The following is a 574750-nucleotide window of genomic DNA, read 5'->3' on the forward strand; positions in this document are numbered from 1 at the left end:
GTCCAGGGACAAAGCAGGGTAGCTGCCTCAGATTCAGTGACTGAGGGGCCTGCCTTGGGTGGAGAGCTGCCTTCATCCAGAGAGGGACTGAATATGTCCAGTGGCCCAATATAGGCCTACAGGTGGGGAGGGGTGCTGGCAGGGGTTGCCCATACCTCCAGCAGCTTCTTTGGGGGAGGTGGGGAAGTGATGGTTAAAAAAAATGGAGCACGTACCATCACCAGTGCTGATGAACTGGAACGTCTCCTCATTCCTCCTTGAACCTTCTGCATCTCCAGCCTACGCTTCGGGCCTCCCTGCTTAGCTTTGCCATCTCCACCAGGTATGTAGACAGAGGGCCCAGTGAAGGGCACTGTAACACCATTTGCCATCGTGGAGGAGAGGGGCATCTACTCTTGGTGTGGGGGGGTCCCATTCAGGTTTAAAGGCAGTGGGGGGTGTGAATCAAAGGTTCCCACTTTATCCTCTCTGTGCCTTGATTTTCACACCTGTAAAATGGGGTTAATAGCGGTATCTAGCCCAACGTAATAACAAAAATACCAAACAACCCAATTGAAAAATAGGCAGAAGACCTAAATAGGCATTTCTCTAAAGAAGACATGCAGAGGTGCTCATCATCACTAATTACTAGAGAAATGCAAATCAAAACTACAATGAGGTACCACCTTACACCAGTCAGAGTGGCCATCCTTAAAAAGTCTACAAACAATAAATGCTGGAGATGGTGTGGAGAAAAGGGAACCATCCTACACTGTTGGTGGGAATGTAAATGGGTGCAGCCACTATGGAAAACAGTATGGAGGTTCCTCAAAAAACTAAAAATAGAGTTGCCATATGATCCAGCAATCCCACTCCTGGGCATATATCTGTACAAAACTATAATTCAAAAAGATACATGCAGCCCTATTTTCATAGCAGCACTATGTACAGTAGCCAAGACATAGAAACAACATGTCCATCAACAGATGAATGGATAAAGAAGATGTGGTATATATATATATATATATATATACATACACACACACACACACACACACACACACACACACACACACACAATGGAGTACTACTCAGCCATAAAAAAGAATGAAATAATGCCATTTGTAGCAACATGGATGGACCTAGAGATGATCATACTAAGCAAATTAAGTCAGAAAGCAAAAGAAAAATACCATATGACATCACACATATGTGGAATCTAAAATATGACACAAGTGAACATATCTATGAAACAGAAACAGACTCACAGGTAAAGAGAACAGACTTGTGGTGGCCAAGGGGGAGACGGGGTGGGGGAGGGATGGAGTAGGAGTTTGGGATTAGCGGATGCAAACTAGCATATATAGGATGGATAAACAGCAAGGTCCTACTGTATAGCACAGGGAACTATATTCAGTATCCTGTGATAAACCATAATGGAAAAGAATATGAAAAAGAATATATGTATAACTGAATCACTTTGCTGTACAGCAGAAATTAACACAACATTGTAAGTCAACTATACTTCAATAAAATTTTTTTTTAAAAAGATAATATAAAAATAGCAGTATCGGGCTTCCCTGGTGGCGCAGTGGTTGAGAGTCCACCTGCCGATGCAGGGGACACGGGTCCGTGCCCACATGCTGCGGAGCGGCTGGAACCATGAGCCATGGCCGCTGAGCCTGCACGTCTGGAGCCTGTGCTCCGCAATGGGAGAGGCCGCAACGGGAGAGGCCACAACAGTGAGAGGCCCGCGTACCGCAAGAAAAAAAAAATAGCAGTATCTAGCCCATAAAATGTTTATGAGGATTAAAGAAGTTAATCCATATAAAGTTCTCAGTGTTCAACACGCAGTAAGGGGAATGATGTCACCAAGACCGTGACATAGGGTGTTCCTGACTTTGCCCCCCGCCACAAGAGCAACTAACAACTATTCATGGACAAGACACCACTGAGAGAATCCTAGAACCCGGGAGCAAGGATGAAGCACCTTCTGTACCACGGAGACCCAAGCAGACCACACTGGTGGGGGTGGGAAGAGGGTAAGAGGAGCGGCTACACACTGACCACATTGCCCCTGCCCCAGGTCAGCATAGCCTGCCCCACACCGGGAGGTCTCCTTGGGCCTATGGTTCCTCCAGGGGGAAAAGAGAGTCCAGGGGTGATATTCAGCACCTCCAGAATTGTGGGTCACTTCATGGGAGCCCTGGTTTCACCCCCTTGGATTGCAGGGGACTCTGTGGGGCTCAATCACTGGGAACCTGATGGTGATAGAGAAGGGGGAGAGGCTTCCAGCACTGGGTCTTGGCAAACCAAATTCCCACTTGCGGAGCCCACGTAGTAGTCCCAACCTGTGTCTTTGCTCATTTGCAGAAAAAGTTGATGGTGCAGTGTGACCAGGGAACTTGGTGGGGTGCAGGTCTGCACAACTCAGCTCCTCAAATGAGGTGTTCTGCAGTCCCTGGAGCCTGGTCGGCTCACTTCCAGGCAGAAGGGTTGAGTCGTAGCCCCACCAGCTGTGGTGTGCCTCCCAGCCCCTCCCAACCAGAAGGCCTCCTTGGGAAAATCTGGGAGATGTCAGAAGCGGCCTCCCAGTCCCGCCCAGGCAGGAGAACAGACATAGCCCTACCGGCTGCCAGTTTGGCTCTTGGCCCATCTAACAGGAAGGGTTGCTGAGAAGACCTGGAAGCTGCTACGTAATCCAGCAACGCTTGAGTCCAGAGGCAGGGGGCAGAACTGATCACCCCCAGAGCAAAGCCTATAGCCCTGCTGGACCAGGGAACTTGGGGCACAGGGCACACATCAGCTTGAGTCAAGACCACAAAGAGCCTTGGTGGCCTTGGAGCTGTTCTCCCAGCTCCTGGGCAGAGAAACTAATTCATAGCCCCACTTATAGCTGAATACAGGCTTTAGCCCTCCTGACCAGAGAACCCTCCCAGAGCACATGAGAAGCTGCAGAGCCCATCCAAAAGCCCTGCTTACAGTGGCACTTGCACAGAGAGCACAGCCTGTGGCTTTCCCTGTCTACAGAGTAAAACTGGTGGCCTCACCTGACCAGGATATTCCATACACAATCTTGCCTGATTTGGGTCCTCAAGCAATGAGCCATGCAGGCCCTGGGCCCCATTCTGCTTTGCCCCACAAGGGCAAGAAAGCTAATTCATAGCCCCACTAACTGCTGAGTATAGCATCCAGTCCCAACTGTGTAGGAAGCCTGACCAGAGAATTCAGGCAACAACAGAGCCCATCCTAGAGCCTCACTTGGGTAGGGAACCATGCCAGCAGTCTTATCCAGCTGTTCTTAGCCAGTAGCATCCCCCCTCCCCAACTTCAGAGCTTAAACAGTTGCCTCACACAAAAATAGATCCTAGTAGCAGGCTCCACCAGCAGATACATCCAGAAATCCAAACTGAGCTGAGAAGTGAACTGTCTCTGCCAAAGCAAACCTGCAAATTCTGGAAGAAGAGACCACTTACGCAAATGGGAAGATATCAACATAAGGAATCAATGACCAAGAAAAATCAGATAAATATGAGACCACCAAAGGAAACTAATACAGTTCTAAAAACTGACCCTAGAGAAATGGAGATCTATGTTCTGTCAGACAAAGAATTCAGAATACTGCTGCTCTTAAGGAAGTTTAGTGAGCTACCAGAACACACAGATGACTAAATGGAATTAGGAAAACAATGCATGAACCCAACAAGTTCAGCAACGAAATAGAAACCATCCCCCCCCCCCCAAAAAAAAAAAGAAAAGAAAAAAGAAATCCTAGAGCTGAAAAATACAACTGAAGAATTCAATAGGGAGTAGAAAAGCAGACTCAGTCATGCAAAAGAAAGAGTCAGCAACCTGGAAGATAGGAAATTTGTAACTGTCCAGTCAGGAGCAAAAAAAAAAAAAAAGAGTGAAGAAAGTCTATAGAATTATAGAACTTATGGGACACAAGGAAAAGAAACAGTATTTACATTATGGGAATTCTGGAAGGATAAAAAGAGAAATGGATAGAAGGTATATTTAAAGCAATAATAGCTGAAAACTTCCCAAAGAAGGGGATAGAAATAGACATCCAGATCCAAGAGAATCTCAAATAAGTTGAACCTGAATAGGGCTACACTGAGACACATTATAATTAAGTTGTCAAAAGTCAAAGACAAAGAATTTCAAAAGCAGCAAGAGAAAAGAGAAGTTACATATAAGGGAACCCCTGCAAGACTGTTGGCAAATTTCTCAACAGACACTTTTGAGGTCAGAAGAGAATGGGATAAAATATTCAAAATATTGAAAGGAAAAAAAAAAACTGTCAACCAACAGTGAAACTGTTGGTGAAACTGTCCTTCAGAAATGAAGGAGGGATAAAGACTTTCCTGAACAAACAAAAGCTGAGGGAATTCATCACCATTAGCCCTGCCTTATAAGAAAAATTAAAAGGAATTTTTTGAGTGGAAATAAAAGGACTCTAATATCATAAGAACTCAGAAAGCAGTGTAAAACTCAGTGGTAATAGTAAATAAATAGTCAAAGTTAGATTCAATAATGTGGTGGGCTTCCCTGGTGGCGCAGTGGTTGAGAATCTGCCTGCTGATGCAGGGAACACGGGTTCGTGCCCCGGTCCAGGAAGATCCCACATGCCGCGGAGCGGCTGGGCCCATGAGCCATGGCTGCTGAGCCTGCGCATCCGGAGCCTGTGCTCCGCAACGGGAGAGGCCACAACAGTGAGAGGCCCGCGTATCGCAAAATAAATAAATAAATAAATAAAATAATAATGTGGTAATGGTGGTGTGTAATTCACTTACAACTCTAAAAGTTAGAAAACAAATGTAGTAAAAATAACCATAACAACAATAATCTGTTACTAGTTATACAATGAAAAATATGTAAATTGTAACTTCAATGCTCTAAAATATGAGAGGGAAGGAAGGCAAAAGTGTAAAGCTTGGGAATTCTATTGAAGTTAAGTCTTTACAATTTTAAGGTATTTTCTTTAAGCCTCATGGTAACCACAAGGGAAAAACCTATAGTAATTACACAGAACAACATAAAGAAGTCAAAGCATTCTTTTACCACAAGATATCAAAACACACAAAAAGACAGCAGGATAAGAAACAAGGAGCAATGGATCTAGAAAACAATTAACAAAATTGCAGCAGTAAGTCCTTACTTATCAATAATTACTTTAAATGAAAACAGACTAAACTCTTCAATCAAAAGATGTAGAACGGCTGAATTGGTTTAAAAAAAAAGATCCAATGATATGCTGCCTACAAGAGAGTCATTTTAGCCTTAAAGACACATAGACAGTAAAGGGATGGAAAAATGTTTCAAGCAAATTGTGAGAACAACAGCAACAAAGCAGGGGTAGCTATACTTATATCAGACAAACAGACTTTAAAAATGGTAAAAAAGAGACAAAGAAGATCATTATGTAATGATCAAGGGGCCAATATATCATGAAGATAAAACAGTTGTAAATATTTTTGTGCCCAACGTCAGAGCACCTAAATACAAAAGCAAAAGCTAAGAGCTAAAAGGAGAAATAAACAGCAATACAAAATTAGTTGGGGACGTTAATACCCCACTCTCAACAATGGATAGATCATCCAGACAGAGAATCAGTAACAGTGGGTTTGAACAAGACTATAGACTGAGTGAACCTAACAGACATATACAGATGTTCTGACAACAGCAGAATATACATTCTTCTCAAGTGCACATGGAACATTTTCTAGGATAGACCATACATTAGGCCGTAAAACAAGTCTTAGAAAATTCAAGGAGACTGAAATCACACCAAGTATCTTCTCTGACAACAATGGTATGAAACTAGAAATCAATAAGAAGATGAAAAATGGAAAATTCTCAAATACATGGAAATTAAATAACACTTCTGAACAACCAATGGATTAAATAAGAAATTAAATGGGAAATAATAGAGTATCTTGAGATAAATGAAAATAGAAACACAACATACCAAAACTTATGGAATGCAGCAAAAACTGTTCTAAGGAGGAAATTCATAACAATAAAAGCCTACATTAAGAAGCAAGAAAGAGCCCAAATAAACAACCTAACTCTATGCCTTAAGGAGCTGGGGAAAAAAAAAGAGAAAGAAAGAAAAAAAAAAGAGCCCAAAGTTAGCAGAAGGAAGGAAATAGTAAAGATTAGAGTAGGAATAAATGAAATAGAGGATAGGAAAATAATAGAAAAGATTTACCAAACTAATAGTTGGTTCTGGACTTCCCTGGTGGCGCAGTGGTTAAGAATCCGCCTGCCAATGCAGGGGACACGGGTTCGAGCTCTGGTCCAGGAAGATCCCACATGCCATGGAGCAACTGAGCCCATGTGCTACAACTACTGAAGCCCACGCGCCTAGGAGCCCATGTTCTGCAAGAAGAGAAGCCACCGCAATGAGAAGCCCGCACACTGCAACGAAGAGCAGCCCCCGTTCACTGCAACTACAGGAAGCCCGCATGCAGCCAAAAATAAATAAGTAATTTTTTAAAAAAAGAGTTGGTTCTTTAGAAAGATAAAGTTAACAAACATTTAGCTTGAATAACCAGGGAAAGAAGAGAGAGGACGCAAATGAAAATTATAAATGAAAAAGGAGACATTACAACTGATTCCCCACAAATACAAAGGATCCTAAAAGGCTACTATGAATAACTATACACCAAAAAACTGGACAACCTAGAAGAAATGGAAGAATTCTTAGAAATATACAAACCAGCAAGACTGAATCAAGAAGAAATAAAAAGTCTGAATAGACCAATTACTAGTGATAAAATTGAATCAGTGATTAAAAAAAGACCTCCCAATGAAGAAAAGTCCAGGACCAGATGGCTTCACTGGTGAATTTTACTAAACACATTTAAAGAACTAACAATCCTTCTCGAGCTCTTCCAGAAAAATTAAGAGTTGGGAATGCTCCCAAACTTATTTTACGAGGTCAGTGTTACCCTGATATCAAAGCCAGAAAAGGATGCTACCAGAAACGAAAACTACAGGACAATAACCCTGATGAATATAGATGCAAAAAATCTCAGTAAAATACCAGCAAACCGAATTCGGCAGCACATTAAAAGGATCATTCACCATGATCAAGTAGGATTTATTCGTGGGATGCAAGGATGATTCAACATATACAAATCAATAAATGTGATGTATCACATTAATAGAGTGAAAGAAAAAAAACCATGTGATCTCCTCAATGGACACATAAAAAACATTTGACAAAATTCAACATTCATTCATGATAAAAACTCTAAACAAATTAGGTATAGTAGAAATGTACTTCAACATAATAAAGGCTTTTTATGATAAGCTCAAAGCTAACTTATACTCAATGGTCAAATGCTGGAAGCTTTTCCTCTAAGATCAAGAGTAAGACAAGAGTGCCCACCCTCATTACTCCTATTCAATGGAGGTGATCAGGCAAAAAAAGAAATAAAAGGCATTAGAATTATAAAGTAAGAAGTAATATTGTCTCTATTTGTAGATGACATGATTTTATATACAGAAAATCATAAAAACTCCACCAAAAAACTATTAGATCTAATCAATGACTTCAGTAAAGTTGCAGGATACAAAATTAGCATACAAAAAGTCAGTAGTATTTCTATATGCTAACAACAAATTATCTGAAAATGAAATATGGAAAAGATCCATTTATGCAATAGCAACAAAACCAATAAAATACTTAGAGATAAACTAAGGAGGTGAAAGATCTCTATTCTGAAAACTACAAGACATTGATTAAAGAAATTGAGGAAGACACAAATAAATGTTCGTGAATTGGAAGACTATAGTTAAAATGTCAGTACTACCCAAAGCCATCTATAGATTCAATGCAATTACTATAGATATTTCAATGACATTTTTACAGAAATAGAAAAACAACACTAAAGTTTACATGGAACCACAAAAACCCTGAATAGCCAAAACAATCCTGAGAAAGAAGAACAAAGCTGGAGGCATGATACGCCCTGATTTCAAACTGTATTACAAAGCTATAGTAATCAAAACAGTATGATACTGGCATAAAAATAGATCAATGGAACAGAAATGAGAACCCAGAAATAAACCCAAGCATATACAGTCAACTAATATTTACTAAGAGAGCCAAGAATACTCATTGAAGAAAAGATAATCTCTTTGATAAATGGTGCTGGGAAAATTGGATATTCACATTTAAAAGAATGAAACTAGACCCTTATCTTACACCACTCATGAAAATTAACTGAAAATGGATTAAAGACTTAAATATAAGAGCTGAAACCACGACACTCCTAGAAGAAAACATAGAAAAAAACTCCTTGACATGGGCCTTGGCAATAATATTTTGGATATGACACCTAAAGCACAGCTACAAAATAAAAAAATAAACAAGTGGGACTACACCAAACTAAAAATCTTCTGCACAGCAAAAGAAACAATAAAGGAAAAAGAACCTATGGAATGGGAAAAGATATTTGTAAATCATATGTCTGATAAGGGGTTAATATCTAAAATATTTAAAGAACTTATACACCTCAATAGAAAAACCCCCAATAATCCAATTAAAAATGGGCAAAATCCTGAAGAGACATTTTTTTTTCCAAAGGAAAATATACAAATGACCAACAGGTACATGAAAAGACGGTCAAGATTACTAGGCACTAGGGAAATGCAAATCAAACCTACAAAGAGATATCACCTCATGCCTGTTAGAACGGCCATCATCAAAAAGATGAGAGATAACAAATGCTGGCAAGAATGTGGAGAGAAAGGAACACTTGTGCATTGTTAGTGGGGTTGTAAATGGGTACAGCCACTATGGAAAACAGTAACCTCAAAAAATTAAAAATAGAACTACCACATGATCCAGCAATTCCACTTCTGGGAATATTTCTAAAGGAAATGAAAACACTAACTTGGAAAGATATCTCACCCCCACGTTCAAAGCAGCATTATTTATAATAGAAAAGACATAGAAACAACCTGAGTGTTGGATAAATGCATAAAGAATTTGTGGTATATACATACAGTGGAATACTATTCAGCCATAAAAGATTGAGGAAATCCTGCTATTTGTGACAACATGGATGGACCTTGAAGGTATTATGCTAAGTGAAATAAGTCAGACAGAGAAAGACAAATACTATATGATCTCACTTATACATGGAATCTTAAAAAAAGCCCCAAACAAATCAAAACTAAGACAGAAAACTTTCTGGTTGTTGGACTGAAGTTCTTTGACCAGCACCAGTGCTCTGAGACTGAACCACATATGTTTTTGTTTTCATAGGAGTTATACTTTCTTACAGGTAATTATAAAGATATGAGAGTATCCATGCTAAGTGGTGAGCAGAGTGCTTAACACAGTAGACTCTCAATAAAGAGGAATATCATATGATATTGCTTATATGTGGAATCTAAAAAAAATGATACAAATGAACTTATTTACAGAAGAGAAACAGACTCACAGACTTAGAGAATGAACTTATGGTTACCAGGGGAGAAGGGTGGTAGGGAGGGATAATTAGGGAGTTTAGGATTGACATGCACACACTGCTATATTTAAAATGGATAACCAACAAGGACCTACTGTATAGCACAGGGAACTCTGCTCAATATTCTGTAACAACCTAATGGGGAAAAGAATTTGAAAAAGAATAGATACATGTATATGTATAACTGAATCACTTTGTTGTACACCTGAAACTAACACAACATTGTTAATCAACTATACTCCAATATAAAAATAAAAAGTTAAAAAAACAGCAGTTATTATTGTGTTACATTGTATTGTTTTCTTGTACCTTGGGACACTAGCTGAGAAAATCAAGATTTCATGAGGCTTCAGTCTTCATTGGTCTTCTACTCCCCGACCATTTCTTCCACTCTTTACCTGTCATCCATCTATCTAACATATATTATGTTTTTATTAAGTCAGGCACTGTCCTGGGTATAACTGGGAAGGGATAGAGCTGTTCTCTGCCCTTGGTGGTACCAAAACTTCGGGTGAAAGTCAGAGGGGCAGATCAAGCTGAGTGTAAGGGGGACTTTCTTAGCAGAGCTGCCCAAAGGTGAACTGTGCTGGCTTGGGAAGTGATGGATTCTCTATCAGGAGGTAAGCACGTGAAGGACAGATGATCCTTGCTAATTGCAGAAGGGATTCAAGATCTGGATGGAAGTCTGAACTAGGTAGCCTTGAAGGCCCGTTTGAATCCCGAGATTCACTGATTCTTAGAGACACTAAAACCAAACCTGGATCACCTCTAGGGTAACACACATCTGGCAGCTGTTGCCCCTTCTGCCTGAGAGCATTGTTGCCACTTCCCAGAAGATATGGATTCTGGAAGGGAGAACAGAGACCTGACTGGTCCTCCCACCCTCCTCTCTTACAAACAGAGTTACCCTCCTCTCTGAGCTCATCAGTTGCTGTTCCCCAACACTGTGCCTGTGTAGATGTGGGTGAAGGGGAGATGGCATGCGGGGAGATGCCCTGAACCTGAGTTATGGAGTGAGGGTTTCCATGGAGATACAAGTTCCTCCTCATCTTCTGCATAAATTAAGATGCTGTTAGCTGTTGTAAAGATAAACTCCCAAATCTCAGTGGCTTAATATAAGTTTCTTTTTTTTTCCTCATAGAAAGTCCAGTTGGCATTGGTAGGGGTAGAGGGGCCTCTGCTCTGCACAGATGTATAGGAACCCAGGCTGAGTGAAGCTCTGTCATCTTTAGTAAGTGGCTTCTGAGCTCACCTTTGGCATTGACATCCAGTTGGAGAAAGTGGAGGGTGGCTAAGCCAGCTCTGAAAATAACATGTATCAATTCTACCACATTCCACTGATCAGAACTTAGTCTTAGGACCCTATCCAGAAGTCAGGGGACTAGGAACTGTTGTCACCAGCAGGGCAGCCACTTCCCAGCCATTATGTACTATGGAGGGGGGAGCATGAGGCTTTGGCAGACAGCTGCTGTCTCTGACATATTCTGTTCCCCCAGGCCACCATTTTCAGCACTCTGCCAGTTTGGACACACACCAGACAGTGAGCCCCTTGAGCTTAAAAACAGATCCACTGGCCCTTTGCATCCCCACTGCTTAGCTCAGTGACACGGCATAGGAAGGGTTTCAGTGTATCTGGTGAGTGAATAAATGCTTGGGTATCATCTTTCTTATTACAAATACAGATGTCTGGCAGAAAACAATTGTGCAGTTCCTCAAAAGTTAAACATAGAATTACTATTTGATCCAGCAATTCTACTCCTAGTTGTGTACCCAAAAGAATTAAAAGCAGGGATTCAAACAATTACTTATACACCAATGTTCATAGCAGCAGTGTTCACAATAGCAATATTCACAGTTTGCAAAAGGAAACAACCCGTGTCCATCAATAAGTGAATGGGACAAAAAGTGTAATATATACACACAATGGAATATTATTTAGCCTTAAAAAGGAATGAAATTGTAATACATGCTTCAACATGGGTGAACCATGAAAACATGCTGAGTGAAAAAATCTAGGCAAAAAAAGACAAATACTGTATGATTCCACTTATATGAGTTTCCTAGACTAGTCACATTAACAGAGACAGAATGTAGAATGGTGGTTACCAGAGGCTGGGTGGAGGGGAAAGAGAGATAGCGCTTAATGGGTATAGAGTTTTTCTTTGGGATGATGAAAAAGTTCTGGAAATGGATAGTGGTGATGTTGCACAACATTGTAAATGTACTTAATGCCACTGAACTGTACACTTAAAAATGGTTAAAATGATCAGTCACAAGAAGAAAACTGGAAAATTCACAAATATGTGGAGATTAAACAACATGCTACTGAGCAACAAATGGGTCAATGAAAAAATCAAATAAGAAATTAAAAAATGCCTTGAGACAAATGAAAATGGAAATATAACATACCAAAAGTTGTGGGATGCAGCAAAAGCAGTTCTAAGAGGGAGGTTCATAGTTATAAATACCTACCTCAGGAAACAAGAAAAATCTCAAAACAACCTAAATTTATACCTTAAGGAACTAAAAAAATGAACAAATGAAGCCCAAAGTTAGTAGAAGGAAGGAAATAAAGATCAGAGTGGAAGTAAATAAAATAGAGACTAAAAAGACAATAGAAAAAAAAATCAATGAACTAAGAGCTGGTTGTCTGAAAAGATAAAATTGATAAACCTTTAGCCAGACTCATTCAGAAAACAAGAGAGGGCTCAAATTAATACAATCAGAAATGAAAGAGGAGGGAATTCCCTGGGGGTCCAGTGTTAAAACTCCACACTTCCACTGCAGGGACCTTTGGTTTGATCCCTGGTTAGGGAACTAGGATCCCACAAGCCAGGCAGTGTGGAAAAAAGAAAAAAAAAAAAAAAAAAAAAAAGAAAGAGGAGGCATTACAACTGATACTACAGAAATAGAAAGGATCTTAAGAAACTACTATGAACAATTACATGCCAAATTGGACAACCTAGACAAAAAATGGATAAATTCCTAGAAACATACAAACTTCTAAGACTGAACCATGGAGAAACAGAAAATCTGAATAGACCAATTACTAGTAAGGAGATTGAATCAGCAATTAAAAAGCTCCCCACAAACCAAAGTCCAGGACCAGATGGTTCACTCATGAATTCTACTAAATATTCAAATAAGAATTAATACCAATCCTTCTCAAATTCTTCCAAAAAAATAGAAAAGGAGGGAACAAATCCAAACTCATTTTATGAGGCCAGCATTGCCAAAACCAGGCAAGGACACCACAAGAAAAGAAAATTACAGGCCAACATCCCTGATGAATATAGACGCAAAAATTCTCAACAAAATATTAGCAAAAATAATTCAATAATACATTAAAAGGGTCATTCATCACAATTAAGTGAGATTTATTCCCAGGATGCAAGGATGGTTCAATGTCTGCAAATCAGTCAACATTATACACCACATTAACACAATGAAGTATAAAAATCATATGATCATCTCAATAGACGCAGAAAAAGCATTTGACAAAAATCCAACATTCATTTATGATAAAAACTCTCAACCAAGTGGGAATACAGGGAACATACCTCAACAGAGTAAAGGCCATATATGACAAACCCACAATTAACATCATACATAATAGTGAAAAGCTGAAAGCTTTTCCTCTAAGATCAGGAACAAGACAAGGGTGTCCACTCTTACCATTTTTATTCAACATAGTATGGAAGTCCTAGGCAGAGCAGTTAGGCAAGAAAAATAAATAAAAATCATCCAAATTTGAAAGGAAGAAGTAAAACTGTCACTATTTGCAGATGACATGATATTGTATATAGAAAACCCTAAAGACTCTACCAAAAAAACTGTTAGAATAAACAAATTCAGTAAAGTTGCAGAATATAAAAATCAATATACAAAATCAGTTATGTTTACATACACTAATAACAAACTATCAGAAAGGGAAATTAGAAGGCAACCTCATTTACAATTGTATCAAAAAGAATAAGATCCTTAGGAATAAATTTAACCAAGGAGGTGAAATACCTGTACTCTGAAAACTATAAGACACTGATGAAAGAAATGGAAGAAGACACAAATAAGTGGAAAAATATTCTGTGCTTATAGATTGGAAGAATTAACATTGTTAAAATGTCAATAATCTGGGGCTTCCCTGGTGGCGCAGTGGTTGAGAGTCTGCCTGCCGATGCAGGGGACACGGGTTCGTGCCCCGGTCTGGGAAGATCCCATGTGCCGTGGAGTGGCTGGGCCTGTGAGCCATGGCCACTGAGCCTGCGCGTCTGGAGCCTGTGCTCCGCAACGGGAGAGGCCACAGCAGTGAGAGGCCCGCGTACCGCAAAAAAAAAAAAAAAAAAAAAAAAAATTGTCAATAATCTCCAAAGCGATCTACAGATTCAATGCAATCCCTAACAAAATTCCAATGGCATTTTTCATAGAAATAGAACAAACAAACAATCCCCAAATTTGTGTGGAACCACAAAAGATGTCAAGTGGCCAAAGCAATCTTGAGAAAGAACAGCAAAGTTGGAAGCATCATCCTCCCTGATTTCAAACTATATTACTAAGATATAGTGATCAAAACAGTATGGTACCGGCATAATAATAGACACATAGATCAGTGGAATAGAATAGAGAGCCCAGAAATAAACCCACACATATATGCTCAATTAATGTACAACAGAGGAGCCAAGAATATATGATGGGGAAATTACAGTCTCTATAATAAATGCTGTTGGGAAAACTGGACAGCCACATGCAAAAGAATGAAACTTGACCACTATCTTACACCATACACAAAAATTAACTCAAAATGGGTTAAAGACTTGAATGTAAGACCTGAAATCATAAAATTTCTAGAAGAAAACATAGGCAGTAAGCTCCTTGATATCATTTTTGGTGATGATTTTTTGGATCTGACTCCAAAAGCAAAGGCAATAAGGGCAAAAATAAACAGGTGGGATTACATCAAACTAAAAAGCTGCTGCACAGCAAAGGAAACCATTAACAGAATGAAAAGGCAAACTACTAAATGGGAGATAATATTTGCAAATTGTATGTCTGATAAGGGGTTAATATCCAAAATATATAGAGTACTCATACAACTTAATAGAAAAAACCAATCTGACTAAAAAATGGACAGAAAATCTGAATATTTTTCCAAAGAAGACACACAGGTGGCCAAAGGTGCTCAACATCATTAATCATTAGGGAAATGCAAATCAAAACCACAATGATAGCACCTCACCCCTGTTAGAATGGGTATTATCAAAAAGAAATAACAAGTGTTGGTAAGGATATGGAGAAAAGTATACTCTTGTACACTGTTGGTGGCACTGTAAATTGGTGTAGCCACTATGGAAAACTGTACAGAGGTTCCTCAAAAAATTAAAAATTGAACTATCACATGACACAGGAATTACACTTCTGGGTATTTATCCAAAGAAAAAAAAACACTAATTCGAAAAGATGTCTATACCCTCATGCTCCTTGCAGCATTATTTACAATAGCCAAGGCATGGAAGCAACCTAAGTGTCCATCAATGAAGAATAAAGAAAATATGATATATACATAAAATGGAATAATATTCAGCCATAAAAAGAATAAAATCTTGCCATTTGAGATTATATGAATGGAGCTTGAGGGCATTATGCTGAATGAAATAAGTCAGACTGAGAAAGACAAATACCGTTGTATTTGAATCACTGTCAAGGGATTCCATGATCTCACTTATACATGGAATATTAAAACAACAACAAAAAACCCCCAAATCACAAGCTCATAGATACAGAGAACAGATTAGTGGTTGCCAGAGGCAGGGCTGGGGGTGGGTGGTGGAGTGGGCTAAATGGATGAAGGGGTTCAAAAGGTACAAACTTCAGTTATAAAATAAGTCATGGGGATGTAATGTATAGCATGGTAACTATGGCTAGTAATACTGTATTGCATATATAAAAGTTGCTAAAAGAGTAGATCTTAAAAGTCACAAGAAAAAAATTTAGTAACTATGTATGGTGACAGATATTAACTAGACTTATTGTGGTGATCATTTCACAATGTATACAAATATCAAATCATGTACATACAATATTATATGTCAACTATACCTCAATAAAAAAGAAATATGTTCTTCATGAAAAAAAGTTAAACACAGAATTACCATTTGATCCAACAATTCCACTCCTAGTTATATACCTAAAAGAATTGAAAGTGGAGACCCTAACAGGTACTTATACACCAATGCTTATAGAAGCAGTATTCACAAACAAAAGGAAAGAACCCAAGTGTCCATCAATAAGTGAATGGGATAAAAAACAGTGATATATACATGCAGTGGAATATTATTCACCCTTAAAAATGAATGAAATTCTGATACATGTTACAACATGGATGAACCTTGAAAACATGCTGAGTGAAGTAAGCCAACAGAAAGGACAAATACTGTGTGACTGTGATTCCACTGACATGAGGCATCTAGAGTAATCCAATTAATAGAGACAGAAAGTAGAATGGCGCTTGCCAGGGGCTGGGGGAAAGCAAAATGGGGAATTAGTGTTTAATGGGTACAGAGTTTTTGTTTGGGGAGATGAAAAAATTCTGGAAATGGATAATGGTGATGGTTGCACCACAAGTTGAATCAACTGAATGTTACTGAATTGCACACTTAAAAATGGTTAAAACATTAAGGGAACAACCTCATTTACCATTGCATCAAAAAATAAAATACCTAGGAATAAACCTATCTAAGGAGGCAAAAGATCTGTACTCTGAAAGCTATAAGACACTGGTGAAAGAAATCGAAGATGACACCAACAGATGGGTAGATATACCATGTTCCTGGATTGGAAGAATCAATGTTGTCAAAATGACTATACTACCCAAGGCAATCTACACATTTAATACAATTCCTGTCAAATTACCAATGGTATTTTTCACAGAACTAGAATTAAAAAAATTTTAATTTATATGGAAACAGAAAAGACCCTGAATAGCCAAAGCAATACTGAGAAAGAAAAATGGAGCTGGAGGAGTCAGACTCCCTGACTTCAGACTATACTACAAAGCTACAGTAATCAAGACAATATGGTACTGGCACAAAAACAGAAATATAGATCATGGGAACAGGATAGGAAGCCCAGAGATAAACCCACACACCTATGGTCAACTATTATGACAAAGGAGGCAAGAATATACGATGGAGAAAAGGCAGTCTCTTCAAAAACTGGTGCTGACAAAACTGGACAGCTACATGTAAAAGACTGAAATTAAAGAACTAAATGTAAGATCGGATACTCTAAAACTCTTAGAGGAAAATATAGGCAGAACACTCTGACATAAATTTCAGCAATATCTTTTGGGATCCACCGCCTAAAGTAATGAAAAGATAAACAAAAATAAACAAATGGGACCTCATTACACTTAAAAGCTTCTGCATAGCAAAGGAAACCATAAACAAAAAGAAAAGACAACCCACAGAATGGGAGAAAATATTTGCAAATGAAGTGACTGACAAGGGATTGATCTCCAAAATAAACAAACAGCTCATGCAGCTCAATATCAAAAAAAACAAACAACCCAATCAAAACATGGGCAGAAGACCTGAATAGACATTTCTCCAAAGAAGACATACAGATGGCCAGAAAGCACATGAAAAGATGCTCAACATCACTAATTATTAGAGAAATGCAAATTAAAACTACAATGAGGTATGACCTCACACCGGTCAGAATGGCCATTGTCAGAAAGTCCACATACAATAAATGCTGGAGAGGGTGTGGAGAAAGGGGAACCCTCCTACACTGTTGGTGGGAGTGTAAATTGGTACAGCAACTGTGGAGAACAGTATGGCGGTTCCTTAAAAAAACTTAAGAACTACCATATGACCCAGCAATCCCACTCCTGGGCATATATCTGGAGAAAACCATAAGCTGAAAGGATACATGCACCCCAATGTTCACTGCAGCACTGTGCACAATAAGCCAAGACATGGAAGCAACCTTAATGTCCACCTACAGATGAATGGATAAAGAAGATGTGGTACATATATACAATGGAATATTACTCAGCCATAAACAAGAATGAAATAATGCCACTTGCAGCAACATGGATGGACCTAGAGATTATCACACCAAGTAAAGTAAGTCAGGAAGAGAAAGACAAATACCATATGATATCACTTATATGTGGAATCTAAAAAATGATACAAGTGAACTTATTTACAAAAGAGAAACAATCTCACAGACTTCAAAAACACACTAGTGGTTACCAAAGCGGAAAGGTGGGGGGAGGGATTAATCAGGAGTTTGGGATTAACATACACACACTACTATATATAAAATAGATAACCAACAAGGACCTACTGTACAGCACAGGGAACTCTACTCGATATTCTATAATAATTTATGTGGTAAAAGAGTCTGAAAAAGAATGGATATATGTATATGTATAACTGAATCACTTTGCTGTACAGCAGAAACTAACACAACATTGTAAATCAACTGTACTCTAATATAAAATAAAAGTTAAAAAATTTTAAGAAATGGTTAAAACGGTAAATGTTATTTTGTGTATCTTTTACCACACGTACAAAAAACAAATGCCTGGGTTGCATGCCTGCAAATTGTGATTCAGTTGGGATTGGCGAGACCTGGGCTTCTTTGTTTTTTAACAAGCTTATCAGGTGACTCTGATGTGTAATTAAGATCCACTGGTCTAGCTCTGGTTTTTGGCAGAAGGGAGAGAGCAAGGGCATGGTCTCTCGGAAGCCTTTCTAGAGGAGGGCTTCTTGAACTCTAGGGTGCATACGAATCCTCTAGGGATTTTGCTAAACTGCAGATTTTGATCCAGTGGTCCTGGGGTGAGGAATTCACATTTCTAACAAGCTCCTAGGTGATGCTGCCACTGCTGGTCTGTGGACCATACTTTGAGTATCAAGATGCTAGAGACACATGGGGGTGTCTGGTGGAGATCTGGAAAGGAGCAGGAAAATGCTTAAGATGATGGCTCCAGATACAGAGTTCAGTGATGATGAGCTGGGGGTGAGTGAGCAGGAGGTGAGCTAATCAGTGAACTAGCTTCTGGGTACTGTTCGAACAGGCAGGCTTGTGGTCTAGCTAAAGAACGCATCGAGGTTAGAAATCATCAGCCCACAGAATTGTGTGGATTTTGCACGAGTCTGTCTGAATTTCCAGGACTCGTGTTTCTTAGTAAGGGGCTCAGCTCAACTGAGCGCAAGTGAAACTGGCTCATGCTTCACTGCTCTGTTGCCTCTTCAAGTCCTTTTCCTGCTACACGGTCCACCTCTGGTCCAAGGCCTTCTCCAACAGAGCCCCAGAGCGGAACACCTCCCCTGCTATTACTGTCCCTGCCAGAGTCAGCCCATCAGAGCTGCCCACTCCATCCAGCTCAGCATGTTGTAGAGGCTCCCCTCCCTGAATGGCTAACAGTTCCACGCTGGCTGCTTTCCCGCCAGTGAGTCCAGCTGGGTCACCTGGTCCTGGCGGAGTGTTTACCTGGCATCATCCCCAGGGCAGAACTGAAACTCAGCCTCTGAATAGTGAAACATGGGGCAGGATGACCCAGTGGTTAAGGAATCAGACGCTCTTGGTTTGAACCTCATCTCCATCTCTTCCTGCTCCTCTAACCTTGGATAACTTACTCAGCTCTCCAGGGCTTCAGCTTTCTCACCTGCCCAATGGAGATGGTGATGCCGACTTCCCAAACCTGCTCTGAGTTTACATCAGCCAATCTTCAATGAGAACTCGGGGCTTGATCATTGTGCCTGCAGTTTGAGAAGTGACCTGCAGGTGGCGCATGCGGCCCTGGGGAGGTGGCCCGTCCTCCAGTGATGGAAGGAGTCTGGAGGGCCTTTTCTCACTAATACCGTTAGCAGGTTCTCCGGGTGCATCCTGGCTGTGGGGGCTGAGATGGAGTCTCCCCAAGGGCCTAGGAGTCACCCAGGAGCACATAACCTCTGCCCCCTCCCTTCTTTCATGCCAACAGCCCTCCCCCTGCAATGTAGTTACCCATGGGCGGGAGTTCCTTTGTCCGCACTCGCTGGGGCTCAGGAAATGTTTGTGGAATGAGCTGCTTATTGGAAAGTGCTTCTATCCAAGGTCATGCATGCCAGGGAGGGCTTCCCTGTGGCTCAGACTGAGGTACGGGTACAACTCACATCCTGCATACACCTACCTTCCCTCCCTCCCTCCCTCCCCCCCTCCCCAGCCCTGGGGTCCCCTTCCCTCTTCCTTCTCTCCCGGTTTGGGGAAGGGGTGGTGGGAACAGCAGGCTCACCTTTCTTCCAGATTCCGGGTCCACAACTCAGTCTCGACTTTGGGTGCTGAGTTCAGGAGCCCCCTTTGCACTTCTGAGGGACACTTCCTTTTCACCCAGGGGGCCCGGCCACCGTGGAGGGGCACCCGTGAACTCCAGGCCCCTGGGCTTTGGCATTCTCCTGGGTCTTTCCCTCTCCTCTGCCTATCCAAACCCTCACGTCCTTGGAGGCCCAGCTCACCTGCCTTTTGATCCTCTTCTCAGAAACGGCTCCTTTGCGTAACTGCACGTAGGTGTGATTCCTTCCACCTGGAATCTAATTGCAGCTCCTCTGACACCAGGTGCCCGCTGCCTCATTCTCTCTGGCAGTAACTCATTCCCCTCCTCCATGAGCCCTTTTCACGTCTCCGACCTCTGATGACCTCACTCCTTCTCCCTTTGGCCTTATCTTGTCCTAACAGTCAGCCCAGAACTTCAGGCTCTGGCCGGACCCCCAGGGTAATATAACCTCTCCCTCCCTTCCCAGTTTAGAGGCATCTCTTACACAACTGCCCACTAGCGGTTAGCAGGTTAGTGTAGCTTTGTTCCCCTGGCTACACTGCTTTCTCCCAAAGGAGAGAAGCCAGTAGACACAGCCTCCCACCCCCATACCGGCTCCCCAGCTCTCTCGCCAAGGTTGCCTCATTTGACCGATAAGCAAACTGTGGCTCGGAGAGGTTTAGGAGCTCGCTCAAAGACACACACCTGGTCCCCTGTAGGGCCCAGCACAGAAGTGCTCAAGGAGGCAGCTTGGCTAATGGAAGGCCTTTTAAAAAGTTTAACGTGCTGAGCTAAAGCCGGGCTTCTCGAAGTCTCTCCCTGAGAGACAGACGGCCTGGTATAGGGGCCTCTCCTCCCTGCCTCCCCACTGGCCCTTGCCAAATGGGAAAAAAGCCACCATGTAGAAACATAACCTTTATTGCACACGGCGCTGGGTCTTTTTTCATAGAAAAAGGTATCAACACATAAGCATCTGCAAATTGAAGCAACTCCTGGTTTTCTTGGAACAGTAAAATCGCATGCAGTGTCTCTGAGTTGGGATTTTGGTCTTTGTCAAAACCACCTAGATTGGAGGGAGGGTGAGTAGGAGGGGAAAATTGCTGAGCCTTTGTGCCTCTGTCTCAAAATAAGGTGAGAGAAATATATAGATATATAGCTTGTCGATGTGTTCCTCTCTCTATATATATGTATATATCTCTCCACACATATTTTGTGGGGTGGGGAATTTGACTTGCACTGTCAAATTCTTTGTGCCCTGGCTTCATGGAGAAGAAGAAAATAGTTTCATTTGTACAAAAGAGTTCTATGTACAAGCGTTCATGACTTGGGGGTTGTCTTTCCCTTGTTGGTTGGTTTTTGTCTGTCAATTTAATATAAATAACGCAGGAAGTCAGCCCAGCTGGTGCGTGAGGGCTGGAGGTGCAGGCAGGTCCAGGCGGAGGGCCGCTCTCCTGGTTGCACCCCTACACCAGGGTGTAGGATTTGGAGTAGGCCCCGGCCCCCTGCTTCTGAGACCTCCCTACCCCTGACGTGCCCATCTCAAGAAGTGAGTCCCTGGAGCCCCCCATTTTGGTGTGTGGGCCCCCGGCCCGCGGAGGCTCAGTGCTGGGGGCCGGAGGGGCGGTACTGGGGGCAGCCGGGGGCTCGGCGGGGGCGGGACCGGGTGCCGGGGGCGCCGTGCCGGCTGGGGGAGCTGGCATGGCCAGAGTCCTCTGAGGTAAGGTGGCTGTGGCGGCGGCCCCCGGGTGCGGGAGGCCCAAGGGCTTGCTGGCAGGGTCCAGGGTCAGGTGGCGAGCCTGGGGCTGGTAGGTTCGAGCCAGGTTCCTGATGGAGGCCTCGCGGGGCGGGACCACGGGGCAGGGCTCCCGCCCGTCTGCCTTTCGGAAGAAGGCCTCCGACTTGGCGTAGAGGGGCAGGTTACAGTAGTCACCTGGAACGGAGGAAGCAGGGCGTGTTAGCGCCAGAGGCCTCTTGGAACCAGCGGCCAGCTTGTTCCCCCACCCCTACGCCTCAGTCTTCTCCCTGACCTGGCATAGGAGTCCCTCCACCAGACAGGAAGTAAAGAGTCAAGGAAAGATGCGTTACCTGGCCTCTCTGAGCCTCAGTTTTCTTATCTATGAAATGGGGATAATCATATTTCCCTACAGGAATACTGTGAGGAGGGAATGAGATAAAGTAAGGAAAGCGCTTAGTACAGTGGCTGGCGCACAGCGATGCTCAGTAAATTGATACCAATTGTTAATTGATCACTATAGCCGATCAGCTTCAGCTGGTGAAGAGCTCATTTCGTTGTTTTTTTATTTGCGGTACGCGGGCCTCTCACTGTTGTGGCCTCTCCCGTTGCGGAGAACAGGCTCCGGATTTGCAGGCTCAGCGGCCATGGCTCACGGGCCCAGCCTCTCCGCGGCATGTGGGATCTTCCCGGACAGGGCCACGAACCCGTGTCCCCTGCATCGGCAGGCGGACTCTCGACCACTGCGCCACCAGGGAAGCCCAAGAGCTCATTTCTAAACAGGGATGTCCTAAGAGCTCTGGCTGTTAGAAAGCATTTTTTTGGCCATGTCGCGTGGTTTGTGGGATCTTAGTTCCCCAACCAGGGATCGAACCCAGGTCCATGGCAGTGAAAGCGCCAAGTCTCAACTACTGGACCACCAGGGAATTCCCTAGAAAGCTTTTCTTTACTCCAAGGAGGAAAGGAATGTCACTCCCTGTCACTTCCCCACATTCAGCCCGATTCTGTCCTCTGAGGAGCCCCAGAACAAGGCTTTCCCCTCTTTCTCACCGCGGCCTTTCAGACACCTGAAGTCAGCTACATTTCCCCGTCCCTCTCCTTCGTCTCCTCTTCTCCAGGCGGAAGGTTCCTAATTTCTTAAAATGCCTCCACGGGACAAGCTTCTAGGACCCTCACATGCTGAGCCCTCTGCCCTGTGAGCACCCTCACCCGTGCACGTGCCTCTCTCCCGTCCACTGTGCCAGGCACTTTCCTTAGGTCATCTCGTTTAGGCCCCACAGCCCCCTGCATAGATTAATACCTGCCTGCGTTTTGCAAGTGAGGAAACTGAGGTTCAGAGAGAGTAAGTAACTTGCCCAAATTCACACAGCTACACAGGGAGGCGGAGTCATTCAGGGCTGCTTGTTTCCTAAGTCTTTGTAATTTCTGTTACCCCCAGCTCTTCTCTAGATGACCCTGAGCCCCTAGGTCAGCACGGCCACTTAGCAAGGCCAGTGCTGAGTGGACCAGATTGCCTGCTTTGACAGCCTGAGCCTTGCACCCTGTGGCCCTAATGTCTGCTGCGGGGTGGGGGGCTTCCCTGCTCCCCTCCCCCTGGTTATCCTAGACCTGCCCTGCTGACCCCAAAGGACATATGCTCTGGCCAGGCCCCTGGAGTCAGATGGTTCCCAGTCAGGCTAGGTCATTGCCCACCATGAGGTTTGGCCACCACGGGTTGAACCGCCAGGATTGTTCCTTTGGGTCTAGATTAAGTTCAAACAGTATTGAGACCAATGGCCATCGGGCAGCTGACCCCATAAGCAGTCTCTTTCCATCCTGGCATAGCTTCAGATTAAGGGAATGATCACTACTTAATGAGAACCTACTATGTGCCAGGCACGTATATCATTTCTAATGATCCTTACAACAATGCAAAGTATATGCTATCAGTTGCATTTTACAAATGAGAAAATTCAGGCCAGAGAGGTTAAATGACTTGCCCAAGGTCATAGCAGTATTAAGAGGTTAAGCCAGGATCTGTGCCCTGATCTGCTTGCTCCCGAGTCCTTGTTCTTTGCACTACACCCCGACTGCCAAGGAGCCGTGCTGGGCTGGCGGGACCCAGGTGCAGTTAGGGCTAGGTCTAGCCAGGGCTCGTGGCGTTTGGGGGCAGGGGACACAGCAAGGGAGGTGGTCTGAGCGCTCACTCTTGTTGGCCCGGTGAGGGATGGGCACAGCCACACTTTTGCCCCGGTCGGCATCCTGGGGCTTGGGTGGGGAGGCGGTGAAGCGGCAGATGCCAGGCTCTGAGGGTGTGCTCATGGATGTCATGCTGTCAGCGTTCTCATTGGTGCCTGTGGTCATCTGGTCAGAGGAGCTGTCGGAGATGAAGCATTCGGTGATCTCAAACTTGGCATGCTGCAGTTGTTCCTCCAGCTTGGCATGCTCATAGGCCCGGGCCAGCTCCTCATAGGTGGAAGAGGCGCTCTCCGTGGACACCATGCTGTTCCGTCCCTTGTCTGGGGAGATGGAAGGCACAGGGTTGAGGGGAAATGAGTGGCACCCCCCCAAATTCATTGCAGCATTATTTACAATAGCCAAGACATGGAAGCACCTGTATGTCCATCGGTGGATGAGTAAATAAAGAATATGTGAGATATATACACACACACACACAATGAGATATTACTCAGCCATAAAAAAGGAAATCTTGCCATTTGGGAAGATATGGATGGACCTTGAGGGCATCATGCTAAGTGAAACAAATCAGACAGAGAAAGACTTACACTGTCTGATCTCACTTATATGTGGAATCTAAAAAACCCCCAACAACAACAAACAAAACCCCCAAGCTCACTGATACAGAGAATAGATTGGTGGTGGCCACAGGTGGGGGGTGGGAGTTGGGCAAAATGGGTGAAGGTGGTCAAAAGGTACAAACTTCCGGTTATAAATAAGTCATGGGGATGTAATGTACAGCATGATAACTATAGTTGATAACACTATTGAATATTTGGAAGTTGCTAAGAGAGTAGTTCTTTAAAGTTCTCATTATAAGAAAAAAAGTTGTAACTATACATGGTGATGGATGTTAACTAGACTTACTGTGGTGATCATTTTGCAAAATATTACAAATATCAGATCATTATGTCACACACCTGAAACTATATATTATATGTCAGTTATATCTCGATAAAAAATAAAGCGGGTTTATGGGGAAAGGGTGTAAATGAGATCAGACTGAGCAGTTCCCCTACCCATAAGCCCAGAAGCCATCTGAAAGCCTGACTATGGAGTGGACCAGGCTCACAAGACCCTGCTCTCCGCCTGTGAAGGTAGCGGTGGTGGCAGAAGTGGGATATTTGATGTGCTGCCTAATAAAGGGCAGAACATCTTTCATTCTTGATAATAAGCATCACCCTCTGAGCAACACTTAGCCTTTTCTCCAACAAACATCACGGGTACCATTTTCTCTGTCATCTTTCGGGAGAGCAAAATGAAATCCTTGACCAAGCAGTGCTCCTCTAGGTCAAGTGTTTTTTGTCATAGCCACAGAGTGACTCAGTGACAGCTGGAAATGAAACTGACCTGTGCCTTGGACTCCAACAGCTGGCGGGTGGGAGTTGGGAAAACCGAAGGTGGAGACGGATACTGGGGGAGCTGGAGGAGAGTGAGCAGAATGAAGGCAGGTCCCTGGGCTTACCCGTGTCCTGGGAGAGGCTGGCACTGTAGCTGTCACTCTCGGTGACAGTGACGCCATGCTGGGAGCCCACAGTGCGCCAGTCGGAGGTGAGGGTGCGGGCGGGTGTGGAGGCCTGGCACTTGGTCAGAGTCCACTGGCTTGAGTACCGGTTCCGGGTGCTGTGGGCTGACTTGACATTCTTCCTGGACACTGGATCTGCACAGAGGAAGCAAGAGCTAGTACCCTCCAGCTGCAGGCATTCAGGCTTGGGCAGCTGGCATTTACCAGAAAGGGCAGCAGGAGCAAGCGAGGAGGCAGAAGCAGCCACAGAAGCTCCCCTGGGAAAGCTGAGTGAGCTGCCTTTCCTGACCACATGGCTATCTGTGGAGGAGGAGAGCAAGTGTTGGGCACTGGGCGGCGTCCTAGTCCTCCCCGGCCACCCTGTCTTTTCCTTCAGCCTGGGAAGAATGTCACCTCATCTCCTGCTGCCTCATGACTGTCCATTCATTCCCTGTGGTCCTGGATGTATTCTATGCTTATATCCAGAGTCACAGTGGAAGATGCAGAAGGCCCTTGGAGAGAAAGAACAACTAACCCTCTCAAAATGTCTAGGTAAGGAAACTGAGGCCGAGAGAGATAATGTTAGTGACATGCCCAAGGCCATAGCTAGTGAGTCTATAAGCAAGGTCTCTAGACTCTAATTCCAGTGCTCTTTCCCTTCTTCCATGCTGCTCCTCCCTCCTTTTTTTTTTTTTTAAATAAAAATGTCACCTCTGTCTTATGCTGTGCCCACGAAACCCCGTGTGGGAGGAGGGCTGTCTCCCCGGGGATAATGCATACTGGTGCCTGGCCGGATGTCAGACATGTCGATGAGGGGTCCTGAGCTCTGGATGAGGGCTGGGTGGTGCAAGGAGACGCCGGTGCAGAAACTCTGAGGGTTGACAGCTTGGCTGAACTCAGCATCGGTCACAGGGATGGTGGCTTTGTCATCTCCTGGGGGAAGAAGTACAATCAGCAGCAGTCCTTCCCTTTGGGCACCATCTTTGCTTCCCAAATTTCTCTTTGTTTTTATCCAACAATGAAACCAGGAAAGGTCAGGTCAAGTCTTCCCATTAATGGAGGAGGAAACCTAGTCCTTGAGAGAAGCTGCAGTGAGTTCCTAGGTTGTTGAGCTGTTTGTTGATGGGGCTGCTTCTGGAACCCTGGGCACTGTGTGAGGACTGGTGGTTGCCCTTCATGGCATGTGGCCTGGGGAAGCACACTCAGCAGGACAGAGAGCTCATGGCACCTGTCACTCACCCAGCTGCTTGATGCCCTCCTTGTCCTCGATGAGTAGCTGGACCCTGGGGATGTCAATGTGTAGCCGTGGGCCCTGGGGTGGCCCCTTCACGGGGGTGTCAAAGCTTCGGTTGTTCTTGCTGTGGAGAGAAGGGCTGGAGGTGGGTGACTCAGCAGCCATAACGGGTCGGGGGAGGGGTTTTGCAGGACAGTGGGGTCTTAGAAACCTGTACCCTGAAGGAAGGAAGGGGGAGGGGAGGACAGAGGAAGCAGCTATGTGACACCCACCTTATCAACATTTCTGCCAAACTCTTTGCATCTGCAAAACAGTAGAGAGAGGGGACTGAGTGAGAATGGAGTCTGAGAAGGATGAGAATTGGAAGAGGCATGGGGAACAAGATGGGAGTACTTCCTAGAATGGGGCCAGGGCTTGTCTCCTGGGAAGAAATATAAGGAGTTCTGAGACAGTCCAAAACATAAGGTCTCATTGCTCCCAATTCAGGATTTGGCTCAGTTCTGCTTTCCTTTCCTCAGATTTTTATCTAATAGGGACATCCTTCCCAAAGCAGAGGGTAGGTAAAGTGCTCCATCAGCTTCCTGAATTGATTCTAATCAAACAAAACATCATAGCAGTCTGGAAATGGGCATCAGTGGTAGGTCTATCCTCAGTTATCTGTTGGGGAGAGGAGAGAGTGGGGAATGAAGTAGAGGGGGGTCAATTGGTATCTCCAGATGACATCAACCAAGAAGCTTCATTTTCTTCTCTAGGACATCTGTCCCCAAAAAGTCCATGGATAGATTTGAGGGTCACTGTTTTGTCTCAGAGGAACCTTGAATAGGTTCAGGACTCTCAGGTTATGAATTGATAAGAGAGGAGAAGGAAAGGACCCAGGTAATCCACTAGACCTCTGATAACTGAGAATGATCTGTTAGATCGAGTCTAGCTTCATGAATGCATTCAACCATCTATCTACCCACTCACCCATCTATTCATTATTGATCTATCCACCTGTCAATCCATCCCACCCATACATTATGCATTCATTAAACTACCCATCCAGCCAGCCATCCATCCATCCACTGATCCAACCATCCATCCATTCAACCATCAACCCATCCAACCATCTAATCATCTGTACAACCATCTGTTCAACCATTCATCCAACCATCTATCCATCTTATCATCCATCTATCCATCCAAGTATCCATCCATCCATCCATCCATCCATCCATCCATCCATCCAATCTTCCATCCATCCATCCATCCATCCACTTAACAACCATTAACCACCCACTGAACCATCCTTTCATCTGCCCAACTCCTAAACAAACACCCTAGGCAGCCTTAGTCATTCCCTCTTCTGTGTTATTATCGTGACTTGGCTGTGAATTCTATAAGGGCATGGGCTGTTCCTTCTTCATTCATCTTTACACCTCCAATGTCTGGCAGTATCTACAATACAGCAGATACTCAATAAATGTTTTCCAGATGTGTGAACAGACATTTATTAAGCAACTAGTGGGTCCTGGGGAAATCAAGGTAAATCAGACCCATTCATGCCAGACTATGGTAGCAGGTGTTGGGACAGGGGATGATATTAAAAATATTTAGCACCTGACAAGGCATGGAAACAGCTCAGTCAAACCAGAGCAAAGTCCTAGAGGCCACTTGCAGGTCTACTCTTTAGTGGCTGGGTCCTAGGAAAGTCTTGGGGATCCACTATGAGAGAATGGAGCATCCAGGGTAGAAGGGAGCAACATCTGTTTACCAATCAACATGGAAATGTTTAAATATTTTAACAAGCAATATGGTCTTACCACTGTGTACCTCTAAAAGTCAGCCCTGGTGAGGGCAGCCTCGAAGTCCTGGGGGCATAGAGGAGGAAGCAGTGAACAACTAAGGGGTTTCAGAAGGCCAGAGTGGCAGCTCTCCCTTCAAGGGGACATGGGCACTCTCCCTTGTCCTGATGGTGCTGTGAGCCAGTGGAAAGTGGCCAGCGTTGCTGAGGGTCAGCACTCCCTCCCAGGAAGCCCATAGGAAACTCGCCCACCTCGGAGTCGCTTCAGCCGCTTCTCTTTCCTCTTCTTGCGAACGATGAAGAGCAGTGCCACCCCCAGGGTGGCCAGGATGACCGGGCAGCCAATGGTGAACAGCTTCTTCACATCGTCACCCTCGCCTTGTGCAGACTTGATGGGCGGGATGGTGCCTGAACAGGAGTGAAGAAGGGAGTCAGTTGTCCCTTATGAGTTGAGTGTTATGCAGAGTCTCAGGGGCAAGGTAGCCCTTGGACCGCTTTTGCTGCCTTTGGTCTCACTCTGATCTCTACTTCCCCGTGCAGAGCCCCAACTCTCCCCTCTGCTCCCCCTAATTCTGGTCCCATCAGGACAGCCATGAACAGTTGTGTCGTTTTTATACTGCATATGATATTAATGACTTCCTTTTAGAATTGTCCTAAAGTCTCTCAGAGATAGTCTACTGCTTGTTGGAGTTCAGTGTTCATTTCTAGAACGCTGAACTTAGATTCCCACATCCAGCTGGTAAGGTTGAGGGGGATGGTGAGGACCGTAGGAGAGAAAAGTCAGGGAAGTGAGATCCTGTGCTCTCTTCCCCAGATGGAGGCAAAAGCCACTAAACACCCTGCATTCTCTCCCAGCTCCCCATCCCGTGGGCGAAATCTGCTAACCTTGGGGGCTGCAAGGAGGCAACGTTGAGTCCTCCTGCTGACGTATAGCCTTCTGCCAAGCCCTGATGCTTGCTTGTTTCAAAACCTCACTTAAGAGTCATCTCCTTCATGAAGCCTTCCTTGTTTGAGCCCATCCCCTTCCGATACCACTTTTATTCTGTTTCCTTAACACATAGGTAGACTCGGTTTAGCCTGGGACAGCTGGTCCCTATGAATTCAGCCCTCTATGTGCTTAAATGCATGTGTGTGCATGAGTGTGAGGTGTCCCCATGTGGCAGACACCAGTTAGTACTCACTAAACATCCATGCGCTCATCTACATTCCCCAGACTTCCTGGCAGTCAGGTTAGAACCATGTTACTAGCTCTGGACAACAGAGTGCGACTAGAGATGATGAGTACCACCTCCTGGCCAGGGCAGTTAGGAACTGCTGTGCCTTTTTTCTCTCTCTCTCTTGTTGGTGACCACGGAGGCTACGTGTTCAAGAAGGCATGGCTAAAGATGGAGGCCAGCCAAGCCTCACAAGGTGTTATGAGAGTGAGAAACAAATCTTTATTGAATCAAGCCATGACGCTTTCAGTGTTTGCTTGTTACTGCAGCACAGGCTACCCTGTCCTGGCTAATGTACCATCTGAGCAGAGGGTTCTTACAGGGCAGGACCGCAACTGCATCTCTACCTCCCTCTCATCTCTTTGAAGCAACGGAGAGCAAGGGTTGCACCTTCAAGGGCCCTCTGTCTTTAGCGTTGCTGACCTGCTTGCCTGCCTATCCCTCTGTGTTGGTCACAGGTATATCACCCACCCACTCACCTGTCTACCCATCTGCTGCTCCTTGGCCTGTCCTTTGCTTGCTTATTCACCTGTCAGCCTTTTTGTCCCTGACTATAGTCCTGCCTCTTTTCTATTTGTGTGTCTATCTCTTTACGTGTCTGCCTCTCTGCCAGCTTCCCCGGCAGCACCTTGCTCCAGCCCTGCCCACCCTTTCCGACTCACTGCCATCGTAGTCCAGGGTGGCGAACTGGGCGGTCTCGTTGCCACAGCCGGCGCTGTTGCAAGCCCTCATGCGCAGCTCGTACCACGTGGCCTCTCGCAGCTCGGTCAGGAACACCTCCCCGGACCTGTTGGCACGCAGGCCCTGCCAGGCCCAGGTGCCCTTGGGCCGGTACTCCAGCACGATGGCCGTGATCGGGCAGCCCCCGTTGCTCCAGCCCTGCAGGTTAAGCCGAGCATGTGTGGAGTTGATGTGGGTGAAGAGGTGCTGGTCTTTGCTGAAGGAGGGCTCTGGGGGGCCAGAGGGAGAGAGAGACGTTAGAGAGACTGGGAAAGATTTTTCTGGGGCAGCTGGGACCACAGTGGCTCCAGGGGACAGAGGGGCAGGAAGAAGAGGAGGGAGAGAAGGACAAGGAGAGAAGGGCCTGGCCAAGGAGGAAGACAGATGCAGGCAAAAGGAAGAGGCGAGCCACCCATCTGCCGTCCCACCGCAGGGAAGTGGGGCCAGTTTCTCCTACTGTGATTCATCCGACGCTGCAGAGATGGGAACTCGGTGGGGTCTCCCCTTGAGTCTCCACGCTTCCCCGTGCCCCCTCCTTCCCTACCCCAGCAGCCTTCTACCCCGTCCTGGGCCTTACCCCGCCCGTGGGTCTTGGCCTCGATGATCTCACTGATGCGCCCGGAGCCCACGCTGTTCTTGGCTGCCAGCTTCACCTTGTACCAGGTGCCACACTTGAGGCTGTCCAGCCTGAAGGACCGCTCGCTTGAGCTGACGAACACGTCCTTCCACTCCTCGCTGTTGTCCACCGAGTACTGCAGCACAAAGCCTGCCCGGGAGGTTTGCCTGGCTCAGGTCGGGCAGGGCAGGGCCTGGGGTACCCCAACAGGCATCATGGGGCCGGGCGCCGCAGGGGGCAGGGGCTGCTTTGGCCATCGGGATGGGGTGGATGCAAATGAGATGCAAAACGGAAGGGCCCTTGGGTGAGTTGCAGGGCTCTCTCCTGTCAGCGCTTGTGTTAGGGTTGAGAAGCCAGGATGGGGAGGGGAGCAGAAACCAGAGCTGTGAGGCTTGCCAGGGGTCCTAGTTAGACCCTACTACTCCATGTTTAGTCCCTTGGCCCCGGGGCACCAGCATCACTTGGGAGCTTGTTAGACATGCAAATTCTCAGCCTCTACGCCAGAGCCCCTGAATCAGAATCTGTGCTCTTACAAGATCCCCTGGTGATTCATATGCTTGTTTAAGGTTGAGAAGCACTATCTAGAACATTTGTCTACTTTTACAGATGTGGAAACTAAGGCCCAGAGAGGAAGACGGGCTTCCTAAGAAAGCAGACTGCCTCAGGTTTGTACAGCTCACCAGTGGCAAGGAGGGTGGCTGTTCTAAAGCCCAGCGGTCTAGGCTGGTATATTTTCCATGGCACTTGGGTAACTTCCCTGTGGTCGGAATCGCCCCTCCCCCATTATTTCCTAAGCATTTTGAGGACCAGCAGGGGAGTGAGTGAAGCCCTTCCTCTGCCCCTGGGCCCAGAATTCTTTCCCCTGTCTCCCCCCTCCTCATCCAGACCCCTCTCACCTCGGATGGAGCTGCCCCCATTGTCACCTGGAATCCAGGTCAGGGTGATGGACGAAGCGGAGGTTTTGGAGACAGTTAGGCGGGGTTGGTCCGGGGGAACTGTGAGGGGAGAGCCAGCAGCCCGCACCAGAGGGTTAACCTCTGACATTGGGGTGGCTTGAGGGCGAGGGGCTGGCTGTCCCACCCTCTTGGTGCCACCCTCACGCCTGCTCATTTTCACCTCTAGCCCTCCTGCCTCCTATTCCACGGGGACCCTCTGATCCACCAAGGGCCTGTCTCCCCAGTGGCGGGTCTTCCTCTTCCGTTCGACAGCCCTCTCTCTCTCACACGATGGAATTCCTCCCTCTCCTGCATCCCTGTCCCCACCGGGGCCCCACCCGCCTCGCAGCGTCTCACCTTGCACCAGAAGGTTGACGATGATGGTGTCGAAGCCCCCAGTGTTGGTGGCTGTGCAGGTGTAGTAGCCCGAGTCCTCAGCCTTCACCGCGCGCAGCAGCAACGTGCCATTGGAGTGGATGAGCCAGTGCCCATCCATGGACACGGGGATGGCCGAGTCTTCGCTGCGGGGCGGGGTGGGGGTGTGGAATGGGTTATAGCAGGCACCCCCTCCTCAGGGGGCCTCCCCCAGGTCTGCAGGCAGTTAGAGCCGGGAGCAGTAGGGGGCTGGCTCGGGGACCCTGGATTCTTGGGCTGTTGCTCAGTGCTTCCCGGGCATATCCAGGAATCTTGGCCTCTTCAATCACCCGGGGTAGGGAGATCTTTGGCAGCCAACAGAGGGGAGCCAGGGAGGCCAGGCCCGCAGGGCTGGAGGTGACTGAGTCGCTGGAAGGGAGGGACATTGGTTCTCTTCATGGCTCTTCTGCTGTGCCCATCCCTGGGGGTCACCTATCCCGGCGGGGTCCCACACACACCTGTCCTTGGTCCACTTCACGGCAGGGGCTGGGTCTCCCACTGAATTGCAAGGCAGCCGGACATCTCTCATCCAGGGTGTTGTCACAGTACCCCCAAAGGATATGATCTTTGCTGGGGCTACAGGAAAGAAAGGATGAGAGACATCCCACTTTTACCACCAGCACTGCACTGGCTCCCCTTTCTCAGGGCTCCTGAATTTACAATTCAAGTCCTCCTCACCCTACCTGACGGCTACCTTGGGCTTGGGGTCGGGGGAGAGTCCAGGAAATTTCAGATGGGAGTCATTGATTCAGCAAACGTTTATCAAATACCTGTTTGGGCCAGGTATCACAGGAGGCTCTGAGGGGCCACAAAATGAATCAGATCTGTTCCCTGTCCTCAAGTTGCTCGCCATCCAAGAGGGAGGCAGATACTTAAAAAAATCATTAGGGTGAAAAATACTATGGTAGGGGTAGAGACAAGCAACCCTAGGAGCAGAAAGAAGGAGGAATGCACTCTGGCAGTGCAGCGGTGGTGGAGGCGAAGGCCAGGGGCGGCTTCTGGAATTGGAAGCTTTAACTTGACTCTTGAAGGCTAAGAAGGAATTCACCACACGGAGAAGGAAAGGTGTGGCGGAAGGGGGAATGGCATTGAGTAGAGGCACGGGGGCCTGAAACACACGACGAGTGGAGGATCCTTTGGGGTGAGCAAAGCCCGGGGTGAGTGAGGAGGGGGCAGCAGAGCCGGGGCCAGAGCGGCGAGTGGGAGGAGAGCATGGAGGGCTCAGCTGGCACCTCAAGGAGGCTGGGCTTCCCCTTGAGGTCACGCGGAGGCTTGCAAGTAAGTAGTGATATGTTCAAAGTAGAGTTTTAGATAAATCCCTGGCTGCTTGCGGAGGATGGTTGGGTGGAGGTGATCTTGCAGGACGAAGACCAGGGACAAGACGGTGGCTGGAGGGCAGGCGAGAGGTGATAATAGGGTGGTGGAGAACAGACTAGGGGCTCAAGGGAAGAAATGCCAGGACGTGGGGTCTCCCTAGTTTTGGAGAAGAGATGGGGGGGAGGTGAGGGTGACTTCCAGGATTCCAGCTGGGCCAACCAGATGGGTGCTGGCGCCCTCGTGGAGTTGAGGCACACAGCAGGAGGCTCAGGGTAGGTGGGAGAGACTGGAAGATTCTGCTCATGCTAAACTGGGGGGCCACCCACGGGGGTAGCCGGAAAGCAGCTGGATATAAATGTTTTGGATCATGAGAGAGACGACTGGACCGCACCGACGTGCACTCAGCAGCACAGTGACTGAGGTCACCAGGAGGGGGACTGCAGATGGACAGAGGAGTGGCGGAGCCCTGGGGTCCACAGCACGCAGGCGCAGAGGAGGGAGGCGTGTCCCCGGGGAGACAGGAGCACGCTGAAAGGACCCTGATCGCAGGCGGCTTCACGGAAAGCAAAGGGAGGCAAAGATGCCAAGGGCCCAGAGAGAAGGTAGTCGTGTCAGGCACCTTGGAGATCTCCAGGCCCAGGGTTGAAAGTGTTAAATTAACCAAGCAACCACGTGCTTCGGGGGGGTGGGGTGGGCACAGTCAGCCCCACTGAGCCACGGGACCCTTCTTGGGGAGAGGGAAGACGTAAGGTGGCCGAGGAAGCAATGCTTAGAGGTTTGGGTGCAGGGAATGGAGGTTCCTCTCCTCTGAGGGCAGCGCCGGGGCGATGGGCTTGGGACGGTAGGTGAGGTCTGGAGGGGCCGCCGAGGAACAGAAGGCTGCCTGGGGCAGTGGAGGACTGCCGGGGTCCCCCAGAAAGACGTGGACTGGGCAGAGGGGCCCAGCGAAGACAGCCTCCATCTCGCGGGCAGAGAGAAGTGTTGGGGGCCTCGGGGATGGCGCCAGGGGCTCTAGAGATCCCGTTCTAGACCCAGTTCTGCCCTGTGGCTGGGACTGGTTCCTGTCCCTCCACCTCCCAGGGCTGCTGTGAGGACAGAAGAGCAGGATGTCTACATTCGAAGAATTACGAAGCCCTCTGGGAACGTGTTCCATTTCATTCCCACAGGGGAAGGGCCCGGCCTTCAGCCAAGACGCCCAGGCTCTCAGACTATGCTCTGGGCCAGCGTCAGCTGTCCTGGGAGGATGGGAGGCCCTGGGCCCCTTCCCTCCTGAAGGAGACAAGTCCAGAAGAAGGGGTGGGTAGCCCCTCTGGGAGGAGGGGCCAGGGGAGGTTAGACACCTGAGGCCGTGCAGAAAGAGCCCCGACTTGGAGCCAGACGAGCTAGCCCACCACTCTCAGCTGTCTTTGCAGATCGTGCCACCCCGGCCTCAGAGTGTCCACTGGAAAATGGAATGACAGCCCCCGCTGGCAGGGCAGCTGCGGGCCCTCCGTTCAGTGCCCGCTGACCCTGAGCCTGAGCCCAGGGAGGGCAAGTGCCTCTCGGGTCTCAGCCAAAGGAAGCTGGTCACCCCTGGAGGGCGGCTGGGCTGAGGCAGGCACCAACCATCCGAGCCCTGGTCCTGGGGCCCCAGGGCTACAGCGACAGGTGGCTGTGGGACGAGGGAGGGCCCAGGGAAGCCCAGGGTCTGAGTAGAGGCTGGAAGTCTCGGGCCTGTGTGGCTAAGTCCCATGCCCCAGGGTTAGCGCGGGCAGGCGGCCCGGCAGCTCCGCGAGGTGGCCTCTGTCTCGATCTTGGGCTGAGGCCTCAGAACTGTCATTCCCTGTAAAGTGGGGGTACACGTGCCCCCATGCCACACTCATGCCCAGGTCAGGGGTTCAGCGGGGCACCCCCAAGAATAGACGTGGTCTTATTCACCCTGCACGCCCCATCTAGCCCACAGTCTCCTTCACGGCACGCCCCCTGTAAATGTCTGTTGGCTGAACGAACCACAGATCAGTGGGGTCACCCCTGCCTGAGGTGTCCCGGCTTTGGAAGGAGGGGGCCGTCTTGGCAGCTCTCTGCGCCTTGGAGGCAGTTTATTTACCCCACCTCAGTCCCCTTTGGAGGAGCTGAGCTGGGCTGCAGTTGGGAGCTGGGGACCAGGGTGCATTACGTCCAGCGCCCCTGGCTAGCGGTGCTGCCTCGAGCCTGTTGTGAGGCTTTCTGGGAGTCAGGGGGCAGCAGAGGCCCGGTCTTGGTGCGTGCAGGAGGGAGGCGGGCGGCCGGCCAGCCCCTTACAGCCAGGTCACCGACAGCGTGGAGGGAGGACATCCCCTCCCCGGGGAGGACCGGAGTCCTAGGCGGGGGCGGCTTCTGCCCTCTGCCGCGGTCCCAGGCTGCTCACCCTTGCCAGCAGGCTCGATGGTCACCTTCTCGCTGCCGTTGCCCCGGCCGGCAGAGGTGACGGCAGCCACCCACAGCAGGTACTGCTGTCCTCGGTTTAGGTGGGCGATCCGGTAGAAGAGCTGCTCCGGACTCGTCTCATACTCGCTGGGAGCCTGCGGGGCAGAGGCGAACGCATGCTAAGAACCAAGGCCCCTGGGCCTCCAGCTCTGCCTCCAGCCTCGCTGGGGGCCCTGGGCTCGGAGGAGATGATGGCCGGGTTGGGGCCCGGGGAGGCAGGATCCTGCCTAGTCTGCCCTTTCTGGTTTTGGAGCCACACTGAACGGAGTTTGCCCTGGACTTGGCACGGGGCTCGGCCCCGGGAGCTGACGGGCCTGCTCTGGCGTGTTGCTGGGTCAGCCTCAGTTTACCTCTTGGATTGATCTAGGCGCTGGCCACTGTGGCTCCAGGCCAGGAAATGTGAGTGCTCTGAGTGAGAGGTGGAGGAGAAGGGAGAAGGGAGGAGGGAGGGTCTCAGGAAAACCCTGAGTAAAGGGAGTCTCTGGGAAGAAGCTAAATGACCACATTTCCCTTATTAGGGCTGTAGACAGGCTCCCCCGGCCGGTCCCCACTCAGAGTCACCTCCCAGCCCTACTGTCTAATTACTGCTCCTTCATTCCTCCCTCCTCCCCCTGACCTCTGGGGGAGGAAGGGGTGGGAGAGGGAACTAAGATACCTTCAGGGGGCAGTTCTTTATTAATGATGATTAGTGGTATAGATCACCATATATATATTTGTAGGTTATATAAATCTATAAAATTTTTTTAACCAAATGACAGTTTTGACAAGTTGCCAACAAAACAATATCGGATCCCAGTGGTTTTACCAGTTGCTTTGATGAAAAGATTACGTTGCCTTGGAAACCAGAGGCTCAGATATTGAAATGAATTTGAGAAGGAGCTTTTGATAAGCGCTAGTTTGCAGACCTCCTGTCAGCCCCTTCCCTGGTGCAGGCGGGATGGGGCTGACTTTCATTTTATTTTATTTTTTGGTCAGCTGTGGGGAAAGGAAAGCAGGACAGCACCAGGGCCTCTTTGACATCAGGGAGGAAGTCTAGGGAGGGGGAGCAGCCCCGGAACAGAAGGGGGGGCCCCAAGGCCAGAGGGAGCTAATAATTAGTTATCTCTGCAGTCACGGGATCCTGCACACACACGCCCACATGTACACGTTCACACGCACATGGACATGTAGACACTTTCACGCACGTGCTGAGGGACAGACCTCCAGACAGATATGGGGTCACAGAAGAACATTCTCTGTCCGCCATGGGAGGGCTGAGGGGCCCAGTGACTTATAGTAGGAGAAAACATCCTTTTTGGCCCCAGACTGTCTGCAGGGAGATACTCAGGAGAAGGTACAGGCATCCCCACAACACACACAGAGCTCCCTGGCAAACTGCTCCTCCTGCCTCCCTTGTGGAGATCTGGCCTTGAATCCAGGAGGTCCCTGAAAGCCACCCTGAGCCCTAGTAGTTGGGAAGTCCTCTCAGGCTGCAGCACTGGGGGACCGTGTGGGTATCTGCAGGTCATATCTGAGCACGAGGCAGGGCAGGGCAGTGGCTTTGATACCTGCTTGCCTCACTTGCTATATGATCCACAGTGTCTCCCATGGTTTCTGGGGCCTCAGTTTTCTCTCCTGCAAACTGAGAAAGCAATACAGCTCGGCCTACCCTGTGTGGTTACAGTGAGGCACATATGAGGCAAGGGGTGTGCTAGTCTTTTGAGAACGGGGAAATGGTCTTCTCCTGGAACGTTTTTCTGTGAGGGTGGAGGTGTGTGTGTGTATGCATGTGTAGGGAAAAGTTGAGTGTACTTGCTTGTGTGTGTCAGTGTGTACCTGAATGTACATTTGTGTCTACACAGGGCAGGAATGCTTTGGCTTCCCCCTGAAGGCATTAGCATATTACCCAGATCCTGGGTGCCTTCTTTTAACCTGGATTCCCCAAGAATGTCCTGAAATCACTTTCAGAAATACACAACTCTACTCCCAAATAAAGTCCCAGTGAATCAATGGTTAAAAAAAGGTAAAACTATGAAAGAAGAAACTATAGGTTAATATTTATCTGTCCTAATAACAAAAATAAAGGCAAAAATCAAAAATGAAAATGATTTATAAATTTAAATTATACAAAAAGAAAACCTATGGTATAATTAAAAACTAGAATCAAAGGCAAGCAAATACTTGCAACATATATGATCAAAAATGGTTATTATCCTTAATATGTAAAGAGCACTTATAAATCAATAAGAAGAAAACCACAATACACCCAAATAAAAAATGGACAAAGGACATGAATTGACAATTACCCAAAGATGAAAAAATTAGCCAGAAAACTCATGGCAATAATCAACCTAACTAGTAATCCAAGAAATATAACTTAAAACAAGACCTCTTTTAAAAAAAATCCCAACTGTCAAAAAAAGAAAAATATATAATACCTTGGATTAGTATGGGTGCAAGGAAAAAGTATATGCTACTTATAATGCTGTATAAGAAGTATAAATTGGTGCAAAATTTCTGAAGAGTAATTTGCAAACGTGTATGCAAACCTTAAGAATATTCATACTCTTTGTGACCCAGGAATTCCTATAGAAATTTAACCTAAGAAAAAAATAAAACGTGTACATAAAAACTTTTATGAAGAACTCTCAATGAAACACTATAATGGTGAAAAATTAAAAACAGATTAAATATAGAATAATTGGGGGACTGGTTAAATAGATTATGTACATACAGATAATATTTTAAAAGAATACTTGATGTCATGGGAATTCCCTGGTGGTAAACTGGTTAGGATCTGTGTTCTCACTGCCAAGGGCCTGGGTTCAATCCCTAGTTGGGGAACTAAAATCCCACAAGCCAGTTGGTGCAGCCAAAAAAAAAAAAAAAAAAAAAAAGAATATTTGATGTCAAGAATATTTCAGTAAAAAAGAATATTCGATGGTGTGGGAAAGTGCCTCCATATGTTACATGAAAAATGCAGATTATATCACATTGTGTAAAATTTTATTTTAATTTTGTAAATAAACCAAAACAAAACCATGGTATACGTACAGATCAAAGACTAGAAGATTATGCACCAAAACGTTGCCAGTGTTTATCTTTAGGGAATGAGAGTACAAGTAATTTTTACTTTCCTCTCTATATTTTATATATTTACAGAATTTTCTACAATAAAATTGTATTATTTTGATAATCAGAAAAGAACAACAAATGTATTAAATTGTTTGGTAAAATTTCTAACAGGACTCAGTGCAGCTCTGGCCAGCCCTAGGGTGTAATTCCTGGGATCCTGCACCATATGTAGTTTCCCGCATCTATTCCGAGGATTCCGCACACACAAGTTCATACACTCCAGTATGTACACACACAGACTCACGTGCATTTGCCTCTCACCCCACACTCACTCCCACAGTCTTGCACCATCACATGTACACGAGTGTGCCCTCACTCCTGGAGCTCTTTCATAAATGAATTTGTGATGCGGTTGTTTGGAATCTGGAATATATTTCTGCAAAGCAATCATATTACACAATCACACGTGGTGGTTAGGTCCCCTGGTCCCTCATTCAGCCCAGTCCCTGCCTTGCAACATGGCTGAACTGCAGTTCTCATCACACTAGCCCACCTGCCCCACCCCCACGTGACAATGTCTGATAGGAAATCTCCCCAGGAGAGAGGAGATTCCTCCATGCTCGGGGCATGAAGAGGAAGGAGGGAGGGTCCCCAGGTCTCCAGCAGCAGGAGGAGGGCATGGGGACCAGGCACTCTGCTCCGGAGCCTGGGAGATGTGTCCCCAGCCTGTTGACTGGGGATCCTGGAGCCTGAGTTAATGAGGAGGCTGTGTTCCCAGATACCAATCCCTTTGAAAGACTTCATTATCAGAGGAAGTAATGACCATACAAACCCAAGCTGGAGAATGAGTTCCCACCCTCTCATCAATTTATGAAGGGAAACTTGCCCAACGTCTATGGCTTTACAGTTGCCAGGCTGCTAGTAATTCATTCATCAAACATGTATTCTGTGACAATGATGTTCCAGGCACCATGTTCCGCAGCTGGGGACCCAAAGATGAATAGATAGATGCTGCCCTTGTCCTCACAGGGCCCCTCAGACCAGGGTGGGAGACAGGTGAGTGAGCAGCTAACTGCCAGCTAATGCATTCAGCGTGTGCTAGAGGATGAAGAACATGCCATGGGCGGTATAGGATCAGCAGGGGCAGAGGGGTGGGGGGTGAAAGGCAGAGCGGCTGTGCAGACAGTGACAAGCCGAGTGTAACAAGAGCCTAGGATGTGTGTGTGGGGGAGGGGCAGGAGGAGGGGGGCAAAAGGGGCAGAAGACATGGCTGAAAATGTTGATTGGGAAAATTGGTACAACCCCCCAACAATGGCAGGGTGTTCTCAACCTAACACCTGCAGACCCTGTGATGCAGGAGTTCCTCTCATAGGCCCAATAGGAACTCATACACAAGAGTACCAAGAGACACGGACAAGAGTTTTCACAGCAGCACCATCTGTAATAGCTCCAAACGGAAAACTACCCAAATGCCTATCAACGGATAACACAATGGATAGATAAATTGTGATACACACACGTAATTGAAAACTATACAGAAGTGACAGTGAGTGATCTCTAACCACACACAACAATATGGATGAAATTCACAAACTCAAAATAATGTTGGGTCAAAGAAGCTAGGCAAATGGTGTGTGTGTGTGTGTGTGTGTGTGTGTGTGTGTGTGTGTGTGTGTGTGTGTAATATAAAGTACAAAAAGAGGCAATGCTAATCTGAAGTCAGGATGGTGGTTATGCCTGCAGGGGGAGGGTGGTGACCTTCTGGGGTGTTGTCCTGTTCCCTGCTCTGGGAAGCCCCCCTTCTGCATACTTGGATGTGTGAAAATTCATGGAGTTGTATAGTCATCATATATGGACTTTTCTGCATGTAATGTAGTGGCCATGAGGATGGAGAGGAGGGGACGGAGTCATTGAAAAGACATTTCTGGGCTTCCCCTCTGGTAATAGAACTCTGGCCTCACTGGTGAGGAGAGGGGCCACCTACGGCTCAGAGGGTAATTCAGAAAGACCACAGGAAAGCAGAGAACGGAGGATGAGATGATGACACAATTACTGATCAGGTCCCACGGCACCCGCCCTCACCCTCTCCTCCCTCTTAGCAGCCCTCCGTAGAGGGCAGGGGTTATAGCGCCCCGCACTGTGCCCCAGCCTGGGGGCTGCCCACTTTGCTCCTGGGTTTGGGCAGATACAGCTATCTCTCAGTCCTCTCCCCTAGGCTAGTCCCAGACCCTGGCCCAGAGAGAGATGCCCTTGCCTTCCCCCATCTGTCCCTCATCTTCTCCTCTCTCTTCAACTGGCGCCATTCTGAGGGGGCCACTCGGGGTAGAGCTGCAGCAGCCCTCCAAGCCTGGACTGATCCTACTGAAAAGTTGATTCATTTCCAAAGGCCGTGGGCCAGCGAGTCCCCAGTCCAGAGCTCTGGGATCTGCTAGGCGCTTTCTTGGTCAGCCAGTCCAGAAGAGCCGAGGCCCTGTCCTCCCACCTGCTTGAACGTGACCCCTGACTCAAAGGAGCTTCCAGGGCTTGTGATAATCTTGCAGCCCCTGGAAGAGAGGACTGACCCAAGATGGACTGGGGTAAGGCTTTAGCCACTCTTGGGTGACCAGTGACCATACTTATCCATGAATCCAAGAAGAAGCACAGATATAAGCAGTCCCAGGGTTTGGCTCAGAAGCCAGCTGATCTACAGGTATTTTCTCTTTCTCCTGTCCTGCTCATCATTTGGCCCTGGGCCCACTTACCGGCTGGCCAGACCCGGGACTGAAGCAGAAGATGGTGTACTTGCGGATCACCCCGTTGGGCTTGGTTGGGGGGAGCCATGACACAACCACACTGCTAGCGGATGAAGGGACAGCTTTGATGCCAGCGGGGGGACCTGGAACTGAGCAGGGGAAGGTCGGGTCAGTTTAGAGAAAGGAGGAGCAAAGCCTTTGGGAAAGAATGACAGGGTGGGGAGAGTGAGGCAGATCAATCTGGGAGCGCTTCCTGAAGGAGGCATCTCTGAGCTGTGGTTTAAAGGAGGAGGGTCTAGCATGGCAAACAGGTGGTGATTATTAGGGGCTTGTAACAAAGTCTCTGAGATGGAAGCACGGGGAGTAGCCAGTTTCAGAACTGTTTGGCCAGAACCAAGGACTTAAGATACACAAGAAAGAAACAGAACCCATACGGAATTCATCTTGATCCCAATGACCCTAATCTGATCCCCGCCCCAATGTTCCACTAACGAAGCTTGTACTTAAGCCAAACAAATATACAGGTCAATTTGCTTTTTGCCCTGTGAGCTCCTTGAGGCTGGGGACTCTAGAGACTCACATAGCAGGCCTCCTCCCGAGGGTCAAGGGTCAGTGGTTAGCCAGTGGGTGACTGTGTTTCCTGCCATGTGCTCAGGGCACTGCCCTTGGAGGGCTGGCTAGGCCCTTTCTCTTTTCAGGAGGGAATGTCTACTTTGGAATTGGCTGAGAAATCCATCCTAAGTGGATCCAATCTGTATGGATTCTGACCTCCCCTTGCTCCCATGTCTGAGCCTGCCTGGCCTGGCTGGGACCCCAGGGCTCTGCCTGGGAGACTGGAAGCATCCTGTTTGCAGCCCACAGTCTCCTTCTTCATCTTTCCCTTGTATTGATGTGACTTGTCTTCCCTCCTGGGAGCTTTTATGCTCCTTTGAAGACTGTGATGGTATCCTATTCAACTTATTTTACCTTTCTGAGCCTCAGTTTCCCCATCTATAGGGACATAAAAACCACATTAAAGGTCTGTAGTGAGAATTAGTGCTAATTAAAATAAAGCACCTGGCATGGTGCCTAACACACAGAAGACACTCAATAGATTGTAACAACTAGTATTTTTGCATTCCCTCCCCTGACTCTCAGCTTTTAACACCTACCTCAACTTTTTTTTTTTTTTTTTTTTTTTTTTTGCGGTATGTGGGCCTCTCACTGCTGTGGCCTCTCCCGTTGCGGAGCACAGGCTCCGGACGCACAGGCTCAGCGGCCATGGCTCACGGGCCCAGCCGCTCCACGGCATGTGGGATCCTCCCGGACCGGGGCACGAACCCATGTCCCCTGCACCAGCAGGCGGACCCTCAACCACTGCGCCACCAGGGAAGCCCTACCTCAACTTTTAAAATCTAATAAGTGGTCAACAATTCTAGGTTAAATAAAATAATTAAAAACAGCATCATCATCCATCCAGGGACCTGAACCCAGAGGCTGGCAATCATCCTTAACTCTGCCTTCCTCACTGCTATAGCCTTGCCATTTACCTCTTCTAGGGGTCTCTGCAGTTTCGGGATGCAAGGGGGTCTATGGATGGCCATTGGGGCAATTTTCGGTGTTCAAATCTTCTTTGTCATTGCATGCTTTTTTCTTCTTATCAGTTATTGAGAGAAATATGTTGAAATCTCCCACTACGATTATAGATTTATCTATTTATCCCTGTAGTACTGTTGGTTTTTGTTTTATGTATTTCAAGGTTATGAAGTTCATAAAAATTTAGAAAACTCTTTTATTTGCCTAGTAAATTAAGTCTTTTACCATAACAAAGTGTCCTTCTAAGAATGATTTTTTGCTTTAAAGCATACTGTCTGATATTAATATTCCAGTTTTCTCTTAGTTTTGCATGGTATGTCTATCTTTTTCCATCTTTTCATGCTTAACTTTTCTACACCTTTATGTTTTAGATGTCTCCTATAAATGGCACATATTTGGGTTTTGTTTCATTGCAGCCAATCTGGCAATCTTTATCTTTTAATTGGATAATTTAGTCAATTTATCTTTAATGCTATTACTGATATATTTCAGTTTAAATATCCCACCTTATTAAATACTTTTTATTTGTCCCACCTATTGTTTTTTCCTTTGTGCCTTCTTTTGGATTGAGTATTAAAAATACTCTATTTCCCCCTCTCTGTTAGTTTTGCTATAATACAGTCTTTAACTACTTTTAGATTATAATGTGAATCTTTGCCTTACCAAAGTCTAACATTATTAATTGGCACTTTTCTTCTCAGACAATGCAAGGACTTAGAACTTGCTTTTACCCTCTCTCAATTTGCATGCCATTGTTGTATATTTTAATTCTGTATATATTTTAGATCCCCCTTCAAGACGATGACATGATCACCATTTTATGCAACCAATATTGATTTCTATTTACCCATATATTCACCATTAATTGCTCTTCTTTCCTTCCTACATCACTGAGTTTCCACCTGGGATCATTTTCCTTCTAGTGAAAGAATACCCTTTAGTATTTCTTCCAGGGCAGGTAGGTTGATGATAAATTTTCTCAGTTTTTTTTTTTTTTTTTGTCTGAAAAAGTCTTTATTTCATCTTAATCTTGAAAAATATTTTTGCTAGGTATAAAAATCACAGGTTGATAATATTTTTTTCATACATACTTTAAATATACCATTGTAGTGTTTTCTGGCTTCCATTGTTTCTGATAAGTTAGCTGACAATCTAATTTTTGCTTCTTTGAAGGTAAGTGGTCTTTTTTTCCTCCGGTTGCTTTTAAGATTTTTCTCTGTGTTTGTTTTTTAGCAGCTCTATTATGATAAGCCTAGGTGTGGATTTCTTTAAGTTATTGCCTGTGAGGGTTGTAGAGCTTCGTGCATTTGGGCTTGATGTCTTTCACAGCTCTGAAAAGTTTTCAGACATTTTATCTTCTGCTCCATTCTCTTTCTCCTCTTCTTTGGGATATCTTCTCACATCTTCTATGTCCTTGATATTCAGAATGTGGTCCATGGATCAGCAGCAGTGTCACCTGGGAGCATGTTAGAAATGCAAAAGCTCAGGTTCCACCCGATCCCCAAGTGATCTGTATGCACAGTAAAGTTTGAAAATCACTGCTCTCTATCTCTTATTTGCTCTTTTATTTTCCATTCTCTTATTTGCTCTTTTATTTTCCATTCATTTGTCTTTATAATATCAGAAGATATTATCTTCTGACCTATCTTCCAGTTCACTATTTATCTCTTTGGCTGTGACTAATTTGTTGTTAAACCCATCTAGTGAGTTCTTAATTTCAGTTATTAATAGTTTTTATTTCTAGATTTTCCATTTGATAGCTTCCAATACTCTTAAAATTTCAAATTTCAATTGTTAAGAATAATTATTTTAAAGTCCATATTTGATAGAACCTATGTCTGGAACTCTTGTGGATCTGTTTCTTTTGTCTTTTTTTTTTTTCTGCTGGCTTTTGTTCACATTTTCACCATTATTTTTTACTGTATGCCAGACACATTATTTGCAAACTTGTTTGTGGAAATAATTTTAGGTCTCAGGTGATGTAATCTTCCTAAAGAGAGAATTCATGTTTGCTTCTGACAGGCACCTGCAATCTGGGGCACTAGCAACCTGAAGTCACCTCAATCTAATTTCTAGGACTGAGATGATTTGAGGCTGAGCTACTTTTGGTCCACTTTTAATCTTAGAGTTCTACCCTTCATGGTCTCAACTCAAAGTAGGCGGGGGTGGGGGGGTGAAGGGGATGGGAGGAGGGTTCACCAGACAGACCCACACACCCTAGCAGGCCCTGGCCTCCAATTAATGTCTTTCTAGTACTGCTCAGTTTCTCCGTCACTGCCTCCAGATTCAGCAAATGCCCCTGAGGGGAAGAGATGTTCCAAATACCAGGCTCACCTCCTGGGCCTCCATTCTCCCTTGGATCCTGGCCCAGTAACTCTTTACTTTCCTGCCAGCTCTCTGATACCTTGAAGCAAGCATTAAAAAATATTTTATTCATATTTCCTAGCGTCCCAGCAAGGAGGAGAGTGGGTTTGAGTTACGGCATCTACCATTCCTGGAAGTGGAACTCCTTTGCTGTGTTTCCCTAAATGTGTCCCTCCTCCTCCCTTCATCCTCACTGCTACTGAACTAGCGCATACCTTCCTCTTCTCTGTCTAGATGCCCGCAGGTTCTAAGAGGCCTCTCTGACCCAAGTCCTTATCCCCCCATCCCCTTCCTGCAGGCAATCCTCCGTGCTTCTACAGGAGTTACCGTCCTAACACGCGGCTCTAGTTCAAGCCTCTTCCTCAGTTAAAGACCTTTAAAGTGGTCTAAGATCCAACCCAACTTTGCACTCCGAGGCCATGTAGCTAGGTTTGGTATTCACAGGGGAGACAAGTGGTAGGCCAGAGGTTTTGTAGCTCATGAACTGAGTGCAGCCAGTCCAGCCTGAAACCAGGCTCAGACTGAGAGATCTGGACTTAGGAAATGAGCTTGAATTGATATGTTTGCATTTTATCTTTTAATGTATTGCCTTTCTCTAAATTTTCTGGTAATTTTTTTCCTTCGGCAAAATGCAAATTCCTGAGAGGGAGTGGTTGTGGTGGGTACGGAGTCACAGAGTCTTCAGATTAGGGTATCTGTCCCATGGCGCAGCTGGAATTGGAATGTGGGTCTGTCTGCTTTCCAAGTCAGCTGAGTAACAACTATAATGACTACCACCTACAAATGGGAGACTCTGGTGGAGCTGGAGCAGCACGGCTGGGGCGGGCATGGCTATCCACCTACCCCTCTGCTATCATTCCTTCCGATTCCTTGCAAACAGTCTCACTCTTGCTTGGGTCACTCATGCTCCTCCACCCTTCAGAGAAAGCTGTCTCCATCACCTACACCAGAGGATTTATCAGGCTTAAAAGAGTAAGTCAGCCATGATAACTCCCTTCTCCTTTCAGTGACTAGCTTCGCTAGAGGCATATTGCCCCACTGTGGCCGATGGGAAATGAGCATAAACCTGTTGAGGGGATTTCTGGGAAAGGTTTCTTTTACTCCCAAGAGAAGCCCATAGGAAGAGACTGCTTCTCTCATCCTGAACTCTGTCTTGTCTGGCGTGATGCCTGGAGCTGCAGCCATCTTGAAATCATGGGAGAAACAGCTGACAGGCTGGGGATGGCAGAGCAGAAAGATGGGAACCACTGAGTTAACCAACACTGGAGCTGCCCTACTCAAGCCTTCTTGTTATATATGATAATAAATATGCTTATTGCTAAAATCAACAAAAGGCTTCCTAACCGATACAAGTGGTATGATGGAAAGTATAGAGGCTAGGGAGGCAAGAAAGCCTTGATTTGCCACCCATTAGCTTTGTGACCTTCAGCAAGTTGCTTTAGCTCTCTAGGGCTCCGTTTTCTCATATCTAAAATGGAAAGAATACCTATCCTATAGGGCTGTTGGAAGGTTCAATGATGCTTATGATGGCACTTCACACACATGTCAAGTTATGACCACTGTTCTGGATAAGACCTCATCTGACAGCAGGCTCCTTTTAGCTTAGGCTTCCCTCAAGGGCACCTGGGTCCATCAGAAGCAGTCATTTCATTGCCAGCTCTTGGCAGGTATAAAGCAACTACCATTTGCTAGCACTTGACATTTCAGAAAGGATTCTATAGCTATGTTGTTTCTTACAACGTCTAGATGAGGCACTGTCCCCATTTGATCATGAGGAAACTGAGGGTCAGAAAGGTTAAGTGACTTGCCAATAAGTGGCAGGGCTGGGGCACGCACGGCTGCTGTGTTTACCAGGGCCCCTTCCACTCGGTGAAGCTGCTGCCTTAGGACCTGGCCCCTGCCTGTGCGTGTCCCTGTGTGTGGCTCCGTAGGCAGCTCAAGGGTAGGGGGTCGACAGCTCCTTGTAGGGAGGGAAGGTGCTCCTAGACCTTTGGATACCCTTGTGGGGTCTCCCTTGGTCAATTAAACATGTGTAGGTGCTTACAACTCAGGCCTTGCATCAGAATAGGACATAAAAAGTCTGGGGGTCCGGGTGGTTAATTTCTAGAGGCCAAGAAGGTGCCAGTGTGTGTGTGTGTGTGTGTGTGTGTGTGTGTGTGTGTGTGTGTGTGTGTGTGTGTGTGTCCTTGAGGCCCTGAAAGGGGCCAGGCGCTGAGCACCATCTCCGTTCGGTCTCCACACAAGAGCAGGTGGCTCTGCCTGGAGCTGTCCCAGGAAACCTCGATGGGGGGATTAATGACAGGAAAAGTAGGGCGGGCAGGTTGGTAAATATTTAATTGCTCAGAGCTTAAGTGGGGGAGGGGGATGATCTGATGGAAAGGGAGGGGCTTAGGGAGAGTACGGAGCATTAATCTGAGCTGGTCCGATCACCAAGTCACCAAGCGCAAGGCTGCACTGGGAACATCTCCATCATCACATTAGAGCCGCTCCTTTGAACTCCTCTCACCCCTCCAGTTCCTTCTACTAAACCGTCTGGGTAGGGCCTAGACTGTGAGTCTCTGTATCCTTTGAAAAAACCGAGGCTGCATGGGAAGAAAGCCATGATGGCAAACCTGGCTACCGTTTATTAAGCGCCCAGTGCGCGCAAGGCGCTTAACATCAACCGACTCTTCTGCCGATATAGCACCTGGCTCAGAGGGGTTAGCATCAGCTCAGTGATGGGGATGGGGGGCGGTGAGGAAGGAAGTGGAAGAGGAGCTTGGAGCTGTGCATGGCCACACTCAGCACCTCCTGGACCTGGCAAGGCCCCTGGAGGTGTGCAGCTCCAGCTCAGGCAGGAAGTCTGGCCCTTCTCCCAACCTGATCCCTCCTGGGCTGACTCAGCTCCCAGCCTCCCCCATCTGACTCCATCACTCTCCCCTTGAGGTTTGGCTCCTCATCTCTGTTTTCTTCCAGTTCTGCCCCCCATGGAGAAGGGCTTTGAGATCACAGCTCCAGGTGGAAGCACCTCCCGTTCCCTCCCTGAGAGCCCCCTTGCACACCAGAGTCCAGGGCCTGGCCCACTCTGGGGCCTCTGTGGGGTGATCACCGAGCCCCTAACCTAGGATATGTGGGGCGATGCTCCTGTTTCCGCCAGTCCCAACCACCTGTATCCGGAGGACACCAGGCTGAACCCTGCAGGGGAGCAGATGCCGTAAGTATGCTCCTGGGGTGGGGGGACAGGCTTTATCCGGCCTCTGACCCAGTGCTGCAGGGGGAGGGAGTACGTTGGCTCCTAAGGTTATGCTCGAGTCCCGAAGCCTCTCACCACCACTGACGGTAAGCTGTGTTCTCCCAAAGCAGGGCCCCAGTGTCCTCAGAGTCACCCTTCAGCGAACCAAAGGGACAGGAGAAAGGACGGGGCTCTGCTCTCACCCTTCTCCTTGGGTGAGCAGCAGGGCGGCTCGAGGGCAGTGCTCAGCAACGGGCCCTGGGAGCTGCCACGCGGTCCGAGGCCAGGCGGGGGCCGGAGGAGCGCACTCACCGTCCTCCTTGGTCTGGATGTAGAGCACGCTGCTGCGCACGCCGTCCCCGGCCTGGGTGTAGGCCAGCACCTGCACGCTGTAGTTGGTGAACTTCTCCATGCCTCGCAGCTCCACCCGCTCCCGCGTGGTGGTGATGTTCTGCATCTCGCCCCACTCTGCCGGACACGAGCAGCCCCTGAGTGCGGTCCAGGCCGGCCAGGCCACGGTCCCCCAGCCGCCGCCCCTCCACCAGGCTGGGCTCGGAGCCGGCCTGCTCCACTGGGCTCAGACCTTGACTCCGTGGTGGTGGCGACTAGGGGGACCCTCCACCTCAAGTTCATGGCTGCGGGTTTGGGGCACTGCTCCCAGACCACATATCTCCCCAAGTGGCCCAACCAGGGTGAGCGGCAAATGCCAGGAGGGCCTTGGCCCCTAGTCAACCTTGCCCCAAAGTCAGCTTAATACTCTCCGCATAGGATAGTCCCATCTCTCTATCTCTCCAAGCCACATTTCCCTGTCCTCCGCCCAAACCTCTCCCCATGTGACCCCAGGAGTGACTTGGACCTGGAGGGGAGCCTGGACGAGGCGGCCAGTCAGCAGCTGTTCCTCCTGGCTGCCCGGCACCTCCTTGGGCTCTCTTGGCTCTCCCTAGTCAGTGGATCCACGGGGGATGACAGGCTGAGGATGCCTCCCCTGCACCTGATCACTCCTGGACCAGCACCCTGAACTCTCGAGAGGATAAGGGGTCAATCCCCGTTACCTTCTCCCCACCACTGAGGACACCCTCCCTGCAAAGAACCCGCACAGAGAACGCGGGCGAGGCTGGTGGAAGGGCCAAGCCTTCCTCTGGCTCAGCGAGGACCTGTCATCCTGGCTCTGCCAAGGAACGTGCTGTAGACTCTGAAGAAGGGCTTAGGGAGAGGGTCCCATGGGACGGCCAGGGCCTTAGGAGGAGGAAAGAGACAGACTCCCGAGCTCACAGCCCTCCCCCTGGTACTACCGGCTTTTCAGAAAACAGCCCCAGACACCGGCTTGTAGAAGACTAGTGCCGGCAAACCTACCCCGGCGTCTCTCAGGGACCCGGCGCAGGCAAAGGCCCGGCAGAGGGCCCGGCCAGGGGTAGGCAGCGGTCGGCCAGATTCCAGAGGGTGAGGACGCCAGGCCCAGCCTGAGGGGACTGCAGGTCGGTGCAGGGGAACCTCAGAGGCCTGAGTGGTGGGACCTTCCTTTTTGGGAAGGTTAGAAACCAGGGTGGACCCGTCTAGGACTAGAGACAGAGAAAGAGCCAGGAAGAGGGCAGCATGGCCATCAATCCACGTCGCCTTTGGAGACGAGAGAGGCTCACGCCTTCCTCACCTGAGGGCTGAGTGGGGAGCCACAGGCTTAGAAAAGTGGAAGCAAATTCTGGAAAACGAGGCCCCAGCCCTGGCTCAGCACAGATATGTGAGGCCATCTCATCGTATAAGGCCGTCTCTGTGTTTTGGGAGGAGACGATGGAGGTGTGGCAGGGAGAGACAAATACTGTCAGCAGGGGCTTCTGGGCAGAGCAGAATCCAGATCGGGAAGGGGAGGGCAGCTGCCACGGAGGGCTGACCATGAGCTGGAGCCCCAGGTCCTCCAGGAGAGAAGGGAGGAGCCAGGGGACAAGTGGCAAAAGGCTGAGGATCTGGGGAGGCACACTCATTTCCGTAGTTTGGGATGCTGGGCCTCTAGCTTGCAAAACTGCAGACTTCCTGGTCACTGCGAGGGCTCCGTTACACCAGTGGGCAGGGGCTTGGTGTGTCTGGGGCTACACAAGCCTGTCTGCACTACTGCATCCCAGGGGAAGGCAGGCACCCGAAGGGTTGGGCCATTGTCTGGTGTTTTCTCCTTTTGTCATTCCTACCCCCAGCTTGCCGGGCACCCTTCTCCAGGTCCTGGGCGGCTCATCTGCACAGACCACATGCCTCGCTGTCCGAGGTTGAGGGGTGGCTCTCCCTGGGTTCTGGGGACCCTGCTTCCTCCTCTTGCCCCTTCAGGCCTAGGCGGTGATGGCTTCCTGCGTCTGCTAGTCCCAGGGGCCCCGTCCTCCCTCCAGACTCCTTGGAAAGCAGCACCTTCGTTAAAGTCTCCTCAATTGCCCTGTTTGAGCACACCACCTGTCCCCTGACTAACATGGCCACAAAGTCCTAATATCGACACATTCCATCAGAAAAGCAAATGTGCCTGTCTCACCCCTCAGATCACTGTCCAACACACTGCTGTCCAGGAGCAGCTGGTGTCCGTCCCCACCAGGGAGATGACTACGTGTGCCCGCCCCGCCCACCCTGGCCCCGGCTCTGACCCTGGGATGACAGGTATGGAGGAGGGGCGGGGCTTCCACTCGACATCCCATGGATGATGCTCAGCTCTTAGTATGGATCTCCACCGACCCCGTGCCTCTCGCGCCACGAGCTGGCCACCACTCCCGGCAGACTCACCCCCATCAACGTAGAGTGACCAGAATATGACCCGATAGCCTTTGAGGACGCCGTTGAGGGTGCTGCGTGGAGGTTCTGACCAGGAGATGACGGCCACGTCGGAAGTTATGGAGAGGGCTCGGACGTTCTCGGGGGGCTGGCTGGGCACTGCAGGGGCGGGGGGAGAGTTGAAAGGCCTGGTTAGGAAGGTACAGGACACGTTCTTGCGCAGGCGGGGCCCTGCTGCCCAGCCAGAGGAACTTTGGGTTACACAAGTGGGAGGCTCTGCTGATTCAATGAGTCGTAAGAGTTTTGGGCTGGTGACCGGGAAGTCAACCCAGTCTCCTTTCCTGGAGATTTGCGTGAATAGAGATCCTTATAGCTTGGTTCCTGGGCTCTGGGTGGCACGTTCCTGGTTCCGGGTAAACGCTGGGGGAAGAAGGTGATGAACTCCAGGCATGAGCCCCTGGGGATTCACCAGTAGATACCACAGCCCAGGGGGTCCACGTCCACTGAACATAACAGAACCTGGAAGACCAAGCCAGCGCTGGAGGGAATCTGTAACTGATGCTCTTATCTGATGGCTGCCAGTCCTCTGTGTCACCTGAGCTCGGGGTCTGAACCAAGGCCCGGCTCTAGGGACCCTTGTGTCCTCCTACCAAGCTGAAGGGAAGGAAAAGAAGGAAAGAGGATTTCAAGAAACCCTGGGGCAAGGGGAGAAGAGGTTCCGCAGACACCTTTAGGACCTCTAGGATCATTACATTTTTGTCCCTTGTCCCTGCATCTGAAGACACCAAAATGCCTTGGGTGATGGAAAACACTCTCTAAGACCAACTTGGTGGTCTGCTCTGCCTTTAACCCTCTCCATCTGAGACTTACCTTTGAGCTTAACCTAAGTCCCACCCCCTGCGGGCAGCCCTGCTGCGTGATGATGATGAGAGACAGTGGTGACACCAGGCCGCAAAGAGCCACGTTGGCGAGTGACAACTTTGGTGGCACTTCCACCGGCTTCTGAAGAGCTGGGGGCAAAGGGAAAGGCCACGTCCGCTTTGCTCTGAGTGGGAGAAAGGAGGCACAGGCTGGATGGAAGGTAATTAGATCCTGTTGCCCCACAAGAGGCAACTCTAATTTTTATGAGCATTTAAATGATAATACATCATCCTAACGATCCTCTTTGAGAATGATTATTGTTTCATATTACTTAGGTGTAAAAATATAAGCACCATGTAATTAGGGACCCAGTGTCATAAACTCATACAGATCGCCCGTTCGAACAAAATGAAGGTAATATAATTATGGAAGAGACACTATTGCTAAAGCAGGGGTCCTTGAATACCCCAGGAGGAGTGCTAATATTGCAAGGAAACGATCAGGATCTGACAGGCTAACGAGGGCCTTAATTAAGTATGAAAAACTGCTGAGCAAATGCTGCTGGAAACTTTCATCCCCTTCTCCTCCTTTGTTTGCAAAATGACTCCACAGCCCATGCTGATCTCTCCCTGTTGGTAATCCCAGCACCGCCCCCCACACAACTGCAGCCCCCCAAAGCAAGGGAGGTGGGGCTCTGATGGAGGCCAAAGGTGGGCCTGGCCTGGCTGTTTTCTGGGATGGCCCCAGTGGACGGAGTTTAGTGTTTGGTCAGGTGTGCTGGGTGGTCTTGGGGCGGCTGTTCCCCCTGGACATGACTTCCCTGAGCATCCTGCATCCACATCACTTGGTCTTGCCTCCAGCCCTGCCCCCACGCAACAGGGTAACAATAGGGTGAAGTAGAAAGAGGATGGGATTCAGGCTCAGGCCTGGATTTTGACCTGGACTCTTCTTCATTAGATGGGCAATGCCGGACAGGTTCTTAAGCTCCGTGAGCCTTGGCTCCTTTTACGGGTCATGACCTGGCTGTTGATGCTGTGGTTCTCACAGGCGCTCCCTAATCCAGCAGCATCAGTGTCACGTGGGAATTGATTAGCAAGGCCCGTTTTTGGCCCCCACCTCAGACCTGCTGAAGCACAACTCTGGGGGGAGGGCCCAGCAATCTGTTTACAGCCCTCTAATGTGCGCTCAGGTCTGAGAACCACTGTGTCAGAGCACTGCTTGGGACTGGTACTGATGGTACTAAGAGGTGACAAGCTGATCTTCCTCAATCCAGCCAGGCCCGTGGCCAGCATCATGGAAGGGAGGGGGCTGATGGCGGCTGGTGAGGCTTCGGGCTGGTGGAAGGGGTTGGGCAGCTGGTGGCAGTGTAGCTCGGGTGCTTCTCTGTACCTCTCTGCCTTCTATGCACCTTTCCCTCTCTCGGTGTTCTCCCTTTTCCCCAGGGGCCCAGTGCTCTGGGGCGACTGACACCTGCCCCCTCTCAAAGCCTAGCTTGTGCCCCAGAGCAACTAAATGGAAATCTCTGGGGATGAAGCATCAGGATTTTTAAAACTCCCCAGATAATTCCAATCTGTAGCCAAAGTTAAGAACCACTGGTGTGAGCTAATCTACTCTCAGGTGTTTCTGACCTGATGCATCCTTCCTCCCAAGGGTGTCTGCATTTTCAGAGAGAATGAGGCAGGGAGAGGGCATTGCTTAACAAAAGGATGAAATGCTGGGTGTCCTGATGGCCATGGGGTGATGGCATTATGTTACTGGGGCAGTCAGTTCCCTCCCTCTGCTGGGGTAGGCTCAGATTTAGGGACAGGTTTTTTTTTTTTTTTTTTCTGCGGTACGCGGGCCTCTCACTGTTGTGGCCTCTCCCGTTGCGGAGCACAGGCTCCGGACGCGGAGGCTCAGTGGCCATGGCTCACGGGCCCAGCCGCTCCGCGGCACGTGGGATCCTCCCGGACCGGGGCACGAACCCGTGTCCCCTGCATCGGCGGGCGGACTCTCAACCACTGCGCCACCAGGGAAGCCCTAGGGACAGGTTTTAATCTCACATCCTGGTTTTAGGCTGGAGCGTCAAGAAAGAAGCTCTGTTTAAATCTGCTCTTTGGGGGGCTGTGACCAGCCCGGCTCTATCTCTGGGGGGCATCGAGGGTCACATCTCCTCTCCCTTCCTGGCACAGGCTCAGGTACCAGCTGGCTCTTCTCTGTGCTTGGAGAGCAGGCAGGCTCCTGCTGCCTTCTAACCCTCTCCCCTGAGAAACCAGGCCCCTTAATTCACTCATCAGAGTTGGAGTGCCCTCCAGTCCTCAAAGAATTCAGTTTTAAAAATCAGGCCCTAAATCCTCTGTCCATGGACCTTGGGATATCATAACTCCACAGTCTCATCTCAGGTCCCTAAAACAGATGGTGGACAGATTCCAGCCCAGAAGTAAAAAGATAACGTGGCTCCTGCCCTTTTTCCAACCTGGAGGATGTAAGGGAGGAGAAACAGGACCGAGTGCAGAGGAGAGAGCTTGGGGACACAGATGGGTGAGGGGCCAGAATGAGGAAGGAGGAAAAGGCAGAGGGAGAAGCACGGACGGAGAGTCAGACAGGTGCACAGACAGGCGCTCAGACAGGCCAATAGATCAATAGAGAGACCGATGGGCAGAGCATCAGCAAGTGATGGATAGAGAGCCAGCCAATGGATGGAGAGGCCCGGAGTGCTAAAGGGACCAAGCATCCCTCAGGGACCCAACGGGTGAGAGGAGATGGAGGGATCCAGGGAGGCTGTGTGGACCACAGGACCACGACGGGGCTCAGGAGCAGGGAAGGGCCCCGAGCCCTCCCTGGCAGCCCTGGCTCTGCCCGCAGCTGAGATCTGTACCCGCGCGCTACCCTCTACTGGTGCCCTCACCATCCTCCAGGGTGGTGGCATTGATCTCGCTGGATGAGGGCCCCGTGCCAGCCCGATTGAAGGCCTGGACCACCACCCCATATTGGGCGAACTTCTTGAGGTTGTCCAGGGTGTAGACCTCGCTGTCTCCAGTGGCCTTCATCTCCACGATGCTGTACTGCCCATTGCTGCCAGGGCTGTTCTCTCTGTAGCCGATCTGGTAGCCCCGGATGACGCCGTTCTGCAGCTCCTTCTTGGGTGCCTGTGAGTACGGGGTGGGATGGGGAGGAGACAGACACAGTGACATTCTTAGAGGATGCTCTTTTTTTTAAAAAAAAATAAAGTTATTTATTTATTATTTATTTTTGGCTGCATTGGGTCTTCGTTGCTGCCCGTGGGCTTTCTCTAGTTGCGGCGAGTGAGGGCTACTCTTTGTTGCGGTGTGCGGGCTTCTCATTGTGGTGGCTTCTCTTGTTGCGGAGCAGGGCCCTAGGTGCGCGGGCTCAGTAGTTGTGGCTCGCGGGCTCCAGAGCGCAGGCTCAGTAGTTGCGGCACACAGGCTTAGTTGCTCTGCGGCATGTGAGATCTTCTCAGACCAGGGCTTGAACCCATGTCTCCTGCATCGGCAGGCAGATTCTTAACCGCTGCGCCACCAGGGAAGCCCTGAGAGGATGCTCTTAAAACCAAAGTCAGATCATGTCACTCCCTTGCTTCCAATCCTTCAAAGGCTCCCATCTCACCCAGAGTCAAGGCCAAAAGTCCTTACAATGGCTACAAAGCCCTACACGATCTGACCCCACCCCCATGCCTCTTGGACCCATCTCCTCTCCCACATGCTTCCTATGCTCCTGCACACACCTCTTTGCTGTTCGCACCAGGCACATTTCCATCCTGGGGAACACCCTTTCCTTGGATATCTACATGGCTCGCCTCCTCAACACTGTGGCGTCCTTGCTGAAACGCCGCCTTCTTAACGAGGCCTTCCTTAAGCTCTTCGTGTAAGAGTACTCCCCGCCTTCTGTCTAGTGCTCCTTACATTTCTTCCTGGTTTTATTTTTCTCCATGGCAGTAGTGTCATCTGACATTCTATATAGTTCACTTATGTCTTTGACTCTCTGCCCCCATTGGGATGTAAGTGCCGTGGGGGTGAGGAGTGTTGCCTATTTTGTTCTCAGTGTCTAGAATGGCGCCTGGCATGTAATAGGCCTTCAATACATATTTATTGAATAAATGAATGGGTGAATGAATGAATGAAAAGGGATATCATTTGGTATGGGCTCAGGGGCCCGGCAGAAATGCAACAGCAGACAAAATGTAAGCAGATGGAGAGGGAGGGAGGTAATTAGTTTGAATAAAAGAGAGAGTCCCAAAATACCACTTCACACCCACTAGAATGGCTATTATCAAAAAATGAAAAATCACAACTGTTGGTGAGGATGTGGAGAAATTGGAACCCCGTGCACTGCTGGTGGGAATGTGAAATGGTGCAGCCACTGTGGAAAGCGGTTTGGCAGTTCCTCGAAAAGTTAAACATAGAATTACCCTATGATCCAGCAATTCCACTTCTGAGTATATATACACAGAAGAATTGAAAGTAGGGACTTGAAGAGGTATTTCTACACCCATATGCAGAGCCGCATTCTTCACAACAGCCAAAAGGTGGACGCAACCCAAGTGTGCACAGATAGATGAATGGATAAACATAATGTGATCTATACATGCAATGGAATATTATTCAGCCTTAAAAAGGAATGCAATTCTGATATATGCTACAGCATAGATGAACCTGAAAATATGTTAAGTGAAATAAGCCGGACACAAAAGGACAAATATTGTATGATGCTTCTCTGAGGTACCTAGAATACGCAAATTTAGAGACACAGAAAGTAGAATAGAGGTTACTAGGGGTTGAGGATGGCTGGGTGTGGAGTTAGTGTTTAACGGGCACAGAGTTTCTGTTTGGGATCATGAAAAAGTTCTGGAGACGGACAGTGGTGACGGTTCCTCCACACTGTAAATGTACTTAACGTCACTGACCTCTAACCCGTGAATATGGTTAAAATGTTCGGTTTTATGTAAATACAATGGTATGTATATTTTACCACAAGTTTAAAAAAAAAAAGAGCCCTTGACTTTGATGTAGGCCCAGCTCCTCTTGGAGCTGGATTGCCCTTGACATCCTGGCCAATGGCTGGGGTGTGTTGAGAGCTGAGGCCTGAAGCCAGCTCCTGGATGGAGAGACAGAGATGGGCGAGGACAGGCCGGTGACAAGGGGCACTTCGGAGCTCTGCCTGGGCCGGCTGGAATGAAGAGCTGATCCCAGCTGGCCAGGCAAAGGGAGAAAACTCTACTGGCATCAGCCTGGAGGGTGGAAAACATACTCTCACCCCCAGCTTGAACCCTGATACCCAACCAGCCATACACATAGGTGTTCCGTGAGAGAACACATCAACAGGTAAACACTCACCAACACAGACATTCTCATACATGACCACACACACACACACACACACACACACACACACACACTGGATCCCAATATATCCCTTCACATCCAGACCCATCAAAGCAAACATTCCAATCCACACCTACCCATGGCCAGAAACATTTAGACCCACAAATAGAAACTGGCTCCTTTAATGAGGGGGCCTGCCCATCTATAGACTGAGTGAGAGCACACACCCCAGTGCATATAAAAACAGCTTGAATCAGGGTTTTAAAGACAATGCAGCTAATTTAAAAGCCCACCTTCTATTGTACTAAAAAATAGTGTGATCAGAAACAATTAAGTTGGTAAAACAGCCCGTTTTTTAAAATTCAATGAATGTTTTAAATGAACTGCATTTTTAAGCTCACTGTTAATGCAATAAAATGAAGTTTTTAATTTAACATAATTGTTTTGAACTCATTAACTAGGTGTGCGTGTATTTAATTGACTTGACTTTTTGTTAATGCCTGAATAATGTTTCTCTCTGTACTTGGGCAGTCCTGTTTGCTAGTTTGTAAGGGGGCAAATTTCTGAATTTGGGTTTGTATCTACACACTCACACATTCAGACAGACATCTATTATAGACACAAATATATCTGCAAGGTGCCCTTGTTTTCGCACTGACATATACTCTCCTATTACATACCCATGTCCGTATTGAAACACACTGATATATACATCAGTACACAATGACACATATGCCTACATACACAGAGCCACCTACACCATGATGTACATCTGTATATGTGTGATATACACAGTACCACGTCACCTTCATTCACATCAAAATATACTGGCAGAGGCCTTGGATAGGCATTCAGGCATACCCTGCTACATACATATAGATATTCACATATTTTTATAAATCTTGACACATGTTCCCTCCCTCCCTTCTTCCCTCCCTCCCTCTCTCTCCCCGCTCTCCATATTGCCCCACCTCCCCCCAAACAGGCACACTCAGGATTTAAATCAATCTTAACAATATTTCTCTGAAGCATTAAGAAATCAATAGGGCTGATTGCAAATTTATGTCATAAAGCAGTGGTAATCCATCTCGTGGAAGGAGTCTTAAAATGAAGTGACTTATCTTTCAAGTGAATCTTTATTTTTCATTAATCTGTTTCTTAGTGTTAAAAAAAAATCCCCTGAGAAGTCAGCCCCAAATTTATTGACGGGCTCGTTCATTCTGAAATTCTAACTTTCTAATCAATTTTATTTTTCATTATGAGACTTTGGAGAAATAAATCTGACTCTAAGTCTTTAGCAACCTCCAAGTCGGAGCTTTGTAGCCAAATGTCTCAGTGGCTTACATACTTATTCAGCCCTGCCCCACCTCCAGGCTTCCTTGGAGTATTCTTAGGAAATGGGTGCAGAGTCAGGACGCAGACAAGACTTGGGGACTAGACTCCAGGCTTCACCCCCGGTTTCTGAGAGAAGCCCTGGCACCCAGATCTGAACCTGGAGGGAACCATGGCTCTGGAGGTATCTGCTAGGAGGGCTGGTTCCCTGGGGAGGCCCAACTGCCCAGCCTCTGTCCCACCTTTATCCTGGTCATTTCTCTGGGGAGGGAAGGAACCAGGCTCTTCTGCTTAGTGTGTGTGTATGTGCGTGTGTATGTGTATGTCCGTGTGTGTGTACGTGCCCAGGCATGCAGTCTTTTTAGGAAAAATATTACTAGGCCCTCTGAATCTCCTATTCTTGAGTCTACCTTTTTGAAGGGCCCAGAAGGAGGACTAAAGCACCTGGACTTTTCCAACCAGGAGTTCAAGTCAGAAGATGACCTTGGACTTTGATCCCAGATGTAGATGAGGCAGCCCCCCCAAGCCCCACTGTTGAGATGGGAGAGATCCAAGAAGGAGAACATGGATGGGACTGAGAGAACTCTCTGTTCCTGACCTCCATGCAGTGGGCTCTGGTGAGGAGAGTGGGCAGGGGCTCCAGACTATGTGCACTGAAGTTCTGCACCTGTCACGACTTGAATGACCACGGAAGTCACCTTGCATCTCTACACCGTGGCCTCCTCTGATGGATGGGGATAAAAACACCTCTTCTGTCCACTCCACAGGGATAGAGGGTCAGATAAATTAGTGCAAGAAAATACTCAAACACTGGAAAATGCGGTGCAACAGGAAGCCATCAAGGGTGGGCAGCCCTTCTGTGCCCATGGCAGGGATGTGGCAATGAGGCCAGAGTTACCCAGGAAAGCATTTCTTGGTCCTGCTCAAGGTTATTCTGACCTGTTTCTCTGCCCAGCTGTGGAATTGCCTCGAAGATTTCCCCTCAGTGACAGTCTTCAGATACCCTCTAGATTTATAAGTTTCTTCCCCTTAGAAATGGCTGCAGCACCTACTGGTTTGTTTTCTCTCCAGCTCCCCTCCCCGAGAGCTGGGGAGGGCAGTTATTTTTTAATCCTGATTTTATAGAGGAGGAAATCAAGACCTGAAAAGACCAAGCTCCCTGTTCAACGCTTTACCATGAGAATATAGGGGGTGGCTTCACCCTACCTCCCAGCTCTAGTCACAGGGCCAAGATGAGGGTGAGACTCTGTCGTTTCATCTCCCATAATCCACAGGGTCCCTTTGAAATTTACACATAATCAATTCTAACTCCAGCCTTATTACAACATGTGGGGTGTGTAGGACAGACCAGCATGGTGGAAGAACCGTCCTCCCTCCTTGGCACTGACAAATTCTTCATCCCACCCGAGGCATGGGCCTCCATAAGAGAGTCAGGGTGGGGGCTTCCCTGGTGGCGCAGTGGTTAAGAATCCGCCTGCCAATGCAGGGGACACGGGTTCAAGCCCTGGCCCGGGAAGGTCCCGGTCCCACGTGCCGCTGAGCAACTAAGCCCGTGTGCCACAACTACTGAGCCTGCGCTCTAGAGCCCGTTCTCTGCAACAAGAGAAGCCACAGCAATGAGAAGCCCATGCACCGCAACGAAGAGTAGCCCCCCGCTCTCCACAACTAGAGAAAGCCCGCACGCAGCAATGGAGACCCAAGGCAGCCAAAAATAAATAAATAAGTAAAATAAATTAAAAAAAAAAAAGAGAGAGTCAGGGTGGAGAAGGGAGTGGGGATTGGTGAGGGAACCAGCACCTTTATCCTCCTCTCTTTCCACCCCTCCAACCTCATGGATTTGGCAATAAACAGGGTTGGGCACTGTAAGAGACCAGAGACTAGCTAGTCTGTTGGGGTTTCATTTGTAGATTGAGAGGGGAAGAAAGGAGGTATTTCAGAGGAAATTGCCTTTGAATTTACTTACCTTCCAGGTCACTTGGATGCTCTGTGAGGTTACTGGCTGCAAGGTTACATCCATGGGGGGCCCATCAGGAGCTGGGGGTGGGGTGGAGAGAAACAACATTATGAGTCAAGTCTTGGAAGAAAAGCGTCCTATGTTCTCACTCCCATCCTTGAGCTGGAGGACTGCTGGGGAGAAAGGAAAAGCTCGTCTACAGAAGCAGAGAACCTTTGTTTGAGTTCTTCTGAAACGATCATATGGTTTAAATTTCCCCTTCAGTCTCCATAATTTGCTGAAAACATAGCAAACAATGACTATGAAATACTACTCCACATCCAGCAGGCTGGCAAATATTTTTTAAAAGTTTGACAGTACAAAGTGCAGACAAAGATATGAAGTGGCAGGAACTCTTGTACACTGATCATGCGAGAGCAAGTTGGTACAAAACTTTGGAAAACATTTTGGCATTTTTTTTTGGTTAAAGGTAGAAGTTTGTCCATCTGATGACTGTAACTCTACAGCTGCTTATATCCCTTGGGGGGAATGAAAATACACAAATGATACAGCTGTACTGAGGACATGACGCTCACAAAAAGAACATCGATCAAAACAAGGAAGACAGAGAGAATATATGATTTCTTGCATATATTCTATTAGAAAATAGGCAAAATTAAACTGCATGGGTTACATGTACATACATTGTGGCGACAGTATAAAAAGGAAAGAAAGGAAGTTGGGATACTGGTTACTTCATGGGGAGAGGTTATAATTGAGAAAGGGCATATGGAGGACCTCTGGTAAGTGGTAACGAGTGTTGGTTATACTAGTTTTTCTTTATCATTATTTGTAAAACTGAACACGTATGTTATATGTACTTTTCTGTATGAAGTTATATTTTGCGATGACAGGTAAGAGAAAATACAGCAAGGAAAATCTTGTTTCAACTTTCAGGAAAACTTCATGACAAAAATTACAGGAGATAATCCAGGGCACTAGCACCCCCATCCTTTGCAGATCTAGCATATCTGTCCTTTCCAGACAGGCTGCGGCCAGGTGAGTGGGGGCAGGACGATGGACAGCTCCCGAGAGCATTGCATCGAGAACCCCATCTGGAAAAGGTCAGACGGAAGAATCTCCAACGATCCAGAGGCAGACGCAAACACTGTGGAACCTCCCCCTTCTCCTCTTCTAACTGCAAGCCCACTGCCAGTGCACAGGGTGGGTGTGGCCCCAGGTGTCCCGAGCCCACGCGCAGGGGTGGCTGGGGGAGGTGCTCACCGGCCTCCTCAGTGCTGATGGTGAGCTCCTTGCTCGGCTCGCTGCGGCCGATCTTGTTGAAGGAATACATGCGGATGCTGTACACGGACGCCGGGTGCAAGTCCACGATGTTGGCCTGGTTGATGGTCGGGGAGATGTTGCGTGTGGACTGCTTGAAGTCCCAGGAATCTGGACAGAGGACACCCATTTCTAACCACAGCCAGGCAAACTCCAGGACCCCTCTCCAGCCTCAAGCAGCAGCACGTCCCAACGTCAACTTAGATGCCCAGAAGAGGTCTACTTCACAGAGACTGAAGCAAGAGAGCCCTCACAACTTCACAGAGAACCGAAGGGTTCTGTTCCATTAAGCTCAAGTGACCAAGGGATGCCTGAGGATGGCAGCAGCAAATGCACTGCTTGGAAACTCGGGGAGCTTAACCCTTCTCTGCCCTGGGCCGCCTGGTGAACTCAAACCTCAGATGGGGGTCAGATGAGATGTTTCCTATGGTCCCTCCTGAGATCACCATTTGCTTGCTATTCCCGAGGGTCTGATTGGCCAGTGCCCTTGTTCCTGGTTTCTCAGACCACATCAGAGACCTGTTATAACTGTGAGATACCCCCCCATCCCATGATCCCGCTGCAAAGGGGGAAGCCAAGTCTTATACCCCTTTCTCCTCGTACATGTGCTTCTGTATTGCCTTTCTCTGTGCATTTGTGTGGTGGTGGTCTTGACTGTTTCTTGGGCTGTCAGGGGGGACAAATCATGTACCAGAGTCCCTAGGCAAACCCTACCCTCTCTCTCACCAGCAAGAGAATGGTCTCTGAGTCTTTACAGTCAGAAGCCAACAAAGGGATGAGCATATTCTCGATTCATCCAGGGGCACTGGCAGCCCATCCCAGGGCTAATGTTTAGCAAAACTGTAGAGTGTGAAAAATACCAGATAAACACCACTCAGGGATACTGTGACAGTAAACACTCTGCATCTCCAGAGGAATCCAGTCATTCATTCAATATATTTGTGCTGTGCACCTACCAGGGGATTCCAGACAGACATGGAAGGGGTTGCAGTCACAGCAATGCCCCAGCTAGGACCTTCCAAACGCAGAAATCATAACCAGATTACGTTATTGGCACTTTGCTTGGAAAAGAAACAAAAAGGCAAAGCACAGGGAAACTAGCTGATAGTGCGGCTTGAAAATCTACCCAGGGCACGTCCTGATGTGACTATTCAGTCTAATTTTTCATGTCTTTTAAATCCACAGTAGAGGATCCTGAAAATTCTCAGTAGAAAAGATTAAATTGTATTCACTACAGTTTAACCCCTAAATCAGGGAGGGAGGCTGGCACATTCTAGAACAAATTTTAGGAAGACTTTTTTTTAAGCGAATGCCTGGTAAATCAGGAGAATTGGTTCACTCGAGAAGACTATCCCATCCCCCCAGGTTCTGGTTAATTGAGGTCCTGACGTTTTTCAAAACACCGCTTTTAGACACACAGGCTTGGCATCTGTGAAGGGCACTGGCCCAGCTCCCCATCTGCAGTTTTGCATTTAATTCTCTGGTTTCATGAGCCAAAGTCACAAATGGCAGACAGTGGATGCTCAGAAAAACAGTATTTTCTCCTTGTCTTTTAAAACGGCCCAACTGCCCAAGAGTCACTATGGCTGGCAGGGTAAGCCAGAATTGCAAATATGCAGGCTCCTACTGCTGTGGGTACTGCTTTGGTTTGGGAGGAAATGGGCTAGCCATGCAGAGGCAGGTGTTCACGTCTCTCTGAGGCATTCTGGGAGCTGGGGCCAGCTCACACATCATATATGATTTGCCTGTGTTTATAGGAGAGGGACAGTGATCCTGAGTCAGTGTATTCATTTTTGATGAGTGCGGCAGAGGAAGGAGACCACACGATGTGTCTGGAAACAGAGGGGCTAAAGAAAAGAGGTGCTAATATTTATCAAGCACCTGTGATGTGCCAGGTGCAGTGATGGACACGATTTACTCTTCACTCCTTCCAGTGACATCAGCACCATATCTGCACTGTATAGGTGATGCTCATGTCATCAAGGCCGATTTCTCACTTGGCCTTTCAGGTGTGTTCAACGCTTAGACCTCTCCCTTCCCGAAACACTTTCCTCTTGGGTTTCCTATTAAAACACTCCCTAGCTTTTCCTATTCTCTTGGGTCATCTCTTCACTTTGCAGATGCATCCTCTTTACCTTACCCTTTTTTGTGTGTGTGTGGTATGCGGGCCTCTCACTATTGTGGCCTCTCCCGTTGCGGAGCACAGGCTCGGCGGCCACGGCTCACGGGCCCAGCGGCTCCGCGGCATGTGGGATCTTCCCCGGACCGGGGCACGAACCCGCGTCCCCTGCATCGGCAGGCGGGCTCTCAACCACTGCGCCACCAGGGAAGCCCTACCTTACCATTAATGGTTCGCGTTCCTCAAGGCTCCATCCTAGGCTCTCCTCTCACTCCATACACTTTTCCCATCGCTGGCTTCTATTTCCATCTACACACAGATAAGCTCCCTGAAGGCAGGAACCATGTCTAACACTTTGCCCATCTCGCCCACTTGGCACGCGTTGGGCACTTAAAACCCACTGTTGCTTTTAGATCAGAGCCACTTTGTTGCCCTGGACTTTGGACTTGCAGTTCCTCTGCATTTTGTAGCCACAAGAAATACCCTTTGCCTTTCCCTCCCTTGCCTCCTTCAACTGCCAGCCACAGGAAGGTGGGGGGGATGCCCCAGAGAGTGGCCTCCTTTTGTCCTGCTTTTGCCAGTCATCTGCAGGTGGATTTGCCCTTGCGTTCCCAAATCATCTTTGATGTTGGCACAAAATGGCTCTCTCCCCACAGCGCCTGCAGGCTAATGCATCAGAGTCAAATCTGGAGGTCTCTAGCTGATTTTCCATACTTGATCACTGCCATCTCTCTGACCTGAATAGCTGAAATCAGGGGCCCTATTTTTTTCCCTTTCCTTTTCAGCTCTCAGAGTACTGAGCTGGCTTTGGTGAATATTGTCTCTTTTAATATTCCCTTTCATATAAGCCTGGCTTACCCAGATTAACATATTTCATTAAGGGCTCTCTCTCCCTTTCTTCATCAAAGGGTTTATGTTGCAAAATATTCTTCTTAAAAAATAAGGCAGTGGCTGGGGAGATGTCAGTGCCTTCCACTCTGTGGGCTGCTTGCTGGGAGGGGACCCGGGGCCGCTGGTGTTTCAGGGGACACATTCACTGCAGAAGGGGGAGCAGTTTGGACGAAAGCCACATCTGGAGCATTTAGCTGCCTGTGTTTGGGAAACAAATCCATTCTGCATCTCTGATTTCCTCCTTGCATCACAGCTCTGAGCCCACCATGGCAATCTCTGCAGCACCGAGAAAAGGTTCCCTGGGTCTCCACGACCACTCACCACATCCCAACACCAGAGCCTCTCACAGCCCCACTCCAGCTCACACAGAACGCCACGCCACACCGGGCTGGCTCACCGCATGGTGGCTGACGGCACGCACCACGGGGCTGCCTTCTGGGCCTGGAGGGCCATCCTCAAAGAACCCATCCCTAATCCTGGCTTGGAAAACAGGGGCGAAATGTGGTGTCTGCGTTTTTAAATTTGCACAGCGCCATCTGATAAATTTGTGGGGACGGTGCTATTTATCATTCAGCATTCATGTATTATTACTCTGCTGCCTGGGGCCAGGAGAAGTCAGCGTGAGCGGGATGGCTTAGAAAGGGCAGACTTGGTAATTTCCCTTGGAAGATTAGCATGATGAGCAACATGGCAGAAAACCTGGCAAAGGCACAGTTGTAACACAGAAGGGGGTCAGGGGCAGATGGTCCAGGCCCAGGATGGGTGTGGTCTGGGGCAAGAGGAAGAGGGGAAGGGAGATGGGGTCCTATCTCCCATCCCCACAGGATGGGGACCCATGGAGGGTTATTTTGTGTCAGGCTCTGTGCTAGGCACATGCACATAAGTCATCCCAGTCACGTAATCCCTGCAGCCACCTTGGATTATGTGTTATTGTCTCCACTGATAGGTAGAGATGCCCAAAGACCTTAAGTTGCTTGCTAAAGATCATACAGCCCTGACACTTGGTCAACTCAAGTCTTCTGCTTTGAGAATTGTTCTTGTTCTACTATTCCACCTGCAGGCAGAAGATCTACTTAGACACACACACACACACACACACACACACACACACACACACACCCCTCCCTCCTTTGAGTCATCCATCCGTCCCCTAGGATACCTTTTACAGTTCTCATGTAATTCAGTTTGTGGTGTATTACACATGATTGGATAGTGCTTTGTAATGGTCCTGAAAGTGCCTTCGTGTGTGTGTGTGTGTGTGTGTGTGTGTGTGTGTGTGTATGTGCATGCGAGTATGTGTACACAGTGTTTATTCTCACTCCAACTGCACTGTAAGCTCCAAGGGCAACACTCTGTCTCCTTGTTCTTTCTCTTTCCCTACCACATGGCTGGTGCATGATTCTGCAAGAATATTATTGGCACTCAGTACATGTTGCTGACTGACAGACACATATTTCAGCCTGCAAGTCCCACAGGACTATAAATTGCCACAGGAAGTATTTGAGTTAGAAGGAGGAGAGGAACTTACATTTTTAAAAGGTTGACTATAGCCCCATGCTAGATGCTTCCTCTTTATTCCTCAAAACAATCCCACAGGGTAGGCATTACTGTTTCCCCCTCACAGACAAGGAAGCTGTGCTGTGCTCACAGCCTCTGCCTGACTCCAATATGGTAATTCACTGCAGTTCCCACGGGATTCCTTTTCCTAAGTGCCAGGATAGATGCCCGTCTGAGTGGGGTGGCCTGGAGTAGTCCCACCTAAAGACAGGAGAAAGGACCAGCCAGCTTCTCTGTGCTCTTGATCCTGTGATTTATTTTGCTTTTTTTTTTTTTTTTTTTAACAGGTGCAAAGCCCTTGTGGATGGGAGAGTCTGAGGTTGAGTTCTCATTACCCTCCTCTCCACCTTGCCATCCATCCTGGCTCTGGGGTATGGCCACTCCTCACCTTTCAGGAGAGCCAGAGGGGGTTGGGGGAAGATGTGGATGAGCTCTGAAAATAGCACCCTCCCTGGCCACCTCTCCTGCACTGCTCTCCAGATGTGTGATGTGCTCAGCTTCGCCCTGCTGAGCAGTGCCCCCGGAAAGGTTTCCACACATTAGAGGGTGGTCAGTGGAGGGGGCCGGGTGGGCAACGGGGCAGCGTGGGGGAGGAGGGCAGGGGGCCAGTCAAAAGGAGCAATAGGGGAGGGGCCCGAGCGACAGCCCAGGCATCCACTCCCCGGCCCCGACAGGCCACATCTGCCAGGCAGGGAGATGCTGGCCCATCTTTCTGGCTCCTGGGGAGCTTGTGCCCAGACTCGGGAAGCCCCGAGGTGTGAGATGAACACAGTGAGCTTCCTCTCCTCCCCGTGTCCTCTGCTTCCACTGAGGCCCGGCCACCGCTCATCACCTGTTCCAGATGCAGGGCTGCGGCAGCCTGCTCACTCAGCTTCTGGATACCTCTCCTTCCTGCTGACACCTGATGACCCTTTTCAAGGTGCCATGCCAAGTCTCTCTCTGGGACCTCAGACATTGTCAGTAGCTCTCAGTGACCTTCCCCAAGGAAGTAAAAGCTCAGCCCAGAGCCCCCCCTCCCCCAACCTGGAGCCCAGAGCACATTTTAGTCTTATTGACCAGGAACTGGGTCTGTGAACCCTCTGCTAGACTGCTGCTCCCTGGAGTGTGCTGCATCTTGCTGGGGCTCGGCCGTTCCCGTCTCCCTGAATCTAGGCCCGTTAGCGTTCTATCATCTCCCAGCTCAGTGGAGCGTCTACAGCGACCGACCAAAGAGATGCTTCCCTGACGAGCCGTGCGGGCACAGCCCCTCCTCCTCTCTACGGCCCGCCTCCTGCACTGAGAGTGACCTCCCAGGGCCACTGGATGTGAGCTGACTTTTCTCCCCAACCGAACTGTAAGCTTCTGAGGGCAGGGCCCCTCCTTGCCGAAGCCTGTATTAAGGATGACGAACCCAGTGCCATGGACACAGTGGCTTCTCAAGAGGCGAATATGGCTCAGAGATTTGCTGTGGATGCTATGCCAGGTGCTGTCACTCTAGGGGAGTGGACAGCCAGCTGGCCAATGACCATGTGCTATGCTTAGGAAGAGAGGAAGGGTCTGGAATGCTTCTGAGGAAACAAACCCTTGGATCTATGCTAAAACCTGGAAGATGAGTTGGAGTTGGTGGGAGAAGGGGGCTGGGGCGGCTTGAGTTTTCCAGACTCTCTTTCTGTGTTTTATTTTCAAATTATTTTGAAAAGCCTATATGGGCTTATGGTCTTGAATTCCGAAGGTATGAAAGAACCCCAAAGGAGGAACATGCTTCTTGTTCTCTCAATCCTATGTTGGGAGTGAGGGGGCAGCCGCCTGTTGCCTGTACCTTCTAGAGATAGTCACACAGATACAAACATAATTGCTCTTTTTCTGGCTTGGCCTCTTGTCCCCTCCTTGCCATTCTTGCCACATGACTGTGGGTCCCTTGTTTCCCCAGAGACCTTGGTGTCCACTGTTCACTCTGCTCTACATGGCTTCACAGTGGCGGGCAGCCTCAGGAGCTAGCTAGGGTCCCAAGGGAGGGATCTGGGAGGGCTTCTTGGAGGAGGAAACTTAGCTCTATGCTTTTCCAGGGACTCCCATCCCCCAGTGACTCATTCTTGGCAAGGACCAGCTCTCTGACTCTCAAGCATCCCCATCATCTCACACCAGGAGTGCCTAGATGACCCAGTGAAACTGTGATGTCTCTGACCCCACAGATACAGCCCACAGCCCCCTGGCTCCGGGCCTTCAAGATGCTTTAAATCAGACCACCCTATGGACCTGCCCAGGGACAGTCCTGGGAAAAAGGGGCTGACACCCCCTCCCCATCAACTGAGGGTCCCCCCGTTTTCCCCCAGGGTTCCTAACCTGACCAATGTTCCTCCCTTTGGAAGACACAGGGGCTTGTGTGTCTGCCTTAGATGGGCAGCCCTGACACCCAGGGGCTGTCCCACAGAGGGGCACCGTCCCGGCACATGGTACAAGGGGTCACAGCAGGCCCCGCCCTCACCCACCTGACTTGTTCTTGTATTCAATGTCAAAGCCCGTGATGATGCTGTTCCCGTCAAATCGCTGGGTCCAGCGCAGGTTCATGCTCCGGGCCTTCACCTCCCGGATCTCCAGCTCTGGGGGGTCTGGGGGCTCTGGGGGGTGGCAGGGGAAGGGGGCAGAAGTGAGGGTGGCAGCAGAGAGCTTGGCCTCCTGCCGACCCCTACAGAGGACCAGGGATCTGCCCTGGGGGATCCGTGTCACCTGTGATCCACCCAAGGGCCCTGAGCCCTGGAGTTCAGGCAAGGCAGGAGGGGGTGAAGGGTGCCCGGCAGCAGGGCTCAGAGGCAGAGGGGGTCCTTCTCGGTTCCTGATCTGCCCCCCTCTCTTCCTTAGCCCCTTTCCTCGGAGCTGACAGCCTACTTTCCCCCATGCAGAGCTCCCAACTTTTCCCAGCTTGACTTTCCCTTCCCACGCCTCCTGCAGGGTCTGTGCCCACAAATGCAGGCCCCCCACTTCTGGGAGAAGCAGCGTGCTCCACAGGGGCCGCAGCCATTGCGAACCTCGCTGTATGCGGTGTGCCTGCAAAGACCCTATCACCCCACTCTGGGCAGGAAGGAGGGTGGATGGAGCTTTTCCTCGGAACTGTTTCCGGTCAGCCTCCACTAGACGCGGGCGGTGTCCCTGCTCTTGGGGGGAGTTGGCAGTGAGCGCCGGGGTCCCAGGGGAAAGGGCTGGGGCCGTGGGGCAGGTGAGGTACCTTGCACCGTGAGTTGGATCAAGCCCCGGTCCTCCCCGTACGAGTTGATGGCATGGCAGCTGAAGAACACAGAGTCCCCACGGTCAGCAGGCTTGAGCTGGGAGGCAGCCAGCAGGGGCAGCGGGCAGCGGCAGGGAGAGAGGGGGGAATGGGGAGAGTGTTTTAGAGCTGGCCTGCTGAAGGCGGCCCATCTAGCCAGGGATCAGCAAGGCCACCTTCTTCTGGGAGGGGCCCCACCAGGGGTTTGTCAAGGGCTCCTCTTTCCAGAAAGTTCAAAGGATGGAAGTGTGGAAGAGTTCCTGCAGGGAGGCCAGCTGAGGAGTTCCAAAAGAGGGAGGGGCTGAGAGGGTCCAGGAGGGAGGGAGAGGGTTGAGGGCATCCTGGGGGGAGGGAAGGAGGGGCTGGGGATTCCACACATTTAAAGGTGAGGAGTTGTCCGAAAGGGGATAGAGTGAGGTTCTAAGGCAGAGGTTGGTGGATGAGGGAGGGAAAAGGAGAGGTACTTTTGGGGGTGGAGGAGGGGCTCCCAGACTCCCCATTCACCTCCTTTGGATACAGATGCAATAGCTGTGGGCTCCCCACTTTCTGAGACTGGGGCGTGCGTGCTCACCTTCAGCGTGGAGACGACTTCGTCGCCGTTGTCCTTAGTGGCGATGGCATACCGCATGACGCGGTCGGGGTCGATGACCGTGTCCCCCTTCTCCCAGCGGATGATGATGGGTCGCTCTCCCCGCGCCGTGCAGTTGAGTTCCTTGGCGTGGCCCTTGATGGCGATGGTGGTGTTGGGGTGGGAGGTGATCATGGCCGGGACTGGGGAGGGGAGGAGGCGCAGGAGGTCCCAGTGAGGTGGGGGGGAGGCCAGCCCGGGGAGAGCACGTGCCCAGCGCCGAGGCCCCGCCCCCGGCTGCCCCTCCCACAGAGCACCTCAGCCCCAGGGAGAGGGTCTAGTAACGGTCGGGGGAGGGTACAGAAAACCCCACTGCCTGTCCCTTTCTCCCCAGCCCACCCACGACCGGGGCAGCCTCTCTCTTCACCAGGGGTTCTGATATTCCGTGGACCCCTTTTCAGAATCTTTTAAAATGCATAATATACATAAAACGACAAAGGAAACCAGATATGCTGAAGTATGGTTATGCCAATATGAACATTGAAAAGCAAACTTCTGATAGAGTATATCACATAATATATGTTCTGTATGCCTCTTTATGAAATAAGAACTAGTGCTGGATTGTATTAGAACAATTCTGTAATAGTGATGAGCACAAATGACATTTTGAGATATCTGCCAGGGCTGTGATATGAAAATACCTATTGGTCACAGTCACGGGTGCTGCTACTGCTGTGGTTTGTTGCTTACGTTCAGAATGGAAGAAGTACAAAATTTCAGTTAGAAGTTAGTGAAAAAAAAGATGCCATTTTACCCCAGCCCCAATTCATGGACCCCTTGAATTGGATCCATGCACCTTTGGCGGGGAGGTCTGTGGACCCTGGGTTACACGCCTGGTGCCTCTGCTTTGTGTCCATGGCTCGAGCTCTCTCCATAGCGGTCAGCTGGTTTACCCCCCGCTTCTAGGTAGCAGGGCCCTCCCAGACAGCTGAGAAACTCTCCTGTTCTTCCACACAAAATGCAACAGAAAACCCTGGCTAGCAGCACCGTAGTTAAGAACCTTCAAGCCCACTAACAGGTTCCCCCACCCCCCGTTCCCCAACCAATGACCTGAGAAAATCGTCATGAAACAACCAAGGCCCTGGCTGGCCGTCAGGAGAGCCCGCCCACTGCCCTCACAAGAGGCATCTCAATCCTGACCCTCCTCCAGGCCTGGGCAGCAGCAGGGGGAAGGTGGGGTAGAGGGAAAGATGGTCTTGGGCCAGTGACATCCTGTCCCCTTTTCCCCCCATCAATTCAACAAACATGCATCCAGCACCTATGCCATTATGCAGCATGGTGCCAGGCTTGGGGGAGATGGGGTCCTTGCCTCCTGGGAGGAGGGGGGAAGGGGAGGGGGAGGTAGGCACCTGTGCGAGCAACGTGAAAAATAAGGAAAATCGGATGAGTATTTCAAGGAGGTATCAGGAGAAATTAATTTTGGCGGAGGAGTGTCAGGGAAGGCATCACCCAGCCATTCAACGAGCACTGATGGAGCACCTACTAGGTGCCAGACCTTATGCTGGGTTCTGGAACCAACGGTGAGCAGGACAAACCCAATCTCAGGGAGCTTCGCTGCAGTGGTGAGAACAGACAACACAACAGCAGTTCCAGGAAAGATTGCTAAGCACTGTGCTAGGAGAAGTGCTCACCATCTGACGTGGCAGGATACACATGGGGAGAAAGGGTACCCTAAGAGGTGGAAACTGCTGGAGGAGAGGCTCAGAGGCAGCGATGTGCAGGGCAGATCCCAGAGAGGTAAGAGATCTGATGCAGCTGGAGGACTGTCCTTGTCCTTGCCATTTCCTCACCACTTTCCTGGGAAACCTTGCCTCTTAGAGTACAGGTCCCATGCTAGAGTACACACGTTAGGGGGCACCGTGGCTGACTGCCAGAATCAGACAGCATTTCCCACCCCCACATTGCGGGAAGGACCCCTGCTCACACTGAGGTCTGCAGAGTAGAGAGCCACCCCCTCACTGGCCTGCTTGGGCCATGCAACAAGAGGATGCTCTGTCTTCTCTCTCTTTACACCCCCGCCCACCCCAGAGGCTCCCCCCCTGGGGCACCGCATCCCCGCTCCACTTCTGTGGATGTCCTGTTCTTTCCCTCCTAGCACCTTCAGGATTTTTCTCCCCTCCAGTTTTGTTTTGTTTTGTTTTTTGGCTGCCTGCTTGGCTTGAGGGATCTTAGTTCCCTGACCAGGGACCGAACCCGGGCCCCCTGCAGTGAGAGCTCAGAGTCCTAACCACTGGACCACCAGGGAAGTCCCTCCCCTCCAGTTTTAAACACCTACTCAGACAACATTCCTCCCAGTGAACTCTCCAGGGTCCTCTGACTTCTAAGGACAAATAAGCCTTTGGAGAAAGGAAGGAAGGCATGGAGCTGTAATAGTGTGACCTGAGATGCCAGTCAGTGGGTGAGGGGACATCTGGAACAGGTCTGGGGGATGAAGGGTGGTTTCTGGCATTCCGCGAAGTCACCATGCGGCCAGCCACCTCCTCTGCCTTCTGTTATGTGGGACGGGATCCTGAGGGCAGCTCTGGCCCCTGGCCCCTGGCCCCTGCACCAGCATCTCAGCACAATCCCCAGCCCCGGCTCATCATATAATGAAGCAGATAAATTTTATAATGCACGGCATCACACCAATATACAATAAAACGTGGAACACAAATAACAAGGTGCAAGTTATAATGAAGAAAAAGCCTGCAGTCAGAGACATGCGAGTATGAATTATTGACTAAGGTTTTACACTCTCAAGGATGTGCAGAGGAATATTTTTCTATCAAAGATTTGCATAATTCACTCGTATAAACCTGGGTGGAATATAGAGTAAGATTTTACATCAACAAGTCAGGCCTTGCATTGCAGAAGCCTCCATTTTTCCTGGAGGATTGAAATGCCGGGATGTGGCGGGAGGGGCGCATGAGCCGTTTCTGCTCCCCGCAAAGTGAATGGTCAGAGACTGGGGCCTGGCACCCTTGCTTGGCCTGAGCCCTGAGGCCTTCCTGGGGAAGAGGAAGCCGGGCTCTCAAGAGGCTGCCACTGAAGCCACAGTCGAGCCGGGGGAGTTCATGCCGAGGGTGTGTGTGTGTGCACACGCGTGCACGTGCACGCGTGAGTGAAGGGGGATGGGGGCAGGGTCAAGCCTCAGCGTAGGTCACAGGTCCAGAGAAGGAAGGGGAAATGATGAGTCTTTCTTTGGTAGGAGGACCTCAAGGCTCTGCACCAGAGTGAGAAGCTGGCAGCTCATCTCTGTTTTGCTCTCCAGGTAGGGCTGTCCCAGCCTGTCCAGGGCCTGTGTGTGAATTATAAAGGCACCTCTCTGGCCGGATGCAACATGGTGCTGGGAGCCACAGTTTGGCCAGTGGAGCAGGGACTGGGTTCCAGACCTTACTTGTCCCTTAGGCTATGTAACTTTGAGCAGTGCACAACCTGTGTATTCATACATGCCAGTCCCACCTCACAGGGTCTTCCCAATCAGGTTTGTTCAAAGAGACAGACACAGGGGCAACCAGAGGCAACAGGGCCTCAAGAGCCCACTTGGTCCTTCAGCCCTGAGTATTAACCACACCTGGGGCCAGGGGCTGGGCTCCCTTCACCATTGTTATGGCAGCAAACATCATGCAGCAGAACCCGATGTTCTCCTCACAGTCCCACAGCTCAGGGCAGGTTCAAGGGGAGCTTATCTGTGAAGAAGAAGAGACTGCTTCTGTGGACCCCAGCCAGCTTGAAGAGCTTGGGGGCCAGACGGACATGTTTCTACCCAGCTACGTGGTTCTTAATACAGGCTACTTGACTTCTCCGAGCCTCAGGCTCAGTATGGGTACTATTCCCACCCCAAGCGTCTCATGCTCCTCTCCTGTTCCAAGAAAAGCTTCAGATAAATACACGCACACCTTAAGATGTGACTTGCCGTCTATGTTACAGAGTCACAGAGTCCTAGAGTTGCAGAGCCCACACAATGTTCAGTAGAGAAGCTACTAGCCACCCGCGGCTATTGGCCTCTAGAAACGTGGCCAGTCCAAACTGAGATGTGCTGTGACTGTAAAGTACACACTGGATTTCAAAAACACAGGAAGAAAAGGAAAGAATGTAAAATAGCTCCTTCATAATTTTACGTTGATTACGTGTTAATATTTTAGATATACTGGGTTACATAAAATATACTATCACAGTGAATCTCGCCTGTTTCTTTTTACTTTTATGAACATGTGACAACTAGAAGATTTTAAATTACATAGGTGGCTTGCATTTTGCTTCTATTGAAGGGCACAGGTATAGATCATCTACACAGACCCTTCGTTTTACAAATGAAGAAACTGAGGCCACGCGGGGAAGTGATTTGCCCCGGTCATACTAATAAACAGCAACACTTCTTAAAAGTGGACAGGTGGGAGAGGCGATACATAACGTATGAAGCTCTAACACTAATGGTGGAAGGTGAACTGATGCCGGGAGAACTAGCGCCCAGGTCTTCAGAACATAGAACGACAAGCTCCAAATTACTCGTGAAACATCATGTCTCGTTCTGGGCTCTCTACTTGACGGAGGACATTGACAAGCTGGAGTGAGACCAGGAAGATGGACAGACTTCAAGCCATGCCATTTGAAGAGTGGCTGGAAACTGGGAGCGTGTAACTTACAGGGAGTTGGGTGGGACGTGGCACAACAGCTCTTCAAAATGCGGAAGGCAGACCTCCTGTTTGGCCTAAGAAGGAATTTTCCAGTAGTTTTGGCTGTTTAGGGACAGGGCTGCAGAGGAGGAAGGGAGCTCCCCATACTAGACCACCTGGGCAGCGTGGAGAAGATTCCAGGGCAGCGCAGAGAAGATTCCATGTCTTTGGGCCCCTGTGGGTGTCCGGGTCTCAGGAGAGAGGAAAGATGGTCTGGGAATCGGGCTCATTGTTATGGGAGGATTCTGTGAGCATACTCCTCTTGCGTATAGGGATCTTCAGCCCCTCATCCTGGGCAAGAAGCAGAGGACCTGCTTCCTCTTTTCTTCCTGCCCTATGCAGTCTGCCTGTCAATGCCAGAACAGGGGTCTCTGTCACTGTGCCCCTCCCCCAGACCCTGTCCAGGCCTCCAAGGGCCTGGGTGCCCTCCTGAGCCCACAGACCAGGGGCCTCCGCCCTCCTGGCTGCTGTACTTAACAAGGCAGCCCCCTAATAGAAGGGAGCCCAGGGCAGCAGGTGCCCGCCCTATCTGCTCTCCTCTTCCCTCCATCTCTCTCTTGCTTCTGGCTCTGGACCACAAAATCGCTCTGCTCCACTGAATCACAGGGGTAAACACAGGTGAATCCTCACTGCACCGAGACCTGGCTGTGCTCCAGAGCACTTCCTGGGTTGAAGGCAGACCCCAGGAATTCCCTAGAGAGATGTTCGTGTGCGGTCACCTGCAGGAGCACACATGCACGTGTGCGCGCACACGCACACACACACTTTTATGGTTACCTTTTACTGGGAACTTCCCATGTACCATGTGCTGGCAGTATTCTAGTACTTTACATGAATTAAGTCACGCGGGTAGGTACTGTTATTCTTCCCCAGCTCTAAAGCCTGGGTCCTGATGTATTTCTTGACCAAGCACCACGGCCTTCCTGTGCCCACAATGCCCCTGATGGAGCAGGCAGTCTGCTGGATGCCTTGGCCTCTTGGTTCATTGCTTACTGGCCTTCCCCCAAAACAGCCATGAGAAGTTAAGTCTTACTAACCCCACTTTTCAGATGAGGAAACTGAAGCTTCCAGAAGGCAGTTTTTCCCTCTTTGAGCCTGTCCTACTGTAGGGGCTGGCCACCTCTGGCTGTCTGTCTGTCTGCCACGCATGCACAAAGAATCTGGCTTTGGGAAATGGAATTTGGTTGTCAGCAAAACGCTGTGGCTTCTCTATGATGGGTAGCCTCAGCAGGCCTCTCCTGGGGCAGGTGTCAGGGACTGCAGCTTTAGGGGAACGGGCAGGAGAGCCAGGGAGCGGGTGGGGCCGTAAGCACAGGGCTGAGTTCTGCGTGACAAGTGCTAATAGCAGCCGCAAAGGCAACACAGTGCTCCACTAGCACACAGGAGGCTTTAATGAGATACAACTTCTCTGCTTTCCTGCAGTGTAATTCAATTAACAGCCAGGGAAACCTAATTTCTTTTTACAAAGAGGGGTGCAGTAAGAGATTCTCTGGGGTCTTGGGAGCAGGGAGGGGCTGGGCTTAAGGGCATCAAGGAGACCCAAGTGGGTGAGCCGCCCCTTAATACATAGCTCCTTCCAACACAGCTCCTTTAGGTGGGGAGGGTGGGCTCTTCCCTGGGGTCCTGTGGAAGGTCCTGGGGTGAGCTGGGCCAGTCTTATTCAAAGCTTCACAACCCCGGTACTTGGTATACCGCCGGCACCGCACATGGCCAAATTGGGGCAAATTCTGGTCGAACCCAAAGGGGCTTCCTGATGACTCCCAGGGCCCTTCCCTGACACCCCATGTCACTGCAGATACCCCTCCTCTGGGCATCGAGTGTCCCTGGCATGGCACATGTCATACTGCAGTGGCCTTGGCTCTGACTGTGAGACTGCAGAATAGGAGCATCCCTGTTCAGGACTTAGCACGTTTTTGTGGAAAGAAGGCAGACTCCCCCAGTGCCCTGCGGCAGCCTGCCCTGGTCCACAGACTCACTCCAGGGCAGGGAGGAGCCTCGCTGGGCTTCTGGCTTGCAGGCCACAGCCTTATAGCCCTGCAGAATTCCCAGATTTCCTCCTCCTGGATCCAGTGGGGCTTTATTGGCTGGAGCCACAGAGAGGAGAAAGGCACCAGCCTCCACCGTGGACTCACCCCGTCCCCTCGCTCCAGGGCCCTCCTGGGGCAGCAAGCGGAGGGGAGAGGAAATCAATTTCAGAAACAAGACAGTTGTCAGAATCCGATGTAACCGGTTCCCGTCTGTGAAATTACTCGCAGGCCGGCTCCTGTCACCCCCCAGGTCCTGCCTGGACCAGCTGCTATTTACATTTTAATTTGATGTGAGAGGCTGATAGATTTTTGAAACACCACAAGACAGCTCTGCTTCCTCACTCCCCCCACCCCTTCCCCAAGCATCCACAGACTTTCTGACAAACCCCCAGGATCGGGGATGGAGTTCTAGGGCCCCTAGACCCTGCCATGGGGATTATAAACTCTGCACCTACTCGGCCCCTCCTTTACCGCTCCAGCTTCCCTCTTCTCTGGGATCCCACCCATAAGCTGGGGTGCGCTGATCTTCGCAGTTTACAGAATACCAGAACATCCTCCATCAGGAACTTCATTCCTGTTAAGGAGGTAGCCTGGGGGCTTTTAGCCCCCAGAGTATCAGTGAGGAAATGGAGGCTCAGAGAGGCTAAGCGTTTTGTCTAAAGTCACACAGCTGGTGAGCCGCAAGAAGCAGCAGCCCCAAGTCCCGTGACAATTCACCAGCGCCCTTTCCTCTGCTCTCATCCAGCCTTCTCCTTCTGCCTGGTGGACTATTCTCCCACCTTGGGCTTTGTCCCAGAAGTAGGAAGCTGGGTGGGAGTGACATGATGTGGAGGAATCCTGCGGGCAGTGCAGGAGGCTGAGAACTGGAGGGCTGGGCCGGCGGGGCAGGAGGCCAGGCCAGGGCCAGCTGGGGCTGGGGGCAGGAGTTAGGGGGGCGGTGAGTCGGGCCTTCTCTGTCTCTGTCCCCCTCCCTCTCTTCCGCCTGACGACTGGAGCTCAGCTGGTGTTTCTGACAGTCCCCGAGTCACCAGGGAGGGAAGATTCAGTTACGAATACCCAAAGGAGGAGAGCAGTGTGTGCAGGAAGGAGGACGTGGAAGAAGAAGGACATGAATGCCACCAGCGGTTGGGAGAGGCCTGATAAAATGGGAAAGAGGTGTGGAATGTTGCATTCCCAAAGGGAGCCGGGGGTACTTCTGAACCCCATTCGTGGGCACCCGTGTATGATAATCTTAGAAGTTCGCATTATTGCAGGCTTACTATTTGTAGGCACTATTCTGTATTCCTTTACACGCGGTAACCCATTTAATCCTCAGAACAACCCTGTTTTTATTCCCACTTTACAGATGGGGAAACTGAGGCTTAGAGAAGTAAACTGTCCAAGGCCACACAGCTAGTAGGCAGCTGAGCCAGGATTCAGGGCATCTGTGGTTTTAGCCATGATGTGACACTGGTCAGAGAATGGGAGTGCAAGGAGTCCAGCTTCTCTGAGGAGAAATGCAGCCAAACTGGGGGTGAAGCAGATTGGTCTGGGAACTCACGGACCCCAGGGTGTTAGGCTGTTCCGCTCTTCTAGGTGGGTGGCCTGGGGGGGGAGGGGGTTGAGGAGCTTTTCACAGGGTCTGAGGGAAGAACCCTAGTGCTCCTTCCTCTGCCTCAGTCAGGACAACCTCAAGGCCGATCAGGTTGGAGGAAGGGGCAGCAAAGTCATGATGTTCTTCACCAACCTTAAGGACGGGACTTGACTGTCTCAGGAAGTCCTTCTGAGAGTCTAACTGAAATCTCTCCAAGAGTCTCGTAGAGTGTTTTGCTAAAAAGGATGCTTTCTCTGGCACGCTAAAATGCTTTTCTGGATGTCCTCCTCCTTGCCTTTGGGAGAGGCTTTTCCAGGGGACAGCGCGCGCCCTGAAGGCTCTAGAGAGCTCTGCACACCACCTTGCCATGGAGAGAAGGGAACCTCCCAGCTCAGAGGCTCTCATCTCCTTTTGTTTCCAAAAGGATTACAGGCACCCATCTGAGGTGAGTGGGCCCCTCCTTCCCCCCAGCTCAGCCCACTCCCCTCCCTCCCTCCAAAGGCTTGTGTCTCCGCTCCTTGTTAACAAGATCCTGACAAGAACCGCAGCCCTGCTTGGCAGTGTGAGATAAGCTGCCACAAAGGGGCATTGTCGGCATCTGGGGTGGTCGCCTGGGGAGGGGCGGGGTGGGTGGGAGAAGCTCTCTTTGCACTCAGCCCTGGCAGCCGCTCCAGGCTTCCCCTGGGGAAGGGCTGGTGTTGGGGGTGCCTTCTGGTGCCTGCTTTGTTTTTTCCTTCTTAAAGAGCCAGGGCCTAGTGTTGTTAATTTGATTGCATCCACTTCGGCTTCTTGTCTCCCCTGATTAGCCGAGCTCCACCTGAAGCATGAGATTAATTCAAATTGCATGGAAGCAATCAGCCTCGGCTCTGAGAGCTGGTGGGGAGGTGCCAGGGGACCCTAGCTGTCCACTGCCCGTGTACGTGGGGGGCAGAACTGACAAACACCGTATGTGTGAAGGGGGTGGGACGCGGGTCATGGACGACTATGGGGCCTTTGAGACTTGGACTGCAGCCCTGTTTCTGCTGCATGGTGGGCCCAGCTGAGACCCTCAAACTCACCAGGTCTTGCTTTCTCCAGCCATGAAATGGATCAGTCAGTCCCTCTCTTGACTGCCTGCCAAGGAGCATAAGCACAGGGCCGGGGCCCGGGAGGTGGGGGTAGTGTTCTCACATGAGGGTGGGACTTGGTCCTCCACTGCCTCTGGTCTTCTGCTCTGCCCAGAAGCTCAGAAAAGTGATAGTAATAATGAAAACGGCTAATGTCTATTGAATGCTCATTATGCGCCATGCACCCTGGTTAATGCTTTACATGAATTATTTCATTAAATCCACCCCCCAACCCTAGGAGGTGGGTCGTATTTTTATTCCCATCTTAGAGATGAGAAAACACTCAACTCTGAAATGACCCTGAATATCAGAATCCTTTCAGAGACAAAAGGAGATACCACCCTCTTTCTTTAATTACTTGGAAGGTAGTATTTAGGGGTCATTGCTGTGAATACCCTAGAGCTAGGGTAACCAAACTTTTTCTGCAAAGGACCCACAGTACATATCTTAAGCTTCGCAGGCCACAGGTCTCTGTTTCAACGACTCAACTCAGTTGCTGTAGCTCGAAAGCAGCCATGGACAATAGGATACGAAGAATGGGCGTGGTTGGGCTCCAGCAAAGCAGGTGGCTGGCCGGACATGGCCCTTGGTCAGTTTGCTGACCACTGCTCTAGGGTTAGTGCACAGGAGAAGCTGGGCTTGTCGACTCTCAACAAAGGAGGAGTTTCTGTTAGGAGGCTGGTTGCATTCAGACAAGGGCAGTTGTAGGATATTGGAAAGGAGAGCACTTCAGCTTCCAGAGTTCTGGAAAGCATGCAGTTATGGATAATAAATCACTGGGCTTGGGGATTGTTGTGGTTTGAATTGTGTCCCCCCAAAAGATATGTCCAGTCCTAGATCCTGGTACTAAGGCAAGAGATAGATGGGCCCCAGGCTGAACAGTTTCTGCCCTGTGGACAGAAACTCCATAACAGCAGAAACTCCATAAAAGCAGGATGATGGAGGAGGCTGGGCCCTGCCCAGATGGAAGATAAGAGACCACATATTCCTCATTCTTGAAATCAAGGAGACCTCCCCGACTACACATGTGCAGAAAGGCTCCGTGGAGGTCAGAATGGGAGGGGGTGCCACCTCATAGTAAGTGGTGCCAACTACCCATAGGCCTCTTCACTAGAATCCATCTTGGCTAAGAGACGCGCACGCACACAGCGGAGGACCCCGAGATAAACCAAATACGGACTCAGAACCAGGCAAAGCAAGATGACTGGTCAAAGGAAACCCAGAAGAAATGCCACATAAAAGTGATTTAAACTGCCACGAGTGAGCGACTCTCTCTCTCTAGGCCCGCCCATGTGTCTATCCACATGTACTGTACTGTTTTTCCTCCTCATAAACACTTTACTTGCTTCACTACTTTCCGTCTCTGTGTGGAAATTCATTTCTTCATAGCTGATGGGCCAGGGCCTTGTTGCTGGCCACTGGTCCCTGGTGGCCTGGGGGCTAGGATTCAGCGCTCTCACTGCCGCTGCCCGACCTCAGTCTCTGGCTGGGAATCGAAAAATCCTGCTTCAAGCTGCTGCAGGCCGAGGCCACGCGAGATCAGGACCTGTGAATGTGACCTTATCTGGAAATAGGATCTTTGCAGATATAATTAAGATGTCTTACTGGAGTAGGATGGGCCCTTAGTCCAATATGACTGGTGTCCCTATAAGAAGGGGAAGGGAGACACACACAGAGGGAAGATGGTGTGAAGACACCCGGGGAGACAGAGGCAGAAACTGGAGGGATGCATCTACAATCCAAGGGATGCCAAGGATGGCTGGCAGCCCCCCAAAGAGGCAAGAAAACATGTTCCCTGAGAGCCTGCGGAGAGAGCACAGCCCTGCCGGCACCTTGATTTGGGACTTCTAGCCTCCTAGAACTGTGAGAGAATACAGTTCTGTTCTTTAAGCCACCCAGTTTGTGGTACTTTGTTACAGGGGCCCTAGGGAACGAATACAAGGTTCCAGTGGGCAACAGAAATTCCCTGTGCAGGGTTTCCAGGAGGATGGCCACAGCCTGTCCCCATGGAGCTGGAGGGGGCTTCCTGAGGTGGGAGGCTGTGGGCTTTACCCTCTCTGCTCTGTGGGGAGCCCAACTCCGTTACAGCCCCGGCGCCACGGACAGGCTGGCAGCAGGCGAGAAGCGGCAGGAGTGTGCCCAGGCCCCAGTGCCCTTGCCCGCAACTTCCACCCCAGCACTTGGCCCTGGGATGCACACCCGCCGCCCATGAGCAGTGCAAGCAGGAGAAAATTTTCTCCGAATCTTGACTTTGCCAGGTCTCAAGTCTCCGTAGACCTGAGGGGCCCCCACGTGGGAGCCTGACGGTGTCCTGAAGACTGCGCGGGGATGGGGTCAGGGCTTGGGATGCCGGGGAGAGCCCACCCGTGTCATCCTTCCTGGCCCAGGATAGGACAGCTGTTAGTCACACAATGACTTGTGAGTCACCTGGCGAGGTGAGAGCTGTAGGGGTCATTGGGTCCAGCACACTCCTCTGAGTAGAAATCCTGGCAGAAAGGCAGCCAGGGTTCGGCTGCGTCAGGGCACCCCCAGCATGAAGCAAACATGTCATCTCTCCATTCCCATTAAAAAAAAAAATAATTTGAAAAATATTTATTTATTTGGTTGCCCTGGGTCTTAGTTGCGGCTCACTGGCTCCTTCGTTGTGGCGTGCAAACTCTTAGTTGTGGCACGCGTGCGGGATCTAGTTCCTGGACGAGGGATCGAACCCGGGCCCCCTGCATTGGGAGCGCAGAGTCTTAACCACTGCGCCACCAGGGAAGTCCCACCACCTCCTTCATTTTTATTGGTGGCACCGTCATACTTATCCCTTAGCCTGGAACCCTTGACTCTCCCCTGTCCTTTTGCCCAGTCCATCATCCGGGCTGGCACCTCTTCCTTCTCAGTGACTCTTAGGCTCCCCCTTTCTATCCATTCCCTGCTCAAGACCCGAGGAGCACATCCAGACTTCGGCGCCACTATCCCACGCCTTCCACCTGCCTGCCCTCCTTTCTTCCCTTTGTCGATCCAAACCCTACCTATTCCTAAGGTTCCACCCGAGCCCTGCTCCCCTAGAAAGCTCTGAATGACCACGTCTGTCCACACTGGGTTTTTCCTTCTCAAACTCAACACTGCACGTGTAACCCCAGATCTTTCTATTTTTAAAAAATTTTTTCCAGTCTGGATGATTTGTATTTATTCAAGTGAATTTAGCAAGATTTAAGTGTACAAAATCAATGCACACACAAAGAAATTTTTTTTTCCTATTAGTATAAACAATCAGAAAATGAACCGGACCTTTTAGCACGCTATCTTGCCTCGCTTCCTGAAGGTTAGTGCCAGCTTCCTAACTAGTTTGTAAGCACCCTGAGGGCAGGGGTGGTGACTTACTCTTGCTGTTCTCTCTTTCTCAGACCTTGAGGCCACGTTGGACACATAGGGGCTTCTCAGGAAGTACATGTTTATGGCTTGACTGATCTAATAATTTATTCCACCCCTGCCATTCAGAGGGGCTTTGATCACAATCGGGGGAGCAGTTCTGGGCTCCCCACTTATGGCAGCGTCTGGAGGCACTAATGTAGCTCTTGGCCTGTCCACATTTTCTTATCTAGTAAACTGAGGCACCCAGTGATAGCCCTGACTCCCTTGTGCCTCGAAATTACTGGCACATTTTCCTTGGTTGGCAAGTACAATGAGTGTAATTTTGTTATTACAAATTTTGTTATTAACATCCAGACCCGCTGGAGCTGAATGTAGGGAAAGCCTTGGATGATCCCTTAGAGCCCAGATCCATCTGGAAGGTCTGCCATGCTCACGGGCATGGGGACTGACTGCAGGGGTGATGGTGATGTGCTTTGTGTCACCACTGCCCAAAGCCTCTAAGAAGGACCTAAGGGCCCAGATGAGGGCGTGGGACAGGAGCTTTCAAACTGGGAATGGAGGTTGCACAGGCAGGTTCATTCCTGTCCCTTCACTAAAATCTCTCTTGCTGTCAGGGGACCTGGCTTGCTGTGATGATGAGAGGGGGTGGCACTGGGTTGAGGGGTTGTTTCACATGGAGACCTTTTTTTTCCTACCTTAAAACCTTTGTACAAAGGTCCCTTTGGGGGCTGGGTTTGGACGTGACATAACTTGCTCCAAAGATACTGTTTGCCTTTGGAGGTCAGTATCATCCCCCATGTTTCTCTGATTTAGACTTGCTTTTTAAAATAAACCCCTAAAACACTAAAGGCCCCAGCTTCTGAAAGATAGGTTCTGGAACTGTGATCACACTCCCTGACAGGTCTGCACTGGCACAGCAAATGTCACCCACTCGTTGAGCTCTGTTAATGCCTTGGGGGCTGAGGGAGAGGGAGAGAAGAATCGTGAGTCCTCTGAGCACAGGAGCAGACTGAGTCCCAGGGAGAGGGAGTGACTGACCCCAGTTTACCGGGAAGCAGTGGGGAACGTGGGGGACAAGAGATCAGACTCTCATCTCCCTGGTCAAGGCCTTTCTGTTCCTTAAGACTTCTACTCATTTTGGCCTCCCTGGGTCCTACACAGGGCGGGGGAGCCCAAGCTGGCCCATGGCTTGAACTCCTGGCCAGGGCTCAGTGGGGGCTGCAGGAGGGAGCCTGGCCTGGTGACAGTATGCATCCAGCCTGGTCTAGAAAGGGAGCTGTGGGCTCTGGGCAGCCATGTCCTTTGGCTGGAGACTCCTTGCCCGGTGGGAAGGGTGGGCACTGAGGAGGGCAGAAGAGGCCCTCTAGAGCAGGAGCCCCAGTCACCAGGCCTAAGGGAGGTGCTGCTTCTGCCTGACAAGGAGGAGATTCCTTTGGGCAAATTTGAAATTAGGACCACCTCAGGTCATCGGATACACAGTTATGTTTCCAAGGTTTTGCATCCTGACCTCTGCACCAGTGGTCAACCACTGGTGGGTGACCTGGTCTACCAAGGGCTGGGGCTTCCTTCCACCAAGGTGGACGCCCCACTTCCCCACTCCCCCAATCCCCACTTGGCTCCTCCTCTCCTCCTTCCTGAATTGTGTGACTCTGAAGTTGCCTGTGCACTCTGGAGGGCTCTTGGATCTGGCTTTAATTGCTCTGACATTTTGCTAAACAAACAAATCAAAACTCAGACCAAACAAAGAGACCTTATGGGTTTAATTGGCCAAGGGCTTTGCCTTGGCCCCATCACTAGAGCTTTCACAGAGTGGGGGGGAGTCTGGGGGATGCAATAGGACCTATCTAATCAGGTAACCTGCAGCACAAGGGGGCTGCCGAGTCCTGTGCAGTAGTGGCATCAAAACACAGCCAGCAAGATAGCCTCATCCACCAGAGGGCAGACAGCAGAAGCAAGAGGAACTACAGTTCTACAGCCTGTGGAAGGAAAACCACATTCACAGAAACACAGACAAAATGAAAAGGCAGAGGACTTTGTACCAGATGAAGGAACAAGATAAAGCCACAGAAAAACAACTAAATGAAGTGGAGATAGGCAACCCTCCAGAAAAAGAATTCAGAATAATGATAGTGAAGATGATCCAGGACCTTGGAAAAAGAACAGAGGCAAAGATTGAGAAGATGCGAGAAACATTTAACAAAGACCTAGAAGAATTAAAGAACAAACACCTAGAAGAATTAAAGAACAAACAAACAGATGAATAATACAATAACTGAAATGAAAAATACACTAGAAGGAATCAATAGCAGAATAACTGAGGTAGAAGAACGGATAAGGGAACTGGAAGACAGAATGGTGGAATTCACTGCCACAGAACAGAATAAAGAAAAAAGAATGAAAAGAAATGAAGACAGCCCAAGAGACCTCTGGGACAACATTAAACGCAACAACATTCGCATGATAGTGGTCCCAGAAGGAGAAGAGAGAGAGAAAGGACCCGAGAAAATATTTGAAGAGATTATAGTCGAAAACTTCCCTAACATGGGAAAGGAAATAGCCACCCAAGTCCAGGAAGCACAGAGAGTCCCAGGCAGGATAAATCCAAGGAGAAACACGCCAAGACACATAGTAATCAAACTGACAGAAATTAAAGACATAGAAAAATTATTGAAAGCAACAAGGGAAAAACGACAAATAACATAGACGGGAACTCCCATAAGGTTAACAGCTGATTTCTCAGCTGAAACTCTACAAGCCAGAAGGGAGTGACACGATATATTTAAAGTGATGAAAGGGAAGAACCTACAACCAAGATTACTCTACCCGGAAAGGATCTCATTCAGATTTGACGGAGAAATCAAAAGCATTACAGATAAGCAAAAGCTAAGAGAATTCAGCACCACCAAACCAGCTCTACAACAAATGCTAAAGGAACTTCTCTGAGTGGGAAACACAAGAGAAGAAAAGGATCTACAAAAACAAACCCATAACAATTAAGAAAATGGTAATAGGAACATACATATCGATAATTACCTTAAACGTGAATGGATTAAATGCTCCAACCAAAAGACACAGGCTTGCTGAATGGATACAAAAACAAGACTCATATATATGCTGTCTACAAGAGACCCACTTCAGACCTAGGGACACATACAGACTGAAAGTCAGAGGATGGAAATAGATATTCCATGCAAATGGAAATCAAAAGAAAGCTAGAGTAGCTATACTCATATCAGATAAAATAGACTTTAAAATAAAGAATGTTACAAGAGACAAGGAAGGACACTACATAATGATCAAGGGATCAATCCAAGAAGAAGATATAACAATTATAAATATATATGCACCCAACATGGAGCACCTCAATACATAAGGTAACTGCTAACAGCTATAAAAGAGGAAATCAACAGTAACACAAAAATAGTGGGGGACTTTAACACCTCACTTACACCAATGGACAGATCATCTAGACAGAAAATTAATAAGGAAACACAAGCTTTAAATGACACAATACACCAGATAGATTTAATTGATATTTACAGGATATTCTATCCAAAAACAGCAGATTACACTTTCTTCTCAAGTACGCACGGAACATTCTCCAGGATAGATCACATCTTGGGTCACAAATCAAGTCTTGGAAAATTTAAGAAAAATGAAATCATATCAAGCATCTTTTCCGACCACAACTCTATGACATTAGAAATCAATTACAGGGAAAAAAAGTAAAAAACACAAACACATGGAGGCTAAACAACACGTTACTAAATAACCAAGTGATCACTGAGGAAATCAAAAAATACCTAGAGACAAATGACAATGAAAACACGATGATCCAAAACCTATGGGATGCAGCAAACAGCAGTTCTAAGATGGAAGTTTATAGCAATACAAGCCTACCTCAAGAAACAAGAAAAATCTCAAATAAACCTTTCAGTGTAAGGTTAGATTACACCTAAAGGAACTAGGGAAAGAAGAACAAACAAAACCCAAAGTTAGCAGAAGGAAAGAAATCGTAAATATCAGAGCAAAAATAAATGAAATAGAAACAAAGAAAACAATAGCAAAGATCAATAAAACTAAAAGTTAGTTCTTTGAGAAGATAAACAAAATTGATAAAACATTAGCCAGACTCATCAAGAAAAAGAGGGAGAGGATTCAAATCAATAAAATTAGAAATGAAAAAGGAGAAGTTACAACAGACTGAAGAAATACAAAGCATCCTAAGAGACTACTACAGGCAACTCTATGCCAATAAAATGGACAACCTAGAAGAAATGGACAAATTCTTAGAAAGGTATAACCTTCCAAGACTGAACCAGGAAGAAAGAGAAAATATGAACAGACCAATCACAAGTAATGAAATTGAAACTGTGATTAAAATTCTTCCAACAAACAAAAGTCCAGGACCAGATGGCTTCACAGGTGAATTCTATCAAACATTTAGAGAAGAGCTAACACCCATCCTTCTCAAACTCTTCCAGAAAATTGCAGAGGAAGGAACAGTCCCAAACTCATTCTGTGAGGCCACCATCACCCTGATACTAAAACCAGACAGATACTATAAAAAAAGAAAATTACAGATTATTATCACTGATGAATATAGATGCAAAAATCCTCAACAAAATACTAGCAAACAGAATCCAACAACACATTAAAAGGATCATACACCATGATCAAGTGGGATTTATCCCAGGGATGCAAGGATTCTTCAATATATGCAAATCAATCAATGTGATACACCATATTAAAAAATTGAGGAATAAAAACCATAAGATCATCTCAATAGATGAAGAAAAAGCTTTTGACAAAATTCAACATGAATTTATGACAAAAAACTCTCCAGAAAGTGGGCATAGAGGAAACCTACCTCAACATAATAAAGGCCATATAGGACAAACGCACAGCAAACATCATTCTCAATGGTGAAAAACTAAAAGCATTTCCTCTAAGATGAAGAACAAGACAAGGATGTCCACTCTCACCACTATTATTCAACACAGTTTTGGAAGTCCTAACCACAGCAATCAGAGAAGAAAAAGAAATAAAAGGAATACAAATTGGAAAAGAAGAAGTAAAACTGTCAGTGTTTGCAGATGACATGATACTATACATAGAGAATCCTAAAGATGCCACCAGAAAACTACTAGAGCTAATCAATGAATCTGGTAACGTTGCAGGATACAAAATTAATGCACAGAAATCTCTTGCATTTCTATACACTAACAATGAAAGATCAGAAAGAGAAATTAAGGAAACAATCCCATTCACCATGGCAACAAAAAGAATAAAATACCTAGGAATAAACCTACCTAAGGAGGTAAAAGACCTGTACTCAGAAAACGATAAGACGCTGATGAAAGAAATCAAAGATGACAAAAACAGATGGAGAGGTATACCATGTTCTTAGATTAGAAGAGTCAATATTGTGAAAATGACTCTACTACCCAAAGCAATCTACAGATTCAATGCAATCCTTATCAAATTACCAGTGGCATTTTTCACAGAAGTAGAACCAAAAAATCTTAAAATTTGTATGGAGACACAAAAGACCCCAAATACCCAATGCAGTCTTGAGGGAAAAAAACAGAGCTGGAAGAATCAGACTCCCTGACTTCAGAATATACTACAAAGCTACAGTAATCAAGATAATAAGGTACTGGCACAAAACCAGAAATATAGATCAATGGAACAGGATAGAAAGCCCAGAGATAAACCTACACACCTATGGTCAACTAATCTATGACAAAGGAGGCAAGGATATACAATGGAGAAAAGACAGCCTCTTCAATAAGTGGTGCTGGGAAAACTAGACAGCTACCTGTAAAAGAATGAAATTAGAACACTCCCTAACACCATACACAAAAATAAACTCAAAATGGATTAGAGACCTAAATGTAAGACTGGACACTATAAAACTCTCAGAGGAAAACGTAGGAGGAACACTCTTTGACATAAATCACAGCAAGATCTTTTTTGATCCACCTCGTAGAGTAATGGAAATAAAAACAAAAATAAACAAATGGGACCTAATGAAACTTAAAAGCTTTTGCAAAGCAAAGGAAACTAGAAACAAGATGAAAAGACAACCCTCAGCATGGGAGAAAATATTTGCAAGCTAATCAACGGACAAAGGATTAATCTCCAAAATATATAAACAGCTCATGCAGCTCAATATTAAAAAAACAAACAACCCAATCCAAAAATGGGCAGAGGACCTAAATAGACATTTCTCCGAAGAAGACATACAGATGTCCAGGAAGCATATGAAAAGCTGCTCAACATCACTAATTCTTAGAGAAATGCAAATCAAAACTACAATGAGGGCTTCCCTGGTGGCGCAGCGGTTGAGAATCCGCCTGCCGATGCAGGAGACACGGGTTCGTGCCCTGGTCCGGGAAGATCCCACATGCCGCAGAGCGACTGAGCCCGTGAGCCATGGCCGCTGGGCCTGCGCGTCCGGAGCCTGTGCTCCGCAATGGGAGAGGCCACAACAGTGAGAGGCCCGCATACGGCAAAAAAAAAAAAAAAAAAAAAAACTACAATGAGGTATCAGCTCACACCAGTTAGAATGGGCATCATCAGAAAATTTACAAACAAGAAATGCTGGAGAGGGTGTGGAGAAGAGGGAACCCTCTTGCACTGTTGGTGGGAATGTAAATTGATACAGCCACTATGGAGAACAGTATGGATGTTCCTTAAAAAACTAAAAATAGAACTACCATGTGACCCAGCAATCCCACTATTGGGCACATACCCTGAGAAAACTATAATTCAAAGAGACACATGCACCCCAATGTTCATTGCAGCACTATTTACAATAGCCAGGTCATGGAAGCAACTAAATCCTCACTGACAGACGAATGGATAAAGAAGATGTGGTACATATATACAATGGAATATTACTCAGGCATAAAAAGGAACGAAATTGGGTCATTTGTAGAGACGTGGATGGATCTAGAGACTGTCATACAGAGTGAAGTAAGTCAGAAAGAGAAAAACAAATATCGTATATTAACGCATATATGTGGAACCTAGAAACATGGTAGAGATGAACTGGTTTTCAGGGCGGAAATAGAGACACAGATGTAGAGAATAAACGTATGGACACCAAGGGGGTAAGTGGCGGGGTTGGGGGCGGGTGGTGGTCGGATGAATTGGGAGATTGGGATTGACATATGTACACTGATATGTATAAAATAGATAACTAATAAGAACCTGCTGTATAAAAATAAAATAAAATAAAATTCAAATATTAAAAAAAAAAAACACCTCAAGAAACACAAAAAACACAGCCAGCCCCTGCAACCCGGACTAAGCAGCCTTTCTTTGTACCTGCCTCTCGGTGAAGCATTCTCTTTGAAGATGCTTTATTTTTTCCCCCACGTGTCAATTGGAGGACGGATTGCCTCTTTCTCCTTTTGGTCATTATCTCTCTTTTATTTAAATTTTACTTTGTAACAGGGAGATAAAAGGTAGCTCTGTGGATGTAGTATTTTCTTCTGTTAATTACACTTATTTTTCAACCAAGTTCTGGGAGGCGGTCCGGTGTCCTGAAAGGACCATGCACACAGCTAGAATCATAGATTGTCTGAGCTGGCAGGGACCTTTGGTTCAGCTATGACTAGATTCTAGTCCAGGCCTCTTATTGTACAGATGGGGACACCGAGGCCCAGAGAAGGGAAGGAATGGCTCACAGATACGGAGCCAGTGAGTCGGAGTCAGGACCAGCAACCAGTCTTCTCTCTCTTGCTCTGTGCTCTCTCTACCAAACTGTGAGTCCACAGAGGCAAGCTCTTGTGTCAGCTGGGATGATATCACCCAATGACCTTGATCCAGCATCTTCCCTTCCCTGAGAAGGAGCTATTGCTCACCAACCTCACAGGCAAGGTATGGGCTTTGTAAATTGTCAAGTGCTGAGTGCTGTGCTGTGACAGTGGTAAGGCTGGGCTGTGTGCTCAGGCACTCACTCTCGGGGTCACAGGGAGGAGCGGGGACCAATCGGGACTGGATGGTTGCCAACACGGGTGTCCAGGGGCTAGGAAAGACTTTTGCTCCCTTTAACGAACTCTTAGAAATCTGGGGCCTCGAGGAAAGCAATTCTCCAAGAACCACCTCTGGAATCCCAACCGCCATTAGACCCCTGAGCTTCCGGAACTCTGGTTTGGTGCCTGATACTGAGAGTCAACACTGCATAAAAAGAAAATATTTCGCTTCCAAAACCCATAAGCACCTCACATGTATTCTCCCTGTGCATCCTCCCTTCATTCTCCACCAGACACCCTAAGTTCCCCCTTCATCTGATGACACGCATGGCCTTGCCTGCCTCCATGCTCTTGCTATGCTTTGTCCTCATCCTGGAATGGAATGACCTTTGCTTCTATTGGTTCTTGTCAGAATCCTTCTCATCCCTCAAGTCCTACTTAGTGACTGTTGCTTTTGCGAAGCTTTTCTTGTCTTTCCTGTGTCGGCCCTGCAAATTAAAACTGATTACTCCATCCCTGATTCTCTCTGTGTCACATTGTTTGTGGCTTTTTAAGGCACTTATCACTTTGTGTATTACAGTTATTTTGGGTATATGTCTATCTCCTCTTCAAGATCCTAAATTTCCTGAGAATAGCAACTCCGTTTTATCCAGCACTAGACTTTCAGCACCTAAAACTAATGATTGCTAATGATTATTGAATGTGTATTTGGTGCCAGGTACTGTGTTAATTGCTGTAAGTGCGTGTCTCACTTGAATCTTACCAATGAGTAAATAGCATTATATTTCCAAACTTACAGAGGAGGAAATTGGGGCTTACAGAGATTGCTGTCCAAGATCGCACAGCTATCAAGTGGCCCAGCTGGGATTTGAACCCACGTCTCTCTGGTTCTAAAGTCTGTGCTCTAATCCACAGAGTTTTATGGACTATTTAGTGAGTGCCCAGTGAGCATCTGTTGAGTTATCACTGGAAACTGTCAGGGTCAATGGTTCCCAACAGAGGGCAACCACAAATGTCCAATTTGACACTTGAATGCTTTTTATGATATATATCCATTTGATACATTTACTCTTACTTCTACTTGGCTAAAGCGGGGATTAAGGTCAGTTTGCCTTCTGAGAGGTCACACAAGTGTGAGGTCTGACAAGGTGGAGCCGTGTAGGGTCAACGTCTTCCTGAGTGTGTTAGGGGCGTCAAGGAAAGCCGTGCAGTTGCCTTTGTAAATGGCAGGTCTTTCTGTAGCCGGCCCTGAGGGTGGCGGGCGGGAGTGCTGGTGGTGTGGGCTGTCTGAGACGCACTGAGCGATGGCCAGGAAGGGCTTAGCCCTGGCAAGCCCATCTGGGACCCACGGGCCCAGGTCCGTGGGTCCTTCCCTATCTACCTGCGCCTACCTGGGAGAGGTGGGAGAGGTAGAGGGTGAATGAAGGAGGAAAAGGACAGAGGAGGCAGGGGAAGGATGTCCAAGAGGAGCCGAGGGTGGCTGCCTGAAGCAGTGTGCCCGCAGAAAAGCAGCAGGAAGCAGGATGGAAGCAGGATGGACCCCCACCCCCACCCCCACCCCCATCACCAAACTGTCCCATTGTCACAGGAGCACCTTCTGGCAGCCAGATGCTGGGTGGAATGATTCAGGCTGGCACTGAAAAACAGTCAAACTCTCCAACCCCAGGCAGAGGCCCCAGCCGTGCTCATCAGCGCTCCACACCGACTGCCCTCAGGCCTCAAATGCCTCCTCCTCTCCTGCTGGCATTTGGGGCAGCACAGGGGCCTCTAGCATGGCTGGCAGGTCACTGGGGAGAGCGGGGCTGGAATGGAAGGAGGCGTTTGTGACAGAGAAAGTTTTGCAAGGAAAGGGTCACCCGAGGGGGCACACGTGGCTGAGGGTTTGGAGACCCCGAGGGTGCAGAGGGTGTGGGAGGGGGCCCAGCTGGAAAGCAACCTGTGGGGGAGGGCCGTGTGAGGGGGGATGCTGCGTGAGCAGCTCGGAGAGACTGTGTCACAGGCAGCCGATGAGGGAGGCGCGGCGAGTGGGAGAATATGAGCCGGAGGTGTTTGGGAGACAGAGCAGATGAAGGGAAGGAGTGCGCCTGTGCCTCACTATGGAAGGAAGCAGAGCAAAGTGACAAGGTGACTGGAATGAGGACAAGGGGGAAGACGGAAGGGACAAGGTCCAGATGTTGCCCACAAGTGAGGCCAAGTAGTACGGAGCTCCCATCATCCCTTGGGAAGAGGGGCCAGAGGTGGACGCTACTGCGAGTGTGGTGGCTGAGTGTGTGACTTGGTGCTGCACGTGTTCATGAGGCTGCCCTGGATTTAGGAGATGTGTGCTCGTAGCTGCTGCCTGGGTCATGAAGTGAGGATGGCACCGAAAAATGCAGGTCCAGAGGCGAGAAGCGAATTGCCCAGGACGCCCCAGGACATCAGGGACAGACCGACGTGAACTGGGTCACCTTGCACACAGCCCACCTCCTGACCCCTGCATCTCCCTTCACCCACATCCACCTCAGCGCCACAGACAAGCCACGGGCCACAAAGGCACCATCACGCTTGCCCAGTAGAATCCCCTAACTTAGAGGAAAAGGGCAAAGACCCCCCCCCCAAAAAAAAAGCCTGAAGGTTTGGGCTCTTTTCTCCTGCTGACAGCGGGGAGACAAGGATCAAATACCAAGGACAGCGAGCCGATAGTTCCACGAGGTGCCTACTATTCCTCTTGCCTCACGCAGGCAGAATTAGCAAAGTCCTTCCCGGCTGAGGCATGTAGATTGATTGCCTGGTTTTATTAAGGACAAAGTGCTTTTTGATAGTGTGAGGGAAGAGCTCCCCAGGGCGGGGATTCCGGTGCCTGGAGCTTCCCGGAGCATCGATCGATTGCTGGGGCTTCCCCGTCTTGTGCTGAGTGAGTGAGGGTTTGGCAAGCTATAAAGAAGCTATGATTCTTAAAGGCGGGGACTCCAGGGAGATGCTGGGCAGACCTCACACTGGGCGCTGCTCTCAGCTGCCTTTCCTACACGTACCTTGGAGTGTCTCCCCTTAAAAACAAAACTGGTGGCTAAATCTCTGATGGCCTACTGGGCGCCAGTTACCATACTGGTTGCATTATCCATGCCATCTGACTTACTCTTGATACAAAACATAACAGGTAAGGTGCTCTCTTGACCCTCCTTTTGTACATCAGGAAAATGAGATAACAGAGGCCAAGGAAACCCGTTAGAGGCCACTGTAATTACCGCACAGCCCCCAGATTCACAGTTGGCTTGGTCAGATGCTAAATCTCAGGCTCTTACTGCTGTTCTCCGTGGCCCATGGTCTGTTTCATGACAAAGGGCCAGACACCGTCCTGACACGATTCCTGGGAGCTCACTACACGGACCGCTAAGAGCGCAAAGGGATAGGCTTGTCCAGTAGGAATGTCTGTGTGTGACTTAACAGAACTCAGGGATATTCTAGACTTCAACGCCTTTGATTCCGGCTCTAGGTCTGGGGATTTAGAAGCCAGAGATATGGTACTGAGCTAGAGTGAGTCTTATCGCTCTTTTGGCTTTTCGGAAGCTTCCTCCCCTTTCCAGGATCGGTTCCTGTGTTGTTTACGATGATTTTGGGAGCTGAGTGGGCTGGGAATGAACCTCTAGCACAGGTGAGGAAAGGAACCTAGAAACGTGAAGTCACTTGCCCAAAGTCAGGAAGCTCATCAGACAGATCTGGAATTGGAACCCAGGATTTCTGCCCATAGGCCTATCTCCTACATTGCATACGTGGCCTCCTCCTTGCTAAGCCACAAACAGGTTATACATTAGCAGGTGTACATTCAATAAAAGAAATAAATTGTTTGATATGACTTTTCGGATGGAATTGCCAACCTACAGAGCAAAATAAATGGGCTGTCGTACGATACTTCGGTACAGCAAATCACGAGCTTATCACGACTGGAGTGGAGTGAGCTGGGGCCATTTAGAGTGAGGCCATTGTTTTAGATGGGAGTGCTTTTGAATCCCCCATCAGAGATTCCCAAGCCCACCTTTGTCTAGGAATCCTTCCTGCCTTCCCTTCAGAGAAGGAGCAACGGAAACCAAATGGGGAGGCAGGGTGAGTGCAGAGATGGGCCTTGGTCTATGATCAGGGGGTGTTCGGAGGGTCGCACGGGGGCAAGACTCACTCTTAACAGTGAGGAACATGGACTTGCTGATGTCGGTGCCCACGCCGTTGCTGGCCTGGCAGAGGTAGTAGCCGATGTCCTCTTCCAGGACGTGGCGGATCAGTAGCGAGCTGTTGGGCAGGATCTGGATGCGGCCGGTGAGGGGCACTGGGTGGTACTGCTGGGGGTTCCCGCTCCCTGAAAGGAGGCGGCAGTTAGGAGGTCTGGTGTCTAGGCTGGGGAGGATCGGAGTGCCTCGAGGAATGGCCCTGATACATTTCTCTTGCTGATCTAGGGCCATTTTGTAGCATCCCCAAAGTGCTGGGAGCTCACATAGTTCTTGTTTCCTGGGAAATAGGAAAGACCCTCACAGAAGTCTGACTCTGCCTCAGATCTGAGGTATGGAGATGGAGTTGGGGGGGGGCCTCAGCTCAATGCCCACCTTGGCACTGAGCTTCCTTTGGGCTGAATTCCTTGGAGGGGAAGAAAGAGTTATCTTTGGGCCACTTGGCAATAGGCAAAGGGAAGATTGAGCCCTCAAATGGCGGTTGCCTGGTCATAGGTAGTCAGGCCTGGGAAAGAAGCCAGACATCCTCCAAGGGGGTCTTTGGATACCCCCTCCCATTGCCCCAGAGTCAGCCATGGACACAGTAAGGATAAGAGGTTGGCGCAGGGCTTAGTCAGAAACCAAATGCATCCTTGGGATGAAGTTGGGTTCCAAGAAGGATCAAGATCCCAGAATAGGTTTGACTGGTGAGAAGTAGGGATCAATGAGACTCTGGGACCCTAGGGTGGGGTGGGGAGAGTTGGGGAGTCTACTGAGTTCTAGGATTGGAGAGGGGAGGGGAGAGGTCAATCTATGGGGACAAGAGGAAATCTGGAATTAGCATGACAGCTATTCCTGGTCCATAGACCCTTGGGGGTGGCTGAGAATGACTTCCAGTTCAGGTATAGCCTGGGTCCCCTTAAAGTTCAGAACCCAGGGCTAGGAGTCATGTGTAGGGACCAGGCCCAGGTCGCATTAGTATCCTCCCCATCCCATCACTGGCCATGCTCAGAGATGCTGGCTGGCCAGGGGCTTACCCTTGGCATGCTTCCACATGACCTTGGGTGGGGGGTAGCCATCCACCGAGCAGTTGAGCACACCAGCCTTGCCATAGATGCCATCCTGGTTGTTGGGCTGCACCACGAATCGAGGGGGCACTGCAGAAAGAGGGAAGGTGGGGGAGGAACAGATCATCTCGGTCTCTGATAGATTTCCTGGGGGCTTTGGGCACTTTCCATTCAATGTTAGCCCGGCCTGGACCATTATAAAGTTGGGACATCTGAACATCTGAAACCCAAGATGTTGAGAGCTTCTGCCAGTCCTATTGCGTTGGGAGCTGGGAATTCTGAGTGCCAACTCTGACTTCACCAGTGACCAACTGAGCCAGGGTCTTCCCCTCTCACGGCCTCAGTGTCCTGGCCTGGAGAGTAAGAGGTTTGAACCTCTTGATCTTTAAGGCCCCTGCCAGAGTCAACTTTGTCTGAGCCCGTGATTCAAACTTGAAATCTAGAGAGTGTTTTTAGCAGCAGACAGAGCTGGACCATTCCTCCCCGCAACCTCACTGGCCCGTCTCACTCACCGCGCACGATGAGCTGGCGTTCCCTGCTCACGGTGGCCGCTGTGTTGCTGGCGATGCATGTGTAGTTGCCATTGTGCTTGAGGGAGACGCTGGAGATCTGCAGGGAGCTCATGAATTCCTTGCTCTCGATGGTCACGCCCGAGCCTGAGATGATCACCTGTCCATCTTTCCTCCAGGTGATGCGGATGGGCATGTCCCCCGAGGACACCACGCAGGGGATGTAGAGCAGCTGGCCAATGGAGGCAGGCGGGAACTCGAAGGGCTGGATGAGAGGGGGCACTGGGAAGGCAAGGGGAGTGCTGCTGTCAGGCCTCCACTCTCCCCAGCCGGGCCAGAAGCATGCCCGTCCCTGCCTGGCCTTCGGGCTCCTCCCCACCCTGCAGTGGGCTGTGAATAGAGTCCCCTGGGCACTGTGCCTGTTTTCCCACATATGCACAATCTCCTGGGGTGCCCTGTCATTGTCCCCTGGCTCCTGCCCCTCTGCCCTCCCCGCCCCCGGCCTGGATCTGCTGTCTCTGTTCAGGGCCTGGGCTGGCCTGAACTCATCATGACCTTCAGATTTGTCCTGGAACTTGAATGGTGATGACGCATGTGCTTCTTGACTCCTGTCTGCTTGCTGACACACTGCCCAGCTTTTAACCTGACTTCCCTGCCATTCCTCGGTGCCCCTGTGCTCACTGTCTTATCCCAGAGCTGAGTCTCCCAGATTCCTGAGGGGCCTGGGATGGGTAGGGATGACGTGCCGCCGATGCTGAGGCTGTCTGTCCTTTGTGTGCACCCCCCAGCTGCTCATCTAAAGCCAGGCCGCTGTAGCCTGGTCTCCTCCTGTAGAGGTCTCATCACCCACCCCATTGCCTTCATGCACTGGGACAGGCGAGAGGAAGCTCCCATCACTGGCTGTTTTTAGCTCCTTTATACACACCTCCCACCAATAATGTGATATGGGCTTAATTGTCCCCACTATACAGATGAGAAAACTGAGGTTCAGAGCAGAGAATTCACTTGCCTTGGATCACCCAGCTCATAAGAGGGGACTATGGGATTTGAAACCTGATCTGTCTGCTCTCCAAGTCCAAGCTCTCTTTCTTATGCTACCTGGTTGCCTTGTTGAGAAAGCCCCAAACATGCCCAGACCAGAGACCCCTTTGTCTCATCAACAAGCTCCCCACGGGTGGCAGGAAAGAGCAGAGAGGGAGCCCTGTCGTCTTCGAGATAACCAGTTGGTTAGACTCACCCAGCTCAACGTCATCCACATAGCCCCCACCCCGCAGAGAGATTCAGCCCCCGCCCCTCCTGCTGCCCACATCTCAGAACCTGGGGGGGCCTGTCTGGAGCCTGAGCCTCTGCAAGAGGGATCCTCCTTTCTCAGCTCTGGCTAGAGCAACAGCCATTATCTTTATGATAACTCAATTAGGGCACAGTGACTTCCCCAGCAAGTGGGGAGAGAAGAGAGAGAAGGAGACAATTAGCTTAACAAGGATGAGCGCCCAGTAGATGAGATATCCTTTCTGCAGTCAAATGATTAAATTACAAGGCTGTCCCCAGTCCTCTGGCCTCCTCCCAGGCACGAGCCCCACTCCTCCTTGGAAGTTTGCTGCTCTCCCCACCCATAGTGGACACAGCAGGGGGTGAACCCTGAGGGGAAAAGGATAGGTGACATCATATGCATGCCCAAGGCACCCCAAGGATTTTCAGGGCTCAGTAGGAAGCGGCCCCTGTGAAGTGGCCAGGTGTGGACAGGGCAAAACCCTTGGCAGCCCTTTGGATCTCTGGGGAAGTTCCTGGTCAAGAGTTCGAGGTCCAGAGGAAGTGATATTTAGAAGGGCTGTTGCCCCCATGCCCTGTGGGATGAGAGCAGGGGCCTTAGCCAACCTTCTCAATGTCACTTCCCACCTTACCCTTCACTCTGGCCATGGGGGCTCCATCGGTTTTCCATTAACACCCACAGATCCCTGGGCCCTGGGTGGAAATAACCACCACGTGTGCTCCGCCATGGGCCCAAATCCAGGTCCTCAGTCCAGCCAGGTTTTCTGGGGCTCTGGTCATTGTCTGGATCTCCCCACCCCCAAACTCTGGCTGCTGCTACTCCCTGGGCTGGGGCCTTGCCCCCAGTATTCTGAGTGGTTTGTGGGGCCTTGGATACCTCCAGAGAGATTTCTCTGGAACCCTGACTCTAGTAATGGCCCAATGCTCATTGCTGAGATTTCCCAGAGATTCCTCGTTGGGCTCTCCTGATCCTCCCACCCTCTTTTTTGGGGTACTTTGATCAGACTGAGTCCTCTGGCCTCCTTGGACTTTTTGATGGAATTGTTGCAGAGACCCAGATCTGCCAGCCAGTTTGTCTCCTTAGGTTTAGCAGAACCCATTCTGGTCCAGTCTTCCTTCCCACAAAGACCCAAATCTAGAGCCCAGCAGGCCTCATGGGAAACTCCTCTCCGTCCTTTCAGACCTCGCGCCAGTACCACCTCCTCTGTGAAGCCTGCCCTCCTCCTGCACAGCCCTGCAACACCTGGCTCACACCTCGATCATGGAACTCATCACATGCCAGTGGGGTATCTGTTTGCATTACCACCTTTCCTGGGTGTCTAGGAGTTCCTGCAGGGCAGTAACTAGGACTTATCTACCTGGCAAATTGTAGGAGCACAATAAATGCTTGTCAGGTGAGTAAATGAATAAATATATGTCTGGATATCATTTCCTGGCTTGACCTTAGAAGTTTACCTATGAGGTGGGCAAGGGGTGGGGAGAGCACAGGATGGGGGTTCATCCAGAAAAAGAGGGAGCTCTACCCTCTTCCTCAAGATGCTGTATTTATGCTACAGAATTTTGGAGCTGGGAGCTTCTCCCTTGGTTCTTCCTGAGGTTCAGGCCCTTGCTAGCACCAGAGCTGGCTCCTTTAAGAGCCCTAGGGCCATGGGGAGAGCCGTGGCAGTCATGAGGGCCTGCAGAGGGGAATGTGTGCTTCAAGCAAGGAGCTGGGGGGCTCTGCCTAGAGAGGAGAGGGCCTTGCCCCAGGGATGGATGGCCAAGCTCTCCATTTCCGTGGAGGACAGAGCAAGTGGAGACTGAAACTAGGCAGGGAGATTTAGCTCAGGCAAGGGAAAGATCGTCTCTCTCAGTAAGAAGGGATTTAGATAATGGAATAAGTTACTAAGGCAGGTTAATTCATTAATTAACTAATTCATCTAATATTTATGAAATGCCTGCTCTGTGAAGGCATTATGCTCCATGTGGGCCGGGGAAAGTAGAAGCATGCTTAAAATATGGATAGAACCTCCGGAAGCATAGCATTTGCTCGGGAAGTTAAGACATTTCCCTCAGTGGTTATTGGACAAGCACCACCTGAATACACAGATACTGAACTCAGAGACGAGAAGAGGTGTCATCTGGTTGGGTGAGCGCAGCTGCAGAAAGGAGGTGGCATTTGGACTGAGGGTTAAAGGATGGAAAATAAATATATAGAGTGAGATATATATAAAATATATATAAGACAAAATATATGGAGTGAGAGCATGGGAAAAGGCTGAGACAAGAGGCAGAGGCCAACCAGGGGCTGTCATTCCCTTCCGGTCTTCAGGAATAACACTGATGGCAATTCGAGAGTCCGGAGAAGGAGAGAGCAGCCAACCTCCATCCTGGGGGGGGGGGTTAGGCATTCACCCAGGCCAGCCAGAGCTCTCTAGTGCACTGCTGCCCTGCTGGAAGTAGATGGCCAGATCACCGTCAGGGGTCCAAGGAGTAAGGCTCTTTACTTCCCGCCCCACTCTGCCCTGCTGCGGGTTGATGGGGCAGGTGTGGTTCTGTGGCGGGGATAAGTGTCCCCTTAGAAACTCCTTGGTGGGAGTGGTAGAGGCCAGAGCTGCTCACAGAATTCCTCGGCTCCAGGCTGGCATTCCGATAACCCTATAACTCCAGTACATGAGGACCGCCTGGAGGGAGAAGAAAGCCTGGGGATCCCGGCTCCTTCACGGGCTCGCTGGATACCAGCAGGAGGCTGTGTGTGGGAGGCTCTGAGAAGCAGGCTGGGGCGCCCCGTGATGTGGACACGGGACTGCTTTCTGAACTGTGAGTCTGTGGTGTCTCCCCTGCACTCAGAGGTGGACACGGGCTCGTTGAGTGTGTGTATGTGCATCCCCACTTCTGTGAAAGACGAAGCTGAGGCTCGGATCACCTCCATGGTGGTGATGACAAGGGACCTCTTCAGGGTTGATAGTCCACAAGGACTCCCCTCCTGCCCATGACTCCTAGCATCTCCCCAGCACACGGCCTGAACGTAAGGGGCATGGATGCCCTCTCCTCTTTGGTGAGAGGGTAACTCAGTCAGCTGTGAGGGAAGCAGGGTCAGAGCAAGATGCTGTGATGGCGAGAGGTCAGAGGCTGGCGTGGCTGAGAAGATACAGTGGTCGTGGCAGACGCTGTGGTCCCTGGCCACCATAAAGCTGTTTCGGCCACTTGTTTGGGGGTGTTGCAGAGAGGAGGGCGTGCTGACCACCAGCCCAGCCCATAAACACTTTGTGGCGTCTCTCATGATCTCTCTTCGGGACCGAACCTTTTCATTTATTGCACCATTTAGCAGAGAATGGGCACTGTGTGAAGCTGGAGCTTCTCTGCTTGTGCAGCACGGAGATGGGGAAAGACTCTATAATCCAAGAGAGACGTGGACAAGCTGCCTCGTCACCACCACCCTGTCTCTGCCCCCGAGCCTCAGTTTTCTTATCTGCAAAACGGAGGAGTTAGATGAAGTAATCTCTAAAGCCTGATGCTGATTTTCCAGTTGTAACAAGTCTAATATTATAGGAATATTAATAACTCACTTCAGTTTTTTTAATGCAACCCCCTCTTCTCAGGAAGGCCTTCCCTGACCACCCTATTTCAAATTGCAAACCACTCTTCCTGCCCCCTGGCACTCTGATTCCCACTCCCTATTTGACATGAGACATCTTTTACGGATTTCACGTTATTACCCATTGCCCTAATAGAATGTAAGCTCCCCCAGGGCAGGAATTTTTGTCTGTCTTGAGCACAGCTGTGTTCATAGAATAGCGCCTGGAACATAGCGGGTGCACAGTTAACGTCACTGAATGAATAAATATATACTGTTTCATCCTCCTCCTCCTCCTCAGCGTGGACACCGCCATCACCGTGACAGCTGTCAGCCCAGTAAGGAGGATGCTTGCTCCTGTGCTCCTGGATCCCTTGGTCGAGGAAAAGGGCTGTTGGCAGCAGCATCCGAGCCACTCCCTCCCCCCAGTACCTTTGGCGATCTGCCCCTGCGGAACCTGTTGTGCCCCCTTCCTCTGGATTCTGGTGTGTTCCTTCCAAAACTCCACCTGTGCCAATGGCAGGCATTTGGCCAAGGGGTTGGCTCTCTCTTAAGCCCCCTGATCATAGAAACCCCCAACACATTCTCTGGGGTGCAAGGGGGCCTCCCCGAAGGCTCCAAGCACACGGCAGGGACTTGTTGAGCAGCAAGGGAAGGAAGAGTGTGGATGAGGAGTACAGGCACTCGGGAGTGAGGGTGCGTGCGTGCATGAGTGTGTGTGTGTGTGTGTCTGTCTGTGTGTGTCTGTATGTGTTGGCACTATCTCTGGGTCCTAGCACCTCATGCCCTTGTTTTGGCTCCGGAGGCTCAGATGCGCGGGTGGAGATGTTCCCTCACTGAGCCAAAGCCAAGAAGCCCAACTTGCAGCCCTGCCTTCTTAGTTAATTAAACATTCGGCCTGCGTGCCCAGAGATGCTTTTATGCTACATTATTTTTCAGCTACAGAGGGCCCTAAAGACACCAAATCTAGGTTGGATCTCTGGGCCCTCCTCTTGGCATCCTGCCAAGGATCTCTCTGGGTACCCAGACACAAGCACTCGCCTTCCCCACAGCCTGGCTCTCCCCTGCCGGTCAGTGTCACATGCACCCAAGCCCAGGCAGCCCTCGAAGAAGCCTCACCCTCTCTCCCCATGGCCCTCCTGCCTTGCTGGATCACAAGAGACTCACTTAGGTGACGTTTTCTATGGTAGCACCTGCAGCCACCATTTGTGGCTCAGGAATGCTGCTTCACAGGAGGATACAGACAGAGGGAACATTTGTGTATATGCAACTGCATGTGTGTATGTGTGCAAGTGTGGACAGGCTGACATGTGTCTATTTGTTGTATGCACATGCATACAATGCGTCCATGCGTGTGTACTCACGTACACAGGTCTCTGCACATGTGTGTGTGCATGTGCATGTGTGTCTGGTGTGTTCTGCTCTCCTCAGCTCAGCGTTTGAAAAATTCATCAGACGACAAGCAGTCCCAGAAGGAATGGAGTCAGCAGTGGTTCTTCCAGCTCATGGAGCAGGGTGGGTGTATGCCCCACCCTGCCTGCGGGCTCCTGGCCTCACAGAGAGATGGGGGGGTAGGACTTCCAACAAATCTCAAGCTTCTAGTGCCCTGTCCTGCCCCCACTTGCCCTTTCCTACACTCCAGGTCTCTGCTCTGATCCTCTGGGTGGGACGTACGTCCCAACCAGGCAGCAGGAGTGGGGTGGAGAGTGCTGCCCTTGGGCCCTGTCCCTCTCTCCCCCAGAGTCGGGGCCCCTTTCCACGCCCAGGGGCACCTCCTCCACCCTCCTCCTTGAGTAGCTCTTAGAACAGCATATCAGCTAATCAAGCAGCATGCTCATAATCAGCTCTGATGGGTTCTTCTGCAAAAGTGCATTCTAATGAAGTGGGGAGAGGGAGACTGGGAGAGAGCAGGGATGATGGGTTTAAGCTTTCGGACAGGCAGGGGCACGGGGTCCCAGAGCCCCCATACAGATGCTGCTTCCCGGTCTGGAGAGAAAACAAGTGACTATAGCCCTTCTGGGGCTGGATTTGCAGACCCTGTGGGTAGGCAAGGGGCCATGTGTACACACATGCCTGTGTACTATACACACACATATGCCCCTGCTTTTGAACTCCAAGCTCGTGCTGTGTGCCGGGAGCTACATGTGCCCAGCGCAGGGACTCTGTCCTCTGAGATCACACACACACACACACACACACACACACACACACACACACACACACACACACGCGCGCGCGCGCGCGCGCGCGCGCGCACGTGCGCGCCCCTTTCCCTCTCCCAGGGCTGGGAGACATGGTCGCTCGACACAATCACAACAGGCCCAGCGAGTCGCTGAGACGGAATGCATCAGATTCAATTCATTAGGACTGATGGCTCCCTGAATGGGGTTGAATAATTGATGTAGAGAAGCAGCTTTCAGGATGTCCCGCGTCCTCCGAGGCTGCTGGAGCCTTGTTACTTATTTATCTTTTTAAGCCAACAAACCCGGCCAAATGCTTGCTGGTGCAGGCGGGTGAAGGGAGTAGGGCAAAGGTTAGATGTTTTCATATGTGCTGTTTACACTGTAAACTCTCGGTCCACGGCTTGTGAGGGAAATGGATACAGGCGGGTCGGCCCGAGATGCTGGGAACGGGAGGCAGGCTGCGGATGGGGCCTGGGTGCTGTGAGGTTCCAGCCAGCACAAGGCCCCTGGGCTGGGCAAAGGTTTTAGGCTGAAAGGGGGGGGCCAGGATGCCCCTCAGCCTGGCTGGGGTGCAGCAGTGGGGCGGGCAGCGAGGCAGATGCTGTTAGGGTCTCCTCTCTCCTCCCCAGGCTGGAGATGGGCCACAGAGACAGCCTGTCCCCCAGTTCTCAGGCTCAGAGCCAGGCTTCCCAGAAAGTCACTCCAACCCAGACTAATGTCTCAGTTTCAGCTCAAGAAACACACACTGTCTGGCACTGTGACAGGTGGTGGGTGCACAAGGGCGCGTGTGACATGGCCCCAGTGTGCGGATGAGAGTGAGCCCTGGAGACAAGGAGCAGAGAGGCGAAGCGCTGACTGCACGTTTTGCTGCTACCTTCGGCTTCTCCAGCTGTTCTCCCGACATCTGCCCCGGGAGGCCCCATCTTCACCACACGCGTGAAGGGGCCCAAAACAGAGGCAGCATCTGTCTCCCCAAACCTCTCCTTCCCCCAGACTCCCCTCTTCCTGTCCACAAGGCCTCCACTCCATCTTGCTTCAGGAGTCTGGGACCCCTGGGGCCTTTGCCCTGTGCCAGGGCCCCTTCGCAGGCCCGGACCCCCCTGCTTTCTCTTCCAGGGCCTAGGGCACAGGCTGGCCCCCTCTCCTGGTTCACATTGTCCCTTAGGGATATGCGTGAGCCTGCCCTGGCTCTTCAGAAAGGGACATAAGCCCCTTACCCAACACGGCCACCACTGACCCAGTGACTTCCCACCCCAGCTGCCTGGCTTTTACTGACCTCTCCTTAGCCAGGCCTGGCAGGCGCCACCTCTCCGTCCTGCCTCCTAGGTGACCAGGCCACCCTGCTCTCACCCACCGTCCAAACAATCTCCAGGCCTGTCAGTTCCAAAGAATGGGTTTGGGAGGGAGCTTCACACCCCCGCACAGCCCCTGAATCCAGGGGACAGCTGTCGTTTAGTCACGAATTCATTTATTTGCTCATGTATATGCATTCATTTGTTTAATCCACAGACGTTTACTGAATGGCTGCCATGTACCAGGCACTATGTTAGGTGCCCCCACACAAAACACAGACCTCACCCAGGTGAGCGTGGGAGGCCTGGGAGGGAGGAGGATTGTAGGCACCAGGCGGTGCTCTCCAGGCCTCCAGCTGCATTAGCAGGTGGAAGGTCCTTGCCCATCCCGTAAAAACAGCCTCGGCCGGCCAGTGTGAGCCCTGGAAGCGAGTCAGGGCTCCAGCGTGTGCGCCCTCCACTCAGCCTCCTGCTGCCTCTGCTGTCCGACTCCTGCCCCTCTCCTACCTGTTGGTCCCCTCATGGGCCCTGCTGAGTCCCGGGTGGCCCCATGCTAACATCAGGGGAACAATATAGCCTGTCACCTCTGACCTGGGCCTCTTGCCCAGGTGCCACTGACCCCTCATGCCCCTGGGGCCAGTGCTGCCTTGACCTGCAGCCCACAGAAGGAACTGGAATGTAGAGGTACCTGTGGCCTTCTTATGTACCCCCTGCAATCTCCCCCCTCCCAGCCCCCAGCAATCTTCCACCCTGCCCCCTTTTTTCCAAACTCCAGGCCGGCGCCCTCTCTTCCGTGGCTTTCCACCCCCTCAGGACTGCCTGCTGCTGCCGCCTGGGTGGCTGGCTGAAGAGCGGCCCACAATCCTGGGTGAGCAGGAGGGCTCCGGTCCAGGCTGGCAGCGGGGGGAGGCCTACCTTTGACGGCCACGTGGACGCTCTGGCTGATGGAGAGCTGCGGCTGGATGAGGACGCTGCACAGGTACTCCCCTTCGTCCATGCCCTTCTGCACGTCTGTCAGTTTGAGGGTCCCGTTCTCGAACACCACTTGGCGGTGGTTGTCGGGCAGCAGGAGGGCGTCCTTATACCACTTGATGGAGTAGTAGGGGTAGCCGATGACCCTGCAGTTGATAAGGGTGTCCCGCCCAGCGACAGCTGTGATGTTCCTCATCGCCCGGATGCTGGGGGGGCCTGGGCAGGAGTTGGGAGGGAGGAGGAGAGGAGGGGCGATGGTGCGGTTAGCCAGGGACGGCCAGGAGCTGCCCCGTGATGCTCTTCTCTGTTGCCTGGACTCCGAAACTCTTAGGGGATGGAAATTTGGCAGCGGGAGAGGGAGGCCTGTTTTACAAGACTCGAGGCAGAGGTTGGAACTGGGGGTACCTGTGGTCTCTCCTGGACTCACTGTTACTAGCTTCAAATAGTTGCACACAAGACACGTTTCATTCATGCCCGGGGCGAGAATCCATTCCCCTGACGGGATAGGCTGGATGAGCGAACTGAAGCCTCACCAAGAAGTTACTGGGATTTGGGAGGGCGAGTCCTCATTTATGAGGAGATTAAGATTTGGGGGTTAAAAAGGAAAAGTAGAGATTTTGTTATTTTCACTTGATTTGCTCATAATGGTCTTGTACCAAAAGGGATCACACATACATTAACTATTTAAAGGACAATAGGAAGGTCTTCAATGGATGATTTTCTTTCAGCAGGTAAATGTGTTCTGTGGGCCCCTGAGAAGGGGCTATAAAGAGGGGCTCTGACCACACTGGTGCAGGGGAGGGAGTGTCGTCACCTGGGTCAGGTAGGCAGATGGCCATGTGGGAATTGCAAAGGGGGCTCAGAGGCCACCATGCAGGGTTAGTGCTGGAGTGGGTACATGAAACTCTGGGCCTCCAGCTCCCCACCCAGTAGATGAGGGGCAGGACCAGGGCATCTCCCACAACCCTGCAGCTCTGTCCCCTTCCAGTTCAGAGAGGGCGGGAGGGTGGCTAAAGGGAGGCCACATTTCTCATGGGGGGGGGTCGGACACCTGGCACAGGTGAATTTAGCGTGAACCCCCCGCTCCCCTTCCCCGTCCCCATGACAGCCACCAGCGCCCCTAGTCCAGTGCCCCTTCTCTCCCACTCCCCTGCGCCTCTTCTGCTCTCGTGTCAGGGCTCACTGGTTGGGTCAGATGAGGACCAGTCTGACGCCACAGGGCTGCAAAGAGCTTCAGAGGCGCCTCTGCTCTCACCACAGCAACCTGGAGACCTGAGGCATGGGGATGGTCACCTTGAGGACTCCTTCCCCCTCTCTTGAAGGTGCTTGCCTTGGGGAATCCTCACCCAGCCTGAGTCCCCTATTCTTGATGGCTGGGGTCTTGGAGGGTAGCCAGTGGAGGATGGACTGAGAGATGCTGGTGCCCTGGGTCCTGGCAGCCTACACCTCCTGGAGTATTGTGGGAGTGGGATACAGCTGTGGTGGACACCCCAATCAAAGGGCAAGCCTGGCCCCACTGCCCCTTCCTTGTCCCTGGCCTTGCAAGGCCCTGGTGGGGCTGTAGGTGCCAGTGGAGTGCTTGGTGTACCTGGGGCCAGAGAGACTGATGGGGAGAAATGGGGTGGGGGGCAGGATTGTGGGAGGGGTGAAGGGGGATGGGGAATGGGAATGCAAAGGGGGCGAACTGTACCAGACACACATACGCACGCGCGCGCACACACACACACACCCCCCCACACACACACACACAAGAATGGATGATGGGACTTGTGGAGGGCAGGGAAACGGGGAGAGAGAGGAGAGACCTCTACTAAAATCAAAATGATGATTAATAATAAGTACTAATCACCACCACAAGAAGAATGGTAACCACAGAGATGGCAAAGAAACTCAAAAGCCTATTCTGATATTTAAATGTAGACAGGCACCTCTTACGTTTATTCGCGCCTGATATTCAGCACTGCCCACCGAGTTCCGTGCCGTGCACCGGTACACGCCCCCGTCGCGGATCTGGGGCCCCGTGACATTCATGTGGCTGATGGTGGTGCCGTCGGACATGGTGGACTGGCTGGTGCGGTGGCTTCCGTCCCGCACGATGGGCTCGTCGTCCAGGGCCCAGGTGACGGTAGGGGGTGGGGCGCCCTTGGCTGCGCACATCAGTGAGAACTGCTCCCCGGGGTTGACCACCTTCTCGCTGAAGGATGAGACGATGCGGGGCGTGCCGTCTGCAGGGAGCGAGGAGCCCCCTTAAGGGTCACCGAGTCACAGAGAGACCATCCCCCCAGGCCACCCCACCTTGTCACGGGGAGGAGGCAACGCAGAGGACATAACAATGGTAAAGCACTTCCGCGTACTTCCAAGGTTCATGTACCATCCGCAAAACCCTGTTTAGTGCACGTGAATGAAGACTCCTGGATTTGAATCCTCCCTCAACTACGTGTTAGCTCTGTGTCTTTGGGCAAGTTACTTAACCTCTCTGAGTCTTTCCATCTACCCTCTGTGGAGGATGGAGATAAGGGGGATAATGATTAGATCCTCCCGGATATATATCCTCCTGGTACTGCTGATGTGAGGAGTAAATGAATTAATGCATTAAAGATGCTTACACAGCACTTTGTAAGTGCTTAATAAATGTTAGCTCCTCTCAACGTTTCCTTTTCTGCCTCTTTCTCCTCCCTTTTAAAGTAAAGCCACAGAGGCTCAGAGGTTAGCTATGTGTGGAACCAGGACCTGAACGGTCCAATTCCAGCTCTGATTTGAGTGGGAGGGGTGCTGGTGCTGTAGCTCTGTTAGCAACAGCCTGAAGCTTGAGCCTTAAAATGCAAGCTGCCCAGGGACAGTGGTGGTGGTGGGGGTCTGTTTTGGGGCTTAAGTCTTGGTTAATGGAATAACCTTGGACAGGACAAGTAACCCCCTTGGGCCCCGCTTCCTCCATGGATCAGGGGGATGTAATCATGAACCCTGGCCATCCTTCCACACGGTATTGCTGTCAAGGATTAAAATAGGTGCTAAATCCTTGAAAAAGTCAAACACCAAAACCAACATACAAAAAAAAAGCAAGGCAAATGTAACATGGCACTCTACATCCCACCCACATTTCACACCAAAACGCTGACGTTAACTCAGGCTGCCAGCCCCTGGCCCCATTTCTGATGGAGACTCTTATCTCTAACCTGGGGAGAGGCTGGTGCCCAGTGGAGCCTGGTACTGCCTGGCGTGGTCACTGCCTTTGGCCTCTCCTCTGCCTCTTTCCCCAGCCCGCTCTCTGGCTGCCCCTCTCACCAGCCTCATTCTCCACATCCCAGATCTGAACTGGCGGCCACCAGCTGTCCTGTAAGATCCACCAACGGCGTAGGGGTAGCCCTCCGAGAGAAAATGCACTGGGTGGGAGTAGTCTGCTCCTGGGTGGGGAGTCGTTCAGACAGCAGGTCCCCTGAGACCAAAGGCACCCATTTCACACTAGGCTGCGCCCAGCTGATGTGTTTCCTCATTGGGAAGAGAGACCAGGGATAGGGCAGGACACGAGGAGGTAGGGGCTGAGGAAGGCAGTTCGCTGGGCACTGGGTGAAGGGTGAGGGCTTAGTTTCGATGGATGCCCAGCTCTCACGCCCCACTTGCCAAGGAATGTGGACCCCTGGGCTGTCACAGTGAGACAGATACCCGTGGGGTTTGCCCGGGTTTGGTGTTTTTGTTATCACAGTGAAAAATCCTGGGAAGGAACAGGATTATGGGAGCAACAAAGGAGCTGGGGAACCACTAAATTTGTTGGTAAGGATAGGGCCTCTGCTAACCCCCCCTGCATCTTTGTGCAAATAAGAAAAAGGTGTCTCCTTTGCATGGTCACAGCCCAGTGTGGGTGCGTGGCTTGGTAAGTGGAGTGCAAGCTGGATTTCAATCCTCACCCTCTTAGTTGGGCACCTTGCGTAGTGAACGACCTGAACAACCGTACACAGAGGTGCTGGGTGAGGAACCTTGGGGGTGTGTGTGGTAGCTTTAAAAGGAGAGAGAAGCAGGTAGAAAGCTAGGTCCATGGTAAGAAACAGGGCCTGCTGTGAAGAGACCTCAGGCAGGGAGACGATTCAAAAATCCAGAGGTTCCCAGCACCCTTCCAGAGCCTCTGAGAGACCAAGAGTCTTTGAGACCCTACCGAAGGCCCTTCTAATAGTGAAGTTTTCTAGTCATTTTGAAGGGCAGGGTCAACAGAGTATGGCGGTTAAGAGCCCTGAGTTCAAACCCCAGCCCTCTTCCTTAGCAGGGCTGTGTGACCTTGGGCAAGTGACCGAAGCCTCAGTTTCCTCAACTGCAAAATGGTTATTATGTATATTAAAAAAAAGTATCTCCACACGGGGCCCTTGGGAGGATTAAATAAGATAGTGCATCTGCCTGGGGTGCTGTGAGTGCCGGATGAATGCCTCCTGCCTCTGGCCGGGCTGTAGGAGTCCTGAACCTGCCCCTCTGCCTCGGCGGCCCCAGCTCACCCTCGAGCACGATGATGGCGAAGTCCTGGGCGGTCTGGGCTTTGCGGACGGCGAAGCACTGGTAGGCCCCGGAGTGGCTCTTCTGGGCCGACGTGATGAGTAGGGTCTCGTTGCTGAGCCCGCGGATGGAGATGGCCTCGTTGGGCAGCACCAGCTCGGTGTTGCGGTACCAGCGAATGGTGAACTCCGGGGAGCCCGTCAGGGTGCAGGAGAGGATGACCGTGCTGCCAATGCCGGTCTTCAGCTTCTTTGGTGTCAGGGTCACGTGAAGAGGGTCTGGGCCGGACCAGGCAGGGGAGAGGCGAGGGAAAACAGGGAGGAAAAGAAAAGAAAAAGGACTCACTGTGAGTGGAGTGTGGCTAGGGGTGGGCTGTGGTCACAAAAGGCCCCAGGAGTCAGGAGGCCCTGATTCTGTCTCCAAGACTCCGTGTAGCAGGGGGGACCAGGACCAGCGAATTCCTTTCTCTAGGCCTCAGTTTACACATCTGTTAAATGGCAGGGTCAGGCCAGGAGATGTCTCTACGTCTGTTATTCCGATGGCTTGTGCTTTCCTGATGTGGGCCCTTTGGCTGAGCGGGGCTGGGAAGCTCCCTTTGGCTCATGAGGAGGACGGGAGCTTGGCTGGTTCACTGTCCTCGCTGTCACCCACCCTGGAAACCAGGGAGGCACTCGTGGCCCAGCCACCTGTCTCCTGTACTTAGACAGATAACCACTTGCTACCTTCTGCTGCTCTGACTTCCTTTATATGCATCATTTAACCCCCTGCTCTTCATCCTCACCACCCCTGTCCTGCTGCAGGCCTGCAGCTCCTGGCCTGCACCCATGCAGTACTCTCTTCTCCCTGCCCCCCTTTTCCCTGTGTCCCGCCATCGGTTCTCCATGCTGCAGCCAGCCACCGCCCTGTTCAGAACTTCCACGGCGCCCCAAAACTCAGCGTGGCATTCAAGGCCATCAAGGCCCTTGGAGACCTGGCTGGCGCCCTTCCCAGCAATGCAGTGTCTAGACCAGCAGCCTGCCTGTGGTTCCTGCACACCCAGAGTCTCACCTAGAGCACTCTTTGCCCCCTCTACCTACTTCCTACTCATCCTTCACATTGAACTCAGGTGTCATCTCTCCCAGGAAGCCTTCCTGGATACCACTCCCCTCCCAGGCTGGGTTAAAGATCTCTCTTCTGGGGCTCCCTGTGTGTAACTAACACAACACTAAGGTCATGGTCTTCTAATCACCACCTTGTTTCTATCTCTCCCTCTGGACCATGAGCCACTTGAAAGCAGGGCGGTGTCCCTCATCTTTATATCACTACTGCTGTCTGAGTCATGTTTCATTGCTTGACTGGCTGGCTGGCCGGTTACCACCCCCAAGCTGGCCTCTCTCCCTTGATCTCCATGGGCTTGGGGTTCTATACAGGAGCTTGAGGCCTGCAGGAGCCTTGGACCCCCAACGAGGGAGCTTGCAGGAGATGCGGGCACGGCAGGCCCGTCTGGGGGGCACAGTCAAAGCACACACAAGTCTGCTCTCCCTGCTCACTCCCAGAGCCTCTGCCCGCTGTCCAGGAAATGTCAGCACAACATGACGCAGGTGGCATCCTGCTTGTCCCAGTCACCAGCCAGGGCTCTCAGGGCCCAGCCAGCCAGCCGCTCTCTCCTCACTGCCCCTGCACGGGCTAGGATGCGTGCGAGGGTTGGGGGCGGGATGATGCGGAGTATGGAAAGCATTGCTTTCCTCTCCACGAACCTGGCGGAGAGGAGCTATCAGAAGGATGGAAGACAGAGAAAAGCCAAGTCACTTCCCTTTGAACCTGGTTGTCCAGTCAAGCCCAGTGTGGGAGAGGGTGGGGAGCTGTCTCAGAGGAGAATGAGGTGTACCCTTCCACGCAGGGGCGGGGGCAGGCGGCGCGTGCACACAGCTGTAGGCAGTTACTTATTGTGTGTGTCTGTGTGTCTGTGCTCTAGGATGTGTGTTACGTGGAGGAATGTGTGTATCTGTGAGTGTACATGGGCACCCTATATATGTGCACGTGTGTATGGGGAGGTGGGCATGTGAACTTTCAACACATCTGCCTGTGTGTGTGTGTGTGTGTGTGTGTGTGTGTGTGTGTCTGTGTAAGTACCTGCCTGCCTGTCTGTCCTGAGGCAGGAGCTCTGAACACCAAATTACTCAGAGTTAGGTTTGCTAATTTTCCAAGGATGTGGCCCTCCTGACCTGTTCCCTGGGAGAGTGTGAGTGTGTGTGTGTGTGTGTGTGTGTGTGTGTGTGTGTGTGTGTGTGTGTGTATAGCAGGAGGGGTTGAAGGTAATTCTAGACCAAACAATTTTGCACGATGCTTAGGTCAAGAGGGTACTAATCCTGGTCCTTCTACCTGCCTACTCTGCAGTCCAGGGTTTGTTTATTCGAGAGGACACCCCCTTTGCCCCCAAGCCTTCAGCATTGTAAGCTAAGCATTTGTATTATGAACTGTTGCTCCCAGAGCATTTCTTGGGGCTCTTTCTGCTCTTCCCGCTTCACAGGGAATTCGCAGAGGCGGGGTCTCTTCCCCACACTGCACATAAATGTGCTCCAACTGTCAAGACCCCCTTGACTATGGGGAGGACACAGGGCCCATATCTGGGCTGAGGGCGACAGGACAGCAGGCCCGGAAGGCCAGGAGGGGTGGGCTCTGTGTGGTTCTCTGGTCCACCTGAGGGTCTGCAGACCTGTAGCTCTATGCTCATGAGATAGGCGGTGAGCTGGGAGGGGAGCATCTTTGGTCAGTCTTAACGGCAGAGGGGCCCTTCCTGCAGGCTGGGGATGGGAGCATCTCTGGACAGCCTCTTTCTGCTGACCAGGCCGAATCCCTCACGATGCTCTCAGGTGCAAAGTTCAAGGACTCAGGCTATTGCTGCCCCACAGGATTGAGATCCCACAAGGGTCTCCAAATCTCAGCCCCACTGCTGCCAACACCTTCCCTGCAGCCCCGAGAGCAGGGGACTCGAGGGAGGGATGGGGGGGGGCGGCAAAGGATGCCCCTGGGTCTCATAAAGCCCCCTCCAGGGTTCTTTCCCTAGCTTCAGCCCCTCTGCCCCGACCTCTCTGCCCTTCCGGCAGCTCAGCAGCAGCAGGGGGCTGCGAAGACCTCCTGCTCTCCACACGTGCTCCCTGGACCCTGGGGCTCTGGGATGGGGAGGAACAGGAAGGACCAGAGTTAATGCCCAACTGGCAGGTCCTGGAAAGGCTGCCTTGACTGTTTACCTCCAGTGTCTGCCCTGATCAATCAGTACGTCTATTAATTATCGCTAAATATTCTGAATGTCGCCTCCGATGGATTCACATCAGCATTGTTTCCTTTAGTACAGACTCTGCCTCCTCCCAAGAAGCTGAGAAGCCCTGTGAGCTTATCACGTCACCGTCATTGTCCCTTTTGACACTCGTGACCTTTGGGAGGCAGGCGGGCCACGGTTATTACCCCCTTTGACAGAAAAGGGCACAGAGGTGATGCCCGGGGTTATATGATTTTCTCCAAGTCAGTTACTATCTGATGATATCAGAACCAGAAGGCAGGTCTTCTGATTTCAAACCCAGTGCTTTTCCCAGGACACCAACCTGCCTTCCTCAACCTAGGAGATCATCCCCTGGGGCCGGCCAGAGGCAGGGGCGGCTGCCCCCATGCCCCTCCCCACCACACGCGGTGCTCTCAAAGGTTACTGAAGCTGGAAGAGGGGCGTCCCCGCTCACCGATGACTGTGAGGGTGCCTGTGGCCTCTGCTGAGCCGAAGGTGTTGGTGACCTCACAGATGTAGGTGCCGCTGTCCTCGGTCCGCAGGTCACTGATGGTCAGCCCCGTGATGTGCTTGGTCCAGCGGCTATCAGCTGGGAGGGGTCGGCCATCCTTGAGCCAGCGGATGGCAGGGATGGGGTAGCCGGAGGCAGTGCAGGGCAGCTCCATGTTGTGGCCGGCCCACACTTCCTGGGAGTGGAAGCCGTCCAGGATGGTGGGGATCGACTCAGCTGGGTCTGGAAGGCAGAGAACACGAGAGGTCCTGTCCGGCCCTGGGTGGGAGCAGGAAGGCAGGCCCCCAGAACTTGCTGCCCACTGGTGCCCAGCATGAATGGTACCCAGTGTGGGAGGCCCTCTGTGTCTCCCTGTGCCCCAGACTCTGGCCCAAACGCTCCTACTCGGGCCAGACGGAGGCCCTGAGAAGCACAGCTGGGAGCAGGGCCTGGGGGAGGAGAGGATATGGTGGGCAGACTAGGCTAGAATGACAGACAGACAGACAGAGGGAGAAAGGGAAACAGCAAGAGACACAGGGAGGGAGAGACTTTCATACAAACAGTCCCTGCGGCATGAGAATCATGACATCTTGGGTTTGTAATTCTGGTCAGCCTCAGTCTGGGCCTGACAGGGACGGGCATCTCTGTCCCCTCCTGTCTCCTCCCACCTGTAATCTGGGCAGGCTCAGAGGGGGCAGTGCCTTTCCACTGGGGCCCAGAAGGATTCGGAAGTTAAGCCTTCCACAAAACGTACTGGCTACCCCAACGATGCTTCTGTTTTTTTGCATTCCCAAACCTAGAGAAAGCAGCGACTGTGGGCCTGCACGCTGCCCTGCAGGAGGCCTAGGCCCTCACTGGTGGGATTCTGTGTGTGATGCCTGTGTTATGTGGGCGGCGTGCTGGCTGCTACCTCCGTCTAGTCCTCACCCTAGAAGGCCCCTCTGGGTTTTCTGCCCACTGGGGACCTTCCCCTGATGTAAAACTCCCATAGGCTCCCACTACCTACATATTACAATCCACACTTCTTATCCTGAATTAGGCCTTCTGGGATCTGGGATCTCACGCCAGCCAGGTCCCTGGCCTGGCCTGCCTCCCCCCGACCCCTTTCTGATCTCACCAGTTCCCCAGTCAGGGCACGCTGTCAGCGCACTGGCCGCCAGCCTGCTCCGCTTGGCCAACTCCTACTGATCTTTCACAAACCAGCTTCAACATCACCTCCTCTGGATGCCTCCCTCGGGCCACTTTCACTGGATTCCCATACAGTTTTCCTTTTCTTTAATTTTATTTTCAAGCAGCCTTTTCTTTTTAAAGAAAAAGAATGAAAAGTGCAATATATGCACATGACAAAACTTCAGAAAGCAGAGAAGAGCATACAGTGCAAAGGGAGTCCCCCTCACCCCTGCACCCAGCCACCCCACTTCCCTCCCAGGGGCAGCCACTGTCGCCACTTCCCCCCAGGACCTTGCCAACAACACTTAGCACCCGGCCATGTATCTGGCTCCCCTGGAAGGCCGAGAGCTGCTTGAGGCAGCGCTGATCCCCTACGGCATCTCCACGTGCCTGGCACAGAGCAGGGCTGCTGAACCATAAACGTCTGAGGGAGGGTGAACGGGGGCACGTGGGCATGGGGTGGGCTGGTGGTCTGCCTTTTCCACATGGCAGAACTTTACAGGCTCATGGAATAGTAGAGCTGGCTTAGGGACTCGGAAGGCACACACAGATGAGGACCTGGAGACCAGAGAGGTGCAGCGACCTGCTCAGATCACACTGCAGAGCCAAGATCCGAAACCAGGTCTCTGCCACCCTTGTTCAGTAAATGGGGTCTGAGACAGAATAATCTAACCCTGGATTCTGCTCCAGAGTGAACCGTGAGAGCGCTGACGCCCCTCTTGGCCCCTTCTTGACTAAATGGGAAATTGCCTCTGTCCTCAGCTCACCCGCCCCCCCTGCCCCCATTGGAGACAGGCTGGGCTAGGAATGCTCCTCCCCAGGGAAAGAACTTTCCAGAAGATTCTTTGCTCCTTCCCTATTGTCCATGGCTTCTCACAAGGAGCCTGAGACTGGGAATCAGGAGACCCAGGCACCAGTCGGCCTGGGTCACTGATAAGCCGTGTGACCTTGGGTGAGTCTTATGATCTCCCAGAGCCTGAGTTTCCTCGTCTGCACGTGGAGGTGATACCGCTGCTTCCAGATCTCCTGAGGCTGTTGTGGGCAACAGAGCAAAATGTGTGTCAACGAGCTCGAGTGACACTAACCCACTACACAGACATGCCCGGCGATTACAATTCTGCCCCCGCCCGCCCTCCCTCCCTGCCAGCTTCTGCGGTCTCTTCCCCATCCTGTGGGAATGGTCGGGCTAAACAAACCCGGTGCCAGGGAAGAATTACTCAATGTGACACTTAATTGATGCAAAATACACAAATTCTGCGGCGCACTGCAGAATTTACAAGCGGAGGGGCCCATGGGGCGCGGTGGAGGAAGGGGCTGGGGGTGGGGATGGAATTAATCGCCGAGTCTCAGGCGTGAAATTAAATTCTGAGGGAAAGAAACCTCTTTCATTACTCTGGAGCAGAAGTAAAAGCTGTGGCGTGTATGGCGACAGCCTGGGGGGATCGGGGGCTGCCAGGGCCAGTGCAGGGCTGGGAGACAGATGGCCTGGCCCTGAGAAATCTCTGGGGGTACGCTGGGGCTGAGTTGGCGGGGGGTAAGGGGTCAGTGTGCCCCGGGGCCGGGGTCGGGGGCTGCTGGGACCTCTCGCAGCTGGCTGAACAGTGCTGCCCTGGAATATGACTTCTGCGCCTGGCTCGGCACCCTGTGAGCTGGGGAACCCTCGTCCAGTCTCTCAGCCTCTCTGGTCCCTGGTGCCCTCCTTTATAGATGCAAATGATGGTGCCTCTTCCACAGAGCTAATGCCCGTGACAGCACGTGGTAAACTCCAAAAAGCACCTCGATGTGACGAAGGGTTATTCGGTTGTATTTTTAGGGGGCTCCGACTTTTCTCGCAACTGCCTCCTCTTCGGAGAGTTAACAGAAAAATGAAAAGTCCCTCCCCGCCCCCGCCCCCGCCCCCACCCCGAGATGTAGTAGGAATAATAATCCAGCAACAACAGACCAACAATAACAACGACCACAGCAAGCAGAGCAACTACTCTCTACTGAGCCCTTCCTATGTGTTCGGCCCCACGCTAAGCTTTTTACACGCGGCCCCCTATTTAATTCTCACAACAACCCCAAGGAGAACATGTCACTCCCATTTTACAGATGGGGAAGCTGAGGTTTGGAGCCATTATTGATCTGATGCCAGGTTGCACAGCTAGTGAGCGCTGAGGCTAAGACTGAAACCTTGGTCTGATTCCTGAGTCCTTTTTCCAATACGTCTCACTCTCTCCTTCCCCCGTCCCTCCCTATTACTTAATCAAACACCTGGTGAGAACTGAAAAAAAACACAGGTGTGGTTGCTGCCCTCATCCAATGACCATCGATAAGGCACTGCTGCGGGAATCAGCCTGCCCCTTCCTCTTGCCTTTGGACCTGGTGAGGAGGAGGGGCAGCCGTCCCTTGGGGTGTGCCGGGCTCAGACACCCTCAGCCACCAGGTGCCTTGGCAGGCCCCAGCTCTGCCAGGACACCCAGCTGCCATCTCCCATCCCTGACTCCAGGGGCTGGACCGGAACTTCTGACCAGGGAGGGATGACACCCTTCCCGACCACCAGCCCCAGGAGCTCACAGGGTTCTGGCCACTAAGGAGGGAAACACCTCAGTTGAAAGCTGCCTTGGGACTGACCCCTGCCCTCAACTCTGGGAGTGGATCTGAAATGTGAGGCTGTGGGTGGAGGCCTGATCCCTTCTGACACGAATCTCCTTCTGCACTGCCTCGCTTGGGTATCAGTTGCATTTTCGCCGAGACAAGCTGCTTGTAGATTGCCTTGTCACATCACATCACATCAGGGACCGCGTCACTTCTGGGGCCCCTTCCCCGCGGCTCCCCTCCACTCCTAACGTCTTCCACCCTGTCGCACGCAGTCATCTTGTCTATCCTTATCTCTCTGGTAGGTTTCTGTTTTTCTCTGTCCTATGTTTTTCTCTCTCTGTGCCCATGCCTCTCCCCTTTTGTCATCTGGGTGCCTCCCTATCTTTGCTTCTCCGTTTCTCTATTTGGGCTTCATCTCCGCATCTCTGGTAGCATCTCCCATTCTCCGCATCCCCAGCCGCCATCCCCAGCTGGTGGGCAATGAGGGTAGAAGGAGAAGGGTTTGGCATATCCTCCAGTTAAAAGGGTGCCTTTTTTGAGGGACAAGAGTGGAAGTCAGATTAGTCGGATGAAGGGGCTAAATATTCGTGCAGGGGAAAGGAGCAGGCCTGCACGAGGGAGGATTTCTGTGCCTTTCCCACATCGTATGAAAGGCATGCAAATGAGATGCAAAACACCACACAAACAAGTCCCTATCATTTGGAAGGTAACCACTGACACATTTGGGAATTGGGCTGCAGATGGCAAGGTCTAGCCACAAAGATGGGGCCACACAGCACAGCCCCATCTCCTCCCCACGTGACAGCTCAGTTTCCCTTGGCATTGATTAATTCCAAAAATATTTACCTAGCACCTACTATGTGCCAGGCACAGGGCCAGGCTCTGGAGACACAAGGGGGAATCAGAGAGCCTGACCCTCGCTCTCCTGGCTTCTGCTTTTCCGCTCTTGCCCCCAAATGCACCAGGCAAATAAGAGGGGGTCCTGGATAGAGTCACCTGCTGGTCCAGGGTAATCCTTGCCAAACCACAGAATGTCAGAGGTAGACAGAATCTGAGCTGTCACCTAATCTAGCTCCTTTTTCAGAGATCCAGAGACATGGCATGATTTGGTGGGGCTAGTCCCCAAACCCAGGTGTTCTGACTCTCAGTTCATTTCCCTTCCAAAAGCCACTCTGATGCCACCTCCACAGAGCAGAGATGTTCAAATTGCAGGTCACAAACTGTTAGGAAGTTCTGAAATCCATTTGGTGAGTTGCGTCCAGCATTTAGAAAAATTGAAATGGGATAGAATAGAAGAGAAAATATCAGAGTGCATGACAATGCATGTGGTAGGAAATACTGGCGTGCATTGCATAGGTTGTGATGTCTGTGGATCACTGTCAGGAGTTTGAAAAGTGCTGTTCCGGAAAGCCTTCCTTGAAGAGCGCCAAGTGCCCTTCTTTCTTCTGTGACTGGGGCACGTGTGTGGTGTTTGATTAGCCCCTTCCATGAGGGTGTGCAGCTGGAGGATGCTGGGGTCAGTGGGCTCAGTGGGAATTCTGGCTGTGCCTCCCACTGGTTAAACAGTTGGGGCAAGTTGCTTGGCTTCCCTAAGTTCTGGTTTTCTCACCTGTAGAAATAAGGAGGGCAGTGCACACCTCACCAGGCTAGTACAGTGCCTAAGATACAGCACATAAGTGAAATTTCTGGCACACAGGGTGATTTAGTAAATATTAGCTTTCATCCTTCCATAAGGAGCTATAATCATTCCAGAATAAAAATCCTTTATTTAATTTAGAGATTTTTTTAAACCTTTTGTTGGCCTACTTTCAAATGTTGTGAGGTGGGCTATAACAAAAGACATACACATATTCAAAAAATAGATAGAATAGAATCCTAAAAAATACTTAGGGACACAAGGAAATACCAAATCCCCCTAATCCAATCCAATCCAATTGAAGCGTTACTAGGTTTGCATAGCAGATTGTATCTATGAACTTCCTGGCGGCAAAGGCAAAAAAGGAAAGAGAGGATGGGTTCCATATCCCTCATTATTTGCTAAATGGTAAAATAACAATTCTTCAGGAGAGTTAAGCGTTCTCAGGTATAGACTCCTGAAAAGAATTTAACTGTAGAGTCCTTATATGGAGGATACCCAAAACCAAACTGGACAAGGTCTCCCCCAGTGGTTTCTGTACCTGTGTTCTTTGATCTCCTTCTCCAAATCCCCTGAGCACACAGCAGACTCCCCGATCAGTGGTGCCGACATGGCCACCTAGTGCCGGGGGTGGGCTGGTGCCCTTCCTCCCCAGCCTTCTCGCCTACCTGTCACGGAGAGGCGGGCCCCGTTGCTCTGCCGGGTCTCCCCGCTATACTTGTGCTTGGTGATGCAGCGGTAGGTGGAGAGGGCGTCCTCCTTTTGCACGTCAGAGATGTACAGCCCGCCGTGGTAAGTAATAAAAAACCTGTTTTCTGGAGACATAATCGAGACACAGTCGATTACTCCTCTGGCTGGGCACACTACCAGAAGCAACTTGGGCCTGCAGGTGGCCTTCTCCTAGGCCAGGACTGCTGCCCAGGGGAGGGGAGGTGATGGGGAAAACAAGCGGGTGAAGCTGAGGTAGTGCTGAAGGCAGGGGAGCATCTCTAACCGATGAGGATTTTCTATGTGCAAACAAATAGAAATTACAATGATTATTCCTGTAAATGTAGATACTTCAGCTTTTTACAGGAAGCTGTAAAATGTTGGGCTTTGGAGTCAGACTAAGATCTGGGTTCCAATCTGACTCTTTTACTTATTAGCTGTGTGACCTTGGGAAAGTTACTTAACCTCTCTGAGCCGTATCTGTGCAACAGGGTGCAAATAATCCTTCGTAGAGTATTCTTATTATTATTAGAGTATTATTATTAGTAGTAAAAATAATAAAGTGTCTGGCACACACTAAGTGCTCACTTAGTGAATATCAGTCCTCATCTTTCCCATCTCTTTGCAAGAGTTTGCAAAGCTTTAATGTTCATTGCTTGCTTGTTCTTACAATTGTTTGAGGTGTCATCTCCATTTTAAAATCACACAGCCAGTAAGTGGATCACAACTCAGGCCTTCCGGCTCCCGGCTCTCCCTTTGGACTGAGCCTAAATACAAGCCTAAATCCCTTTCTCTCAGTTTTCATCATTTATTCACCCAAGAAACAATTATTGAGGCTAAGCTATACTAGGAGTGGGGGCGTGGAGACACAGATTTACGATACTAACTCATCATACAGTTTTTGATACCATTTTGTTCAAGGCAAAGGTGCCAGCACGGTGCCCTCCACGGTCTCACTGCCGTGCCAGCGAGAAGCAGAAAGGACAGAGTAGTTTCACCCATTTAGCTGACGACGAGACAAGACTACACTCCGAGGTAAAGTGGATTTTCTCGTCCAAAGTCCTAAGGCAAACCTTGAACTTGAACTAGTCAGGGCTGATTTTACAAGGGGAGAATGTGGACTTGAGGGTTGGGGAGGGGCTTGCATCTGGCTTTGGGACTCTCTAAGCTCATGGTCTCCCACCCAAGACCCAGCCAGACTGAGATCGAGAAGCTAACCTAGGGTCCCTCTCCCTGCTCTCTAGAGGCACAGCTGCTTCCCCAGGAGGACATAGCAGACCCCAGGCTGCCATTTTCACCAGAGGGGCCATCAGAATCAGGACAGCGAATAATGACTTACAAGAAAGCTGCAGGGGAGAGGGTAATGCTGACCTCATACAAAGGACCTTCTAATATTGGACTGTCAGGCTTTCATAAGGAAACATTTTGGGTAGCCCCATGTCCTTCAAATCCGATTATTTTGAGGTCTGCTTCCTCCCACCTGGGGGCTGAGTGAGCCCTCTCAACCACCGACAAGAGCCCTGATACTGGCTCATTCTCCTATTAGGAATATTCTGTGGTGTCTCATCTCTCCAAGCAGCACAAGCCCAAGATCTCAGCACCAGCAAACAGGGACCTCACCAAAGGATACTTTCCAACAATGAAAGCTGTAGAATTGCAGGGTTGAAAAGCTGAATGTGCTTGACCACATCTTTAACAAAGCTTCTCTGGCCTTCATTTGAATACCTCCAGGGCTGGGGAACTCACTACCGCAGTTAGTGGCCCATTCCAAAGTTGATAGCTCTGACTTTGAGAAAGCTCTCCCTTGCTCACAATTGAGCTCTATGGGTCCTGGTTTCTACTTGTTGGACCCTTACAGAACCAGCCTAAACCTGTGTTACTGACACACTCCCTCACAAACTGGAAGGCAGCTATCATGCCCTTTGACTTTTCATCAGGCTAAGCAGTCTTTGGATTTTATTTTTTAATTGTTATTTAGTATGGTGTCAAATAACTTCATCAATCTGATTGATCTCTCGCTTAATAAACTTTGGTTTATCTACAAATCTCTGAATTTTCCCTCCCTCCCTCCCGCTCTCCACCCTCCCCTCATTGTCTTCCACCCACCCTCCCTCCCATCTCCTTTCCATGTATCTTTGTACAGGACTAGACCTGCTATGTGGCAGGCACTTTGCCAAGTGGTGGGGATCCAACTGTCAGCTTGTCTGACCAGGGTGGAATAGAGCAGGGCTACCAACTTCCAGACTAAGCTGCATTAACTTTTTAGGGGAGATCGAGTGGGGGTGGGGAGGCAGACCCATTATACTACTGCTTCATATTCTGCCCGCAACTAAAGGCCCCGGTCATGCGTCTGCAAGCTGCTGCTAGGCCACTTTCCTTCTCTCCATCCTTGGACACCTGGCCATGTGGGCCCAGGTCCAGGACTTCACACGGATCCCTGCTGAGGGGCATCCTGTTGGGATCTCCCTAGATGAGCACTTGGCCAGCTGGCAGCCTGCCTGGAGCTTGTGGACCCCCTGCCCCGCCCCCTCCAACACGCAGACCACACCTTGCAGACTCCCGCCCAGTGCTGTGGGTAAAAGATGAAAAGGAAGCAGGAGGGAGCCAGGCCCTGCTGCCAGCAGTCAGGAGACCCACGGGAAGCACAGAGAAAGCCTGGCTCCCCCACCAGACTCTGCATGTGCCGTTTTGTCTCCATGTTGTGACATCCCAAAGTCAAATGCGGAAGCTCTCCCGTAATTTATTATGTAACTGGGACTGGAATGCAGAACTACTGGAGGCTGTTGCTGCCAATCAGAAGTACCAGGATTGGAGGTGGTGGTGGCAGTGGGATAAGGAAAAACAGGAAAGACCCTAAAATCAACCCTAGCAACCCACAGGTGCTCCAGCCCGGACAGCTAGGACCTTGTTATCGCCAGAACGACGCTGACAACGCGTACTTGGCCCTAAGGAATTTTAAGCTGGGGAGGGGTGCTGCCGTGCTCGTGGTGGGGAGCTGGGGTTTCTATAGCAACAAGCAGCTGCTGCATCTGATGTTTCACATCCTTCATTGTCCTCATTTTCCCCCTCCCTTCCCCCCCTTCTTGTGCATATTTAATTGCAGTAACATTTCCAGATACAGTGTATCGCTCCTGAAACAAAGGCAGGCCGCAGCCAGGGGGATGCGAAGCAAGCGAGAGGGGAAGGAGAAATCAGGGGTATTATGTTAATCCCCACCGGGGGGGACTTGTGCAACATCAGTTCTGCATGTTTGATGAGAATCAGATGATGGGCCCTGCTGGGGAAGGAAGGAGAAGGGGGCCTGTGGAGCGAGAGGCATACGGTGTGGAGAGCGGAGGAGGCACAGATAGCTGGTGGGGGGTTCAGAAGGGCCAGGGCTCCAAACACGGCTGGCCTCCGAGGCTGGCTCCAGCGGGGCGCCCTGGCAGTCTGGCAGCCCAGCCTCCGCAGCCCAAGTGGGACCAGCTATCCTTGGACTGGGTAGAGGAGCCATTATCCCACCTCTTGGCTCCTCCTCCCTGGGGCAGGCTGCGTCCACCTGGAGGAGGACAGAGTGGCAGGCCAGGACCGCCACGTCCGGCCCCCATCCCGAGGCCATTTGGACATGTGCGTCTGGGAGCATTTTTGGTTGACACCATAACTTGGGGGTGCCAGTGGCACTTAGTGGTCAGGTTAGAGTAACAACAACTATTCTACCTCAAATGCCAACAGTGTGCCCGTGGAGGATCACTTTCTTTTAGGCTCTAGGACCAGGATATGGAACTGTGTTTAAACGTAGACTCTGCCACTGGCGCTGCCTGACTGTTGCATCTCAAAGTCTGCAGTATCTTCTGTGAACACGCCCGCGACCAGAGAAGTGCTGCGCATGGTTAATGAATCCTTTTCTTGTTTTATTTTTTTATTTTTATTTATTTGTTTATTTATTTATATTTATTTATATTTATTATTTATTTATTTTTTACTTTTTAAAAATCTTGTTTTTATTATTACTCAAATACTCCAGCCTGCTTCACTATCCTTTTTCCTGGTGATCTGGAGCGCAGCTCTCCTTTTTTTTAAAAGCTGTATATTTATTGAGCACCCCTTACATGTTAGGCCAAGGGCTTTAGGAACTTATCTCATTTAATCCCCACACCCCTTTGAAATGGTTATTATTGTTGTTACTAACCAAAGCACAGAGAGGTTAAATAACCCACTCACAGTCACACAACTAATAAGTGGTAGAGCCTGGACCATTAGTCTACTCTGTGCTCTTCCAAAGCTCTGTGCTAGGCTGACTCTCCTAGAACAAGAGCACTTTTATAGGGACACACGTTCAGCTGGCCTCTGCTTGATTGCTTCTGTTGGTGGGGTCCTCACTTCCTCATGAAGGAGCAGTCATCCATTCAATTCAGTTTGGCTCCATTTATCAAGTCTTTGTGGAGCATCCCTAGGTACTGAACTGGGCTCCATGGAGAAGTCTTGAACTTGGTATCCGCCCTCTGGGATTCCACAGTTAGAAGAGAATGTTCTTCCACCAGGAAAGCTTTGGCCTTCAGTGTTGAGGGCTGGTGAAGTGTGGGGAGGGGGCTCGATGGAAGCCATTAGTGAGAAGAGGAGGATGAAGAGGAGCCGAGCCACCCAGCACTGGGGTCAAGCCCAGGACTGGGACTTAGGAGGCTGAGTTGGAGCCCTAGCTCTGCCACTAATGATGGGGTATATACTGGGCTAGTGTCCCCCCAAATTAATGTCCTCCCAGACCTTGTGAATACAAGTAGAATCAGGTTAAAATGAGGTCACACTGGATTAAGGTAGATCCTAAATCCAGTCTGCCTGGTGTCCTTATAAGAAGAGGGAAATTTGGACACAGGTGCACACACACAGGGAGGAGGCCATGTGAAGATGGAGGCAGAGATGGCAGTAATGTATCTACAAGCAAAGAAAAGTCAAGGATTGCCAGCGACCCCAGAAGCCAGGCAAGAGGCAAGGCAGGATCCTCCCCTAGAGCCTGCAGAGGGAGCAGGGCCCTGCCCACACCTTGATTTTGGACTTCTGGTCTCCAGAACTATGACACAATAAATCTCTGTTTGCTTTAAGCCACCAGTTTGCGGTAATTTGTTAAGGCAGCCTTGGGCAACGGATACAGGGTGACCCTAGGGAAGTCTAGTCCTCTCTCAGGCCCTCAGTTTTCCCACCCGTACAAAGAGGGAAGGGGTGGAGGAGGTATGTGTTGTTAACCGTGTTGGTACATTAGAATCACCTAAGAAATTTTAAAAATTAAACCCAGAATCTCTGGGTATGTGCCCTGGAAATTGGTATTTTATTTTATTTTTTATTTATTTATTTTTGGCTGTGTCGGGTCTTCGTTGCTGCCCGTGGGCTTTCTGTAGTTGTGGCGAGCGGGGGCTACTCTTTTGTTGTGGTGTGCGGGCTTCTCATGGCGGTGGCTTCTCTTGTTGCAGAGCACGGGCTCTAGGCACACGCGCTCAGTAGTTGTGGCTCGCAGGCTTTGTTGCTCCGCCGCATGTGGGATCTTCCCGGACTAGGGATCGAACCCATGTCCCCTGCATTGGCAGGCGGATTCTTAACCACTGCACCATCAGGGAAGTCCCTGGTATTTTACAAAAGCTTTTTGGGTGATGTAATGTGAAGCCAGGGTGGAGAACAACTGGATTCGATAAACTAAGGCCCCTTCACTCTGGAAATGGATGTCTCTGTGATCACACCAGACTTCTCTGAGTTCCATTCCTCCTTCAGGAAAACGGAGATAATAAATAGGACTTAGGTCACAGAGTTGTTGGGAGAATTTAATGAAAGATGAGTTACTGCCTGGGAAAGTCTCCAGCACATGGGTGGTACTGGTTAAATGTCAGCACAAGTGCTTCCATCTCAGGGACATGGTGGGCTGCACACCACTGGGGGGCTCTCCACCCCTCCCTGTGGCCAGGCTTCCTGCAAAGTCTCCCCCTTCCTCTCAGGAGCTTGGAAGTAAAGGAGGCCCTCCTTGGCAATTTAGAGACCCTGCACACTCTTGCTAAGTGAGCCGAGAATATCTTTTCTGTCTTTTTCTAAGAGGTCAGAGAGCTGGGTCTTGGAGACTCTCCAGAGCTGCAGGAGTCCCAGAGAGGTAAGGGACAGAAACCGTGGGGCTCCTGGTGGCCCCAGAGGGCTGGGAGATAAAATCTGTCTTCTGCAAAGGTGGGGTCCTCTCCCTGCCCTCAGGGAGGTGTGAGGGTGAGTTGGTGGGGAGAGGGTCCCGGGCAGAGGAGAGGGGAGGAAGGGTTTGCTGGAAGGTGTGAACTGGATAGATCCCCCTTTAACCTGTAGAGCAAAGGAAGGGAATTACTGAGTGAAGCAGGGACAGCAGCTTCCTAACTGGCCCCGCCCCTCCTCTGTCCATTCCCAGGAGGCAGCCAGAGTGATGCTTCAAAACCTAAGTCAGGGCTTCCCTGGTGGCGCAGTGGTTGAGAGTCCACCTGCTGATGCAGGGGACGTGGGTTCGTGCCCCGGTCTGGGAAGATCCCACATGCCGTGGAGTGGCTGGGCCCGTGAGCCATGGCCGCTGAGCCTGCGCGTCCAGAGCCTGTGCTCTGCAACGGGAGAGGCCACAACAGTGAGAGGCCCGCGTACCGCAAAAAAAGAAAAAAAAAAAAAAAAAAAACCTAAGTCAGACCACGTGGCTCCTTTGCTCAAAACCCCTCAATGTTTTCCCATTTCACTCAGTGTGAAAACAGTGCCTATCACAAAAATAGGCCCTTGATAAATATTTCTAGAATGAATGAATGAGTAAATGAATGAATAAATTGAATGAAAGAAACGTCCCCAATTCTAAGTTTGTTTTATCCTCATGTGCAACTCAGAAAAGCCAGTTCCCAGCTCTAAATTTACCTCCTCCAGGAAGCCTTCCCAGATTAGCCCACTCCCATTTCTGAGTGTTTGTACTTCTGGCAAACCTCTTGCCACTGCTAATCACTGTTTCTACAATATTCAATTAGACCTTTAAAAATAACTATTTTTGAACATTCAGAAGTCAAGATTAAATAGTATGGCAGTTCCTCAAAAAGTTAAAAATAGAATTACCATATGACCCAGCAAATCCACTTCTGGGCATATACCCAAAATAATTGAAAGCAGGTTGTCGAAAAGCTATCTGTTCACCCATGGTCATAGCAGCGTTATTCACAATAGCCAAGAGATGGAAGCAACCCAAGTGTCTATTGATGGATGAATAGATAAAGAAAATGTGGTATATAGATACAATGGAATATTATTCAGCCTTAAAAAGGAAAGGAATTCTGTCACATGCTGTAACATGGATGAACCCTGAGGACATTATACTAAGTGAAATAAGCCAGACACAAAAGGACAAACACTGTGTGATTGATTCCACTTATAAGAGGTACTTAGAATTGTGAAATTCTTAGAAACAAAAAGTAGAATGGTGGTTGCCAAGGGCTAGAGGGAAGGCAGAATGGGGAGTTGTTAATGTGTCTAGAGGTTCAGTTTTGCAAGATGACAATGAACTTGAACATTACTGAACTTACACTAAGCTGAAACGTTACTGGACTTAACACTTAAAATGGTTAAGATTGTAAATTTTACATTATATGTATTTTACCACAGTTAAAATGTTAAAAGTCAAGATTATAAAGAATTGGAATGTGTCTTTGTGAGGTAGTGAGTTTCCTGTCATCAGGGGTAATTCAGTAGAGGCTGAAGCAGCACTTGGCTGAGATATTGCATAGAAGATTTAAGTATTAAGTGAGGGAAATAAATTGATCCTCTTTAAGGTCCTTCCCTCCCAGCAATTTATAAATTCCTAGCTTAAAGAAATCAGAGCAGCAAGACCCCTAGAAGATCATCTACTACAATGGTTTTCAAATCAGTGTGCATGTGTTCATTTCTACCCCAGGGCTTTTGCTGTGACTATTCCTTCTGTGCCTGGAATGCTCTTTCCTTGACTCACCCCTGGCCCTGTTCAGATCTCTGCTCGAATGCCAACCCCTTGGAGAGGCCTTGCCTGACCCCTCTATCAAAATTAGGCCGAGTGCCACATTCCTGCCCAATTCCTTACCCTGTCTTCATGTCTTCAGAGCACATGGTGTTTCTCGTTGAGAGAAGGAGTTATTTTAGTATCCCAGCCCCAGAACGTGCTGGCACACAGTAGATGCTCAGTGAACATGTGTCGACTGAATGAATCCTACAGTAAAGGGGTGCTTCCAATAAGCTGAGACAGCAGGACCTCTAGCCTGGAGTCCTGTCCTGAGGTCCCCCACACCCTGGGGTCTCTTCCCCCTCTAACCCCCGCTGCCATGCTGCAATGGTTCGGGCCTCTGCTCCCCGGTTAGGCCACTTTGGTCCTTGTCTCGGTTCCCCAGCTACAGGCGGGGACATCAAAACCAGACTGATGGGTTGGAGCTAACAAAAGGGAAATAAACAGATGGTGATACAAGCTGGGCAATCTGGAGCATATACTCTGGCTGACTCATCTTAAGGGAGAGGCCTGCAGCAGGGGATGACCTCATGCTGCCCAGGAGCTCGTGAAACACATGGGGACCCAGGGCAGCGGGGCCCAGGGAGAAGGAGAGACACGGACACTCCATCTCCAGCCGACCTGAGGCTGGCCTCCCACTGTCCTTCCCTGGCCAAGACCTGCCTCTTCCTTAGGTGACTGGAGCAGCAATGTTACCCTCGCCCGGAGGAGAAATGACTGACGACAGAGCCCACTGGTTCCAGGATGGAACCACATGAGAGTCCCAGGGGACCATATTCAGACCAGAGGTAATGCAGTACGGCAGTGGTAACAGCATGGCACCCTGCCCCTCTGCGGACAGGGAAGTTGGAGAACTGAGCTGCCCTGCGTGGCTCTGCCTCTGCCTGCCTGGAGGTGAGCTCAGTCCCCTGGGTCTTAGAGGTTTCCAGAGCTGGGGCCTTTGAGAAAGGAGACCTCTGTCCAGGGACCCGCAGCTGTGAACTTCCCGTCTCCAGCGCCCTTGAGGACCCCTCCTGGGCAGCGTCTACCCGGGTTGGGAGAGGGATCCAGGCTTAGCTGCTGACTGGTCTTCAGCTGTTTTACAAACTCAGCAGGAAGGACGCCCCAAGGGGCATGGATCAGTGGGTGCCTGTGTGCCAGGCTCTGGGCTTGGCACTTTCCCTCTCTTAAGTGTCATCACAGGCCTAGGAAGCGTGTGCTGCCCCTCCTGTTTCACGGATGAGGACGCTGGCTTGGGCAGAGACTCATCCAGTAAATGGAAGAGACGGTACTCCCACCTGGGTCTCCTGAACACCAATCGAGAGCTGTTTTCCCCAAACCCAGCTGCCAGGACAGCGGGTGCTGCGGTTTGGAGGCACTCTGCCTCACCCCTTCCCTGCGGGGCAGACTTCTCCATCCCTCCTGGGTAGTGGCCGGGCCCCTTGCTTCTTCTGGAAGAGGTTTCCTTCTCACTAGTCAGGGCAGGAGTGGTGGGAGAGCAGAAAGGGTGAGGTGAGACAAGCATACAGTTGTTATTGACTGAAAGGATGGATGAATGGTGTCCATCAGGAGGCCGGTGTGCAGTGAAGTAAGAGGTCAGGGGTATTAGGTGGTCATCTGTTTTGGGAGGACTCAGGGAATGAAGAAACTCTGCTGGCTCCGGGTGCTATGTGTTAGCAGGAGGGCGGGCTCGCGGGCAGGGGGCCGCGCGTGTCTGTGAGGGAACGAAGTGCACGTGCTGGCACGCACACTGCCGGGGAGCCGTGCATGGGCCTATGGGGTACCACAGGGGACACAGAAGGGGTTGGCGGCTTGGGTGGTGGGGCATATGCTCCAAGGGGTGCTGTAGGGAGCGCTGTATTTGGAGTCAGAAATGAGAGATTTGAGACCCACCACCTACCAACGGTGTAGATTTAGGAAAACCCCTTACCCTTTCTGGGCTTCTGTTCTCTCATCCCGACACTGGGGACACTAACCCCCGGTTTCCTTGGCTCACAGGGTTCGTTTGTGGTGTCCACGTGATGGTGACCATGAAAGGGCGTTGTGACATACACTGCGCTCCACACGTGTAAGGAGGGGTTATTACCGTAATGTGAAGTGTGTGAAAGCACAGGGAGTGTGTGTCCATAACACATACCCGGGGTATAGATATTTGTGTAGGTGTTTTGTTGAATGGATGAATCTTGGCAGTAGACATGATTCTTGGCTCTGGGAATCAGATGCCTTCCTGAAGCAGGAAAACCAGAGGCTAGGGATGGGGGTTTCTGCTCTGCCCGCCTCCTTCGCCCCTGCAAGGAAGGTCCCAGGAGGCAGTGGGAGGTATGGAGTGGGGGAGGGGACGTGCGGACGAACGGATGGAGCTTTGCCCTGAGACCAGGCTTTGGCCGGGGTCAGAAAAAGCATCTGCTCTCTCTTGCGAGAGAAGAGATGCTTAATCTGTCACAGCCCTAAGTTTCCTGCGGTGGCCTCAGGATGCCTCACTTGGCCCCCTGGGGCCTCCCAATTCCCAAAGAGAAATTGCAGTCGGTAAGGTTACCAGTTACTGCTCTATCCGATAGAGATGTATAAAAACAATGTGGTCATCCTGCTGCTGGGAGCCTGTGGGTGGTGAGTGGACTAATGAGATCACTCACCCCAGTGGCAGGGCTGCTCTCTCCTCCCAGCGGCAGGGTAGGTGGGGGTGATCAATACTTCTGGGCTGGCAGGATTAGCCCTGCTTGGGCGCCAGCACCAGGGCAGCCTACAGGGAGCTACTTGAGGCTGACTCTGCAGAGCACCCTCCTCTCACACCTTTGTTATTCCTGCCGAGGGTGAGGGCCCTGGGGGAACCTGCTAGCCTGGGTTTGAAAAGCCCAAGGGAAGCCAAGGCCCTGCTCTGCCTCCTCTTCTCTCCCTGGACTCTGGACCCCCAGGATTGCAAGCTCTCCACCGAGGCCCTGGAGAGAGAGTTGCAGCATAGTGGCATGTGAGTCTGGAATTTGAAGTCAAGTCCCAGCTCTGGTCTGGCTGGTTTTAAGCCCTAGGTCCTCCCTGTTAGGGACTGATTTGTGTCCCCACAAAATTCATATGTTGAAGCCTTAACCCACAGTGGGACTGTATTGGGAGATTGAGCCTTTAAAGAGGTAATTAAGGTTAAATGAGGTCATAAGGGTGGGGCCCTAATCCAACATGACAATTCTTAGAAGAAGAAGAGACACCAGGGATACACAGGCACAGAGGAAAGACCATGTGAGGACACAGTGAGAGGGCGGCCATCTACAAGCAAAGGAGAGAAGGCCCAGTAGAAACCAAACCTTGATCTTAGACTTCCAGCATCCAGAACTATGAGAAATAAATTTCTGTTGTTTAAGCAACCCGGTCTGGTAGTTTGTTATGGAAGCCCTAGAAAATGAATATCCTCCTCCTCCTGCCGTGCTGTTCCCTGAGGACCCTTCCAGTGCTAAGATTCTGGAGTCAGGTCCTGCTCCGTAAGACACTGGGGTGAGGACTGTAGAGTAGGAACGGGGAGGAGGACAGTGACAAGCTGGCCCTGAAGGTCACCAGGTGGACCACAGAGGTTGGGTTCAGAGAGTGAGAGTGTGAGGGTGGGGAGACACTGATCCCGAGGACCCCGCCCCCCCCCACGGGTACCAAGAGGGAGGGACGAGGTGGGCAGGGCGCCGGTGCGGGGAATGGGCCTTTGATCACAGATAGGGCCTCGTTCACACTCGCCATCAATCACTCAATCTGATGCACCGCCGCATGGGACACCCGAGGACACAGAGGGTCACGCAGCCAGTCTGGGTCAGAGCGGACTTGTCGGGAGAGGCCTCCTGTCTCGGGGCCCACTGCTCTTCCCCACGGAACTGAATCCAGGCAGAGGGAACACATCTGGGTCATAGGGAGTCTGGATGGATGTGGGAGGTAGGACCTTTGCTATGCGAGCTTGTACGGGGCGTGTGCAGAGCCGCAAACCCTGCCCTGGCCCGGCTGGCTGGAAGAGTGAGGGGAAGGCAGCCCGAGCTTGACAGGCAGCCCGGCTGGAAGCGGGGGTCACAAGTTAACATCCTCTTTGTGGTCGGGGACAGGTCCAGCGCCTGCTTTCTGGCGCAGGGGCTCCAAGGAAGACACCACGGTCCCACTCTTGGGAAGACACCACGGTCCCACATTCATCTTCAAAGCCGGATGCCAGGCTGGGCAGGGGATTAGCGTGACAGGCTCCGAGGGGGTGGCACGATGGACCGCATGCGTCCCCAGGGGCCTGGGGGAGCAGCCTCTGCCCCTCCCCTGCCACTGCCACCTCTGAGATAAGAGGGCGAGCGGTCAGAGAAGAAGACACAGAACTAGGGAGCAATGCCCATTTCTGCCCCGTAGGAGGGATTAGCCAGGTCCCGCCATCTTTATCCCTGCCTTTGGGGCTCTACAGGAGATGGGGTTACTGGGAAGACAGGTGTCTCAGGTCTCAGGAGGACCCAGCAAGTTGACAGCATGATGGAGTAGAAAAAGCCCGGCTTGAGTCAGAAGTGGGGTTTGAACTATGTTCCCCTCTCGAGCTGGATGATGCTGGATGAGACTCGGAACCTGTTTCCTATGAGAATGAAAGAAGTTAATGAATGTCCCCAGCACAGTACCTGGCACAGTTAGGCAGTGGGTTAGTGGCTGTTGAATGACTGAACGACTGAATGAATAAATGAATGTATATCTCTCGTAAGGGGGCACTCTGAACTTGATCTGGGTCTCAGCCTCCAAGCCAACCTTTCCCACCGCCTCCCAACTGCCCACAGCTGGCCTCTGATAGGTGAGAGAGCGTAAATTTCCAGGGCGGCACCGGGCTCAGCTCACCAGGACCTTGCCGACTGACCGCTCTGGGCAGCCGAGATCAAGAAGGGGGTCAAGCACTGTCTCCGGAGCGGCCCCCAGGGAGCTGGGGTCACAGGGGGTGTGAGGATGGAGCGTCTTGGGGAGGGGAGCCAGCAGGAGAGCCTTGGTGGAGCGGGACAGAGGGGCAGTGGCTAGCTTTCTCTCTCTCTCCCTGAGTCCTTTTCTCTAAATACAGCTCTATCTTCCTCCACCACAGGATTAGCACACATCTCTCATTCTCCTATTGCAACAAGATTTTATTTCTAATTATGCTGTAATAAAACTGGAGCGCTCCCAGGCTTCCTTTCAAATGACTTGTACACACACTGCCGATCGGATCCTCCTCGGCCCCATTGTAATAGCATTTCCCTGACATTCATTAGACATGCATGAGAGGGGCGCTTTAAGAATAGAATTGCATTTAAATGGATTTGCTGAGAGAGGAAGATGAAAAAAAAGAGACGCGAGGGGAGGAGAGGGAGAGGGAGAGAGGTTTGTTGAACAAACTATGAAAACAAGATGCCATAATAACAGGGTGCTGAAATAAGCCTCTTTCTTCCCAGTCCTCCTCCTGCTGCACATGGCAGAGCCCAGCCTCCAACCCTCCCCCCGGAGCCCCCGCCCACACTTTTATGGTACCCTCTGGGGGAGCTTCATAGCTCCTCGCGCCACGTGTCAGATGCTCATGGTGTAATAGAAAAAACTGTTACTACCATTCGGGAAGGCTGCCTTGCTTCGACAGAACCCCAAAAGCCAGGCTGCCGCCGACGGGAAGGGGGAGGGATGGTGACCGTCTCTCCAGCGCTCATCTTTAAGGCCCCCACCCCTGTGTCCCTCCCCCTGAATGACCACCCTCACCCCGAACTCCCATGGGCCACTGAGTAGCTGTGATTTTTCTTTTATCCTGGGTGGGTGGCTCTGAAGCATCAGGCGTAGGTGATCCATTGTGACCCCAGGGCCTTACTCCCTGCTCCCCTTCCTCCCCAGGAAGCGGACTGGCCCCACAGCATACCGTGTGTGCCATATACAGCCTACTAGGGATCAGAGGCCTACCTACTAGGTGTCCGTACCTATTGTGGTCTCATTTAATGTATTCCCCTCACTATAGTCAGATCCTCTTAAAATGGACATCTGATCATACTGAAAACCATCCCGTAGCTTCCTCTTTCTCTTAGGATAAAGACCAAAATCCTTAACAGGGCAGCCAAAGCCCACCACCCTTCCACTGGCTCTATTTAGTTCCATATCTGGCCCTGGCCCCAACTCCAGCCACACCGGCCCTCCTCTGTCCTCCATGGTGCCCAGCTCCTGCCTTCTCTCCAAGCCTTGCTGCTACTCGGGACACTTAGCCATCTCTTTCCCAAAGTTTCCACTGACCCACCCTTCGGAGCTCAGCTCACACTCCCTTCTGCCCGAAGACCCTCCCACCCAGTCTTCTGTCTCCTGTCCTCTTCCCTGCATACTTGCCACAGCTGTACTGAGTCACTAAAGACCTGACATTGTCCCTAGACTGTAAGCCTGTTGAGGGCAGGGCAGGGTGGGTCCTGGCCGCTGCTGTGGGTCCAGCCCTCCCGGCTCTGGGGTAAAGGCTCAGTACAAGGGGATGGAAGCCAGGCATTGTGCCGGGGACTTCCCGATAAGACACGTTAGCTCCTTTCACCCTGCTGCAGGCTTATTGAGGCTGAGGGTTTTTCCTTCCCCTCTAATAGACTAGGAAACTGAGAATCAGAGAGTTCCACGCAATTTGCCCCAAAGCACAAAGCCAGAGCTGTCAGAATCGAAAGCCATGCTTTTGCTATGATACTTCCTGGTACCATGGGCATTCCTACTGGTTCCTTCCCACGTGGACTGCCTCCCACCTCCCCTGCACCCAGCGAGGCCCTTCTCAAACCCTCCTTCTTCTAGAAGTCCCCTTCGAGAGTCCAGCTAGTGCAGACCCTCTCCCCCTCTGCAGACAGGGCCTCAAGTTTCCCATTTGGATTGTTCCCACCTGTTCTGTGGGATCATTCTTGTATCCCCAATAGAATGCACGTTCCTTAAAGACAGTGCGTGTCACTCTTCTGAACCCCCAGTACCCGTGGGCCAGGATACTGCACATACAAGACCAGTAGAGCATCGGACTGCAGCCGGGAGAGCCGCTCTGCCACTTAGTAGCTGCGTGACCTGGAGAGGAGACCACTGAGCCTCCGCCGCTCATCTAGAAGGTGGAGCTGATGAAACCTACCCCCACGGGCTCACTGCGAGCCCTCAGTGATCTGTGGCAGAGGTGGTGCCTCACAGAAGCTCATTTCTCCTCTTGTCCTATTCCTTCCTTGGGGCTCTGTTTGGTGACAATGGGAATGAGAAAGTTGGTCTTACAGTGTCCCAGAAGGGGCTGTGGCTAAAAGGGACATGGCACTATGGCCCCTTGAAGCCATCTGATGTGGCTCTAAGGGCGCTGAGATGGCAGGGGAGACCATTCCCCTGTCCTTCCTACGTTTGCCTCCAGATCCATCACTTTCCCACCCCCAGGCCTGCCTGGTTCAGAGGCCTCCAGGGTCCACACACTGCAGAGACGATGAGTGGTCGGAGCCCCCGAGGGCCAAGAGCAGCTGGAGGGTCCGTCCACCTCTGCCTTCCAGGCCCGGCCCAGTGCATGTTCGTGAGACCGTGACCTCCATGAGGGCAGGGGCTGCCCCCCTGTCCACTGCTCCGGGCTCAGTTTTGTGTACCACACCTGCAAGTGGTGATGCTCAAAAAATATTTGTTGAATGAATGAATGAATGAGTGATAAATGGAGTGAGTGTATGAACCTCAGCCTTTGTGCCTCCACGGGAAGTACTTAGGCTCTGAAGTCAGCCAGACTTTTGTGGGATCTTGCACAACTTACCTAACCTGATTTCATTTCCTCTTCTCTAATAATAGTTGCAGTCAGAGCTGGAGTTGTTGCAAGAATGAAAGCACCTGGCTGCTCCCTGCACCGTGATGGTTCAATAAGCGATAGCTCTCATTGCTCCATCCAACGTCTACTTCAACCCACTCGGGAGCTTGGAGTGGCCACTCATGTTGGTGGTTCTAGATGGCTCCAGAGGCAATTCTGCTGTTTGACAGCAAGCTAATCAACGTGACTGGATGGCACCCCAGTGACACCAGCCAGGGAGCTTATCAGGAAAGGTAGACGTGTTCCCAGTCCCATCCACACTTGTGTCTTATCAGCTCTCAAAGCAAGTCTGTCTCATTGAAATGATGCGGACACAGAAGCGCTCTGCCCCAACTCTACTGGCCTATTCGTTTTTTCCTCCAAAGCCGTGCAATCTCAGCACCTTTGGGCTCTTAATTACATCCTATGTTCCCGGGAGTCTCCCCTCCCCGACCCAGCCCTCCGTCATCTCTTCCTCCCCTAAACCTGTAATATCTGTACCCTTTACCCGGCTTTCATCATATGCTTGTTTGCATCGTTGATCGAAAAAAATGCATCGGTGGCTTGTCTCCCTTGGCAGCAATCCATGGGGGATGAAAAGGGGAGGGTGATAGGGGTGTACCTCTCATTTACGGATCTCCATTATGGGCCAGCCAGAGGGCTACATACTTCATATGCATGGCCTCAGTTTAATCCTGAGAGCAGCAATATCATCCCCATCTTATAGATGAGGAAAGCGGGATCATGGAGATGCAGAAACTTGCCCAAGTCACACAGCTAGAAAACAGCATAATTGGGATTGGAATCCAGGTTGTGTGACTCCACAGCTGCTCCGAGGACAGAGGCCTCAAATCCCCCCACGGGATTTCCATGGGTCTGGCCTGGAAGCGCAAGGTCTGTAATTAACATTAGCCATTGACAAGGGCCATCTTTCAGGGAGGTGTAACACTAAATGAGAAACAAGGAACGTAGGTACAGGCTTCCCCCTTGGCCAGGCACACAGTGAGGGCTATGTCCTTGCATGTATGTGTTCCGAGTGTGACACTGGTCCCGGCTACAGCCCACGTCCTCTCAGCACAGCTCTGGCCCTACCAGCTCCCTGGGCACACGCTGCCACCTCCACCTTGCCCAGATTGGCGCCAGCTCCTCAGCTTCCCCACACGCTTGGAATTCTGAGCTCATTCACCAGACAGGTGCAATTTCCCACCTCTCACTCTCTGGCACTTTCTGTGCAATCGATCACAAACGGTTTCCCAATTAACCTAGATTTAGCTCCGGGTCTCCCCTCTTCCGACTCTGGCAATTTCCTACCTACCCCCAGGGCAGGTTTCCTCTCCCAGCCTCCACTCCCTGGGTCTCTGTCTCTTCCTGTAAATTTCCTACTGATCCAGGGACTGGGTTTCTGTCCAGTGTGACCCTCTTGCCCTGGTCAAGACTCTTCTGGACTTGATCTCTTTCTCAGGATGCCTCTCTGCTCTGTCCTTGACCATGGTTTAGGGGCATAGGACAGGCAATTCCTTTCTTTTCCTGCTACTCCTTCTTGGGATTCACCCTATATGCTGAGCTTTCTTTTAATTAATGTTTTGGGTTGAAGGGGCCATAAAGATTTCTCTGCATAAGTCCCTAAAAACATGTAAAGAGAAAGAACTTTGGGAGGGCAGAGATCAGAGGGAATCAGCACAAGGAAAGAGTTTGGGGGTATAACTCAAAGCTGAACAAGAATTTCTTGGTAAATCCCGAGAACTGTATACCCCACCCTCAGTAAATTCCTGTCTTGAAAGAGCAGAGTAGGAAAATAGCATGAAGTGAGCTCCTACTATGTGTCAGGTAATATATACTCTGTGTGTTACCACAGATGAGCAGGATCATCCCCAGTGTACAGATGAGAAAACTGAGGCTCAGAGGGGTTGGCCAAGTTGTTTTCTGTGCCACAGACCCAGGAAGTGAACCCTGGTCCAAAGCTCAACACTCTCATCCACCGTGCTAAACAACCTCTTCATTCTCCCTCTCTAGAGTCTTCTGAGGGATGTGCCTATGGGGAGGGGTAGAAAGGGAAGGAAAGGAGTAGATGGGGGGGGGCATTCATTTACCATTCTTCTGCCAGGTAAGCTCCAGCATCAGATCTGCCTCCTTGGCCCGTAAGTTAGAGGTAGTTACTGCCCCAGAACTGGCAGCTGAGGCAGGTAGGAGTGGGGGTGGGAGGGGGTGGATAACAGAGGCAGAAAATCAGAAAGCCGCTGACTCTGGAGGAAGACAGCCAGTGAGGGCCTCGGGGTAATTTCCCCACTAGGCCTCTGCGGCCCAGAGGCTGTGTGGGGTGTCCTGGCACATCAGCAGTCATGGGATCAAAGAACAAATAGGAATTAATATCCCTGAGGTGGTCCGGAGCTCCTGATACCAGCAGAAAATTACAGGACATGAGACAGGAGCATTACAGAATGAATGGGAGGGGACAAGAGATTTCCATGGCTAATCCTGTTAACAAGACAATTTCTTATCAAACTCATTATGCTTTTGAAAGGAGGGAACAAGAGGGGGAAGAGGAGGTAGGGAGAGCGTGTGATGGGGGCTTAGCCCTGGAGAAGGAAGGAGAGAGGTAGGGGAGCCGTGGTTACAGAGACTGCAGGTTCCCGTGAAGTAGGCGTGTGAGTGGCAGGCGTCTGGGAGAAGAGGACTCAGCACCTGTGCCTGCCCTGGAGGCCAGGGGCAAAACCCCTCATTGATGGCTAAGTCCCTGCTGGGCTGCTGGGAACACCCTCCCTGTCCTGCCAGTTGTCTGAACCCACAGGTGACGGGAGAAAAGCAGGCTCTCAAACCTCTTTCTTTGACCATATCTCCATCTCGTCCCATCTCCCATGGGGCAAAGAGGACCATCCCCGTCTGTGTAGATGTTGACAAAGCAAAGCACACCATGGGTCTGCTAAGCACGTTCCTGCTGGCTTCTCACTTCTCCTTGTGGCCCCGCCCGCTGTGAGAGGGGCGGCGATGGGATTACAGGGCCTAGGAAGTTAGAGGGCCCTTTCTGGCACTTCCTAGCTTGGTATTTTGGGCAAATCCTTAACCTCTCTGAGCAATCATTTTCTCATCTTAAAAATAGAGATTAAATAAATCTTGCCCTACCTACTTCACAGGCTCCTTGTCAGGATTAAAAAGGACAATGTAGGTAAGAGGACCTTGTAATCTATGAACATTTTACATACACAGAAGTGATGTTTGGGGCCATTTTGAAGTTGAGGTAGTAAGTTAAGTGTCTTGCTGGACGTAACGAGGTGGAAGTGGGAAGCCAGGGCTTGAACCATTAGTTTCAAATCCAGGGTCATTTCTGCTGCCAGGAAATCACTCCATGGGCTTGTCTTTGACTAGGCAATCACAAGGGACTTCAATTGGCACAAACTTAATATCTGTTTATTAAGGGCCCACGTTGCACTCAGTATTCTCCCAGGCTGGCTTGGGGAAAGAGTGAGGTCAAGGACAAAGTCCTGATCCTCAAGAAGCTTGGCATCCAGGTGGGGCGGAGGAGTCAGATCCAAGGAGCAATGAGAAGAATTCAAGTCAGGGTGCCTCCCTCATCCCCACAAACACCCAAGGGCGCAGTGTGAAGGGCCAGACAAAAAGTCCTGTGGATGAGTAACAAAGGCAATGACCCTGGGCCGGCACCATGAGGGAGAGCTTCCCGGAGGACTCAGGACTCGTGGTGGGTCCTAAAGGATGTGTGGGGTGTGGAGAGATAACCAGAAGTCAGGGAGACATTAAACAGACATTTATGGAGCACTTACTGTATACCTGGTGCTGTGATAAAGTAGGGCCAGATACAAAGATGCTTAAAATCTTTTAGAGGTCAAGTTCAAGGTCAAATCCAAGCCCTTCAGCAAATGTTGGTGAGGGTGTGGAAAAGCTGGACCCTTGTGCACTGCTGGAGGGAATGTAACATAATGAAGCACTATGGAAAACAGTATGGTGGCTCCTCAAAAGATTAAAAATAGAACTACCGTACGATCAAGTAATCCCACTTCTACTTACATCCCCCAAAGAACTGAAAGCACAGACTCTGAAAGATATTTGTACACTCACGTTCACAGCATTATTATGCACAGTAACCCCGAAGTGAAAGCAACCCAAGTGTCCATCCATAGACAAATGGATGAACAGAATGTGGTCTGTAAATACAATGGAATATTACTCAGCCTTAAAAATAAAAGGAATTCTGACACGTGCTACAACATGGATGAACCTTGAAGACACTATGTTAAGTGAAATAAGCCAGGCACAAAAGGACAAAAAGTGTATCATTCTACTTATATAAGGTACCTAGCATAGTCAACTTCATAGAGATAGAAATTAGGATGCTGGTTGCCAGGGGTTTGCAGGGGGCAGGGGAAAATGGGGAGTTGTTGCTTAATGGGTACAGAGTTTCAGTTTTGCAAAATGAAACCGAACTTAAACATTACTGTTTAGAGATGCATGCACAACAATGTGAATATACTTAACGCCACTGCACTATACACTTAAAAATGGTTAAAATTGTAAGTTTTATGTTCTGTGTATTCTAACATAACTAAAAATAATAACAAAAGGGCAGATTCTATTGGCACAAACATTTTAACCGTTGTCCTTCCTCCTTTTTTCCTGCTAAAAAGATGGATATGTGGCTCAGAAGCACAGAGGCTGTCTTGCAGTCATGAGGATGGCAGAGCGGGAAGGGAAAAGGAGTTTGGTTTCTTAGCAACTGGGCCAGCCCTAAGCTACCTGCTCCCAGACTCCATTATATGAGAAAAACTACTCTCCAATTTGGCTAAGCCATTGTCTTTTTGTTACATGCAGCCAAATACCATCCTAATGGAGACAGTTTCTAAAGCTCATCACCTCTGGCTGCTTCCACCCCTTCTGCCTCTTGTATTACTATCTTCCGGCTCAAACTTCTCTGACATGATGGAACCTTGTATCTCCTGGAAATGCCAGGCTCTGTGCCTTTGTGCACGCCAGGCTCTCTGCAAGCCTTTCCTTCTGAGCAACCTCCTTTACTGTTCCAAAAGCTTCTTCCATGGCCTTCTGCATTCAGGTTGGGTATTGCCCTGGATGGGTGAGTTACCCTTTGTCAGGACTGCCCTGGCACCCCACACCCAACCCTCTCATGATATTTACCACTTTTCTCGAGAGTGGCTGTTTTCATGTTCTCTTCCCTCTAGACAGTGAGCTCCTAGAAGGTCAAGATCTGTTCAGGTCTGGACCCCCGGTGCTATGTGGCAGGTGCTGGGTAATGATGGGTGGACCAGAACTCTTCTGACTTCCAGGGGTCACAACTGGAGGAGGAGGATTCAGACCCAGAAGCAGTTCCCTGAGAGGAGTGGCCTGAGGTGCCAGGGAAGCCCAGAGGACCAAGTGACTGCTCTATCACAGGGGGGGTCGCCGCTGAGCTGGGGCCTGAAGGACTCCTCCTGGAATGGCTGTGTCTGCCTCCTGGTGTAGAGGTGAAGGTGTAAGGCATGACAGGGCAGGGAGCCTCTGGGAAGCAAGGTTTTGGGGGGCAATGACACGATGGGGCTACAGTGTCAAGAGCGTGCCTTGTAGCCTCTGCACGGAGGGGCTGCTGAGGAGAGGAGAGGAGAGGAGAGAGTGTCACGTTGGGGGCTCAGGAGCCAGGCACAGAGTCAGCGCTGCATACCTGTCAGCTTAACCACTGTGATCAACTCTGATTCATGAAAAGCTCTCCGGCAAAGTGTGGAGGATGGCGGGGAAACGGGAGGGGTGGCAGTAGGAAGACAGTATGAGCTTTTGCAGGAGTCCTGGTGCCTGATAGATGAGGAGGAGGGGGAGGAGGGGGGGGTCTGCAGGAGAGAGAGGAGACTGCAGTCTAGGGCCAAGACCTGGCTCTGTCACTTACTGATGTCACTTAGGGCCAGTTTCCAATTCCTTCGTGCCCGTTTCCACATTAGCGAAAGAAGGTCATTGTGTTACCAATCTCAGAGGCACGTCATGAGAATTATGTGAGACAAATGGTTATAAGTGATAAGCACGAGGCCCCGCACACAGCAAGTGCTCAGTGACCCTGAAGGAAGATGGGGGAGAGGGATCATCCTCAGTCCCTGTGGGATATTTAAAAAAAATTTTTTATTTGTTAAATTTATTTATTTTTTTGGCTGCGTCGGGTCTTAGTTGCAGCACGAGGCCTCTCTAGTTGAGGCGCATGGGCTCAGTAATTGTGGCGCGCGGGCTTAGTTGCCCCGCGGCATGTGGGATCTTAGTTTCCCGACCAGGGATTGAACCTGCATCCCCTGCATTAGAAGGCAAATTCTTTACCACTGGACTACCAGGGAAGTCCCCCTGTGGGATATTTACAGACAGTAAAACCTGTGGCCGGAGGTGAGGGGTAAATTGGGGGCTACAGGAGGTCCAGGTGGTTGAGAGGGGAGGGCTGGATGGCAGAGGAGCTCATCTGAAGGTTTCTGGATGGTGGCATGTATGTAGGACGGGAGGAGTGCTTTAGAAAGATGAATTTGGTTCTGTTTATAGAGCAAAGAGAGAGAGAAAGAGGGAGGGAGGGAGGTGGTGGGGGAGGGAGAGAGAGAGAGAGAGAGAGAGAGAGAGAGAGAGAGAGAGAGAGCGAGAACGAGAGGCTGGAGACTAGGAGGTGAGAGAGGACCAGACTTTTTCCTTTCCAGGCTCATGGTCATCAATCTAAGTCCTGTCCAGTTTCTTTCACCCTCCAGCTTGGCCCTACTAATGGGTCTAAGAGGAAGGAGGTGGAGGGGATGTGGAGAAAAGCTAGAGACAAAGACATATCCCATCAACATGCCCTGTGTGAGATCCCACCTGACTCCAGGGCCCAGGGAGTAGGCACTCAGCCTGGGGCTACAGCTACACACCCTATGCACCCGTGAGAGCCAAAGAGATGGATGTGGTCATGTCCTCCACCTCCAAGTGAAGGTCAAGTGCTTTGAGAAGTCAACTTGTTCGGCAGGACTTTACATGCATTGGGGAAGGGTTGGCACCCTTTTGTAGCCATCCACCTAGAGCTTAACAGCCCACTTATCTGCATCTTCTTAGCTGTGGTGCTGATCCATTTTTGTCAGATTAAATTGGTCTGGTGGGGAAGAGAGTGCTAGATAAAGAGGTGACATGTTGGCATCTCCCCAGTAAAAGGGGAGCATTGCCTTTCCTGGAGATGGATTCAGGGAGGGGCCAGTCTAGACAGGACCAGGAGGGCTGGAAGCTGGACTAGACCTTGGATGAGGGATCTTTTAAAATAGTCATGAGGATTTCTTCTGAGCCCTTCATGGTGATGCTGAAGGAAATGAAAATGTCCCCTAGAAACTCTAGTGAGGGTCAAGGGTCACAGATGGGAGGTCAAGTGCGTGGGGGCCTGGGGAAGCAGGTGCAAAGGCAGAGTTCGGCAGGAGGGGCTCTGACAGGAGACCGAAGGCGCCTCCCAAGATGAGGCTGAAAGTGCTAACTGCCAGTGCAGGCTGCTTCCCTGGGACAGACATGGGGCTCGGGACCCCTGCCTTCCAGGGAAGAGGCTCCACCCTGCTCCCACCTGCCTCTGTACCTTTGCAGAGCATGGAACTGGCCCAGGCTTCCTGTCCTGGAGGGAGCCAGGCCCTTCTGGGCCTGCAGTCCCAGCCCCTCTCCTGTTCTCCCCCTCTGGAGGACCCAGTGTCAGCAGAGGGGGTGGTACAGTGGGCGCTGGGAGGGAGTGAAGCTTCAGCTTCTCAGAGCCCCAGTCCCTCGTCCTCCCTTTCATCGGAGCCAAAAACAGGGAGAGGCCCCAGGCACCAGCAAAGTATTTTGCTGCGTGCAGTTTGCATTTGGTCTCCATCTTGAGCAGCCTGGCTTTGGGCAACCAGGAGAAAGAGCAGCAGCTCAAGTCAGAGGAGGTGCTTAGTCCAGTTTGGGGTGTAAAGTGTTGGTGGTAGTAGTGGGAAGGAAGAGGGCATTGCTCGGAGGCAATGAGAGAGGGGAGAGGAGAGGGGGAGAGGGGAGAGGGAGAGGGGACAGGCAGAGGAAGAGGGGAAAGGGGAGAGGGGGAGGGGAGAGGGGAGAGGGGGGAGGGGGGAGGAGGGAGGGGAAGGGGAGGGGAGGGAGGGGGAGGGGAGAGGGGAGAGGCAGAGGGAAGAGGGGAGAGGGGAGAGGCAGAGGGAAGAGGGGAAAGGGGAGAGGGGGAAGGGAGAGGGGGGAGGGAGAGGGAGGGGAGGGGAAGGGGAGAGGGAGGGGGGAGGGGGGAGGGGAGAGGGGCAGTGAGAGGGAACAATGCACAGGGAGAGGGCTGGGGGTGGGCGTTAGGGGCCGAGAGGTGAAAGGTCTAGGACAGTGATTCTCAAGTGGGGCGACTTTGGCCCTCAGGGGACGTGGCAGTGTCTGGAGACATTTTTGCTCGTCATAACTGGGTCGGGGGCGTTGTTCCTGGCATCTAGCGGGTAGAGGCCAGGGATGCTGCTAAACATCCTACAGGGCAGCCTCCCTTATCAGGTCCAAAATGTCAACAGTGCCGAGGCTAAGAAACCCTGGTTGGGTGGAATTGGAGGAGACAGGACAAGAAGCAGGGAGGAGGTGGGTGGGCAGTCAGCTCTAACCAGTGCCTCCCAGGCACAGGGCAGCGCTGGGCACTGTGGGGTCAACAAAATGAGCGGTGGGTGTCCAGCTGTGGGCAAACTGATAAGCTGCTGTCAGGACCCACTTTACTAGGTCCGGGTGCCTTGGAGAGACGCAGGGTAAGGAGGAGGCTGGGTTGAGGAGGGGCAGAGACCTCAGCACAGAGAAAGAGGATGGAGGGAATACAGACCTGGGCAAGGTCAAAGGTCACACGGGGGGCCACCGTTCAGGCGCAGCGATGTGCGGGTTGCCTGGGTGAGTCAGGCTCAGGTTAGAAGGAGCTGGGCATAGGGCTGGGGGAGAGGAAGGGCCTGCCCCAAACCCAGAGAAGCTCCAGCCTGGGTCAGAGCCCCTGAGGCCCGTTCCCCAGGTGAACGGGTCTGGCTTCTGGGATGGGGTAGGAGGCAGAATGCGCAGGTGAGGGGCTGAGGTCAGCCTCTTCTTGGAAGAGAGGAGGGGCCACCCTGACCAGGGACATATTGAAGAGTTCAAGGGCTGGAAGGGACTGCATTCTATTAGCAACGAGGATGATGAGAATGGAAATAATAACAGTTGTAATACAGCTGTTGTCTGTTGAGCGCCTTCTTTGTGCCAGGCACAGTGGTAGGCATTTTAATAAAGTATCTCACTTAATCAGCAACGACAACTCCATGCAGTAAAGCCCGGAGGGGTGAAGTGATGGTCTAAGCTGTCGAGAAACAGCCCTGTCGCCGCCACCGCAGCCCCTTTCTCTACTGTCACAGCCTCGCAGTACCTTATATCAGTGCTGTCAAAACAACCTTCTCATTTGATTCGCACGTGGCACCATGAAGTAGACTGGGCAAGTACCAGTAATCCTATTTTATATTTAAGAAAAGTGAGGACACCTAGTTTATTAGTGGGAAAGCCAGAACTAGAACCCAGCTCGTTGACTCCTAGCCGAGGCTGTTTCCAGAACTCTCTAGAACTTAGAGAGGGCAACCATTCCTGCCCTGCTTCTGCCTCTTCATGAGGGGGGCTATCGCATCCAGCTCCTGGGCAACTTGCCTGAGCAGTCCCACCAGCTCCCTGTACCAGACCTGGGAGAGGCCCGTGGGCTCAGAGTGGTGTCAGAGCAAACTGGCATAAGATTCTGCCCAGCCATCCCGGCCTCAGAGGCAAAAGGGCTTTCATCCTGGGCACGTCTTCACCCATCTCCCCCACTGCCCGTCCCTTTGAGGTTTTCCTTATTATCGTAAAATTAACCTTCATTTACTAAATAATTCATGAGGCAGTGACGGGAAATGCTTAACAAAGAGCAAACTCCCCAGTCCCAGCTGGCCTGGACCACAAGCTGTCCGGAAGGCTAGGCTCCAGGGTTGCCCAGAGACAGAGATGGAGGGTGGGTGCTGGGCCCCCAGGCACAGCCACAGGTGGGCAGGAAAGCTCAGGCTGCAGAAGCAGACCCTCCAGGCGATCAGGGCACAGGGCTCACTAGTGAACACGCAGCGTGTGCCCTGTGCAAGATGGAAGCCCCCCGGGAATGAGGTCCTCCTCTCATCAGAGCAGCGCAAGGTGAGCGGAAGCCCTTTTCCTCGTGCGCCTTCAGATCCCCCCTAATGGGAAGTTAGACTACGCCCAGGGCAGTGAGCACCGGCCTATGTGTCAGGAGGCTTGGGTCCTGACCACTTCAGTGATCCTGGACCTGTTGCTTCCCCTCTCCCAGCTCTGGCTTCTTTATGCAGAAGGAGGACTTTGCCAGATGACTTTTTAGACCTCCCCCAGTTGGGGCGCTCTGTGATGCCACCAATCCACCTCTTAAAACCCTGCAGTGGCTCTGTGCTGCCGTCAGGATGAAAGCTGAACTCCTTTCTAACTTCTGCGAGCTTTTTCCTGATGAGGCTACCGCCTGCGTCTCCAGCCGTTCCCTGCCCCTCACCTCATTCCACCTGCGCAGAACCACATGTTCTTCCCTTGGTTCTCTTTCCCTCTCCTCGGGGCCTTTGCACCTGAAGCTCCCCCGCCTGTGAAGGTCTGGGTCTCTGTTTCCCACCCATCTCCACTAACATCTTATCTTCAGCTGCAGCTCAGCTTTCGCTTGCACTGAAAACCCCCCAGGGACCACCCAGGACGGGCTGGACGCCCCTTGTACACGCTGCAGAGCACCTGGGTATTGCACACCACCGCATGCATTTGCCTTTGACGTGTTTCCCTGTTCAAATATATGCTCCCTGGGGATGGGGCTGCGTCTGTTTTGACCCTAGCTGTATCCCCAGTGCCTTGTGCAGTGTGGCTTGGTAGAGGTAGAATGAATAAATGACTGCATGCAATGATTCCACGGGCATAGAAGCCCAGGAGGAACATGTTTCAGAGCAAGGATGGGGGGTGAGGGAAGGAAGGGGGTGGGGAGGCAGCTGGAACAGCCTCAAGCCTCTGCTGGAGAGACAGTGCTGGGAGAGAACGGGGTATCACAGACCACCGATGGTGGGAGCTCTTCTGCCTGCAGCCTTGTTTCAGAGGGGCAGGCTTTCCGGGGTTGTGGGTCTGACAGAGCATGCCAGTGGCCCTCTAAGATGCCAGCCTGCCGTGCGGAGCCTGAGAGCTCAGGCTCCCATCAATAACACATCATGGGTCCCCAGGCAGCCCCTTGGGCCCCATGTATGCTCCCCACCTAGGGTACGCCTCTCCCCGAACACATCACAACACCCCCTCCCCTTGTGTCTGTATTCCATGCAACCCCCATGCAAATGCCACCTCCTCTGTGTGCCTCTAGACCTCCTTGGAACCAGTTCTTGCTCTGAGCCCGCACACCGCATGGTATGTGTTTAACGCTGTTGTGAGTTGCACAGAAATGTTGACATGTGGGTCTCCTTGGTGGAAGGCAAGTTCCTCTGAGGCCCAAGGTCAAGGAAGCATGAATTAGTGGAGACCAACAGACTTGGGCTGAATGTTAGTTCTTTGCCAGTAGCTGACATAGAGTATGAATGAATGAATGAATGAATGACTAAGTGAAGGTGCTTCACTTTTCTAAACTCAAGTTCCTTCTTTCTAAAATGGGATCATCACATCCATATCATAGGGATATCATAAGTCTGGCAGATATGGCATGGAAGGGTCCGATGCAGAAAATAAAGGATTACTATTATTGCTACTCATCAGCGCAGGCCACCCATGCCTCCCATCCCAGCCCACTGCTTACTGAAATGAGGTGACCGTCAAAAACCATCACTGGAGCACCAAGCCCACTTCCTGGTGGTGTGTCACCCACCCCAACTCCAGTCCTGGGATGGAGGCTGCTTGCTGCTAACTGGGGGGCAGTTTGCTGCTTTATTATAGTGTCCTTCTTTCTTGCACATAGAAGGAAAGTTAAGAGATCCGGGAAAAGGGGGAAAAAGGAAAGAATAGAAAAAGCAAACCCAAAGAGCAAACCAGCACCATATGAGGTGGACGGCGCTGCAGGATCCATGGTGCTGAGGCAGCTCGCCTTGGCCCCCTCCCCCTCCAGGTCCCCAGCTCTAGAAGCTTGTTAAATACTGAACCCCGAGCTGAGGTGGAAACTGGGCAGGGCTGGGAAGGAGGGTTCAGGGGCCAGCTGCATTTTAAAAACAACTGATAAAAGCTCCTCTCCTTGTGAACTTTCTACCTCCGAACTTTCACAGATGTGAACAAAGCTGCGTGCCAGAGGGAAATTGAGTCTCGTTGGCGGCCCTGAGGTCCTTAACGCCCTCCTGTGTCATTTGGGTCTCCTCTGTCACGGTGTTTGTGTCTCTCACGTTTGCTGCTTGTGCTTAGTTGTGAGGAATTTCACCACCATTACATTAACTCCTTCTTGTTTGGAAAATGTAAAAGCAGTTACGTGCTGAGCAGAGGAGGAAAACTATTAGAATGGGTACCAATACGGGGAGACTCTAAAAAATGAGAAGTGGAGAGAAAATGACCAATGCTGCACCGCTTCCCCATGGGATGAACTGTGTGACAGTGAGGATCCCTCCGAGGGCAGAGAGCAAACTATACAAGACATGAAAAGGGCACCGGAACACTGAGTTGGGGGTACGGCCAGATCAGGGATAGTGCAGACCCTGCCCCCCGAGTGCCGGAGCTGAAAGCTGCAGAAGAGCTGGTTCATTCTGCGAGGTGGGCGGGCATCTCTTGGAGAACGGTCTTCCCCACCCCAGGGTCTGAGGACTGATGACCTGACCTGGTTCTCAGAGTTTAAGCTAAACCTAATTAACATTTTTGAGTACTCACTATGGCTCAGGCACTTCATGTGGATTGCCTTATTTTATCCTCCCAGGTGATTTTTTATCATCATCATCATCATCTCTATTTTATAGAGGAGGGAATGGAGACTTATAGAGGAACTTGTGCTTTTTTTGTTGTTTGTTTTGTTTTGTTTTGCTTTTTGGCTGCGCCACGAGGCATGTGTGATCTTAGCTCCCCAACCAGGGATCGAACCCACGCTCCCTGCAGTGGAAGCACGGAGCCTTAACCACTGGGCTGCCAGGGAAGTCCTGGAACTTGTGCTTTTAGAGACCTGGTCAAGTGAAGGAGTCAGAAGGAAGGTTACCCTCCACCCTTGCTCATGAATTACAGAGACAGAGCATGAACCCAGGCCCCTTAATTCCCATCCTACCTCCTTTCTAACACACCAAGCTACCACCCTTAATTTATTCTGTACTAATTTTGCTAAGGGGAAGGTCAGAAAGGCTTCACGGGGGTGGTGACATTTGAACTGGGTCTTTGTGGCCCGGATGTTATGGGCCAAGTCTCCTTTCCTTGTAGGCTCAGAGAAAAACTACATTTCCCAGCCTTCCCTGCAGCCAGGCAGGCCTGTATGACTGACCAATGGGATGCGGGCTGAAATGATGCACCCACTCCAGGCCTGGCTCCCAAGACCTCCTGCATGTCCCTCCATGCTCACCCCTTCTTCTCTGCTTACTGGCCATATACTGGGTTGGCCAAAAAGTTCGTTTGGGTTTTCCCGTAAGCTCTTATGGAGAAAGATCTTTTCCATAAGATCCTGAACGAACTTTTGGGCCAGTACATGGATTCCAGTGGAAGCCTCTGAGACCTCAGGAGAAGGAGAGCTCTGCCCCCAGCGACTCAGAGGGACGTGATGTGAGAAGTAAACTTGTAAGGTACTAAGTCATTGAGACTTTGGAGCTGTTTATTACAGCGGATTGTTTATGGGCTAATACAGCCCTGAAGGATGAGGATGTGTTTGCAGAGGCAAAGAAAGTGAGGAAGGACTTCCTGAGAAATAAAAGAACACCGTGGGCAAACTTGTGGAATGTGAGGGGGGGCTGTCAAGCTGGCAGGCTTTATAGAGGGGAGGAGGGAAATGAGCTAGAATGGCAGGGGCCAGCGGAGATAAGGCCTTGAATGCTGTGCTGGAGATGATGGGGGGGCCTTAGGGGGTTTTATGCCAAAGACTGACACGTTTAATCTGAGTTTTAGAAGGATCATTCTAGTGCTTGCTTATTCAAGACCTTTCCAAGGAATTCCAGTCCTGAGAGTTGTTCATAGAAAATGCAGCTCTGCCTGCCCTTGGAGATTCACAACACACATTAACACCTCAATCCCACTCTAGCCTTTACTGGTTTACTTTCTTCATAGCGCTCGCCGTAATTTGAAGCTCTTATTTGCTTACACATTTATCTTCTATCTCCCCTGCATTAGGATATAAGCCCCGTGAGAGCATAAAACTTATCTTATTCGCCACCTATTCCCAGCAGCTAGCCGAGTACCTGGCACTTGGCGGGTGCTCCATATACATTTGGTGACTGAGCGACTAAAGGCTCTGAGAAGTCCTGTGTAAAGAACTGGTTTACTGTGTGTGCAAGACCTATTACAATTTCCCTTTGACTATCACACTTTGTAAATGCTGTTCTCGTGGCCAGTGGCAGATGGTGGAGTTCTTTGCTGACAGTGCCTACTGACCCCAGGGGCCACTGAGGGCCATGACCCTTCATGGTGTTGGGGGCGGGAAGTTCAGCTAAAATACAAGGATGCCACTGGCCAAGGCAGCTGGAACCTGGTGCTGAGGCCGGAGCCTCTCTCCCTGGAGAGCTGAAAGTGGGATTAGGTCTTCTGCTCCCCGCCAGCCTGGCTCCATGCCAGCTGCAGGGCCAGCTTTCCACACATGGCAGCTGAGGGGAGAGGCTAAGCTCTGAGGATTAATACTGGCCTTGTACAGGACCCAGCTCCCATGTGAAATGAGCTTCAGCTGGGAACCAGGAGCCCAGACAAATGAGATAATGAAATCCAAGCTTCATTGGGGGAAGCAGCAGGGCCCAGAGAGCCGAGACCTGGTGGCGAAGGTACAGGGAGATCAGAGCTCTGGAGGGCCTGTGGCTGTGTCCTGTTCAGTTTCCTCAAGCACTCATGGTTGGGGGGTCCTGAGAGGTACCTCTGGGGTGGGAACAGAGGCCTCAGAGCAGGAAGGGGCTTTGGAGATCACCTTCATCACTGCAGTCACTGGTACCGTTTATTGAGCAGCTACTATGCACCAGACACTGACAGAGTCCTCTCAAGTACCACAGAGGTAGGGATTAGTGTCCTTATTTTACAGATGATGACACTGAAGCTCAGAGAGAGACAGAGACAGAGACAGAGACAGAGACAGACAGAGAGACAGAGAGATTTCTCCAAGATCCTGGAGTGAGTGGCCAGGTTGGGAGGAAGAACCCAGTCCTGGACTCCCGGTCCAGTGCTCTTTCCTCCACTCTCTGTGGCTTCCTGGGGCCCTAGCCTGTCCTTCTGTGCTGCTGTGATCCAGGCATTCCCAGGTGAAGCCTTGGCTCTGGGGCCCAGCTAGTTCTCCGCTCTCCTGCTCAGAACAGCTAAGTGAGACGGAGGTGGAGGACAGAGAATGGGCCTCACCCGCGCTCCCCCAGCCTCCAGCTGTGCACTCTTGCCTTGCTCTTCAAATCAAAAAAATTCCCACAGGGCAGAAACTCTGTGGTTTCATTCGATTCCCAGCCTAGTCCTGGGAGATGAGGTCAGTGAGGCTGAGAAGGGAGCCTCAAGTGGCGGCGGGGAAGCTGGAAGAGGTCAGGTTCCTGATTGCGGATCTGGCATTTCGCTGTCATCGTTATTAACGTGGATTTCCAGCTGTGGAATACGGTCCTTGGCAAGGCCTCGGCCTCCCCACCCACACCCACCCCTGGGATCCTACCAGGGCCTTCTTGCCCCGCTCCCATTTTGTCCCGGGGTGTGTGCTCAGGTCATACTAGCTCTGTTTCCGGTGTAACACCAATGATGGGCATTTAGAAGGTGGTCAGTGAGGATTTGCAGGTGAATTATTAGGAAGGCCAGTATCTGGGGGAATGGGCCTTGCAAAAAGCTGGTCCTCAAAATTCAGCCGAGTGAAGGAGATCAAGCAATCCTTGTCCACTGAGGGGAAATAAAGATGGGTTATCTGCCGCACCCCCTTAGTTCGATAGGAGGTTGTTGCTCAAGTTGCCCTTGGCTAGTTCAAGTGCAGGTATAACCAGACCCTGCAGGAGGGCCTCAGAGTCCCGGCTCTTATAGACTGCTGGGTCAGTTAGGTTTTGCCAGAGGGAGGGGAAAAGAGACCCTCCACGTGTTGGTCCCTTCCAGCCTCCGTGGTCACCGTGGTGACTACGGGGATGCCAGCTACCAGTTTGGAAGCCCGGTACTTTCACAGATGCTGTCTTAGCTGTTCTTCAGAACAGTCCTGTGAGAGAGCTACTGTTTCAGCATCCCTTTCCCCCAGTGCAGAGATGAAGTTAGGGGACACGCTCAAGGTCATACTGCTGCTGCTAAGGGGCTCCAGCCAGCACTCAAAACTCAGACACATCCTAGAGCAGCCCCAGTTGGTCTGAACACCCAAACCCGATCCTGCTACGGTCGGAGGGTCATGCCCAGAGTAGACTGTCCATATGTTCTCTGCAAGCTTGTGGCCGGCCTTCAGGGGTCCTCAGTTATGGATACTGATGGTGATCAGATTCCAGTCCGGAGGAATCTCTCAACACCCCGCTCAGCTCCCGGCAGCTGCAAGGAGTCAGGGTCTACCTTTCATTCTCTCAGAGCCTTCCTTCTCCAGATCCCTTAGTCCCAGGCCCCAGACAGTGTCACCTCCTCTGTGCTCTGCCAGCCCCAGCTGATCCCCCTCTCAGGTGGAAATCCCTGAGTCACAACATCCAGAGGTCCTGCAGAGACCACAGTCCCCAGCGAAGCCAGCAGCCTCTTTCCTCTGCAGCTTCCCATCACGCCAGCTCCACATGAGCGAAGCAAAGCTGGTTCAGACGCCCCTGGAGTGCTAGGTCCTCCCTATGCCAAGTTGTCCCTTATACCTTCTCAGGTGAGAGCCAAGGGCAGCATCCTGGGAGACTCTCAGAGTGGGGGATGCAGCCGTCCCTTTCCTGGTGAAGGAGAACCTTGTCTTCCTCCCTCCGACCCAGCCCATCACATCCTTCTGGGAACCCCGGCACAGCTGAAGGAGAAGGCCCAGCATCTCCCAGCATGACTGCCTTCCTCTGCTGCTATGGGTCCCTCACACTTGCTGGAACATTCAAGAGGCGAACGCTCTTGGAGACCAGGACTCAAACAGGAGGCAGGGCCCATTAGTGTCAATAATAGTAACAGTACAAAAAGCTGTTACTTGTGGAGTCATTTGTCAAGTACTTGGAGGATGAAATCCTTGTAGGAGCTGTTCCATCATTTTGTTCTCATCACTGCCCTGTACAGTGGGAAAGCCAGGTGCTTTATCCTCATTTATTTGCAAAGAAACTGAGGGCCAAAGAGAGGAGAGACCCCTTCTGGGCTCCTTCAGCTCCAAACTTTAACCGATCACTTGGGCTGAGCATCTCGTCCAGGCTGGGGTGGGCAGCCTGGTGCCCACTGGTGATTATTCCGTAACATCCTCCCTGCTTCCTGGGAGCACAGCTAGAACATACTTCCCAGAGCCCTCTGAGCTGTTCTGGGACCAAGACTTCTCTGAAGCTGTGGATATCCGAGTTCTATTTCCCCTTCTGTGGAGGGATGCCGCCAACGTGAGGCCCTAGGGGTGGAGGAGCCATAAGATGGGAGGGGCCCGGGTGCCTAAAGTCATCTACAGATCAGGCCATCACCTTGGACGTAAACCTCTACTGTGTTTGAGTCAATATAATTTTGAAGATCCATAGCCTGGCCCACCTGTGTCACACACACACACACACACACGCACACACACACAATGTATTTAGTCTTGTATGTTCTACACATTCAGGGCAAGGGGAGTAAATGATGTAAAGGTGCATATTTAAGTCCCTGCCCTCAAGGAGGATATAGTCTAGTTGGGGAACTGAGGCAGACACAGGTGACAGGTGTTCAGCCAGACTCCACCAAGCGTCATTGAAATGAGTGAATCGGCACCTGGGCTCAGAGGTGGGAGAGCCCGGGGGCAGGGGAGCAGGCAGGGAAGGCATCTCTGACTCTGCTGAATATCAGGTGCTCAGGCTTTAAGGAGATGGGGCATTTGGTTAATAGAGTGGAGGGGCCGGGCCTTCCCGGAAGGAGGGACAGTGGAGTAAAGGCTTGTCTACAGACATGTGTGTTCCAGGGGTGTCTGGATCAGCTGAAGCCCCTCGTCAGGCTGCAGGCTACGTTACAGGCTCTCCTGTCTGGCCTTCAGGAGGGACATGCCCTCTGGGGTGAGGCCATTGTGGTTGGCGGCAGAGCAGAGGCTGGGGAGCCGGGGTGCCTGGGCTTCGAGCTCACACACCTCTTCGGGTCCTGGGTCTTTCCCATCCCTCCAAGACAGCTGAGCCCAGGGGTCCCCAGGGCAGCAGTGGCATGGGCATGGTGAGGGGTTGGCTCATTCCAAGAGCTCCTCCAAGCTCAGGCTTTCGGGGGAGATGTCTTCATCCCTGAAGTGAAGGGCTGGGTGGTCATGTGCTAGTTCCTTTCTTCCTTCTGGGTCCCTCCAGCTCTAAAATTCCAGGGCTTTCTGGAGCTGGGAAGGAGGGAGTGCTAAATCTCTCAATCCAGGAGTTGGATGGACGAGAGGGAGGTTCAGAGCACCCACCCACCCTCTGACCTCGACTCCAAGGCCTTCCTGGGAGGGCCTCTTTCTGGCCTTTGGGTCTCACTTTTATCCTCTGTGGGATCCAACTCCAAAGAAGGACAAATGGGCACCGTATCCTTGAGGGGAACCCACCCATTTAGGGGCCTGGGAAGGAACAGCAAATTCTGATTCCCTGGCTGGTCCCACAGAGGCCTGCTACTGGAGTGTCTGCCCTGCTCTCCAAAGATCCTGTAGACTCCTCCACTGTGAGGAGAAGACTAGATGGAGGGGACCTTGGTGGCGGGCTCAGGAGGGGGGCGCCTGCTCTCATTATCTGGAAGCTGGGCTGTCATGGTCTGGTTGCCCCTGAGGCCCCTGCCCTCTGCCATCAGACAGGCCTCTGCCAGAGAGCTGTGGAGTGGCCTGTCCTCCGACCCGTGGGCTCTTCAGCATTGGGTCTCGGACATGAACTAAATGAACCTGTATCCTCCCTGCTGTCATCTCTCCTCTGAGGCCAGTTCCAGGCATGTGGGCCCCTGAGTCTGGCTCCCTGCTACCTGCCAAGGACAGAGGTCCAGGCCCTAGCCCAGAGGAGTACTAGGACATGAGGCCCTCTGGGCTCTCAGCTGCCTTGGGGCCTACAGCAAACCTTGGAACCCTCTTGGGCCCCAGCACCAACCTGACTCCTTGTGAAGCAAAAAATGATTCCACTGCACAGGCCAGGAAGGGAAGGCCTAACAGACCTGGCCACACATTGAAACCACAGGGGCCCAGGTCCATGGGAGCCGATGGCGTTACGAGGAAGGCTCAGTCATGACGAGTTGCCTAGAAGAGGCAAGGTTTGCAGGGGACCTGATGATCAAGTTTAAATCAGTGGTTCTTAATCTTTGCATATTAGGACCACTTTTCAGAGTTCAGAAGCCTAGGCTCCAACCCTGAAGTCTCTGACTTTGTAGGTTGCAGTGAGGTCCTGGCATCTGATTGTATAAAGCTCTCCCGCCAATCCTGCTGCACGGCTGGGGCTCAGAGGCTTGTGCCATCCCACCCCCCAACCCCCACCAACTAAGATGCTGTGAATCATGGTCTCTAAAGCAGGCAGGGCTCATCTCTCTACACGGGGTGGCGTGCTGTAGGGTGGCGATCAGAAAGAAAAGGCTTGTGCCCATTTGGCTGGGGTGAGGCCTGTCGGAATTGTAGATCAGAGAGAGGGTGGCTGGTCCCTGTATCCACGAAGCTCATAACACAGTGCCTGGCACACGCGAAGTGGTTAGAAATGGAAATCTTCCCGCCATCCCTTCCCAAAGCCTCATACAACACAAGTGAAGCCCGATCTCAACAAGATTTCTTCTCTCTGTACCCCAAACGCTTTTCGTTTTCAGTTCCTGATCAGGCAGGAGCTGCTGGAGGGAAGGATCCAGCTGTGTCCTGAGAGTCAGGAAACAATCGGCTGCAGAGTCAACATCTTCATCACTGCAAGTGGATAATCCAAGTGCAGATAATTGAGAACTGGGCTGGAGCCACAGCCACGGTGGCCTTCAGAGGCTAATTACCATTGATTTGAATATTCTAGGCATCTTACACAGGGGCAATACACTTTTCACATGGCTTGGGCTTCATTTCAAAATTGAGCCCCTGATTTAGAGCTAAATTTATTCTACAACTTATTTCCACATGGCAAAGCCTATCCCCTCTCCTGCCAATCCACAGTGGCAAAAATACAGTATAATGGACAGAGCACCATATGAGGTAAGAGGGAGTCTGTGGTCTAATCCTAGAGTCTCCTGGTACAGGGATCACCCCAGGTTACTGAGTCTCCCTGGTCTCTGACCCAGGAGCTGGACTAGATTAGTGTTCTCTGGTCCTGGTCCATGGCCTGGCTGGACCAGAATCACCTGGAGGATATTTACAAAGTACTGATATCCTGGTCCTACCTTCAGATTGTCCAGTTCAACAGCTCTGCAGTAGGGCCTGAGCATCTATATGTTAAAAAATTCCCACAGTGATTTTAATGCACAGCCAGGTTTGGGAACTATGTGGCCAGGGAAGATTTTCTTATTCTATCTGTACCATCAGAGGCATTCACCCACCTGACCACCCTCTCCTTACTAAGACCCTTAATTTCTCTTGGCTTCCATGACTCCATTCTATCCCGATTCCCCCCTACCTCATTGCCAACACCTTCTCACTCTCCTTTCCTGATTCCTCTCTTCTGTTCCACATCTAAATGAGGGTGTACCCCAATGTCCTAAACCCCCTTCTCTATCTAGACTCTCTCCCTTGGTTTTTGCATCTACTTCCATGGCTTTAAATCCCACCGATATGCCAATGGCTTCCCAGGTCTGAATCTGTAGCCCCAGTCTTTCCATAGAATTGCTTACTTTTCACCTCCACCTGGATGTCTAACAGTCATTTCAAAGTCACCTGTCCACAACAGAAACTCTAGTTCCACCCTAGCACTCCAACCTGTTTCTTCCGGTCTTCCTAGTCTCCATAAATCTATTCTAATCTATCTCCATTCTAATCTATCCAGATGCTAGTCCAAAAAAATAGGCATTATCCTTTTTCCTTTCTGCCCTCATCCAATCATTAGTAAGTCTTGTTGGCTTGATCTCCAAATATTGGGTTGGCCCAAGAGTTCATTTGGGGTTTTCTGTAAGATGTTGAAAAAAAATGAAAACCCAAACGAACTTTTGGCCAACCCAGTATATCCCAGATCCACATCTACTTCTCTCCAAGCATATTGCCATGACCCGGTCTAAGCCCCCTTTATTTCTTTCCCAGGCTCTGCCGGTTGACTGTTCTCTCTGCTTCCATTCTTGTCCTCTTGTAATCTCTCCACTCAGCAACCAAAGCATTCATTCATTCATTCATTCATTTATTTTTGGCTGCATCTGGTCTCAGTTGCGGGATCTTTCATTGCGGCATGTGGGCTTCTCTCTAGTTGTGGCACACGGGCTCCAGAGCACATGGGCTCTGTAGGTGTGGTGCGCAGGCTCTCTAGTTGGGATGCGCGGGCTCAGTAGTTGCGGCACACAGGCTTAGTTGCCCTGTGGCATGTGGGAGCTTAGATCCCCAACCAGGGACTGAACCTGCATCCCCTGCATTGGAAGGTGTATTCTTAACCACTGGAACACCAGGGAAGTCCCCAAAGCATTCTTCTTTTTGAAAACAATGTAGTCTCCTCCAGTAGCTTGCCACAGCACTTAAAATCCAAACTCCTGACCATGAACCTAATTAAAGCTTTCTATAATCTGCTCCCTGCCTACCTCTTGGACCCTATCTCTGTGGCTCTCTCGTCCTTATTCACATTACTGTGGCCACTCCAGCTCGCTTGAGTACAGGACCATTTCTGCTTTGGGCCTTTGCACTCGCTGTTCCCTCTGCCTGGAAGCTCTGCCCCTGATCTTCACACGGCTGGATTCATCCTGTCCTTTAGGTCTGAGCTAAATGTCACCTCCCCAGAGAGGCCTTTGCTGACAACCCACTTTATAGTGGATACAGAACCCTCTGTTACTTTATTCTATTTCCATTCTCTACACAGCATTGACCATGGTCTGATATTCAATAGTTTGTGCTGATGTTTTTCTTGTTTGTTTGTTGTATATCTCTAGAACATTATTTGTTTTGTTTACCACTATATTCCTAGAGCCTAGAACACAGCCTGGCACATTGTAGGTACTCCATAAATATTTATTAAGTAAGTGAATAAATGGAAGTTCCTATTCAGTTCTAGAGGCACATGATATATTTAGAATATTTTAAAAATACAACAAACTAGTGAATATAACAAAAGAGAAGCAGAGTCACAGGTACAGAGAACAAACTAGTGGGTACCAGTGTGTGGGGGAAGGGGCAAGGGAGAGGTGGGAGAGTAGGAGGTATAAACTATTGGGTGTAAGATCCTCTCAAGGATGTAGTGTACAACATGAGGAATACAGCCAATATTGTGTAATAACTAAATGGAAAGTAACCTTTAAAAATTGTATAAAAGTTAAAAAAAATTTTAAAATTAAAAATGAACTTTATCCAAAAAAAGAATATTTAATAATTAATTATGTTATTCCATGTACAAGTTTTGTGGAGCCCAAGAATGTGGTTTTGAATGTAGGGTAATCGGGAAGAGTTTTCTTGTAGCCATTGAGATTTCTGGATGTTTCAGGCATCAAAGCTCTGCTCCTGGGACTTCCCTGGTGACGCAGTGGTTAAGAATCAGCCTGCCAATGCAGGGGACACGGGTTCGAGCTCTGGTCCGGGAAGATCCCACATGCCGCAGAGCAGCTAAGCCCGTGCACCACAACTACCGAGCCTGCGCTCTAGAGCTCGCGAGTCACAACTACTGAGCCCACGTGCCACAACTACTGAAGCCCGCACGCCTAGAGCCTGTGCTCCACGACGAGAGAAGCCACCGCAATGAGAAGCCCACGCACCTCAACGAAGAGTAGCCCCCGCTTGCCGCAACTAGAGAAAAGCCCGTGTGCGGCAACGAAGACCCAAAGAAGTAAATTATAAAAAGAAAAAAATCTCTGCTCCTTGGAGATACAGTGAATTCCATGAGACAGGCCTCACTCATCTTTAGGTGCTTCTGGAGCTCAGGGTTGTGCTGAGCTCATAAATATTTGTTAAGAGAGTGAATGGATGGTCTTCTCCTGAGCTAAGGAAGGAACTGGTGGTGAAGAAGGGAGGAGTGTGCTCTGGGTTTGGGATGCTACGGCTACTCAGTTGGGCCTCTGCATCAGCTCTGTTCTCTACTTTCTGGGCTGGCTTGCCTCCAAAGCTCCTTTCCGTCCTTCCTTGTACATGGCGAGAACAAAGCGAAGTCCCCAGCACCTGTCCCACCTGGGAGCCACTTTGAGGAACCTGAGGTCAACTTTAGCTCTAATGGGTGATCTGGCAAGGTGGGAGAGTGAGGCCAGTGAGAGATGAAGTCTGGACTGTGTGTGCACTGTGTAACCTTGGGCAGGTACTTCATCTCTCCATGTCTCCATTTATTTTTTTGTAAAAAGGAATGAATCACAGCCAGAGGTGCTCAAGGGATTGCTGTGATGATGAACCGAGAAAATGCTTGGAAAGCTCTTTGTGGGGTGCCTTGCACACAGTAGTTGCTCAATAAATGTTGGCCATTTTAATCATCACTGAGAATTGCAGCCTTGAGCAGGGACCTGGGTGCCAGGATTCTCTGCCTAGGATTTCCTCGTCCCTTCCTACCCTTTGCAGCCACAGGCAAGTCACCTGGAGCCTTCCTCTTCTCTGCTTTTTTTTTTTTTTTTTTTTTTTACAACCAGGATAATGATAGCTCCCTTTCCTTTCAGCACTGCTGTGTGGATTAATTAGTGTTAATTAATGGGCTTTGAAAATGAAAAGCACCTAGGTAAGTGCTGATCATGATTATTAATGGGAACCCTGAGCTTAGAGAAGGCGCCATACAGGGTCCTAAAATTATACAGATTACAGAACAACGAGGGGAGTTGAGAAAGTGGCTATTAAGCTCTGAGGCTGGGGCCCCAGGTCTGCCAGTCTGCCAAGGTCCTCAAACCAGAACAGAAAACTTGCAGTCATTCGAATGTAAAACTCCGTGGCGAGCCATGGAGGTGGAGTATCTTTACCAAGTGTCACAGACTGGAAGGGACCATTGCAGGTGGCTGAGTCAGGGTCGCCCCCTTGGAGAAGAATCGCAACCAACTTGGCCTTTTGACCCTTTGAAGAAGGCAGGAAGGGACCGCCCACCAGAGCGATCATAAGAAGAGTTACCATACATTGCTTCCTCACCGTGAATGGTTTTCTAGAAAACATCATGCATCCAGGATTTTGCATGAATGAATTCTCTTTTTTGGAGGAGTCGGGTTTATCGAGGTACAATTTACATTCAGTAAAACTCACTCTTTTAGTGTACAGTTCTAAAACTCTAGACATACATCAATAGTCTTGTAACCACCACCATAATCAAGATACACATTTCCGTCACCTGCCAAATTCCTTCATGTCCTTTGCTGTCATCCCCTCTCCCCACCCCCAGCTCCTGGGAACCACTGATCTGTTTTCTGTCCTTGTAGTCTTGTCCCTTTTGCAATGTCATATAAATGGAATTATATAGCAGGTAGCCTTTCGAGACTGGCTTCCTTCACCGAGTACAGTGCATCTGAACATAATGCGTTGAGATTAATGCATGTAAAATCCATGCACTGAAAATTTTATGTGCACGTGTTAACCTCTTTTCGTCCTAAAGATAATTCTGAATTAGGCACTCTATTATTCTCCCCATTTTATTGATGAGGAAATTGAGGCTTAGAAATGTTAGTTAACCTGATGAAGGTCACCCAGCTAGTAAATCATGGAACCAGGGTTTCAACTCAGATTTCTGATCTCAAAGTCCGTGGATTTGATCACAGTGGCACTCCCCGGGCATCGCAGGGTATGGCCTCTCTAGAAACTAACACAGCAAACTTGGTTAATTGTTTGAATTGATTCTACTCTCTTTTCCAGAGGCCCTTCTTGTCCCCTGAGCTCATTCCTATCTCCTCAAAATTCACTTCAGCTTGTATGTGAATTAGAGATGCATGCCTGACCCCTAGGTTACAGCTTCCTTTAAGACACACCATGTTCTCATGGAGGCAGAAACCCCACAACCATGGGATGCGGGTCTCTAGATCAAGTAAGAGCAGGTCTCTAGATCACGTAAGAGCAGGGTGAGTGCAGGGGACAAGAAGGGCATCTGGGACTTGCAGAAGAGAAAGGTTAAGTTCCCTTTACCGTGAGAATCACAGCCTGCTTTCTTTTGGACTCAGTGTCTAATTTCATTTCAGCTGCTGCTTTGTTGATTTTGGACTCCATATCCATTTACAGGTCCAGTGGGATCTGGGTGTGCAATGTGGTTTGAAACCACAAAACCCTTCTCCATTTCTTTGGAGAAGTGCTGACGGGGGCTGTGGAAGGCAGCGTTGCTACGGACTCGGCAATTAGTACGCCAACAGAGGCATTTCCCTTGCACCGGGTCCCGGATGACCTCGCTGGTGGAGAGAGGCATGAGTCGGTTTCCATAACCCACGTGACCCTTTTCTTCCCCCCACCATATCAACAATTATTAAGATGTGCATGAAAGTGCATTGACCTAGTTGGAGGTTTCATAAATATAAATAAATTAAATGGTTATGCCTAAGGACGCCCGAGCAAGCATGTGGAGAGGAAGGGAGAGAGTTGCTTATGGATGGATGGAGAGTGAGGGACCCTCAAGCCTGTCAAGTGAAAATCAGAGAGGACCAGACTGTGAGGGAGAGGAAAGAAGCCACAGGGCCCAGCCTCAGTGCCAGGACCCTCCATTTCTGTGACTGCCTGAGCTTGCTGCCCTGGTCAGTGGGTCGTATCTGTGCTGGGATGCAGATCCCCTCGGGCCCCAGTGCAGCGGGGTGGAGCCTGCACAGCGGGGTGGCCCTCGAAAGCCCCAACTAGTGACTAGCGACTTCTGGCCGTGAGCAGCCTGGTTAGTTGATCCCAGTGCCCTAGAAAGAAAGAGTTTCTATCTGTGCTTTGAAGTGAATAAGGTTGAAAGTGACGAAGCCTGGCGGGTGGGGGTGAGCATGGAGCTTTTCAATACTGATGTCCGAGGGGGAAAGTGGACCAGAAAATGTTCCCAGCCCTTTTCAGAGTCCTTTCATATCATGATCTCATTTCATTCTTACAACAGCTTTGCATAGAAGGCAGGGATATTATCAGTGCTGTCATTCCCATTTTATAGATGAGGACACTGAGGCCCAGAGACATGAAGTGAGTGACTCATGGTCACCCAGTGACTAGGTGGTTTTCTGATTCATGAAACCGTGCCCTTTTCCTTCCTCACACTGCTTTGGGGGAGTCTGGACAGTCTTGGGATCCTTGCCCCTCATTTCTTCTTCCCTATCAGTGCCTCTTCCATCACCAGACGGCTCACATCTGAGTCTCCTTGAGTCTGTGTCTGTCCCCTTCCAATTCCTCCTGCTTCCCCCTCTGCCTGGCAAATCTTCTCAAACATTGCTCCCACTTCAGCAGCCCTCTGCTCAAGGGTCCTCGGCTCCCCTTTACCTAAGGGATGCTCTCCAAAGTGTAAGCCTGCTCGCTCAGCCTCCATGGCCTGATTTCTCCCACCCCACCTAAATCCGAACGCCTGCCATCCTTCAAGGCTCAGCTGCAGCGCCACCTCCTCGGGGTGACTTTCCTGATTGTGTCAGCCCATACCGCTCTCTCCCTTAACCCCTGTCATAAGCGCCATTACCCTCTGCCTTGCGTTGCTAGTCACCCCTTTCCACGTGCGGGTCCGCCTTCCCTGCATTAGCCCGTGAGCCCTTCAGGGAGCATCTGACAGCATAGGCCCAGCCCCCCACCCCACTGCCATGTGACCGGGCAAGCCCTCTGCATATCTTCCTCCACAACATGGGAGGGGGCGGAACCCAGAGATCTCAGAGGTCCTTTCCAACCCACATTCCCTACAATGGATGGATCGCGGACCTCTTCAGACAGTGGTATATAAAGGACGGAAAGGTCTGACATGGCTCTTCTCCAGGAATTTGCATTTTAACAGGCGCAATGCTTTCAGCCAAAGGAAAGAAGCTCTGATGTTTTGGGGTTGGGGTGGGGGCTTCCTGGTACCCTGCAGGGGACCATCTCCAAAGGGCCAAGGGCCAGGCCTGCTTTGTGGAGATTATTCTACTCCCCACTGCCTCCTCCCCCACCAACATTAAGGGATCCTCAGGGAACCAAGAAAATAGAAGCATATTTAAATTCTTTTCCGCTTCTGTCCTCTTGCATTCAGATGACTGACTCTTGTTGGCCTCATCTCCCCCATCTCTAACTTTGGGCTCTAACCTCGAGGGCCAGGGACAACGGCTTTGTTCTAGCTCCATTTCCACATGGGAAACTCAGACACTGGGATCTTGGGCTGATTCATCCCCTGTCCCACACCCCGACTCCCACCCCCAGCAGGTCAGAGTCCTACCAGCTCTGGGGGCGGGGTGTGGTGGTGGTGGTGGTGGTGGAGCAGACTCGACCCCGAGAAGGGGCGTTTAAGAGGAATAACCCATCCCAAAGCTGAGCTAGAAAGCAAGGTATTTGTCTGCCGTCGGAGCTGTATCAAGGAATTGCCTGGGACCAGATTTGCCCAGATACAGAGAGCGCCCCTTGGATGCCAGGCGGAATCAATGAGACTTGCTTAGGGTGAAACTAGATCGTTTCTATCCTCAGGGTCCTCAGAGCAAAGTTCTCAGGGCCTGGGTGGCGTCTGGCAGCTCCACTATTTATCCTGTGTTCTGCGTCAGGAAAAATCAGACGTGTGCACCACCCCCAGTGTGTGGCCACGTGAGTTGGTTTTGAATAGCTTTGAGTGTTGATTATTAAATTTGAACAGAGAGGATGTGGCACTTCCATACGCAACACGGTGGCAAAGAGCATGGGCTTGGGGCAAGGGACTCGGTCTCCTCATCTGTAAAGTGGTTTAACAGTAGGACCTACCTCATTGAGTTGTTGGGAGGATAAGGCATGGGGCAGGTCTGAAGTCCATGTTAGCCCTTGTTGTTATAATATGACATGGAGCCAGAGCAAAGATTATGACTTAGTAATGGACGGCCCGACTATTTGCTACTGTCTCATTTTGATGATTCTGTCCAGATCATCCTTGCCAATACTCTATCCTGGGATTTTTCTGGGCTTCCTCTCTTCAGAGTCATTTAGTGTTTCCATTGACTCATCTCATTCTGATACTCAGCGAAACGGAATTAGGAATTCACATTTTCTACCTCCAAAAGTGCATTTCAAATCGAATGGAGTTGATTTGGGGGTTATCTGTTGTCTTAAGTGAGCGTTTTCATAGTTTCTACAAATATATCTGTACGAGTGCATAAACAGAGCTGTGCCGGTATTTCAGGGATGTCATGGGGACTCTGGGGTCACACAGCTGACTTCGAATAGCATCCCCTGTTGATCTACACTGACTTGTGACACGTGGGAGGTGGCAGCAGGACAAGACTGGAGGCAAAACTGGTGCCTCTGTCGGGGAGCTCAGGGAATGTGAGTTGCCAGGGCAGGGGACCACCCCCCCCTCCCCGCCTCATTCCTGGAGGCTGAGTTGAAATGTCACTTCCTCTGTGAAATCTTCGTGGCCAATTTCCTGTCAAAATGAATCACACCTTTCCACGTTCTCATAGAATTTGTGATTATACCACGGACCTTCACTGATTGTACCCCCGAGCGTCCTGAGGGCTGGACGGTCTCTGATTCATCCAAGTGTCCTGAGTGTCCAGCACCATGCCTGGGGCAGGAGAAGCTCTCAGTAAGTGTTTGCCGATAAAGGCATGAATGCCCTTGGTGTGACCGGCCGCTTCTAGGAGCTTAGAATCTGGAAGGAGGGACCTAAGAGCCAACTGGACCAACGTCCTCCTTTTACAGAAACTAGGGAGCGGAAGGGACATCTCCAAGGAACACAGTTGGTGGCAGAGCTGGGGTCAGAATACAGGTCTCTTGACTCTGGGCCTGGGGCTCTGTGTTCTGCACATTGCAGCTCCCTGCTACCCATCTTACCCCTTCCTCCACCTGTGACACGTAGCGCATGATCTGTGCTCTATGGGAGGATAGATGGAGAGGCTGGGGACCCCACCTCCAAGGTATGGGAAACAACCATTCCTTCAGAGCCCTCCCTTGTGACCTCACAAGGTTCTCATCTGGGTGGGGGAGGACCCCTACCTCCTTGCAACATCCCAGTGGGGAGACCGACTTTTGTCTGTAACTTCCCACCCCTAGGTTTAGGGCAGCCTGCCCTATGACCTCTCCAAAGTGGGGTACCACTTCTGGTAAAGCTCACCTTGGGCTAACAGGGCATCCCACCCATCCTCCTTCCCCCAAGTCAGCCATGGCAAAGACACCCTCTCTTTCCAGTGTCCTCTTCCCAGACACCCTATTACCTACGCTCCAATGACACAACCTGCTGGTCTCTTTGGGCAGACCCAAGCTTGTCGTGAGATGCAAAATCCAAATCTGGGACCTTTTCAGGAGATCAGGGAGTCCATAGCAGCATTGGATTGAACCCTGCTCTCTCCCCTACCTAAAGCACAGGCTGGTGTTTCAGTGGTGCTGGGGAGGGGGCTGACGTCATAGGGTAGCCTGAACTCCCTCCAGTGTTCCATCTCAACAGCCCTTCCTGCTTCTCTCCTCCGTCTTATCCTGGGGTGTACTGGCAACTACGGAGGGACTCACCCTTGACGCCTGCCTGCTCCTTCCAGCTCCCCGGTCTCTGGCCTCACTTCTCCTCTTTGTCAGAGGGGAAATGCTGGATGGCAGGGGCCCAACATGCTTAACCAAGAGAACAGAGTGAAGGTCTCCCGGAAGCCTCCTTGGGTCTGGGGAGCCGGACAGAACTCTCCAGAGAGGCAGCCTTCTCTCTCTCCCTCTTTCCAGCTGGTCACATCTGCCCATGCTTCCGTGATGGGATTCTAAGGGCAGGGAGGAGGCTGCAGGACCCAGCCCTTCCATGAGCTGGGCAATACAACAGCTGTCTTATCTGCTGAAGGATATTGCCCGGGGCCAGTTCCTGGAGGAGGAAACACTTTCCAGACCCAGGTTGACATCTCCCAGGGTTTCAGTGAATCTAGCGAAGGCATCTGGCACCTTAGCTTTTGGGGATAAAGAATGCCCAGTGCCAAGGCCCCGCGGACCTTTCTGGAGCATAGTGATAAACACAAGGTGAGGCTCCATGGGGCGCCCCCCAACAGCCTCCTACAGTCCCATCTGATCCTATCCTCCAGGACAGACACATGGCCAAGTTGGCCCTTGTCTGGATGAGTTCTTTAGGAAGGTGGCCACACGCTGTGGCAGCCACTCAGCTTTTGCCAGGGGTCATTCCTATTGCTGCTATCCCCAGGGATGCCTTCTGAGGCCAAGACTTGTCACGACTGCCCTCACTCATCTGGGTAACTGAAATAGCTGACATGCTGGGCAATGAATCAGTGCTCCAAGCATCATCTCATTTAATTCTCTCAAAAAACCCTGTGATGCAGACACTATTATTATCTCTATTTAGTAGCTGAAGAAATTGCGAGTGAAAGGAGGTTAGTAACTTGCTCAAGGTCAACCAGTTAGAAGAGGCTGGAGCCAGGGTTCCCGCGAGGCAGCCTCTTGACCCCCAACTCTGTGCTCCTCTCAACCTCCCGACCACGCTCCCCTCACCCTGACGCCTCGCTTCTCTGTGGCCCGGGGCTTTGCCTCTCAGCACCTGCTCTGCTCCCCAGCCCCACTGCAGGGCTGAGGGACGCCAGAGAGCACTGTCATCCTGGTCTAGGCTTTGAGTATGGATGACATCTCCCTGTCACCCCCGCCCCCCGCCTCCTCCAGGGAGCCTGGCACCCCAGGTGGAGGAGGAGGAGCTGCCTGTCAGAGCTGAGTCAGACCAATGTTCTCCATGTCCCTCTGCAGCCTGGACCCCTGGCTGTCTTGCAGAGCCGTCACTGAGATGATGAGCTAAAGGAGCAGGGGGCAGGTTCGGAGTGGTTACTCTTCTGGGAGTGGAGAATGAAAGGGAAGGAAAATGTGACTTAAAAAAAAAAAAAAAAAAAGAGTCAGAGGCAGAGTAAGCCCCGCACTGACGGGGCTTTTCAGAGGGCTCCCTCCTTGGGGTGGGGAGAAGTGGGAGGGAGGGTTGAGCTAAGTCTTCCTGTGCCTGTAGGAGCCCCGTGGTCCTGAAGAAGTCCCTGCCCTTCTCTATCCAGGATTCAGGTCTCGAGGTCTGATATCCTGGGACTTGGTGACACCATCATTCTAAACCTCATTGTAACCCACCACCACTGGGGGGAAAACAGTACATTGTATTTATTTCACAAACACTGACATTGCACTTCAATGCGGCTGGCGTCGTTCTAAGCACGTTGGTGATATGAATTCATTTAATCCCATGAAGACCCTCTGGGCTAGGTTCCATTGTCACTCCCATTTCAAGACGGAAGAAGCTGAGGCACTAAGGTGACATAGCTAGAAGGTGGCAGATCTGGGAAGTGACCCAGGCAGTCTGGCACCAGGGTCTGGGCTCTTAACCACCCCTGAGGCTGCCCTCTCGGAGGGCATCATGTGCTGGTGCCACACAGGGGGGGTCCGCTCACTGAGGACCAAGTGCCCCCTTGGTAACTGAAGGACCCATTCTGGTTTCCTGTCTGGCCTTAGGTAGTCTGTGCAAACTGCAGGGGCAAATTAATCCAGGCTAACATGGGCTGCGGCTCCCACACAAAGCCATGTTGACAAAGCCCTCCTCCCTCTGAGGCCCCCGAGTGGGCGCACCGAGGGACATGAAGCGTTTTGTAGGTTATTATGCAAACACATATGCGCCCTGGATGCTGGCAAGGCAGAGCCAGAACCTTCACACCCCACAGCCTCGGCCAGGCTGCTGGGGAAAGCGCTGAAGTACCTTGTCGTCAAGGGACTGTCAATCACTAAACATTTGAGATGCTTGTATCCAAACAAAAGGATCCAGTGGGGCGGGGCAGGGGGCGGGGCAGGCTGAGGTCCAAAAGTTGACATAAACACCCAGGATGGGAAACGGGTGGGCGAGGTTGGCTTGGGGTTCCTGTCCCCATCCTCACAGCCACCCCACCTCACTGGATCCTTCTCCTCCTCCTCCTCTTCTTCCTCCTCCCATCTCCCTCCTGCTCTGACAATCGGGGAACATCATGTAGGATCAGGGGACCCTGCTGCCATCTGCAGAGAGGAAAATGAGCCTCATTGACCCAAATAAATAAAATAAGCACACACGGGGGTAGAGCGGCTGCTGCAAAGAACAAGGCACGGTTTTTGGAGACTCTGGCAGGGTGAGTTGGGGTCGCGGACTCAGAGGCCCCCACTCTGGCTTATTCCAAACCTCAGATGAGAGTGGGGAAGGGGGTGGCGGCCTCCTCCTCCACCACGATCAAATACAAGCCTGAGAAGGGGGTCTGTAAATACAGAGAAGCAGATGACAGACATCACTGCATATTAAAATGCAAGCGATCAGCAGTGCCACCTGCCCACGTCCTCATCCGTCTTGGAGAGGACTGCTAGACCGAGTTGGATCAGATGCATGGGCAGACCTTCCTCCTGTCACCCAGCTATTCATTTATTCAAAACAAACATGCACTCACAATCTTTTTATTCTAGGTGAACAAAGCAAACATATTCTGCAGGCAGAACACCCGCCCCCCGCCAGCCTCCCCCCACTCAATGTGTTTTCATTAATATAAATTGTTTGCAGTAGGCAAATTAATTCTAGAAATGGTTTTTAGACACGGCGAATCGTTCTTGTAAAGCAGAAGATGGGTGAGAGCTCTCTTCATTTTCGTATGCACCAGGGATCTTAGGTAAATATAATAATGTTGCTAATGATAATCGATGCTTATTACAATGGCCAGGCTCAACGACCTGCAGCACTTAGAGTTGATCAGAGTGGGTGGATCCACGTTTTGAGTTGCATAGGCCCCTGGGAGCAGGTAAGTGACATGAGGTACAGAAGGCTCGAAACAGAGCAGTTCTTAGCATATCTTTAAAACCTGTCTTTGTAGAGGGTTTCCCTGCTTAAAAACACTTCATTGCCTTTTTTGAGTTTGACATCAACAAGGCAGACAGGCATAGCCCCATTGTACAGGTGAAAAGAGTGAGACCCTGAGAGGTGAAGTGATTTGATTACTGGCTAGCAATGAACAGAGCTTGGACTGAAATTCAAATGACCTTGGTTCAAATCTCCTCCTTCCGCTGCACCAGGGCTCCTAGACTTCAGGGATTGGGTCCCACTAGGAATTTTTTTGCCTTATCCAAATACCTCTGCATTATTATTTATTTAATATTCTTCTCAAAATCGACCTTAAAATCACCAAATATTTTGGCTGGCCTCATCTACAGTAACGATATCTACAAAACGAAGGGCTTGATGTGTGGTTGTAACTTTTTCGAAATGAAGATTAGGATAAATACATAACTTCTTTTTTTTTTATGCTTGTCTGTGCACCCCATAGAATCGCCTGGTGTACCATGAGGGCATGCGCACCACACTTTGGGAAGTACTGGCTTATACCCCAAAGCAGCAGCCTGGCATGTGTCAGCTGTCCTTGTCATAACTGACTGCCCCGCCCCCAACACCCGCAAGGAAGGGTCGTTCCTTCCGCAGACACCCCGCCAGGGGTCTGCAGTACGTCCTCTTCAGAGCTGTGACCCTGCCGTAGCCTTGAGGAGGGGCATGAGGCTGAGGACAGAATATCACCTGAGTTCTGGATGGGGTCTGGGGATCAGGAGGCTAAGAGCCGCCGCAGAGAGGTCAAGCTCTAATAGGAGAGTACAGTGGCGGGGGTGAGGGAGGGTCCCAGAGCAATGGCTACGAGACACGTGGCCATAAACCCCAAAGACCGTCAAATGCAGACTGACTATTCATGAGGACAAGGAAATGTTGTTGATTTTATAAGCAGTAATAATGACCATACGGTTCTACTGGAAACAGCCATATTTCCTTTAAAGATTCACACAGAGTTGTATAGAGGTGAAATCACAGGAGGCCTGGGATTAATTTTCAAACACTTGAACACTTGAAGTCAGGGAGAGACAAGAAGCCAAGGTGGACAAATCTCTTGAATCTGATTGATGGGCTGATGGGTTTATAAAATTCATTATTTTACACAATTTGAAATATTTTATAATTATTTTTTGAATGGGGAAAAAAAATGACCCTAGCTCAGCTAGTAATAGGAAAGGGGGTATTAAGACCTAGAAGGAGGTAGAAGGGAGGAGGAGTGATGTGGGGTCTTTGGGGAGAGGAGGTGGTTCCAGCGGCCCCAGGACCCAGTGGGCATCCCAGCTCCCCCAAAGTTTGCCCTTCACTTCTCAACCTGGCCGAGTTTCTCACCTAGCCGCTGCACACGGTCATGAGCCCTGCCTCCGTAATGAGGAGTGATGTATAATTGATGAAAGCACAATGTGATACAGTCACAGAAACCTCGTCTGCTAGAAGACATCTGTTCAGCACATAGAATCCACTCAGCTACTGTCACAATGCATTTACTGTATCATATCCGAGCTGCAGGAATACGCGAGTTCCATGCAAGCTGCGATCTGTACTGCTATATGTCTGGGGCCGTTCAGAGGTAGGAGCCCACGCTTCTGGTTTTGATATGTATGTGTCCGGGTTGCACTCTCTGCTTCCCTTTCTCTGCCTGCATTGCTTCAGCATCCTCCTCGTAAATTACCTCTGCTCCCTGACGGGCTTTTAGCGGACTCCGGTGCTAGCGTCTAACTTCTCTCCTTCAGACGCTTGTGTCACAGAAGCCTTGGGGAGCCCTGTTCACTGCACATTCTGGAAAGAGGGAGGATCGTTTCCCAGGGAGGCGGCTCCCAGGGATTTCTTCTTTCCCTAGGACTCTGCTTCCTGGTGCATCCAGGCCCGTTACCAGGGTTCAATTCCATGCTGAAGGCTATTAATCAGAGACTACAGGCTGTTAGGACTTTGCCCTTGGTTCCAAGTGGGTTTCTGCAGGTCTGGACAAAGGGGAGGCAGGGCTGGGTAAAGGGGGCGTCCCAAAAGGACCTGGCAGGAGAGGCCACAGCCTGGGGGTTGGGCCACAGGCCTTGGCATGGATGCCCTGGGCCATCTTGGGCTCAGGGCCCCTGATCTGAGCTGGTCATCTCCACTTGGGGGCGGCAGGTGGTGGTAGCTGTGCCGATCAGGATGGCAGGGGCCTTGGACACCAGCCATCGGGGCCCCAGTGTCCCAGACTGGGCTCTCCACGGCTCTGGGCTGTGGGTTTTGCCATCTCACTCTCTCTGCCAAGTCCTAGCCTGTCATCACTCTACTCCACCTCCCCCTGGACGCCGTGTCAGTTAAGAACGCCAAACAGCCTCTGTGTGTGTGTGTGTGTGTGTGTGTGTGTGTGTGTGTGTCTGTATGCCGGCATGCATGTCCAGGGTCTTTCATTTTCCTGAAAGCCCCATGAGGGCTGGGTCTGTGTCTTTTCCTTCCTTGGGATCTCCCCTGGGGTCTGGCACAGGGCTACAAAGACCTCTCCACCCCTGACATCTAACTGTGAAGGCCTCTCACTATTGAAGACTAGATATGGAAGCCTGGGCTCACTAGTGGACAGTGGTCGCTGTATTAATAGCTAATAGTTACGCAGCACCCACGATGTGCCGGAAAGTGTTCTAAGTGCTTTATAGTATTCAATGATATAATCCCGTCAATAACCCTATGAGGTAGGAACTGTTATTAGCCCATTTTTCAGATGGGGTAACTGAGGTATAAAGAGGTTGATTCCATGACTCAGGGTCACAGAGCTAACAAATGGAGAAGTAGGATTTGAACCCAGGCAGCCTGGTCCCAGAGCCCAGGCTCCTGGCTGCGGCAGCAACCTGCTGCCCTGACAGGGCTCAAGAGAAAGGGCTCAAGCATCAGGCAGCTCTGGGCGTGAACCCTGACATTGTCACTGTGTGTGGTCACTTCCTCCAGGCTCAGGGTTCTCTCCCACAAATGGCTGATAGCACCCATCTCAGAGGTAACCGTGAAGATGAGATGCAGTAAGCCAACCAGAGTGTCCAGCACAGGACCTGGCACTCACGAGTCACTTATGAGGGGAGAGGGGACAGTAGGGGGAGTGGCCCAGCTTCCAAATCCACTGATAGAGGGTCAAAGGCCATGAGTTTGCCTGTGTCGTCCTTGGGAATTCTGACCAAATTGTTCTACACAGAGAGATGCTCAGTGGTGGGCAAACTCTGGCCTCGGTATCGAGAAAAACAGCCGTCTTGTGTCCTCCAGCACAGCTGCCTGCTCTACCCCCTCCCACCTGTCCCCACCTCCTGCACACCTTCCCTAAAAAGGTAGATCCCGCAGGCAGCAGCGAAGCTGCCTCTCCACGTGCCTCGCGGGGGCCTGTGCACATGGGTCACTCAGCTGGCACCTCAAGTCTACTGTGCAGGTCCCTTAATTAGAGTCTGACAAATGAAATGGGAGAGTGGAAGCGGCTCCCGGCCTCCCTGAGGGGGAGCATCAGGCTGACTGCCACCCAGGCTGGTTCGCAGGCTTCTTATAACCCCCAGTCCCACGGGTCTAGTGTCAGGCCAGCACTAGAGCCTCATTTATTAGGGAAAGACCCAGGGCTAGGTTTGGGGCCCTCACAGAAGCAAAGTGGGGGAGCCTCCTCTTTCTGCTCATCATGGGGATGTGGGGGTCCCCTATTCCTCAAACCACTGTATTGAATCAGCTGCATTTCTAAGCGCCCTTTAAAAAGGCAGCCCGGTCTCCCCTGGCATGGTTATCCACCAGCCTTTCTCAGCCTTGCCAGAGGAAAGAAAAAGGAGCAAGGAGCACTAAAGGTAAACCTCAAGGAACTGCAAGAGAGATGCACAGATATTGGGCCCCCTTTTCCATTTCAGTCTAAATCTCCCGCTGTTTCTCGATATGGGGCAACATTGGCATTTTGGGCAGGCACCTTCCTTTGTGAGTCTACCCCAGGCCAAAAAGGATGTTTCCTCTTCATGCACTAAGCGTCAGGGCACCATCAGTCATTTTTGACAATAAGATATGCCGCCTGCTCCCCCGCAACCCCACCACGTTCAAACACCCACGTGGGTTGGGAGTGGGGGGGTGAGCGATGCCGCCCCCGGTGGAGAAGCCCGTCCAGCTTGCGACGCTCTTAGCAGGGAGTGCACGTCTGCTTAGGTCTCTTGTCCTAAGACTCTAGTAATAGTCACATCTTCCTTCTGGGCATCAGCTTCTTCTGCAAAACAGGGGGCTGTGCTCTGGCTTTGACATCTGTGCTCTACGTGTTCCCAGTGGGTCAGATGACCTCCATCTAAGGTCCTGCAGCAGCCCTAGCTCCTTCTCTGACTCCAGCTACTTGGTCCTTGCTCTCTGTCTGGACTTCCCAGGCCCTTCCTAGTTTGTGGCATCCTCCTTCTACCCCCAAGACGTCTTATTGTTTGTCCTATGTGGTTGGATCTAAGGAAGAAAGGGGGCCAGGGAAGGGTAAAGTGTGAGTCCCTTTCCCCTCTGGATAGACCCTCTCTATTATTCAGTTCTCCCTTCAGCCCTTGCCCTCTGACAGTTTCTGTGGTGGGATTTTAATTCCTCATTGTTACTTCTGGCAAGATGGGACCCCTCTGTAGTTCACTCTAGCCTTTCTCTTCAACCTGCTTTGCATTTCTATGGTGTGTTTCTTCCTTCCTGATATAATGATTACTCTGTCTTTCTCTTTCACTCACACAATCAGACACACACACACACACACACACACACACACACCCTTTGATATTTCCTTAAGGCACTTCTCTGAAGAGATGAGGGTGAAGGAAGGCTGTAGGGGAGCTTTAATGAGAAAGGCTTTCTTCCTAGTGGGGTTGGGGGAGGGTTGGAAAGAGACTCATTAGGGATCAAGGAAGTCAGTGGAGCCCCTGTCTCTGAAGGGCTTTTAAAAATATCTGCTTTTTTTTCTGATTAAAATATACATATGCATTGTAAGAAATTTGGAAAATTTAGAAAAGCAGAAATAAGAAAATAAAAATTATTTGTAGCCCCACCAACATGAGATAGAAAGTTGATATTTTTTTGGTGCATTTGGTGCATTTCCTTCCAGTCTTTTTTTCTTGCGGGGGGTGGGGTGGGAGGGAGGGAGATGGGCTGAGATCAGGCTACATATGCAATTTTATGTGCTATTTTTCCCTACTTTATATTACAGTAAGAGCTTTTATTCTGTATCATTAAATCATCTGCAAAAACACCATTTTGAGGACTATATAATATTCCTTCCTATGGATAGGCTGTGATAGACCTCCCAGACATCCCAGAACCCTAAGATATTAGGACTGGCCTCACCTAGTGTTTCCACAAAAATCTCTTTTGTGTGGAAAAGACAAAGAGACAAAGGATGAACCCCTCTCCCTGGTGATGTATTTTCCTATCTCACTCCACAGTCAGGAAGAGCTTGTCAGCCCATCCCCATCCCTATCTCTACCCTCATGTAGGTCACCCTGAGGTAGATTTTTGCCAAGCCCATGCACAGTAACAAAAGCAACCTTTCAAGCATTGCAACAAACATAAGACCACCTTTTCTCAAAAAACCTCCTGAAGTGAAGGGATAGAAGGAGGCAGGCGTGGAAATATGCAGATAAAAGTGGCTAAGGAACAAAATGTCATGTCTTAAGCTCTAAGACAAATCACATGGGAGCAAGAAACTTAATAACAAACTCTTTTTGGTTCTGCATTGTCCGTGATAAACGACCACTCACAGCATCAATAAGTGCAGACATACCTGGGAAAGAGATGTACATACAAGCCCATAGCTCCTGCTGAAAGCAGTGGATTGAATTCAATTTTGGGTTTGAAGGCAAATTTCACAGCCCTAAGCAAAATTATCTCAGCGATCGGCCACCACCACACACACAATAAAAGTAAGACAGCTGCAGCCAAAATGGGGGAACATTATACAAGATCTCAAGGCACTGGATGGTGAAGAATGCTACTCTTAAGTCCAGATTTTTTGAAACTATAAGCTCTATGCTTAATGGGATTGCTACTAGGAAACACATCCTCCCTGGAAGTTCAGAGTATCTTCTGATCAGTCAAATTTGCAATTCCTCTCAGAAAAAGTCTCAGCAGGATGTGCCAGAGGCCTGAGAAGTAGCAGGTTGGGGAGGACAGACAGTAGCTTTGGAGAGCCCACTTCTACATACAATAATATATTTCTATGCTTGGGTGAAATTCAACAAGAGAGAACATGTTGGAAACACATGCAAGATGAATACTAGTGAGTGTCTCAGTTACTGCCCATGGAACATGCTTTACTGTGCTCGCAGAAAGCAATGGAACCATGCATTCTAGAAAAATAAGATGAGGCATGGGAGGTGGGAGACAAGGACACGGAGAAAGATGTGAACGGGAACCACATAGGTATAGTGTTCGAAAAGCTAATCCCTATGAACCAACATCAGCCAAGGTGGATGCACGTGCATGTAATGCATAAAAAGGAAATGCCAAAAAGTGCTCGTTTTGAATGCAGAGGCAAACCTGGACACCCAGTCTGTTACTATAAAAGGTTCATAGGAAAAAAGAGGAGGAAACCCAGTAGCTAGCTTTAGCTTTGGAATCAAGTAGTTTGGCATTTATAAGGTTTCCACGTCCATGAATTTGTCACTGCTGTGGGATTTCTTTTCCTTTGGCATAGAACGGTTACTGTGACGAGTGGTCACATAAAGCACAATATAAATTTTTATTATTATTGGATGGTGCTGGGGCTGGAACTGCACTGTTCTGCATGGAGGTTTTCAGACATATTATAATTACATTCTGTAGGTTTGCAAATAATGACATAACCCAGTCACCTTACTGTGGTTATGATTTATTACAAAAACCAAAATGTTATTATATGGAAATTAGTTTCCACATAACAGCTGACTAGAGGGGAGAGCTCCAGAGCCACTTCAATCACCAGGATGAGAACCCATGGCATTTCAGGACCTGGGACAGCGCCAGAAGGGCCTCAGTCACTTTACTTGCCAGAAAGACCTCTGCAAGAAGGAAACTGGAAGGGAGGTGTATGGGAGCAGGGCTCTGAGCAGTTAAGACCCAACCTGGGTTCAAGGTCAGGGCCTTTGTCAGCCTGGGAGAAGGAGCTTCCATGGATTACTTTTGAGTTTTCATTTGGGTGCTGCCTTTTCCTGACCTCCTTCCTCTCTTTGCAGCTTAAATCTTCCTCTAACTTGAAAAGAAAATTGTCAACCCCAGAATCATATTCCATAAATTCACTTTTTTTGCACCTTGGGGAATACTGTCATTATTTAAAGTAAGAAGAAGGACAAAATTCAACCAAAGACACATTGGGTCTAGCCCTATCCATAAACTTAGGCTGGGTGCTGTAGGAGGAATACAAGAAATATATGGTTGATAAGTTAAACATTTATTGGTCATTTAGTTGTTAAAAATATTCTCCCAACAGGGTAGATGGTTGCTGCTTACGACAGAAAGCAGAATACAACACTTTCAAACATTCTCTCCAGCTCTCCTTTCTCCCACTGTCTAAGCTTAAGGGATCTGGAATGACAGCCTAACAGATCTCCTCACCCTGGTCATTTCCTGAGGTTTCTACAGGGATTACCTTTTGGTATAATGCATTTTTACAACTTAAAAGTAAGGAACAATAATCGTTTTCGTAGAACCTTAATGTTTCCCCATATCCTACGGGTAGAACTCATTACCCCATTTAACTGAAGAGCAGGCATTAGTTCAGCAACTTTCCTAAGACTGAAGAGCAAGGGAAGGATCAGAACTCGGGTTTCCTATTATCCCAGTTCCAGATACATCCTGCTACATCGTGGGTGTCTAGGTTGATTTAGGAGATGGCAGCTATCCAACATGCAGTACTGGAAACTAGGCTGAAATGGTTTGGGGCTCCATTATGCTTTTTTGCCCACTTTGGAAGTTCTTGACTCTATGTAGAAACTCTGGTTTTTTCGTCTCTGTCTATATTCAGGTTCATCAAAACCGATCTCATCTCTTATTCCCCAAATGTAAACTCCAAACATTTCTTTGCCCTTGTCTATGTCATTTCAGGGTTTGAGGTGGGGGTGGGGGAAAGGGGTTGAAGAAGAGGCAACCAGAGCACTTTGCATGGTGAGGGGAGGAGTGCCAACTTTCACTATAGCATCCTGGGGCCGCAATTACATAGAACCCAAGGTATGTTTGGCGTCATCTCAAAATCAGGGCTGAGGGCTTCCCTCGTGGCGTAGTGGTTAAGAATCCGCCTGCCAATGCAGGGGACACGGGTTCGAGCCCTGGTCCGGGAAGATCCCACATGCCGCGGAGCCGCTAAGCCCGTGCGCCACAACCACTGAACCTGCGCTCTAGAGCCCGCGAACCACCACTACTGAGCCCAGGCGCCTCAACTACTGAAGCCCGCGTGCCTAGAGCCTGTGCTCTGCAACAAGAGAAGCCAGCGCAGTGAGAAGCCGGCGCACCACAACGAAGAGCAGCCCCCGCCTACGACAACTAGAAGAAAGCCTGCACACAGCAACGAAGACCCAATGCAGACAAAAAAAAAAAAAAAACAACCAAAAACAAACAAACAAAAAAACAGGACTGAATTGCTTTGGTCTAAACTGATTAAGACCTCTGAGAGTTCTGAGGAAGGATCCTGACTATGCCATTTTGGAGTGGGGTCTCTGGTATTGTCTTTTTTTGGACGTTGGTGCCCAAAGTTTTACAAGGATAAATGCATTAAGAACGTAAACACCTGGAAAGTAATCACTCAGTGACATTAAATATCACTAACATGATGGAATGACAGAATTAGCACAGTGATACAGAACTCAGCATCAGTGTCCTTTCAGTGATCAGAGAATTTCTGACCCACTAACATGAAACATTTTGTTGCAGCTTGGGGTAAACTTTTGGGTGGTTTCCGGTTTTGCAGGTTTCCAGCCCTCGGCCACTGAATGTCCAAGTTTAGTTCTGGTCCATACTCTTTCCTGACCCTGGGTTACTAGTGACTGGAAGAGGATTTCCAGTCAAAAGTCTTCAGTGGTTCCTTATTACTTAGACTCTAGAACTAAGGAATAGGGCCTTAGAAACCTTCTAGTGTCAGATACTTTGCTTCGGGGTATGGACGCCTTCCTCCAAATGAAATTCTACATGGAACTCCAACGTGTAGAATGAGTGGGAAAGATGATGCTCTGCATAAAGCCCCTGTGAGGGGCTCAGAGCCCTCCCTGCTCAGCAGCACCCCAGCCCCTCTCCACATTGTGTGAACACGTTCACTGAGTTCTTCCCCAGCCTTCTCCCCTCGACACAAGATATCTGCTACCACCCTATGTTTTCCGCATCAAGATGAACTCCAATTCAGGATACAACTCAGTAAGCGTTGCAGGGCCCTGGCTCTGGTTGGGTCAAATGACTTTCAGCTGGGTCAGAAGATGGACATAGAACACACACAGATGTACGAACATCAGACCAACAGTGATATGCGCTCAGAGACAGACACCAAAGCCCCATGTAGCATCCAGGAATGATCAACGACTCCAGGAGAGCAGTGGGTAAGTGGTGCATTACCATACGGAGGGGAATGGCAGGGCGCAAAGTGTAGGGCCACGTTCTGCATTTGAATCTTGGCTCTGCCAAAGTGTGTGATCTTAAACAAGTTACAGTCAGCCCTCTGTATCCATGGGCTTTGGATCCACAGATACAGAGGGCCAACTGTATTCACTGTACTACGCCATTTTATATAAGGGAGCGGAGTGTCCACGGATTTGGGTAATCCTGGGGGCTCCTGGAACCAATGCCCCAATGATACAGAGGGACGACTGTACTTAACTTCTCTATGCCTCATTTTCCTTATCTGCAAACAGATAAGGTGGGTGCTACTGACAGACCCTACATTATAGAAATATGGTGAGAAGTGGCTGAATTTATTCTGAGAATAAGCAGTGATTTAGGAAAATGCCTGAAATGAAGGAAGCATTCCATAAGCATCGGCTGTGTCTACTGCTGATCACCCTCACATTTTCCCTGCCTGGTCTTTGTGCCCTGGTTCTGCCAGCACCTGTGCTCGGAGTTCCTGGAGTGTGCGCTGGGGCAGGGCTGCGTGTGGCACACAGGGAGGGCATTTATTGCCTGTTCTTTGCAGCCCCTCCCCTCTCTTCCGGGGCCTGGCTGGCCAAGAGGGAACATCTTGCAGACACGTGACAGCCTCTCCCGGCTGAGCTGCGATGCGTAAAGGGATTTACGGTTGTAGAGCGGCATCTCACTCTGGATCGTGTCTGGGAGTGAATCCCCACTCCCCGCTCACAGCTGTGCACTAGCAGGCTGGTCCCGCAGAGGGGAAATGCCAGCTTCCCTCGCCCTCCGGCTCTGGGTCCCACAGGCCATTCTGAGCCAACCCTCCCCAAACCACAGGATCTCCTATGCTCCCTGGTCTCTTTTCTCCCCGCCCACCAGGGGAGGGAGGAGGGGTGGTCTGAGCCACCACATCAGGCAGTGACAATTAAACCCATTCAGAGCCCAAGTCATTTGCATGCAACTCCTCGCCAGGCAGAGAACACTCAACCTGTCATTATCTCCTGGCATTGCTGGTAACTGTGACACGTGGCCGTGGAGATGGCGGCTTCCTTTCCCTGGGTACTGCCAGGCAGGGAGAGGTGATTGACGAAGGGCCGGGGACCTTTCCTCCTGCCCTAGCTGGCCTCTCAAGGAGGCCAGGGGGCGAGGGCTGAAGGAGGAGGTAGAGTGGAGACAAGGTGATAGGACTTCGTGGACCCCACTGCGCTTGGGCACTGGCAAGGGTCTCTGGAGGCCACTGCAGGAGGATGGCGGGAGGGCAGGAATCATCTGAGGGTAGTTCCCACCCCCTCAGCTGGAATTTATTGAATGAGGCTGTCCCTTGAAAAGTACTAAAAGCCACAATTTTGCTGTATACCCCCAGAGCAGGCTCCAGAGCAGCTGTTCCCCTCCCCCTCCCCCATCCCTCACCCACTAATTCTCCTCTCTGTCCCTCCCCCACCTCCAGCTCTAAATAAATCACAGTAAGAGCTAAATGCTACGATGCCTAGTTGTGCTGGTCTAGCATTTCTGGTCTCAGAAACAGAGAGACAAAAAAGACCTAAATGCTAAGAATCTCACATTGATTCCCCAACCCTGGATCATAAACCGTTCACAGCCTATCATGAAACCAGGGTCCAAAGGCCCTATCCCTAGGGCTGGTTGGGGGAGGGGGCAGAAACGCTTCAGCAGGGAGACTGACTTTAACCTGCTGAGGCCAAGCCGAGATACCCAAGGTCAGGACTAGCTTACATTTAGAGTAGGTGGTACCGTTATGAAAGATCCAGAAGCACTCTGCCATCCAAAACACTGTTCAGTATCCACTATGACCTGAAATTCCACTATTTGTGTCTTATTCCTTTCACTTGAACACTTGATCCTGGTTTAAATGCAAATACCCCCAAGAGAGGCAACACTATAAAATGTGTTCTGTTATTTACTCCTTAGTAAAAATAAATTTCTCCAGGCTTTTCTGAGAAGAAGCACTGATTATAAAGGAAGGGAGAAGGACGTGAGAGTCTCACACTCTTGACTGGGTGGGAGCAGCTTTCGCCAGTAAAGGGAAAACCCTAAGAGCAAGGTATCTGTGTCGGGAAGATCCTCATATATTTTCCCAGAGCCAGTTCTGATCCGTTTGTTCCTGGCTGGAGAGATCTGGGCACACTGGGGTCCAGGCCAACCCAGCTGTGTCCTTTCTCTGAGTTTAGGTTTCCCAGGACAGCAGGGCCCTGGGTTCGATCCTGGACAGGAGCTGGAAGGATTACCTTTTAGTCTCACTGCATTTCCTGCTGCTGTGATGAGGCCACCCACCCACGAAGCTCCAGCTCATTTCTCCTTTAAAGGCATAGATTTATCAAAAGGACCACTGCATTTCCTGCCTCTGTTCCCACCTCACAACCGGCACCTCTAGTGAGGCATGCCCAGAGGTGCTCCCTTTAGGTGATCTCTAAAAATAGGAACTTCACTTTCTCAGGTAGATATGAGCACCTATTGCTTTGTGCCCTCAGATACAAGGAGACAGTTAATCTGGCGCTGGGCAAGAGTGCTCCCTCCGCTCCACGTCAGGCCCTGGGCATAGGTAACCTGGTATCGTGGTGTGCATGTGTACGCATATGCGTGTGCGTGTGTCTGTTCTTTCCCTGCCTGTGACTCCATGAAGGGAGGGTCCCTGTCTTTAGACTCTGCAGCACTCGGCATAAGGCTAGGCACACAGCCGGTGCTTAATAAGTGCTAGTTGATTGGATGCCAGTCCCGGCCTTTGAGTAATTCATTGTCTTCAGTAAGGCAAGTACTTCACACACAGCTAAGACTCAGAGAGCAGTGGGGCTCCACCGCAGAGGGGGCGGACAGTCTACCAACCTGGCTATGGAGGGGAGTCAGAATCTTCCAGCTCCTGGCCTGGGAATTCTCAATGTACTGCAGTGCTCACCCTAAAACGGCTGCTAAACTTGGTCCTAATTTTGTCCATCAGTGGCGCCCCCATCCTGCATCACGTTATTCACGTGGCTTCCAAGTGGAAGGAAATTCACATGTAAACAGCCCTGGGGCTGAGCGCTGAGCGTCAGGCATATTTGAACCTTCACTCTGTCGCTTGCCATGTGACTGTGGGCAAGTGATCCTCTCTGGGCCTCAGTTTCTTCATCTGTAAAATGGCAACAGAGAGCTACCTGTGTCAGAGTTTGCTGTGAAGATTAAACGAGATAACGGACATAAGGGACTTAGCACAGTGCCTGACACACAGTGAACACTCAATAAATGTTAGCGATTTAATTTTATCATTTCCTAATGCATCAGGCTAATGTCGTGAGGGTTATGCAGCAGAGAATCCATTCTGAAGGAAGATTTTCACATTCAAAAAGGTCAAATCAACTCCTCTCTTCCAGCGAAGTGCAATAGTGGAATTGTTCAGGATAAGAGGGGCTACTCTAAGAAATGTCAAACTTTTGGTTAGAAACAGAAAACCTTAGACAATTTCCTGAATGATCTTGGAGATCAAGATATTTGTAGGAAGGTCAAATGCTTTTACTACCATCAGCAGTTCTAATTTACTGAGCATCTACTACGTGTCAGCAATTGTGCCAAACACCTTATTTATAATCCTTAAAATGACAGTTCAAATAAGGCATTCTTATCCCCGTTTAGTTGACAAGGAAGCTCTAATGGGCAGGGGGCCATGGTTGGGCACTGGCAGAGCTGGTGTTCAAACCTAAGCCTGTCTGACTCAAAGCCCGGTCTTTCTCCTAAGCAGACCGCCTTCCATGCCCTGGTATCACTAGAGCACAAGCTTCTTGCAGGTAATGCAGCTGTCTCACTCGTCTTTAGGAGCCTCGCACACTTGCACGGTATCTGGCCGTGGCAGGTGTTTAGTACATGACAACGAATTGAACATTTGGAGGCATAAACTATTTCACGTACCAGGGGATGGAGAGAGAGGTGCCGTGTGTGACCCAACACGGCCACAGCTCCCCGACCGTTGTTAGAGAGGAGGACAAACTGCCCCTACCGTGTTTCTGGGCCGATTCTGTGAACTTGACCCCTTAATGCGTTTGGCTGCTGCCCAGAGATCCACCTCCCTCCCTGCATCCCCCACCCCTCCCTCTCCACCAAGGCCTGTGTTAAGTTGCAACAAACAACAGAGGCCCCACCTTGGAGGGCCCTGCTCATGAATAATGAACCCACACCAGCTCCGTTCTTTTGAAGGAATTCTCCCTTGGCTGTGGAGCTGTGTGGCAGGGCGGCTGCCTCATTATTGCAGTTGTTTATTTATTCATGCTTGAACGGGGTGGGCCAAGCCCATTCGCAGACATCTTTTCCTTCACCGAATCCTGCTCTCCATTCCCCTTTCCTTCAACTTCTAGCTTCCCTCCAAGGGCTCCAGCAGAGGATGAGGTGGGGGGCCAAGTAGCTGGATCGTCCGGGGAGCCCAGGATGGAGAAACCAGAGATGGAAATGGAAGGAGATTGCTTCCCATGCCAGTCCGCCTGCCCTGCGTCCCTGGCAACCAGGCCTGTCTGGGATCCAGGGCACCCTGCCACGGGGCCATGAGGCAGGTGCTCTGGGCACCGCCATTGCCTGGCCTGTGGCTGTCTGTTGGCTGTAGGTCTGGGGAGGGACCTGATCAGAGGGGCTGAAGAGTATCCCTCTTCCTGCTCCTCTGCCTCCGTCGCCCTCCCGGAGTTTAGATCAGCATGACCCTCCTCCCTGCCTGTACCCCCTACCCTACCCCACGGCAGGGCTGCTCTGACAAACACTTCCCACGGACGCCGTTTAGGCTGGGAAAGATGGGGCTGACCTTGCCCTCATCTCCCGGAGCTCAGCTCAGGCCTCCCACTTTCTTGTACCAATCGCCCCGTCACCAGCTCGGAGGGCTTCCCTCTGCAGCGAGCACAGCGCTCTCTCCCCCGCGCACGGAGTCACGTGCAAGCCAGCCCAGAATGCAGAGACAAGGCAGAATGGAAAAACACTTAAGCAGAGGCCCTCAGCCAACTTTCATTTACTCTGCCACCTGGCTTCTTTTAGTCCTGGGCACATGGAGCCTGTCTTTGTTGGACTAGATTTCTGTGTTGGGTCACGGTAGCCTGCAGGGGGAGGAGGGAGGTGCTTGGGAGGGAGGGTTGGACAAGAGGCAGGGAGGTTGGGGTGATGGGGAGAGATGAGAGGGTGGGGAAGGGGGTCTGGCTTTAGTTCAAGCTGTCTGGGTGAGGACCTCCCACCCCAGGGAGCACTGTGATGGGCTGGAACCAGGCAGACCTGGATTTGAACCCTGGCGTGGGTTCCTTCTTGCTGTGCCATCAAGGGCGGGGCAGTCACTTAATCGCCTTGAGACTTGGTTTCTTCACCTGTCAAGGGAGCCAACCCCGACCTCCTTGCAGGCAGTCGTAAGGGTCAGAGGCTGTGTGTGCACAACACCTGGCCCAGGGTCTGGTAAGTGCTCAGAACACAGCAACGGTTTATTATCCTTTCCACTCTCCAGGCCCAGTCTTCCCTTCTGTGTAATGGGGAGCGCAAGGTGGGGTTCTTCTGTGGGGTATGTGGGGAATCCTTCTTGGAGCGGCCATGACCCTCCTCGCTGAACTCTCAGGTTTGCTGGGGGTCGGGGGCTGCCACCCTCTCAGGGCTCTTTCCTTCCTTCTTGAGATTCCCCCATGAGTGGGTTCTGAGGAGCAGAGAGGAAACCAGGGGCTAGGAATACCTTCTCTTCCTTCCTGGGCCTCTGTAGCCCCCAGAAGGAATCTTCAGGCCTCCTGGAGAAGGTCACTCAGCCTTTGCTCAAACCCTACCTCCAGGCTGCCCGTTTGATGCCTGGGGAATCAAACAAACCTCCTTCCCTAAACATTCACCCACTGACTGTAGTTATACCTTGAAAGAAGTGTGATCTGTTTTCCAAACGATACCCCTTCCAGTATTGGAGACAGCTATAAAACCCACTGGAACAGTCTCTCTACCCTTAGATATAATACGCTCATTGCAAGAAAAAGTCATTCTTAATTGACACAGATTCCACTCATCGCACCCAACCCGACCTTGCTCTGGTTCCACAGATAATCGGTATGTCGGATTCCCCCCCTCTCTGTGTTTACAGGAGATTTTAGAGATCTTATTTATCTCCATGCCTTTTCATCCAGACCATCATTGCTACCCGAGGAGGGAGTCGGAACTCAGATTCTGACGTCCGCATTCCTCAAATGTGCCAGTCAGACCACGGCTTCCTTCTCTGGGAGGGAAGTGGAATTGGGTAGAGAAGCTGATTGGGCAAGAGCGTGGACTCATTTAGTCAGGCAGTGCTTACTGGTGAGGATGCAGAGACGACTCAATCATAGTCCTGTCCTCAGCAAGCTCACCATGGCCTGGACAAGATGGTATCCTAGGCACCAGCTCTGAGAGCCCAACCACCCAGAAACGGGGCTCTTTCACAAGGAGGCATGGGAGCTGATGGAGGGGGCAGGGCAGTACTGACTCTCCATTTGGCCGTCCACAACTCCAGTGACAAGTTCCCCATCACCTTGTCTCCTGACACCAGCACGGCCTCTTGGTGCTCTGTGGCTGAGTCTATCCATCTTGGAGACTGGGCCAGAACATGCTCAGAGGAAGGGGAAGGAGAAGCAGACAGGGTGGCAGCCCAGCAGCCTAGAGTGGGAAGTCAGCCTACCAATCTCAGGAAAAAGGCGTGTACGAGGAGGTGCAGAACCCACGTGACACCATCTGTGGCTCTGGTCTGGGTTTCTGCCATTAATGCTCCTAAGCGATGTTGACCACCTGGGAGCCACCATCCACAGCAGAGATTGTGTCTCTGTTGTATCAGCTGGGGCCCCAGCAGGAAACAGAATTCTATTCGGATGGTTCAAAAGTAGAGGCTTTAAGGAAGGGACTAGCACCGGAGACAAGCAGCCAGCTGCAGGTGGATCCATAGCACCTCAGTGAAAGGTGCGGGCCTACGTAGCAGGCAAAGCAGTCCCCACAGCTCGTCTTTGCTAAGAGAATACACCTTGGGTCACACCAGCTGTGTAGACCTTAGCAGGAGAGGTGGTGAGGGCTGGACCTCGCAGCAAGAGGGCAGTGTAGGGTCCAGAGGGGTCTGTTCCAAACGCCACAGGGATGGGTGTTTCCCCTGCACCCAGAAGCCATCTTGGATAGGAAGAATCCAGAGGCCACATCAGACGGGGAGAAAGACTCCTGATAAAGAATGGGAACTCGCAAGAGTATTTATTCATTAAATCCCAACAGGCCATTTTAAACTGGGAGAGACTTCAGTCTCTTTAAGTGGCGAGTTTGAAACTTCCTCTCTGGAAGCAACCTAAACGTCCATCAGTAGATGAATGGATAAAGAAGATGCGGTATATTTACACAATGGAATACTATTCAGCCATAAAAAAGAATGAAATAATGCCAATTGCAGCAACATGGATAGACCTAGAGATGATACTGAGTGAAGTCAGACAAATAACATATAGTATCACTTTCATGTGGAATCTAAAAAAAATGAACATGTTTACAAAACAGAAATAGACTCACAAAGAAAACAAACTTACGGTTACCAAAGGGGATAGCGGTAGTAGTGGGGAAATAAATTAGGAGTTTGGGATTAACAAATACACACTACTATATATAAAAGAGATAAACAACAAGGACCTACTGTATAGCACAGGGAACTATACTCAATATCTCATAATAACCTATAATGGAAAAGAAATCTGAAAAAGAATATATATATGTATAACTGAATCACTTTGCTGTACACTTGAAACTAACAAAACATTGCAAGTTAACTATACTTCAATAAACAAAATAGCTGCTATATATATAAAAAAAACCCTTCCTCTCTCCACCTGCATCAGAGGGAAGGCAGCTCTTGAGAAACGATGTCAGTCATGGAAGCTAACAGAAGTTTCATCTGCACTGTGGTGTATACATTTGATTCCATGACATGTGCTTTGAGACCTCCTATGTAAGGGCATTGAGCCAAGACTGTGGGTGAGGCAGGCGGATGAGACTTTGGGGAAAATCTGGGTAGCAAATATGCATGAACAAATGAAAAGTTCCAGCAATGCAACTATGGAATACAGCAATTCCACAACGGAGAGATGACATCAATACTTAATGATCTGGTATGGTTAACACAGCCTTGCAAATAGATGTAACTTTTATTGTCATGTTTTTTTCTGACCATAAAAATAAAGTATACTTATTATTTAAAAATTGAAACATATTGAGAAATATAAAAAAGAGAATTGAAATCCACAATCCAACTTTCCCTATTAAGAGTTCAGTGAATTTCCTTAATATCATTTAAAACTTTTATATGTGTATTTAAACAGATGTACACAACACACACTCACATATACACATATTTCAGTATAGTTGAGATCAGATTGTACATAGTTATATTTCCTGCTCATTTTTCTTCACATTCAACTGAGAACATTTTAATATCTTGGAACAGTCCTCACAAACTAGTATGTTTCATGCCCAGGTGATAGTCCATTATACTGATGTACTGTGATGTATTTAAACAATCCCTGTTGATATTTAGACCATTTCTGATTTTTCACTATTAGAAACCTTTATCTGTATTTTTCTGTTTATTTCCTTATGATGAATTCCTAGAAATGAAATTATTATCAGGTCTACAGGAACTATTATTTTTAAGGCTCTTTGACACATATAGCCAGAAGTGTTGACACATATCACTGTAAATATTGTACCAATTTTTACTATCATCAGCAGTTTGCTGAAGTGTCCTTTTCACCTTTGCCAACACTGAGCATTATATATTTTAAAATATGTGCCACACTGAAAAGGGCAAAATGGCAGCTTGTTTCAATTTGCATTTTTGATTACTAGTGAGGTTGATTCTTGAAATAGATTTGTTTCAACTATTTTTCTTTCTTTTGTGACTCTGTCATGTTCTTTGCTCCTTTTTCTTTTCAGATGTTAGTGTTTTCTTAATCTAAAAGAGTACTATATTTGAAGGATTTTAATTTTTACCCATTGCTATATTTGTTTCAAATAATATTTTTTTGACTTGTAGTTTGCCTTTTAACTTCATATACAGTATTTGTTGGATGAAATGAAGTGGTAGGTGTAACGTTTAAGGGTCGGGAAGACTGGCTTTGCACTCTGGCCTTCTCCCATGGCCATAATGGGCCAGTGCAGAGAGGGTCTATGGATCTGACCTGGTTTCCCTGTGATCCTCAAAACTTACACTGATGAACTTCCCTACGAGAACTTCTGAGGGTACCCCAGTGATCACTCTTGACCTGAAAACCATCCCATTCCCACCTTTTCCCCCCAAAGAGGAACAAACCCCCAAACACACCCATTGAAGCAACCTGCCCCCTCAAGGAGGCGTCAGCACTGTCTGCATCTGGGTTGTGAAGCTGTTCCCAGCCAACAGGCTGGGGAGAGAAATTGTGGCTGGTTGCCATGGACTCTCCATGCCGACAAGACACCCTTGACCACTCTGCTCCTTTACCTTGGAGGCGACAGGGAATTCTCCCGCCCCCTTTTGTTGCTACAGCTGCATCTTCCGGTCACATGTGCTTCCTTCCCCTTTTAGCTACACATTACATGCACACCTCCCAGGGCCCTAGACGGTAGGTGCTGGGCGGGCGGTGGACGTTCTTTTCTGGTCCTCTAAGGGATCCATGTGGCAACAGAGACCTCGTCAACAACCGTCTCTAGTTAGTTTCTGGGGGCGACCTCTCCTCTCTCCAACCCCAAATGTGGTGACAGTGCATTGCTTAGCAGGAGCCAGGGCTTCTGGGGGCAGGCAGTGAGGACAGACTCAGAAGGAAGGGGTAGTGGAGGTGTGAGGTCTTTGACACAGAACTCCCAGAGGAGTCCGGTGTGCACTTTGGCTCTTCTTTTCTGTTTTTCTTTTCCCACTTAAAATATATTGGGGGAGGTTATTCCTTACCGGTATGCACAGAGCCACCCCATTCTTTGTAATGGTTGCCCGGTATTCAATTAACCAGCTCTCTATTCCTGAGAATTGAAGTTGCTTCTAAGTTTCTGTAACTGCAGGTAATACTGCATCCCTCCCACCCCCAGAAAACAACAAAACAAAACAAAACAAAGCAAAACAAACAACAAAAAACCACAAAAAACCCCAAACAAACTGGTACGTAGATCTCTTTGCACGTGTGCTAATGGATGCTTACATCCCCGTAGGGGGATTCCTAGCAGTCCAATGGCTGAGTCAAAGGGCATGCACATTCCCAATGTTTCTATCTCCTGCTAAGTTACCCCCCAGGGAAGATATACCTGTGTACCCCTCTTCCCCACCCCACCTTCACCCCCAGCAGCACGGGAGAGAGCTTCTGCCCACACCGGCCAGCACAATTAGAAAAAGGCAAAACTCTCAGCACGGCCCATGAAGCACCCCCAAGTCTGGCCCCAACCTGCCTCTTCTCAAAGTCTGCAGGGTGATACTTCTCCCCTCCCTCTTTCCCTGCTGGCCATGGCCTTCACATGCACCATTCACTTGCCCAGAATGCTCCTCTCTGCCTTCTCCTACTTATCCTTCAGATCTCAGCCACCCACCACTTCTTTAGTGAGTTTATGAACCCCTGAGCTCTTGGAGTGCAATGCCCTATACTGTGGTTTGGGGGATTATTTGATCAATGTCTGTCTCTCAGCTGGACTCTAAGCTCCATGAGAGCAGGCACCATGTCTGATCACCATGGTATTCCGTGAGCAGGATGCAGTATCTGGCCTACAGGAGAGACCAACATATTTATTGGATGACTGAACAGAAGTCAAACCGACTCATCATTTCCCTCTGCTACACTTCATATCCTGTGCTCATTTGCTTGGTAAAGATCAGTATCCTTCTAGTGCCTTGGCAAGACATGCTATTGTTCTCTTTAACTCCTTTCTCTCCTCCCTCCATACCCAGCAGTTGTCAAATCACTTTACACAATTGTAGAAACTCCTCTTTCCTCCCTAGGCTTTATTTAAGTCATTTCCTTCCCTGAAGTGCCCTCTCCTCCTTCTTTTACCTGATGAAGTCCTATTCTGCCTTTAAGACATATTGCATCTTTTCTAGGAAATTGCTAGCTCTCCTAAGTGGAATTTAACCTCGCCCACAGCCCCATAACACGTCTCTCTGAAGGGCCTTTTCCTTGGCTGAATATTGGAGTAGTTTATGAATTTTCCTGTCCCTCCATTGGAGGTGAGGTCCTGGGGAGCCAGGAGCCGTCCTTGTTCATTTCCAAATGCTCCTCAGCCCCAGGCACAGCGCTCTGTACACAGTAGGTGCTCAATAAACTCTGGATAGAATCAAAGCGAATGATGCTGAAACAAAAAGGGCCTGTCTTCACTTCTTGGATGTTTGGGGAGGCTTTCCGGACATAGCTCCCAGGCCAGGCTGAGAGCCTCTTCCCTCCTTCCCCTTCTCCCAAGCACAGGCACACCAAACCCCATGGCTCGCCAAATTTCAAACTGCATTATCCCCACCCCAGAACTCAGGAAATATCATCAGACAAGGCAGATGTTTCCCATCGGTCTGGAAGGTTTCTATTTTCATTTTCCACATCAGCATCATGCCATCAATCTCTTCTCCAGCCTGCTTCCTTCTCCTGCTTCCCCACCCCCAGCCCTGACATACCAACCACTAGCCCTGCCGTGGATCAATTCCTGTGTTGCAGATACAAGGTAGTTTTGCTTGACAAATGAAGCTGCCCTTCCAGGAGGTAATAAGGAGATCAATGCTGTTTACACTGGAATGCTCAGGAGTGAGGGGTCCCTGACACCCCTGCCACGGTCTACCGCCACATGCCATGCCTCCCTCCTTCCATACCCTTGGCATCTGCGGAGGCTCAGCGAGCCCAGGACCAAGCCAGCCTGTCTCTCCTTGCAGAGTAGTCATTGTCCTCATCAAGAGGTGAGCATCCTTTGAGTGCAGAGCCCCCTGCCCTGGGCCCTGTGGGCTGACAGCCTGGAGGGTGGGGGAGGAGCCTCTGAAGAGGCAGTACACGGTGGTGCTGATGGAAGAAGGCTGGTGGGGTGAAGGGGACAGAGAACAGGCCAAGGTTTAAGTCTCGGTTCTGCCACCCCCTGGCTGTGTGACCTTGGGCAAATCACTTTCCATCTCTGATTGGGTCATAACTTCTACTGTGAGTCAAGGAGGTTAGACTAGATAATCTAGGGTCCATGGGTGGGCTTTTGAGGGTCCACGTAGCCCTGAAATTGTGTTCGCATTTTGTGTGTACGCATAGTTTTTTATGGGTAGAGGGTCCATGTTCCCTGTCATCACCCACCTCCCACTGCAACACACACAAGCCCTTAAAATCAGATTCTTAAAAGGATCCTTGACCCTAGATGGTCAAGTCGGTCCTAACATTCTCTGATTCCAAAGAGGAGACAGGCATTCTTGCAGTGCTGTTGATGCTGCTGGGGACACACAGCAGGCACCTCAGAAAAAGACTCAAGGGCACTTTTGGAGTAATGGTAAGGAGTGGCTGGAGGCAGGTAGATAAATCTGGGAAGACTTCCTGGAAGAGGTGAATTTCTACAAGAAAGCAAAGTTGTCAGAAACCTAAAAGGGAAAGGGGACATTGAGAAATAATAGAGTGCTCTCTCCTCTTCCCCATGCTCAAAAAATAGGAGGCTTTGTGAGGCGGGCGGGGGGGACCCCTAATTAGCTGAGGCAGCTCACAGTCCTCCACCAAGAACAAGAAATCCAAAAGTCAAACACCAGCTCATTAAATGCTCGGGGCTGGCTAGCTATTAAAAGAATTTCCATTTCAGAACAGGATGCCTACCAGGGAATGCCAGACCTAAATATAAGCCAGCCCCCTCCCTGCCAGGAGACTTCACCATGTTAGGCAGGAGGGAGGGAGGACGGCGTGGAGATGTGTCATTACTTTTAACATCCAAATATAACCCGCCCCAGGGGGTCTGGGACTAAGGCTGCTCTTCCCAGCTGCCTCCTGCCAGAACAAGGGGAGGGTATGAGGGGAGGGGAGGAGTAGGCCCTGCAGAGCACTGAGGTTTGGGCTGCAGGCAGCCCCCAGGCCACTCTTTTCCTTATCCAAACGCGGGGAGTCTGGAGGGAGGGCCACTGAGTTCTGCCGGCTACATCCTGATCCGGATGCTGGGGTGGGCGGGGCTTGGGGGAAGTTTCGGGGCTCTCTGGATATTTAGGATTACTTTTCCTGCATGCTTCCCTGGAACGAGCAGAGGGAAGGGGCCACAGGGACAAAAAGAACCCCTGAGATTTGTATGTCTCTGCATGTTTTTCCCACAGAGCATGCTCCCGGTGGGCAGTTCTGCACCCAGGTGGATGGTTATTCATCTAATGTCTGTTTTCTCCAGACACTGTAGCTCTTTGAGAGCAAGGGCCCTGTGCCTGCTCCCTGTTCCAGCTCCAGCATCTAGCCCAGTGCCCAGTGTGGATAGGGCCTTGGTGAGTGGGTTACCAGATGAAACGACAGTCCTGCCTATACCCCTCATGTGGGTAGAGGACTTTACACCACTGGTTCTTAACTCACTGGTGCTCAGTGGAACCGCCTGGATGCCTGGATTCTGACTGGTCTGGGGTGCGGCCTGGGCATCTGGAGTTTTACAAGCTCCCCAGGTGATTCTAAAGCAAAGCCACATTATCTAATGAAAAAGCTTTCATTCTCTCAGCTGATTCTGGGTTCCCCCTCCCCCTCCCCCCTTTAATACCCTATTGTTGAGTCTTAAAACAACTTCCTGAGGTAGGCAGGGCAGGAATCATTATTCCCGTGGGACGTAAGAAGAACCTAGGCTCAGAATAGCTGGGTGACTTGCTCAAGGTCCCACAGCTGACGGACAACGATGCTGGGACAGAGGCCCGTGGCCTGGGGGTGCCCAGCCCAGGCTGCTCTCCCGGGCTCCAGCGGAAGCCACGGGAAGGCTCTGGACATTCAGGGAGTTGACTTGAAACAGACTGCGGCTCGTTTCTTGCAGTTGGGGGAGGAGAAGCCAAGGTGGCCAAGGAGAAGTCACGGATCACCACACAAGACACGGCATCTGCCCCTTCATAGCCTGGCGGGCACTGGCTCTGCAGGGAGCTCGGCCTGGGGCAGCGTCAGGCTGGAGGCTAGGCTGGGGCGAGGGGGCGGCTCCGAGGACACAGACAGACAGCGGGCGCAGCTCGTGGTCAGATCACCGTGCCCAGGAGAAAGCCGGCCAAGAACCTACAGTGGAACAGTGCCTCCCAGGCTGCCTCAGGTCCACGTGGCCCGAAGATCTGTCAATCTGGGGGGAGTGACTTAGGTCCCCGGCAGTGCTGTTTCCCCCTCTGGGGAATGGGGACAAGAATGCCCTTCCGATGGGCTGCTGAGATGGTGAAATGAGAAAATGAAGGCGACAATGATTCTGAAACGAAAAGAAGACGCTGCTCCGTGCCCTTCATCCTGGGGAAGAGCCGCTGGCCTCTGTCTCCTTTTCCCGCACCCCCATCACACCCTAAAGTCTAGGACGCCACGCCTGCTGGGGAGCTAGCTAATCCTATTTGCAACCCTCACTGTGTGAACTTCGGACCAGAATGAGTTTGCTTTCTTGAAGTTGGGGAAGATTTCATGGAAGCAGGCGTGTATACAGGGGAGTGGGTGGGGGAAAGTCCAATGACTTGAACCTGTTGGCCTTCAAGGGCAGTTTTAGGGAGAGGTGGGAGCAGGTCTCTCACCGTCGGGATGGCGGCTCCCCGGATGGCCTCCCTTCTCACTGAGGCCATGTTGGCCGGGTTACAGAGAAGGAAGTACACCTGGGCATGGACCTCATTAAGCCCCAACCAGGCACTTTTGGTGGGTGGAAAGGCAGCATCCCATCCCTGGGAAGGAAAGTCTCACAGATACAATTTCCCACACCTGACTAGGCCAGGTGACCAAGTAGCTATTGGCTAAAGTGTCCTCATCCATGACCCTTGGGTCACTGGTGAGTGTTCTTTTTACTGAGTGTTACTCCCACCAGGGCTGGGAGCAGGATGGGGGATCCCAGCAGAGCAGGGACACGCAGATTCTTGACAGAAAGCTTTGCTCACTTGGATGGAGCTGGGGTCAGCAGCCAGCTCGCAATCAGCGTTTTTATCTAATCCAGGTATAGCCCTGAGATTGTCCCACTGCCAGGCTTTGTGGCTGCAGCCCTGTTTTTGGCCATCTGATGCTTGAATGTCTTTTGTAAGCAGCCTTGTAATGTCTACTTACATGCCTCTAGTGAAGAAGAGCCCACGACCCACCAAGCTTTCCAATTCAATTTGCTATCCACTGTCTAATTGGATTGGGGCATTGCTTGGCACTCTCAGCTGTTTGAAAAGTCACCGGGACCATGGCCCGTGGGAGAGACAGAGCTTGAGAAACTGACCCTTGCTGCTGGAGCTGACACAGGGGCTCAGGAAGGTGGCCACAGTTGGTAGTCTAAGAATTTCAGTGATCTCTGGTCAGTGCTGGCAAATACTCCTGAGGTCCTTAATGGGAAGGCCATACTGCCACTGGTGTATGTAAGTTTGTTCCTTCCCACTGTTGTACAGTATTTCATTGTATAAATATAGAACAGTTGGTTTATCTGTTCTATTGCTGATGGACATTGGAGTTTGTTCCAGTCTTGAATGAATGAATCTCACATGAAGGCAAATCACAAATATAAGGTAGAGCAAAAGAAGTCAGACCCCCAAAAGAGTATACTTTGCATAATTTGATGTTGTGCTTTTTTTCAGGGAGGGAGAAGTTAGTGAGTGGAAGGAGAACACAAGGGGTTCTGGGGTGCTGGTGACGTTCTATGTCTTGAGTAACAATGATTACGCAGATATGTTTACCTTGTGGAAAATCAGCAAGCCCTACACCTGTGATCTATGTCCTCTGACACACGTATGTTATACTAGAACAAGTACATCAAACTAAAAAGCTTCTGCACAGCAAAAGAAAGAGTCAACAAAATGAAAAGGAAACCTACAAACGGAAGAAAATACTTGCAAAGCGTATACTGATAAGGGATTAATATCCAAAAATATAAGCAACTCATAAAACTCAACAGCAAAACCACAGATAACCTAATTATATGACGGGCAAAGGAACTGAACAGACCTTTTTTTCACAGATGATAGAGAAATGGTCAACAGGCATATGAAAAGATCCTCAACATTTTACTAATGATCAGGGAAACACGAATCAAAACCACATTGAGAGATCACCTCACACCTGTTAGAATGGCTATCATGAAAAAGACAAGAGATCATCGCTCTGGAGGATGTGGAAAAAGGGGAAACCTGTGCACTGTTGGTGGGAATGTAAATTGGTAGAGACACTTTGGAAAACAGTATGGAAGTTCCTCAAACTACGTTTTTTCCTTTTTTTTTTCAATTTTCCTTTTTCGTCTCCCACAGACTCTCCTGACAACAGATTGTTCCCTCTTTATGACTATCTGCCATAGTTTAACTGGCAGAATGTTTTTTTGTTTTCCCCACTCTGAATGGGAACATAAATTTAAATGTTTCCTATTAGTTGAGGAATTATTATACGAGAGATGTTTGTTCTGACTCCACAGATAGATCTGAATTTTTTTTTAATTAAATTTAATTTTTTTTTATACAACAGGTTCTTATTAGTTATCTATTTTATACATATTAGTGTATATATGTCAATCCCAATCTCCCAATGCATCCCACCTCAAACTATTAATAACAGAATAACAGTATGATCCAGCAATATCACTTCTGGTATTTATCTGAAGGAACTGAAATCACTATCTCACAGTGATATCTGCACAGTGATAGTGTTCACTGCAGCATTATTAACAATAGCCAAAACACGGAAGCAACCTAAATGTCCATCCGCGGATGAATGGATAAAAGATGAATGTAATACTATTCAGCCATAAAAAAGAAGGAAATCTTGCTTTTTGTGACAACATAGATGACCTTGACAGCATTATGCTAAGTGAAATAAGTCAGAAAGAGAAAGAAAAATATTGCATGATCTCACTTATATGTGGAATCTAAAAAAGTCACAATCATAGAAACAGTGGATTTGTGGTTTCTAGGGGCTGGAGGGTGAGGGAAATGAGGAGATACTGGTCAAAGGTTACAAACTTCCAGTTAAAAGATTACAAAGTCTGGGGATATAACAGACAGGCTGGAGTCTATAGTCAATAATATTGTGCTGTATACAGTAGATCTTAAATGTTCTTACCATAACAACAACAACAAATGCTAATTATGTGAGGTGAAGGATGTGTTAACTAACTTGATTGTGGTAATCATTTTGCATATCTAAAATCATCACATTGTACATCTTAAACTTATTCCATGTTATATGTTAATTATATCTCAATAAAGCTGGAAAAAAAGATAAAAAAAATTTCAGCCCAACCATGACTGAACTTACAATAATAATACTATAATGACCAGTATAATGGGACTTTATAATATCTTACTGCAGTACAACAGATGAGAGGAACTTTATGGGAAATACTGACCCTTTCACAGAGTTATAATGAAAAGTCTAGCAATTATAAAGATACCCTTATTCTCCAAAATTTGTTGACTATTACCACATGTCAGGTATTACTCGAAATGTTTTCTGTGTATTAACTCATTGAATCCTTTAGACAACACTAGGAGATCAGTATTCCCATCCTGCAGAGAAGGAAATGGAGGCTCAGAGAGGTTACATAGGCACTGGAAGGTCACACAGCTGATAAAGTGGTGGAGCTGGGGTTCTGGAGTCTGCTGGGAACACCATCTGAGCTCCTGGATGTCTCAACTAAAAGTACCGCTGGCAAGTTCTAGGGAGCCTGGACCAGGTTGGGAAGCCCTCCGGGCTCAGCCACTGGTCCAAGTGTTTCTGGCCAACTGAGAGGATACCCACCCCTACAGTGTGGATGTTGTCATATTTTTAAAAAGAAGTAAATAAGCTTCCTCATTTGCATTATATTTCACGCTGACTTTGCCTCTCAAACTGTTATTCTGTCTACACATGGCACTGTGGGATGCCTGCGATATTTTATAAAGTTAATAACTTTCTCTTAATTGGATGAGTTTATAGAATAGTCTAAGCAATTAACAATAATTACGCCAAAGATACTTGGATTCCAAGGATGCTCCACAAACATTGGCGTATTAAGCCATTTGGGAAAAAAACCACAACCCAAACACACTGTCACAAGACAACACACAGGCACACACACACACACACACACACACACACACACACACACACACACACACTCATATGCTCCCTGCCGTTCTGTGACCCAGAACAAGTCCCCATTTCCAGGCCACAGGATGGCGGGGCTTCTCTGAGATGCTAGAAAAGAAATGGCCCCTGTCATATTTCAGTACGCTCCCGCACCTCCCTCCCTCCGCCCCACCTAGCTAGGAAGAGGGGTTGCAGGGCCAGGTCCTGCTGACACTTGTTGAAGGACACACTGTCTATCCATGCACAGGTGACCATGCAGGACAATGTCCCCTGGGCAACTGGCAAAGACTTTTAATAAACTAGGTCTATAATATAATAATAATAATCTCTCCCGCCCCCACCCCCGCTCTTTCTCTCTCTCATGCTACCTTTGATCTCCACAATACCTTTTCTAGGATGATGTCTCATTCAAAAAGAACAACTGCCAAAGAGCGTGGAATTCAACATTGCTTGAATCAAGTTTTTGAGCTATTCAATATAGCTCCTTTCACGCAGTTACAGACATGCAGGGTTGGAAGAGTCGTAATCTCATTCAGTGGTGGGATGGCTTCTCCAACATTCTACCAGGTGGTGGTTCAGTCTTTGCTGCAGCACCTCCACTGATGGGGAGTTCGCTACCCTCTAAAGGCGTCATTTCCACTTTAAGGTAGCTTTAATTATGAGAACCAAATTCCATATTTGGAACTTAAATGTATCTCCTTGGAAGTTCCACCCCCTGGTTCTACTCTTTGGAGAATAAGTGAATTTCCTCTTTCATACAACAGCTCTTCAGTTTTTCATTACCGATGAGCTATGTTCCCCCAAACACCCAAGTCTTCCCTTCTGCAGGCTGGTGATCCCCTGTTCTTATGACCTTTCCTACCATTCCAAGCCAGCTCCAGAAACTCATCCATCTCAATATAAACAAATTCTAGCCCTAAAATAAAATAGGACCCTAGTCTAAAATGTTCATGTGACTGTCACCCTCTCTTTTTTAGGTTTGGTTTGCTTAGAAAATAAACAAATAAAAAGAATCAGTCTTTGCAGGCAAAGAGATGCTTGCATTTGGGCTGGGACAAATGAAGAGCAGGGAGGGGAGAGGCATATCAATAGGGAAAAGGGGAGCATGGGATTGAGAAATGGGACCTCTTGCTACTAAGGCTGCCTTAGGCAGCCCAAGACTGATACCTGCAGGCATGTGTCTCAGCACCCCCTTGAGATGGCCTTGAGTGCCACTACCGTTCCTTGGGGAGGGTGTGCGGGAAAGCGAGGCTCTCCATACAGGGCTGCTGAATAATGCAGGAGCTGTGTCCTTTGTCTGCATCGTCCCAGCATCAAGCCTGCCTCCAAAGCGCCTCACCCAGGCTGGCTCAGGGAGCCAACTCCCGACCCATCCTTCTCTGCCTTTCTCCCTGTCCCCTCTGCCGTTCCACTCTTGCCTTTATGTTTCTAGCTTGGGGGTGCCCGTGCCAGACCATCTGTTCAGTCCCATATGTTGTCCGCAAGGGCTGCCAAGTCAGGCCCAGTGCTTGGTGACTCTACTCCAGCCTGGGCGGCTGGTCTGAGGCCTTCTCTGCCCTACCTGGTCGCTAGGAAACAGCCTGGCTGCTGCGTTGGGGCCGGGCCTCGATGTGGTGGTGTTGTGGCCGGGCCATGGCTATGGGCCCAGGACACCTGACGGGCATCCATGCCAGCCTTCTACGGAAACTGCCCCCGGTCAGGACCCAGGTCCTTGGAAAAGTACAAAAGAGCAAGACCCTCCCAGGCTGGAGAGTCTCATTCACTGTGAATTTGTAGACCACAGGGTGGAGATCTATTCCGGAAAAATGAAGATTTGGAGGATAACGGAAAAGATGTTTAATCTTTTTTTGTGCCCTTTGCAAATCTGTAGTTCCTTTTTAGCTAAAGAACTTAAAAGTGGATTATGGATAACATATTTTGATTCCAAAATGTTCATGTTGGTATACTTACAAGGGTATAAATGAAGATTTGAAAAACATGGCTACATTTTGGGAAATGCAAAGTTTCTCTTATTTTATCTTACTTTTTTTTTTTTTGCTTGTGAAGTAGTTTATAGATACATCTTTATATGTTTTCACACATCCACAGCAGGTCATAGGTCATAGGGCACCTAATTTTCTTGCCCCCTTCCTCAGCCAATTCTTTTGGAAGGGTACTGAAAGGCATGATTCGGGGGAAATAATTTTAAAAACCTGAGTTCAAATTCTCAGTCTTGTATTTATTATCTTTGTGACCTTGGGCAACTTCTCTGCGCCTCAGTTTCCCAATCGTAAAACGGGGACAGTAATTCCAATTCCATAAATTTGGTGAGAAAAGTCGTTAAAACCAATTTGGGGGCTTCCCTGGTGGCGCAGTGGTTGAGAGTCCGCCTGCCGGTGCGGGAGACGCGGGTTCGTGCCCCGGTCCGGGAGGATCCCGCGTGCCGCGGAGCGGCTGGGCCCGTGAGCCATGGCCGCTGGGCCTGCGCGTCCGGAGCCTGTGCTCCGCAACGGGAGAGGCCGCGGCGGTGAGAGGCCCGCGTACCGCAAAAAAAAAAAAAAAAAAAAAAAACCAATTTGGTTACACACACAGCACAGCGCTTAACTCACTGGAAACAATAAATCACTGCTTGAATGAAGACCACCCTGGTCAATTACAGCCCTGTGACTCCGAGGCCCCAAATATCAATGGTCCCAAAACAGCGTCCTAGCTTTCCCGGAACAGCAGGTAAAGCCTGGCAACAGCTCTTAAAGTAGATGAGGAAGCAGCTCAGACCAGCAGACGTGGGGACATGATCCAGCTTCCCTGCACAAACCAGAACTAGCTCTGAATTTCATCAGCCACCAACAGTGGAGAACTAACAAACTGCTCTCTTTACCCCACGAGTATGTGCGCACACTGCCAGCTTCCCCTCCCTCCCTTCCCCTTCCACCCTCTTCTCTCTCTCTCTCTCCCACACACACACATATTCCCCTCCCCCTAAGATTAGACTGGATTCCAGTTTTATAAGTCCTTTCTGACACCTACAGCCAACCAACTGCTCCATTTAATAGGAACGACACTGTGACTGAAATTAACTCCAGAGGGGGAGATTTCCAAGCCATTGCACAGACAGGCTTGTCTGCTTGCCACCAGTTTGGACTAGGGCCCCCCACTTTACCACACCTCCTCCCTTTCCTCCCCCATGTCACAGAGGAAACACCCTTGCCTTTGTAGATCCATCTTAGGTCCAGATGGGGTAGCCAACCCACAGGGACAAGTGGAAACCAAATACACAGAATTTAGAGTCAGTGTGGAAGCTAGATGGAGCGGACTTGGAGTCAGAGAGATGCGTTCCAATTCCATCTCCACTTACTTGTTAGCTGTGTGACCTTGGGGAAGTTACTAAACTTCTCTGGGTCTCAGTTTCTTCAACTGCAAAATGGGTACAATAATAACTACTATAGCACGTGATAGTGAGCATTAAGGACAATAATGCATGTGAAAATATTTCATGTAGTACCTGGGATACCTAGCAGGTGCTTAATAGATGATAGTCCAGTTAAAGTCTGGATTTCAGCTTCGAGGCAGAGATAGAGAAGTCTCCCAGGTTGTAAAAATGTCTTTATGCCAACCAAACAGTTTACAGTCTACGGACATGGCATCTGAGATAATTAAGCTGCAAATGGGAAATACTTGTGCTCCTTTCAAAGTCCAGCTTGAAATTTCCTTCCATTAGGAAATCTTTGATCAGACCACTCAAGTTTTACTGCTCTTTTTATTGGCTGCCCTTCAGCACCTATAGACACAGTTGAGACTATAGAGAAAGCTCTATCATAAGTAAGCATAACAGGTGGATGCTTAACTTACAGATTGTTAGGAACAAATTTATTTGCTGATGTCTGAAAACCTAAGGTTAAGTAATTTTCAGGTGGCTCAGCAGTGACACCTATCTGTTAAGTCTGGTGCTACAGACCAGCTCTATTAAACAACTATTTTAACCATAGGAGGAAAGCAGGGAGAACAGTGCTTCAAGAGAGAATTCAGGGGATTCTAGGCTCAGGAAAAGGACCTATTTGTATAGCAGCAGGAATATTTTCTTTAACAAATGTTAATGTATCTTGTTGCCCAATTGGACTCTAGGATCCCAAGAGTAGGGCTGTATCTCTTTCTTTGGGGAAAAGAACATGGGATATGGAATTAGAAGCTGGGCTCTGCCACTTTGTTGGTTGTGTGGTTTGGGGTAAGTTACTCAACACGACGAAGCCTCATTTCCTCACTTATCTGCTAGAGATAACACTTACCTCAAAGGATTAAAGATTAAATGAGATAATGTGTGAAAGTACCTGCCACTTACTAGCTGTGCATCCATAGGTAAGAAATACAGCTGCCCTGAGCCTCAGTTTTCCAGTTTAAAAAGTGGGGTCATCATGAGGTTACCATGAGAATCAAATGAAAGGATGTGTTTTGTAAAAAGTGCTCTATACACTGAAATGCTATTTAAACATTTAGTTATTACTATTGCAAGCCTATTATAAAGCCTGAAACTTAGATGACCCTCATTCCATTTTTGCTGAATGAATGAATGGTGGATTGAGAGACCATTGCCTGGTCCAGGCTCAGATGTTTGCCAAAATGAGGACTCCCTTAAAAGGAGAGGAGGTCTGACCAGACTACTACCAGATTGGTTTTTCCCACCAGATCCATATTTAGCTTGGCCCATGCCAGAAGGCCAGCAGCCTGGAAGCTCTATAGAAACAAATGAGGTGGCTTTGTGCTCTAGCTTCACCATGGAGATACATACGCTCTTTGGTGTGAGACAATGAAGCTGAAAAGCCACCATCTATAAGATGTGGATTTTGATTTGTCTTCTGGGAGAAGGGACAGGTTATGCAAAGTTGCCCTCCCTTATTTTCCCCTGTGATGGATGGTGTGCAGGTAGGAGTGAGCTGGCTGGCAATGGGGGTGAGCCTGTCAAGCTAATAGCTCACATGTGGCTCAGACACACACCCAGCCCAGGTCTCGGAGAACACTGTCTGAACCAACCCAGCGCCCGTTCCCTCCATCCTCACCTGGAATATTTTCATGTGTATGTTCTGGAACTCCACTCCACCGCTCAGTCCTGGATCATGTCTGGGTCATCCAATTATTTTCAGTTCTGAATGACCAGAGCCCTAACCCATGAGGGATGAGGGGATACCAGGACCCAGGGCCTTTAGCAAAATCAGGTTCAGCTTAACACACACTTTGGCACTCCTCACTCTCCCAAGGCACTCAGCATGCACGATATTTCCCAGGCTGCACTTCTATAGGATCCTATGGGTAACAGATTCAGTAAATAATATATGTTTATATAGAAATAATAATATTCACTGAGTCCATTCTGTGTATCAGACCCCGAAAGGTGTACACACACACACATGCACACACACACACGTAAGCTCTGCTGCTGGGTAGAACAGTGTAGCCATCATGAGTGCTGACTTGACAGTAGGCTAGTCTGAGCTCAAATCCTGGTTCTACCCTCACTAGTTGTGTGGCTTTGGGTATGTCATTTAATATCTTGAAGCTCTAACCCTACCCCCTCCTCACTCTTAAAGGACATGAGACCCTGGTTTGCATCAACTAACATCCATTGGGAACCCCTGTGATACTAAAGGGCATCTGGTGGCCTAAAATGCTAAACTCTTCCAGTAGAAGATGCCTTAGTGTGGGATCTGGGGTCAGTTTGTCTTGGCTCCATCACTCACCAGTTTTGGGACCTTGGGGAAGTTAAATAACCTGAGAGTCAGTGTCCTTGCCTCTAAAATGGGGATAATATTAATACTGACCTCACTCTATTGTTGTGAAGATTAAATAAGACAAATGACCCTAAAACACTTAGCCCAGTGCCTGGTACACAGTAAATGTTCAATAAATCTTAGCTATTATTGTTAACTAAACTCCTAACAGAAGAGGAAGCAGAGGCTCAAGAAGTTAAATAACTTGGGGAGGGATAAATTAGGAGCTTGGGATTGACATATACATGCTACCATATATAAAACAGATAAGCAACAAGGACCTACTTGTACAGCACAGGGAACTATACTCAATATTTTGTAATAACTTACAAGGGAAAAGAATCTGAAAAGGAATATATATATATATATATATATATATATATATATATATATATATATGTATAACTGAATCACTTTGTTGTACACCTGAAACTAACACAACATTGTAAATCAACTAACTTCTTTATTTTTTCTTAATTGAAGTATAAGTAACTTGCCAAGATACCCACCTGGGATTTGAAGCCAGGTCTCTGGCACGGAGACCAGTGGTGGCGTAATTGGGACAATGGCTTACTGCTCCCATGCATGAAAACTACAGCTATGGCTACAGTGTCTGCCAAAGAGCATGATGGTGGGCATTCAGGTACCACGGAGGACAGGTGGAGAGAGCTCTCTGTACAGAAGGTAGAGTGAAGAGATAGAACAGCTTACCCTCAATTAAGCGACGAACTTTCTTTTTACCATTTGTTGGTTCCAAATTAAAGCGAGTCTAGCCAACTTGCAAAGCCACCCACCAGCTTCAGCTTGATTGAAATGAGCTGGATTGGAGTGACAGCTTCACAAGGCGCTCACAGAGAAGGCTGAGAAGGGTCAGGAGCAGAGGCTTAGTGAGCGACAAAGAGCTGGAGGAGGCACTGTCAGCAAGGCCTGGAAAGACGGGGTGCCTCTTCCTCAGCCCCCAAAGAATGACCGGAGCCATTCTTGACCTTGTAGCCCTCGACAGAGGGATGAGTAGTAAGGTGATCTTAACCTGCAAATCGAACAGGATTTGGAGGTTCCGAACCGACCTGTAAACAGGCTACAAGAGAGACAGGGTGGAAAGTCAGTCCATTACAAGTTCAAAGGAAGGCATCAAGTGCACCTGGGTTTTGCCCTCTTTGTTCTACATTTTGGCCTTTTTATTTATGGTTTGCTCATGTCTGGGTGAGGTAATCGTGACAGGCATTTGCATGTACTCTGGTGGCCCAGAAAACAGCCTGCAGTCACTCCTTGGCCCTTTAACTCCTTCACTCCCCAGCCGGGTCCTGGAGGCACCCGCATCCATCCCTCATGGAGAAGCTTCATAAACCTTGGGTCCAAATGCAGCCTTGGCTGGAATCACAGCTTTGGGAGCCAGCCTGTGGGGCAGAGAAGCCTTCTAGGCAGGGGCACGGATGAATGCGGGGTCTGGCAGATGAGAGAGAACCGGAGTTTGGGAGGCAGACTTGGTTTTTGGGTCAAGGTCAATGGTTCCTAAACTTGTCAGCAATTGGAATCACTCGAAGAGCTTCCAAACCCACCAGTGCCTGGACTCACCCCACATACTGTAATGTCATTAGTCTCCGTGTGGCCTGGGTTTTGGATGCTTTAACCCTCCCTCCCCCAGTCGAGTCTGGGAATCCCTAGGACTCCCTGGGAGAAGGAGTTCTGTTCACACCCAGACTCCACCTCTCCCACCGAAAGCACACAGGGCATCTCTGCGGGGCCTCACAGCTTGCTGGGCTCAGCACGACTGCTTTATGAGAAGGCAGTGTCTGAAGAAAGGGATTTCAGGGGCCTGGCAAAATGCCCTCTGGCTTTCAAAACACCTCTCCCACCTACTCCCTGACACCTGCAGCTCCCTTAGCTGGGACAAAGCTCTTTATTCCACAGTGAGAGAGAAGGCTTAGAAGAACAGCAACACCCTTGGGAGAAGAAAGAGTGAGTCAAATTCATGCTAAGCTCTAAACGCCTGATGAGGAGAGAGAGGGGAGGCTTAGCCATGTTGCCTGCCTGTGAAAACAGGCAAGCTAGAGGGGGTCCCCTCATTTTAGAAATGAGAAAATGGGGCCCCAGAGGTGTGATGCGATCTGGCCAAAGCGATCTGTTCAGCAGGTCAGCCGTAGAGCCTGGGGGCAGAGAGGATCCTCTCCACATTCAACACAGCTTGGCGTGGGGCTGTCCTTGAAGGCGCATCCTATAGGTGTCCGTGGTGGATCTTTGTATCAGACATCACACTGCCCTGCAAACGCCGAGTGGAAGTATGTCGGGGCATTTTTTGATGGTTAACAATGCCTATAGGTGCTGCTGGCATTAGTGAGCGGGGTCCAGGGACACTAAATATCCTGCAATGTGTGGGCCAGTGCTGCCCAAGAAAGAATAGTCCAGCCCCAAGTGGCATCGGTGTCCCCTTGAGAAACACTATTCATTCCTGGGCTGCAGCAGCTTCTGAGGCCCTTCTTCCCCTGAAACCATTACAGCAACGCTGGTCCCACGTTGTGGGCTCAGCCATGATGCTGGCACAGGAAGCAACGACCCCCAGGTAGGCTCCACGGGCACTGTGCACCCAGCACGTGGGCAGCGGGGTTTTCCACAGCTGCCACTCTGCCCCATTATCTGGAGCTACGCCCTGGGTTCAAGGGAGGCTGGAGACCTCCAAACCAGCTTCAGGTCAGGGGGTAAAAATGCCCCCTGGGTGGCGTTCCACACAGCCCACTCCTGCTGGGACCATCCCCTCTTCTGGCATCAGACCTAGACAAAGACTCAGACCAAATAACCATCTGCCCTCTGTCCAGCCTGCGTGGCCCCAGTCCCCTGTGGATGCCACACAAAGCAAAGGGCTTGCCAGGGAGGGTTGCCCTTTCTTGAACAGATAGGACACTGAGTGGTGAATTTGGACATCCATGTTGCTGCCTGGTTGTCTACTGGGGGTACCCCTCTCCTCTTAATCCAAGGTGTTTACCCCTCTCCTCTAAATCAAGGTTGCTTGATTTGATAGTGAGGTGAGGTTAGATTGATGGATGGGCCATTATCAGGTAAAGAGTCCAAGGCTATTTCATTTATTCACTGGGCCATCCTGTGTCCTCTCGAGTCTCAGTTTCCTCATCTATAAAGTGGGTCATCAGCTGCTCGCCCCATTGCGGTGAGGACCAAATGAGGTAGAGCACGTACAAGTGTGTGGCAGACCCTAACTCTACACAAAAAAATCCCCTTTACGCAGGGGGCACTTATTTTCTCATCATTTTTCCAGGCACTCAATGCCCCTCTGTTTCCAGGGCCCACACCTGCATACCTCGGGCCTGGCAGGACCCAGCTCCCCTGGCCTGCTGTCTGCAAGGACTGTCTGCCACATCCTGCCCACCTGGGGCAGGGCCCAGAGGGCCTTAGTAGGGCAAATCTCATAATATACTCCATGGTGCTTGTTACCTGCCCATGAGCAGCGCCCTAATTCCCTAGGAAGAAAGAGAGGGGGGGGGGAAAGAAACCTGCAAAAGAAATCAGCCAGGCCTGTCGGCAGTGGTTCCTGTGAGACTTTACACGTAGGAAGATAAGCTGACATTTATGGCGGGAAGTTTTATTTCTGTGGTAAATAACCTCTAACGGTGTAGGCCATTACACTAATTACAGCAGACAATTAATTTTCTAATTCTTTTTTTTTTTTTTAGGTGACCACATATTACAAGAGAAACATAATTTATTCCCTTTCTTCCTGGGCGGATATGACAGGGCTTATCCTGTCATCCTGCCCCACCAGAAGCTGAGATGGCAGGGAAAGTTTTCCTCTGCAGCCCCTGCTCCACCAAGAGGCTCCCAGAGGATCCAGGAGTTCCCAGCCCTCCTCTCCCCCTTAAACATTGTTCTCATGCAAAAGCTCTTTCCTTGACACAATCTGAAGATGATTTTCCTTAGATCAGCCCAGTTTCCCTCAGGCCTTGGGCACATGGGCTGGTGTTGATCTTCAAAGCTTTGATTGAAGGCCTGTCTCATGCTCTTCATGGGGGAGCTTCTGGTAAAGCCAGCCAGGTCCACATCACCACATGCACTCCCGCCTCTGAGCCGCAGCACTCAAGTTCCCTACCATCTGGATGCCCAGGTACCCCTTTCTGTGTAAACCCCGTCCAGCACCATGGCTTAACTCAGCCTTCAGCTCCATATAAGTCTTTGCTTGAGCGTATCCGTGCAGCACCCAGTAGGGAACGTGGGCAACTTCTGCACCAGGCACGTTGCATACATTATCTCATTAAATTTTCAAAGGAGGTTTCCACATCCTTATTTCGGAGCTGAGAAAACTGAGCCTCAAAGAAGTTAAGTGTCTTGTCCGAGATCACACACCTGGGGGTGTGGTCCAGTTGGATAGGCATCCGGCACGGAGTCCATGCATTTTCTCTTGCTCCCCTGGGCCCATGGTTGACATTCCCCTCTTTTTATCAGGCATTAGGCTCCTTGTAACCCTCTCAGACCTCATCAGTGCTTCATTTTCCAAACTCTTCCAGCTCTGGTCAAGACCGCTCTTATTCCCCGAGGGGACCATAGGTCCCTCTGCACGCTCCATTGCCCCAGGGGCCTCAGAGACACCATCGTGGGCCTGGGCACCTGGGATTTCTCAATCATTATCCTGATATTTTAAAGGGATTTATGTTTTATAAAGCCTGACCATCCCATATTGCATTTGAACCTTACAATATCCCTGTGAGGGAGACATCCCCATGTCATTATTCCAGTTCTAAAGATGAGAGATGGAGACGTCCAGGGTGACACAGGGTGGACGTACAGACAGAACTAGCATCACATCTTCTTCCCCTCGTCCAGGGATATTCCTGCCACAGCACTGGCATATGGAACTGAGTACAGGACGGCACGAATCCTTCCACGTACTCCCTGCAAAACCCACAGGGGCAGCCTCTGCTCGTGGCCCCTTCCCAGGGTGGGGGGGTGGGCAGACGTTCCCTTTGTCCTCTGAGTTGAGGAGGAAGCAGCAGGAGCCTGAGTCCCTGGCAGCCCTGCCTTCCCTGCCCAGCTTCCTGGTACAGTTAGAACCACTGGTTTTAGAGCAGGACAAGACTCCCCATCTCAGCACACGCTCACCCTCCTGGATCTCGCCCTCCCCCAAGGCTTCAATGATCACCATGGCACTGTCAGCCCCTCAACCTGGGTCCAGCCCCAGCCTCTGCCCTGAGCTTCAGCCTGTCCCTCAAACACAACTCTCTTGCTATCTCTCCCCCACCCCTCACAGCTCCTCCTCCAGACTTCATTTACTCACTCATTCACTTTAAAAAGTCCTTACTGACTCCTCAGATACGTGTACACTCATGTTCGTAGCAGCATTATTCACAACGGCCAAAAGGTGGAAGCAACCCAAGTGTCCAGTGACACTTGGATAAACAGAATATGGTATATAAATGCAATGCAATATTATTCAGCCTTAAAAAGGAAAAATAAATTCTGACCATATACTACAACAAAGATGAACCTTGAAGACATTATGCTAAGTGAAATAAGCCAGACACAAAAGGATGGCTATTATACGATTCCACTTACATGAGATACCTAGAGTGGTGAAATTCATAGAGACAGGAAGTAGCCTGGTGGTTGCCAGGAGCTGGAGGGAGGGGAGAATGGGGAGCTGCTGTATAATGGGTACAGAGTTTCAGTTTGGGACAATGAAAAAGTTCTGCAGATGGATGACGGTGACGTGATGGCTGTACAACAAGGTGGGTGGTACTTAATGCCACTGAACTGCACACTTTGGCCAAGACAGCAAACTTTGTGTTATGTGTATTTTACCACTATTTTTAAAAAGCTTTACTGTGTGCCTATTATGTGTCAGGCACTGTTCTAGGTCGTGGGGACATGGCAGTAAACAAAATAGAGGAAAAAAATCCTTGCCCTCATGAAGCTTACATTCTAATTGGGGAACAGAGACAATCAACACATAAGGAAGTTGGCACTGTAGGTCAAGTGGTTGAAGAGAAATAAAGGGGGGTAAAGAGGGAAGGAGAATGATATGGGGGCTGCTATTTCATACAAGGGTCAGGGAAGGCCTCTGTCATAAGGTGATGCTGGAGCACACACCGGAAGGCAGGATGGACTGAGCCACGAGGATAGCTGGGAGCAAGGTGTTCCTGATGGAAAACTAGCCAGTGCAAGGGCCCTGAGGCCAGGGCCACTGTGTCTGGAGCAGAGTGAGCCGGGATGACACAGAGAGGGGGCCAGATCGTGCAAGGGTTGTAGACTGAGCTTTGGATTTCATTAGCATAAACTTTTTATTGTGTTTCATGGTTTTCAGACCTTGGACTAACTTAGCTGTCTTGATTAAGAGCTTGGACTCTGACGCCAGTCTGCCCGGGCTCACATTCCAGCCCCTACTTCCCAGAAGCATAGACTTGAGCAAGATACTGACCATCTCAGGCCTTATTTTCCTCATCTGTAAAATGCGGATGATGATACCAATGCCTCCTTCACGTAGTAAGCCCTCAATTCGTGTCAGCTTTTATTATTCTGGCTTGCTTTGACTTTTCCTCTCTCTTGCCCTCGACAGCTGATCTGTTGCCAAGTTCTATTTAAGTCCGCCTCAGCGGGCCCAGAGTAGCTCCTCACGTGGACAGGTACTCCAGCAGCCAGGCCACATTCCTTGAAGGACAGCTAGGCTCCTGACACGAGACCCCACCTGTGCCCTGCATGGACCCTCTCCCACTCACTGTTTCCTTCCCTTGACCATTTACTCCACTTGTCTTGGTCCTAGGCTGGGTTCCAGACCTGCTGCTGCTCCCAGATGGGACTTGACTGCCTGCCCAGCCTGGCGTCCCCCTCTGGCCACCTCCCTGCAGGGGTTCTCCCAGCCTGCACACCTGGCCTCCCCACAACGCACACCTCCCCAGAGCCTCGCCCATCCACCCAACTACATTTTCTCCCACTTTCCAAGTTCAGGCCTGTCTTCTCCACGCCTAGGTCACCACCCTAGCTTCCCAGACAGTGCTTCTGCCTCTGCTTTCCCTTTGGTCTCATGTGCCCCTGTGGCTGTCACATAATTCTTGCCCCAGTTCCATCTGCCAAAGTCATTCCAAGTCCCTCCAGGTGTGGCCCCAGTCTGGCCCCGAGCATGGCTAACCCACATGGAACATGAACTTCCCAAACTCAGATGGAAATTAGAAATGGCAGATTGATCAGTATTAATGAGGCTTAATAAACAAAAAACAAAAAACCCCAAAACCCAACGGATCTAGGGATTAAAAAAAGACAAAGATGAAGAAGAATCAGCTCTACTTCAAGTGTAAATCTGCTCCACGGAGAGGAGGTCTGGGGGTTTTCACTGATACATGTCACGGTCTGGAGGGGTGGTATGGCTGTGCTGGGCACCCCTGGGGTGCGAGGTCTGGTTTGGAGGCTCAGCGGTGCTGATAGGCAAGTGCTGGTGACCAGGCAGCTTCCCTGGTGCCGAGAGCCCAGCGCCCCCAGTTATCCCTCTGGACCTCCTCTAAGAGGCCTGCATGGCTGCTGGGCTGACCGGGCCAGGAAGCTCCAAAGTTGCTCCTCCCTGCGCCAGGGAACTGCAGAGCTGATGGCTGCCAGGCTGAGCCCCGGGTTGGGAGTGCAGGTGGCCTCAGGGTCACGTGACAGCGGGAGGCTTGCTCTGGGATCTGGGACAGCCCCTGGGAAGCCCTGGGGACAGTGGACAGTGCTCTCCCTACCCAGGAGGAAGCAGCCAGAGGGGCCTGGATGGACTGGGCAAGGCTGATGAGAAACTACTAGTAAGACAGTCAGGCAGAGAGAGCAATGGAAATGGCAAGTGAGAGACACGGATAATGGGAGAGACAGAGAGACAGTCGGTGAGACTCAGAGAAGGCTCAGAAACGTGGGGGAGGGGAGGGAAGCCAGAAAGAGACGTAAAAAGAGAGGAGAGCCCAATGCGGCCTCACAGGGCCTGAGAGACAGCACACTGAGGCAGAGGGACAGTGGCTGCAGACTGTGGAGGTTCTGCGGAGCGGTGGCCAGACCGCCCCTCCCCCGCACGGCACTGCTGCAAGGGGACAGGGATGATGCCTCCCACCCCGGAGCCCCTTCCCCCTTCTTCTCACAGTTCCCTAACTTGCTGGAAGGAGAGAAAGAGAAGCAAGACAGGCCAAAGGGGGCCCGGCCACATGGCCCGTGGACGGGTCATTGAATGCACTTAATATGCCCACTGCCAATTGGCCTAGCAAACAGAACACACATCTGCTCAGCTCAGAGGCCTTGGAGCCGCGCGGATATCCACTCCAAGCGACTCCTGCCATTCCAGGCAAAGGCGCCAGCTCCTGGGCTCCCGGAACGCTCTGGGGTGTGGGTAGGGGTGTCGGGGCCTGGGGGGCAGGAGGCACACACCCCACCCTGCCAAGCGGCCTCCCCCTGAGGGCAAAGGGAAGTCCGGGCTGTGTCTCTACCGCTTCTAACGCGTGCTGGCCGTGCGCTCAAAGGGGCCTGGCAGGAGCTGAGGGCCCCACTGCACCGAGGCTCACAGAAGCCCCGAGAAGTAAGAACTGGTGTTGCCCCCACTTTAGAGATGCCGAGACTGAGGCACAGAGGAGCGGAATACACTGCCTAAGATTAGACAGAGGGCAGGGGGTGGGGTTAGGGTCTGAAAACAGGCATCTGGACTCTAGATTCTATACCCTAGGAGAGAGAATGAGTTTGTCCTAGAGAGCATCCCTATTTGACCATTTTAGGGTATGACCAAGAGCACATTTGGATGAAGGGTGCCTGGTTCAAGTTCCAGCTTTGACCCACTTCCTAGATGTATGACCTTGAGCAGGTCATGTGACCTCTCTGGGCCTTAGTTTCTTCATCTGTAAAACTGGGAAAACGGCACTGAGGTCCAAAGGGTGAGAAGAGTAAATGAAATAGGACACATAACGTGCTCAGAAGGGTGGCTGGCATAGCACAGGTGCTCAGCAAATGAAAGCTGTTACTATTTTATAGGCAGGAGAGCACTGGTGTCAGAGGTGGGGCAAGGGGGGTGGTGAAAGGGAAGAAAGGGCCCTCAGGAAAGACCAAGGGGCCTTTGGAAAGAAACCCTGCCTACCTCCGAGCCCTCTGGCCGGAAGTCAACCCAGGAGAAGCCCCAGATCTGGGGTCCCAGGCCCCCTGCTGCTGCCCCATTTTTATCCCTGCTCAGCGGAGAAGATAGGGCTCATCAGAGAGCCTCTCCTGCAGACGCATGCCCTGCTGGACGGGGGGTGGGAAGGGGGGAGCTCCACCAGGGCTTCTGGAAGCAGGGCCTCACCTGTTTCTACACCCCATGCTCCCTAGGAAGCCTGGGAGGGGACCCCTGGAGCCGTGGCCCCGGCCAGTGTTCACTAGCACGCCCCCAAACAATCATTTCAGGGTCTGCCCTGCACTGGATCCCAGGACTCTCAGAGACCAGAGAAAGGCGTTCAGTTCAGCCTAAAGGGCAGTCTCTCTGGGGACATCTGCATGTTGAAAGAAGCCCAAAGGGAGAGGACAACGCTTGTCAGGAAAGAATCCATGAGAACTTTGGACATCAGAGGAGGCAGCTATTTCAGTGAGCTTCTATGTGTGTATGCATGTGTGTCTGTGTGCACCTGTGTGGACATGTATGCATGTATGTGTGTGCGCGTGTGTGTGTATGTGTACAGCTTTGTGTGTGTGACTGTGTGTGTTCGGGTGTCCATTACTCCTTAAGCCAACCATCCGCCCATCTAACCATCCAACTACCTCCACTTTTGAGCCTTTTCCCTGGGCCAGGCCCTGAGCTAACCTCTGGGGTGACAGAGGACAGCGACCTGGTCCCTGTCGCTGGGGAGAAGCCCCCTAAGCAGAGGGGAGAAGGTCTACAGACAGGAGAGGCTGGCTGAGTCACAGGCCTATCCCAGGCTGGAGGTGCAGCAAAGCCTCTCACTTGCTGATGCGAACATCACATCCCGGAGAGGGGATAGCCTCGGCGCCCCATGGACTGTTGGAGGGACACTAGCAGTAAACTAGCTGTAGCCTCCAGCCCATAAAGTAATGTCTTCCATGGCCTGGTTATCAGAGGCTATCCACATGCTGTCTGAGATGCTCCCAGGGTTGGGAAGCTCACCAACGGTCCAGCGCACCCACTGCGTTCTCAGGCTACTCAAGCTGTCAGGTTATAGTAAACAGTCAGGTCTCTCTAAACCCCATCCCTTGGCACTAGTTCTGCTTCCTCCTGGGCCTTTAGGCAGCTGAAGGTAGGCACTGTGTTGCCTCAAAGCCTTCTCTTCTAAACCTTTCCATCCCCTTGCCAGCCTGAACCCCCTCATCCTAGGGGGGAGCAGGCCATCGAAGGGATTGGTTCTGGGAGCTGAGATGCCACCAGACAATTTGGTCAAAAGACAAGTGCTTGTAAAGTCACTCTAGGGGGTGGCCAAGACTTGCACTGAGTTTTATGACACAGCCCCAATATTTGGTCTGCAATTGGATTTTGTTCAAGGGAACGAGCCCAAGAATTTTCCCTATTCAGGAAATTCAGGCTCGCGTGAGTCTCTCACCCATTGATTTCTCCATATGTAAGAGCTGTCTGTACTAATTCACTCAGAATAACCATCACTACCCATTTATTAAGCACTTATTATGTGCCAGGCACCATGGAAAGGGCTCTACATGTATTACCGCATTTAATTCTCCCAACAAAGCTAGAGGTAGACACTGACTACTAAGGAAAAGCAAGCTGAGGCTTACAGGAATTAACTTGTTTATGTTTACACAAATAGTAAGTGGTCACTTCAAAGCCAGATTTCCTACCATGAGGCTCCGCAGCCTCTCAAGAGCGGGCTGGTCCAGGTGGGTGCTAAGTATCTTACCATGCCTGAGACAATACCACCTTGTCCTTCAGCCTTCTGATCAGGAAAGACAACACAAAGCAAGGTCTCTTCAGCATTCTGGAGTTTGGGCTGAGAACTGTACCGAGAAGGCTGGACTTCTGGGAACAGTCAGCGTCTCCCCGTGGCCCGTGGGAGCCCACGCATCCGTTGGCTGAGAGGCTGGGCAGGAGACACCTCGGCCAGCCCGGGCTCCGGCCATCCTTCAGAGAAGGAGACCCTTGTCCTCCCCATAAAAACACGTCTCCCCGCTGAGAAGGTCGGAGGGGTAGGGAGGAGACATATGCAACTAAATCCAGCCCTCGTTCCCTGTCAGCGCAGAAGGAGGGCTCTGAGTGCTCTAAAAACTGGGTTAAAAATGGCTTGGCTGTACCTATCTTATCTGCTTTACACTGAAAGCCTTCAGCGCATGGCAGGTTTTCACATAGAATTGTCCTTGCTAATCCCCCTTTGTTAGCTCTGATGCCGACATTGCAATACCAACCTCGTCTGGGCGATTTGAGAGGGATTACAGACCCTCAATCCTTCAGCGTGTGGGAGAAGAATGTTTTCTCAAATCAAATTTTACACAAACTTGTTTTCAAAAATAATCAAACTGCAAATCCCTCCTTGGGATTGAAGTGTGGGGGGAGACACTTGTCTCCTCAAAATTCAACACGGCAAACGGAAGCCTGTCCTCCTGGAGGGCAAGGAGAAGGTACAGAGCCACCTATCTGGCTGATTAATGGCATTGACCTTTCTTGTCCTCCAGACTGTCATGCTTGCTAAGTGGGGCTCTGTGATAGGAGGAAGGGTCAGATGCTTTGGCATGGGTTGGCATTGGCCGTGACCCTGTGCTCTGAGTGGTACCATGAGCAAGGCGGGGAAACAATGGGGCAGGTTCAAATTCAAGTTCACCAAATGTATATTAATAGTCTATCATGTGCCGTGCATTGTGCTGGGGATTGTGAGGGATGCAAAGATGAATAAAGTTTGACCCTTGCCTTGGGGAAATCACAGTCCAGCAGGGAAGGCAGCTACATACCCTGATATGGGGCAGGTTGGGATAGGGGCTATAATAGAGCAGCAAGTGACATAAAAAGAGATGATTCTGCTCCCTTAGAAGGCTTCCTGGAGGTGTGGGGGAACAGGGATGGGCTTGTGTTTCATGGGGGCTGGAACCTTGGATGTCTCAAAGGCTGTCCCATACTGAGCAGAAAGCGAGCCAGTGGGAATCAGGCAGAGCAGCTCCGGGCCAGACTGTCACTAACTGTGTGACACTGGCGTGTCACTACATCCTTCCCAGCCTCCACTTCCATACTGTGGCATCAAACTGCAGCGGCACTCCCCTTCTGCCTGGCCATCTTTAAGGCCCCTTGCAGCTCCTATATGAGGCTTTAGAAGGTCAGCAAAAGGTAACAACAATATAAGATGCTGCAGGCCTGCGGGTTTCATCTAAGTTGCTCAGGGCCTCGGAGGCAGCCTGGGGTCTGTGCTGCCTGGAATTTGCATTAGTGATTTCTCCTTAATGCTCTGGTGGCAGGAGCTGATCAGCTGGGCCCCCGAGGCCACATCCACTTGCAAATCCTCTTCCCTCTCGACAGCCCCTCCCATCCCCTCCACTCCCACCAACATCTGGGCCCCCTGCAGGGTGACCGCACCTGCCCTTCAAGGCTGATCTTTGTCACAGGTTAGAGTTTGGTGGATCCTGAGCCTGGCTAGTCACAGGAGCTGGGCTCTCCTTCCTTGGTGCCAGAGGGAGCTGAAGTGGGACGCCTCTCAAGAGCCAAGGCCTCTGGCTATAAATGGGCCTTGAAATGGGATTTTGTCTGCGCTGCGGCTAGGCGCAGGGAGCAGGGCTCCCAAGCCATAAACCCTCTTCTCCCTTGGCTGGCACGGCCATGCCTGCCACCCGTCAAGCCCCCAACAGGCTGCTCAACAGTGAGCACATCACCTTATGGGGGGCTGATTAAGGATGGATGTGCAGTCCCCGAGGTTACTTGAAGCTCAGGCTGCTCTCAAATGCATAACCCCAATATTTTCTTCTTAAGCAATTCTGCTCTTTGATGTTCTGCAGCAGCAAACAATCACATTCAGTTTGGTGCACGGGAAGGGGAGGAGGAGAGGGGGGCCAAGGGTGCGGGGATGGGGAGAGCAAGCCCAGCTCTGTCTGCCCTTTCTTTCCAGGCAAATTCGGTTTCACCATTTCATCCCTTGCTGGTCAGGAATTCAGTAAGCTGTGGGTTGTTTTCTACAGCGCCAGAATCACGGTTATACTAGGGAAGTGGTGCCAGGGGTTGGGTTTTATGGCTTTAAATGCAGAACTTCCCAACAGCTTTTTTAAAAAAATTCTGTGACTCATCTGTCAATTTCCCTTTGCCAGGGTGCCCCCCGGGGGGCTCAGAGGAAGGAACGGGGATGGGCCTGGGAATCATCTGTGTCTGGGAGAGGGGAGAAGGGAAGGAAAAGAGGAAAATGGACGACAGAGGGGTCAAGAAGAAGAAGGGGAGGAAGAGAAGGAGCAAAGGAGATGGATCGAGGTGGGGGAGGAGAAAAGGAGAGCGGAGCACATGAGAAAAGAGAAGAAATGGGAAAAAGAAGAATCCATCCTTTACGACATGCGGAAGAGGAGGCGATGAGGTAGCAAAGTCATGACGCTGGCTGGGAAATGTCGCTTTAGCCAAAACTGGGTTAAAATCGTGGAAACCTACTGCTGGGGAACAGGGGAGGTAGTGGAGGCCCAGATCATTTAAACGACTTGTCCAAGGGTTGACCTCAGTCTGTGGGCTCCCCGTCCTCCCCTCCTTTCAGCCCTACCCCTTCCAAAGAGTGGCCCAACCAAACCGCATTCCGACGCAGGGGTTGGGGTAATTTCTCTTAATTCCACGTCCAAGTCACAACCAGTGCGCAGACCACCTGCCCTGCTCCCTGAAGCCAGGGACCTTGTCCTGGCAGGTGAGCGGGGTCAGAAAGGGTTAATGTGCTGATGTTGAGACACTGTGTCTGAGGAAAAGGTGAGGCCTTCATCGGCATTATGGCTCCAGTGAATAAAATTATACCCATATTTCTCCTGGCCAGACATCTGGGGAATAGGCATTCCTTTTTAAGAGTGAAGCAGTAAGTTTCATTACCATATTTTAATTAAAAGGAAAAATCCTGTTAAACAATTCCCAATGTATTGGGATTAGCAAAAACCAGCACCTGAGACCCAGTAACTCAGCATGTAGGAACACATCAAGCAGACGTATTTTCCTCAGAAATTATCTCTACACCTGCCCCTCCCCTCCCAGCCAAGGAAATGGCTTCCAGCAGGCTCCATCCTGGGTGGGCCACGATGGGAGTTCCATGCTTCCCTCACTCCCTGAGGGACAGAGTAGGAAGTCATATCTTCCCCAAAACATGTTGAAACCCCCAAAGCTTCCTACTCAAAGCACTGCTGGCAAGAAACATGCTTTAGAATGGGGTAGTCCTGGGCTTAAAACCCACGGCCCCCACTTCCGAGTTCTGCAATTCCTTGATTTTTTTCTGAGCTTCAGTCTTCTAATCTGTAAAATGTGAATTTTACATCTACGTTGTAGGGTTGGTGAAAGGATTAGAACTTATATGTGAAAAGCAATTGGTACAGTGCTTAAGTAGTAGTTAGTAAATAAATCGGAGCTATTATCATTACCTATTATTATTTTATTTGTAGACAATATAGAGGAACCACTTCCAGGAGATCCTGACAAAACACACCCTGCTTCATGAGCACATCCGTCCATGCTGGTCTCTCCAATTAACTGTCACAGGGGGCAGGTCACACTTTCTCTTGCTTCCTGGCCTTTGCACGTGATGTTCCCTGACTGGGAACCCACTTTCCACTCCCATATCCCTAGCACTTTGCCTGGGTAACTCCTGCTCGTCCATCAACTCTGGATTTGGAAGTCACTTCCTCGGAGGAGCCTTCCCTGTCTCGGGTGGAGGACTGCCACCTGTGTGCACCTAGGTTTCTGGGTCACTGCAGTTCCAGAGTTTCTCTCAGAGCATCGGAAATGTCTGTGTAAGGGTCTGGAAATCTCCTTTGAGGCTGTGAGCTCCATAAGAGCAGGGACCAGGCCTTGGGTATGGTGATGTCCCCTACGTCACTGTACATAATAGCTGCTCAAAAAATAGATACATGAGCGAAATGGGAGAAAATTAGGTAGATTAGCAGATAAAATTAGCAGATAAAAATGAGTAGGGAAAAGTGGCAACGGAAGTGACAATGTCACATGTAAACCACCTAGGGATCTTACCAGGACCTCACATTAATATATGGCTCCCCCCCTACCCAAAAGGCAATGCCAGGTGGTTGCATTAATAGAGAAATAGTCTCCAGACAGAAAGGATGTTGGCTCTGCTCCCCTGCACGGGTAAACCAGCTGGGGTGGTGGGTACTGCTCCAGCCCCCTCTGTTAAACAGCCACCTACATGGCAGAGCCCATTCTGCAGAGACCACCCCAAATGGTGAGGGGACCCCAACTGAGACATGGCCAAGGGGCAGAGGATATTAGCTCAGCAGAGGTGGTTTGGGCCTCTTCCTAGGCCTCTCTTCAAGCCAAGCTGTCATGGGGCAAGGTAGGGACTGGTGACTCCAGCGGGAGACCCCAACTCAATCAGTGCACATTTTAGGAAGGCAGATTTGGTTCTGCATGGAATGACTTAACATCCGGTTTGCCCAGGACTATTCCAGCTTTAGCACTGAAAGTCCCACATCCTGGGAAAACCCCTTAGTCCTGGGCAAAACTCTCTGTCCCCCAGCACGAATCTACTTTCTATTTCTATAGATTTGCCTGTTCTGGGTATTTTATATAAATGAAATCATATAATATGTGGTCTGTTTTGACTGGCTTAGCATAATGTTTTCAAGGTTCGTTTATGTTATAGCATGAATCCACAGCTCATTCCTTTCTACAGCCAAATAATATCCTATTTGCATGGATATTCCACCTTATTTATCATTCCTTTGATTTGTTAATGGACATTTGGGTTGTTCCGTCTTTCGGCTATTAAGAACAATGCTGCTATGAACATTGGTGCACAACTTTTTGTCCGGATGTTTGTTTCCATTTCTCTTGGTAGATACCTAGGAGCAGAATCGCTGGGCGTACGGTACTTCCGTGTTTAACCATTTGAGGAAAGGTCAGACTGTTTGCCAAAGTGGCTGCACCATTTTATATTCCCACCAGCCATGTGTGAGGGTTCTGATTTCTCCACGGCCTCGACTTGTGTTATTATCTGTCCTTTAAAGTACAGACGTCCCAGCCGGTGTGGCTGGCATGTTTTAACAATCAGAGCCCTGAGGCAATTAACTAGGCTGCTTGCAAAGTGGTGAGACCCCTGACATCACAAGTATCCCCACAGAACAGGATGAGCCGGGAGAAGGGCTACCTACGTTGGCTGGGGGGTTGGATGAAAACAGGTCTAAAAGTCTTTCTTACCCTGCTCTTGGAGCTGAGGGGTTTGGAGGAAGGCTCTGGAAGGGGGACGGATGGTGAAGGAATCCAAAGGCGGGGCGGGAAGGGGGGTGCAGACCCGCACGCTTGCTCCCCACCCCCCAATTCTGCCGCAGGCCTGCCAGGGGAAGCAGAGACGGCTCAGGAGCTGCTGGCTGGGTGCGGCTGCTGTCCGGTGTGGGGGGACTGGCCGGGGCTGCAGAGTGCCAGAAACCGCAGCCTCCACCCTTTCTGCTGCCCCACCCACGTGCCTCCTGCTCTCTTTCTGGGGGGCTCTGCTGCCCATCTTCCCGTTGACACCTGGCCTTTCCGTTTCTGTCTGTCACCCTAGAAGGGGCTTTTCAGCTACCCAGGAATGTTCCCTCGCGGAGAGGTGAACAGAAGAGGCGGGTGCTCTGAGTTGGGTGGGAGGGGCGGGGGATGGTACTCCAGTGCATGGGGCTGCTCGGGAAGCCTCAGAAGTGGCAGCCGCGTCTCATGCTGCTGTCACTGTTCTCAAATGTGCAGCATAACCACAGCTCAGTTCCCAGGGCTTGGGCTGTGGCAGTGGCTCTCTCTTTCCTAATTTCTTCCTCACTCCCCATCCCACACACATGTAAAGCCCATATCACCGTCCACTGATGGACAAAGAACTCCTTCCCTGCCCAGGCAGCCCATTTCAACTGCTGAGCAACTTGCTGGCATTGTCATCCTAACACCATGTTGGCACAGAATCCTGACATACAAGATCTTGTTTAGTCCTTAGGAAAATCGTGGGAAGGAAGTAGGCGAGGCTTTGCTGCTCTCACTTTACGGACGGGCTTGAGTTTATTTGAATGACTTGCTCTATCCTACAGGGCAAGTGCCCTGGTCAGGACTCAAAGCCAGCTTCTGGGTTCTGGTCCAGTCATATGCTTTCCAGCTGCTCAAGCCAAAAAAACTTGGGCATCATCCTTGGCCCATCTAACCCATCAGAAAATCTGCCTCGTTCTATCTTCAACATACATCTTGATAAAACAACTCTACCCTCATTTAAAAAAAAGAAACAAAATACGTCTTGAATCTGATCACTTCTCATCCCCACACCATGGCCCCAACCCCCAAACCCCCATTTTCTCTCACACGCACCTCTTGCCCACGTCTACCCGCAACCCACCTCTGGCCTCTGCAAACAGGCCAGGCACGCTCCTGCTTCCTCTTTTGTGTCTGTTTCAGTTTCTTCTCCATCCTCCATTTCCCCCAGAACAGTGCAGGGCCAGAGCTGCACTCACTGAGATGTGTCACGTAACAGAGCTGAGATGAGATTTGTTTCCTGCTGTGCGTGTGTGTGTGTGTGTGTGTGTGTGTGTGTGTGTGTGTGCGCGCGCGCGCACGTGTGTGTGCGTGAACACAGATGTGCTCTGGCTTCCACCAAAAGAATACAAACCCCAGGCACATAGCCATACTCTTATCAAAAGCTTATTTATTCTACCCCTACTTTTTTTCATAGAGAGAGGGGTATGCACACATTACGTTCTGCAACTGATCAGGTTAGAACCACTCCAACTGGCCAGACGAGATTGCGTGTTTCCAGTTGGGGAGAGGCCACATCTCAGTTCCCCTGCCATCCTGCCAAGTAATTCAGGTTTGATCGGATGCCAGGACTGGGAGCTAGCTGACCCAAGGGTCCCAGATAGAGATCATCTGTGACACAGATGGCTAAATGCCACCTTCTCCCCACCCCTAACAATGGAGGCTGATCACTCCGAAGGCTGCAGGGCTGCTGGGGAGCAGGCAACCTCAGTCTTAGCTCTTTATCTTTCAAGACTAATTTCAGCATTCTCTGCGAGCACATTAGTGCGACAATGCCTCTTATGGTTAGTTGCCTACATCCAAGATGAGGATATAATGACCTCCCTGGTGTCTCACACACGCATACACCCAGCCCCCCACCCCCACCCCGCAGACAGCCACTCTGCCTCCGCACACAGCTGCCCGTGACTGTAGCAGCCATCCCATGTGACCCGGCCGATGGGGACTGATGTGGAGGCTTTTTAATTGTCTAGGAAGGGATGGAGGGGATCCGGTCAGCATTAGCTCCAGAGTGACAGAGCAGAACCTCCTTAAACTGCCAGATGGGAGGGTCCTCAGAAGGGGGAGACTTGTAGAGAGGGAAGAGGCTGAGGCTGGGGGCCATGGCAGCAGCATCACCGAGGGCTAATTCCTGCCCTAGGATGCAGTGTGACCTTGCCCTGCAACCGGCCCTATGCCTCACTGCAGGGCCTGTCACTCCCGTGGAACTACAGGAGAAGGAAGCGAGCAATTACTGCCTATCATTCACAGCTCGGCCCTTCATGCTGTGAAGAGGTATTATTGAGTCCATTCTACCAACGAGGTAGACTGAGGCTTGGGAGCCTAAAGTCGCAGAGCTGGTAAAGTGGCAGAGATAGGATTCCAACCCATGTCTTTGGCCACCAAGCCCGTGCTCTCCTGCCACACCGGCCTGTCGCTCTCTCCCCAGCAGCTTTCCCCACTCCACCAGTCCCTCCTCTAAACTCCTACTGTGCTCCTTTCCACCTCCCACTTAGCCCTTGTCATTGTGCTTGAGCTGCTTCTGGTTTGCAAACCCCACCCCCAAGCCCACTGGATAATAAGCTCCTAAAGGGCAGATACCATGACTTGGGATCCTGTTGCATCATCTGAGTCTTAGGGTGTTCTGGACACCATAGTGCTGTTCGCTAAGCAGACTCTGGGCCTTAAAACAGCTATCAGGTAGGGTCCGTGGCGCCAGCCAGAGCGACCCAGGTCCAGTACGTGGGCATGGCCCCCCTAGCAGGGCTTGGCCAATTGCCGGTGGCTGGGGCCCTGGCACCCTACTTAACCTCTCCGACTTGTATGGTTCAATGGGAGTTAGCACCTGACCTAACAAAGAGGTGAGAAGGACAAACAGCAATGTGTTTATTTATTTGTTTTAGCCTTTGGCCGTGCAGCGTGGCTTGCGGGATCTGAGTTCCCCGGCTGGGGATCGAACCCGCGCCCTTGGCAGTGAAAGCACCGAGTCCTAACCACTGGACCCCAGGGAATTCCCGAAAGCAATGTATTTAAAGTTGGGGGAATTCTAATCTGGATTGGGTATCAGACGACACCACGTCATTGTTGTTAGGTGTGACAGGGCCTTAGGGTCAGGTAAGAAAATGTCCCTATTTTGTATAAACGACTGCTGACATATTTAGGGGTGAAATGATAAAACGTCTGGGGTTTGCTTTAAAATAACTCAGCAAAAGTAAAAATAAAATGAGCAAGAACATAGAAGATGAAGTTAGTGTAGCAAAATCTTGGTAACTGTTAAAACTGGGTGATGGGCATAAGGGCGTTCGTTGGGCAGCCTCTCAACTTCTATGTATATTTGAAATTCTTTTCATAATTATAATACAAAAAAAGGTAAAAATAGTACATGTGAGAGAAAAGGATATACTAAAAGCATCTCGGATTTTGCCCCGGCACATATGAGGCGCTCACTATAGTATTTTCAGTTTTTTATTTCTCCTTTTCCATGCTCCCCGGAGACTGAATTTCCTTCCCCTTAGGAGGAAGCCCACATCTTACAGCCCCGAGTAGCAGAAAACAAACAGGAAGTAGCTGAGCTCACATGACCAAGGCCGGGTGACACCTCTAGGGCTCGAATCTACTGGCAGCCGTTTACTAAGCACTTCCTACAAGCTAGCCACTGTGCTAAGTCCTTTAAGTGTATTCTCTCTTTAATCCCCACAGCACCCCTAGCAGGTGAATAGTATTATTATCTCCATCTGTCCAGCTCTGAGCTCCCTTCCTCCTTTTGTCTTCCCTGAGCTCTGGTCCTACCTGCAAGAATCTGCGCTTCCGTCCAGGTCTGTGCACAAGCCTTGGCCCCCATAGGCCACCTGGGCACAGTCTAGGGAACAAGAATGGGAACAATCTGGCCCCACTGCCAAGATCCTCGGTGGGACCCCAGGTTGGCAAAGCCACATAGACAGCTGCTGGGAGAGCAGGGGCACCATGGCGCCAGGTGGTGGTTTGGAAGGGAGCAACTCTGAGACAGAGGAGGCTTGTGTCCCTGTGGATGGGAAGGAGCGACTGGGGGCCATGGCTGTGGTGGCCCAGAGGGGGTTCTGCGGGTCCCGCTTCCTTCATGGGCCGGTGGATTGCCATGATCCCAGGTCTTGCTGCTGCTAAGATGAGGGCATCAGGGTTGAGGGGCTGAGAAACACCCCTTGGCGATGCCCATTCTGCGCTTGGATTCCATCCTCCTCCTTCCATCTCCGACCCTCTGTGTCTAGAACACCCTTCCTGGCCCAGGTTGCCAAAGCCATCCCGTGTTCAAGCAGCTTGGGAAACGTTGCCTCCTCTGGGGTGCCCTCGAGGAGCAAGAGGAGGAGAAGGCAGGACGGTTTCCCCAAACTTCCTCTCCAGAAACGCAAAACTCCTTTGGTTCTCCCGTACTAAGCTCTCCACTAAAACCTTTAACCCTCAACCTGCAGGGATTTCAGACTTCGCCTCTGGTGTACTTGTTACCTAGTTCTGAGTCTGAATTTATCCACCTTGTGTCCTTTTTATATCTGCTTGTTTCCATATAGTTCCCTTTGAAGCTTTTATGGGGCTAGTTTAAGATTGAGAGAGAAAGTGTGACTTCATAAGGAAGCTTGTAAACTTTGGGAACATCTGACCCCAAGAGGTGGGACAAGCTGAAAATACAGTTTCTGAAAGGGTTGAGCTCATTTCATGGAGGTCAGACCATGATGGATAATTGAAGAAAACCAAAGTGACTGCCTGTATATCTGATTGTGAGCCCCTGAGTGTATGTGATGCGGGAGTACATCCCATCCCCCCCCAGTAAATATTCCCATGTCTTTTGGTCCACATCCCTACTCTTTGAGGCTGGTGCTGGGGAGGAAAATTCAAGGCTGATCCCTTAAAGAATTCTGCAAGTTTTCCAGAGGGTGGAGGATTCTTCTCTGCAGCCTTTCATTCACCCAAGAAGAGCTGCTGAATCATTTGTAAAATACTGATCCTACCCAGTCTAGGCCTGTCCAGTTACAGGTGAGTTGGGTGGCCCAGCCTAAGCCTCAGTACCGACTCAGATGCTGCTTTCTGCAGGGGAGGGCACCAGTGGCGTCTCCACTCCATAGAAACGATGCTTGGGTAGACATCCCATAGAGCCTGCCAACACTTACACTGATCACCCCGCAGCAGGCTCAGAGCCCCCATGTACCTCGGCTCCTGTGATCCTCTCCTTTGCCCCACGGGGTAAGCTGGACAGGCGTTATTTGCGTTCCACAGGTGAGGAAAGTGGCTTGAAAAGTAGTAAGACCCGAAGAACGTCTATATGTGTATAACTGAGTCACTTTGCTGTACCGCAGAGATTGGTACAACATTGTAAGTCAACACTTCACTTAAAAAAACCAAAACCAAAAAGTAGCAAGACCCATCCACAGCCAGAAGGTGGGGAGGTGGCAGAGTGAAATGTAATGTACAAGCCTGTCTAGGTAGGGGGTGTGGAGAGGCGCCCTTGGGCTATGAAACTAACATCGGGGTAGAGGCTGGTCAGACACCCCTCTGGTTCCCCCAGTTCCTACCCAAAGAGCTCTCCTTCTCTGTGGGTCACAGCTCTTCAAGGAAGCCTGCAAACCTGGGCCCTGTTGAGGACCCATGGTCATGTGCTATGCTCGTGGTCACCCAGTTCTATCTGACCCCTCGCCTTTCATGCTTCTTCTCTTCGGAGAGAAACACACCTGGCGGCCACACCTCCCACATCTTTGCAAGTTTCCCGGTATAAGATGCAAAGCCTCCTCTTGGGAAATAAAAGGGTGATTTTAGAATCCCAAAGTTCCAGTCACCAACCATCCACTCCGACCCTCACTTTAAAGGCCTGAGTGGAGAAGAGTTTTCCAGGGCCTGCTTGCTTCTCCAGGCACTGCTCACTTGTCCTGGGCACTCAGGTGAGCATGGACAGTGTAGCCTAAGGCTCCTGGGAGCTTCCAGCTCTGGCCGGGGCCACAGAGATGCTTTTCCTCCCCTGCACATTGACGCGTATGTGCTGGCATCCAAAAAACTCCCTCCAGACCGCTTTCCTTCCCTAAATTGAGCCCATTTAGAAAGTTTTCTTTCCTCTCCCCACGGAAGACATCCATCACTTTCCCCAGCAGAGGCGAGGCGGCCACAACTCCTTCCCCGGGTTTATTAAATATGTTCAAGAGCCTATTTGTAGCTGTCATGGAGAAGCCCAGGGGGAGGCTGGGAGCTCTCTCAGCCGTGCAGCCTGCATCTCAACCTCTGGGTCGGGGACCCCCTTTACAGGTGTTTCTCTGTAGCAGGCAGAGCTGAAGGGGCACTGCAAGCTCTAAAGCACTTGACACCGGGGACCTCAGTGGGGTGGTCAAAGAAACTCAGCTGGGGTTGGCTGGCCAAGGGTGGAGCCCACACAGCAAAATACCCACCTCCCATGCACTGGACTCCACACCTCAAACGGCGCAGTGAAGAGCAAATATACTCCCTCTCTGTCCCAGACCCCACAGGGCCACCTCAGAGTCACAGACGGGGCCTGGGAGCCTTAGGTGTGGGCATTATCATCTCCCCCATGTGGGCTGCCCCAGCTCGGACAGGCAGGGATGTGGCTTGAGAGATCCCTCCAGCTGGTGGTTCACATTGGAGTGTGGAAACACTTTCCACAGAACCCTGCAGGGCTCATCGGGCGCAGGGAAGGAGGTTTGGAGACAGTGGCTGCAGCCCCAAAGGACCTAAAAGGACCTCAGGTGCCCTGGAAACTCCTTTCCCGCTTGATGATGAGGATAATGAGTGCCAGAGAGAGAAGGGGTTCGCCTGGGGTTCCCCACCTACCTACCCAGTAGGACCCACCCTACCCACCTACGGGGACCCAGTGTCCCCTCCGTGCCCCTTTATCTGAGGACCCAGGACAACTGAGGCTACTTTTTTCCCCACCCATGTGATTTAAAGGGGTGGGGAGAGAAATTCCTGGGAGGATTGGGACTGAAATTAGGAGAGCCAAGCTTCTTGATTTCTTGAGACATTTCATTTCCTTTTGTATTATGAAATATCTCTAATGTACAGAAGAGCATCAAGAATTATATAGCTAATATCTATGTACCCACTACCCAGTATTAACAAATCCTAATAACTTGAGCGATTTCTATTTTCAAATACGGTATTAGCTGCTATATGGTTAGCTGAATTTTTATAGTTCTATTCAAATGTAAAATAATTTTTATTCTTTTTAATAAAGGCATTTCATTAAGTGTATAACCAGGATTTAATTTTTAGACCCTGAAAGACTTCATTTAAATACATTCAAAACCAGGGGTGGGGAAAGCCCTCTGTCAGAGCAGGGGGTCCTGATTTTTCTGTTGGAGAGACAGTCTCTGGGGCTGTGGTCTGGCATGATTGGAGGGAAGGGAAGTTGCTACAGATTCCCGAGACTCCGGAGAGGCACAATCTGAGGGAAATGCTTTCTTTCAAGCTTTCAAGATGGACACCGCCCCGGCCCCGCCCCCAGCATGTTTGCTGAAGAAGGAGGAGCTTGAGAGGAAGGAGACAAGGGTAGGAAGTTCAACCTTGGGTGAGTTCTGCAGGGCCTCCTGTCCTGCCTAGACTCCTCTCCCTTCCCTCACCCCCGCCCCCCAGCCCTCCCACCCCACCACTCCATGCCTCTGCCCCCTTCTTGCAGGCTGTGCTCCCCGCTAGTGGCCACAAGTCATTAACTGAGTGTGATGGGGCCGCTCATGCCAGCTCAGAGAGCCCACTGCACCTTCCCAGCTCCTCACTCAGTGATATCATACCGGTAGCTTGCAGTTGGCCTCCAAAGGGGTATCTAAGTCATGAAAATCAATCTGCAAACACTACACATCATGGCTTCCCCTCTCCCTGAGAGCTGGTTATTCACCATTTGCCAGCACACCACCGGTCAAAGAATACTCGCCCTTAAGGGTCTCTCCTATAGAAGCAAAACGCTCAATAGCCAAAGGAATGAACCCCACAATGTCAGATTTCAGATACAAGACAGAGTGAGAGGCATTTCACCTCAGCAAAGCAGCCACTGCCTAGCATTTTGTGGATAGGCAGGTCCCTAGAAGTTATCTTACGTTAGAAAGCAAAACAAAGTCCAGAGAGGCAATGTGACTTGCCCAAGTTCACAAAGCTCACTCACATCACAGGTGGGCTTACAATTCACAGCTTCCTTTCCTAGCGCTTTTTACACCGTATCCTATGCCTGTGCCTCCTCCTGAGGCTGCTCAGCTGGAGGTGGAGAGGAGGTCACCTGAGGCAGAGCCCAAGTGGCGTCAGCAAAGGCACCGTGATGGGAATGATGGGGCACTGAGCACTTCCTGTCGCTTTGCCCTCACCCTGCTTTCCCAGGAAAGAGCTAGTAGGGGCTTAGCAAACTCTTGAACGGACTCAGGCTAACGAGGCGGATGGGCGGTGTCGAGACGGTCTGAGCAGGGGTCTGCACCCCAGACCAAGGTGTGAGCCAGGAGGTAGAGGGACATAAAGAAGGTGGGAGCGAGCCAACTGGTGCCACCTCAGGTTTTTATGTCATTAGGGCACAAGCATGGTGCCCATGCCTGGCAAAGAGGCAGATGCTTAAGTAAAAACAAAGAGAGAAGGGGAGAAAGAAAGGGAGTGGGGAGAGGAGGAGGGAGAGGAAGGACAGTTGGAAAAAAGGGAAGGGAGATGGGGAGAGAAGAGCCTTCTGGCTAGTGGAAAGCAAAGACAAGGTAGGAGCCTGAGAGAGCAGAGCAGAGAAAGTGGAGGAGGATGGAGCCGGAGAGGATAACGGAGTCCCGGGAGAGAAAGAGGGCAGCAAGGGAGACTTGTCACCAAGGAGCCTTTCTTGACCTGGCTCAGATGTCCTCCCCTCCCCCACGGCAGCTCGGGTGGCCCTGTGGCTGAGTGGCCTCCCTGTTGGGACTTCCAGTCCAGTGGTCCACGCAGAGGCTCAGAGAGGTGCCCTGACAGATGCTGGGGCCCAGAAGCAGCCCACTGGGTGGTCATGCCACCCAGCCCTGCTTGGAGGCACTGCCCAGCCCACACCCCATCCCCAATCCCCTGCACCCCGTCTCCCCGCCAGCACCATCTGTGCCCAGCTTCACGCTCTCGCCCTCTGCAGCGGGAGCCGCAGTGACCTGGAAAGCAGGAGGACTGGTTTTTCGGCCCAGCTGTGTGTCCCTGGGGTGAATTAATTCCACTCTGGAAACCAAGGGGAAGGTTAGGGGTGGCGGTGTGACGGGTGCTTCTGGGCTTCTCCAGAGGCGCAGGCTCAGGGCTGAGTTGGCAGCCATTGCCCGAGCACCAGAGCCCTTTCTGAAAAGGACTGAGAGCAGAGCGGGACAAGCTTCCGTGCAGTTCACCTCGGCCGGCCATCGGTCACTCAGAGGCTGAGTTCAATTCCTCATGCGTCAGAAGAAATCAAGCGTGAGCAAGGAAGAGAGGAAAGGACTCTGCGCGGGGCCGTGGCCCTCGTGAGGGAAGTGGCACAGGGTTTGGGGTCAGCAGACATGGGGTTTGTGGCTGGCTCTGCCCCTTAATCCCAGGGCATGGAGTGACCCATGTGTGACTCACCTTCTCTGCAGGATAGGGACAGTGGAGACCCCTAGCTGGTAGTTGTGTTAAGTGAGAGAGAAATAACACACAGCGGAGGCCTGGTGCAGACTCGCTCCTGGTAGCCACTCAATAAGTGCCCCGCCCCCTACTCTCCCGCCCCTTCCAGCCTCCCGCAACGCTGTGGGGCCCAGAGTCCGAGGCAGCCGTCTCCAGAGACAGGGTGTAAAATCTTTGCAAAGTCAAAGGCTTGATGGTTCCTGGGAAAGTGCGTGTCTGCACCGGGAGAAAATCAACCAAGGTGGGGGATGTGAGATTCCCACAGGCTCAGACTTGAGCTGGTGGTAGAATAACAAACAACAACAAATTCTTGAGCGTTTGCTCTGGCCAGGAATGGTGGCTCATGGTTTACATACACCATCTCAGCAGAACACCCAAAGGAGACGTCTTTCCCTTAAAATCCTTCTCCCCCGCCGGATAGGTCTCTCATCACACCAGTCATACTTCCAGACACAAAGGTTCAAACCATCATATATATACATATATATATATTTCGGCCGCGCCATGACGCGGCTTGTGGGATCTTAGCCTTAGTTCCCCAAGCAGGGAGCAAACCTGGGCCCTCAGCAGTGAGCGCACGGAGTCCTAACCACTGGACCGCCAGGGAATTCCCAAACCATCACCTCCTTGACCCACCATCACTTGTGGTCTCCGGGCCTGGCTCCTGGGCCCACTGCAGCCACCACGTGCACACGGGGTACGCTGGGGGTCCCTCCTCACTGATCTCCCTGCTCTGGGCTGGCCCACCTTGAACCAATTGTTCTCTTTATTGTGACGGTAATTGTCTTTAAAATACCACGTGCTAAAAAACCTTCCCAATGCCTCCTGAATAATGTATGAGTTCCTTGGTCCCAAATTTGCCCCAGTCTACTTTTCTGGACCTATCTCTTAATTCTTACACCCCCATCCCACCCCGAAGGCCCAGGGAATTCTCACTTTGAGACTTTTGCCCCCTCCATGCCCCGCTGAGCCTACAAAGTCCTTCCTCCTTCCTCCCTCTGAAACACAGCCCTCCCAAGCTCTGCCTCTTGGGAAGCCTTTTAGATGGTCCCTCGCCAGAGCCACTTGATTGGCTCATCCCTTCCTTCCTTTGGCTGGCAAGACATCCTGGAAAGGGCGCTGAATAGGGGTTCGTGCCACTGACTGGGCGAGTTAATCAATCCTCTCTGGGTCTCAGTTTCCTCATTTGTGAAATCAGAGAATGGACTCCATCAGGGGTCCCTGGACATGGCTCCCCGTGGCATCATCTGGGAACTTTCAGAAAGCCCAGATTTCCAGGTCCCACCCCGGGCCTTCTGAGTCTGGATCTGCAGGGTGGGACCCAGGAATCTGTTTGAGAACACTTCCCAGGTGATTCTGAGCCACAGCCAGTTTGGGGAGTCCCTGGATTAGAGAACCTGTACGTGTGGATTGGCCTAGTGTAGATGGCTTTTGCATTCACAGATGTCAAGAGGACGGGACCCGTGTCTTATTGCAGGCTCGCAAGGCCTAGTTGTGGAATTCAGAGGATGTTCAATACACATTACTTGAATGAATGAATGAATGAATGAATGAGTGCCCTGAAGAGAAGCAGCTGTAGCTCTTTAGAAACCCTCCCCTCTAGTTTTTCAAGACAGTTAGGTAGAAAGCCAGAAAAGATCACATGCAGCCTCATGCAAAGGGGCTGCTGCAGCCTGTGACGGTCTAAACACACACCTCAAGGAAGGTCATGGCGCTGAGCAGTGGGTCGGAGGCTGTCCTAGGAGCTGGTCTCAATCATCCTGTTTAAGGGGTGCATGCGTGTGTGTGTGTGTGTGTGTGTGTGTGCGTGTGTGGTGGCGGGTGAGGCTTGGGGTTCCAGGTGGGTGGCCTGCTAGGATTATCAAGATTATTGGGACTGGGACTGGCCCAGGGCTGCTCGGGATGAGGCAGCTAATCACCCAGCTTCCCACCATGGCTGTGGTCACGGGTTCAAGCCCAAAGGGAACCTGCAGTGCGGGGTCACAGTGGTTTCTCCACAACAGCCCAGACTGGCCCCAGGAAAGTACAGGCAGTGAGGATTCCCCAGGGACCTCCAGGGAGAGAGTGGAGTGTCTCCGGTGGGTGGGTGAGGGTGAGGGACCCTGGAGGTCAGCCCCGTGACTGTGTGCAAATGGAAATGGCCTGGTTTGTGGGCCATTTCCCAGAAGCCCAGGGTGCAGACTAAGGCCACATTTTGACCAAAGCCTCAGCCCAGAGTGCTTTGCTCTTACAACCTATCACAGCTGTCTCTGTCCACAGCTGCTGGACCAGTGTCCCATGGCCCTGGTCTTGGCCCGGGGAGGGGACAACGAGGAGAAATGGATGATAAGATCCTGGCAGGGGCTGCGGCGGCAGCACTTCTGTCCCGTGGCCCCCGTTTTCCTAGCTCCAACACTCAAGGATGCTCCGCTCAGCTCTCTGCGCCCTGTGTTGCATCTGAGCAAAGTAAGAATAATTAGACCCTTCAAATGTTGCTGTCCCTCAGAATTTCAAAGTACTTTCTTAACATTATCTAGTTTTAGAGTCACAGCATCCCTTCAAGGCAGACGTTCTCGTTCCCTCCTGTAGCCCAGAGAGACATCAGGGATGCCAGTGCCGACACCACGAGCTAGTTGTGGTTACCACGATCTCTTATCACCCAGGGCAGCCCCGGCTGGCCTTTGTCTGTCTTCCGAGTGGTTCCTCCAAACCAGCAAGACCTGGGCTTTTGGCTCTCACTCCTTTGCACCGCCTTCCTCATCAGAGTTCTCAGATTACAAGGCTGAAAGCGAACCCTTGGACCAGGCTGGACTCCAGCAGGGAAGCCCCCGACTTTGAAACAGATACTCGGCAGTGTCTTCTCCGTTTTGGAGACAGTAGCATCAGTGGCATTAATCCCACTGATTAAGAGGTGTGTTGCCTATTCTAGTCCCCAGGTCTCCCTCTAAATTATCAGCGGTCACCTGGGCTGTGGAAATGTGACTAGAGGCTGCCATGAGGTTACTCCTCCTGCACCAGGAAAGGCAGCTGTGTGTGATCGCCTTACACGGGAGAGGAGGAGGAGGTGGAGCGGCTGACACGTGCCCACTCCTCCAGAGCTCCTGTCCCAGCCCTCCCCTCCCCATCTGTGACTGGGGTGGGGTGGGTGAGGAGGCCTCTGAGGGCCCTGCAGCTGCACTAGGCTCCCATTTAAAGGTGAGATGCACACACTCAAGGCAGCCACAGCTCTGGTCTCATCCAGGGTCGGTAGATAGGGTGGTGGAGAGATGGGGACCAGTGGAAGCCTGAACCTACATGCTCAGCTTCAAAATGTCATGAGACCCTTGCTTTTCCCTCCAGAAGCATCTGGATTAGCAGACGAAGGACTGGGACTAGTCATAAAATATTGTCATGTTTATAATCGTGTGTGCTGGGGAGGTGGTGGGAAGCACCACCAGCTACACAGGAAACTGTAGTCACCTTTCTTGTGATTCTTCCCCAGACACTAAGTGAATCCAATATTCTGGCCTCAACACTTCGGATGATCTCCGTGGAGACCGGCTCTGGTCTTTGGTCAAGCCTAATACGAGGATGCCTTCCTGATGGCTGGACCCAGTGCTCTCTAGAAGAGATTCCTTCTCCCTCTCCCCCAGCCCACTCACTCATCTACCACTTGGCCTAAATCAGCTTTGCCTCATTTCAGCCTCGCCTTCCCATGGATCCTCTAGCTTGCTTGTAAACCAGGTGAAGATTTAAGAGAACAACAGTGTTGGCAAGGATGTGGAGCAATTTGCAACCTTCATACACTGCTGGTGGGATATAAATGGCAGCCAGCTGGGAAACAGTCTGGCAGTTCCTCAAATGGTTAAACATCGAGCTGCCGTTGATCCGGCAATTCCGCTCCTGGGCAGATACCGAAGAGAAATGAAAACATATGTCCACACAAAAACTTGCACAGGAATGTTTATAGCAACATTATTCTTAATAGCCAAAAGATGGAAACAGCCCAAGTGTCCATTAACTGATGAATGGATAAATAATATGTGGTATATCCATACAAGGGAATATTATTCAGCAATAAAAAGGAATGAAGCAGTGATACATACTACAATGTGGATGAATCTTGAAAGCATTACACTAAGTGAAAGAAGCCAGTCACAAAAGACCACATATTACAGGAGTCCATTTACATAAAATGTCCCAAATAGCAGACCCATAGAGATAGAAAGTAGATTGTTTATTGCTTAGGGCTTGCGGGTGGTGGTGGTGGTGGTGGTTAAGGGTGCTATCTGAAGGGTAGGGGGTTTCTTTTTGAGGTGATGAAAATGTTCGAAAATTGTAGTCATGGCTATACGTATCTGTGAATGTACTAAAACCCACTGAATTATGTATTTTCAATGCGTGAACTGGGCAGTATGTGAATCATATCTCAATGAAGCTGGTTTAAAAAATGAACAAACCAGAACATCCAACTGGAACTGGGAGGTGTGGGCTGATGTTCTGGAAACTCCATCTGATTGCTCTGTGACACTGGAAAAGCCATTTACTTCTCTGAGCCCTGTTGGTCCATCCACGAGACAGGAGAGACTGATGCCTGCCACTAAGGAGCATCAGGAGGAATCAGGGGATGGAAGGTATGTTGCAAGTAGAATAGGAACAGAGGCATTATTTAAATGCACAAGATTTACTGTCGGGATGTCACTGCCCTGGGAAGCTGCAGTGTCCCCGAGTTACGGGCTCCGACTCCCGCAGAATGTTAAGTTGCAGGGGACCTCAGAGACCAATCAAGAACACAGCTAGGACAGTCCTGTTCTTGCCCAGGTACACGTCCACCCCCACCATCGACAAACATTTATCTGAGGCATGGAGGGCACTGAACTGATGGAGAAGCGGCAGCAAGGAACAGCAGTGCTGTTCTTAGGGTACCCTGGTGGGGCCACCTGAACAGCATTTCTACCCCAGGATGTAAAATACAGGATTAAACGCAACCACCTCCCTGAAACAGAAAACCCTCCTGCCACGCTTGCCTCCCAGCCCGAATGCCAGGTGTCCAGGTGTTGTGACAGCTGCCAGCACACTCCCTCTTTCCAAACCCTAAGTGCACAGCCCAGGGCTGAGCTATGGCTGCGAGCCTTCCTACCATCCCTGGACCCAGCTCCCGTCCTGAAGTCCCAGCTGCCATCTCGATACCCTGATATTGGGGTCCATCTGCAGCGGGGGAATCCACACCTGCTGGGGCCTGTGTATCATGGGGATCTGAGTGTACCCGAGTTCAGGACGGGGGTAGGTTTAACGTGGAGGCAGAAGAGGGCTGGCTACTTCAGGGTTTTGGATTCTGGGGCAGCAGGATATAATAAGGATCATGATCATACTAATAATAGAAACAATAATAATAAATAGCTTCTACTTTATTATAGGCATAGACTTTCAGGTATTATGATTCAGTACTTAAAACAAACCTACGAGGGACATATTATCATCTTCGTTTTAAAGACGAGGAAAGTGAGGCTCAGGGAGGTTAAGCATCTTGCCCAAAGTCACACAGCTAGTAAAAAGTAAACATAGGATTTAAAACTAGGTCTGTCTGATGCAAAATCGGTGGGAAAGTCTAATCCATACACTAGCCCCTTCAGGCTCTCCACCAGGAGCCCCAGTGACAGAAAGCTCAGGGATCCTGACAGCCATTGCTCTACAGAGAGCCATCTCAACTCTGCCCCAGTCCCTGTGGGAGTTGGGTCCAGTCTCATACCACATTTGTCAAGTGCCAAGAGGGGATTTTGTTTAATCTCAGGATGGAGACACTAGGGAGAAGGAGGTATACTTTGCAGGGCTGAGCCTGGAAGGCAAACGTAGATTCAGCAGGAGCCTGGCCCCAGCACTGCCCCTCAGTTCCCTGTGTCACAGCCGCTGAGACCTCTTCGGTCTCTCCGCATCCTGTGAAAAGCAGCTCCTGGTCAGGGTGCTGGAACAGAGCAGGCAGCGTGCTACAGGACTGCAGGACAGAGCCGGGTCTGTCCACCGTCTCAGAAGGTGGGACAAAGAGGGTCACTACTCACACTCTTCAGAACAGGGGTCGGGGTCCCGAGTAAGGCAGAACCAGATCCCAATCCTGGCACCACACTTAGTGGGGTTGGCCTTCAGCAAGGAACTTAGCTCTCCTGAGCCTCAGTGTGATCAGCTGTAAAATGGGGATAATACTGCCTACACCTCTGGACATTCTGAGGAAGAGGACGAGGACGGTAGCAGGCTTATGTAACATGTACTCTGTGCCGAGGACAACTGTTCTAAAGATTTACCGAAATATCTCTAAGTGTATCTATCTGTCTGTCTGCCTGCCTGCCTACCTAGCAATTTAACTTTTCAATTACCCAGTAAGGTATTATTATTCTTCCCCTTTTATAGATGAACAAGTTGAGGCTCAGAAGGGTTATCCCAGGACGCAGAACCAAGTTAGTGGGGCTGCTGGGATCTGAACCCTATGTAGCCTGAATCTAGAGTCTGCGGTCTTAATCACCACATTACACGGTCTCCAAAGGACACACGTGGAGGGTCTAGCAACGGTGCCCAGACTGTGCCCAGTACAGTATCACACTGTGGTAGGGACAGTATATGGTCCTCAAACACCCCAGGCCGCCCCAAGGAACTGGAGGCTTACTAGGAGGTGCCAGTGTTATGCCACCTGGATCTAGCCATTGACTAATTAAATGAAGAATTAGAAATGTACTTATTACTCTAAGAGGAAAAAAAAAAAAAACAAACAAACAGCTTAACTGTTGACTCATACAAGGAGTCACTATACCAGCTACTGGAGGCTAGCAGAACCCCGAGCAGGGTGGGTCTGTGGGCTGCACTGCATGCCACCCACGCTTCCCAGGGCTCCCAGGCTTCAGGGCAGTTGGTCTTCGCAGGCGATGCCCCTGCCCCTGCCCTGTCTACCAACATCCACATCCCAAGACAAGTGGCTTCCTCCCAGATTCTCAAAAGCCCTTAGCATTTCCAAAGGGGACCTGGCTCCCTAGGTCTTCAGGCTCACACTTAACTCAATGGGCTCTTGAAAGAAGAAATGGAGAAAAACAAACCAATCAGAGCAAGCCTTGAGAAGTCGTGTAGACTCTTGGAACGTACGGCATCGGAGTAAGAAAAGGGAGAAAGAAACTCTAAATCCTAACCCCCAGGGTCGCCTTCCCTGGCCAGTAAATGACTGTGGCTTGCTTTAAAATTTAGTACCAGGAAAAAGACTGTCTCTCCTGCCACGAGTCCTTTTGTCAGACACCTGTGTAACAATCATAGGTCCATTTTCGCCTCTGCTGCCAAAAGAGCTCAGATTTGAATTTAACGTTCACTGTCAGTAACCATCTAATCCTAGGTTCCTGGCAGCATGAGCTCCTCTACACCCCATCCTTTTATTGATATGGGATCTCCTTTTCTGACTTTATTTGTAAGTGTCAATGGTCTCACTTCTCCTTTCTGGAAGCTGGTAGGACACACATCATAGATGGCCGCTGGATTACAGAGGGAGACTTTAGCGTCAAGAGGGAGCTGGATGGGTGACTTTTTTTTTTCTTTTCTTTTTTTTTGCGGTACGCGGGCCTCTCACTGTTGTGGCCTCTCCCGCTGCGGAGCACAGGCTCCGGACGCGCAGGCTCAGCGGCCGTGGCTCACGGGCCCAGCCGCTCCGCGGCATGTGGGATCTTCCCGGACCGGGGCACGAACCTGCGTTCCCTGCATCGGCAGGCGGACTCTTAACCACTGCGCCACCAGGGAAGCCCTATGGGTGACCTTTTAAGGCCCCCTTTTCACTCTGAGATTCTGGCACTGTGCTCAACAGTCTGCCACACTCTTCTTCCACAAAAAAAGCCGAGCCTCTTCTTTGCCTCCTGGAAGAGGGGGTTGTGCTTCTGGAATGTCAAGGAGTGATTGACTCTGGTGCGTGGTTGGCGCAGCACAGTGAACGCACACCTGCTCTTGCTGGCGTCCCCTTCCAGCCCTGGAGCTGGGCTTGGTCACGGGATGCCAGCTGGCACAAGGCACAGCGAGCTGACTACGTGAGAACAATGGCCTTTCCACAAAGCAACTGCCTGCTATTTGGCAACACAGGCTTGGTGGGGACCATGGAGTCACCGGGCTGTCTTTCCAACGAGCACAGAACAGGAAGTGAGACTCGGTTAGGATCCATGTTTAAACATAAATGCGAGACACCACGGCGTCCTTTGGTAGCCCTGGAGTCTTCGGAGCTTATGCCCCGTGTTCATCTGAGGCTCCGTATCAGATGGTCTTAGCTTGAGAGGTTTGCCGATACCAGGCCCATGTGATGGGGTGCTACCTCTCTCTTGCCTTCTGGTGTCAAAGAGGCCTTCCTCATCCGCTTCTCAGGGCGATGGAGTTCGATTCCCTCACTTTACGGATTGGCAAGCTGAAGCCCAGAAAAGTTATGACTTGTGACCAAGGTCACATGATCAGCTTACTGTCAGAGCAAGAACTAAAATCCATATCTTCAGAGTGAGAACTAAGATTGCCTGGGGTTTTACTCTTGGCATTGTCAGGGTGGCATCTCTATGAAGAAGGTATAGTTCGAGGCCAGGCTCGTGATAGGCTAGACCCCATGCCGGGGCCCAGGTCAACAGCTATGACCTGGACCAACAGAGGGTTAACATCTCAGGAGAGAGTGACAGAAGCTCAGACAATTCATTCCAGCCAGAGGAAGACGCAATTAACAGTTCAGGATTAGGATAAACACATTTTCAAGCGGCACAGATTCTCCTTAGGTCAACTGGACTGCTTAGCCATGAGCTAAGCCCATAAATGTCAATGAAACAATGTGCACCTTTTCCCTAGCATCCCAATGTCCAGGTATTTTTTCCCTAGCATCCCAATGTCCAGATACTTCTTACTGGTGCTGTTCAGGCAAAAACCAGTTAACTGGGTCACCCCGAAAAGATGGGGCCTCTAAATTCTCTGGCCAGCCTATCTGTCCCCAGGACGAGGCTGGGTGTAGCTCTGGCTTCCAGAGCTTTCCACTGACCCACACTTCCTTTCTGACTCGTAGGCAGCCTGTTCAGGTAATGGGCACCTCCTAGTCTGGGGTAAGCACTGATGCTATTTCAGAGTTCCTGGAGGGCTAAGTGGTTGGGAGTCAAGGCGAGCTTAGCTCAGCATAGTCCTGCAGTTACAAGGGACCAGTATTTGAAAGACTATTTCTTCTTGAGCCTAGTTTACGTTCCCTGGCACCTGTGGGTAAATGTCACAGGAGAACCACCCTGGCAGAGATAATCACAGCCAGCCCTTGGATATTATTATGGTGCTTTTTAGTTTATGGAGCATTCTCACATGTATCTAATATAAGCCTGACTACAGAATATGAAGCCACTAATACTATTCTCATTTAGTCATAGGAAACCAAGGCCACAAGAGGCCAAAGACCTAGATCAAGGCCACCTAGTGAATGGAAAAGTCGGGACTGAAAATGTGATTTCCTGCCTCTTGAGTAAAATAAGACTGTTTTCCAAAGCAGCTTGGCCGATCTAGCCCCTTGCCGAGAGCTTTTTATTGTTTAAGCACTGGCCCTTCTGAGGCCCAAAGGCCCCAATTGGCGGAAAAAGTTAGCTTTCTTAATCATCCCCCAGGGGAGGCGAGGGCTTGGCTTTGCTCTGGGCCAGAGCATCTCAGCTCCTCAGCTTCCCCACTCGCCCAGCATTCCATCTTCTGCTCCACACCCTTGTCCTTATTCACCCAGAACCATTTCTCTCTTTTCCTATCTTCCTTTCCTGCTTCTCTCCCTCTTTTTTTTCCTCCCTGACACGGGCTGTAGGAAACAGCCCAACTACATAAGCAGAGTCTCCAGCTTTAGAGTCCAAGTCCCCTCCCAGGGCTCCAGCCCCACAGAAGGAGCTCAGAATTCAAAGCTCAGGGAAGGAGAGGCTGAAGCCACCAAGGGCCTGCCCCTTCCCAGTCCTTCCACTTTGGCAAGGAGCTGGCGTCGTGGTCAAATGTCAAAGTGCCAACGAGGAGCCAGGTCTGAACGGAAGGCCCAGGTCAGGCACAGTCCATGTGTCCTCGGGCAAATGGCTTTCCCCATCTAGGCCTCAGTTTCCTTATCTGAAAAAATGACAGGTTGGATCCTATAATCTCTAGATTTCTTCCTGTTCCCTGAGTCTCTATGAGGACTCTTTGATAAGCAGCGAGAGGAGAGCCTTCGTATAAATTTCATCCTCTGAAACGACTCTGCCATAAAGGGGAGGCTGGAGCAGGCACTAATAGATCCATGGACACTCTGGAGAGTCCAAAAAGGGTTTTAATTAAAATGTAAATGTTGTAAACATTCAAACTCGCTCCACCCTGGGAGCTGGGGCCCAGCTGCCGAGAGGGGTCAGGGCATCATTCGCCACTATTAGCGTTAACAGGTGCCCTGTATAGTTGCCGATGCAACATTCTATTAGGGATCTCAAGCACGTGGTACACCCATGCGAGGAGAGACGGGGTGTCCTCCAGCAAGCTGTATCTAGAGGCGATTTTGTGTCTTGGTTTTGAGAAAGAGCCCTTGTCCCCAAATATCTTTCCATCCCACCATGTACGCACTTATATATACATACTTTATAGATACATTTTATATAAACTCCTATGACTAGGGGTGAGTTAGGGATGGTGTTACTATTAGTTAGGCAAATAGCGCGGAAGATGTAATATGCTTTGTTGCTGGTCACTTCCTAGCTGTGCGGTCTTGGGCACCGGTCCTGTTCTTTCTTTGAAAGAGTGATGAAAATGCCTAGGCTTCTTCTCTGAGGATGAGGGGGGCTACAGTGGCCAGGCCCCTGGACTCTCTTTCTTGGGACCTAGAATCCTAGACTTGCGCTCAACCTTCTCAGGGTTGATGCTCCTGGGACTTGACCCAGATGGCAAGAGGAAATCCAAGGGCTGGAAACCCTTGTAAGGGAGGTGCCTCACAAGGACCGCAGACCCCGGCCAAGTAAAAACAGACCAGTGGAGGAGGTAGCCATGGCAATGGAAGGCCTTCCCCTGGGGCTTCTACCACAGGGAGGAGGAAAATGAGAACACAACAGGTGCATGAGAACAGTGAATCCCATTGCTGGCTGGGTTTTCCATTCATTCTACTCACTGCAACTTTTGGTGATTGTCTAATTATGGCTCATTACAAACATCAAGTTACATTTTGCAAGGTCGTAACTACAGGGGAAGGATACAATTATTGTAATGAACCTTCCCCAGCCCCAGACTCTCTCCCCTCCAATCAGCCCCAAATGCCACAGCTCAAATCATTTTCCTCGCCTGCCACCTGGTCCTCCTAGGTCTCCTCTCCTGCATCCCTTTTGAAGGCCATGGTGACAGAGCACGATCCAGGGCACAGTCCTTTCTGGGGCTCGTCTCCATCAAAAGGTACTTTTCTCCCTTTTTCTTTCCCTGCTAATGAGCTGCTTTCTCCTGGTGTAGCCTTGGTCGGGGGGAAGAGCTGAGGGTGTCAGATGGTGATGAACAGAGTCCTGGCGCCTGGGTCTATGAAGAAGAGGGGCAGGATATGAACCAGGGAGTCAGCACCTTCCAGCATGGCCTAGGGTTGCAGCCCGCCTGCTGGCTGAAACTGGGCAAATGGCTCTTCAAAGGCTGGATGTTGTGACAGAAACTCTGGGCCAGCAAGTTTCTGGGAGAGAAGAAGGCCTGGCGTGGCCTGGATCCACTCGCTTCTTGCCTTCCTCCTAAGTCCTTCTAAGCCCCCAAAAGTCATCCTATGAGGAATCAGCCTCCCTCCTCTAAGGGCAACTTTCCAGGGAAAGGCTGGTCTGTATCCAAAAAAGGAGAGAGGGTTTGTCTCAGTCCTTCCCTTCTGTCGGTCAACCTACTTCCAGGAACAAGGTGCCTCCCTTTCAGAAGAACCCAAGGACCCAGAGAAGGGCAGCTAGAAGGTGAGAGGTCCTTTAAGGGAACTGGTAGTTTCTAGTCCGAAAAAGAGACTTCAGGGGACCATGACAGCCGGCTGGCCCATATAAGAGAGAGTGGACTTGGCCTGTATATCTGGAGGCAGAATCGAGACCTGCAAGCTGGCCAACCATGGACTTGGCCGCCTCACAGAACAGTGAGCTCATGGACGGCCACTCCTCAGGAAGACCACAGAAGATGCTCTTTCTCTGGGTGGCAGATGGTCTTTGAGGTCACTTCTACCCTAAGATGCTGTCTTTGAACCCAGGCAATTGCCCTGGCATAGCACGTTGTATACAATAAGTACTCAATCAGTGTTTCAAGACTGCCAGATGGATAATATTAACTTTCATGGGGAATCAGCTTTCAAGTAGACGGTAAAGACCTTCTCCAGGAAACCTCTTTCCAATCAAAGGTAATGAATGTAGCTCCTAACAGCGCTTATCAGATTCATGTAATTAGGAGTCTTGTACAGGTTCTTGGGCCCCACCCCAAATTTGGATTCAGTAGATCTCGAATGGGAAAAAGACGCCTGTATTTTAAAGTAAGCTCCAGTTGATTCCTATGCCTGGGATTACCAGCCCACACTTTAAGAAATGCAGACCTACAATAAAAAGCCCTGGGTTCTTCTGGTTCCCTGATATCAGCACCTTCAGAGCCGCCATTGCCTCTGACTTCCCCACATCCAATTGCCCCTGGAGAAGGAAGAGGCCTCCGTCTCATCTGACTGAACCCCAGGAAACTCTGAGGCCTGGAGCAGCCAGAGAAGATGAAGGCATCTTTCAGCATAAGACCCACCCCCAAATAATACATCTGATACCACTGAAAGGCTGGCCTCCAAATACCCTTGCCACATCACAGACTTGGTCCTGAGAGCTCACCCATCTCCTGGGTGCTTCTGGGCTTGCAGCTTACCTTCCCAGCCAAGGCTCTACCTGGCTCTCCTACCTGGGTTCAGTCTTTGGCTCCCACCTTTCCCATGATCTAGGCTCTGCTTCTGGCTCCACTGCCTTTGGCTACCCAGTCCGGCTGCCAGGCCCCTACACCTTGGAGCTGCCCCTCATCACCTCCTTTGTCTTTTTTGCTCCAGTCCTGCAAGCAGAACCCAGCCAGCCTCCCTCTGGGAGCTCTCCCACTTGTTGGGCTGAGAAAGAAAGGTCTAGAATCTCATCCCAACCCTCCTTCTCCAGGCAGCACTCTCTGCCCGTGGTTCTTCCTCTCCTCTCCCAGCCCCGTGCCAGCATGAATGACACCCAACCTCTTCCAGGAGGTTCTCTCTTTCAGTCCCCAAATCACTGCCAAGGGCCTGGCCAGGCCAGATTCTCCCCTCCCATCCACCCTTTCTCTACAGGGATTGATTTGTTTAGTTTCAACAGTTTAATCTTCTCCTTCCCTTGGAGCGGGGCTGTTTTCCTCTGATCCCTGGCGGGAGGTGTTCTGTATCGGACTGGATAAATGGGGTGGGGGGGAGACAAGGGGAGGAAGGTAAAAGGAAAAAAAAAAAGAAAGAAAGAAGGAAAACATACCTCCTGGCAAAACCCAGAGCACCACTTTCACAACATCTTTCCTCACTATATTATTTATAGCATGACTGAAACATTTATTCCTCCTCTGCTCTTCCAAAGAGCGCCGGTGTTTTCACTGAGCGCTAACAAGTACAGCGAGGCTGCACTCAGTGAACACTGAGCATCTGATACACAACAGCGCACCCCGGAAAGTGCTGTGGCTCACAGCAGCCAGGAGGAGACCAGGGGCACAGGGCAGGGCCTGGGAAGAGAGAGGGCAAGATGGTGGGTTCTCCAGGCAAACAGCTAAGGGGCCTACAGGAAGCCAGGCTTGCAGAGAATCAGAGACCTGGACCCACGAGGGCCTGTGGCTAGCCATAGCCAAATCAACAATGATGCTTGAGGAAGCACTGGCTGGTGAGAGGTTTTATGAGCAGATACTTTTAATTTTAGCTTACAATTTATATAAATACGTGCATTTATATGTCGTGGTGTGATGGAAAGGCTGTGGATTCTGGATTCAGACAAATCTGTGTTCCAGTGCCCCCTTTGATACCTCCCTGCTGTGTGACTTGGGGCAAGTCACATACTCTCTCTGAGGTTCAGGTTCCCTTTCTGCAGAAATAGGGACACCCATACCCGCCTTGCATTGCTGTTTTGGAGCCTTAAGTTCATGTCTGAAAAGTACCCAGCACTTTAGGTGAATTTCACCTCAATTAACAAAACAAAGTACCTAGCACCCAATGGATATTCCAGAAAGACAGTCCAGTGGCTTTTTGGCTGGCAAGCGTTGTGAATACTCACAGGTTCTGCAGAAACATTTCCCAATGGCCTTGTGTACGTGCTAATGAGAATACACAGTGCAGTGAGGGAGACCTGATATTCTCGAAGGCCTCCAGCTCTCTTTGAAACAATAAGCCCACGGACCCATGACAGCAGAGTTTTCACATCCCCGTGCACCCTGGCTTTACTTTACCTGAGCCAGCAGCTACCACGTCCCTACCTGGCTGCAAGTCTGCTGGGCACCATCAGGGCCATGTCCATCAACAGTTGCTGTGGGTTGCCCAGTGCCCTAGGGACCCCCAGGCCTGACACCCTTTTCTGCCTTAACTACTGTCCCTCATACTTGCAGAAGGAGATGCTGATTCCCACCCATTTTTTTTTTCAAAGCTTTTTCCAGCACTTGTTCCTGTCCAGGAGTGACCCTGTATCCAAACACATTAAAGTCACATTTATTTTTATGATTGCTTTACTGGAGAAGAAGGGATATGGGATCTAGCACCAGAAGATCTACCATTCACTAGGTGTCTGACATTGGAGCAAGTAACTTAACTACTCTGGGAACAAGGTAACCACCATACACCATTAGTATTTATTCTGTGCTAAGAGTTTTATACACATTATCTCATTTATTCCTACAACAATCCTAGGAGGTGGATATTATTATCCCTATTTTCTTTCTTTGACTTTGCATTTACTCATTCCTTGAAAATGTCTATGACATGCCAGTGATGGCATCAGTGATGATAAGACAGCTGTCCTCATGAGAGCTTACGATCCACATGAGGAAAGGTTGGCTAAGGCCTCGTGATATCTTCCCCAGGTAGACGTGGGGGAAGATATGCCTCACACCTCTCCGCAGGGTGCTCTGCAGTCTACAAATCCCATGGGACTATTTCATGCGAGAGCACACACACACACACCACCTCTCCCCAGCCCCCCACCCCGCAGAAACTGGCTCATGCACACGGATGTGTAAAGGCATCTTGTAAGCTGTGGAACACAGCGTGCCATTGTTCTCTGCCTCATGACGCTGGAGTCCAGTGGGTCCCTATGAGGCCAGCCAGGTCCCCTTCTAATTGCTGGAGCCCAGCAGGTGTGCCCAGGAAGGTGCCTGGGCCAGACCCTGAACAGCACTGGGTTCCAGGCAGAGAGCGCTGGCCCTCCCCGGCCTTCCCTCCACCGCCCCGTCACTGGTTTCCATGTGACTGCAGGGCGACCTGGTCTCACACCAGCCACGTCTGCAGCTCAGTGCCATCTCCTTCTGGTCGTTCCTGCCTCTTCCACGCGTGGGGAGTAGAGAGGAGAGGAGCGTGGCTCGAACAATAGCCAACTTGCCTAAAACCCCAACGCTGGAGTTAATAAAAAGAAACAAGCCCATTCAGGTTAGCGCTGAAATTACAGTCTCGGCTTCACTGTGGTGACAGAAGGCGGGTACTTGAGCAAGGAGCTTGGCGTCAGGTCTGTGGGACGGTGGGGGTGAGGCGTGGGTCTCCTGCTGCAGATGGTAAACCAGGCCCTTTGATTTGTTTTCTCTCTTCCTTTCCAGCCGCCCCTCCTCTCCAGGTCCCGATCTTATGAATATATTTGTTTGTTTATTCCTATTGATTTCCAAAGGCCTAGGTGCCCCCGGGGCCTCTTGCTGCAGGCGTACCAAATGCAAATCTGACAATTACAGTCAATCCAGCAGCAAAATATCCCCATAAAAGGAGAAGGCCAAAGGGCTCCCCGCTGGGGACAGCAGCCCTCGAAGCAAGCCCTCCACAGAAGGACGGCCTCGATGGCCCTGGCAGCATTGGCCTGGGCGGGCACTGGGTGGGGGAGACGGCCGGGTAAGGCCCTTGGGCAGACTCTGCTGCACGTGGCTGGCTGGGGCATCTCGCCCTGGGAGAAATTTAGGGTCCCCATCTGCCTGAGCTGGACGAGCATAGGAGATGGAGGCAGGCGGGGCTTCTCCCAGTCCAAGTTGTCTATGTTGGCACGTTTGTTCATTCAACAACTGTTTAAAGGACATTCTTGGGGCCAAGCACTGTTCTAGGCCCTGGGGAAATACCAGTGCCCAAGACAGACAGAGGTGAGATGGAGCCAAATGTGAAGTGTGCAGGGGAAGGGTTTTCCAGGCAGAAGAGCGGCCTCTGCAAAGGCCCTGGGTTTGGGGGTGAGGTGGTGGAAAACCCTGGTTTGTCTGAGAAACTAAGAGATAGGTGTGGCTAGAGCTCAACGAGCGAGGAGGGTTGTGGCATGAGATGGGGTCAGAGAGTGTCGAGGGCCAGACCATGCGGGCCTTAGGGCCGCAGAGTGACATCAGAAATTAACAATGGAACTGTCAAGCTTGGGCTGACGGCCCGGCCAAGCCTGTGATGCTAGACCCTCTTTAGAGGAGAGAAGCTTTCTGGCTCCTACGTCTTCAGAAACCTTTGCCTGCCTTTCAGGAAGGAAATTAAGACAGCAGTTCTGATGCTGATTACCATAATTTTAGGTATGTTCTATGTGCCTTAACTTCTTGTAATTGTTCAAGGCCAAACCTTCTCATTCACTGATTTATTCACTCCAGTAAATACTGAATACCTAAGTGCAGGGCAGAAAGGTAGGTGGACAGGAGGCAAGTTCAGCTGGATCAGGATGGGCCTTGGGTGTCATGTCAGGGAGGTTGAACTTGATTCTGGACTTTGAACAAGGTTTTGAAACAAGAGAAGTGACGACCTTGGATTTGAACTACAAAAGGAGGCTCTGGCTGCAGTGAGGAGGTGAGACAGGAGGGAAGGGGGCAGCGTACAACCTTTAAAAGAGTGACATAGTCATCGAGGATACGACAAAAACTGGTTAGAACCGATTGGCCCCAGATGGCGAAAGATTTGACTTCCATTAGACTTTGAGCTTCATTATACACTCGTAATACATTAACATATACTAAATGACACACCCACAGATGCCATGACAGTTCCAAGGCTGACCATAAAAGGCCCAAAAGTTAGTGGCGGTCCAGTTCCCAGAAATGCCCACTGCTTCCCCGAAATAGCTGGAATAATCCTCCCACTTATTAGCCTGTAAAATTACCCAGCCCATAAACACTAACCACCCCATATTTTGGGGCCTCCTGCCTTCTGAGATGGCCCACACTCTGTCAGGGGAGTGTGTATCTTCCGAAATAAACCTGCTTTCCCACTTAGTTCTCAGGGCAGAGCCCTCTTGCCTGCCCGCTTGTATCCTTTACAAGCATCCTCTATTAATAAATCCTCTTCTCACCTATCACTTTGCCTCTTGCTGAATTCCTTCCACACTGAGACATAAAGAGTCTGGGCTTCCTTAAGTCCTGTGACCAGGTGTGCAGTTTCAGCTGGGAGATTGTGGGTTTAAGTCCCATCTGAAGTGTGGCTGGGTTCGAGTCCTATCCAAAGGAGCGTGGTTAGAAAATTGTGGGTTCAAGTCCCAAGTGAGGTGGGATTCGATCTGAGTCCCAATCTGAGGTGTGTGGTTTCCATGGGGACCCGACGGGTCCACCGAGGCTACAGTCCGAGGCCACTATGATTGTCCAGTGAGAAGTGGCAATTCCTCCTTGAGGCGTTTGCCAACTCCCAGGACAGAATGAAAGCTTCACACCTCTATGCCTGGGTGACGTTTTGTTCCTAACTTCTAGTCTATTCCCATTTCCTGTATGCCGTAATCTGATACTGCAACCCAACAGACAATCCAAGGGCCTCTGTTCTTGACTTTAGAATCCACTAAGGGTTTAGGCAGAGGCACAGGGAGGGAAGGGACAGACCTATCCCGTAGTGTCATTTTGCCGAGGTTGACAGTGAAATGAATTTGCCTTCCTGGGCACGCAAGAACTAGACAGAAGGGGAGGAGCCCAGAGGGCCTGGGTGGCAGAGGAAGTCGGACTGGAATTCCTTTCTCCATACTCGTGTCCATGTGGATAACCGAGAGGCAGCTGCACCTTGAAAGTGGCACACATTTGGAAACTGCGGGGCCGGTTCCCTGTGGCCTGTGCCTGGCACAAGGAATGTACTTAATGCTCACACTTCAAAGCACCAACCGGGTCCACATCTCCCCCAAGAGGGATAAAGCCTGGGCAACCTAAGCCAGCAGCAGCGTTTGATATGCAAATCTCCCATCTCTTTAAGCTAGATTGTTTGTGAAACAGAGAGTTAGAATCAGAGGTAAGGAATCTGAGCCCTTAGACATCATGAAGCCCCACGCGCTCATTTTATAGACTGGCTACCAGACGCACGCTGAGCTGAAATGACTTATCCTGGGACCCTCAGTTAGAGGGTCTGAACCTCTTGCACTGGATGTCAGGCGGCCATGTGGAGTCTATGTTTACATCTCAGGGCTTACCTGCTAAACCCAAGGCACACACAGAATGTCTCCCAACAGCAGTCCATGGATCTGAGAAATAAATACTTAGATAAAAAGCCATTTACCAAGACCCAAATGCCTTTTAACAGAGTCTACGTGCCCAGGAGGATGAGCCAATTACCAAAGGATTGTGTTCCAAATGCAGCCTGTCTCAGAGCCATGTCAGGGGGAATCAATAAGTAGTTAATCAATGGATTGATTGATCGTTTACTGCTAGTAATTAAATTTTGAGAAAGTACAAATTCTATTACACCTACAGCCAGTCAAAAGCAATGCTCAGATCCTGGAACATGAAAGGAAATAAAAATAGAAGCCCCGTGGCCATAGTATTAGACAGTCAGAGAGAGGAGGGGGGGGATGGGGGAACTTTATCTTACGGCACCGCAGGTCTTCAGAGTCAAAAGAAACTTTGGGGATCATCCAGTCTGACTCCCTCATTTTGGAGATGGGGTATCAGGGCTCTCAGAGGTCAAGGTTGTGCCCAAGGGAATCAGCGGGCTCGCGTCAAAGCAAGGACTAGATCCAGACCTCCTGCCTCCCAGCCAAGCGTCGCTTAAGGGGGGGCAGTCCCTGTCGTATAGTTTAGGGTGTGGTAGCAACATCAATGCCTTGCCAGCAGCTCTTTCCTTGGGGGCACTCAAGAGATTTCCAAATGGCCATTTTCTCCTCCCCCCAAACACATGGCTTGTCCATTAACACAGAGATTCACGGAGGTACCTTCTATACCAATGCCCTGCTTCTAACAAAACTGGAAGGAAAAATGCTCCAAGGATGAGGGTTTGCCATCACTCAGGAAATTCAGCACAAGTGCATGTACATGAAACAGTTCCTGGAAAAGCAATTGCAGCAACTTCAGAACAAGCCCACGGGCATCCAGGGCAGTCCCATGAGCGGCCAACTCATACGGAGGTACGTGTTCTGCTCTGTTTGTCAAAGGTGTCTCATTTTCTTATACAGCCCACGCTTGTATCGTTCAGGGTTCTGTGTGACGCTTTCCCCTGTAGCCCTTAGATTGAGTACCATTATGGGCCTGTCATACTTGGTGAACTGATTCAAAGACTTGAACGTGTGATGTGACAAACTTAAGGGCAATCGTCCACGAAGGATAGGTACTCTTTATGCCAGCCAAGGAGACAAATGCCATTTGGTTTACCCGCTTCTGGAGGTGGGAAGTGGAGGGCGGGGGGAAACATTTTGGTGAGCTGTGAGTTTCTGTACTCGTTCCCAAAGGTGGGTGGAAACTCCTCCAGGAAGCCACCCTAGACCCCCTGCCACTTGTGCTCTACCACAGCGGCCCCCAACTTTTTTGGCACCAGGGACCGGTTTCGTGGAAGAAAATTTTTCCACGGACGGGGTTTGGGGGGACGTTTCTGGCGGTAATACAAGTGATGGGGCGCGACGGGGAGCCGCAGATGAAGCTTCGCTCGCTGGCACGCCGCCCACCTCCTGCTGTGCGGCCCGGTTCCTAACAGGCTGCGGACCGCTACTGGTCCTCGGCCTGGGGGTTGGAGACCCCTGCTCTACTGTGTGTGTCCATCTCCCCAGGCAGTTTTCATTGCCCGTTTTTATGGCTCTCAACGGACAGCCTGTAAACTCAAAGTACCTTTCTCCAGCCAGCCAGCAGGATTCGGAGCCCCCTTGCCCCTTGCTGCCAGTCTAAATGTGATCAAGAAAGGCAAACACATTTTTATTACTTGCTTAAGCTGAGTGGAATTAGGTAGGTAAATCTTCTGGGAGGAAAATCAATACGTTCCAAAGCCAAATATCAATGATCTGCGAATTATCCTCTGCTTGCATAAGATCTGTGCGGGTGTTTCTGTTTATGTTAAGCACCTTCCTGATAGCGCCTTCCTGAGCGATCCCGTGGGTGGGCTTCTCCAACCAGTAGCTGGGCAGCTCCCCAAGGGTGGGAATCCTGTCTCATCCTCTGCCTTTCTCTGCGCAGTGCTTGAGAAAGTGCTTTCACAAGGGCTTACCCCAAGTGCGGACGGTCGGATGCTCTATTTTCCTCCGGAGTCTGTCTCTACCCTCACCCCTTCTTCCCTCCCCTCCCCCAACCAAATCCACCCCGCCCCCATGCCCAGCGTAGCAAATCAGAGAGATTAAGGATTACTGGACATGTTCTGGGCAGTCATTGGTAACGTCCAAGCTCCCGCTCCCCGCTAATTGGATCCGCTGTTGAGAAGTCTGATTTAATCAGCCTGTGATCACCGCTGGGGGGAGGGGGTGGCTGGAGAAAAGGATGAGCCTCCCGGGCCTCGGCTTGCTCTGTTTGCTGGCCCAGCTGTGTGTGTACAATCAGCTTTTATTAACTATTACACTTCATTCGGACAGCTGCCTGGGGAGAACATCGATTCATTCCCCAAGCTTTTAGGCTGCCTCGGAACTCAGTGTTTCCATTTATTTATCTCCTATTTCCATGCACTCTCCCAAGGTAGACCAGGACCGGAAAGGCGGTGTCAAGCAGTGGATTCAATTAGAAGCATATACTCCGCTTTCTTCCCTTACACTCCCACCTTTCCTTGAGTCTCACCCGTGTGGTGGGTTTCCCTCAATCCCCCCACCTTGCCAGCCCTAAATAGAAGATTCTCCATGGGAGGAGGCGAGAGCGGCACTTACGTCCAGAGCAATTTACTTTGTTGATTCTTGTCTGGGTCCTCTGTGTTCACCTTATTTCTGGGTGGATGCCAGCCTGCTCCCATCCACTCCTGACTCTCGGCCACGTGTGTGCAAGGCACGTGCTGTGGACGGTACCTGAAACAGAGCTAGTGCTCCTTTCCGAGGCTTCCCAGCTGGGCCTATCTCCAGGGACTGGGGGCTCCTAGGTCGGCAGTGGGGTGCAGTCACTCCTGGCTGCAGGATATTTTAGGTTCTTGGTGGAGGGGGAGGTGGAAGCAGTACCCCCATTCTGTGGCAAGGTAAGAGCGTTCTAGGTAGAGGCACTTCTGATGGACCCGATGGAGCTGCTGTGGCTCTCAGCGAATGGGGGCCTCCAAAATGGCAAGGGTACCGTGTCCTCATGCTTTGTGCCACGTGGCCCATGTGCTAAGCCCTCTCTTGGATATTAATGGGATATTCACCAAGGTAGTACCCCCCCCACGTTACTGCAACCCAGATATCCCCGTCCACATCCAGGACCCCCATCCTCCAGGGGGCCCCCTGCCAAGTCCCCCTTTCTTCTGAATGGACGGAAGAGAGCTGATTACACCTACAGAGGGCTGAGCAGACGGTACAAGAGAAAGAATATCTTCAAAGCCCTCAAAGACATGACACTTTAAATCTCTCCCGCCTGTGTGCTCTGAGTCTCTCGGCTGCTACTTGCCATGTGACTTTTGGGCAAATTAGATGACCCCTCTGAACCTGCATTTCCGCATTTGTAAAATGGGGCAAATCTGCCCTGGTTGCTTGGCCTAGAGGGATATTTAGGACCATAGGAGATGATGTGTGTATAGATTTGTGGAATGTAAAGTATCTCATCAGGCCGACAGTGGAGCGGTTAAGAGAACAGGTGCCAGAGCCAGCTGCCTGGCCGTGCCGTTTCCCAGCTGTGTGGCCTGAGGTAAGATTTTGCCCATTCTGTGCCTAAGCTTCCCTTTTCTAAAATGAAGATAATAATAGCCACATCCCTCATGCAGATTTAATGAGTTGTCAGACGTGAAGGACACAGAACAGTGTCTGTGTCAGTGTTAGCTTTTGTAATTACACACGTGGACAGCCCATCTCCTCACTGTGCTGTTCTCAAAACACACACACACACACACAGAACAGCAGGGCTCCGAACACTTCCAGACACACCACAAAACTTCAGGGTTAAACTTTGTACCCCTGGCCAGGCAGGGGCCCTCTTTTTCATTCAGCCTGGCTCCTAGTCTGCAGTCGGACCTATGGGAAGAAACCTTGAATGATGCAATCACTCAATGGATGGGCCTGGTTTTCTAAGTGCCAGTCCTGTCTCACTCCCCAGCAGAGGGAAGCTGGAGTGCCCTGGGCGTCATTTCTTGTTTGTTGTATTAAGGTCAAGTATCCATCTGCTGTCACCTCTCTGCCACCAGCAGCACCGAAAGTAACCCACAGACTCTCAGCTGCCCACTTCAGCGTCCGTCTTATCAATACTTCCTCCCAGCAAAGTGCAAATTGCATCAAACGGTTCACTCTCCTGATTATGATTCTCTCTACGTACTGAGTGATCCACACTCCGGGGACACTTTTTTATAAGCGGAGGGCTAGGGGTCAGAGGGGGAGACCGGGAAGCAGAGGAGGAAATAGGGCTTATCGAGGTGTGATTCTGCTTATGGGTTCCAATGCCACCAGATTTTCTCATTAAAAAGTTCATTGTGTATCCATTCTCCCCCAAACTCCCCTCCCACCCAGGCTGCCACATAACATTGAGCAGAGGATACATGTATATGTACGGCTGAGTGGCTTTGCTGTGTACCTGAAACTATCACGACATTGTTAGTCGGCTATACTCCACTATAAAATAAAAAGGTGTTTTTTTTTTTAAAAAAAAAAGTGCATTATGATTGAAATGATAAAATAGAGCACAGAGCCACGTAAAGGACTGGCAATATTATCGCAAATTGGGAAAAAAAATCACTGCTAGTTTTGATTACAAAAAAAAAAAAAATGCAGTTATAAGGGAGATAGGGAGAGGAAAGCGACACCATTAGATAGTAGAGCTTTTACAGTTACAAAAGGGTCCAGGAAAGAACTTGGACCAGGGTTAGGAAAATCCTTCTGTCAGTCAACAGCTTAACCCCGCATTTCAAATTCAAGTACCTCTGACAGCTATAGGGCACCAAATGCGTCTCTTTTTCTAGTCCCATGGCCCCTGTCACAAGAGCAGGCCCCGGACCCGCCTCTCACAGCCTAGGTCCCCTTCCCCAAAAGGGTCCAAGGGTTTGCATTTCCACAATTACACAGACGGGGCCGTCCCTAAGTCCAGCCCTTCTCTGCTCTCCTGAGCTGCGCTCCCTGGAGTCAGCCTCCATCGCAGGCGTCCGCGAGGGCCTGGAGCTGTCTGGAAGGGCCAGCCTCTGCTCAGCAGACGTCTTGTTAAACAAGTAGCCAGGTTGGGGGTTCACTTCACAAGGCCAGACAGCAGGGCAGTACTCGGCTCCCCACAGGGCAGCAGCCTGAGCCACAAGCTTTCCAGCGGGTCCACGGCCACAGTCACTGGGAAGCAGAGGCATGTGGGTGGGCTGTGAGCCCTGCCCAGCCCAGTCAGCCCCCAGCCAGTGTTCCGTCCCGAGGGGCGGGGGCAAGCCCTGGGGACTCTTCTAACCAAAAGAGGGCCGTTCGTAGGGACAGAGTTGCACCATTCTGCTTGAGGCAGGTTGCAGAGCACTGACTAGTGGAGGACTCTTGGGTCCATCATTTCATCTTTCTGGGTCTTGGTTTCTTTACATCTACCCGGAAGGTCTGAACCAGGAGATCATCAAGTCTCCTTTCTGCTCTAACATCCCAAATTTATTACAATAGGATGAAAACAGGATGTTTCCCACGGCCTCAGAATTGCTCGTGAAGCCCAGAGCCAGGCATCACGGGACAAGGACGTTCTAAGAAGAGGCACTAGGCTCTCCACGAGGGGCTCGATCACGGGTGGGGGAGCTGGTCCTGAGGCCCTGGGCCTATCATCACTCCAGCCCGGGCAAAAGCTGCACAGACTTCTGATGAGATGACAGAGTGAGGGTGGTCTCTTTGAAGAAAATGGGGTGCTCCGTGGGTCTCTGCATGTGTCTGAAAAATGCATCCCACCCGTGGTCCGAGTGAGGGGTCTTGTGAACCCAGGGTAGCCCTGGGAACCTGGGATTGGGGGGTGGGACACTTCAAGATGAGCTAGACATGAGTTACAGGGCTGCAGGCAGGGGCTGGTGATGACCCTGGCCCAGGACGGAGGCAGCAGAGAAGGTTCTGGAGGGCTGTGTTGGTAGCATGAGACTTCTGCTTACTGAGGGGTCCGTAGACACCATGGAGGGCACAGGGGACCATAACCAGGGATCACTTTTATTGAGCACCTCCTATGGGTCAGGCTCTGTTTTAAGGACCTCATACACGGCATCTCATTTAAACATCATGCAAACGAAATACTGCTATTAACCCCATTTTATAGATAAGGTAACTGAGGCTCAGACGGGTGCAGGGACTTGCCCAAGGTCACTGGCGACTGAGCATCTGGCCAGTATGAGAACCCAGGCAGCCTTGCTCCTGAGCCCTGCTCTTATCCTGTGTGCTGCACTGCCCCTCTGAGGAGCTGTCTTAAAGGAAATTGCTCCCCAGGACTGCCTGCTGGGGCCAAAGAAAGAGGCCGTGTGGCACATTCTAGAGCAGGTACTAATGAGGACACAGGAGACATCAACCATAAAGGTCACCACCTGCATCAGGGACTGATGTGGCCTTAGCAGCCCGAGACAGCTGCCCCCAGAAAACTCACTGAGTCATCCAGCAGGCAAAGGGCGTTGCCAGGGCTACAACAGCAGCATCCCAGTAAGTGACCCTTCAGCCCTTTCCTCTCCTCCCACCTCAGTGAAGCCAGCAGCCTGCAGAAACACATCATACACCCCTCCTTCTCCTTTGCACGTCACCTGGTCCAGGTGGGACCCAGGCTTGCGGAGAGGAGGAGAGGAGAAGCCTTGACGGATGAGACACTGAAGCTTTGACTGGGACTCATGAACAAAAATATTCATTGAGCATCTGCTATGTGCAGGAACTGTCTTAGGCCCTGAGGATACCACAGTAAAGAAAATGGACAAAATCTCTGTCCTCCTGGGGCTTACAATCCAGGGGAGGGAGTGCAAACAGTAAATGAACCAGTAAATACTTGGTGTGTCAGATGGAGTTTAGTACTAGGGTGGGGTAAGAGCTGGGCAGGGAAAGTGTGGGTTCAGGAGGGGTTGTTATTTTATAGGGAGGTCAGGGAAGGCATTTCTAATAACTCCTGATATTTCAAGAGAGTCCCGAAGGCAGTGAGGGAGCGAGGCGCGTGGATAGCTGGTGGAAGGAGAGCCAGAGACCAGTGCAAGCCGCACGTCTGAGGAACAGCGAGAGGCCGTGGTGCCTGGACTGGGGTATGGGAGAGGCAGTAGAGGACAAAGGAGGTCAGAGAGAGCAGGGCCCAGGTCTGCAGACAAGGACTTTGACTCTGAGTGAGATGCAAGCGTTAGAGGGTTTTAGTGGTGGAGTAACTACAGATTTTAATACTAGAAAGTCAGAGAACAGAAATGCTTCAGGCTCGCCTGAGATGTCGTGCAGAGCAGAGAAGGAGAACGCAACAGAGCGGGTTGGAAGGGCAGAAGTGGGGAAAAATATCAGGAGATTTCCTGATTACACTCTATGAGTCTAGACTGTTCAGTAAAGTGGAGGCGTTAGCACTGATTTATGCGTTTCTGAGAAGGCTTTTCAGCAAATCTTTACTGAGCACTTCATGGTATCAGGTACTATGTCAAGTATTTACACTTATGTCTCATTTAATCCTCGTAACACTACGAAGCGGGGGAGAGTTCCCCCATTTTACAGACGAGCAGGGCGAGACTCAGAGACATAAGTGCAGGATTCAAGCCAAGCTCGCCTGTGGCCAAAGCTAACATACGTGGGCACATATTGGGAGAGCTCTGGGGCTCGGTGGCGTCGAGGCTTCCTGCTGGATGGAAGGGCAGCTCTGGGTCTAGACCAGTGCAGACGCAGCCTCGATGCCGCCCCACGGCCGACTCTGGGCCCGGCTGCCGGCTGATGCTCAGTGCCAGGCACAGGCAGAGGGAACTCAAGGCAGCGTTAGACCCGCTGGGTCTAGCAGGCGGCACCAGGGCTCATGAGCCAGGTCCCGGGCCTCCTGCAGCTCCCAACACCAGACAGCAAGGTGGCAGGGGTCAGAACTGCAGGAGTGGGCTTCACAGCGGGCAGCGGGCCCTCCCCTTCCTCCCTGAGAGGATCAGGGAAAACCTCCAGAAGGAGGAGGAGGACTTGAGAAGGCCTTGAGACTGGGTCACATTAAAAAAACAAAAGCAGGGGCTTCCCTGGTGGTGCAGTGGCTGGGGGTCTGCCTGCCGATGCAGGGGACACGGGTTCGTGCCCCGGTCCGGGAGGATCCCACATGCCAGGGAGCAGCTGGGCCCGTGAGCCGTGGCCGCTGAGCCTGTGCGTCCGGAGCCTGTGCTCCACAACGGGAGAGGCCACAGCAGTGAGAGGCCCGCATACCGCACAACAAAAACAAAACAACAACAACAACAAAATCATGTATATATATATGTATAATTGAATCACTTTGCTGTACAGCAGAAATTAACACAATACTATAAATCCACTATACTTCGATAAAAAAATATTAATAAGAAAAAAAAAAACGTAACTACCCAACAGCCGTTTTGAAATCTGGCTGCTGGTGGGTGATGGGTGCTTCTTCTGGCCCTTGATGAGCAGCCACGCCCCCATGACCTTGGCCACGCTCTTCACCCCCAGACTCCCGTCGACCTCTTATGCTCCTCCCTCTCTGGCTGTCCTCGTGGTGGTCCTGGGCCTCTGTGTCCGACACCTTCACTTTCCCTCTGTCTGGGCCCAAAGCCCATTCTAATGTAATCCCTCCAAAACCTGCCGGAGTTCTCCTGGGTTCCAGAACAACAACAGAGGACTATGGACTCACCAGCTCATTCTTCAAAAGGGGAAGCTAAGCTTAGCAAACTTCTCCAGGAAGAATGAATGCCACGTGCTCACCATGAAGACCCACCTCTCGCCAGTGGTTATAAAGAATTTGGAGTTGGATCCGAGTCCCTCCTCTCCATGAGACAGACGTGCAGGGGACAGAGAGGCTCACAAGTTACGTCTTATAAATCCCTGGATGCGGACAGTTCCTTGCCCAGCAAGAGCCCTAAGTGCTGGACTCTACCACTTACTCTGGCCACCTTAGCTAACCTGTCTGGGCCTCCCTCATCCCACAGGTGAACGTGACACCATCTCAAGGCTGAAGGCAGGGATCCGACCACATGAGCGCTGGGGTTCTAGCCCAGCTCTACTCCCCAGCTTTCTTTCTCCTACCGTCTTCCTGATCTAAAATGGGGGCAAGGACTCGTTTCTCTATTATGCAAATGGGACCTGAAGCCAGGAAACCCTAATGACTTGTCCCAGAGCACACTGCCAGCAAGAACCAGAACAAGCTTCCAACCCCTGAGCCTGGTGGGTCCCACATCCCTGAGGGGTCCTGCACTGATAATACCACCTGCTCACACAGGGTCCCCTCAGATCCTAGCCAGGCCAGCGAGCAGAAAGCACTGAAGTCTGCCCGGAGCGGGGCTCAGTGAGCTGTAGAGGCCCCAGCAGGGTCTCGAAAGCTGTCCCCTTACCAAGGCACAGAAGCAGAGGTCCAGGGCTAGGAGGGACTTTCTGGTTTACTGTTTGGAATTGCCTGGGACATGTGAGCGGTGACTCAGGCCAGAGGCTATCATAAGGCAGCTAACTGTGTCTCCTCTTCCTCAACCCTGCAAGCCTCACTGTGCTGGCCAGGATACTGTCTGTGGTCACAAGCCTCTGTTCCTCGGTGAGATCACCAGAGCTGTCCTCTGCACTTCCCTGGGGCCATGCTTCCTGAATCCACCCATTTTGCCAAAGAAATATCAAACAGGGAATCTTGGGAGGGTCTGACAGCTCGGGCAGCCCTGCTCGCCCCTCCAGGCGGGCTCCTCTGTGGACCCTCCCCTCCCAAGGAGCACGGGTAGGGCTTGCAGCAGCTTGAGAATGGCCCCAGGGACATCTGGCCGGGAGATCTTAGGCCTCCTCAGAAAGTGACCAGCTCCAGGAGCACAGGGGCAAGGATAATGAAGCCCTCGGGGTGGCAAGTTATTCCAAAAGCATGGGGAGCGGGCACTGACTCCGAGCTGAGCCTTGTGGAGGGGCCTCTGCTCTCTGCTTTCTCTTCCATCCTCCTTGTGAGCCGAGTTTCTCACCTGACATCTTCTGGACCAGAAGCAAAAGACCACCCAGACCGAGACCGGCCCTTCTCTTTCCTCCCCATGTCCTCCAAACTTTGCCGACACCCAGTAACCCCTCTGCAAATGGACAGGCCTGGTGGGATGGGGTCTTGCCACCCAAAAGTGTGGTCCCTGAACCTGTGGTATCAGCATCACGGGGGGTGGGGGGGGAAGCTCGTTAGAAATGAAGAACCTCAGGCCGCTCCTGAAACCAAAGAATCAGCATCTGCATTTTAATGAGCACCTGGGCTGATCCCTATGCGCACTAAAGCTTGGGAAGCCTTGCTTCAGGCACAAGGTTGCCCCCAGTTGGAAGGCTCCCCGTCTGTACCACAGGGCAGTGAAGTCCTGCAAAGCCCAGGAAAGCGAGCAGCCCCTTCCCTTTTGCAGACTGTGCCGAGCCACGCCCCCTGGATGCGCGGCAGGATTTCAAGCTGCGGAAAACAGATCTCTCGACTGGCCGGGCCGTTATTAAATTTCCATTTTTAATTTGTAGAGTTGTGATGGCTGATTGGAGACAGCTTTCTCCTCCAGTGCCCCGCCCCCAGCCCGCCTTTTCTAGGCCAGCATCCTCTCCTCTCTCCCCCTAAAAAGGAAACAGAAAACCCACGCGAGGACTTTGTAAGTGGATACAGTTTCTTTAATTAATTTAATAAATGAAATCCTTGGGCTTTTTCTTTACGCCTCCTTGGGAGCGCTCCTAGGCACCGGGCAGAATCACAAACAGCCACATAAAGCCCTCTGGCTCGCAGGAACCTCCTCTATTAATATCACCACAAAGTCATAGAATTATTTAAGTTCCTAACTGGCCGCCTGGCTTCCACCACCCCCACTCTGGCACCGCAGTGAGCTTTCTGAGGCACAGGCCTTTATCCTTCAGGGGCCCCTCATCACCTACAGAGTGGTCCTCAATGAAGGCGAGGTTTGGAAATTGGGGCGTTTTGGTTGGCACAAAGACAGGGTGCCAAAGGATCGCCGTGTCCCAGAGCTGAGCCTTGTGGAGGGGCCTCTGCTCTCTGCAAATGCTAGCGGTGTCCCGTTGAGAAACGTGTGAGAGGAAGGTGCTGCTCTATCCTGCCCTTCTCTGCCTTTCCAGTCCAGTCTCCCCACGACACTGTCCGTCCCCCACCTCCGCTGCCACACCCAGACTGGGGGTGACAGGTTTGTGACAGGCATGTGACTCTCCCTGGTAAGCGTATGAAGGCCCGAGGCTGCCTGGAGTAGCCATGGAGGGAAGGGGGAGGGGAGAGAGCTCCCTCAGCAAGCTTCTCTGTCTTGCCACCACTGCCTCCTCTGTTCCTCAGATGAGGATGCTGAGGCTCAAAGAGAACTGGCAACTTGTCCAAGATCCCATTGTTATTAAATGGCTGAAATGGAAATCAGACCCATATCTGCCCCACTCTCCACCATGCCACAATATCTCTCCATTCCCCTGGAGAGGGTGAGCCCCTTTCCTGGCTGGTCTGCTCACTGAGTCATTCATTCAGTCTCCCTCAGTTATTCCTTCATTCCATCAGTTGAGAAGTATTTCTTGATCACCGGCTATGTTTATTTGTTTGACTAATTTATAGCTTAATCTGCTCCAGTACGACTTAGAGGCAGCTTACAAAGACACCTGCAGTATCATATCTGATGACATGAGGGACGAGGTATGAAATGAGTGGGGATGCTGATGTTCGAATCACCAGGACAATTGCACACAAGTCAGAGCATGGCTGGTCCCCAGGACATCCAGGGCATACAGGCCTAGATCATTCCTAAAAATCAACGGAAATTGGACTGCATGCTTCGAAGTGGAAGAAGTGATGAACCTACTGTGTGTAAAGCAAATATCAGGTATGCCGATCCCTTTGGAACATAGCGATGAAAGCTTGGGCTCAGTTATCCAGAAGTTACCAACATCCCTTCCAAAATCTGCAAAGGACATTGACATCATTTCTGTCTTTAAGTCTCCTAATAACCCAGTAAGGAACTGGAAGGTCAGAGAGGTGAGTGACCAGCCTAAGGCCACACAGCCGCCAGGTAACATAGGCCTCTGTCTCCAGGCCCTTTCCTATAGAGCACAGGAGTTAAGTATGTGGATTCCTGGGCTAACCTGCCTGGGTTCATGTCCTGGATCCACCACTTAAAAGCTGTGTGACTTTGAGGAAGTTACTCAACCGCTCTAAGTCTGTTTCCCCATATAGAAAATGGGGGAAATAAGGTGCCTCTCACAAGTGAGCACTGCACTTAAAACTCCGGGCTTATATGAGCTATCAGAAAAAATGTTTGCTACTTTTATCACACAGCTGGCTCTCTCCTGTCCATTATGCTCATCAAGGTCCCAACAGGGGCTTCAAAGAAGGACACAGAAGGGTGGGCACCAATGCATATAGATACATATATGCTGTGGCATCCTCAAGCCAGACAACAGGAACTTTCTTATCCACCCGTGCCTCCTCTCCCTGGGAATGGATACCAAGGAATAAACCCGTAGGAGGATTTTTCCTCCTGTGAAGGCCATCCCAAGTGTCAATCCCTTTCTCCTAAACCAGGGATGTGCTGATTCACTTCTGAAAGGGGTGGACCTTCCCCCAGTCCCTGTGCCCATGGCAGGGCTTGCACAAGGGGAGAATTCAAGAGGACACATCGCACACAAAATTCTGTACTGATCTTTCCCCTGTCTTCCCCACTGCCAGCCAGTGCCTCCTTCAGAACCTGCCTCTCCCTCCTACACAGAAAGGTACAAAACCCATCGGAGCTGACTTTCAACTGGGAACAAACTGTTCACACATTTCAATAACCAAAAAAAGAGAAAGGGGGTGTGGGGGGTGACAACGCCAGCATATCGAATCCATTTAACTAAATTATATACAGAGACTTGGCGTTAACCAGGAGCAGGGTGGCGGGGAGGGATGGAGTTTCATTAAGAAGGGACCAGGGTCGGAAGGAGGTGACCCACTGTCTTTGTGCTGGTTTTTCTGCGCTGATAAGATGTGTCTGTGTAATTTAAGATGTACTGCCGAATGTTAAACACTTTTAGTCAATAATGTAAAATTGAAGGGTATTTGTGTGAGTGCTTGAGAACAGAGAACTTGGCATTGAACGAGTAACCCCTCTCTTCATATATCGCCAGGGCTTGCCGAGCTCTCGGATATTTAGCCGAAGGGTGGGATTGGAATTTGCTTGCCTACTGCAGTTCTTCAAGGGGAAGACCACTCAAACGTCCCCTCGTGATAAAGCCCCATTGGAGGTCACGGCCAGTCCAGCCAGTGCCCAGAGCGTGGGGTGGGAAACTTGGCAATAGAGCAGGTCCTCCATCGAAAGGGAGACATCTAGGGATCTCCAGGTGGCTGCCTTCAACCTCTCAACATTAACTGGTGCTGGATCATATAGTGGGTGATATCATTGTGGGAGGAACTGTAGACATCAGGATTTCAGAGTTGGAAGGAAATTTAGGGATCATCCAGTCAGGCAGGCCCTTTTCTACTATAGATGAGGAAAGTAAAGCTCAGAGAGGTTATGTGGCTTAGCCAAGGTCACACAGGAAATTAATGGCCAAAGCCAGAATCCAGGTCTTCTGGTTCCCAGGCAGGTGATATTTTCATCACTCCACCTCCCTCTCATCCCCACCTTTTCTGGTCAGGTCAGTGGACACCAGGGTCATGGGCAAGGCATGCAGAATTGAGTCCAGGCGGAGTGATAGGGCACACGTGACCCTGGGGGCAGGTCTGAGGCTCCATCACCGCCAGCTAACGGGGCCTGTGATAGGATGCCAGGCCTGCTGGCTGAGGGGATGAGGCTTCTGGATGGGTACCTACAGATGTTCTGGAAGAGCACAAAGCTTTGCTTTGTACCCATGGAGCTGTTGTGAGCTCTGAGCTCCCCAAGCGGAGATGGAAAGCCCTCTTATCTCTGGGTGACTATGGGTAGCAACTCCACCTCGCTGAGCCTCTCCTTATCTGCCCTGCTCCCAAAGTTGTGACAAAGTACGTGTGGGTGGGAAAGTCTTGGAAGTGGCACAGTCCAGTCATTGTGAAGGGAGATGCTGATGGCTAGCAGTGGTATGAGGACGACCCCATGGGCAGTGAGCGTGGACGCTTTGTATCCACCTCGTTTTAAGTTTACTTTTAGAAAGCAGGACCTGGGGAGAGCCAATCCCCTGAAGATGTGCTATGACCTCCTTCCCTGAGACTGGGAGGGGTTTTTCCATTGGTAGATTCTCTGTTTGCTGCTGTACCTGTCCTGCTGGTCAATGAGCATTCTTAGGCTGAACCCAGAGGCAAGAGCTTGTCGGGACAGGACTGTAGAGAAGCTGAGACCCAGAATCGAGGCCCCAGGCTCCCATCCCAACCCCCCAGGGGTGCCAACTCCTGGCCTGAGACTTGCAAGGTGGACAGGGCTGAGCCTGACTCTGAACAGCAGTCTGGGAGAGGGAGTGGGGGAGGGGGGACTGGCCTCGGTTGGTTGGCTCACTCCGTGGCTTAGAGCGCAGGAACTGGAGGAAATGCCCAATGCTGACCTGCCCCTCACGTTGGCAGAGGTGCAGTAGAAGTGCCCATACAGCCCTCCATGAGGATCAGCTCATGGAGCAGCGTATAGAGCACAGCACAGTGCAGACTGGCTTCAACTCTTCCTTTTGGGAAAGGAGTAACTGGACGCCATCATGCCACCGGTAGAGCCAAGAACAGAACCTAGTCTAGGGTTGTTTCCCCAGCCGCCCCACTCTGGGTCCTTGGCCCCCTCTGCAGAATCCCCATTATGACCCGCTCCGAAACCTGGTGTTTTCTTCCTGAGCAAAGTTCTCTCCCCACTGCTTGTGGCCAGTTCCGGACTCCTCAGGTGCAAATGACTATAAAGCTTTCCAGTAGCCTTTCCTGGGAGCACAAGGGTGTAAAGTGGATTCAGAGTCTTAAAGAAGAGGCAGGCATATACCTGGGGGTGGGAGGAAAGAAGCAGCATGGTCACCAGGACCCCAGAGCCTCTGAAATCTAACCGCAGCAGCAAAGACCACTCTGGCCAATGGGGGAAGCTCGTCTAGCACACCCTCCACCAGCCCAGCAACAATGATTCACTTGATGAGGATGGTGACCCGCACTGACTTAGCTCGGTTTTGTCAAAGTCTTTATACGTTGGCTCCAGGAACGGGTGATTCAGGCACCGAGTGGGAAAGTGGATGGTGACACATAGGATGTGTCCTCCACTCTTTAAGAGTCCGTCACTGTGAGGAGTTTGCTGGTTGAGGATAAATATCTTATTAACCCCATCTCTCCAGAGGCTGCAGGCATGGAGATGCAGGAAGTCATGCAGAATGTGGACCAGTGAGAAGAAGGCCCAGGACCAGACATGGAAGAAAATGTACGGGAGGAGGAGAGAAATGAGAAGCGGCCACAGGGGGAGGAGGAAACCAGAGCTCACAGCTGAAGAAATGAATGGAGGAGGGGAGAGGTCAAGGGCTCCTTGGATCTGGGAGCCAATCTGAATTTAAACCCCCAATTCTTCTGCAGTACTTTGTTCTAATAAACATTCACTGAGCATCCACTGTGTGCCTAGCAGAGTATGGTACACTGAACACTCCCCCAGACTCTGGGAGGTTAATATTATCATTTGGTTTGAAAAGTGAGGGAATCAAAGCCTAGAAGAGTGGTCTTTCTAGGCTGTAAGGGAAGAAGCCACAGCTCTGAAAAAATTCGCAAGACTGTTAAGGGAAGCTTGTAGAGGCAGGTGGCCTGCATTCCCACACAAAGGTCCCCAGGGACCTCAGGAAAAAGACAGCTGGGTGGCCTGGACCTCAGATCTAACCACAACTGTCCTTGTGGCCCGGCAGGCCCCAGGGTCCAAGCCACAAGGAGGTCTCAGGCAAGCCCTGAGATGGAACCCAGGAAGCTCCTCCTGTAGGCCCAGAACAGGCGCGGGCCCAATGCCCCTTCTCCTTGCCAGCTGTTGGAGGAAGGGGAAGCTCATTTGGAGCCATCGCCCCCTGCCACCAGCCCCCAGCCCCCAAGGGAGAGAAGGCCAGTGCTGGGAGAAGGGGAGGGAGGGATGAATTCTTAGCAGCATCGACAGCAGGGGAAAAAAGAATGGTATCTGGGAAGATAATGACTCAGAGAGTTTGGAGTGTAAAAGTGCCTCTGAGGTGCCAACCCCAAGGGGCAGAACGGGAGGACCGGGCTGGCTGTGCTCATGAAACACCGTGTGTGGCACCTGGGTGGGTCTGGCAGTCCATGATCCCCTCTCTTCTCCAGGCAGCGGAGTGTGGAGGTTCTGCTCTCTGAGCTGGGCCCAGGCCAGGCCTGTGTTCCCCCGACAAGGTCCTAAGTCCCAGCAGGACAATAGTTGGGAAGGGCTGTGGAGGGGAGTGGCTTCCTTTGCCCCTCCTCAGCCAACATCAAAGAGCCACCCCCTTCCCTGCCCCCTCCCCTCACATACCTGCAGCCCCCATCTTTAAGGGCAGCAGGAAGAACACAGGACCAGGAGGCAGGGGACAGGCTCCTGGGCTGGGCTTCACCAAAGACAACCGGTGTGACCTTGGGCAAGTCCCTGAACCCCTGCACACCTTGTATCGTAGGGTAAGGATGATCAATGCCCACCTTACCCGCCTTAAAGGGCTGTGAAGAGAAGACGTGGGAAAATACTTTGAAAAGAATAAGAGTCCAAGGTGCATATACAATCTAATCACCAACATCTTCAAATCTATCAAGTGCTAGTAAAATACCTTTAGCTACACAAATAGTTTTTTGTTTTCTTTTAAATCAAGGTCAACCTAAGCAGACTGGGATTGGCTCTCCCCTGCTGGCACCCTCCAAACTCCTGAGTAACCTTTTCAGCACTTGGCCACCAGGTACCATTGAGGACTGGTCCACAGGAAGGATGGAACTGCAGAGTTGCATGGATCCCTCTCCTACCTAACAGCCCAGGAAGCGGCATAGCCGCTATCCTCCTCCCTCCTTCCAGGGGCTTCTGTTTCAACAGGTAACATCAGCAAGTGCTGAGTCCTCCCTTTGTACCTTAACCCCCATGACAACTCTGGAGAAAGTTGTTTTACTGTTTCACTAATGAGGAAACAAAGACCCACAGAGGCTCAGGAATTTGCAGACAAAGAGTAGTTTTTCGCAGAAATGGAAATGTTTAAGGGGCCATACAAATACACTCAAATAAGCAGGGCTATTTGTTTTCATGTTTGTTTTGCCTTCTCTCTGTCTTTTCTGGCCAATCTACTTTTTAAAGCCTTTTGCTACTTGAAGTGTGCTTCACAGAACAGCATCACCCAGGAGCTGGTTGGAAATGCAGAACCTCAGGCCCTGCCCCAGAATCTGTTTTTTAACAAGATCTTCCAGTACTTGGTAGGCACCCTGCAATTGGAGAAGCATGTATCTAAAGGATAGTAGCACATCACAAGAAAGATTGGGTTTAACGGTAAAGAAAAACTTCCTGCCAGCTGGTCATAAAATATGCTTATGGAGGGGAAGGAAGAGGCTAGGGCAGAGATGCTCAGCTTTCTGGGCTGCTCAGATGATAGGGGATGAACATGATGGCTGCTCAAGGCTCCCTCCCAGCCTGGGAGCCACATCCTGGGCTCCTGAGGAGGAGCCAGAGGGGGTCCCATACACCCCTCGAGTCAGCGTCCATGACTGCTAGAGACCTGGATTCAAACGCGGCCACCTCTGTGGAGCTGAGACCAACAGGCTTAATTCACATTCTCCTGAAGGATAGGTATTTGCATCCGAGATTACCCTGGAACTTAATTCTGCATAATGTTGCTCAGACAAACGACACCCCTGAAACTCTTTGCCAAGGCCAATAATTACATAACTGCAGAGAGAGATAATGAATAGAGCAGAGGGAAAGAGAAAATCAAGGAGGCGGGGGACGGGGGAAGGGGAAGGAACAGAGACTGGCTTGCAGCCAGAGGTGTTCTTTCTTTTTGTAACATCACTCGCATGGTGCTAACGCATGCATAGTAGGCATTCAGTAAATAGTTTAAAAACCACAGACTATATTGAAAACAACAAAGTCAAGCGGAAGAGAGAGCTGCTTAGTTCATTAACTAACTAATCTATTAACCAGTTCATTTGTCCAACCAATCATTTGTGCAAGATTCTATTGTGCACCAGCTATGAGTCAGGCACTGTGCTGGTCACTGTGGCCCCTGCCCTCCTGGGCTGAGCCCACTGTGGGCAAACACAGCAGTGGGGGGGCCCCCCGTCAAGGTCCTGGCCCAGGAAGCTTAAAACCCAAGGGCAGAACCCAGGCAAGTGACTAACGGCCTCACAAGGTGTCAAGGCATCTACGGGTCTCCAGGTTGTCCCTTGCTGGCCTTTCGACACCTGTCACCTTCGATACTGCACAGGACAATGTAAATTTTCTGGAGGCCTGTACATGGCTTAGATCTCAGAGCTGGAAAGGAGCATGAGAGATCATCTAGTTGTCTCATTCATTTTACAGATGGGAAAGGGAGGTCCAGAGAGGCAGTGAGATTTGTTCAGGCCACCAGCCACTTACTGGCAGAGCTGGAGGAGGAACCCCTCCTGGACCAAGTTGTGTACCTCCCTGGAAGGCAAGGGACCTGGGACCAGTCTCTGGAACAGACAGGTCACATCTCTCTAGAAATCAGTTCTGTCATCTGGAAACAGCAAGGGAGGATCTTTCAGTAGTGCCCACACTGTACTCCACAGAGGTGCCTCTGGGGACACCTGGAAGAGGAGGGGACTGGCTAGGGGGTCTCTGGGCCCTTACCCTGCTTCAGTCAGAGCATCCCTCTTGTTCACTGGGCTCCCCTGAAATATTTGGTTTGAACCAAGGGTCCCACAGCTGAAAACTCGAACCAAAACAATTAACCAAAAAAATTTAAAAACCAACATACACACACACACACACACACACACACATATGGGGTTCCTGCAACACACGTATTGTACACTTGGCGATTATACAAAGAGAAGAAGACAGGATCTCTGTCCTCCAGATGCATATACTACTAAAAGGGAGAACACACACACGTGAACAGACTTGAAAGCCCCAGGAAGCAGCATTTAGCCCCATAATTGTCCATCCCCAGAATAAGTAAAATCTAAAGCAACCCAATGCCAAAGGATGACGTGTAGGGTGTGGGGGCAGATGGCAGCCTCCCTACCCACGGAGGGTCCCAGAGACATGGGTCCCCCTGAAAACACACAGAGGCGGGAGGAGGAGAGACTAGCGACAGGGGCCCTGGGGCTTCCTTCCCGCTTTCTGCCTTTGGGACCCCACCCAGTGCCCTAAGTGTCACCCTCCGCCCATTACCACCGGCCTCCCCTCCTCCCACCATCTCAACCCAATTATGTGTGTTTACATTACAGTTATGTATAATTCTGCCGTTTACATTCAGTTGCCGGCTTCTCTGTGTGCTCATAAAATATTAACACTGGAGGGCCGCTTGTTGCAGAAATGTTTATAATTTCTCTTCCCCATTATGGGCTTATTAATGATAATAATGCCGTTTCCCTGCTTAGGAGCGGGGGCTACCGAAAGGCAATCACTCACCAGAGCTAAAATATGACAGTGGGAAGTTGGATTCCGTTCCTTGCTCAGCATTTAATCTTAATAACATTTTTATCTCGGACGACAAGTGTGTGTAATGTTGTTTAAAAGCCATGACTACATCGACACTCCATGTTCAGGAAAAGGGTGGGGAGGGGTGGTGAGGCCTGCCCTGCCCTCCCCTCCCCTCCTCCACCTCCTTTTCCCGCTGCTCTGGTCACAACTTTCCCTTCCACAACCCCTGGCTTTCTCTGGAGGCCGTGAGACTGCCCCCTAAGTGAGTCAGGCTGCAGCAGGCTGCGGGGTACCTCCCTCCACCCAATCCCGGCTCAGCATTCCTGCCATGAAAGGATTTTTTTTTTTTTCAACCTGGGAGAATAAAAAGTACTTACAAGGACATCAGCCTTTGAAAACACAGCTACCTCAAATGGGCTCTATTAAAAATAAATAAGTCCATTTCTGCTGGAGAGCTGGGCCTAAGGGAGTGTGAAGTCTTTAAGCTGCGTTGCAGAGGGACATGTGTGCTTTCCTCCTCCTTAGGCAAGGTTCCTAATGATACAGCCGTTGGGCACAGCTCCCTTAGCCCCGCTCAGCTCTCCCTCCGCACCTCAGCCTCGCCTCCATCTCACCCTTTCTTGGGGCACCTTCCTGCTCCTCTTTCCCGTCCTTCTTTTCACTTTCCTAATCAGCCCCCTTTGGCTAATGCTTGCTTACTGTGACTACCCCTGCTCCTCTTCTGACTGTCCTTCCCCCGCCCCCGCCCACCTCATCCCTTGTCCTGGGATACGGGGAGGGTGCAGGCCACTTCTGTATTTCCCTCCTCCTTAGGGGGACACTTAGGGAAGGAAACTTCTGGAGAGGATGGATATGTTTACGGCATGGATTGCGGTGATGGTTTCTCAGGGGTATACTTATCTCCAAACTCATTAAGTTGTATACATTAAATATGTACAGCTTTTTGTATGTCAATCATACTGCAGTAAAGCGTTTTCTTCCCCTATAGGCATAAGTATATATTTGCATACATAAATAGATATATGTAAATATCAATATATATTTAAGGAGAAACTGATTATATTTAAAGCTCCAAACTGTTTTTACAGATAGCAGATATATACAAGATAATTTGGAAACCACACTGTGCTTGCTAATAATTTCAGCCAACGACAAAGTCATCTTCCACATGAGGAAATCATGGTGGCCCAGAAAAACTGTGGTTCATTATAGTGTTTAATATACATTGTATAGTGGTCATCATTATAATTATGACCATCACTATTCACTTCATTATCAAATAATTATCTGTCAATGTAAGAGGTTTCTTGAGAAATTTCTAACTTTGAAGAAAATAGAAAAAAAAAAGCCACTATAAACAACAAAGATTCATTTGGGAATATCTTCTGTTCTTTTGCTACTTAAGCCCTTTCCTCTATAATTAAGGGTTTTTTTTTTTTTTTTTTTAAAAGGATCAATAGAAGGAAAAAAATATAGGTATAAATGTGTAGTGTGCCTAGAACATGAATTATACTCTAGGTTTACAATCAACATTGTTTCCTTCCCTCATGTCTAAGTCAACTATTAAAGTAATTTTTGTTCAGCTTAAAAAAACAAAGACACTTAGGACTCTGTCCGTAGTAGGTGCTCAATGACTAAATGTTGGTTGGAATTTAAAACTAAAACTACCATTTAGCCTGGAGAATGGAATTGGGCTGAAAAAAGGAAGAACTGTTTTTTTTCAAGTCTGCTTTTATAAAAGTATGCAGGGTCATAGTACAGTAGCAGCTAATAATTGGAAGGGACCTTCAAGATCACTTAAATCAACCTTTTTCCCAAAAGTGACTCTTCTCTGCTTCCCTAACAGAGGGTCACATCTTCAGCCCACGGAGCTCATGATTCGCACAGATGTATGACTGGATGTGGAGACCCAGTTGGAATGTTTTCCCCGCCTGGAACCAAACTCTGCTGGCCTCCGGCTCCCAAGTTCTGCCCTCTGGAGTTCACAGAGCCAGTCCACGTGTCCTGCTACATAACAACTACCTTTAGTATTTTCTCAGACTAAGGGTTCTCATTTTCCCAAGTGTTGCTCATTTGACAGAATTTCTAGACTCAGCACCATCCTGAGCGCCTGCCTCCAGCACGTTCAGTTTGTCAAAATCCCTCCGAAAGCGAGATGCTCAGAGCTGCAGCCCTGGCTCGGATGTGGTCTGTACAGAGCACAGTAGAAGCATCACATACTCTGTCTTGGAATCTAACTTTTACCGTTTCAGAACAAGAACAGACTTCAGCACCTTGCTGTGGCTATTTTAGCAGCTAAGATGCCCTAAGATCCTCTTGTACTCAACTGAAACACATAGGTCTTTACTCTTGCACCTACATCAAGTCAAATTTTCTCCACCCTGTACTTATGGAATTGATTTTTTGGAAACTTCAGTGCAAGACTTTCCATTTGTTCCTGTTAAGTTTCGACTCCTTACTTTCAGCCCATCGTTCCAGCCTACAAGGTATTTCGGATCCTGATTCTGCAGTCCTACATATCAGCTAGCCCTTCTGCATCTGTGTCATTCACTTATTTGAAAAACATGCCTTCTGGGTTCTACTCCAAAACCTGATAAATTACTGAATGGGCAGATAGCGTATCATCTGACATCTCCCGTCAGGTAGACGTCAGCCAGCGAGAAGGCTTTCTTTGGGCATGATTGCTCAGTGGGTCACAAACCAAGGGACTCCAGGAAAAGCTTTGTGTCAGCAGAGGCTCTGGAATTGCAAGAAGTAGACCATGGGACCTGTTATGCTACTAATAAGCTGTGTTTCTTTAGAAAAATGAGCCTTTAGGGTCTGTAATGTGAGAGGGTTAGATCGGAAGGCTCCGAGTTCTCTTCCAATTCAACACTTAAATGGATCAATGGCTATCCTGCAACCATGCTTCTCAGCCTTGCCCACTAGGAACAGTGACAGACTTTGTCAAAAGCCTTATCCAAGCCAAGGTATCTTGTGGCTCCAATATTTTCTTCTCCCACCAGCACAGTATCCTTATGCAAACAGGAGATGCGTTTCTTGACGTGACTTGTTTTGATTGAACACAAGCTGGCTCTTTTCTAAAGGCAGTGTGGCTTAGTGTGGAGGGGAGGGGCTTCCCTCCCCCTGTCATTTTTAGTCTCTATCTTTTCCCACGTTTTTGCAAATTAGGCTATGAATCCATCTACAGTCTCCTGGCACCTGTTTCTGTGTCAAAACAAAGGGAAACTAACATTTAGAGAGTGCCTAAGATGTGCTACATGCCCATGCCATCTACTTTCACAGCAGTGAGTGCTGTGCCCTGGGGAGGTCCCTGCAAGGTCCCTGCCCCATCTAGCCAAGGACACGTACACTTGAACAACCTGCCATAAAACGGTGTGTAAAGTGCCATGTTAGTTGTTTGAACTAAGCTTGAGGAGGAGAGAGCCATCCATTCATTCCAGTTGAGCAAAGCATGATGGAGCAGGTAGATCTTGAATTGCTTGCTCTGATGCTGGCATGCATTTACGTTTTGCTCCCAAGGACTCATCAGTAGCTAATGTGAATGAAAGCCAGGGTGCAGGTGGGTGGCAGATGGGGTGTGTGTGGAAGATGAGGCCAGTACATGGGAGCCAGGTGGTGAGTAGCCTTGAATGCCTGCAAGGACTTGAACTTCAGCCTCTAGATAATTGGAAGACAGGGAATGTCCAGAGCAGAATGATAGACTACGATTTAGAAAGACCTTGGCAACTGTATAGAGGATGGACTAGAGGTGACAATGGCAGAAGCAAGACAATAAGTGGTCAAGGGAAATCCTGGGTTGGCCAAAACGTTTGCTCAGTTAATGACTACGTTGTTCAATAAAGTTCTTGGTAAAAATGAAAAACGTCTTTTATTTTTACTTAAAACTGGATGAACTTTTTGGCCAACCCAATATTATAAGGTCTTAAACCAGAGCAGTTGACAGCAGCAGGAATAAATAGAAAGAAAGAGGGTCCGTAACTGCTTAGAAAATAGACTCGAGAGGACTTGGTTATCCATTCGTTTTAGAGACAAGAGAAAGACACCATAGGTGATGTTTTCCATGATTTCTAGCTTAAATGACTGGGCAGACAATGGTTTTACTAACCAATCTCAGGAAGAAAGGAGCAAGAACAGATTTGAAGTGAGGGAGGTCATGAGTTCATTTTGAGACAGGTGAGCACGGGGGGCTGCAGATACAGGGCATGGTTATAATCATGAGTGGATAAACTCACCCAAGAGAGCATATGTGCAGAACAAAACAAAAGGGCAAAGGACAGAGGCTGGGCAGAGAATGATGTGTAGGGGGTGGACGAGGAAAGAGGAACTACTACAGATACGCCAGAAATTGTGTAGAGGGGAGCCAGGTGAGAGTGGTATCCAGGGGCACAAAGGAGCATATCCCCAGTGCTACTTATTGAGGGAGGTACAGAGCTCCAGAGGGCGAGACCACAAGAAGAGGCATTGAAGGAGTTGGTGGGGGTGACTGAGAGACTTCTTTCATGGCCGGAGGACTGGGTAGTTGCCATGAACCTGGGTTTAAATCCTGCCTCCACCACTTACCAGCCATGTCACACTGGGCAATTGATGAATTCACTGAGCCTCAGTTTCTTCACCTATAGAATGGGGATAATAACAAGATCTACTTCATAGGTTGTTGTTAGGATTAAATATGATAATATAAGTAAAGCACTTGGAACGTACAAAAGGTGCTCAATAAGCGTTAGCCAAAAATCCAGAAATGTGGAGGTTTGGTGAAAGGGGTAATAGGAGAATAGCTTTTTCATCAAATTTCTTTTGGTGAGAGGATTTAAACATGGCTGAAGGCGGAGGGAAGGGGACAGTGAGGACGGAAAGGCTAAAGAGTAATCTGTTACAATAAAGGAAGGGCCTAGATGAAACGGGGAGGTAGAAGCAGGAAATTTAGCCCAGGGTATGACCGCTTCTCTTTTTCAGACAAACAGAAAGCTTCCTTGGAGGCCGCAGACAGGAGAGTGGAGCTGGTCCACACCTGGGGGACTTTGTCTTATCAGTGGTGCTGTGTTTTTGCTGAGGCCACAGCTGGCTTGGGGTACTGAGAGAGGGAAAGGCCTGGAATGGGGCTGAGAAGAATGAAGTAGGGGTTGAAGACAAGAATTCCAAGGAGCACTGGGGGCACAGCTCAGGCTGGAAACCACACATTTATAACGTGTTCTTTGAAGATTATTTACGAAGGAGAAATAGAAGTTAGAGAGTTCTGCCATTTGGGTTTTGATCACCCATCAGTGACACCAGGTTCCCAGAAGAGGCTGCATCTGTCTTCCCTGAAGCCCCCGCTGTGGCTGTTGACTGCATCTCACACTCCCCTCACTGCCTAGCCTGGGAGCAGCTGGTGGGCAGGACCCATCTCCTCCCATCTGTTCTCCCCCAGCATTTGCCACGGGGCCCAGCCCAGGGCAGAGGCTCCCAAGCACTTATGTAATTACTTCCCTTACAGAGTTACCTGGATTCACATGGGGGCTAGAAGTGCTCATCTCCCATAGTTATAACCACAAGCTTAATACTCACTATTCAGCTCACTTCCAACATGTTAAATTTCTGCTCAACACCATGGAAAAGGACATCTCACGCGCTCGCCCATTAATAGTACAACCTCCCTTGTCATCGGAGGCAGCCGCTGGCATTTAAACAGCCAGAAAACCCTACCCCCTGCGGAAACTTCAGGGCCTAACATGGAGCTAACATTTAACAAGGGCCTTCTATTTGCTAGCAACCTCCTTATGCTCCCACCCCACAGACGGATTGCATTTAGCTTGACAACAGCCCTGGTGTTCTTAGCATTGTTGCCCTATTTTATCGATACAGAAACAAAGGCTCAGAGAGGTACAATCACTTGGCCAAAGTCACACAGTGCTCAGTTGGCAGCACTGAGATTAAATCATGGCTTGGCATGGCTCCTGTGCACAGCCTCCTGCACCCGGCTGCCTGCCCTCATGTAGCTCCTCTTCTGCAGGGATGCCTTTTGGCACTTGCTCCTGGTTTCTAACCTGGATTCAGGACTTTGATCTTGCCTTGTCACAAATCCTGATTTCAAGGTACAAAGGAGAGATCCTCAGGCAAATCTGGGTTAATCTATTTCTTTCTTTCTTCTCATGATAAATCGTGACTAGTTTTTTCAAAATTTTTTCTATTGTGGTAAAATACACATAACAAAATTTACTATTTTAAATGTACAGTTTCGTATTAGTGCATTCATATTGTTATGACCTTTACTATCATTCATCTCTAGAACCTTCTCATCTTCCCAAACTGAAACTCCATACTCTGTGAAATAATAACTCCCCATTCCCCACTCCACGCCCCAGCTTCTGGCAACCACCATTCTACTTTGTGTCTCCCTGAACTTGAAGTACCTCTTATAAGCTGAATCATATTGTATTTGTCTTTTTGTGACTGGCTTATTTCATTTAGCATAATGTCTTCAAGGTTCATCCATGTTGTAGCATGTGTCAGAATTTCCTCCTTCTTTGGGACTGAATAATATTCCATCATACGGATAGATCACATTTCTTTATCCATTCTTCTGTTGGACATTTGGGTTGCTTTCACCCTTTGGCTATTGTGAATAATGCTGCTGTGAACACTGGTTGTGCAAACATCTCTTCAGGACCCTGCTTTTAATTATTCTTTTGGGTATATACCCAGAAGTGGAATTGCTGGATCATACAGTAATTCTATGTTTAACTTTTTTGAGGAACTGCCATACTGTTTCCATTTTATATTCCCACCAACAATGCACAAGCGTTCCTATTTCTCTGCCTCCTCACCAATACTTATTTTCTGTTTTGTTGATAGCAGCCGTACTAATGAGTGTGAGGTGGTATCTCACGGTGGTTTTGATTTGCGTTTCCCTAATGATTAACAGTGTTGAGCGCCTTTTTAAGCTTATTGGCCGTTTTTACATCTCCATTGGAGAAATGTCTATTCGACTCATTTTTGAACCTGGCTGCTTTAAACCATGACCTTTAAAAAGCCCTGACCCTCTGCCCTCTGTATCTCCACACATATTCCCGGGACAGTTCATTGGCAGTACTCTGAGAGAGTAAAAGAAATTCCTCTGTTCCACCCCATCTGACCAGGTTTGCCAAGCATAGAACACTTATGCACAACACAGCACTCTTTGGGGCTAAAGCATTGAAAAGGTCTGTTAGCATGTGAATGTTACCCAGAAGAGGTAATTCATCAAGTCACCATGACTCATTAACACTCTAGCTTAGATTCCTTAACCTGTGTAGCTACCTGGCCATCCATCAAGGAAAGGGCCACTGGACAGGCAGCTCCTGACAGGTTGAAGGCAGGTCCTGGTGGAAATGAGCGGTGAAGAAAAAGAGAGGGAACCAGACAGAAAGTGTCTGAGCAAATAGGGCAGGTGTTAGCCAAGGTGGCGGGGCAGCAGACCTGTGGGGACAGCCCTCGCCTTGGTGGGCAGAGTGTGGAGGAACTGTTATATAGGGAACGGGCAGGAACTAGGCTCTGTCTCAAATGGGAAGAGGAAGGTGAGGATGGGCTTAAGGGACAAGACCTTTGGTCCAGGCGAGTGGATCGAAGCTTTTGTCTTCACCCCAGAGCATAGGTTTGGAAGCTGCGGCGAAGGGGGAGCAGCCAGAAGCTCGAAGAGAGCTGGCGTGGGCAAATAGGATGTGGCAGCCACGGGAGGGTACTGCTTGGACCTCCCTTTGGGAGAGAAGTGCTGTGAAGAGCCTCCAGCTGCTGCACCTCTGCACCCAGTGCAGCTTTCATGCCAAGACCAGGCTGTCTTCAGGCTACTGTCAACCAGCGAGGGAGCACGGCGCAGGTTCTAGAGCTGGGCCACCCCCAACCAACACAGGACTCCTGGCTGGAAGAAGGAACCTTTGCTCTAAGGCTTCCCGCCTGTCTAGCTGAGGCTTTCTTGAGCTGCACTGTCTTCTGAGGCCCCTCCTGTCCAATCCCCTCGCCTTCCCTCTCTCCTCTCACGGGCTTCTCACCTGCATGGGGACTGACGGCTCTCCCCACGGATCTCTGTTCCTGCCCCTCTCGGTACTCCACAGAGCTTTCTCCCAGTACATCGGCTGTACATCTAATTCCACCTGACATCTTCTTCTTGGAGGATACAAACGGATGCAGAAGCCATCTAACACACACACACACAGATGCCCCACCCGGCTTTCTAATAAAGCCCACTTCCCTCCTGGGCTTGACCTCACCGTCACTTCTAGAGGCTGAATGATAATCAAAACAAGGATGGCCTTAGCTTACAGACAGCAGAGAGTAAGCAACAGAAAGTACAAAGGCATGCCTGGACCAGTGTATTCATTCTTCGGTGGGCAGGAGGGCACTTAATAATGAGACCTCACACTTGGGTGGTGTCCTTCTCCTATTGGGAACTGATGAGTTGGATGGAGGGCTGTATTCAACTCTGAAGCCACAGGGCCTCGAATAGAGGCTGGCATCTGCTCAGTAGATATTTGAAGAATGAATGAGTTCATTCATCATCACAGTGCTCTAAAATTACCCCAATCTTTTTTTTTTTTTTTTAATTTTATTTATTTATGGCTGTGTTGGGTCTTCATTTCTGAGCGAGGGCAGCTTTCTCTAGTTGTGGCAAGTGAGGGCCACTCTTCATCGCGGTGCGCGGGCTTCTCACTATCGCGGCCTCTCGTCGCGGAGCAGAGGCTCGAGACGCGCAGGCTCAGTAGCTGTGGCTCACGGGCCCAGCCTCTCGGCGGCATGTGGGATCCTCCCAGAGCAGGGCTCGAACCCGTGTCCCCTGCATCGGCAGGCGGACTCTCAACCACTGCGCCACCAGGGAAGCCCTACCCCAATCTTTTAAGCTTAACCTCTCATTTCATTTTCTGCACTGGGCAGAGACTGTGTCAAAGACGCTAAACTGAGGTCTGGAGAAGTTGAGGAAGTGGGCTGCAGCCTCGGGGCACTATCTATCAGATCACCCCACTTCCCATTCCTCCTTCATGCCAAGAAAACACTTTCATCCAACACCCCCACCCCGCCCAACAGCAATGCTTGGCCCTTGCTGCCCAGTCCCCTTGTGACCATTAGGGCATCCCAGCCAATTCCAACCCACACCCTGAGAAGCAGCAGCTCAGGGCACAAGGCCAGAGTTAGGTACGAAATAGGATGTGTGAGGCCAACTAGCAATTTGGCTGACCTATCTGCACTATCAATAACTAATACCTCAATCATGACAAACCAGACGCCCAGGACGTATCTAAAGGGCACCGGTCAGCGTGGAGAGGGGAGGAGCACACCCTCCCCAGCAGGCGTGGCCACGTGACCGAGGTGAATCAGTGCCAGACTTGGTCCCACCCGGGGAAGTGCCATGTCGGCTGCCAGCCAGAAGCAGAGAAGCCCTTTCTGCAACGTTCTCACAATACCATGCGGCACTGGATCGCCACTAGGGACAGAGCCATTCAGCGTTCACTGCCAGTGCTTAAACCACTTCAGGTCCTGCCTTCTGAGACGAAGCAGAGTTTGCTTTATTTTTTATTATTTTTTTTGAATTAGAATTAAAATCTTAGGTTTGCTCAACAATTTTTAAATTAATTGATTGATTGATTGATTTTTGCTGTGTTGGGTCTTCGTTTCTGTGCGAGGGCTTTCTCTAGTTGCGGCAAGCGGGGGCCACTCTTCATCACGGTGCGCGGGGCTCTCACTGTCGCGGCCTATCTTGTTGCGGAGCACAGGCTCCAGACGCGCGGGCTCAGTAGTTGTGGCTCACGGGCCCAGTTGCTCTGCGGCATGTGGGATCCTCCCAGACCAGGGCTCAAACCCGTGTCCCCTGCACTGGCAGGCAGATTCTCAACCACTGTGCTGCCAGGGAAGCCCTATTTTTATTGTTAAGTGAGAAAAAACTAAGACGAGAAACAACTGGGGGTAGGGAACACATGCTCCCTGAGTGGTGACATCACGCTGGGTGGGACTGTCCCCTGGAGAATAAACAACCGCCAGAGACAAACAGGCTTTGATCACCTGCTTACGGTCAATTAAAAATCCCAATTAACACTTCTAAAAAGTAATTCAATATTTGCCACTGAGCTCTGGGTAAGCTGCATCTGGTGGCAGGCGGGAGTCAAGGAGGAGGAGGAGCTGACTGCTCCCTGGGGAAGGGCCACCAGGGGCTGTGGAAAAGGTCCCCCTCTGCAAAACCAGTGGGGGTTTGGGAATGGTCTGCTTTTGCCTCCTCCTTCCCGCTTCCAAATGGTTATTCCCACATTTTCAAACAAAAATGCCACCTTGGGTGCCCACCCCTGCCATCTGGGCACAGTGCTCTGCTGTCCTGCTCTGTCACCTACTCTGTTGCTTCAGCTCCTGGTTCAAGTCTTCACCCCCCTACCCTCAGGCCTGGTGGTCTGGATGTCCTGGGGATGTCACCCCAACACCCAGCCTCCTAACTCCCAGGGCATTCACCCCACGCCAACCATCTGGAAGGCAAACCGCATGACACTGGGCAGGGTAAACAGACAGTGCCTGGCAGCTGTGATTACTGCTCTGTTGTTCCTGTAGCTATCTCCCCCTCCTTCTGTCCACACCCTCCAGTTACATACTGCCAAGGTCTCAGCCACCTTATCTGGTCCCGGAGCCTGCTTCTCCAGTCCTCTGACACCTCACGCAGGCCCCTGCCACTTCTTTTCCGGCTTGCCTCTTTCCTGTCTGGATCCACAACCCACCCTTCTTGTGGCTGCCACCAGGATCTTTCTAAAATGCCAATAGGATCATCTCAGTCCCCTCACTTGAAATAATTCGAAGGTCCCATTGTTTTGGTCAGTCACGAAAAACCTCTCCTGACCTGGGGTGGCCTCTGCCCTCCTTCTTAACCTAATCTCCCTCCATGTACTGGAAACTGGAGTCTCCTCCTAGAACATAGCATCTTCCATGGGATGTTCCCTCTGCCAGAATTGCCCTTTCCCCTCTTCTTCAGCTAGCAAACACCGACGCCCCATAACTTAATCTTCACCTCCTCCAGGAAGCCTTCCCTGACTGCTTCTCCTCCAGTTTGATGTAGATCCTCCTCTGTGAGTCCACTGCATTTGCTCACCCTCCTCGCAGCAATTCCGATTCCACACCATCAGGGTTGATTTGTTGTTTCTCAAAGCTTCCTTGTAAACAAGGACTATGTCTTACATCACATTTCCTAGCACATAAGTAGGTACCCAATACACGTTTGTTGCATGAATGGATGAACAAATATTTAATACAGCTTTATAAAAACTGTGTAATTATCAAGTTTTTGTGACTCAAACAGTATTTCCCACTAAGCTTTGTTATAATGTCAGAGACGCTTTATATTCACTTCCAACTGTCGAGACATCAACAGTGGTTCCAATTCTTTAACTTTATGTGTCTTCCCCCAAAGCCTCTGGCAGGTATAACTCAAGCCCAGAACGATCCAGTGGAAGCTGATAGTTAAAGGATTCTTGTGGTTAAGCCTCAATGTAAAATAGGAGATTTTCTGGAATGCATATAACCACCTCCTAATTATCTACCTGGTAAATTTGAATTTGGAGGTTTCCTTAAATAAGCACAGCAAACTTGCAGTTTCTCGGAAAATGTGATTGCATCTATGGCTCATCCCATAACGATGCAGATAAGGGGGCTAAGATCCAGTGCAGCAGTCGGCGGTGAGCGTGGAAATGGTGGGGAAAGGAGAAGGGAGACTGCAGAGAATTCCAGGGCTGCTCAACAACCCTATTATGCAAACCAGTGATTTTGAAGGCATACTGCTCAGAGCTCAGGCCTCCAACTCTCAATTACCCCAGGGCTATTTCATCTCGACATTATCCAGGCTGCCTTCACCACCTACCTAACGCTCTAAGCCTCTAAGCCGGGAACTGGGAAGATAGTTCTTGTTCTTTGTCCCATGGGAATCCTTTTGTCTGTAATTCAGAGAGCGGCCTGTTCTACAGTATGGTCCCTGCCTACCACCACCTCCCCTTCTCAGACGCTGACTTCGTTTACTCACCACTTGTGGCAAATATTGACACTGAAACCAACTCTGCTTCTGCAGTTGCTAGTTTTCTGGTCCCAGGAAACCTCAGTTCCCAAGTGACAAATGGATTTTAAGTCCATTAGCGATCCTATCACCAAAACACAAAATATAAATCTCTGTTCTACTCCTGACCTTTTCCAATACCTGGAAATCAAAGTTTCTTCTCCAGTCGTCAGCCTTTCTCCATCTAGAATCTTCTCTCTCTAAGGGCAGCTGAGTGGAAGTGGAAGCAAACATGTTACCCCAGCAGACTGTGGTGGCCCTGAAGACAGGGACCTTTACTGGACTGTCTATATCTCCAGAGCCTGGTCTGGAACCTATACCGAGGCATCCCAATAAATGATGGGAGGAAAGAGAAAGGATGACGACAGGATGACATAAAAACAACAACTATTACCACTATCCCCCACCCCACGTTAATAGAACGCATGTTATGTGCCAGGTCCTGTGCTAAATTCTTCACTGGTATTTCCTAGGTTAATTCTCACAAGAATTATTATGCCCACTTATAGATGAGGAAACTGAGGTTTAGGAGGTTAAATAATTTGTCTAGGATCACACAGCAGACTTCAAAGTTCTTGCTCCTCACGCCTATGAAGAAAGGAGAAAATGAGAGGAAGAGGCAGAAAAAAGAAAGGATAGAAAAAGGAAGGAAGGGAGGAAAGAAGAAGGGAGGGACGGAGGGAGGGAGGGAGGGAGGAAGGAAGGAAGGAAGGAAGGAAGGAAGGAAGGAAGGAAGGAAGGAAAAACAGGCTGACCCGAAGCAAACCAGGCAAGATGATGGTAATGAAATTTAGTAAAAAAAAAAAAAAAAAAAGATAAAGACTTAATTATCATTCCTCAGACTTATTCCCTGAAAACCTCAAAGCACCCTCACATCTGTTCCTTTTTCTGCCTATAGCCCAACAAGGTGGGTCAGAGTATCTGCCAGTCTGTCTATTCCTCTCATTCTCCCTCGCCCCCGTCCCTACCTTCACCCCCCTCCCATACCATACACACACTTAAAAAATCTGTTTAGATTGATGGCAAAATTGACATCCGAAAAAATCTTATGGTTAAAACGCGGACATCCCCAGCCCAGACGTCGCAGGCCAGGCCAGGCAGTTTGGCGGAGATGCCAGGAGCTGGAGGAGGGGATGAGTTTCCGTACTCTTTGCCTTCCTCCCAGTGACTGGGCTGGGAGTCCCAGCGATGAGAACATATGTTCTCTTGTTTCGCTCCAGCCAAAGGGAAAAGGTAGATGCCACGCACACCCACACCCCAGGAACAATGCGAGTATTAATAACTGTTTTAATTGTATGCGAGTCTCAGCATATTTCCCCATGGTGCCTCAAAAGCCATTTATTTTGGTACCTCATTGCGGGGATGGTACTATCCACCGGGGGCCCAGCCGGGCTGGTGGTGACTAACAGAGAGCTCTTCATTCAGGGGAACATTGGAAAAGCGTTTCCATTTCCCCGTGTGCATTAGGTGGGTGGTGAAGGCAGTGAGCTAAGTAGAGCACTGTCAAGGTCTGCCTGTGCGCCTGGGAGGTGTGTGCGGTGTGTCAGCCCTCCGTACCCACGCCGGGGGAGGGGAGCCCGGGGGCTGGGGAGGGGTGGAGAATGCAGACAACCCCCTACAATGCATAACCTAAAAATAGTGTGCGTTTGCTTTTGACTGGCAATAAATGACCCCCCCCCCCCCAGCAGAATCATCTTTCTCATTTTCTTTTGCTTCCGCCGTTATGAAAATTAGTTTGCATTCTCAGAGAGCACTCAGATGGCTACAGAAGCCAGGTTAGAGCTGGGTGACAGGTAAATCCAACCTGAGAGGCTAAATTTTTTTTTTTTTTTTTTTTTTTTTTTTTTTTTTGCGGTACGCGGGCCTCTCACTGCTCTGGCCTCTCCCGTTGCGGAGCACAGGCTCCGGACGCGCAGGCGCAGCGGCCATGGCTCACGGGCCCAGCCGCTCCGCGGCACGTGGGATCTTCCCGGACCGGGGCACTGACCCGTGTCCCCTGCATCGGCAGGCGGACTCCCAAACACTGCGCCACCAGGGAGGCCCCTGAGAGGCTAAATTTGTCTTGGACAATCCTAATCCAAAGGCAATTCACTGTAAGTAGGAATATTGTTTTCCTTTTAAGATAATTTTAAAATTTTAAGTTCTGTTAGAAACTAGACACTTCCACCCTCAAGAGACATGGAAGAGAAAGGTTTTCTTTCCCTGCTAAAGATTCCTCTTCTTGGGCTTCCCTGGTGGCGCAGTGGTTGAGAGTCCGTCTGCCGATGCAGGGGACGCGGGGTCGTGCCCCGGTCCGGGAAGATCCCACATGCCGCGGAGCGGCTGGGCCCGTGAGCCATGGCCGCTGAGCCTGCGCGTCCGGAGCCTGTGCTCCGCAACAGGAGAGGGGAGAGGCCGCAACAGTGAGAGGCCCGCATACCGCAAAAATAAATAATAATAATAATTCCTCTTCTTCTCACCCCCACCCATCTATCATGATTAACATGTGTTCTGTATCGTAGATACCCTCTGTGATAAACAAGGGACTTCTTCAAGGCTCTAAGTCATCATGGGAGCAGCCTGGAATTATCTCCAGTTAGGAGTGGAAAAATTGAGACTCAGCCAGGTAAGGGTCTGAATCAGCTCAACCACATGTCCATCCACTCGTCTCTAAGCAGAACCATAACTAAGCGATCTCACACAGGTGAATGTCTTCTTACTTCCACTCACCTCCTCCCAGAGTCTCAAAATGTTTTCTCTCTTTATTAGTGAAATTTGAAGTTCTAAGTTCCCATGTGTTCAGTAGTGGTGCAGGTGGGAAGCAGGCTAGGGAGGGAAGCATGACCTTACACCAGTGCTTAACCACTCTGAGGCTCAACTTTCTCATCTGTACAATGGGGTAGAATATATACCATGCAAGCTGATGCGCATGGTACCCTGCCTGGCACAGAAGAGTTGTGCTTATGAGTGGGACTCACCCTCAACCTCTGTTAGTAAGGTAGGCAGAGTGACCTCAGAATGTACGCTCCTTCCAATGTCTTACAGGTCCTGATATAGTTGGAAACATGAGGTTGTCTCGGCCCAGTGAGCATTATTTTGGGGACACCACTAGGAATGAAGGGCCCTCAATCAACCACTGACTTCCCCATCTCCTCATACTGATCCAAACTTCCCCTGGCTGGCTATGGACACCAAAATCACCCCTCTCCAGAAGGCTCACCTTTTCTCTTCCAACTTAATGCTTAGCAGTGAGCAGTCTCTGCTAGTGGGAGGTCTTGCCTAGGTTTTAATTTTATTGGTTGGTTGGCTGGTTTGAAATCTGCCTCTATTTCATACTGGGAGCAACTGAAGATTATAAGCAGATAGAGATCAGAGTTCAGATCACTCCTAACTCTCCCACGACTCAGTACGGCCCTGTTCCCAAAGAGGAAAGCAATCAGAGCTCAGTGTTTAGATAGTACAGCAGGACTAAGGGCCAGAAGGCAGAGGTATAAACGGGAAGACCCTCTGTACGACGAATCCTTTCATCACACGCGTTCTGGGCCAGACTGACTTTTCCCGGTGAACTGCAAGCCAGGAGGGTGGCAGCCATCCACGAAGGGAGACGCATCTGTGCAAACACTTCTGTGTCTAAGCAAACTCCCCCATCTGCACACACACGTGTAGCGTGCGCCGAGGCATGAGGCCTCGTGTCTAGTCCCACTTCGGCCACGAGTGTCTTGGGGAGTCCCTTAACTCAGTTCTCCCAAACTCCCTCAGTTATAAATATCACCCGGGGCCCTTATGCAAAAGTGCAGATTCATGGAGTCTTCACAGAACTACTGACCTAGAATCAAATCCCATAGAATCTCGAGGGGTTCATGAACCACAGGCTGACAGCCCTGGCTCTAGGCCTTTGTTCTCTCCTCTGCAAAATGAAGAGGGAAATCAAAGGCCTTCTGAAGCAACATCACGAGACCAGTGTTCCAGCTCTGAAGCCACATGCCTCTGTGACCAACTCACATGTGAAAATACATCGTTGCAAATGGGCCCAGACTCATGTACGCATGGGTGTGCCCATGCACGGGTGCAAACAGAATCTAGTTCTCTTCCTCCTCCAGCATGTAGTCTTGCTTGACTTGGCTTCCGGTGGTGACTGGGGGTGTTTAGATTACCTATAAAGCCTGTACTTTGTGGGAGCCAATGCTCCAAGTCCCTGAAATGATTGACCCTCAGCTCAGCAGGTGCGTGGTAATAGGCAAGTGGATGCTTGTGATGGAGGACACTCGTTAGGGGCAGTCACTTCGCTGCCCAGAATCAGCTGACATTTCAGGTGATTAAATAAATACCACCTTTTGAAAGCTAGGAAAATGGCAGAACCATTTTCCTGGCTCCTAGAGGAAAGAAGAGAGGAATGATGTGGATGGTCAAGAAGTGAATGGTCTTGGAGGTACTCTTGGCTATCTCTCCTCTCTGCTCCTCCGACCTCCTCCCAAAGGGACTGCCTCCCAAGCCAGTCTTCCAGTTGTCTTCCCAAGCCAGCACAGTTAGGCCACTCCCAGGCATGCCAAAATACAGGCAGAGGAGGATGTCTGAGTTGCCTGAAGGCAGGTAGACCAGATGCTTCTAAAACAGTATCGTGAAGCCATCTTTCCAGTCTTGGGGAGTGGGCTTGAGTACCTTCTCCATCCCTGAGCGGTTCAAGCAGAGACTGGGCTCCCCGTGTAGAGTCACCAAGAGGTGAAGACATAGACTGGATTAGGGAGATGGTGAATTTGAGAATCCTGAGCTGCACAGGACAAACCACATCTCCAATATATCCTGCCTCCCTTTGTGCCCTACACTTCCTGATCCCACGAATAGGACAGTGTGACACCCGGTTTTCCACACTAATTGTGCAGAATCAAGGAGACTCACAGTGGGAAGGGACTTCCAATCTGTCGAATTCAATCCCAACACCTAAAGCTACAGCTCTGTCACGTCATCCCCTCCACATCAAGGGAGTGTCTCCCTTCTGATGGACAACCTATAGTGACAAGAAAACCACTACTTGTAAAGATGCCCCATCTCTTTGGACAGCCCTGCTGTAAAGTGGGCTTGATGTCAACTCTCAGACTATCTCAGTTACCCAAAGTTCTCCTCCTCCTCCCAGACCAAGTAAATTCCGTTTGATTTGGGGGAGATTTCTTAACCTCTCTCAGCCTCAATTTCCTTTTTCATAAAGTGGGGATAATAGTAATACCTAATTCAGAGGACTGCTGTGTGAGTCACATGAAATAGTAAATATTCAGGGCTTGGCACGTAGTAAGCCCTCAGGAAATGTTAGTGGCTGATGGTTTGCTTTTGCGGAATTGATATGTTCCTTTGCACGAAGCCATTCCTGATATTTTCATCTTCAGAAGGGATACACACTGTCTGGAGTGTGGGTGTTCTCAGGCACTCTGGAGATGTGGGAGGGGGTGTGTGGCACCACAGGTGGCACATGGCACCTGCTGGAGCAATACCGTTCCATCAGGGCCCAAGGTTACATGGGTCCTGCTGGAGGGTGGGAGGGCCTCCCAAGGAGCAAGCCCCTCTATCCATCACAAGGCTTTCTCTTCATTCTCACTCCAGGGACCCAGACACCTAGCAGAGCATGAGTTGGGGGTGGGTGGCTCCCATAATGCGCCACCCAGTAAATCATCCTGATTTCATCCAAGGCCAGAGTCCTATCCCAGGATCAGCCTGTTGGAGTTGGAGAACCTCCTTCAAGTGTCCTCACTAGCTCTTTGACGTGGGCAGGAAATCTAAACTCTCTGAGCTTCAGTTTCCTCATCTGTGAAATGAGGACATTGATAATACCCAGCTCATGGACTTTTCATTCTAGAATAAACTGAAATGAGATACCTGACTGATGCCAAACTTGGTACCTTACTAAAGGACTTCAGATACAGCCTGAATCTGAAGATACAATCTGTGGTCCTGTCAGCTATTAGCCATAGTGGAATAGGTGGTAGCTGTTTTAATCTGCTTGGGCTGCCATAACAAAATACCACAGGCTAGGTAGCCTAAATCTCAGAAATTTGTTTTCTCACAGCTCTGGAGACTGGAAGTCCAAGACCTAGATGCCAGCAGGCTCAGTGTCTGGCGAGGGTGGTCTCCTTGGGTTGCAGTTGGCTGCCTTCTTGCTGTGTCCTCACATGGCACAGAAAGGAGAGAGCGAGCCCTCCAGTGGGTGTCTCTTCTTATAAGGGCACTAATCCTACTGAATGACGGCCCCACCCTTATGACATCATTTAACCTTAATTACTTCCTTAGAGGTTCCATCTCCAAATACAGTCACATGGGGGCAGCGGGGGCCTCAACATATGAAATTGGTGGGGAGGGGAACAAACATTCAGACCATAAAATTAGCCAAAAGGGGTTTTTAAGTGGCTATTTATTTCAACAAATTTTGTGGAGAGAGAGATGGTTGCATGACCACAGCCCACCCCTCCCTACCCCTAGCCTCTTCTTTCTCAGTTCACTGGCTCTGGGGTAAGTCTTTATAAAAAAGAAGCCAGTAGTCAGCATCTTTAGGGCAACAGACAAGTCTCCTGACCACTCAGCCTCAGCAGCAGTTGTGAGAAAGGTGAGACCCCCCGCCACAAGGAGCTGGCCCAGGTCCCTGAGGAGTCAGTCCCTGAAGGTGACAAAGACAATGGGACAGACCCAGATCAAAGCAGCAAGAAGCAGGGAGCTGGCTCAGTTTCTCTGCTCCCTGGCTGGGCCTCCTTGGTAACACATACAAAGAATAAGTCATTGGACCTCACCCAGCCTCAGTTCAGTGCTGCCCTTGGTACAAGGATGGCTGTCCCCTCTGCAAGGGACAGGTCCAGGAAGGCTTCATCCTGCTGACGGATTACTGTTCTGATGGCCTGGGATTTGCATTTACTTTGCTTTCTCTAACACTGCCTTGTTTATTGCATGGATAGCTCATCTACCCGATTCATCTTGAGATCATCGTTAAAGGTTCCTTCTCTGCTCACTGAGATGTCCCTGCTAATCATAAAAACCTGTGTTGTAATTTCAGATTAATTAAAGCTGTAAACTGAGCAAGGTAGTGACTGTAAGTCATATTCCCCACTTCTCGGTACCCTCTCAAAATCATATCATTTTATAATACTCTCCCTAAAAATAATCTGATGCCCCCAAACCTTCCTGTAGCCAGCAGGGAGCCTTCTTGGACTGGGCTGTCCTCCAGTCGTGCCTTCTTGGCTGTGGGCGGTGGGATCTGACACACTTCCTGGGCAAGGAGCCCTCCCCCAACTTCAGCAACCCCCAGATGCACCAAGCACAATCCTTAGGGACTAGAACCAGTGAAGCAGACTCCTGGTTTCAAGCCCAGCTCTGCCGTTTCCAAGCTGTGAGACTTAGCCTCTCTGCGACTCAGTTTCCCTACCTGTGAAATAGGGATAATTATGAAATGCATTTTGTAAAGCACTTAGAAAAGTGCCTGCATATAAAGAGTTCAGTAATAGACACTGTTAGGCAGTACTGGATGGGCCCCTGTGGACAATACCATAGATACAGTTGCATCCCTGGCCTCTACGAGTTGACAATATAATTGGGGAAGTGGAACATACTCGAAAGAAAGAGCATACCAAGCCCTGACCCACATGGTATCTGTCATCAATTCAAGGTCACGTAGCTATACCCAGTGAGGGCTGTTCTCCGTCTACACCTGCCCCTGCTCCCAAGATCCACAGATTCTTAGAGAAGCGTATCCGGTGGCTCAAGCTTTGCTGCTCCTGCCTTCTCTAGAGAAAACTAGGAAAACTGAGTGCACCCCTGCGTGAGCGCAGAGGAGACTTCCAGGACGACATTCTTGAACAGGCTTTTTCCTGTGCATCAAAGTTGTGGTTATGATTTCTGCCCTGCAGGGCAGGCTGAGCTCAGCCAGAGGCAAAGAAAAGTGAGGCCGGGAGAAGTTGTGCCTGCTCTGTTTCGTGCCACCCTCCGTTCTTTTGAGAAATTAAGATGCGAACCCTACTACCCTCATAAAAGTGCTATGAGTACCCATTGCTGCTCCCGTTCTACAGAAGAGAAGAACTGAGGGACAGAAGAGCTTTGCGAAGTCCCTGAACGGAACCAGTGCAGGGCTTGATAAAGTAACTCAGGATCTCATAGAGCAACCTGGCCTGCGTGAAGGTCCAGGGCAGTTCCCGTCCTCACCACCCCTTTCTCCCTACACCAGCTGCTCCTAAAACTGGGTTTAGGAGTCCCCACCCTTTGGTCCACCAGGAACAGGTCTCCGATCCCTGGCATAGATAACTCCAGGGACAACACCCGTGGCATCTGAAGGCCTCTTAGTTGAAACATCTGAAATTCCAGGCTCAAGAAAGAAGATTCGATTCTGTAGCTCCGTTTTTGTTGTTGTTGTTTGTCTTAATTTCATCACCATCACCTTAACAATTGCGTCTCCAGACTGTTTAATTCCACAATGAAGCCACTTCCGCTTACTACTGGCCTATCATCAGCTAGGATTAAGATGTATTTCAAATAAGAGGGGTTTCCCCCCCCATTCCCCCCTCTTTCATTCGCAAACTAATCTGCATTACAAAAAATTAAACAAAAGCAGCTTTTTGAATCTCCACTCATTACTCCCATTACATTTGTTAACATCATTATCCTCAACTGAAGATGGCAACTATTATCAAATGTTGTAGCGTTTTTGTGGACCTCTTGCTAGATTAGTTTAGAAAATTGCCTTAATGCATATGCTTTTAGAGGTTTAAAATCTACCGTGGCATTATGAGCTATATAATGCTGTACATTTTTTAACCTAATAGTGCATTTATTTTATCTCATTTTTAAAAAGCATGTTGCACGGAAGTAAAACGTATACCTATGGTAAGGAAGAATACAAATGCAACTTGGAAAATGCAGAACTAGGCTCCTGACTGGCAGGCCCTCTCCCACTCCCTTCTTCCCCTGAAAAGAAATCACTTCTCCTGGGGCTTCCCTGGTGGCGCAGTGGTTGAGAGTCCGTCTGCCGATGCAGGGGACACGGGTTCGTGCCCCGGTCTGGGAAGATCCCACATGCCGCGGAGCGGCTGGGCCCGTGAGCCATGGCCGCTGAGCCTGCGCGTCTGGAGCCTATGCTCCGCAACGAAAAAAAAGAAATCACTTCTCCTGAAACCCAAGCCCTGAGGCCCTAATGGGTGTCGTGTGTGTGATGGTGGGGGTACTCAGTGACCTCATGATGGGAAAGGAAACTGTTCCATCTGGGGCTGTAGCAAAAGCAAGTTCCTGCTAGTCATTAACACAGAAAAGCACAGTTTCAAGGGGCAATTACCAAATTTCTATATTCATAGAAATCCAGTTTCCCTGGAGAGAAAGGCTCAGGTTGGAACATTTATGAAGTGCTGGTTTCTTATGGAAATAAGAATTTTTGGTAATTACACAGGAGCTGCTCTTTATGTGCTTCTGCATTTTAATGATGGAGAACGGTATTTTTTTTTAGTTTCTTTTTATTAGTAGTAGTAGTATTAAAGCACACGCAGACCCACAGCATCCTTGCTGGTCTCCCAGGGATGCATTCATCCTAATAGCTAAGAACGAGCTTCTGCGACCCTGCTCAGTCACACTCCGTCACTCGGCTCACCAAACCAGAGAGAGCAGAGATGGAAAAGAGACACCGTCACCACAGCTCCATGCTCCGTCTGCACCTCCCAGCTCCTCCTCCGGCTCCTCCCGTCTTCTCCTTCCCCCCACCCGCCCCTCCCTGTGCCCAGTCCCCATCACGGTGCTGTGTGGAGCATGTTCATTTCTCAGGGAGTCACTTGTAGGGCAAAGAGGTTAAAGTATGAGAAATTCTGTTGCTTACATCCTTTTCTGCAGCAAACCCCAACCTGGGACTCAGAAACACAAATGAATAAGCATCACCAGAGTGGGGCTCCCACAAGGCTCCCTGCCTCAATCTCCCCATGGCTCCTTTCCCTTCCGCTCCCAATGCCCTGCTGATAGCTTCCGATCCCCTCCCTAATCAGTCCCCTGGGATCCACGTTGGCCTCCTCCTCCCCCTGCCTGGTACCCCATTTCTGAGACCTCACTCCAGGGAATGACCACTCCCTCCCAGGGAGGCCTGCAAAATGACACCAACAACCCTCCCAGAGCTACTTGAGCTGATTTTTAATGGTTATAAAAGAGGTAAAAAAAAAAAAAAAAAAAAAAAAAAAAAAGAGGTCAGAGCTTGATTAAGCTTAATAGATCCATTAATTACACCAAACAAAACAAACATAATGAACATAAAAATTTACAGCCTCCGTCACCGGTTCAGATGTATCCCCTTGTCAGGCCTTGACAGGTCCTGTGGAACTCACCCATCTCAACACTTTGTAGAATCAGTGGCCACAGGCCATGTGGAGATGGTGGAGGTGGAATTACCCCAGCATCCCAGACTCTGCTGCTGAGGGCAGCACCTGGAACCGTATCCCCGGGCTGCTCATCTTTGCACCTGTCTCTCCCTCAGTCTTGGGGCAGCACGGGTTCAGGTCAGCACAAGGGCCACAGCATCCGGGTTAGCAGCTCAGCCTCTCGGGCCTGACTGCCTGGTCCAGACCCTGGCTTTACCACTTAGTAACTGCATGGTGCTGGGCAAGTTAGCCCATCTGTCTGGGTCCGTGAAATGGGGATAGTGATAGCACCTACCCCCTGGGGTTCTTGTTGGGATTAAATGACTTAATGCACTAAGGAGTTTGGACTACTGCCTGGTGCATTGTACACGCAAGGTCACCTGTGTTTATTTTGGCCTTATTGTTACTGAAGTTTGGATACAGACTACAGACCATCTATAGCTCCAGTATATCTTGGGGAACTTCATCTCTCTCCCTTTTTGGAAAGACAGGGAAATCTGCCCCAAAGTCACCCATCACCAAGTATTTATTAAAGTCTACTAAGTGCCTAACCCTTGGTTAGGGGCCGAGAGAGCATCTCAGCCTCGGCAGGTGGTACATGACCAGAAATGATTTAAAACATCAGCAAGAGCCCGGAAGGCTGCCTAATGGAACACTTCCAATCTTGTCAATTTCCCCAGGAGGAAAAGAAGAGCCAGAGAGGTTCAAAGGGACTTGCCTGAGGCCAGGGAGCTACATAATGACACCACTGGACTAGAACCCTGAGTCCCTCACCAGTCCAAGTGTCCTTCTATTACACCATGCTTGCATGCAACTGTGCCCACCCTCCCACAACGTGGATTATCACAAACCAAGAAACTGCACGAAGGGTGGTTGGTAAAGAGAAAGTCGTGTAGGAAAATATGAATTGAAATTGGAAACCATAACTCTCTGGCTCAGCGCCACTTTCTTCAAGGTCCTGACGCTCTTTGGTTTCAGAAGCAGCAGTGCTATCTCCTCCAGGCCTTTGCATGGGCTCTTCTCTCCACCTGGAGTGCCCTCCTTCACTTCCTGGCCCCCTGACCACCTCTACTCCTGCCTCAAGACTCAGCCCAGGTTTCACCACTTCTTCAACTTTCCTACCCCTCCTGAGATCTACCGAAAACAACGGCATCCTCACCACTTCTCGGCTCCCCTGTGCCCCTGCCATGGAGCATTCTCTGTATAGCAGTTAATGTACTTCATTGTGACTTTCTGGGGACCTCGGTCAGTCTCTTATTCACCCAAAAAATATACTGAGCACCTACTACGTGCCAGGCACTGTCCCAGGCATGGCAGATATAGTGGTGAACTAGACAGCCATAGTCCTTGACCTCAGGGCACTTACAATCTAGTAATGCTAATTTTGTCTTGTGCATCTTTGAATGTCTGTGCCCAGCATGAGGCCTCACAAAGAGTCCCTCCATAAAGTAAGATGAGGAAGGGATGCCTGGAGGAGGGGCAGAGGCTGTCTGTGGGTGGGCTGGCTGGGGAAGACGGCAGGTAGGTAGATTATTGGGATCTCTTTACAGAGCAGGGGCAGGAGTTATGGTTCTGCCTGGAGCCCACCCACAGGGCTTGCGACAAGCCTAGGGAGTACAGAGATATCCACTCGGTGTGGTTGAACCATCTATAACCCTCCCCATCTATTATTCCATGCTCGGATATCAATTCCTGGTCGGTCACTCAGCCTACAAGACCCTGAAAATAGATTTAAATTATTGCTTTATTTCCCATCCAGCTCAGGGTGTTGATTTATGCTGCCCAAACAATCAAGCCTTTATCTCAGTCACCCAGCAGCTTTAGCAGCAATTTATCATGGTTTACTTCTCCCTTTACCACTTGACACTGGGGCCCGTTGGCTATGTCCTTTTTTTTTTTTTTTGCGGTACGCGGGCCTCTCATTGTTGTGGCCTCTCCCATTGCGGAGCACAGGCTCCGGACGCGCAGGCTCAGCGGCCATGGCTCACGGACTTACCCGCTCTGCGGCACGTGGGATCCTCCCGGACCGGGGCACGAACTCGCGTCCCCTGCATCGGCAGGCGGACTCTCAACCACTGCGCCACCAGGGAAGCCCGGCTGTGTCCTTCTTTTCTCAGAAAGATGCAGCAAGTGGGCATGAGTGATCATAGTAGCAAAGGCCAGGGCCGCTTCCTGACAGCCTAGAGTGGGGGGACAAGAAGTTGCTTAACCTGGAGGCCCTTTTAGCTTGTGTCAAGTGGGAAGAATCCAGGCCTGGAGGGCAGGGGTCCTAGCCCAGCTATGCTGTGAACTAACTGAGCAACCTTGAGCAAATCACTTCCCCTCTCTGGGCGTCCATCGCTCCGTCTTTGACTCTCTCTGACCACTGAGGTCTTAGGAAACGGCAGAGCCAGCTTGTAGAGCCATCACCCCACAAGGACTCTGGTTTTTTCCTTTTAAAAGCCTAACCTGGTCAACTCTACCCTAGCTCCCCTTACTCCACATTAGGGCGTGAGCTCTGCAAAACCAGCCCATCTGTGGGAAGAGGTGAGCGCACCAAGCAAGAGTAGGGAGGGAAGCCCAGGGGAGCCAGAAGTCAGAAGTGCCAACCAACTTTGACACAAGGCGGTCCAACCATATCAGGAGTCCAGGTTCTGCCTGCTCCCTGTTTTGTGCAACCCGGGAGCTAAGAATGGTTTTTACGTGGCTGAAATGGTTTTTTAAAAAGTCAAAAGAGGGCTTCCCTGGTGGTGCAGTGGTTGAGAGTCCGCCTGCTGATGCAGGGGTCACGGGTTCGTGCCCCAGTCCGGGAAGATCCCACATGCCGCGGAGCGGCTGGGCCCGTGAGCCATGGCTGCTGAGCCTACGCGTCGGGAGCCTGTGCTCTGCAACGGGAGAGGCCACAACAGTGAGAGGCCCGCGTACCGCAAAAAAAATAAAATAAAAAAATAAAAAAAGTCAAAAGAAGAATAACATTCCACCACACATAAATATTACATTATTAAATTTGGGTGTCCATAAATAAAGTCTTTGGGCGCATAGCCACACACGCTGGTCCACGGATTGTCTTCGGCTGATTTTGCTCCACACGGCAGAGATGAAGAATCGCAACAGAGACCTTATGCCCCGCAAAGCCTGAAATATTTACTCTCTGGGCCTTTACAGAAAACGTCTGCCAACCCTTGGCTAGATGATTGGCGAGGCCAGAGGGCCCACCCTAGATGTGCCTGAGTCTGGGTTTGCGGCATTCGTTTTCTCTTTAGTTTGGGAAGGAGACTCACTCCTAGCAGGAGGAAAGGTTCTCCTGAGGTTTTTATCAGTGAAAGAAACCCCGCTGGGAGGAGCCAGAGCTGAGAGACAGCCCTGAGCCTCCACCACTGGGATGGTTCGGCAGGCTGGCCCCTACCACCCGGTAGAGCAAAAACCGTCAAGGACACTGCTTGTCAATGCTGCCCTCGCCCTGCGTACCCCTGCCTCTGAGCCTTTGTCCAAACGCACCCTCCACCTGCGCGGTCGTCCTCCTTCCCCACCCCAAAGGTCACCTCCTCCAGGAAGGCTTGTCTCTCTCCATCCCAAAGGGCTCCATCGCCCCAGAGCCCCTTCAGCACTTCATCGGAACTTCCCTGCTATCCCTTATTTCCTCTACCGAAGAAGACAGCAAACTTTGAAGACAAAAAACTGGTTTCATCTCAGGTGGTTCCGACTGACTGGAGGTGGCTTCCTGTGTGATAAGGAGTGTGAAGCTGCTCAGAAATCGGCAAGAGACGGTCTTGATCAGCCAGCGATGGTCGCGCCCAGCACCGGAGGGTCAGAGCCCACTGTGGGCATCTTGCCTTGCCCGCTCTGCTGTGGGCTGGGCACTGGGGAACGGTGTCAACCCCCCTGTGAACTGTGAGTTCCCGGCTAGCAGCGGCCACGTCCACCCTGGGCGCCCCGCTGTGCCTGGACCAGAGCTGGTCTCACAGCATCCCCTACCCCGCCGGGAGCTGCCAGTGACAACATCCTGACGCCAGCCCTTTCAAAGGCCTCCTGGTATCTAGCACCCAAACACACCTATTTGGCCTGTTCTCAGAGAACTGCCCCACAAGGCACTGCTGGGCAGGAAACAAAACCGCATCATCAGTCAGGTCACAGGAGGAAAGGAGAGGCCAGGAGAGAAGTGCAGGTTCCAACTTTGGGGAGGAATCCTTGGCATTTACATAGCAAACAACACCCAGGTGAGGCAGTATGTCAACAAGGACCGGCTCAGCAGCTCCCCTGTCTTAGCATATTTTAAATGTTTGCCACATGCCAGACGTTAATATTTTAAAGGCCGCACACTGCCAGGCGGACCAGGTTCCCGAACGCAGTGTAAAAATTGAGTGATAATAGCCTGGCTGTACGTGAGGTCAGTGGGGCATCCCCTGAGCCCCACCGGCCCTCCCCGTGCGTGTTGAATTGCTGCGAATGGGCAGGGTTCTCCCGGCCTGTATGACCTCGAGGCAGCTCCCAGGACCCTTCACAAGCCCCTACACTGGGAGGAGGAAGTGTGTGGAGGGGACCACAAACTCAGTTCTAAGCCCGGCAGCGGTGGCCTCTGTGCGATTATTCAGATAGCTTTGGATATCTGAAATCCAGCAAGGTCTTTCTTGGGGGCAGGTGCAGAGGGCAATGAAAGTTCCCTCACTGATAGAATTCATCAATGAGATTAATTGATTAATCCAGTGGCCCCCAATTACTGATATTCCTTAAAACAGAAAACACGTGGCTCAGGGGGTAGGTGGATGGCTGTACTATAAACATCGCGCCCAGTTTTCCTTTCTAAAAATGCACACAAGCCAGATGAACAATCAAAGAATCCCATATAAGACCTTTGGAAAAAACCCTCTCTGGCTAGAAAGTCTTAGAAGCTACCTGTTACTGCAAGCTTGGCCTCCAAACCCCTCTGTGAAGCAGCATGGGGATTACAATGACAATTACCTGTTAATAACAACAGCTAGCATTGATGAGAACTTATACCAAGTTCTAGGCCAGGGGTTGGCTAACGTTTTCTGTAAAGGGGGCAGATAAGAAATACTTCCTGCTTTGTGAGCCAGACTCAGTTGTCCTGTTGTAGCCCCAAAAGCAGCAGAGACAATCCTTATAGGAAAGAGTGTGGCTGTGTTCGTTTCTTTCTTTTTTTTACAAAAACAGGTGATGGGCCTGATTAGGTCCATGGGCTATAGTTTGCTGATTCCTCTCATGGGGTGGGGGGTGCTAAATGTTTTAGGGACATAATTTACTTTTCATAATAACCCTAGGAGATGGGTACTATTTTTATACTCATGTTTAGAAATAAATTCAGGATCAGAGTTAGATTTCTTGCCCAAGATCATAAATTTAATATGCAGTGTGGCTGGAATGCAAACTACTTAATTATATTGTTCTACTTAAAAGTCTTGCAAAAATAATACTACTCCTAGATGACACGTGTAGAGTGCTTCCTAGGAATCAGGTACATTCTGATGTTTTTATTTAATCCTTATAACTCTATTATTATTCCTATTTTACAGATGCCAAAACTAAGTCCAGAGAGGTGAAATGACTCGCCCAAGGGCACATACTTTATCAGTGACAGAGATCTGAACCCAGGTGGTACAGCTTCACAGCCTTGTGTCTTAACTGTTTAACTCTCCAGGCATTCTTTGAGGCAGGTCAGTGGGTAGAAAGGTCCAGGGGTTTAGGCCTCTGCTATATCATTCCCTTATCACCGAAAACAATTGAAAATCCTACCCCGTCTCCCACTGTGCCCACCTATCCCCGCAATAAATAGGTCATGAGAAAAAAAACCTACTGTGCTCTGCGGCTTTCTGGCCCTGAACACATGTGGGGTTTCCAAGGCAGAAAGGACTTGAAATCTGGATATGAAAGTCCCAGCAGTCTGCCCCACCTCCCCTTCCAGGGTATATCAAGTCTCAGTCAATAGGTCCCTTCTGGTCCAGGCACTGGAGCCCTGAGTGGACCCTGGAGGGACAGAGGACCCGCCTGGCCCGCCGGTGCAGAGTTAGCGGGGAATAGGAGTCCCAGAATAGGAGTAGCCAGTGAGCGCCCGCCGCCCTCACACGCTGCTCAGAATGACACCCAGGCATCCAGGTACAGAGCAGATAGCAATTTTCCTTTTTACTTATTGGTGCAAGGCCAGTCAGAGAGCCTGACAGGGCCCCAAACAAGCTGTCAGGAACTTCTAATTAGGGCTGAACGGCATCAAGAGTGCGCAGGCCCTCCAGCCTCACAATTAGCAGGACAAAGTGTCAGATGGGCTGAAAGACGAATGCCCAGCAGTGGGGCCGGAAGGGGATGGGGGCGGGGAGCCAGGGGCTGAATGACTAGGTGGGCCGATCTCCCATCTCCAGGGCTCCGGGAAAGCACTTGAATAAAGAGGGAAACGTGGGGCATATCCCTTGCACCTTCAAACTCCACTCTGACTCCTTCTCACGCCCCAAATAATTCATTGAGTCCCAGGGAGGCAGCGAGTGGTGTTGAGGTCATGCACTTGAATCAGCCAGACCTAGATTCAAACCCGGACTCTCCTGTCATTCAAATTCGAGTGTCCTCACTGACCTCCAGTGGGAGTTGTGAGGATTAAAGGAGAGAATGCTTCCCATGGGCTTAGCATAGCTCCTGACACATAGTAAGCGCTTAAGAAAGAAATGGCCGCTATCGTGGTTACTGTTCCACACATTCATATTCACTAGCACCTATTATATACATTTGGCTTTTAATACATTGAATTTTTATCCTCAACGATGGTCCGACACAGGCCTTATAATCCCCATTTGACAGATGAGGAAACTGAGGCTCGGAGGTGAAAGGACTTGCTCAGAATCATACACCTGTCAGGTGGTAGATTCTGGATTCACATGCTGAAGTTAACCATTGTAACCACAATAATTGCCACCACTTTTTGCACGCTTAAAATGCACCAAGCACTGTGCTAAGCAAGGTAGGTGCTACTTCCCCAGACAATGCTCCAGCCACTGGCCCAGGGTTGACCAGCCTGAAGAGCTAGAAAGTGCTTCTTTGCCCTGGGCTGAAATGTACCTCTCTTACTGTCACAGCCCGTGGGTCCTGGGTCTCCCCTTTGGAGATGTGCAGCCAGTCCACCCCTGATGATGTGCCAGCTCTCCGGGTGTCCAAGGACAATAATCACCCCTCCCCTAACTTATCTCCAGTTACTTCAACCATCCCTCAATGGCTGACATATTTTTTAGTTAGTTATTATACTCAGAGGTATCTGGACTCTGCTCTCCTGACCCCCTGCCTTTCTGCCACGGCCTGCTTCATTTTGTCAGTGTCCTTTTAAACACATGATCCTGTCTTTTTTAAACACATTTTTTCAATGTCCTTTTAAACACATGGTCGGTCCAGCTACAGACTGACCGGCCTGTCACTGCCCAGAGCTCTCTCGGGAGCCTTGTCACCCTGTTGATTTAGGCTGAGATGCAGCCAATCAAACCTCTATGAGTTTTTCAGACATGCCGGTGACAAACCTCTCACCTCATCCTGTCTCAATACTTTTATTCTAGAAACAGTACTTCCCATGTTCTCCTATTAGATTTCATCTCATATTCTGCCCATAATTCTAGTCCAATGAAATTGCTTTGTATCATGTTTCTTTCACAGCAAGGAGTTAAGAGCATACACTCTGGGGTCAGATGACCTGGGAGTAAATCCTGGTTCTACAGCTTAATCTCTTTGTCCTCAGTTGACATATCTGTAAAATGGGAATAATGATATTACCTACCTCATTGGGATGCTGAAAAAATTAAATGTCAACACGTGCAATGTGTTAGAACAAAGGCTGGCACATGGTAAGTGCTATACAGTATGAGTTATTATTTTTTATTCCTATTATACAAGGTATTTATTACCCCCTTGTAGCTTTAGGTGATTCACAAATCTTATTTAGTATGTCCTCCACATCTTCACCCAAGTCACTGAGAATGCATCTTGGAAAGAACAGGGGGGTCCCCACGTCCTGAGAACTTTCCCTTCAGATTGATAGCAATCGTTAGGGATCCATTCCCCTTGGTCTTTGTTCTGTTACAAATGCTCCTCATTGGATACCATCCAGCTTGTCCACAGGGGTGCCATGAAAAGTTATGACAAGTGCCACACCGAAAGTCCAGCATATTCTTTTGACCTACCCGTACTTCACACAAGAAAAAGCGGTTTGTGTGTCTGGCACACAGGCAGTCCTCAGTCAGCCCACCCCGCACTTCCCTTCGCATCCACAGTCATCCATACCCCGTCTGTGTTAGAAGCTTGCCCGGGGCTGGTGCTGAGCCCCTCCATGGACCATCTGCTGCCCTCTCTTGCCTTCTCCCTTGAAAAGCAAAGCAACACTTGCCTTTCTCCCCTTACGGCCCCCTCTCCAGTTCTGCCCAGGTCCCCAGGGCGGCCTGCGGTGATTCAGCAAGCTCACCCGAGCATCTCCCCTCAGCGCCCACCAGGTGACCTCCTCGGGGCTCTGTGCCACCCTGGGCTCCCACAGACCAGACCAGCCATCCTTCTCTCAGACAGGGCTCTGCCTCCTGCCCTCTAACTCCCATGAATGTCACACCATCTGCACCCATCGGCACACCTGTACCTCGTTCTTGCTACCAAAGCCACTTTTTAAAGTTCCTTCTTAAGGTCTTAATGTCATTTTTTCCCTCCCGTCTCACTTCATCTGCCGTTTAGCCCTCCTTACCCTTGCCATATGGAGAGCAATAGGTGGACCCCAAAGGCGCCTTCCCGTCTGTTGAGGGCGTGAATCCCTCAGAGGCTGGATATACGGTGCTGGGGCCATGGGGCAGGTTACCTGAACTCAGGCATCACCACTGAGGGCGGGAGGCAGGAGGGACACAGCCTGGAGCTGTCACACGGGCCTCATCTACCGGCACACCGGGGGATGTGCCCCAGCTCCCCGCTCCGCGGGCCCTCCTGCTACTCTTTATTCATTAAAATGCTCAGATGCCAACTAACTTTATTTGCTCAGTATTTATTTCGCCAGCCTTGAAGCCAGAACAACAGGCAGCTTGATTGAAAGCTTGTCTGGTTTCATTGTCGCTCCTGTAAGTAATTCCACAGCCTCGGTGGAAATGGTATTTTATAACTCGCCAGAGCAGCTATCCCTTAGTGAATTGGAATAGATATTCCCGCACCACCTCAGCTGTCTTCTCCCTAATGCCCAGGCCTCTAGAACCACTGCCCGCCTCCCCAGCCCTATGGCACTGGGCTCTCCCAGGGCCACTCGGGGGAATGTGGAGGAACACAGGGCTTGTCTCCCTGGAATGTGGCAGCCACACAGGCAGAGGGGACGTGGCCTAGAAATGCAGCTGGAGGGCTCCAGGTTAGACCTGGGCTCATTACAAGGGGTGAGACTCCAGAATGGAAACGTGGTGGGTGAGAGGGCGTGGAGAGGCAGAGAGATGGTGTGACTTCTCCTTCTCTGGACATCCCCAAAGGTCAGGCTGGCAGAGGTGGCCCAGTCCTGCCTGGAAAAATGGCAAGCTAAGATGCATTCTGGAGAGCATTAGAAATAGGAGGACTCAGATTCCACCAGTACTTCCCCTGCCCTCCCACCAAATCTGACTACCCCCCACTAGGGAGTCCAAGAGGCAGAGCACTTCCCCAGGTACAGCTTGGCAGGGGTCTGCATGGGAGGAGGTGGGCTGGGCCCTCCCACTGCTGCATTCCCTTTGTCCCCTTGGAAAACAGAGGCTTATCGGGCAGAGCAGGCCTCTGTGCCTCGGGGACCCCAACAAGCTCAGAGTGTTTCCAGGACAGCCCCCTGCCCCATCTCTGAGCCCACAGCACCTCCTTCTGTGGGGTGGAGCAGGGGGCTTTGGGAAGTGGATGCAGAGCAGAGGAAACTCCATCTTCTGCCGCCCGAGAGCCGATGGCACCTCTGATCGTGGCTCGGCAATCACCCTCTCTTTACTACTGTGACTAAATCAAGTTGGGTGATTTATTTCCCACTTATCTTTCCTGTTTCCGCTCCCTGTCCGATCCGCACTGTTGAACACACCAGAGTGAAAACAGATTATCCGTTCCGATCAGCTGCTGCGGAGGCGAAAAGCGCACCCCTCCTGCTGCCTCGGGGCAGAGAGGTCTCCAGAAGCGGGGGAGACCCTCCTAGAGACTGGGCTGGCCCCAGACCCCAGCTTCAGCGGGCGAGAGGTGGAGTGTCAAGGCTCTGTGGGCCTCTGCAGAGGGAACAGGCTGCAGTTCTGCTGAAAACAAAGCGAGCAGGTGGGTGGTAGCTCGGAGCCAGCAGCAGACAGCAGGCCTCACCTTGCAGCACTGCCTACCCCCGAGGCTTCCTGCCGTCCAGGCCTCACTCACTGCTCCCCTCACCTGTCCCAGGGTGCCTTGTGCTCCCACAGATGCTCCGGCTGGGCCTGACCTGCCAGCCCCACACGTTTCCTGCCCCGCCCCTGGGTCCACGTTGAGGGAACCGAAGAGACCTAGCCATGCCTGACATCCTCAGCCCGGGCTCCTGCAGCCAGGCTGGACACCCTCCCCGGGTGCACCACCCCCAGAGGGCATTGCAGCCCACAAGCCATGCCCCCACCCCTGTGAGGGTAGGACGGTATGGGGGTCCAGAGCATCGGCCCTGGGGCCAAAAGCCTGGGCAAACTGCTCGGCTTCCTTGAGTCTCAATCTCCCTATCTGTTAGAAGGGTAAAAATACCCACTGTTGGCAGGATTAAATGAATCCATTTAACCACTTCCTAAAGCATCCGTGGGTGCTTTAGGAAGTGGTGTTTAAACCAATAAGCCAATTCTTCCGCGTGGGGGAAGGGAGAGGAGGGACATTACCTTGGGGGCAATTTGTTGTTGTTAGGATAGCAAAAATCACTTGGGTGACTTATTTATATTTATTTCATATTATATTTTGCATTTATTTATGTAAATATAAAGCCCCTGAGATGCTCCTGACCCAAGAAAAGGGTATATCAACATGCTTTCTCTGTGTATTAGAAAGGCTGCCCCTCCAGGTGTATAGACTGTGGGAAGGTGGGCCATGTATAGGAGGAACTTGAGGGCCTTCTGGAAGGGAGGAGCCCAAGACTTAACCCTTTCTCTGTAAGGTCTGAAGTTAACGCTATCTGTTGTGTAAGCTAGGGCGGCCCTGCAGAAGCTCTGATGGAAGGAGAAGGCCCTAAGAGCCACAACAGAGGACTCACAGTGAGGGAAGTGGGCAACAGGGCTGGTGACCTGCTCAACCACCAGTATCAGAATGAGCTTTGGGAATGCCAGTGAGACCTTGACCTTGGATCCAAGGTGTGGGGGCCTCTGGACTTGTAAGAGAGCTGGACCAGCAGCAGCAACCTGTAAGAACAGGAGACCTTGGGCTAGCAGCCAAAGCAAAGCTTGGTGTATTGTACCCCAGTGGCATTCAGCCTGATGTCAGGCACACAGCATTCAATAAATGTTGGCTCATTAATAATGAGGCTAGTTGGTATTCTTTGAATGTATGCTATGTGCCAGATAGTTCCATAGCTTTAACGCTCATTGAAACATTTAATTCTAACAAAACTCTATTAAGTAGGTACTATTCTTACCTCCAACTTTATAAAGATACAGAGGCACAGAGAAGGTCCATGATTTACTCAAAGTCACACAGCTGGGATTCAAATCCAGCTTCACCGTTATCATTATTGACGATAAAAGTTCTCTGTCTTCCCCCATTCCAACCACCGAGACCATGTCAACCCTTGGAAACACTGGGGATTCAGAGGATGCACAGACTACAGACAAGCCTCAGGAAAACAGCAGGTCAGTGCCCAAGGGCTGACAATGATCCCAGCACCTTCCCTCAGCCCTTACCTCCCCCAGCACCCCAAGCAAAGCCCTCTCTCCAGAAAGGGTGGATTTACTTACTCTTTCTAGACTAGATGTGACTGCAGAGTTTAGCACATTACTTCTCCTGATGTATTTGCATTTTAACTTGGGACAAATTCTTAAGTCAAAGGCATGAACCTCTAATGGTAGAATATCAGAGCCCAGTGAGGTGAGGATTACAGCCAGGCAAACATTGGCAGGGATCAAGAGTCCCTTCATGCATGTCTAGACACAGCCCATGTCAGAAGCAGAGCCTGGTCTGCTTGGAGAAGTTCATCCTGGCTTGTGCTGCAACAAGTTATGTGTAAAGAATGAAGAAGGGTGAGAGCACAGGTTAAGGGGGTGGGGCTGGTAGTCCTACTGGGTCAGGGGGTAGAGGGCCACTAGGGAAGGCTTCTGCCCAAGATAATATCTGAGCCAACGCTTAAAGATGGTGGGCTCAGGGGATCATTCCCATTGTCATCAGTAAACAGTCCATGGGCTAACATGGGAAAGATGAAGCCAAGGGAAGGAGGATTCTTGAGGATGATTTTGTAGTATGGTCTGGGAAGAGGGAGCAGTGATTTGTTGTCCCCAGGGAACCCTGACATCAGAATAGTTACTTAATACTAGCAAACTGAGTCCAGAAACACATAAGAAGTGATTATATACCATGACCAAGTGGGATTTATCCCAGGAATGCAAGGCTGGTTTAACATTAGAAAATCAATTAATGTAATATACCACAGCAATAAAATAAAGGAAAAAACCCACATGATCATCTCAATAGACAGAAAAAGTATTTGACAAAATCAACATCCCTTCATGATAAAAACACTCAACAAACTAAAAATAGAAGGAAATTTCCCCAACTGATAAAGAGCATCTACAAAATATCTAGACTTAACATCATATTTAATGGTGAAAGAGCAGATGCTTTTCCCCTAAGATCAGGAACAAGACAAGGATATCTATTCTCAGCACTTCTATCAACATTGTACTAGAGGTTCTAGCCAGGGCAGTTAGGCAAGACAAAGAGATAAAAGATAAAAGGCATCCATATTGGAAAGGAAGAAATAAAACTATCTTCTTTCTGTTTGCAGATGACCTAACCCTATATAGAAAAAAATCCTAAGAAAAATCCACTGAATGTTATCAGAACTAATAAATGAGTTCAGCAAGGTTGCAGGGTAAAAGATCAATACACAAAAATCAATTCTCTTTCCATACACTAGCTATGAGCAATCGCAACAAAAAGAATAAAATACATAGGAATAAATTTAACAAAAGATGTGCCAAACATATACTCTGAAAAGTACAAATGTTATTGAAAGGAATTAAAGAAGACCTGACTAAATCAAAAGACATCCCACGTTCATAGACTGAAATACTTAATACTGTTAAGATGGCAATATTCCCCAAATTGTTCTACAGATTCAACACAGTCCCTATCAGAATTCCAGCTGGCTTTTTTGTAGAAATTCACAAGTTGGTCTCAGAATTAATAAAGAATTGGGAGGGACCCAGATTAACCCAAACAATCTTGAAAAAGAACAAAGCTGGAGGATTCACATTTCCTGATTTCAAAATTTACTATGAAGCTACAGGAAACAAGATGGTGTAGTACTGGCATAAGAATAGAAATTTAGATGAATGAAAAAGAAACGAGACTCCATAAAAACTCTCTTACAATTAAAGTCAATTGATTTTTGACAAGGGAGCCAAGATCGTTCAATGCAGAGAAAGAATAGTCTTTTCAACAAATGGTGCTAGGACAACTGGATATCCACATGCAAAAGAACAGAGCTGGACCCCTACCTTATACCATATACAAAAAACCTGACTCAGATCAAAGATCTAAACTTAAGAGCTAAATGTTTTCTTAGAAGAAGACGTAGGGGTAAACCTTCATGGCCCTTTGCCCATATTTTAATTGGGTTATTTGTCTTTTTATTATTCAGTGATAAGAATTCTTTATATATTCTAGATATGAGTCACTTTTCAGTATACGATTTGCAAATATTTTCTCCCATTCTATTTGTTGTCTTTTCCCTTTTTGATACTGTCCTTTGAAGCACAAAACATTTTAACTTGATGAAACCTGATTTATCTATTTCTTCTTTTGTTGCTTGTGCTTTGGGCGTCATATCTAAGAAACCATTGCCTAATTTCTCCAAAGAAAATATACAGTTGACCAATAAGCACATGAAAAGATGCTCAACATCATTTGCCGTGAGGAAAACAGAAATCAAAAACACAATGAGATACCACTTCACACCCGTTAGGGTGGCTGTTGTGCTAGACAGAATAATGACCCTCCAAAGACATCCACCATTCTAATCCCTGGAACCTGTGAATACGTTACCTAACATGGCAAAAGGAATATTGCAGATGCAAGTAACTCAAGGATCTTGAGATAGAAGAGGAGCTTGGATTATCCATGTGGGCCCAATGTCATCACAAGAATACTTTTAAGTGACAGAGAGAGGCAAGAGGGCCAGAGTCAGCAAAGGAGATGTGATAACAAAAGCAGAGGTCAAAATGATGCCCTTGCTGGCTTTGAAGCCAGAGGGGTCTACGAACCAAGAATTACCGACAGTCTCTAGAAGCTGGAAAGGTCAAGGAAACAGATTCCCCCCTAAAGCCTCCAGAAAGAATGCAGCCCTGCCAACACCTTGACTTTAGCCCCATGAGATCCATTTCAGACTTCTGACCTCCAAAACTGTAAGATAATAAATGTCTGTTGTTTAAGTCACTAAGTTTCTGGCAATTTGTTACAGCAGCAATAGGATACCAAGACAGCTACAATTTAAAAAGTCAGACAATAATAAGAGTTGGCAAGGACATGGAGAAATTGGAACCTTCAAACACTGCTGGTGGGAGTGTAAAATGGTACAGCTACTTTAAATGATGGTCTGGCAGTTTCTCAAGAGGTAAACAAAGAATTACTGTATGACCCAGCAATTCTACTCCTAGGTATCCATCAAGAGAAAGGGAAAGATGCATCCATGTGAAAACTTGTATATAAATGTTCACGGCAGCATTTTCATGATAGCCAAAAAGTGGAAACAAATCAAATGTCCATCAAAGGATGAATGGATAAAAGAAAATATGAATTCATGCTACAACATAGGTGAACCTCAAAAACATGCTCAGTGAAAAAAGTCAGACACAAAAGGCCACACACTGTATGACTGCATTTGTGTGAAATGTCCAGAACAGGCAAATCTAAACAGGCACAGATTAGTATTTGCTGAGGTCAGGGTGTGGGTGGGAGGAGGAACGGGGAATAACTAATCATGGAGAAGGGGTTTCTTTCTAGGGTGATGCAAATGTTCTAAAATTGATTGTGGTGATGGTTGTCCAAAGCTGTGAATATACTAACACGATTTAATTGTACACTTTACAACTATAAATTGTATGGTATTGAATTATGTCTCAGTAACGCTCTTATTGAAAAAAAAAAAAAAAAAGACTGCCTACCCTGTCCTACCTTAGGGAAGTAGTTAATCATGGAAAGATACCTGAGAACCACTTTAGCAAACCTAGTCCAGTAGAAAAATCAGTAGCCCTCTGGTTTACCAGAGTTGTGATTCCAGGGCAGGGTAGGTGTTGCCCTCCCATGGCCCAAGGTCCCCAACATGGACATTGGAAAGCCATCCACAGAGACCCCTGTTTACCTGGCCAGCTAGTCTCCCACTGTGCCAGCCTCACAGCACACAGGGGGCATAATTCTGAACTACTGAGGTTGTCTACACACCCAGGCTGCCCTTTCTCCTCCCTGTAAACCTCCTTTACTCAACTCTTACACATCCTTCAAGACCCCACTCCGGTGAAGCTTCCCTAAGTGACTGCCCTGAACCTCAGAGTCTGGGCAATTTGCCCTCCCTCCTGCTTCCCCAGGCTCCCCAGCCCCTTGAAGATACTCTTCCCATCATGTAACATCACAATATATACAACCATTCCACGTCCCTGTCAACACAGCTTTCAAGCTCCTTGAAGGTAAAAGCCATCTCTTATTTGCCTGTGTAGCATTAGTATCTAGAGTGTCTGGTTCACAGTAGGTTCTCAGTAATGTGGATTAAACAGCCTGACAGGCCATTTTTCCAGCCTGAACCTGGGAAGACCCAGCTGGACACACAGCAGTGAAGAAGGTAAAGCATGAGGACTGGAGGGAGAAGAGGCGGGACTCAGCACAGCCCACACAAGGCCTGGATGGGGTGTCATCCTCCTCTTCCTCTCGGCAGGTACCCTCTGTGCTCAATGGCCTCTTTCTCCTCCAGCTGTCATCCAGCCCCAATGTCAGAGCTGCTACCCCTCCCAGGAATAGTTACATACAACCAGCTGACTCGAAGACTAAAGAGCTCTGGAAGGAAGAAAAGAAGAACATTGACTGAGCATCTCCTGTGTGCAGGTCCTCTGCTGGAAACTTTCACATAGATTATATACTTTATTCCTCAGAATAAGCAAGTATCATTATTTCTCATTGTTCCAGACAAAGGAACGTGCCCAGTTACCAGCAGGGGTGGGGGAGTGGGAGATAGAAACTACTGGGTGTGAGATAGGCTACAAGGACATACTGCACAACATGGGAAATAGAGCCAATATTTTGTAGTAACTGTACATAGAGTGTAACCTTTAAAAATTGTATAGGGCTTCCCTGGTGGCGCAGTGGTTGAGAGTCCGCCTGCTGATGCAGGGGACGCGGGTTCGTGTCCCGGTCCGGGAAGGTCCCACGTGCCGCGGAGCGGCTGGGCCCGTGAGCCATGGCCGCTGAGCCTGGGCGTCCGGAGCCTGTGCTCCGCAACGGAAGAGGCCACAACAGTGAGAGGCCCATGTACCATAAAAAATAAAAATAATAAAAAAACAAATAAAAAAAAATTGTATAAAAAAATTGAAAATAAATTTAAAATAAAAATTAAAAAGAAATCTTAAAACAGTTTGAACCAATTTCAATTTTAACATATATTTAAATTCTTTTAACTTCAGCCATTTGACACCAACCCCATCATTCCTAACTAATTTTAAAAATGAAAGGAAGGAAGGAAGAGGGAAAGAAAGAAAGAAAGAGAAGAAGGAATGAAGGAAGGAAAGGAGGAAGGAAGGAAGGAAAAGGGAGGGGGGAGGGGGCCGGGGTGGGGGAGAAGTGTACCCAGGATCCCACCGATAGTGACAAGCAAGACTGGAATTCAAATCTAGGTCTTCCTGGTCCTAAGGACCCTGCTCCCCTATTTCACACACAAAGACCTCTTTGGGGTTCTGTTATTAACAAGCTTTGTGACCTGAGGGGGAAGATCACTCCTCTGGCCCCGGTTTCCTCCATTATAAAAAAGAGGAGTGTACACGACCTCTAAGGTCCCATCCAGCTCTGACGCTGACTGTTGGATGAATGGGGGAATTTCAGTCACCGTGAGGGGTCCTGAGGATAGAGCGCTGAACTTGCCCAGAACTTCTCAGACCACACACGGAAAGTCAGCTCAGCCCACATCAAACCCAGCACCCAGACAGGAAGGGCCAGGGCCTGGGTCCCTTCCCAAGGTCTGTGGGAGGCAGCTGGAGTTGCTCTCAGCTCTTTCCTTCTGGAAAGTGCATGGTGACTGCCCAGTTTCCTCGGGAGCCAAGCATGAAATCCGGAAAAAGCCAGGAATTATTATTATCATTATTATTGTTATTATTGCATGTAAATTGTGCATGACTAACTCCGAAGGAGGGACACACTTTCTTTTTCCAGATCCTGCAATCATCGGTATGATAATAATAATAAAAAATTGTGCGCTTCAAAACATGCCCCCAGCACTGCCCTATGTTTTCTTCTAACTGTTCCCAGAGCTTCCAAGAGCCACATTTAAATAAAGTGAAGCAATTATTTAGTCTGCAATTAAAGATTAGAGCGATTTATTTTTAAGTAGGAATATCATCAGTGGGGGTGAACTGGCAAGAAAGGAGGACAGGAAGGGCTGTGGCCGAAGTGGAGGCAGGGAGGAGAAGCAGGGACCAGGGACGGCCAGGCTGGGGTGGGCGGAGAGCGGGGGAGCCGCTGATTTGCCAGACCCTTTCAGGCCCAGCCCTTGGGAAACTCAAAATGAGTGGATGGGGACCTGGGAGGAGGGTCCACGGCCCTGCGAAGCCTGGGAAACCCGAGCAGCCAGCCCTTCTGTGTCATGAAACTCCTGTCGAACATGCTTTGAAATGTTCACCATCTGGGCCTCGCGCAGTGCCTGGCACACAGTAGGCTCCCTACAAATCACCAATGAATGGTAGAAGAGGCAGAGATCTGGACCGGCGTGCCCTCGCTTAGAGGCGCCAGGTGGGGCTCTGTAAGCGTAAGCTCGCTCTTCCTGGGCAGCTGCTCCCTCCAAACGGCTGCTTCGTTCCCCTGAGCATCGGGGTGGGAGACTCGGCTGGTGGCAGGCTACTTGGCTGACTACTAAAGAATTATAGATAAACTGCCAGTGACTGCGGCCCTAATCCCACAGTCACACGGTCCTCAGGGGAAAGCAGTCTGGCACGTGGTCCCTTGACGAGTCCTGGAAGGAAGTGTGCAGCTGGGGAGGGGACAGGGAGACGGGGTGGGAAGAGAGCCCTCCTAGGTCTTGGGATTCTGGAGCCAACTGTATGAGTCTTCCCTTTTTGGGGGACCATCTGGAAAAGTCCCCTCTTCTCCAACCTCCCCAAGCCACTACCCAGACAGTCCCTGCAGCTGTTGGGACATCCCCAAAAGGCACAAGCTGTCACCTGATTTACTTGGCGCTGAGGTGAGGAGTCTTTCCCTCGCAAGCAACACCACTTAGGGGATGGGGAAGCCAGCGGCGGGATGGGTGTGGAGAGAGGAAAGGCCAGCTGGAGCCCCCCTCAATCTCTGAGACACCTGAGGTCCTCAGAAAGCCCTGCGTGCCCCTCTCCCTCCCTCCCCCCGGTCGCTCTCATTTGCTGAACTCACATCCGCAGCCCGAGCTCGCCCATTCCTAGCCAGCACCAAGCTCTCCGCGGACCTGGGCCACCTCCGACTCTTCCTCCCACTCCGCCTGGCCGACTCCTACTCGTACTTTGAAGCCCCTGCCTCATGGGCAGTGCTGCAGAAGTCTTCTGGGAAGCCCACCCCTCCACTCCTCTTCTCTCCCCATGAGCTCTTCCTCCTCGGCGCTTGTGTTTGGTTAACATCTGTTTCCTGCTCTCTTCTGTAAGCTCTGTGGAGGCAGGCACATGACTGTTTTGCTCCGTAAATATTTGCTGAGTAAATGATTCATGGGTGGAGAGATGGCATGGGGAGGGGGAGGGGGTGGGGAGAAGAACATGGCTTAGGAGGGCAAGCCTGGGGCTGAGCTTTGGAGGGTTAGGACTCAGACATGTGACAACCCGTAGAAGACTGGGCACGGTGGAGCTGCTGTGTGGCCCCCCTGGGTGGCTGGTCACCTTTCCATGAGAAAGCCCAGGGTCTGGGGACTATTTAATGGGAATCCAGGTCACAACGCGGAAGGCACTTCACCGCCCCACCTCAGTCCATACGGGGGGCTCCTCCCGAGGGACCACGACCACACTGCATATCTGGGGAGGTAGAGGGTGGGGGAGACGGACTGTCTGGGTGCCACAGGGTATCCCTTCCCAGGAGCTCCCAGCCTCAGCCCCCACTGGGAGGTCAGGGAGGAAGGAGGCCGACGGGGACACCTCTGCCCGGATACGTCAAGTGCTGCGTCCAGGTCATGAGAACACCAGAGGCAGAGACGCGATGTTAGTTTCCAAAGGACTTTCACATTCGTTACCTTATTCCAAAGCTCAGAGGGCCTGTATTGCTACCCTCATCTTATAGATGAGAAAACTAAAGCTCGGAGAAGCTGAAACATTTGCTCAAGGTCACACAGGTTAAAGGGGCAGATCCAAGACACCTGCCCCTGGAGAGAATAGCGTGCGTGCGTGTGTGTGTGTGTGTGTGTGTGCGTGTGTGTGTGTCCCCAAGAGGGGAACAATCACCCCTTTAAAAAGCACATGAAAAAATAAAGCAAGAAAAAGTCTGGACCTCCATAGAGAGAGAGGGGAACACAAAATATCTCTTTCTTTTCCCAGAACGGCAGCCTGTGTGAGCCTGCAAGGCCCTCACATCTGTCTCCTCATACAAAATGAAAGAGGTTTTGAAAAACAAGAGGGGCTGTAATAAAGCATAGGCTGTGTTGGGAGCAGAGCTGTGCCCAGTGTGTCCTGTCACTGTCACCACCGAGGAGACAGTGGCCAGGCTGTTCATGCATCCAGGCCTGCCTCCAACTCCGAGGCTCCCGGGGAGGTGCAGACAGACAGACACATTTGGGCAAGACTGAGGGAGGAGCCAGGAGGCCCAGAGCCCAGCTATCCGAGAGCAAACACAGCTCCTACCGTGAGCAAACAGGGACCCACACTCCTACAGTAATATTACTATTCCTACTCGGAACTTAACCCCAACTATAGGGCTCCCTGGAGCCCTCCCAGAAATCACAGACTGGCAATGTCTCTTAACAAGGCTGTATTAGGTACCTACTGCTGCATAACAAAGTACCCCCAGATTGAGCAGCTTAAGACAACTATCATCTATAACCCCACACAGTTTCCCAGGCCGGGAATCAGGAGTGGCCGGGCTGGGCAGCTCTGGCTCATGAGGTTGTACATCTGTTGGCTGTGGCTGTGTCTCCTCCATGTTCAACTCCATTCATCTCCAGCTTAGTCACGTGGCTGTATCAGACCTCTATTCCTACTGGCCATTGGCTAGAGGCCTCAGTTCCTTGCCATGTGGGCATCTCCCTATGGCCGCTTACAACCCGCTGCCTACCCTTCCTCTGAGCCAGCGACCCACGGGCGGAGACCAAGACAGAAGCCGCAGTTGTTTATTACCCAACCTCGGAAGGGACTTCATCACTCTAGTCATTCACTGCTGGTCACACAGACCAACCCAGGTACAAAGTGGGAGGGCATGATACAGGGGTATGGATATAAGGAGGGGAGGATTTGGGGGTCATCCTGGAGGCTGTCTACCATGGGGGTGCTGTAGCATTTGGGCTGAGTCAGTTCTTCACTGGGTTTGGCATCCCTGGCCCTCCCCGTCTAAATGCCAGTGGCTTCCTCCAGTCATACTACAGCTAAAACACCCACCGTCCTCCCCTCCTCCACCCCCCTGCTCCCTCCACCCCACACACTTCCAAAGCTTCACGGGACCATTGGCTCCATCCCCTCGTTTTACTGGTGAGTAAATGGCTTTGGCAGTAATGCAGAGGAAATCTGTAACATGGGAGAGCAGAGAAACCACGGCCAGGGTCACTCAGATGCGCAGCCCACCTCTTCGAGCTGTTGTAAATGTGGGCAAGTTATTTGTCATCCTTTCCCTTGAGGTTCTTGATCTGGGAAATGGGGGTAAAAGACCTAGCTTGTAGAGTTGTTGTGAGGGGTAAACGAGATTATGTGTGTCAAGCCCCTAGCACATAGTAAGAACCCAACAAACCACAGTACACGGCATTGTTACCAGGATCCTGCCAGACATGTGCTGTTGCTTTAATATCCACTGCTTAAGGGGGCGGCACTGACCAGCTGAAAGAACGCTCTCTTGGGAATTAGGAAGCTCGACCTCTGTTCTCGGCTTTGGGTGAGTTGCTTTAAACTTTCCTGGGCCTCAGTTCCCTTAGCTATAAGTTAGGAAAAAAATCATTTTCAGTTATTTTATCCTTTCCAGTAAATCTATGATGAAAAAGAAAGAGTAGGTGCAAAAGGACTTTCAGGATTTCAAGTTGGAGTGCAGGGAACAAGGGCCAAGTTCTGTGTCCGCTTCATTTTATGTCTCCATTGAGTTGCGTCAGTCCGTCAGCCAGCAAGGGTACACTGAGTGCCCACTATGTGCCAAGCATTAGGCTAGCGAGCCACACACAGAGCAGATCATGACGCTTTCTGGGATTGGCACAGAGAGCTTCACGCCTACAGCGCAGAGAACAACCACCGTTCTAGGAGGCGTGCTGGTGCACATGTGGAAGTCCTGGAATCTGGGATACATGGCACGAAAATGGTGGATACATATAAGATGCTGTTTATTACGATTTAAAAGGTAGTAGTCCAGCTCAGAATCAATGACATTCTACAATCCAGCAACCGTGATGGGTTCATTTGTTGGCCCCTGGGAAGGCTTCACCGAGAGACACATGCAAGGAGGGATTTATGAAGGATGACTTGGGCTTCCCACGTCGAGAAGGGTGACCCAGACAACACGAACAACTAGAGGGAGGCCAGAGAGGTGTGAGATGGCGTGATCCAGGGCCTGGGAGAAGTCCAGCAGGTGGAGATATTTATTACATAGACAGTGAGGAGTCATGAAAGGTTTAAAGTCAGACAGCGATATGATCAGACCTCTCTTTTAGACAGAGGTGGAAAGAAATTGAAGGCACTGAAACCAGTTAGGAAGCGATTGTAGGTTGCATGGGTGAAAGATGATGGCTGCCTAAAACCTGCAGAATGTAGGTTACTCAATAGCTGTTTATGTTGAATGATTGTGTGTGAGTATACATCTATATACAGGTACATGTTATACATTGTTCTAGAAGGGGACGATTTCAAATGGCATCTATTCATTTCTTCGCCACCAACAGACTCTGAACTCCTTTCTCACATTCTGCCGGCACCCCAGCGATTCCTCCCTTCTCAGTACTTTCCTCGCTCGAATCTTCTCAGTTTTCCAAACAGGATGAAACCTATTTTGCATTCTAGATCATTCCCTCCCTACAAAGAATTTTGTGGGTCTAGCAGTAATTAGCTCACTGCTTCTCAAGTCTTCCCTTGGATGCTGACATCAGCCAGACCCCTCTGGCTGATGTTTGCATTAGTCATACAACGTCAATATCAACCATACCCCGTCCTCACCAGCTATCCTGTGTCTGTGCACATTTAGTCCCAGGTACTCCACTTAGCTCTCTCTATAAAATGTACCTACACACATATTCATAAAAATACGGACTCTTGGCTTCTCCACTGAGATTCCAGGTCCAAAGACTTGGGTGCCCAGGCATCTCTCCCTGGCTTTTCAAGGTGCCCAAAGAAGTTTAGCACAGGCCTCCACATGACCTGAAGCAGCCCCTGTGCTGCCCGGAGGTTTCCACCAGTATAACCATACCTCTGTTTTGGGAGGGCAGACTTTGATGGCTACCAGGTATCCAGCCAGAAGTCACCCTGTACCACCAGTCCCTTTCCCCCTATCTTGGTAATTTTTATGATAAGAGATGAAGAAGTGTGTTGCTACACCCTAGAAGGAGGAGACCAGAAGAAGATTCCACCAGAAGACAGAAGGAAAACACCCGTCGCCCAGGGAAGAAATGACCAGCTGAAAAGCACACTACACAGCTAGCAAACAACTCACAGCTCTCATCTGATCCTCCAAACAACAGCCCAGGGTACCAAAAGCAAGCATTTCCGCTCCTAAGTGATAAAGGAACTAAGGCACAGAAAGGGGAGGTGACAGGCTTAAACTGCTGCCACTAATAAGAGGCAGAGAAGGGATCTGAACCCTGGTCTCCTGTCTCCCATCGCACAGGTTACCATGAAATACCAACCTAGGACAGCGGTTCTCAAGGGTGGTCCTGGAGCAGCAACGCCAGCATCACTTGACATAGTGCTAGAAATGCAAATCCTTGGGCCCCATCCCAGACTTACTGAATCAGACACTCTGGGGGTGGGATCCAGCAATGTGCATTTTAACAAGCTCTCCAGCTCACTGGGATGTGCACACAAGTTTGAGAACACTCTTCAAGGAGGTGGAAATGCATAACGAGATAAGACAAATCATCCCAGAAAGCCTACATATGGCCAGGAAGTGGAGGTTGCTTACTTCAACTATACACAGTGTGAGTCCTCTCACTGAAGTCAACCTTTGTTACCCGCTGTACCTCTAGTGTGTATTAGTCACTGTGTACGGTTATTCAGGTTGTGCACTGCACGACTCAGAAGAAACAGTGCCCTTGGAGATGCACTGCAGAGCCATCTGTGGTGGCCATGCTGCTGGTCTCACACGGTGGTGGCAACGGGCCAAACAAATCGACCAGAAGCAGGATGAGGAGGTAGAACCCAGCATCGTCACACACTCAGAGTCATTTGGTTCTAATTCTACAGCGCCTGGGCTCCTCACCACAGACCCAGCGCCAGTCCCCTCGGAGATGGTACATCTCAACCTTTACACCAATCCATCTGTTCAGACAGTTGGGCACATGATCCTCATCCAGAGTTTAGGGGATGTGATGTGGACCAGTCCAGAAGAAAAATCAGTGAGTAGAGATTCCTGAAAGGGCTGTTTTTAACAAAGAGCCAAGTGAAGAGAGAACAGGCTGTCTTGGGAGAAAGGGGCGGCCTGGTCACAGGGAAGATTCAGGAAGAAGTTGGACAATTACCCATAGCAAGGGAGGACCAGGTTCCTTACACAGATTATTTTATCTAATCATGGAAATGGCTCTCTGCGATCGATGCTTTTAACCCCACTTCACTGATGAGGAAGTTGAGGTGTAGACAGCATACAGAATTTGCCCTCGGTTGTGCAGCCAGTAAATACCACAGTCAGAATTTAGACTTGGGCCAGCCAACACTGGGGTGACCGACTATCTCAGTTTGTCTGGGACGGCTCCTGGAACATGGACCTTTCAGTGCTAAACCCGGTAATTCCTGTAAACCGGGAGGAGTGGTCACCCTGCCCAGCTCCAGCAGCAGTCGGTGGACTTCATTACTGATGCCGAAAACCTCTGTCCAGCTGCGTGCTGCCCAGGTATCCTGGAAAAAGCTCGCTCTTGACACACTTCCTCCCTGACCTTGCCTCTTTGGCTTCCCGTGATGCCAGCAACCTGACAACGTGTGGAGGAGGAACCAGCCTGGTCTTAGGGCACGGCAAGCCCTCGCCATGGCCACCCTGTCCTGAGCCTCCCTGACTCCGAGGTTGCATATTTACTGTTCAAGAAACAAACGAGGCCTGCCAATAACCACAGCCATGGATTCGCTGCTGGCACACTAGCACCTCCCGGAGAAGGATGCTGATGAGGAGCCACAGCTGGGCTCAGCCGGGAAGACCTGCGTGGCTGAGTCTGGCTCAGCCAGCCCAAGGTCAAGGGTCTCCCTGTGGCAAGTGGTTGGGCAAGTGCAGGCTCCCCCAGTGGGTCTTCTGACCCAAATGGAGCCATCAGGCAAGAGGAAGGGGGCTTTCCTTATTTGAGGAGAAAAGGGGGAAGGACATGTACCCTGTACCTATTACATGCCAGCACCTTTGCTCTGTAACTCTTCTTTGTAAATATTCATACCAGTCCTGGAGGTGTGTGTGCGCTTCTGGGAGGGAGGGTGTGCCACCCACCAGAGATCTGTGCGTCCCCATCCACAGTGTGGAGCTGTTGCTGGGCAGCAACTGCCCAGCCAGGGATTCTGTTTCCCAGACTTCCTGACATCTCAGTGGGGCATGTGACTGAGCCCTGGTCCATGGGACGTGTGTGGAAGTGATGACCACCAGCCCTGGCCTACCCAAACCCTCCCCCCACCTCCTCCTCCACATTCTCTCTCTCTTCTGCCATGTACCCCTGGATGGTGGCATCCAGTTGCAACCTTGAGACAGTGGATCCTAAACACGGTGGACCCTCGGTTAGTCTGGATCCCCGGATGGCCGTGCGGAGCAGACTCCACCGCTCATCGGATTCTTCGTGAGCAATTGTGTTAAGCCACTGAGATCTGCGGGTTGTCGAATACTACAACAGATTGTATCACCTTAATGATTCAAGTTTTATTCCCATTGACAATTGAGGAAACTGAGGCTCAAAGATGCTCAGGACTTTCCTAGGAATACATAGCAATTAGGGGAGGTGGAACCCCAATCTCCTGTTCCCTCCACTTCTCCAGGCTCCTCCACACAGCATGATGCTCTTTGTGTTCAAGCAAGTACAGCTTCCCTCCTCTCTGAGGCTGCAGGCTTCTGCACTCCGGTCCAGCACCCCTCAGCATCACCAGGAGCCTGAGCGCTGCCTGCAACCTGAGGGAGGCTGGATGTCATTCCACACCTGCTCCACACCTCAGGCAAAGCCTGGGCTGAGCTTAGTATCACCTTCATGGTGGGACAGAGGGACACGTGGGGAAAGGCAGGGTGCACGCTGGCATCCACTGGGTTTTGTCCCTACTGGATGGTCATGATCTGCTTCCATGATGCAGAGGGCTTACTCTGAAGGAAGCAAAATGAGGTGTCATCTCTCCTGGGCTCCAGCTCCCTGACGATGGGGCTTTGCAGAGACCCCTGGCCCCCTGTGAGGTGACAGCAGACCTTCTCATACTGGGTTCACATGGATCTAAGAGAGTCTCAGGGACACGTGGATGAGGAATTATAAAACCCAACAAAAGGGACTTCCTTAGTGGCGCAGTGGTTAAGAATCCGCCTGCCAATGTAGGGGACATGGGTTCAATCCCTGGTCCGGGAAAATCCCACATGCCACAGAGCAGCTAAGCCCGTGCACCACAACTACTGAGCCTGCACTCTAGAGCCCACAAGCCACAACTACTGAAGCCCGCGTGCCACAACTACTGAAGCCCGAACGCCTAGAGCCCGTGCTGCGCAACAAGAGAAGCCACCGCAATGAGAAGCCCGTGCACCGCAACGAAGAGTAGCCCCCGCTCGCCACAACTAGAGAAAGCCTGTGCACAGCAACGAAGACCCAAAGCAATCATAAATAAATAAATAAATAAATATATAGATAGATAGATAGATAGATGATAGATAGATAAAAGAAACCCAACAAAATGGCTTAACCCAAGGCATTCAAGGGAAAGCCCAGATTTGAACCTGAACTCCTCACTCCCAATCTGGGGATGACGGCACAAACATGGAGCTGATTCACTGGCAGGGCTGAGGACCCAGGCCATGCCAGAGGCTCATCTGTCCCCATGCCAGAGGACACTGGGGGCGCTGTGGCCATTCGGGGGCCCCACCTCAACCCTGGCCGAGGCACACTCCCGCTCACTAATACTGAATCTCAAATGATCTGAAAAGATAACAGGATCCAGTCCATCTGGTGACACCCTGGGCTTGGAGGGAGCGGAGGTGGCCGGGTGGAGTGTGCCTGTGGTGAGACAAAATGGGGCAGCTTCACACAGGGAGCCAAGGTGAGGCCCTGCAGCTGGGCAACCCCCAGGGCCCCTGCACTGTGCACACACCCAGTTACTCCATTTACCAACAAATGTGAGTGGCATTTGGGCCGGTTTACCCTCTCAGCTCCAATTCTATCCTTAGAGTGTCAATGTATTGGGATCAGAGAAACATATCTGGAGAAGACCACTGGGGGCAGGACAGGGGCTGGTCCTCTCTCTGAGAACCGGCTGTCTAGAATCTGTCCTTGGCATACCAAGGGACCCGGGTCACACAACAGTGATGAACACCATGGAGCTGGGTTACCCGTGATGCTGTGGCCTCAGGTGGCCTCTGCCTGTCTCCTGAATGACCCTTCTAGGAGGGCATCTATGGAAATGCTCACTCTACTCTTCCTTCCATCCATCCAGCCAGCAAGCATCAAGAATCTGCTTTGGGGCTTCCCTGGTGGCGCAGTGGTTGGGAGTCCGCCTGCCGATGCAGGGCACACAGGTTCGTGCCCCGGTCCGGGAGGATCCCACGTGCCGTGGAGCAGCTGGGCCCGTGAGCCATGGCCGCTGAGCCTGTGTGTCCGGAGCCTGTGCTCCGCAACGGGAGAGGCCACAACAGTGAGAGGCCCACATACCGCAAAAAAAAAAAAAAAAAAAAAGAATCTGCTTTGTTCCAAGCCCTGTGCTAGGGTGAGGGAATACAGAGGAAAATAAGACACGGGTTGTTTTTTTTTTCTTTTCCTCATTTTATAGTTAAAGCTCAGAGAGGTTAAGCAACTTGCCTGAAGTCACACAGTAAGTGGCTGAGCCAGGATCCAAACCCAGACAGTCTGGTTCCAGAGTCCAAGTTCTCGATCACCTCAGTGAGCTGCCCAAAGCAGGGCCTCTCAAACCTTAATGTGCCGAAGCAACCTGTCTTGTTAAATGCAGATTCTGATCCTGTAGGGCAGGGTGGGGCCTGAGATTCTGCATTTTGGCAAGCCCCTGGGATGCCAGGTGAGGCCTCAAGGATAGACATTAGCATCTTTCCCTTTGCAGAAAGACAGCCTTATTTTTGTTTTTGGCCCCGATGTGTGGCATGTGGGATTTTAGTTCCCCCACCTGGGATTGAACCCATGCCCGCTGCAGTGGCAGTGCGAAGTCCTAACCATTGGTCCACCAGGGAAGTCCCCAGAAAGACAGTCTTTACAAGAAAGCTGGATTCCTGGGATTTCTGAGCCGGAAGGGACCTTGGCAATCCCTTAGTCCTTCCCAGCATCCCACCAGGCTTACAGCTGGTGGGTGTTCCCTCCACTCTCCAACTAGCCCCAGCCACTGGTCACCCTGGTAACCAGGGCCCCAGGGGGCGGGGCAGGGGGGGGTGCGTGGGGCAAAGTCCACAGCGACCTCACCCTCTGCCTGGTCTGTGCATCCCATCTGGGCCTGAGCCAGAGGCTGTGAAAGGGAGCCTCCGCCCCCAAAGCCTGGTTTTGATTCTAGACCATGGTTTCCTATCGGAAAAGTAAGACAAAGTTCTCGAAACTACAGGTGAGAGTAAAGGATGTCACAGGAACAAGGTGGGTTTGCTCTGAGATAAACGGGTTCTGTGTCTAACCTCACCGCCCACCCCGCCACAGAGGGCAGATAAACCAGAGGTGCAGGTCGGCAGGACCAGGGGCTGCCTGACAGCAGGGGTGGTTAAAGACCAGGACGACAAGCACGACTCAGGGGCGAACCTCCCAGACGCCACGTTGAGTCTCAGAGGCCAGGCTGAGAGAACACACCACGTGTTTCCCTTCGTAGGAAGTTCAAGACCAGGCAACACTGATCTACAGTGACAGGTGTCAGGAGGGTGGCCACCTTGCAGGAAGGGGTGGAGGTAACAGCTGGGGGGACACACAGGAGGCTTTGGGGTGCTGGGGAGGCTCATCTAGGGGGTGGCTACACAGGTGTGTCCGTTTTGTAAAGATTTATTGAACCATACACTTAAGGTCTGTGTACGTTTCTGTATGTATGTCATACTTCATTAAAAAGTCAATTAAAAAAAAAAAAACAAGGTAGCTACAAAACAAAAACAAAAGGAAACAGAACGAGGGCAGGCTACCCAGGGAGTCTGGGCTACTCTACCCCAGGGAGCTTTCCTTCCCTGGAGGACAAGGCAGGCTGGGGAGGGGGGACAAGGACGGGGTAGCAGGAACCCTGCCACCCTCTGTCCTGCACACGGAGGTGCACCAGCACCGACCAGAGGGAGCCTTCCCTGGCTGCGTTTCTCCTGTGTCCCTTCACTCCTACTGAGCCAGACTGCGTCCCCTTCACCAGGGCCAGGGGACTGCGGACGTCGGCCCCCAGAGAGACTCATGTCACGCCGTGCAAGACAGGCACCCAGTATCTCCCTCCCCCTCAGACAGGCTAGTTCTTAAACTGCTTATCTTCTGATTCACGATACTACGTTGACCAAGCAGGGAGAGTCTGAGCTACAGTGCTTAGATGCAGATCCCCGTAGGACCCCTTACTAGTGTGTAACTTGAGGGGCAAGCCCCTTAACTTCTCTGTGCCTCGGTGTCTTCATCTGTAAGATGGGGATAATAAGAGTACATTTCTCATAAGGTTACTCTGAGGATTAAATTAATTAATATATGTAAAGTGCTTAGAAGAGCACCAGGCCCATAGTAAGTGAATTCGGGTTATAATAATGCAGCATTTTGCAAATGTGTTAGGCGCCGCCAATGCGGTCCTTTGGGAGCAGGCCAGAGGTCAAACAGCTGGGACCTGGGCCTCATGCCAGGGCTGTCCCTAGCTGGCTGTGTGGCCAAAGAGAAGCACCCTGGCAGAGGGCTCTGAGGTCCCCTCTCTGTGCCCCTTGCTCTGTCACAGGGATGCGGAGGTTGAGGGAAGCACAGTGCTACCTATGGAAGCGCTGGGAGCCAATTTCCTCAGATCCAAGCCACCTTCCCCACTGCCTGGCATCAGGGCATCTTTCTGAAATACACTCCCCACCCCTCAGCTTCGGCTGTGCTGTCGGCAACCTGGGACCACAGGGTGCCCTCCTCTGCCTTCGGCCCTTTGCACAGCGCCGCTCCCGTAACCTGGACCAACTCTCCCGTCCCCCTCCTCGCCCTCACAGCCTCCTGCTCCTGCCTCAGGACTCAGCGGAAATCTCAGGTCTTCCGGTGGAACCTCCCTAAGCAGGCCCGGCCCCCTCTCAGCAGGGCTCCCTAAGCACCCAGGACACGCCTCCAATATAGCACACAGCGCCGGCGTAGAAGCTGTGCCTCTGTGAGGTCCATCTCACCTCTGGATGGTGGCTCCCGAGAGCACACAATGAATGATCGATGAGTGAACGAATAAATCCAACCCAGACGCCAGGTGCCCTGCCACCCTGTTGCTTTCTCTGCCCATCTCCCTCTCTCCTTCCCTCCCTCCCTCCCCACCTCCACGGTCTGTGTTGGTCAGTGTTCCCTCGTGCTCCCTCCTGTGGCCCCTGCCTCTAGACTCCAACCTTCCCTCCCTGGAGTCCTCTCCATAACAACTGAGACACAACAGCTTTTTCTTTTCTTCTCTTTTTATCAGCCCCAAACCCTAAGCCCTGGAAGGAGGTTTTCTCAGATTTTAGGTACTACCTTGATGTAATCCTGGCCGGGGGCTGCTTACAGAGCCCCCGCCAAGCAGCCTGGCTATGTCGGTGGCCTGGGTGACCAGTGGCCAGTCAGTCAATAAGCACTCACCACCCTCTTCCTGACCCTCCTCAAGCCACACCATCAGCACAATGCTAAGGGCAGGACTGGAGTTCCAGGTGGCTCCTTGAAAACCCATCGTATCAGAAAGAAATACCTGAATGAATAAAAGGTTCATGCCCTCCTGAGTTGTTCAGAGGAGGGAGGTCCAGGCACACCAAGGCAGTCAGATGGCAAACTGACCTCAGGAGTCAGGGGTCTAGCCCGGAACATGTGGCTTCGGGACCTGGGACAGACCACCCAGATCCTCAGACCTCAGTTCCCTCAGGTAACACGGGAGAAGGATGAGGCCCAACTCACACAATTGCGGTGTGTACGGAATGCAGTACCTTGTGGGAGAGAGTTTTATAAGCCGCTGTAGCCATGTCCTGAGGGTCCAGGTGAGCCTAAGTGTCGAGGTCAGATTGAAATGCCAGGTGATCAAAGGGTTACTCACAGGGGAGTAAGCCACCAAATCTTTAGTTAGAAGGCCCTTAGAGATCAGCTGGTGACCTCGTCCCCCACACAGTAGCTTTCCCTTCCACAAGCCCCATAAAATGCCAGGAAGAGCACAGGCTCAGCAGGACAGGTCTGCTCTGCTATTTGCAACCTGTGTGACCTTGAGCAAATTACTTAACCTCTCTGAGCTTACTGCCGCCAGTGCATTATGGGGACAATGATACCTAATAGCGGGTTGTTAGGAGAAAGTAAACACAGAGCAAGAACACTTGACACATAGCAGGCACTCAGTAAACGGTACCTCATATTATTACCATCTGGCCCTGCTTTAGACACACTCAGTAATGGCGAGCTCACTACCTCATGAGGGAATCCAAGACACTGCTTGACTACTGTGTTAGAAAAATCACATTGATATTGAAGTGATATTGAAGAGCCTCTGTCCTCCCCATAATTCCTGCCCACTGGTCCTGCCCCTTGGAGCCTGTTGCACAAGGGAAGTAGGTCCGCTCCCCCATCTCTCGGATAGTACCTCACATTACAAGGAAGGCCTGAACCATGTCCTTCAAAGTCTTCTCATCTCCAGCCACGGGGCCTAATTCCATGAGCTTTTTCATAAGACCCGACTCTCCCTGGTCACCAGCCATCGACACACTCCCTGGAGCGGCTCGGAACAGAGCACAGGGTCCAGGCAGTGCAGAGCACGGGGGCCCCGGCCCTCTCTTGCCTGCAGTGCACTTGGCTGATGGGGATTGGAGGACAGAAGGGCTAGGATTCCATCTAGGCTGGCGGTGTTGCTTGGGTCTCGGCCTAACTGTTATGTACAGGAACCTGGGGCTTGGATGACCCGACCCTCACTTGGGGAGACCCAGCGACGTAAGGAGGCTGAGAAGGGCCTGCATCATCTACCCCTTCCCTGCCCACCTCAATCACCATTGCCCACAGCTGGGGTGGCAGCAGGAGAGGCAGGGGGTGATAGGGGCAGCAACTTCTCGGGGACCCGCTGCGCGGGCCCGGCCGCGGGCAGAGCATGGAGCAGGTCAGCTGAGGCTCCGGTCGGCTCTGTGTTCCTACAGCCCAGGACCCAGCCTTACACACACCTTGTGGGGCCCTGCTGAGCTCTGAAGCAGGGCTTCTGGGGTCTTCCTCATCCTTCCCCTATGTGGATGGAACACTCCCATTCCCAGAGAGGACCCAGAGCCCACGGATCCAGAAGAGAGGAGGACTAGGCCCAGAAGTACGGGTTCCTCCTCCAGACCCCATGTCCTGATTCCCTGGTCTCCTCTGGGCCAGATGGGGTGTGAGCCAGGACGAGGGCCTGGAAACATGCTGGAAAGCAGATGCTGCCACGGAGCTGTGCCTTTCCAGGTAAATAAATTACACCCCAAACACAAACAATCTGCTGCCTGCCTCTCCCCATTCAGAGGGCGGCACGCACACAGGGAACGAAGAGTCCTCCGAGAAGCAGCGTTAATTCCTTGTGAGGGGGTGGTGGGGGGAGGCGGGGACTGGACCCTTGTCTCAAGCGCTCCATATCTTGCAGCCTGGACGTCTCAGGTAAATTATGGGAAAAGGACCTTTCTGAGTGGTCTGCTGAGAGGGCAGCAGAGAGCAGCACCACGCGGCCGGGAGACCCAGCCCATCTGCTGGGAAGGAGGCAGCGGGTGACCCGGCCCCTTCTTGGCAAGCTTCGGAGGCCTAGACGCGGATGAACCCAGCCTGCTGATAGGGGCTCCTAATGGGCAGGAACTCAGGCTAAGCTGGATCACGAAAGGCAGGTCTGCCGGGAGCTCCGCCTGGGCATGAAGGGCCTGCAACTCAAAGCAGAGGCTGGAAGGAGCTCCCTTCCCAGCAGGGAGACTTTAGGCTGCATCCCAAGAAGGAGTGATGAATGGGAGGTGTTAGAAGAGACAGCCCCGAGGGTCTGGTGGACCTTCACGATAGCAGACACCCAGGCCACTAGGGACCCTGAAGGGAAACACGGCACATAGAGCAGCAAGCCTGTGTCTGGCCACTGGCTGACATATCAGGGTTTGATGTGGTTGACAAGAGGCCCTGGGGAGTGACAGCTTAGAAGCTGGAGGTCCTGCGTTCATGTTCTTGCTTTGCGCCCAGTGAGCCCTGTGACGCTTCTGGGCCTGGGTTTCTCATTCGGGAAATGCTGGTTCAGGGGCGTCTGTGGTGGAGGAGAGAGAATGATGGAGGATTGCATCCTCCAGCAAGAAGTGGGGGCAGCCCTGAGGGGATCCCCCCTAAGCCCATAGGGGCTCTGTCTCCCTCCCCCACCTCCCACCCCCTCCTGCTGCACATCCTGGCACCACCCTCGCTCTTTCCTGGGGGCAGCTGGGAAGGGCTGGTCTGGGCAGGTAGATGCCAGTGTCTTTGTGCGGCCCAGGGTGGGTGCAGTCGAGGGGGACCTCTGCCCCTTTGGTAGAATGGAAGGAAGCCTCGCAGAGTCTCCACCAGGGGCAGTGAATTACGAAGGCGATCCCACTGGCGGAACTTTCAACGGCTTGAGACCAAGAGATCTAGAGAAGTTGTCAGCTGCTGGAAAAGGTGGTACCTTCAGGCACACGTGTTAGGCAGAGAAGGGGTAGGTAACGCCCAATAACCACCGATAAGGTGTCTCCTGGGTGTGTCCGCGTTGCCAAGCAGCACGTAGGCCGTTGCCCGCACGCCAGTCTTTCCTGGAGTGAGCAAAGCAAGGATGAAAGAAAGCAGAGTGTAGGTCTCGGTGCTAATTCTAATCCCCAAGTGAAGCCTTTACCGGAAAAGCGCTTGGCCTGAGAGTCAGCAGACCTGTTCAGATCAGACGGTACTTTGAACAAATGTACAAAATCACATACTTAATGAAAATGTCTGAAGTAATCCCCCAGGTTGGACAGAGATTGTACGACAGGATCACCCAGCTCCAGCGCTTGCCCCCCAAGGGTTTATGCTCTACAAAATGGCAGGGGGTTCACGTGGGTGGGACGACAGGGGAAGGGGGGCCCTTCACCCCGCATCAGCTGGGAATAGGTTCCCTTCCGGGGTGGAGTCTGAGCTATCCTGCCTAGCCCTTCAGTTCCAGCCTTCTCAGGCCCCTTGCCGAGGCCTACATGCCTTTCTGGGTGCTTTCTGAGGTTTCTGTTTGGGGGAGGCCAGCGGCTGCGGGCGGGGGCCGCCCATGCATGCGTGTTTGTGTGTGTTTGTGTGTGCGCAGGCGTGTTGTTGGCACAGACGTGACTCTGCATTATTCAGGCCCGTAATGAGTCCTCATTGCAATGGGTTTGATGGAATAATTATATTCTGGAAAAACTGCAGGAAACTGCGTTCCACTTCTTAAAGGGCAGGATCATCAAACATTTGTGCTACATTATTTGTAGTCACACTTTCTGCTGCATCTGCTCCCTTAAAAAAAAAAATCTCCAACTCCAATCTGATCTGAATATATAAATCTGAATTATCACAGCAAAGGCGAAATGCTCACACCTTTTTTCTTTTTTTTTTTTATCTGTTGCCATGGTGATTAGATAAAATTCACGCCAAGTCTCCAGGGAAGGATGGAATTATTTCAGACAGTTTCTCACCCCTCTCAAGCAACTTCTCTCTGTCACATGCCTGGGCACCATCTCTGGGCTTGGGCAGAAGACAAGAAGAGGAGAAGCCACCACCTCTTTGGGAAGCCCTGAACAAACAGTGGAAAGCACTCGTCTTTCAGAGATGCTCTTGGTGCCAGGCTGCGCCCTCAGCCGCAGAGCCAGCAACATATCCTCAACTCATGGCTTCCCCAGCCACCCGTGTAAGCCACCTGGGGAGAAGAAGGGAGGCCTACGGGGGGAAAGATGGTGCCCTTGTTCAAGGTCAAGGCAACAGGAGTTGCAGAAACTGACCCAGGGCCATGGCTCTGCCCTTCTCAAGTAGAGCTGAGCAAGGAAAGGTTTCCCTGGAAAAGGAGAGTCTCAACTCCCAGCACTGGGTCAGCATCTGGATCCAGTTTCCATCAAGACTAAGATTCTCAACAGGGGCTAATTATCAATGAATGCAATTTGTTAAAAGGTTCTTGTAAAGGGCATTATTGACCTAATTGTTATTTAACACCACCAGTTCATGAACCTCTGCTGTGTGCCTGTGTGCCTGCGTGCGTGCGTGCATGCGTGCGTGTGTGTGTGACTTAAAGGATCCAGAGTGCATTATAGAAGGCAGAGTCTCCCTCCCTAGCACGAGCCTTTTCATTTCTATCAAAAGCCCCAGTTTCAGGGTAGAGGAGATAGGAGCTCTGAGCTCTGAATCCTGGAGGCCTCTTTCACTGAAGCCTCGGGGAACTGAACACACACCCATAAAAGCTGAGAGAGGTTCATCATGGAAACCACAGCCAAGCAAGACGGGGAAAGCTTTGTCAGCCCAAACCTACAGGGCGGAACAATGATTTAGGTTCATTTATTACAGTGGCTCATATTAGGGTCTCAGCAGTCCCACCGATAAAGAGGAAGGGGTGGGGGTGGGGCACATAAAATTTTGAGTGTATCTCACAGCAGCATTTTACAGGATGCTGAGTTAGGAGAACGAGCCCTGGGGGGCAGGAGAGGATGTTGGATCTCCCAAGGGGCTTCATCGTGAGCCCTCCGGGCCAGCACACACGGAAGAAATGAGCCGCAAGCTGGTCACCGGGACAAAGGAGACTTCTTCGAGTATTAGGCAGAGAATGTCTCTTTTGGGTTGCTTGCTGGGACCAGGACACATTCAGCAGAGCAGTCTGGGTAAATGGCAGGGTCTGGGGACCAACATGTTGTCATTTGCTAGAGGCTCTGCATGAGGCTGCTGTGTACTGTTTCCTCTCTGGGCCTCGGTTTCCCACTATGCAAACAAGGGAGAAGACGCCTATTTCTGTCACTGTTGGGAAATGCTGCAAATCCTGATGTCAGGGGTGGGGTTAGAGCGAGGGGCCTGTGGAGAAGCAAGGACACCAGGAGGACCAGGCAGGCCCCCCGTCCCGGATGAGCACAGAGCCTGGCACCTGAGCCGATGAAAGCCAGTCCCTAAGCCTGTCCTGTCACTCAGCCCACAGCTGTCCCAGGGGTCCTGTGACCTCAGGAGAGCGGCAGGACCGGTGGGACACAAGGAATAACTACATGGGTGTGGGAGTCCAGTGTTCCTGGCTGTGAATCCTGCAGAGGGCACTTAATAGCTCTTTACCCAAGGCCACACAGCCTCTCTGAGCCTCTGTTTCCTCGAATGTGAAATGGGAATAAATTAAAAACCTACCTCCCGCTCATTGTCAGATTTAAATGGTGTGAAATGTATAAAGCACTCAGCAGAGTGCTTGGCACAAAGTAAAGGCTCAATAAATGGTAGCTGAGATGATGAGGAGGATGTTGGTGAGGAGGAGGGAGGAGGAGGAGGAGGAGGAGGGAGGCAACTTCATTGTAGCAAAAGGTGATGCAAACACAGCACAGAGAAAGCCCTGTGCTCTGGTTCCCCCTCTGACATTCATTGTCACTGTTTGGGGGCACGTCACTTCATCTCAGAGCCTTATTCTTCATCCACAAAACAAGAGTCTACTCTGTTGTGAACTTGTGCGTTAAGTGTTATTATTCTTGACTTTCAAATGAGACAAAGAGGCTTCGAGAAGTTAAGCGCTAGAAGTAGCACTAGGTCACGTATTAGTTAGTGGCTGAGCTGGGATTCCAACCGAAGGGTAAGAGTATCGCCCTGGCCCTCAGCGCAGCACGTATAACGTGAGATGATGCATGTACACTTTTGTTGATTGTCAAGTGTGCTATGTGGGTAAGTTGCAATCACTCTGAACTGGCAGCTGAGACCTGTGACTTAGTGGGGCTTAGATGTAGCTGTTGCTCACTCTGAGTGTTGCCAGACAGAGATGGGAGGCCAGGGAGATGGTCTCAGAGAGCCTGGTTCTAGTCCCAGCTGTCACTGACTCTGGGACTCTGGACCCGGTTACCTGCAAGGTCCCCTCCCAGTGCTAAGCCTCTGTGATTCTAGGATTCAGTCACTGGGGACCAGGTGAAATAGGCATTGTTTGCAGAAGAGAGGCTTGGACCTTACCTAAGGACAACTTAGGGAGATGAGAGAAGAAGAAAGGGCCACCAGAAACGTATGTACGCAGCTAAAAAAAGATCCCTGAGTTCTTTCCCTTTAAGAGAAGCAAAGATCCCTGATTTCTGGATGAGGGCTGTGCAAGCCTGGAAGGGGGAGGGGGCTGAAAAGCCCCCAAGTCTAGAGATTCAAAGGCACCCCAGCCCTGCGAGATGCAGAAACTCTTAATTGGAGCTGTGTGTGCACCCAGCACCGATCACTCCATGATGTGCCTTTCTGAGGCAGCACAGAAGGCAGCCCTTCATTAAATCTGACACCAGGGAATTAACTCAACTCACTGCCGTCACTCTGTCTCCATCACCCTTTCCCCTCAACAGCCATTGCTCCTTGATCTCCCCCACCTTCATGTCGAAAGTTCTCCTTGAGAAGGGAAGCTTCCCCTGACTGTCACCTGAGCTATGACTATATTGAGGGCCAGGGCCCAGATCCAGAGGGTATAGTGGGGGTGGATGGGTGGGTGGGTGGATGGATCGACACACACACACCTTCCTAGAAAGTAGGTGAAGGAAGGACCAGGGGCCACGATGGATCCTTCTCCACTACCGGCAGAAGAAACAAGGATTTGAAAGCTGAGTGACAACTCACCAGCTCACCTCCTTTTAGCTATTCTTGAAACAGTGACTTTATAATTAAAGTCCATTTGGGAGGAGTCATGTGGACATGGAGGAGGAAGAAAAAGAGAAGGAGTGGCAGGGAAGCTACCTGGGCCACTCCACCCTGTCATGGCACTTCATTGCCCATGGAAAATCACAGGTTCCAAACTGACACCCCTCCTCTACCTACAGGTACCTTCCTACATACCCACTACGTTCCCCGTGGTCTCCTCCCGACTCCACGGGTGGTTGACCCATGTGAAGAGCTCCCTCAGCCCTAGATGAGTCGGGGTAGGACCTGGGGCAGGCAGACCCCCACCACCATCCGTGGGAACCAGTCACCTCGAGTGTAGACAACCTCCTCCTTTTGCCCCAATATGCCATATCAGTAGTATCTTTTTCTACTCATGTTGAGAAGTGAAAACAGTTGGGCAGTACTGCCCTAGGGTTCCAGACTCTGAGATCTGTCAGTCCAAGGAAACAATGCCTCAGAAGCCTTCAGTGGCTTCTACTGTAAGTCACTAGACAGCACTTGAGTTTAATTCCTCTTTCTCTATGGAGCTCCAAATGATTTGTCCAGGGCTGGTAAGGAAAAATACAACACTCTTAAGACCAGGGAGAGGGAATGTAGATTATGTGAATGCTAATTTATGATAGAAGAGAGATTTAAGGAAGAACTGCCCTAAAAGGAGGCAGATCCCCCAGGGAAATATTAGCAGCTGGTCTGGGCTCCTGGTTGAGGTAGGTATAGCCAATGAAATAACACTAGTAAAGTAATAACTCCCATCAGTATCCCAATTTTATAGATGAGGAAGTTCCGAGAGGTAAGTAATTGCCCAAGGTGAGACCCAGTCCCAGCCCTGCTCCCTCCGGCTTGCTCTCTCTCCCCTACATCAGAGCTTCACACCTTTGGAGGATTCCCACTTGCTCAGGAATGCCAACCAGACAAAGTCTCCTCTTGACTATAATCAAATTGCAAAGTCAAGTCAGAAATGCAAAATGGGCCCCTTTAAAGAGTTCTTGGTTTTATTTTTTAACCTTCTTAAGAAATTCTGACATTTTCTTTTCATTGAGTCACAATATCAGATTAAAAATGTCTCCCCACCCAAGGTGGGGTCGGGGGACTCCAAGTGTTGGGGCTGAAACTATCCAAACAAAGGAGCACCTGGCCGCAGTGCCCACCCATCATAAAGATGAGATGTCACACCTGTACCCGTCTCACCGAAGCCAGAGCCACTGGTGTGTCTGGAGTCTCTGTTACACCCTCTACCACCTGCGGGAAAGGCCTTTTGTCCTGGGAGCAGGAGTGCCCTGCTCTTTGGTAAAGCATCAGAGGAGGGAAGGAGAAGGAAACAAGCCCTCACAGGTTTTCTCACTATTAAAGGTATTAACATATGTCAACGTCAACACACTCCCTGAAACTGTGTGAAAGAACCCAGTGACCCTCTGAATCCTCTCTGTTAGAAGGTTAATTTGGGAAGTTGGAAAGGGGAAAGTGGTTCTGGGCTCCTCTCAGAGATGGAACTGGCAGCCCAGTACCACAGAATGAAGACCACTCAACATGGCAGGTGCCCAATGGACCCTTGGGTATGACTTTCTGTGGTCCCTGTCACCCGGCCACCCAAACGCTCACAAAAGTTCTGCAAAATACATGTGGGCCTATGTGGGACATGTGGGAAAATACATGTGGGACTTCTGTGAAAATCAGGAAGGAGATTGAGGCCACATTTGGTCAGCAGCAGGACAGAGATAAAGCATCCCTGAAACACAGAGCAAAGAACAAGGATTCGGAAGAGTTGGGAAGCAGGAGTCAGGGAGAGCTATGAGACCATAAACCTTCCTGAAACTTGCAGACATCTTGGGAAGGACATGGGACTTTCCCAAGGATGTGGAATTTAAATTAGAGGCAACTTTTATAGCTTTTAGGAGGCAGGGACCATCCTACTGATATCTGGGTTATAGAATAATATTCTCATGTTAGAAATGAGAAAGTTGAGAGATTTAGGTAAAGGGCCCAGGACTACTGAGAACCAGGAAGTTCAGGAGCAGCCAGCTCCACGGGGTGGATGATGAGAAAGCAGATCCCAGGCTGCACTGGTGCAAACAGCATGATCCAACCAAGGAGGGGGCGAGGGTGTCATGGAACCCTCTGTTCCTACCATCTGTGGTGTGGGGCATCCACTCTGAGCCTGGGTTTTGAGAAAGACATTGACAAAATGGAGTATGACCAGAGGTGGCACCCAGGATGAGATGAGATGAGACGAGATCATACAAGGGCCTGCTGCAGAAACAGGCTGCGTGAGCCAGGAGGATGGGACACTGGGAAGGGCAGGGGGTGCAGGAGAGGATGGTGGCTGTCCTCAGTTACAGAGGGTGCCACAGAGAAAGAAGGAAACTATGTAATTCTGTGGAAGTTTGGGGGGAGGGGCTTGGGCAGGGGATTGGTTGAAGACCTAAGGGATGAATTTCAGGAAAGCAGATTTTAGCCCTACATAAGAAGGAACTTCATAAAGGAGGGACTTCCTAAATTAGCAAGAGCATCAGCTACTTTGCAAGGTACCTACACTTAAATATGGCTTTTCAAAACCACTTCATATTTAATCTCCTCAAAACATACTCACAGAATGTAGAAAACGATAAAAGAAAAAACAGAAATCACTCCTAATCTCACCACCCAGAAAGAACCATAGCAATCACTAAGGTCAGGATATCCATCTATGATATATGTATGAATGTGTGTGTTTTTGGTTTGTTGTGTTTTTTTTGCGTTACGCCGGCCTCTCACTGTTGTGGCCTCTCCCATTGCGGAGCACAGGCTCCGGACGCACAGGCTCAGCGGCCATGGCTCACGGGCCCAGCCGCTCCGCGGCATGTGGGATCTTCCCGGACCGGGGCACGAACCCGCGTCCCCTGCATCGGCAGGCGGACTCTCAACCACTGCGCCACCAGGGAAGCCCTATGTGTACGTATTTTGGGATCCTACCATATGTATATGATGTATTTTCTGCTTAACATCATATTATGATCTTTTTTCAAGTAATTGAAAATGTATTCGACTATTTCATTTCTATTATTGTATCATAAATTATTTAATCATTCTCCTATTACTGGATATGTAGGATTTTGTTTCCACTGTTGTAAGTAACATTGCAGCTAACAGAAACCTTTACTGCCATCTTTGGTTACTTTTTAAGGATAGAGCCCAAAGGACATGGACATTTACAGCTTCAGCTACTTACTACCAAACTGCTTCCCAAAAAGGCTGTCCCGGTGTCTCTTTGTATCAGCAAAGCCTGCCCAACTCTCCCCATGCTTGCCAACATCACCTCAAGGTGATGCACTCATCACCTAAAAGAACACTCATCCTAAAAAGAGCACTCATCAGTTTTCAGATGAGATTTGAGACCTCACTTTTCAGGAACACGTCTGTTATCTGCCTGCTTATGATAAACAAGGTACAGACTCTGTCCTGCGCACACGCCCTGATACACACGCCAGTGTGTTCTTCGAAAACCCTGGCAATCCTTCCGTACCTTGGAAGTCTCAGCCCAAATCCACCCTGTTGAGGATGACAGCCACCCTCATCCTATAGCGGGATGCTTCTAGAGGCCTGGGTCTCAGGCTCAGTCAAGGTCACAAAGGGCATCTATATAATGAGCAGGGGACGGGGTTCCATGCCTTTCAAGGCCCCTTGCAGCCCTGAAAAACCAATTCTACCATCTTCATGTACCACCTGGGAACTTGGGTATGTAAGAGGGTTGGGGAAACACAGGAAGGGCGGGACAGGGGAAATCAGTGTTTCAGGGCAAATTGGAATAGAACTAGGTGTTCTAGAAGGCAGCACGTGGTGATCCTTGCCCGCCCACCCTCCGCCCAGCACACCCTGTGCTCTCCAGGCCGCAGGAGCACCGGGAGATCACTTTTCTCTCTCAGGTTTCCCTGTTGGCTCTGACCTGGGCTCCCAGCCTTCTCTTGTAATTTGAGCTGGAATTGGGAGTGAACTTCTCAAAGGAGGTAATTATCTGGGCATCTCCCCCCCCCATCCCCCAGTCACCTGTCCCTATCCAGCTGGCCTCTGACACTGACTGACTGCCCCTCAGGGCAGGACAGGTGGACGGCTACCAGGATGCTCCTTGGTTCCCAGCTTCGGAAATCACAGAGCAAAGGGGCCTCGTAGCCCTATGAATACCCCCCATATTCTTAATTTTTAGTGGCCTCAGACTCTCATTAAACTGGGAAACAGATGACAGTGGGATCCCGAGGCAGATACACCGCTCCTCCTCTTATATTTCCACTATTTTCACTGTTATTTAATAGCTGCTGAGCAGCAAGCTTGCCCAAGGTGGCCCTGGCAGAGGCAGCAGGAACTAGGGCATAGCTGAGATGCTCGCCGCGTACTTGCCCCTCCCTGGCCCCACGACCACAGACGCCCACGCCCCCTGAGGATCAGCCCCCAAATCTTACTTTCACCTCTAATCTCCCCTCTCCGCTCTCAGTCCCCCAGCCCTAGAATGCCACAGAGGGACCCAGCCTGCGACCTCACCCCTCTCCTGGCGTTTTGCACATGGTATGGATATGGGCACTTTTCTAATGAAATATAGCATGCCTATAGAAAAAGGCAAAAAAATAATATGAAAATATCCATGTTTACTTTGACTATTTTCTTCTGATCTGTTTTAGAAGAAACACTTTAAAAAAATAAGACATTCTGTAAACAGTTATATTGCCCTCCATGAGCCCACTGTCTCCTTCCTCAGACGTCAGCTCTACCCTAAATATGGTGTTTATCATTCTCTTCCATGTTTTGATACTTTTGCTACATATGTATGTATCCAGAAACAATACAGGATACTGTTCTGCATGTTTTCAAACTTTATGCAAATGTTGCCATAATGTACGCATCCTTCTGCAATGTGCTTTTTCCACTCAGCATGTTTCAGTGACATGTCCAGGTTGATTTGTAAAGCTCTGGTTCATGCATTTCCTCTGCAGTATAGTATTTCATTGTAGGAATGTAACAGATTTAATTTATCCATATTGGTTTCTGTTCTTTTGCTATCACAAACACTGCTGCCATGACAATTCCTGCCTTGCACCTGTGCAAGAGTTTCTTTAAGGATTATACCTGCCGGAGCTCTTTTCTTAACACGTGTGTCTCCCCAGCAGGACACAGACCTGTCACCGTGTCCCCAGTGTCCAGCATGATGGAGAGCAATTGGAGCTCGGGAGGATTTGCTAAACTGAAGGGGTCTATGGATCATCCGTTTCAGCCCTTTCAGTTACATATGAGGAAACTGACATCCAGAGAAAGGGCATAAAACCATTTTGTGAGACAGCTGGAACGGGAAACCCCAGGCCCCCTCCGCACCTTTCTAGCCTGATCCTTACAAGGTTCTGGGGGAGAGAGGGCAGAGGCAGAGACCAGAATGATGCCCAAAGGGGTCACACCTGGACACCCAGCCTCCAGAGTGGGGTCTCACACCTGGACACGCCCCCTCCAGATGAGGCCACCTCTGATCTGCATACCCAGCCCCCAGACTGAAGCTTGCCTTTTCTGTTTTCCCTTCCTCCTCCTGACGCAGTCCAGTGGAACAGCCTGGCACAGGAGGCCAGGAGACCCAGATGGCATGGTCAAGAGACGAAGCATGGGCTCTGGTGCCTGATGGCTTGGAATGGAGTCCCCACCCTACTTCTTACTAGCTGCATGGCCTTAGGTGAGTTACCTCACCTCGATGTTCCTCATTTCCTTCATCTTTATAATGGGGATGATAATTCTACCTACCTTATCATGATATTGGGAGGACTAAACAAGTTAGTTTGTATAACGCAATTTGAATAGGACCTGGCACATGGCAGATGCTATGTGGTTTTTCTTTTATTGAAGTATAGTTGATTTACAATATTGTATTAGTTTCAGGTGTACAGAAAAGTGATTCAGTTCTCTCTCTATATATTTTTTCAGATTATTTTCCATTATAGGTTATTACAAGATGTTGAATATTGTTCCCTGTGTTATACGGTAGATCCTTGTCGCTTATCTATTTGATGTTTAGTAGTTTGTGTCTGTTAATCCTATACTCCCAATTTATCCTCCCTTCAGTAACCTTAAGCTTGTTTTCTACGTCTGTGAGTCTATTTCTGCTTTGTATATAGATTCATTTGTATTATTTTTTAGATTCCACATAAAAATTGTATAATATTTGTCTTTCTCTGTTGGACTTACTCCATTTAATATGATAATATCTAGGTCCATCCACGGTGCTGCAAATGACATTATTTCATTCTTTTTTTATGGCTGAGTAATTCCATTTTGTGTGTGTGTGTATGTGTGTGTGTGTGTGTAATACACACACATTCGTCTTAAACCAGTCCTCTCTTGACGGGCATTTGGGTTGTTTGCATGTTTTGGCTATTGTGAATAGTGCTGCTACGATCATTGGGGTGCCTTTACCTTTTTGAATTAGAGTTTTGTCTGGATACATGCACAGGAGTGGGATTGCTGGATCATATGGTATCTCTATTTTTAGTTTTTCAAGGAACCTCCATACTGTTCTCCATAGTGGCAAGGCAGGTACTAAGTGTTTTATTATTACCTCCCCCTCCCCCAATTCTATACAACAAGTCAGTGCAGCGTCAAGGCACTCTGCACAGCGTGGCTTCCCCTGCCGCTCTGACTCTGCTACCTGGCCAGAGAAAGGTATTTCTCTGAGCCTCAGTTTCCTCATTTGAAAGTAGGGCTGACACCACCTGTCACAAGAATAAAATGAGATCAAACAACACAAAGGGGCCTTGATGAGGTACCCTCCTGAAATACACCTGGAATAGTGGTCTCTGGGTTTTATTTATCTAGTCATCTGACTGCTGGTGGAGCCAAGTATTTTCCCATTCTTCATGGGCCACGCACCGTGAGGAAACAGAAAAGATAGTCTGTCTTTAAAACATGAGGTCACGGCTGTGACAGTGCCTGGCATAGTGTCCGTCCAGTGGCTGAATAAATGCTGGCCCGCAGTGCTCCCGACTTCTGTTCCGAAGGTTTTCTTCTCTCAAGTAGAAGGGAAATTAGAGAGACAGCGGAGTAATAGGAGAAATTAGAGAGGCAGCAGAGTAAGGTCACTGAACCTCTCTGAGCCTCTGTTTGCCCATCTGTGAATGGGGATAACTGTTTCACACAGAATTGTTACAAGAGTCAAAGTGTCCTGTAAACTCTAAAAGCACAATACAGATCTACTCACTAATATTATAAAGACACTGTCGAGCTTGCCTTAGACCCCCATACTGCTTAAACCGCATGACGCTGTGGGGCCTTTCTTCCCACAGGCCTTGCTGGCAAGCTCCTGATTTCACCTTGCCAGTGCCCTGGCTTATGGGACAGCCCCCTGGAGAGGAGACAGGAGAGAAAGAGGGAGTGTGGGGTGCAGGACAGAGGTTGCCTGCAGCCCACCGGCCTGAAGGAGGCCCAGTGATCATTCTTAGGCAATCCAAGGGTTGACTTGGGTTCCAGGAGGCTGAGCAGGGGTGATCGCCATGTTTCTGGGAACATCCTTAATCACTGAAGACCACCTCCCAAAAGTCCTTCCAGAGCACTCCTTACTCAAAATCTTCAGTGGCTTCCCCACTGCCCTTCAATTACACGCACTCAATGCGGTTTCAACCACACCCCACCCTTAGATGGATCCCGAGCTGCAGCCAAACCTGGCTTTTCTCCCCCAAGAGCGCAGCCTTTGTTCTCAGTGCTCCCAGATTTCACCCCTGTGGCCTCCTGTACACAGAACAGGGGTTTGCAACCCAGTTGCTCACCAGATGCACCCAGGGGGCTTTCACAAATACAGATGCCTGGGTCTTCCCCCAGGGATCCTTACTTAATTGTTTGGGGTGGGGTCTGGCCATTGGTATTTTTTTAAAAAGCTCCCCAGGTGGTTCTAAAGTTGTGAGCTGACAGATCTAGAACAGTCTCCCCTGCAGGAGCCCCGCCTGCCAAAACATCCATCCTCTAGGACCCACGAGAAATACCACCTTACACAGTGTCTGTGCTCATCATAGAAGACGGGGCTCCTGCCTCTGAGCCCCCAGAGGCCGTGTGTTTCCTCATCACACTCCGACTCATGTTGGGATCACCTGTGTCCCAAGTTCATCCTACCTGCCAGACAGCAAGTCCCCTGAAGATAAGTAGATCATTCCCCACACCCTCCATGCTTCTGTTTACCGTTTTGGAACCGAATAGGCCTCACTAGTGATCCATCCAAAACTGTCCATGAAATTCAGAACATGTGGGCCACCCACATTCCGACCCAGAAGACGAAGAGGGAACGAGAAGTTGTCCTCTTTGCTCAGGAGAAAAGGCCCAGACCTGAACACTCACCCAGACACACTTCTGACCTAGATGCTCTTTCCCATGGACATGGCTATGCTCTTTCCCATGGACAGAGGGCCAAGGTGTCCGCCCCGGTCTCCACTCTGGGGTGTTTCTGAGGGTCTAGATTCTAGGTGAATCTCTCACCCCTCTCCACAGGCAAAGAAGGGTGAGGGTGAGTATACATGTTTGTGTCGTCAATATGTACAAGTTACACCATGCATGCTATTCACATACATACGCACATATGTATTATAATTAAAATGAGTTTCTTTGGTGTGCGGGAAGAGGAACTTCTCCAAATCCCTTGAGATCCTCAAGCAAAGACCCTTGGGAATCACTGTCTAATAACACAGCATCCTGCACACAGGAAGTGCTCAAAAAACATTTGCTAGATTAAATAATGAACTGAAAATTCAACCAACTGACTGTTGCTTATGCCAGCACAGCCATCTAGAGAGATTCAGGGGATGAAGTCACTCTAAGACATGGCATTGCCAGGAACAGCCTGATGGAGGTTGTGTCTCTTCATGTAACCCATCGGGCTTTGCACAACGGCTCGCCTCAGCCTATGTCAGGAACAGCAGGCTCTGGAATATTCTAGATACAAGCCTTTTCCTTTTCCGTGGCCCATTCTAAAGGGCAGCGAAGAGGTACCCCTGCCATGTGCTCTCAGAAGGGATTCCTTTGCCTCACAAAGTCCAAGAGCCCACCAGACCACCACACAGAAGACAAAGGTCATCCGATGCCTGGCTGCTCAATGCCACTCAGTGTCATAGGCTTCTGTCTCCCACTCTGTCGTCGGCTTCCCAGCTGACGGTCCAGATTCTGGCAGATTCCAGGTCCCTAAAGATATGCTCTGACCTTGAAATGGAGGGGGGTGGGTGGGGGTCTCCACGTGTGAAAGGAAAACACTCCCAGTTTCCAGGAAGCCTCTGAGCCCCACTGCCCTCTGTACTGGAAGGCAGAGGGCCGTTCCTGGTTCCAACTGGCTTTGCATTCCACTGCAAAAGGCAGGCTCGGCAGCCCCAAAAGACACATGCCTAAACTCCTGAGAATTCTGCACACAGCAAGATGACAGGTAGACTACAAAAGCCAAGATTATAATGTTAGGGAATGGGCTTCAGCCATGCAGGGTAACATGAAGGACTTAGCCTGCCTCTGACCCAGTATAAGATTTGTCTGCTAACTTTCCTAACCTGTGCCCTTCACCCTGAAGGCCAAGTGACCTCCGGGGTAATGAGAGCCAAGTCCATCCCCCTGTATATTTATTCCTGGATGCTCACCCCTATATACTCACTCCATGATGTTCACCCCTAGATGCTCACCCTGGATGTTCACCTTTATATACACACGAGATAATGCTCATAGCTGGACGCTCACTCCTGGAATCTCACTCCTCACAGAGAGACCTTCCAGGTCTCAAGAAGATGATTAATCCTGGGCAGTTAATCATGTGTCTGCTGAGCACTAGGAAAAACTGAAAACCTACAGATAGAGAAAGGATCTATATGTAGAAAGGAGATCTATATAGAAAAATATAAACTATGCATAAAAAATGTTTTCTCTGTAGAGAAAAAGTACATCATTTCTATTCCTCTCATGTGAGGAAACTGAAGCTCAGAGAGGTTAAAGGACTTAACTAAGGTCACATGGCAAGGAAGGAGCAAGACGGGATTTGAGCCCAAGTATCTCTGAGGCCAGAGCCCACACCCTTTCAGCTTTGCTACACAGCTTCCCTCTACCAAAAAGGGGCTGCAGGTAGGTCCTGCTGATGTGGGGAATGGCAGGAGCAAATGAAGGCTTTATTCTAGCAGCCACAGAACCACATCCTTCTCTTCATTTAAATCCATCTCATTTACAACCGAATCCAAGGGTCAGTCACCTTCCTGGTTAAACATTCCTCCAGGTACTCAACAATCATTGTCTGAGCACCTACTATGTGCTGGCACAGCGAGGCGTGTGGCGTGATGAACACCAGCTCCCCTCCCAACACCGCCGCCATCCAGCTCTGGCCTCTGCTCTGCCAGGTCCCACATGGTTCCAGCTTTTGCGGCGAAGCCTCACTGATACGCAACAGAGTTCAAAAATCACAGGCTTGGCAGGAAGTGCCATCTATACATAGCTCTACCACTCTGTAAGCACCGTTGGCTTCTTCTGAATAAACGCTACCCTACATTAAATGCCAGAATCCAGCGAGCAATACTGCATGTTTGTAATGAGATTGAGAACTAAAGGCAAGATTGATTCTGATGTGAGCACCAGCAAAGCAAATGGGTTTTTGAAAACCCTATAATTTCCCTGCAACCCTTGACTTCACTAAACACACATTTTTCGACTACAGCACAGTTAGGTAGGCATTAAGCAAAAATGAGGTAGTCTAATGATGATTTATGTGTAGGATAACCTTCTATAAAGAATTCTGCTCTGATTTCAGGGTAACTTACAGAGGTGCCAACTTTACAAAACAATGCCGCTTGTTCTGTGTCCACTGCCACGGTGTGATCCCAGGGCAGAGTGTTCGCCTGCAATTGTCTTAAATCTCCTGAAATTCACCCAGTGGGTGCTCTGGAAATGCAGCGCCTGCCATGAACTAAATGGAAAAGCAAAACATGACACATACATACACCTCCAGAGGCACCTGTGAACACAGACATTTCTGCTTGACTGAGGAAATGCGGCTGATAGTTCTGGCAAGCAAATGCAGAGCAGCCCGCCCACCGGGAGACTGGCAGGGGTGCTGAGGAGCTGTGGGCACGCGCTCCAGGTGGGGCCTCAAGAGCTCCTGGATGCAAGCATCAAACCGGAGATCTGGTACCCACCTTCCTGGCTGTGTAAACTTGGGAGGGCGCTTCAGCTCCCCCAAGCCTTGGTTTCCCTGCCTATTAAGTGAAGTTAAGAATGTGTCACCCTCAGATGGGGTTGGAAGGGTTCCATAAGATGCTGCCTGTGAACCTGCTTTATAAACCGGAAAGCACTATATAAGTGAAAGATGACACAGGCATCATCAGGGCACAGCTGCGAGGTGGCCCAGGTCGCCTCTAAGAGCTGAAATCAAACCGCCCTGGGCTCAGATCCTGCCACACCACATGGCCTTGGGCCGGTGACCAGCTTCTCTGCCTCAGGCTCCTCTTCTGCAAAATGGAGATAATAATACCACCTAGTACGTAGCGCACTTATGAAGATGAAATGAAATGACTTGTGAAAAGCACTTACCACATAAGAACTCAATAACTGATCACTTATTTTCTTACTATTATTATCACTATGACTATCATTTCAATTTAGGCCATCTGACTTAGGAGAGAATTCCTTTGCTGCTTCTGAATGCTTCCTTGTAATCTCTAACCTGCAAAGCACGTGTTAAGGCATTAGAAGGTGGGATTTTTCTCTCTGCCCTCTGAGGAGGGAGACGAGGCTCCCTTCCCCATCAAAGCAAACAATAAGCAAATACCACCAGCAACATTAAGGGCCAGCTGCCTTTTCCTCTCTACAACTGGCTTGATGAGAGAAATAGTAACTGTCATGAGTACCTGGGACAGCCCTCATGCCGGAGTCACTAAAGTACGTTACAAAGAAAAGAGCTTGGGTTTTAGGGACAGAAGCTCTGTGTCCAAGCACAGGCTCTGCCACTGAGAAGCTGTGTGCCCTGGAGCAAATTGCTTGGCCTCCCTGAATCTCACTTCTTTACACCTAAGGATGGGGGTAGCGCGCCCCCCTCACAGGGTTGAGATGACATCCAGGTGCCTGTCACAGGGCCCTGCATACACGTATGTCTTACTACGTATTTATCTGCTCTTTTTTTGACTTTTCTTCGAAATGCACAAGCCCTTGAACCTCACTGTGTCGTCGGTTTCCTCATCTGTAAAATGCAGATAAAAAGGGAATGGGGGTTCCTGTGAGGAGCCAACGAGATCACCTAAAAGCACCTTATCAACTGCATAGTGTTATTATTATTATTATTATTTTTTTTTTTCTTTTTACGGTACGCGGGCCTCTCACTGTTGTGGCCTCTCCCATTGCGGAGCACAGGCTCCAGACGCGCAGGCTCAACGGCCATGGCTCCCGGGCCCAGCCGGTCCGCGGCATGTGGGATCTTCCCAGACCGGGGCACGAACCCATGTCCCCTGCATCGGCAGGCGGACTCTCAACCACTGCGCCACCAGGGAAGCCCCATAGTGTTATTATTGAACCAGGGTTTGAGAGTGAGCTGATGAGACCCAGGTGGTTTGTAGAGTAGATCTTTGCCGTGTTGGTACCGAACCACACCCCTTCGTTCCTTCCTCAATGTAATTCTGATCAGGTACCATGCAAGGCACAAGTGAATACAGAGATTAACAAATACTACAGTCGTTTTGTTTCTCTCCTTCTGCCCAGATATCATCATGGCCTGTATGAGTTAAAAACACCACAGCGGGCTTCCCTGGTGGCGCAGTGGTTGGGAGTCCGCCTGCCGATGCAGGGGACGCGGGTTCGTGCCCCGGTCCGGGAAGATCCCACATGCCGCGGAGCGGCTGGGCCCGTGAGCCGTGGCCGCTGAGCCTGCGCGTCCGGAGCCTGTGCTCCGCAGCGGGAGAGGCCACAACAGTGAGAGGCCCGCGTACCACAAAAAAAACCACAAAACAAACAAACAAACAAAAACACCACAGTGGTCATAGGTCTGACCCCAGCTGTTTATGGCTTTCTCAAGAACATGTCTAGGGGAAGTCATTCTCCATTCTGTGATTCCACTATCACCACTCCTCTGGGAGGTTGCGTCCCTGGCTGACCTGTGTCCTGCCTCTAGCCCCGTGCCCAGACAGGGGAGCACGGCCCGGGGTTGGACCATGGCATGAATCTGGGTGGGCAATTTCCCTGAGTTTAGTCCACTCTTTCTCCATCTGAGAATCCAAGTCTCCCCAGAGGCCTAACTTTCATCTAAAGGATTCTGTGTGAAGTAGGTTTCATTGTCCCCATTTCATAGGTGAAAAACACCGAGGCTTTGAAAGTAACTTGCTCAAGGTCACCGATTAGGACCAGCAGGCTCCATAGCCCAACTTCTTTTCTGCTACACCCCCGTACCTCCACCTCTTCTGTAAATTGTCTGCTCGCATCTGTCACCCAATTTCTTATTGTGTTGTCTTTTTCTTTTTGATTTTCAGCAGTTTATATATATATTCTGTATATTGATTTTTTATGAGACAACATAGTACAGAGCTCAGGAGTACAAATAATGGAGTCTGGATGCAAAAGTTTGAATTACAGCTCTACTGCTTAATAACTTTAGGCAATTCACTTAGCTTCTTTGTGCCTCAGTTTGTTCATCTCTAATATGGGGGAACGATTATCCCCTCAACTTCAGATTGCCATGAAGGTTAAATGGGCTACACATGTAAAATGCTTAGAACAGAGCCTGGCAACTTAGTAAGTGCTCCATGATCATTAGTCATTATTATCAGGTTGCCTCTTTTTTTTTTTTTTCTAGAACTAGATTGAACCTTTATGAATTAAATGTCCTGGCATCCTTTCCAGACTTCTCTCTCACCACTTCTACTTACCCTCCAGCCAGGTCACCCCATCCTCCCCTTTCCTGCCTGCCTTTCCCTGTGCTGTCACCTCACCCAACGTGCTATTTCTTCTCCAAGGCCCCCCTCCCTTTCCTGAGCCTTGCTGGGCTGCCGTCATCAGAAAGAATCCCAGCCTCCTGGGGATCTCTTCTTGGGAAGATACTATAACCCCTAGATAGGAGCTGCTGAAGGGGAGAAACAGGTCATAGTCGAGTTTAATTTCTCTGCAAGGCATGAGACTCTGCCTAGCACCCATTTGTTAAATTGCCTTGAGCAAATCGTTGATTTCATATTAGCACACTGACCATCCCAGCCCATTTCCTCCATGCCCCTAAGTAGTCAAGAGCCGAGATCTCCAATTTTGCATCTAAACAACAAAGTGTCACAGGAGGAACCCACAGAAGTGGTCTCTGTCAAGGTAGCTCTGAAGCGGCTCGGTGTAACAGAGACCAAGGACCACCAAGTCTAGATCTTGCAATGCCACCAATTTTCCACGTGACCTTAGGCAGTCTTCCTTCCTGCCTGCCACAGGGCATTCCGGCAGGGGGAAAGGAGACTGTCATTTCATCACCATCGTTAATCATCTTTTCTGAGCACTGGAGGGGAAAGGGTTCTGAATGAAATACAGTTCCTGCTCTTGATGATTAGACATTCTCATGGTGGGAATAACACAGATTTTAAAATATTACAGGACAAAATACGATTAGTGTCTTCAGCAAGGAACTGATAAATTTTGGAGGGAGTTCAGAAAAGGATCCCCTGGAAGGAGGTTAATCTGGGTGATTTTTAAATCCATTCTTAGCAGAAATTGGGAAAGACATCATGGGGGAAAAAAGGGGGTATTTGAACCAGACTTTAAAAGATGGGAAGGTTTTAAACAAAGAAGGAAGGACGTCCAGTAGTGTTTTAAAAAGCACCCCATAAAAAAGCACCCCATAAAAAAAGCACCCCATGAGTAGTTAAGATACTGTGCCCTGAGAATGGGCAGGAGAGGAGGGGGAAGGGGCATAAGAGGGCGTTGGTCTGGGCCTGAGTTTCTTTATCAGTAAATGAAGAGGCTGGACCACGTGACCTCCAAGGCCCTTCTAGCTCTGACAATCAGTGACTCCATTCATCTGTAGCCTACATGTATCCAACTGGTTTCCGAGCACCACCTGGGCTTTCTCTCATCTGTGCCATCCCCTGTCCAAGTTGGTGGAGACTCATGGGATCAAAGTAGCTTTAATATCAGCTGGAGCAAAATGCAATTAATACCTTGACCCTGCATTCCAAAGCAAACCAAGATCATAGTTGATTGCTTGCTGTGCTGGAATTATCATCCTTGCCCATCAGAGCTGACAACATGAACGGAATCCAAAATTCCCAGATCAGACCACCTTTGTGTCACCCACGGGGCCCAAGACAGAGCCAGTGCCCAATAAAACCTCCTTGTTAGAATGACTGCTCACTGATCTTTCAGCTGGAGAGCTGTTGACCTTCAGGAAAGCCAAAGCCTCTGGTCACAGCACTCAGAGCCAGAGGCCAGGGCAAGGGCTGGTGACATGTTTCTGTCCCAAAGCAAGTGCAGGAGACAGGGACAGGCCCTCCTCCTATGTTGGAATAGTCCGTTCCTAATAAGGAGCCTGCTCTGGAGAGGCAGCGGGGAATAGTGTAAGCTGGAGGAACCCAGCTCAAACCCAAGCCACTTATTAGCTGTGTGGTCTCGGCTAATTTGCTTAACTTCCCTGGGCCTCACTGTCCTCATTTATAAAAACTGGAAAAACAAACAAACAAAAAATTATCTTAAAGGGTTATTGTGAGGATTGGAGATAATATATGTAGAATGCCTAACAAAAAAGAGGTCTCAGTACATGATAAATATTATCATTAATCTTGTTATTATTATTACAACAGGTGCTATGAGGGCCCTGGGGATAAAGAGATGGAAAAGATGGAGTTGTACACCCTCCTGCAGCAGACAGACAGAAACAACAGCCTCTAACGTGAGACACAGTGAAATAAGTGCTCCAGGAATGGAACCAGAGGACTGATAGGTCTGCTGCAGGCTTACGTAAAACTTCATGGAAGGGGACACACGTGAACCAAGTTTAAAAGACAAAAGAGGAGTGCAGTATCAATAAGGAGAAGAGGGAATCAGTGCAGACCAGGCAGAGGAGACACAAGACCAAATGCAAAGAGGTACGAAGACCCATGAGCAATTTGGAACCCTGGGGACAGTTAGGGAGGTGGGTGACGGGTGGCGGGCTCACTGCTTTCCCATCTATGGTCCGGGAGCACTGCCCACTTTTCTGAAAGGACCCCTCTGGCCAGTTTCTCCTTGCTCCTGCTTCTCCCCTCCCCCAACACAGAGTGTCCCCAGTGCACTCCCAACCTGGCCAAGGCAGGATCACAACCCAGCAGTCAAGAACCCCATCCACTTAGACAAGGGAGCTGCTCCAGGCTTGTCTTCCACGGCACCGGCAGATACATCTGGCCTGCATCTGAGCAGTGTCCAAAACTCCCCACTGGGGTCCAGACAGCCAGTCAGGATGCTGGAGAAGAGCATGCTGGGAAATTCCCACAAGGAGCCTGCATCAATATAATCAGGTCTGGTGGAAATTAAAAGCTATTAGGAACAGGGCCGGATTTATCTTTATAGCCAATAACGTGCATTGTAATGGTGATCATGCAGATGGGAAATTAAACCACATCCTGGCTTCACTGGAGGCCTTAATTTTAATTTATGTCTATGCACAGCCCTTTGCCCTATTAACCCCCATCCCACTCGCTCTGGAGAGCCAGTTTACCTCCAGACCAGGTCTTCCGGGAGAGAAGTAAGGGGTAGGAGTCTGTCAGCTCATAGGTGAGAGACTCTGTGCTTTTACACACATATCTCTGAATAGCCCGATGGGAGGAAGTTGATCAGCTTGGGGGGCAGGCAGGAGGAGGAAGAGGGGCAGGGGCAGTAGGTGGGTCTCAGAAAGGTAGCACTTTGGGCTGTCTCTCCAGCCTCTATACCCTGCGAAAAGCACAGCCCAAAAGCGGCTCAGAGTTTCAGCGGAGGCTCCAGGAGGCTTGCCTGCGCTCCCAATGTGGGCAGCTGGGAAGGCCAACCCGTGAGCCAATACCCAACTCATGGAGCTTGCTTAGGCCCCGAGCCTCCAAGTCCTTCCAAACCCCTCAGAGAGGCAGACCATTCACAGGGGCCTGGCAGCCACCCCATCAGGCCCCTCCTCCCAGGGCACCCACCCTCCCCAAGGAGTTGTCTCCTGGGCCCTGATTGGCCCCACGTCAGCCTCCGTTCCTCCTCCTGCTCTCTCGCACCTGCCCCTGCTGGCCCCGTGGTTGGCGGAGGATCTGAGCCTAGCCCAGCAGGCCCAGAGATCAAAGTCAACACCATTCTCCCCGCTCCAGAAGCTGCCCCTGAAGAGTCAGAGGGAAGTCACTCAGGCTCCTAAGTGCTTCCTTAACCTCAAGGTTAAGGAAGGTTAACCTTCCTTCCTTGACCTCATCATTAAATCTCCCCCCACCGTAAGAAGCTGCCATCCAACATCCCAGCCAAAACACACACGCAAACACACACACGGGGCAGTATGGTATGGATAGCAGAGAATCCTATTTTTATGAAAAAAAATCAATAAACAATTTGCATTTTCCAACATTAAAGCCTGGAGCAGGTGGGCCCAAGTTCTGGCCCTTCATCTTTAGAGCCTGGAGGATGCAAAACTCCACTCCCTCGGGTTCTCATGAATTCCTCTGGGAGGGTGTTAGTTGGATTCATGTGCTTTAGAAAGTCCATCCCTGGATCTAAAAGGTAGCTGTAGAGGGATCTACAATGATTTGGGATGGGGCTTGCTGGCTGGGCAGGGGAGGAAAATTCTCCAAGGCTAAAGGAAAGGAAGAGGTTCTACAGAACCAACGCGTAACAGAGCCCTGCAGATTAGCATCCAGCCCACTTCCCTGATAATTATGTCCTTTGGGGCCACCAGCCCAGGCTTGACATCAAAGACAGCCCTGAAGCGCCAACTACAGTGAGTCTGGGGGAAGCTCACTGCCTCCACACAGGAGCCAGGTCAATCTTCGTCTCTCCTGTCTGAGCTGAGCTTCTAACTACCCCACGCCCACTGCACGCAGCCTTATCCCAATGCCTCCCATATTCTTTCAGAACTCTCCTGATCATCCATCACGCACCCACTGAACATTTGGTGAGCATTTGTCCTGGGGGTGCAAGGCGGTGCGTCAGGAGCCTAGGGATGTGTACCCTAAAACAACCCAGGTCCCACCCTTGGGAAACTCAGTCTAGTGGGGGACACGGACTCTGTTACACAGAAATACATACACCTAAACAGGAATCAGCAATACAAAGAGGAGAATGCTCTCACCACCACCCCCGCCAAGAATCATCATCACAGCTCCAGCCCGTCCTCAGTGTGTGGCAGGCAGCGCTTGAAACATTTGACATATATGAACTCGTTTCATTTTTACTTGAACCCGATGAAGTAGGCCAATCATCACCCCTATTTTATCATCACTGGGGAAACTGAGGCACCAAGGAGGTAAAAGACTTGCCCAGAGGAGTGAGTTTCAAGCCCAGGCAGTCTGATCCTAGATTCTGGGCTTGTAATCACTACACTTGACTTAGTTCTTCCCTACAAACCAGCATTGACTTTTTTGCTCTCCTGAGGCCAAGGCTCTCCTTGCCTAGAGCACACAGCCTCCCTTGTACTCAGAGTGACACTTCATAGGATACATTTGTGCAGGTCCTGGGAGGTGGTCCTGTGCGGGAGTTCAGGGCATAGGCAGAAAGAACAGACCTGGGTCCAGCCCTGCCCTCTGCGCGATAACACGTGTGACCCCGAAGTCCCTTTACTTTTTTGAGCCGCAGTTTCCTCTTCAGTAAAGTGCAAGGGGAACAATATACACGTATGGACTTTTCGTGAGGATAAAATGAGGTCGCACACGAAAGTTTCTTAGCCCAGTGCCTGGCATAGAGGAAACGCTCAAAAATGTATTATTATTTTAATGAGTATAACTCTTGGTCCATAAACTCAGGTGGATAAGAAATATCACAGGTCTTTATGGTCTTTACATCACCTTCCACGTGACTCTGTTGGAGAGACAGGACACTCAGTCCCCATCATTGTTGACGCATTCCCCAGGGACGTGCCAAGGTCCAGGGTCTCTCTGGTCCTCACCAGCCCGTTGTCCCCTCCTGCATGATCACTCTGGGTCTTGTACCTCATGTACCTCATGCATCATTTGGACACAAGAACGCCGGCCTCAGTCCCGGACCCCAGGGAGCCACGCAGCCACCCCTCTGAGGTCCAACCACTTCCTCCCGCCATACCCCCTGGGCCGCCTACAGCACCACCCTGCCTCTGGCATCCAATGGTCTCCTGTCTGTTCACCGCCCTCAGAGGCTCTCCTCCCCAGCCAGGACACCCATCCTAACCCTTCCTGTTTGTTCACAAAAGGCAGGAAGAGCAGGTGTCTTCAAGGAGCTTCTGATTCCTGTCCGACTACAAGCTCTGAGACCAGGAGATATAATGGCCCGGCCATCGGCTTGGGACTGAGAGAAGGAAAAAGTTCCAAGAGCAAAACACAAATTAATGTCTCAAAAAAAAAGTATCCTGCCACTTTGGCTGTCAAGGTGCTGAAGGTTCGTCTCCTGTAGCTCTACCTTGGAACCACTCAAGGAGATTTAAAACAGCTAGTGTCCAGGTTCTACTGCTAAAGATACTGATTGGGGGTTGGGCCCAAGCACTGGTGTTTTTCAAAGAGCTCCCCAGGGGTTCAATTGTGTAGCAGGATTAAGAATTCCAGCTTTATAGGTTTCATGCATAGAAGTCTGTCTTCTCCAACTAACCTGAAGACCTGGAGCAGCTAGAACCATTTCATATGCCCAGCAATGGGCCATCAATGCTGGGGGGGGGGGGGGCACTCAGGGAGCATCTGGTCAAGTGTCTCCATTTTACAGAAGGGAAAACCAAGGTCCTTGAGGGAGAAAGGAAGAAAAAGTGTCAGGGCTGCTGCAGTGTGCAGAGATGCAGGGAGAAATGCTGGAGTGATGGGAAAACCCCACGGTTTTGTAACTGGAGGCCTGGAGGTGTTTTGAGGATCTGAGGTCCTCTCTTGAGATTTCCAGACCTGTTTTCCTGTTGAAGGGACAACTCTGCATAGGAACCAGCAATGAGGTGCCTGCAGTCACGGCAGCTCTAACAAGGTGACCCTACAACATGGTATTAGCCTCTTTTTGCAACACCTGGCACCTCTAGCGTGAGGCCAGCTGGAATTCTGATGGAGCATCTAGGCAGCTCATGAAATAAAAGTCCCACGCACATGCTCACTCAAGTCTGGTCCTCCGAGAATCCCAGGAACACGGACCACACACCAGCCTCTTATCGCTCCTCTCCCCACTGTCTTTCACAGATAAGGTCCTTCCAGCCTTGCCTCCCATCCCTAAGGCCAAGGGCAATCAATCAGCCGGTGGCCAGGAAAGACAGTGACCCCGCTCCTTCCGGGGAGCAGGACCACCCTGTGTCCGATGGGACCTTCACACACGCCGCAGAGGCTGCCGGCACCCAAATGGAGACGCACCAAGCCGAGACCAAAGACGCTTTTTTGCCGAAGCATCACCAGAACAATAAAAAACCACTTGCCAGACCAACCTCAAGAGCTGGGTGAGCTCAACCACCAGCTCAGTACCGCTGATTTTCTGCCCCCCACCCCCCAGCATCCCTGCCTATGAGGCCCCGCGGTCCTCTCTTACCTGGGATGATGGCGACTGTGTCTTTCTCCCAGGACACAACGCTAACATATTCCTGCACTGAAGAGGGGATGAGGCACTTGAAGACGGCCACGCTTCCACGCATCGACCTTTGATCCTCCACCCGGACGGTGTAGGGTTCCCTGAAAACTGCAGACAGATTGCGGGGCGGAAAGAAGAGAGTGTCACAGGCTTGACTAGGACACGGTGGGGGGGGCCTGAGAAAGCCACCTCTCAGCACCCCAGGCCGCACTTCCTTCACCTCTTCTCCCACCTCCCACTTGCCCCGCCCGGAAGTTCCTGCCAGGGTCTTATCCCTGCCTTCTCCAGCAACCTCCTTTCCACTCCACCAGACACCCACTCTCCCGCAGAAATACCTAGCCTCCCTCTACAGGACCGTAAATCCAACTTCTAGCCTTTCCAATTTTGGTGAGTTTTAACAAACTGCATTAGATTGTAAGGGCCTGGAGGGCGGCACCTACGCCCTGCAATGGGATTGTATCCAACAAGGCCATGTGTGGTTTCTAAGCAAAAGCGCCGGAATCCCTCTAAATAAACCACACTTGATTTTCCTACATGATTCCTGGGCCCAGGGTGGTAAGAGTTTGGGGGCACCATGACCATCATTTGCCAAAAGAAAAACTGTGACACATGATCTAAAAAAAGATTTTTGTGCCACTTCAAAGTGAAAGGCAGCCTGGGAAAATGTAGTTGACATACAGAACTTTCTGCAGGGCTCGGTGCTTTATAAGAACAATGGGAGAGAATACTTGACACGGTGATGATCTCTGAAAACACCGAACCCCAGAGACATAGGCGATTTCCAAGATTCTCCACAACAAAGCATCCTTGCTGGTTTCTCCCATCTCCGGACACCGCCTACAGCCTGACCCCCAGTCTTGCCTCCAGCTTCAGCAGATCCCTTCCCCCACAGTGTGCAGTGGAGGCCTCCTGCCTCAGTCCCAGGGCTGGTTTCGGGGGCGCCGTCACCTGCAGGTGCTCTACGTTCAGGTCCCATGGGTGGGCTGGACCAATCTTAGGGGGAGGGCCGAGGGGCCTGCTTCTGCCTCTCTCTGGTCCTCCTCTGCTTGGCCTCTCCCCGGGGCCCTCTGTCTTTCCACCTCTTGTCTGCCAAGCAGAGCCCTGCTGCTTCCCGACCTTGTCCCTCAGCAGGCACCTGGGCTGTGTGCCCTCCTGCTCTCCCTGCCATGGTTGCCAGGGCGATGCTCAGGGCCCAGCAGCCCCTCCGGCTGTGCACCTGCAGTCCCTCTGGCTTCATCAGGAGCTTCTTAATTGGCTGTGTTTCCCGTCAGGCCAGCCCTGCCCATCCCTCCCCAGGTCTTTATTCTTTCCCTGCCTGTGTTGCGGCTGTGATGGGAAGAGACACAGTCGAGGTGGAGGACGGAGGCATGGAAGGAGGGAGGCACTCACAGCTCTGTGGGGCCACGGTCCACCCTTTCGTGGGCTGGACATCGCACTGCCTACAGATGCGGGGAGAGCAGAGAGGAGGCTAAGGGGAGGGAAGCAGAGGGCAGGGTGGGAAGCGCTGGGGTTTGGGTGCACACCGTGGAGACAGTCCTCGAGAGCCTGCAGAGACCTATGGTCAGGAGCACCAAACAAGCAGGCCTGGGCTTCCCTGGTGGCACAGTGGTTGAGAGTCCACCTGCCGATGCAGGGGACACGGGTTCGTGCCCCGGTCCGGGAAGATCCCACATGCCGCGGAGCGGCTGGGCCCGTGAGCCATGGCCGCTGAGCCTGCGCGTCCGGAGCCTGTGCTCCGCAACGGGAGAGGCCACAACAGTGAGAGGCCCGCGTACCACAAAACAAAACAAAACAAAAACAAAAACAAGCAGGCCCTGTGTCCTCCTCTGAGCCGCAGTGTAACCCGGGATAAGGGCTCGTGAGCCTTCTGGAGCCTCAGTTTCCTCATGTGTAAAAGGAAACAATAACAGCAGCATGGAGAAGGCCTGGCACGTGGAAAGCACTTCAGCAAGGCAGCTTGTCGTTACAGCCATGCCTCTGTGATTAACCGGCTAGATGCCCTTTGGGCAAGCGACTTAACTTTTATTTGACTTAGTCCCCTCCCTTGTAAGAAACACCAGGTAGGATTATTGTGAAAACTATATCCTAACCCAATAACAGGCAGGTATTAGGAAACAGGACATGGCTTGCTCTTAGCTCAATCCTCCAGGCTATGGAGGCCAGAACTGGGCTCCAAATCCTGGCTGCAGGGCTCCCAGTCCAGCACCTGGTGTTGTGTTAGGGGAACAGTGCTGCTCTTGAAAAGAGGGTCCACGGGGAGCCCCAGAGGCGGTACCTAAGCACGGCTCTGGGTCCTCAGAGCTCACACTCCCACAGCCCCCTCCCCCAACCAAACCAGTGGATGAAGACCAGCTCTTTAATTAAGAACTCCCACCCCACCTCACCCCTACACACACCCATTCCCAGCTACTTGGAACCTTCTAGTGTGAGAGGCTCTCCTGAGGCGGAAGGATCTTAGTTCAACAGAGCGCTATCTCACTGAACCATCACACGGAGTGATGAATGAAGTAGGTGCTGGCATCTGCTTTGCAGATGAGGAAACTGAGGCTCAGAAATGTGTGTCCTTTGCCTAAGGTAAGTGGCCAAGCTAAGATTCCAAAGCACAACACAACTCTCCTTGAGGGCCTGACTCCTTGCCAGGACAGGAAGTCAGAGATATCACAGGATCCATGGCTAGGCATCCAGGTTGGGGAGACTTCCCCCCGAACCCACTCTCCTCTGCCCAACACAATCGCCAGGAAAGATGGCACGCCCAAGCCTTGGAGCCATCGCAGTGAGCTGGCTAGAACACTATCTATCCTCTCCCACTCAAAAAGCTCTTCTAAGAAAATCATTCCCCAAACTTCCATGCTTTATTACTATTCGAGGCACTTTATAACAGATTAGGACTCACCAGCATATCATGACAACCTAGTTAAGAGTAGCTCATCTAAGCCATGCCCTCGCCTCCAGACCTAACCCAGAGCAATGAGACTTTCTAGTTTCTGTGAAGAGAACAGCTGAGAAGCCCTCACTTCCTTGCTTCCATCACCTCTTCCCAAGACCAGAATGCTTCACTGCTAAGAGTTTTCCATGATGAATTTTACCTAAATGCCGATTCTCATGAGATATCTTATATTCAAATGTCTATCAACTGTGGAATGGATAAATAAAGTGCAGTATAGTCAAATGAGACTATACAGCAATGAGAATGAATGACATATAACTTCACACAGCAGTAGGGCTAAACCCCACAAACAATAGTGAGCAAAAGATTCAAGAGAATATGTGCTGTAGGACTCCATTTGGATAAAGTACAGAAACAGGTAAACATCTATCTTGTTAGAAGTCAGAACTGTGGTTTCCCCTAAGGGTGGAGTGACTGAGAAAAGCATGAAGGGGCTTCTGAGATGCTGATATCTTCATCTGGATATTAAACTTTGTGCAAATTCATCAAGCTATATACTTACAATATGTGCAGTTCTTTTATATACTCTCTTTCAATAAAGGGTTGTTGGTTTTTTTTTTTTTTAAAGAAACTCACTGAATTTTTCCATGAACCAAGTACTAAAATGAGCACATTACTTCATATAAATGGGCCCTATCTCCTTGGACCATCACACATAGTGATGAACAAGGTAGGTGCTGGCATCAGCTTTGCAGATAAGGAAACTGAGGCTCAGAAAGGTGTGTTCTCCACCTAAGGACACACAGGAAGTGGCAGAGCTAAGATTCCAAAGAACAGCATGGTTTTCCTTGATGGGCTGCCTTGCCTTCTTCCATGTTACACACACATCCTCAAAACGACAGGCGCTGCCGCCTCCCCATTCCCGCCCTGTAGGGGAGCCCGTGCCTGGTCCTTTACCTGCTTTGACGCGGATGTTGGGACTCCGGATCTTGCCGGCAGCATTCTCCGCGGTGCAGAAGTAGTCATTGTCGTGGATAAAGCTATTGAAGGCGGAGGGGGAGAAGGGGTAGAGCTGCAGCGTCCCGTTGGCGTGGACGTGCCGGATGTGCGGCACGTCGTAGATGTCGTCCCCCGTGGCCAGGTACCATCGAAGGGCCGCACTGGGGGAGCCCGCGGCCGGGCAGGGCACCACCACCCCCACGGAGCTGGAGAAGGTCACCTGCTGCAAGGAGTCATTTACAAAGTAGAGGCTGGTGCCGACATCTTCAGGGCGGGCTGCGGGGGAGGGGAGAGGCTGGTTAGCGCCTGCTAATGATACCCTGGTAGGCCCGGGAGGCTGCAACACCCACGCTCATTCATAAAACGTTCAAGCGCCAGTCATTCAACAGCACTATTGAGCACTGACTGTACACCAGGCGCTGGCAACGGTGAGTAAGAGACAGTTCCCACCCCGCAGAAGCTCCCAGCCCAGCATAGGGACGGCAAAAGTTGAAACGTCTCGTCCTCCCTGCCAAGCCAAGGCCACGGAGAGAGGCAGCCACCACGCTGCTATGGTGAAGGGTCCCAAGCCATAATCCACGTCTCCGCACCCCAGCCGCCCATCAGCACTTTAGGAGAGACACTGAAATTGCTTAGATAATGGGTATTTATTGAGTACCTGTTATACTCAGGGAGGTTCACACCCAGTCCCTGTTCATCTGTACAACACTGAGAGAAGACGGTACTGCCTCTTTTTTTTTTTTTTTTTATCGTTCCCTTTTGGAGGCTGAGCAAGTTACGTGATTCGCCTGAGATGACACAGCTAATAAGCTACAGGATTGAAATCTGAACCCACTGCTCTAAAGAGGATCTTAGCACACTTTCTATCACACCACAGCCGAAAGGTAAAAGGTCAGAGACCGTGTTCTACGAGGAAGGGCTACACGAAGCGGGAATGCTGGCCTGGACGAGAAAAGACTGCAGAGCCTTCTTCCCCTCTGGAGGTCGATTTAGAAAATGTGTTGCCCCAGAGGATGGGATGAGGACTGGTGTCACCGTGGGTAGACCAATCCAAGCTTGGGGACTAGAGATACCCACCCCCTCAAGTCTAAAACCATCCCTGACACTGACCAACCATGGAATTCCCTTCCCCTCTCTGACCCTCTGCTCCTTCACTTGTAAAGTGGAGGGAGGATACATGAGGCTGCAAAGACCCCGTGCACCTCTGACATGTTGCCATTGCAACACTCAGTCACACGGGCGAACCATGCTCACGACTGCAGCTACCTGACAACGTCAAGGCCGCCTGACAAGGAGGACAGCTGTCTGCAACTCTCATCCCAGCCCAGGGCCTCAGTCTTGCCTGCCCTCGTGGGAAGCAGCCCTGAATGGTGGAATCAGGGCCTTCCCTCCCTACCAAGGAGCCTGCCCCCTTAAGAAGGGCCACCTCTGAACAAGTGGAAGCAAACCCAGAGGAAGAGGGGGCCTGGTCCCAGGTCTCCAGCTGGAAGCCACTCCCTCTCCACCAGGAAGATCAAGGAGCAAACAAACCACTCTGCCACTTGTTTAAAGAACGTTGCAGGGGACCCAACTTGACCTCAATTTCCACAACTTTATGGGGAGGGGAAGGGCCTGCATCCAACCATATTAATATTCTCAGCTTAACTGTGAGCCGAGCCTCCGGGGAGAAGGTACCGGGCAGCTCATTGAGGAAGGCCATTAAGCCTCATTGGTCAGAGCAATTCACATCATCTCATAAAAAGCTGTGATGAAGCCATTAGCAGCAGTGCTGGAAAACACATCCATGGACTCCTTGCTGGGGTGTCAGGGCCATCCTCTTAGCTGCAAATGCATTTGCCGTCCCTACCCGGCACTGCGTGCCCATAGCGACTGCAGGGGGCAGAGGAGGGGGTGGTGCCGGGGCACGGTGGGCAGCATAGCTTTCCCATCCACGTCCTCACGCTGCCTCTCCGGTGACAGTGTCGGTGGTGGTGGTGGAGAAGTCTGCTCTGTGGAAGAGGGGACCCCAGTGGGGACCCTTGGAAGCCTGCCCAACTCACAGGGACTAGAGGATTCCCCAAGGCCGTGAAGTCATGCCATTCTGCAAGTAAGCAAACTGAGGCTTAGGAAGTTTCTCTTCGGCTCCACACTCCCCAGGTTCCCAGGGCCCTGCTCAGCTCCTGAAAGACTTCTTTATCGACATTCAGTCAACAATGATTCGTTAAGCATCTTCTACACGCCGGGCACTGTTGTAAGCACTTTACTCGTATGACTTTTAGTGCTCCCGACAACCCTGTGAGGGAGGTATTGTTCTAATTCCAGTTTACAGATGAGGAAACGAATGCACTGAGAGATCCAAGAGACTTTCCCAAGTCCACATGACCAGTAAGTGAGGGCTCTGGGACTCAGACTCAGGCAATCTGAGCCCGGAGTCTGATTCCTTAACCCTTAGATGATTGTGACCACTGCAATAATAAAGAGGGGGCTTATACCTCCCTCAAACACCACCTGGCCTCCAACTTCCCTTTTCAGCTGGCCAAGAACAGGATTAATATATCCACATGCCTGTGCACGCACGCACACGCACACCCCCTGGGAGGGGCCCACGTCGGACTCAACATTTCAGACAATGCTTAGTCTGTGGGCGCAGGAACATGACTCTGGGGTTCTGGGTACTTCCTGAGACAACCTAGTTAATCAGACACCCTCACCATGGCAGCTTTATGGATTTTGGAAGCCAGAATCCATCAAGGAACAGAAAGAGGCATAATGTAGACATTACGCCTGACAAATGGACTTAGGAAGCTGAGAAAGATCCCTGACAGACAGGAACTCAGGAATTGTCTGATTCAAGGCGCAGGGTAAGAAAATAATTAAGGATCAGTATGAAGTAGCCCTCAGTGATGATAAGACCAGCAGCAATACTACTAGCCAGGGGATATGGGGATATATGTATAGCTGATTCACTTTGTTATAAAGCAGACACTAACACACCATTGTAAAGCAATTATACTCCAATAAAGATGTTTTAAAAAAAAAAAAAAAAAAAAAAACACGACTGCTAGCCACCATGGATTTCACTAACTACAGGCCAGGCTGGGTGCTAGACCTGTTAGAGGTGTTCTCTCACTTAATCTCATGACTCTCTAGGGGATGTTATTATTATCATCCCATTGTACAGATAAGGAAATCAAGGCTCTGCAAAGTTAACTAATTTACCCAAAGTAACCCAGAGTGAAAGTATTAGAGCTGGGCCAGAACCCAACTTTGCCTGCCTTCAGAGCCTGGGGGCGAAACTGTCCTTTTGTATGAACCACACCAAAGACAAAAGGAATCAAACCACAAAATCTGGTTTTCCAGGCTGGGCATCCCTCCCCGTCCTTTCTTCCATCCCAAACCCACCCTTAATACACATTCCTGGTCTTCTCTCCTGGCTGGAAATCCATCTCACCCTCCCTGCAGAGACAACCCTTGGGGACCAGGCTTCTCTCGGCTCCGGGCTCCTGGAAGAACTGTCAGCCACAAAAGCAACAGCCTTCCTGCTCTCTGGGCCTCCGATCCTGCCAGAGCCAAGGACACGGGGTTCTCAGCGACTACAAATGGGTAGATGTAATTGATGAATTGACTGGAATTGTCCAGTCACCTGTCAGGGCTAAAGAAACAGCGGATTTATAGCAAAAGGTGAGTAGCCTCATATTTCTCCCACCCTGGTATGTGAGCTGCTGTCTTCTGGGTCTGGGGGAGCTGGGGAGGATTAGACAAACCATTCATTTCAGCTTATAGCCCTGACAGTGCATTGCCATTACGAAACATCACCCTCGGGTGTAAAACAATAGCATTTTGCACTTACTTTGGGCTCATATTTTACCATCACAAGGCACCTGTCAGCCTGGAATGCAGAAGCCTTTAAATAAATATTAATTCAGCCTCACCCCACCTGCCAAGAGAAAGGAGTAAGCAAATCCATAAAGGGGAAACTGAGGCACTAATCCCCTGGAATCTCTGCCATGTGCTGAGATGAAGGTTGGCTTAGGGCACCAGTGAGTGGCTGCAGTAGCAATGGGTACGATCAGTCACCAGCCACGGAAGGGGGAGAAGCAGGGGTCTGGGGGCCTCACCCCCACCTCACGGAGTCTGGAGAGGCTTCAGTGGTGGCAGCTTTCCCTCCTCAGGCTCCTATTTGAAACTTTAGAGCAGTGACAAAGCCTCAGCCAGCTCTGAGGAGCACAGAAGCATGGGACAATAGTCAGAGACCTGGGACAAGTCTGACAGTGCTACCTTCCCTCCTGGGGCTCATTCCTGACCTGCTGTGTGACCTCAGGCAACCCACTTAGCTTTTCTGAGCCTCGATGTCCTCATTCACAAAAGGGGGGACCGTACCACCTTACCTGTCCCCCCGGGGCTGCTGAGCAGCTAAAACAGAATGTGAAAGTACTTGGTTCCCCATAATGAGGATGCAGGACTAGGAGGGATGGGATTGCTATTCGCATCCCAGTGATTCCCCGAGGGGACCAGGGAGGTGAAAGTTACTGCAAAGAGTGGCCAGGGCCCAGCCCCGCACCTGCAGTCCTGCACCCAAGGGTGACTCCTGCACCCTTGAATGCTCTCCTCTCCCAGGTCCTTCCTGACCCGAGGCCAGGAAAGACTTGTTCCTTCAGGAGATCTTTACCCAGCACAAGCCACATGCTCAGAAGGACCCCAGGTGTGGTGGAAAGCATCAAAGGCCAGGGAAAATGGCCCCCACCATCCAGGAGCTTGCAAAGGAGATGGGGGCCGAAGAGGGTTAACCCACCGCCCAAGGCAGAGTTCGCAGAAGGGTTTATGGCCCTTTCTCTAATTTCACTTTGGCTGTACACCTACTCCCCTGGAGGCCTAGTGGCCTGGCTGATGGTACAGAGTTCTCAAAAGAAAGGAGACTAACTGACTGAGTGCCTACTGTGTGCTACAAGGGAATTTCCTCACATAATCCTCACGCAGAGGTACAAGGTGGGCTCTGTGAGTCTCACCTTACAGGTGAGGGCAAAGAGGCTCACGGGGGGAGATTCTCCAAGATCGTACAGCCAGGAGGCCACCAGGCCAACATTCAGTCAAAGTCTGCCTGGCTCCCAAGCCAGAGTTTTTTCCAACACAAGGCTGAAGAGTTCAAAGTTTGGGGCCTTATGAGGATTTTCTTTCATTTATTCTCTGGAAGCCAGTCCAAATTTGGAAAGCAAATCTTTGGACAGGAAACTCCGACTTTCCCGACTTTTCCCTAAATCTCAGCCACCCCCCAGCTCTTTCTTCCCTCTGCAAGACAGAACCAGGCAGATTTACAGAGAGAAGGAGAGGAGGGAGAAACACTTCATAAATAAAGACAGAGAGATCAGATCAACAGCAAAGCTTCTTCTGGTCAAAGGGGAAATGGATTTTTAATAGAAAATGGAAGTTATGAGCTTGGTTGTGATGTGACAGACGCCCAGACTTAAATCCATTTAATCTTCTCCGCCGGTTAACACTGAGCACCACCCTGATGCCGTGTTTCATAAAACAGGCTCCAAATGGCTGGGAGATTAGAAGCGTAGAAATAGCACAGCAATATTTTTAAACCAGAAATCGCCCCCAGGCATTTGGGCTGCCCCAGAGTCACCCCTGAAACCTAAATATCCATCGCATCAACTTGTCCGTCTGCCCTGCGCTGTCTGGCCATCGGGATTAGTTTGGCGAAGGGAGCTCAACACCCACGCAGTCGACACCCAGGGGCCCCCCACCCCACCTGCCTGGGTTGGGACGGAGGTGTCTGGCCAACTGAGGCTTCCACCCAGGTGCACTTTGAATTATCCCCGTGTCATCATCTCCGATCGTCGTAAATGACAACCTGAGGGGACTGAAATGTTAACGCCTCACCACCTCCACAGGGAGAAATGAGTCACTTCTTCTCTTCCTTTACAATATTTAGTCTCATTCACTGGATCTTTCATGCAGGAGCATCTGCCAGTGCTGGAGTCCCTGGCACCTGCACCGCCCGAGAGATGGGCAAGAGCCTGCAAGGGGGTATCCAAGCCCTGTGCACAGGGAGCGTGGCTGGATGGTATCAGCGGGGAGGAGGAACGGGCAGGGCTCCCCTGCAGGCCTATGAGCTCCACGTCTTGGTCACCACTCTGTCCCCTGGGCCTAGCACGGCACTAGGCACTTAGCACAGTGGTTAAACGCCCAGACTCTGGTGCCAGGCTCCCCAGGTTTGGATCCTTGCTCTGTCCCTTACAAGCAGGGTAACTGCAGGCAAGATTACCTTGCCTCTCTACACCTTGGTTTCCTCATCTATAGAATGGGGGTGACTATATCTACTTCAAGGGTCGTTAGATTGGATGAGTTAATATGCATGACAGTTTCTGGTATATGTAAGTGGTAGAGGTAACCACCTAAGTATTCGTTGCTGTTGTTATAAATATTATCGTGATAGCAGGTTGGCGGGAAGTATATCCCACAACAAATACCTCTCACCAATGATGATGAGGATGATGACAACTTCAGACGGTAGTTCTCAAACATTCCTGTGCATAAGAACCACCTGGAGAGCTTGTTAAACACGCACGTCCTTAGGTACCGGATTCACTGAGTCTGTCATAGGGCCAGGGAACTCTATCTCTGAGGCAGGTGGTCCTCTGTCTACACTCAGAGTAACGCTCCATAGGAGAAAGATTTGCCGTACTGGACTTCAATCCACTCTCCCAACAACAGACCATTCTCATGGGCTTGGCTGACAGAACCTCAGAGCATTGCCATAGCTACACGGCTCCTGGGCCTCACACAGAGCTGTGGTCGTTTTAATGCAGATGTGAGGTTTCTTAGATGCATTTGCAAGGATGATTACTCCTCTGCATCTCCACACTAAGGTTTTCAGAAAGGAGATGTATCATCGGTCTTCACTCTGTTCTTATTCCATAGCTGGAAAAACGGGGTCCAGAGAGGATCAACCAGTGGGGTCTCAGGTCAACCACCATGTCCATCCAAAACTCAGGTGAGGACCAGGGAGACAGGGTCTGGCCTCTCCATCAGAAAACCCCGTTATGGTGTGTTCACACCTTGGAGGCAATCGGAGTCTAGATTCTGAAGAGGGGAAGGGCCAGTCCCCCCAGACAGCATCTGAGCATTTACAGGCAACCAGAACTGGTTGTGCATCTGGGACCAAGTCCCAGACCTTCTGTCCCCAAACCTGGCACACTTGCTTTACCTCTATCCTCACCATCATCATGGCCACCATTTCTTTTCAGCACTAATTGTGTGCCAGGCACTGTGAGGAGCCCTTTCCTTACATTATAGTGCATTTAATCCTTTTGAGCACCCTCTCATATAGCTGCTGCCCAAGACCCCATTTTACAGATAAGAAAGCAGGATCTTCAAGAGATCAAGTAATTTCCTAGGTGGCACAGCCAGGGCTAACAGAGCAGCATTTCAAACCCGGGCCTCCCTTACTCCAGCTGTGTTCCTCAATGGGAGCACTACATCTCATTCTCAGAATGTCTCCAAGATGTGATCATCCTATAAGGCGGGTTTCTGATGAAGGAGAGCCATTTGGGGAATGACAATCCTGAATTATTTGGGACTGCCCCAGGCATCAGACATTTCATCCCTAATCATCCCTCCCTGCCCTCCACTATATCCTCCTTACTCTAGTGACGAAAATCACCAAAAAGTATCCCCCCAGTTTCCAAACAGCCCTAAGGAAGCAGTACCACCCCAACGAGAAGCACTGCTCCGGTGTCCAGGTGGTCACCTCTGTCCATCAGAAACGGTTTTTTCTTTTTTCTTAAGATTCTTAGCACAAACATAGTTCCTGTAACCAGCAACCAGAAACCTCTGAGATCCAGTAAAGATCAGTCATCCTTCAACCTACAAGGCCCCTCAGCATCGGCTCCAGGAGAAGTTATGAGCAACAGCTGACAGTCAAACAGACTCTAATCTTCCAGCCCCTCCTAGACAGGGCCTGTCAAAGGAACGCCCCTCATGGCCAGCAAGGTCTTTCCTGGGAGTCGGCTCAGACAGCGCAGTTGTCCCCCAGAGACTCCTAGATTTAGACTGTTCACACTGGAGGGACTTAAGAGATTATTTTGTTCAATCTCCTCCATTTACAGATGGGGAGAGAGAGGCCTGGAGAGTCATTTGCCCCAGGTGCACAGCTGGCCAGTGTCCTGGCTGGGACCAGACCCCCGTCTCCACCGTGCTTGCAACTCTAGCCGCTCCACTTTCAGATCCCAGCAACCCAGGCTCGGAGGGCATCATGGAGAAAGGAAATGATGTCATAGGAGGGAGCATTCGAGGGACCAGGGCTGCTGGCTGCCCAGAGGAGAGGGCTCAGGTGGGCAGTTCATCTGTCTACAAGGAGCCAAAGTGTTGTCAAGTAGAAGAGGGCTTCACCTGGATTTATGTGGCCTTAAAGGTAGGAGCAGAGCCAGTGAGTAGAAGGTATAGGACCAAGAAAATGGCTGACTGTAAGGGTGAGAGCTGTAATAGTCAGAGCTGTCTGGCCAGGAATGGCCTCCTTGAAAGGAAGGAGTTTCCGGTGGCTGGAAGTGCTGGAGCAGAGGAAGGACAATGCTGGTGGGACAGTGCAGAGGGGATCAGACAGCTGATTAGGGGACGGATTTCATGTCCCTGAAGGTGCTTTGCAACCTGGGAGATTTTGACCCGTGGCTGTCACACCCCCAGAGCAGGTCCCCCACCTACCTTCTCCCCCATGGCTCTGGGAGGCCACCCTAGATACAGGGTGTCCACGACCCTGAGTCAGCTGGGTTCTCAGGGCCTGGATTCCAGTCATCGCTGTGACCTCAAACAAGGTGCCCCACGGTGGGACCCTGTGCCTACTCCCCTTCCCACAAAAAAACTGTGGAGTCCCAGCAGGGAGAACACCCTCAGGGGCGTGTCCAGAGGATTATGGACTAAACTCACATCTAAGGAGCTGGGGAGGGAGAAGAGGTAAGCTCCTCCCACTCCCCCCCCAGGCACTGGGGCCACAGGGAATCTGCCAAGTCTACCCCATGAAGACGGTTGGCAGCCTGGCTTTGTCTCATCAGCTGTTCCCCATGTTGTTGAAAAGCAAAGGCTAGGAAAATTCTCCATATGTGTGAGGCCCAGGGAGGGGGAGACAGCCACACACAGCTGTGAGACCTTCGTTGTTCCTGTATCATGAGATGGCACTAATTATACCTCACATTTCAGCAGAACATTTATAAGGCTAAAACTGATTTGCTGTGGTTTTTACATGTGTGTGTTTATATGTTGCCCTCTTCAGTTTACAAAGCATTGTCACACGCTATACCATTGTATGGCCTTCACCCTTTTTGTGCATATGCAATAGCAATCGCTCTGGGGGACAGCCAGGACAGGGGTTATTTTGCCCATTTTACAGATTGGGAAATAGAGGCACATGAACTATTAGGTAACGTGCCTGTATTAGACAGCTGAGCTTTGTTTTCTAGGTCTATGGACAATGCTTCTTCACTCACACACACACACACACACGGAGTTTAATGGAGATGCAACTTGCCTTTGAATAACTGTTCTTAATGAAGACGGTGACCTTGGAAACTGTCAGTGCAAGCAGCGTGTAGAGCAAGGGCACGGGGAAGTGGGGCAGGGGGCGGCTGAACGGACGAGGGGATAGCAGCTGGATGGCAGGGGTGGTGCCCAAGGCTAATGCTATTCATGCTGAAGCAGCACAGGACAAACAGCTGTTAAACAGGGCACACAGGCTGTTGTGCCACAGCCCCGCACCCCGCCGCTCATGGGACCCACAGGCCACAACCTGCCATGAGCAGCACCTGACCTCTGGGTCATATGCTGCTTCCCTGGGTCATATGGCTGACTGGGTTATGGAGGGAGGAGTGGTCCAGGTCACGGGCTGTCAAGGGTGTTCTCTATACATGAAACTACCTGAAAAACAGCAAAGTTCATCCTAGCAGGGAAAGACAGAAATCCATCCAGCTACAAGGTATTGGGGGGGGGGGGGGCTCACCCTGTGCAGCCCATGTACATAGGTTTATGGCATTAAATCAGGCTAGTTCTTATTGTGTCCAGTCATGGTAGAGATTTATCAACCAACCCCAGCCTTCCTTTGGTAAGCATGAGACTGGCCTTTGCCTCACCCTCAAATCCAAATCTGGAGCCAACCTGTGCCCTCACCTTTTCTACAACTGCCACCAGCTGTGGCTGGGGAAAGGGAATGTGCTGGATGCTCCCACCCCACCCCAGGGACACCCAGGTTGGCTGCATGGCCTCAGCGATCTGGCTGAGGATGGGTCCTGCAGGCTACCCAGCTGATAGGTGATAGAAGGAAGCTGTGATGTCCCCTGTCCTGGCCACCATTCAGCCTTTCTTACTGCTACAAAGTCTAAGTCAGCTGGCTTGGCCAAAACCGTGGCTCATTAGTACAACCATTCGGGACAGAAGCGGATGCTCTACTTCGGGGGCGGGGGGTGAAGCTGGGAGTAGTGCAGAAAAAAGAAGAGGTCTAAGGTTTATTTAAAACGAGTTATAATCTAGGTACTTCATATGCATTATCTCCTTTAGTCCCATTTCATAGCTGGAGAAAGTGAGGTTCAGAGAGGTCCAAGGTCACATACTAAGTGCAGAGCCAGGATGCGAAAGAAGGGTTTGCCTTGACTCAGAATATCCACTGCACCATCAAATTGCAATCTTTTTTTATTTTTCTTCACAATTCTAGTATATAAAATGCTCTGGTTGGAAGAACTGGGGGGCTTGAAGCTCTGCCCACTGGCCCTCTCCCTCTCTCCCTCCAGCCATCCCCTGAGGCTCTACCCAACACCTTAGGGCTCCACCCCACCTCCTTCAGAAACCTCTGTGGGCTCTGGTGGACCAGGGCCCTCCCAGATCATTAGATGTGCAGAAAAACACTCTGGGAGGCCTTGGAGCTGCACCTGCCAGGGTGGGATTTGCCCAGGGCCCCGGAAATGCAGACAGAATCATTCCCGAAGCCACCTCCCCACTGCGGGCGTCCCAGCTGGCTCTCTGGGAAGGAGCGCTCCAGCTGCCCTGAACTGTGTGCTCTTCAAGCATTACTCCCAACTCTTTATACACCCATCCTTCTGACACAGTGCCTGCCTTTCGCCGTGCCCCCAACCACTGCATGGGACAGAAGGTGCCTTAACAATGGTAGAAGCAGCAGCAGCGGGCTCTTCCACTCAGAGGCCACAACCGCCCCCCAAGCTGGACACTGACAAATCAGTGGGGTGAAAGAGCATTTTGCCTCACTTGATACCCTCTTCCCATCAGCTGCTGCTTCTCCACCCACCGACCACAGCCCTAAGCCACCTCCGTTCTGGGGGTGCACTCACCAGAAGGCAAAGGTTGGCCCGGGATCCCCATAGCAGGTGTGCCCCTCTCTTCTTCCTGCAGTACAAGAGGGACAACCCACACCCAAAGTTTGGTCCACCTTCGGGTGTCTCTGCCACTGGTCACCCATTCCACCCCAGTTGCAACCTCGGGGGCTGCCTTGCCAGAAGAAAAACTCAGTGCTGAGCCCCTGTAGGCCTAAAGCTCAGAGGCCAGAGAGAAGTGCTACCCAAAACATCATCCTTCTCCCCACTGTTGCTCCACCCCCATTCCACAGAAGGAAAAGCCACTGCCTGGCTGCAACTGAGGCTGAGATCAAGATGCTGCTACTTACAGAGGGTGAGGAGGCTCTTGGCCTGGCTAGGTGAGCATGCAAATCTGTATGCAAATTATATGCAAATCCAGGGCCTGCCCTTGGGTTCCTGGCACCTTGTCTTGTCTGCTGCCTGTGGCTCACCCCATTCACGCACCTGGGTGCTGGTTAGAATATACTGAGCTAGGGGCTGCGAAAGCACTTCGGAAGCTGGGGGCGTTTCCTCTTGACTACTTCCAATGACCCCAAGAAACACCTCCTCCGAGATCATGTGGGAGGGAAGAATCTCCCAGCTTGGTATCCATACCCCAATAAAAGCTCTCTGAACATCCACCTTCCCTTCAACTCATGCACAGATAAAATCGTCCTTCACCAAGCTGAGCAGGGGACCAAGCAAGTCACAAGGGTGGAATTCCTGAAGACCTGGAGAAGGTAAGGGGGACTGGAGGTCTGCATCCCTCTGACAAAAGCCAACAGCCCACGAGGTGCCCTGTGTGGACAGCCACCCTGTGTCTGGGGGGGCGGCGCGCAAGCATCTCTGGGCCAACCCCACCCTCCACCCCTGCCATTTGCTTGCCCACCTTCTCTCGGTTCCTCAATCTGAGAAAAATAAGCCTATTCAGCCAGTCTACTGGGATCTGCTCAACTTAAGCGCTGCCTTCGGGTCAACTGCTTACTTGCTTTTTGTTTCTAATTGAGCTCCCCAGTCTGCTGCAGAAATATATTCAAGGCAGCTGACTCTGATGCCCAGAAATACGAAGCATCTGAAAGGTTTGTCGGGCATCAAGGCAATCCCATTCTCCCCCATGTCATCCTAGCACGCAGGGCCTCTCTGCCTACCTACCCCCTCCCCACTGTTCACTGGTCTTTCACCTCCTTCCCCTAAGTTGTGTTTGCCATTTCGAGATTTTAAAAACACATCCCCTGAGTGCCCACCCCCCCCCTTTTAATTAGACTCTGAACAGAGTGTTAGAGATTTTCTTAATGGCTTGACGAAGGCTTTTAATTTGGTCTTCTCTAGAGAGAAGAACCATGAGTCCCCATCTGAGAGGTTGGGGGGGAATGAAAAAATCAATGCACCCCATTATTTTGGCTTTTAGAAAACAGGAATTTTAGTGCCGGGGAAGCTTGCTCTTTTACACAGTAAAAATGCAAATGCAGGCAACACAGATGCTGGCACGCTGGATGTAACAACGGAGAGAGCCTCACTGGGGTTCATCTGGCTGCCCGAACCTGGATTTGTTTTGGCAATAATAAGGCAGTTATTGAAGACTCGATAACCGATTATTAAAACACCTTCCCAGTTTAGTTCTGGGGAATCAGTCTGAGCTCAGGCTTCATCAAAAAAAAAAGGGTATTTCGAGAGGAATGGAAATAACAGACGCTTAAAACACATTCAATAACTGCTTAATTCCATCCAGAGGACGCTCCATCTCATCTTGTTTTCTCTTCTCTCTCTCTCTGCCTCCTCCCGCTCCTCACAGATGGACGTACAAATTATTGCAAGAGGATATTGTTTTCTGTAACAGGCTCGAGCATTCACATTTACATTTTCCTTGGTGCCGCGGGGGTGACTGTCAACGGGAGAGAAAAATACACCAAACCCCATCTTCGCCGCTCTCACCACATCAACATCTTCCCCCGGCCGCCTCCACCACCACCGCGCCACCCCAAGCAGAACAGGCCCCGGGGACCAGCCTGGCACCTAAGACCCAATTAAGGCACGAAGGAAAAGAAAGGCCTGTCTGGCAAGTCGCCCTGGCGCCCAGCGCAGATGCTAGAGCCTCTGAATGGCAGGGGCGCGGGAGCTCTGCAGACCCAAAGGCCACTTGGGTGCCGCCTCACCTGGCACCTCCAACCTCCCACAGGCCCAAGGCCAGAGCTACTTGCTTCTCCTGTTGGAGAGGATTTTGCCCCTCGGGCCGTCCTGCCGCCTCTGGGCCTTTCTCCACCCCCATCCCCATCTGCCCCTTCCCTATCAAATAGCTTGGGCTTCATTTATTAATGCCCGGCTTCTGGAAGGGGGAGGGGACAGTCCATCAGGTATTTGCTAGGGGGCCTCGACTCCTGGGGAATGGGCTGCTCTGGAAGAGGTCTCCAGAAAGGGGGTGGGAGGTGTGTGTGGACAAAGCTGGACAAGAGTGTGGCGGCAGCTCCAGCCTGTGCTTCCTCGCCCAACGAAATGGAAAGGACCGGCGGGTGGAGAGGGAACTAGCCAGAGAGAAAGCGGCCGCTCCTCACCTTATGTATTTTTAATATTAATGTAATTAAAGCTGCGAGCCGAGCCAGCCTGCGGGGCGGAGGGAAGCAGGAAGAGCCTGGGGAGAGGGAGACTGCGGGTGGGGGGCCCGGGTGAACAGGAGGCAGGCTTCTTGCTCCGCGGACGGGGTATGACAGGGTGCTGTGCGAGGTCAAGGGGTTAATCAACCTAGACCAGCCTTGGTGTGTCACCCCGTGGAACCCGTTGGGTCAGAGAAACTCAACTACTTTGCCCACGATTCAGGGGCCAGCCCTCGCCCCGCACCTCAGCAGCATCTTGGCCTTCAGTCTGGCTTTGACCGGGCGGTACTTACAAATAAAATAGGGTCACCCTCCTCCCCCAAAGCCACAAGATACTGCAGTCAGCTCCGGCAGGTTGCAGACTCCAGACCCCTGGGGCGTCGGCAAGGAGGGACCGGACCCGTCCGGGAGCGCCAACCCTCTGCTGGATTGCCCTTCCCCCATCGCCTAGGGGTCAAGAGTTGCAGCTGGTCCCGGGTAGCCGCCTGGGCAGAGCGGGTAGAGGCCGTCCCTCAGGGCGCGAAGGAGAAAAGTTAGAGGGCTGCACAGGTAAAGCTGAGCTCGTAAGAGCGTGTGTGCTCCTCAGCCAAAGGGCGCCGAGTTCGGCCGCCTCATCTCCCGCCATCTGTGCGCCCGGGGGCACGTCCTCTGCGACCGCCTGGAAGCCCGACAGCCGGGGACTGCCTGATCCCGACTCGGTGCCCAGGTGACTCTGGTTGGAAATGTCTGACCGCTTCCAACCCCCAATCCCGGCTACCTCGAGGATCAGGTGCGCAGCGCCCCAGCAGCAGGTCTGGACATGCCGGACACCTGGACCCACCCTTAGCAACGCCTTCTCTCCCGGGAAAGCGACACGCCCCCCCCAACCCAAGACTCGTCCCCATGTCCGCTGACCAGGAGCCGAAGCGTAGACTCTCGCACCTTGGGGCGCGCTGCCCGAGGTGGCCAGGCGGCGCAGCCAAGCCGGGGCTAGTGCCCGGGGCAGGGGGTGAGGTGGGACTGGACGAAGGCGACCTCTAGGTTTGGAGAACAAACTTGCTATTATAGGGACCCCAGGTCTCGGGACCCCCGGCTCTCCCCGCCTTGCATCCAGCCAGGGCGCGGATAAGCGCGGTGCGGTGCGGTGCAGGGGGTCCGGGGCGGCGGAGGGGCGCGCGGTGGCAGAGAGGGAGTAAGCCGCGGCCCGGTTCCGCCAGGACTCCCAGGTGAACAGTCACGGCCTAAGGAACCCTCGACTCGGAGGGCACCCCGGGGTCCCAGCGCCACCCAGCCGCAGGCAGCGGGCAAGGGGCTGGGGGAGGGGTCCGGGCGGAACGGCGGCCCGGCAACGAGTGGGGAGATGAGGGGCTGTCTCACCACCTCCCCGCCGGGCGCACCCCAAAAAGGCAGGCGCGGGTGGCTGGCGGGGCGGTCCAGGGCGGACTCTTACCTGGCCGCTCCCCGAGTGCCTGCCCCTCCCCCGCTGCGCCCCATCCGGGGCCCCGCGCCGGGGTCCATCCCCCCGCACCCCCACCCCCCACCCCGGGCACCTGGAGCCCGCCGGGCACTCCGCCTCGCCGCCAGCCTCGCGCACCGCGGCTCCGCCGCCTCCGCCGCCCGCGCGGGTCTCACCTTTGTGTAAAGAGTCCAGGAGCAGGAGGAAAGTTACCAGCCACATGCCATAAAGAGGCCCTATTCTCCGGGGAGGTGGTCCTGTGGCCGGCCGTGCGGCAGCGCCTCTCCCCCGCTCAGCGCGCTCCCAGCCGCCCGCACTCCGCGCCCCGCTCTCTCTGCTCCTCAGCCCAGCGCTCGGCGGCGGCGGCGGCGGCTCCTCCCTCCTCGGCTCCCTGGCTCCTGTCATCCGCGGGGCTGGGCTAGGCGCCGCTCTCCCCGCCCCCCCCCGCCCCCCCCCGCGGCACCCCTGCCGGGGAGCGCGCGCGAGACCCGAGCCCACACGGCCCCTAGCCCCACAAGCCCAGGCACAGGGGCGGGGACCCGGACCGTACGGCCCGGACCAGGGTTCTCTGAGAGGCGAGGGGTCCCCGCCACCCACCGGCTCCGAGCCTGCGGTCGCACACAGGCGTGTGTCATACATGTGCCAAGAGACCGCCCTGCTCGGGCCAAGGGCGCCCCTTGTCTCCTGGCCCAGTCACCTGGGGCCAAGGCAGCCTGCCTCTTTCCGACTCAGTTTACCCCCTGGGATGGGGGATCATGGATGCTGGGAGTAAAAGCCAGACTGAGACCCTCTGGTGCCGGCCCGGGGTTACTCCCCACCACCAAGCTGAAAGCTGCCTGCCCTTCCAAGCCCCAGTTGCCTGTGCAAGCCTGCCTCGTAGGAAGCCCCGCTGAAGCCCGCCACCCCACCACTCTGCGGGAATTTTCCTCACACTGAGCACATCGTGATTACTCAGACATTATTTCAATAAATAGTTTAATGTCAGCTGTATCTGGTGTATCTTCCTTCTTCATCCTCATCTGTCCCCCCCAACCCCACGGCTTTGTCACTAAGCAGAAATTGGTTTATTCCTTATGTCAATCTGCATAAAGTCGTCATAGAATTGAATAGGGCTGGAGTGAGGTATCTTCTCAGGTACAAAATGAATGTGTGCCGGGCAGCAGGTTAGGTGTGGGGCCCCAAGGCATTTACTCTTTAAAATATGTTACAATGTACGTGACATAAAAGTTACCATTTTAACTGTATTTAAGTGTACGCTTCAGTGGCATTTAGTACATTCGCAGTGTTGTGCAACAATCACCACTATCCATTTCCAGAACTTTTCATCATCCAAACAGAAACTCTGTACCCATTAAACAGTAACTCCCTATTCCCCAGCTCCTGGTAACCACTAATTTACTTTTCTGTCTCTATGAATTTGTCTCTTTGGGGTACTTCACTTAAGTGTGAATCATACTATATTTGTCCTTTTGTGTCTGGCTTCTTTCACTTAGCATAATGTCTTCAACATTCATCCATGTTGTAACGTGTCAGAATTGTATTCCTTTTCATAGCTGAATAACATCCATTGTATGTATAGACCACCTTTTGTTTATTCATTTGTCAGCGGACACTTGGGTTGCTTCCACCTTTTGGTGATTGTGAATAATGCTGCCAGGAACATGGGTGTACAAGTATCTCTTCGAGACGGTGCTTTCAACTCTCTGGGGAGTGGTAATTGCTGGATCATATGGTAATTCTATTTTTAACTTTTTGAGGAACTGCCAGGTGCATTTACTTTCTTTGTATAGTACTTTCAGAGTTTAAAGGGCTCTCACCTGCAATTGCTCCGTGTAATCCTCCCAATATCCTTTGAAGCTTTATCACTCCCCATTAAAACAGGTGAGAAAAGTGAGGCTTAGCTTGTTCCAGGTCACCCAGTTTGTATCACAAGCAAGACCGGAACCCAGGTCTCCAGACTCCAGGGCAGCACTGCTTGCTCTGCACGGTGCTGCCTGCCCTCGTGGCCCAGCTGCGTGATGTGAAGTCACCACTCCCAAGTGGATGCTTTTTCACTAGGTGTTCTGCCCTCTGTGAACACAGGCTTAGAACAGAGACATGGGGCAGACTGCAACAGGTGTTTGAGATGACCCAGCCCAGCCCTCCGCTTTACAGATGAGGAAGATGAGGCCCTGAGCGGGGAGGCGATGGACCTGCCTGGGGTCAGGCAGGCAGCGACAGAGCCCAGCCATCTCCAGTCTTCTGGCTGATAGCTTCCCTCACCACCGCCAGCCTCCTGGGCTCATTCTTCCGTCCTGCTCCTCCCCTTCTAAAGGAGATGGTTGCTGAGAGGAATCCAGTTATTTAAAACTAAGCCTATTGACCCAGGGCACCTGGTCAGGCCATGCCTAAAATAAGCTGCTAAGTCAGACAGGATGAAAGGGGCTGCTGTCTGTTGGGAGGGGACGGGTCCTGAATGCGCCTGGGGGTGTCAGCACAGCTGCTCGAGCCCCACATGCTGGAAGGAGAGAGGGGGACCCTCTGCTCTCCATTTACCTGAAGTACCTCCTCTAACCTAAGTGTCCCTTTTATACTGGTTACACCTGAGGGCCTTTCAGGGACCACAACACTGTGTGCAGAGAGTCAGGTGTCACCCAAAGGGTGAGGTCGTTCACTGTCTCCTGAAGAGGACGAGGGGATGTGGGGAGCAGGGGTGGGCAGGTGAGGAGGGCAGACTCGGGACTCTCTCTGTATATAGTGTCACGGTTAAGAGCATGACTTCAGAGCCAGAGCTTAGATCTCAGCCCAACTCTGCCGTTTACTAGCTGTGCAGTCTTGGGGAATTAATGTGTGCCGACCCCCGTTCCCTCACCTGTAAAGTGGGGACAGCCACAGCATCTACCTCAGAGAGCTGTTGTGAGGATTAACTAAGACAAGCCCCGTGGCTAGCACGCAGTAAGCACAGTAAATGTATATATCACTAATGTTATTGGCTTCCACTCAGAGGACCTTGAACTATAGGGGGTGGGGGAGGGAACAGCTCAATGGGAGGGGATGTTGGGATGACATCCTGCAGTCCCTATGGCAACGAGGCCAGAATTCAGGAGTTGGGAATCCAGGAAGAGGCCCCAGAAAGACCGAAAAAAAGGTGTGCTTGAGGCTGGAAGGGCTTGAGTGACTGTCAGCAAGGAAAGGACCTGAAAACAGACAGTCCACATGCTTTTTGTATTTTCCATTTCCTAGGTTTTGTTCCTGCTTAGTTTTTAGGAAAATATCTTTGCTAGTGACAGCCTGGCTCCGATGTGTTCTGAAGTTCCCCTCTTAACTAGAGTTGTACTTGGGAAGCTATGGCAGAGTCAGCAACAATCACAGCAAGGGAACTCCAGGGAAGACAGTGGGATGCTTGTTTCACCCACGCCCACGCCGAACCCTGATGCTCTCCTCCCACAGCTGACGTTTTGGAGGGGCTAATTTTTTATTTTGATAAAAGGGACAATTCCTTCAAAGTCACGACTTGGATGGAAGCCCTCACACCCACACACAAATATATGTACACCAATGTGAGAACAAACACAGTTGCCCAGGCAAACATTCATGTGTACAGGTAAACATAAATACTTAATGACAGGCACACCTGTGCTCAGATGCAATTTGAATACAATCCAAAAATCGTGCATTGACACCTATGCATATGCCCTAATACGTTTGTTTAAAGCCTCAAATTTGTGGGATTCATTTCCAGCAGGGACACACTGCTCATTTAAAAAATGATTAATTAATTTCAATAATTTGTTGCATCAGAATGCTGGGTGATGATGTAGCTGATGTGTGTGTGTGTGTGTTACCAATGCCAGCTGAAGCAGCTATATGAAGACACTGGGAGGTGAACCCTTTCCAATTCAGGTTAATCATGGATATTTGGGGGGTATTATTTTGCCATGTTACATTAGGACTAGAGCCATCATGAGAAACAACAGATGTTTTCATTGTTTAACTCAAACAACAGCTTATATATTTTGGATAATTTTCTTCAAAAACAAAGGCATATAATTATTTTAGCAAAGGCTTCTTATTGCTCCGAAATTCTGGAACAACTTCAGCATAAATATGGTTTTCATAAAAGGAATCAATACTGAACCAGGTCAATGGTAAAAACTTGACATTTGGGGTTATATAGCTAATTTGGGATTGATGTTTTTAGTACTAATTCATTGATTGGAGGAGAAAAAAACAAATAAGGATTTCCCCACCTTTTTTTCCAATTTGTAATTGATTTTAATGTTATATGAACAGTCCTGGACTACGATTCAGAAATCCTCAGTTCTAGTCTCATTTTTGCCACCTTAGCCAGCTGTGTGATCTTAGACAAGTCACTTTATCTTTCTGGGCCTCAGTTTCCTCACCTATGCACATTCTCTACTGCAGGCAAAGAGACAGAAATACACATTTTCACGCACTGATACTCAGAAGCAAACAAAAATCACAAAAAATAAAGTTTTTGCTTCAAATGCACGCACATATATCTAAAATACTTCTGTCTTCTTGAGATGAGGTGAATCATTGCAATTAATAGGCTATGGTGCCTATATAAAAAGGTAGTACACGTCATTAAATTACCCGGGCATTCCTTAAACCAAAATTCTATACGCTTAGCTCCGAGGATGTCTAGGTACGTTTTGCCACTTACCCTCTCACCATTCTGGATTCTCGTATCATGGTCCTAAGCTCACGGAACAAAGGGCCCCAATCCCTGAGGCTCCTCCCTGACAGATGGCGTCTCTGGGGTTCCATGGCCCTTGTTCAAGCCACTGTCTCAGGAGGGTTGGTCAGGGGCTGCAGAAGCCCCCTCAATAATTATGGCCTCTCTCCCGCAGTCCCCTCTGCTCCCAACTCTGAAACTGGCTGAGAAGCCAACCCAGAGAGGTTCCATGAAGCCGGAATTCCGTGCAGCTGAAGCTCATTGCCAGGTCTCTCTCAGGGGTGGCGGCGGGGGGAGGTGGGTGGAATCCAAACTAAGAGAGAAAGAAAAACAGGAAAATTCCATAAGTGGGAGCTCACTTTGCCGGCTTCCTGGGTTATCCTGCAGTCCTTCTGACCCACGAGGCACTCACAAATGTGTTCATCACATTGTATTTAAGCATCTTCTCTTCTGGAAAGCCTGATTGCTATGTTTTTCACTCCTTTCTCAAGTACCCGGTGCCCCTGCTCTACCTGCGTAAGCCTCTTCGTGCAGCAAGGCCCGGTCGGGCACCCCCAGCTTTCCCGGACCAGCCTGGACCAGCCCTCCTCTGTTCTCTACCTGCCACAGACAGCTTCTTGGCCCGTGGCGCTCATCCCTTCATCCTGCATTGTGGCTGCTTGTGCGCACATCTGACTCGTCTCCTCTTCTCAACACTAGGTTCCAAGCCCTTTCGGTTTGTACCTGTAGAGCCTAACCTGATGCCAACTCACACGAGGGGGCACTCAGTGCCGATTTAATGACTAGACAAGCTCATTCTTACAGGGTTGCAAATACCCGATTACAACTTCACGGGTCATGCCTTCCAGAGGCATGTGCTTTAACTGGAATTAAAGCCTTAAGCTTTGCCCTTCTCATATGCGAGTTTCTGGCCTGGAAGGGTGAGCCCCGGAGCTGCAGGAGCTCTGAACCTAAAGCCTGAGTCTCAGAAGATGCCCGCTCGGCTGGCATCACCATCATCTTCCTCAGGACTTTGGGGATCCAAAGGCTTCACATTTTCTTTCATTTCAGATCCTCGTCCAAAACAGACAGATCAGGCCAGAAGTGTTTTGTTCATTGTACAGATGAAGCAATTGAAACTCTAAGAGGTTTGTGATGTGCCCAGAGGCAGATCTACCATGAAACTAAGACAACTTATGCTCCAGGGTCTTGGAGGGCCCCAGTAATAAGTTCACATAGTCAGATGGTATTGGTAATTTGGTAGAATACTACAGTTGATCTGCAATCAATTATGGCTTCTCTTCGTTTCTACTCTGGTGTGCATTTTGGGTCTGGTGTGCATTTGGATCTGACTCAGGATCCCTCAAAGTGAGTGAGTGGTGGATCCATTCGATTTGGGATTGGTGAGATATATTTATGCATAGAGAATGGTTAGCACTACTGGGTAGCCATCCCGGTTTAGGGAATGGCTGCAGGAATGCGACCACCCATTGGGCCAATTCACTTGGCTTTGTGACATGAAGTGGCAGCGCCCAAGTTGTATCACAGCATGATTATGGCCTGAGGTGCCTTTACTAGAGACGTGTGTCTTGGAAGAGAAACCAGGCTGGAAATGTATGGAGCCAGGAACTGGTGTGTAAAATTGTGAGCAGAAGAAATGTTAAAAAAAAATTTTTAAGGCATTATAGAGGTGTGTCAGGCAGTGAGTTCACACAAATATTGTTATTTGTCCAGATTGTGTGATATCTGTGGTATTTGTCAGTTTTTTCAGAATTTGTAATTTGTGGCAATTTCTTTTTAGCATCCTAAATAATCACGTTTGTACCTCATTTTGTATTTATAGTTGTGTATTGTTTTCCTTAAGGAGGTCCCTTCGAATGGTCTAAGCTTCAGGTCCTACAAAACCTGAGTCCATCCCAGGGACTTGTCCTGGGTCAGACCATGGAGGCTGACCTGGGCCAAGAACCAGGTTTTCTGGATTCTGGTCCAGGGCTCTTCCCACCACAGGCCCTTGCCTCAGAGCGTCACACAATGTGTAATTTATGTGTTTGTACAGTACTGCACACAGAGGATGCTTAAAAATGCCACAGACCCTGAGGAGATTATCCTCCATAGTGAAGGGGAGGTCAAGGTCCGGCCCATGGAATTGGCCTTGACTTGGATGCTCAAAGCCCTCTTCCTAGGAAATCTGGCCACTTCAGTCCACAAACCAGAGGATCTCAGGGGTGGAAGACAGCTTAGAGTCCCCTTCTACACCCTTTCTGTGGGACAACGCCCCTCCCATCACTGGGACGGAGCTACCAGCATGAAGGACTGAGATGCCCTTCAAAGCCCAGGGGTTGTGGAAGACACCAGGAAGCCCCTGCAGCCACGCTGAGCAGAGAATGTCCACCTGCGGGAGGGGCAAAGCCACAGAGCCAGAGTGCCACAGTGGCGGGTGGAATGCTGTTTGGGATTGCCAAGGGAATGGGGGACACTGTGTGGGAACGGTGGGGGGGGGTACCAGCCCAACAGCCATAGACTTGGCGAGGAGGCCAGCTGGCGCCTTAGAGCCCACCTGACCGGCCCCATCTCACACACCCCAGCTCTCTCTACCCCACCAGATAGGTGCTAACAGTCCCTGGTTAAATGCTGCCGGGGCCGAGGGGGTCCCTACCCACACAGAAGTTCATCCTAATTTCACTGTCTGTGATCAGGCACACTTTTCTTTACAGAGCCCCATCTGCCTTAGCCCGCTGGAGTTCACGGGACCCACCAGATGACAGCTTTTCAAATATCTTAGAACAGCCACCATAGCGCCGCCCTCTTTACAAGCCTTCTTTTTGCCAGGCTAAATATCTCAGTTCTGTCAACCTCTCCTTTTCCAACATAATTGCCAGACCCTTCCCTCTCCTGGCTTCCCCTTTTGCACATATTTAACTTTAACAACATCTCTGTTAAAAGCAGAACGGCCCCAACACTCCAGACAAGATCTGAACAGCTCTGAGAACAGGAACTGTCACCCCCTTGATAGGTATTCGACTTTCTCTGTGGCTCAGTATTTGATTGGCTTTGGGGGGCCGACACGCCAGTAAAGCTGGGCCTCTTTCCCATGAACTGCTGCTGACCTGTGACCCTGACGTGGATTCTTGGGGGCGGGGTCAGGGTGGGATGCATGATTAGACACATTGCTTGTTGACCGCTGGGAGAGGAAATGCTGCCTGGGTCAAATGGCATCACTTACACACGCTGGCTAAGACTCTCAACGACCCCTGAAGTCCTAGCTCAGCCCCAGTGAGGGGGGCAGACTCAGCTGAGAATGCAGGCATGAGGAGCCGGAGGCCCAATTTCAGACCACGTGGCATGAAAGCGTAGCATCTCTACCACATGTGATCGTACTTAAACCCCGCTGAAAAGGCAAAAAGATCTTACACTGCATTTCCCAAGAGTTTCATGAGGAGGAAATCGGTGATATGCAAAAAGTGAGTTCTGGTCAAATAGGTTTGGAAAACACTGGAATAACCAGAGGTAAATAGGTTTCTTTTACTGTAAGGACATCCCAGAACCTTTAAAACACTATTGGGTGTTATGGATACAGTGTGAGGTATTTGGGAAGGTTTCCCACTTTTCCTGGTCTGAAACCTCTGTCCTTTCACTGGCCGCTGCCCACCCTCGACTCAGAGGAATCACATGTTGTCGGTTTATTTACACTTTCAGCAAGTTTGTGCCCGGCCCCTAGGCAAGGAGCTCCCAGCATCCCTGGAAACTCTAAGGCAGGTACCTGCCCTGGGGAGCTTGTGCTCAGCGGGGAAGGAGATGTATAGAGGACAGCATGCGGAAGTCTGTATGCTGAGCCTAAAGGTCAGAGTGGGAAGGGGGCTGGAGGCCATCGATTGGGAGCACCCTGTGTCGCAGAGGAGGAAACGGTGGCTGTGCAGCTGAAGAACATCCAGGCCATACAGCCTGAAGGTCAGTGGCAGCACTTGGATGCAGGGCTCCTGAATCCTAGGCCTGCACTCCGTCTACCGTGACATTCATGGCCCAGGTCATGTTGTCCTCTGTCTCCGGCCCATCCACTGGGTAGCCCTGCCCACCACTCTATCCTCAGTAGCTACAGGGTTGGGTTAAAAGACTTTTAAGATCCCACCTAGGGCTGAGATTCAATTAGTCTGTGAAGACAGCTGCTTAAGCTCAGAGAAAGGAGTGGTTAGGAAAAACCAAGGCAGGATGTGAGTGGGCCTGGGTGATGGGAAGAGCCTGAAAGAAGAGCCTGGGAAGAGTCATAGCTGGATGGAAATGGATATACCAGGTGATGGGAGAAGGGCCTCCCTGTGGGGGGTTTCATGAACCTGGCTCTGTGGTGTGTGTCTGCCACGCACCTGGCACGAGATGGTTCAGGGCTGTGCCTTCCAAAACTCTTGGTTAGAACCTTGGAGCTGATCGAAATGGCCAATTGCTTGTCTGAATCAGCCAAAGTAGCTTTCTCCTTTGGCAAATTACAACCAGAGCCATGGACTCCTAATAATGATTTTTTATCATTGAACCCTGCTGTGGTCCAGCACTATGCTAAGTACTTTAGATGCATAATCTCAGTGAACCCTCCAAACAACCTATAAGGCTGGCATAATTATTATCATGCCCATTTTATAGATAGTGAAACCGAGACACGGGGAAATTAACAAAGCTAGTAAGTGTCAAATGCCCAAGCCTTGAGCAGGGCTGGGTGGTCTGACCGCAGTTTTCTTTCTCTTTATTGCTGTCGGTGGTGGTTGGTAGTATCTCTGCTGTCACATTTTCAGAAAGGTTTAAATACGGAAAATTTTCAAACATATCACAACATAGAGAGAAGCGTATAACGAACTGCCATGCACCCATCCTCTAGGGCCAGCAATTGTTGACTCGTGGCAATCTTGTCTTATCTGTATTCCCCTACCACCCTCCCTTCCCATCACCAAGGATTTTTGTAAGCAAATCTCATGCATTATATAAATCAATTTGTAGATCTTTTAGTGTGCATCTCTAAAAGATAAGGCTGAATTCTTACTGTCAATCACTACACTTTATGTCATCCTGACTGAGAAGTAGCTTAGACCAGGCACACCGCCCTCAACCCCCAACACACACGTGCTGGGCTTCAGGCCAGTCACTGCCCAAAACAGCCGAGCTCGTGGCAGTCTGGCCAAACAGCCTCCCTGAGCCTCCTCAGACGGTCTTACAGCAGCTGAAGCCCCTGCCATCAGTCTAGCTTGTCTGGAGCTGGGGAACACCAAGTCTTCTGCCTGGTGGGGTTGCTGCCACAAGGACAACAGTTCGGACCAGCCTGGACCTGGCCGCCCAACTCTGGCCATGCCCCTAATCGCAGTTCCTATCTCAGGGTGATTTAGCATATGCTCTCTTCTGCCTAGGAGAGAACCACTCCCCACTCTGCTCAGTCTAAGAGCAAGAGGTAGGGAGGAGATGGAGCTGAACAAAGCACCTGGAATCAGAGGTTCACTGTGCCTCCCATGAACTCACTTTCCTCATCTGTAAAATGGGAACATAACACCTACCTCATACGGTGGCTGTGAATGTCCAAGGAGACAAGTTTTCCCCACTGCGGTTGGGCTACCGGAGGGTGCAGTACCTGACCTGGCCAGCAGGTGTCGCCCAAAGACTAGCACCTGTAACCTTGGGGAGGGGCGGGGTGAAGTGGGGCGGCAGCCGCTCCATAGAGAGGATTATCTTTCCATATTAGATCCGGTTGCACCTGCGGGAAGTGGAAGAAAGTTCAGCCTGTGGGATTTATCCTTAGAAAAGTCAGGTCTGGGGACTTCCCTGGTGGTCCAGTGGTAAAGAACCCACCTTCCAATTCAGGGGATGCGGGTTCAATCCCTGGCCGGGGAACTGAAACACCGCAGGTCAACTAAGCCCGCGTGCCACAACTACTGAGACCACGCGTCTCAGCTAGAGCCCGCATGGCGCAAACCACAGAGCACACGTACTCTGGACCTCGTGCGCCACAACTGGAGAGGAAAAAACCCGCTTGCCACAACTAGAGAGAAGCCTGTGCACTGCAACGAAAGATCCCGCACACCGCAACTAAGACCTGACACAGCCAAGAAAGAAAGAAAGAAAGAAAAGTCAGATCTGTCTCTACCCGGAGTTAAAAAGTGGAGCTGTGCAACCTTCAAAGCATGCTCACAGGAAGACCCACACAGCAAGACAGGCATCAATACCTCCATTTTACAGATGAGGAAATCGAGGCTGCAAGAAGCAAGTGACTTGCTAAAGGTTAAGCAGCCACTAAACGCAGAGCTCAGACTCCAGCTCAAGTCTTCTGCTTCCATATTCTAGCCCTCTGCTAAGGCACGTCCTCAGAAGCCAAGCCTTTGAGGGGACCTGGGACTGGCTGGAAAAAGTGTAAAAGGTACAGGTGCTCCCAAAGCCCCTGGCCTGTGGTATGCTGTCCTCTGAGAGCATCTCCCCTCTCTGGGGCTCAGATTCCACTGTTCAGCAAAGGACTGAACTAGATCAATGGTTCCCAAATTCAACTAATCAAATGCACATATGCGCACACACGCACACATGCTCACTCACGATGGGGACAGGGAGGCAGAGAGAAAGAGAGATTCCAGATTACAGAAGCAGGGATCTGTAGTCTACATATCCCAGGTAATTTGAAGGTAAGCAGCTCAGCATGGGTCTTAGGACTGGCATTTGGGAAACACCAGACTAGAAGATCTTCTATGGGTTTATGTTCTGTAGTTTCATAAACAATTTCCACTCAAGCTTGTCAAAATACCTAACACAGTGACCAGCACATACTTGATATTTAAATATTCAATATATATTTTGCTGAAGTATACTGAAAAGCATGCAATCAAACACCCAACCCAATGAAAACCTTGGTTGACATTGCTTAATCCCACAATTAGAACCCACTTTGCAAACTCTTCTACACTGTCGGTGGGAATGTAGATTGGTGCAGCCACTATGGAGAACAGTATGGAAATTCCTTTAAAAATTAAAACTAGAATTGCATATGATCCAACAATCCCATTCCTGGGCATACATCCAGAAAAGATGAAAACTCTAATTCAAAAAGATACACGTACCCCAATGTTCATAGCAGCACTATTTACAATAGCCAAGACAAGGAAGCAACTTAATGTCCACCGACAGATGAATGCATAAGGAAGATGTGGTACATGTATACAATGGAATATTACTCAGCCATAAAAAAGAATGAAATAATGCCATTTGCAGCAACATGGATGGACCTAGAGGTTATCATACTATGTGAAGTAAGTCAGACAGAGAAAGACAAATATCATATTATATCATTTATATGTGGAATCTAAAAAAAAGATACAAATGAACTTATTTACAAAACGGAAACAGACTCACAGACATAGAAAACAAACTTATGGTTACCAAAGGGGGAGGGATAAATTAGGAGTTTGGGATTAACAGATATGCACTACTATATATAAAATAATTAAACAACAAGGACCTACTGTATAGGACAGGGAACTATATTCAGTATCTTGTAATAACCTATAATGGAAAAGAATCTGAAAAAGAATAGACATACATATATGTATAACTGAATCATTTTGTCATACACCTGAAACTAACACAACATTGTAAATCAACTATAGTTCAATTTTTAAAAAAAGAACATAAAACTTTTTAAAATCCACATTGCATTTCTGTAGCGCTTTACGGCTTACAGATCTTGTTTACACACATGATCTCATTCAGTCTCTTTAATGGGTATTGTGATCCCCATTTTACAGATGAGGAAATTGAGGTTCAGAGATGCCAAGGGACTTGCCTGCTGCTGCCCAGCTAGTCAGTGGCACCCAAGCCTGTGTTGCCCCACCTCCAATGCCTCTTCCACTGCATTATTCCTGCTTTTGCTTGTTTTCACTGCGTGGTTTGAGGGGGGGTGGAAAACATCACACCTAGAAGAGAATGAGTCTTCCAAAACTCCCTGGAGAGGGCAGTTTAAAAGCCCAGGAGCCCCCCTCCCTCTGCCTGGGCCCTGGCTCTGGCTCTCCGGTCCCCTGCAGATGCCTCCATTCCCAGGTCTCTGCGCAGGGAATCTGGTTATCTGCCTCCCCTAGCATCGCGGGATGGGATGGGGGTGCCGCAGGCTCAGATTCTCCACCACACAGGCTGCCCCTCACCCCAGGCCATGCCTCACAGTGAAGCTGGGATCTGGGCTCACTCCCTGCCCCAGCTTTGTCCATGTGTCTGTGTGTCCTCTAAGAACCACTGGGAGCAACAGACGATGACATCTGACACAGCCCTCATTCTCAGCTGAGGGGACCGAGGTCCAGAGAGGGGCCGGCAGAGTGGAGCCGCCCACTCCCCTGGCCTCCCGATGCTGGGTCCAGCCTCTTGCATCCTCCATGCCACCAGCCCCCTGTCACCTTGTCTGTCTGGCTCTTCCCCCGTTCCGACGCACACACGCACAAATGCACATACACGTACACGGACACTCACACACAATCTCTCGCACACCCAACACACACACAGAAAGATTTTCCACAGACCCTTCCTGGTCCCAGCACAGCAGCCATAGACCAGCCTCCACTGGTCTCAAGGGAGCGGGGGAGCCCATGGCCAAGCTGGCAGAGGGCCCAGGGGGTGGGGCCTCCCAGGATGGGCCAGGCCAAGTCCCCACTGTGTCCCAAAGTGTGCTGAGGAGGGTCTGGGGCTGAGGGTGGACTCGGGAGCCCCTGCCTCCTGGCCGTGAACAGTGTCCTGAGAAGAATGCCCTGGACGGTAAAACATTATGGTCAAGGGCTGGGATGCCTGCAGGGGTCCAGGGAAAGACAGCAGCATCCAGTGTCAGCACTGGGAGAACATTCGAGAAAGTAATCACAGCAGCCACTGGTCACCGAGGACGGGTCAGGAGCAGGAACTCCACGAGTCAGACATTGTTTCTCCATTTGGGGAAACTGAGGCTCAGTGGGGGACTTGCCCACAGTCCCATAGTCCACAGTTGGCCAAGCCAGGGCTCACTGATCTTAACTGTGATGCCAGGGACAAAATGCTGGCTGTCACTGGGACAGGGCCCTGGTAGCCCCCTCCCCGTCCACGCTCCATGAGCGTCACCCAGCAGACACACTACCCAGCCACCGGCCCAGACTGCAACGCCCAGCAGCTCTCCCTGCCCCCTGAGAAGCAGGGAAGTGGTAGGTCCAGCTGTGGGTAATCACTCATTCATTGCTCTGGTCAGCCAGTCACGTGCTCGGTCAACAACAAACATTTATGGAGCACATACTCAGAAGGGCGAGGCACAGGGGATTGGTGGGTAAACCATCAGACGCTACCCCCGCCCTCGTGTGGCTTGTAGGTCTTGCAGACAGACATAAAGGGATGGCCAGAATGCCAGGAGTTATGGGGCCCCCAGCAGGTCCCCTGGAGGAGGGGTCAGGAAGGGCCTGGGAGTAGCTGAGGCCCCGCGGGGCTCATCCCACTCATGCTCGGGGCGGCGTCTGAGGGCTGAGGCCACTCTCGGAGGATGTGACTCACTGCGTCAGGAGCAGATGGTCCACGGACACGAGACCTGAAATATTACTTACCTCGGCAGGGGTGGTGGGCGCTCAGCTCCTGTGCAGGCTGGGTTGGCACAGCTGTGTCACTGATTGATAGGCCTTTCAGGAAACAAAGACCACGAGAGAATTCAACACGCTCCTGGCTCTGGGCCAGGCCAGCCTCATCTCCTTTGCTTTGTCAAGTGTGTCTTTTTGTCTGCCTTCATAACTTGCTGGGCGCCTCTGTTGTAACTACTAGGAGGGAGCGAGTGTATATTTGTGTGTGTGTGTGTGTGTGTGTGTGTGTGTGTGTGTATGCACGCGCACACCCAGCCTCCCTGAACGCTGCTTTTCTGGGGGCAGGAGGTAACAAGGGGACCAGATACAGGTCCCCACTTATCCCTTCCCAGAACCCCTTGACTTTGAAGCCAATGCCTGGATTTTTTTTTTTTTTTTTTTTTTTTTTTTTGCGGTACGCGGGCCTCTCACTGCTGTGGCCTCTCCCGTTGTGGAGCACAGGCTCCAGACGCGCAGGCTCAGCGGCCATGGCTCACGGGCCCAGCCGCTCCGTGGCATGTGGGTTCTTCCCGGACCGGGGCACGAACCCGTGTCCCCCTCATCAGCTGGCAGATTCTCAACCACTGCGCCACCAGGGAAGCCCAACGCCTGGAATTTTTGTCTTGTGTTTGCTTTTCCCAAAGCCAAGTCCAGAGGCAGCCGAGGGCCATCTCACGGTCACACAGTGGGCTGAAGGCAAAGCTGGCCATGAGGCCAGCTCCCCACTGTCTGCAACACGGACGGCACTGAGCTGCAGGCGAGGTTCCAGGGCCTCGAGCTGCTGCCCCCGCCTGGAACTGCCCCACTTCTACAGCCACCCCCCCACCTCACCTGGGGAATTCCTCTCGGTGACACCAAGGAAGGCCTTCAGGAAAGCAACAGAGAATTTCTTGAAAAGGGACCAAGTTTAAGAGCTCTGGAGACCAACAGCAGCCAGGAGCGCCCCAGGGCCTGGAGAGGGGGCTTGGGGGATCACGCAGGTTCAGGGCAGGCACCCTAATAAGCCCCCCAAATAAGCTGCTGAATCAGAGCCTGGGGAGCCGCCACCCCACATACAGCGGGCGCCATGCTGGCTCTCCCAGCGCAGCCCCGGGCTCCGTGCTGCCCTCCCAAGGCCCTGGAGTGGGACTGCCGTGGTCCTGGCTCCAATCCATCTTCCCAGCCAGAGACTCACTGCGACGACAGGACAAGGCTGGGCGGCCATGGCATTGGCCTCTGATCTCCCCGGCTGAGTGTTTGTCAGGAGGACGGTGAAGAGTGAACGCCTGGCAAGGAGCGGGTCACTGCCCCCCGGAGGCCCCGCTGAATTGCAGTTCAGACCTCAGCTGCCTGGGGCCGCGGATCAACAGGGAGGCCATTATTCTCTCCAGCAGGGATGAGCGGGAGGAGGGCCTGAGGGAAGGCTCAGCACCCCCCTCTGCCCTGGGTCCCTCTTCAACTCAGCGCGCCCACTCCCTTGGGCAAGATAGAACCAGTGGGGTTGCTGGCGGCGGGGAGGGTCTTGGGGCTGCCTTCTCCTTGCCCACCTCTCTCCGGGTCCTGCTCATGACATTGATTAACTCAGACTATGTGGGTGAAGGTCTCATGATCACCCGAAGGTGAGGAAGATGTGCAGATCACAGAGGGTCTCTCCCTTCCAGGAGGAGTGAGGAGGGCTCGAGAGCCCACAGCCAAGAATTATCCCAGAGCAGGGCAAGTGATACGCCTGAGGGGTGTGCAGACAGAATAAGAAGAGCTCAGGGCTTTCCTGGGAAACCAGAGCCCCTGGCAGACCGGGCGCCCCCTCCTCCCAGCAAAGGTTCCACCAGCCCTTAGACAGAGTTGAAAACATATTTAAAAGGGATTTGGAGTAAGACACATGCTCCTTCTGGTGGTGACAAAGGGAATTGCATCCCCTCAGACTAAGGCTGCTTTTGTCACTGTTGTGTGATTAAAAGTAATTCATTCAATCACTTCCCAGGCTTGGTTGTTATTTGTCACTTAATTTGTGTATGAATTGTGGAAAATCCTAAAGTGAAGTGAAAGTTCCGTAGCTCCCAGTCCACGTGACCTTCATGGAATGGGAAGGGAAAGTGTTGAGGAGAGCTCTGAATGTCACCTGGATCTGTGGTTTCCAGCACTGGCTGCTCTCCTGGGAGCTGGTTAAGCATCACCTGGCATGGGCCCATCCCAAGGTTAATATTTGATAGTTCTGGAGGGGATGCTGAGTAGCTAGTGCTTTGAACAGCACCCCAGGTTCTGCAGGGTGACAGTCTGGAACCCAGTGCAGCCTCACGGTTCACAAGGACGGAGGGCTTGCAGCAGGGGCAGAGGCTGAAATGACTCACTCAGGACCATTTCCCTCCAAAGCAGCTGGAATTGGCCTCTGGATTGGCAGCTCAGGGCCTGTGTATGGAACCTTCTAGAAATGTGACTCCTCTCCAAGGCACTTACTTCTCCTCAGGCAGGCCGCAGGCCTGGAATCCAAGAAGCTTCAGGTGACCCCTCCTCCTGAAAGCCCTGCTGGCTGGACCTGCCCCATTCCCGTTCATTTCTCCCACTGTCGTGGATGGCTCCAGTGTCTTATGTATGGAAATACTGAATTCTATTTAGGGGTTTGGGCTCTCAGGATTTACTCGTCATGGGTGAGCCCACATTCGGAGCAGGGTGTCACAAAGACCTTGGCTCTGAGTTGTAAGAATCAGGTTTTCCCATTAGTGTCTCCCTGGAGCTTCTCCTCCCAACCCACGGGGTCAGTGAGAAGGACTCTGAAATGGGGGAGCCGGAGACCTGGGTTGTAGCTCTGGCTCCGACACAGGCTGGCAGTGTCACCTAGACAAGTCACTGCCTTTCTGGGGACCTCAGTTTCCCTTGCTGAAAATTGAGGATTGTTTATTTTGCTCTCTAGGGGCCTTTGGTGCTCAAGCATTCTGTGAGTCTGTGAGGGTTGGTGGTCCAGGCAGCAGTGGATTAAGACAAAGAGCTCAATTCTCAAGCAGAATGCTGCCTACCCTGCCTCTGGTCCCCAAACACGTCCTCCCTGTTCATTTTAAACTCTGCTAACTTGCTGCGGTCGCGGGTTCCCAGGCCAGTCCCGCCTCCTTCCCTGGCTGCTCCCAGACCCAGATGAGTAAACTGGACACTAGGTGGTGCCATGATCCCACCATCCCATCCAGCCTCTCGCAGAGGCCTCTGCAGGGAAGGGAGAGAGAGGGAAGAGGGGCTCCTTCCAGGGGGCATAAACTGCCCGAGGGGAGCAGCGTGCTGGGCTGCCAGGGGGCCACAGGCATCAGGAAGTCAGGCACTGGCGGCAGGGCCAGCCTGACACCATCCTGGGTTGAAGTTGTCCTGGGTGAGTGCCTGCCAGAATGGACAGGGGGCTGGAGGAAACGGTTAACAAGGGGCCCACCCTCACCGTCCACTTTCTGGCCCCTGGCCCTGGGGTTAACCAAGTGAGCACCCAAATAGGTGGATGAGGTTAGGTCCAGCTGAGGCCCCCTGGCCCCACGAGTGGAAAAGGGGTGGCCGGAGCTTAGCACCAGGGTCAGGAAGGGGATAGGAAGAGAACGTGTGCTGAGCCCCCCCCCCCCCCGGATCCCTAGACCTACCCACCCTGGCACGTTGGTGCACCAGGGGAAATGGCAGAGCACATAATATGGCCACAAACAGCTACAATGCTGGCAGCCCAGGGCATGGCTGCAGCTTCTCCCACTGGAGAGCTCCAACAGCCCCACCCAGGGCCTGGGCCGTTGATCAGGCAGCTCCAACAGACCCAGCGGCTTTGAACCTGTGACCTTCGCCTTCCCGGCTTTCTCTTTGCCTGGCATTTGGAAGGTAGGCTGAGCCCTCTGTCCCTGGGGTCCTCGGCATCTCTAGGAAAGTCCTAGAGGGGATGGTACTGAACTTCTTGCTTAAGTAGGCATGGGCACCTGAGCGAATAACTGAAGAACAAGGGACCGGGCTGTACTGACTCCGACTTGGAGGAGTGGGGATGGTGGTAGCTACAGGAGAGAAGGAGGGAGGGAGGCAGGCCAGGGAAGGAGCCGTCTCTGAGGCCGGCTTTATTATTAGCACGGGGTGGGAGGAGGCGATGCCCACCCAGGGGTCACGCGGAACCCGGGGCTTCCTTCAGACTGAGGGCCTGGCAGTCCCGGGGACAAAGACCTATAGCTCAGGGAGGGCTTCCCAAGCGGCCCCGGTGCAATGGTGGACACGGCTGGCTCTGCAAAGACAAAGACAGGATTGGGGCTGTGAGGGGGCAGAGGTCGGGACTCTCATTTCGTTCCTTATTCATCTCACCTCTCTCTGGCATGTCTCGGCAGCCTCCCTTGGCTACACACGCCACGCCAGGCACTTGGCCATGGTTTAAAAACACATGAGGGTGACAGACGCCTGGCTGATGGATGAAAGACCCTGAAGTCCTTCCCAGCTCGTCCCCACCTCTTCCTTATTATCCACAGCCATCCCCGGCCACCCCCCTTGCCTGCCCCTCTCAAACCTACCTCTCTACAGCTCATCTTCGTGAACTTGCCTGGGATGGAGGAAAGCAGACAGGTAAGTTGGGGGGGTGGGCGGCCGTGAGTTCAGGGGTCCCTGAAGTTGTAGACCCTCCTCACAGGCCTCAGTGACCAAACTCCTCGACCTGCTCCTCCAGCCCCGGCCCCGCCCACCCCATCAGTCACCCAGGCAGGCACTCACCGGTGCTTCTTCCTGCCCCCGCAGCGGAATCGTCTGCCTTAAAGAGAGAGAGGAGGTTAGTTTTCCAAGGAGACCCTCTATGCCCTGGAGGACTTGGCTCTATGTTCCCCCCTCCCTCCCACCTGCCTGTACCGCTTGGTGTCTGCCTTGGAGGCCACAGTTGACTGTCTCTCTCTATATATATATAGGGCTGCACCATAATCATTGAGAAGCCCAAGTCAGTCAATTGGTCAGTCAACAAACATTTACTGCACTGGCTCCGTGGGGGACTGTGAGCGCACTGAGAGGGGCGCTGAGCCTGGGCCATTGTGGTGCCCCCCTGTGTGGTGCTGGGCATGCAGAAGCTGCTCAATAAGCTCTTGGAGAAGAACGGCAGGAAGTCCAGAGCCAAGACCCGTGCTCCTGCCCATCTGCCTTCCACCTCCTACGTGCTCAAGGCTGCCACCAGGGAGCCTCCAGGGGAATCGGGGAGACTGGCCACGTCTGCAAAGCGCAGCCATCAGGAGTGGGGGGCACCACCCATGGATGTGTTAGAATCCCAGGACACAGAGGTGTATCTGCTACATTCTCTCTCTTCTTTTCATTGGTGTGTTTCTGTGTATGTTTCTTCTGGTTGCACCTGAACAAGTCCACGAGCATTTATTAAGCTCCTGCTGCGTGCCTGCCGGGGCTGGAACCAGGACCCTTGTCTCCCCTGGAACACCCCATGCCTACGTTGGATCCTCCTGAGTGCTTTCTTGGCTGCTGTGTCTTTGGCTGCCAGCCCTAACCTTCTGAGGCAAGTGGGATCATCCCCATTTAACAGATGAGCAAACTGAGGCCCAGAGAGTAGGGGATCCATGGCAAACTAACAGGGGTGCCTAAGGCCTCTGGCTGCCAGGCACGGTTGCCTTCCAGCAGCAGGCAGGGGCTTGGTGGGGTGGGGGGCATTGCGCCTGAACCCACTCTGCTTCCGATTCAGCTACGGAACCTCAGGCAGCTTGCTGCACCTATCAGGGTGGGTCTGGTTTTTCATCTGCAAAATGGTGACATTGGTGGCCATCCCTCAGTGTTGCCAAGAGGATTAAATGGGCCGAGATGTAGCTCAAGCCAAGAAAGCATCCAGATCTGGGGGACGGGGTGTCCAGCGGAGGCTGGTTCCCTCCCTTTGCCTGGCTCCATGCGCACTGGAGCTTCCCAGGGCCGCTGGAAGCCAGCTCTCCCATCTCCACAGCCTTCCCCCCAGCATCCACTGGAGGGCGCACTGGAGGAAGAAGGAACCTCCTGGGTGGTCTGAGGATCAAGCAGTGGGGCATCCAAGACTCCTCTTTCCATCAAGGTGGCCATCCATTTCCACCTCCTACGTGGGGGAGGGGAGGGGATCCGAGAAACTCACTTCCCCCTTCCGGGATCTGGGAAGCCAGTGTGCTCAGTGGCTTTGAGATGTGTCCCCATCAGCACCCCACTTCCCACACGAAGGCCCCACTTACTGAGGATGATGATAAGGCCCACGATGAAGGCCAGGGCAGCGAAGATCAGGCCCCCGTTGCGGACCGTCTCATAGTCTGAGGGAGGAGAGGGCAAGGAAGTGAGATGAGTGATCCCAGACCCCTCCCTGCAGCCAACCTGGCAGCAGCCCTACAGTAACTGGCGAAGGTGGGGGACACATAACCCAGGGCTGGGAGAGGCCAGGAACCGGGGTTACATGAGGGGGGGCTCAGGAAGGGTGCGGAGGAGGGGTCCACCAGGCTCACCATAGGAGAATGGGTCCACGTCCTCCTTGGGGCTGCCACCTGAGGAGAGAGCCAGAAGTGGGTGAAGGGTGAGTCACTGACTGTGATGTGTTTCAGCCACAGAAACAGTGGAACTCCTGTCCTTCCCATTCCAGCACCCCTAGGGGTCTAAGGGGGCCAGGCGAGGCTGGTGGAGAGACATCCAGGAGCGGGGGCTGGTGAGTCTGCTAAACGCCACTGCCCCACTGCCCTAGGCGGCTCCCAACAATCGGCTTGGGACCAAATACTGTGCCTCCAAAGCAGGGACCCACCATGCCTGTGGAGGCCTCTGGCACCTCTGGGAGGGGCTGGTTCCTTCCTCTCCTTGCTTCATACAAAAGTAAGGAAAGGCCAACAGAGGCATCTCCCATAAGACTCACCAGCAACGTCTCTCCATATGACTAATCAACTACAAGGTACTTAGCAAATATTTGTGAAGTGAATGGATGAATAAATAAATAAATAGAACCTTAACGTTCACTGAACAGAAGGAGGAAACTGAGGCCCAGTCTGAAGACTTGTCTAAAGTCCCAATAAAAGTTGGAGGCAGAACTGGGTCTTGGACCCATGTTTCTAGATTCTTCTCTCCTACGTTGCTATCCTCAGGGGGAAGCAAATTTATTTCAGGAACATTGATATATTGTGCTTACCATGTGCCAGGCTGAGGCTAACAAAGCAGTAGCTCATTTAACCATTGCCACAACCCTATGAGGCATTAATATTCTTGCAACATAATCCATGAGAAGATGGAGGCACAGAGGGGCAAAGCAACTCACCCACAGTCACACAGCTAGAAAAGGGTTGAGCTGAGAATGAATCCAGGCAATTGGTTGTTAAGAATCTAGGTGCTTAACCCCTTTGCTGTGCTGCCTGTCACATGGTCAGGAGGAAGGAGACATTTCAAGGCCAAGTGGTTCGGTCCAGTCTCCAGCCCCAAGCAGATATCATGGCTCTGCTTCCGGCCCCGTAAACAGCACACTCACTGTTGGGCAGCTGGAGGGCACCTGGCCAGAGCTTTTCTGCCACGGCTAGGGGTGGCCCCTTTTCTCTTCCCTACTTGAACCCCTTCTTGGCACTAGGGAAGCAGTGCCCAAGGTCAAAGGAACGCACCAGTCGGCACCTCCCAGGATGTGCCGAACTGTGCCCTGGGCCGTGGGGCCCAGTGAGCCCAGCTGTCCTGGCGGTACACCCGCCCTAGGCCAGGAGAGAACAGGCTAGAAGGGGTCTGCCCCTGGGCCTGTAGGGCCTGAGGCCAAGGGAGCCTATGGGGGGCCCAGGCACCCGTCACCATGCAGAAGGCCTCCGAAGTTGTCTCCCCAGATTCGGTCCAGGTCTTGTTCAAGGTCACACGGGGCATTAGTGTCAGAGCCACGAGCAAACTCACAGCTCCCCTCACCATACCAGGAACCCGTCTCCTCCCTGACCACCGCGTCTTGAGCCATTGGATGAGCGAGCCCTCACCCAAAGCCCTCATCTTTTCTAGATCTGGCTCTAAGACCACAGACAACAGAAGGCCCATCGGATTCCAGGCCTGATCGCCCTCGTTCGCAGGATGACTTCTGGGCGTGTGTCCTGAACTTGGGGGCTCTCACCCCAAAGCCAGCCTGAGAAGGCTGAGCAGAGGGGCCCACTCCTGCCCCAGCCAGCCTGACCCCCATCCGCCTCCTGCTCTGAGCTTAGATAGTCCCAGAGATACATGGAACCAGGACAGATGCATGCCAGAAAGTCAAGATAGAAGCTCACCACTCCCCACCCTCCAGCAGCTCCTACTGGGCACCCAAGTTTCCGCCATTCAAGCTAGATTTCTTTGGAGTTAATGCGGGATCCTCTTTTTTTTTTTTTTGCGGTACTCGGGCCTCTCACTGCTGCGGCCTCTCCCGTTGCGGAGCACAGGCTCCGGACACGCAGGCCCAGCGGCCATGGCTCACGGGCCCAGCCGCTCCGTGGCATGTGGGATCTTCCCGGACCGGGGCACGAACCGACGTCCCCTGCATCGGCAGGCGGACTCTCAACCACTGCGCCACCAGGGAAGCCCTGGGATCCTCTTTTAAAAGCAAATTTTCTTAGCAGGAAGGCTGGCACGGGGTGAGGGAGGGGCGGTGGTAACTCTTGGAAGGCAGGGGTGCCAGGAGACAGAAGAGTGGGGTCCCGCTCACCCTCCAAAGATGGTCCAAGGCACCTAATGCTTCACACACACACACACACACACTCACCGTCATCTGTCGACAATGCTGCCATGTCCCCCCGCAGACTGGGCACGTCCCACTGCCTCTGCTTCGGGGAGAGTGCCTGGCTGTGGGGTGGCCAGGGATGGGGGGGGCATTAAACATTAACAGTGCCAGGTAATATTTACCCTGGTCACAAGAAAGGCCCTGGTGCGGATAGTGGGGCTCCTGCTGAGGCATGAGGAGGTGCAGGGGCAGCAGGGGCAGGGAGGAGCTGGCCGGCTTTCCAAACCCTCCCCAAGGAAATTTCCAGAGAGAAGTACCGGAGACAGATCAGCCGTGGTGTCCTTCCCCCAGCCAGAGAGGTCACGGCTGGGGCTGTGACAATGGGGAAGTGGGAGTTTCAAAATATATTCCGTGTATACTACAGCCTGGGGGGCAAGGCCGGGGGTCCTATGGGGGCCCCTGACCCTAGCAGCTGCCCACCTCACCCACCACTATGGAGATCGCTGTTTTGGCTGATGTGTCTTGTCTGGCACTCAAGGCTCCTCTGCGGTGGTCCCAGGGTACCCGACCCCTCCTGCCTCACAGCCCACCTGAGCCTCCCATGCACGGTCACACCTCCAGGCCTTCACTGCCTGGGAACGCCCTTTCCTCTGTTATCTTCTTCATCCAGCCAGGCTGCATCTAACAGCTCACACCTCAGTCAGTGTCATCCCTAACCAACCCCTCACCTCCTGCAGCCTCTGGCACTTTCCTTCTCCAAGCGTGAAGCACAGCTTCCGTGCCAGTTTCCCACTGTTACACGGTAGGCTCCCTCGGGAGGGACCAAGCCCTGCCACAGGGAGAGCACCTTGTTTTCATGATTTGCAAAACATGTTCCTATTAGTTCCTTGCACTTTGTGTTATTTCCCCATTTTACAGATGAGGCATCTGAGGCACAGAGAGGGTAGGGCCCTGGCTCAAGGGCACACAGCGGTGAGAGGCAAGGTGGAGACTGAGAGCCACACCCTCAGCTTTAGGAATCAGGAAATTTCCCACACTTCCAAGGCCTCCTCCCCCCTCTACTGTGGCCCCACTCACCTTGGGGACCGCAGCGCTGGGTACTCCATGGATGCTCATATTCCTGGCTGAGTTCTAATCAATCGAATTGGCTTCCAGAAGAGGCTGATGCTCAATTGTAGCCAAAGGGCCAAGGTCAGCAGTCAGTGTCCATCAGGGGTGGGTTAGTCCTTCAAAAGGACTCCATCTATTAATCTTCCTGGAGCAGTGGAAGTGGGATCAAGGCTTGCGTTCATTTCCTGGCTCCTCCACTTGCTAAGTATATGGCCTCTGTCAAGTTACTTAACCTCTGTGTGCCTCAGTCTCCTCCTCCGTAGAATGGGTTGTGATGAGGAGAAAGTGAGATAATGCGGTAAAGGGTGTGGCAGGGGGCCTGGTACAGAGTAAGTGTCATTATTGTTACTGTCATACACTGTCAGACCCAGAAAAGCCAACCACCTTCCAGCAAAAGGAACATGAGGGTGAGATGGAAAGAGGAAATGCCGTGGCCTGCAGACCAGGAGCTGAGACACCCATTCAGCCCTTCTGCTTTCAGGGCCAAGTGATGAATATTCATGAAAATACAACAGAGCTAACATTTGGTAGGGGCTGAGCATGTGTCAAGTTCTTTCATGCATTGTCCTGCTGAATGCACATTTGCTCCATTCCACAGATAAAGAAACTGAGCTGGTGATTGACTCCACAATGACCCTGAAGGTGGCCGGGGCAGCGCCATGATCCCCACTGGGCAGCCCGGGAAGACTGAGGGCAGGGAGGTTGAGGGATTTGCCTGAAACACCCAGTCAGGGACAAAAGCAGAGCTAGAAAGCCCCCATGGCTGTACTCCCAAAACTCCTGGGGCCCTCCACACAGACACTGGTACCTCCTTATTCTACATTATCCTGGCATCTTAGTACATTTTGTCTATCTTTGTAAGCCACTGTGGATTCTTTCTGGAGTATAAAAATAGGTAGAAAGTTGATAGATAGATAGATAGATAGATAGATAGATAGATAGATAGATAGATAGATAGATAGATAGATAGATAGATGAATGACTATGATAGATGATAGATAGATGATGATGATGATGAAGATGATAGATAGATACATAGGTAGATAGACGGGAGATGATAAAAGACAAGAGAAATAGGGAAAGCAAATCAGTAGCTGCGTTTTTAACCCTATATGCAAGGCACCGTTCTAAACACTTTACAAAAATTAACTCATTTAATCATCACAACAACTCTATGAGGCAAGGAAGGCATTATTATCATCCCCATTTTATAGATAAAGAAACTGAGGGACAGAGAAGTAAAATAACTTGCCAGCGGTCAGGCAGCTATGAAGTGGGGGAACCAAGCTCTGAACCCAGCAGTGTGGCTTCAGAGTTCCTGCAGATGGACAGACAGACAGATAGACACAGAGACAGAAAGGGGGCTGTTGCACAAGTTGCCTTCCCAGCTCTTGCAGCTCAGAGATGCTGGGAGCAGAGATGACGGCTCACCTAGGACCCATACCGAGATGCCCTTGTTTAGAAATCCTGCCTCCCCTCATTTCAGCTTTTCCTGTACTCCTGGGGAGCTGGGAGTACACTTGAAAGTGATGGGGTGGACACCTGTGTCAGAGTCTGAGAAGGTGGGGGGATGGGGTTCAGGGGACTCACCCAGGTACCACCTGTCCATGGCAGGAGCTGCTGGCTGTGTCCTCAGTGGAAGAGAAAGTTATGAGGTGCTAGTGACCCAGGGCCTGGATGGGAAGGGTGGCCCTCCCTCCCTCCACACCCCAGCCGAGCCCATGGGCAGGGAGAGACAAAGGCAGAGAGGAGGGACAGGCAAAGGAGCCCTCATCTCATGCCTGCCTGCTTGCCTGTCTGCTGGTCTGCCTGCCTGCCGGGGCAGGCTGGGCCAGGATCCACGTGAGAGTGGGGGAGATTCTCTGACCTCCAAGGTGACCTGAGGAGGGGGGAAGCTGTGAGCCATAGCCGACAGTGGGAGTGGGAAGGCAGAGCAACTGGGGGAGAGATGCCACAGCCAGCAGCCTCCATGCAGCCCAAGGTGCCTGCAAAGGTCACCAGGAGCCAGGAGGACACTGGCCGGGGTCACAGCCAGTGGAATCAGAGCCCTTGCTCTCCACCTTGACTCAGCGACACCTCACTCCTCCAGCCCAGTCAGGCCTTGGCCCTGATGATCCTGCCTTGAGGGCATGTTCTTGAGCTAGGAGTCCCATGGGACTGGGCAGAACTGCAGCAGGTCCTTGGAAGCTGCCCTGGGTGGGGAGGGCATGTCTCCAGGCCATGGCCCAGGGCCAGAGGCACCAGCTGCAGCCTCCTGTGTCACCCCGGGACCTGGCCAGAGATGGGGAGCCGCTGGGGCTGGGAGGGGGAGCCGGTGTGTGACCCACCCTTCCTCAGCTGGGACTCGCCACTTAGCCCCCAGGGACTTACCTGAGGCTATGATGTCAGATCCGCCCAACGGCCCAGCAGGAGATACCAGCAGCTAAGTGAGGCCTCTGAGGGCTGCCCGTTGGTGCTGCAGGGCGGGGTGGACAGAAGAAAGCACTTCCAGTGGGAAGGCAGGTATGCAGGGCCGGCCTCCCAGCTGGAGCCAGGAGCCAACGGTGGGAGCGGGAAGGCAGAGCAGCCCCTGCCCTGGCTCAGCCAAGACCCTGTTCCCTGGCCCCTGAGGCCCCTGACAGGGCCTGGAGCAAGGCTGCAATACGCACTCTGACCAAGGGGGAAGGGGGGGGGATGGGTGGATTAGGAGATTGGGATTGACACATATACGCTATTAATACTATGTATAAAATAGACAGCCAATGAGAACCTACTGTACAGCACAGGGAACTCTGCTCAATGCTCTGTGGTGACCTAAATGGGAAGGAAATCCAAAAAAGAGGGGATATATTGTATACGTATAGCTGATTCACTTTGCTGTACAGTATAAACTAACACGATATTGTAAAGCAACTATACTCCAATAAAAAAAATAAAATATAAGTGGCCACAGAGAAAGAAAAAAAAAAAGCAGTCTGTGTGGCTCACTTGGGACCACAGGAACTTCCTCAGGTCCCTTCCTTGTGGGTCACCCTGCTCGGCCATCCCAACACAGACACTGAAAAGCAGGGTGTGGGAGGTGCTGGTCTGGCCCCAGACACTGACCCTTGGCTCTGGTCAAGGGTCACCCACCACTCTGTCCCTCCTTAGCAAAGCTTCCTGCCCTGAGGGGGTGACTCATGACACCCCCTCAGAGCTGCCCAGGCTGGAAAACATTCTGGAAATAGAGACAGGCAGGCCTAGAGGGGGTTGTCTGACTGGGCTGAGATCTGTCCCGGTGGGCCACCCCTGCCCCCGGCAGGCAGCCCCACCTCCAGGCTCCTCGTCCCTTCCCCACGAGGCAGGGGCCCACCTGCCCAGGGACCCAGCTTCTCACAAAACCAGGCCTGGTCACATGTACCCAAGTGGAAACCCCTGCGTGCTCACAGCCCAGAGCGCCAAGCAGACATTCCCCAGGTTGGGCACTTGGAGAAGTTTCTAAATCTCGGGGCTAGATGGGCCTTTCGTCCCAGTCTAGTTACCCAGTCCAAAAATGTCAGTGGTCTCAAGAGTGGAGACCTCAGGCAGAAATACCCCCATCACACACACACACACACACACACACACACGCACACGCACACACACACATAGACTCCCAGACACTAACACTGTGAAGAAAGACATCTCCATCCCAAAGGGAGACCCTGCATCATAGACTAACCAGAAAGGGCCTCCAAGGTCATCCCACCCAACGCCCTCACTCCACTAAGGGTTCCCTCTCCTGCTGACACTGAGGGCTCAGAGTGTAAGCCAAAGTCCTTTCTGTGTCCTAGAAGCCCATCTTTATCTGGCTTCTAGATAATGGTCTGACCTCTCTGACCTGGTCTCCAATGACTTCCCTGCCCCTTCTCTCCACTCCAGCCATACTGGTCTCCTTTATAGTCCGCTAATCCTCCAGACACACTCCTGCCTCAGGACCTTCACACTGGCTATTCCCTCTTCCTGAAGTCTCTTCCTCCAGAGAACTTCCTGGCTGAATTTGCTCAGGTCATTCTTCAAAGACTGACTCCAAAGACCCTTCCTTGGCATCCCTGTCTAATATTTACACACCCACTCTGCAACATTTCAAATTCGGTGGTTTTCTTGTAGCACTTACTATATCTGATTAAATACATATTTTCCTTACCTCGCTTCTCATTTCTCTCCTAACTAAAACTTAAGCTCCAGGAGAGCAAGGAGTTTTGTTGGTTCTGTCCATTCCTAGATCCCCAGTGCCTAGAACAGGGCCTGGCACTTAGCGGATCCCTAGTTTTGTTAAATGAATGGATTAGTTCCAGAGGTGAAATAATTTTGCCAGCTGCACCCGCAGACTCACAACTTGCCTAATGCAGCCTCTTCCCATGAAATCACCTGCAATAAGTAGCAAGAACTAGTCTGTCTCCAGGGAGAGACAGCGAGTGGCCAGCATACCCCACCCCCAGCCAGCCGACAGCTTCCCCAGAGCCCTTCCTGGGGAGTTCCCCGCCCCGGCCCTCTGCTCCCCTCCAGCGCTTCACCTGGAGCCCTGCAGCAATTTTCATAAAAGTGTTAATTTGTCCGTTCAGGGGAAGCCAGATGTTAACAGTCAAGGAGGTCCTGCCCCTCTTACCTCACCCACACCCAAGTCCTTCCTTGTCCTGACTGAGGTCATCAGCCTGGCCTACACTGGGGACAGGGAGCCCCCTGCCCATCAGAGATACCCTACAGCCTTCCAGGGAGGCCCTGGCTCCTTCAACCTGGATCATGGCCACGATCCCTCGGAGAGAAGCCCAGGGAAACCTCCCCCACGCATCTCTGCGAGCAGCACAGGGGTCCCTTGCAGACAGATGCACCCACGCTTAAATCCTGTTGCATCCTGACTCCTTACTTCAGATTGCGTGATGCTGGGGAAGGTTACCTCTCCGAGTCCTCTTCTTCCATCTATAAAATGGGATGATAGCACCTACCTTGCAGGGCTGTCGCAGGAATAGATGCGAAGTAGGTAGAAGGCCTGGCCAAGAGGGTCCTAATAAGTGCCAGCTTCACTACCCTCACCCTGAGCTGGCCCTCCAGGAGACAAGGACACTCGCAGTAATCCCTTCCCTGGGCTCAGTCGCCAGTGGGGTGATCTTTTTTTTTTTTTTTTTTTTTTTTTTGCTGTATGCGGGCCTCTCACTGCTGTGGCCTCTCCCGTTGCGGAGCACAGGCTCCGGACGCGCAGGCTCAGCGGCCATGGCTCACGGGCCCAGCCGCTCCGCGGCATGTGGGATCTTCCCAGACCGGGGCACAAACCTGTGTCCCCTGCATCGGCAGGCGGACTCTCAACCACTGCACCACCAGGGAAGCCCAGTGGGGTGATCTTTAAAGCATGTTCTTGGGGCACCTTTCTGTCCCTGACCCTCAGCATGATCTCTGCCAGCCAACCACCCACCTGGCATCCCTAGCTTTCCCTTCCTCCCCCGAAACCCCATGCAAAATGGCTGTTCCCTGCTGGCATCTGGCCCTACCTCTTGTTCTTCTAGTCTTTTCTGGGATATGGGGGCAACTGGGGTGGGAGCACCACTCTTCCATCCTGGAAAGACCACAAGGCAAAGACCCCCAACCCCTCCTCCTTTGTCTGTTGTTCTAGGCTAGAGCCAAAGAGGTGCACACTCTGCTGTTTTCCCCAAGACCCAGAAATCAAGGAGCAATTTGGGAGGTATGGAGAGGTAGTCCCAACTTCCAGAACCCTCCTTCAGTGCTGCCTGTCCAGAGGGACAGTGTCCTCAGTTGCCGTGCCTCAGCCTCTCCTGTCTTCCCCCAGCAGGCCTCCTTTGTCTCCCGATTCCTCAGCCTTGAGCAACCGTCTGGGGTGGTCATGGTTGGGCTCGGCGGGTAGGAAGTTAACAGACTGGGACATCGGCTGAGCTTTGTCTCCCTGGTGCTCAAGAGCCAGCAACGAGGCAAAGGCCCTCATCACCAGTCTCCTCTAGATGAGATCCTCCAGATCCACCTGCCCTGGGTGTGGGGGGCTGCACAGCAGAGGGCACAGCCTTGGACTCCAGGCCCCCAGCCAATCCTCCTGGTGTTGGCTCACAGCTGGAGAGAAGCCAGAAGCCCCTAGAAAGCCCCGATTCCCGGCTCAGGTCAGTCTTCAGCTGCATGGCATGCGTGGTCACTCGGCAGGGAAGGTGGTGACTCAGGCCCCATCTGTGTTGCCCAGATGTCCCGATCCCCAAGGAACGCTGGCTCCTGTCTCCTGCTGTGGCTGTGGATGCCAGGGTCCCTGGGGTCTTATAAGGCAGGGCTGGGCGGGGGTGGGCCCTGGAGGGTCCATTCCTTAATTGTTGGCTTCAAGATGGCGCAAGCCATGGGGCACACAGGTCCTGGGAGCTGCCAAAGGGCAATGTACTCAGAGTCAAGGTCGCCCAGGTCTTTCTGCTCCCTGAGCAGGCAGGAGATGGGGACGTCCTCTTCTGTTTCTACAGCTGGTGACAAGGGCAAACCCGTGTGACCCACCTCTCCCACAGTGAATACCCTGGAGAGAAATGCATTCTTGACTTTTCTAAGAAGTCACGTCTGGGCTTGAACTGGAACGGAGGCTGTTCCTCTCCAGCTGCAGCCCTTCTCCTTCCAGTAACCACATACCTCTTTACCTCGGAAAAGCAGGTCCCAACTCAATACCTCCAGGAAGACCTCCAGGATCAAGCCTACCCCTTGCTGCTCCAGCCCTTCCTCCATGACCTTCTGGATTCCACTGACATGGCCCAAATGGCACACATCTGGCTTTGTAATCATCTTGGGCATTTATTTCACAAGACTACCAAGTCTATTCTGGCTTTTTCGAGGACACAGATCATGGGGTGTGTTAAATGTCTGTCTTCACTGAGTCTGGTGCCCATCTCTGATCACTTGGTAACAATTCCATCCATTTTATGGTTCTTGATTGCTCCAAAGAACTCTTGCCTGTTTGATCTGCTTCGTTCCTTCCAACGACTTAGTCAAGCAAGTTTTGAGATACCCTTCTTACAGAAGAGGAATCTCCCATGGTATGTGGACAAGTCAAAACTTGAACCCCAGTCTAAAAGATAGAAGGGGAACCCCTGCTATCAAAGAAAGAGCACATAAGGCACCGGATGGTAATATAAATATTAATAACGTGGACAAAAAAATGTTGCCTGCCATCAAACCATCGACCACTGCTGGTGACAGTGCACCCTGAGGGGAATATAGGGTGAAGCAAAACAGGATACTGGCCCTAGGCAGTTAAGATAAGCATGAAAGGAATAATTGCAATGAGCCCAGACTCATGAATCTTCCCATACATAGAAAGGCACTAAAATCCTTAACTTGGGATGCCTGGTTTTTGTGATTAGCAGTAATCTTTTCATGTTTAGCTATACATGGTTTTGTTTGTCTGTTTGTTTGTTTTTCAGTAAAAACTCCTATATATCCTGGCTTCTCCCTTACCTCTTCGGAACAGTTCCGCAGAGCTATCTGAGAGGCCGTCTCGCAGACCATAGCCCTCAGTAATACCCCCCAATAACACATCATTCTCAACTTTTAGGTTGTGTGTTATTGTCGACAATAACATAATATCTACATGTAAAATTTTCAGTGTTTTGATGTCCACTGTGTCACTCTGACCCTGTGAGGTAACAGGAAAGATACTGATAGGCCCATTGGACAGTTGAGGAAACCAAAGCTCCCAGGTTTACACAGGAGCCCAGCATACCCCATGGCTAGGAAGGACTTCATTTTGCAGAGAAGGAAACTGACAAAGATGCTGGGGTCTGCCCCAGATCACACAGCTAGAGGGAACACAAGGAAATGTCCTGAGCCTCTTTCTGTTCCACCAGGCCACCTCCAAGCCTGGCTGGGAGGCAGGAACCCACTCTTCTGGATGGTGCAGGGGGCCCACCACCTGGCAGCCCTTAACACCCCAAGTCTTTCAGGATACCTGATCGCGCCATCACCTGCTCTGCGATCCCTGCCTTGAAAAGTGCCCTACTTTTGTGCAACCAGGCACAGGGCCGGGGCTGGGGCTGGCTCCATAAAATCAGCAGCCGGTTGGCTTGAGCTGGCTGATTCTGGCCCCCTGGAGTTCAACTGTGACAGCAATGAATCACGCTAATGGTGAGAGGAGGCCGCTCTCCCCCCTCTGTGGCCTAGAGATAGGTATTTCCAAGGCTCCTCCCCTGGCTCGGGCAAACACACCTGACCTACCCCCCACCATCTGTCTCACTCTCTCTGGGCCCAGAGTGAGGCAGAACAACCGGGGACAAGGTTGGGTGAACCAGACAGAGCTGGACCGCTCTCCCACCCTGGCTCTGCCAGCCCATGATCCTGGCGAGGGCAGAACGCTCCTCCCCACAAGAAGAGAAGGAGCCCGCTGACCTTGGGGTGTGCTTCAGCCTGGCATCCCCCTCACCCGCCCCCCTCTCCCTGCTGCTTGCTCTGTGCCTCTGACTCTCTTCCAAGAACAATTTGGCAAGTTCCTATCCACAACCTGCAAAAAAAAAAGGGGGATGGGGAGGGCCACAGCCCAGGGGGACCCAGAAGGCAGACTGACCTTTTTTTATGTGGTACTAAGTAGCACAAACAGCTCATGCAAATAGACTTGAAAATCTTTGGAGTGGAATTCATGGGGAGGTGGGGAGCAGGGGGAACAGCCGGGAGGTGAAATGTGCAGGACACCTGAGATCTCTGTCTGAGACCCTTCTGGGAACTGGCACAGCACGGCAGCTTTCCTGTTCAACCGAGTTACATTTGCTATACTCAACCAAACCACAAATATAAGTTGCGTGCCTAGAGGCTGAGTGGACAGACGTGGTCCTGCCTGCATGGAGTGCTGGTCCAGAAGGAAGACACACATTAAGCAGTGATCCATGCCTGGATTCTGGATTCTTCTGCCCTGGCCCTGCAGTGCTAGACCAAAGAGGAAGAAGCAGCTCATCCATTGGTTGGGAGGTTAGGGGGTCGTCAATTCAGGCCCGGACACTTAGGTCATTCTGGGTAGGTTCTCAGAGCCCATCTTGCCTAGGGGATCCCATCTGCTGGTTATTTTCCCTCACCTTGAACACTTCCAGTGACTGGGAGCTCACTCCAGTTTTGGAGCACCATAGCCTGGGAACTAAGCACTTGCTCACAATAGGCCAAGTTTTACCTCCTGCTCACGTCCAGTTGGTGGGTCTGGGTCCTCTCCTCTGTGGCACAGGGTCACACTGGCTTGGAGCTGGATGGGCCTGGGCTAGACCCTGGCTTTGCCACCAGCGGTGCAAACTCGGGAAAGATCCACCAAGCCTCAGTTTCCTCATCTGTAAAATAGGGATGCCATCGTACAGAGCTGAGTTCCGAATGAGTTGGTACACGTGAAGACCTCAGCCCAGTGTTTGGCACATAGTAAGTGCTTGATAAATGTTAGCTGCATCCATTCATTCATTATTGTTATTATTTTGATCATCAGTTTCTTTGACTGTTCTTTACGTGTCTTGTTTCCAGACCACTCACCTCTCACAGGACCCTCCTCAGAGAACAGTTCAGCTAGTTTATGCCCTGAAGGGACCGCCAGGCTCCAGATGCAGCCTCACCAGCCCAGATGATCCTCTTCCTCTATCTGGATATCAGCCTCCTGAAGATGGAAGCCAGGCCACATGTGTACTATAAAGAACTCTGGAGACAAGACAGCCTGGGCTCAACCCCTAGCTCCTCTGCCTGCCAGCCATGTGGCCCTAGACCAGTCACAAATTGATCAGAGAGAATCTAAAATGTGAATATCTAGCTCAGAGATCATGCTGGATTACCAGGAGGAAAAATAGGTAGGTTCTCAGAGTCTGCCAGAGTAGGGATAACCATTTTCTATCTACGCTAGAGATGAGAACTACCGTTCTCTATCGTTAACATAATTATGAGAAAAATCAGAACCTCCCCACGGGAATTGCTTACACTTATTTTTGTAGTTTAATGTTTTCTTTTCAATAATGAATGTGGGGAGGTACCCACCAACTTTTGTGTACCTGGGGCCTCTAAGGATCTTCATCCAGCCTTTCTCTGAAATTGCTGCAAAGCCTACAAATTCCTTGACACATAGTGAGTGTTCTATGACTGGGGGGTCATTAGCTTATTCCCAGAGTTTAAGCATGACCAGAGATGTTTTAACCACCATGATCTCTGGGTTGACAATGCTGAGCTTGACCTCAGCTATAAGCCTCAGTCTTTTCAAGGGCCTGGGGGACTGAGGGCACAAGCAGTGGAGAAGGAGGACAGGCAACACGGATGTCCCAGGGGTGGCCAGGGGTGAGTGGCTGGACCCCCAAGTCCCTCAGGACCCATGCCTTGTTAGTCTGCAGCTCGAAACAACTCAAAGAATCTAGGCAGACCCTAGGAAGACTTTTTTGAGAACGCAAGGTGTTGCAGGCATTCTTAGGTCAGAACAAGACATAGCCCTTGACCTCTAGGATTTGGGTCTCACGATAAAGACACATAAAACATGTAGAGGTGGGGGCCACACATGGGCGCCCTCCAAGGGAATCAGCTCACAGCTGTATTTGTTTGCCCAACGGTACTTTTTAAAAAGCTGAATTGGAATGTCTTTGGGAGGATGGTCTAGGTGACCCCAGGTCGCTCTGCCCCCATCTGTGGTGTCACTACCAGACGGACATTATCCAACGGGCCTCTACAGTTGGGATCCAAGGCATAGAGCATTAAACATGAAGATAAAGGCAGGAACAAGTGTGACTAGAGCACAGAAAGAAGGGACTCACCTACCTTAAGTCCAAGAAGGCTTCACAGAGGAGGGGGTATTTGGGTTTAGAGAAAGATGAAAGGGTAAAAGGGCTTTGATCATAACCCAAGTAACCCACCCACACCCCTCTTTGTCAAGTTCTTAGGTAGTGGCCCCAGACTTGACCAAAGGGACAGGTGAGAACCTTTCCTTCCAGGCCAGCATGCCCTCGGTCAAGCCATCGTGATTCCCTTCTCTCCAGGGCATGCGGGAGGCACAGGTCCAGCTATGGGGTGGAGCCTGAACCCACTGACAGGGGTGGGGTGGGGTGGAAGCAGGAGGAGGAAGGGGTGAGGAGGAGGGGTGCGGGTAAAGGAGGGGAGAGGAAGGGGAGGCACGAGGAGAAGCAGGGGAGGAGCTAAGTGGTCAAACAGCAGAAATAAACACATCCCCAGAAATAAAACACCTCCCGGCTGGCCCTGCAGCTGTCACCTCCTCCCTCTGACCAAGGACACGGTCCCTTTAGCCCTTCAAGCACCACAGGCCCTACAAATATTCAAGTTCTTTCACAGAAAGGAAAGCACCTCAGAGCCATTAGGAAACAGGTGGTATTTTATTCCTTTCGTCGTTGTTGAGGAGAGATCACGACACAGAGAACAGCAGTCCTGGTCACAGCCGCACGGTTTGGTTAGTTTCCACGAGAACACGATGAGCGGGAGGGGTGGGGTCTGATTTTCCACTCTCTTCGCCAGCTTCGACCTCGTGCTGTTCCCCCTGCAGCAGGGCTGTGCGGAGCCCTGCCGGGTCCCTAACCCGCAGCACAGCCGCTGCACTTGTCTTTCTGGCCAGTGACAGGCGAGCAGAGGGTGCAGGAGCCCCCGCTGCTGCCTGGCCAATGGGATGTGGACAGAGAAGCAAAGGACCCCTGCTCTCCCAGCTGCCCCTCCCCAGAGCGCTGGCCCCAGCTGAACGCACCCCTTCAGCCATCACCTGCCAGAGCCCCAGTTCAGGGACAGGAGTGAGTCCAGACAAGCTGGGCTATAGAAGGGTGTCTTGGGAGCAGGGAAGGCTGGAGAAGGGGGTAGGGCTCCAGAGTCCACGGGGTTATTGCTGAGAAGATATGCAAGGGGCACGTTCCCCAGTGGAGGAGTAAGGTGGGGCAGATGGGCACCTGGGAAGGGGTGTAGCTGCCCGAGGGCAAAGCGGGCTCATCAGCTCCTTGCTGGGAACCTCCCACTGCCAAGAGACCTCAGAACAGACTTGGTCCAGGAACAAATATGGAAGCAAGGTTCTTATAAAAGGAGTGAAGATGGGCCATGTAGAAGGATCACGAAGGTGACGTAAACCTTCCCAAGTCCCAAGCCAATCGGAGACTTCCGCCCGTGCCCAACCCCTCCATCCACCCCTAAATCAAGAGAAGGAACTGGTCTCTTAGGGACAAAGCAGACTCCCAGGAGTGGAAGGTGATGGGGCCATGGAGAGCAGAGACGAGCTGAAAGCCACATGGCTCAGCTCCTGCCCAGGGAAGTGGGGCCAGGTTCACTAAAATACAATGTCATCCACGAACAAGCAGCCACGAAGACCACAGTCATCAGACACACACACAGACACATGTCACAGGAGGTGGACGAGACCACAGGCTGCAGGGAGGCAAGGGTTGCATCAATAAGTTGAGGACAGGTGTCGAGGGGTTGGGGAGAGGGCGGGGGACACACAAATTCTTGGCTTCTCCTGGGGAAAGATCTGTTGCTGAAGTGGCCGGTTTTCTTAAGCATCAGCATTTGCATCTAAAGGTTCAAGCAGCTGCCTTCAGTTTCTGGAGGTTGAAGTGAGAGAGAATTTAAATTAAAACGAAACTCTGGCTTCCTTTCAAAACTCTTTACCTGCTCGTCTCCCAGCCGTTAATTAGGACAGACCCTCTGCCCATGGAAACTCCCAAGATGAGACCCACTCTAAGTGCCGTGTTCTCAGTAAATCAAGGAGGACGATCCTGAGAAGCAGGGCCAGGAGATGAAGGGGGAGGAGGGCGTGGAGCTCAGGAGAGGGGCTCTCTCAGGGGGATGGAACCTGGTAGGTGTGCGAAGGAAATCGTTAAACCTGGGGTCTCTATTTCAGGACACCTCCAAGAATTGCTCACAGCCCTGAGGCTCAGGAAAACAGGGTTTCTGAGGAAGTTCTAGTAAAAAAAAAAAGACAACTGCTAGCTCAAGGCTCCCTGCCTGGAGCCTTCCCACACTGCTCCCCAGATTCTGAGCTGCCAGCTGCCACGACATAGACAGAACACGGAGCTGCAGCTGGGATGCCTGCCTCCTGGATTGGATCTATGGCCACGTCAAACTGACGCAGCCTTAACCTTCCCGAGGCCCAGCTAGAAGATAGGAGGTAATGAGCCCCACTCCGCCCCACCCTTAGGAAAGAATTGCAATGCTCCACAAGTACCCTGTGCTATTACCATGATGGTAAAAGCTGGTGTATCAGGCATTTGACATCCAGAAATCTCCTTTAACTTACGATTTAGGATAAAGTATATCCCTTATTTGTGTGGAAAAAAAGGCAGAAGTGAGCTGATCAGTGAAGACTGATCCCCGCCACGGCCCAGTATATTCCAAGGGATGTCATAAAGGGAGACAGGCAGGGGCAGAGGGGTGTAGTGAAATGCAGCACTCAACTACAAAGCCCTGAGCTCGAGTTCCAGCCGGTTACTTACTATATGTATGGCTAACTCTCTCTGACCTCAGTTTCTTCATCTATAAAATGCGGCTTAAACCCTACCTGTCCTTCTTACATCTTCTGGCAGGCTTGAGTGAGTTTGTGTTTGTGGCAGCATTTTGAAAACTGTAAAGCATTTAAGTTATTACTTTCCTGCATTACTGTTGATATAAGGAACAATGGAAACGGATACTAAATAGAACTAAAAACAGTGCCCCTAAACGTCAAGAACTGATAATGCTGGTATGGGGGTGTCATATACTATTCTCCCTACTTTTGTGTAGGGTTGAAACGTTTAAAAATAAAATGTTAACTTTAAAAAGCGGCCGGAAGGTACTTGCTGAATCATCACTGAAGGCCATTGTCTTTACGCTACTTTGATATTAGGAGTATTTCACGGACTCTAATTCTCTCCCAAGTCAAGCCCACGTGGTAGCTAGGATGGCACCCTATCAACTTGACCGCTGGGATGGTATGGAAGCTCTATTTCCCGACTGCTCATTCTGTGTGTGTGTGTGTGTGTGGTACACCTGGGAGGTTTCAATCCCTCGTCTCATCACCCTTCAGACACGAGCCTCCTGAGAGCACAGCGCATAATAAAAGCTGGGCGCGTTGCAAAAGCTAGCCCAATTCTTCTCTGATGACTCCTCCGCCGGACTTCTGTCAGAACAATGATGGTGACAGGAAGATGTGGGCAGACAGCATCTTACCTTTGTGCCTGAGGGCTGCACTTCAGTTCTCTGCTTTCTGGGGCTCCGTTGCTGGAAAGAGAACCAGAATGTAGGGTAGTGCCTGAACCCCTCACCCCAGCGGGCCAGCCCCTGCAGCAGCAGTGACTGTGCCTGTCTCTCTGGGGGAGCCTGACCCACAAAGCAAAGGTGACTCACGTGGATTTCGAGTCAGACAGACCTGGGGCAGATCCTTGTCCTTTTATTCGCTTGTTAGAGAACCTGGCACATTCCTTAACTTTTCTGAGTCCCTTGGTTGTAAAATGTGGAGAGTGATGTCTACCTCATGGGGCTGTGCGCCCATTAAATGAGAAGTGAAGCACTTTGTATCAGGCCAAACACTAAGCAGATTCCCTGTAAATAGCAGCCGTCAGGAGCAGCAGCCTGTCGGTGGAGGTGAGGGAGTGAGGCAGAGCAGAGGCCCCGGGGACCCCCCAGTCTGGCACTACGGAAGCACGTCTGACCGGCCAGCTCTCAAGAGACGACGGCACCTGGCAACCGTACCCCACCCTCAAGCTGTAGGAGAACCCTTGCCCATTCCCTCCATCCCACCTGGGCGGGTGGTCCTGACACTTACCATTTGCAGTGACGAGGTTCTCCACCTGGGCCTCCTCGTCCCCTGGAGCCCTGCAAGAGGATGAAATGCAAGCCCGTCAGAGGTCTCCAGGGCAAACCCAGAGAGCATCGCCACTAACCTTGCTGGGGCAGGGCCCTGGGATCCGTCTCCTCCAAGTCATGGTGGATCATTCTCCACCATGGGGCTCATGGGGCGGGGGAGGCCAGGGCCAAAGGGGATGTAGTCAGGGGAACTCACAGGCACCCTTCAATGTCGGCCCCTGAGAGAGCTAAGTACTGGGAAGAGATGGCCTAGGGCTGCACGAGGCCTTGGGTTGTGTTCTGCCACAGACTTTGGACTCCTGAGGTCCAGCGCTGCCCTGGGTTACCATGGTGGACTGATAGGTTGTGCCCTTAGGTGGAGGTAGAGGGTGGGCGAAAGGAAGCCCAAGACTCCACAAAGCTCAAAGAACCTCATGAGCAGGTGACCACAGGGCAGTGTCACAAGTCCTGAAGAGAGGAGACAGATCTCAAGAGAGGCCCAGAGGCCCTCTGTTTCCCTTCTCCCAAGCCCAACTCAAGGGCGTCCAGACAAGGATCCAGTATCTTCTCCCCCTTCCCCCACCCCACACGTACATCAGAAAAAAGAAGGATGGGCTAACCCTTGATGTTTTGACCTCTCCTTTGCCCCAAAGGCTGCCTGACAATCCTCAAAACTTCTACCTCTACCCCAACACACACAGCCTGTTTCTGAGACAAGAATCCAAAAGCACACTCATTCGGGGTCACCCACCACAGGCCCCTCCCTGTCCCCTCTTCGCGTCCTCACCCCAGATGTCCACAGCCATGGCATCCTTACCGTGGCTTCTGGTTAAAACTGCACTTGCATCTGCGACCTGAAAGGCAAAGAAACCATCCAAGGTCAATGTCCTGGCTTAGCCACCGCAGAGCTGCCCGGTGAGTCTGTGGGACTGTGCAAACAGCAGCCCCGACTCGTGGGCACTGCACGGTTTGCACAGCTGCACGCGGCGATCCCTGGTTGGAGCAGGGCTCTTCGGAGGCCAAGGTTCAACCGTCAGCAGCTTGGATGGCTACAGCACCACCGTCTGCTTGACCGTGTAAACGCAGACAGCTCCGTGCAGCCCAGGCTCACGAGGGGAAACACGCACCCCTCAGAGCACTCTAAGGACAGCCCCTGTCTCCTCTCCTGTGACTCCCCCACTCGCGCCCTGATGGGTACAGCACGGGGACAGCCACCGCCACCCCTTCGTATCTGTGCTTGTTTTCATCGAGCACTTATTTTGTTCATTCTTCACTGTTTCACTGAGCACCTATTATGTGCACAGCAGTGTACTAGCCCCTGAAGATAACTAGGAAGACAGAGAGCCTCCTTCCCTCTCCAGGAAAGAGAACTGCCGGTCTCTTACACTGCTCGCCACTCACTTCACAGCTGCAGACGTTGCCCTGAGAGTGAACAAAGGAACAAACAAACTTACTTAGGATAAGCAGGATGCCCACCGAGAAGAGGACCACAGCAAACACCAATCCCCCGATCCTCAGGGTCTGGTAGTCTGCCAAGGGAACAAGAGTGAGAGATGGAAGAGGGGAAGGGCCAGGGGGAGCAGGTCCATCCCTCCCCTGGACGGGGCTGTGCCTCCCCCTCCCTACCCAGCCGTCCCTGCTCACCGTACTGAAAAGGGTCCTTTTCTTTCTCCTGCTCAGCTGCTAGAAAAACAAACAGGTGTGCTCAAGGGGGAGACAGCTACACATCCTGATCCCCAAATATCCTACCTTGTCTCACAGTCCTCACTCCCCACAAAGGAATTCCTGGGAAACAGGGCCCATGAAGCAGAGACGCCCAGAGAAGCATGGAAGCGTGGGCCTGCCTGCCAGGGCCGGCCTAGAAGCCAAAGGCAGGTGCAGCTCAGAGCACCAATCGGAGTCTGCATTCACAGCATCCACATTTATCGCTTCTTTTTATCTTACCTCATCATCAAAAGGCAGGGTCTATTTTCCTCTTGTTATAGGTGGGGAAACTAAGACCACGGAAGGACACGTGACTTGCACAATCTAGAGACTGATGTACAAGTCTGACTCCCAAAGTTCAGGTTAAAAGTCTACAGGGACCTGGTGGGCTTGAGGGCTGGAGCCCATGGGGAGAGGTGGGCAGGCTGGAATAGCGGCTGTGTTAGCTGCTGCCTTCCAGGACTTTCTTTGCTGACTAAAGGCAGGACAGCTGGTCAGACATGTAGAATCTAAGAGCCCCCCAACCCTAGTGTCCCAAAGGGCCTGGACCTTCCACCAGAAAGGGGTACTTACCGTTGGCCAGGACCGCCGGGGCCAGCAGGCCGCAAAGGAAGAGCAGCACCACCTCCATGGCGTCTGGGGACGGAGGGAGGAAAATGACTCTCTGGGTAGGAGACTCCCCACTCTAACCCTCAGGCCGGCGAGGGCCCCAGTCGGATTCCCACCCTGACGCTGAGCTCTCTCCACACGGTGTGAGGTCAGACGACAAAGCCAAAGCAGCTGACACTTATAGACTTCTTATGGAGTGCTCTGCACACGTGAGTTCAATTACAACAGAATCAGTTCAACTAGCAGGCGCTGTGATTAACGCATTTTGCAGGTGAAGAGCCTGAGCTTAAGGAGGTGAAAGGACACTCACGGTAGCGAGCAGCACAGTCTGGATCCCAACGCAGCTCAGGAACGCCTCTGCCCGGCTGCCTCTCTGGTGCCAAAGCCATAAAACCCCAAGGGCTTGGGAGACCATGTCACCTGTGTCCTCCTCTCTGGGCCACCTAGAGACGTGGCCATCTCTAGCTCATTAAGATGTCTGGGACTTTCTGGCCTGGTTCCCTACAACCGAGACCCACTGGCGGAAGTTCTTCTTTCTATCAGATTAAATGGGGCAGGTAAGTCAGGGGTTGGGGAGGAAGGCCTGCTGTTTCCTGGACTCTTTATTTAGAGTAAACCCTGAAATGCTGACAGCTCTCCATCAAGGTACCCCTCACGCTCTCACCTCCAAAGTGCCCGGGTCAACACTTCCTATAGACTTTAGTTCATAACCCTCCAGAGAGGTGGTTTGATTAAACAGAGGGAGCACGGAGACATGCTCTCTGGTCATCGGCGCCCTGGCCTCTCCTTCCCCAGAAAGGGCCTGAGACTTCTGCTCATGAGCTCAAGCCCCTGGTCTCTGGGGTCAGTGGCCCCTGGATGGAGGCAGAGGGCAGGGCCAGTTGGTCCCTCCCAGGGATGGATTTCGGTGCAGTTACACACACCTTATTCCTGGGCTTAGTTAAAGGAGTGTGGTAAAGAGCCAGAGAGGAAAAGGGAATGAAACCCGAAACACGAAAGCCCAAGGCTGCTTGCTCTTTCTTAGTGGGGTGAGACTGGCAGCGGCCTAAGCACCTACACACTGTCTAGGGGCCAGGACCATGCTTGCTCTGTCGGTTCACGCCATATTCCGTTCCGGCCCCGCAGCCAGCAGCCCCCAGCTGCCCTTCACCTCCCAGCCAGCAGAGGTCAGAACAGCTCCATCCAGAGCCAGGCCAAGGCACAGACCCAGAACTCTGGACTCCCAATTCAAGGAGCACTTCTCATAAGGCAGTCATTTGCCTTGAATGCTACTTCATTTAATATTTGTATTTCTTTTAAGTTTCATATTACATTTTATATGTAGAAAAATATATGTGGGCTTCCCTTGTGGCGCAGTGGTTGGGGGTCTGCCTGCCAATGCAGGGGACACAGGTTCGAGCCCTGGTCTGGGAGGATCCCACATGCCGCGAAGCAACTGGACCCATGAGCCACAACTGCTGAGCCTGCGCGTCTGGAGCCTGTGCTCCGCAACAAGAGAGGCTGCGACAGTGAGAGGCCCGCGCACCGCGATGAAGAGTGGCCCCCGCTCGCCGCAACTAGAGAGAGCCCACACACAGAGGCGAAGACCCAGCACAGCCAAAGACAGGTAAGTAAATTAATTAATTAAATTTAAAAATATATATATGTAACACACATGTAATGAAACATAAAGGAAACACCCATTAAGTAACTTAAGAACTAGAACTTTACATGGACTGCTACATTTACTTCTATTTTCCTCCGACCCATCCCTCTGCCTTACTCCCAGAAGTAAACAGTACCCTGAATACATATTTTTAATAAGTCCCTTGCTCTTCTTCTTCAAAAGAAATTTTAAATTAAGATACCATTCACATACCATGAAATTCATCCTTTTAAAATGTATGATTCAATGATTTTTAGTATATTCACAAAACTGTGCAACCATCAGCACTAAGAAACATTTCATCATCTCAAAAAGAAAGCTGGTACCCACTGGCCGTCATTTCCCATTTTTCCTTTCTTCCACTCCCTGACAACCACTAATCTACTTTCTGTCACTATGGATTTGCCTATTCTGGACCTTACATATAGAAGTATCATAAAATACATGTCCTTTTGCATCGTTTTTCTCACTTAGCATAAGGTTTCCAAGGTTCATCCATACTGTAGCATGTATCAGTACTTTTTAATGGCTGAATTATATTCCATTGTATGGATATATATATACCTTGTTCTTCTTTTAAAAAATATATTTATCTCATATATATCTAAATAATACATTGTTAGGTAGAGATTTTTGAGCTCTATATTACTTTGTTTATTTTTCTGGGACTGGCTTTGTTGTTCAACATTACATTTCTAAGATTCATTCATAAACATAGTTCATTCATTTTCACTGTTGTGTAATATTCCATTGTGCAGGTAAACATTATCATGTATTGGTCCATTCTCCTATCAATGGATATTTTCCTACCCCCAATTTTGTGCTATTATAAATAATGCAGTATTTTTTTTAACATATTTGTGTTTGTTGCCCAGCACACACATGCAAGAGTTTCAAGGGCACTGTTTTTCAAATCTTTTCACTATCACTTTCACATGAAATATTTTTTACATTGGAATCCGGTACAAATGATGGTCTCTGATATTTTCTATTCTACTTTGTTTCTTTTTTAAAAAAAATGGCTAAGTCAATTAATGGCTAGACCCATTAATTAATTTTTTTTTTTTTTTGGCTGCATTGGGTCTTCATTGCTGTGCACAGGCTTTCTCTAGTTGTGGTGAGTGGGGGCTACTCTTTGTTGTGGAGCACAGGCTCTAGGTGCACGAGCTTCAGTAGTTGCAGCTCATGGGCTCAGTAGTTGTGGCTCGTGGGCTCTAGAGCACAGGCTCAGTAGTTGTGGCACACGGGCTTAGTTGCTCCATGGCATGTGAGATCTTCCCGGACCAGGGCTAGAACCTGTGTCCCCTGTATTGGCAGGTGGATTCTCAACCACTGCACCACCAGGGAAGTCCCTAGACCCGTTAATTAATTAATGAGTCGCTCTGCAATTTGAAAAATTATGTTCTAGAGATAAGCCTAGGAGTGAGGTTGTTGGGTTGTATAGCATACAAATTGTCAACTTTATGGAATAATTTCAAATTGTTTTCCAAAGTGACCACCCCCAATTTAAAATCCCACAAGTTGCATATGACTGTTACCATTACTCTACAGCCTTATCAATACTTGATATTATCAGACTGCTTAATATCTGCCATTCTAGAGGTGTAAAATATGGTCTTAATTTGATTACTTAGTAATGGAGATGGGCTTCTGCTTATTTATTTGCCATTCTTCTTTCTTCATCAGTGATGTGCCTTTCATGTCTTTTGCTAATTTTTCAAATGGGTTGACATTATTATTATTCACTTATTATTCTTGATACTAAATCTTTGTCATTAACTACTACAAATATCTCTTCCCAATTAGCGCCTTGCCTTTTTACTTTTTTATTGTCTCTCAATGAACAGAATTTCTTAATTCTAATATAATTGAATGCAGTGATCTTTGTGTTTTGTTTAAAGATATTCCTTGTCACCCTGAGTCAAAGAATTTTCTTTTAAACATCTTAAAGTTTTGTCTTTTACATTTAAATCGGTATTCCGTCCAGAATTGATGTTTATGGAAGGCATGAGGTCAGGATCTATTTCTTGCTTTTTCCATATGACAACCAGTTGTCCTGGCACCATCTGCGACATCTTCCCTCATGATGTGCACAGCCACTTGTGTCCTGTATCTGGTTTCTATTCAGGTGTGGGTCTGTTTCTGGGCTTTCTCTTTGGATCTATTGGTCAGTTTGTCTATACCTGCAACAAAATCAGTGTCTCAATTACTACAGCTTTACGGTAATCTCCCCATGTGGTGGGAGAAGCTTCCTCTTCTTTTTCTCCTTTCTTCTCTGCCTCTCATGCCTCTTCCCTCAGGAATGTCTTTGCTATTCTTGGTCTTTTGCTCTTATATATAAATTCTAGAATCAGCCTGTCAAATTCATCTAAAATCGTTGGGATTTTCATTGGAATTGCAATGCATCTATCTATAGAACGATGTGGGGACAACTGACATTTTTGTGATCTTGAGTCTCCTCTCTATAAATAAATCTTTTCATTTGTTTAGGTCCTTTCAATGTATTTTAATAAAGTTTTAATAAATGCTTTCATCTAAGTCTTGCACATCTTCTGTTAGATATACTGCTATGTACCTTATAATTTTTATTGCTATTTTAAGTGCTATCTCTTGTGTGTGTTTTCTAATTTTTGCTGGTATGGAGAAAGGCAATTGATTAGTATACGCTGATCTTAAATTCAATAATCTTGCTAAATTTTCTTTCTATTTCTAATAATTTACCTATAGATTCTTTGGGTTCTCTGTGAACACATCATCTGTAAATGATACAGGATTGTTTCTTCTTTTCCAATACTTACACTGTTTATTTATATTTCTTGTCATACTGTACTGCTAGAACTTATAGTAAAATATAGAATAGAAGCAGTGATAATAGACATATACACACATACAGTCTTATCACCAATTTTTTTTATTTGTTTGTGTGCTTATTTTTAATCATTCCCCAGCTTACTGTGATATGACACTATAACATTGTGTAAGTTTAAGGTGTACAATGTGACAATTTGATACATGCATATATTGCAAAATATCACCACAATAAAATTATTTAACACCTCAATCACCTCACATAATTACCTTTTGTTTGTGTGTGGTGAGAATGGATAACGAAAATGTGATATGTGTGTGTGTGTGTGTGCATGTGTGGGATAAAAAATTAAATTACTAATTTTAAATAGATTTCTTCTAATGCTTTAGAAGTTCCCCTCTAATCCTGGGTTTCCAAGATGTTTCTGTTTTATACTAATTATGAACAAGTATTCTACATCTTTGTTTTTTAACCTTTAATCTATTAACGAAGTAAATTGTATGTACAGATTATCTAATGTTAAATCATCCTTGCATTTCTGGGATGAAACCACTGTATTATCTTTTTAATAAACTGGTCGATTTGGTTTGCTGATATTCTGTTTATGATTTTTGCATTTATGTGCGTGAGACTGGGCTGCAATTTTTATTTTATTGTATTGACCTTGTCTGGTTTTGGTATCATGGTAGTACTGGCTTCACAGAACAAGTATTTCCTCTCTTGCTATTCCCTGGAAGAGTATGCAGATTGCAATAGGCTGTTTTTTGAATGTTTGGTAGAACTAAACTGTAAAAACATCTGACTTAGTATTTTTTTTGTGGGATGATTTTAATTGGCCTATTCAATTAGTTAATGGCTATGACACTCTTAAGACTTCTATTTCTTCTTTTATATAGTTAGTGAGTTATAATTTTTATAGAAATTTGCCCTTTTCTGCTTTCAAATTTATTGTCACAAAGTTGTTTATAGTATTTTCTAGTTATTATTAGAAATCATTTATTTCTGTTGGATCCGTAGTTATGTCCTTTTTTCATTCTTAATATTGTTTATTTGTGACAACTCCTTTCTTAATCAGTGTCACTAGAGATTTAACTATTTTATTAGTCTTTTCAAAGAACCAACTCTTGGTTTTATTGATCCTCTTTATCGTGTGTTTTAAATTATTCTTAATTCTGCCCTTATAGGTTCTTTGAGTTTATTCTATTGTTTTTTTCTTTAGATTTATCTTATGTTGGATGCCTAGTTCATTAATATTTAGCCTTTCTTGTTTTCTAATATCAGCATTTAAGAATATATAACCAGGGCTTCCCTAGTGGTACAGTGGTTAAGAACCCACCTGCCAATTCAGGGGACCCGGGTTTGAGCCCTGGTCCAGGAAGATCCCACATGTCATGGAGCAACTAAACCCATGTGCCACAACTACTGAGCCTGTGTTCTAGAGCCTGCGAGCCACAACTACTGAGGCCTACGTACCACAACTACTGAAGACCACACGCCTAGAGCCCATGCTCCGCAATAAGAGAAGACACCGCAATGAGAAGTCCACGCACCACAACAAAGAGTACCCCCTGCTCGCCACAACTAGAGAAAGCCCGCGCACAGCAATGAAGACCCAACGCAGCTATAAATAAATAAATAATAAATAAATAAATTAATTAATTAAAAGACTACATAACCCTCTAAGTGCCACTTTCACTCCAAATATAAGCTTTGAAATGTGGCTTTTTGATTATTGTTTAGTTCTTAGTACTTTAGACTTGTGTTATAATTTATTTGACCTGTGCATTAAGAAGCATGTTTTTAAAATGTCCCAATGTATAGTGATTTTTAATTTGCCATTATTACTGACTTCTAACAAGTGCACTGTGGTCAGAGAATGTGGCCTGTAAGATATAGATACCTTGAAATTTACTGAGACTTGCTTTATGATCTAGTATATGGTTATTTATTTCAAAAATTATATTCTGTGTAATTCCTTCATTGTTGGGAAGAAAGTTCTATATGCCCATTAGATTAAGATTATTAATGGTGTTATTTAAATTTCTATGTATTTTCTCAGTTTTTGACTGTGTGACCTACCAAAAACTGAGATAGGTGCTTTAAAATCTGCCACTGTGAGGAAGGATATATAAATTTATCCCTGTGTTTCTCACAATATTGTAACAGAAAGTTTAAAACTGTTATATTGTCCTGTGAGTTGGATCTTTTAGGATTATATAGGGATCCTGTCTTAAATTCCATTTTACTTTCTACTTTTCTATGTCTTTATGCATTGTATCTTACCATCTTATTAATGTAAAGAGCTAGATTTTTAAAAATTCAACCTGATTATTAACTGTCAAGTTTACTCCATTTAACTTTGTTGTGACTATTAACATATTTGGTCTGATTGCTACCATCTGTTTTTCCCTACTTTTCTTATGTGTATTTCTCTTTTGATTTTTTTTTCTTATTCATTTTCTCCCTTTACTGCTTGAGAAATTATACAAGTTATTTCTAGTCTTTTAGTGGTTACCTTTGGAATTTTACCATTTGTATTTTCTATAGACTGAATGTTTGTGTTCCCCAAATTCATATGTTGAAACCTAATCCTCAGTGAGATGGTATTTGGAGGTAGGCGTTTGGGAGGTGATTAGGCCAAGAGTGGGGGGAGCCCTCATGATGGGATTAGTGCTCTTCTAAAAGAGACCCCAGAGAGCCCTCTTGCCCTTTCTTCCATGTGAGGGGTCAGTGAGGACACGCTGTCTATGAACCAGGAAGCAGGCCCTCATCAGATACTGAATCTGCTGGCAACTTGATCTTGGACTTCCCAGCCTCCAGATCTGTGAGAAATAAATTTCTATTGTTTATAAGCCATCTAGTCTCTGGTATGCTGTTATAGCAGCCTCTGAACAGACCAAAACAGTATTCAATTTAACAAAGATTTTTAAAGTCTAAAGTTAAAATGTATAATAGTTATTAGGTAAAATACTCTTCTCGAAAAATACAAACACCCCCTTCATGATATATATGCTATTACTGTACAAATTTTCAGTTCTTTTCTTAATCCTATGAAACAGTGTTTCTATTTCTTGGAAAGAACATTTGTTTAGATTCACCCATGTGTATAGTGGCCAGCCTTCAAGTGAGCCCCCAATACCTCCTGGTGTTCACATGCTTGTATAGTCCCCTTCCACAGTGCACCAGGGTTAGTCTGTGTGACCAATAATATATGGCAGAACTGATATGTCACTTCCAATATTAGATTAGAAAAAGGACCACAGCTTTCTTTTCCTGCTCTCTCTCTCTCGGATGGCTTGCTCTGGGGAGAGTTACCTGCCATGTCGTAAGGATGCTCAGGCATCCCTGCGGAGAGGCCCACGTGGCAAAGAACTGAGAGCCGCAGTTCAAAAGCCCACTAGGAAGTAAGGCTGCCACGAACCATGTAAGTGAGCATGGAAGCTTGACTGCCACCCTGGCTGCCAGCTTGACTGCAACCTCATCAGAGACCTCGAGCAGAACCACCCAGCTACGCTGCTGCCTGACTCCTGAACCTCGGAAACTGTGTGAGATAACAAATGTTTGTTGTTTTAAGCTACTGAGTTTGGGGGTAATTTGTTATGTTGCAACAGATAACTAATACAACTTATTTACTAACTCATTTGTTCATGACTCCTTTTGAATCTCGGACGTCCATCAAGCCATTTTCTTAATTCCCGGAGAACATCTTTTAGAATTTTCTTTAATGAAGATCTATTAGTTATAAACTCAGTTCTTGTTTATAATTTCACCCTTCTGGTGGACAGACTCTAACGTGATCCCCAATAATTCCAACCTTCTAGTATTCAAACCTTTGTGTAATCCCCTCCCCTTGAACAGGAGCAGCAGCTGAGACTTGCTTCTAGCCAGGAGAGGGTTTATTAGGCAAGCAGGGCCCCTCCTGGGAGTAGGAAGGACACCTATCAAGGGTTCTAGGCCACTAGTCACTGCTACACCTTCCCCTCAGCTCCGCCCAATCACCTCCATAGATGCTCACGTTCAAGTTAATCCCCCCAACACATACACACTGAATTCCTAGACGGGGTTATACGATCCCAGGTTCTGCAAGGGATAAACAGGTGAACAGGACAGGGCGGCAAGGTTTGAAAGCAGAGGGCTCTGGTGTATCAGCAAATGTGAAGAGAGCTTCTCAAGAGGCAGAGACTACATTCAAGGATCAGCCAGCAGGGCACGGAAAAGGGGAGCAGGGAATACAACAGGAGACCTTGGACATTTCCAGGGAGGAGTTGACATTCCAGCTGAACCTTGAAAGCAGGATGGGATTTTGATGGACAGGGGTAAAAAGAGAGAAGAGGAAGGGCATTCTGGCAGAGGACACAGCATGAGCAAAGGCAGTGAGAAGGGAAAATGGGAAGCAGGGATAACAAATAGTATTCAAGTTCAAGTTCGGTTCAAGTGGAACCTCAAGGTACTTCATTCAGTAGTGGCCTCCTGGGCTTCCCTGGTGGCACAGTGGTTAAGAATCCGCCTGCCAATGCAGGGGACACGGGTTCGAGCCCTGGTCCAGGAAGATCCCACATGCTGTGGAGCAACTAAGCCCGTGAGCCACAACTACTGAAGCCCGCGTGCCTAGAGCCCGTGCTCTGCAACAAGAGAAGCCACCGCAATGAGAAGCCCGCGCACCACAACGAAGAGTAGTCCCTGCTCCCTGCAACTACAGAAAGCCCACGCGCAGCAACGAAGGCCCAATGCAGCCAAAAATAAATCTAAAAAAAAAAAAACAGTGGCTGCCTTTAGTGGCTTCCTCAGAAGGATTCTGAATGAAGTGGGGCAGGAGAGAGGGCCTTCATCCATTAGTAATGTCTGCATAGTGCAGGAGGGGGCCGTGACAGCCATCTGCAAAGTATTTGCCATTTCTAGAGTAAGATACCTTCCAAAACAGTGAATAATCGGGTTGTGTAAAGCATGAGGGTGTGGGTGGTGAGAATTCTGATAAGACAGTTGGGAAACAGCCTCTAGAGGATCTTGAATGCCAGGCTAAAGAGTAAAGACCTGTCTTTGTATTCTAAAGAAAACATTCCTGATCAAGTTACAGTGAGCTGAAAGAAATACTGTTACAGATTTGAAAAGGGACCAACTTCGCTCCATCAAGCTGCTGCCCAGGCCTGGACTATACCAGCCACACCTCAGCACAAGCTTCCTCAGGGTGCCTCTTGGCCCCCCACACCCATTTTTTAAAATCCCGCTGGTACCCCTGGCACTGCCCCCGAGTCGAGTGGCCAAGTACACATACAGAGCCTCTGACGGGACACAAAACGCCTTTCTCTCACTGATGCACTAAGGGACTCTCTCTCTGCCTTCCCTCCCTCCCACACAACTGCCCCTCCGTGTCCTACACCCTCCCAGTTCCCACACATTCCTTTATCCCAGAAAGGAAGCTGGGCTGCCTGGGGCTGGCTAGGGGGAGGGGGAGATTAAGAGGTGGTAGAAGTGGTACATCTCATTTCCAGGCCACAGAGTTTAAGAAGTAGATGGAAAAAAGGAGGGAGGGATCTTTGGAAGATGGAAAAGCAAGGCAGAATTGGGTGGAGGTGGGAGAGGGCGTTCGGGGATATTACCTTAGCTTCCTGTGTATGTGAGGTCATGGCCCCCTTACCTGGGGGTGCCTGAGGATCTGGCTCCCTGGGGTGGGACTCTGGCGAAATCATCAGGGTTAGATGGGGAGTCTTGAACTCTAGATCATTCAGATCATCCTCCCCAGCTAGAAAATGGAACCAGCTGCATTTTGCTTCCTCGGTAGCATCTTCTGAGAAAGAATTGATTTTCCATTCATTTTTCTGCTCCCTTCCATGCTCTCATTTATCTCTACATTGGTAAACAGCTGACACTTTGGGCGGCAATAGCACATCCATGTTAATTTTCCTCCCTGATCTTTCTGCTGTCTGCACACTTGCTTTTCTGCATGTGCAGGAGAAAGCAATCAGAAGAGTTTCTCCGGTGATTATCTTTCCATAGTGAGTCACATAATTTCACATAATTGCTGGGTAAAAGCTGCTCAGAAAGAGAAGCCACTAGTTGATGATATAGCATCATGCTATGTTATTTTTGATTACATGCAGCAGTGAGGTAGATCAGAATATCCAGTTCTATTGTGGAAATAGCTCAGAAATGACCTCCCTTTAAGATGCATAGGCTCCAAATTACAGTGGAACATCATTATCTCATCCTCATCTCTGTCTCACTCAGCCCCCAAGGCCTCACCTCCGATCCTTTCCATCCCATCTGCTTGCCTCCTTTGGGCTCAGCCCATCAAAAACAGGCCCAGGGGTATCATCAAGGCCTGGGTACTGGCAGGATCCCCAAAGAAAGATGAGGCCCCCTCTCCAGACAGGACATGCCAGAAGGGAGCCTTTTATGGGGTCACAGAATGCCTGAGCCCCAATGTTTAGGCTAACAGGTTACCCTAGACACGTTATTGTATGATTTAGCCTATGACGTATCCAAACCTTTGCGACAAAGAAGCTGGTTAAAAGAAAATTCCACTGTATATAAATAGGATATAACCAAGATCTGAGGTTTACCAGATGGAGTTAGAATCACAGAATGCCAGTGAGTTAGAATGACTGAGATGAAAGTTCTTACTTTTTATTTGAGGACACTGGGGCCCCAAGAGGAGTGATGCAGCCAATTCATCCAGCTAGTCAAGGGCAGAGCCGGGCCCAGAGCCCATGCCTCCAGCCCCTGCCTGCTGCTCTGGTCTGCTGGGACCGGGCAGTGGGCAGGCCAGGGCTGGAGGAGGGGAGCACAATGGGGGCAGCAGGGGAGGCTGAGCAATGCCTGAGAGTCCTCAGGCAGCCCAGCCGGAGCCAGGAAAGAAGACAAGGCACCTCTAGGAATGCGGGTGACGAGGGCAGTGAGGCGGGGAGAACAGAAGCACTGCCAGGCTCCCGGGCTCTCCACGAGAACACCATCTTTGGAGACTGCCCTGGCGGTCCAGTGGTTAGGGCTCCACGCTTCCACTGCAGGGGGCACGGATTCGATTCCTGGTCGGGGAACTAAGATCCTGCATGCCGTGTGGCACGGCCAAAAAGAAAAAGACCACCTTTGGTTGGTCAGATGTCGGGAGGCAGTGCTGGCTTCAGGGAAGGCGAGTCATGGAACCACGTCCAGAAAGGGCCTTCAGAAGGCTTGGAGCCCAATGCCTCACTCTCTCAACAGGGGGCAAAGAGATGGTCAGAATAGTCCTTTCTGGGCTTCCCTGGCGGCACAGTGGTTGAGAGTCCGCCTGCCGATGCAGGGGATGCGGGTTCGTGCCCCGGTCCGGGAAGATCCCACATGCCGCGGAGCGGCTGGGCCCGTGAGCCACGGCCGCTGAGCCTGTGCGTCCGGAGCCTGTGCTCCGCAACGGGGAGAGGACACGATAGTGAGAGGCCCACGTACCGCAAAAAAAAAAAAAAGAATAGTCCTTTCTGATAATCCTGGCCGTGCTGTGTGGGTGAGTTTGGTGCAGGTAGGTATCACTGTAGCGTGGACCTGAATGGTCTAAGAGCAGGCTAAGGACTGAAAATAGAAAAGGCCCAGGAACAAAACTTATCAGACAAACTGGTCTGATTTATGGGCAAAGAGGTAGATTCTTTATATTCCTAAGACATTAGTAAGTCTTACTGTTTGGGAGGAAAATAGAGGGCAGGGAGTCTGATCTATTTGTGTTCAGATCTTTTTGGAGACAGGGGCCTGGCTCCGGCAGCCCTTTCAGGCCTCTTTAGCCTCGGACTCTATGAAAGGGCGGCTCATGCCCACCGTGAATGGCACTCTGTCTTTATCACACGTGCTCGGGAATGAGGCTTGGGGGAGAGGTCAGCACAAACAGATGAGGACCACCCCCTGGGCTGGCTTTGGGATGCGCTGTGCTCTTATGAGAACATCAGTGTCCTGATGCCTCCAGGCTGGACGGGCTGGAATGTTCCCCTTGATCTTCTCTGGCACCTCTTCAGCCCCCTGCTCCCCGTCCCTGCTGGGGCAGCCAGGCATCCTGGGCACCCAAGCAAACCACTGCCTCCACTCACACTCAGCTGCCCTTTTCCTCTCTAAACGGCTCATCTCCTTTTGCTTCCCAACTTAGATGCTTTGGCTCAAAGTTCTCTTGGGGTTTTATGTACAGGAGAAAAAGAAAGCAAAGAACAAAAGGACAGTCATCACCTACTTGACTGCTCTGGCTGGAAGCGCTCCAGAGGGCTTTTCGGGGTCCTTCCTGGCTGAGCCCAGCACTCCTCTCCACCTTCTCTGCACCAGGCTGCTTTCAGGATGGCAAGTATTTGCCCCTCACCTCGTGACCCATGTGACCAGTGGCCTGGAACAGAGGTAGGGACTGCACCATGGCCTCAAACCCCCACTGTGTGCCCTACACTCTCTGACCTCGAAGCAAACGGTGACCCAAAGTCATGACCAAGTTTCATCACCTGTTTTTGTAAAATGCAAGGTGTTTCTTCTCCATCTTGGCTCCTTTTGGAAGGCTCAAAATTCCCTTTCCTCATAATAGCTGCAAGAAACAGCTGCAGCCTACTGGCCTGTAAAAGCCCCCGTGCAATGCTGCCCCCCAGGCCAGTGTGCCTGAGACCCCAGGTCCATCTGCATGAAGCAGGACCCTGGAGCCAATGGCTGGAGGACATGAACCTCAGGGACGTTCAGGGCTGGAGCTCCTGCGGCTACACAAGCCCAGCCCCACTCACACTGCATACTTCCGGGGGCAGCAGCCTGGACCGCAGTGTGAAAGGGAAGGTGCAGCCAAGACGGGTGAGTCTTTTAGGTGAGTCGACCAGCAATGAGCTTGGCAGTGGGAATAAACAAGGTGCTGGTGGGAGTTTGGGGGTGGGGACAGAGCTCTGCCGGCAGCACTGGAATCATTCTATGGACACTATAGAAGGAAATGAGAGGAAATGAAAACTCTGGGATCGGAAGCCCATATTTGAAGCCTAGCTTGGGGCCTGGATTGGATATAAGAAATGATAATAATAATCACGATAAACAGCATACAAGTCAGGTGCTACTTTTACTACTTTAAATATTCATTCTCATTTAATCTTTAAAAGTAGCCTGTGAAGTATGTGTTACCATCAAATCCATCTTAAAGGGAAACACATTGAGGTAGAGAAAGAGCAGTCCCCTGGTGAATGAGAGCTGGATCCCAGACTTCTGCCCAGTTCAGTCTGCTTCCCTGCTGGGGGGAGGAAGGGTAATCTTCCTGCTGTGAGTCCTGGATTCCAGCCCGCCCAGCCCTACATCCCAGGGGAGGGCTCACACCCACTCAGGGGCAAAGGGCCATGATGGGCCAACTGGAGCTGCTGCTCCCAGAGGGCTTACCTCCCAAGCAACGGCCACCCTGTTCCTTACTCCTGTCCCAGTCCAGTGGGCTTAGGCTGCAAGGCTCAGCCCCCTGAGAGAATCAAACGAACTCTGCAAAGAGGGGGCTCCTGCCTCTGGGTGAACATTTACCAACCAAGCCCTCTAACATTGTTGGCTTCATACATACTCACGAGAGAAAGAGACAGCAGCATGGATAGTGCCTGCCAGCTCACCCCCAAGAGAGAATTTATATTCCCTTGTTGGATAGAGAGCTGTTCACCGGAGAGGGTGATTTTTTTTGTAACAGATTATGGGATTTATGCAGTTGATTAGGTCAGAGGTGAGAGCATGGTGTCCGGGGCAGTGGTAGATCAGCCAACTCCCCTGCCCATTTTCCAAGGCTATTATAAAGGTCAAGTGAGATAATATATGTGAAGTTTCTTTGTAAACTGTGAAGCTGTGATAACAATACCTAATATTTATTAGGCATTCATGGCATGCCAAGTACTGTTCTAAGTGGTTTACGTGTACTAACTCATTCAATCCTTACAGTAGTTCTAGGAAATGGCACTGATTATGATCATTCCCATTATACAGATGGAGAAACTGAGGCCAGAAAGGTTAAGCAAGTTGTCTAAAGTCTTTGCTCCCGAGTCCTCGCCTTTTTTTTGGAATTTTTGAATTTTATTTTATTTATTTTTTTATACAGCAGGTTCTTATTAGTTATCTATTTTATACATATTAGTGTATATATGTCAATCCCAATCTCCCAATTCATCACACTACCAGCACCATCACCACCACCACCACCACCACCACCACCCTGCCACTTTCCCCCCCTTGGTGGCCATACGTTTGTTCTCTACATCTGTGCCTCTATTTCTGCCCTGCAAACCGAGTCCTCGCTTTGAACCACTCCACGTCCTGACTCTCTGCCACCCGGTGGCGTTGGGGCCTTGAACAAGTCACTCTACCTCTCAAAGCCTTTGCTTCTGAAACTGTAAAACAGGAATAATAACAGGCATCTCAGGAGCTGTGAGGATTAGATGACCTAGCCTCTGTGCATGGGCAGTTATTTGCCCACACCTGCCCCTCTGGAGGGGAGACAGCTCCTACCCAACTCCAACGCTATAGGTCTACTGGGGGTTGCCAATCACAGCCCCTCCCTTGTTGCTAAAAGGACTGGGTTTGAGACTTCGGTATTCCCCCAGGGGCTGTCACATCGTCCAGAAGCAAGGGAAGAAGGGTCAAAGCAGCCAAGCTGTGAAATCTGGGGGTGGGGGGATCTGGCGGGGGGAAGTCAGGCAGCAGCTCACAGGTGAAGAGCCCGCGGGAGACAAGCAGGGAGGAGAGATGGGGACGGGGTACTGGCTGGCTGTGCTCCGGCTCATCTGTTCCCAGCCCAGTGCTGCTCAGCCCATCCCACGGGCTGGCTCTATGAACCGGTAATCCCTGCCTTGCCCCCAAGCAGAGGCAGTGCTGTCTGGGTCATTTGCAATGAAGAGATACCATGTCACAGTCGAGCACTCTGCCTGGTAAATAGCAACTGCTTTTTAAGTTTCAACTATTGATACTATCATCATCCCCCCAACTCTTTCCTCAGCTTCCGCCTTTATTATCTAGCTTCTCTTGGGAAATGGGGAAGAGATACAGAGAACACAACTGGGGAAAGGCCCCAGTTGCCCCCTTTCACTTCCCCACACGGGCAGGGGACAGGCCTCAGCCCGCAGAGGAAGTAGGCAGAGCAGGGCTCTACAGATGCAACAGGCTCCCCAGAGCCACTGCCCTCTCCGGCCTCCAGAAAAACCGGCTGCATCACCCAGGGCCACCAACAAGTGGCGTGGGGAGCTCAGATCTGCCTGGGACAGCAGGGACGGGGCCACACGGGCGAGCCCCTGCCAAGAGACACAGAAGCAAGACAGAGAGGACCTGAGACAGAAGAGGAAAGAAAGCCCAGAGGAAGAGCAGCTGAACGGGGAGGGGCCCAAAGAGAAGTGCGAGACAGGCAGGCAAAGGGAAGAGAAAGGAAGAGTCTGCAGGACAGAACGGAGGCTGGCCAAGGGGAGGAGCTCCCAGCAGAAACTGAGCAAGAGATGGACACGGTGACAAAGCAAGGAGAGGTGGGGACTGCTGAGAAAAGAAATCTGCTTTGGAGAAACGTCAGGCAAGGCTCCGCGCTGTCGCCCTCCCCATGAGACCCCAGCTGGGCCTCCATCCTTGGCTGCCCGTGTGCCTCCACCATACCCTGCCTGCCCCAGTCACACCCGTGCTCCAAAGAGCAGAGAAAGGAAAATGCCCCCGGGCAGGGCGTGGGGAGGAGAGTCAACGGACAGTTGCGGCTCCTGGGAGAAGACATCTCACCCCCCTCCCTGGCTGTAGGACAGCTGCCCAGTGGAAGACACAGGGTCTCTGCTGTCCAAGCAGCCTGCTGGGCAGGGCCGAGCAGACTTCTGCTAGACTGGGAAACTGTGCACCCTGGTCCTCCAGCCTCTTGGATTTAAGGGAGGTTGAGGCAAGATATACCAGCACAGAGACTCTTGTCCTACAGCCCCAGACCCTCGAGTGTACCTGTTGGCTGTCGTTAAGACAAAGGGGGACAGATGGTGTTATGTATGCTCCACCCAACCCTGCTCCTGCTACCTGCCCACGGTGGCTGAAGGGGATGGTGATGCAAACATCTGTAAGACACCCGACTCACCAGGCAACTTCACAAGCATTAGCTCAAAGGAACATCACAGCTGCAGGCGATGTTGGATATCATTGCCATTTTACAGATTAGAGGTGAGGCTCCGAGTTATGTTACCTCGTTCAAGGCACCGCAGCTAACAATGGCACAGCTGGCATCGGCTCCTAATTCTGTGGATGCCACATGCTAGGCTCTTTCCACTCTTCCTTGCTGCCTCCCTGGCAAATGTGGCAATGCATGGGGACTAAGGGAAATCAAAATGCTGACCTTGGGCTTCCCTGGTGGCGCAGTGGTTGAGAATCCGCCTGCCGATGCAGGGGACGCGGGTTCGTGCCCCGGTCCGGGAGGATCCCACGTGTCGCGGGGCGGCTGGGCCCGTGAGCCGTGGCCGCTGAGCCTGCGCGTCCGGAGCCTATGCTCCACAACGGGAGAGAGGCCACGACAGTGAGAGGCCCGCATACCGCAAAAAAAATAAAATAAAATAAAAAATGCTGACCTTGACTCAAGACCACGCAGGGCTCATTGGACAGGAGTGTTCTTACCCAGGCCAGGGGAGAGAAACCAGGGTGAGAGAATAACCCAAATAAAATTAAATAGCTTTATTTAACTGTGGCATGTATTATGTCATTTTTTCCCTTTCACAGTTTCCTGCTCAACTCTGTTCTGTCCACTACGACTGATGTGAAGGCTGAGACCCTGGAGCCCGTCAGGAGGCGGGAGGAGGCCTGGCATATCCTTCAGCCACCGCTGGCCCCCAGCTATTCACAGGGCTTCCCGTCACTCCCAGCTGAGCTTCAGCACCAGCACGGGCTCTCTTCTCTCCCTCCCCAGTCTCCCCACAGCAGCTGCTGGGCACCCTGGTGCTCTCTGCCTTAGCAGAACATCAGTGTATCCATACGGGGAGCTAGACAGCATCCCAGACCAGTTGTAGGGCATCCTGTCCATTGGAGCTAAGCTCACAGGGGATGCCAACAGAACTACCAGCCCAGCAACTGACAGCCTTTCAGAGCAGACTGCCAAGCTGCAGATCCCCTTCTTTTCTGGTATGGTTCAGAATGAGATTAGGGTGTAGAATTGAAATAAAGACCACCCCTACTCAAAAATATATCCACACCCACAAAATTCTCCCAAGGAGAGAGCGCTTAACTCAACCAAATGCTTCGTTTAAAAGGTAAATACTTACATTCCTAACAGTTATTTATATCTCGGCCTGAGTTATTTAATCAGATTGCTTTCCAAAGAGCTGAGATCCGCCTGCATTTAGGTGGAGAAATTGGTGGAGAAGAGGAGGATAATTTTGGAGCAAGGTGTAATTTTGGAAAGAGTGGTATCATTATCCTTGCAGTAACCAAATTAACAAACATTTCTTGATGGGCTACTGCTGCCCAGGACCTCAGTCATCACTGGGGGAGCTGCAGCAACACAGCCCCTGCCTCAAGGAGCTCACAGTCTTAACTGAGTTCACAGGGTTTCCTCCCCGCCGGCCGAACTCCACGCGGTGTCTGTGGCAAAGCCCCAGCCACGCTGACTCCTGCGCTATCTCTATAATCTTCCCTTCCATTCCTCGCTCTAGTTCAGGCCCTCATCATCGCTCCCCTGGGCTGCTGGTATGCTGATCACTTCTCTCCCAAACTCAAGTGTATCATGGTGCTTCCGTATTCTATTTATTTTTTAAAACATCAAACCTTTTTATTCTGGCACATAAATACCTCTAAGTCTATCCCTTTTCTACCCTTTCAGTATTTTCTCCCATTACTCTCAGCTAAGATGGTCTACTCCCATCCCCTGCCACGCGTGTTTTGATCTCCAGGCCGTTGTATATTCTGTTCCCTCCACTTAGAATGCCCTTCCCTCCCCTGTTTATTCCAGTTCTCAGCTCTGGCTGCACCTCAGGATCACATGGAGAGCTTTTTCATAATAACAATAGTGGGGATCAACTATGTCCCATCAAATTCTAAACTCTGGGGGGGGAGGTGACCAAGGCATCAGTCATTTCTGGAATCTCTCCACTCATTCTAACGTGTAGCCAAGGTTGAAAAATGCTGTCTTTGTCCAACTGCCACTCCAGCCCACGGGCTGACTTCTTTCTCCGCACTAAGAGCACCTGTGACCTGTCGTTAGCACTGATTTGCCACACAGCACATTCTGGTTTAATGCTCTCTTTAATAAGGTTCTCCTGCCTGGAAACTCTCTGAGCTACTCCACAACTTGTAAGACCTGGGGCGGTGCAGACAGCCAGCGAGGGCTGGTTGACAGATTGATGTTTGTCTCGAGGAGTGGAAAGCACAGCTCTAATCACCAGGCCCTGGAACTCTGCTGAAGTGGGGGCACTAGAAGGGACCGGAAACCCAGCGCAGTCAACTTCAACAGTGATGAATCACGCTGATGGTATTTACCCTTGATCTGATGTGATAAAAAATGCACTTTACCTTTGTGACCTTCCTCCACCAAACCCACAAGCCCAGTCTTATCAAGAGAAAAACATCAGATAAATCCCCACTGAGGGGTATCCTGCGATATACCTGACCAGTCCTCTTCAAAACTTCTCAAGATCATCAAAAACAAGGCAAGTCTGAGAAACTGTCACAGCCAAGAGGACCCTGAGGAGACATAACAACTAACTGGGATGTGGTTATCTGGATGGGGTCCTGGAATAGAAAAAGGACATTAGGGAAAAACTAAAGAAATCTGAATAAAGCATGGTCTTTAGTTAATAATAATCAATATTATTTCATCAATTGTAACAAATGTACCACACTCATGTAAGACAGTAATCGGGGAAACTGTGCAGGAGGGTTATATTGGAGCTCTCTGTACTAGCTGTTCTGTTTTTCTGTAAATCTAAAATGTTTCTTTAAAAAGTCTATTAAAAATAATTTAATAAATTTTTAATTCATTTAAAAACAAAACAGCTCCCCAACCCCATCCTATCACTCCCACGTCTGCTCTGCTCACCTTCCTGGCAAGTGGTGTGGAGCCCTGTGCCCTGCTGGTGGTGTCTGATGTTTCTGTAATAGGGGCTGGGCTTTTGTGGTTCAGACCAGAGCCAAAATCCAGCAAAGGCTTTTAAAGCTGCCTTTTAAAACAAGTGCTTTGGGTCCAGCCAGGGGTTGCTGATGGATCTGTGGCCTTCAGAGGTACATGCAACGTGTTCCCTTGATTTGCATGTTAAACGCTCATCAAATAAGCATTAAACATACATGATTCTCTTTAATAGCCTAACTATAAAATGCCAGAAAAGGGCTGAAGAGCAGAGAGAAGTCAAAGCCTGGGACTCAAGAGAGAGCAGAGGGTGGTGATGTTCTAATAGGCCGAGGGGCTCACAGTGGCTGCTGTCACTTTACTGAATTCCCCGCACTGCCCACAGGGCAGCTGGACCTCCTTACAATCAGGGCCAAGCCTCTGGCCCTGATCATCGCTGCTGACACCCACCAGGCTGGCCCCTTCCTACCAGGCCCCTCTCATCACGGGGCCCTCCGGCCTGGCAGGGCCTCCTTGCACTGCTCCATCCCTGGGTCTGCCCCACCGTCCTTCCTTCAGGGAGGGAGGAGGGCACCCCACAGCCGGGAGGCTGGAGGCTGGGCCCGCCGGTCCCCGTGACTCAAAGCTCTTCCCATTCCGTGAGCCCAGACCCAACCCAGCCCGGCTGCACAGGGACCATGGGAGGGACAAAGCTCCTTTATCACGTACAGAGAACTTACTATTTTAACTCGGAGGCACCTTTATCTTTAATGTGGGATTACTTCTGAGGCAAAGGAAGAAAAGACCTGACCACAAAAAGAAATAAGACCCTTTCCTTAGAAGCGGACACACTGAATTCACAAATCACAAACACGGGCCTGGTTTCTAAAAAATTCCCTGGAGAGACCTGAAGCTGGCCCACCAGCAGGGTCCTAGGGCCTTGCTGCCCCCCGCCCCCATCACTGCCGACTATGACAGTGTTTGCAGCGCCATCCCAGACATCACCCCGTGGGCTTCTCCCAACAGCCCTCGGAGGCAGGCACACAGGGCAGCATTGTGCGGCCAGCCCCGGCACAGGCCGGTGATACAGTTGTCCAGAGTCAGTAAGGCAGCGGGGCTAGGCCTGCCACCCTGGGGCCCACATCCCTGCCCCCTGAGGGATCTCAGTCCAGTTCCAGGGAGTCTGGATGGTGGGCAGCTTACTGACAAGGGCCCATTCAAGAGAGGCCAGGCGAACAGTCCTAGCAGCAGAAACAGAAACTCGGAGCAGCAGCGGCCAGAGGCCCAGGGGCCAGGCCCGAGTAACCCTGCCCACAGCCAGACCACAGTACCTGCCCCTTCCAGCCTCTGCTCAACAGCCCACCTCCTTTGAAAGCACAGCTCTGGGTGGCGCGTTTGAACCTACAGGGCACTTTCTCTATGCTCACGTTGTCTTGCTTGAGGGTAGAAATGATACAGGGATGCACCCTGGCCCATGGGCCTGCATACTTGGAAACCTGCCCGACCTGGTCCTATCACATGCGTGGAGGTTTAAGTGACCTTGTTTGTGTCTCTGCTTCGGGAAATGCACTGTCCCCTCCCTCCTGCCACACGCCTCATTGCCCCAGTTCCCACAGAGCCAAGGCCCATGCCTGTCTCCAGGTACCACCATCACGACCATGTGTGTCGCTCCCATCAGACTGTGAGCTCCTTGGAAGCAGAGGCACATTCTAGGCATCTCTGACTCTCCAACACTTTGCATAGTAGCTGCTCAGTAAATGCCCACGACTGAATGAATGGATGCTTCAGCATCATTATGCCTTTAGTCATAATCCAATCGAAGCCCAGAACAACCTGAGGATCTGTGTGGAATTTTAAAGGAATCTTAAAACTTTCTCAATGCTCCCCTCCCCCCACCTCCTCCAGCCAGCTCTCCAGGTCTCCAAGTCCCAATCACCAAAACGCTGTGATGAATCAGCTTCCTTCCATTGCCTTCAGCCCTTAAACACCTCCAGACCTCCGATAGGGTCTGACTCTTAGTCTTCAGACTCTACCAAAGGAACAGGCAGACTGAAATGACACGTGGGCATAAAGGAATGTACTTCTCAGGTATGTGTAGTGGGTACCTGGGTAGGAGTGACAGGTGGGAGAGAGCTTAGAGGGACAAGTGGGCTTTCACCATGCCCTGGTGGGTGAGGACTTTTTCCTACATATGTTCAGTTCACAGATGCTCTCTGGGCTTTCTCCATGTCTGACACTGTGCCAGGCCCTGTCTGGGGCAAAAAACAGACCTTGCCTTTGAAGAGGTCGGAGCAGGTATGGGGAGCAGGCGTGGACATAAGTAGCTAAAATGAAGGCTCAGTAGGCGTGTACTCTAAGGGAAGAATCAACAGAGCATTTCAGGGGTACCAGGAAAAGGAAAGCTTGTCTGTTTACTGGGAATTAGGAAAAGCTATTTGAAAGAATGAGCACTGGAGAGGAGCCTCAAAGGATGCTATAACAACAGTAATGTCATTCTAATAATAACCGTGTGTCATTATTATTACTATTGTTATTATTATAGCAGCTAGTATCTACTGAGTGTTTACCATATGGTAGGCACCAAGAAGCACTTGACATAGCTTTCCCCTGCTCAATCCTCATGCCCATTTGACAGATAAGGAAACTGAGGCTTAGAAGAGTTAAGAAAACTAGGAAGCGTCAGCACCCACATTAGACCCCAAGTCTGTGCATCTCCAAAGGCCGCTACCCCCTACTCAGCAGGCTGGAGTGAGACAGCTCATTCCTGTCAGGGCCTGAGTGGAGGCAGAGGGTAGGAAGTACAAGGCTCAGGATGACCATCTGGAGAAGGTGCCTGGAAAGGTAGCTGCACCCGAGTTCCTGAGAGCCTCGAGGGCCAGTGCCAGGCACCTGTCCTCATTAATAGGCAATGGAGGGCTTCCCTGGTGGTGCAGTGGTTGGGAGTCCACCTGCCAGTGCAGGGGACACAGGTTCGACCCCTGGTCCGGGAGGATCCCACGTGCCACGGAACAACTAAGCCCACGCACCACAACTACCGAGCCTGTGCTCTGGAGCCCGCGAGCCACAACTACTGAGCCTGTGTGCCTACAGTCCGTGCTCCGCAACAAGAGAAGCCACCGCAGTGAGAAGCCCACACACCACAACGAAGATCCAATGCAGCCAAAAATAAATAAATAAATCAAACAAATAAATTTTTTTAAAAATTAAAAAAATAAAACGGGCAATGGGGAGGTCGGACATATGGGCCCACAAGATCAGTGGTAAAAGGATGGGGGCTGAGAAAGTGGAAGCAAAGAGGCAGTCACAATGGTCTGGGTGAGAGACTGCACCGCGGTGAGGTGAGAGGGTGCTCGGGAACCTGTGAGCTCATGCCTGTGTGTTAGGTATGGAGATTATGTATGTGTGAGAAGGGGAGAGTGTGTGCCAGTGTGAGCCACACACGAGCAAGTGTGGGGCCCTGCTTGTTGAAGAAGGACGTTGCAGGGCCTTCCCGGTGGGAGGTGCGGGTGAGGTCAGCTGGGGAGAGAGGGAGGGACAGGGCTAATGGATGGATCTACCGGAGCAGGAGGGCTCCGGTGAATGAAACCATCATCTGACTTTCTCACAGCTCTGCAGATCCTGGGAAGCCCACAGGGCCTGGCATAGGAGAGGGACTCAGTTAACATTTGTTCAAGGGATGGCTTTTATGAATTTAAGACCTCGCCTCTTGTCCCTTCCCAGGCCTGGCTTTGCCCTCCAGCTGCATGGGGGGCACTGTCATTCCAACTAGATCCTCCCTCATCCCGGGCTTCAAATCAGATCTTCTGAGCTCAGCAACCACCTTCCCATGGTCCCAGCCTGGTTCCCAGGGCCCCAGCCCCGCCCCCAAGCCTCCCGCTCCCCCACGCATCTTTGTAACAAGTGTGTTTCTGTGTGAGCTCCAAGCTGACTTCATACTTTCCCAGGTCAGAGGGCCCCTCCTCCTTCCCATTCCAGAGCAGAGAAGATGCTGCCAAATTGGTTCCAAGCTTTTGTCTTGGCCAGAGACACCCTGCTTCTCATTAGAGACAGAAAACCCTGATTGGCACCTCCCGTCATGCTCTCCAGCTGGTCCAAGACTCTCCGTCCAGAGGATTCACAGACCCACCAAATGATGGCCTTGGACCTCATCCTCTCCAGAGACCACATCTCCCAAGACTCCACCCAGCCCCAGTTTCCATCCTGGCAGAAGAGACCAGGTGGACATGGTGTCCAGGGGGACCGGCTATGTAGCCTGAGAGAAAACATCCCAGTCTCAGCTTCCTGAGCATCTCCTGGCCCACGAGGTGAAAGGGGAGGCCTTCTCCAGAGTGACCAGAGACTAGCCCCTTTCCTGCTCAGCTCAGCTACAACCCTGTGTTATGAAATCATGAGTAAAGTTTGGCACCTGGAGAGAAAAGGGATCTCTTTCAAGACTGTACAATCTATAAAAATTAGGAGGCAGAGATGCCTTAGAAATCATGAAATCGAGCCCCTCTGCTGACGGATGTGGAAACAGAGGTCTAAAATTGTGCAGGCTTTCAGTTGCTTGAGATGAGTCTAAACCATTTCTGACTTTTGCCAGAAACCCAGTTTGCATCCAAAAGGATATCTGTGGGATGAATGCACTTCCGCTTGGAGCACAGCCAGGACTACGCCCTGGGTCTGTGTCTCCAGGTTCATAGCCTTTCTGCTACAGGCTCTCTGCCTCCAGGGGCTGTGCCTGTCACGACTGCTTTGCTTCCTCCAGGCTGTTCAGGCAGAAGCTGGTGGGTGATTTGTCAGACAGTGAGTCCTGGGGGCTGCCTGGCACAGTCTGCCATCCAGATGGCAGCCAGCTAGGTCCAACAGTGCTGGGCTCTGACTTATGGGGGATCTGGCGGGCTGGCTTCCCTATGGCTGTGCGGAGTTTCCAGGGTCTAGGGAACTGCTCCTCCTCCCCCCTCTCCTGGCCACATTCTCCCAGAAAATAGGATGGAGCAGGCTGCCCCCCAACTAGGGCACCCACACTTTGGAAGGGATCCTGGTCCCCAGAGGATTGCTGGCAATAAAGAAAAGAGGGCAAGTGATGTGGGACCGGAAGTATGGGGGTCACAAATCCTGGCTGAAGAGTCAGAGGGCCTCAGCCACAGCTGGGTGTGTGATGCCGAGCCTCAGCTGCCCCCTCTACATGATGTCCTGATTGGGTGTTCCCCTTCCGGCTCTGAGAAATCTAGGACTCTGAGGTCAGGGACTGTGTCTTCCTTCTCACCCTCATGGCCCTAGCAATGAACACATTCTAAGTACTTAAAACAATTCCTTGAACCATTGAATGAAATGGGGCCTAAGTCAGTCCAGAGATAACGAGGCGGCCAGGAAGGAGACCCTTGCTTCCGGTGTCTACCACGAGACCCCGAGAGAAGCGACGGGTCTTAGAAAAGCCCTGGCGATCCAGGAGCCCTCTGCAAACCCACTTCCTCTCCTAGATGCACAGATGTGGTCGGCCGAGCCCAGGAGAAAGCAGGAACGTGTACCTGAGGGAGGGAGGATAGCCTGGACCTCCTCCCCGCCATCAACCTACCTACACTTTCTAAACTCACCTGGCTCCTCAATTTCTGGCTCCCCTCTCCTCCCAGCCCCCATCCAGGCTTTGTCTCCTCTCCCTGCCCTCCTCTCTCTCTCTTTCTCTCTCTCTCTCTCTCTCTCTCTCTCTCTCTCTCTCTCTCTCTCTCTCTCTCTCTCTCTCTCCAAACACAGTCACAACCTTTCCTCCCTCCTCTGGGGAGGCTCAGAGCCTTCTGCCGGGGTCCCAGAGCTGCCTGATCCTCTGCTAGGCAGGAACACTCCGCAGCAGAGTCCAGGCTCCTAGGAGGGGCCAGGAGCCTCAGGCTTTCTCAGGGTCAAGGCAGGTAGAAAGCTGCCATGGAAAGATTTAAATTCTGGTCCATGCCCAGCCTCTTGCATCTAGCACCTAGGAGAGGGGCTGCCCTCGGAGGGAATCTGGAAGTGCATTTCTCTCCACCTTCTTCTGCAGGGTTCTCGGGGAGGTGTTTCCTTCTGGCCTTTTTGAACCTTCCCCTACATGCTCCTTGGCACAGAGCTAGGAAACTGCCCTCTCTCTTCCAGCCAGAGACCTACTGTGAAAAAGTACTGCGTGTGTGCTGGGGAAGCAATGCGATGTTATTGCTGGTATGTGTGAAAGCACACACAGTGCGATGACAGGGTGTACATGTGGCAGTGGGGGTGGTGTGTTGTGGTGTGGTACGTGTATGGTGTATTTGGCGTGTTATGTGGTGTACGTGTGGTATGATACATGTGTGTGTAGTGTGTTGATGCAGTGTGTGGCAAGTAGGATGTGCGGTTTGTGTGTGAGCGTATAGGTGGTATGGCAAGTGTGCATATGTTTGGGGTGTGTTTGTAACGTGTACTGTGTGTTGGGGGGCCTGGATGGGGTAGAGGCCACATCAGTTTGAGCTGGGAGCTAGCTAGCTCTCCAGGGTCTCCTACTCTGAGAAGTCAGGGATAACCAGTATCTAGGCAACCATGTTGGGGGGAAGGGAGGAGATATGGAGGTAAAGAATGGGCAGGAAAAGGAGGGAGGCTGAGAATTGAAGAGGGGTTTCCATGGCAACTACAGGGCAGGTCACGTGAAAAAGGCTAAGTTGCGGAAACAGATACACATATCCACACATACACAATATGAGGTTACTGGGCCCTCACAGAGGGATCCTTCAACAGAGGACATGGGCTGCCCACTGATCCATCTCCAAACCTGGAAATCTGGGCCCAGCCAGAGAACACAACGCCAAGGAGACAAAGCAAGTGGAGACAGAGGCCACATTCGTGGCCAGAAGCCCGGGCAGCCACAGCCCGCCGTGTTTGGAGGTGGGCAGCAGGGGCCTAGCCAGGCCCATTGCTCCAGTGTGGCTGCTCTCCCCGCTCTCACCGTCGGGTGCTTCCTTTACCAGCCACCACTTGTAAGAGCCCAGAAGCCAGCACCAGTAGCCCCAGGCAGCCCTTCCAAGTCTCCACGGAAGCCCAAGAGACACAATGGGGAAGGCTGTGCCAGGGCCAGCCCTGCTGGGGAAAGAGGGCTGGGCACGAGGAAAGGAGGGAATGGGGGGGAGGGGGCCAGGGCCCCCTGGAAGAAGCTAGGACTGGTTAGACAAGAGGAGAGGAAAACTGATGCAGACACTCTCATGAACCCCACGCCCTGGAATCAGCCTTCCTTACCTGCCCCCATTCCCAGCGTCCACTGCCCAGCCCCAGCTCTCCCTGTCCCCCAAGCACCGAGCCAGCCAGTTCCATTCTGTATGGCTCATGTGTGCACACACACAGCCGGCCCCCTCCCTGTCTTCACCTCCGCACACTCCACTTAAAGAGTCCAAGCTTCCAAGTAACAAAGGAAAACCCCCTGGACACAGCGGAGAGCAGCCCTTTCCCCTTCTCCCAAAACCGTAGCCCCAAGCTCCAGGTAGCGGCAAGCCCCTTTCCAGAACACCTTCACTCCCACCGCCACGGCCTGCCTCCCCTCGGCAGTCCCTCCTTCTCTTCCGACGACCACCTCCGGGTTTCCATCCCCTGCCCGTTTTTCGCGGCCCAGGCGGCAGCTGCCGGGCGAGGACCGCTCACACCCACCAAAACAAACCAACCCTGGCAGCATCCCGGCGCCCCGCGATCTGTCCCCACCCCAGCCTCTCTCCCTCTCCGGAAGAAGAACCCAACTTTGCCACCACCGCAGCCACTTACCTGCACGGCGCGGTCCCCTCCGAGACAATCCCAGGAGGATGCGCGGAGTCCGGAGGAGCCTGGGAGCGGCGGGGCTGGGGGCAGGGCTGTGGGCGAGGCTATCGCTTTTTTCCCGCCTCCTCTGCTGGGAAGGGTTGGGGCTCGTTGGAGAGACGCGTCCTGCAGGGGTGGGGAGTGGTGGGCGGGAGCTCAGCCGGGGCTGGGCTCCGGGGACCGCGATGTCAGCGTCCGCCGACCTCCGGTTGGCGTCCTCGCGCAGACCCTCTCCTGCTCGCCGCGCACCGCCGGCTCCTCGGAGCGCGCCGCCGCTGCTCCCGGGTGCGGGAGAGATTCTTTTTCAAAGGGCAGGCCGCTCCGAGAAGCAACAGGAGACCGCCGCCGAGGGCGCGGGCCAGCGCCGGCGCGCATTCGCCTCCAGCTGTGGCTTTTTTGGTTTTTCTCTGATGAGGGTGGGGAGGGAGCGAGACAAACACGATAACAGAGCTAGTGTCTCTCCGAAATAGTAAACACGGGGAGGGGGAGAGGGGGGACGGAAAAAATACGAGAAAATAACCCAGCACCAGACACAGCAACCCACGTTAATTGGAAGTCTTGACAATTAAGTGGGATGCGCACCTAAAGCATGAATGGCTGTGTGGTGGGCGCGCGAGCCGCTTCCGGCCGGAGTTGTCATTTTCAGCAAGAGCCAGGGGGGCTGCTGAGGGCGGGGGCTCGCTGGAACCACAGATTTGCTGCCTCGATCCTCCTCATCAGGGCCCCTCGTCCCGCTCCTGCCGGGTCACAGTATCGACCCCTCCCCAGTTCACTCCTCAGGTCCAAATTCGAGACGACAAACTGAATGAGAAGATTTAAATCCTAGCTCCGCAACTGCGCCTGTGATGTGACCTTGAGCACAGCACTGAAGGGAACTCTTGAGCCTCAGTTTCCTTCCATGTGAAAGGGTGGTGAGAGCTGAGCCCAGCGCTCAGAGCCAGGGCTCCGTAAGCCGGCAGTCGCTGTGAGGGGCAGGGCCTGTAGCAAGGGCCCGAGGCCAGGCACTAGCAGAAACCAGGGACACAGCAAGGGCTGGCCACTCCTTTGGTAGCCAGGAAGCCATGCTGCTGGCCACGAGGCTGCCCAGCCTGAGCCAGGAGGGGGATCAACAGGACTGGGGGTAGGAGAGAGGGGGCCGGTTCCTGAGAGAGGCTGTAACTGTCCAAGCCCGAGAGGAGCCACGGGGACTTCCTTACAGACCCCGAGCCCTAGTATGCTGGGTACTGCCAGGAAGAGACCCAGCCCTACCTCAACACCCCAAGCCCTGGCCCTCAGTTTTCTCATTTGTGAAATGAAGGACATGGGCTAGATAATCCAAAGGCCCCTTCCAGCTCGAACCCTAGATCGAATTATTTTAATAAATGGTCCAGTCTCAAAACCCCAAAGCAGGAAATATACATGGATTCCAGAAGGCTTCGCACAGATGTGGAAGCCACAAATGGCTACTGAGAAAGAGTGGGGAACCCTCGAGAGGACAGGTCGGACTCCATGAGCACAGAACCTTGGACAGAGTGGACGTCTCTCTGGCCCAGTCCCGAAGTTCCTTGGGTGCCTTTGAAAATCACTCGCTAGGCCCGTGTCCTTGGGCAAGTAGATTAGTCCCTCGCAGATGCCCTTGAGGGCTGCCTGCCAGCAACTCACTGTGTTGCCTCTTGGAGTTCCTCCCGGTGAGGACACTTCAAACCCAGGTCTGCAAGTCTGTTTGAGAAAGACAGGCCAGGGGTCAAAACTCCAACGCCGAGGCAGCTGTTAGTACCAGCCCTTGTCTTGCCAGAGAATTCCAAGGTGTTTAGCCAAATTACTCAGATGCCCCTTAGCAGTGAAAGGCCGCAGAGGCGGCAGCAGGAGCTACATTCACGTGCGGAAGGACCTTGGCTTCTTGCCCCTCAAATGTGCTTCTTCCCGGTCCATCCAGAGGCACCGCTGAGGGAGTTTGGGGGTGACACAGCTATGAAGTCACACACAAGCTTGTTCCAGCGGGAGTCCTGGCTCCCTTCTAGGGGAGGAATAAACACATCTAGCCCCTATGAAACATGTGGGCGTCAGTAAAAAAGGTCACCAGCTGCCTCATTCTTTCAACACATTTATTGGCATGAGGAGCTACTGGGCAGTGAGCCCTGGGCCAAGCTCCAGGCTCCACAGTGAAAGGAAAGTTATGGTCCCTTAGAACTAATTGGCGAGACAGAGATTGATCAAATAATCCCACGGATAAGTGTGTCATTAAAACAGGGTTCAGAGCCCCGAGGATGTAACGTTTGAGAAGTGAGCCGAAGGGTCAGGAGGTGTTAAGGAGATGAGGTGAAGGAGCCAGGAATTGGAGTGACAGGCAGGGTTGGGAAATGATTCTGAAGCGGGAACAGAAGCCACATGTGCAAAGGCCCTGAGGCAGGAGGAGCATGGTCTGAAAGGAGCCGCGGTGGCTCTGGAGCAGAGGAGACAAGCTGGAGAAGGAAGCAGATGCCAGACCAGGGAGACCTGACGGTTCCTGGGTGAGTCCAGCTTTTCTTCTCCCGACAATGGGAAGCCCCTGAAGGGCATTAAGAAAACTACTGCAAGCAAGAATTGGGGAGTCGCTGGCTCCGTAGTCTGGGGGACCCTACAGTCAAGGATCAGGAGCTGTCAGGAGAGCAGTGCTCGTATGAAGCTGAGAAATCGGCTTGGATCCCAACTGAAGGGAACCCTGCTTCTCTAGAGGCCAAGGAGCAAAGAGAGAGAGCTGGGGCAGGGGTGCCCGGCCACGGTGGGCATAGGGCGCGAAAGCACAGAAACCATTTCTAAAACCCTCCCCACTCTTACCCCCCTATGCCCAGAATAAGATCCATGCCAAGACGTAGGGTTCGGAAGGATAGTGTAACTGTTGGGAGCTTAAGGGACTTGTGCTGAGTTAAGTATCTTGCAACTGTTCAGCTAAAAGTCCATCTGCATAATACTTGCCCCAGTTCCCTTGTACTGTGGCAAAAACAGATCTGCAATAAGTCAGTACCCAGGTCACACAGCTACGGACAGGGAACAGAGGGCCTGCAGGGAAAATTAAAGGGGCAAGACCAGGAGTCACCTGAGGAGACCCTCGTCCCTCCTAGCAGTTCCTAGTAGAAACAGCAAGCTTTGGGTGCTGTTTCATCCTAGTGTGCAGACTGCAGAAGCAGAGCAGACCTTGCCCACCAATTGCTACCTTGGGTCCATTCGTACTCATTTTACTTTGTAGGCTTTTGAAAGCGTGTTCTCTCCCACCCTCGGCCGAATGCTAAGCCCCTCGCTGAGAGAGCTCTGCTCACTTCAAAAGCACTCCTTGGTCCTGATCCCTTCCTCCCTTCCTGATCTTTCTGTCTCAGACTGTGTGTTTGAGGGCTTCTCCCTCAACCAGTTGTGTTGGGCCCTTTGTCCCCTGCTCTGCATGGTTCCTGGACAGTCCAATCCACAATCATGTTGTGCCACCCACTTAGGGCTGATGACCCCACGCTCTCCAACCTGGTCCTTACCCCGGAGACCCAGACGAGTAATCTCCAGGGTCTCAGCAGCGCCCATACTGAATCCATCATCGGACCGCCCCAAAGCTGACTCTCCTCCCACATCTTCCTTGAATTTGGAAATGGCACTGCTCCAACTCGGTTATTCATCCAGAAAAGTGTGTTCCATCCACTGCCTCTCCCCGCACTGCTTCTGTTCTAGGTACCAGCTTCCCGCTGGTGCCCCTGCCTCAGTCTCCCCACCCCACACTAACTCCTGTTTGGTCATCATTTTCCGCAACACAGATGTGATTCAAACCTTCCAAGGCTCCCTATTTTCTACAAGTCAAAATCCAACTTCTTAAAATCCAACATTCAGTCTTTACCACCTGACACCCACCGACCTTTTCTGCTTCATCTCTGACCCATTCTCTACCCTGCCTTCCCCATCTCATCACTCTGGTCACCCCAGTCCTTGCAAACGCCGTCCCCCAGCTCAAGAGGGCCCCTCACAATTATCCAAATACATTGCCTGCTTTCCCACCCCCAAACTTTTGCTCAGGTAATCCTCTCTGCTTAAGATATCCTCTCCCTCCCTTCTCTACTTACATGAATCGCACCTACCATGCAAAGTGAAATTCAAATATCACCTTATTGAGATTAAAGCTGTCTTGTCCACACTGTCATGAACTGCACTGTGTCTCTTCATCTGTGCTTGTACATATCATAGTCTGAATTTTACTGTGTTTAATTGCATGTGTGTGTGGCCCAAGTAGAATGGGAGCTCCTTGGGATCAGCCAGGCGTCTTACTCCATTGATTCGCCCTAGTGTCTTGCATGGTGACTCACTTATAACTGGTTGAATTTAAGTGAGTCGCAGCTCACAAGACTCTACATGATCCTGCCTCAGCCCACCTCTCCAGGTGCATTCCGAACACTTTCTTCCAGCCAGCAACCTCTCAGCTTAACCAAAGGGTCTTCAGAACTGGTTCCCTGGGCACGGGTACCCTGGGCCCAGACCACGCCGGTGAGATGCAGCTGCTTTGTTCTCTCTTCCCAAGATGAAGGGGTGAGGAAGCTAGTGCTATTGAGGCCCAAGGCAGAGGAGTGAATGGTTCAGGCAAGACTGCCTGAAGAGGAGGAGCAGGTAACCCTGACACTGACACTGGGGGTTGAAAAGCAGGACTTCTCTGACTGTGGGCGGAGCAGGAGAGACTGGATAGGATGGCAGACACCACTGGTTCCCTAGCCCAGGTCCGTTCTCTTCTCTTTCCTTTTTTTTTTTTTCCCTTAGAATGTAATTTATTATTTGATTTTAGTTAATTCACTTAATTCTTCATTTCCTCATCAATGAACTCTTTTTTTCTTTAATTGGAGGATAGTTGATTTACAATGTTGTGTTAGTTTCAGGGGTACAGCAAAGTGAATCAGTTATACATGTACCTATATCCACTCTTCTTTAGATTCTTTTCCCATAGAGGCCATTACAGAGTATTGAGTAGAGTTCCCTGTGCTGTACAGTAGGTCCTTATTAGTTATCTATTTTATATATAGCAGTGTGTATATGTCAGTCCCAAACTCCTAATTTCTCCCTTCGCCCCCTTCCTTTTCCCTTCTATCAGAACATTTTTCTAATTCAGCTGCAACGTGTTCAGTTTCAACTACTGATTTTCCAGCAACTAGAGGTGTTCATATGATCCAGTTCTGGCCAAGGAGACGGGTACAGAATTATACTCAGGAAGAATTCTAAGAAAGACACAGTAATATGCCCCTTTTGCCCTTTGCCCTTTTCTTTTTCTCCCTTTTTCTGTTCCTTTTCTTCTTCCTCCTGTCCTTACTCCTTCCCCCTTCTCCTTTTTTTTTTTAATTGAAGTATAGCTGATTTATAATGCTGTGTTAGATTTAGGTGTACAGCAAAGTGATTCAGTTATACATACATACATATATATATATATATATATATATATATATATCTGTGTTCTTTTTCAGATTCTTTTCCATTATAGGTTATTACAAAATGTTGAATAAGGTTTCCTCTGCTATACAGTAGGTCCCTGTTGTTTATCTATTTTATCCCTCCTCTTCCCTTTCCCCTTTGGCAACTGTAAGTTTGTTTTCTATGTCTTGTCCTTTTTTTATTTTGTCAGAAACATGGATGGAATGCCTGAAGATGAAACAGCCATCTTGCAACCATGAAGAAAGAAATCTGCAACTAAGGATGGCAGGGCAGCAAGCTAGAAAGAGCCATCAACAACATCTGAATTACCTCATTCCAGATTCTTGTTACATGAGAAAACTCAGCTCCTAGTACATACATTTTTTTTCCAGGCTGAGAATTTTTTTTTTTTTTAAGATGAGGACATGGGGATGGGGGGGGGTTGCAGAAGTTTGTACAGGCCAGGTCACCCCTCCCTCTGTAAGCTCCTGGGCCCGAGCCCCCAAGGGGTAGGGCCGCCGGAGGCTGACAGTGGCTCTTCTTGCTGAGTCTGTCAGAGGTGGCACCGGCTGTACCCCCCAGTACATAAATTGACTGTAGTTGGTCAGTCAACATGCAGCCAACACACCCCTAAGGGATACAAGTGGGGAGAGCAGCCTTTCATTATGAGAAAGCAGAAATTCAGCACAAGCCTTCCTCCCCTTGAAAACCTACACCTGCCACTTACAGCCCCACTGGCACACACTTGACACACACCAGCACACCAGAAACACAAGTCCCAGCATCAATCTTTATGGAGTGCGTCCTGCATGGTCCCTTTCCTTAGCTATCTTTTTCTGGGTCTTGATTTTTGGAAAAAGAAGAAAGCAAAGGCAGTCGGGGCGGGGGAAGTCTGAAATAAAATCTCTCCCTATCTTCCCACAGGAAAACTATGACGTATGTCAGGAAACAAGGCATGCCAAAGCATGGATGAGATTTGTTTCTAAGTGAAAAATTCACCCCAATCCCATAAGTCTGGAAAACCAGTTGCTGCCCGGTTAACTTAAACTTGTAAGCGTGTAACGTCACCGCAAGGTGCTGATCTCTAATTATGAGCACACTTCCTCCAGAGCCGCTGGTTATCCAAGTTAGAGCACATGACCACTCCTCACCGCCCCCCCAGACTTCCCACTCTGCAAATATGCACCCATTTGTCTCTTCCCAGTGAATGCAAATGGGAGAAAACTGAGTGATGTCGCCCTTTGGAGATAATAACGTTGGAAATTCAATACGTAATGGCTCCCTAGACAAGACCAGAATAGCTTCGTGTTTCTGTTATCCCTATGCACAGAGAAGCTGACAGCCTGTTAGCATAAGCAGACGTCTGAACTCCCCACCCCTCCCTGAGTGCCTGGAGCCAGCGTTCATGGAGAGAGACACCTGTTTATCATCATGCACTTTCTTCCAACCCACTGGATCCAGGCTCAGAACAGAGGCTGTAGCTGAATTTGGAGGCCAGGAAGAACTGTAGTGACCCAGCAGGCACCTCCATTCAGTCTCTAAACCAGCTTTGCAACTAGACAATGACGCATTAGTCTAGGCACATGTGCTGGGCAAGTAAGACTGATCTGAATCCACTTATTATTTCTCACATCCCCAACTTCCCCCACCGCCACCCCAAAGCCCAAGCTGGAGTTCAGGAAAGAAATAAAAATGGTTTGGGGCTGGCAGACGGTTGAACTTCTGTATAAAGAAGTCACATGAAGCTTGCAGATTAACTACCATGAGGGGAGGAGCTTCCCTACAGAGCAAAATCGGGTGCCTATAGACAAACCTGCATTTTTCCCCCGAGGCGGGCAGGGCAGTAGCCAGAAGCCTGGCATCCTGGGCAGGTCAGCAGACCGCTTGTGGTCATGGAGGCGCTGCCTCTCTGTCTGTTTATGTTGGACTCCTGGGACCATTGACTGCTCTGTCCCTCTCAACCCTCCTGTAATTCACTTGCCTCTTTGATTATGCTGTTCAAGTAATTGCCTCTCAGACCAGAGGCATATTCGATGTCCACCATTTCAAGCATTATCTCTACTGATTTTCATTTTTCAGGCCTTGTATGGAAACTTAGATGTAACTGGTGGGAGGTGATAGGTATAAAACGCTCACCATTCTGGCCATTCACTCTAATTGTAAACATTTATATAGCCCTTGGCACACAACTCCTTCCCAAGACCTTGTTGAAAAGAGAATCCGCAATCATCTTCCTAAATTTAACTCAGAACTTTCTTTTTCAGAATCAGGAGAAGGGACGCAATGATTTCACCCAGGGAGTAGACTAAGTTGTTTACTTCTACATGGTGAGTAATTTGAAGACGGGAGGGGTGTCTGGTTTATGTTTTTAACCCTCTCACCACTCACCAATATAATTAGTGTACGGTCAGTATTTACTGAATGCAAATGATAGGAATGATATCGACAGAAAAAACCACTGCGCATCAATAATTAACCCCTATATCAGCGCTGTGAGGCAGTCTGAAGCTGTGCCTTGTCTGACGGGAAGGAGAAAGGGAGAGATGGGAAGCAGGCTCCCCGAGACACGGTTTGCAGACACTGGGTGCTGCAGACTCATCTGGAGACTTTTTTTTTTTTTTTTTTTTTCTTTTTGGCCGTGCCTGGCTTCCTGCAGGATCTTAGTTCCCTGACCAGGTATTGAACCCATGCCCCCAGCATTGGGAGCATGGAGTCTTAACCACTGGAGCGCCAGCAAAGTCCCAGGAGACTATTTTTTCAATTACGGTAAATTGTGTTTCCAAAGATGGCCTCTCCCATCCCACAGGCTCTTCTACAGTGAAACTTCACCACTCTTCCCACTGAGGGGCGGGGTCGATTTTCTCCCCCTTTCAGTCTGGACTGGCTCTGTGTCTTGTTTTGAGCAAGAGAAAGAGGCAGAACTATCATCGTGTACCTTTCTAGACTGGGCCTTAAGAGATCTGCAACTTCTGCCTTAGACATGTGGAATGCCACTTCTGGGAGGCCATCTGCCTTGGAAGAAGTCAGACTCCCCCTGGTGAGAGAGGGAGAGAGAGAAAGAGAGAGACAGACAGACAGACCACGTGGACATTCCCAGCCCAGCCGAGCTGAAGGCAGCCCCTTGAGTGATGCTACCACTGAGTGGCACCCTGCCTGAATTCCTGCTCCTCAGATCATGAGTAAATGAAACGGTGGTGGTTGTAAGCAGAAAATTTGGTGCCTAGACTGCCCTGTTGTTTTCAGAAGACTTGAAATGCCAATGATAGTTTAAAAACTGTACGCCTGATGGAGAAGGAAGACAAGTTAATGTTTCATTCGGATCCAGAGGTGCATCAAATTGAAGGACAGCTCCAATCGGCAAACAGGCGTTTCGTGATGGTATCCAAGAAGAAATGGTTGGTGATGGACAATTCAGAAATGCTTCCCCAAAATGTGGATGGTTCTTTAAAAAGTTTCAGGTCACAGCCCTTGCAGAGCACACTGAGGCCCAACACGCTGATTCTCAGTCCAGGAAACATGGGTCTTCCAGGTATTAAAAATAATAAATATATAAATAAGTAACTAATAAACAAACAGAAAATTTGGGAACATTTTGTTTTGCAGCCATAGCTGACTAAAACAAGGTGACTGGGCCCCCCGCAGGCCCATGGATCAGACTCTCCAGGGATCGACCTGGGCATCTGTATTTTTACAGGCCCTCCCTGGGACTGAGAAGGAGAGTTTGGTCTCCCCCTTATTCCTCCCATGGCCGCTTCATCCGTGACCCCAGACTCAGTGGGTCAAAGCTGCAGGAACCCAGACCAGGGACACAGAATAAGCGAGATCAAATAGACTCAGAAAGGCAGAGTCTTGAAGAAACAGGGCACAAGAGATTTCTGTGTGTGGAGCTCTGAACTAGACGCAGGAGGAGAGTCAAAGGAAACAGAGCTATGGAATATTTGAGCCAGATGAGACCTTAGAGAACATTTTGCAAATTGGGACCCCAAGGCCCAGAGAGGGGAACTGACTGTCTCAAAGTCACAGAGCTTGTTAGTGGCCCGGTGGGGACCAGAGCAAGGTCTCCTGAGTACTGGCCTATCCTTGTTCCCTTGCCCCACCCATCTCTCGGGGTTTCTGTGTCCTAACTGAGGAGTTGAGACAACTCACGCTTTCCTAAATGCATGGAAAATATTTTAAAATATTAACTAAGCTGTGTACTTGAGTGCCTATTATTAATGTCCCAATTAAGGTGGAAATACCAAAAGCACCCAAGAGAAGGATCAGAATAAGAGGCGGGACTAATCAGGGCCATCTTCCTGGAAGAGTTGGGCTTTGAAGGAGGAGGGTTGGGGGTTGGGATGGGAGAGAAGGCTGAGGCTCAGAGGTTGGAATAAGATGTGAGGGAGGTGCAGGCCATCTACTTGGAAGATTTAGAAGCCCTGCCGGGAAGGCGCCAGGATTTGTAAGTTTCCATCTAGGGCCTGTTTTTCTTGTCTGGTTCCTCCACCAGTGGAGGAGAGATAGGACTGCCTGGCGGGTGCCCAAGTGGGAGGACAGGACAGACTTCCTGAGCCCCTACCTAGCCCCTCGCCGTGCTGATAAGAAAGCTGACTAGGTCCTGGGAGAGGACGAGCCCCAGGAGCTAATTCAGTGAGGCCGTGGGCTTCTGAATTTGGTGTCAGAATTCCATCCTCTGTCCCCCTCTCCCCTGAAAGTCCAGCCCCGCTTCATCATTAGGGGAGACCTCAGAGACACCACCCAACTGAGTTTCTTTTTGGTTTCCCATTCTTTCCTAAGAACTGCTAGGCACGGAGCACACAATTTATATGTTCCCGACTGCCCTTGGCCCAAGATTTAACAAGAGAGAGGGGGTTTTGCTTGTAGTAGGAGAGGTCAAGGCCCATAGAGGGAAGAACTCCCCTGTGATTAGAGTGGGCAAAATGAGCAAGGTTGGTAAATTTACTTCCTTGGCAAATAATTCCTGCTCATCGGAGAGATCCACAACGCCATGCCAAAGAACAGGTTCTTCTGGAAGGCGGTGAGCCAGTCGTAGAATAAACATGGATAATCACTGATTGGAATCAAGTGCTGTTGGTCTTAAGCAAGCTACTTAACTTCTCTGGGCACCAGTTTCCTCACCTGTGAAGACATATTATTGATAGTCTCTACTCCATGGGATTATTATGAGGATTGGTACAGAAAATACACGTAAAACACCTACCACAGTGCCTGGCAATGACAATTGCTCAATAGACATTTGTTTCTTGACTTTCCTGTACTAACCGAGCCCACTTTGACCAGCCCCAACAGAGAACTTTAACTGACACCTATCACGGACCTACCGTGTGCCAGGCAGGGAACTAGGCACATCCCAATCCTTCTCACACAACAACCTTGAGTGCCAGGTGTTCCTGATCCCCATTTTCCTGTGAACTCCACCCTGTAGCAGACCATTGTGGCAAAAAGCAGATGCAGAGATGCAAGACAGCAGCGACGGTAGGGTCAGAGAGACACGCCCCCTTCTCTGACCTGTGGACCTTTGCACGTCGCCAGGAAACTGGATGCTCCGGGAAGGATGAAAGTGCCAAGTTCTGCTGACCCTGTCCATATCTGGGGGACCCTGATCGATCCAATTTAACTCATCAAGCTGGCTCGGGGAGTGACCAAGAGAACTGAATACCATTCTCTGGTTGGGAGAGGCTTCTTCAGGAGATACAAATGCCGACAGCCACCTGTGAGCATTTACCACAGGCCTGGCACAGCGCTGATGAGTTCACATACGTCCCCTTCATTTCGGGTGCACGTAGCAGGGAGCGGCAGCTTGCAGTAAACAGCAGCTGGAAGAGACCTTAGTTCCCTGACTGGGAATTGAACCCTGGTCGCCTGGGTGGAAACCAGGAATCCTAACCGCTAGACCATGTGGGCCAGCGTCTAGGGTCTAAATGCCCAGTCCTTGTCTGCCTTGAGAGGAAAAATCTGACAGGGAGACGGAAGGTATAGATGAAAGTAAAGCATATATTAGAAAAGCAGAATACATGGGGAAAGACGCATGGGCGAACTCAACGAGAGAGTAGCTAGAGTCATATGCCTTTGGGAAGTTTAGATCCTTTATAAGGGGGCAGTCTTCTGGGTCTTTGTTTTTCTCTTGGCCAATCGTCTTGCTTTGAGCCCATGGCTAATTTGTCTCAGGGCCCTCCCCTAGGTGCGCAAGGACCCCTCAACCAAGGTGAATTTCAGTGCAAGGGCATCTGCGGGGGATGGCAAGACTAATTATGGTCTGGCGTCCCCTGCCTTTTTGACCCCACGGAGCCTTTCTGCACATGTGTCGTGTCTCCCTTGCCCCAAGGATGGGAAATACGTGACCTCTTGATCTTTTAAACAGGGTTTAGTCCCTCTGTGTTCCTGCTATAAAATTGTCCTATGTCTGGCTATTTACCCTATTCCTGTTGTTTTTATATCAAAGGGCAGATCTCAAAGTGAGGACAGGAGGCTGGTCATAAATATGTTGCCAGGAGCCCACTTGTCTCTTGCCTCAGGAAATATAAACAGGAGGCTGGTAATAAGTGTCCGGCCTGGAGCCCAGCTTTTTCCAGCCCCAATAAGTGTGAACAGGTGGCCAGTTGTAAATGTCTAGACTGGAGCCCATCTATCTCCTGCCTCACCCTCATTTAATCCACACAACAGCCCTGGGATGAAGACCTTATTTTTGTCCCCATTTCTCAGACAAGGAAACTGAGCCTAAAAGAATGACACAATTTCCCAAAGTTGCTCAGTTGCTCAGTGGCAGAGCCAGGACCTAAATCCAGGTGCAAAGCAAGTACTTGTTTGGGGTTTGTTTGGTGAAGATGCAACCTCGGCTCACAGCTTCCAGGGGTTCTGCACTCCTGGCCCCTTCTCCCCACGAGAAGACCCCGATTCCCAGGGCTCCCATAATGCATGATCCTGTGACACAAGGACACCCTCTCATAGCCACCAGCCACCCCTGACCCCTGACCCATGTTGGGCTGAGGCCCTGGCACCCACCCCTGCCCTCTCTGCATGCCAGAAGCCATTAGCCAGGGATAGGCAGGAAATTGCTTTCTTTGTCCCAGCAACCTGTTTAGGGGACCTGCTGGGAAGTTTTTCCCCCACTGAATAGGCCATCTCCCTCAGTCTCCCATCATGAACTTCCTGCTTTCTGTGTTGTTGAGATTAGATTTCTGTCTGTGATCAAAGAAGGGTGCCTTGTGGCTGCTCTAGCCAGAGACTGGTAAGAAATAGGTGTTTGGCTGGAGACACATCTGGCTACTGTCATTATTGTCATCATTTGGTATCTGCTAAGTGCCCCAGAGCACCTGCCCTAGACTCGGGAGTGCTCTGAGAGGACAAAGTCAAGAAAGATGGAGTGAGCTTCCTGCTGCCAGGAGGCCTACATGCAAATCTCCATCTGCAAGTCAAATATCCCAAAGCCTGGTGCACACGGGTGTGTTCAGACAAACGCGTCCTCTAGGGCTTCCCTGGTGGCGCGGTGGTTGAGAGTCCGCCTGCCGATTGAGGGGACTCGGGTTCGTGCCCTGGTCCGGGAAGATCCCACGTGCGGCGGAGCAGCTGGGCCCGTGAGTCATGGCCGCTGAGCCTGCGCGTCCGGAGCCTGTGCTCCGCAGAGGAAGAGGCCACAGCAGTGAGAGGCCCGCGTACCGCAAAAAAACCACAAAAAACAAAAACACATCCTCTAGGAGGGGTTCACGAATGTAAGCGAGACTCGAGCCTCGCAACCACCAGAAGGGCTTGTTAAAACAGAGTGCTGGGCTCCGCCCCCGGGGGACCGCACTTCGAGAACCAGCCCACTAATAATGCCTCTAGAAACAGCACCGAGATACTCACACGTGTGCTCCAATGCATGTACACGCACAGACATACGTGTTCAGACACAGGTCCTGCCACCTCTTCAGCATCCTCTGGCCCCACTCTCCCCCTCAGTCTTTGGGCTTCAGTATCTCCAGTCTTCTCTGCATTCTTCAAGCCATGCTCCTCCTGCCTCAGGAGGAAAAAGAGGTAAGAGAGCAATAAATTGAGGCAGAAAAGCAGAAACGCTCAGGTGTGCTGTGGTCAGGTGTGGACCAAGAATGCTGCCTGCTGAATCAACAAACAGAGGATGTTGCAGCCATCAAGCCATCAGCCACTGCAGCTACCTTGAAGATGCACCCTGAGGGAACTCAGGATGGAGACAAACAGGCTGCCTGCCACCACACCATCAGCCACTGTAGCACCCCCAACGGTGTACACTGAGGGGATTCAGGATGGAAAAGGACAGGATACCAGCCCTAGATAGTGAAAGTGCATTCAAAGGAATGATTTCATTAAGCCAGACTTTTGCATCTTCCCATACATAGAAAAGTGCTAAATTCATTAACTTTAGTTGTTTGTTTTTTCTTTAATTAACAATAATCTTTTGGTGTTCCAACTGCCTGGGTTTATTTTGCAAAACCTCCTATATATTCTGGCTCCTTGCTGTCTTCCGGGCTTAAGTCCCCAGCAAGTCTGCAGAATAAAACATAATTCTCAACTTTTAGGTTGTGCTTTTTTTTTTTTTTTTTTTCAGTAGACAGTGGGAAATGGCAGTAGATTCTCCTGGCAAGATGGTTCTCACTGAGGGTGGAACAAGAGACAAAAACTTTCTCTGCCTGGAACACACTTTCTCCTACTGAAACTGAGCAAAGGCTTGTGTGTCTGTGGTGCAGAAAGCCAAACTCTGACAGTGGGAGTTTGCGTCAAAGTAAGGATTTATTGCATGGCACCGAGCAAGGGAGTGGGAGACAAGCCTCAGATCCACTTCCACTTGACCTTTGAGCTAGCAGTTTTTAAAAAGGAGAACAAAAAGACTGAGATCAATCATCGTCTTGTGATATTTCATAATCATAGTTTCAGGAGTCAGGATGCCTCTGGTTTACAATTCTCTGGCCAGGTGGTCCATGGCTTGGGGGTCTGTTAGCTCAGCTTGCCCTGGAGAAGCAACCTGAGTTTGTATGTTCACGATGATGTCTATAATAGCAATCTTAGTATATTAACATTATGGGCAACGAAATGAAGCAGGATCCTGCGGGGCCCTCCTCAACAGTCCCTCCCTGTTTTCTGTTTCTTGTTTGTAGAAAAAGGCTTTAGTCTCCTAGGCCTTCCCTGAATTCCAAAGAACAGACTGAAGTATGTCCTAATTAGGGAAGTGAGGGAATGCAGAAACAAAGGAAAAGCAGTCAAGCAAGAAAAGTAATGATAGCTTAAACAACAGTTCAGCAATAGAGCAGAGTCCTAGTTCCTCCTCAAGGGATATACAGAACAATCTGACACATGTCTTTGAGTTGTTCTGCAGGAACTAAGCCCCCACATGGGTGGAGGATGGTGACTACATGCTGACCACAAGCATGTAGACCCCAGACTGGTTGGAACCAGAAGCTTGATGATGAAGATACCTTGAATACCACCCTATTACCTCACCTCACCAGCAGCAATCAGAAGAAAGTCCACGAGCTGCAAACCCTCACCCCAAATGTTGCCTTTAAAAACTCTTCCCTGAAAACCATTAGGGAGTTCAGGTCTTTGGAGCATATGCTGTCATTCTCCTTGCCCGGTGCCCTGCAATAAATACTGTACTCTCCTTCACCACAACCCGGTGACAGTAGATTGGCTTTGCTGTGCAGTGGGCGAGCAGACCCAGCTTTGGTTCAGTAACACCAACAACAATTTTAGTATACTAACTATGTTATTGACAACAGTAATTTTAGTCTGACTCTGATTAGTGTTCAGTTAGCATTGAACTGAGGTCAGAGGGGACAAAAAAATAATAAAATTTTGGATAGAGAGATGAATCAAAAACTCAGTATGAAAACTCAGTTTTAGGGGGACTCGGTTTCACTACTCTTTGTCTAGTTAATGCCTACCCACTCCTCAGATCTAGGTTCTAACATCTCTTTCTCCAGGAAGCCTTCCCTGATTCCGCTATCACTCCCACCACCATCACTAGACCAGGGCAGAATCTAATTATAGGTGGTGATAAAATGAAATTATTTTAAGTCAGGAAAGGAAAAAAATTTAACATAAAATTGTCTCTGCTATTTGAGCCACTACCACCCCCTCTTTAGTATGCATTGTGCATCTGCATTATACATTAACTAGATCCCCTTAGATGACACAAGAATGCCTATTAGCCAAAAAAAGAAAAAAAGAAAAGAAATTTCCTCCTCATGCCAGCGAGGTAACTCCTTAGGAGATAACATTCCTTCCTTAATCCTGTAAGGGGTCACAATGACCAACTACTCACCTTGCTGGACTGTGTAAACTGTCAGTATATTACTTTGATGTTTAATCCTTTGACATATAATCCTTTGTCTAATAGCAAAGTTGGAGGGTTGGGGGAACAGTCCTCAGAGCTTTTTTTTTGAAGATGTTGGGGGTAGGAGTTTATTAATTTATTTATTTGTTTTTGCTGTGTTGGGTCTTTGTTTCTGTGCGAGGGCTTTCTCTAGTTGCGGCAAGCAGGGACCACTCTTCATCGCGGTGCACAGGCCTCTCACTATTGCAGCCTCTCCTGTTGCAGAGCACAGGCTCCAGACGCGCAGGCTCAGTAGTTGTGGCTCACGGGCCTAGTTGCTCCGCGGCATGTGGGATCCTCCCAGACCAGGGCTTGAACCCGTGTACCCTGCATTAGCAGGCAGATTCTCAACCACTGCACCACCAGGGAAGCCCCCTCAGAGCTTTTTGAAAGACTGTCTCCCAGGTTATAATCCCCAGATTGGTGCAAATAAAATTTTCCATTTCTTTCTTAGATTGAGTATTGATTAATTTTTCATCAACAGTGGTCATATCTTTGTATAATTTTTCTTCACATATTTAAAAAATGTATGTTTGAGTCCGTGAGAGCTGTGATCACGTTGAGTTTCTCACAGTTCCACCTCTAGCTGTGTGCCTGCTTCATGGTAGATGCTCAGAAATGTTTGTTAAATGAATAAATGAACCCCTGATGCATGTGGACAGCTTACATAGACACACAGGTATTCATGTAAGAACACGTTCATGTGTACTTTTATGTCTGCCTTTAGCATACTTTGAAGCATGGGGTAACAGACTCAGACACTGTGGGGGTGTAAAAGTTAATTAAACTCTTCTGAAAAACAGTTTAGCATTTTGGATAAATATGTAGACAACCCTACTTCCAGGAATTTACCCTTAGGAGATCATTGCTTCAGAATGAAGCATGCACAGAGAAATCTATGGTGTTATTGTTTATAATATAAAAATCTGGAAACTAACTACTCTACTTAAACGTCCACTGACAGATTAAGTAAATTGATACATCTACACAATGGAGTATTCTACAACCATTAAAGATGATAATATCCATCCCCCTGGGGAAGGTGTTTATCTCTTACTGTTGAGAAAAAAGAAATCAAGATACAAAATAATCTGTATAATATGAACCCATTCATATAAAGTTGTAGACCTCTCTCTATGGATACATAGAGAGAGATCTAGAAAGATTTTACCCAAGTGCTAATAATATTTACCTCTGGGTGGTGGGAATTAAAGTTATTTTTACTTTCTTCTTTGCAATAGTACCTACTATTGTAATAGTTGTTGAGAGATTAAATGAGATAATAAAACATGTGATGATGTGGAGAGTTTATGCCTGGCAAATAAATGGTACCCTTTATATTATTTTTATAGTTTTCAGGATTGTTTGGATTTTTTTCAGTTGCTCCTGTAGTGAGAGTTAATTACAAAATTACAGAAACAATCAAGCTTTAAAAAAACGACCAGAGTAGAAAGGGGCAGGGAAGGAACACCATGATATAGGTGTGTGTCCTCCACTACAACCACAAGTCCTGCTCCCAGCACTTAATGTAGTCCTTGCACTAGTGAGTGCTTGTCATAATTTGTTGAATTCAACAGAATTTGGTGCATCTATTAGTCCAATTAGAAGGATTATCAGAGAAGAACCTGATGGAGTTCTAATCTCCAGTCCCAACCCAAAGCAGACCCCACACAGACTTCATCTGCAATATTGAAGCTATTGGCCATGCTTCCCCAATCCTGGGCAGAATGATCCAAGTGTTTCTAACATCAGAGCACACTCACCTGGGATGCATCAAGCCGAGGAAGTTAAGAAAATGCAAATTCCCAATCACTCTTCTTTCTCCCACCCACTGAGCTCTTCATTAAACTGCAATTAAATTAACATCCCTCTTCTTCAACAAGACCCAACATCCTCACATAAAGCTGACTAGCCTTAGCCCCCTTCACAGGAGAGATTGTTCACTTTTTCCTCACAGTGAGCAGTGAAGGTAAGATCAAGATATTGTTCCAGTAGAATTTCCAGAAAGTGCCTGTCCAAAATCAATACCTGCGGATTTCCCTGTTTTTGTCTTGCTGTGTGGTCTAATACAGCAGTCCTCAAAGTGTGGTCTGAGGACCCCTGAAGGTGCCTGAGACATTTTTCAGAGGCTCAGCAGGGTCAAAACTATTTTCATAATAATGCTATGATGTCATTTGCATTTTTCACTGTGTTGACATTTACCAATGGTACAAAAGCAATGGTGTGCAAAACTACAGGAATCAAGGCCACAGCACCAAACTGTGTGTGTAGTCACTGTGTTCTTCGTCAGCACACGAAGCACTTCTGCTGCATCCCAAAGTACTAAGGTTTTCTTGAGGAAAAGCCTTGTATTGTGTTGGCCAAGAAATTTGTTTGGGTTTTCTGTAACAGCTTAAAGAAAAACCCAAACGAAGTTTTTGGCCAACCCAATATTTTTGAGCTGCAAGCTGAACTAGCCACTTTTTTTTCGTGAAATACCATTTTTCCTTGAATGAAGATTAACATACAAATGACTATTCAGACTTGATAGTTGGCAATCATTTTCTCAAAAATGAACAAAATGAGCTTGTCACCGCAAGGAAAACAACAGACAATATTTGTTGCTAGGGACAGAATTTAAACTCTCAATTGAAAATTAGAATTTTGGAAAATGTGCATCCTTCCCATGAGCTTGACTGATTTCCAATCCTTAAATACTTTTCTAAGAGATCAGTGGTAATATTTTTATTTATTTATTTATTTATTTATTTTTGGCTGCGTTGGGTCTTCATTGCTGCACACGGGCTTTTTCTAGGTGTGGCGAGCAGGGGCTGCTCTTCGTTGAGGTGCACAGGCTTCTCATTGCGGTGACTTCTCTTGTTGCAGAGCACGGGCTCTAGGCGTGCGGGCTTCAGTAGTTGTGGCACGCGAGCTTAGTAGTTGTGGCTCACGGCCTTAGTTGCTCCGCGGCATGTGGGATCTTCCCAGACCAGGGCTTGAACCCATGTCCCCTGCATTGGCAGGAAGATTCTTAACCACTGCGTCACCCGGGAAGTCCCAAGATCAGTGGTAATATTAACACATATTATTTTTGGTATTGTATAATGAAGTGTGTCAGCATGTGGAAGATGTTCATGACTCAGAATCAATATTTTCCAAATGACGAATGCATGATGTTACAATATTAGGCATGGGTAAAAAGACCCATTTGGAGTGCAACACAGACCAAGAGATTTTAATGTAACTGAGTAAAAAAGTTCATTGACAGGTTTTAGATTCCACATTGCAACTTACCTTTACGAAACTGCCACTTGTCAGGTTTGAGTATAGTTAAGTATCAAAAAAAAGTATCCACAATTACCTGAAAAGGCTAATAAACTATGTTTCCACTTTCCAACTCTATATATGTGTGATATTGAATTTTCTTCATATATTTCAGCCAAAACAACATATCACAACAGATTGAACACTGAAACAAAAATGAGAATCCAGCTATTTCACTCAGCCAGACATTAAAGACAGTTGCAAAAATGTAAAACAATGCCACTCTTCTCCCTTTTTTGTTTAAAAAGTATTATTTCAATAAAAACATTATTTTTGTTAACATTAAATACTCAGCTACAAATATAATGAAGTAGGAACAGGATCTGTATGCTAAAAACTATGAAACCTAGATGAAGGAAATCAAGGAAAATCTAAATAAATGGAGAGACATATAGTGTTCACGGTTTGGAAGACTCAATAGTTAACATGTTAATTCTCTCCAAACTGATTATAGATTTAATGTAATCCCAATCAAAATTCCAACAGGCTTCTTTATAAATATAAGCAAGCCAGTTCTAAAACTTATATGGAAATGTAAAGAGCTAGAATAACCAAAGTAATGTTGAAAAAGAACAAAATTGGAGGATTCACCCTACCAAACTTGAAGACATACTGTAAAGCTACACTAATTTAGACAGGGTGGCATTGGTGAAGAATAGACACGTAGATCAATGGAACAGAATAAAAAGTCTAGAAATATACCTGCACAAATATGCTCAATTGATTTTTGACAAAATGCAAAGGCAGTTGGATGGGAAAAATACAGTCTTTTCAACAAATGGTGCTAGAACAACTGGCCATACATTTGCAAACAAAGAAACAAACAAAAAATGAACCTCAATCTATAACTCAGTGGTATCCACAAAGTACCTCCAAATGGATCTTAGGTTCAAGTGTAAAACATAAAGCAATAAAATTCTTAAGAGAAAATATCAGAAAAAATCTTCTAGAGCTTGGATTTGGCAAAGAGTTCTTAGAACAATCCAAAAAGAAAAAAAATCGATAAATTGGAATTCACCAAATTAAAAACTTTTGCTCTGTAAGGACACAATTAAGAGAATGAAAAGACGAGCCACATGGGGAGAATACATTTACAAAGCACATATTCAACAAAGACTAGTATCTGGAATATATAAAGAACTCTCAAAACTCAACAATAAGAAACAACCCAACAAACAGGCAAAAAATATGAACAGACATTTCATTCAAGAGGCTAGATAGATGGCAAATAACACATAAAAAGATGCTCAACAGCATTGGTCATTAGAGACACGCAAGTTAAAACCACAGTGAGACACCACTACACATCTATTAGAGGGGCTACAATAAAAAATCTGACAATACCAAGAACTGGTGAGGATACGGAGCAACTGGAACTCTCATATTGCAGGTGGGAATGCAAAATTGTACGGCCCCTCTGAAAACAGCCTGGCAGTTTCTTATAGAGTTAAACATATGGTAACCATAATCTCACCTGGAGTAATTTGTCCTAAAGGAATGAAAACTGAGATTCACATGAAAATCTGTACACGATCATTGAAATCTATGCTTATCTTGATTTCTGCCATGATCTCATCAGGAAAGAATGGCTTTGACCCTAGAGAGAATTTATTGGCCTTTGTACAGTGTTCATAAGAGACAGGCCTGAGTTGTCCGCAAGCAGAAGGGCTTTGGGGGTTGAAGAGAGGGGAGCAGACTGGGCCTGACCCAGGGAGAGTGAGGTTCCTGAGACTAGGGGTACAGAGAGCAGTGAGTTTGTGAGCTACTCCCTTTATCTGTAAAACCCCCTGAGGGTGCCTGTGACGGCTGCAGACTGAGCACCCCTCCTGGAGAGCAGTGGACAGGCTCTCCTGGGGCTGAGCTTCCTGGGGAAGAACATGATAAGAGATGTTTTCCAGCCAGGCTGCAGCAGTTCAAAGTCAGAGTTTAATCTGCTTTTAAAGAGAAAGATGACATTTCTTATACTTTAATGACATGGAACAAATTCCTACTGGCTCTACCGATGTTAGCTGGAAAACCCAGGGATAGATGAGATGACCCAGGATGAACATTTACCCTGAGAAGAGAGCTGAGGCTGGTGTCCTGGGGACACCAATTACAGAGCTTGTGGAAGACAGAAGGAACAGCCAGAGGGTCAGGAGGGGAACTGGGAGAGCTGGGTGCCACAGAAGCAGTGACAATTTCACAAAGTAAGAAGTACTCAATAGTTAAATGCCGCAGTTCCAGTAAGATGAGGACTCAAAACGTTCCATCAGATTTGGCAACATGGCAGTTCACCGACATGATGGGGCAGGAGCCAGATGGCCATGGATGGAGGAGTCCATGGGGAACAAGGATGTGTGTCTCCTCACAGCCCTGAACCGTCAGCTCCTTTGGCTGAGCAGTCAGATGCCACCAGAGCAGGGCCAGGGACAGGAATCCATCCTGGTCCCATCAGTGCTGAGAGAGCAGGGTGAGCTCAATTTAGTGCATCCCCATGACTTAGAGAAGCCACCCGTAGGGGACGGCCATCTACCCCAGATGGTAGTGCCATCTCCATGGAAGATCAGCCCATTGCTATGAGACTAAGAGGAAAGTTTATGGAGAGAAATGGCAACTTTGCTAAGCCCTGGAGATGTTTCCAAATTTCCCTCTCCTGTCTCACTTATTGGGTGAAGTGATACGGAGGTGAAGGATCTGGCGCTTTCGTTGCAAACTCAACATTTGTTGAGAGGTCCTAATATGCCAGTCACTTTGCCCTGTGTGTTTACATGTATCCTCCCACTTAATCCTGCAACAACATGTGGCCTAGATACACCCATCTCACGTATGAGGAAACAGAGATTGGCTTGCCTAAGCTCACAGAGCCAAACAAGCGGCTGAGCTGGAATGTGTACCTCCAGGTTGCTTTGATTCCAGCTCCAGGACTCTCTCCACTACAACATAGTGTAATTGGGAGGAATTATTCAAAGAAGGCTCCCAGCTCCCTCCTTGTATGAAAAGTGAAGAAATTCTGGGACCTGGGACTTGGACAGAGGAGACAGCTTGTTATATCCACAGGTTTCCCTGGGAAGAACTGAGCTCGAAGGACCAAAGACCAAGCCATGCTCCTCCCTTCTCAAAGGACTCATCCAATAAAGGCTCCTGCCTGGAGCGTCCCAGCTGCTTATCTCCAGAGCACAGCTCTCTGTGTTCCCTGGGCAGGCCCATTATAAGACCAGCATGGGGCTTTCTCCCTGGGCTTGGTGGCAGTTTCCAAGGAACAGGAAGCCTGGGCCAGTGCAGAGGAGGTAGGGAATGAGTGGCATGTACCTATCAGAGTCACCCACCCGCATCGAGGAGACATGGAGGTGTCCTGGGGCCATAGCGGGTCATGGCATGGGACGGTCTCCCAGAAACCATCCACTTGGGGGTGGTGGGGGAGGCGCCAGGGGGCCTCCGTCCATCCACCATGCATTTGTCCCAGGTTCTAGAAGCTGCATGGTCTAAGGCTCTGGTCATGTGACACTCTGAGGGATATGCCCATCCTCCTCTGGGGGGTTGTCCCACTTAGCCCCTCCTACAGCACAGGCCTGGTGGAGAACAGAAAGAGCCACAGAGCCAGATGGCAGACCCCACGAGGCGGCAGCTAGGAAGCCTCCACATGCCTTTAAAGCAGCTTTTAAAATCGGACAGCCTGGATTCAAAGTCCAGCTCTGCCATTTAGTAGTTGTTAGTTTGGGGGAAGCTTATTCCAGTTCTCTTGGCCTTGTTTCCTCATCTGTAAAATAGAGATAATAACAATGCCTACTTCGTGCTCACAGAAGATAATACACATCAGGTGTTCAGCACAGCATCTGGCACATAGCAAACGTTCAGCAAAGGCTAGCTATTATTGTCATTATCCTCTTCATTATCATTACGAGGAGCTCTCTCCATGTGCATCTCTCAATGTCCTCCCAACTGCATCAGGACATCGGCTAAGCAATTATGGAAAACAATAGGTCTTGGGAATCTGACCAAACCCCAGAGGCAGCTGGATGGGCAGCAAGGCTGAAACTGGCTCCTTCTCCAAAGAGCCATCATCACCTGTCCCACCCCTAATGCACTCGCTTGACCCTCCCTCTATCACCAGGGAAATTCCAGGAAAATTCAGCCGTCGACAGATCTGACAAAGCCAGAGAGTTTGACTGGAACCTGGAGATGCCTGGGACCCAGGGACCATAGGACAGTGTCACCAGCAAAACTTCCCCTCAGTACACACCCCCATCTCCCTGGAGATTCTGGATCAAGGTGGGAAATCCCATCACCCACCCACCATGATTTTTATAGCCTCTATAGATGTCCTGGGCTTAAGGAATATTTTTCTCTTCCCATAAAGATACTGCTTTTTCTCTTACCTCTCCCTGACACACACACCTCTGCACCCCAGCAAATCAAGTTCTGCCCTAGGAAGCCAAGAGAGGAGAGAAAGGGTCTGGTTCCTAAGGAAAAAGGAACAGTAATGGCCTAAGCCCTAACTTTCTGCCCCAAGGCCTGGTTTCTGGGATATGACCAGCTTCCTCTGGGGGGGCAGAGATGGCTGGTTATCTTCCCAAACAGGTGTTTATTCTTGCATGGGAACTGCCCAGGGACTGACTTTCTTAGTGCCTTTCCCACTTGATCTAGGTGGTGCCATGTGATATGTTGGCACCCATAAAACATGAGTGAAAATGACATGTATCACTTCTGAGCCAGAGCATTTAAGAAGTGGGTATGCTTTCTTCATCTTTTCTTTCCTCTGTCCACCGGCTGGAAGCAGATGACAAAGTCACTAGGCTGAAAGAATCTGAGCCCCTGAAAAATCATGTGGAAGAAAGCCTCCCATGGGCCAGACACCCTCACTGGACTGTTAGGTAGATGAGAAATAAACTTGGACTGGGTCAAGCCACTGAGATTGTGGGAAATTTGGGGATCTGTGACAGCAGTTGTGTTGCCCCTACTGCTAAATACAGTAAGCCTGGCACCTGCCCCCGCCCCATGTTTTCTCGTGCAGACGGAGCAAGAAAATAATTGGAGGAAGGATTTCCCCTGGCGTTGACAGGCGAGGTTAAACAATCTTGGGGTGTCCAAAGGCCAGGACCATGGGCACAGGACTGGAGAAGTCTGTGCTCATGGCTAGAGGCACGCGTGTGTGTTCAGGGTGCTGGGAATTCATCGTGGGATCATAATGTGTGAGGTCAATATATTGATATTAAACGCAGGAAAAGTAAGTGCAGAGCAAGAAGGGCTAGATCTTTCAGAAGAGGCCAGTGGGACAGCCCATCCAATTCTCCTGGAAACAGTTGAGTAAGCCCTGGGGCTTCTTTGTAAACATGCCTTTTGCTGAGCTGGCAAAGTCAGAGAAAGAGCAAAGAGGGAAACAGAACAGGCACTGGCCTGCTCTTGCCCCACCCCAGCTGCTTGGTGAAGACTCTCCTACTCTATTAAGACTCATTTCAAATCTCACCTCATCTATGAAGCCTTCCCTGACTTCTCTAGGTGCAGCTACTGGCTGTGTTCCAAGCACGGTGTCCACACTGAATCACAGCTTCTATCACACTGGGTCACGACCATGACTTCCTGAGGACCATTGAGGGTTTTGTACCACCTGGGCCTGGCGCAAGTTCCTGGTACAGAGCAGGCACCTATATGGGGGGTGAATGAATGTATGATTAAATGAGCAGAACCCAAAGTTGAAGAACCAAAACTAAGAACAAAAACTGAGGATGTCTGGGCACTTGGGTGGACAATCTCAGTTTTCTACCTAGGGTACCATGAAAATATCCAGTGACACATTTTTCAGGTCACGCAACTTTTATTGCTGAAAACCACTGCTAGGGGTGCTGTGGATGTGAATGTTGCCATCCCCTAAACACCCCCAGCTGTGATAACACGTCACCAGCCCCCTCAGACCCTGCCCAGTGAACGCTAGCCAATTCCAACTGCCTTTCCAGAACAGTGTATCCCCCGAGCAGCCGCCTGCCTGGGCTGGGCCGGACTGATCTGCTCGGACTCTGCCGATGGGAGTCATAGCACTACCAGACAGGCCCAAAGATGGTAGGGGAATGGGATTGCGGGAGGATCGGGTGCCCCAGGGAAAAGGATGGGGAAGGTCCAGGACTTCAGCTGGTGTGGGGGCTAGACGCACTGATGCCCTGCAGGAGGGGCAACTCGGAACCTTCAGAAAAGCTGTTTGGAGGGCCTGGGGACAGAGCCAGCTTTCTCTCCAAGGCAGTTTTCATGGCAACACTATGTCTCTGAGAAGGTGAAAGATGGCGGAAGCTGAGAAGAAATTCCAAAGTCCCAGGACAGCCCTGGGTACCAGAGATGCCCATCCACCTGGATTTTCCCAGGCTCTGGGGCCAACAGAGAAGCAGCGTCGGTTCCTTCATGCTCCTGCAGCCGTTGGATGCAGCAACAGTTGTGGTTCTCTTTAGGAAGGATTTACCCGCCAGCCCAAGTGAGGATTTGCTTCCCTGAGTATCTCAAAGGGCCCCTCGAGGGCAGGAGCATTCTGTGGGACTCCAGAGGGGCACAGCTTCCAGGAGTGCCTCTGAGTTCCTGAGGTGATTGATGTTAGCTCTCTTGGCTCCTGGAATTTTTTTTTAAATTTTTATTGGAGGATCGTTGACTTACAATGTTGTGTTAGTTTCAGGTGCACAGCAGTGATTCAGTTATACATGTACATACACCCACTCTTTTTTCTTTTAGATTCTTTTTCTCCTGGGATTTGTGGAGAATTTTAAAAAATACATCTACTTCTATTTCTTTTTTCTTTTTTTTTTTTTTGCCGTACGGGGGCCTCTCACTGTTGTGGCCTCTCCCATTGTGGAGCACAGGCTCCAGACACGCAGGCTCAGCGGCCACGGCTCACGGGCCCAGCCGCTACGCGGCATGTGGGATCTTCCCAGACCGGGGCACGAACCCGTGTCCCCTGCATCAGCAGGCGGACTCTCAACCACTGCGCCACCAGGGAAGCCCTACTTCTATTTCTTGAATATAAAAATAAAATGAAATGAAATTTGCCTCCAACAGCCTGTGACCAAACGAGGACAGTGAGCCCTGTCCTGAGTTGTCAGCGGGGACAGCCACGGCACGGCCCCAGCAGGAGGGCTGAGAGGGGAGAGGCCACGCAGAAGGTCAGCAGGAATGTCTTCCCGCTAGGGATGGTCCCGGCACTCTATGAAACCTATTACTGGCCCTTGACGGCAGTGACGGCTGGGCCACTGTGGGGGGTAGGGGGGCAGCCCATTCTGGACTAGTCTCCAACTTAGGGTCAGAGAAGTAGGAATTCCTGATGTGACCTTCCAGGCCCTTCCCTGGGGTCCACCTCCTCCATCCATTATGGTCACCCCTGTGGGAACCTCCATGGTGTCCAAACAGTTATCTTCAGGTGATTTCCAGCCTGGAGTTTGAGAAGAGCTGACAGCTCTCCTGGTTTCTGAAGACCTTGGGAAAGCAGTGACACACACGTGTGCCCATGCACACACACATGTGTATTCACAGAGGCAGCAGGCAGTGGAGGTGGCAGTAACGATGGTGTCTGGTGGCCTTTAGCCCAGGTGATGGTGCCTATGGCCCGGTCACGTTGGCCAGAGTCTTTACAGCAGCCAGTACCGCGCGGTGGAGCCGGACTTAGGCTTTCTGGAAGCGCGTCTCACTCTGAGGAGAGAGGGAGAACAGGGTGCAGGTGGGCAGGGTGTGGCTGGAACACGGAAAGCTGAAGGTGGGGTCTCAGAGCCTAAAATTCAACCCAGCTGTCGTCGGGCACTGCCCCTCAGAGAAGAGGGGCAGCCCAGGGAAAAAGATGGGAACAGGACCCGCCCCACTGGATTTCCAGAGAAGCCTTTCCATCCCCACCTGAGCCCTCACTGCCTGGGCAGAGAAGGGAAGGGTCGGTATAACATCCCTGGCTCTACAGCTAGGACGCAGGCCCAGGGAAGGTAGGGGCTGGACTGGGTCCACAGAGGTGGGGGGTAGACCTCCATTTCCTGATGCCCAGTTTCCCGGGAGACCCACCTCCTGCCAAGAAGGGGAGGCCTCCTCCTGTCTGTGTGTGGGCTCACGACGTGGCCATCACTGGGCAGAGGACAGTGATGCTGGGGCTGGTACCCAGCCTAGACCCACCACTTTCCAACCCTCTGAGCTCTGTTTTGCCAGAAGAAAAGGTGCGGAAGAAGCACAGGCAGCTGGGGTCGGCCCAACATTTGACTCCTGTCCTGTCCTGGTCATTCTGAACATCCCCAAAGGCAAGGGGACCTCGCCGAGACCCTGGCGAAAGGCTGGGTCCTCTTCCAGGCACCCCACCTTTGGGAGTCCCCGCCTGCTGGGCGCACACACCCTGCAGGGCTCTCACCTCCATCTTGCTGTATATCCAGTGGAGGACTTCCGTCACTTTGGTGTACACGCCGGGTTTGTTTCTCTGGCCACAGCCCACGCCCCAGCTGGTGACTCCTGCCAGGTACCAGTGGTGGTCCTGCTCGCAGACCAGGGGCCCCCCGCTGTCTCCCTACAGGGGAGTTCACGCGCATCAGCAGGGTGAGAGAGGCGGTCCTTGGGCAGGAAACGGTGGGCATCTGACTCTCCCTCCGACCCCCAAACCTCAGCCTTCCTCCCTTCCCTTGGGGTCCCAGGGCCTGAGCCCCACGCGGGAGCAGCCTCACCTGGCAGGAATCTCTCCCTCCCCGCAGGTCCCCCGCACACATCATCCTCGGGGTGAGGTAGTTGCTGTAGACCAACTGGTTGTTACACTTCTTGAAGTCGATGAGGTTGACCTGCACCTCTCGGAGGAAGGGGGATGTCCTCTCTTCAGTGCAGTGGAGGAGAGAGAAGACGGGAAGGGAGTGAGACTCCGGGAGGCTTTGTGGCCTTCCAGCTGCCCCACCCCACAGCCCAGACCAGCAGGCAGCCTCCCGGGCGTGGAGGGCACCATTCCCATGGTAGGCTACCCAGGATGTATGGGCACATACGCCCTCACACCAGACTCAACTCACTACACGTAACAGAGACGCACGTACACAGACAAACTCACAGGCCTATCGGGCTGCCTTACATGCTGCACAATGCCTTTCTGTATCCAAAGCAGCGTCAAATAGATCATTTGTTTCTGGTAATCACGTGCTCTGAGGAGCGCAGGTGTGATGAATCCATTTACAGAAGCAGAAATTTAGGGCTGAGGAAGGACTTGCCCACGGTCACCCAGCGAGTCAGTCACAGGGCCAAGATCGAAACGAGGCTGCTCCTGGCCAGTCACCGCTCCATCCCACGAGCGGACCCTGACACCTGCGGCAGCCACAAGCTCACGACTCTCCTGGCAAGGCCAGCTGACTGCCGTGCCTTCCTGCCCAGTATACATGATCTTACAGACCGGACACCAGACACGACCACCCTGCGATCATGATGAAGGGAGAGAAAACCAAACCGCTTCCTAGCCTTGTTTCAGCACAGACGAAACACAAGGTAGGTCAAACCACGAAAGGACCAAATAGCCCCCTGTCCCAGCCAGAATGAGCAGCTGCTGCTTCTTCACCCACTACAGCTTTAGACGCAGTCTATTAACTCTTTCTAACTGAGATTATTAAGATATCCACTCACAGGATCATCCCTGCTTCCTACAAGCAACCAATCTAGAGAAATACTTCACTTCTTTGAACCCCCTTCAAAGCACCTGAGTACTGTAAGTCCTTTCTGACACCCTCTTGTCGAGATGCCCCACGGCTCTCCCTGGTGTGAGTTCTCCCTCCATTCAATGAGCAATGAACCCAGGTCTTTCAAAGACAGGGGTTTTCCTTGTGTTCTTGGCTGGGGCATTGTCACAGCAACTGCTTTGATGTATACGCAGGTGTATATACACACACATTCACACCAAGGCCCATGAATCTATATCTCCAAACCCTCATCTAGGTAGACCCTCATCTCTATGCCCTGACGTATCACCCCCCCACACTCTACACAGAAACATATGTATACACACACACACACACACACACTCTAGTATCTGCCTCTCACCATCTGTCTCCTTGGTCTTGCCGAAGCCTGTGACCCAGCAGGTCTCATTGAGGCTGAAGGTCTGTCCATGCATGGGGAGGCAGGCAGGGTGGACATGTGCTGTGACAAGACCACAAGACATCAGTGAAGGGACAAGGCTGGAGGTTTTGGGGGGTGTGTGGAGGGACAGGAGTACCAATGTCCCAGGACCTCCTCCTTCCTCCCAGAGTGCTTCTGAATCTTTCAGGGCCTTGAATGGACCAGGCAAGAAACTCAATCACTTTATCTTGACCCTCCAGCCTTTAGGTGCCGTCAGAGTCCCCCAGACATTCTGATTTTTCAGTGGGTGACATGTGGGCAGGTGCATATGTCTTGGAAGCTCCCGTGTGCCAAGCTGATACTGGGTGGCTGAGGGTCTCTCTCTTCAAGAGTCGCTGTCCTGGCTGAGCCTCTTCCACGCCTGTCCCTCAGAGCAAGGAGCAGTGCAGGCTATATCCCAGGTATTACTGCCATGACGTCTCAGGTGTGTGTCCTGCCTGGTCTGGGGAGGGCACCCCTGGTTGGCCAGGGCCCGAGCCTCTCTCTCCATGGTGAGACAACCTCTCCAAGTGGGGAAAGTGCATCCCTAAAGGCACAGGCCACGAAACTGCTGCTCCCTTGCTCCCACACTCAGAATCATATAGAAGGTGCTGTTATGCATCAGTTTATAAGCTCCCTCTGAGGACCAGTGTTCCCATGAGGACTAGAGCATCGACCAATTTTGCAAGAAGAAAAGAGTTGATAGAATGTTTGCAGTGTTCACGATTGTTATGCTCACTGCAGCTTCCCGTGCCTAAAACAGTGCCTGCCACATAGAAAGTGCTCATAGGAAGGAAGAAAGGAAAGAAGGAAGGAAGGGAGGGAGGGAGGGGAGGAAGGGCAGGGGGGAGGGAGGGGAGAGAGGGAAGGAGGGAGGAGAAAGACAGAGGGAGGGAGAATGAATGTAAAATTTTTCTCCTGTAAATTGGGAGTCTAACACATTTCGCTGCTAGAGAGTAAACAAACAAAAAATAAATGAAGGGATGGCATCAATTATTAACCAAAAACACAAAACATGACTTCTTAAAATAGTATGTGCCCATTTTAGAGACATGCAGTCTTAAAAACATGTAACACTATTATATATTCTACTCTTTTTATGGGGTAATTAAATGTATCAGTGAGCCTTCACTAGTTTTCTCAGCTAGTACTGTGACTTCAAAGTGCTCAGCCTACCAGACAGTTTAAGAAAATGTGCCCTGATCTCTAAACCAAAAATCAGTGCACATGGTCTGACCACAGGACTACATAAATCTAAGCTGTGACTGTCTCAGCCTAGAGATATTCTTCCTTCCCAGGAGAGTGGGAGGGGGTAGGAGCGGCTATCAGAGTCTAGAGAGGGACTGCTGCAGTCTGAAAAGCAGAGGTAGTGCTAGAATAGCTTTAATTTAGTTTTACAAATTAATTCTATTTGGAATTCCAAATAATATTCAGGGGGTTTGGGGTGATGGCAGGTAAGATCTGGACGGTTAGCCAAATGAAGTCTGGGTTTTACAAGGTTGGGAAGGCCTGTTCTGGTCCTTCAGACGGCCTTCCCCCTTTTATGTGTGCATGAGGGGCAGGGCAGGGGCAGCACGGCACCCCCATCTCACCGTCCCAGGCTCCACAGACAAGGCTAGGAAGGGCAGGAGAAGGGCTGAGAGGGCTCGCCTGTGGCGGGTGGTGGGCTTGGCTTCTGCCGGGCTGGGCTCTGGGCCAGCTCCACCCAACCCAGTCCTGCGCTGGGGTTGGGTTCTCCCCCGCACACCGCTGTGATGAGCTAACCGCTGGGACTCAGGACCAACACCGCCTCTGTAATTCATGTGCCGGCAAAGGCCCGCTCACAGGCCCAGAGCACCAGAGAGGCTGGACTAACCAGAGAGCCCTCCAAGGCTTCCAGAAGCCTCTGTAGCCTGCCAAGACTGATTAGGTGCCCGAATCTGTGCCCCCATGGCTCTCCGGGGTGCCCCCGACATCACATCACTAGCTTCTAAGTGTCTGTTTGTGTGTGTCATCTGTTTTGTTCTCTTTGCAATGGAACTGCAGAGCCGCTATGTAGTAGACACATAGTATTTGATGCGTGAACAAATGGGTGGGTGAAGTAATGAAGAAAAACTCTGATCTCCTGAGAACTTCAGTAGCATTTCCTTCCTGCAGCCCCATTTGGTCCTGAGCTCCAACCTCAGCTCTCACGGCGGTTAGATGTTTGGATGTATAGGTACTTTTCTTGTGTTCTCAACTTTGGTGTTGGCAATTTGTCAGCAGAGAGCAGCGTGGGTAGAGCATTGCTTAGGAGCCAGACCCAAGTGGACCCAGTCTTGGAGCTGCCACTTATTACTGCGTGGCCTCAGGGAATTCTCTCTCTCTCTAAAGCTCCTCTTCTCAAATGTAAAATGAAGCTAATAATAGTACCTGCTGCACAGGACAGGTTGTGAAGAGTAAATGAAATTGTAGATGTAAAATGCCTACCACAGTGTCTGGTCTCTGTTAAGTGCTCGATATACCAGTGAAACAATTCGATCCGTTTATCTGGATGAAGGCCAGAATCCAAACCCTGGCTCTGTCACCAAATTGCAATGTCAGATGTGTCACTGGGGCAAGTTTGTTTCCAACCTCTGGGTCTCAGGTCCCCTAACTGTAAGACAGAGGTGTTCCACTAAATGATCTCTAAAAATCTTTGACATCCACCATGCTGAAGCTCTGGACCCTGGGATGGGTCAGTGGATGCTGTGTAAAGGCTGGGCCCCAGGGCTACTGGATGAGCAGGGTGGGGTGTTACAGGCATGGATTCACTCACTGGTCAGAGTCAGGGGCTCGGAGAGCCGCATGAGGGCGATGTCATAGTCGTCCTGGTTGTCTGTGTAGTTGCTGTGGATAATGATCTGGGCAATGGAGGCTCCCTCGGGCAGCTGGTGCAGGTTGTTGGTGCCCACGTACACCTTCCAGTCCTCCAGGATCTTCTCTGGGGTCCTGCCAGAGCCACAGAGAGCAAGGGCCAGTTACCACCTGGCAGAGCCCTCTGGCGGCATCTGCTGCACACAGGGAGCTGCGGCCAGAGCACCGCTGGAGGCCGGAGAACCGCTGGAGGCCGGAGAATGGATGAAATGACCTCTGGAGGGAGCTCCCTATCTTAGCCCAGGGATCTAGGGCAATCCCCTACTTCCAAACAACCGCTCTGAGCTGGCGGTTCTGTACCTTGCAATAGAAAACGGGAGGGATGAGTAAGACTTCTGGGACCACTGGCCCCACTGTCTCCTCTGGGCACCACCAAGGATCAAATAAGGTGGGTGGGACACATCTCAGTGGTAGTAGCCTCAGCAGAAATGGAGCTTTCGACAGGACAAAGTAACCCACTGAAGCCTCGTTACTGGGGAAGCCAGTGTCCCTGAGGCCTCGTCTCCGAGCCCTTTCCTGTCCACCAGCTCAAAGGACAGGCCTGGCTGGGGACTGTCAGAGGCTGACTGCACTTCCCTTCCCACAATCCCCATCCCTCAATTCCTGGCACAGCATTCCTGATGTCTTGGGCTCCTCCCCTCTAACTTCCAGTTTCTGGAAGCAGCAACAAGTCCCAAACCTCTTTATTTCACCCTGTTCTTTATGGCAGGCTCACGAGTCCTTCCTTCTACCTGCCTCTCTCTCTTCCTTGGAGCCACCAATCGTATTTTCTCACTCTGTACTGGCTCAGAACAAGTAATCCCAACTCAGTCCCAGGACCAGATACCAATGGCAGATCATGGTCCTCTCCACACACGAGCGGCCCAGCCCACAGGGGCCAGGCTTACAAACAAAGCCGTCCTCCACAGAGAGAAGTCAGTCTGCCCTCAGCCCTTGCTGGTGTCCCCGACCCTCAGCGGTGTCGCACCACTGCCCCCTTGGGCACTTACATGAAGAAGCAGTGGGCGGCGGTGAGAACCCACTGGGCGTCGATCAGCGTGCCCCCACAAATGTGGGTGTGGGCGTACTGCAGACTAACTTGCCAAGGCCACTTGCTCTCTGGGGCCAGCGCCCCTCCCACGATCCGCCCGGTCATGGCCCTCAGTCCACAGTCTGGGGAGAAGCAGAAGAGATGAACTAGTATGAACCCAAGCTTTTCTCAGAGCTGCTACCATGCTCCCAGGCCCAGGGAATCTCAGGCAGCCGCATCCTGAGGGTACCACCCACCCACGGAGGCCGCTCTGCTCACTTGATCTGATGAGGCACAGCTGCTTCCTGCCCACACAGAGCTCCCACATGGTGGGTTAGCTTTCTGGGATCATCCAGTGGGTAGCTTGGTCCTAGGAAACATCCTCTTTCCTCCCACTCATTCATTCTTCCATTAATTCGATAAATGCTTCCTGAATACCTCATGTTTTGGGCACTGTGCCAGGCATTAGGATCACAACGGTGAATCCCAGGGCTGCTGTCAGGAGCTCGCGCAAGCAGACCAAGTGTCTAACATGACCCTGAATTGCTAAGCACTGTGATGCGGATCGTTTCAAAACAGAGGAGAAAAGCCCTTCCCGTGGTGCACAGGTAGTTAGTGCCCGCATGTTTCCTCAGTGGGTCATTTCGTGCTGTTGGGGACCCTGCACCCCAAGCAAACATTTCCAAACATTTTCTGGAGTGAGTCCTCCCCCCGAAATCAGGGACAGAGTTTGTTCACCTGTGTGTTCTTTCTCTGAAGAAGGGGAGAGTGAAGAGCCCGCAGTGGTCTGAGGGGGCTCCATCCACAGCCCTGTGCCCGCCTGCTTAGGGGAGCACCTCACCTGGTCATCATGAGAACACAGCACTCATGGACCGGTTAACAGTTTGGGCTTTGGGGTCAGACCCAAGGTCCAATACCAGCTCCTTACCTACCAGCAGTCTGACCTTAAGTAAGGCAAACGTTTCAGTCTCTTTTCAGTAAGCGGAAAATAATGGCACCTGCCTCGTGAGAGTTAAATGTAATCACGTTTGTAAAGCCATAGGCGCAGTGCCTTGGCATCCAGTGTGCTCCGTAAATGTTGGCTCTGGATCTAGCTCCACGTCTATTGATAGCAGAGCTTTAAGCTGGCCCTGACGTGCTCTCCCAGTCCTCTGTCCTCTGCCCAGAATCCAGGAGACTTGAATGGCGAGGTTGCTGGGCTAAGCAGAGTCAGGAGAAGGGGAAATGCTACCCTGAGAATATCCATCCAGGTGCCTTACAGGGACCCTGGCCCTGAAGCAGGCCTGCTGCTCCAGCCCCTCTTCCTGGCTTGGACACCCAGGGCTGGCCCTCTCCCTCATAGGGACCCCACCCTTCCGCCCCCTGACTCCCACCCCACACAGGCCACTATCCAGGAGAAAGGGCATCTTCTTACGGGGACACTGGAGAGTCACATACTGCTGGGAAGGGCATTCAGACCTGCAGGAGGAAACACAGAAGATGAGAAAAGGGCACATTAGCTGCCTCCTCCAGGAAGCCTTCCGTGATTGGCTCCTGCTAAGTCTCATCCTATTCCCTCTGCACAAGAATATGGAGATTCTTTTCTTCTTCTTCTTCTTTTTTTTTTTTTTTTTTTTGGTAACATCTTTATTGGAGTATAATTGCTTTACAATGTTGTGTTAGTTTCTGCTGTATAACAAAGTGAATCAGCTATACGTATACATATATCCCCCATCCCCTCCCTCTTGCATCTCCCTCCCACACTCCCTATCCCACCCCACTAGGTGGTCACAAAGCATCCAGCTGATCTCCCTGTGCTATGCAGCTGCTTCCCACTAGCTATCTATTTTACATTTGGTAGTGTATATATGTGAATGCTACTCTCTCACTTCCTCCCAGCTTTCCCTTCCCCCTCCCCATGTCCTCAAGTCCATTCTCTATGTCTGCGTCTTTATTCCTGTCCTGCCCCTAGGTTCATCAGAACCTTTTTTTTTTTCTGTATATATGTGTTAGCATATGGTATTTATTTTTCTCTTTCTGACTTACTTCACTCTGTATGACAGACTCTAGGTCCATCCACCTCACTACAAATAACTCAATTCTGTTTCTTTTTATGGCTGAGTAATATTCCATTTATATATGTGCCACATCTTCTTTATCCATCCATCTGTTGATGGACACTTAGGGTGCTTCCATGTCCTGGCTATTGTAAATAGTGCTGCAATGAAACTTGTGGTACATGTCTCTTTTTGAATTATGGTTTTCTCAGGGTATATGCCCAGTAGTGGGATTGCTGGGTCATATGGTAGTTCTATTTTTAGTTTTTTAAGAAACCTCCATACTGTTCTCCATAGTAGCTGTATCAATTTACATTCCCACCAACAGTGCAAGAGGGTTCCCTTTTCTCCACACCCTCTCCAGCATTTATTGTTTGCAGATTTTTTGATGATGGCCATTCTGACGGTGTGAGATGATACCTCATTGTGGTTTTGATTTGCATTTCTTTAATGATTACTGATGTTGAGCATCCTTTCATGTGTTTGTTGACAATCTGTATAACTTCTTTGGAGAAATGTCTATTTAGATCCCATTTTTGGATTGGGTTGTTTGTTTTTTTGCTATTGAGCTACATGAGCTGCTTGTGTATTTTGGAGATTAATCCTTTGTCAGTTGCTTCATTTGCAACTATTTTCTTCCATTCTTAGGGTTGTCTTTTCGTCTTGTTTATGGTTTCCTTTGCTGTGCAAAAGCTTTTGTTTTATTAGGTCACATTTGTTTATTTTTGTTTTTATTTCCATTTCTCTAGGAGGTGGGTCAAAAAGGATCTCGCTGTGATTTATGTCATAGACTGTTCTGCCTATGTTTTCCTCTAAGAGTTTTATAGCGTCTGGCCTTACATTTGGGTCTTTAATCCATTTTGAGTTTATTTTTGTGTATGGTGTTAGGACGTGTTCTAATTTCATTCTTTTAATGTAGCTGTCCAGTTTTCCCAGCACCACTTATTGAAGAGGCTGTCTTTTCTCCATTGTATATTCTTGCCTCCTTTATCAAAGATAAGGTGACCATATGTGCGTGAGTTTATCTCTGGGCTTTCTATCCTGTTCCACTGAGTTATATTTCTGTTTTTGTGCCAGTACCATATTGTCTTGATTACTGTAGCTTTGTAGTATAGTCTGAAGTCTGGGAGCCTGACTCCTCCAGCTCCATTTTTCTTTCTCCAGATTGCTTTGGCTATTCAGGGTCTTTTGTGTTTACATACAAATGGTGAAATTTTTTGTTCTAGTTCTGTGAAAAAAGCCAGTGGTAGTTTGATAGGGATTGCATTGAATCTGTAGATTGCTTTGGGTAGTAGAGTCATTTTCACAATGTTGATTCTTCCAATCCAAGAACATGGTATATCTCCCCATCTGTTGGTATCATCTTTAATGTCTTTCCTCAGTGTCTTATAGTTTTCTGCATACAGGTCTTTTGTCCTCTTAAGTAGGTTTATTCCTAGGTATTTTATTCTTTTTGTTGCAATGGTAAATGGGAGTGTTTCCTTAATATCTCTTTCAGATTTTTCATCATTAGTGTATAGGAATGCAAGAGATTTCTGTGCATTAATTTTGTATCCTGCTACTTTACCAAATTCATTGATTAGCTCTAGTAGTTTTGTGGTAACATCTTTAGGATTCTCTATATGTAGTATCATGTCATCTGCAGACAGTGACAGCTTTACTTCTTCTTTTCCAATTCATATTCCTTTTATTTCTTTTTCTTCTCTGTTGCTGTGGCTAAAACTTCCAAAACTATGTTGAATAATAGTGGTGAGAGTGGGCATCCTTGTCTTGTTCCTGATTTTAGAGGAAATGGTTTCAGGTTTTCCACCATTGAGAATGATGTTGGCTGCGGGTTTGTCATATATGGCCTCTATTATGTTGAGGTAAGTTCCCTCTATGCCTACTTTCTGGAGAATTTTTATCATAAATGGGTGTTGAATTTTGTCAAAAGTTTTTTCTGCATCTATTGAGATTATCATATGGTTTTTATCTTTCAGTTTGTTAATATGGTGTATCGCATTGATTGATTTGCATATATTGAAGAATCCTTGCATTCCTGGGATAAACCCCACTTGAAGATGGAGATTCTGACCTTTCTCCCTCCCAGTGGGACAGACCCTTCCAGTGCTTTCTGCAGGAATGGGGATGGCTTAGTGCAAGCCATGCCCACTCTTCTCCCAACCTCTCAGTTTTTCTGTGGCAGATTGCACATATTGGCTAGGTCCATGTCCTTTGAACTCATGATTTCACTGTCCCAGCATCTTTCCCCAGCTAAACAGGTGACCCAAAATTCCTCTGACAGTTGCTCAATGTTCAGCCAGCAACGCAGCATGCAAACCACCCAGCATAAAGCAGGCATGCAGGAGGCAGCTCATTGCCTCCCTTCCCTCCCCATGCCTACTTCTCTCACAGCCTGGTTTCTTCTCTCCCCTCCCCAAGGTAAACACTGCTAGCTGGTGGAGCACCACCCCCCAACTCCTCCCCTCCACCCCGTGGCGGTGGGAAAGAGCCACTGCAGTGCAAAGATGACAGAGAGCGAGGCCCAGGGGGATGGCCATGCTCCTCAGATGGGCCTCCCTGCCCGTGACTACCTGCACCTGGTACCCCCCACTGCTGCTCTCCCTCCCCATTCCCCACCCCAGTGATGTTTCCCCCTTTTCACCCCAAGCCCCCTCCCTGCAGCAGCTTTCAGTACAAACATCAGGCTGACCAGCGGCCCCGAGGTTTATTCATTGTCTCTGGAAACCAGGTAAACTCTTGGGGGCCCCTCTGACCTCGAGGTGCTCTGGGCACCCAGCTTCGACTACTTTCAAGTCAGGAGGCTGGTAGTGAATGAGAGCTGTTTCTGAGATGCTCTTGACATTCACGAGGGACTCCTGGAGGTGGGGTCCCAGAAAGGCCGAGGGAGAGGGGCTCCCAGACTCAGAGCACTCCTTCACTCGCCTGCTCACAGCTGACAGCCTGGCCCACCTCACACACCTGTAGATGCTCTCCTGGAAGGTGGAGCTATATTTGGAGATGGAGAAACTGCTGTCAAAATTCCTATTGGTCACCTTAGCTGTCCGGTAAGCACTGCAAAGGAGGAGAGAGAAGAAGAATGAACCTCCTTGAGATGGCGCACACCCATGGTTCCCCAGCCAACATTAGAGTCCCAGTGAGCCCTGCTGCAGAGGCCAGAGGCAGTTAAAACCCAACAATCTCAGACCCCACCCACATATTCCACCACTGCCCCCTACTAGCCCTACGCACTAACCCAGTAGTTTTGAAAGTGTGGTCCAATCCCAGGGGACAATATTAGCACTGCCTGGGAATTTGTTAGAAATGCAAATTCTTGGGCCCTGTCCCAGACCTACCAAATCAAGAATTCTGGTTTTCCGTTTTAACAAGCTCTCCAGGTGATTCTGATGTGCTCTCAGGTTTGAGAAACACTGACCTAGCCCCTTTCGATGCAGACTGTGATCCATGGACTGACGGCAGCAGTATCACCCCAGACCTGCTGAGCCAGACTCTGCCTTTTAAAGATCCTCATGTTATGGGTTTGCACGTTAAAGCCTGAGAACCGTTTGGCTTTTAGACCACAGTGTGCCTAAGAATCACCCCCGGTGTTGTTAAGCAGGTTTGAAATCCTAATCCCAGAGGTTCTGATTTCAGGGTGCATTTTAACAAGCACCCCAGGTGATTCTGCTGTGGGTGATCCACGGACCGCTATCTGCATGGCCCTTTGGTGTGTTTCTAGAACATGGGATACCCTTGCATGAGAGCATGCCTTTGCGGGCGCTGGCCCTCTACGCAGGGGCCTCCTCCATGCTCTGCTGACCTCCAGGCACAGTCAGGCACCCTCCCCCTTGTGTGTGCTTTCCATTACACATCACACGGTGCTGTGATTATTGGTTGAAGCCTCTCTTGCCCACACCACACCAGAGATTGTTCAAGGGCAGGGATCTTGTCTGGGTGAATGGCTCAGACGTAATAAAAGCTCGATGAATGTTCTTTAAATAAATGACACTATCTATTGAAGCCTAAGGGAAGTTCGCATTTGCATAAGGTCACACAACTCAATGATAAATGATGTCTCTTGTCTTCCAACTAGATCACCCAGGTCGTCTTTCACGGATGGGAACTCTGAGGCTGAGGCCGGGGCAGAGAACTCGTTCTAAGTCCTCGTCCCCAAGCCCTCGTGTTCTAGGGGGTTTCTACAGAGAGCCCACAGTGAGATCCTAAATAAACCTTTCTCACTACAACTTCACACACATTGGTGAACCCCCAAACTACTTGGTTTGAAACCCAGACCAAGAGGGAGGATGGAGGTGACTATGTGGCCTGCCAACCGGGGGCTCCCTCAAGGGGGAAGGTCATGGTAAAGCCCATGCCCTACTCCCCCCGCTGGTACCAGCTTCTTGTTTCAGATCTGTAGAGCCAAAGATGCTAATGACTCCGCCCAGCCACATCTGCCCATCTCAGTTCTTCGTTTGATGCATTCTAGCCCAAGCCGCAGCCCAACGTCCGCCGAAGGGTTTGCACAGCCCGAGTTGCTGGTCCCCGGATGTGAGAAGAAGACGAGACCTGCCCCAACGCCTACCCACCTCACAGGGCCTCCGCGACCACTGAATGCAAGCGTGGCCACGAGGGCGCTTTGATGCAAAAAACCATATAGGAACGTCATCCTGCTGCAGATGTGCAAATAACTACTTTGGCCTCCTGGAAACAGCTTGTCCCCGGACTTGGGCTCCTCGGGCCACTGTCCCTTTGAATAATTCAAGCGTGCTATGAGCTAGTGACCTCAGCCCTGGTCCCCAAGAGTCTTTTTAATATGAGTTTCCATCAATGATCCTGAGATGCCCTCGTGAAGAGTCTGAGGCACCCCTGAAGCTGGGACTCATGGGGGAGGTTTACCTCTTGAAACCCAGCTGCTGGCAGGTCTTCTTCGAGTAGAAATCATTCCAGCTGTCACTGCAAATGGGAAGCCACTTCTGGGAGGATCCAGAGTAGACTTTAAGCAGAGACTTGTCCCAGTCAAACCTCACTGTGGGGCAAAAAAAAATGGTCAAGGCAGGGCCCCAGCACCAGGAGGCTCCAAGTTCTTGAGGAATGAACCGACTAAGGTTCTGAGATGCTCCTGTCCTAAGGCTTCTCACTGAGGCCTTGCAAACAGCCGGGAGCTTGGCCCGGGATGGGATGATCATCAGCCAGTGCTCAGAGCCCAAATGCTCAGTAAGGGCAGAGCCAAGGCAAGGGGCCGGGGCGGAGCAGAGCGGCGGTCCTCTCCATGCGACAGGGCCCACGGGCCGTCACTGGGAAAAGGGGTGTGCACTGCCAGGAGCTATCACCCCAAGAGGGCAGTGACGTGCCCAAATAAGAGAGGGATAAGGGGAGTGATGATCCAACCGAGTGCTCGCTAGACAGGCTCGATCCCAGATGGATGTGGTCACGGGCAAGGACACACATATACACACAGGTGGAAAGGGCCAAATGTGCACCCCCAGACACCCACATTAGGGCTGTGCATGGACAACACAAGTAAGAACCACTGGGGACCAGTGCTCAGAGATCTTGTGCGCTCATGAAAGCCTTCATTTACAAACTGACCTTCATGAAACCATAGGGGTGGCAGGTCAGAGGTCACCTGCTGGGCACATGGACAGAGCTCTGGACCCCACACCTGCCTCCAGCCAGAGCAGCCCTGCTTGGTTCAGTCTGGTAGCTGCGAGCTGTCAGATTGTATCTGAGAACCACTAATCTTGTCCAATCCACTCATTTTCCAAGTTAGGAAACTGAAGCCCAGAGAAGGTAAGTGATTAACCCAAGTCACATAGCACTCAAAGCCAGGTTCCAAACCCCAGCCTACTGTAACTAGAACCCAGATCTTCTGAGTCTCTGTCCATTGCCTCCCATTTGAGCTGATACCCAGTTTGCAGTCCCCAGAGTACATGCGCGCGCGCGCGCGCGCACACACACACACACACACACACACACACACACACACACAGCCGGCCTCCTTACCACAGCCCAGCTCGTCGCTCTTCAGCTTACATTCCACGACCCCATCACAGCGCACAGCCTTCTTGGGGCAGCTCTCTACCGGCTCCTTGTACTTGATCCCTATGTGGTCCTGCCAGAAATAGACTGAAAAAAATGAAGCAGAAGCCAGGTCACTGCCAACCCCAGAGAGACTTGACACTAAACAGCCCAAGGCCCTGGGTGTTCTGAGACACTGATCTGCAATCCCTCCTGGACTCTGGGTGTCTCGTCCCCCATCTTTAGGGAGAGAAAGGCTGCTCAGGAATGCTCTGGAATGCTTCAGAAAGCTCCTGCAAGCAGGGCAGCACTCAAGAGCAGCCACCCAGAGAGGGAGGGAGGGAGGGAGGGAGGTGTGGAGACGGTTACTGCTCTGGGAGCTCCTCTGCCCTACGTGCTGGTCAGAGTGGTGGTCAGAGAAAGCCCTTCCTCCACCATCCCAGAGGCCCCTTCTCAGAGCCACTCTGGCATCCCTCCGCCTCTGTGCTCTGCGGGTTGTAGCAGAGACATTTCCATCTTCAGTCATACACTTGCAACCACTACCCGTCCTGTCTTCCCAAAGGCTGTCCTCCCAGCCTCAGAAGCTCCTGGATTTTCTTCCTCCTCCCTCTTCTCTAAACAAGGGATGTCCCCTTGGCTCAGTTCTTGCCCCATTACTTGTCTTGATGCCTTTAAATGTCTTCCCACTCCACGAGCAGCTCTAGGTGGCCAATTCCTAAATGTACAAGTTGGGCTGAAAAGCCAACAGCTTTACAAGCCATATGTGAAAAGCAGCTTCATGACTTCTTCTAAGACCCATCTCTTTCCAAACTAGGAACCGTCGTCCCTCCTGCCCGGAAACACCTCCCCTTGGTTGCCTAAGAAACCCTGGGTTCTGACTCCTCACCCTGCCTCTTGTTTGCAGCCTGTTCCTCAGCCCTCACATATCCCACTGGTCCCACTATGCTCTCCGTCACCCCGGGTGAAGGTCAGCCTTCTGTGACTGCTTCTTCCAAGTCCAGACACCAATCCCTCCTAACCTCTTGGACTTCCCCCTCCTCTCTGTGCCCTGGTCTTTCCCTCTCCCATGTCCCGGGCACTGAGGCTCCTGGGATCACTTTGATGTGTAGCAGAGAGAGCTCTCAGGGGCAGGGGCTCTAGTCCTGACCCCACTGCAGAGCTGCTCAGAGATCACTTCCCTGGCAATTCTAGAGGTCAGGGAATGCTGTGAAATCATGCTGAGCACCTGCCCTCAGTTGCCATCTCCCCGCTCCATGGGTCATTTCCTACTGGAGCAGATGTCCCGTGTGGGGAAGGGGGGCGGCAGGGTGGGGCACCCCAGCGGGAGGTTCACATGGATGCTACGTGGCGGCAGGTTCCGTGCTGACGCCTTCACATGCATTGTCAGGCAGACGGGGAAACTGAGGCTCGGGAAGTTAATTAACTTGCTGAGGTCACACAGCTGTTAAGTGGCGGAGCCCAGATGCTTTGGCAGGTCTGTCTGGTCCTAAAGCCATACTCCTTGTTTGTTTGGTTTTTTTACTTTTATTTGTATTTATTTTTTGCAGCATTTATTCCCAGGCCATAAGTTTTTGTTTCTTCTGAGATATCTTCTGCTTCTGGGCAACCTCCTCTTCTGGTTTAGGAACAATCTGTTCTTTTTCAGTAAGGATCATCTCAGTGTGACAGGGAGAGCTCATGTGTGGGTTGATCCAACCACGAGCTCTGTAAGTCCTGCGCCGCATCTTGGGGGCTTTGTTCACCTGGATGTTCTCAATGACCAGAGAATCTACATCTAAGCCCTTAAGATCAGCATCACTCTCTGCATTTTTGAGCATGTGCAGTAAAAATTCAGCACTGCTTCTGGGCCACCGACCCTGCGTCCAGCCCCGCCGTTTGGCCTGGGCACACCTACCAACTCCACCATTGTAACTACGGAATGGCACACAGCGCCTCTTTAAAGTGACATCCTTCAGATACTTGGTGGCTTTTCAGATATGCATACCCTTAATGGCCTGGGCGGGTTCACGAGTGTTCTTAAAGTGAACACGAAGATCTGAACCTCTTGACTTGCATGATTTCTGGGTCAAGTGAAGAGCGAACCATTTTTAGAGGTCACCTCAAGCCACTTACCGGAAAAGGAAACATAAAGCCATACTTTTAACCAGCGTGCAACTTCTTCCCACGCAATCCCCTCCCTCAAACAGCCCTGCCCTTCGCCACCGTGCTGCCTCCTTAACAGAATCCTTACCCCTCAGCCTGGCATTTAAAGCTCTCTACAATGTGGCCCAGCCACGCCCAACCAAACGACAGCCCTCAGGTCCCCAGATGAATATTCTCTCTGGTTAAGTGGGTCCCTTCCCTCTCTCCATGCCAACTTGCCCATCTGCCCCCCCACATTTCCTGCAGCTGCTCATCCTGCTCAGATGCCCTGCCCAAGATGCACCCCCCCATCTCCTAGGTCCTCATCTGGCCCCATGGCCTTTATGAGCTGTCCCTTGCCACCCCAGCCCATACAGCTGTCCTCTCTTCCTGATGGCCACACTCAAATCCTCTTGGTCTTAATCATTTCCATCTACATCCCCCAGGAGACTGTACTGTCCCTGAGGACAGGGTGGTGTGATGTGTGATCCCCTTTGCTCCCTCCTAAGATTTCCCACTATGCTGGGCTCAGAGTGGACTCCCCGGCAGGGAGTCCAGGGACACGTCCTGAGTATCTTTCCCAAAGGAGGGCATGGAATTGAGGGAGCCTGGACCCCTGAACACTTTATCCCATTGACTAAAAATGCCTGGGGACTTTTCCTAATCAATGTTTGTTTTTTAAATAACTAACTTTTTTAGAGTGGGATTTTGTGCTAGGCATTGTGCCAGTAGCTCATTTATTCCTTACAACCCAGTGAAATCTTCAGGAATTTTACTGAGCACATAATAAGTTGAATGAATGAATGTAATCTCATTTGAAGAAACAGAAATTGAGCTCAGCCTGGTTAACTACTCGCCCAAGTAAGTAACACAGATGGGACCCAAGCCAGGTTCCTCTGACTTCCCACCCTCTCAACCCAGCCACCTCCAAGGGGCCTGGAGGTGCCATGGTCCAAGGCCATTTGCAGGAGTGTGCCTTTGTGGACATGGCAGCCGGTGAGTGTGTGTTCCCCGCTCATCTCCCTGCCGTGTGTCCCCATCCCTGAACCCCACTCCACCCCGCAGTGACCAGAGCCCAGCCCTGCTCCCTCTGTTAAACTCACAGAGGACGATGAGCGATACCACGAGGGCGATGAGCAGGAGGACACATCCGGTGAGCAGCAGCTGCTTCAGGCCCTGCTGCTTGGTGAACTTGGGCAAGTTGACACCTAGGAACAGGCCAGAAGTAGGGGAGGGTGAGGCCGTTGGAGGGGACTCCGGCACAATGGATGAGGGAGAAGGAAAGAAGGCTGGCCCAGGAGGGCCCTGTTAGGACCACTCCACCCAGAATACGGCACCGCCCCTGCCTGAAACCAAGCTCCCTTTTACACAGCATCTACTGTGGGCCAGCTAGGCATTTGCATGTGTTATCTTATTTAATTCTGACAGCAACTGTGTGAGCTGGGTATCATTACGCCCACTTTACAGATGGGGAAACTGAGGTTCATGGATGTTATATAACTTGCTCAAGCTTACGTGGCTAGTGAGTGGGAGAGTAGGGATTCAAAAGAAATGTGTCTGGGGCTTCCCTGGTGGCGCAGTGGTTGAGAGTCCGCCTGCCGATGCAGGGGACGCGGGTTCGTGCCCCGGTCCAGGAAGATCCCACATGCCACGGAGCGGCTGGGCCTGTGAGCCATGGCCGCTGAGCCTGCGCGTCCGGAGCCTGTGCTCCGCAACAAGAGAGGCCACGGCAGTGAGAGGCACGCGTACCGAAAAAAAAAAAAAAGAAAAGAAATATATCTGATCCCAAAGGTCTCCACACCAAAGTGCCTCACTGGTCCTTCAAAGGGCAAGACGGGGCCCCAAATCTGGGATGCTCCCCCAGACCTGTTTATATTGCAGTGCTGGGGCAGGAGGACAGGAGGAGGGCAAAGTTGGGATGGACAGAAAGTCTGCTTCCCTAAGGGCAGAGCCAGTCCCTGAGGACCATTTGGCGTCTCTGTCTCCCTGTTAGCTGACGTCTATAAGCCAGCTTGGGAAGTTGCGGGTGGGGCATGCCTGCCTGATCTGAATCTCTCTCTTTGCACCTCTACCCAAAGATGAGCCCACGATCATGACTGTACTCCAGTGCAGACCCCAGCTTCCCTGGCAGACCCCCAGGGCAGCCCAAGGAAAGAACCCTGGTCTCTAACCAGGAGCCCTGGCTCTCCAAATCTGCACCTTGACCCAGACTGGGCAGCCTGCCAAGTTACATCTGCTTGGTCGGTCCTGGTTTCTTATCCTCTACCCCATTTGCTGCAATTTCCCACTGCCTTGGGTTTGCATGTCATGGTTCCTTTCTGCCCCCACCTCCCCAGGTCCCCCACTGCCCACCTCTCCCCTCCTTCCCAGTCATTGTTATTCAAGAGCTAGAGGAGGAGCAGAGAGTGACAACTTGGAGATTCCCCCCCCACTGCACCCCCCTCCACCATTGGACTGCTTCCCTGTTCCTCTTGCCTTCCCTGCAGGAGCCCCCTTACCTGGGCTCTCCCTGGTGGCCCTGGCAGCTGGTGTGGACCTGGCAGGAGTTGCCAGGATAGGTACGGCCCTCACTGGTGAGACTTGAACAAGGTGTACTCTCATTGGAGCCGATGTCATGGAGGCTGACATGGCAGACGACGACCTGCCGGGCGATGACCTGGAAGGTGATACCCAGGCTGGGCATGCACGGGCCAGCGATGCCCGTGCTGGAGGTGTCCTTGCCGAGGAGGCATTCTGAAAGCAGAGTGAAAGCCATCCCTCAGGCTGCTCCCCACTGCCAACCCACCCAGCTGTCAGCCCTGCTGGGCCAGGAGATAGATGCCCTGGAGCAGGCGGCTAGTGGGTGAACAGACCTGCCAGACAGGGAAGAGAATGTCCAGGGATGGATGAAAGCTCAAAGAGCCTGCGGTACCCTACTCCCTGCGGTCTCTCCCCATCACAGGGACCTGCAGAGGTGCACAGAGGGCTGTGGGTCATTTGCCTGGGGTATGGGGGCACCTGCTTTGGCTACACGTGTCTAGGGACCCTCAAAAAAGAGGTTGCTGGACCGGACCCTCACTCTGAGGGGGGAGTAACCACCCTTTCTGCCCTCTTCACTCCCCTGCATCCCGCCCTTCTGTGTAATATTATAAAACATCATTCTTACTATGAGCTGTCCTCAAAAAGTGTGAAAGCACTACCTAAGAAAAGCCCTGACCTGCCTTGTACCCCACTGTTCTCAGTAACACAGGAAGTCAAACACACACGCGTGCGCGCACCCCCCCCCCCCCGCAATACATCAGGGAAAAAGGAGAGGCAAGATGAAGAGGAAGAAGATGACCAAGGTCCTTAACCGTCCTCAGCTGTAGGTGGAGCGATTTTTGTCATTTAGATTTAGCACTTTAATGTAGTTACAGAGGACTTATTCCTGGAGTGCTTTATGTATTTACTCACTTGATCTTGAGAACAACCCTATGAGGTAGGAACTCTTATTATCCCCATTTTGCATCAGGGAAAACAGAGGCAGAGAGATTCAGTAACTTGATCAAACTTGCAGAGTTAGAGTGGCAGAGACAGGATTTGAGCCCAGAAGGTTGGGCTGTGGAGGCCACAGTCAACCACCAGGCTTTGCTATCTCTCTGAGGAGAGATGCGTGAGATAATGCAGCAGTGGCCAGAGCAGGCAATCAATGAACACCAGTGCTGCTCCTTCCTGGAGAGTCTGAGCCTTTGGGTGCACTGAATCTGGGATTGGGAGCTGGTGGGCAGCCCGGGCTGATGGAAAGTCCTTGAGCAGCCTCTAGTGGTGGCCAAACCCTGGTCTGCAGGAACCCCAGTCCCTGTCACCAGATTAGGCATCCTCTCTCCTCCCTCTGGCTTCTTACCGAGATCTCTGCCCTCCCTCACACCATTTCTGCTTTCTAAGCTCCCTCAGGTGTCCCCAGAACAGCAGGAGGAGCTGGAAACTGACCTGGCCACGTCTTCCCCTCACTATCATTTCTGATGAACACTGACTGGATACTCAGGAGGACAGCCAGGGAGCAGCAGGGATGGTGTGGGAAGGGACCTGTGCTCAGGGACCCTGCGCTCTGGGCAGTTGGCAGGGGGAAGAGACGGGCTCTGGACCCTGGGCACCTCTATTTCAGCCCTCACCTACCACTGTGCTTAAAAGCATTTGACATTAGTAAGCAGCTCAGTTAATAAAAAGTCCTCTTCATTAGAACATCCGGTTCAAGTCAACACCATCAAGCCTACCAGGCAGGGTGGGTTTTTTTGGTTTTTTTTAACTCCATCTTTTAAGAGTCAGAGGTAATTGATCTGGCCGCTTCTCCATTTTTCTGGAGGCTGTGGGATGAATTCAAGGAGGGCCGTTGAGTCCCTGACCACGGACTCAGCTTGCCAGAGGCAGGGACCAGGAGTGACTATCCCAGGGAGTTACTGGGGTTAAGTGATGGACGTGGGTAAATATACATGAGTCCAGATGCCCCAGCCGGCGAGCAGGGACACACTTGTGTGTGTTTAGGGATATGAAGAGAGCTCATATGAGCTGAACCAGAGCTCAGATTTCCCTCTCACCCCTGTTGTCTAGAGACTAGATTTCCACAAAACGAAGACAGGTTAGCCCCTGGAAGCCCCAAGGGGAACAGGACTGGGGTTGGAGCATGGAGAGGGGGTGAGGATATGCTGATATGTACAATGCATCCATTCACAGCACTGGTTTTGGAGTCAGGCAGACCTGGGGCCCAATCCTAGTTCTAGAAGTGTGGCCTTAGACAAGGCATTTAACTTTCCTTTTTCTTTTTCTTAATCTGTAGAATAGGACTCCTGAGGATTCAATGAGATAAAATAGGAAATCTCTTACCCATGCCTGGCACACAGTGGCTGGGCAGGAAACGCTCATGCCTCTCCCCGCTTTGCACTGGCACGCCCAGCGCCCACCGTGCTGAGATCTAACGGCCCTGAGGCACGGCCAAAGGGCTAAAAGGTGGTGTGAGCTCATCTTGGGAGAAAAGAGGGTGCTCAACAAAGGCCAGACTAAGGTCCTTCCATAAGAGGAACAAGCCCAGGCTGTGTAGAGCCCTGTGCTTCCTTCCCACAAGCGGTGGCCCCAGCCTTGGCACCTGAGAGAGACCTTGGCATTGTGGCACCTCAGCTGGCCTGCCAGGCCTCCCCCCCCCTGTTATGCTCACAATATACGTCTTCCCTCACCTCAGGGGAAATTCCCATAACTCAATACAATAAATATAAATTGATTATATAATTGATACAATTGATTATACAATTAAATATAATGGATTATAGCTCCCAACGTATGGTACTTTAGGGTTTATAATACACCTGCACATCTACGGCCTCCTGAGGTCATCACTCCATCCCTGAGAGCTTGATATGTTTAGAAGCACATGTTACAGGTGAGGAATCCAAGGCTCAGAGCTCAGATTGCCCAGAATCACATAGTCAGGAACCTGGCCCAAACCCATCTGCATCTGAGTCTCCTATCTTTTTGAGTCAGGGGCAAGAGGCTCCTGGCCCAGTCTTTTCTCTGAACCCTGATGCTCGTTCTGCATCTGTGACGTGGCTTGAGAATCGGGCCTGGGACCTTGCAGGGCTGGGAGTGCCGTGCGGAGCCTGGGGGTGGAGCCGAGGTTTCCTGCAGGGAGCTTGGTCTTTTCAGTGGGAAGCAGGGAACTGAAAGTTTCCAGTGGGAAGCAGGGCTGGGCCCGATGGCCTGCTAGGACAAGCCTGGTCGTCAGGAGCAGTGGAATCACAGCCCTCCAGTACTCTCAAAGCCAGCTGGTGACTGGGCAAGAGACTTAACCTCTTTACATCTCGGTTTCCTTACCTGTGCGGTGAGCCGGTCACCTTGCTTCATAGCATGGCAGTGATAGGTGATATATATAAAGTAAGACTTGGTGACTGTTAGCTGTGATGGTGGGTGGGTGTTTGTCTATTTGCTTGTTTGCTAAAGACACTGGGCTTGAAATAGAAAAATCAGTATTCAAATTTGACTACATCCATTCCTAACTGGCTTGGGCAAGTACATTAAACCCTTCAGAATCTGTCTCCCCACATATAAAATGGGATTGATCTTACCTTCTTCCCCCAGATTGACAAGGAATAAATATGAAAGAGGCTGGTTTATAAATGCATATCACGGTAATAATAGGAAGAGCCCACTAGGCATTTTACTTGCTCCCATTTCAACCTCATAACAGCTCTTTGTGGTTGGTATTATTAACCCCATTTTATATATTTTGAAACTGAGCTCCAAGGTAGTTCAGAACATGCCCAAATTTACATTTCAGGGAAGGGACGGGGCTTGGATTCTATCCAGGCCTACTCAGAGCAAGTTGAGTCTGGCCCCAAATTATCACGAATGCCCACAGTAACTTCCTGCATTTCTTCAGGGCTTACAATTTGCAAAGAGCTTTTACACCCATTATTCCATTTGATTCTCACAATGCTCCTAGTTAGCAAGCTGGACAGGAGTTATCATCCCCCGTTTATGCACGAGGAAACTGGGGTTCAGAGGGACTCAGGAGCATGCCTAAAACCCCCAAAAGGATTAGCGGCCCTGGGACTCTTATCACAACCTTGTGACTCCCCCAGAAAGAGCTCCCGCCCTCCACCTGAGCAGGACCCCGTGACCAGCTAGGGTCCTGTCACCCCATCAGCAGGGCCTGAACGAGAGAGAGGGCTGAGAGGTCCACAGGTGGTGGAGGCCCAGAGGAAGACGGGTGGGGAGACCTGGGGGAGGATGGAGGGAACAGGTAGCAGACAGGCATAGCAGGAAGCTGGGGGCAGCCAGGGAGGAAGGGAGACCTCCTGAGTCTGGCGGGTCCCTCTCCGCAATGCTGGCTCCACCCACAGGTAGGTCCCAATGCGCCCACCCACGGCCTTGGCCGTCAGGAAGTGGGAAGGAGAGGCCCTGGGGTCCCGGCAGGAGACCCACCTGGGTCCCTCTTCCCTGAGTCTAGAGGGAGGTGGGACGTGTAAAATGGAGCTAACCTGGGGCTCAGTACCCAAGGAGCCAGGTGGAGGGCCAGACTCTTTCAAACTGTTACCTCTGGGCCTCAGAGGTCCAGCACAAGTCTTCCCAAGGTTGGGAAGAGTGGGGTGTGGGGACGGAGGGGAAGCTGGCGGGGAGGGGAGAAAGGGTGATACCCAAGAAGGGGCGGGAGGCCCCGGAGGCCCTGGCCTCAGGAGAAGAAGCGCTCTGGGGTCGGACAGGGTGGGAGACGGTGGAGAGTTGCTGGCCCCACGGAGCAGGACAAGAGAAGAGCCCTGGTCCCCAAAGTGCCAGATAGAGCTGCCCACGTAGAGAGCTGCAAACCCCAGCCGGGACAGCGGGATGGAAGCGCAGCGCCAAGACCAGAGGAACACAGCCTCCAGAGTGAGGCCGTCTACTCCATCTTCCTGACTCCAAACCATCACACTTCCAGGACGCTGCTGGGAAGAGTTCTCATTTTTAGGACCACCAGAACAGGAGATTCCCCAGCCGTCCTTCTCTACCCATTTCACAGCCTTCCACCCACCCTCCTGGAAGTTCTTCCTGACGTCTAACCTACTAGAGCAGTAACTCATTTCCCTTCCTCAATTCCTGGCGATCAACTGCTGAGATTCCAGCATCCCTCCTGGAGGCCTGACCTCTCCCTCAGCGCAGATGCCTTGAGCAGGTGGGGAACAGGGAGGGGAGGAGAATTCTTGCCCAAGGTCCTGAGATACAAGGGACAGAGCCCGGACAGAACCGGCCTGACTCCTAGCCTTGGCCGGTGAGCAGTAGAGCCAGGATTGGGAATCAGATGACCAAAGCCAGACTCTCCACAACCTGCCTACAGACCAGAGGCTCCTCGGTCTTCAGGGGGACGGGGGCACAGGGCAGAGCCAAAGCGTGGGTGACTCTGGCCTTTTCCCTGGCCTAACATCGCCAATCATTCTCTGCCTCTCTGCCCCTGCCACCCCCGGCGTGGTCTCTGGGGTTACCCCCTGAGCTAATACAGCCATGAACCCTCACCGTGTCATAGACCAGGCTATACCCCAGGCTGTCACTGATGCCACCTGCCTGCGTCTCTGCAGCTCCCGGGGACCCCTACTCAAAACTCATCCAGTCCCCTCAAGACATTCTGTGGCAGGAGGCCGCGGGCAGGGCAGGGTCCACAGGAAGGCAGCAGCAGATGTGCCAGGGAGAGGCCTGAAAGGAGCAGTGCCTGGCTCTGGGGCTCGTTCTAAGCACTTTCCTGGACAGGAGCTGATAAGGATTATTCTTCCCATTTTATAGACAAGCAAGGAGAGGCCCAAAATATTTGTGTGCTTTGCTCAAAGTCGCTCAGGTACGTCTTATAACAGAAGAGAGACTAAAACCCGAGACCTATTGCACCCGGACCACTGCCCTCTATACCACAGTTTCCGGGGTAGGTTCCCCAGCCCATGGTACCTGGGCCAGTGTTATGGTTTCCTGCGGCAGCTCTGCCCTGGGCCTTTACCCGGTGGGGGATGGGAGTAAGTTAACAAGCCCCCAAGTGGGTCCTACCCTTGGCCTCTCTGGGTCTCCTGCAGGCCTAGCCAGCAGTGCCAGAGAGGAGCGAGCTTCTGCTGTGCTGAGTGATGTCGAAGTCACCTCCTAGATTGCTTCCCCTCAGTGGTTATGTGGCTCCTCCCATGGATTGTACCCTGGGCTTTCCGTAGAGACTGTTATTTACCCACAGGCGGCAGCCTGCTCTCTGGCCCAGATGCACTGTGGGTCACTCAGAGCACCTGGCATTACAGGGAGAAGAACCCTAGAATAAAGTCTCACGCTAAGCTTAAGAATGTCCACCTGCAGTGACTTGAACGCGTTTTCATGTCTCTCGGGGCCCCTTCAAGTCCAGCACGAACTGACTGGGCCTCCCTCCTCAGTTCCAGGCCACACTCAGGCTGGACTTACCACAGGCTAGAAGCATCTTGAAAACCCTCTAGTCCAACCCATTTTCCTATTGATGAGGCGAATAAGGCCCAGAAAGGCACCGTGATTTGCCTGAGATCACACAGCCAGCTGGGGGCAGTGCCAGGACCAGAACCCAGATCTCCTGACTGCCGCCCTCAGGCTGCTGCACACCTCTATGCGCTCTCACTGCCTGCCCCTTACCAAGCTCCAACAAGGAAGGACCCCTCTTAGATTCAGGCCCCTGTGGCAGCGTCTCTCTCCCAGTGATCCTGAGAATCAAGGATGTTCAAAGGGTGGCACCCCAGTATTGCAGGCTACTCAGGATGAGGTGCTCCCCAATCCCCACCAGAAGCACAAGCGGTACCAAGAAAGATCAGGAGCCCCCTTTCACAGAACTTAAAAAGTCTTCTTGCCTGGTGGGAGCCTGGGGAACCCCTGGACCATGGCAGGGGAGCCTGAACGCCCTCCAGTGTAGACTGGACTGGATCGGAGCGGTTCATGCTTCTTTCCATCCTCACTGCCCAACCCAGGCTTCATTACACCTCCAGGTACACAGGGTTCCGTCCTACCCTCCCCGCTTCCTAGATCCAGAGAAACCGCACATATAGAGGCCCCCTCAGAACCCACAGGCAGATTTCCCAGCACCTCCTGCCACGCAGCCACCAGCACGCCCCACATACATGCAACGTTAACCTCAGGGACCCCAGTCGGCCCGGAATCAAACTGGGCTCCAGACTAAGAAGCCGGAGCCCCGAGGCCCCCTCATCCCAGGCACAGGAGGCTCCGGGGGGTCCCGCTTCTGTTCCAACCAGCTCCATGACCTTAGGGATAGTCATGTTCCCCTCTGGGTCCAACCAAGGAAAAGACCGGACAATCAGCTGTTTTCAAACAAGTTTCTACAGAGCATTAGAAGTTCCGTGGAGACGCCTTGGAGGCCAGCTTGTAGGTAAAGAGCTCCGAGTCCTTTACGCCACTTCAAACAGAGCAGTGGGGTTTTTTTCAGTTTTATGCACTGGGTTCCACATAAGATATCATTTGAACAAAAGAGGCTGCTACTACAAAGAACTTGAAAATTGCAGGCCTGATTGGGTGCTAAAGTTCCTTCTAGTTTATGATGTCTCTTATACACATAAAAAACCCTTAGGGATCCCTATTAGACTAGAATCAAAATACCTTCCTGCTCATTCATTCATTCATTCATCAAATAGTTTAAAGAACACTGAGTACCCCCTACTGCCAAACAAATAACGTTTGGTTGCCCAGGACCTTGGTGCCTCAGTTTCTCCCCACACCCCCTCTCTGCCAAGGCTGGGGTGGTAACAGGGCTGCTATATAATGGGGGCCCCATGGACAGTCCTGGGTGTTGCTTCCCTATCACAGGAGCCAGACACCGCCTGGCATCGCCAAGGCCTCCACTTGGCTGGCAAAGCCCTGGGTTCCCTGTGCCGGCATCCCTCCCTGCCTGGCTGGATACCGTCCACCTCCGTTGCTGCCATACCAAGAGGAAACTGTTTTGCCAAAGCAGGACACTTAAGCCAGTGGCTACTGTTACATCAGTCAGCCTTCTCACCCAGCACCCAGCCTAGAGCCCCGTACACACACTCCCACACATTTCATGCTTACATTTGCCAGGTCACAGGGACAACACAGGGGGAGGCAGGGTGGGCTGGGCCCAGTGTAAGGCTGCTTGGCACCAGTGCCAACATGGAACACAGAGGTTTCAGGTGAGGGCTGCATACCTGCAGGGACAAAGGGCAGGTGCGAGGAGTCCTGGAGGTGCCTGCACTTTGGGGTCTAGGGGATAGCAGAGCGACCTGAGCCTACTGGTCTGCCGTCTTGGGAACCTGCCCAGCCCCCTCTAAAGACGGTGCCTCATCCTGGACCAGCCCTGGGGCCTCCAGACATTCTCAAGTGCACAGCATCTGCGGTCTTAGGCTGACTGAAACCTGCTCCAGTTCAAGAAGACCCAGGGCCTCCTGGTGGTGCAGTGTTGAGAATCCACCTGCCAATGCAGGGAACTCGGGTTTGAGCCCTGGTCCGGGAAGATCCCACATGCCACGGAGCGGGTGGGCCCGTGAACCATGGCCGCTGAGCCTGTGCGTCCGGAGCCTGCACTCCGCAACAGTGAGAGGCCCGTGTACTGCAAAAAAAAAAAAAAAAAAAAAAAGACGACCCAGTAGAAGAAAATCCACTCTACAGAGGATTGTTGCTCTTTCAGGGGGTCAACTTCAGTCTTTCTTTAATAAACATGACACTTCTTTAAGCATTAAGCATGTGACGCCTTTTGAAAAACACAAAGTATGCACTATTCTTCAGGAACAAATGCGCATATCCAGTGTGGCACACCTGTAATCCCACTCTACAGGATTCCAGAGACTGTCATGGAACCAGAAAGGGGCCTCAGGGGGCAATTTGTCCAACCCTCTCCTTTTGCAGATGGGTAAACAGAGGCACCAAGAGCAGAAGATATTTGTCCAAATTTAGAGGAGGTAGGACTAGACCCTAGATAATGATGATGGTGATAAATCTTCACTCTATGAATACATGTCTATCTATCTATCTATCTATCTATCTATCTATCTATCTATCTATCTATACCAGATGTTCTTATAAAAGAGACTTACTATGTGAAAGACACTATTCTAAGACCACTTGAAGTAGATACTATTTTTATTCCATTTCACAGATGAGGAAACTAAGGTGCAGAAAGGTTAAGTGATTGGTCCAAAGTCACTGCTGACCTGGAACTTGGTCAGTGTTCTGTCCACCACATCCTGCAGCTTCTCTCTTGAACACAAAGAAGCTGTGAGCCTTCTCCACCTTCTTTCTAAGATCCCCCTGAAGTCCCAACCAGCTCACACGGGAGCTTCATCAGGCTTAAGTCCATTGGCCATCATCTTTCTCACTACTTTATTGAGCTGATATTCAAAACTCACAATGCATCTTGCTGCAATGAAGTCCTCAGGGAAAAAGGCACAGCCTTAGACGACCAGTTACTCCCAGTCTCCTCTTATTCAATTTAATTAGTGTTAAGAAATCTGTTGCAGATAAGCTTAAGATCTTCAGGAAGCTCTCTCTGTCCCCACCTGAGGCTCACTATCTTGGAGGTTCCACCTTAAATAAGGGGTCAAATCTAAGAACGTTAAATCGGGAAGTAATGGTTCAGTTCTTTCATTCCAAGATAAGTCTCCCAGAGTGAACGTGGGCTCTGCCATACCATGTGACATTTATTCTATCAATAATGAATAGCCTGTACTCGACCCTGTGTCCCTCCAGTGACCCTCCGTGTTGGTCCCTGACTCTGGAGAGATGAGTTTCCTAGCAGGTGCCCCCACCATCACCCTGCCCCAGGGACTGGCCCTACCACCCTTCACATAGCTCAGCACTTCTCACCCCTTGTGTCTAGGGACCATCAGGTTTAGGCCCCCAGAAAGTTACCAAGGAACATGACCCATGGCTGTGACCATGGGTTCACCTTCCCGACATGCCTCAAACAAAACTCCATTCTGCCTTCTGCAACCCCCTTACTGCTCACCAGAGGTTCCAATGAGCCCCAGAGGCCTAGGGTCAAATGACCTCGGTGAAGCAGAGACATGGGCCAAGGAGACCAGATCAGAGGGCAGGAGAAAAAAGCCTGGGACAGAAAAGTCAAGAAGGGGCTGGAAGAATGGTGGGAGCGATGATGGTAGAGTTTTCAGAAATACATCTGGGGTTCAGAATGGACCACAAGCCAACTATCAGCCAGAACATAGGCTAAGCTGATCCTCAGTTCCAGAGTTGGCCCATCCTTCCCAGAGTCCCAGATTCTACCATATCACTAGAGTACAAAAGAAGGTGGAGATGAGCAGCAAATAAGACCCAAGGAGAAGTAAGAGCACAGAGGAATGTCCCTCAAGAAAAGAAAGCTGAGGGATAGTTAAACAAAACCTTTGGAAACCTTCACATGTATATGACTGGCTTTTCCACAGAGGACACTTAGCTGCTCTCTACCAAAAAACAGAAGAGGGAAGTCATCTTAGTTGTAGCAGAAGGAATCGTGGTTAGACATAAGGAAGCACTTTCCAAGCATGAAGATTATTAAGCCTGAAAATAATGACCAAGAGAAGTTTAAAACCTCCTTGAAGATCTTCAATGCCACCTTTTCCAAGATGGTTTATGAGTCTAGTGAGAGGGTTACCCAAAGATAACCTTGAAGCCCAGTTAGAACGCTAAGCTTCCATGATTCTCAAACCAGCAAAGCTGCCCCAACAGCACATACGTTCCTGGCTGGGGTTCTCAGGGGCCACAGAGCGGGAGCCCAGGATTCAGCCACCCAGCCCTGGGGTGCTTGCTGACCGGACCCCAAATCCCATCAGCTTCTCCTCCCATGGGGCCCGTTTTAGGGACCATGATAAAAGGAGGCTGCGTGATCTTGACCCCCAGGAGCTTCAAACTAGAAAGGGCACATTCAGTTTCCCCTGAAACCGAGGCACACCGTCGCTGCCCCACCTAGCTTCCAGCCCCATCCCTGCTTCCTCAGTGCCAGGAGGTTCTGGCGCAAGCTCCACCGATGTACTCACCAGGCGGCTGTCTCTTTCCATGGTCTCCGGAGGGGTGAAGCTTCCAGGCTCAACTGATGTTGACGGGACGATCCATGTTTGGCTTCCCAGGCAGGTAAGGAAAAGGGGGCTGGAGGGCTGAGGGCCAGCCCTCACCAGATGGGCGGGGAAGCCAGTTGGGACATGTGAGGTAATCCTGTGTATGAACAACAGGGCAGAACTAGCCAGACTTGTCCCTCGCCCCTCCTCCAAGGCCATCCCAGTTACTCAGCGAATACCAAATACTGGGAGGATGAAGCTACCTTTATTCCCAAAGCTGTCCCCACAGAGTCAGCTGTGGGGAAACCAGGGGTTCCAGACCACCTTTTTCAGAGGGGGATTCTGGGGAGAAATGGCCCAGGCCTTGGGAGGACAATCTTAGCCATGCCAACCTGGGCCCCTAAAACAGGTGCTTCTGAGCCCTCTGAGGTACAACCCTGTCCCCAGAAGGATCGTCCAAGATCAGGGACCGGTACCTACCCAGGGCAGGACAGAGCGAAACTTCATCTCCAAGGACCACATGCCCAAATCCCAAATCAGGGCACATGGTCTGGCAAAAAGAATTTTTTTCCTGAACTTTGCTTATTTCTACAACAACTCTCAACAAGGAAATTAAAATCAAATGGCTTCTAATTATGCACATAAGGAATTGCTTCTATTGAAAATAATAAAATGTTATGAAACAACACATCAAAACCAATGAAAATAAAACATACATATACTGGAATGGAAACCATTCCAAGAAATACCATGCTGACTCATGATTCCCTACCTCTGCCCCAGCCTGTCGAAAGAAATAGTCTAAAGAAACAGAGGAAGCGCTGCTGTGAAGGGAGAGTTAGCACCTCCACACCCAGCAGAACTGCTGAGAACAGCAGAATGTAAGCTGTGGGAAGAACTTCCCAGCCACTGAGTATTTGGGGGCACAGAGATCATAGAGATGGAAGGAAGCTCAGAGTTCATCTAGTGATTCAATCTCCTCACTTTACAGGTGGAGAAACAGAGAGCCAAGTAGCTGAGGAAACTTCACAAGTCACATCTAACAAACAACAGCAGCAGCAATAATAATAAGGTGCTGGGTGTCCTACGAAATGCTTTACATACAGCAATGCATTTAATTCCTACAACAATCCTATGAATCCGTCCTTCACTCATCCATTCAACAAGTATTTACTGAGTGCTTCTTATGTTCCTGGCACTGTTCTAAGCTCTAGGGACACAGTGAACAAACTCGGCAAAGACCGCGGCCCTATGGCACTAGCATTCGGGTGGGTTGGGGCAAACAAAATGAATTTTTAAAACAGATAGACAGCAATGGTGGCGATAGATGGATGATACAGTGTAGCAGAAAGCGGAAAGTGCCATAGAGCAAAACCAAGCAGGGAAGGGGATTGAGAGGGCTGGGCAGGCGGATTTACAACTGAAACAGGAAGGTCAGGGAGGGGATCACTGACATGACATTTAAGCAAAGACAACGGAAGTGACTACTATTCTCTCCATTTACATACAAGAAAACAGGAATTTCTAGCTCAGAGTGGAAACTGTTGGCTCCAAAGGTGTCTTGAAAGAAATGGAATCCAGAGGCAGAAGGATGGTGGGCCCAGGCAGAGACCGTAGGGTTCTCCAATCTTGGGTTATTTGGGGTGTCACCGCCCTGGCTCTCCAAGAGAACTCAGCTCCAGGCCCCATACCCTGCCTCCTCCCTCCACCAGCCTGCCAGGGCAGAGGGGCCCCTCCCACGTGGTCATCCAGTCCCGAGGAGACGCCGAATTGTGTCCTCAGCACCTCCTCTTCCCTCTTTCCTAGGGAGGCACCCACCCCCTCTTAGGCCACCGGGGACTCTGAGGCTGGAGACTGGCATTGGGCCTTTCCTTCCATAGACCAGACCTGAGGAACCCCATTCTGTCTCCCAGGCAGACCACTGGCCTCCCAGGGTCACCCTTAGCTTCATTCCCTGAAGGTCCCCCTGTCCTCTGGTAAGAGCTCAGGATTGGGGTTCTGGGCCTGTGGCGGGGGGGAGGGCTGGAAACCCCACCTCGGAGGTAAACGCCAGTGATGTGAACTTGGAGGTCTTTAGATTCACCCTCTGGAAGACCGTGATGGCACAGCCACCCAGAGAATGTGTCCGGCACTGGGGAGGCTCTGAAGAGACGTGGGTTGTATTTCTTGCTCTGTTCCTTGGGTCCATCAGAGTTACAAGTCGTCCCAGGGTCCTTGCTGACCAAACCAGGTGACCCACGTGGAAATGCCCATCAGCCATCCGTTCAGTTCAATCAGCACTGACAGCTCAGCACCAGGCCCCGCCGTAGCTGTTGGAGGTGAAGGTGGCAAAGAACAGAAGGGTGAGGACCCTGCCCCGGGCGGTGGGGGGAACATGCAATATCCCGCGTTGGGGCTTGGAGGGAGGGCCAGGGGACACTGAGGCATGAAATTCTTTCTGGTAGTTTTCCTATTTCCAGAGGGGAAGGTCCTGGGGTGGCACAAGGCCTGGACTCTTCCCCCAGCAGGGCTGGCCTTAGTAACCACCTACCCCAACTTCTGCACCCGGCTCCAGCCTTGCTCTGCCTCTTCCTGTCTCCTTGGAAGGAAGGAGACCCCGTCCGTGCCATCCCTGAATGCCTCTGACTACCCCCTTTCGTTTGCCTCCCTGTCCTCCTCCCTCCAGAGACCTGATCACGAGGACTCTCCACCCAGAGGGGACAGTGCGCTGGGCCCAGGTGTTCATCTGCTCTACCTTTTACCTCCCCTTCGGTGGGGACTCCAGGCTTTTAGTAGCCTGGTCCTTTCCCGCCTCTGGGTCATTTCCATTTAGGGTGGAGGGAGTTTTACAGAAAATATATCATCCATGCAAACACATACACGCCTCAAGGCAGCCCCAAGAGAGCGAGGAGTGACAGGAATCTCGCTATTTTGAGACTAAGCTCCTAGAGCTCTGCTTTCATGGCCGCTCCAGTTGCCTCTACCCAGCACCTTGCAAGCTCCTTCCTGGGGCTACAGACCGGGAAACAGGGCTCTTGGCCATTCTTGTCCCACCTGGTTGTCAACAGGCCTGGTTCGTGAGTCCTTCATCAGCCCTACTTGTGAATTTCCTCCCCGCTCCCTCCGTGAAAGCTCTGAGTACCATCCCTCCTGTGTAGCCCACTTCTGAGCTTCTCTATCGCTCAGAGCTCAACAGAGGGACTTCCCTCCAGGTCTAAGGGAAGCTGGGACACACAGACCACATACTTAGAGGCCAGGCAGAGAGGAGACAACAAGCCCACCCTCAAGGGAATAAGTCACTAGGAGAGACCCCCTGGGCCAGGACACCTGCCCCACCCCAGAGCCTGGGCTCTTCCCCCAGCCCCTGCTCTCCCCACCCCAGAGCTCCTCCCTGAGCCCAGACCAGCAAGGCTACTGGCCTGGACCCACACCAGGTGCTTGGTTAAGGGTGCTCCCGGATATTATAAGGGGAGGCTGGATAGGGTGGCAGTAATTTTTTTTTTCAAGCCCAGAGGAAACAGCTCATGAGCCTAAATGGAGCCCCTCAGCCAGCCTAAGGAAGGCTGGCAGGGGACTCTGCTGGTGGGGCAACTCTGAGGCTCCCCACATCCAGCAGATATGGGGCCTCTTGACTGAGTAATAGGGACAGGGGAGGGAGGAAGGCCAGCCACACCCAGAAAAGAAAGGTGGGCAGAAAGCCTGAACTTGGCCAAAGGATCACCTGATGACCCCCCCAGCAGATCAGGGCCTCAGAGAGTCTAGAACTCTCAACCCAGGAGCCAGTGTTCCCCTTAGTCATGGAGTTTGCTGCCCCATTTGTCTTGTTCAGGACCAACAGGAGGCAGAGAGAGACCAAGCCCTGTTCTTCTCCCCGTAACCATCATTGTTCTGGTTGCATCACCCCAAATCCGTGATTAGATGGGATAAACTAGGTAGAAAGCCTCTGGCAGAACCCTGGACTCCCTGTGGCACACTCTGGCCCCCAGCCCCTTAAACAGTGGGCCATGGGCCGTGAGGAGGGCTGGCCTCGCCCTCCAGGGTGTCCTGGGCCAGGGCAGCCGAGTCCTCTCGGGTGGACCATCTGTGACCCTCCTACCTGGAAGTCACCCAGCTGTGCCCAGATTGGAGTGGAAAATACCACCATCTGGAGACAGTTCTGACTGTTTGGGTGCCACCTGTTTCCAAAGAAGCGTTTGATGCAGCTGCTCTTCCTCGTGATTCGCCCACCCCCGTTTTTCTGTATCCCTAGTTCCCCTCCCTGAAGAAGTCAAACCCCACTGCAGCATGACAGCCCCTCTCACACTTGAGGGAACAGTTTGGTGACTCTCTGAGTCAGCACTCTGCCCACCTGAACACACCCAGTTCCTTCACTTGTTCCTGGTGTGAGGTGATGTCAAGTCTTCTTCCCTCCATGGATTTCTCCAAAAGCAGGCCCACAGGCACCATGCCCCCCGTGAAGTGTGGTCCTAGAGCCACTGTCCCCACAGCAATATTTACAGGCTCCTCCTTGAGATAAAACCAACCAGTGGTTCACCAGAACCACCAACTGGGTTGCTGCTAATTTTTCCACAGGACTGAAGCAGCTGCCCACAGACCAGTGGTGCTGAAAGACAGGTGGGGATTAAGTCCTGCAGAGGCAAACATGGGTCACCTGCACACAGCCACATTCAAATACTCACAGAGTGAGGACAAATGAGACACTGCTGTGACCACGAGACTCCACATTCAGACAGGAACATCTCTACTCCCCTCTGATCCATCTGAGAAGGCTTTCTGGAGGAGGAGGTGGGATTCCAGAAGGTGTGAGAGACAGGCAGTAAGACAGCCTGGCACTCTGGGGCTGCCAAGGAGAGTGTGAGAGTCCTCAAAGGAACATTCAGAGCAGGAAGTGTTGAGTGGTTTGTACAACAGACTTTGAGATCTGTCAGACTTTGAATCAGAGCTCTTCAGATACTACCTCTGTGTCCTTGGGCAAGTTACTCCCCATCTCAGAATCTCAGTTTCCTTACATGGGCGTAATGGTTCCTCTCAAATAGAGTATTTATGTCCATTCACTGAAATCATTTGTATAAAACATTTGGCACGAGGTCTGATACATAGTACCCACCAATAAGTAGTAGCCATTGTGATATGATATAATTTCAAAATTTGGTTGAACAACAGGTAGTGCTTTGAGCAGGTATGGAGAGGGCTAAGATGTATGCTTTGAATTCAAAGCCCAGAGAAAATGGTCCTTTGCTGGCAGTTTGGTGGAGAAAGCCCTGGGCTAAGACTCGAGACTGGGCTATTATTGCTTCTCTGTTATTGCTGAGCAACTTCTCAGGGGCACCAGGGCTCAGCTTCCTCATCTCTAAAAAGTGAGGTCCCTATCAGCTCTGGAGAACCTAATCTCCAAGCAGAGAGATTGGGCACAAGAGAAGAGAGTCAATGAAGGTGACCAGGTGGTCTGGAGATCCTTGCACAAGAGCTGAGGAACAGAGAATCTGACAGAAAGAAATAGAATTACAGTTTGAGAAAGAAGAAAATGCTACCAAAGGTTGGCCAGGAAGACAGAACAGAAGGGTGGTCAGAACCCAGAGAAAAAGCAAAAACAGGTGCAATGTGCAGTAAATAAGAATTATGAGGAGAAGCTATATATTTTTTCCTGGTTAAATATAAAAAGAACACCAGGAAATAACTCACATTTGCAAAGCACTTGCACGAATATTATTTCACTTTGTCCTCAGAACACAATTGCAGTTTGCAACAGGGAGCAAAGAGTCAAAGAAATACACTTTCAGGGGCTTCCCTGGTGGCGCAGTGGTTGAGAATCCGCCTGCCGATGCAGGGGACACGGGTTCGTGCCCCGGTCCGGGAAGATCCCACATGCCGCGGAGCGGCTGGGCCCGTGAGCCATGGCCGCTGAGCCTGTGCGTCCGGAGCCTGTGCTCCGCAACGGGAGAGGCCACAACAGTGAGGCCCGCATACCACACACACAAAAAAAAAAAAAGAAATACACTTTCCACTGTCAACAGCTTATGAAGGATGGAGCTAATGCTCAAAGCCACATTCTCTGCTTCCACATCTGTGTTCTTACTATGACAGTGTCTGTTGTAATAGACGGGTATAATGGATCATCATATTTTTAAATTTTCCAAAATATCAATACACTGTTTTGATAATAAACAGTATAGAATGTTAAATATGTACATTCTTGTTAGAACCTTTATCTATATTCTTTACAGTTCAGAGTATTTTAAAAGGAACACTTCCTTTGGATGTAATTCTTTCCCTAGCTTCATTTTTTCAGCTGCTTCAGATGTGTTTTTATCAGAGCAGATGATAAGTGTGAAGTCACTGAAGGTGAACCCCTGCAGGTCCCCAGATTAATCATTCTGTGTTTTGCCAACTGTCACCAAAAGATAGACATTTATATTGTTTGCTCAGTGAAAGGGAAATGTTATGCATTTTGAACTTTTGGCTTTTTGAATATGAATTATTTTTTAAAAGATACAAAGTTATACAGACTTTAAATCTAGATAACATGAGAAACTTTAGATTTTTTTTTTTTGGTAGTATAGTTGATTTACAATGCTGTGTTAGTTTCTGGTGTACAGCAAAGTGATTAAGTTTTATATATATATATATATATATATATATATATATATATATATAGTTTCTCAGATTCTTTTCCATTATAGTTTATTACAAGATATTGAATATAGTTCCCTGTGCTATACAGTAGGTCCTTGTTGCTTCTCTATTATATATAGTAGGTTGTATCTGCTCATCCCAAACTCCTAATTTATCCCTTCCCTTCCTTTCCCCTTTGGTAACCATAAGTTTGTTTTCTACGTCTGTGAGTCTGAGCATACAACTACATTATTCCATTTCTCCAATAGGTTATTCAGAATTTGGAAAGAGAACATGAGCCTTTCTGCTTTTTTGGCTCTCAAAAGACTTCTCAGTTTAGAACAAACTAATCTAAAGGAATATGATTTATTTTTCTCTATGCACATGGATATTAAGACATTGAATAATCACATTTGTAAAGCATTTTCTTTTTATCTCCTCTAGCCCTTAGGACAGCCCTCCAAAGCAGACAGGACAGGTGATCTCAGGAAAGCCCAGAGAGGCTCCAGCCAGGTCCCAAGGCTGGTGGCTTGGCTGGGCCCAGCTGCAGCCAAAATGTCTCCAAGTCTGTGCATTTCACATTAATGGTACACCCCAAACAGGGGCCCTTAATAATTATGATCAACATAAAATTCATGAAGACAAACGCTTCCCTTGAAACTATCTTTATATCCAACCTAGAGCACTGCTTAGGGACAATGCACCTTGACCCAGGTCCAGCCCTGGCTTGGCTCCTTCCCAGAAGTGGAAGCTTGGCCAAGTCACTTCACTTTAGCTCTCTCAACTGTGATCCAGCAAAGGTACGATCTGCTCTGCCTGTCCCTTAGGGATCAAATGATATTGTGAGATGGCTCTTGGGAAACGCTGACGTACTCTAAGGATATCGAACGTTATTACTATCAGCTTAAAACTCTGTGTAAACAGATCTCCCTACAGTATGTCTTCACTCAATGCTTTTGACCACTAAGATGTGCTCTTTTGTAACACATCAGAATTCAGTCCAGCCTTCCAAGTTTTATAAGGTTATATTGGGTTTATTTTTTCAGCTTTAGTTTTCCCACACTGAGGGGTCCTGACGTTTCTAGCAGGTACTGATGGAGACCCTTAATCACGGAAGCACTGAATGGAGGCTGTTACACAGAGCAGGACAAGGTTTCCAGCCGATGTTTGCCTGAAAACATCCAGATTCCATCGGCCTTTTGGGCTGTGACTACCCTCTGACCACCCACTGGTAGGCTGTATCCAAAACTGTTTTGAGCACCTTTTAGATCGCTTTCTTGAGTCAAAACAGAAGGCTCTGTCACAGCTGTGACAAAGTGAGAGAGTGGCATGGACATATATACTCTACCCAACGTAAAATAGATAGCTAGTGGGAAGCAGCCGCATGGCACAGGGAGATCAGCTCGGTGCTTTGTGACCACCTAGAGGGGTGGCATAGGGAGGGTGGGAGGGAGGGAGACACAAGAGGGAAGAGATATGGGAACATGTGTATATGTATAACTGATTCACTTTGTTATAAAGCAGAAACTAATACACCATTGTAAAGCAATTATACTCCAATAAAGATGTTAAAAAAAAAAAAAAAAAAGACAGAAGGCTCAGGGCCCATGACCTTAAAGCTAGTGCATGGATCATTTTGCTGAGATATGTTCCCTTTCACTTACCAAATCAAAGCCCACTCACTCAGCCCCTGAAATCTTGCTTAATTTTTATACATCTGTAAACAATTATTTGCTGTGCACTTATCATATACCAGGTACCGCTCAGGTTACTAAAACATAGCAGGGGCAGCCCAGCATCACGCCTGTCCTTATGAAGCTTACCCTTCCGTGAGAGCCTCACTCTCCTCCCTCCTCACCCTCCTCACCCTCGGACTTTGCTACCAGGAAAAGAATAGCTAATGCGTATTGCACACTCTTTGTGGACAGTGTTTTAGTTAATTGCCACATCAGACTTATAACTAAATATTTTATACCCATTTTACAGATGAAGAAGCAATCAAGGCTCAAAAAGGGTAAGTAATTTGCCCAAGACCACAAAGCTAGTAAGTGCTGGAAATGGGTTTGAAAACAGCTCTGTTGGACTTCTGAAACTGCTTGTAATGCTACTCTATGCCTCTCTATACAGTCTCCCAACTCAACATTGACTTCAGGCATAGAAATATGAATGGTCATTCTGTCTTCCAGAGAATTCATGAAGATTTAAATAAGGTCTGTCCTCTCCAAGATTCTTAGAGAATGTTACTTAATTCATTGTAGAGAGAAGTTTCCAATTTTCTCTATGGTTGGTTTTCCATTCTAGGTTAGCTGCTTATCTATATGGCAATATAACATAATGGTTACGAATGTAAACTAGACTATGGTTTAAAAAAAAAACACCCTAGGGTGAAATTTTGGTCACATTAGTTACAAGTTTACTATGTGAATCTCAGTTTCTCCATCTGCAAAAGAGAAAATAATACCTATCTGATGGGTTACAATACCCCATTAAAGATTAAATGAGATAACACACTCAGTAAAACAGTAATGTGTGTTACCATACAACTTTCCTCTTAATCACAATTTTTTCAATAGTCTTGGATATTGGAACTTTTACCATATTTAGAAAATCTAAAACAAACATTGAAAACTAGCTTCTCTCTAGTTGGATTAAGATGTGTGTGATGGGGAAAACTCAGTGTTCCTCCTGTTTTCTCCATTACTACCTTACCCACAACACCCTGACACCAGATGGTGGGGGCTTTTCCCCCACACCAAGCAATTCTGCGACACCAGATGAATGTCCTACAATTTAACTCAATTCTGTCACATCCCACGAGACTGCCTCCCAACTTCAGATGCCACTACAAGTAGTAGGGGCCCAGCTTACCTACCAGTTTTGTCCAACTTAACTACAAATTGGAGATTCTCATGACCTCCACCCCCTTGGATTCAATTATTTGCTAGAACAGCTCGCAGAACTCAGGGAAGCACTTACACTCACCACTTTATTAAAAGATATGATAAAGGACACAGCTGAACAGCCAGATGAAGAGATATATAGGTGAGGTCTGGGAGGGTAGGAGCTTCTGTCTCCGTAGCGCCCTAACCCTCGCAGTATATGGATGTGTTCACCAACCTGGAAGCTCCTTGAGGCCCACACTATTGGGATTTTATGGAGGCTTCCTCATGTAGCCATGATCAATTATCAACCCCATTTCCAGCCCCTCTGCCCTCATTAGGGCATGGGGGCTGTGAGGCTGAAAATTCCAAGCGTCTCATCATGGCTTGGTCTTTCTGGTGACCAGCTCCCAGCCAAGAGCCATTCAAGAGCCCACCCAGAGCTGCCTCACTAGAAGAAAAGACACTCCTATCACCCAGGAAATTAAAAGAGTTTTGGGAACCCTGTGTCAAGAACCAGGATCAAAGACTAAATATTAAAACCAAAGATTCTCCTAACATCCTACTTACAAGGGTTTCAGGAGCCCTGTGACAGGAACTATGGGTTGCAGAGACCAATACATATATTTCTTCTTATTTCACAATATATTTTATTGAATCTGGACAGGATTACTTTTACCTGAATTAACTGCCAACACTTAAAAACTCAAAGAAGTCTGGTTCCCCTTCCGAGATTGGACAATACTTCGCCCATAATATACACTCAATAAGTATTCACTCATTGACTGGTATAATTCTTCTGCATCTCCTCACAATGTCAAGCACAAATCTCAGCAATCAGTTAATCAGTCATCAAGTCTTTATTGAGTCTGTACTATGTGCCTATCAGGAGTTGCTTAATAACTAAATTGCTTCCACTGATCTCCCCATCATGAAGAAAAATTACTGTGAATAGGCTACACCTCAATGGGTTACGTGAGGGTGAACAGAGCTGGTGCGTGTACAGCCATGGCACAGACCAAGTGCTCAGTGGATGTTCGCAATCAGACTCACAGAAGGGCCAGACTGGAAGAACCTCAGGGATCCTCTTCTCTGAATCACTCTTCTAAATTTCTGATTGCAGGGTAAACCTCTGACATCTTATGGCAGAGCTTTGAGAGGCCAGGATTCTAAAGACCCACTTCCTGCCTTTGGCCTTTCCACCCAGGCCTGTGCCCAGACTTCAGAGTCTGAAGTCTGCCCAAGGCTTCTTTGGTTCAACACGAAACCACAGACCCTCCTATACCAAGCTCAATGCTTCAAGGCTAAATACAAGGCCAACCAGCCAGCCATCCTCAGCTCCAGCTGGAACCACCACGGCCCCACCTGCTCTGGGTTCCAGTTTTGGGGTGAGGAGTGAGGAAGACCAGAGAGCCCTCCTGTGTCACCACTGTCCCCTTTTCTTCTCAGCGCTGGGTGCCCTGGCTTTCCACTCACCCTAAGCACCTGGAAGAGCCGGTTCTCCCAGTCTTCACTGGGCCAAGGCTGGTGTGTTGCAATGTGGCCCAAATCATCAGGCCCAAGTTCAGTATAATCACCCACATGCGTGGATGACACACACAGAGGGGCTAACGAGGGGTAATTACCCCGGGCAGGGTGACAGAGCCAGTGACTAAGAGAATGCCTTGCTCTAGCTTCAGAGAGCTGGAGAGAAAATTCCAGCAGTCTCACCTGGGCCTGGACCCTGTGTGGCCCTCCAGGACACCCTTCCCATTAGGTCTCTCATGGCATCCAGGGGGGCTCCATGGGGATGAAATCCCAGAGGTAGGCAGGGCGTGTGTACAGATGGAACGCCTGCATCAACTGTGCATGTCCAGAATAGAGCAGAATAGACCAGCTCACGGGGCATGTGTTACTGATTTGTCTCCTCTAAAAGCCAGGAAGTAGTCAGAGGAGCAGATTCATTAATTCACCCCGCACACACACACAAAATTAACAGCTTTATTGAGATAGAATTCACATCCCATATAATTTGCCCACTTACAGTGTACAGAGTTATGCAACCATCACCACAATGAATTTTAGAACACTCATCACCCCAAAAAGAAACACCCCACCCATTAGCAGTCACTCTCCATTAGTGACTGCTATGAGGTCAGGGGAGATAAGCTGGGGAGCTTACCTCCCCCAGCCCCATAGGCAACCACTGACCTACTTTCTGTCTCAATAGATTTGCCTATTCTGGACATTTCATATAAATGGAACCATACAGCATGTGATCTTCTGTGACTGGCTGCTTTCATTCATCATCATATTTTCAAGGTTCATTCATGTTATAACTTGTATCAATACTTCATTCCTTTTTATTGTGGAATAATATTCCATTGCATGGTTATCTCATATTTAATTTATCTGTTCATCAGTTGATGGGCATTTGGGTTATTTCTACGTTTTGGCTATTATGAATAATGCTGCTACAAACATTTATATACAAGGTTTTGTGTGGATATATGTTTACAGTTCTCTTGGGTATATACCTAAGATTGGAATTGGTGGGTCATATGGTAACTCTGTGTTTAACATTTTAAGGAACTTTTTCACAAATAATTTTGAGAGCTTCCTATGTGCCAGGCCTGGGCTGGGTGCTAGGGATTCTGGACCAATCTGGTGAAAAAAATCTGAATAAATTCTAGGGAAGAAAACAGATGAGGTTCTGTCCGCATGGAACTCGAATTATAAAAAGGAAGACAGGCAGTAGGCAAGAAAAAGTAAATAAGCACGATTATTTCACATAGCAATGGAAAGAAAACTGATGAAACGGAGCAAAATGAGGGAGTTGCTTTGGATGGTACAGTCAGGGAAGGCCCTGGATAATGAAAAAGAGTCAATCAGGCAGTGCTCTAGGTAGAAGGAAGAGCTCAGAGGAGAAGAGAGCAGCATCGTGGGAGCAGAGAGAGGAAGGAAAAGAGTGGTCCTAGGGTCCCATAGGCCACAGGCAGGGATCTACATTTTATTCCAAGAACAATGAAAAGCCGTTGTGTTCTTTCAAGTAAGCGGTGGAAGTGGGGGAGGGGAGTGTAGAGGCATGATCTGATTTTTTTTTTTAAATCAGATTTTGTGAAGTGTAATCTATGTACAATAAACTTCACCTTTCTAAAGTATGAAGTTTGATGAGCTTTGAAAAATATTACAGTTGCATAGCTACTACTGTGCTCAAAATATACAATATTTCCATCTCCTCAAGTTTCTCTTATACCTTTTCTCAGTCCTCTGTCCACACTCCCTGTCCCCGACAACCACAGATTCATTTTTTGTGCCTTTTTAGAATGTCATATAAATGTAATCATAAATATGCACTCCTTGGTGTGTGGCTTCCTTCAGTCAGCATAATGTTTTTGAGATTAATCTATGTTGGCAAATAGGAATTGTCTGTTCTTTTTTCCTTGCTAGTGGTATTCCATTATATGTATATGCCACAATTTGTCCCTTTACTAGTTGATTGACATTTGGATTATTCCCAGTTTGGGGCTATCATGAATGGAGCTTCTATCAATATTCATGTACATGGATATGGACATGTTTTCATTTCTCTTGAGTATAAACACCTAGGAGTAGAATTTCTGGGTCATATGGTTAGTTTTAACCTTATAAGAAAAACCAAACTGTTTCCCAAAGTGGTTGTACCATTTTTGCCCCGCCCACTAGCAACATCTGAGAGCTCCAGTTGCTCTGCAGCCTCACCCACACTTGCTGTTGTCAGTCTTGTACAATTTCAGCTAATCTAGTGAGTGTATAGTAGTATTTCAATGTGGTTTCAATGTGCATTTCTCTGATATCTAATGATGTTGAGCATTCTTTCTTGTGCTTATTGGCCATTTCCCTACCTTCTTTTTTTTTTTTTTTTTTTTTTTTTTTTGCGGTATGCGGGCCTCTCACTGTTGTGGCCTCTCCCGTTGCGGAGCACAGGCTCCGGACGCGCAGGCTCAGCGGCCATGGCTCACGGGCTTAGTTGCTCCGCGGCATGTGGGATCTTCCCGGACCAGGGCACGAACCCGTGTCTCCTGTATCGGCAGGCGGATTCTCAACCACTGCGCCACCAGGGAAGCCCTCCCTACCTTCTTTACTGAGTGTTTATTCAAGTAGTTTTGCTCCCTCCCCTTTTTATCTAATTGTTTTGTCTCTTTATTATTGAGCTATAAGAGTTCTCCATATATTCTGAATATGTTTTACACACTCTGCATATATGCTTTCATATATTTTCTCCAGACTGTAATTTGTCTTTTTATTTTCTTAACAGTGTCTTTTAAAGAGTTTTCATTTTTGATGAAATTCAACATATCAACTTTTTCCTTTATAGTTTGTGTTTCTCATGACTTATCTAAAAGTCATTTCCTGGGGAATTCCCTGGTGGTCCAGTGGTTAGGATTTGGCGCTTTCACTGCCAGGCCCAGGTTCGACCCCTTGTTGGGGAGCTAAGGTCACACAAGTCTCAGTGCAGCCAAAAAAAATATTTTTTTTTTTAATTAAAAAAAAAACTCATTTTCTAACCCAAGGGATTTTTCTCCTATTTTTCTCTAGAATTTTTATAGTTTAAGCTTTTACATTTAGATCTATAATCTATTTCAAGTTAATGTTTGTATTTGATGTGAGGTAAAGGTCAAGGTCCATTTTTTTTCATTTTGGACATCCAGTTATTCCAGTACTGTCTATTGAAAAGACTATCTTTTCCCTATTGAATTACCTTAACACCTTTGCCCAAAACTCATTTGACCATATATTTGTTGGTCTATTTCTGTAGCCACAGAGAACATTAGTGTCTGAAGCAGGGAGCTATGTACCAGCCTCTGACCCCAAAATAGGAATGAAATTAAGGCCAGGCCTCCAGGCAGCCACATGGCCCCTGGGCTGGGTGACCCCTAGGACCCAACTGGGAGGAGACACACACTGGAAATGGTCTCTACTGCGAAGAGGGAGAGGAGGAGAACTCCCGGGGCACAGGGCCTGGCTCTGGCCCCGGCGGAGGGGACATCTGAACCTAGAGATCTCTTTCAGTTTCTCTGGTAAGAATTGAGAGAGGCTGGGGAAGGGGAAGGCCAAAAAAGAGGAAGGACAGAGGAGGGGATATCATTGATTGGTCCAGGCCTAGTGGGCAAAGCTGGGTAGAATCAGCGTTAGGAACCCAGGCATCAGAGGTAGAGAGACCAAGAGAGCAGCAAAGGGAGAAGGAGAAGAGGGAAAAGAAAGGAACCTGCTGTTGTCAGCAGGAACAACAGTGGCCACACGGGCCAGCACTTGAGCTTAGGGATAAATTAACGAATGGGTTCAGGTATAACACTCACCACAAATGAGGATCAGACCACCAGAAAGGACTCTAGATTTTCAGAGCAATGGTTCCCCATCCTGGCCTCACACCAGCATCACTGATCCCAGCCCTCACCCCAACCAACGCTCTGGAAGAGAAGCTGGACATTGGTATTTTTGAGGTGCTTCCTCAGTAATTCTAATGAGCAGCTGGGGCTGAGAAGCCCCTGTTCTCATCCAACTTCTTCATCTCACAGAGGAGGAAACTGAGAGGCAGAGTTGGGCAGTGGCTTGAACTAGGATAAATGACCATCCTGGTTTGCCCAGAACTCAGGGGGTTCCTGGGATGTGGAGCTTTCAGTTCTAAAACCAGAACAGTTCCAGAACATGACACTTTCAATGCCCAAACTGGGAAAGTCCCAGGTAAACCAGGACAAGTTGATCATCCTAACTAAAACATTTATCTCCCTATTCTCAGTAGCTCTTTCCACTTAAAATGATAGATTAGATGATCAGTGAATCCCGGACAAGCAACTGGGCATCTTGCTGTTTGATCAACCCCCTAATGTGGTAGAGCTTGTGTTTCTCGCTGCCCTTCAGGACATGACCTCCCCCAAATCCAAATACAAAACAGTCAGTCAATTAGCCTCTGAGAGGACGGAAGTCAGGCGATCTCAGTAGAAGCCACATCTGGCTTTGCTCGGACATGTTACCGTGCTGGCTTCCTGCCTCCGTGGGGTGACAGAGGGGCTCCTTTCCAGGCTAAATTCTCCTAGAACAAGCTTTCATGTCACCACATACCTCTCCTCTGTAGCTTGTCACAGTAGTAATTCTATATTTGTGTGATAATTTGATTGACATCTGTCAAGATTTTAAATTCAGTGAGGACAGGGGCCATGTCTGTTTCAGCTCATTGTTGTATCTCAGCACTTAGCACAGTATCTGGCACATAGTAGGTGCTCAACAAATGAATACATGTAGGCACGCATGAATGAATGAATAATGAATATCATTACCTATAACTGTGCCCAGGGAGTAACACTGCCTTACATCCTTCTATCACTGGGAGATTTCAAACCAGTAGGGGCTAAGGGTTAAGTTCTTGCCTAGGGGGTTTCATACTGTTATGATAAATGTAATTTATTCATCATCCTCTGAAGTATAGAGGCACAGGATGATAATGAGGGGAGTGATGGTCTCGCTGAGAGGCCTCTCTTTGCTACCTGCTTCCTGAGACATGGCTGCTTCTGAAGCAGAACTGCTGATTACCCTCAAGTCCAATCCACACACGTCCCCGTCTCAGTAACCTTTGACATCTCTATTAGTATCTGTGACATTCAGGGCTTGCCAGGCAGGGCCTCTGTCACATTCCTAGTACCTCGATACAGACGGCCCATGGATTTATCATCATCACCAACATCAATCATCACCATCACCGTATCTCTATTGAACATCCCTAGGTTCTAGTCACTGTGTTGAATGCTGGGAAAGCAGTGGCTGGGGTGGGAGTTGGTAAGACAATAATGATAGATGAGACATAATTCCTGACCTAGCATGTTTTACCATTCAGCTGGGTGGAGAGGTATGTACTTAGAAAAAGCTTATCGGATTCTAGGACAGTTTGCAATAAATGTCAGAGACATAGTACAGTCATGAAGGGTGCCCAATGTCAAAGGAGGGAGAGTACTAGATAGAACCGTGGGGAGGGCTGGGCTGGGGCGCTCTCCACTGTGTCATCCACACCCCCCATTTTCCATGTTCAGATACCAGTCTTTGGCCCTCACTCCCACCCTCCACTCCACTGCCCAAACTCAGAAGGAAACAGGACAGGGGTATCTTTGTGGAAATGCTTGCCATGTCCCTCCGGTCCAGGCACTCATTAGAATGTCAGATGAATGAATGAGCCAAGAAGGTCACCCCCAGCTGCACCCTCACCTCAGATATAACAAGGCGATACAGTCCTCCTGGGTCTCACCCCATTGAACCTAGTGACGAACACCCCACTGTTGAAGTCATCCTGGTGAGTCATTTCTTGGGAAGTGGCCTGGAGAACCACCTCCCGCTTTGCTGGCTTAGCCCCCCCAGAACATGCTTGGCTTAGGGCGCCACCTGCTGACATGCCTAGGAAAGACTCTCCAGGTCACCACCTCCTACCCCACCTGGGCCAGCCTCAGAGTCCTCCAGGCTGGTAACCCAGGAAACCAGAACCCCAAGGTCCAAGTTCCCCAAAAGAGCAGAATCAACCGTCTTCCAAGACCCTTACTATAATCCTCCTGTGTGGCTCTGGTCTTGAGCATCCTTTTAAGGGAAAATGTCACCGTTGTATCAGCTACTTATATGTCCCTAAAGCATTCAGCTGTCTGGAGTTATTACCCTCTGCTTCCAAGCCCATACAAGTGGGGAGCCAGGGTCACTCCCGACACATCCAAGGATTATGGAGGGGGACATACGTTTCCCAGAGTTACCTTTAGACCTGCATTCTTTCTTCTGCTGGTGTTGGAACTCTTGCTCGCTGCTCTAGGTTTTACATCCTATTCACGTGCTGCTCTTTTTCTGCACCCTGTACCCCACCAGGCAACACCCCTGTTGCTTTGTTCCCCAAAGGGCCAACTACCAAAGGCTGTGCATGCAGCACACTTCACAGAAGGTGTAGAGTCGGAAGCAGGTGTTCAAGCAGGGAGGTGCCTTGTCAAATAACTCAACACTGGGCAAGAGATGGGGGGAGGGAGGCTAAGTGGCATGTAAATGGCATGATGCCATCTCCAGACCTAACCTTCTTGTGGGAATAGAGGCGCCAAGACAGCTCAGATCAGTTCTGGACAGGAGTTCGGCATGGACAGAGAGATAATGGTCCTACCCTCACGAAGCTTACATCCTAGTGGAGCCAGATGGGCAATAAACAACTGGACTAGTAAATAACTAGGTGACTTCTGTAGTAACAAGAGTTATAAAGAAAACAAAGTGATAGGGAGTGGCTAGTAGAAGAGAAGGGAGGCACTTACATAAAATGATGTCAGGGATGACTTCTCCAAGAAGGTGAGAGGTGAACCAGGACCTGCATGGTGAGAAGGAGACACAGCAAGGGGGAGGAGAAGGGTGAACAGTCAGGAAGAGAGGCGGAAAGGAGTCAGAGTATTTGCCTTTCACCTTTGGGGTGAAGGGTCAAGAAGAGACCTCCCCAAAGCAAGGTAACCAGTGTGATTTTCAAGGACAGGAATTTCCATGTACAATTTCAAAATTGTGTGTGCATTGAGGGGTACGGTGTGGCCACTCATTTTCAGTAAATCGATCGTACTCGTGGATTTTTTTTGCAAGGGAGTTTTTACTTTTGTTTCTGTTTTGGTTTTGGTGGAAATCAAGGAAAGAAGTGAGATTGTCACCCATGGAGCAGAACAGAAAACATGTACCTAGAAACAGAAACTCACAGATAAAGGCAAGCATGAGCTCACAGTTCCCCCTGGGAATTCCTCTTCAGCAGGGTTTCAGACCACAGCCAGTCTGGGACTTGGGGCTCAAACTCATCTTAGATAGATCCCAAGGAGCAGAGATAGAATTCCCAATGTTTATTGCATACTTGCACTTTACCTCCAATATCTCACTTTAGTCTTGCCCTAGGCACCACTGCTATTTCCACATGATAGATGAGGACACTAAGGTAAGAGAGGTTAAGTAACTTGCTGAAAATTACATAACTCATAAGTGGAAGACGTAGAATTTGAATTCGACTCTGACTCTAACCCTGTGCCCTGGATCAGACTCTACAATGTGAATACAATGCATTGTTTAATGAATGTTTCTCCTTCCCTCTCACCCCAACACTCAGACACCCATAGACACAAGCAATTCCTCGCTTTGACTCCCCCATAGTACCTGGTCTGTTGAAATTTGAAAGAGACTTCGACTACACAGAGCAGTGGTTCTCAACCAGGGACATTTGGCCACATCTGGAGAGGTTTTTGTTGTTGTTGTTGTTGGTGGTGGTGACGTGCATTTAGCGGGTGGAGGCCAGGATGCTGCAAAACATCCTACGGTGCACGGGACCCACAACAAAGAATTATTCAGACCAAAATGTCCCTCGTGCTGAGGTTGAGAAACTCTGATGTGGAAGACGTCATCAAGGAAAAGTACTAGCTGGCCAACTTGACATTACTTTGATGACTTAACCTCAGTCAGGGAGCTGTTGCTCAGCTAGCAGAACCCAGAACCTAGGTTCTGTGAATTCTCCAAGATGATAAGGTCCTGAAGAAATGATTCACCTCAAGCCAAGAAAAGCATAAGAACTAGAGCTTTCAAATTTTTGAAGCAGATGGACCCCCAAAACCAAAACAAGCAAGAACCCTCCCCGCTCTTCATAGATGCTATTGCAATACACTCTAGAAAAAACAAAGGAGGAAAGTAAAAGGAAACCTCAAGTCCATTCAAAGTCCTGGGGTATCTGAGCTCCTTCCCCAGCAGTCAGGGGAGGAAGAGCCCTGTGTACCACTTGTCCAGGGCTGCTGCACTGGCACCTGAGAACAGATACCAGAAGAAGTCTTTCTAGAAAGATGAAGATCTGGAGATAGTCTGAGATCCACAGGGACAAAGCCAAAGGGAAAGAGCCCAGGAACGAGGCCAAATACCACCCATGTGAGTGAGACCAGTGAATTCTCCAAAGCTACGCTCATTAATTTACCACAAAGAAACCTAAGGGTCACACAGTCTAGAATGTTCTCATTAGCATAGAAATAACTTCTTCCCAGAAGCAGACCCTCAGAAAACCAACTGCTCATTCAGTTTGGAGGGAATCCCCACAGAGGAATGAATAGTCTCCTTTGAAAGTGCTTTTCTCACCCCAGGATTGTCCAAGCTATACTCTTCCAGAAAGATTCTAGTCCTGAATGCAGATGACCTTCAAGTTCTCAGCTCCAGGGAGACCTGGGTTCCCCTGTCGACCTCCTTCCTCACCCACATGTCTTCTTCCCAAGGGCACATTGTCCAGGTTGCGGTGAGTCTTTCTTAGCCGGAAGCCAACAAGTCTCCTGATTTGACCTGGGATGTGTTGATTTTCTAGGTTAGCTCTCAAGAGGCTCTCTTGTTTCCCTTGTTCACCAATGCTAGTTCACGGCGGGGTGGGGGTGGCCTGTCCCCTGTGCTGCGGCCCTGTGCTGCGGCTCTGTGCTGGCTCCCCTGTCACTTCCTACACTGTAAGAGTTCCCTGAGTATATACATTGCCTCCTGACCCCTAGTCTGTGGTTGGCAAGGCAGGTTCAACAGCACAAACTCTCGATGTGGACAAAGTCGAGACTGAGTCCCAGCTGCAGCCCACGCTGGCTGTGTGACCCTGGACAATGGCTTTAACCTCGCCAAAGCTCAGTCCTCTCTTCTGTTAATCAGGGCTACAAGCGGCAATGGTGGCTTGAGGACTAAATGAGGGGATGCGGGTAAAGTGCCTTGCACAGTGCCTGGCAATGGTGAGCACTCAGGAAACGTCAGCAATCACGGTAGCTGTCACCTTGCACGGGGCCTAGCGACAAGGGCGGTGGCGTCTCCCACCACGCCTCCTGCCTGACCTGTGTGCCCAGCACGTGTTTGTGACTTGGGGTACCGGCACGGAACTCCTTGTTCACCACTCATTTCATGTACACATGACTGTTGTCCGATCAGTGTGGATTAGAGATTCTGTGAGGGCAGAGAAGAAAGCAGTGCGGCAAGGTGGAGCCCAGAGCCTGGATGTCAATCCTGCCTTCTGGATCACCCCAGCAGGTTACTACTCACCCTCTCAGCTTATTCTTCAGAAAAGTGAGGAGATGGCAACATATGGCTACCTTCTAGACCAGCACTATCCAACAGAAATATAACATGAGCCACAAATGAAAACCACAGAGATGCGATTTTTAAATATTTAGCACCTATATTATAAAGATTAAAAAGAAACAGACAAAATTGATCTTAATGTATTTTATTTAACCCAAGATATCCACAAGATTATCATTTCAACACGTAATCAATGAAAAAATTTAAGGGGTTGTTTTATAGTCTTTTTAAAAAATATTAAGTCTCTGAAATCCAGCATGTATTTAATATACACAGCACATCTCAATTCAGACTAACCAGGGTTCAGATACCCAGTGGCCACATGTAGGGAGTAGCTGCCATACTGGAAAGTGCAGTCTTAGGAAGTAATAAAAATTGAATGAGTTGATGGAAAGAAATCAGTTAGTCCCAAGCAAGTGCAGGGTAAATGTTGGTGTTATAACTTCACCACTTGAAATAGACAGCACACGGGTGTGGGTGGGGCTCTGAATAATTTTGTGTCAAAGTCTTTTTTGAATGCTCATCTTCTTATAAACATCATATACAGTAGAGGATAGAGGCTAAGCACGTAGCTTCTGAAGTCAAACTGCCTGGGCTAGATCCCACCCGTGCCACTTACTAGCTGTGCAGCCTTGGGACAGTTACTTGATGTCTCTGTACCTCAATTTATTCATCTGTACAAGGGAGCTAAAAATAGGACCTCCACCATGGGGTAGTTGTGAGGATGCAATGAGTTCATTCATGTAAGTGCTTAGAAGAGTGTCTGCCATCTGATAGCATAATAGTAGGTATTATTGTTCCATGTTCGTTAAAGAAAATCCGAAAATACAGAAAGTTTGGAAGAAAATTAATCAATTAACCCCAGTCTTTTCCAACCAAACGAACCACAGATGATATTTTTCTGCTGTGGTTTCTCAGTAAAACATGGGGCCCCACCTAGTTCCTCTCTTGATGTTATAAAGTGCCTCTCCCATCCTTCCCTTACTCTCCACTCCACCCACTTTGCCTGCCTTTGAAGTCTCTGGCCCCAGAAGCCAAGCGAAGGTCAAAGAACATTCCTAAGAACAGGAAGAAAAGGCGAAAAAATACACTTATGCTTCGAGGCAACACTTCTTTGGTCTGTTGTCCAGGGACAAATCTGATCAGTAATTGACATGACATCTTGCTTCCACCAAAGGTCAATTGAGATGGACTGTTGATTTGGTCATATCACAGCACAGGGCAGCTCTGTGTGTCAGAGATGTGACACCCACCTGGGACAAGCCCAGGGTCTTCTCTCAGTCATGCTGGACAGTCCCAGGGCACCTGAGCAACCCAAATTTGAACAGAGAATGTCTGTCCCTGATTACAACCCCTCCTGCCAGGCCTGCAGCTCCAACTGTGGACACTTCTTTCTAAGGCAATGGTTCTCAAACTTGAGGGTGTGCTTATGAGAATTACCTACTGAAATGGTTACAATGCAGATCTGACTGGGTTCGACTCTGAAAGTCTGATATAATAGCTGTGGGGATACCCAGGAATCTGCGTGCTGTGGGGGATTCTGATGCGTGCGGTCTGCAGCCCAATCTTTGAGAAATCCTACTCATGTAAGGGGGGTAATTCTCTTTGCAGCTCACTGGTATCTACAGACACAGAGACCAAGCTAGAGACAGTGATGGTGAGAGCGAGGGAGTGAGGGAGAAAAGGGGAGGGAGCCCTCTCTGAGTCTCTGACCCACAGTCCTCTCCTTGGAAGTTCAGTGTCAGGCTTCGACCGGAGCACGGACAGCACCCCTCACCGTTTTTAAAAACGGTGTGACTCACATATCACATTCCAATGATAATGGAAAGAAATATCATGTCTGGAGTCAAATCCTAACTTTGCACCTTAGCTGTGTGACCTCAGGCAAGTGTCCTTCCTCTTTGAGCAATTTACTCATCTGTAAATAGGGATAATGAAGCCAACCTCTCGGGATGCTTTCGGCTATTAAATTAAATACTGTATGTGAACCAACAGAGCAGAACCTCCTGCATAGTAGAGGCTCATTTTAGTTATCTGACAACTATTTATTGGATACCAGTGTGTGCCAGGCTCCATGCTAGCTTTGGAGGCACAAAGATGCATCAGAGGAGCTGCCTTTTTATAAGGTGTCCTCCAGGTGCTGGAGAAAGCAGGTAAGGTCTCCACTATGAGACAGAAGAGAAACCAGAGAGGCACGGTGGCTTCCCAGAAATTTGAGTACCTTCCCTTTCCCAGATGATAATTTGCTACGCATTCAGAAGTTGGGGAGTGGCCCACTGAGACCCAGTCATCCCCAAACTGGGATTGGCCATGGAAAGGACATGTTTATAACCTTCAGCTGACCATCCCAAGGAAAGCTAACTTTCAGCAAAACTCAAATCCGCTAAGTGAGCTAGGGAGTGAGGCTTGGTCAGCGTGCAAAACTCTTGCCTCAGTGCACATCAAAGACCTTTCATATATTTATGCCCTAATAATCCCAGTTCTTGACATTTCCTCTAAGGAAATGAACTTAAAAAGAGAAAAGCTTTACACACAAAAATGATATGTCAAAAGCTGTTTTTAAACAAAGTCCATGCCCTTTAATCTAGTAATTTCAATTCCAGAAATCTTCTCTAAGAAAATAATAATAGAGTCACACGAAGACTGTGATGTGTACAGGTTGTTCATTGCAGTGTTTTAAGTAAAATTTTTTAGTCTAACATCAAACAAGAGAGGAATTGGTTAGGTAGGAAATAATAGTCAAAACATTAAACAACCATTACAAATAAGGATTCCGAAGGCCCATACTATGCCAGGTGTTACCCTTCTAGCTGCCAGACTGTGAAAAGTTTGAGGAGGGGTGTCCAGGGCAGCCTGGAAGGGAAGACAGGGCACTGTACCACTGGCTATTCTCCTACTTACGAGGTTAAAAATTCAAATTAGATTCAGAGGAGAATCATGCAGTCATTAAAAATGATTGTGGTTACATGTATATACATTTGTCAAGACTCACCAAATTATACACTTAAGGTCTGTGGATTTTACCGTATGTAATTATATCACAATTTTTTAAAATTATTGTGGAATAGAGTAGTGGTTAAAAGCCTGTATTCTGACCTCAAATGGATCTGGGCTGGACATACCAGCTCCACCAATTCCCTTTCTAAGCTTCAACTACCTATCTGTAAAGTGAGGATAATGATAGTTTTCACATCATAATATTGTTGTGAGATTAAGTGAGATAATTAATGAAAAAAATCAACACAATGCTCAACACTTAGTAACTGCTCAGTAAATTTTAGCAATAATTTGATAATATGAAAAAGTATATATGATATAATATATATCATAACACATATGACATACATATTATATGTATCATATACATAGACATATAATCATATACATACATATCATATGTATATCATATATACATATATACCCATGATATAATAAGAAATGTGAAAACCAAATACAAAATTATATCTGCAGGGGCTTCCCTGGTGGCGCAGTGGTTGAGAATCCGCCTGCCGATGCAGGAGACACGGGTTCGTGCCCTGGTCCGGGAAGATCCCACATGCCGCGGAGCAACTAAGCCCGTGAGCCATGGCCGCTAGGCCTGTGCGTCCGGAGCCTGTGCTCCGCAACGGGAGAGGCCACAACAGTGAGAGGCCCGCATACCGCAAAAAAAAAAAAAAAAAAAAAAAAAAAAAAAAAAAAAAAAAAAAATTATATCTGCAATATGATTAAAGCCATATATTTTTTTACATGTTTAACCTTTGCATTAAACAGAGACAGGGATGGAGTTATGTCACCAAAATGACAACATAGGACATCCCCGATTTCACCCCCTCACACAAGAAGAACAACGAACAACTATTCATGGACAAGACACCACTGTGAAAATCCTAGAACATGGAGGTGAGGCTGAAGCACACCCTGTACCACAGAGACCAAGACAGATCACATCAGGAGGGTAAGAGGAGCAACCACATGCTGACCACATTGCCCTTTCCCCAGGCTGGCGCAGCACCAAATGGAGAGGTCTCCCCTGAGCCTATGGTTCCTCCAGAGGCAAAAGAGAGCCCAGGCTGGACATCCAGTTTCCCCATTGTTGTGGCTCACTTCTTGGGAGTCCCACTCTTGTCTTGCCTCAGGGGGGTTGCATGGGAATCTGTGGAGCTTGACCACTGGGAATCAAATTGTGATGGAGAAGGGAGGAGGGCTTGTAGGAACCAGCATTTGGATTTTGGCAGACCAAGTTCCTACCAGCAGCTCCTAAGTGGTAGTCTCAACCAGGAGCTTTGCTCATCTGCAGAGCCAAGACAGTGGTGCAGTCTGACCAGGGAACTAGGCAGGGTGCAAATCTGCCTGATGTGGGACCTCAAACAAAAAGCTTTGTCAGCCCTGGAGCCTGGTCTGCCCCTCCACCCAGGCAAGGGAGCTAACTCATAGCCCTACCTACTGCTGAATACAGCCTCCAACCCTGCTAGCCAAGAAACCTCACCAGAGCTCCTGGGAATCTCAGTAGCCCACCCTGCAGCCCCAATTACAGTGGCACTTGACTAGAGAACCCAGCTGGTAGCTCTGAGCCTGCAGGGCCAATTCAGTGACCATGTCTGTCCAGGGAGCTAAGCATGCAGGTCTGTCTGATTTGATCACCCAGCAAAGAGCCCTGACAGCCCTGGGGCCTGTTCTGCAGCCCCAGCTGGCAGAGAAACTAATCTATAGCTCTGCCCAAAGCTGAATACAGCCCTTGGCCTGACCTGAACAAGAAACCTATCATCTGTAGTTGCAGAGCTAACTTGCAACTCTGGTTACAGCAAGACTTGAGCAAAGAACCTGGTCAGTGGTCCTACCCATTTGTATAGCTATGATGGTGGCCCATCAGGCCAGAGAACTTTGACCCCTAAACAATAGCCTCGCGGGACCTACCCCAACAGAGAAACTAGCTTATAGCCCCACCCACTGCTGAATACAGCCTTCAGCCCATCCAACCAGGGAATTTAATCAGAGCACACAGGATGCTGTGTAGCCCATCCTACAACCCTCCTTCCAGTGGCATTTGAACAGAGAGCATATCCCATAGCTTTTCGTGTCTACAGAACAAAACCAGTGCACGCATCTGCCTGGGAAGTCAGTGCAAAGTCTTACCTAATTTATGTCCCCAAAACAAGCTATGCAGGCCTTGGGTACGTTCTGCTGCCCCCCTCAGCACAGAGAAGTTAATTCATAGTCCCATCTACTGCTGAGTATAGTACCCAGTACCAAAAATCTAGGAAGACTGACCAGAGAACCCAGACAACCACAGAACCTATCCTACAGCCTTGCATGTGCAGGGAACCAAGCCAGCAGTCCTATCTAACTGTTCTCAGCCAATGGCAGCCCCCCAACCTCAGAGGTTGGGCAGTGGCCTCATCCAAAATAGACCCTGATAGTAAGTCCCATCTGTCCGAGGATGTTACCACCTGACACACCTAGAACTCCAACCTGAGAAGCCTAGTGAAGAACCGTCTCTGCCAAAGTGAACCTGTAAAGTCTGGAAAAGACGGCTTACTCAAATGTACAGATACAAATGTAAGGAATCACGGTTCGTGAAAATCAAGTACACATGACATTACCAAAGGAAACTAATAAAAGCTCCAATAACTGACCCTAAGGAAATGGAGATCTATGAACTGTCAGACAAAGAATTCAGAATAATCCTCGTAAAGAAGTTTAGAAAGAACACACAGATAGACATTTAAATGAAATTAGCAAAACAATACATGAACAGAATGAGAAGTTGGAAAAGTGTTTTTCATGCAAATGGTAACAACACAAAACAAAACAAAACAAGAGTAGGGGTAGCTATACTTATATCAAGCAAAATAGACTTTATTTTTTTTAACTTTTTATTTTATATTGGAGTATAGTTGATTAACAATGTTGTGCTAGTTTAAGGTGTACAGCAAAGTGATTCAGTTGTCCATATACATGTATCTATACTTTTTCAAATTCTTTTTCCATTTAGGTTGCCACATAATATTGAGCAGAGTTCTCAGTGTTATACAGTAAGTCCGTGTTGGTTATCCATTTTAAATATAGCATTGTGTACATGTCAACCCCAAACTCCCTAACTATCACTTCCCCCCACCCTTCCCCCACTAGTAACCATAAGTTCATCCTCTTAAGTCTGTGAGTCTGTTTCTGTTTTGTAAATAAGTTCATTTGTATCATTTATTTTTAGATTCCACATATAAGCGATATCATACAATATTTCTCTTTCTCTATCTGACTTACTTCACTCAGTATGACAATCTCTAGGTCCATCCATGTTGCTGCAAATGGCATTATTTCATTATTTTTAATGGCTGAGCAATATTCCATTGTATATATGTGTCCCCCACCTTCTTTATCCATTCCACTTTTGATGGACATTTAGGTTGCTTCCCATGTCTTGGCTATTGTAAACAGTGCTGCAATGAACACTGGAGTGCATGTATCCTTTCAGACCATGTTTTTCTACGGATATATGCCTAGGAGTGGGATTGCTGGATCATATGGTAGCTCTATTTTTAGTTTTTTAAGGAACCTCCATACTGTTCTCCATAGTGGCTGTACCAATTTACATCCCCACTAACAATGTAGGAGGGTTCCCTTCTCTCCACACCCTCTTCAGCATTTATTGTTTGTGGATTTTTTTTTTTTTTTTTTTTTTCGGTATGCAGGCCTCTCACTGCTGTGGCCTCTCCTGCTGCGGAGCACAGGCTCTGGACGCACAGGCTCAGCAGCCATGGCTCACAGGCCCAGCCGCTCCGCGGCATGTGGGATCCTCCCGGCCTGGGGCACGAACCCACATGCCCTGCGTCGGCAGGCGGACCCTAAACCACTGCACCACCAGGGAAGCCCTGGAGTTTTTGATGATAGCCATTTTGACTGGTGTGAGGTGATATCTCATTGTAGTTTTGATTTGCATTTCTCTAATAATTAGCAATGTTGAACATTTTTTCATGTGCCTCGGTCATCTATGTGTCTTCTTTCGAGAAATGTCTATTTAGGTCTTCTCCCCATTTTTTGATTGGGTTGTTGGTTTTGATGATATTAAGCTGCATGAGCTATTTGTAAATTTCAGACAAAATAGACTTTAAACTAAAAATGGTAAAAGGAGACAAAGAAAGCCATTATATAATGATAAAGGGGTCAATTCATCAAGAAGATAAAACAATTATAAATATTTATGCACCAAACATCAGAGCACCCAAATATATAAAGAAATACTAACAGAACTAAAAGGAGAAATAAACAGCAATAGTTGGAGACTTTAATATGCCACTCTCAACAATGGATAGATCATCTAGATAGAGAATCAATAAGGAAACAGCAGATTTGAGCAAGACTATAGATCAAACGTACCTAATAGTCATATACAGAACAATCTATCCAACAATAGCAGAACATATATTCTTCTTAAGTGCACATGGAATATTTTCTAGGACATACCACATGTTAGACCACAAAACAAGTCTTAGCAAATTCAAAATTGAAATATACCAAATGTCTTCTACAACCACAATGCTATGAAACTAGAAATCAATAAAAGGAGAGTTATTAACTGGAGTTAAAAACTGGAAAGTTCAAAAATATATGGAAATTAAACAAAACTCTCCTGAACAACCAATGGATGAAAGAAGAAATTAAAGGAGAAATAGAAAAATATCTTGAGACAAATGAAAACGGAAACACAACATGCCAAAACTTATGTGATACGGCAAAAAAATTCTATGAAGGAAGTTTATAGTTATAAATGCATACACTGAGAAAATGGAAAGATTCCATATAAATGACTTAATTTTATACCTCAAGGAAGTAGAAAAAGAAAAAATTAACCCCAAAATTAGCAAAAGGAAGGAAATAATAAAGATTAGAGCAGAAAGTGAAATAGAGAATAGGAAAACAGCAGAAAAGATTAACAAAGTCGAGAGTTCATTCTTTGAAAAGACAAACAGAATTGACAAAACTTCAGCTAGACTAACCAAGGAAAAAAGATAGAGGACCCAAATCAACAAAACTATTAATGAAAGAGGAGACATTACAACTGATACCACAGAAGTACAAAGGATCAAATTAGGCTACTATCAACAATTATATACCAACAAACTGGACAACCTAGAAGAAATGGATAAATTCTTGGAAACATACAACCTACCAAGACTGAATCAGGAAGAAATAGAAAATCTGAACAGACCAATTACTAGTAAGGAGATTGAATCAGTAACCAAATATCTCCCAACAAAGAAAAGCCTAAATCCAGATGGCTTCATTGGTGAATTTTACCAAACATTTAAGTAAGAATTAATGCCAACTCTTCTCAAACTCTTCCAAAAACTCAAAGAGAAGTTGGGTTAACCCAAATTCATTTGATGAAGGCAGCCAAAAACCAAAGTCAGACAAGGACTCTAAAAGAAAAGAAAACTATAGGCCAATATCCCTGATGAATATAAATGCAAAAATTCTCAATAAAATACTAGCAACCAAATTCAGCAGCACATTACAGAGATTATTCACCATAATCAAGTGGGATTTATCCCTGGTATGCAAGGATAGTTCAACATATGCAAATCAATAAATGTGATATATTACATTAATAGAATAAAATAAAAAATCATATGATCATCTCAATAGATGCAGAAAAAGTATTCAATGAAATTCAACATCTGTTCATGATAAAAACTGTCAACAAATTAGACATGGGAAGAACATACCTCACCATAAATAAAGGTCATATATGATAAGTCCACAGCTAACATTATACTCAATGTTAAAAGTTTGAAACCTTTTCCTCTAAGATCAGAAATAAGGGTGCCCACTCTCACCACTCCTATTCAACACAGTATTGGAAGTCCTAGCCAGAGCAGTCAGGCAAGAAAAAGAAATAAACAACATCAGAATTGGAAAGGAAGGAGTAAAATTGTCTCTATTTGCAGATGACATGATTTTATATATAGAAAATCCTAGACTACACACACACACACACACACACACACACACACACACACACAGAGCTGTTAGATCTAATCAGTGAATTCACTAAGTTGCAGGACACAAAATTAACATACAAAAATCAGTAGTGTTTCTATACACTATCAAGAAATTACCTGATGAAGAAATAAAGAAAACAATCCCATTTATGACAGCATCAAAAACAACAGAATATTTAGAAATAAGTTTAACCAGGAGATGAAAATTTTCTACACTGAAAACTATAAGACATTGATGAAAGAAATCAAAGAAGACATAAATAAATGGAAAGATATCCTGTGTTCATGGATTGGAGAAATTAATATTGATAAAATGTCTATAATATTCAAAACCACCTACAGATTCAATGTAATTCCTATCAAGATTCCAATGGCATTTTTTATGGAAGTAGAAAAATCAATCTTAAAATGTATATGAAACCACAAAAGACCCTGAATAGCCAAAGCATTCTTTTATGAGAAAAAGTGGGAGGTATCACATTTCCTGATTTCAAGCTATATTATAAACCTATAGTAATCAAAACAGTATGGCTGTGTTATAAAAACAGACATATTGATAAGTGGGGCAGAGCTAAGAGCCCAGAAATAAACCCATGAATATACGGTCAACTAATATTTGATAAGAAAGCCAAGAATACTCAATGAAGAAAAGACAGTCTCTTCAATAAATAGTGCTGGGAAAGCTGGATGTTCACATGTAAAAAAATAAAACTAGATCTGTATCTTACACCACTCAGAAAAATTAACTAAAATTGGATTGCAGACTTAAATGTAAGACCTGAAATCATAAAACTCCTAGAAGAAAACAGAGGGAAAAAATCTATTTGAAATGGGTCTTGACAACATTTTTTTTTTGATATGACACCAAAAGCAAAGGCAACAAAATAAAAAATAGACAAATAGGGCTACATCAAACTAAAAAGCTTCTACACAGCCAAAGAAACTATCAACAAAATGAAAATGCAACTTACAGAATGGGAGAAAATATTTCAAATCACACATCTGATAAGGGGTTAATATCCAAAGTACATAAATAACATACAACTCATTAGCAGGAAAACAAATAATCCAATTTAAAAATGGGCAAAGGGCCTGAATAGACATTCTCCCAAAGAAGATATTCAAATGGCCAAAGGTACATGAAAAGGGGCTCAACATCACTAACCATTAGGGAAATGCAAATCAAAAGCACAGTGAGGTATCACCTCACACCTATCAGAATGGCTATAATAAAAAAAATAAGAGGGACTTCCCTGGTGGTGCAGTGGTTAAGAATCCGCCTGCCAGTGCAGGAAACACTGGTTCGATCCCTAGTCCAGGAAGATCCCACATGCTGAGGAGCAACCGAGGCCGTGCATCACAAATACTGAGCCTGTGCTCTAGAGCCCGTGAGCCACAACTACTGAGTCTGCATGCTGCAACTACTGAAGCCCTCACGCCTAGAGCCCATACTCCACAACAAGAGAAGCCACCGCAATGAAAAGCCCACACACCACAATGAAGACCAGCCCCTGCTCACTGCAACTAGAGAAAGCCCGTGCATCGCAATGAAGATCCAACACAGCCAAAAATAAAATAAAATAAACAAATTAATTAATTAAAAAATAAATTTAAAAAACAAGTAATAAATGATGTGTAATCTAATGAAAAAATATAAGATTTCTATCAATAAATATCCTATTAAAAAAAAAAGTAAGAGACAAATACTGGCAAGGATGTGGAGTAAAGGGAACCCTTGTGCATTGTTGGTGGGATTGTAAACTGGTACAGCCACTATGGAAAACACTATGGAGGTCCCTCATACCATCTCATCCAGCAATTCTACTTCTGGGTATATATTTGAAGAAAACAAAATCACTATGATGAAGAGATATCTGCACCCCCATGCTCACTGCAACATTATTTACAATATCTAAAAATGAAAATAACCTAAATGCTCATCAACAATGAATGAATAAAGAAATTGTGGTGTATATATATATCTATATATATATGCAATGAATACTATTCAGCCGTAAAAAAAAAAAATAAAGAAAGTCCTGCCATTTGTAACAACATGAATGGGCCTAGAGGGCATCATGCTAAGTGAAAAAGTCAGACAGAGGAAGACAAATGCTGTATGATCTCACTTAAATGTGAAATCTAAAAAAACAAAACAACCAAGTTCATAGAAAAAGAGATTATATTTGTGGTTACCAGAGGCAAGAGGGTGGGGTGGAGGAATTGAATGAGGTGGTCAAAAGGTACAAACTTCCAGTTACAAGATAAATGAGTACTAGGGATGAAATGCACAACATGATGACTGCTGTTAACACTGCTGTATGGTATATTTGAGAGCTGCTAAGAGAGTAGACCCTAAAAGTTCTCATCACAAGGAAAAAAATTTTTTTCTTTTTTGTATCCATGTGAGATGGTGGATGTTAACTAAACTTATTGTGCTAACCACATTGCAATACATGCAAGTCATTGTGCTATACACCTTAAATATATACTATGCTGTATGTCAATTATATCCCAATAAAACTGAAAGAGAAAATAAAAACATTTATAAAAAACAATGAAAAATATGTCATGGGACTATGGGTGATTTATTTTTCCTTCTTTGTAAACTTTTCTGTACTTCTAAATTTTCTTTAATAAATATGAACTGCTTTGTAGAAGAAAAACATTTCTAATTTAAAATATGAGATAATTTCAAAATCCCATATGAATGCTTCAAAATGTTATGGTTTGTTAGCACTACCTGTCCTTAGGGTACTTGGAAAGGGATGAACTTTCAAAATGGGAGAGTCAAGGAGCCAGCTATAAGGAACCAGAGAATACAAAATCTAGGGAATGGGGCAGGCAGATGAAGCTGACATTGGACACAAGAATTCTGAATAAAAGATGAGTGTCTGAGTGAATGAGCAGAATTCTTAAGAAGCTCAACAAACCCCAAGCAGGATATATTCCAAGAAAACCATGCCTAGGTACATCATAATAAAACTGCTGATGACAAAACACAAATAGAAAATCTTGAAAAGAATCCAGGAAAAAAAAGACACATAATCTTAAAAGGAAGAAGAATAAGACTAATGGCTGTTAAAAAGGAACAAAATTGGGTCGTTTGGAGAGATGTGGATGAATCTAGAGACTGTCATACAGAGTGAAGTAAGTCAGAAGGAGAAAAACAAATATCGTATATTAACACATATATGTGGAACCTAGAAAAACGGTACAGATGAACTGGTTTGCAAGGCAGAAATAGAGACACAGATGTAGAGAACAATCATATGGACACCAAGGGGGGAAAGCGGCGGGGGGGTGGGGGTGGCAGGTGGCGGTGGGATAAATTGGGAGATTGGGATTTACATGTATACACTGATGTGTATAAAACAGATAACTAATAAGAACCTGCTGTGTAAAAAATAAATAAATAAAATTTAATTTTAAAAAAAGACTAATGGCTGACTTTTTGTTATAAGTGGAAATGTACCCCTCCTCACAAATTTATATGTTAAAGTGCTAACCCCCAGTACCTCAGAATGCGATGATCTTTAAAGAGGTAATTAAGTTAAAATGAGATCACTGGGGTGGGCCCTAATCCAAAATGACTGGTGTCCTTATAAGAAGAGGAGATTTGAACACAAACATTTACAGAGGAAAGACCATGTGAAGGTACAGGGAGAAGACAGCCATCAGCAATCCAAAGAAAGAGGTCTCAGAAGAAACCAACCCTGCTGACATCTTTTTTTTTTAATGTTTTAATTTTATTGGAGTAGAGTTGATTTACAATGTTGTGTTAGTTTCAGGTGTATGGCAAAGTGATTCACTTATACATATACATACATTCATTCTTTTGTAGATTCTTTACTCACACAGGTTATCACAGAATATTGAATAGCATTCCCTGTGCTATACAGTAGGTCTTTGGTGGTTATCTATCTTATATATAGCAGTGTGTGTTCATACCAAGCTCCTGATTTATCCACACCCCATGTTTCCCCTTTGGTAACCGTAAGTTTGTTTTCAATATCTGTAAGTCTGTTTTGTAAATAAGTTCATTTGTACCTTTTTAAAATAATTAGAGTCCACATATGAGTGATATCATATATTTGTCTTTCTCTGACTTACTTCACTTAGTATGAAAATCTCTAGGTCCATCCATGTTGCTGCAAATGGCATTATTTCATTATTTTTTGTGGCTAAGTAATATTCCACTGTATATATGTACCACATCTTCCTCACCTGTTCCTCTGTCAATGGATATTTAGGTTGCTTTCATGTCTTGGTTATTGTAAATAGTGCTGCAATAAACATTGGGGTGCATGTATCCTTTTGGATTATGGTTTTCTCTGGATGTATGTCAGGAGTGGGATTGCTGGGTCATACAGTAGTTCTATTTTAAGTTTTTTAAGGAGCCTCCATACTGTTCTCCATAGGGGATGTACCAATTTACAAACCCACCAACAGTGTAGGAGGGTTCACTTTTCTCCACAACCTCTCCAGCATTTATTGTTTGTAGACTTTTTGATGATGGCCATTCTGACTGGTGTGAGGCGATACCTCACTGGAGTTTTGATTTGCATTTCTCTGATAATTAGTGATGTTGAGCATCTTTTCATATGCTTCTTGGCCGTCTCTATGTCTTCTTTGGAGAAATGCCTATTTAGGTCCTCTGCCCATTTTTTGATTGGGTTGTTTGTTTTTTTGACATAGAGCTGCATGAGCTGTTTGTATATTTTGGAGATTAATCCCTTGTCGGTCACATCATTTGCAAATATTTTCCCCCATCTTGTGGAACCCTGCTGACATCTTGATCTTGGACTTCTTGCATCCAGAACTGTGAGAAATAAATTTCTGTTGTTTAAGTTATTTTGTTATGGCAGCCCTAAAAAACTAATACACTTTTTAACAGAAACAAGAGAAACCAGAAGACAAGGGAATGATATTTTTAAGGTGCTGACAGAAAATAACTGCCAACCTAGAATTCTATAATCAGCAAAAATGTCCTTCAAAAATGAAAGTGAGAACTTTCGCTTCTGGACAAGATAGAGTAACGGACCATTTTACCTTCCCACCTGAAACAACCACTGCTCCCCACCCATGGAAAAAACATATGTAATATTGGTTTTCAGGACCTTGAAATTCAGGCAACAAAAGACATGAACCCTGAAAGCCCTATGATTGCCCCAACATGTTGCCTTGATGGAGTTTCCAGGCCATAGCACAGGGAGGGGGCACTCGGGTAGAGCCTATGCAGCTGGGGTTCAAAGGATGGAATACCAGAGAGGAGAGAGCTACACGCAGAGAGAACATCAAAGATCTGAAGGAGGTTCCCTTCAAGTATTCAGCAGAGTACTGATTAGTGTGTCCAAATGAAGAAATTACCAGAGGCCATGCAAAGAACCATCTGAAAGAATAAGAGTGAACTGTACCTGATGCTCACACAGAACTGGAAACAATACCTGTCCCCACTATCCAGACTGGAGAAACTAATAATCCACAGGGCAATGGGTACAGTTCTCAGGATAGTCTTACCTCAATAGAGGAGAATGATTGCCAGACTCACCTAAGAAATCACAAAAGCAAGACACAAAAGGATAAAACTTTTGCTAAGTAAACTCAATTTCATCCCTGAACACAACTCAATAATAATTATAGGAATACAAAAATATCCAGCACCCAAAAATATAAAATTCACAATGGCTGGCATACAACCAAAGATTATAAGGCATGCAAAGAAACAGGAAAACACAACCCATAATGATGAAACAATCAATCAATTGAAAGAACCCAGAACTGACACAGATGCCAGAACTGGTAGAGAAAGACATTAAGACAATTATTATAGCTGTATTTCATAGGTTCAAAAAGTTAAGTAGATGGGCTTCCCTGGTGGCGCAGTGGTTGAGAATCCGCCTGCCGATGCAGGGGACACGGGTTCGTGCCCCGGTCCGGGAAGATCCCACATGCCGCGGAGCGGCTGGGCCCGTGAGCCATGGCCGCTGAGCCTGTGCGTCCGGAGCCTGCGCTCCGCAACGGGAGAGGCCACAACAGTGAGAGGCCCGCGTACCACCAAAAAAAAAAAAAAAAAGTTAAGTAGAGACCAAGATACTTTTATTTTTAAAAATCTCAATTCTAACTTCTAGAGATGAAAACTGCAATATCATAAATGAAAAATACACTGAATGGGATTAACAGCAGATTAGACACTGTAGAATAAAAGATCAATGAACGTGAAGGCATAGCAATAGAAACTATGCAAAATGAAACACAGAGGAAAAAATAGCCACAAAAGAAAAGAAAAGAATATCAGTGAGCTGTAGGCCAGCTTCAAATGGCCTAAGATTGGACTCCCTGAAAGATTCCTGAAGGAGATGAGAGAAGGGGGGAACAGAAAAATATTTGAAGATATGATAGCAAAACTTTCCAAATTTAATGAAAATTATAAACCCACAGGTCTAAGAAATCAACCAACCAAACAAACATAAAATCTGAGCACAAGAAACATGTAGAAAACTACACCAAGGCACATTATAATCAAATTGCTCAGTACCAATGCTAAAGAGAAAATCTTAAATGCAGTCAAAGAAGGACATGTTACATACAAAGGAAAGATTAAGATAAGGACATGTCACATAAGAACCAATGTGAACAAGACCATGGAGCAACATCTTTAAAGAACTGACAGGAAAAAACAATCCATCTAGAATTCTACGCCCACAAAAATATCTCTCAAAAATAAAGTTACAATAAAGATATTTTCAGTTATACAAAAGCTGAAAGAATTTTCACCCCACATCATTTTCCCCTATTATTAATATGAGAACATTTGGTTACAATTAATGAACCAATGTTGATACATTTTCATTAACTAAAATTCATACATTACTATATTTCCTTAGTTTTTACTTGATGTCCTTTTTCTGTTTCAGGATCCCATCCAGGGTACCACATTATATTGGTTGCCATATCACATTACATTTAGTCATCATGTCTCCTTAAGCTCCTCTTAGCTGGGACAGTTTCTCAGAGCTTTCTTGTTTTTGATGACCTTGACAGTTTTGAGGAGTACTGGTCTGATATTTTGTAGAATGCCTCTCTGTTGGAATTTGTTTGATGTTTTCCTCATGGTTATACTGGAATTACAGGCTCTGGAGAAGAAGACCCCAGAGGCAAAGTACTATTCTCATCACATCATATCAAGGGTAGGTACTGTCAACACGACTTATCACTGTTGATGTTGACCTTGATCACCTGGCTGAGTTAGTGATTGTCAGGTTTTGCCACTATAAAGTTACTCTTTTCCTCCTCTTTCCATACTGTCCTCTGAAAGAAAGTCACCATGCACAGCCCACACTTAAGGAGTAAGCAGTGATGCTCGTTGGGGGTAGAGTATTTACATAAATGATTTGAAATTCTTCTACATGGGAGATTTGTCTCTTTTCCTAGTTGGGATTTTCCATATTTTGCTCAGAGCTTATCACTCTTATCAGCCAGAGGGTTATCCAGTACAAACTATTCCACCATTACCTGAACTAGACCTTCCCACATCTAACATTTGTTGGACATTTATGCACCATGCATTGTACTAAACATCTTTTATGTATTTAATTTCATGGAATCCTTGCAATAACCTTATACAATAAATACTATTATTCTCATTTCATTGAGAAAGAAACTGAGACTCAGAGTTACTCTACTTGTGAAACCCATGGTATTCCTGGCTATGCCTTGCATACCATACCCTAAAAATTGGAGTGAATTTCCATAGATTCTTTGCCCACCCAGATTTTGTGCTGCTTGGTAGACCCTGCTCTGAATCCCCTCCTTCACACATTTCTCAGCCTGTCTCTGAGGCTGTCTATCCTCCCTTCCCTGCTGGGGCTGGTTGTGTAGTAAACTAGGCTGGCTCCTCAGCCTGCCCCAAAGCCTACCCCAGAATCCAGTTCCGTGGCTTCCCATGGGTGCCTGAACTCTCAGGCACAGAGCAGCCCCAGGGCATGAGGGGTCACAGCCTCAGACCTCTGCTCACATGGAAAATGCCTTCCCGACAAAGGACAAAAACACTTCCTCACACCTATGAAGACCCGAGTGATCTAGAAGACTGTTTCACACTCTGAACAAAATCCCCCACCCAGATGTTCAAAGGTGAGAGAGCAGGGAGGGAATTGAAGACTCAAAAGCCGCTATGGTTGGAAAAGAAACCTAACAAGACCACTTCTGGGCCGTTAACCCACCTGCACCCACAACGGCCCTTAGAGGAGGAATCATGGGTATCAATAAGGCTCAGCCAATTTTAGAGAGTTCAACCACTCAATGCTCAAGGTTTTGCCCTTCCTCACCCCACCCTAAACCTCATCTTGGGCACCACAATGGAGTAAAAACAGTACGCGGGGGCAGAATATCATTTGATATTCACAGAAGCCCCGGAAGGATGACAAGGGACTTATATTTTCACTTTACCATAGAAATGGAGGCTTAAAGATGTAAAGCGATTTGCCAAACTCAGTAGAGTTAGCAAGTTGTCTGACCCCATCTTCGCCTATTCACACAGATGGTTTGATGGAAAAGACTAGGGCCAGTGTCATTACCAAAACATCAAATTGAGGCACCTAGTAATAGTGGCCAATAAACAAAGATGTAGATGAAAACTGTTGGCCAAAAGAGTACTCCACAAAGTTGGGGGTGACACACAAGCCTGGAATGACTAGTGTTTATCAAGGAGGGTTCTCTGGAGACAGTGTCGAATATTCTGCAGAAGGAGGGAAGAGGAGGCAGGAAGAAGGCCAGAGGGGTCCACACTCCCAGAACATTCATCTGACTGCCATCTCCTGGAGCCCTACGCCTGGCGTGGGGCCCCTGTGCAGAAATCACTTGGTGGCATCTACCCCGGAAACCCATTTGGATCAAGCACTGCAGGCAGCAGAACTGGAGCTGGAGTCCCAGGAGAGGAAACAATCAACCTCAGTGTTCTACTCCCAGCCAGACAGGTCTCTGAGGGTTGCCAGCACTTGGCCTACTGCCTAGCACACAGTGGGGCCATATTAAAAGTTGGCTGACTTAAGTGCTCCTGAAAGAGACTGAAGTACAGAGAGGTGAATTCATTCTTCCAAGATCACACAGCAGTAAGTAGTAGAAATGAGATTCAATGCAGGTCAACAGGCTATTCAGCATTCAGGCCCTCATGCGTTCCCCTCCACCCTATAGTCTCTTGCCTCAAGGGCCAGAAGAATGTCACTTTCTTGTCTTCATCTCTGTCACTCCTGACACAATGTCTGCCACACGGTAAGCGCTAATGAATTTTTTGTTGATCAAAGCTTAGAGGTCTGCCCTTAACACTGAGCTCAGGGGGTTTCCTTGCTAAACCACATGGCACACTGGGCAGGAAGTGAGAGGATGAGGCCTGAGGGAAGAACGGGGAGGAAGGGTTCTAGGATTCCAGGCAGGGGCCACGAGTTAGGATTGGGCTAAAGGATGGGGAGAAGGCACAATTGATTGATCCCCGCACCCAGTGCCTGAAACCCACACCCCTCTCCCCGTGGGCCCCACCCCAACCCCTGCACATCCTGCCGGTGCTGGTCATGCCCTGGTCCTGCCGTCTGTTCTGTCTGCCTGCAACACTCTTCCCTCCCCTCTTAACCTGGTGACCCCAACTCGTCCCTCAGATTTCAACTCAAGCAGCACCTCCTCATAGAAGTTCTCTTGGGCCTTTCTCATCAGGTCAGGTCCCAATTATGGACTCTCATGGCACTTACCACAGTTGCAATTTTGCATATTATTTGGATGATTATTTGATCAACGCCCATCTCCACTTCTAAACCATAAGGCTACGAGAAGGCTCTGCTCCGCTCACCATGTCTTCCCAGTGTCCTGCAGTGTCCGGTATTGAGTAAATGCTCAATAAATATATGTTCAATCAAGGTATGACTGAATGAATACAGAAATGAATGTTGAAACTGGTCACTGTGGTAAGATGAAGATGGCTCTCCAGAAGCTATCCATGCCCTAATCCCTGGAACCTATGAATGGTCCCTCCTATGGAAACAGGGTCTTTGCAGATGTGATTAAATTAAGGATCATCAAAATGAGTCCTACATGGACTTCCCTGGCAGTCCAGTGGTTAAGACTATGCGCTTCCACCGCAGGGGGCACAGGTTCAATCCCTGGTCAGGGAACTAAGATCCCACATGTTGCACAGTACAGCCAAACAATAAAATAAAATATAAAATAAAATAAAATAAAATAAAAATAGAACTATTCCTTTAAAAAAAATGAGTCCTACATGTAATCACATTTAGGCTCCTGAGAAATTCTTGTAATTAAAGAGACAGGGAGATTTGACATATACTCCTCACCCTGGCCGCCTTGGGTTCTGGGTCTCTCACAGGGGGACACGGCTGTACCCAAACACCTGCCAACAGGCCTCAGCCTAGTTCTTTGCCTGGCAACCTCCCAACTGACCTACAGCTGGAATGTCCCATCTGCTTCTTTTTGTCTGTGGCTGGTGGGAGTAAGAGTGAAGAGGAAAGTGGTGATGTCGGGTCAGACAGGCCTGGACTGGACCATTTGCTGAGTAACCTTGGGAAAATCATATAACCTCTCAGTTTCCTCCTCTGTAAATTGAGAAAAGAATACCTCAAATAGGATCAGATGAAGTAATAACAGCGCATTAGCCAGCACAAAAATAAACGCTAGGTTTCCTTTTCCCCTCGCTTTCAAGCTAAGCATCCTCCAAGGCAAACACAGTCTCTTTTTCATTTTTTGTCCCCCGGTGCTAATCACAGTGGCTGACACAGAGCAAGTACTCAGTGAATATTAGCAGATTCAAGCTGTTGACCCAAGAGGGAGAAGGGGCCGTGAGGAAGACGTGGCAATAATGGACTTTGTTATCAAAGTGGGACCTCAGAGGAGCTGAGTTACTGACTTATGCTTTAGTATGTAATGACCAGAGTTGGTGTGGGGGGGAAAGTTAAATGGAGAGGGGAAAAGAATTGAGTCCTGAGCTCAAGAACACATGTAATGGAAAGAGGCTCCTAGTCCAGGAGCCAGAAGAAGTATCTCATTATACGGTTGCACAGGGAGCATCTCCTGAGAACAATGGATGGGCAAGTTTACAGTACTCACATGGAAACCCTTCTGTTAATTCATAAATGTGGACACAAGTAGTGACCACTTACAAAAATTTCATGAACCTCAGAGCATTTCTTCACTTCAGCTTTCTGAAACTAGGCTTAGAATTTCCACAACTGGTAACATTAAACATGAGTCACCTATTTGGAGCTTCCTCCCATACATCAAAGTGTTGATAAATGGTATATATATTTCTGAACACTTATTACTTAATCAAAGAATTCTTCTGTGTTAAAACAAAACACGTTTACCAAACCAAAGTTCTAAGAAGTGGAAAAATAACCTCACCATATTCAAGAGCTCTACAAAGCTGCAGAAGAAATGCTCATGTTTCTCTCATGGGTCCTGAGAAGTTTCTACTTGGGTTCCTTTGGTGTCCTGGGAGAAGGGGCTGAGGGAGGGGAGAAGGGCGGGTTAGTGCAGGCAGAAAGGAGGGGCTGCTGGCCACCAGAAAGAAAAGCAGGACTTCCCGTTGTAAGTCACGCAACTGCTGGCTTGTGAAAAAGAGTTTGCAACAAGGTGAGAAGGACAACTCGCTTGCTCTTATGTCCCAAAAGGTCAGATGGCCACAGAATGAATCTGGGGGTGAGGCGTGAACTTGTCTATCTCACTGAGCTCCTCCTCTCTGACTCTCATTTTCCTATCAATTATAAGAACTTGAACTGCACCCTCAGACTGTAGAACTTCCCTCTTCCATGCCCCCCTCCCATGCACCCATCCACTGGGAACATGTGCACACTTTCTACGCACCATGCCCAGCTGACCTCCAATGATCATTTCTTGTACTTGGCATTAATTCTGTGAAAGAGGAAAGGCCTTGTTTCCAGTATGTCCTGGGGAAGAACGTGCTGGAAGAGAAGCAGGGGTACAGATGAATTGTCCCCCACGTAAGGATTCCAGGATTCCAAGGGGCAGCAAGATCTCTTGGAGCCATGAGGGGACGGGGAGAACAGGCTTGGGCTTATGACCTGGTCAAGATATGCTTGGCCTGGCAGTGAGCAGAAAGGAAACCCTAATCCATAAGAAAAATACCAGCAGTACTAATACCCTACACGTGTATTACACCTTAGAGTTTACAAGACACCTGACATCTAAGCTGGTCATTAGACCTTATTTATTACAGGTTTAAATCCCCTGCAAGTACAGGCTCCTGATCAGGCCAGCGTATGGCTAATTTTTGTATCCCACAGGACCTAGTCAAGGGTACTTAACAAACGTTTGCTTACGTTAATCCTCTCGACAACCCCAGTAGGCTGTAAGAAGAGGTATCATCTTTATATTATAGGTGCGAAACCTGAGACCTGGGGGATCTGTGACCTGCCCAAAGTCACAGATGACACTGACACACTGGGGCTTAAACCCCGGTTTTAGGTCTTCCCACCCAGCACTCCTACTGCTACCAGCGGTACAGTGGAATGGACACCTTTACATTCTTGAAACTGAAAAACTGTAATTCAAGGGTTACAAGCAATTTCTATATCACAGAGTAGTAACTAGGATCTGTCTTTAGGTGGGAGCCTCCCTCTGTCCTGGGTAAACCTTCTTAGTCATGTCAATAGAAAGTAAGGATATGCCCATAGTTTGGGGCAAAGGCCCAGACGTCAGTAGTGGACCCAAGACAGGTCCCTCAGACCAAGGTCTAGAGGTTTTATCTGGCAATGTCAACTGAGTATCTCCTTAGCAGATCCATGGCCCAGAGAAGTTAGAGAAATAGGCTGAACTTAGGCTGTCCCATCCCACACCTGAAAATCACTGTTCTTCCTTGTGACTTTGCTCATAGAAGACCAGGAGCCCAGACACGCACAGGAGAAGCAGGCAAACTTGGTCTCTTCCCCCCCGTGGAGGAATGGCTGTGCAGGGCCCTGGATTTTGCTTGACATGCCACTGTCTGGGCCATACGGATGCTGTCCCACCTGTGCTGTTATCTGAGGCTAAGGCAGACTTAAGGAAATATGCCAGCAACTAGCCCTTTGTGGGCCACTGGAGCCACACTATACCTTGGGGTGGGGCTAGGAATTTCCCTTGAAGGATATTGATACTCTTCCTGTGAATCATCTTAAAGCGAGAAAGAAGAAGAAGTAGCGGGCTGTGAGCAGGGAAAGGAAGGCCTCTCCCCTCTCTGGGGGCAAGAAAGTTGTTCAGAGAGGCCTGGAGATTTCCAAAGGTGGGAAGCTAACTTGTTTCTTCCTGCCACAATGACTGCCAAGAGCTTAAGGAAAGGTTTCAGAATGGGACCGAACTGGTGGGAGCTCCGAGTGGCTACTTCTTAAAGGAGTTGAAAACTATCTCTTTGGTACTTCTGCTATTTGCAAGCCTCCAACAGCAAGTCAAAATGTGATAGGCCCTGTGTCCACAACTGAAGTGAGCAGCTGCAGCCCAGCGCCATGAGACCCTAGGAGGGGAGGTGTGAGATTGCCAGGAGAGCCCTGGGCGTGGGAGACTTCCCTGGAGAACCCCACAAGTTCTCTGGGAATGGAAACCCAAGAGCAGACGAACTTCTTCCCTTCGTAGGATAGGAGCTCAGACTGCTGTTAAGTTTAGAATTAAAGGGAAATGACACCCCTAAAAACTGGAGAAGTCAAAGTCATCTGGACTACAGAAGGAAAACACTGCTGTTTCTTGAAGGGAATGGGATATTTTTGCCAGTGTTCTTAATCTCTCATACCCAGGTCCATGAGAGCAATGGCAAGGGACTAGGTGCTCACCCTTCCTGATAAGATGATTGGAGGCGAAGAGGAGTCCAGGGGTGGTCAAAGGCCCCAGCTGTCCTGCGGTGGGGTGGGATTCAGCACAACATACAGCCTGGAGAAAGGATAAGTGAATGCAGACAAGGGGAAAGGGCACTGGCTCCCTCGAGTTAGTATGAGGCCTTTCTGCTCAATATTTCTACTAGCCACAGCCCCTCTTATTTGGGAAGCCTTTATCAGTTGTCAGAACACCTCTGTATCTGGCCTTGCAACAGCCCAGGAAGGTTACAATTCTTCCAATCCTGTCATTAGCTAACAGAGGTAAAGGGACTGGTGCAAGGGCACACACCTGGCAGTGGCCAAGCTAGGGCGAGAAATAGGTCTCCTGTTTCTGAGGCCCACAGGCTGCTCCCAGCAGCCTTCTGGATCTTGACCAGTGGCCAAGAATGATATCCCGAGTAGACTGCAGGCTTGAGATGGCCCTTGACCCCAGATCTGCTGATTCAAGAGAATTAGCAGGGGAGGTCCCTCACCTGGGAGACCAGTATTTCTTCCTCTTTTCTCTTTGCTAGGGAGCACAAAACATGACACGTGATTCACATGGTCTTCATAGTTCCACAAGCTTATTTGTTGGGGCCTGTCAGGCAAAGAGTTGAACTTCAATCAGATCAGGGTTTTGATTCTGCCACTAACTAGCTGAGTCACCTTAGCTAGTTATCTCTGTACTCTGGGTTTCCTCTTCTATTCAAAATGCAAATCTGCCATGTCTCTCTCCTGCCCAAAACCCTTTAGGGAGGCCTATCACCCACCCAACTAAAATTCAAGTAACTCTCCATTCAAGTCTGAGCCACCATCTGAACAGAAGAGAGAGGGACATTCAGAAGGGGGTTCTGTCCCTGCTGAGCTCTTTTATTCTCATCCAGGAGAGAGCCAGGCAGATGGTGAATGGATGTGGATGTTAATTCGGTTCTGTAGCCAACAGCAAGAAGGCTCCTCCTGGGGCTGGGCTGGCCCTTGATGGCTTGTTCCCCTCACATCTGTCATTCTCCTTGATCCAGTGACTACCAAGTGTCCCCAGGCAGCTTCCTTTTCTCTGATTTCTTCTCGGGGTTGGTTCCACTGAGATCTCTCTCCCTTTTATGTTTAGCTCTGACACAGTGATCACAAGGCCTGGAACTTCCCTAATCACCAGTCCAGGGACAGAAACTGCAAGCCGTGTCTGTTACCACACTCGAGCTGGACTTCCTGCCGCTCAGATGCCCACCCTACCCCACAGTGGTGCCCATTCAGAAGCATCAACCTGAAGACCAAGATGAAGTAGAGCGAAAATGGGACAACGGAACCATCCAAAGCCCAAAACTTGTCCTAAAATTTTCCCAGTGTGGCCATGGGGGCAAGGCTCTGCCCACATGTTCTCTGGGGCTCCTCACCTTCCATATTCTCACCATACTCAGCCCTGAGCTGTTCCTCCTCCCCCACCTTCACCCTCCTCTCTTTCTCTCTCTCAACTCAGTAGACATTTGTCTTTTCCAAGAACTCTTCCAAGATCGGGAAGGGCATTTTTTATATGGTGGCAAAAGCATGAGCTCTGGAGTCAAACAGACCTGGACTGTAATCTTAGCTCTGCCACTAAGTGGCTGAGTGATGCAAACAAGTGATGTTGTCCCTGACTTCACTTCCCCGTCTGTAAAACATTAATAATTATGTCAATCTAGCGGGGTAGTAATAAAGATTAAATGAGACAATGTTTGCACACATTAATCAGGGTAGTTAACATTAGCTGCTACAACAAAAATTCCAAAACCTCAGTGGCTACATACAAGAAGAGTGTGCTCCACACTCAAGTCACAGGCTGACGTAGATCGGGTGTCTTTCCTGCATAGCTCCCCTCCAAGAGGTGATTCAGGGACCCAAGCTCCTTCCATCCCCTTGGAGTCCTCCACTAGGCCCCCCTCCACTGGCTGACAGAACAGCAAAGACAGAGTTAGAGGCCAGGCCAGGAAGTGGCACCCATCAATTCAACTTTACATTGGTTAAAACCCAGTCACATATTCCACCTAACTGCAAAGCAAGCTAGGAAATGTAGTTGTCACGTGTGCCCAGGAAGAGGAAATGGAATTGCTAACCATCTAGCCAGTCTCTGATACAACATATTAAGTATTTAGCAGAATGACTGATACGTAGTAAGAGCTCAATAAACAAAAGTTACTATTATAATTACTTTCTATTATCTGTCCCAATACTGGTATGAATACCAGAAATCACTGAACCTTAGGTGGACTCTTCACAACACTGAGATTGAATAACTGAATACAAACCAAAATAAACACTGAATTTCTTAAAAGAAGAAGATACAGTAATCATATGCCTGACATAACTCCTGTTCTAGGTGCTTTCTTGGAGGCACCAGGATACACTGGAATAGTCTACACTCAAGTGCTGACTCTGCCCTGAGCAAAACATTAACCTATGTCAGTCACAGTGGTTTCCTCCTCTTAAAATAGGAATGCTAATTTACTCGCTTTACAGGATTCTTTAAAAAATGCCATATTCCCTCATATCTAAGCATATACTTCCCTCTGTCTGGAACACCCTCCTTGTCCCCTCTTCACCCAGCTACCTCCTACTGATTCCTCAGGTCTCAGCTTAGATGTCACCTCCTCCAGGAAACCTTCCTTATCCTTGACCCCAGTTGTGGTAGAGTGTCTGTTTCCTGTGTCCCCATATGAGCCTGTATTTTCCTTCCCAAAGCACTTACCACAGCATATTAAAAATCTCTGCTCACTCTCTGTCTCTAGCTGAGTGCTCTTTCCTTGTGGAAAGGGACCTTGTTTTCATCACCATTTTTTCCTCAGCCTCAACAATGTGCAGGCACATAATATTCCCAGGTTCATAATGATATGCATTAAATGTATGTCATATGAATGAATTAAGAAATCCTGATCCTTCTTCAAAATGGTGAGGGGGTACAGACTTGTAAACTCTTACAAGTCAACACAAAACGAAAAGTAAAGACAAGTTCAGAAAGACACAGCGCAGCATGCTCCTTGTAAAGGTCAACGGGAACTAAGAAGTCATTTCAGACAGTAGCCACGCCCTTGGGTCATGCCTGGGTACTTCTGAGCAATTGGCTAACTTTTAATCTCTCAGTTGAGCAACAGAGGGTGCAAAAAATATCATCACACATTAAAAACCCTGGGACTCTTCCTCCAGGCTGATGTAAGAGTGTGGCAACAAGGGCTGTCCACTTAGGGTGGCCCTGACTGACCATGTGTCCTGCTGGGCTTGCATATACCACTCTTCACTATCCATGTAGCTAGTGCATCCCTGACCTTCACCGACCACCATCAGAAAATGAGGTCTTGGGCTTCCCTGGTGGCGCAGTGGTTAAGGATCCGCCTGCCAATGCAAGGGACACGGGTTTGAGCCCTGGTCCGGGAAGATCCCACATGCTGCGAAGCAACTAAGCCCGTGTGCCACAACTACTGAGCCTGCGCTCTAGAGCCCGCGAGCCACAACTACTGAAGCCCACGTGCCTAGAGCCCGTGCTCTGCAACAAGAGAAGCCACAGCAATGAGAAGCCCGCGCACCACAACGAAGAGTAGCCCCCGCTCGATGCAACTAGAGAAAGGCCGCGCGCAGTGACGAAAACCCAACGCAGCCAAAAATAAATTAATTAAATTAATTAATTTTTTTTAAAATGAGGTCCTAATCCCAAGGTAGATCTTCAGATACAGGATGAGACTTCCATCCCACCCCCCGCCCCCCATACACACACATAGTCTGAAGCACATGCCACCACCCAACAACAGTGAAATGGACAGTTTGTCTCCCATGCCCAGATACCTTCCGTGCACCTGGAGTGAAGTGTCAGATGAGCCAGTTGACAGAGGTATGAGTGACTGATGACGTTTACCCAGTTCTCCCGGAGCACTATTACCCAGCAGGGAAAAAAGAAAAAAAAAAAAAAAAAAAAAAGTGGTGCTCCAAAGACAATGGTGCTTCAAGGACAAAGGACGACCCTGCCTGAAAAAGTGTCAGCGTTACACCCCCTACAGGACTCTTAATCGCCCTCCTCACCATGTTGCAAAATTGTTAGGAAATTTCTGAGCCCACCTGCGCAACGGGACCTGTCCCCCATAAGGAAAGGCATCTGCCCTGGCCCAATCCCACCCTATAGAAGGAAGGTATATGTGCCTCGACCAATCAGTAAACGAAATTTTCACCTCGGGCCATTCCTTTGTTTTCTGGCTATAAAAAGTGATCAATAGCACATGTTCTGGCTCGACTCTCCCAGACTACTAGGAAGTCGACCCGCTGTTCTGGCAGCAACCCTTCCCTCTAATAAATTATATATTCTTTACATTCTGCCTTGTGTCTGGAAATTCTTTTCCAACCCCCGTTCGGACCACGACACAAACCTCTAAACATGAGATTTCAGGCAGGCGAGGGAAACCAAAAAAGGCTGGAAGACGTCGTCGGCACCCCTTCCAAAATGTTAAGCAGGTAGAGGACTGCCTATTTTACTGTTGGTTTAGCTCAGCCCTACATCAAGGTACTTGGCAGCTCCAAGGCTCCCACACGTGTCCTCTCACACATCCCCCGAGCACCTGGGACAATCTCCTTCCCAACTCCGAGCAGCTGCGGATTCCAAGCCTACTCTTCCGTAAAATTTGCTCTGACGCCCTCACCCCACCTTCCGCAATTACACCGGGGGCCCCGGGAGGCGAGGAGGGTGAGAGTTGCCCAGAGCCCGGCCCCCGCCCCGGGACAGCATGCACAAACCCTGTGCCTGCTTCCTCGCCACCTGCCTGGGCTGCCCGCGTTCCGCAGCGGTTCTGGCTCCCTGACGCCGCGGCTCGGGGGCGGGGCGGCTCGAGGCCCCGCCCTTCTGACGTCAGCCTAGCGGGGCGCAACCTGGCAGGCGGCCGGAGGTTTCAGTCGCAGTCCCGCAGAGCGGCGACTGGAGGCAAGCATCCCGGCTCTGGCGTCTGCTCCCGCTCCGGAGGATGCGGCTCGACCAGGATGCTGCCGCGCCTGATAGTGCAGCTTGCGGCCCTCAGCCTGCTCCTCGGCTCTCGCGCGCACGGTAAGGATCGGGGTCTAGCCCTGCCCTCTCCGCGCCCGCCCCGCTCTCTCTCCTACCGGTCGTCACTCCTACATTAAAGTTCTGAGTCCCACGGAGAATCACGTCTGGTTGGCCCTCTACGGAGAGGGGCGCTCATTATCTCCCCGCTCCCCGAATCTCCCTCATTCTGGCAAGCCTGGGTCTCAGGCTCACCCTTTGTGGACGTGGAAGAGACTGAGATTGACTAGGGGAGTGGGGAAGTATGGATAGAGAAGTTAAATGACCCCCGCCCCAAGTCACCGTCCACCCGCCTCCCTGTGAGTCATAAATTCCTCTGGCTTTTTTGTTGTTCTAGTTCAAATGAAGGGACTGCTGGTCCCTCTGGGAAATTCCTTTGATCTTAGTCTGCCTCTATCTTCCCTTAGCTCTCCGATTAATCTATTTCTGCCCCGTGCCATGTCACCCTGTCTCAGCTCTTTCCCCCCACTATTACCTGTCACCCCCCCATCGGATCATCCCTTCTCCTTCTTTAGCCCCCAATGCTTTCCCACTGCCACCTGCCCCCCTCCTCCCTACTGCTACTCCTTAGCTCTCCTAACCCAGCCAGAAATCCCGGAAAGCTTCTGCAATTGAAAAGACTAAATCCTGAAGGGAGAAAATGAAGGGGCCTGGGGCTGGAGGGACCAGGAGCGGAGGCAGGGAGAGCAGGGACTGAAACTGCTTCTACATGACGCCAGAATACGAAGTAAAACATGCAGTCACCATTCACACGATAGAGAGCTGAGCTGGGGATGTGCAGCCCAAACACCACAATGACCCACTGTGTTTTTCACTTTCTGTATACTGTTTTGAAATCGAAACACAGACTTGAGGATCAAAGACAGTATGAGAAAGAAAGCAAGGGACCGGGACAGATGTGCTTTCTAAGTGAGAATGACAGTCAGAAAAAAAGAAGCATTATTAGAGAGATGATGAGAAGTTGGAGAACAAGGGAAGCCTGGGAGTCGTTGTCAGCTGGAGAGACATTAAGGGATCGAGGAGGAGAGAAGAGGAGTTATTGCACTTGATCGGCAAGACTCTTAAAGTAGGTGTATTTATCACATTCTTAAAAATGAGAGAACAAGTTTAGAGAGGTTAAATGATTTGTCTGAGTCACACTAGCAAGTGCTAGTTTGAGGCTCTTGAAGTTAGTTTCCCATGGTGAGAGGTGTGGCTTGCTGTGAGGGGAAGACAGGAGGTGGAGAGAGGCACTGGTACTTAGTATATCACCTTGGAGCCGAGGGTGCCAGCTCTTTGTGCAAACATCCTCAGCCCAGTCTAGACCCAGGACTGCCTGTCCTACTCAGCCTAAGGCTGGGCATCTGGCTGCAGTAAAGCCCTCCTAGAAGTGAGGGGATGGGACAAGCACTCAGCTTGGGGTTCTGTGAAGAGAAACAGGTAGATGCCAACTAGCAGGATATCTGTGTACCCAAAGAACTCCAGAGAGGGGGGTCTTGGGCTAGAGCCAGGGCTGGGGCCAGGGTGGGGACCAGGTGTGGGGATGGGGAGCAGGCCTTGGGATGGGGCTGGAGCAGGGACAGGGATTGGACAGAGCCAGGGACCAGCTCATCTGAGAGCTCATTGTGGGCACATCTTAGCCCTCAGCCCCTGCCTTCTTACCTGGGATGCATCACACCCACCGTGGCTCTTCTCAGCCAGCACTTCTGCTTCTGATCACCTACAGCACAGGACAGTGATTTAAGGACACTATACTAGCTCTGGGATCAGACACATCTGGATTCAAAGGCCCACTCTACCGCTTACTACCCCCATTGACCTTGGGCAAGTCACTTAACCTCTCTGAACCTTCATTTCTTCTCTGGTAAAATTGGGGTAATAAATGCCTACCTTGTAGGATTACTGTGATAATTAAGTGAGACAATATATGTAAAGTACTTAGCTGAGTGCTCAGCTCAAGGTAAAGTGCTCAGTAAATGTGGGCTGTTAGAATGCCTGCCACCATCACCACCATCATCTCCTCCCTGACGGGGAGGTGGAGGGGGCCTCTGCTAGCTCTGGTACTGACACTGTTCTCCCTGTGGACAGAACTGCCCAGACCTTCATCTGCATGGTTTGAAGCAGAATTTTTCTACCACGTCCTCCACTGGACTCCCATCCCAAATCAGTCTGAAAGCACCTACTATGAAGTGGAGCTCCTGCGGTAAGCAAAAGGGAGGATGGAGAAAGGAGGGAGGTGAGTGAGGGAGTGGGTGAGTCCATCCCCTCTACCCACCCTGGCATGGCAAGATACCTGCCTTGTTACTGAAATGATACCGGGAAGGACCCTGGCACATATCCATCAGTTGACAAGTACTGATCAAGTCTCATATGGGCACAGTAGTGTGCTGGAAGCTCTGGGTGAGCAAGCCAAGGTATTGCCTTTACCCTCAAGATTTTTCCATCTTATTGGAAAAACAGGAAAAGCATCCATAAGCCAGTTGGAGAACAAGGAAGCCCTAAGGACTACAGATGTAGTTGGGAGAAGGGAGGAATTGGGCTGTGTTGCAGGGAGCGGCAAGTCTTCCTGGAGGAGTTGGCGTTTGAGCTACTCGTATTCCAATCTAAGAGTCTTCTAGAGCACAGAGAAATTGATACAGAGTCCCAGAACCAAGGGAGATCCCCTTGCAACTAGATGCCTCGGACTAAAGGGAATACCTTGAGGGCTATACTGTCATGAGAGCTCTCCCCTGGCCTCTTGCTTCCCTCCTAAAGGAGTTAGGTTTGAGCACAAGTTACTCTCCCAATGCCTACCCCGCTATCTCCCCAGGTACGGAGTAGAGCCCATCTACTGGAACCCCATCCGCAGCTGTAGCCAGACCCTGGTGCTGTCCTGTGATCTCACCATGCAGACCCTGGACCTGTATCATAGCAATGGTTACCGAGCCAGAGTCCGGGCAGTGGACGGAGGCCAGCACTCAAACTGGACCTCTCCCAACACCCGCTTCTCTGTGGATGAAGGTGCTTTTCCTCCCCGGGACCTCGAACATGGCTTTCAGGGTCCTTTCCAGCCAGAAGATCTAGTCTAGAACTTTTCTCTCCGTTCCCATAGCTTGCCACGTCTGCCTGGCTTCCTGGCTGGGGAGTTAGTTGCCCAAACAAGCCTGAGTCAGGCCTTTGGAGAAGGTTTAGATGAAAATAGCCAAGTTATTCAAGATTTAAAAGGGAACTGGAGTTGTTTATCCTACAGAAGAGAAATCTTGGGGTGAGTTGGGGCAGCTGAGACACGAGGGCCAGGTTGGTGTACTTGTAGGGTTCTGGGAGAGGAAGCAAATCCATAAGCACTCCGCATAGGGCAGCAAGCTGGAGGCAGAATTTCGATCAGGTCCTCCTCCCTTTAAGAATGAACTCCTCGGGGTCAGGGTGTGAGGCTTTGAAGCAGGGAGGTGCTATTGAAGCAAAGTTGGGAGTTTCTCTCTGCAGAGAGGAGAAAAGAATAAGCCCCAAATGTGATGGGATTCTTTCCTTCTGCAGATTGGGACTGACTGTGCTCTATGTGTGTGACAAGGCTTCTCTGCAGAATTCAGAATGATGCTCTTGCAGGTCATTGTCTCCCAAATGCCTGCCCACAGGCCAGTACTCCACTGACTGCAGAAACATCACTGAAGAGTGTGTTTAAAATAGACGTTTCCAGGGCCCAGCTTCCAAAATTCAGATTCACCGTGTCTTGAGTGGGTCTGGGCATCTGCGTTTTTAACACGTTCCCCAGGAAATCCTTATGTTCTGCCAGGTTGAGAAACCTGTAGCCCAGGTTTTAGGGTGGGTCAAGCTTGACCCTGGATGCCAGGTATGGATGGGGTGCCCAGGCCCTCCCCAGCCTGCAGGCCTCATGGTTTTGTCTCTCGACTCAGTGACTCTGACAGTTGCTGGCGTGAAGCTAGAGATGCACGATGGCATCATCTTTGGGGTGATCCAGCTCCCCAGGCCCAAGATGGCCCCTGCAGGCGACACATATGAAAGCATCTTCCACAACTTCCGGGAGTATGAGATTGAGGTTCGCAAGGTACCAGGACGATATAAGGTATGGGATTCCCCAAGGCCAGGCTTCCCTGTCACCTGGGCCCGAAGTGCCTTCTGCGTACCCCTGGGGAACTTTTCCAGCAGAGTTGAGAGAGCTTGTGGGGCAAGTGGGGGGAGCTGAGATGGCCTCAGCCCTCAAACCTGTGCTTCTGCCAGGTGGCAGGGAAGACAGTGCCCGCTAGGTGTCAGGCAGCTCAGGAGATGTTATAACTATTGCTTCCAACCCCCTTGCAGGTGGGGATTTTATTCCATGTTATAGATGAGGAAATGAGGCTCTCAGAGGCTATAAAAATGCCCAAGCACACTCCCATAAATGGGGGAACTGGAATCTGCAAAATCCATCCTCTTTCAACCGCAGTTGATTCTAGCCCCTTCTGGGATGGTCCTCAGTATCTATAAAATACTTCCTTTTTGCTTTTTTTTTTTAACATCTTTATTGGAGTATAATTGCTTTACAATGGTGTGTTAGTTTCTGCTGTATAACAAAGTGAATCAGCTATATGTATACATATATCCCCATATCCCCTCCCTCTTGTGTCTCCCTCCCACCCTCCCTATCCCAGCCCTCTAGGTGGTCACAAAGCACCGAGCTGATCTCCCTGTGCTATGCGGCTGCTTCCCACTAGCTATCTATTTTACATTTGGTAGTGCTTATATGTCAATGCCACTCTCTTACTTCGTCCTAGCTTACCCTTCCCCCTCCCCGTGTCCTCAAGTCCCTTCTCTACATCTGCGTCTTTATTCCTGTCCTGCCTCTAGGTTCTTCAGAATCATTTTTTTTTTAGATTCCGTATATATATGTTAGCATATGGTATTTGTTTTTCTCTTTCTGACTTACTTCACTCTGTATGACAGACTCTGGGTCCATCCGCCTCACTACAAATAACTCAGTTTCGTTTCTTTTTATGGCTGAGTAATATCCCATTGTATATACGCGCCACATCTTCTTTATCCATTCATCTATTGATGGACACTTAGGTTGCTTCCATGTCCTGGCTATTGTAAACAGTGCTACAATGAACATTGTGGTACATGTCTCTCTTTGAATTATGGTTTTCTCAGGGTATATGCCCAGTAATGGGATTGCTGGGTTGTATGGTAATTCTATTTTTAGTTGTGTTTTTTTTGTTTTTTGGTTTTTTTTTTTTTTTGCGGTACACGGGCCTCTCACTGTTGTGGCCTCTCCCGTTGCGGAGCACAGGCTCCGGACGTGCAGGCTCAGCGGCCATGGCTCACAGGCCCAGCCACTCCAAGGCATATGGGATCTTCCCGGACCGGGACACGAACCTGTGTTCCCTGCATCGGCAGGCGGACTCTCAACCACTGCGCCACCAGGGAAGCCCTATTTTTAGTTTTTTAAGGAATCTCCATACTGTTCTCCATAGTGTCTGTGTCAACTTACATTCCCACCATCAGTGCAAGAGGGTTCCCTTTTCTCCACACCCTCTCCAGCATTTATTGTTTGTAGATTTTTTGATGATGGCCATTCTGACCGGTGTGAGGTGATACCTCATCGTAGTTTTGGTTTGCATTTCTCTAATGATTTGTTATGTTGAGCATCCTTTCATGTGTTTGTTGGCCATCTGTATATCTTCTTTGGAGAAATGTCTATTTAGGTCTTCTGCCCATTTTTGGATTAGGTTGTTTGTTTTTTTGTTATTGAGCTGCATGAGTTGCTTATAAATTTTGGAGATTAATCCTCTGTCAGTTGCTTCATTTGCAAATATTTTCTCCCTTTCTGAGGGTTGTCTTTTTGCCTTGTTTATGGCTTCCTTTGCTCCTTTTCATTTTTAATACAAACTAAATCATGGTAATCACAGAGATCTTGGGCTGCCTCGATAATGTAGGGTTTTTTATCTTAGGAAAAGAACACTGAAGGCAGTTGGCCTTCGGTGCTTTAGAGCATCTCTAAAGGCCCCTCCAGCTCTCAGCTTCCATGTGGCATGGTACAAGGATATCGTGTTTACCACGCTCATTGTTTTCGTTTCAGTCCCATGACAAGATAAAACATGAAAACTTTAACCTCCCAGTCCCGAGAGGAGTGGGAGAGTTCTGTGTCAGGGTGAAACCATCTGTCAGCTCCCGAGTGAACAAGGAGGTCTGGTCCAAGGAGGAGTGCATCGTGCTCACCCCACAGTGTGAGTTGATCAGGGCTGCTGTCTGGGCAGGAGGGAGACAGGAAGGGCCTCGCACATCTGAAAAGCATTCCACTGAGGGCTGCCGATGTGGGGCACTGTGCTAGGCGCCCCCCAACTGCAACACAGCTCTCCATCCTCACGCAGCTCTATGAAAGAGCTCCTATTGTCCCCATTTTAGAGATGCAGAAACTGAGGCTCAGTACCTATAAGCAACTTTCAGGGCGTGGCCACAAAGCCAGGTCTCCCAGTTCTGCGGGTGCTTCCACTGGAGCCCAGCTGCACTCCCAGAAGCCCTGCAGCACCCCTCAGCCAGCTGTGGTGGTTCCTGTTTGTTACATTCCTCTGCTGTCTCTTCTTAGAGCTGGGGGCACCAAGGGCTTCTCGGAACTTCCCCTCCTCCCCCTCAGAGGAAAGCAGAACTGAGCTGACTTCTCCCCACTGCTGCCAAAGTCAGCAAATACTGTGCCAGGCTCTCAGCCCAGTGCTGGAAAGGGGAGGGAGGGAAGGGAATATGGCATGTGAAGGCTGTGGTTCTGCCCTCAAGGATCTTACAGTCTGGCTGGGAAGACAGGGTGTGCCCAGGGCAGGCTGCAACTAGCTACTCAGGACAACATATGTCAAGTGCCCGGCGAATCATGCCAACAGTCAGTGCGCTGAGAGCGCCAAGTCCAGTGTGGGCAGCGTCCAGCAATGACCAGAGGGACTCCTTACTTTTCTGAAGTACGTTTCAGTTTATGGCAGACACGCACAAACGCATTGTCATTTCAGCCTCACTCACAGTGAAGCAGAGTAAGACACCATCTGTGTGCCAGGCAGCCTTAAGAGCTTTTCAACATCCACTCACTGATATAGAAATAGTTTTGTATACAGGTCTGCGTTCAAATCTCAGCTTCGTCACTTATGAAATATATGACCTTGGGCAACTTGCTTAACCTCTCTGGGCCTCAGGACGCTAATCTATAAAAATAGGGACGATAATAGTATTTACCTCCTAAGGTGGTTATAAGAATCAGGTGACATAAGTACAGTAGTTCCCCCCTTATCTGCAGGGCATACGTTCCAAGACCCCCAGTGGGTGCCTTGAAAGCATGTATATATACTATGTTTTTTCTCTATACATACATACCTATGACAAAGTTTAGTTTATAAATTAAATAAAAATTTAAGACCATGCCCAAACTGACAACGTCACTACTCTTGCACTTCGGGGCCATTATTGAGTAAAATAAGAGTTACTTGAACAGAAGCACTGGATACCACAACAGTCCATCTGATAACTGAGGCAGCCAGTAAGTGGCTCAGGGGTGGGCTCTGCTTTACAGAGGGATGATTCATGTCCCGGGCCAGACAGAGTGGAGCAGTGTGAAATTTCATCATGCTACTCAGAACGGCACATGATTTAACTGATGAATTGTTTACTTCTGGAAATCTTCCATTTAATGTTTTTGGACCACGGTTGAACACAGGTAACTGAAACCATGGAAAGCAAAACCACAGATAAGGGGGGACTATTATAAAGGGCTTGGTTCATGATAAGTGCTGTGTGCTTCACAACCATCTATGAGGTAGGCACTATTATTTTGCCCGTTTCCTAGACAGTAAAACTAAGGCTCAGATAGGCTAACTAATTGGTCCACAGCCTCACAGACAGTAAGTGGTAGAGCTGGGATTTGAACCCAGGTCTGGCTGTTCCCAAAGCGTCCCTTCTTACCTGCTGTACCATCCTGCCCCACCGCTATGTATGCCTTCATGCAAGTTTTGTGCAGAGAGCTGGAGGCCATGTATCTAGTGAGGGAATCCTTCAGGGCAGAGGTTGGAGGGCCAGGCAGGGACTCCCAAGAATCCTGGCATGGCCTCCAGAGTTGTGGCCCAGAGGTAACCTGGGGGGAACGTGGGGGGTCACTCGGCCCCTCGCCAAGAGGGGCCATGGGATCCGCGGGGACTGCCCCTCCATATCCCACGGCACCAGGCTGTAAACCCATCTCTCTGGGCCCGCAGATTTCACCGTGACCAACCTCAGCATCTTCTTCACCTTTGTCCTGCTGCTCTACGGAGCCCTGGCCTTCTTCATGGCCCTCCAGCTGTATGTGCAGCGCCGGGGAAAGCTGCCCACCGTCCTGGTGAGTCTCACGGGGAGGCCACTGCCCCATCCTTCCCGGCCCCACCAGGACTCCGGGAGGCAGGGAGCACCCTCCCAGGCAGGCCCTCAGCCCTGACATTATCAGAGGTAGTTTCGTCAAGCACCACGGGGGCGGAGGGAGGGCTTGAATGCCAAGCCCAGCACGGAGAATGTTGCCTTATAGTGGCCCAGATAAGACACAGTAATCCTAACCCACCATGTGCCATTTTGTTACTATTTGCCAATAACTGGCCATGAACCAGCCCCTGTGCACTAGTACCTTGGAGTCAGGTAGTTATGGCCTCACTTTACAACTGAGGAAACTGAGGCGTAGAGAGGTTGTTGCATGCAGAGGGTCCCACAGCCAGGAAGAGTCAGGGCCGGAGCTCGCCTTTCCCATCCCTAGAGGCTGGCGATAGGTGCTCTGGAACAAGAAGACAAAGGGCTGCTGTCAGTGTGGGAGACAGCAGAGCGGAGAGGTGATGCTGAGAGGCGAGCATCTCCGGCCCTTCCCACAGCCTCTCCTCTTGCTACACAGTGCCGACAAACACCGCGTTTGCAGTCAGCCGGCCTCCAAAGTTCAGCTTGCCGCATTGAGCAGCATTTCCAGACCACAGCCCATCTCTGGCCTGGGATTCAGACTGGACCAAAGGTGGTCCCCACAGCTGACATTACTGTGATGGTCAAGGGCTCAGCTATAAGGGTGGGCTCCTTCAGGGAGACCAGGGCCCAGGGAAGCTCACAGCTGGAAGGGGACCCTCCACAAGGATCCCAGGATCTCTAGGAAAAATAAGGAGAGAGACGGAGGCCCTCTGAAATTATTTTGAGTAAGAACTCTGGGATGGGGATGGAGGGGAGAGAAGAGGGCTGGGGCTGCCTGGTGAGTGCACCAAGGGGCCTGCCCTCAGGGATGGGTAACTAGAGAGCAGAGTGGTAGGAAAGGACCGCTGGATGGGAGAGTCTTAGTTGGGCTTGGGAAAAGGCAACTAGTAAGAGAGAGGTAGCTATTGAGTTACAGTTACCAAGCATCTACAACGTGCAAAGTGTTGTACGGAAGCAGCTGAGTGATGTGGCCACTGGTCCCAAGGGGCTTGATTATGTCTGGTGGGGCAGCCAATGAATCAACTATTAAGTTTAATGCAAACCAGTGAAATGGACATAGATGCAAAAATGCCAAAGGAGATGGCAAGCAACCTCTGGTTTTTTTGTTCCTTCTGAACATTTGGATCATAGAATTGACTTGTCCTCATGAGTTGTTTCGTCCTCAAGATAAGTACAGCCCAGTTCCCTTCCTCTAACGGTCACAGCCATTACTAACTTTATAAATAACTGAGAGCACAGAGCACTTTCACATGTACTTGCTTGTTCTCATTCATTAGCCGCTTTGATCTGATCTTCAATGATTATCAAAGTAAGCAATGTTAAACAAGTGGGGATTACAAATCGAGACAGTTGAGTCCCAATTCCAGATTTATTTGTTCTTTGCTGCTGTGTGACACTGGGCAAGTCATTTAACTTCTCTGAGGTTCAGTTTTCTCCTTTAGGAAATGGAGATAATAATACTTCTTTAGAGAATTATTGGAGAGTAAAATTCAATTCACCAAGTGTTTATTGAGTGCTTTCTCTGTACCAGGCACTGTTCTAAGTATTTTACATGCATGAACCACAACTTGAGGAGGCAATACTGTCATTATTTCCATTTTGCATAGGAGGAACTAAAGCACAGAGAGGATAAATGATTTGACCAAGGTGACACAGCTGATAAGAGGCAGGCCTGGGATTTGAACCTGTGAAGTCTGGCTCCAGAATACACATCCTTAGTCACCAAGCCATGTATCAGTAGGGATCCAACCAATAAGAGTTGCATTAGAGTCATCACATACAAAGGGAACAAGGGCAGATGTGCAACAGTGAGTCAGTAAGTCAGTCAACAAATCTTTGGAGTGCCTACTATGTGCCAGCTCAGGTTTGTTTTGTTTTGTTTTGTTTTTTAATATCTTTATTGGAGTATAATTGCTTTACAATAGTGTGTTAGTTCCTGCTTTATAACAAAGTGAATCAGTTATACATATACACGTGTTCCCATATCTCTTTCCTCTTGCATCTCCCTTCCTCCCACCCTCCCTATCCCACCCCTCTAGGTGGTATACCAGCTCAGTTTAAGCTCTGGGAACAGAGTGGCCAATAAGAACAGATGACTCCTGCCCTCAAGGAGCTTCTGTTCTGTTGGGGTTGAGGACTGAGAGTGTGTGTGTGTGTGTGTGTGTGCGTGTGTGTGTGTGTGCATGTGGGGGGACAAAAAACAAAAAAGTAACTCCAGGAACTAAGTGCTAGGAAAAAATAAACTGGGTTAATGGGAAGAGAGTGTCTGGAGCACTGCTTTACCAAGGGTGATTGGGAAAGTCTCTCTGAGGAGATGACATCTGAATGGAGACCTGAACGATAAGGAGGATACAGCCATACAGAGTGCTAGGAGAGTGTTCCAACCAGGAGTAGCCTGTGCAAAGGCCCTGAGACAGCACTGTCCAGAGCAGAAGGAACACCAGTGTGGCTGGGGCACAAGAGCAAGGGGGAGAGAAGTTAAGTGACTTCCCTGGGTCTCTGGGCAATTAATGGGGAGCGAGGCCTCCTCAGCTGCTAGCTCTGCTTGTTTCACTGCCCCACGCTGCAGCCAGGCTGTGTTTATATGAGTCACTCAGGGAGCGGAGAAATTAACTCGGTGTCTCACATCCAGCGTTATAAGAGATGAAATGAATAACATGGGATAGGATAGGACAGGACAATACAATAGATCACAGTGCACAGGTAGTAATGATAAGTATTATTTTGTGAAATTGGTTTCAATCATATATGAGTTATATATTTATGGCCTATTTATATACAGGTTACCGAGTAACACATTTCTTACTTGGGGTCATAGTGAAAAGAAGTCTGAAACACATTTCTAGATCTCAATGGGTCCAGCCTGCTTTCGGGTTTGAAAAGCACTGCTGGTAGAGCCTCCTGAGAATGTTCACCTTTCCCTGCAGCCTCCCATTCTTCCTGTCATTCTGTCTGAACTCCAAGAATACAGGCTTCTGAGGTATCTGGCCTGAGTCAAACTGAGAATTGCATGAGGAGGAAAACTCAATTCTGAACCAAAACCAAAAGGACAAGTGCCAGTGTACCCCGGGCCCTGCAGGACCCCCTCTGCTGGAGCACTACCTCCTGAAGCCCTGGCCTCCCCTGGCCACACTGGGGTGGGTTCCTGCAGGTGACCCTCCCACCCCTCACTCTACCCTCTCCTCCCCAGGTCTTCAAGAAGCCCAGTCCCTTCAGCCTCATCAGCCAGCTCTCCTGCCCAGAGACCCAAGACACCATTCATCCCCTCGATGAGGAGGCCTTCCCCAAGGTGTCCCCAGAGCTGAGGAACTCGGAGCTGCACGGAAGTACGGACAGTGGCTTCAGCAGTGCCAAGCCATCCCTGCAGACTGATGAGCCCCAGTTCCTCCTCCCTGCCCCCCACCCCCAGGCCGGGGGTACTTTGGGAAAGGGGGCGACCCGGTTGCTGGAGAACAGCTGCAGTAGCGGCAGCAGCAAAAGTACAGACAGCGGGATCTGCTTGCAGGAGCCCAGCCTGAGTCCTGGCACGGAGCCCAACTGGGAGCCGCAGGTGGGGAGCGACAGCCGGGACCAGGATGACAGTGGCATTGGCCTGGTCCAGAACGCTGAGGGGCAGCCTGCGGGTGTTCAGGGTGGCTCAGCTTTGGACAGTGCTCGTCCCCTGGGACCGGAGGTGGCTGCGGGAGAAGACCCAGCTGCAGGGGCCTTCCAGGGCTACCTGAAGCAGACCCGGTGCCCAGAGGAGAGGGCAGCCGAGGCAGGCGGCCTGGAAGAAGAGTCGTCCTCAACAGATGGCCTTGGCCCCAAATTCAGGACATGCGTGGATGCTGAGGTGGACTGGCCCCTACCAGCCCTGGCCAAGGGCTATTTGAAACAGGACCCCCCAGAAATGACTCTCTCTCCCTCAGGGGCCCCAGCTGGACAGTGGAACCCACCAACTGAGGATTGGTCACTCCTGGGCTTGACCAGCTGTGGTGACCTTGGAACATCTGACTGGAGCTTTGCCCATGATCTTGCCCCTCTGGACTGCGTGGCAGCCCCAGGCGGTCTCCTGGGCAGCTTTGACTCAGACCTGGTCGCCCTGCCACTGATCTCCAGCCTGCACTCAAGTGAGTGACTCAGGCTAAAGGGCTGCTTTTGGCTTCCGCTGCACCCTGCCTGGACCCAGAGGGGCCCCAGGGGATGAAAGTGAAGCACAAGGCCAGTCTGGGCCCTTTTCTGCAAGCATAGTGAGGCCAGCGCCAGGCCCGGTAAGTGTCCAGGGCAGGAGGAAACTAAACTAGCACAGGGTACATATGTGCCATTGGCCTCCTCTGCAGACGGGGCCCTGCAGACTCTGGCGGAGCTGAGGAGGGCAGGGCAGAGATCTCCACCTCCTTGGGACACTTCCCATGTTGTAAAGGACTACTTGCTCAGGGGAGTCATGGGACTTTTTGGAGTTGTGGTGAGGCCACCAGGCTGAAGTCAGCTCAGAGAGCCAGGCCTCCCTGCTGAGGCCAGCCATGTGTCAGGGCCTCGAGCAGGATAGAGGGCTGAGAGGATGGAGGCTTCAGGGCCTTCCCGCAGGGGCCATTTCTAGGAGGTAAAGGAGGGAGCAGGGGCCAAAGGGAGCTGAGATCCAGAAGGGGGCTTCTGGCTCAGAATCCAGCGCTCTGGGGATGGCTTGTGTCCATCTGCACACAGCACCCTCTTTCAAGCAAATAGAGCAGCATCCCCCTGGGGCACTTGGAGCGACCAAGCCACACACTACCCTCACCCTGCTGCCCACACCATCTTGCTGACAGTACCAGCGAAACCATGGGTGTTTGTACTGGTCAAAACTCAGGCCTTCAGGTGGCCTCTAGGCTTGGACGCCACCTTATCTGCCCAAGAGGGTCAGGGTTAATAGGACCTGCACTGTGTTTGCTGCTGACGTCCAGCTACAGGACAGGACACTGGGGTAGGGCCTCTGTTCAATGATCAGCTGTGCGACCTTGGGCCAGCCACTTCTCAGAGGGCCTCGGTTATCCCATCTGTGACATAAAGAATCTCTAGGGGACCCTTCTAGATGGATGGATGTTAGCCAAGCTGGCTCCTGGGGTAACATCTCCAACCCCAGCTGACCCTGGGTAGGGAGGAAGCCGTGCCTGCACAGAGCCGGCTTCTCTCCCATGCCGCAGGCTAACTGATGTAGCAAGAGTACACGGCATTGTGCTGAGAGAACAACCAGACCCTGGGCCCAGAGAGGGGGCAGGTGTGGGCCCTACTTCCCCACAGTCAGTTTAGAATCTGTCTGCAAAGCCAGTTGACAATCCGTGGGCAGGGAACCTGGGAGGGGTGATAGGCCTGGGGTGTGCCCACCCCGCAAGTCATCCTCGGCCCTGTGTTCTCCATGGCATTCTGGGAATAGACATCAGGCCCAGGGAATCCAGCCAGAGCCCCCCCCCCACTCTGCCAGGAAGCTCGTAGGCGCCAGTCCAATAATAACTCCCTCTAGAAACAGGCTTGAAGGAGGGGTTTTCTCAGCGTTTCCTTGGAAGGTTTATTTATTTATTGTGTTCATTTATGTATTGAAGAGGCAGCAAGATACAGGGAAAGAGTTCTGGGTATTTCAATAGCCTAGGAGTTCTCATTCTGATTTCACTGTTTCTAGCCGTGTGACCTTGGGAAAGCCACTTTTCCTCATCTATGAAACCAGAAAACGTTGTCTGACTTGTTTCATTCATAAGGGTGTGAGGTTCCACTGAGGACGAGGATGTGAATGTGCCTTGAACACAGGCTCTGTATATGAGTGACATGTGTTTTTTCTTCCAATAAATTGTCAGAACCACAGGAATCTTGGGAAACCAGTCAGATTTCTGATGACACAGTGGCTGGTAGAGGCATCAAGTTGTTGATGTTCAAGAATGATGATGAGTCAGGTCCAAGTCCTCATGTTTACATGTATTTTCTGTGACCTTGGGCAAGTTTCTTACTAAGATCCAGTTTCTTCGTCTATAAAATGGGAATAATCATTCCTCATGGGGACGTCAGGAGGTTTAAATGAGATCACACAGAAAGAGTTACATTTACAGCTGTATAGGGAAATGGACGGTTTTTCTTGGGAACGGGTGAAGATGCAAGAGATCGTGAAAAGTGTATGTCAAGTATGTAACGAAATTGCTGAAAGAGTATGTGAGGAAAGATAATGAATGCAACGTAAGGTAAAGAGCATGTAATGTAATGAAAGATAATGAAAATGAGTGTAAATGAAAGAGTATGCAGAGGGTTCTTTAAGAAGACTGAAAAGGAAACAGTGGGACGGAAAACACTATCTTTTGGATGTGAATTCTGACAACTTGAGAGGAGACCCGACGGCCGGCCCCTCCCTTCCAGGCAGACAGCAAACCAGGCATTCCTGGAGCCCCACCAGCCGCTGCCCTCCCACCTGGAAGTCATAAGTGTGGAAGCCATCTGCATTCAATTCTAAAGGCGGCCTCCCCCTTCCACGAAAAGCCACATGTGGGTTTGAGGCTCTCCCCGAGCTCAGCCCAGCCGGTGGAACAGACCCAGGGCTTGGGGCCTGAGTTTCGGGTACACTTTGCTCTTTGTCGCAGCCTGGATCCTCCAGGAGGTGGTTGGGGACACCACATCTCTGTTCCCCTGTGTCATCTCTGATGATGCCTCTCCCCTTTTACTCTGAGAAAATAACCAGTTCTGGGGAAGCGTTGATCCTATCATCTTCAGAGAACTTGACTAATCTCATACCCTTTGGGACCTGCTCAGACTTTTGCCCCGAAGGCCTCCTTGTCAAATTGGTGTACGGGCTTGGTCACTTCCTCCTGGAAATGAGTGTTGGAGATGGCGTCTGCCCAAGGGAAAGCCCACCGGGGCAGGTTGGATGAAGCCTGGCTGAGACGTGAATAGGAAGTTTCAGAGACTAAGAGGAATCCCTCTCAAGGAACTGAGGCCAGTTTGGATGGAAGAGAGGAAGCATGGAGTAGTTCGAAGGAGAGAGTAGAGTCCGAGCATGTGAGCTCTTGCAGCAGGCTTCCCTTATGTGAAGGAGTGGGAGTTTGTGCCGGGTCTCCTCCTCTTTTAAGCTGCTTTCTGACCACCCAGCACGGTCAGGGCCATGGGAGAAACTGAGAGAGTTCTTCCCAACAGCAGTGAGACGCTGCCAGCCTTCTCGGGAATTTGGAATAAAGTCGCCAAGAGATGGCCCTGTTTGTTCCTACGCTGAGAAACCTCCTTCGGGGGCTTTTCCAAGCTGAGGGATGGGTGATTCTGCATTTCTATGAGCTAATGGAACTTCCTCTTAGTAAGGAAGATGGGAAGTGGGCCAATGTTGACTGAAGAGGAAATTCTACTGAACTCTGTTTTCCCCGAGTTTGTAAATAGCTGTAGTCAAAGAGTCTGCCTCGTCTTTCCCCAAAGATCTCCATCCCTCCCCACCCCACTCCAATGCACACACGGTCACAGGACACACACCACCCCTGAGATGGTTCCACCCACTGCACTGAACGGAGATCACAGGGCAGTGCAGGTGGAGGGTCGCTGAGCCACGCCCACAAACAGCAAAGAAGGGGGTCTTGCTGTGCCCACCTGGGATCGCACACACTGGTAACCGTGTGAGGTAGTTCTAGCGGTTAAGGCTGATTTTATCAAACCCCAGTCTAGAGGACACTAGGTACTAGAAGGCATGACTCATCTATTTCCTGTAGTGTTCATGGGTTTGGGGGTTTCTTTTAAAGCAAAACCACAATTAAAATATTTTTATTTATCATTTATGATCCCTTTTATTGATGAGCCACCACACCTCACTATCAGCTTGATCTTAACTTAACTTCTCTACCTGACTTGCAGATGAGGCTAAAGATTCATGATGGCCCCTTCTCCTTCTCCTTCCATAGTGGGGTGGGATGGGGGTAGGGGTGGTAGTCAGCTCTGGTTTCTCTCCCTCTTCTTGTAAGGATACTTTTTCCACTGTGAGGGCTCCTCTCTCACAACCTCATCTAACCCTAATCATAAAGGCTCCACCTCCTAATACCAGCACATTAGGGGTTAGGGCTTCAACATATGAATGGGGGGACCACAAACATTCAGTCCACGACAGAGGCTTAAACAATAATCCAATTAAATGAGCAGGGACAGTGGGAAGAGAGAGGAAGTGACAGATTCAAAAGACAATTTGAAGGGAGAATTGGCAAGACTTGATGACAGCCTGGAGTGAGAGAAATAGGAATCAGAGGTACTAATCATACTTCAATGTGGATGATGAGAAAAGTGAAATATGGCCGTGGAAGGGAGACATGGGCATGGGGGAAAAGGGGAGATGGTGAGTTCTGGAGTTGATATGACAGGTCAGCCAAGGAGAAGATCCTCCAGCAGTTGGCAAGGCAGGCCTGGCACTGGGTGAGGGCTCAGAGCTGAGGATTCAGATATGAAAGCCTTTGTGCTATGACCCACTTAGGTCAAGTTCACATTCAAAGGTATGGAGAAGACCACCAAGCTCCTCTGCAGCCAATATACAGTTAAAATACTCGCCACATGATCGCCCATCTAGAGGAAAAGCAGGCTGCCATTCCTCTGCTCTTAGCCATGCTTATGCTGGGCACCTGTCTTGCAGACCCCACTGTCAGTGGTGCCATGTTGTTCCTTGGACAATCACAGCCCATCACAAGGGTGCAGCTGAGTGTTTTTAGTAAATCAGCTGACCTGTAGGGCTGGTTAGCTCTGGAGTAGGCACAGGGAGGTGTGCTGGTGAAGACTGGTACATGACCAGCAAAGGTCTGGGTGTGGGTGCCACACCTATATACCTCTACCTGCACAAGGAAGGAGGGGCTGGTGGAGGTTAAGTCCTCATTATGGCCCTGGAGAGAACAGAAACATTCTTCAGGATCCTGCTACCTAGTCATGCAAATCCTAGGCATCCCTCTACTTATCCCCCAGGGCACTCAAGTCACCTGGGGGTACTTGTCTTCCTAAGCTTTTCCTCAAGGCCCAGAATTTCTAAGGCTAGTTCCCAGGGACCTGCTTAATAAACAAGTTCCAGGTGATCAAGTTGCAGGTGATTCCCCTATACATTAAAGTCTGAGAGTCACTGCTTTCGAGAATAACTTAATGATTTGCTGCTTGTTCTATTAAACTCAACCCTTCTCTCCTCACTGCTCCTAGATGGTATCACCCAGTCCATACCTTTAAATGCCATCTGGATGCTGGTGACTTCCAAATGCCCAAGCAGGACTCCTCCCTAACTCTGCTGCCTCCTGAGCAGCTCCATTTAGATGTCTAGTACGCATCTCAAAAATATGTCTGCACAACATCATTAATCATTAGAGAAATGCAAATCAAAACTACAATGAGATATCATCTCACACCGGTCAGATTGGCCATCATCAAAAACTCTAGAAACAATAAATGCTGGAGAGGGTGTGGAGAAAAGGGAACCCTCTTGCACTGCTGGTGGGAATGTAAATTGATACAGCCACTATGGAGAACAGTATGGAGGTTCCTTAAAAAACTAAAAATAGAACTACCATAAGACCCAGCATTCCCACTCCTGGGCATATACCCTGAGAAAACCATAATTCAAAAAGAGTCATGTACCACAATGTTCATTGCATCATTATTTACAATAGCCAGGACACGGAAGCAACCTAAGTGTCCATCGACAGAAGAATGGATAAAGATGTGGCGCATATATACAATGGAATATTACTCAGCCATAAAAAGAAATGAAACTGAGTTATTTGTAGTGAGGTGGATAGACCTGGAGTCTGTCATACAGAGTGAAGTAAGTCAGAAGGAGAAAAACAAATACCGTATGCTAACACATATATATGGAATCTAAGAAAAAAAATGTCATGAAGAGATTAGTGGTAGGACGGGAATAAAACACAGACCTACTAGAGCATGGACTTGAGGACATGGGGAGGGGGAAGGGTAAGCAGTGACAATGTGAGAGAGTGGCAGGGACATATACACACTACCAAATGTAAATTAGATAGCTAGTGGGAAGCTGCCGCACAGCACAGGGAGATCAGCTCGGTGCTTTGTGACCACCTAGAGGGGTGGGGTAGGGAGGGTGGGAGGGAGGGTGACGCAAGAGGGAAGAGATATGGGAACATATGTATATGTATAACTGATTCACTTTGTTGTAAAGGAAAAACTAACACACTATTGTAAAACAATTATACTCCAATAAAGACAAAAAAAAAAAAAAGGATAAACTAACACACTATTGTAAAACAGTTATACTCCGATAAAGATGTTTAAAAAAAATATGTCTGCAACAGAACTCCTGACTCCCTCACACACTCATTCCTCCCCCGGTCTTCCCCTCCTGAGTAAATGGCACCATCATTTACCCAGTTGTTCGTAACAAAAAACCAGGAGTCATCCCTTCACAACCCGCATCTGATCCATCAGGTATGTCCTACCAGCTCCACCTTCCAAACAGATGGTGAAGCCAACCACTTGTCACCACCCCCACGTGATCATCCTGGTCAAATCCATTATCATGTCTCACCTGGACCACTGTTCATCCCCTTCCTTCCCCTCTATTTCCACTCCTGCTCCATTAGTCTAATCCAGCATGATTTGTACAGTCTACTTACTCTAGTGCAGTAGCCAACGTGATCTTTATAACATATGACTCAGGTCACGTTATTCCCCTGCTGGAAGCCCTCTCCTCTGCTCTTGGTCCAAATGGGTGGTAAAATCCAGATGAGCTGCTATCGGCCCACTCTCTCGACACACCTGCTGCAGCCTCCTCCTGCCCACTCTGCTTCAAGCTAATTTCCATCTCAGGTCATTTGCCCTTGTTCCTCCCAGGTCTTATCCTGCATTCCCTCCTCATTTAATTCAAGTGTCTCCTCAAATGGAGACTCTGAAGAAGTCTCTCCTCACCACCCTCCCCAAGTATCCGCCCCATCTCTACTTCCTCCCTCTATCCCCAGCTTATTTCCTTCAGAGCACTTATCATTATCTGAAGTGACATGATCGATTTATGTGTTTATTTGCTCATAGTCTGTCTCTCCCAATAAAATATAAGATCTGTCAAGACAGGGACTTTATCTCTTTTGTTCACCCCTACATTCCCAAACTTCAGTTTGTATTTGTTGAAGGAATGAATGAGCAAGTAAATAAATGAATACAGACTTACAATATAAGGCTGGAAGTGCTGCCTTAGCCTAGATTGCCCCATCCAGGAGCAGAGCCTGATTCAAGGAATTGTGGGCAGGTGGTTTATTTAGAAGGCAATCAGCGAGGGAGCAAGAGTGAGGGAACAGGAGAAGGAAAAGCCAAAACAAGAATATGTTATCAGGCTGGTCATGCTGGGAGCAACTGGGCCCTGATCCCACTGGAATGTTTCTTGGAGCATAGAGAGGCCTCTTCCAACTGTCCCCGGAGCACTGATAGTAGAAGTCCTACGCCATCAGCTGCTGAACTTCACTGGCTGGGGCTTCCCCCAGAGATGCTGGCTCATCTGTACTCTCGGGCTGCTGGTGAACAGGGCCGCATGGGCTCCCCCAGAACAGAAGGAGCCAGGGCAGAAAGCAAGTGATGTGCAGTGGGCACTGCAGAAGAGACTGGTTAGCACAAAGTCAGTCAGAGCCCACTCAGAACTGGCCAGAATCGGGGGTGGAGCCAAGAGGATGTAAGGGATCATAAGAAGCATCAGCTGAACGTGCTGTGATGGAGATGTGCACAGCGGTCCATAGGAGGGGCATTTGGTCCAGCTAGAGCGTTCAATGCACATTTGTTGGACTGAATTGAAAGGAGTAAAATACACGATTTATTAGATTATGCTAAGTGAGGTTGGGAGACTTCCAAAACTTGAGATATTGTAAGATCTGAGCCCACAGTTCAAACCTGGGGCAAAGAAACCACACGTCTAGTAGAACAAGCACTGTGTGGCATGATACAATGGAGTGAAGAAAGCAAAACGCTCACATGGAGGAAGCGCCCATCAGTCCACCCGGGCTGAAAGGACCAATCCCTGGACAAGCTTCCAAGCCAAGGTGGCTGGTCTGGAGATGCCCCAAGGGCAAAAGGGAAGAGGCAACAGACCCAGCGAGTGGAAAGAATGCTCAGGAATGGAATGGAACTCGGGAGACCTGAGTTCTACCGTCACCCAGCTCAATCTTGTCATGTCAACTCTGGGCCTCAGTCTTCTCATCTGCCAAATGGAGAGAGTAATCTTCCATCTGACTCCTCTCGTGAATGCTTTGGGCACACTGCTGTCATTGAACATACAATATTCTGTGCTCATCTCACTGTGAGCTCTTGGAGGGCAGAGACTCCTCTTGATTTCTCTCTGTATCCTTCACACCCAGCCAAGGGCTAATATATAGCATAGGCGCTCAGTACATTTTTGATGAATAAATGAATGCCTGAAGGAGTGGATTTCCTCACAGAGAAAAGCATGGGAAAGACGTTGAAGTAGGATAATGTCCAAACATGAGATGGCAATGTGGTAATGGTAGCCTGAGGCTGAATGTATACTTGGGAGACATTAGACCGAGCTGAAATGAAAGCGGTCAGGATATAAATTTGATTTTATTTTCAGGCTTGTCATCTTCTCGGCTTCATCATATCATACCATGATTATTCCCTTCTCTGCTGTTTTCACCCTATAGCTCTTAGGTGTTGGGGGGACTCAGGGCTACAGACTAAACAGGAAGCCTAGAGCAAGGGGATGTGGTCAGGAGGCAAGGCAAGGGACCGTGAAAACATTGAACATGCAGCCATTCACCCCTTCAGCAAACATTCATTGAGCACCTGTCATGGGCGGGCCCTCTGGGAATACAGCCGGCGACAAGACACGATCCCTCTCTTCCTTGGCTCACCTCTGCAGTGGACACACACACTCACACACACACACACACACACACACACACACACACACACACACTCAGAGGTGTCTCTACCTACCTCCTCCCCTGCTTCCCTCCCCCAGTACGGGGGAACTGAAGTCACCCACACTCTGAAATAGCCTTGCAGCTGGAAGGGACCTTAGAATCCTCAAGTCCAGTGGCAGCCTTATACAAACAAGGCACCTGGGACCCCACCAGCTACTGGGGCTAGACCTGAAGATGAGGTTTCTTACATTTTCCACCCCTCTGCCTCTCTATGGCTCCCTGCTTGTGTATGAGAAACCTCATCCTAGGCTTTGGGGAGGGGGAGACTACCCCCATGGCTCTGCAGGAAAAATCCAAGAGATGGGGAGTCTACCAGGATCTCTGGCACTGCCCCACCTGTTGTTTTGTTGGCCTGTTGCTGCTCTGGGCAGACAGAATATTTTCACTTCTGGTCCCCAAGTGTGAGAATTCACCAGGCCACTGGCTTCCTGTTTTGTACCAGATCTGCTTAAATATCACTGTTTCTAGGTGGTTTTTGATCACTAAGCACTTTAAAAAATACAGTACTGACAGACTCATCTACTCCCACTTTGAGGTTCTCAGAACCCTGGGCCAGAGAGAGGGACACCATAGACACTGGGCCCTCCATGGTCAGTGGCATGGAGCAAGGTCATTACAGGTGAAAAGGAAGCTACAGGAGAGCAGAGCTCCCTCCTCACCTGTCCAGCTACTTCATGGGTTTGACCATTATCCCTCAAATAGAAAAAGTCACTGTGAGCACTTTCTCCAGATCTGTATCCGTTGATGATCAAAGGGTTGAACGTGATTGAGGACGGAAAGAGAAAATCGAAAGTTTTGGTTTTCCGAGCACCCGGGATTGCACCAGGGATGAAGCAACACCCAAGGTTCCCTGAAGAGACTGAAGAATCTTTCAACATAATCTCCTGAGGAGTTCCTGGCTATGGCCAGAGCCGTGCAAGGTACCATAAAGAACTCAGAAAAGGTATAAGATCTGAATTTTGCCTGCAAAAAGTACCCATCAGATAGGAGAGAGCGAGGTTAATCTCAAGAGAGATTGGATTCCCGCACAGTACCTAGCACAGTACCTAGCACAGTACCTAGCACTCCTCTTCTCCTCAAGAGAGATTGGATTCCCGCACAGTACCTAGCACAGTTCCTGGCCTATTAGAGAAGCTGCATGAATGAATGAATACAAGGGAATGATCAATAATTAAGTTATGGTAGCCAGAGAGTATTTGTAATTAAAATTCAGAAGACAAGAAGATCCATAGATGTTGAAGAAGTTTCTCTGGGGAAGTGAAAATTGAGATGACCTAAAGAATGGGCAGAATTTGATGATTTGGAGGTGAGAGGGGATATAAAAAATAAAAGAAAGAATGAGGAGTGGGTCAGTGAAAAGCTCAGGGCTGAGGACAAGGCCTGAAGAGGCCAGGCTTCTGAGAAGCCCTTCTCACCACACCAGGGGACCTGGAAAAGAGATTAGAGACCAGAGTGAGGGGGCCAGGGAGCTCAGGGAGCTGCTAGCTTGGGCAGAGGCTAAAAGTGAGGAAGAGTTATAAAGAAAACACATTCTTGCCTGGCCTTAAGCAAATCATTTCACCAGACGCTGAGCCTCTGTTCCCTCACCTGTGAGGCTGGGAGGATGAAGTGAGACAGTGCATTTGAAGTCCCTGCTTTGCACTGATTTTTGTTCAGCAAATGTTAGTGTTTTACCTTCCTGCTCAAGAAGGGCTCAGTTGGGAATGGTCCAGTCTTGCAAACTGGTCAGACTTAGCCAAGGTCAAAGAAAGACTGAGTAATATTTAGGATCCTAAACCATCAGGGTCTAAGGGAACTGCTGCCATCACCTTTCAGCTGCCAACTCCTGAGTTAGAGAGTTATAACTACACTTTGTATTATACTTGCCTCTTTTGTGTATTGAATGCCTACTAAGTGACAGGTCCTGTGCTAAACACAGAGAGTACAGAGATTAGAAGGTGAGACTCTTTTTCTCCTTCAAGTAAAAGAGAGGAACCTTGGAGAAGTAGTCCAGTCCTCGATTGCCAGATGCTGAAGTTGAAGCCCAGGGTGGTGATGTGACAGCCCATTGCCACACAGCATGGAAGGACAGGTCAAGACCAGACCCTGTTCTACAGTGTTCAGCCCTCCTCCCACCAGCCCTGAGATCAGGCTGCATCTGTGAGGCCTCAGATTCTACTCAGGCTCCAATTCAGTCAGTGGCTGGCTGTGCAGCCTTAGGCAAAGCATACACCTCTCTGAGCCTCAGCCTCTCCATATGTAAAATGGGACCAGTAATCACCTCCACATCACAAGGTTGCTACAAGGTTCAAGACACAGTAACACGCATGGAAATGCATCGTACTCTGCAGACTGCGTCTTGTATCAGCAGTTTCTGCTCTTCCTCATGTCACCTTGGCATCTCTCTCTAGGACAAGGCAGCCTTCTGTGGCCAGAGAAACTGGGTGTTTCTCTCCACTCAGCAGGCATTTATTAAGCAGCTCCTATGGACTCCACTTTTAACAGTTACTAAAAACCTGTGGGACGTCATCCTGCCTGGTTGGGTGGCATCAAGTCTAGAGTCCTGAGGGAAGCCACAGGCAAGATGAGACTTAAACCAACCGTGGAGGCTAGATGTGGCTGGGGGTGGGAGTGGGGAGGAGAAGGCATTCTAGGCAAAGGCAGCCCTGGCAAAGACACCAAAGAGGAACATGGTGGCAGTGAACATGGGAAGAGCCAGCCCACGGAACTGCTGACACTCGTGACTGCTTCCTGGCTCCTGGGGCCAGTGACATGAAGAATAGTTAAGGGGAGGAGGAGGGCCTGGGGGGGTCAGTGCTGGCACGACCATGGGTCTGGGTGCCCAGCCAATGCCCAGACCAACCAGACTTGAAGCCAGATTTCTCGGCATCTTCTCCCTTAACCTTTCTGAATCAGCTGGAATCTGCCCCCAACGGAAACATGTAGAATCCAGGGTAAAGAAAGCCGTGCTAGCCAGTCAGACTACGGAAGTCAGGAAAACGAGGGGGAGGCAGAGAGGACAGGGAACACGTCAGAGGGCCCAAAAAGAGGAAGTGGCCCAGTCTCAGTTCTGCCCCCAGCTGAGGACCAGAATGGAGGAAATACCCTCCATTCTCCCAGCCCTCGGCAGCTGTCCCTGTCTCCTAACCTGAAGCCACTGAACCGAGGACCAAGACCACCTGGGCTCTGGGCCCCATCCTTTCCGTTTTTCCCAAGACCGCTGAGTTCTGAGCACTTTCAGGGGCCTAGGACAGTCCTGCCGGGGCTGCAGACCCAGGATCCACACTGAGCAGGGCATAGCTGAGAGTTTATTGAGGCTGGACACCCCCTGGGTTAAGAAATGGGGCTCAGCCCTCAGAACTGAAATGAAAGGAAGAAGGACACCAAAGTCAGCCCGTCCCCCGCAACAGGCCTTCAAGGAAGGGAGGGATCCAAAGTCACTGGGGGGCTCCTCCCCAGCCCCACCTACTCAGGAATAGAGGAGTTAGGGCCCAGCTGAAGACCTCCAAATCTGGAGATTTGGTTTATTAAGTTGGAGCCTGGCTACACTGAGAGAATGGCCCCCAGACCCTGGAGGGAAGTAAGGGGACAGCAGCTATAAGTCCCCTCTCCTTCCTTCCTTCCTTCCTCAGCAATCTGCTAGAACCCAAAGTAAGAAAGAAACCAGGCCTCAGGAAAGAGAGGGTAGGAAGACAAATAACGTGACTTCTCTTCTCCTCGCCTATCACGGTCCTGGGCTTCTGCATCTTGTCCGCCTTGTTGCTGGGACGTGGGCAGGGAGACCAGTGGCTGGTAGTTCTAACTGCAGTTTCAGCAGCGGCAGAGCCCCCTCAGGCCCTGCTCCATCCACAGCTGCCCCAGGAACTCAATCTCTCTGGATTGAACAGCTCTGCATTAAGTACCTACTAAGCTGACATCCCAGTTCAGGCCCCACCTCAGGTCCAGTAGGGCACAGACCGAAGGAAGGAGCGATGACTCATGAACAAATTGTTCTCCTGTCACAAAGCTATACTTGGTTCTTGATTTCCCATGTGCATTATGTGTTTTTTTCAGGCGAATCTTGGTTCCTCTTCCCCACTCTCACCATTTCTGGTCCACTTTCCACATCACAAGGCAAGCCTTGCATGGGAAATGGGGAACATGGGAGACTGAGCTTGCCACACCATGCCCATCCCGTCACAGGAAGCTAAAAACAAGAATGTGTTTCTAGACTGTTCTTAGCACTGCCCTCAAAATTGTTTGGGAGGCACCAAGGCTGGTCAGCAGCAGGGAAAACAGATCCTGGTGGTGGACATGTGTGTGGGAGGGCATGAGGGGTTGTGGGGAGGGGTCGGGGGACTTGCTGAAAGTGCCAGAACCAAATGCGAGTCAAGGCCTAAGCTCAGCCTTCGGCTCTTAGGGGAACTTGGCTTCTGGTAGGAAGGTTGAAAGTGGAATCACCCTCCCTCCCACATGACTTTGCCTATGGAGGATGTGACAGGTTTTCTGACCCTTGTGTCAGTCCTGCAGGGAAGTGACCAGGGATGCCCCAGGTAGCAGGCCCCACCCACACTGGCCAGCTGGGTACCTAGAACTCCGCCCACAGGCTCAGAGGCCTCCTGGGAACCAGCCATTTCTTGCTGGGATGTGGCCATCTCTGTTTCTGTGAGAAAGCTATTGTGACTCCACAGACTGTCCCCAGAGGCCTGACTCTCCTGGGGGACTCTCATGCCACAGGCTGGTAGTGTCCCCAGAGAAGACTCCTCAACATTCACAAGAGGGGGCCAGGCCAAGCCTTGAAGACCCAGGGGTGAAGGCAGGGAAGGCCGGGGCGGGGGCAGGTGCTGAGCCAGGAGCCTCCTCCTGCAGCACACACACAAAAAAGGGAAAGTGACAAAGAGATGAGTTTTGGGAAAGATTCCTCTAAACCAACACATCAAGGCAGAAGGAGGCACACATGGGAGAGGTGAGTGTGGAGTCCTGTGGGGAAGAGATGAGAGAGAAACTGAGGGTCTGTGAGGGACTGCTGGAGGGAGGAAACGTTTAGATGGGAGAAAGCAACTGTGCTGTGAAGAGGGATGGGCTTGAAGGCAGGTGAAGAAAGGTGTGACCAAAGGGTCAGCCAGCCAGGAAATAGCAATGGCTCCTGGGCTTAGAAAGTTCGGAAAGTTCAGAAGCTCTACAGTAATGCTTCTTGGAGAGGGTGGCCATCTGGAATCTTCATCTCAGAGCAAAGGGTTGAGATACAAAGCTCTATTCTAGAAATTTCCATCTGATCAGAAATAGAACTTCCCCCAGAAAGAAAGGCAGGACATGGATCAAGTGGAAAAGGAGCGTCCCAGGGCAAGCGGGAGGTGGGGAGTGGGAGACAGCAAGACCCCAGGCCTTCATTCCTGAGATCATCCCCTACAGCACTCACTCTCCAGAAGGCGGGGGATGAACCAATCATCTCTGGGTTCCAAGCAGTCCTTGGTGCTAGGCTTGGGGTGCCTGGGCCATCTGAGGACCACACTGGGACATCAGACTCACTCAGCTCACCAACCTTCCACTCACCTCTCTGGGGCTCCAGAAACCTGATGCTCCCCTCATCAGACCAATCTGTTGCAGAACTTCATGTAGCTGCCATCTGGACTGCTGATGTAGCCACTGATGGTGAAGGGTGGACCCATCTCCAGATCCTTCATGTTCCTGAGAAAGATGAGCCAATCAAATTACTGGGGCTGAGAACCAGGCCTCTCCCTGGGACCAGAGCATGGGAAGAACTTCTGGCAGTGACTCACTGACTCACTGGCTTATCTTCCAGAATCAGAGTTATCCAATCTCTCAGGCCAGATGAGAAGCTGCCATGTGACAAAGAGCAGATGAGATGACTTATCGCAAGAGGAGTTTCCAAATCCCACACCCTGAATGCCTGATCGTCTTCATTTGACAGCATGTTATGCCTGAGATTAAATTATTTGTAATCAGGCAGGGGTCCACCACAGACAGTGAAATGCTTGAAGACAGAAGCTATGCCCAGTTATCTTGGTACCCTTAGAAATGAACACCACAATACCTGCTACAATAGATCTTTACCTAATACATGATGGGTGAATGAATAAATGAATGAATGGATAGGTGGATGGTGCCTGCCCAGGGGTGAATGCTAAGAGGAGCACTGTCATTTGGATCTTACATGGTCCTGTCCATGTTCAAGTTTTCGTTCATGGAACTTTCTAAATGGACCCTGGCTCCTTCCTTTTCTCTTGTTTGTTTAAGGACATGGGGAGGAGACAGGGAAGGCAAGCAGTAAATTTGAGCTCCATCTTTGATTCTTTCTCAAGCATACCTAACCCCCCATGTCCATCCCACCCAGATCTGCCCTGAATCTACTCACTGGGTTTGGTACAAGTTGAAGACAAAATTAGGCCCTAGAAAGGCAATCGGAAAAGAGAGGGTTGGTACCTACAGGGAGAGTGGCCCATCACTCTTCTGGGAGCATCTAGGGCTCCCTCACCCCTGTCTGGAAGGTGTGGGGTGGCTAGGCAGGGCTGCAGGATGCCATGGGAGGTTCCCAGTCCTTCAGTGTCTGCTTCCGGCCCCAGACCCATGGGTACACCCCTTCTTCCCAGACAGAACCACCAGTCTTTGAGGATAGATCCTGCCACTGGGGATCCCTCCATCAAGGGCACTGATTACTCTGGGAAGGAGGCGTGAATCCAGACTCTACCACTTTCCAACTCTGTGACTTTAGCCTCCCATTCTCATCTATAAAAAAGAGAGACTAAGAATTTCATCTTCGCATGGAATTAAAAAAAAAAATCATACTAGGCACAAGTGCATTGGCACATAATAGGTGCTCAACAGACATTCGCGGAAGCTGTTGAACTTAATTGCAGATCTGGGAGATGTTCTCGGCACTCCAGCATGCCCTCCCAGTTCTCCTGGGCCCTATGGGAAGTGCAGATATGAATCAGAGTTGGGAGCACCCCAGCAAATTCCAAGAGACGCCCAGTGAGGCTGAAGCATCAGCAAGCTTAGGAGAGAGTCCCAAGAGAGGGCAGGGCAAGAGAGGCTCTAGGAGCCAGGTTAGAAGACAGCTGGAGCTTGGCCTGTCTAGCCCATCACCCTCAGCCTTGTGGCCCGCACAGGCCTAGGAGGTGGACTCCCGTGAGCTCTGAAGGAAGAGGAAGCTGACTGCTTGCTGGGGGAGAAGAAGAGCCTCCACTCCCTCAACAAAGGCCCCACCCACTCCCCCCACACACCTCAAGCACTCAGCCACCCACCCAAGTCTTCAACCACTGCGGCCACCACAGGAAATATTTTTGCATGACTCCGTGCTGAAGAGTTTGCAGCTCCACCTGGCCTGGCCAAATGCCACGGGAGAGGAGGGACTGGGCTGAGCTTGGGTGACAGGGTTCAGCGCTCACTCACCCTCCCAGCAGTACCCACGCTGGTACCACTTGGCCAGGCTGTAGCCCAGGATGGACACAAGCAGCAGCGAGAGCCCCAGGCAGAGGAGCAGGCCCAAGGTGCTGATGGAGTCATCACATGCAGAGAGATACACATCCTTCACCCAGCTGCCCAGAGCCCTCTCATGGCCCCGTATGCCAACTGACTGCATCAGGTTCCAAATTTCCTCTCCTCCCTCCCCACTGCCATCAAAATGACTGTCCCCTAAGAATCTGGATCCTGGCCAGCTAGTTCAGCTAAGTCATGCTAAGATGTGAGTGTCTGATACCTGATTTTTTAGAGTGAGCTTGTTTTTCCAAAGTAACAGTCCTCTTGACAGTACAGATAATTTGGAGCTGGGAAGCCTTCCTGAAGCTGCAGGCTTTCTACGTGTTGAAAAAGGCACTGCTGTTTGGGGAGAAGCCCAGGACGTCTCTCCTCTGCGTGAAGCAGGAAGGGCAGCCTGGAGGGCCCCCGAGAGCAGAGACACACAGATCCTTGATCAGCTCCCCAAAAAGCCCTCGTATGTGGTAGCAGGGTATTAACCCCTGGGCTCTGTTTGCTGCTTATACTCATCACTTCTTCCCTTTTTGTGGTACGAGCTCTTGGTTAAATTTATATTTTATCTGTAAAGGCAAACCAAGAAAAAGAGCGAAAGAGAGGGAGGGAGAGAGAGAGAGAGAGACTGGAAACGTGCTGAAACAGAAGCAGAGCAGGAAACCAGGTTTGCAGGGAGAAGCTGACCATGGGGGCACACGGAGACAACCCCCCCTGCTGGGGTAGGGAAGGAAGAGGCAGGGCAGCCCCACTCCTGCTGGATGAGGGGCCAGGAGTGTGGAAGAATCATCTGATTCCCCATCTCCATGGCTTGGTGTCTTGAGGCTCCAGAGGTGTGGCCAAGAGGCCAGAGGTGCAAGGTTACGCACAGCCTTTGGTACAGCAGGCTTGCAGGCGAAGCCCATGCCCATCACTTGCAAAATGTGGGACCCGAGCAAACCCCTGTCCAATTTGCTCTTATGAAAAATAAGCATAATAATAAATACACAGGGAGCTGTCGTGGTGATTAGTGGAGATGCCATATATAGAGCACTTGGGAGAGGCCCTGGCATACAGGAAGTGCTCAGTAGATGTTAATTACATCAGTACTGTTGTTGTCATTATTATCATCAGGGAGTGAATTGTATTCTTAAATATTTCACAATTTCCCCCACCCTAGCCTTTCCCTCGCCCATGCCCCTGATCCCTCTTCCTATTAAAGCAGCCAGGGTATTCTCTGAGAGCATATGACAGCCAAATGCAGGGAGAAAGGGCCTCTCCTCCTACTTTTAGATTCCAAAAGCCCAGACCCTTAGAGAAATGGCAAGGATTCCCAACATAGACAAGAGGTGAACAGAACCAAGATTACCCTTCTCACTATACTAGGGGAAAATTTCCAGCCTGGGGGAGGGGAAGGGAGAAAGTGAGGTAAGAGAGATGGGAAAAAAGCACTGGAAAACATTGAAAAGATGTCAATGGGCCGCAGAGAAGAAGTCCTTACTTCCCGATCGAAGTGGAGCCCCAGGGAGGAAACAGAATTCCCAGGTAGAGTTGTGGGATCCGAGAGCTGGACTGAGCCCCAGAAAGACAGTAAGGGAGACCTTCAAGATGGTGGAGGAGTGAGACGTGGAGATCACCTTCCTCCCCATAAATACATCAGAAATACATCTACATGTGGAACAACTCCTACAGAACACCTACTGAACGCTGGCAGAAGACCTCAGACCTCCCAAAAGGCAAGAAACTCCCCACGTACCTGGGTAGGGCAAAAGAAAAAAGAATAAACAGAGACAAAAGAATAGGGACGGGACCTCCACTTCTGGGAGGGAGCTATGAAGGAGGAAAGGTTTCCACACGCTAGAAAGCCCCTTCACTGGTAGAGAAGTGGGGGGCGGGGGGCTTCAGAGCCATGGAGGAGAGCGCAGCAACAGCAGTGAGGAGGGCAAAGCGGAGAGATTTCCGCACAGAGGTTCGGTGCCGACCGGCACTCACCAGCCCGAGAGGCTGTCTGCTCACCCGCCAGGGAGGGGGGGGCTGGGAGCTGAGGCTTGGGCTTCGGAGGTCAGACACCAGAGAGAGGACTGGGGGTGGCTGCGTGAACACAGCCTGAAGGGGGCTAGTGCGCCACGGCTAGCCGGGAGGGAGTCCGGGAAAAAGTCTGCACCTGCCTAAGAGGCAAGAGACCATTGTTTCGGGGTGCGCCAGGAGAGGAGATTCAGAGCACCACCTAAACGAGCTCCAGGGACGGGCATGAGACGCTAAGGCTGCTGCTGCAGTCACCAAGAAGCCTGTGTGCGAGCACAGGTCACTCCCCTCACCTACCCTCCCGGGAGCCTGTGCAACCCGCCACTGCCAGGGTCGCGTGATCCAGGGACAACTTCCCCGGGAGAACACACGGCGCGCCTCAGGCTAGTGCAACGTCACGCCGGCCTCTGCCGCTGCAGGCTCGCCCCGCATCCGCACCCCTTGCTCCCCCGGGCCTGAGTGAGCCAGAGCCCCGAATCAGCTGTTCCTTTAACCTCGTCCTGTCTGAGCGAAGAACACACGCCCTCAGGCAACCTACACACAGAGGCGGGGCCAAATCCAAAACCGAACCCCGGGAGCTGTGCGAACAAAGAAGAGAAAGGGAAATCTCTCCCTGCAGCCTCAGGAGTAGAGGATTAAATCTCCACCATCAACCTGATGTACCAAGCATCTGGGAATACCTGAATAGACAACGAACCATCCCAAAATTGAGGTGGTGGACTTTGGGAGCAACTGTAGATTTGGGGTTTGCCTTCTGCATCTAATCTGTTTCTGGTTTTATGTTTATCTTAGTTTAGTATTTAGAGTTTATTATCATTGGTAGATTTGTTTACTGATTTGGTTGCTCTCTTCCTTTTTAAAAAAATATATATATAGATTTTTTTTTTCGTTTTTCTCTTTTTGTGAATGTGTATGTGTATGCTTCTTTGTGTGATTTCGTATGTATAGCTTTGCTTTTACCATTTGTCCTAGGGTTCTGTCTGTCCTTTTTTTTTTTTTAGTATAGTATTTAGCGCATGTTATCATTGGTGGATTTGTTTATTGGTTTGGCTGCTCTCTTCTTTCTTTCTTTTCTTTCTTTCCTTATAAGTTTTTAATTTTTATTTTAATAATATTTTTTATTTTAATAACTTTTAAAAATTTTATTATTATGTTCTTTCTTTCTTTTTTTTTTTTTTCTCCCTTTTCATCTGAGCTGTGTGGCTGACAGGGTCTTGGTGCTCCGGCCGGGTGTCAGGCCTGTGCCTCTGAGGTGGGAGAGCTGAGTTCAGGACACTGGATGACCAGAGACCTCCCGGCTCCACATAATATCAAACGGCAAAAGCTCTCCCAGAGATCTCCATCTCAAGGCTAAGACCCAGCCCCACTCAACAACCAACAAGCTACAATGCTGGATACCCTATGCCAAACAACTAGCAAGACAGGAACACAACCCCACCCATTAGCAGAGAGGCTGCCTAAAACCATAATAAGGTCACAGACACCTCCAAACACACCACTGGACACAGTCCTGCCCACCAGAAAGATAAGATCCAGCCTCATCCACCAGAACACAGGAACCAGCCCCCCACACCACCAGGAGGCCTACACGACCCACTGAACCAACCTTAGCCACTGGGATCAGACACCAAAAACAACAGTAATTACAAACCTGCAGCCTGCAAAAAAGAGACCCCAAACACAGTAAGTTAAGCAAAATGAGAAGACAGAGAAACACACAGCAGATGAAGCAGCAAGGTAAAAACCCACCACACCAAACAAATGAAGAGGAAATAGGCAGTGTATCTGAAAAAGAATTCAGAGTAATGATAGTGCAGATGATCCAAAATATTGGAAATAGAATGGAGAAAATACAAGAAACATTTAACAAGGACCTAGAAGAATTAAAGAGCAAACAAACAATGCTGAACAAAACAATTAATGAAATTATAAATTCTCTAGAAGGAATCATAGCAGAATAACTGAGACAGAAGAACGGATAAGTGACCTGGAAGATAAAATAGTGGAAATAACTACCACAGAGCAGAATAAAGAAAAAAGAATGAAAAGAATTGAGGACAGTTTCAGAGAGCTCTGGGACAACATTAAACTCACCAACATTCAAATTATAGGGGTCCCAGAAGAAGAAGAGAAAAAGAAAGGGACCGAGAAAATATTTGAAGATATTATAGTTGAAAACTTCCCTAATATGGGAAAGGAAATAGACAATCAAGTCCAGGAAGCACAGAGAGTACCATACAGGATAAATCCAAAGAGAAACATGCTAAGACACATATTAATCAAACTATCAAAAATTAAATACAAAGAAAAAATATTAAAAGCAGCAAGGGAAAAACAACAAATAACATAAAGGGTATCCCCATAAGGTTAACAGCTGATCTTTCAGCAGAAACTCTGCAAGTCAGAAGGGAGTGGCAGGACATATTTAAAGTGATGAAAGGGAAAAACCTACAACCAAGATTTCTCTACCCAGCAAGGATCTCATTCATATCTGATGGAGAAATTAAAACCTTTATAAACAAGCAAAAGCTAAAGGATTTCAACACCACCAAACCAACTCTACAACAAATGCTAAAGGAACTACTCTAAGCAGGAAACACAAGAGAAGGAAAAGACCTACAATAACAAACCCAAAACAATTAAGAAAATGGTAATAGGAACATACATATCAATAACTACCTTAAATGTAAATGGATTAAATGCTCCAACCAAAAGACATAGACTGGCTGAATGGATACTAAAACAAGATCTGTATATATGCTGTCTACAAGAGACCCACTTCAGACCTAGGGACACATACAGACTGAAAGTGAGGGGATGGAAAAAGATTTCCATGCAAATGGAAATAAAAGAAAGCTGGAGTAGCAATTCTCATATCAGACAAAATAGACTTTAAAATAAAGACTATGACAAGGGACAAGGAAGGACACAACATAATGATCAAGGGATCAATCCAAGAAGAAGATATAACAATTGTAAATATTTATGCACCCAACATAGGAGCACCTCAATACTTAAGGCAAATGCTAACAGCCATAAAAGGGGAAACTTACAGTAACACAATCATAGGAGGGGACTTTAACACCCCACTTTCACCAATGGACAGATCATCCAAAATGAAAATAAATAAGGAAACACAAGCTTTAAATGATACATTAAACAAGATGGACTTAATTGATATTTATAGGACATTCCATCCAAAAAGAACAGACTACACTTTCTTCTCAAGTTCTCATGGAACATTCTCCAGGATAGATCATATCTTGGGTCACAAATCAAGCCTTGGTAAATTTAAGAAAATTGAAATTGTATCAAGTATCTTTTCCGACCACAACACTATGAGACTAGACATCAATTACAGGAAAAAAATCTGTAAAAAATACAAACACAAGGAGGCTAAACAACACACTACTAAATAACCAAGAGATCACTGAAGAAATCAAAGGGGAAACCAAAAAGTACCTATAAACAAATGACAATGAAAACATGATGACCCAAAACCTATGGTATGCTGCAAAAGCAGTTCTAAGAGAGAGAAGTTTATAGCAATACAATCCTACCTCAAGAAACAAGAAACACCTCAAATAAACAACCTAACCTTACACCTAAAGCAATTAGAGAAAGAAGAACAAAAAAACCACAGAGTTAGCAGAAGGAAAGAAATCATAAAGATCAGATCAGAAATAAATGAAAAAGAAATGAAGGAAACAATAGCAAAGATCAATAAAACTAAAAGCTGGTTCTTTGAGAAGATAAATAAAATTGATAAACCATAAATGAGACTCATCAAGAAGAAAAGGGAGAAGACTCAAATCAATAGAATTAGAAATGAAAAAGAAGTAACAACAGACACTACAGAAATACAAAGGATCATGAGAGATTACTACAAGCAACTCTATGCCAATAAAATGGACAACCTGGAAGAAATGGACAAATTCTTAGCAAGGTATAACCTTCCAAGACTG

General features: G+C 49.9%; 6 protein-coding genes across 10 annotated transcripts; 1 reads left to right on the top strand and 5 right to left on the bottom strand.

The window, feature by feature from the left end:
* Nucleotides 1–20666: 20666 nt before the first annotated feature.
* DSCAML1 (DS cell adhesion molecule like 1) lies at nucleotides 20667–377304 on the bottom strand. Of its 3 annotated transcripts, XM_067039017.1 has the most exons (34): nucleotides 377108–377304; nucleotides 371817–371913; nucleotides 351546–351863; nucleotides 347663–347809; nucleotides 120803–120949; nucleotides 114713–114991; nucleotides 111002–111277; nucleotides 108452–108748; nucleotides 106467–106739; nucleotides 97255–97533; nucleotides 96713–96832; nucleotides 95651–95827; nucleotides 70738–70937; nucleotides 70128–70224; nucleotides 69394–69522; nucleotides 62302–62469; nucleotides 61048–61118; nucleotides 55319–55559; nucleotides 51583–51729; nucleotides 49144–49299; nucleotides 41691–41830; nucleotides 35837–35990; nucleotides 32592–32709; nucleotides 32077–32240; nucleotides 31681–31779; nucleotides 30746–30934; nucleotides 30111–30398; nucleotides 28487–28642; nucleotides 26724–26754; nucleotides 26457–26575; nucleotides 25998–26150; nucleotides 25179–25373; nucleotides 23683–23994; nucleotides 20667–21694 (listed from the first exon to the last, which is right to left on the bottom strand). In XM_067039017.1, the coding sequence occupies exons 2-34, from the start codon at nucleotides 371860–371862 to the stop codon at nucleotides 21228–21230; spliced, it is 6153 nt and encodes a 2050-aa protein (XP_066895118.1). In that variant the 5' UTR covers nucleotides 371863–371913; nucleotides 377108–377304; the 3' UTR covers nucleotides 20667–21227. The 3 variants fall into 3 exon arrangements, with proteins under 3 accessions (XP_066895118.1, XP_058926761.1, XP_066895120.1); XM_059070778.2 differs by lacking the exons at nucleotides 371817–371913; nucleotides 377108–377304 and adding an exon at nucleotides 367099–367275; XM_067039019.1 differs by lacking the exons at nucleotides 20667–21694; nucleotides 23683–23994; nucleotides 25179–25373; ... (2 more) ...; nucleotides 371817–371913; nucleotides 377108–377304 and adding exons at nucleotides 28254–28301; nucleotides 367099–367274 and having other exon boundaries at nucleotides 26732–26754.
* A 7746-nt stretch (nucleotides 377305–385050) lies between these two features.
* On the bottom strand, nucleotides 385051–389900 carry FXYD2 (FXYD domain containing ion transport regulator 2). The gene is given in 7 exon segments (XM_067039020.1): nucleotides 385051–385343; nucleotides 385624–385652; nucleotides 385820–385856; nucleotides 387289–387363; nucleotides 387553–387591; nucleotides 389784–389828; nucleotides 389831–389900. Coding segments are annotated over 6 exon segments (291 nt in total). The 3' UTR covers nucleotides 385051–385343; nucleotides 385624–385627.
* Nucleotides 389901–402123: 12223 nt separating this feature from the next.
* Nucleotides 402124–435651, bottom strand: FXYD6 (FXYD domain containing ion transport regulator 6). Of its 2 annotated transcripts, none has more exons than XM_059068629.2 (8): nucleotides 435024–435651; nucleotides 407841–407903; nucleotides 407208–407243; nucleotides 407018–407092; nucleotides 406381–406417; nucleotides 405544–405593; nucleotides 404949–404999; nucleotides 402124–403345 (listed from the first exon to the last, which is right to left on the bottom strand). In XM_059068629.2, exons 2-7 carry the CDS (start codon nucleotides 407896–407898, stop codon nucleotides 404971–404973), a joined length of 285 nt encoding a protein of 94 aa, XP_058924612.1. In that variant the 5' UTR covers nucleotides 407899–407903; nucleotides 435024–435651; the 3' UTR covers nucleotides 402124–403345; nucleotides 404949–404970. The 2 variants fall into 2 exon arrangements, with proteins under 2 accessions (XP_058924612.1, XP_058924611.1); XM_059068628.2 differs by having other exon boundaries at nucleotides 407208–407246; nucleotides 435024–435460.
* A 25000-nt stretch (nucleotides 435652–460651) lies between these two features.
* Nucleotides 460652–493933, bottom strand: TMPRSS13 (transmembrane serine protease 13). 2 transcript variants are annotated; one of them, XM_067039021.1, is made up of 14 exons: nucleotides 493660–493933; nucleotides 491607–491781; nucleotides 480645–480879; nucleotides 479250–479354; nucleotides 476011–476133; nucleotides 474904–475033; nucleotides 472990–473082; nucleotides 469407–469450; nucleotides 467973–468135; nucleotides 466886–467058; nucleotides 464053–464151; nucleotides 462708–462850; nucleotides 462401–462553; nucleotides 460652–461706 (listed from the first exon to the last, which is right to left on the bottom strand). In XM_067039021.1, the coding sequence occupies exons 2-14, from the start codon at nucleotides 491625–491627 to the stop codon at nucleotides 461680–461682; spliced, it is 1509 nt and encodes a 502-aa protein (XP_066895122.1). In that variant the 5' UTR covers nucleotides 491628–491781; nucleotides 493660–493933; the 3' UTR covers nucleotides 460652–461679. The 2 variants fall into 2 exon arrangements, with proteins under 2 accessions (XP_066895122.1, XP_058924923.1); XM_059068940.2 differs by lacking the exon at nucleotides 493660–493933 and having other exon boundaries at nucleotides 491607–491843.
* Nucleotides 493934–539893: 45960 nt separating this feature from the next.
* Nucleotides 539894–556195, top strand: IL10RA (interleukin 10 receptor subunit alpha). Its single transcript, XM_059068676.2, has 7 exons — nucleotides 539894–540057; nucleotides 542122–542236; nucleotides 542843–543033; nucleotides 543924–544093; nucleotides 546083–546230; nucleotides 548229–548350; nucleotides 551642–556195. The coding sequence occupies exons 1-7, from the start codon at nucleotides 539994–539996 to the stop codon at nucleotides 552566–552568; spliced, it is 1737 nt and encodes a 578-aa protein (XP_058924659.1). The 5' UTR covers nucleotides 539894–539993; the 3' UTR covers nucleotides 552569–556195.
* SMIM35 (small integral membrane protein 35) lies at nucleotides 548729–568896 on the bottom strand. The gene is made up of 4 exons (XM_059070282.2): nucleotides 568707–568896; nucleotides 567670–567703; nucleotides 566847–566981; nucleotides 548729–548773 (listed from the first exon to the last, which is right to left on the bottom strand). The coding sequence occupies exons 1-3, from the start codon at nucleotides 568894–568896 to the stop codon at nucleotides 566882–566884; spliced, it is 324 nt and encodes a 107-aa protein (XP_058926265.1). The 3' UTR covers nucleotides 548729–548773; nucleotides 566847–566881.
* Between the last annotated feature and the right edge of the window lie 5854 nt (nucleotides 568897–574750).

The sequence above is a fragment of the Kogia breviceps genome, chromosome 7 (assembly GCF_026419965.1).
Source record: "Kogia breviceps isolate mKogBre1 chromosome 7, mKogBre1 haplotype 1, whole genome shotgun sequence".
Taxonomy (NCBI): Eukaryota; Metazoa; Chordata; class Mammalia; order Artiodactyla; family Physeteridae; genus Kogia; species Kogia breviceps.

Excerpts from the sequence above, each read along its gene's own strand:
- DSCAML1 (XM_067039017.1), bottom strand. The coding sequence starts at position 371,862 with ATGAGCTTCAGCTGCACGGAATTCCGGCTTCATGGAACCTCTCTGG. Across the intron at positions 351,864-371,816 it reads GCTTCATGGAACCTCTCTGG|CCCGCCCTGAAGATGTCGGC; the intron begins GTTGGCTTCTCA and ends CCTCCCCCGCAG. Across the intron at positions 95,828-96,712 it reads CATGTGGAAGCATGCCAAGG|GGAGCGGGAACCCCCAGCAG; the intron begins GTAAGCCCCTGG and ends GCCTCCTTTCAG.
- FXYD6 (XM_059068628.2), bottom strand. The coding sequence starts at position 407,898 with ATGGAGGTGGTGCTGCTCTTCCTTTGCGGCCTGCTGGCCCCGGCGGTC. Across the intron at positions 407,247-407,840 it reads CCCGGCGGTCCTGGCCAACG|CAGCTGAGCAGGAGAAAGAA; the intron begins GTAAGTACCCCT and ends TTGTTTTTCTAG. Across the intron at positions 405,594-406,380 it reads AGTTTTAACCAGAAGCCACG|GGCTCCAGGGGACGAGGAGG; the intron begins GTAAGGATGCCA and ends ATCCTCTTGCAG.
- TMPRSS13 (XM_059068940.2), bottom strand. The coding sequence starts at position 491,843 with ATGGCCTTGGAGGAGGGGCGAGGGACAAGTCTGGCTAGTTCTGCCCTG. Across the intron at positions 475,034-476,010 it reads GAGCGACGAGCTGGGCTGTG|TGAGGTTTGACTGGGACAAG; the intron begins GTAAGGAGGCCG and ends TTTGCCCCACAG. Across the intron at positions 467,059-467,972 it reads GCCGCCCACTGCTTCTTCAT|GACCCCAGAGAAGATCCTGG; the intron begins GTAAGTGCCCAA and ends TGGCTCTGGCAG.
- IL10RA (XM_059068676.2), top strand. The coding sequence starts at position 539,994 with ATGCTGCCGCGCCTGATAGTGCAGCTTGCGGCCCTCAGCCTGCTCCTC. Across the intron at positions 543,034-543,923 it reads CCGCTTCTCTGTGGATGAAG|TGACTCTGACAGTTGCTGGC; the intron begins GTGCTTTTCCTC and ends CTCTCGACTCAG. Across the intron at positions 548,351-551,641 it reads GAAAGCTGCCCACCGTCCTG|GTCTTCAAGAAGCCCAGTCC; the intron begins GTGAGTCTCACG and ends TCTCCTCCCCAG.
- SMIM35 (XM_059070282.2), bottom strand. The coding sequence starts at position 568,896 with ATGCAGTCAGTTGGCATACGGGGCCATGAGAGGGCTCTGGGCAGCTGG. Across the intron at positions 567,704-568,706 it reads GCGTGGGTACTGCTGGGAGG|GGCCTAATTTTGTCTTCAAC; the intron begins GTGAGTGAGCGC and ends TTGCCTTTCTAG. Across the intron at positions 566,982-567,669 it reads TTCAACTTGTACCAAACCCA|GAACATGAAGGATCTGGAGA; the intron begins GTGAGTAGATTC and ends CATCTTTCTCAG.